The 576,716-nt window shown below is 45.2% G+C and overlaps 10 protein-coding genes and 1 non-coding gene across 15 annotated transcripts; 6 read left to right on the top strand and 5 right to left on the bottom strand.

Annotated features, from left to right (window-relative positions):
- Positions 1-54,805: 54,805 nt before the first annotated feature.
- On the bottom strand, positions 54,806-72,850 carry Saraf (store-operated calcium entry associated regulatory factor). Its single transcript, XM_051169393.1, has 6 exons — positions 72,599-72,850; positions 64,120-64,298; positions 59,536-59,944; positions 57,247-57,385; positions 56,473-56,627; positions 54,806-54,990 (listed from the first exon to the last, which is right to left on the bottom strand). Exons 1-6 carry the CDS (start codon positions 72,702-72,704, stop codon positions 54,965-54,967), a joined length of 1,014 nt encoding a protein of 337 aa, XP_051025350.1. The 5' UTR covers positions 72,705-72,850; the 3' UTR covers positions 54,806-54,964.
- A 7,639-nt stretch (positions 72,851-80,489) lies between these two features.
- On the top strand, positions 80,490-94,024 carry Leprotl1 (leptin receptor overlapping transcript like 1). The gene is made up of 4 exons (XM_051169410.1): positions 80,490-80,642; positions 89,358-89,433; positions 92,346-92,532; positions 93,469-94,024. Exons 1-4 carry the CDS (start codon positions 80,627-80,629, stop codon positions 93,583-93,585), a joined length of 396 nt encoding a protein of 131 aa, XP_051025367.1. The 5' UTR covers positions 80,490-80,626; the 3' UTR covers positions 93,586-94,024.
- A 12,063-nt stretch (positions 94,025-106,087) lies between these two features.
- Positions 106,088-114,814, bottom strand: Mboat4 (membrane bound O-acyltransferase domain containing 4). Its single transcript, XM_051169409.1, has 3 exons — positions 114,696-114,814; positions 109,753-109,977; positions 106,088-107,051 (listed from the first exon to the last, which is right to left on the bottom strand). Exons 1-3 carry the CDS (start codon positions 114,812-114,814, stop codon positions 106,088-106,090), a joined length of 1,308 nt encoding a protein of 435 aa, XP_051025366.1.
- Positions 114,815-118,789: 3,975 nt separating this feature from the next.
- Positions 118,790-138,063, top strand: Dctn6 (dynactin subunit 6). Its single transcript, XM_051169402.1, has 7 exons — positions 118,790-118,920; positions 123,852-123,916; positions 132,383-132,488; positions 133,959-134,047; positions 135,212-135,259; positions 136,471-136,613; positions 137,935-138,063. Exons 1-7 carry the CDS (start codon positions 118,898-118,900, stop codon positions 138,031-138,033), a joined length of 573 nt encoding a protein of 190 aa, XP_051025359.1. The 5' UTR covers positions 118,790-118,897; the 3' UTR covers positions 138,034-138,063.
- A 122,731-nt stretch (positions 138,064-260,794) lies between these two features.
- On the top strand, positions 260,795-413,675 carry Rbpms (RNA binding protein, mRNA processing factor). Of its 5 annotated transcripts, XR_007833245.1 has the most exons (9): positions 260,926-261,113; positions 324,944-325,021; positions 326,069-326,107; positions 328,140-328,202; positions 355,612-355,762; positions 387,928-388,058; positions 400,733-400,801; positions 406,469-406,572; positions 412,056-412,100. XR_007833245.1 is itself a non-coding variant. In XM_051169400.1 (8 exons), exons 1-8 carry the CDS (start codon positions 261,048-261,050, stop codon positions 412,080-412,082), a joined length of 597 nt encoding a protein of 198 aa, XP_051025357.1. In that variant the 5' UTR covers positions 260,797-261,047; the 3' UTR covers positions 412,083-413,675. The 5 variants fall into 5 exon arrangements, 4 of the variants coding, with proteins under 4 accessions (XP_051025356.1, XP_051025357.1, XP_051025355.1 ...); XM_051169400.1 differs by lacking the exon at positions 387,928-388,058 and having other exon boundaries at positions 260,797-261,113; positions 412,056-413,675; XM_051169401.1 differs by lacking the exon at positions 406,469-406,572 and having other exon boundaries at positions 412,056-412,206.
- On the top strand, positions 351,661-351,779 carry LOC127210366 (small nucleolar RNA SNORA26). Its single transcript, XR_007833278.1, has one exon. It is a non-coding gene; the product is annotated as a small nucleolar RNA SNORA26 (small nucleolar RNA).
- Positions 413,676-417,939: 4,264 nt separating the features above from the next.
- Positions 417,940-473,261, bottom strand: Gtf2e2 (general transcription factor IIE subunit 2). The gene is made up of 8 exons (XM_051169396.1): positions 473,180-473,261; positions 468,614-468,780; positions 447,956-448,047; positions 441,755-441,862; positions 438,337-438,519; positions 433,423-433,516; positions 419,077-419,192; positions 417,940-418,664 (listed from the first exon to the last, which is right to left on the bottom strand). The coding sequence occupies exons 2-8, from the start codon at positions 468,774-468,776 to the stop codon at positions 418,548-418,550; spliced, it is 873 nt and encodes a 290-aa protein (XP_051025353.1). The 5' UTR covers positions 468,777-468,780; positions 473,180-473,261; the 3' UTR covers positions 417,940-418,547.
- Positions 452,794-460,901, top strand: Smim18 (small integral membrane protein 18). The gene is made up of 2 exons (XM_051169403.1): positions 452,794-452,937; positions 458,776-460,901. Exon 2 carries the CDS (start codon positions 458,812-458,814, stop codon positions 459,097-459,099), a length of 288 nt encoding a protein of 95 aa, XP_051025360.1. The 5' UTR covers positions 452,794-452,937; positions 458,776-458,811; the 3' UTR covers positions 459,100-460,901.
- Positions 473,262-482,992: 9,731 nt separating the features above from the next.
- Gsr (glutathione-disulfide reductase) lies at positions 482,993-518,509 on the bottom strand. Its single transcript, XM_051169408.1, has 13 exons — positions 518,270-518,509; positions 508,345-508,371; positions 507,580-507,668; positions 505,753-505,822; positions 502,875-503,022; positions 499,345-499,399; positions 496,224-496,323; positions 494,134-494,220; positions 492,591-492,749; positions 489,167-489,278; positions 487,059-487,190; positions 486,201-486,334; positions 482,993-483,209 (listed from the first exon to the last, which is right to left on the bottom strand). Exons 1-13 carry the CDS (start codon positions 518,507-518,509, stop codon positions 483,060-483,062), a joined length of 1,503 nt encoding a protein of 500 aa, XP_051025365.1. The 3' UTR covers positions 482,993-483,059.
- A 16,716-nt stretch (positions 518,510-535,225) lies between these two features.
- On the top strand, positions 535,226-550,068 carry Ubxn8 (UBX domain protein 8). Its single transcript, XM_051169397.1, has 8 exons — positions 535,226-535,385; positions 538,690-538,812; positions 540,669-540,739; positions 541,997-542,119; positions 544,718-544,855; positions 546,766-546,807; positions 548,209-548,283; positions 549,831-550,068. The coding sequence occupies exons 1-8, from the start codon at positions 535,298-535,300 to the stop codon at positions 549,999-550,001; spliced, it is 831 nt and encodes a 276-aa protein (XP_051025354.1). The 5' UTR covers positions 535,226-535,297; the 3' UTR covers positions 550,002-550,068.
- Positions 550,069-551,561: 1,493 nt separating this feature from the next.
- Ppp2cb (protein phosphatase 2 catalytic subunit beta) lies at positions 551,562-575,506 on the bottom strand. Its single transcript, XM_051169395.1, has 7 exons — positions 575,363-575,506; positions 560,724-560,933; positions 559,748-559,921; positions 556,417-556,506; positions 556,135-556,296; positions 554,140-554,258; positions 551,562-552,230 (listed from the first exon to the last, which is right to left on the bottom strand). Exons 1-7 carry the CDS (start codon positions 575,462-575,464, stop codon positions 552,158-552,160), a joined length of 930 nt encoding a protein of 309 aa, XP_051025352.1. The 5' UTR covers positions 575,465-575,506; the 3' UTR covers positions 551,562-552,157.
- Positions 575,507-576,716: the final 1,210 nt, after the last annotated feature.

The raw sequence follows: 576,716 nt of genomic DNA, 5'->3' as shown, positions 1-576,716 counted from the left end.
ATATCCCTGGGAGGTTGAGGCCACCCTGATCTACATAGTGAGTTTCAAGATAGCCAAAGCTACATAATGGAGAGAGTCTTTAACCACATGAATTAGTGGTTAAAAAAAGACTCTTGCGAACTCTGGTGCCCCATATTTGACCACGTCCCCTGAATGGAGAGACCTGGGGGCACTCAGAGGAAGGATAACAGGCTACCAAGAAGAGACTTGATACCCTATGAGCATATACAGGGGGAGGAAGTCCCCCTCAGTCACAGTCATAGGGGAGGGGAGTAAGGGGAAAATGGGAGGGAGGGAGGAATGGGAGGATACAAGGGATGGAATAACAAGTGAGATGTAATATGAATAAATTAATAAAATATATTTTTTTTTAAAAAAGAAAGACTCTTGCTACCAAACCTGATTTTACACACACACACACACACACACACACACACACACACACACACACACACACACGGGAGCACATATACTACCACCACCCCCCAACAAAATAAATAAAATGTAATAAAAATATCTTAGAAAAACAAATGTTTTATTCTATAAATAAATAAAAATCCTACACACAGAATTAAGCAGGTTCCTTCTTTACATATAAGGTGAGGGAAACACTGGCACTCAGATGACGGTTATATGGCCTATTCGTTAGAACACTTAAGATGAGACCAAACATGTGATTACTGTTGGCCTTTTGTCATCAAAAGCATATAAAATTGTCTACTAAGAAGTTTCAAGACACCGGCTCAAAAGCCATGCATGTTTAACTTGGCAGCAGAGTCCTCGATTAAGTGCTACTACCTCAGTTTGCATTTCTGTGTGTTTTGTTGCTGTGACCAAGCACCTGTCATGAGGCAAATCAAGGAAGAAGGGCTTGTTTGAGCCTCCAGTTCGAAGAGACACAGTCCATCCTGGTAACAGGATCTGAGATGTCTCGCTACATTGTGTCCGTAGACAGGAAGTGGAGAGGGACGAAGGCTGATGTTGACTTGCTCTCTCTCTCTCTCTCCTTTTCATTCTGCCCAGGACCTCAACTCACAGAATGGTGTTGCCCAAATCTAGGACTGGGCTAGAAACTCCCTCATAGACATCCCCAGGGGTTTGTCTCCTAGGTGACTCTAGATCTTGTGTAGTTGAGAATCGATGTCAATCATCACCAGCTCCAATCCAATAGGACAAGTGTCCTTAGAGGAGGAGATAAGGATCCAGGTGTGAATGCACTCAGAGCAGAGCCCACAGAGGATACGGTGGGGAGGATGCTGTCTCTCCTCTCCCGCTGCTTTTATAAGAACTCCTGAAATCAGATCTGGGGCCAACTTCGATAATTCAAGATGTCTGGTCATGTCAAGATCCTGCATTTACTGCTTCTCAAGTATGATGGCAGCCACAGAGTCCACAGAGCAGGGCTCGGGCATATCTTTAAGGTTTAGCTCAATGTCCCTTCCCTCTGTCTTGACTCAATACCCACCACTGCTGCCATCAGCACCTGACTCTAGCATGACCTCTTTATGCCGATGAGCTCTGCGCATGCCTCTATTATAGTATGAACCCTTAGGAGAAGCTGACGCGACTTCCACTTCCTTCCCACTTAACTGTAAGAGCCTTGAGAGTGAGCCTGTCTGATTTCTCTCCAAACCCCCAAGCAATCAGAGTAATAACAATCGCTCAGACTTTGGGGTCACACAGGATGACACCCCAGTCTTCCTCTCAGACACCGTATAGCCTCAGAAACCTTTCCTGACAACCTTTCTGAGCTGATTGGGCTGATGGGATAATTATTGAGAATTATTACCGTAATAATTCTCAATACATATTGATGAGAATTTATTATTATAAATTCAGTGAGAGTATTTAATTTGATGCCTGGCATTATCAGCCATAGTTAGCTAAATGGAATAAAGTTCATAAAGATAGTGTTTTTTTCCTCACTTCCTCGTGCTCAGATGACTGCCTTTTACAGGAGACTGAGCCAAGATAATAATATGTATGCATATGTGGCTACATAGTCTAATGTTCTTTTTTTCCTGCTTTAAGCTTTTCAGCCCAAACTTTCTAACTTCTAGTGCTCCACATGAGCAGAGTCTCCTGGGATAAGATTGCATCACTGCCACAGCCTGCAACCTGATGTCACTGATTACTTACTTTGTCCCTCTGAAAGAAAGAGAGAGAGAGAGAGCGAGAGAGAGAGAGAGAGAGAGAGAGAGAGAGAGAGAGAGAGGGGGAGGGAGGGGGGAGGAGGGAGAGGAGAGGAGAGCGAGGAGGATAGAGGGAGGAGGAGCGAGACGAGAGGAGAGAGAGAGAGAGAGAGAGAGAGAGAAATATGAATCATAGTCCATTTGGAAAGTCTGTTAAAAGTGTAAAACCCACTGGTATGGTGGCATATGCTTGCAATCCCAGAATGTGAGGAGCTAAAATATCAGAGACTATGATGTTAAACCTAGCCTGGAATACATAGTAAAACAGTGTCTCAGGTATAAACAGAGAGAGGAAGAGGAAAGGGGGAGGAGGGGAAGAGAGATGGAGAGAGAAAAGAAAGGGGGAAAGAGGAGAGGAGAGAGATTCACATTGGACATGTTGAAGTAAAACTTTAGTTCTCAAAAAATAATAATAATAGTACCTATAGCATGAAGTTTGCTGTAGAGTGACTCTACAAAAAAGCAAACAAACAGAAAATAGGATCAGGGGTGTCGCTCATGCTAGTAAATACTTAACATACACAAAGCTCTGAGATAAATCTCCAATACAAGAAAAGAAAGGAGAGATGACCTACCCCAAAATTATAAATCAAAGCTACGTAAAAACCTATAGGATCCTATTCTACCAATGAACATAGTTCAAAGTGAAACATACACTCCACAGAGAGAATAAGTTAAAAAACAAAACAAAACAAAACACAATTTCCTATCAAGAAGTAAAGTCAAGGGGGCAGCTGCAGAGATGATTCAGCAGTAAGAGCCTGAATTGCTCATGCAGAGGACCAGAACTCAATTCCCAACACCATGTCAGGTGGCTCACAGCCATCTGCAACTTCAGTTTCAGGGAATCCAAACCCTCTTCTAGCCTTTGTGACCCTTTGCATGTGTATGCGTGTACACACACACACACACACACACACACACACACACACACACACACACAATTTAAAAATAAAAAATTTTAAGTATTTTTAAAAGAAATAAAATATACAAATGAGAAAAAGAGTAAGTGAATGGGAAGACTCAGGAATAAAATTTTTAATCAAAATAACTTATTTTTTAAATGCTATGCCACAGTTTGAAAAATAAGGATGTTTTGTTTGTATGTGAAAGGCCTTGTATTCTATCCCTAAGGAGTGAGAGAGAGGAAAGTATAAATCAATATTTAGTAGTTCAGCCAGGAAAAGAGTATTTCATCAATTCTATACTGTATAGAAGCTGAAGTGTCTCTCTCATCACAGGACTCAAGGAAGCCAAATTGGTTCTTTTAATGAATCTAATTTGCATCTCAAATAACTCAACAGAGCTGGCCTGTGCTAGCACACCCTCACCACTGGTCCTGACAATACTGTAGTGCTCTGCCGTTTGTTCACAGGTTCCAAGGAACTTGGCAGCTGGGATCTTGTCACTCCCTTGCTCCTATTGCTAGACTCTGGCCACCAGGGCTCCGGCTAAAGAGCGATGCTCAATGCTGCTGCACATGGCGACATTCAGGTTTGAATGGGTCCAGTTTTGACGAGCGCTGGGTCTGGCGTCGCTTTAAGAGGATGAACGTTTGGGGTAGCAGCAAATGTCAACACGCTGCAGATGGTGAATGCCAAGTGTCACCTTCTGACTCATTTAACATTTGGATTAGTGATCCAGGAAAGTGTAAACAGCATGTAAATGTTATCTACAGATGACACTCTACGGGGCGATGAGCACATGAGAAGGTAGTGCAGACAGTCCCGGGGGCTCCAACAAAGGGACAGGACCGGATGTCAACTGGGCAAAAGAGATGAGCTAATGTAATAGGTTTAGGAGGATGAGGCAAGCCACAGATAATGGATGGGCTGATGGCCGGCTCGGATGGTGGCAATGCTTAGAGTGAGTCACACACAGCACATCATGATTGGATACTGAGCCCACGCTTTCAGGCCATCCTGTCAATGTGAGGTTCCAGCCACACTGGTGGACACTGTGTGAGTGTGTTTTCATGGTTAAAAAAAAAAAAAAGAACAGCTAAGATGGTGTGTCAGAGAGGATAGACGTGAAGAAAGAGGACTCTGGGGACTTAGAAGATGAGCTGGCCAAGCCTTCTGCAAAAGCCAAGGGTACAGATGTTCACTCCTGCTTGATTCTCTTACTTAGACTCCCTTGGTGTGGGTTCATCTCAGCCAGGGTGAATGGAACCTACCTCGCAAGACTCTTCCCTCCTTCCCTGTCTAGCGCTCTCTCTCTCTCTCTCTCTCTCTCTCTCTCTCTCTCTCTCTCTCTCTCTCTCTCTCTCACACACACACACACACACACACACACACACACACACACACATTGGTACTATCTTGAGCATCATGTCACCAGCTCCCTCTCTCCCTTCCTCTCTCTTCCCCTTCCCCATTGGTACCACCTTGAGCATCATGTCACCAGCCTCTTTCCCATAATAACTAGCCAGTTAGCAGTCATGGAACTTTCTCCTCTGGAGATCTTTCATTTAAAAACCCCAACAGCTGTTACAAAACTAAAGTAATGGGAAGAGATGGGAGTGGGGACACTGGGTAGGAGCCAGAGGCAAGGAAGTACATTAATCCGCCTAACCTGAGGTTCTGCGGAAACCAGCATTTATAGTTCTCTTCACGGTTTTAAAAACTGTTGTTGCTGCTTTCCTGTCTCTATTCTTCTTTGTCAGCAAGCCCACCCTTAAGCAATTAACTGTTCATTAGCACCTTCACAGAGAATAAAATGGAAAAAAAAAAGAAAATGGAGGGGAGAGAAGATATGAGCTCCAACTCTCTGAGACAGAGAAATTGTTTTGTTGGTGCCATGGGCAGCATCTAATGTCAAAATCTTACTGCTACCTACAGAATCCTTCTCAGAGTCAAGGCAACAAGTAATGGGGGCTTAGTTTTGCTTCTTCCTTGGATTTTTGTTGTATTATGGCCCTTGATACTCAGAATCTTGGGCAATTGTCTTGGTGTTAGCTCACCCTTTACTTACAGAAAGGAATTTAGTTACTTGCAATCAATGGGTTCATTCTCCCCTTACCGAAACCTGTCTCGGTGGAATTCAGCCTGAAACCTGTGTTTGACTTCTATAACCAATGAGGGAGGGTGGGGAGGAAGGAAGGGGTCTTTTCTGAGGCACCTTGGGGAACCTGAGGAAGTAGCTACCTCTCACAGCCACCAAAGACTCACAGCCCAGACCTCCATCAGCCATGGCATCTGCCGGCCTCTGGCAAGAATGCTGTGGTAGAGTCCCTCCCATTAAAACCGCAGTTGAAGAAAGTCCACCTTCTAATAGGGAAAGCCAGCCTTCAGAAAGTGGTAAATATGGAGACTCTATGCAAAATGAATAAGTTGGACTGAAAACGCAGGACCAGGACCACACTTCCAGACCTGGAAATGCAGACGTGTATTTTCGATTTTTGAGGTTCCTCTCTGAGGGGTACCAAGTCTCCTTGACCCAGCCAGGGAAGCTTCCATTTGTAAATCTAAAAACTCTGACTCATTCCAATATTGAAAAAACATCTCAGACTTCACATTTCCACCATCTAGTTTATGTCCCCTCCCAAATCTTTCCATCTTGACAAGCAACAACTCCGTCCATTACTCTCATTCTAAGATGAGAAATCTTGGCATCTCATTAGGTTTAGATTAGATTCTCATATTCTGTCTCTCTGTCTTTGTTTCTGTTAGGTCTAGGAAGGTGTATTAAGGTTGATAGATGTAAGTTAAGAATGTTAGAGGGTATAAGAAAGTGTTTCGAGTTTGCAAATGCAAGTTGTGAACGTTAAAAGGTCTAAGAAGGTGTTTTAAGTTGGTAAATGCAAGTTGTAAAGGTCAACATGTCTAAAAGGATTTTTATTCCTCCAATTGTTATGCTATTGCTGTATTAATTGTTCAGAGTGTTGACACTGATCAATGGAGCTCTGATTTACTCACCTAACTACGGTAAAACATTCCATTATACGATCTTATCATAGTTCCGAGCTCAATTTTTTAAATTTCCTTTTGTTTGTCTTTGTCTTAAAATGTCTCTCATTGTGCTTAAATTATATACCTCCAGTCTTCCAAACAAAGGGAAGAGGCCCCTCTTTCATGATGTGTACTGATGCTAAAAATCAAGATCAAGTGAGCCTTTTCCCTTCTGCTCTACAGGAGGCTCTGTCCTCCCTATGTCACTGTTTCACAGGTGCCAGAAAGGCTTCTGCCTTTCCTAAGCTTGCCTCAGAGTATTTGCTTTTAACACAAAATTCTTTTCCCAATCCTCTACCATGCTATATGTCTGTTGCCTTTTCCTACTATGTGTACATGTCTAACAACATGCATTTCACCACAGATAACAAACAGTGATGATGCTAACATGTTTAAAATTTATCTCCCTTCATGAACTTAAAGGGATTCTTGTAAGCTACAGGAAATCCATCTCTCAGCTCAAATGGAATCCAGGTAAGTACTGCCAATCAACAGCCTAAGTTTCTCACCTATTGCCCATCTTAGACGGTGGAATTCCTCTGCTTTTTCACTGGTTTTGGGACTCCCCTCTCCCTAACTACCTGATTGCCACCTTTCTGCACCCAACACCAGCTTTATTCTCCCTTCCTAGTCACGTAAACATTTCCTTTTGTCCAAGAGATTGTGGATACCACTCTGGTTCACTGGGAGCAGAGGTATCAACCTCAGTCTTCATGACTGAGGCTGGTCCTCTTTGCTGACCTACAACTAGGACTGTTCCCCTCAGTGAGCTTTCAGATATAGCTTCTTTTTCACAGCTGTCTTCACCGTCGCAGCTGCTGTCCAAAGCTCAGAGCACTGTGTGGCTACATCTCCGAGTCAGCTCATCTGCCAGAGCTGTGCTCCTTCGGTTGCTGCACAGTGTTGATGGGCTACTGAGCAGTCTTTACCTGTCTTTTTGGGTCACTATCCATTTTGGGGGACACCCTAATGGATTACTGGCTTCACCTGCCCATGGAAAATGTTCAAACACCTGTTCCTTCCAGTATGCCTTTGGGGTGTCTTCTGGGGAATTTCAAACCCCTATGCCCACATTAAGGGCTTCTAAGCTTACACACCTCTGCAACCAAACTTGGACAGATACAAAACTAAACCATTTTAATTATTGCCAGCAATCAGGTAAAATGAAAGGAAGCTCCCTATCTCCAACTCTTTTCTTTGCTTTCCCAAAGTTTTCAAGCATTGTCTTTTTCCTTGTTTTCAAGCCTTTTCTCTTTGCTCTCCCAAGAGTTTCAAATGTACACCTAAAAGGAATTTTCTCCCTAACCTACTAACTTTGTCTTCTACCCACATACATGTTCCTGTATCCTGCCAGACTTCCTGCATCCGGGACATCGTCACAGCAGCTGCCCACAAAGTGCTCCAGTCCAACCTCACAGATACTGTCAGCTGGATCTGCATTGTTCCTCCAGGCCACAGATGTTCTCAGACCCTGGACAGCAAAGCAACAGCCTGTTCTTCTGGAACCTGGCCAACATTTGAGCCTTTTAACCCCCTGTTGCCACCCTACTGTCAGCAGGAAGTAGTTAAGACTATTACTTTGCCCTTATCCATTTACAAAAGGCTGAAATGGTGTGTTCCAGGCCCTGGACAAACAGCTCCAGATTCCTGCAGCACTCCTCAACCCCTATCTGCTGCAGGACATGGCTGACACGCCCCACCCTCTACCCTAAACTTTCAGAGCTTTTCCTTCCCCTTCACTATATAATCTGGACATTTTCGTTGCTGTTGCTTTCTCTCTCTCTCTCTCTCTCTCTCTCTCTCTCTCTCTCTCTCTCTCTCTCTCCTTACATGGCAGCCAAAAGCTTCTTCCAATGAACCAATGTTTATATATTTCAACTTACCTTATATAAAAGCAATTCAACGTTCCTCATTTTTTAATTATAGAAAAAGGGAGGAATGTTAGAATTCTGTTTCAGTTTGCCTATCTGTGATGTCATTGCCTACCTGCCATGGGAGGGCGTGGTCCTGTCCAGTATATAAAAGGACAGACCTACCTTGCCCCTCCCTCTCTTATCCCCTTATTCCCTTCCCCTCTACCTCTTTCTCTCTTCCTCTGTCTCTGTCTCTGTCCCTCTGTCTCTCTGCCTCTCTGTCTTTGTCTCTCTGTCTCTCTCATCTCCTTACCCCCCCTTTCTCTCTTCCTCTGTCTCTGTCTCTGTCCCTCTGTCTCTCTGCCTGTCTTTGTCTGTTTCTCTCTCTCACCTCCTTACCCCCTTTCTCTCTTCCTCTGTCTCTATCTCTCTCTGAGGTACCCCTCCCCCTTTCCTTTTCTTCCTATGCTCATTTAATAAACTTCATATATCCTAATATCATATCTGGCATCTGGTACCTTGTACTTATCATCTTATTATTAAACATAAAATTTTCATAAAATGTCTTTTTGGAAGCTTTAAGACATAGGTAAAATTGTTGTAAATAGTCACTGTCCTATAGCTAAAAGAATGGAAAGGTAGATTGTATCTAGACCTGACAGTTAAAGTTTGGTCTCCTGCATATGAAGAGGGCTGGGAAAGTATCTGAAGCCTCCCATGATATAAGTTGGCTATGTGACTGTGTAGCCCAAGTGTGAGGTTAAAACAGACCTGTACCATTACCCTGGGTTTGGCGAGGCTGCTGAATCTAAGAGCCATCTGTACTCCACCACGTCAAGGAGCTTGACAGCTGGAAGTTTCTAAAGCTCTTGCACTGGTTGAACCTCCAGTGGCTGGGCACAGAGGACAAGCCTGCATGTGAGCATTCTGACATCCAGGCCAATTTGCCAACAGGCAAGGCTGTGGGACCAGTGTCCCGTTCCAGCTGCAGCAGCTGTGAGACCAGTGTCTTTTTGGCTGCATCTGAAACAGGTCCCTGGCAAAGCTGGACCCCCAGCGGGAGGAGGTATTAAAGATCTCTATTTTTCTCCCTCAGGGGTAGTGGCTAAGGCCTGTTGTTGTAGCTGGGCCTGTTGGGAAGGCTCCTCTCAGGTTTTAAAGATGTTACCAGTTCCTATATGGGGGTTAAGGAAATATCCTCAGTCTTTTAGTTAAGATGGCAACAAGACCACAGTCCATCTTAAGAATATTTAGATAGACAATTTTGTTTATAGTTTATCTTACTACTTAAAGACTAAGACTTTAGGCTTTATCCCTGTTGGGTTGGAGCATTACAGTCCATAAAAAGAGAGCAGAATAGGTTTTTTTGTATGATCAATAACATCACATTTAGAATTCTAGGCTATACATGTTTTAAGGCAGTGATTTAAATTTTAACATTGTAAACAAATGAATGTCAATACAGCAGAGCATTATAGAATAATTTTAAAATTATATCAAACCCATTAGACAGGAAGCCTATAGTTGAATCCAGGGTAGCTGGTGACAGGGGAACAGCATTTGTTTATTTATTTGTCTAGGAATTAGTAAAGACAGAAATTAGAGACAAAAACATTTTGGATCAGGGTGAAAACATAATCTTGAAACAGACTTTTATAACCTTTAAATAAGAAACATTTTGAACCAGGGTTCAATAAGACTTGTTGTTGTTGTTGTTGTTGTTGTTGTTGTTTAATCTAAAAGGAGATAAACAGAGGTTGATTTATCAATGGTCCCAAATATCACACCCAATAAATAATCATATACCCAATAAACAATCATTTGGGTTTTGGTTTGTTGTTGTTGTTGTTGTTGCTCTAAGGGCAGAAAAAGAAATCAGAGGCAATTTTTATTTTTAGTTGAAAGCCAGGCGTATTTGACTCTCTCGGCCCACAATTTGCTGAATTAGCACCCTGGAGCCAGTCTCTGCCTGCAGGGGTTTGACTCCGCCCCTAGCCTTCCCCGGCCTGCCTTTGGGCAGGCAAGACCTAGAGAGCAGAGACTGTGTATGGCCGACCTGCTGTGGGAAAGGAGGAGGGGCTGGGGCCATGGCAAGAAGCAGGTGGTGGTCATGTGGTTGTCCTTAAAGATGGCAGCTAGTCATGTGGTTGCCCTCAACAAAGATGGCGTCCAGTCGTGTGACTGCCTTCAAAGACGGCTCAGAGGGCAAATACTCTACTTCCTCCATCCCGAACCAACATGGTGACTGTCACGTGTTGTAAGGAAACAGTGGCAGGCAGATTTAAAAATGTTACCAGGCTGCAGTGACTCAGGGTGGCTGAGTGCAGTGTTCCCGTCCCAGCATCAGCATGGCAGGGATAACCCAAACCCAGAGGATTACCTGAGATGGGCCCGTGCATGGGATGGGGTGGGGTGGGATGGGGTGGGGTGGGGTGGGGTGTTATGCTTAAGTTGCGAGACACCCCCACCCCCCCAACCCCGCCAAGACCACGAAGAACCAGCCAGATGCAAGTCACATAGAGTCTCATTTATTGATCAAGCTCAGAGCCTAGACCATCAGCTCCCTCACAAGTAGGGAAGATGACGGCCCCTAGTGCTAGGGGGACAGGGTTTTTAAAAGGAAAAAAGCGCAAGTGGGTGTTTCAAGCCTTGCTGTTACATGAGAGGTTAGAGGGGTACAGGAATGTTGCCCATTAAGCTGATTGGCTGGGGGATCAGGGCCAAACCGCAAGGGGAGGCGGGTATCTATTCTGATCACCGAGACCTGTCCTACTTAGCTTTGACTGGTTGGCCCTGGGTGCAAGTTCCTGGGAAGGGTTGCTAGCTACAAACTTGTGAACTCACGGGGAACTCCAGCCTGGGGGTCGGGGGAGGTCAAGTTCTCAGGCCCTGAACACAAAATGGCATTGGTTTGGTCTCTACAGTGAGCGCCTGACCGGTGCAGCGGAAATATAGCATCAGAGAGAGTACCTGCAGAACGAGGCCAGCCCAGTGATCTGGGCCTGAAGGTAGCAGGGAAGGGAGCGGAGGGAACCGCTAGGGGCCCAGCAGTTGATCCTAGGCGGGATTAGCCTCCCTGGGAATTAAGGTCTGAAGCATAGCAGGGGAAGAGCTGTGTGCTGTATGTACCCCCTGAGGAGCCCATGGCCAACTGAGAAAGGAAGGGTAGGGCTTGAGAGTTACAGGTAGCTTACCTAGTGTTGGATGGAATGGTGCACACAGGGAGAGGCAGTTTTGGAGCATAGCAGCAGAAATTTACCTCAGCTTAGAATCACAGCTTCAGAGGGAAGGCTTCCTCACAGGCAGCTACAGGCAAGCGCGCCTAGGTTAGTCCGAGGTCCCACAGCGGTGGCAGCGAGAAGTGGGAGAGCAGCGGAAGTAGGAAGTACTTAGAGAAAGGAAGTTGGTCCTTTGGATTTTGTATCTTGGGTTTCAGGCACCAATTTTTAATAATGAGATGATAAGATATAAGATATATGATTTTAGAATATATGAGATTTATTAAATGAGCATGGGAAGAGAAGGAGAGGGGGAGGGGTACCCCAAAGAGAGACAGAGACAGAGGAAGAGAGAAAGGTGGAGAGGAAAGGGGGAAGGGGGTAAGAGAGAGGGGTGAGGTAGGTCTGTCCTTTTGTATACTGGACAAGGCCACGCCCCCATGGCAGGTAGGCGATGACATCACAGGTAGGCAGACTGAAGCAAAACTCTAACCGTTTTTTCTCTGTCTCTCACTCATTCTCACCCTCTCTCTCCTTATCATCCATCCATCCATCCTCCCCACCATATCTGCTGACTATTCTTGCAATAACATCGGATCTGGACACTTTCACACCTCAACACCCCACCCTGATCTTATGATCAGGTCAGGCCTCCTGTTCCCCACACCTGCCACAGTGAATGGCTCTCACTTCGCTGCAGTCTGGATTGATCCTTTAGATATTTAAATAAGATAATGCTGCGTCTCTGTTCAGAGAGATCTCCCCTCACTCTTCCTTATCTCGGAATAAAGTCCAAAGTCTTCAACAATACTGCAAGAGCCCCTCGACGGCCTCTTCTGTCTTCCTTTTCATGTGCCTTTACTGTTCCCAGACCACAGAGACCGCTCCGCACCTAAGACTTCTGCTCTCTGCCACTGACACTCATCTTGCATAGCCTTCCTTCGTGTGGCTCAGAGCTCTGCTTCTGTCAGCTTCTAAGAGAGACTTGCCTGTAATGTCCTACCCAAAATAACAACCACCCACCCACAGTCCAATCCTCTTTACCAGACTCGATTTTCTCCCAAATATTTTCACTAGCAGGGTATCTGATTATACGTTCGTCAGCTGTCCCCTCTCACCCCTCACCCCAACTGTGGATCGATGGATCATGAGCCCCATCAGAGGCAGTGCGCTCTCTCTCTCTCTCTCTCTCTCTCTCTCTCTCTCTCTCTCTCTCTCTCTCTCTCTCTCTCTCTCAGCTCCACAGTCCAGAACAGTAACTGACATGTAACAGAAACTCATCAGATTATTGTTGAACGGATAGTAGCCTTTCTATTTCCTGGGGGAAGGGGAAGTGGGGGTCCTATGTTTTCTATCAGAAAATTATTCTTGAAATTTTTCCACCTTGCCCCTGCGGGTCTAAGGGAGCAAGCGATCAGCGTATACTAGGCTTGAGTGCAGGGACCCTATGGAGAAAGGGATGTAACTGGGGCAGACCCAGCAAGGAAACCCAGCAAGGGCAGCCCAAGGCCTGAGATGTCCCCAAACCCCTCAGAGTGAACTCCAGAAACACTAAGAGTCTTACCCAAGTCACAGAAGTACTAATTGGCAGAGATGGAAGGTCAAATTAAATCTTCCAGCTGTGTCCTGGTGGCACTTCTCCCTAAAGGACATTTGTGAGGGGATAATGACTTGTTAATTTTTTTTTTACAGCTTATTTCATCTCATGGTGTTAATTGACAAATCCATTTTGATCCCAATCCTTTGATGTTTCCCCATGTTTTTTTTTCTAATAAATTGCATGAAGAGAAAGAAGGTGTGCTTATCTAATTAGCACGTGACATAACCCTGAGAGGAAATAGCTAGTATATAATGAGTGATGGGTGATCAAAAAGATGCTGATGAGCTAAAGCAATGAACCAAAGCCGGTAAGAGGAAACTTAGCGGGAATCCAGACAATGTAAGTAGAGTCACTCTGGAAGCCAGGAACCAGTTCAGCAAGGGTGCTGATGGAGCTGTGCAGGTGCCTGGGAATGCCGTGGAGCCTGGGCCTCCATCTAAATTCTGACTCAGTAGATCCGGATCTCTAACTGTCATGGATGCAACATGACACCTGTAAACACCCAGGGTGATAGTAGACTACACTAATAGAACACAGACTCTAAAATAAAGGTTAGCGTACGTCCTGATGTCTGTTGCACAAGTTAGATACTCAGGCAGGCATTCATGACTGTAATCAGGAACAAGACTCAAGCGCTGGGTTTTACGGTTAAAAGATAGGCGTGGCCCCTACACACAACAAAGCTCATAGTCTCTTGGGAGAAGGCCATTCTGTGTAAGTGGCATGCCAGGCTTCCTGGGTTTCCTCCACCTCGAATTCCTCTCCCTGGAACCTGCAGGAAGGCACATAGTTGTGCACAACTCACTCTGCCTCTTTGCCACTTCCTGGTGGCGGAATAGAAACTTATCTCCAGTCCAAGAAGCCAGGTGCTTTAGTATGGATTATACAGGGAATCCCCCGGAGCTAGCCTTGTATCTTTATGGGTCTGTAAGCTACTGATAAAATAGAAAACTCCCACGTGGGTGCAAAACAAAGGTGGCTCAGTGTGTAAGGGCATCTGATGCACAAGCTTGAGTTTTGATCCCAGGAGCCACATAAAAAAGGCAGGAGTGGTTGTATGTACAGCTCTGACCCCAGCACTGTCGGGGGTGAAGACAGGAGGGTCATTGGAGATGACTGGCTGCCAGACTATCCTGGGTCCAATGAGAGGCTCTGTCTCAAAGGAGTAAAAGTGAAGAGTGATAGAGCAGGACACCCAACAACCTCCTCTGCCTCCCCTTCAGCACCACACACACACACACGCCATACACACACACACACACACACACACACACACACACACACATGCCATACACACACACACACACACATATGCCATACACACACACACACACACACACGCCATACACACACACACACACACACACACACATGCCATACACACACACACACACACACACACACACACATGCCATACACACACACACACACACACACACACACACACACACATGCCATACACACACACACACACACACACACACACACATGCCATACACACACACACACACACACACACACACACACACACACACATTTTGTACCAGATAGCTCACAGCAAACCTGCCTGCCTATGCTACCGAATGTTACCCACCCTCATACAACAGAAACCGCCATCTCTGTCCATGCCAGCCTGGCCAGATCAGATTGGTTTCCTGAACCAGTGTTATTTGCCCCTTACACCTCTGCGTCTGAAGCCAGAGGTCATTTGACCACACCCTTGCTTGTCTTTAAGGTAGTTTCCTCGGGGGGGGGGGGGGGGGGCATTTCCCTGTCTAAGTCATTTCTATATTTCATACCGGTTCTCCTATTCTTGACCCTCGGCAGTGGGGATCAGAGTCCATCCCCTGGGAGACCCCCCTCAATCCCAAAGGGAAACAGCTGGCTCTGGAGAGTCAGTCTCAGTGACCAGCATCAACTGCTCATGTCCACTCCTCATCCCAGACAAAAAGCCTGTTGAGCCTAGAATGCTGAAATTCATCTTGGCTGCCACATTTTTACAAGATCATGAGCAAGCTGGCATTTGTTCCAAACACACTGGACATGAAAATAATGGTAGAAAGAATTAGACACATTCAGCCTTTGGTCCCTTTGCAAGCCTAATTCCCTGAATGATACAAGGAAGTAACCACCCATGTATGGCTGAAGATGCAGCCTGCCTAGGCCGACTGAAACTTAGATTTAGACTGGAAGGCAATGGGAAACAAAATTGGAAGTGATAATTAGGCCTACCCAAACCTAAGAATATCTGGGTTGGTTTTGGTAGATCACGAGGAGACCAGAGTAGAAACCTGCTCAGAGTCGAGACGTGCTCAGAACTGGCTGCAGCCCTCTAGCCTACTCACTGAATGTGTCGGAAAGGATTAGTGAGCAGGAAGCTGTTCTGAGGCTATTGGCATCATCCATATATCAGACAGGAAGCCTCTGGCCTACAAGAGTGAGTGTGGGGGGAAAGGGAAGGAAGGGTAGATAAAAGAGAAATGACTGAGGTCGGGTTCAGAGGACTCAGCAATAAAGTGAATGGGTCGCAAAGCCAGGAAGAGAGAGTCGTCTGACTGGACTTCCTATTTCAAGCCAAAGACTGTGGAAGCAAGGGGCTATAGTCTGCCTCTGACAAGTGCCTCAAAGCCTTAGCTTTGTTTTAAGCACGTGACCCCATGCTGGTGGCACTACTTTACTAGACTATGAGGGCCTGAAAGCTCAGCTGAAAGAGCCTTACACTGAAGAAGGGACTGTGAGGCCTACTTGGAAGAAGCAAGTCATTAACAGAAGGCCTTTGAAGGCAATGCCTGGCTGTAGTTCCTGTCATAGACCCCGCTTCCATGTCCACCACGATGGGAGCAGCCTTTGTCATGCATCCTGCTGTCACAGCTTCACCAAGTCTTTTCTGCCATCATTGGCTGAAACCATGAACTAAAAAAGTCTTCTGTTCCTTAAGTTGCTCCTGTGTTCTGCTCACCATGACACAGAAGCAGCTGATGTACCTGGGTGATGTGAGTACCATAATATTTTAAAATGAGAAAGATAGTTGTGTGAGAGGGAGAGTAAAAACACAAGGAAACAAGACAGGTACACAGGGAATATTTGTTTCATTTTGGACATCGTGGGAAGAAACTGAGGTCCCAATGGACAACCCATCTGAAAATGTCTAGGAAACAATGATGAACAAAGGCAGAAAGATGGGCATTGGTGCCATGACCTGAGCAGCAGAGAGGGAATGAAGAAAAGACAGACACACGTAGAATGAAGTTGAGCTTGGGTGGGGTTTGCTAATTGCTGCTACCCAGAACCCCAACATGATTATTATATACAGGAGGAGGAGGGGTGAACGGATCCCAGTGGGAGAGCTCTATAGACAGCAATAATAGTATGAAAACATCCAGGAGGAGGAAGCCACAGATGCTAGTCTCTGCATACACTGATCAACTCTTCATCCACCTTTCTACTTAGACTCCCAAGGAGAGCTTGGCCATTCCTCTTGAGTCTGGCTCATCAGCTTTGCCAATCTCCCATGGACCAATTGGTCTGGAAGTCCCCAGCAAGCTGTGCCCATGTCAGAACAAACATTCACTCAGGACTTTACTTATTCAAGACTTCCTCCAATCCTTACACTTTGGGGGTGTGGGTGGGGTTAAAATATAAATGCGGTTGGTCACTCGTGACTCAGAATGAGTCAGATGTTGGTAAAGATGTGCGGACAGAAGATGCGATATGAGGATTTTCTAAGAAGCCAGCCAACATAAGGACACGGGAAAGGTAAGAGATTAATAAGGCCTTTTTTGGGGGGGAGGTCAAAGCTCCTGTTTTATGTATTATAAATAGAAAATGTTGAAATATGGATTTAAGAAAACCTGGATGTCCTTCATCCTCCAGACAAACACTGTGAACACCCTGAGGAACATCCATAGTGTCTGTCTGAACACCCAGACAAACACTATGGACACCTGTTGTCTTAGTAAGGATTTCTATTACAGTGACTAGATGCCGTGACCCAGCAATTCTTCTAAGGGGGTACGTTTAATTGGCTTACAGTTGAGAGGTTTAGTCCATTGTCATCATGTTAGGAAGCATGCCAGCTTGCTGGCAGACACAGTGCTAGAAAGGTAGTTGAGAGTTCTTTGTCTACCTCCTGCCTCTGGAAAGAACGTATTCGAGATGCATACGTTTCCTTGAAGGGACATTCAGTCATTTATACATTACCCAACAGCAACACTGGGCCTGGCTGGAGCTTCTAAAACCTCAAGTCCACCACCCAGTGACACACTTCCTACTCCAACAAGGCCACGCCTACTCCAACGAGGCCACACCTACTCCAATGAGGCCACACCTACTCCAACGAGGCCACACCTACTCCAACAAGGCCGCGTCTCCTAATAGTGCCACGCCCTGAGTCCATGGGGGCCAGTTTCATTAAGACCACCACACCTCTCGACATTTTTCTGTACACAGATTAGAGCTATTTGGCTTGGTAGCTGCAAGTTTACTTCCAATGGTCTCCAATAACTTTGGAAAGTTTTTCAGTGCTACTTTTCATTTTTTGAACAATCGTCCTATTTTTTTTCCCCCAAAGTTCACACCAACTGCTAGACTTCCAGCATTCTTTGAAATCTTTTACTGTTAAAAAGAACCATCTTTCCTGCTGTTGAAAAGACACGGGCAGGAAGTTGACTTCATACCATGACGGGTGGAAGGAAGGATGATTTGCCAGCTTTGGTGAGATTTTTGTATAGGAGGTGCCTCGCTGTGTTTGAGGGTAGAACCAAGAGAAATGGGCAGACAGCATTTTAAAAAGGTTCTAGGCTTTGGAGGTCCTGTGGGGTTAAAGCGTGTGGTGTGCTGAGCCTCTCTGAAGCCACAGACAGCCCGGTGAGGACTCACTCAGCACAGTCGGCTTGTTACATAAGACCAAGCACAGCTCTGCCTCCACCTTCGCTTTTGGGGAACTTGATTTCCTGTCAGGAAACAAGGTGTCACCAAGAGAGCTGTCTTCACAGAGCTGCCTTCAGGGCTAATGAGATCACGACTTCTGAGCTCCTCTGAGAAGCAGGCTACCTAGATTCGGGACAAACATTGCTCTAAACATTTTTTTTTTTTTTTTAAGAGAACCACGTGGCTTCCTCTCTTCCTGTAGGATGGTCAGTGCTGACTCCAGGGGCTTCGGGCTGTTTCCGTCTCCTTCGTTTTCCATCCCTCCCAAGGGCCTCTGTGTCTATTCCTGCTTCCCATGCCAGGCTCCAATTGGTCCCCTCAGCATCTAGTCCCCATTAAATCAAAACTGACATGAAAATCTCCAAACGTCAAGGATTGGAGCTGGCTCTTCAGCTATCATCGTAGTGGGTGCCCCACGCAGATTCTTCACAGAGGTCGGCCTGGGTTTTGTTTTTTTAAGCATCACCATCAGTGGATAGACTTCTATCTTTGTTCTTGAAATACCCAAGGAGTGCATTACTAGAAGCAAAGAAAAAGGCAGAAGTCTCCAAGGGCTACCCATCAGCATCCCTTTGCATTTCAGAGCCTCGGGGAGCATCATGCCTGGGATTCAATAAAGCAGGCATTCGTTAAGCCACAAGTCCTGGTGCCTCTGTCAGTTTCCCTGAGACAATGCTAGGGGGGAAAAAAAGAAAAGAAAGGACAGAGCCATTCTGCAGCCAGGAGTACCCTCTAGTGTTCAGTTGGAGACCTGAACTCCTGCTGTAGCCCACAAGGCAAATAAAAGCAATAAGGGGATCTATGTGATTACACAGAGGGCTTCCCCCCTCCAGAGTATGTGTTTTGCTGGTTCTACCTAAGCTTCACACTGAGTGATCTGCTCCCTTGAAAGTATTGGGGCATACGCCTTTAATTCCTGCACTTGGGAGGCAGAGGCAGGTGGGTCACTGTGAGTTCGAGGCCTACCTGGTCTACAAAGCAAGTCTAGGACAGCCAAGGCTACACAGAGAAACCCTGTCTCAAGAAATCAAAAATAAAAGTAAAAAAATAAAAATAAAGTATTGGGGATAGCAGGATGGTGGTGGTGCAAGCCTTAATCCCAGCACTCCGGAGGCAGAGGCAGTTTGAGACCAGCCTGATCTACAGAGCAAGTTCCAGGACAGCTGAGGCTACATAAAGAAAGCCTGTCTTTGGAAAGACAAGAAAAAGTATTTGAGATGGATATGTTTTCTTAAATGAAGATTCAGTCATTTGCACACTACCCAACATCAGTTAATATATGTTTAGCCATGAAACAGAATTACATTTTACATCATTAAACTAAGCCCAGCCACACTAAAGTTGTGGAAAACTTCTAGGCACAATGCTGTATTCCTATAATTTGGAGTCTGTGGTTGGAAGTTGAAGAGCTCAAGGCCAGCCTGCTGTATACAGTAAGACCCTGTTGCCTGCTGGGTAGGGAGGAGTTGCCTTTGTCCCTTTGCTGACTTCATTGTAACCAGAAAGTAACATAATGATATATTTGAATATCATGAAGTAGTTTTCAACTATGTTTATACAGCGTATATTGTGTGTGAAAACACCAACCAGGATGAAAAATGTAATAATGGCAGCTGTGTTACAGTGGGGAATTATTGGGGTTTGGGGGAGGTCTTTATTGTTCTTGTTGTTGTTCTTGCTGTTGTTGTTATTGCTGCTGCTGCTGCTGCTGCTCTGTTTTGTCTCACTTTGCTTGTTAACATATATCTAAGTGGCAACAAAGTTTCTGTGTCTGTAAGACCCTTCCAAAGTCAAGCTAAGAAATGAAGTGGCTTTCAGTTGCTGACTTGAATTCCATATGATTGGTTCAAAGTTCTTGTTTCTAAAGCCAAGAATTCTATTAATTAAGAATAAGATGTGATAAATGTACAACGTACCATACTCATAGGAGCACCCAGAGGAGCAAAAGGATGCAGATAAATTAGAGGATGAAGCCAAACAACAGTCACCAAACCGTGTGCACATCACTCTGAGCCAAACAACTCAGAAATCAATTTCATATGTTCCATACTACTGAAGCTTATGGTTTGTTATTGTTTTTTGTAAAGTTCCTGAACTTGAGAACCTTTTATGGTGATGGACCTTGGAAGTAAGAAAGCTGGAATTGGGCCTGTGAGGTGGCTTAGTGTATAAAAAGCACTTGCAGCCAAGCCTGGAGACCTGAGTTTGAGTCTCAGGACCCATATGGTAGAAGGAGAAAGAGACTCCCACAAGTTGTCCTTACACACACACACACACACACAGTTGAATATATCACATAATATATATACATGTACAGTGTGTGTGTGTGTGAGAGAGAGAGAGAGAGAGATTTTTAAAAGAAAGATGGAATTACATAGACCTATGTTTTGCTTATTCTTGAGATTTATGCTCAGTAGGTGTTCTTTTTTAATTTAAATTTTTTATTATTAATTTATTCTTGTTACATCTCAATGGTTATCCCATCACTTGTGTCCTCCCATTCTTCCCTCCCTCCCCTTTTCCCCTTATTCCCTTCCCCTATGACTGTTCCTGAGGGGGATTACCTCCCCCTGTATATGCTCATAGGGTATCAAGTCTCTTCTCGGTAACCTGCTGTCCTTCCTCTGAGTGCCACCAGGTCTCCCCCTCCAGGGGACATGGTCAAATGTGAGGCACCAGAGTACATGAGAAAGTCATATCCCACTCTCCACTCAAGTGTGGAGAATGTTCTGACCATTGGCTAGATCTGGGTAGGGGTTTAAAGTTTATCAGTAGGTGTTCTTATGTTCTATGAAACTCATCGGGTTGCCGAGAAGTGTCCTCGAAACAAACGTAGAGTAGCCAGAACAGCTTGCTAATGAGCAGATCACTCTTGCGTCTCTCTGTCAAAATCTGACAGAAACAACTTACAGGAGAAAGGATCTATCTTGGTCCACAGCTTCTGAGAGTTCAATCCATCATGGCCTAGAATGCCTATCATGGATCAGCTCAGTTCATGGCAGCAAGAGCCCAGATCCACACCACAGGATCCGGAAGCAGAGGACAAGGATGGAACTAGAGGCCTTCAAAGGCCTGCCCCTAATGACCTACTTATACTGGCTGCACCCCCACCTTCTACCAGCTCTACAGCCTCTCAAAATAACACCACCAGCTAAGGAACAAACATTCAACTGGTGAGCAAGACACTGACTCAATGCACAGCAACGTCTTTGTGAGAGTGCCAGCAATGTCCACGTGATGGCTTCATAGACATAAGAATTCTAGCTAGATTTTAGTCTCTTCCTGAAATTTTGGGCTAAGCCATTGAAGGACAGTTTTGAAATCATGTCATACACATGCTTGCGCAATCTAGAATTAATGGTACAGCAATCTGAATCTCTCCAAACATATGCTATGGGGGTTGGGGTGTCTTAGAAATAGCCAGGCAATATTCAAAGGCAGAAGAAAGAAGTGTAAGTTGTCCTTGCAGCAGGCCACACTATGGTTCACACACAAATAAGTCAATCTTGCCAAGCAATATTAATGTTCTCAAGTGACTTCTTGGTTGAAATATGTATACAAATCAACTTAACAGTAGAATGATAAGGAAAAATGGAGAAAAGTCACAAATTAAAAAGAAGACTTCATAAGGATAAACACATTCTAAATTAAATAAAGCCCTGGGGAAATATTAATTGCTCAGCATTTAAGAATATATATTCCGAGGGGAGATATAATAGATACAGATAGTGGTTGAAGAGAAGGAACAAGGTAGGAGATGGAGCACAGAAAGATATGAGGATGGAGATCAGACCTTGGGAAAAGTGGAGGCAGGAGGACAGAAGGCCTGTAGAGAAAAGAGAAACTATGGGTGGAGGCATCTCTGTGAAAAGCTGGAGATCTAAGTCAGAATAGGCATCTGGGAGGATATGAGGGGGACTCTAGCATAGGCTCCCAGTAGCAAGGGCCCTAGAGACTGAAGAGGACTCCCCCTAACTAGACAAGACTCCTAGTAGAGGGGGGGTGGAGAATACCAACTCACCCACAGAAAGTTTGACCCAAAATTTACCCTGCCTACAAAATGTGCAGGGATAAAGATAGAACAGAGACTGAGGGAATGTCCAACCAATACCTGGCCCAACCAAAGACCCACCCCATGGGAGAAAGCCAACTCCTAGCACTATTAATGATACTCTGCTATGCTTTCAGACAGGAGCCTAGCAGAGTTGTCCACCCAGCAACTCCACCCAGAGGCTCCACCCAGCAGCACTTTGAAACAAATGCTGAGACTCACAGCCAAACATTGGGTAATGTGTAAGGAGTCTTGTGGAAAAGTAGGGGGAAGCAGAAAAGGACCCGGAGGAAACAGGAGCTCCACAAGAAGACCAACAGAGCCAACTAACCAGGGCCCAGAGGGGCTGGCTGAGACTGAAGCACCAAGAACTATATATGGACTGGACCTAGGTCCCCTACACAAATGTAACCAATGGGCAGCTCACACTTCATGTGGGACCTCTAGTAATGGGAGCGGGGGCTGTCTCTGACATGGGCTTTGTTCCCAGCTTTTTGGTTACTTCTCTTGGACAGAACTGCCCTGCCAGGCCATAGGGGAAGAGGACATGTTCAGTCCTGACGTGACTTGATGAGCCAGGGTGGATGGAAAGGGAACCTCCCCTTTTCTGAGGAATAGAGGGTGGGAAGGGCTAAGAGGGAGAGAGGGTGGGACTCAGAGGAGAAGAAGGATAGGCCTACAACCAGGATGTGGAAACCATCATACAGAAAGAGTTAGGTATATGAACCAGAGTTCCCTTAAACTTCACGGCATAAAATCAGTGTGGCTTCACTTAGGGTGCTGCTAAACTGCTTATTTGTTAAGAGTTTCCTAGAGTAAACAACAAATTAGCCAAAAGTAAAAATAGAAATAAAATGAAGTTACTTCTATAAATCCAGAAAAGTGACCCAAGTTCTCATAAGTTGTTCTCCAGGGACAAGAGCCCAGGTTCCTTCCATCTTGTTGCTCTACCAAGCAAAGCCTTGACCTCAGGTCCAACGTGGCAATAACTGCCTTCCAGACAGCAAGATGAAGAAAAGTTTTTAATGTACTGCACAATATTTTCACCTATCATCCCTCTGGCCAGACTTTAGTGATAAGGACATACTCAAGTATTAGGAGAGCTATGAAATAGTGTGTTCACTCTAGACAGCTGAGCTCAAAAGCAGTAATTTTATTGCCACAGGAGAATCTCCCTGGCCTTACCATGCAGAGAGTTGGGAATAAATATATAGATTTGTTTACTACATCGGTACCAGTCTCATTATTTGGGGGGTTCCAGTGAATATTTTCTTTTTTCCTTGTGAGTAAGGTGTTTTGCCTTAGTTCTTCTGGCAATTCTGGGATCAAACCTAGGACTTTACATGTTTACTCAATTAAATCCTCATTGCCATTATTTTCATGTTAATGATTAAAGCAGAACAAGACCGATCTTTGCAAAGAAAGGTGTATCTTGACCATTCACCATAATTATAGGAGAGGGGCCAGCTGAAAGAAGGGCAACAGGAAGAAATTTGGCCCTGAGGAGTTGAGTCCCAGAAGATGGAGAAGACCCAAGAAGGGAATGGAAGGAGGTGGCTGTTAGTTGCTGTCCTGTTGTTCTGACCTGGAAGAACTCTGAGGGAGAACCTGAGGAGAGGTAGAGTGTTATAGCAGGAAGGTACAGCAGAGTGTTGTGACGGTGGTGGGGCATAGCGGGGGGGGGGGGGGGGGGGGGGGGGGGGGGGGGGGAGAATGAGGGGTGGGCAGGGGGTGCGGCACACTCCCAATGATCCACTTCTTCCCAGCAGACCTCGTCTTCTGTAGTCCCCACCCTCTCCTTCCAATGACATGACTGAGGCTTCTGTGGCAGACGCTGGAGGAATACTGCTGTCAGTTCAAGCAACTTGTGGGCCACACACAGGCCCATTTCTGGTCCTACCACTAACTGTTCTATATCCTTGAAGTTTCCTGGCTTCTCTAACCTAGATTTTCCTAGATAAGAGTAACGTGTCTGCCTTCTGGCCACCTCTCAGAATAACAGGATGGGTAAAAGAGGGGACAGTGGGGACCTCGTCACTCCTTGAGAATGTCTATTGTGTTAAAGTCTCAAAGTTTCATTATTTCATCTAATCTACAACATGAGCAAGCTTTAGGAAAACCACTGCAGGGTTCTTAGACTTCGTCTCTCCTTAACCTTCACCAAACATCATGAGGCCATTTCTTTCAGAGCTTCCTTAGCAGTCCGTGTGCTCTGGTTACAATGTATGCTGTTGTTCAGATAATGCTGGGGTCACGCATGAGGTCTTCCCCAAAGGAACCCTAAGACCCTGAACTAAGTTGTCCCGTAGCACCCTATGCAATTGAGCACAGCCACATAAGAAATGGAGACTGGATTGCTCTGGATGAACAGATTCTGGTATTTGCTTCTTTGTCCCAACAAGATCAGCTTTTCTCACCATAGACCACAGCTGCCACCGGATCACAGTCCTGACATACCCTGTGTGGGTTTTTCTCACTGGGTCTGCACCTCTCATCCTGGAAGCCAGCCTCTGCCCCGAAACCAGCTCCCATTTTCCTCAGTATCTTTACCTCTGGGCTTCTTGGAGACTCTACTACTGGCTCCTCCACTGCATCCCACACCTGCTGCCCCACACCTCCCATCACTGCCCGGATATTTCATCCAACTAAATGTGACTTCTAGAACTCTCTCTGCTATAAGCAGAGGGGACATAATCCTGCAATATCAGCAAGAACTTGAGCAACTAGCAGCCCTTTGGCTAATTGCCCCAATGGTCTGAGGGTTGTCAGGGCCTCCCCATGTTGCTGTCTGTTTCTCCTTTAGATTTGGTTGGATCTCTAGGCTACCCCTTAAGCTAATATCACTGAATGCAAAGACAAGATAAGTTACACTTGTTAGGAACTCCAGTGACAGGCATCCATCACCTCCAGCCCATCCTCCTCCATATGACTCCGAGACTGTGATCCTTATAAACCCTTTGACTGATCCCAAAACACCTAAGACACAAGCTTCTAGGAAGAAAGAGTTCTGTATACTCGACACTTCTCAGAAACAAAAGGATGCATACAAAAGCCTCTACATTAATTCGTCCTGACCTCACATGCCCTTACCATGTCTTCCCAGGACATGGTTGATTTTTGAGTGCTTTGTGTTGTGGTTAATTTAAAAATATGGCCTAGTAAATGTTTATTATTAGCCCTATAAGTATTATTATGGCAGTATTTTCTAACCCACTAGCAATCACCAGACACCTGTTATATTTTAAAATAGCCTCATTAACCTGGGGCAGGGCAGACATTAATTCCCTAAACTACCTCCCATATTGGGGCAGGTATCTCATACCCTGCCCCAATCCCATGCCATCTGCTTCTAATAATTTCTTTCAAGCTACCCCCCATCTATAATGCCAAAGACTTGCTAATGCTCTTCATCTAGGCTGAACCCTCCATCCACCCTGGCCATGTGCGTCTTCCTCCAGACCTCACCCAGGGCATGGCCTCTTCCTCCTGCTCTTCCTCCTCTTCTCTCCTCCCATCTCTTCTAGTCTCTCTCGCAAAGGCCTGGGAACCTTAGCAACACCTATCCCATTCGCCCTGCCCAGGTCTGTTGGCTTTTTATTGGTCAAACAGGAACAAGGTTTTAGGCAAGCTCACAAACATTTTGGGGCACGTGAGTCTGCTCATTTGGGCAGCAACCAGACCGACCTCCAACAGTCGGACTTGCTTTTGCTGCCTTTTAGACAGGGTCTTGCTGTGCATTCTCAGGCTGGCTCTGAATTCCTGGTCCTGTTGCCTCAGCCTCCTGAACGCCAGGATTGCAGGTATGCACCACTTCTCCGACGACTTGCTATTTTTAAACCTTAGAGATGGATGACATGAATACATGCAAAATACCACATAAACGCTGTAGGTTGCCTTCCAGAAGCTTACCATCAGGCTACAAAGGCAAGAGGGTGGCACGTGGACCAGGAAGGAAAGCAGAGTGCTGTTCTAAGAGGCAGAAATCCAGTAACACAGGCTGGAAGTCAGAGCTCTCTAGCAAAGCTCTGAAAAGAACATGGCTCACTGAACCTCACTCCCAAACAGCTTTATTACTAGATGTGGAATAGGCTTTGACCTTTTAAAGAAAACTCCTGGGAGGATACAAGGGATGGGATAAACATTGAGATGTAACAAGAATAAATTAATTAAAAATAATAATAAAAATAAAAATGCAAAAAAAATTTTAAAAATTAAAAAAAAAAAAAGAAAACTCCTAGGTGATTTTGATGATAGGAGGCTGTCGTAGAGTTTCTGTTGCTGTGAAGAAACACCATGACCACAGCCACTCTTACAAAGGAAAACATTTCGTTGGGGCTGGCTTACAGTTTCAGAGGTTTAACCTGTTATCTTTATGCTGGGAAGCATGGAGGCATGCAGGCAGACGTGATGCCGGTGAGGAGCTGAGAAACCAGTGCAAATGTGAGCTTAGTAGGTGACCCAGAAGCCGGGTCCCTGCAACGTGTCCTTTCCTCTTTTGCAGACTTCCTGGCTTCAGCAAAAGGCGGTATAGGGAGCGCTAGGTGTGCTGCGTGCTGTTCTTTGGCTCGGTGTGCCTTTTCTGAGTGGGCGGGTGTTGTTATCTGCTGGAGCGAGTGGCTGAGGTTGGAACCCAAACCAGGAAAATGGTAGATGTGGAGCGGGGTAGAGTGGAGAAAGAGGCTGCAGCGTATGTGCCGGAAGTGAGTCAGCTCCAAGAGCCTTTTTCCTCCTGGTGGCACTGTCTCTGAAGGCCATCTCTCCTCCCAGCCTGCCCCAGCCTAAGGGTGACTGCTCACACCGATCCAAGCATCACTGCAAAGCTGTTTCTGTATGCCAGACAAATGCTGCCCTGCTCGTACTTTAGATGCGACAGTGGTTTTGGCTGGAGTAGTGATGGTGCAGGAGCGCTTTTCCTATGTGCCTTCTGGAGGGAGCCAGAGCTCTGTGCCTATGGTTTTGAGTCTCTCTCTCTGCCTCTCTACTTGTTTAGTAAAATCTGACCTGCTCTCTCCCGGCAGGTGGGACTGGCAGGAGGGTGTAGGTAAGTGTCCACGGTCAAAGAACAATCACTGAGCTTTTCTGGCTTGTCTGGCAGAGCCAGGGCAGCAGGTTTGACTTGGGAAATCAGTTTCTGGATCCCACCCTGGAGGGTAACCCAGACCGATGAAGAGGACAAGAAATTAAATGCCCTATAGTGATTTCTCATGTCAACCAAAACCTTCCATTTGTGCCCCTGAAATTGTTTGTTGTTCTTCTTAGTTCAGTTGCTTTCCGGTCTTAGAAAATCAATATAAGAAACTCAGTGTACTGGTTTGCACTGTGTTTAATAGCTCCTGTTTTTAGTAATGGAACCTATTGGTGTGGGGGGAAAGTCTTCTAAAATTTTGCTTGTAGTTTGTTGCAATGAAAGCTTTAAATAAACCAAAGAACCTATTGGGCTCTTTAGCTTCTGTGGTGTTTTGAATAAAATATGGCCAACATCCACCCATAGGGGATGGTGCTAGTAGGAGGCATGGCCTTGTTGGAGGAGGTGTGTCACTAGGGGGCGGGCTTTGAGGCCACAAAGGCTCAAACCAGGTCAAGTGTAACATTGACTTCCTGCTGCCTGCTGATCCGGATGTAGTACTCTCAGCCCAGCCTAGTGGCAGAGCTCCGGGAAACGTGGCAAACACCAAAGCTGGCAGGTGTGCCACACTCACAGCAGAGGGAACACGCTCCCCTTGCAGGTTTCTCGGCACCATCTGGCCTTTCGGGAGCCAGCACCTCCCAGAAGCCAGCCTGCTTCCCGGATCTACATCCAGCCCTTCTGCAGAATTATGTAGTGTCTGTCTCTCATCCCACAAGGGCTCAGGGGCAGCTTGTTCTAGGTCACTCAAGCTTTGGCCTACTTATTCCTCTCTGTCCACAAGCCCTGTGTCTTAACCAGTGTTCTATTGCTGTGAAGAGACATCATGGCCACCACCTCGCTCCTCCCACCCCCCACTCGTATAAAGGAAAGCATTTAACTGGGGCTGGCTGACAGTTTCAGAGGTTTAGCTCATTGTCATCATGGTGGGGTGAACGGTAGCAAGCAGGCAGACAGGGTAGCTGAGAGGTTTTCTTCAAGGCACTGAACGCCGAGACAGACAGATTTATGGCCTATGTGTTTACTGTCTACGTTCTCAAAAGTTTTTTTTCTATAAATCTATGAGCAGAATTCTTCGTGATCCTACTTACTAATAAACATACCCAGTGACTGGTTTCTTGGCAGTACTGACTGAGTAACTGAGTGAGTGCCATCTCCAGCCACTCCTGTTGCTCATATGATTCATGTCAGTGATATTTTCATCACTGCGAACAAATGTCTGAGAGAAACAACTTAAAGGAGTGTTTGTTTGGACTCCTGGCTCAGAAGTTTTAATCCACGGTCAGCTGGCTGCATTACCCAGGTCCTGAGAAGAGGCAAGCATCATGCCTGTGTGTGGAAATCCTTCATCTCACCTCATGGTTGACAGGAAACAGAGACTTAGGCAGGCTCTGAGGACCTGGCAAACCCCCAAATGGCCTACTTCTTCCACATGGGCTCAGCCACCTGAAGATTTCATGACTTCCCCCACATACTGCCACCATCTGGGGATTAACTGTGCAGCAAGGAGCCTGTGGGGGACATTTCATAGTCCGACCATAACATTATCAAATATTATTTTACCAGCAAACACCGCCACCAGTGGATCTCAGTCTTCTAGAATAGCCCATCTCCTGGATGGAAAGTAGGAACACACCCCTTCAGTATTTCAAGTGGAGTTCACAGCAGAAGACAATGCGAGTCGATATCTAATCATTTCGTATATAAGCATATACAGATTGGCTATACTATCAAGATGGTTCCAATGACATAGTGTAGACTACAGATTGAATTGAGCCGTGTCATAAAGACAGCTTGTATGCAATAATTTTCAAACTAATGTTTCAAACTTGCCTTAATTTTTTTCCCGCTTATTTGCTGCACAGTGAGGAAATGAGCCATGAAAAGAATACACAGAAAATGAAATCTGTGGACAGATAGATGCTTTCTTGTTACCAGCCTGAGCCCTTCCAAAGAAGCTCCCAAAATCCAACAGTTTCAGCAGGAGATGCAGAACATCATGGACTTTCACAGTCATTCCCCCACGGGAATATAAGACACATCTTTATCTGAGAAACAGATGTCATACTTCTGCATCCTGTTTCTCACTACACCAAAGACCAACTTTGGGACAACAGACCTGGCTACAGCCCATCATAGGGGATATAGCTTAGTACCACCATAAAATAATTGAACAAATGACTGGGCTATTTGAATGAGGGTTTATGAAAGTAGCATGCCAAGGAATACAGGAGAGAAAAAGATGTTTTCAAACATATGAACATATAAAGTGGCTTTGTTTAAGGCCGCGGAGAATGGAAGCTCAGTGTGCAGAGAGAAGGAACCTGGCTCAAAAGGAAGCTGCGGACGGACGTGTTTTCTCAGACAGACTAGAGCCATCTGGTGGAGCACATTGAGCGCGGCCAAGAATAATGAGTGTCTGTGAAAAATCTGCTCAGGGAAATCACACTGCACAAGTGGTGACTGGGAGACACTGTTTATCTTTACTTACGAAGAAATTGAAATTCAACAAGATTAAACGGCATCTTTAATGTGGAAGAGTGAAGTGCAGTCAGTATTAAGTTGGTCACCTCCAGGTAAAATTTAAATTGAATATGAACCAAAAAGTAGAGAAATTGATTTTGAAGGGCTTCAACTATAAGATATAATCACTCTGTTCCGAAACTTTCACCTCTTGCTTTTTCTTGAACCCAAGAATAGATAGAGCCAGTCACATGCTTTGTTTTGTGATACGGTCTCATGTAGCCCAGGCTGGCATCAAAATCACTATGTAGCTGTTTTAATTTGGATTTTATTTCTATGAAGAAATACCATGATCATGGCAACACTTATAAAGGAAAACATTTAATGAAGGCTGGCTTACACTTTCCGAGGTTTAGTCCGTTGTCATCATGGCGGGAAGCATGGCAGTATGTGAGCAGACACGATGCTGGAGGAGCTGAGAGTTCTACATCTTGATCTGCAGGCAGAAGAAGGAGATTTTGTCACGCTGTGCACAGCTTGAGCATAGGAGACCTCAAAGCCCACCCCCACAATAACACACTTCCTCCAACAAGGCCACAGATCCCAATAGTACCACTCCCTATGGGACAAGCATTCAAACACACAAGTCTATGGGGGTCATACCTATTCAACACCACAGTAGCTAAGGAGAACCTTGGGCTTCTAATCCTCCTGTTTTGGCCTCCAGAGCCCTAGGACTCCAGGCATGTACCTCTACCTAGTCTATGCCATGCTAGAAATCAAACTCCAGGGCATCATGCATGCCAGGCAAGCACTCTACCATCTGAGCTACAGCCACAGCCCATGATCCCTGAGGCTTGGTTGGTGCCCCAAAGATAAAGATGGGATTCCTGCTACCTGTCCTACCCTTGCTGTCCAGCCTAAAGGCCATCAGTGGAAGAGCAGCGGCCATGCTCTTTCTTAAGTTAGTGCTGCACTATCGACACCACCTCGTTATCACTGTTGGCAACAATAAAATGTCAAATAGGCTGCTAGTGTGAGTCTAAGCTTGCTTTTAACATAAGCAAGAGCATGCTGGTTGCTATATAGACAGAAGGATTTATCCCAGCAAAGATACTCTTCTCCAGACCCAATCTCAAAGGTTAGACACCCATGACCAAAACACAAAGAGATCTCTATCTGCTTGTGAAACAGACAGATGAAGTGAAATCACCCAGGATGGATTATCAGAAGTAACTGATGACAACCTGGTCTAGGATGAAAAGGATCCTGCTCAAAGATGTTAAACAGCTTACACAGCAGCCAATACCTGTAGCTGTGAGGGCAGGAGAGGTACTCACTGCACTGTAGATTTCTAGCAAATGACCTTTCCCACCACTCCATCCATAGGCTCCTGAAACTAGCCTTTATTTTTTTTTTTTTTTTTTTTGAAACTAGCCTTTAAAATAGTTTTCTCAAGGAGCCAACCCTCTATGGTCAAGCTAGAAAACCAATTCCACCATGTAGTAGACACTGCTGTGTGGTTACCAGAACCTGTGATCAGACATCTCTCCAGACTCCCTTGCAGCTAGTGAAACATGTGCGATCCAGTAAGTACAAAAAAAAAAAAAAAAAATGGTAGAAGAGAAGTCCTTTCCCTCATGAGAGGGAAAGTCCCATTACAAATATCCTACAAGCATTCCTTTCTTGCTTCTTTCACTATCTCTGAGGATCTAGAACATGACAGAGGCACCAATTTCAACTTAAAAGAAAAAAGCCTGAGCCCCTGGGTGAACATGTAGAGCAGTCACCCGCCAGGATCTCTCCTGTCAGACTCTGCCATAAGTGACAGGTGAATGTACATTGCTTAAGAATGATCTGCTACAGCTGCCTGTCACTCACCCTAAGGATACCGCTCATGATGCTCACTTACAAATTAAATGTCATGTGGACACAGTCTAGTTGGAAGGAGCTATGTTATACGGTACACCCTAGCTGCAAGGGAGTTGGGAAATGTTGTTTTTCCAGCATTGTTCTTCTGAAAGCAGTGTTCTGAATATGAACAATTACCAAACTGTAGGGAAAAAACAGAGCACCAATAATCAAAGTGTGATCTGGCAGAAAGCAAACTATCTATCGAATTTGGAGCCCCAAAAGCCAGCAACTACAACTGACTTACAAACTTCACTAGTAGAAATGCAAAATTAGGTTCATCCGCGCCCCCGCCCCACAAACAAGTGAGCAGTATTTTACAACTAACGTGCTGCAAAATACTTAAGTTATAAGACTGACAGTGATGTAGACAAATGGTACAATTACATCACAGTGGTGTAAGGAAAGAATTACTGAGCCCATTTTGGAGAATAAAGTTGGACATCAATTAATTAAAGACTCACATTGAGACTTCACCCCACAAGTCTGTGTCTACACATCTTAGCAATGGGGTATTTCACCCTAACAGCTAAGTATCCAGAAGTGTCTCGGGTTGGTTTCAAACCCAGGCCATTGATTAGAACCAGTGACTTGAGGACCCTGATCTCTCCTCATGTCCAGAAGGCGGTAGGAAACTAGATACTAGAAGTCTCTGGTACACTTTTCAAAGCACTTCAATGTTGAAGACTTTCTCACGTGACAGCCTCACTGGAAGACCCTCTCATAACGCTGAGACTTGTTGCCACCAAAGGGCTACTGGAACGGAACTCTTTAGTAAGACAGAAGCCAGAGCTGATGAGGCGGAAAGTTTTGCAGAGCTAAATTTGGAAAGGCAACAAACAAACTGTAATAAGGTCAAAGTGATTCATAACATCCAGACTCGGGCGTAGATAGTAACATCCTTCCACCTCTTATACCTGATATAAAACCATGTCTCAACAACTCTTGGTCAACAGTAATGTGCCTTGCTGTTCATTTACCGTGACCCATTCCGGACAGACATCTCGATCGCCTCATGCTGGAAAGCAGCCAAAAGGCAAATCGTGAGACAGATGTAAAATCGTCCAGGCTGCCCAGATTCAGGCAGCCCTGCACTGTCGAATCCACACTGTTTCCTGGAGAGGCAAACAAAGAAGTTGCTGCTAGATCTGGTCGCTCAGTAGTTAAGATCACCCATTATTCTTCCAGAGGACCTGGGTTCGGTTCAGCATCCGTGGCAAGGTGACTCACAATGACCGAAAACACTACCTCCAGGAAATCTGATTTGCTCTTGTAGCCTCTGTAGGCAGCTGCACAAATTGGTAGATATAAACTCACGCAAGCGCATACACATAAATTTAAAAAATAAATATTTTTTAAAAAGGAGCTACAATATAAATCAAGATCATCTTTCCTACTGTATCCTCACGGAGCATCCAGCTTTATAGCTGGCAGTCACACAAGTGTTAAATGTCTGTTAAAGGAATGTGTCAGTGGCCCGATCTGGATAACTTCATGCCTACTGTTGCTATCTGGCCTGCAAATGAAATTCCAGGATAAACATGGAGCCAGTAAGTCACTACCAGAGCTAGATGGTTGTATATGTACAAGGAATTCTTGTCAGAATGCCAAGGGGAGGTGGAGGGGGAAGATGGGAAGTGTCCCAGCTGGCATAGCTCTCCATACATCCTACTGCCAAAGGAAGTGAGGAGGTAGAAGCGCGTGTCGGCGCCAACTCGGTGAATTCAGAAGCCGGGAGATTTCACGCCATCTCTCTGCATAAATAACCAAGGCGCAGCACTCACTCTTTCCACATTCTGGTTTCATCACCTTTAACAAGCCGGACAGAGAGCACTACAGTTCTGATCCTCTCTGGCATACAGAAAGGAAGAAAGCATCCTACCAAGTAGTTATTAGGATTCAACCTAGTTCCTTGCCTGCCTTAGAAACTGAAGGACAGACTCAGGTGAAGATGGGATCATAAGCCCTCTCTCGTGAGGCATATTACACATCCCTGGGTTTAAGTCAAAACACATCTTGATCTTTGAAGGAAGCCAGCCTTGAAAACCCTCTTTTCTCAAACACTGTGAAAAATCACACAGCACAGCAAATGGTGGTGTTAAATGGTGTCTAACCTGGGGAAATGGAATCTAGAAAACAGAGTGTTGCCAGAACAAAACAGTCAGAAAGGATCCCGAGGTCAAGCGAGTTCAACTCAGATGGTCCTTACTCAAAGTTTGAGGCTCCTTTTCTTGCACCCCGACCCCATGCCCAGATCTAGTAGTTTGCTAGTTTTAGGTTCCCATTCTTCTGGATACTGGAATGTATGCCTATTTATTTAACTTCAAAAAAAATTTCAACTGAAAGTAATTCATGATTATTATAGTTACCTCCTGTTCTGGTTTGGATCTGAACTGTCCCCCACTGGCAACAATGTGGGGGAACAATTGCATCATAAGGACTCTGACCTCATCCGTGGATTAACCTATCAATGTGCTCATCAATAGATGATACACTGGGAGATGATGGGAGTTTAGGAGAGGAACCTTTACGTTCTTAGAGGCTTTATCTCATCCCCCACCTTTTCCTCTCTGTTTCCTGTCACCATAAGGTAAGTGGCTACTGCCCAAGTGACTGATAGGCCTGTTTGGTTGGACCCTGTTATAGGACGGGAAAATGCTATGTCTATGTTCTTTATCAGAAAGCCTCTGGCTAGGCAGTCCTAGAGCCAAGTATACATAGTTACCAATTAATGATGTCCCAGGCAGTTTCAGGATGCCACAGCTCCTCCCAGGACCAGTTCCCACTAGTCATCACAGGCCTGCAGCTCCAGGCTCTATCTTATAAGCTGTTGGTTTTGAGCAAGGGGTCCAGCCCCGGTGTCACCCAATCCTGCTGAGAGCTAACGAGCCACCTACCAGTGACAGTTCCAAGAGCTTGCCTTGACTTCACATCATTCCTAACTCTCCCAGGGCTGAAGCAATATGTCACCTGAGATAAGCGGAGAGGGGTGACATTTGTCTAAAACACTCAAAGACAGATAGTTTAGCAGCAGCTACACTGCTGCCACCTGGGGCGAAGGATGAAACTAGAATCAATAACAGATAAATTGCTAGACTTGAGAGGCAACGGAAGACTCCATGGAACTAAAAGTTTGAAGAGCAAAGGCTTTGGAAAGCTCCCATGTGCTCCTGAGACACGAAACAGCCTCCAGAACACCCGGGTCTGAAAAGATCCCTGGAGGATCACCAGGCTCTGCAAAGGAGGAAACGAAAGGTAAAACTGAGCTGGAAGCTCTCTGACTAGGTGACGAAGACACAAAAGTCACTAATGTATGATGACAGCAGCATCAGTCAACTGAAGTGATAGAGCAGGTAGAAGGGTGTATTCTTGTCTGAAAGCAGAGACCAGACACTGGAAGCAGAACCCCCACAACTTACAGGATAGAACACTGAGAAAGAAGATGGGTGTGGAAGGAGAACACCTGAACCTCATTATAAAGCAGCCAGACATAACAGGCCGTGGCAGCCAATCTGTTGTCAACTTGACTACATCCGTATTCAACTAAAACCCAAGCAGCCAGGCACGTCTGTGTGGGATTTTCTTCATTGGACCATTTGCGGGAGGAAGACCCACCCTAAATCTGGGTGACACCTTCCAGTAGCAGCACACATAAAAGAGACACACAGGCCTCACTCTCACTGGCAAGCTCCTCTACCCTGTGGCTGAGGCATTCATTTGCCGGCATTAGAACCTACTTCTTCAGGACTCCAGCACAGACTGAAGACCAGCACGTCTTAAGAATCCTCCAGGACTCCAGCTCCTGGTTGCTGAGACATCAGCCTTGTGGACTGAACCACGATTTCTGAACCAGATTTTTGGTCCAGAAACAGTCATTGATAAACTATCTGGACCTCAGCCTGTAAGCCATGCTAATAAATTACACACACACACACACACACACACACACACACACACACACATATATACATATATATAATTTGGTACTATATATAAATTTTATATAGATTATATATTCATTCTATCAGTTCTGTTCCTTTAGAGGTTTCTAACAGAAGACGCCATAGGATTCTTTATATAATATTCTTCTTAAATTGAATTCATAAGCACACAGATAACATCTGCATGGTGGGAAGTATTTATACCACAAAACAACTCTTAGTATACTTTTAACTGGTAAAGTGCACAAAGTATCTTCTCCGGCCCTATCAGTAAAAGAAGAAATTCTTGGAAATTAATGAATATGTGAAAATTATATAAAACACTGATAAACAACCAACATGTAGAAGAAAATCAAAGGAAATTAGAAAATACTTTGGGATGGATAACAATGAAAATACAATATCCTGGGGCCGGAGAGATGGCTCAGAGGTTAAGAGCACTGGCTACTCTTCCAAAGGTCCCGAGTTCAATTCCCAGCAACCACATGATGGCTCACAACCATCTATAATGATATCTCGTGCCCTCTTCTGGTCTGTAGGTGTACATGCAGATAGAGCACTGTGTAGTTAATGAATAAATAATTTTAAAAATAAAAAATAAATACAATACACTAAAATATTCGGGATGTGTGAAAAGTATAATTAGAGAGAATTTAAAGCCATAGATAGCACTGTGTTTAAAAGACTGCAAACTGATTAGCCAGCATATGCACAAAACCAGAAAAGTCCGCGGGTGGTGGTGCAAGGTTTTAGTCCCAGCACTCACAAAGCAGAGGCAGGTCTATATAGCAAATTCCAAGCCATGCAGACTGCATAATGAGGACTTGTCCCCCTAAAAAGAGAAAGAAACTAGAAAAAAGAGCATCAATAGGAAATAGCAAGGATACATGAAATTTCAAAAAACAATGTTTTTGAAAAGGCAAATAAATTGAGAGATATTTCACTAAACTGACAAAGAAACCAAGAGAAAATAGTCAAGTTATTAAAAACAGGCATGAGAGTGGGGTGTTACTACTGAATTTAGAGAAATAAGATGACTACAAAAGAAGGCCGCATATGACGTCATCAAACTCAATGACCTAAATGAAATTCTTCACAGTGCACAAGAACAGTGACTCATGAAGAAACGAAAACTATGAATATACGCATAACAAGGCTGAATGAGTAATTTTACAACTTCTACATAGAAAATCTCAGAACAGGCAATTTCACTGTAGAATATTACCAAACATTCAAAACTATTAATAGTAATCCTCAAAGTTTCAAATTCTAGAAAAAAGAAGGCCATATTAACTGTTTTCTTTCTTTCGTTTGTTTGTTTGTTTTGTTTTGTTTTGTTTTGTTTTTAGAGACAGAGTTTCTCTGTGTAACAGTCCTGGCTAGCCTGGACTCACTTTTGTAGACCAGGCTAGCCTCAAATGCATAGTGATCCAACTGCGTCTGTCTCCCAAGTGCTGGGATTAAAAGCGTATGCCACCATGCCCAGCTTGTTTTATTTCTCAAGACCGGGTTTCTCTGTGCGCAGCTTTGTCCTAGATCTCAATCTCTAGACCAGGATAGCACAAAACTCACAGAGATCCACCTGCCTCTCTCTGCCTTCACGTGCCAGGATTAAAAGTGTGTGCCACTACCACCTGGCTGACATATTAACTCTTCATATGATTCTAACGTCTTCACGTTAAAGCCAAACTATAACACATGTAGTGGCTTGAATGCGAGCACCCCCCATAGGCTCAGATATTTGAATGCTTAGTCATCAGGGAGTGGCACTAGTTGAGAAGGATTAGGGGTGTGGCCTAACCGTGTGGCCTTATTGGAGGAAGTGTGTCACTAGGGGTGAGCTTTGAGGTTTCAAAAGCACAAGCCAGGCCCATTTTCACTCTTTCTCCTTTCTACCTGTGGATCAGGATGTAGCTCTCAGCTACTTCTGCAGTTTTATGTCTGCCTGCGTGCCACCATGCTCCCTATCACGTGTTAGAAAATACTTTGAGATGAGTAACAATGAAAATACAATATACTAAAACATCCCGGATGCGTGGATAATTGGAGAGAACTTCAAGCCATAGCATTGTGTTTACACGACTGCAAACTGATTAGCCAGCATAGCCACAGATCCAGAAAAGCCCGTGGCAGCTCCTTGTCATGCTGCATGCTGATAGTGGGCTAAACCTCTGAACGTTAAGCCAAGCCCGACCAAATGCTTTCCTTCATAAGAGTTGTTGGGGTCATAGTGTCTCCTCAGAGCAAAAGACAACACTACAGTCTAAGAAAGCCAATATACTTGTTGAATTTCTACATACCAGTTATAAACCATCTGAAAGGAAATTAAGAATACAATTCCATTTATAATACCCAAACCAGTAAAGTAAATAAGAATAAATATATACCAAGAAGGCAGAGATGTATAGGTCAAAACCTATCTAAAGAAAACCTAATAAGTGGGGAAAAGAAAACAGCCAGCTATCACAAACTAGTACCTTAATGGTACTCCCCAAATCTATCTAAAGAGTCAGTGCAAGCCCTATCGAAACCCAAGTGCCTTTTGTAATGGACAAACTGAGTGAAAGTTGTGAAGGATCCAGAACAGACAAGACCATTGGAAAAAGAGGAAAGTAGGATGACCCACACTTCCCAATTACAAGCCAGTGCAAAACCACAGTAGTCAAAACAGTGAAACGTCGCATGAAGATAGATGCTGATCAGGTTGGAAAGATGGCTCGGTGCTTAGGAGTGCTTGCTGTGCAATCACGAGGACCTGAGTTCAAATCCCAGCACCACACACCAAGCCAAGAGTATACTCACTGTGCTAGAGGGGTGGGGATAGATATCAGGGGTCCCTGGGACTTGCTGGCTGCCAGCCCAGCCAAAAATCACAACCTGAAGGTTCAGAGAAAACTAGCCTCAAAGAAGTAAAGCATAAAGTGTTAGACCAACACACCTTAGGAAGCTTGAGAGGGAGAGCTGGTGACCCCCAACCGTAAAGCCTTCTCGCTGCTACGTCATAACTGTAATTTTGCTACTGTTACGAGTCATAATGTAAATATATGATATGCAGGATAGCTGATATGCAACCCTTATAGAAGAGTTGTTTGACACTCGCCCCCACAAATGGGGCCCAACCCACCGTGTTAGAGGAAGACACTCAACAGCCCTCTCTGGCCCCTGTGCTCACTCGTACACATTAATATACACATACAGAGTGCACACACACACACACACACACACACACACACACACACACACACACTATAAGTTATTGAAACATAACTGAACATAAATCCTTAGACCCGTAATCGATAGGTCTCCCCAAATACCAGAATGTCACGTGGCTACCCCTAAGTGAGCGTGTTGACCTGGATCTAACTGTTCTCTCTCCGTTATTTCCAAACTTAGCATTTGTTGTTTGTTGTGCTTATTGAGGGCAAATTTGGAAGTGAGACATAACTGATTGGCATCCAAAAGTTCTGACAAATGTGGAGACTTCTCCCTCTCCTTGTTGGCCTTTGAGCCAACAATTTGTCACTCTATCAATGGCAGAGCATTAACAGGAATGAAGTTCTGCCCAGCCAAGAAGGTGGGGGAGACGAGATCCAAGGCCCCTGTGAAGTGCTGCGGAATGGAGTTAGGCCTTGACAGATCCAAGCTCAGGCATCTCCCAGAAGCAGCTGAAGGGCCACTGATTTTCTAATTCACCTGAATCGTAAACTTGAGTAAGAGAGCTTTCCTAGTTGACAATCTCCAAAGGAGGGTGAATTCAAAAATAGTCCCTTGGGATCCGAGGCTCAGGCGTAGGAGGGCTCACCTCCAGAGAACCGCTGCTCTCCTCCGTGAGTCATACCGTCACGCTCCCCGGAGAAAGGGGCAGGAGCCCGGGCTCAGTTCCAACTGCGATGTCACAAGGTTATGCATCAAGCCCGAGGCAGCAGCTGTGTTTGGCAGGGGGCAGCTTCCTCTAATTAGCTCTTGCTCCCTGCGGGCCATCCAGCGGGGACCTTTCTTTTCTCCGCAGTTATTAATCAGCTATCCAGTATTAACAAGATCAGACCTGGAAGTATGAAAATCCTCCCTCCATCCTTCCTCCTAATCACTCAGCGGGCCACCTTCCCAGCTAGCCCACTAATGAGGATCCTGGTGACTGACTAACAAGTTCACCCCATTTCTGTCCTTAATGATCATTTGCGAAATGGGATCCTTCCGTTACAGAGGCATGGGCCACCCGAAATGCTGAGATCATAGCTTTTCCATGACTTTCTGGTAAGCGCTTATCTAAATTAGGCAGTGTTTAAAAAAAAAAAAAAATGAGGAATTGAACGTCTATCACACTGAAGAAATGTGGAGCTAGTGGACTTCAAATGAGAACGAATCCAGTTCTTGGAAGTGTTCTTCTCCTCAGAGGCTGAGTCCCTGTCGTGCGTTTCTATTATCAAAGCTTCACCCTTCCGGAGACTTGGGAAAGAAGGAATCTAACAGGAAGAAGGAAGTGGCAGGGAGAGAATATGGCCAGAATATGTGATAAGCTTTTTCTCCATTTTATTTTAATTGAAAATACATTTTCTCATACAATATATTCTGATCATGGTTTCTACTCCCAGATCCTCCCCACCTCACCCACCCAATGCCATATCTTCTTTCTCTCTTTTTAGAAAACAAACAGGCATATTAAAAAACAAAACAAAACAAAAAACGGGATAAAGCAAAACAAACAAACATCAAGGGGAAAAAAAAACACCAAAAAGCACATATGCATAGAGAGACACACACAAATGTACACACATAAAACCATAGAAACACAAACCAGAAACCATAATATAGAAGCAAAAGATCAGCAAAATAAACAATGCCCAAACATTGAGCTAGACACCACTGAGTTTCATTTTGTGTTGGCATCTACTGCTGGGCACAGAACCTGCCCTTAGTGTGATTTGTATATTCAGTGGGACTCCATTGGAGAAAACTAATTTTTTTTTTCAAGAGGTTGTCAATTGGAGAAACTTCTGGGTTAGGGATGGAGGCTCCTGTCCAGGTCCCCTCTCCATGCTGGGACCCAATCTGGCTCAGTCCTGTGCAGGCCCTGTGCATGCTGCCGCAGCCTCTGGGAACTCACCTGTGCATCCCCTTGTATCTGGAAGACACTGCTTCCATGGCATCTCCCATCCCTACTGGCTCTTCCTATCTTTCCAACTCCTTTTCTGCAGCGTTCCCTGAGTCCTGAGGGGAGGGCTTTGATGAAGACATCCTATTTGGGACAGAGTGTTCCAAGGTCTCTCACTCTCTGCATGCTGTCCAGTGTGGGTCTCTGTATCAGCTCCCATCTCCTGCAGGAATGAGCTTTTCTGGTGGTGGCTGAGTGGGACAGTGATCTACAGGTGTAGTAGATGCCCTTAGGAGTAATTCTATCACTATGTTCCCTTAGTGCAATATTGTCTGGGCCAGGCCTTTCTAGTCTCAGGCTTGGCATTGAGGCTTGCCCTTTTCTCACCAGAGAGCCCAGCACGTTCAGAAAATAAGTTTTCGTATTTCCTGTGTATGCATGACATCAACCTTAGCATCCAAAATCAATTCTGTCGGCCCAAAATTTAAGAGTCTTCTGCCTCTGCAAGGAACAGAGCATCACACACACACACCCCAAACCATTTCTAGCAGATAATGTTGGACCTATTAACGTGTCAAAGAACTTCTTGGTTTAAAAAGTAACTCTAAGCCGGGAGTGGTGGCACATGCCTTTAATCCCAACACTCAAGAGGCAGAGGCAGACGGACCGCTGTGAGTTCGAGGCCAGCCTGATCTACAAAGTGAGTCCAGGACAGCCAAGGCTACACAGAGAAACCCTGTCTTGAAACCGCCCCCTCCCCCCAAAAAAAGTAACTCTAGAAGAAATAACTTATTTCTTATAACAGTATGGAAGAAAATAATGCACTTAGTAAATCTACAACACCTTAATCTGATGTACAATAAAAGTGCAAAAGATGAGTAAATAACTGTAATTAAAGGGATTGCATTGTCCTGCCATAGGCGGTGCTCCTACTTTGAGTAAAGGAGCATTGCTGCCCTCTAGTGTCACTAAAAAACATGACCTTAGACAGGAGCAAGCCAGCCAATGCCTCAAAGAAAGACAGTTTTCAAATATGGGTTCTTTTTCTTTCTTTTCTTTTCTTTTTTAACATTTATTTCTTTATTATTATGTATACAGCGCTCTGCCTGTATATACACCTGCAGGTCAGAAGAGGGCATTAGATCACATCATAGATGGTTGTGACCCATCATGTGGTTGCTGGGAATTGAACTTAGGACCTCTGGAGGAGCAGTCAGTGCCCTTAACCTCTGAGCCATCTCTCCAGCCCCGGGTTCTTTTTCTTCCACAAGTGTCTTTATTACAGCTTTATGTTGTTTTTGTTTTATGTGTATGAGTCTTTTACCTGCATATGTGTCTGTGTGTCACATGCCTGTCTGACGCCAGTGGAGGGCAGAAGATGGCATTGGATCCCCTGGAACTGGAGTTGCAGGTGTGAGCTACTCTGTGAGGGCTGGGAACTGAACCAGGGTCTTCTGCAAGAACAGCCGAGCCATCTCTCCAGCGCTCCCCCACAACTTCTGATATCACATGAAATAAAAGCAGGCATTGTCCTACAGTTATCCATGAAACCCACTGATGCATTACAATTACTATAGCTATAAAAATGAGCCCTAATGTCTAGAGATGTGGGTATGGCTCGGCACTGAAGCAAACGCTTGGAATATGTAAGGCCCTGGGTTCAGTTCCCAACGACAACAGCAACAGCAACAGCAACAACAACAACAGCAACAAGAGCAACGGAGTTAGTATTAGCAGTGATATCAACAACATAAATCTTTCCTGTGTTCATTCCCTCTCTCTCTCTCTCTCTCTCTCTCTCTCTCTCTCTCTCTCTCTCCCTCTCTCTCTCTCTCTCTCCCTCTCTGTCCGCAGATCAGGATGTAGCCCTTAGCTACCACTCCAGCACCATGTATGCCACAAAACTCTCTCTGCCATCATAAAAATGGACTAGCCTCTGAAACTGTGGGCAAGCCCTCAAATTAAATGTTTCTTTCCTAAGAGTTGCCTTAGGCGTGGTGTCTCTTCACAGCCAAAGACAGGGGTAGGGGTGGACTTGGGATGGCTACTCTGGTTGTCAATTTGACTACATATGGAATTAACTAAAACTCAAATGGCTTGGCATGGCCATGAAGAAATTTTTCTTAATTAAATCCTTTGAAGTGGGAAGACCCACTTCAAATCTGGATCTTTGAGGTAGGAAGACAGCCCTTTAATCCATGTCTTTTGAGGTGGGAAGATCCACCTTTAATCTGGGCCATACCTTCTCCTGGCAACCTAGATAAAGGGCGTGGGAAAGGAAAGCTCTCTTTTTTTTGCCACAAGTCCAGTTCCTCGCTGGCATCACAAGCTAATTCTTCAGGATTCCAGTGTATACGAAGACCAGCTGAAACAACCAGCCTCAAGGACTAAACAACTACTGGGTTCTTGGACCTTCTCGTCATAGGCAGCCATTGTTGTGGGATTAGTTGAACCATAGTCTGTAAGCCATTCTACTAAATAGTGTGTGTGTGTGTGTGTGTGTGTGTGTGTGTGTGTGTGTGTGTGTGTGTGTAATATTTTGGGGGTTTGGTTTCTTTTAAAAACACATAAAAACCAGGCGTGGTGGCACACACCTTTAATCCCAGCACTCAGGAAGCAGACGGATCTCTGTGAGTTCGAGGCCAGCCTGGTCTAAAAGTTAGTCCAGGACAGCCAAGGCTACACAGAGGAGCCCTGTCTCAAAACAAACTAACTAACTAACTAACTAATAAAAACACGTAACTATTTTAAGAGTATGTTTTGGTTTTAATCTCAGGTGTGGGGATAAGAGGCTGCTTCACAGCAGGTGACTATGATTTGCCTCTCTCTCTAAAAGGGGCGTGGTTTTGCCAGCTGCAGATAGTTTCTGCTAGTGTGTGACATTTGGAATTCTGGCAACTTTTCCGAGCCTCGATGGGTGGGTTTCTGGTTGGTGGTTGGATGCTGTTGGTCACCATTTGTTAAGCAGTCATGTGCAAAGAAGAACAAGAAGAAATTAGATATCCTGACGACAAAAGTCAAACTTGCCTCAAGGAGCTCAACGGCCCTAATCAACAGGAAGTAGTCTAATGATAATGACGCCTCCTTTTCTCTCTCTAACCTTCTTTCTCTCCTACCTAGTATTGGGGGGTTGAAAGGGTGGAAGAAAAAGGGTGAAGAAAGGTGGAAGAAAGAACCCAAAAAGTAGCCAACACCAGATAGACAATAGATGATAGATAGATAGATAGATAGATAGATAGATAGATAGATAGACAAATAGATATTTAGATTAATTCCATAAGTTCTGCTACTCTAAAGAACCCTGACTAATATAAAGACTCACTAAACTTTGTTCACAAGCAGTGTTACTTATTCAACTAACTCAAAGTATAAATATGGTCAGTTCTCGGAGCTAGAGAGATGGCTCAGAGGTTAAGAGCAATGGCTGGTCTTCCATAGGTCCTGAGTTCAACTCCCAGCAACCACATGGTAGCTCATAACCATCTATAATGAGGTCTGGTGCCCCCCTCTGGCCTGCTGGCTCACATGCAAGCTGAATACTGTAAGGAATAATAAATAATCTTTAAAATATATTACATATATATGTATGCGAATATATGCATAATGTACATATATGTGGTTACTTCTCTTTACCCAATCTAAGCCTAAATATGAGTATTTTAGATACGCTGATGGTCTATTCCTTCCATGTATTTCTTAGATGCCTCCTGGAGAGACAGAGGACCTGACACATTCAACAGCAGACAGCTTTTATCATTGCAGTAAGAACCATGGTCTTGCCTGCATTTTCTGGTACATTACTCCCTCTGTGCTTTTCAGTCTATGCTCCTATGCCGACCACAGTGGTTCCATCCTCTTATGCTTTCCTGGAAATGGATTTCTGGTTTGGACCCATGTAGCCATTTCTTAAAGCATTCTCATGTGCCGTGCTCTGGGATTCAGAAACTTCAGCTCCAGACATAGCCACAAACCAATACCAGATCGGCTTTTCCTCATCTCCTAAAGTCTGGGAAGAAGCCAGAATCCCCACTCCAAACCTATCTGTGTTGTGCTGTACAGTTTTATGTCAATTTGACATGGGCTAGAATTATCTAAGAGGAGGGAACCTCAAGTGAGAACATGTCTCCATAAAATCTGACTCCAGAGCATTTTCTTTCTTTCTTTCTTTCTTTCTTTCTTTTTTTAATTATTATTATTATTAGGTATACAGTGCTCTGCCTGCATGTGCTCCTACAGGCCAGAAGAGGGCATCAGATCACATGATAGATGGTTGTGAGCCACCATGTGGTTGCTGGGAATTGAACTCAGGACCTCTGGAAGCACAGCCAGTGCTCTTAACGACTAAGCCATCTCTTCAGCCTGTATTTTCGTAATTAGTGATTGATGAAGTAGGGACAAGCCCATTATGGGTGGTCCTGTTCCTGGGCTGATGTTCTGGCTTCTATAAGAAAGCAGGCTGAGCAAAGCATGGAGAGCAAGCCAGCAAGCAGCACCCCTCCACGGCCTCTGCATCAACTCCTGCCTCCAGGATCCCCTGTTTGAGCTCCCATCCTGGCTTCTTCCAATGATAAACAATGCTGCTGAAAAAGTGTAAGCTAAGTAAGCCCTTTCCTTCCCAAGTTGCTTTTGGTGATGGTGTTTCATCACAATGATAGTAACCGTAACTAGGACAGCATCCTTCCCTTCTTCTTTTAAAAGTTGTCTCTGCATCTCAGAAGCACCATTCATGAACCCAAGAGGTTCCTGGGAGACATAGGTGCATTTCCTTCTGTTAGCCACTTAGTGTCCTAGAGCATGCTCGTCCTCCCTCTCAGGCAGCCTTTGATCTCTACACACTGTAGCGGTGGCCTTTCTGAAGCCCCTTATTAAAAGCCCTGTTATGGGCTTCCTCAAGAGCAGTGGTTGCCTCCTCACCCTATATTTATCCCCTGAAGAGCCATGAAGGAAATCTTCCCAACACAAGGAAGATGTACTTCACAGTGACTCAATTTATCCACCCATGCAGAAAGATGAAAGACTGTGTCCAGATGGCAGTTCCTCTGACAACCACATCCTGAATCCACATTTAGACCTGGATCTCAATGTTCTAAAACTCCAAACACACACACACACACAAAATAAATAAATAAAGTAAAATAAAAAATAAAAAAATCCAAACACATACATACTGAAGGTGTAAACTGTACTAGTCAGACTCCATTGTCTGGAGTGGCCATGACATAAAGATGTGTACAAAACCTGTCTACATTGCTAAAAATGGGGGTAGGATTAAAAATATGGGCAGTATGTCTCAATAAAGGTATGGACAGATTAAATTATGCCATGTTCATATGATATGTAGCTATGAAAAGAATAAGCATTTGTTATGAAAAATGTCTGGATATCGTGTATTATAATCAAAGAAACTGCTTATTTCTAAGTAGAGATCAGACACAGGAGCTAGAAGACAGGATGTGTTGGGGGAGTTGGGAAACTCAAGGTTTTCTTTTATAGCTTTCTAAATTATTTGAATGTTGTAGAAAAAAATTTTTTTCTATTGCTTTTACGTCTTAGGGAATACACACACACACCGTATACTTAAAAATCACTAAACAACATAAGGTCACAAATAGTTTAGTTATTTAATGTAGCTCAACAGTGTAAACTAATGATATGATCACTCCATGGTATAGTGAAGAGAATTCTTTTTACTATAGATATGAGAGAGAGAATAGCCAAAAATATCTGGAACAGTCCAGAGCAGAGAAAAATATCAGTAGACTGAACAAGGCCAGCAGACTAGACATGGCCACGAGAGATGCAGGAGCAGAAGAGAGAGGGAGGGGGAGGGGGGGAGAGTAAAAGACAAAGACAGAGAGAGTGTGGGCAAAACAGAAGGCGGAAGTGGGACCCCAGCCAGCAATAGCAGGGTTATAAGGAGAATGAGAAGGCCTGACCAGCAGTTAATTAAAGCCTGCTTCAAATTTGGCTCAGAATCATGGTAAGGGTCTGACTCTCACCAGATGGGATTAACGCACATTCTACCACTAACCTTCCTCCCCACAGGCTTTAAAAAAAAAAAAACAAAAAACAAAAACAAAAAAACGTCAGCCACCTTCTTGTAAGCGATCCTTGGAGAAGTCAGGTCTTGGGTTATTCAGTCTCATAAACTTTTAACACTTCTAATGTGAGGTCCAAGGGGAACCCCCCAAGCCCCACCCCAAAAGGCAGTGATGTCTCAAGATGACAGCCTGGGCTTAGCTCAGGGTGGACTCTAGAAGGATTGCTGATGGATTGCTGATGAAAGCTCACACACAGCATTCCTCCGGAACGTTCCTGCTTCAGCCAGGCAAACGGGGCACCTCGTTACACATCAAGGCCCATATTAACTGAAGGCTACTCCAGGCCATATTAATTTGTACCTGTTATGCATACCAAAGAAAGCCCTCACCTAGTGGCTTCGCCACTCCTCCCCCACTATGCTAGCTGCCAGGCTGTTCCAATTTACAGCTCACTGCCCTCCGCAGCCATCCCTCTACTCCCCACCCCCAACCCTTTTATAACAGCAAGGTCACTGTCTCATCAGTCCCCACCCCGCCCGTCCCCCTCCCCTCCCTCCAGCTCAGCTCTTCTCTCGGCTCCCAAGACAAAGGCTTGGGAGTCTCCGATCTGCTCCTCTTTCTGTCCCTGAGGGGAAGCCATGGCAGCTTTGGACTCCCCTAGGTGCCTCTGGGGATCAGGAACGGGTGAGGTGGGGAGGGGAGGGCGGGGAGTGGCGCTGGAGCCTGCGCAGAATCCAGGGAATCAGACTCCAGAGACCAGACTTAAGGTGCAGATCTAACTTTATTTTCCTATTGAAAGACCTGATTAGACCATCCCATGCTAGCCTCAAGCACCAATAAGCAATCAGTCAGGTTGGAGTAGCTGTGAGGAAATGGAGGGGTGCTGGAGGCGGGGCGTGGGCAGGGTCACCTCAGGAGACTTCTGTAGAGGAGGAGGAGGCAGTCACCACCCTCGGATGCATTTTGAGACGTCACTAGTGTGTTAGGAGTCGCTAATAGCTAATAGTGGCCTTAGGAGCCACTCACACGCCGCACTCGCCGTTCTCTACGGGCCTCCCTAAGACTTACCTCAACACTGCCCACATTCATGCACCCACAGAGAGGTCCACTTCAGTGAATTCACTGTGCCCTCGCCTACACCTTTGAATCCGCATCTCACTTACTATAGCAATCATCACGTGCAGCTTTAAGAAACCATTACGCCCATGTTCTGAACAGAACACTGATTTGCAATCCACAGGTGAAGGTATGAACCGCTCCGCTTTCCACCACCTCTCACCCAGCAACTTCCAAAGGGCCCAGCTGCTCACACATACTTGCTAGGAGCTATAGTTCCTTTGTTGTGTGATTTATTTCCTCCTAGGACAGGGGCTGTTTCCTCGCTAAGGGTTGCGATCCTGACTCTATCGCTGGAGGCAAGGAGATGTGGCAGAACGCCAGTCTTTAGAAGGAACGCCATCTTGCAAGGCATCAGCTTCCATGGTCTTGAGAAAAAGGCAAGTTTGAGGCCCCGGCCAAAAGGTGGGGCAGTGGGGTGTCCGCTATAGCAGCAAGAAAGATGTGAGAAATTGTCCCCTAATTTGGGTAAACAACCCTGTTCTCTAGTGGCATCCTCGCCTCCCTTCTCTTCTAGAGATTAAAGCTCTAACGCTGGGACAAGAGCAAGTCTGCAGCCAGGAAGAGTTCAAACAGCCGGGGAGGGAGGGGTGTGATGCAACACTATGCAATCTGTTACAGCACTGACTGTTACTTCCTGGGGAGACAGGGACACAGAAGGTTGAAATGTACAGTCAGAGGCACGTGTGTGGAGGCATGTCCACTCTGCACTTTGGACCTCTCCAAACATTTGCCAGAAGATGTACTCACTTCAGACAAGAGGAACATTTGGCTCTCACTGGTCACTGATCACTCATGGATGTTAACTCCCTGAGCGATCTCCCACTGACACAGCTGCAGAGCTTCCTCCAGTTTTGAATTGCACCATCTGGGCTCCCAGAAGCTACTCGGCAAGCCAAGTCTCACTCATGCCATGAGGGTCATGTGGGTTTTGGGGGGGTTTTGTTTTGTTTTGTTTTGTTTTTTTAATTCATGTTCTTACCCTGGACAGGTGACCCCATGGAAAATGACCCAACTCTCTTCTAGGCATCCGAGGGCAGGATGCCCCAGCTAACTCATCTTAGCTTCCGTGCTTGTGCAAACCTTCCGCTGAAGCTGCATGTCTTAATTTCTGTTAAACTGCTGGCTTGCACAAAACCTGTCCCTGCAAAATGAGACACCAGGAGGTGGCTTTTTTGTTTGTTTGTTTTTGGTTTGGTTTGGTTTGGTTTCTAATGCTCATGGCTACACCTGAGTCCTCAAATGCCTGAGTGTAGTCCCAGCTGACTGGAACAAAGACTTTCAGTTGGATATAAACTACGTCTCAGGTGGGCTACCCATCACAGAACAATCTGAGAAGATGCAGAGGATGGGACTTATATAGTGAGTTGGGAAGATCTAGGCCCTGAGGAAGCAAAGTGTCCTCTAAAGAACGTTGTCACTATGAATATGAAACGTGCTGTCCTCTGGCCAGTCTTTCTTCATGCTACTCAACAAACAGGGAAAGAAAGGGTTTGTGGTGCTGGCCAGGGCGATGCATCCCAATTACCTTGGGAAAGTGTACCTGCTTCTACTCAGTCATAACAAAGGAGACTAGCCTGGCGTATTGGCACGCCTTTAATCCCAGCACTCGGGAGGCAGAGGCAGGCGGATCACTGTGAGTTCGAGGCCAGCCTGGTCTACAAAGTGAGTCCAGGACAGCCAAGGCTACACAGAGAAGCCCTGTCTCAAAAAACCAAACCAAAATAACAAAGGAGACTATACATCCATGATAGTCCTTCAGGTCTACGGTATAACCAACCTGTTATTTGCTCTCTTCTATTACAGGGGTCCCGGCAGCTGTTCTACACCTGTTTATGCCTTTTTAAGTAAATAGTTCCTTAGCTAAATCCCCAAATGTATTCCTTTTAGCTGGGTATGGTGGCACACGCCTTTAACCCCAGCACTCAGAGGCAGAAAGAGGTGGATTCCTGAGTTCGAGGCCAGCCTAGTCTACAGAGCGAGTTCTAGGACAGCCAAGACTACACGGAGAAACCCTGGGGGGGGGGGGCGGACTCTGCTTTAATGTGCCACTATTTCTTGCTGCAACTCTACTTGATATTTCATGGCCATGACCAAAATAGAAAGAGAAACTCTTCTCCCATAAGACAATTGAATGAGAAGCACAAAAATTAAACCAAGAAAACTAGAAAAAGAAAGGAACTATCTGGAAAGATGATAGATGTCAATGGTAAGAGGCCTTACTACATGTAACACATTGGCTGACAACTGTTCCAGGGCCTTCTCCTGCTATGGACCCACGAAAACTAGCAGCTTCAGGGTCAGTATGTACACCAGGGTAGCACTCTGTAAGGAATAAGTTGCCTCCAAGGCCTTCCAAGCAGTGGGTGGTATGCGAAAGAGCCCTGTCCCTGTCTCCCCAGGAAGCAAGTCAGTGCTGTAACAACACATTGCATAGCATTGCATCGCATTGCTCCCCTCCCACATGTTTTATCTCATCCTGTCCTAGAGTTCCTGCCTTAATCTCCAGAGGTGAAGGGAGGTTAAAATGGCTCACAATGTATCCTCCGAGGTAGAGGGATACTTCTGCATAATCTGCTCCACTGGGCCCCTGGAAGTTCCACTAGGTAGTTCCGCTAACGTGCAAAGGACACTAGGAATGCACGCTGAGTATTGTTCACCTGGTGCACTCACAAGTCTTGAGGAAGGGAAAGGTGCTCACAAAGTGTGACTTAACCACATCATGACACAGGCCTGGAGAAAGACTATCCTCCTGAGAAAGTGAAGGTGCACTGATGTCCTTGCCAGCTGCCAGCCACCTGTGGGGATCTGTGCTAAGAGGTAGAGCGGGAAAGCGTTTGCCCGTGTGGCAGCTGCACACCTGATGTGCTAATGTACTGAAGCAATTAAACTACCTCCGCAGTTGAAGTCACCACTGAATAGCTTATGACTGATATTCTCAAAGACCCGCTTTCTGCACAGGCCAAATGGTGAACTGAGTGAGGATGAGGCAGGGGATCCCAACCCTGCAACCTTTGGGCCTTGGATGGTGTGATGGATTGAATAGGAACGGCCTCCATAGACTTCTGTGTTTGACTGCTTGGTTTCTAGGGAGGGGCACTATCAGGAGGTGTGGCTTGTTGGAGTGGGTGTGGCTTTTGGAGGAAGTGTGTCACTGCGAAAGCAGGCTTTGAAGCTATGCCCAGTGTGATACAAGTCTCCGGCTGCTGCCTTCAGATGAAGATGTAGAACTCCTCCAGCACCATGTCTGCCTGCGTGCTGCCATGTTCTCCACCAAGATGACAATGAACTAAACCTCTGACACTATCAGCCAGCCCCAACGAAATGCTTTTCTTTCTAAGAGTTGCCTTGGTCAGTGTATCTTGGCAGCAATGGAAACCCTAAAACAGATGGTGTCACTCATCCCCACAGTTCCTCCAGGAACAGGGTGTTGCTTTCAGCTTGCTTGTTGTCTTTAAGAATATGATCTTACATTGGGGGAGGCTGTAAATTTGAGATAAGGACATAAACAGGCCCACGCTCCTTTTGAAGGTGCTGGGAAAGGATCTGTCCCAGGCCTTTCTCCAAGCTCCTGGTAGCTTGCTGAGCTGTGTCATGTTGGTGACAACATAATTCCAGTCTTTGCATGAGGCTCTGAGTGTGCATTCATGTCTATTTCCCCCACGTTATGAGTTGTAATGGTTAATTGTCAAGTTGACTGGAATGAAAACTATCTGGATTAGTGAAACATACCTTGGTGGTATTTGGGTCAAGTCCTTGATGAAGTCAGAGATGATGGGATTATTGGTAGATGGTTAAAGACAAAAGGTGGGAATTTAGAGAAAGGTCACTCAAGAGGTACCCTTAAGGGTTCCTCTCACTCTGGCCCCTTCCTGTGTTTTTCAGCCTCTTAGCCACCGTGATGTGAATCCCTCTGCTCTGACATGCCTCACCTGCCATGAATGAACACCTCTGAAACCATGAGGCAAAAACTTTCCTCCTCAGAGTTATGTCAGGTACTGTCACCGAAACAGGAAAGTTAACGAACTAGTCACTGATAGCTCTTCTACTCCAGTATAAGCTGGTGCTGACTCAGCGAGTCTCATTTGCTCTTTATAAATAAGATCATGCTTTGAGCTATGCATTTTCTGTGTTTATTTCACCACCTTCATCACTCCAACCCTATCCCTAGCAACCATTGCTCCTAGCATGTACACTGCCGTCTTCCATGTAATCACAGTCCCTACAAGCTCATGGGCCCCCATATGCAGCATCCGTGTGATAGGCCCCTGTTGAAATATCAAGGCAGTTCTTGGAGAGACAGTTCTGGTGACTTCTGCTTTTCCTACCTTAAGAGCCCCTATTCCACAAATCAGGGGACCTATGTGGCGATTCCACCAGTTTCTCCATATATCTAATCAGGAATTACGGACTTGAAGAAACCACAGGATAGATGTCCTGTGATGGAAAATCACTGAGATGGCTCTGAGATGAAACTTCATTGGTTACCTAATTCCAACAAGCCCCTGCTCTGAAGCAAGTATATCACAATGCTGGTTAGGAATTCATGTCTGCTCAGAGATGGTACCCAGCAGTCCTCTGAACACCTGGCTATTTCTTTCCTCAGTGCACACGCACCTTAGTCAACAGCCACAGGTCTTTCTGGACTAGCAGGAGGAGGTTTAATCACGTGTTTGGCAAGGATAACAGACTCCTTACTCAAGCAGATTGTTAAGTTTGGATATGCACTGTGTTAAAGGCTCATGTGTTGAAGGATTTGTCCCAAGCCAGCAGTGTTCAAGGTCGGTGATTGGCTCATACTGGCTCTGACCTCAAGAGTAAATTAATGCCTTGATGATTCGTGGTATGAAAACACAGCTGAGAGTAGGTGGAAAGCAAGAGGTTGGGCTTTAGCTGGAGGAAGCATGCCATTACGGTGCCCTCAGCCCCTTCACGCTTCTCCTCCTTGCTTCCTGCCTACCAGGTGTGATCAGCCATGCTCTCTCACACCTCCTGCCATTAATAGTCCATCTTACTACTAACCTAAAGAAACAGAACCAGCTCACCATGGGCTGAGACCTCTGAAACTATGAGCCAAAAACCATCTTCCACCTTTGAACTGCTTTCCTCAGGTGTCTATCACAATGACGAAAGTATGTCCTAACATGGGTCCTGCACCTTAGCCTCCTCTTCCTGGAAAACTAGCTCATAGCAGGGAAATGATGATCCAGAGGCCGTGACTCTGCTGACTTAGGTTACACTTCTATTATTCAACCCAGAAGAATTCTTACCTAGAACATGCAATTAAGAATCTAGTAGAAGGTTCACCTTTTCCCCAGGTGTTTCATGGGTGACCAGTGAATGTTACAGGACTCTAAGACAACTTCAGCTTTGGTTCTGCTAAGACAGTTACACCATATTGTCTCCCCCCCCCCCTTGGTTTTTCGAGACAGGGTTTCTCTGTGTAGCCTTGGCTGTCCCAGACTCATTTTGTAGACCAGGCTGGCCTTGAACTCACAGCAATCCACCTGCCTCTGCCTTCCAAGTGCGGGGATTAAAGGCGTGTGCCACCACTGGCAGGCTCAGCAAGTGTTCTCTGGAGTCTCCTGAGGTGGGTGGTCTTATATAAGTCCATCTAATCTGCCACTCTACTCCTAGTGTACAGTCCACGCTCCCAGGCAGCACAGTTTATACCTTACATTTTGATGCCTCCAGGAATGTGGGTCTAGTTACAGGTCTGGATGTAAAGCGGGGGGGGGGGGGGGGGGCGGTAGGCAGAAGTAGCAGGAGACTCAGCAGTGCCACGCAGGGCGCGTCTCTGGAGACTACTACATGCCTTTCAGGCAAAGGAAGGTTTCTTCTCAGAGGCAGGGCTGTTTCTAATGGCAAGGAAGACGCTACAGTCTCCCTGGCTTTGCTGAGATCTTGCATCTCCCTTTCTATTTATCAGAACGGCATCCTCTCCGATCTGTGGTCTTCAACAGTAAATAAAAAGTAATCTTTGGTGGGTTGGGAGACTTGGAGATTTAATTTTACAATCTGCCTCCACCCTTTTTTTTTTTAAAGCAGAGGCCTTCATCCACTGCAAATCTTTTTAGAAGTGTGTGTGTGTGAGAAAAAGAGACGGACAGACAGACACACACAGAGACACAGAGAGAGAGAGAGCCTGCTACATGTGTATTATACTCCCAGGTGAAATCAGGAGCAGGTTAGAAGCAGCAAATGTGAGCTGCGCAAGACAGGTAATAGCAATCAAATTAACGACTGAACTACCTCCCCAGCCCCCCGAGTTTCTGTTTTGTTAGAGACAGAGTCTCTCACTGTATAACCGTGGCTGGCTTCAAACTCAGAGGGATCTGCCAGCCTCTTCCTCCTGAATGCTAGGATTAAAGGTGTGTACTACTACTCTTTGCCTAAGTTTTGTCTTCTTTCTCCAATTTAAAAAATTTTAAGTGTGTGTGTGTGTGTGTGTGCGTGTGTGTGTGTGTGGGTGTGTGTGTGTGTGTGTGTGTGTGTGTGTACACGTGCGCACACAGCATGTGAGTACAGGTGCCCTGGGAACTAGAGTATAGGTAGTGTGAGCTGCCTGACATGGGTACTAGGAACTAAACTCAGGTCATCTAGAGGAGGAATACAAGCTCTTAAGCACTGCGCCATCACAGCACTGCCCCAGAAGTTATTTTGAAAATGGTTACTAAGCAGTGGGTGCCTGGTGTGAGAAAAGGAAACCACACAAGAATCAGGTCATGGCTAGTACTAAGAACACGGAAACCTCCTATTTTGTTTTGTTTTTTATTTACTGTCATATTAATGTAAGGCTGAAACAGACTGTTACGACAACATCTGAGAGTTAAAGACTTCACAAGAACTGCATGCTTTGCTGATAGACTGTTGAAGCATCTGAACGTTACCACCTGAAACCTGGACACTCTAGTGATTTCCACCCATTCCAGGAGCGGTCATTTACTTCCTCATTTTCAACCCTTTCCTGCAAAAGGTCAAGATGACTCACCAGATGCTAGTCACCACAGGAGGGGTCCAAGCTCTGAAGATCAAGCGATTGAAACCCACAAATCAGCGTAACTACTGGTCCAATGCTGGGCTTACATGTTTGAAGAACAAGAAACACCAACTGCTTTAATACCAAATAGAGGACTATTGTTTCTATGAGGGAATGGCTCATCAACTAAGGCCACCCAGTTCGAGCTGCCCTGTGCTCAGTCTCAGGACGATGCTGCCTTAGACGCTCCCTCCAGCACCACAGGCTTTAGAAACCAGCAGGACAATTTCGGTGTTTCACAGTAGCATCACTTCTGTGCATTACACTAACATACAAAACAAAAGCACTTGGTCACCTATCAAGTCTTGGCCACAAACAACAGGACATGAATAGCTATACAAGAACAAACACCACATAACTTTTGGATATTCCCATCATCCAGGTGTTAAAGAGACGATGATAAATCAGAAACTCTGTATCCAGTGTGTGCTTCCAACTTTGTTTTATCGTCTTCTGGTGCCACCATATCCTAGGATGAGAAAAATAGTGTCTTAGCTGTTTAAAATATATGAAAGTTGCTTATAAAGTTTCAGAAATTATACACGTTTCTTGTCAGCAAACAAGAAAGCTATGAGGGAAAGCTACAATGTACCACAAGGTGGAACAGGACGGTGTGGACAAGGCAGGTCCTCTCAGTCATCAAGGCTCATAACCTCACACACTCTTGCTGTTAGGAAACCAAAGGAGCACTCGCTCCCCTGTGAGCTAACAAGGAAGCAGTATGCCACCATGAGAATAATAACCACAAATATGCAAAGTCTAAGCCAAAATATGCAGAGAGGGCAATGGACCACAGGCGTGGTCTGACTCACAACTCAAACTCAGGGCTGAACAGAAGAAATGGGGGAGGGGGGTTTAATGGTTTTAATGTGTTACTCGACTACCACCCACCCATTACCCCACATACACCGTAACAAACAGGCCATCATAGTTTAGAGCTTATCTGTCAGTGCAGCATGACGGACCTCTGTTGCTGCTGAAACACAGCTGCCCCTCCTTATCTGTGGGTTCCACATCCACAGACTCAATCAACTAAAGTTTGAATATATTTTTTAAAGATGCACCTGTAGTGCATACCCACCATTTTCCTTGTCACTCTGTAAACATCACAGTGTAACAACCACATACATAATGTGTGCCCTGTAATTCAGACACACAGAATATCTGGGAGAGCACACTGTACTAGTGGTATGCAAACACTATGCCGTCTTTATGTAAGGGGCCTGAACATCCATAGGTTTTTGTACACCTGGATCCTGGAAGCAATACCATGCCCATTTGGCAGGATGGCTGCATCTGGCTGGGCCCTAGGGATGTTTAGACTCAAGTTTAGTAGGTTAAAAAGTGATTATGTCATTTATATCCAAACCAGCACTAAGAACTCTACTCTTACACTTTTAAGCAATTTATACATGTTCCTATCAATTTCATGACCTGTTTCTTCACTGGTCTGTGTCTTCCTTCTGAAGACAGGTAAACACTCAAGGGAGACATCTGCCCTGTTGCTCACTGCCTCTAACAGCGGATGGTTTGTTTTTTACATTAAATCTTTGCTTTCTATAAAACATCCTCTTCACTCTTTACAGTAAATATTATAATCATACTGCTAACATTTTTTCAAGTGTAACTCAATATGTTTTTATAATTCTATTGAATTTGAAAGGCCAGACTTCTACAAACATTGATGGCCCTGGCTTGGAGCTTAAAGGATTCTGAAGCTAAACATTTGGAGACACTTCCGTCCAGGAAGGTTCATTTCAAGGCCACTTTCAGGAAATATTTAAAGTGTGAAGAACAATGAATGTGAACTCCGTTTCAGACTCAGCTATCTGTGCAACTGTCACGTTTGGAGGGCACAATGAATACAACCATGACTGTTCATACATGGGCATCTTGGCTTCTGAAGCTGCTTGGGGACCTCCTGCTACCCAGCAGGAGCATCTGCTCTTACCTGATGCTGTTCTGGTTCTTGAGTCTGCATTTGAGGATGCAGAATAGCTCCCTGCGTCTCTGCCCAGTGGTGAGTAGGCCCGACTATTCCAGGTGCTAGTGTGTGAAGGAGGGTAGGACGGGTAGTACCACGAGTCTGAGAAGGGGGTTGCCGCCCTTCAAGACACAAAAGTGAGTTAGGCATCTTTTCTTCTGAAGACAATTTTTAACTACTTCTCTGTAAGTCATCAGAAAACAGCATCTTTAGCCAATATTTTCCTGAATGCTCTGATATGTTAGGGTTACCATGACACAGATGCTGTGTCTACTTCTGCCAGTTACAACTGTTGTGGGAACAGAAAGTGGCAGGAAGCAAGTATTCCTTCTTCCTGGATTCCCATCCAAAGTCTGAGATCAGAGACCGTAAAACTCGAGACATTCCAAATGCAGCCCCAAGCTCTTTCCCACGCCTCCTCTATCAGCCCCTAGCTGGACAGCCAATGTCCCCTCCCCAATGCCTGTGTCCTCCTCTGCCTTCTTCTCACTTGCTCAGACGTCAGGTAGACAGTCATTCTCCTATCTCTCAGGCTAGCAGGGGAAAGAAGACAATGAAGGAAAATAATGGACATAGTTCTGAGCAAAGCAAACCAAAGCCCGGTGCCTTCCCCTCTATGCAACAGTCATAGTCAATAGAACAGGGTCGCCATCATTTGTTCCCCTTACAACCACATTCAAATGCAGCAAAGCAAGGGCATCCTAGAGGAACTGGGGCAAAGAAGACAAGTGCACAGCTTACCTGTTGCTGCCAAATAAGTATCCTAGCAACCCTCCAGCACCCAGGCCGGTCCAGAACCCTGGCCCCGAACCATCACAGCCTTGGCCTGCAAACGCACTCCCAAAGCCAGAAGGTGCACCATGGCCAGCATGCTGTGGTCCTTAAAATAAGATGCATGTTATTAGATTAACACATGGCATTTTATTAGTTCATCTGTACAGTACTACTTACTAACCACGCTCAGCCCTCAACTCATGAACAAGCTAAATTCCAAAGGGGTATTTATAGAATATTGGCTTGTAACTCAGGAACACATTCCCCACAAGCAGAGAGGGAGAGAGGTTGTTAGGACTTGCAAGGACGGTTCTCCTACAGGAGTATCTCCCTTGCTCGAGGTCAGCTTTAGATGATGACTCTCTTTCAGAGTCTTCCTTCCTGTGCTGTAAACCTCTGGAAGAACTCCAGGTTAAACTGTACCTGCCTCTGCTGGAAAAGGGAGCCTGACACTTATCAATTAGGATGTCAGACTACAAACATCTTCTGCTTGGAGGAAACTGTAAACATGCACACACCTAGGAAAGCATGCTAACCTTACCTACTGGGCAACAGTAAAGCCTGCTGTTCCCTCCACGTAACCACCATCCACATCAATAGTTACTTTAGCACCTTGGACAGCAAACCCACAGCACGCTATCTGAGAGAAGCAGTGCTCAGACCTCCTATACTTGAACTCTGTGCATTCTGTGATCGGCATGCTTGGTGCCCACAGAAGTCAGAAGACATCAGATATACTCCTGAGACTAGATTTTTGCTTGTTGTGTTTTTGTTGTTGTTGTTTTTCAAGATAGGGCTCCTCTGTGTAGCCTTGGCTGTCCTGGATTCTTTGTAGACCAGGCTGGTCTCGAATAGAAACCCGCCTGCCTCTGCCTCGTGAGTGCTGGGATTACAGGCCTGTGCCACCGCACACTGCAAACAGATATTCTTAATTCAAATAAATTCTAGTTTATCTATCTTCCCTATTCCAGCTACTACTGTTCGTTATATTAAAAAATCTTTATCTAGCCAGGTGTGGTGGTGCACGCCTTTAATCTCAGCACTCAGGAGGCAGAGGCAGGAGGATCTCTGTGAGTTCCAGGCCAGCCTGCTCTACAAAGAGAGCTCCAAGACCGCTAGGGCTATTACAAAGAAAAACCTTGTCTAAAAAAAAAAAATTCTTTATCTAGCCAGGTGTAGTGGCACACACCTTTAATCCCAGCAGTTGGGAGGCAGAGGCAGATGGATTTCCGTGAGTTTGCCAGCCTGGTCTATAAAGCAAGTTCCAGGATAGCCACGGATACATGGTAAGACCCTGCCTCAAACACACACACACACACACACACACACACACACACACACACACACAGTGGGGTGAGGGGCACAGGGCGGGACTTTACCTATAGTCTCCTATTTCATTCTAGTAAGTTGTTTTACTCTTTATGTTAAGTTCCACAATACTTAGTGAGTGAATTGTGTATGGAATGAAGTAGAAGTCAAAAGAATGATTGTTAACAAACCTGACTGCATTTTCCAGCTAAAATGATGGCCTACAATTTACCGGGAATCTTTAGTAACAGTAATTGTACTCTTAGACACGGAGCAGCAGCCAGCGACCCGGCTCGGCTGCAGCCCCGACACTGAGTTCAGGCCCAACACAAAACCCAGATAAAGGTGGAAGGAGAGGCGCATCCAGACTCCATAGTTATCCTCCGACCTCCACACCAGCCCCATGGCACATACCCCACACCCACACATCACGCACACACACGATAATATATACTTTTAACTTTTTCTTTAAAAAAAGAAGGGCTGGAAAGGTAGTTCAATGACTAAGAGCACTTCTCTTCCAGAGGACCCAAGTTTGGTTTCTAGGACCTATATCAAACAGCTAAATAAAACCACCTGTAAGCCAGGAGGTGGTGGCACAGTCTTTAATCCCAGCACTCAGGAGGCAGAGGTAGGTGGGTCTCTGTGAGTTCCAGGACAGCCTGGTGTACAGAGTTCCAGGACAGTCAAGGCTACACAGAGAAACCCTGTCTCGAAAAAACAATAAATAATAAACAAACAAACAAACTACCTGTAACTCTAGTCCCAAGGCTCTGACACCTACTTCTGCCCTCCATGTAGTACAAAGGTTTTTAAATTTTTTTTGAAAGAAGGGAAGTTTTTTCAGTCCAGAAAGAAGACAGAGATTTTGTTTCCAGATGCGATTAGTGTCTTCTTCAGAACAGGCGCACATGCACCCCACCTCCCGCCCTGAGCAGGAAAGCATACCTGTGAACTCAGACTTAAAGCCAGGGGGAGGCGCTCCTGCCGCATTGGTAAACCTCGGATAGCGCTGGGAGTATGGCGGGTACTCGGAATACGGTGGAGGAGAACCCTGGCCATCACTGAGGAACAGCTTATAAACCACAAAGGCGAGAACAAGCAGTACCCCAATGGTAACCAGTCCACCAGCGCCACAGGAATCCGAGGAGTACAACTTGTGGTAATAATCAGAGAAGCCTTGGTGCTTCCCAGACTCCTTCAGTTTCTTCAGGCCCAGGTCCGTGTAATCTAAGTTGTACTCCAAGCCGCAGGAACCCCTGAGCACGTACTGGTCTTCAGAGGACTCGTAGCCTTCACAGCTCACCACAGTTTTACCAAATTTGTATGCAATATCCAAATCGGTCTTACATTCCCACTGAAAGAGAAACAGTCTCTCAGAACTGAAAGATTCTTTTCCTTCAATATATATCTCATGGATTATTTAGCTATCACAAAACTGCAATGAAGGAAAAGAATGACCCACAAAATTCAACACAATGACAGTGTGTGGAGGAGACAAAAACAGTGGTTCTCTTAGCATCCTACGGTGTTGTGGTGGGCACAGGAGCAATCACTTTGTCGTTTTTCCTTACTCCCCAGATGTATTACACATTGTCTGTACATGTGGTTTGACTAGCTATGGCCCCATAGACTCATGTGTGTGAATCCTTGGCCCATAGGGAGTGGCACAATTAGGAGGTGTGGCCTTGTTGGAGGAAGTGGGTCACTGTGGGGGCGGGCTTTGAGGTCACCTATGCCCAAGATGCACTCAGTGTGGTATAGTCTCTGCTGCCTTCCGATCCACATGTAGAACTTTCAGCTCCTCCTCCAGCACCATGTCTGTCTGCATGCTGCCATGCTTCCCACCGTGATGATAATGGACTAAATGCAGAACTATAAAATATCCATGATGTTTACAAAACTAAGTGGAGTCAGTGCATTGTATTTACATATTATGTATGCATATATATCATAATAATAAAGAAAAAAGCCATGAGTTTAAGGGGAGTGTGTGAGAGGAGTTAGAGCAAGAAAAGGAAAGGGGGAAGTGGTGTAAATACAGTAAAAATGACTTTTAAATCAGCATCAGATATATAAGAAGATCTAACAGCTGCATACAGCAGGCTACCTTCTGAAAAACAAAACTTTCCATATACATTTTCTAAAAACCATGGACGGACTTTACAGGGCCTAACCCTACATAATCTCCTTTAGCTTTTTTAAAACAGTATTTAGAAAACTGCAAAAAGAATCCATAATGCTTACATGTGGGGAGCTGCCCTTAGCGGCTCTTGGCCTAAAACATTGGGCAATTCCACCTTGTCTATAGACTCCATTTTCTATACCGCTGCCTGACACGTAGCAGGCTGAGGTCAGCCCAGGCCACTCCACCCGGACCCTGGGACCTGCTGCCTGACACGTAGCGGGCTCCTCCGGATCCTGGAAGACTGCTTGCTTATCTTGCTTCCGTAGTTGCATTCCCTCAGAGCTCACTCCCTAATCTTGGAGTTCTTCCTGCCAAGGACGGATGGCTGGATATCTGCGATTAGGTTCCCACAGCAACCCTGCCCTTGCCCTAGATATTGCCTATATAAACCCTGTAAGAATTTTCAATAAACGGGGCTTGATCAGAATTCAGACTTGCCCTCATTGCTCCGTGTCTCCTGTCCGTTTGAAGACCCCACGGGCTGGGACACTTACATTTTGCCAAAGAGAGAGCGAGAGAGAGACAGAGACAGAGACAGAGAGACAAAGAGACAAAGAGACAGAGAGACAGAGACAAAGAGACCCAGAGAAAGGTGTGTTCGCCAGACACAACGACCCGAATTTACAATGCCAACACTGTACAGCACTGCAACAGGAGGCTGGAGTCTAAGACCAGCCAAGGCTGCACACCAACTTCCTGACCAGCCAGAGAACATAGCAAAATCTCACTTCAGAATACACAAACTGAGACTGTAGTACAGCTCGGGGACTGGCATGTACAGCATCTAGGGTCTGAGCTCTGGTACCATCAAAAACTAAGCACGTAAGCAGGCCAAGTTAAACTCTGTAATTTTTTGCTGAATAGATAAACTGCTTCCCTCATAATGTTTAGAGGTACAAGCTGGGACACTGTCACCGATTCTACTGCCTTTTGTCAGGTTTTGTCCAAATTATTCTTCTCTTTCAAGGTCAGGCGCACTGCTGTACTGTTTATAATGGACAGGCTCGCCGAGTGTGATTCACATACAATTCATGTAGTTGTACAACCATTACTATAACCGATTTTAAAATCTAATCATTATCCCCAAAGAAACCTCAAACCCACAGGCAGCTGCCCACTTCCCCCCCCCAGCTTCCCGCCCTGACTGCCTGCTTTACCTACCCCTACTCAGACATGTCTTGTGAGGACAATCACTGACAGGTAGGTCCCTGCAACTTCCATCTTCCCATTAGAAGAACGTTTCCAAGGGCCACCATGTTGTAGCATCAACCAGCATTTTGCTCTTTTTTAATGACTAAACAACACTCCACCTTATGAATGGACTACATGTGTTCATTAGCAAAAGACATTTGGGCTGTTTCTATGTTTTAGCTAGTTGAGTATTCCTGCATATACTTGTCTAGTTTTGGGGAAGAAAAATGTCTTCAGTTCTCTTGGATATATTCCTAGGAGTGAAATGATTTGGGCATCTTTCTTTTTCTCTGTGGTGTCTCTCTCTGTCTCCCCCACCCACCCACCCACCCCTCTCTCTCTTTCTCCTCTCTCTCTTTCTCCTCTCTGTCTCTCTGCCTCTCTCCCTCCCTCCCTCCCTCCTTCCCTGCCTTCCTCCCTCCCTGCCCCCTTTCTGTTGTTTCGTTTTTTTGTAATTTTTTGAGACAGGGTTTCATTGTGTAGTTCTGGCTCTCCTGGAACTCACTATGTAGACAAAGCTGAACTGCCTGTCTTTGCCTCCTGAGTGCTGAGATTAAAGGCATGCACCACTATGTCCAACTTTGAAACATCTTTCTTGATTTCTTTCAATCCAAATGTTTTCTACTTACACAATATGCATTTTGTTGTTGTTGTTACTAAAATTATGTATTAATTTTATTTGGAAAAGGATTTCTGAATTTTCTGGTTTAGGTAAACAGAACAAGTTGAATCTACAACAGTATACACTAGAGTGGTTTCTGAGTACTTCACTGCAATTTAAATTTCTGCAATTAAGCATGAGCCTACACTTTACGATTCCTTCTAACATAGCACCTGTGTGTTAGTTCACACAATGATCCACTAGCCCGCTCCTAGGTTGCCTAGCAACCCGACATCATCACCTGCGGCTGCCAGGTGTGTGCTTGCTTCAGCTGAGCACCAGATATATAGGGCCAACCTGTCACTGTGCTCTCTTCTCCTCTGTCGGCCCCTCTGATTCTCTGTCTGTCTCCCTCCCACTTTGTACATTCGGCTCCCTCACGAGTCACTCCGTCTGTACCTTCCCCCTCTCTCCTTGACCTACTCACAATAAACTCCCTTGTACTACACGTGCTGTGCAGCACGTAATTTATTTATCATAACCCTGTCTCCTCTGAGTCTTCACCAACGCCCCCAACCGGATAAGCTTCACACTACTTTGTTGGTATATATACAATTCAAGTATTTATTGTCTCTCTCCTACTAGATGAGTTTCTTGACATCTATTCATGTGGTATATGACACATTTAATATATGCTAAACATTAACACCCCCACCATGACTGTAAAAGTAATTTAGAATGGATGTGAGACGTCTGCATTATCCAGGAGATTCTAATTAAGGAATAATGGGGAAGGAGGGCTGTGAAACCATTACCACCAGCAAATATAAACTTGAGCTTAAGTGTTAATCCAAACACTTAAGAAGGAGAAACAGAGAGATTACTCTGAGTTCAAGGTCAGCCTAGTCTACACAACCAGTTCCAAGCCACTAGACCTATACAGTGAGACCCTGTCTAAAAAGCAAAACAACAAAAGGTTTTTATCAAGCGAGAATATTAGGAGTTTTTTTTTTTTTTTTCAAAAACTGATGTCTCAATAAATAGTTTGTTGGATTAAAATTTGCTGTGTATCAGTTTCCTCCACCCTGCGGGAAGCTCACTGAGATACAGGCTTAGGTCCTAACTAGAGGTGACACACTCCATCCTGCAGGAGGCTCATTAAGCTCTGAAAGTAAACAACTCGGCCTGTCCTCGTGTCTACACAAGCAGTAAAGACTGCTAACAGCTCATCTCAACCAGCTGAGCTGCCTGGAAGAGCACTCGCCCACCTGTCCAGCTGCCTGTAGGTTGTGTGGTAAGCTCAGGTTTCCAGCTACCAGGAGCTACGGCCCATGCCGGGGTGGGCTTTTGATGATGCAGTGGTCTGCTCCTGCTAAGTAACCCCTCACACAAACTCCTGTAGGTCGCCCCTCAGACTCACTGGTTCTCCAGCTTGGATGTTAGTGGTGTCCTTACAGTCCCCATCTGGGCAAGTCGGTGTTTGCTCATGTCTCCCAAGGAATAGTGTCAGACAACATAATTCCCTGTCAGCTGTTGCTGCGGCAGCTCTTACCTGGACATCGTAACCATCCCAGCCTTTGTTCTGGCACTGGATCACTTTGGGGGTATAGGCATCACAACCAGCTGTGCCTCCAACACACTTCAACTGTGGAATAGGGTCCAGCCTCCGGGAGGTGGTGTAGCGGTCATAGTGGAGCGTGAGAGCTTTCACATCCCGCAACAGTATTCTGTCTGGAGTGAGAACACGCCGTCAAAGTGAGTACCTCCAACTAAAACAGGCAGACTCACGTGGTGGTTCATCTGGAGCGACCATGTATTCAGATGTTAATTACTTTACACCCACACACACACACACACACACACATGCTCACACACACACACACACACACATGCTCACATGCATGCGACTCCTACTGTTCTATGTGCAACCCTCACGTATTCAAACCCTGCCTCCCAAATTATCCTGGATTGGATAATAAAGTGCTGACACTGGGCTGAGCAGAAGAGGGTTGGCAGAGTGAAGGTTCCCAGGCTTGAGGGGGGTCACAGGGGGACGAGGGGGAGGAAGAGAAGTGCAGGAGAGGAGGAGAGAGGACTACTTGCAGAGAAAATAATAATGCAAGTATTGGGGACTTTGGATGGGAAGAAAATTGATTGACAGTGGGAGAGTAGATTAGATTTTATGCTCAGCTCTGTGCTCAACTTTGAATAAACCATAGTCTCTGTGTGGTTATTTGGGGAAATTGCTGGTTAAGGAGTAACTAAAACTTTACTAATAATATAAAAAAATATTAATTATTAATGTCCATTCAACACTCATCCTATGAGCAGTTTCAAAGTCGAGTGTCAAGTGTCATCTCCCACTGCCACTTTTTTAGATAACTGAGAGAACTGAAAACACCCCAACAGCACCCAGAGCTTTCGCACAAACTCAGATGACCACATTTAAAACCTCTCTCATTGTAAGCTAGATGTTTCTTCATTGCAAGTTCTACATAATTTTTTGCTAACTTAAAAGAAAAGTTTAATATAAGTTGCTGTATAATAATATGCATAGTTAATTAAAAATACACAAAAAAAATAATTCAATGATTTAAGTGTCTACCCTCTGGTAAAGAAGACAGATTCTAAGCTAGTTTTTTGTTATAATTAGAATGCAAGCTCTTTATTCTTTGATATTTTACATCCATCTATTGTGTGTGCAGTTGTGCATGTGCACATGCCCGGGCATGGGGGTGGGGAGGGGGACAGCTCAGGGAGACCATGCTCTCCTTCCACTACTTGGGTCCTGAATGTAACTCAAGTCAATCAGGCTTGGCAGCAAGAGCCTTTATGCACTGAGCCATCTTGCCAGTATTATTATTGTTATTATTATTATCATCATCATCATCATCATCAACACAATAGTACATAAAACCATTTTAAAGCACATAATAACATACTTTGAGCATATTCCCCCATATCCTCCCGCTTCCTGTCCCTCCCCCATCCCTTAGTGCCCTTTATCCTTGACAGTTACACTTACACTTTCGGTGATCAGCACACATAAACTATGTATCTATTATATCTAGGATCCACCAACTCATTGGTATAACCCTCTGGATTATCTCTAGCTGTATGCACTTTCCTGAAAATGACATAACTTTATGGCTGCAAAAAAATTGCATTGTATATATAAATCTTCTCCTTGCCCATCCATCTGTTGCTAGACACCATGTCAGTCCCTTAGCTCAGTTACTGCGAACTGCAGTGACACTGATGCACAGTGTGTTAGCTTACAGTCTTTGAGGTAAACACCAAGAAGCAGCAGAGCTGGAATTTTTTTTACTATTGTTGGGTTTTTGTTTTGTTTGGAGGCACCGCCGTACTGCCTCCCTATTCTTATAGTGTATCCTGCACTGCACAGCATCTAAAATAAGAAAACTGGAACTTATGTATCAAACTAAACTACTGGCAAAAACATTTCACACAAAATGGAAATTACCAAGTGTTTAGCTTTACGCAAACCTTGAAAAAAGGTGAACTGTTACTACACACTAGTGTTACACACAGTAATGTCACAGACAGACTCAGGAGTGAGCCACATGCAGAGGAGTAATCAGCACAGAATTCAGGTGAGTATTGCGAGGAGGAAGGGAAGACTCTGTGCTCTGTGAGAGACAGTCTATGCTCCACATCAGCGTGTGGTACGCGGAGCTAGTCAAAGAACCACAGAGAAGCAAAGGGCATGGGGCCCTCTCCACAAGTGGAGGCTGGCGCCTGCTTACCTCAAAACTCTGAGAGGTGGGAAGGTACAGGCAGCAGGCCCCCTCTCCCATCTCTGAGAGGTAGGGAGCTGCAGGCACTTGGTCAGAAAGGGGGCAATCTCAAGGCACACAACAGTCATCAGCTAACAGGATGGGAAATTTGAGAAAGGGTCTGTGAGAGAAGACCACAAGCATTGCCTCTTTAAAGGACCAGCCCATGACAGCAACAATTTCTCACCATCAGGGACTTTAAATCCCTGTCTTGACCAAATCAACATGCCAGCCATTTTGACATGTCTACACAAGTATCCCTTTATGCCAGCAAGATGCATGGCCCCCTGAGAGCTGTTCACGTGGGAAGCAGATGTGAGCTGACATCATCTTACAAACGGGAGGGCTGGCAGTCATGCAGACTACCTCTGACCACACTTCTCTTCTGGTGAACAGCAGGGCTCATGGTTGTAGTTTTCAAAGTTCAGCTTCAGTAAGATGAAAAACGGAGGGAAGAAGCTCCAGAATTTCATCTGACTGCAGACATAGAGATGGAAAGCTGACTGTGCTCCACAGACAGCCTGTGAGCCTAAGCAGTGGTGGTTCTGTGTCCTCGTCGCCCTGGGGGTTCCTTCTGCAGGGACCTGGCCTGACTAAATGCAGTCAACAGTCTCATCCCAACACTTAGGAGGCAGAAGCAGGAGGATCAGGAGTTCAAGGCCAAGGTCTGTTACACACTGAGCTCAAGAACAGCCTAGGCCACATCAGACCTTGTTTCAAAAAAAAACAAAGGCAGGAGTTTTAAATTTTTATTTGTGTATGTGTCTGAGTATGCAGCAGTACCGTGTCACGAGGTCAGAGGACAGTCTGTGGACACTGTTCTCTCCTCCACCATGTGGGTCCCAGGGATCAGAACTTAAGTCACCAGGCTTGGAGCAAGCACCTTCACCCCCTAAGTCATCCCACTGGTCCACAAATAGTTTTGTTTGTCTGGTTGGTTGGTTTTTCAAAACAGTGTTTCTCTGTGTAAGAGCCCTGGCTATCCTGGACTTACTATGTAGACCAGGCAGGCCTCGAACTCACAGAGATCCACCTACCTTTGCCTCCAGAGGGCTGGGATTAAAGGTGTGGGCCACCACACACAGCCCCTACAGTTTAAGTAGCTTTCTGGTTGCAAAACTTGGTTCCTCCTCTTTATATAAATCACAAAACTCTCAAAAACATAAAGAAAATAAAGGCAGTACATTCAGTACCAACATCACCTCTTTTTCAACTTCTGGAAACTATTATTTGTTCTCATTTATAAATAAATTATACTCGATTTTTTTTTTAAAGATTTTATTTATTTTATGTATATGAGTGCTCTATCTGCATGTACACCTGTCCACAGGAAGAAGGCTTTAGAGGGTATAGATGGCTGTGAGCCCCCATGTGGTTGCTGGGAGTTGAACTCAGGTCCTCTGGAAGAGCAGACGGTGCTCTTAACCTCTGAGCCGTCTCTCCAGCCCCTATACTCGATTTTAAAAACAAGTTAGAAGATCAAATCATGAAAATTATGGAAATGAAATCATGATACTCAGTAAATATCAAAAATTTACTCACTGCTGAAGTGGCAATCAATTACTTTCCTACTTTAAAAATAGTTATTAAAGATTAAAATTTTAACGCACAGCCTGATTTCCCAGCAGGAATGTAAATCATAAACAGCCTCTGCTGATAGGAGAGAGCTCTACCTCAGCCCTTATAAGGCTAATAATTAAAACCCACAAAATCAGAACACTTTTCACTTTCATTTTCCCGCCCTCAAGAGTCAGATTCAGACAAGCAGTAATCAGTGGTCACACTCTGGTACAGTGCCAAGATCACTACACAAATTGCTCTGCAATCCAAGTGAGCAAAGGGCAACTGTACAAGAAAAAGAAGGCCGCTTTAATGCAGTGATTGACCACCATGGCAGAAAGAGAATAAACTGATACTACATCTCTTTTTGTTGTTGTTGTCTGTTTGTTTGTTTGCTTTTCGAGAAAAGGTTTCTCTGTGTAGCCTTGGCTATCCTGGACTCTCTCTATAGACCAGGCTGGCCTCGAACTCACTGCCTGTCTCTGCCTCCCAAGTGCTGGAATTAAAGGTGTGTGCCACTACTGCCCAACTTGATTCTACACCTCGTACACAACCAAATGGATTTACTATCACTCGAATGGATAGCCTTAGCTACGAGGGAGTTTGAGGTCAGCCTAAGCTACATAAGCCCTTGTCTCAAAAAATTAAAAGGAAAACAAAAAGAAAAACAAAAACCTATAAAGACAGTTTCCAAAGCCAAGAATAACAAAATAAATAAATCATTGGATTACAAACTGAAAGTGCAATCAGCAGCAGCTCTGGTCAGACAGCAGAAACATCTGGAGTCTGAAGAGCTCTTAGTATGGAATGTTTAACTTAACCCTAATCAAAAAATGCCACAACAGTCCTCATGCATCTTCATTACTAGTGTTAAGCCTAGCTTCAGACAAACACAGTACTTAAGCTAACAACAAAAAGAAGGGAAAAATTGGGGCTGGAGAGATGGCTCAGAGGTTAAGAGCACTGTTTGCTCTTCCAGAGGTCCTGAGTTCAATTCCCAGCAACCACAGGTGGCTCACAACCATCTATAGTGTGATCTGATGCCCTCTTCTGGCGGGCAGGCACACATACAGGCAGAACATTGTATACATAATAAATAAATCTTAAAAAAAAAGAAGGAAAAAATTGTCTCTAATTAATGGAGGGAAAGTATCCGATGGTGACAATTCACCGCAGACACATACAAAGTTAATTCAGTATGGGATAAAGATCTAAAATGTAAACACTTTGGGAGCACCTGAACTACATATGAAACAGTGTCTCAAAAACAAACAAACAAACAAAAAAGGAGGCGGGAGATGGCTGAGTGGTTAAGAGCACACACTGATCTTCCTGAGACCCTGAGTTCGATTCCCATCACCCATAACAGATGGTTTACAACTGCCTGTAACCCCAGCTCTGGAGGGATCTCACACATCTGACCACTATAGACACTTGCATGCATGTGCACATAACACACACACACACACACACACACACACACACAAATTAAAATAATAAAAATAAATCCTTAAAAAATCTAAAATTCCAAGAATTACATTAAAGTTTGCTATACTAAATCCAAATTACTACCACATACATAAAAAACTAAAGCAATGGAAATGCTCCATGATTTTAGAAGTCACACAATAAGCTAAGCTAAGTGGAACAATAATTTGAATTTACTATATAGGAGGGTTGAATAATGCAAAGAACACCGAACTAAATTGAATTCACTAACTTAATAAGACTTTGGCTAAGGTAATATATTAGTCTGTTCATGAGTTTCACCGCATATAAAATTAAAAGAGTAGCCTTAGATTTTATTGTGAGCCTTAGATAGGGTTTATTTAAATGGCCTGGCAGTATTTTTGAGGCATAAAAAGTGATGGAGTATAAGAAATAGTGCAAAGAAAACTGCAAGAACTGTAAACCCAGGGTTATAATTCCCAAAGCCTCAGGGCACCATTCCCTAGGAAGCCGTCAGGGTTAAAAACAAAATGCTGTGTTTGCCCATCCCCACTTGTTATACCAGACAAAACATACACAGAATCCCCTGAACTCCAGACTCATAATTCAAAACCCTTTCTCAAGTTTCTAGGCTTAAGATAAAAGCATCCGAGCTCCCTGAACTCAATTCTCCCTACACTTCTCAGAAACTCAGGAAAACAATTAACACTCAAGCCAGAATGCGCACACCATCCTTATTCCCACTTTAAAAAAAAAAAAAAAAAAAAAAAAAAAAAAAAAGACAAGGTTTCTCTGTGTAGCCCTGTCTGTCTTAGAACTTGCTCAGTAGACCAGGCTGGCCTCAAACTACTCCTCCATTGCCACCCCCACCCCCCATTCTTCTCTCTTCCCTTATACCCCATCAGAATACCCAATTTCAAGGTAACACAATCCAACTCCACGGGCTCTCTCTGACCTAAAAGGGTCCCTGTTTCATAGTTGGTTTTTGGAACCTACTATAAAAATCACCTTTCACTGAGCTCCTGTTTCCTTCCCGCCTCTTTCTTTCTTTTTTTTTTTTTTTTTTAAGATATTTATTATTATGTATACAGTGCTCTGTCTGCACATCCACCTGGATACCAGAAGAGGGCATCAGATCACATTATAGATGGCTGTGAGCCACCATGTGGTTGCTGGGAATTGAACTCAGGACCTCTGGAAGAGCAGGCAGTGTTCTTAACCTCTGGGCTACCTCTCCAGCCCTCCTTCCCGCCTCTTTTTCAGCCTGGTTTCCAATGGATAGCCCACATGAACTTTCAAAAACTCAAATCATGTCACTTACACCTCCTTGCCTTCATGTTTCTGAAAAAAATATCACTTCAATGGTGAGTTCTTCCCCGATCAATTGTATATTTTTTAAGTCTCTCTTCTGCCTGCAATCCTCACCCTCCATGTTTCTTACCACTGCCCATAACTCACTTCACCACATGACAAGCTATTTACATGTTGACTGTGTACTCTTCCTCAACACACATAAATCCCTTAGGGACAAGGAACTGCTTGCTTCACAGCTATCCTCTCAGCATCCAAGGTACAGGTAGCTGCGACCCTTTAATACAGTTCCTCATGTTGTGGTGACCCTCAACCATAACATAATTTTCACTGTAATTTTCCTACTGTTATGAACCACTCCATAAATATCTGTGGTTTCCGATGGTCTCAGGCGGTTCCTATGAAAGGGTCATTCTACCCCCAAGGGGCCATGACCCACAGGTTGAGAATTACTGGCTAAGAACTATTCAAGAAAAAAATTTTTAAATATCTAATTTTTTTAAGATTTATTTATTATTATGTGTACAATGCTCTGCCTGCAGGTGACACCTGCAGGCCAGAAGAAGGCATCAGATCACATTATAGATGGTTGTGAGCCACTATCTGGTTGCTGGGAATTGAACTCAGGACCTCTGAGAGAGGAGAGGTCTCTTAACATGCTCTTAACCTCTAGCCATCTCTCCAGCCCCTAAGTAATCTTAGAATGGTGTTTCCCCCAAAACACAAAGTAAACAAAAATGAAAATAAGGAGCTGTTTAACCACACCTTAATAATCGATATTCTAATCAGGCACCTTCATAAAGCAGTTCCTAAAAAGTCCTAAAATGAGCAGTTCCTAAAATGAGGTGATAACCAATCGAATTAATTCTGCAAAATATTTTTGGTGCTTTCCGTTCCAGAACAATAATTTTACAGCAACAGACGACTAAGAAACACCAGGAAGTGGTTCACCGTTCATTTAAATGTGGTTGTTTTCTTATAATTCCGCTGAGCCTACATCTCCCAGGCTTTAAGTGAATTCTAAGCAGGTCTCATTTTCACACAGCCGCCTTCTCGGATTACTTAAAGCAAAGCGTACAAGCATTTTATACCGAGCAGCTCGGCTTAACTCTTGACAAGAAGGCATCCTTGTTATTCAGTGTGTGGTAGCCACTGCATTGTTTCACTTCGGCTCGCAAGAACAAAGTATCTTACAAAACTAAACCTGTTGCTTAACTCAAAAGCTAGCCGTGCTCTTCCACTGATATGTTTTCCATGCCTGACAGTTTTCCTCTCCAAGCCAAAAATGTCACTTTGATTGACGGCTAGTTTATTTCTACATTTTAATAACATTTATATAAATAAAGAGGCTCTCCCACCCGGTGACCAATTCTCCTGTTAAGAAAATGTATTTTAAACTCCCATGTATGGTGAAAAGTATGAAGAAAGCTAGTGTAAATAACGCAGTTTGATGCACCAACTAGAATAAGCAGCGGGAATCTTGCTTACAATACCCATACAATCGGACTTCCCAGGTTTGTGGTCCTGGCCCCTACGCATGACTCAGAAAATTGCTGGTGGCATGGTAACCACGAGCCATAGCAACAGGCAGCCATGACAACAGTGGGCGATGATGCCACCAAACAGCCATGACAACAAGACCAGATGCGCAGGTGAGGGCCAAGCTTGTCATGTGGACTCAAGGACGCGGCCTACAGTTCGAGAAAAGTGGACAGTCTGGGTGGGAGTCCAGGGACTGGGAGAAGTTTTCTGAACAGATTCGTGCGCCCCGCCCACTCCTAGAGGTCCTCACCAGAAAAGCAAAGGAGCCAGAAAGGGTACCAAGAAGCAAATGAGCCAGGAGAGGACAGACCCGAGGAAACTGGCCAAAAAGGCAGCGACGAAGGGGCCGGGCACCCGCAAGACGGCACTCACCAGGGTCGTTCCAGCACAGCGCAGGGCCGGCCACCAGCAGGAAGGACAGCAGGCGCAACAGCGGGAAGCGCGCGGCTCCCGGGCGGCCGACAGCGGCCACAGCCATGGCGCTGGGTGAAGACGGCACTCGGCGGCCCGAGACCCGCTATGGAAGTGTGCCCGCCGCTCCGCGGCGACCCCGGGAACGTACAACCGAGAACCGACCGGACCGCAGCGCGGCGCGACGACTCTTCGTCCTGCGCCAGTCAGACGTCACTGCCGCTGCGGCACGTAGGCGTCCGTGATTGGCCGCGTTCTGACCTGCCCCGAGGGCTCCGCCTCCTTGTGGGCGGGACCAAACAGGGCGCTGTCGCGTGGGACAGACCCCCTTCAGGCTAGTTGTGTTTAGCTGTCAAGTGCCCAGAAGCTTCTGGAAGGTTTAGGGCGAAGCTGCCAAAGTTTAAGAGGCTAAAAACTTTCTGGAAGGAAAATCAAGGAAGTAGTCTAGTAATACTTATATCCAAGATCTCTGTAACCTTTCTGAAGGGCATTATTTTGCGGGTTGGGTGCCTAACACTGCCCTGCTTAGGACTGGTGTTCTATTACCGTGTACTAAATAAGAATCAGGTGAAAGGTACCAAGGGAATGACATTGCGATTTCCGAGCTCAGAACCTTCGCACAGTTCCGGAAACACGAAAGCCTTAAGGATGTACAAGAAGCCAAGAGTAGACATTAACGTGTGAGTAGATAGCCACCCAGACAAAACATTTCTCTGCCCTTTGAAGTCTGCTAGTCTGAGTTTTTTGGATGCGTTCATTCAACAAGTACATGTTGAATGCCTAATATAACAAAATAAAATATGAATCGGCCACTGTTTTAGTCATGGGAAATAGCAAGATCCTTGTATTTGGGGAAAGAGAATGACGTAGCACAGGACAAACAATACATATAATAGGTAGTGTGTAAGGCATGGGGGCACAGGCCTTTAATCCCAGCACTCCAGAGGCAGAAGCATGCGGATCGCTGTGAGTTCGAGACCAGCCTGATCTACAAAGCGAGTCCAAGATAGCCAAGGCTACACAGAGAGACCCTGTCTCGAAAAAATGAAGAAGAAGAAGAAGAAGAAGAAGAAGAAGAAGAAGAAGAAGAAGAAGAAGAAGAAGAAGAAGAAGAAGAAGAAGAAGAAGAAGAAGAAGAAGAAGAAGAAGAAGAAGAAGAAGAAGAAGAAGAAGAAGAAGAAGAAGAAAATTATCAAAAATATACCAGGATAATAAGCACTGGGAGGCAAAAGCTGGAAGGGCAGAGCGCAGTAAATGACTTTGATGCTTGAGATATGAATGATAAGCAAAGAACTCACCTTACAAAAAAAGCAGCGATCTAACCATAGCCTGGGGCTTGGTAGATAACACCCCATCCCCCAGTCCTCTACCCTCCTACCCCACCTCATCCTCACCTGACTCCCTCTGGCATTCAGTCATACACTCAGCCTATTTAGGTTGAGCACTGGTTAGTATAAATACACTGGAGCATATTTTAATTGGAGGCATGAGATAGGTAAGCAAGTAAGTTTCTTGGGAATAGAACAACAGGAGGCAGGATATGGGAGGCTATGAATGGAACCCAGCAACCTTAAAATACTGCAAAGATAATAGAGAACACTGTCCTTAATTGGCTGATTTGGATGGAGGTGGTAAGTATCCAAGTAAGCTGTCCAAGTAGACAAAAGATAGCCACACCCAAACTTCAAAGTCAATGTAAGTCTGGCCACATTTAATGCCATACTAAGATGCAAGTAGGCATAAAACTTAGACAAGGCAAAGAGGAGGAAAGGGCTGAGCCATGGGAATACTGCTTTTTCTACCTTGAGTAGAAGAGCCTAGAAATAATCTAAAAAGAGATCTCTGGTAAAGATGGAAAGCAAGGAGGGCAGTGAGATGACTCTACAGACAAAGGCCTTTGCTAGGAGGTTGAGTTTGATCCCTGACACCTGTCTGTACTAGTTGGTTTTTTTTGTCAACTTGACATAAGCTAAAGTCATCTAGAAAAGGAATCTCACCAGATTGGCCTGTAGGAACATTTTCTTGATTAATAATTGGTGTGGGAGGACTCAGCTCGCAGGAGGTTATGCCACAACTGAGGCAGGCAGTTCTGGGTTGTATAAGAAAGCAGGCTAAACAGTGGTCCTCCATGGTCCACGCCTCAGTTCCTGCCTTCAGGTTCCTGCCTTGAGTTCCTGCCTTCACTTTCCTCAGTGAGGTACTGCGAGCTATAAGATGAAATAAACTCAAGTTACTTTTTGTCAAAATGTTATAATTACAGCAATAAAAAGAATACTAGGACAACATGTAAAGGTAAAAGGAGAGAACTCCATAAAGTTGTCCTCTGACTTCTACATGGTATGCCTCTCCTCAGCCTGCTCTCTCTCTCTCTCTCTCTCTCTCTCTCTCTCTCTCTCTCTCTCTCTCTCTCTCTCTCTCCCACACACACACACACACACACACACACACCACAGAGAGAATAAAAAAGGATAAAGGAAGAAAACAAAAAAAAGGGAGGTAGCAATGTGGTAGTTGGTAGAGAAAATGGTCAATAATGGCCACTGGTGCTGGAAAATTGAAGCAAGAATAAAGACAGCTTTCGGATTTGGCACTGTAGAACCACCTAATTATCTTTACAAGAAAATTTCTGTTATTTGAGCCCCCGCTGTGTGCCATTTAAAAACAAGAAAGGGTGTCCTAATTCATATTCTAATGGGAACTGAGCCAAATAAACAAGTGGGTGCCCTGAAGAGGACAGCAGGCAATATGATGGGTATTACCATAAGAAATAGAATGGTTAGATAAGGTCCCTTCAGAAGCCAGGTGGAGTGTGGATCTAAATCTGAGCTTATGGGAGGGGGGAAGGGTCACTTTCCATCCCTCTATTGGTTCAGTGTAGAACATTTCTGTGACCTAATGTGTTACAGAAGAATTTGTCTACACAGCAAACAGTTCTCAACTGGACACCATTCTGCTCCCTGAAACATTTTAATTCTAATACATCTACTGGGAGATAGTGTCAGGTGTCATAGGTTCAGGGCTAATTATATACAGCTAACCCACACTTCAGATGCCTGTCCCAAATCCCTATAAGATTCACCAGCTCTCCAGCTATAAATCAACTGTTCCTAACACACACACACACACACACACACACACACACACACACACACTGCAAGAGTGTCTGGAATGTGCTTCAGAATAAAATAAAAAATATATGGAAGAGGCAACATAGGTAAAGAGAATAAATAAAGCAACATTAACTGATTGTTGAGAAGGGAAAGTTCCTCATGGTATACTGTCACAGCATGGTCGGGTGCTTTGTATTTAATTAATTCCTTGTCCCTGAGATTCTTACTGTTCTACGAGCAAACCCTCATGTACCACAAGTGATGCTGTGTGACCTTGCCTCCAAATTATCCCTGATTGGCTAAATAAAGGCAACACCTGGGCAGGGCAGAGGAGAGGTAGGCGGAGCTAAGGTTCTCTGACCTGGGGGACAGGAGGTTCTGTTGAGGGGGACTGAGGAAGGGAGAGTGACCGAAGAGGAGAAGAAGAGAGCAAAGTCACCTGGGTTAGTGTAAAGGAGAACCATGTCGCTGGAAGGACTTTGTTCTGAGGATTGGCTATGGAGAGAAGCAGCCTAGATGAAAAAGCGAATATTTATGGGGACTATGGATGGGAAGTAGCCCAGATCAGAATAATTAAAACAAATGGCGTGGGATGTGGAGCTGGGAGGTAACAAGGTAGCTTTGGGGGTTTATATCTGCCCAGCCCCAGAGTTTAAGGCACAATAAAAATGTAACAGGTATCTGTGTCTTTTATTGATATGATAGGTTAAAAATAACCACCATGATAATCATATGAATTAATAAGTATTAGTAGACATTTACTTCAACAGTATATAGGAGATTCACTTTACTATTGTTGATACTTTTCATAGACAGTATTTAAATTTTTTCCATAAAAGTTTTCTAAACAAAAACTAAAAAGTCAGTGTTTTGTATGATTTGGTCTGTAAGAGTTACCTAATAGTGATGAAAAAGATAATCAGGTACATCTCCTGTAAGGAATTGTTTATGCCTACATGTGAATGCCTGCAGGTAGGTATGTGCACCACCACATGTCTTCCTGGTACCTTCAGAGCCAGAAGATGGCATTGCATCTCCTGCAACCAGAGTTACAAGTGGTTATAAGCCACTATGTGGGTGGTAGGTCCTTTGCCAGGGCACCAAAGGCTCTTAACCAGTGGACCATCTGTCCAGCCCCAAACATATCCTAAAGCACTAGGTACTCAGCACTGCACACTAAACAAGAAGTCTCTCCTCTCGCCGCATCTCTGTAACTTGATTTCAGAGGTTAGAAAGTCATGAAAAGTAACAAGGGATCACTACTATATGAAACAAAGAACACTTAAATGATATAACATCAGCAAACATGAAGAGCTGAAAGAAGCTCCTGTCTTCCCTTCTAACGCCTACTACATTTGTATTCAATATAAATTAGGGGATTCAATTTAAGCCCAGGAGCTTCTGGAAGCTCCTTCAAAAAGCACTTTGTTTTGTTGTTGTTGTTGTTGTTGTTGTTGTTGTTTGGTTTTTGGAGGGTTGTTTTTGTTTTTTATTTAATAGCCTCTTACTTTTTTTAAACATTTATTTTATTATGCATACAGTGTTCTGCCTGCATGTACACCTGCACACCAGAAGAAGGCACCAGATCTCATTATAGATGGTTATGAGCCACCATGTGGTTGCTGGGAATTGAACTCAGGACTTTTGGAAGAGGAACCAGTGCTCTTAACCACTGAGCCATCTCTCCAGCCCACAAAGTACTTTTTATTTTTTATTTTTTTAAAGTACTTTTTAAAAATGAATTTCCTCTGAGCCAAGCTACAAGCTCTGAGACATGAACCTATCACTTTACAACCACACTCACCACCATTGATCAGCAATGTGCACTCATCCATTCTTGCTTTTTTTCTTTTTAATATAGGGTTTCTCTGAGTAGCCTTAACTGTCCTGAACTCGATTTGTAGACCAGGCTGGCCTCAAACTCGCAAAGATCCACCTGCCTCTGCCTCCTGAGTGTGGGGAGTAAAGGCACGTGCTACCATGCCCAGCCATTCCTGATTTCAAAGACGGAACACCACAAAACAGAAGGAAAGCAGGTATTATGGTGCATTTGAGATAGAATCATTGACTTCTCCACAATTTTATGTCTGGAGTGCACAATGCTAGAAGCATTAATGAGCATTTTTGGTCTTTCCACAATGTGGGATTATCAGAATTTATTGAATAGCAATAAATTCACAAAGTTTGGTGATTTTCCTTTTTATTGGGGGTGGGAGTGGTTCGAGAGAGGGCTTTTCTGTGTAGCTTTGGCTGTCCTGGACTTGTTTTGTAGACCTGGCTGGCTTCAAACTCACAGCGATCTCTGCCTCCTGAGTGCTGGGATTAAAGGTGTGCACTGGCACGCCCAGAGTGATTTTTTTTTTAATGATTTATTATTTTATATGCATTGGTGTTTTGCCTACATGTATGTCTGTGTGAAGGTGTCAGAGCCCCTGGAATTGGAATTAAGTTGTGAGCTCTCGTGGGTATTGGGAATTGAACCTGTGTGCTCTGGAAGAACAGCCAGGGCTTTTGACCACTCAGATATCTCTCCAGCCCAAACTTAGTGATTTCAATGGTAGTAATTTGCCATAAAATCTGCCTAACTTGGTATCTTGGGCTAGGAGAATTCAAGGTTTCTATTCCAATCTTAAGTATCAATATTAACTCAAATATCACACAGCATACAGAAATACACTTGTGTCTCTTTATACATAGACATGGATTACAGAAAGAATACATGTTAAAGAGGCCAGAGCAAAGTTCAAGTGGTTTCAGGAGTGGACCAAGTTTGTATTGCTAAGACAATGAATCAGACCGGCGCTGGCGGAAGTCGAGTTTGAGAAAGAAGCTACAGAAATCAGTTACAATGGGAACAAGCTAAACTGGATCCAGAGCAGGAAATGGAGGTCCCAGGTCCCAACAGATGATGAGGTGGACAGGTTGGCAGTGGAGTAGGCTGAGTCAACTGTGGGAAACAGAGTCGGGAAGTCCTTGGTCCTTCATACCCATCCACCAGGTATCCTGTGATAGGCTGCTGCAGACCCAGGCCACCACTTTATGAGGTTTACACAAGAGTTACACTCATTCCACAGTCTTTTCGGCCGCATAAATTCCTGAGCCTGGTTTTCCTGATATCTTAATATGCCCATGCCTCTCAGTTTCAATTCTCCCCAATTAATTTGGGGGGGGGGGGGACTCCCTTTTAGTCTGTGTAGGTACTAATTCAAGAAGTTCTTGGCTAGGGCCTGCAACAGCCCTGACTAACCCACTGACTTCTCTTCTCTCCAACGTTCCAAGGTCCCTGTTCCATTTGTTGGCAAAGCACACCTCCCACTCCACCCCCCAACACACAAACAAGCCAACCTCGTCTTTCCATTAAGAGAAATCTGTCAGATCAAACCAAAGGGCTATTTCCCACCGTTCCTAATTCCCAGGTATTTCTAGGAAAGAGGTTTTCTCTGCCTTCTCAGCCTCAACAGCTGAGACCTGCATGTTAAGCAGCCACAAGGCAGATTTAAAGGGGAGAGAATATTTCACAGGCTTAGCAAGGCTGGGAAGCCAAATGGCCAGCTGTGAGCGCCGACAAGGCTTTAACAAGAAGGGAAAGTGACTAGATGAAAGAGGTTTGGGCAGCTGGGTGTGGTGGCGCAGGAGGGCAGAAGACAGAGGCAGGTGCATCGCTGTGGATTCGAGACCAACCTGGTCTAACAAAGTGAGTCCAGGACAATCAAGGCTAAACAGAGAAACCCTGTCTCGAAAAACCAAAGGAGAGAGAGAGAGAGAGAGAGAGAGAGAGAGAGAGAGAGAGAGAGAGAGAGAGAGAGAGAGAGAGGAGTTTGGTCTTTCAGAGGGGAAACTAAGAGAAGATAGGGCTATTTTTGTAACATTTGTACAGACTCCAATTGCTGATGCTCACAGAGGCATCTGTCTCTTCGTCAGAAGTGAAAATATTTACAAATGGAAAAATTTGTGTTGCAAATACCTTTCTATGTAACACGGAGAAGTTCCTGTTACCTTTACGATGAGAAACTTACAGTCTACTTTTGTACCGAAGAGAGAAGCACAACCAAATCCCTCTTCTGTGTCTTTTTTTGTTGACTTCAGCTAAAGTAATCTTCGTGCCGCAGTGGTATATTTTGGAGTGGAGATCCTTCTTACTAGTGATTCTCTTAAGAGCAGTTTTTTGTTGTTGTTGTTTGTTTGTTTTGTTTTGTTTTGTTTTGTTTTGTTTTAATCTCCCTTTCTAGTCTGCAAACAACCTGAGGGCAGAAACTGCTCCCCGGCTTTGCACATCCTAATGCCGACTGGGTTTCCCAGCTTATGATGTGTGGGAAGCTTATGTAAATACATTACATCTCTCTGCGGGGAGCCCCCGCCCTCATCCCTTTTGTCACCAAGAGACTGCCAAGAGGAGGCATCTTTATTACCCCATCCGTGACTCGGCTCCCGGCACCCAAGTGGGAGGTGGAGAAGGTTTTATCCAGGGCCTGGATGTGTAGGAACCTAAGGAGAGAGGCAGAGACCACCCATTTCCCATGTCACAGACTGGCTAGTAGGAGGAGAAAGGAAGTAGCTGTGCAGAACGTGAAGGGATCCCGCAAAGGCATCGCCCGCCCGCGTCTTCACGAGCTCCTCACACACTCTTCCCGACACCGCGGGGACTTCAGGCCCGCGCTGCGTCCCGGGAACCACAGACCCCGCGCGTCCGAGCTGCCTCCGCAGCGGTGAAGGAAGGGAGGCTGGCCCCAGACCAACCCCGCGTGCCCCCCACGCCCCCGCGCGAGCCGCCGGCGGAAGTGCAGCGTCGTGCACTTCCGGGTGTTGTCTGGCGGCCACCGCGCGTCTCCGGTCTCCCGGCCACCGCCCGGGTCGTGGAGCCAGGAGCGACGTCACCGCCATGGCGGGCATCAAAGGTGGGCCTGGGGCGCGGGCCGCGGGCCGCGGGGACGGGGCCGCGGGGACGGGGCGGGGCGGTGTGGGGACGACACAGCCCGGCTCCTCTAGCGGTCGCGCTCCGCCCCTGGACCAGAACCGGGCAACCCGGCCACTGACGCGTTCTGCGCGAGTTTGCACCCGGAGACATGGAGGGCTGCAATACGAAGGGATGCCCGGCACGGCGGGCCAGTGTGATTTCCCACGCGAGGCACGAGCCCGGTCCTCTCCGAAGCCTGGGCTCTGCATCCACTCCTGGGATCCCGGTGCACCATCTTTCCCTACCTCTAAATCCGATGCATCTTGATGACATTCGGTGTTTGTACGATGCAGTATAGCCCGGATGCTAACCCAAAGTGTTTCTGGCTTCCTTTCCCCACAAGTGCACGCTGACACTTTTTTAGTTGTTGATTTTGGGGGTTTTGTTTGGTTGGTTGGTTTTGTTTTTAAAGATAACAAACATCTCGATGAAAGATTAGTTGTCTGTTCGTGTTTTCTTTAGAGAGAGGGGATGTTGCTCCGTAGCCTTGCCCTAGGGTTAGAAACAAAGTTTTCTGTTTACTTATCAGCAGATCGCTTTGATTTCTTGACCTGCTTTGTAGTACAGACTGCCTAGTAGGAAGTTAAAAACAGTTGGATAGTAATACCTGCACCTCGCCAGTAAGGGCGACTTTGGTGGAGCTTTTTCCCAGGGTCACACTTTCCTGATACCCTGTTTATTCTCGGTGCCTGAAAAACATTTCGTTTCTCAGATAGAACCTGTCATCTGAGCAACTAGGATACTTTCAGATCTCTTTTCGAGCTATAATAGACTCTTTCAAATCCGTCTGTGAGCAGAAGTTATTGTAAAATGCTGTAGCTCTTAGAATGTTGCCTATGTTTCTCTTTCCATTTCTTCGGTGTCATTAATGAGGGACTCTTTAAAAAGAAAGAAAGAAAGAAAGAAAGAAAGAAAGAAAGAAAGAAAGAAAGAAAGAAAGAAAATAGCTTTATGATTCTCCAAATCTGGGCAACGTTAATCTGGTGACAGTGACTCTGGCTGAATTTTATTTACTTTTTAAAGATTTCAATGAGTTTTAAAGTTACAATTGTTTATTAAGATATTTCTTCCTAGTGACCCTTATATTAAGGAGTGTTACTATAGAGACCATTATGTGTTTCTTGAGCCAGTTGCCTGTTACTTTGTGGTAAATTGTATTTTCTGTTAACTCTCAGACTGGGGAGCTTGAGCACTTCACCTGTGTCTCTGTAGTCACAGGACCATCATCACCTAGAGAATTCACTAGAAAATGTTTGCTAGGTAATTGGGCTGTTGCAGCCCTGGCCCTGGTTCATAGGCTTTAGGAGTAGAAACCACCCTCCTGTATGTTTCATCTTCCAAATGTTGCATCACTCAATTACTGTATGGCTTCTTACCTTCCTGATGTGTCACTTAAGACGCCATTTATATAAAATAAGCCACCTAGTTGGCCAGTGTCATAAGATTGGAGAAACATTACTGGTTTGGGGGGCACTTTGGAACAGTTTATTTACTCTTGTCAGCTTTTACCTGTCATGACTTAAGAGATGAGATGTCACGAGTTGTTTTTGAACATCTTTTTTTTTAAATTTTTTATTAATTTATTCTTGTGCCATCCCAATGGTTATCCCATCCCATTGAACATCTTTTAAATACTGAGTGATGGCTGCCAGGAAAAATGACCTAGGGTATCTTGATTCCCCCAAACAGTTCCACAAGGCTTGCTTTTTCCTATGTTGAGTATTTGAAAGGGATTGGATCTTGTATAAACACATTGGTAGTTTTATGGGCTGGAGAGATGGCTCAGCGGTTAAGAGTGCTTTATTCCTCTAACAGAAGAGCCAAGATCAGATCCTAGCCCTCCGACTCCCAGCAGTTCACAAAAGCCTGTAACACCAGCATAGTGGGCACCTCACTGGCACATACAAATACACACACCCATAATAAGAAAATATTTTAAAATAATTATTTTCTTACAGTATTGATACAGTAGCTGTAATAGAAGCTACTTGAGTTCTAAAATTTTTTTTTTAATCTTTTAAGTTAACTTTCTTTGTGTATTTACTTTTTGGAGACATTATGTAATCCAGGCTAACCTGGAACCCACAGTCAGCTTGCCTCGGCCTTCTTAACTAGGATTGTGGGCATGTGCCACCACAGTTAGTTTCTCATTGTCCCCTTCCCACCCCCTTCATCAAACTAGGTTTCAGTTTTAGTTTGGTTGTTTGGTTATTTGTTTTGTTGTTGGATTTTGTTTTGTTTTGTTTTGTTTTTCAAGACAGGGTTTCTCTGTGTAGCTCTGGCTGTGCTGGGAACTCTCTCTATAGACCAAGCTAGCCTAAACCTCAAAGATCTGCCTGCCTCTACCTCCCAAGTGTTGGGATTAAAGGTGTGCACCACAACCATTGTTTAGCCCAGCCCTGTTTTTATTTTTTTATTTATTTATTTTTAGAAGAGTTAAAATAGACACAGTGGCATCCCTTGGTAGTAAGCACCTCTCCTGCTGGGTTTGGAAGACAGAGCCTTATACAGCTCAGTCCCCTGGCACACACTGGAGAAGCCCCACCCCAGGATCCCCAACCCCACTGTCCCTCAGTTTCCTCCCCCCTCCCCACCCCCTGTTAGCACAGCCTCTGTTCTTCACGGGAACTGTTAAGACTGTATTCAAAGAATCTGGATCTTAATTTCTAAGAGTATAACCATTGGAGTCTGGAGTTCAGTAGTTAAAAGCACTTGCAGAGGATCCAGTTTGGGTCCCCAGCACCCACATGGCTGCTAGTAACTGTAACTCCAGTTCCAGGGGATCCAACACTCTCTTCTAGTCTCTGCAGGCCCCAGGCATACACATACATACATACATATGTACACACAAGCAGAACACCCATATACTTAACAAAATCTATTACAAAAAGATGGCTATAGATGTGTGTTCTCTTTCACAGAGCCTTGCTGACATGACTACAACACACTTATTAAAGAAAGACTTTTTTTTTCTCTTCCTGACTTAGAATGTTTCCCCGGGAGGGGGAAAGGGGGGCCCCCGCCACGCGGTGCAGCTGTTGACTGCATGCGGGTCTTTCAGTTACTTCTAATTTACTTCAGTGTGGGAAACAAGTATCAGACAGTTTCACTTTGTAAGACACAGTAACAGTGGTATGGTCCCTGTGGGGAAGAACCCCTTTCTGGGCTCTGCCTTTGGCTCTGAGCACAGGAACTGTTTACAAGTAGGACTGAGCTTTCCTTACAGAATCTTGATGTGTAGCCCACGCTGGCCTGGGGCTTGCCGTGTTCCACAGGCTCTCCTGGGCACCTGATCCTCTGGCCTCACCCTTCTGAATGCTAAGTCTGGATCGCTGTACCTCGCTTTAGATTTTGTTTTGATTGTTGTCATCTCGATGGGTTTAGTGTTAGTGGTGGTGGTTTGTCAGCTAGGTGGTTAGTTGGTGTCTTGTGTAACCCAGGCTAGCCTAAAGCTCTCTGTGTAGTCCAGAATCACCTTGAGCTCTGGTGATGTTTGCTTCTTCCTGTAGAACAAGTTATCGCCTGAGTAGATGACGTCTGGATAAGTTCTTTGTCTTCTATGTAATGTTTACAGTGGTGAACTTAGCTGTTTGCCAGCTGCATTTCAGGGAGTATAGTTCTTTTTTCTTCAGAATGTCTTTTTAATAGTGTCTTCAGTGTTGAGGGACTTGCTTGCTTTTTAGATATAGTTTCGGTCTCTCTCTCTCTTTCTCTTTCTTTTTCTCTCTCGCTCTTTTGAGATGGGTTTTTTCGTGTAGCCTGGCTGTCCTGGAACTCTATAGACCCGGCTGGCCTCAAACTCAGAGATCCACCTGCTTCTGCCTCCCAGGTGTGCACCATCACCGCCCAGCAGTCTTTCTTATTAATAGTAGGAAGAGCTGAGTTGAATACATTACTGAGGTGACTAGTTAGTGGCCAGGACACAGCGCTCCAGGAGGCTGCATTCATTCTGCAGCTGCCACTGAGTGTTTGGCTGGGCCATGAGTGTCAGAAACAGAAGAGGCACATTTGGGAAGGCCTGATGAACAGGACGCCATTGAGAAGTGCAGCTGCACTGAGCGAGGAGCTGCGTGCAGCTGAAGGCCCCAGCACACACGTGCACCTCTTTCTTCTTCCCTTGCCTGTCAGCCAGATGTTCCCACATCAAACATGCCGCATCAGGAACCTGCGTTCCCACTCCTTGCCCTGCCTGGACATTTGTTTTTTAATTCCTTAACTTCCTTCAGAATTCATGTTTCCTGAACAATCTCACTTTCTCATTAATTTTTTGTTGTTGTTTGTTACGTGTTTATTCGACACCTAGTGCCAGGCACTACACAAAATCCTGAGGAGACAGAGGTAGATAAAACAGAAATTCATTCTTAAAGGGTTCTCATCTTTTTTAAGAGACCGTATAGCTGGACACATACCCAGTTCAGGGAACACAAAGCAATTAAAGTGAGAAATGCTTAGGTGAGAAGGTTGAAGGTGGCCACAGGGGGACTCAGCAGCCATAAAATTAATGCAGACTCATTGTTTGCCTGGTTACTTGTTAATCTGTTTTTCAGATAGGATCTCAAGTAACTTAGGCTGGCCTTGAACCCCAATCCAATACATAATCAGAGCTGGCCCTTAACTCCTGATCTTCCCTGCTTCCACCACGTTAGTCCGAGGATTACCAGAGTACACTGCCACACCTCCTCCTCGTTTTTTTGTTTTTTTTTTTTTTTTTTAATTTTATGGCCTAGCATGATGACTTATCAGTATGTGCACACAGATAGCATACAATAAAGAAAATGTGATAACCTTAGAGGCGGCTTTATTCTCCCACCAGAACGTAAGCACCGTGAAAGTAGAAGCATTGTGCCCCCACCAGCACCCCACCACCACCACCACCAAATCCTCAGGGCAGTGTCTTCAGTGCAGGAACCATGTGGCGCACATTCATTGCTCAGTGTATTTGTTATAGGAATAAAAAAGTGCTGTTTATTTATCGAGGAGTCCTGGGGGTTGAATCCAGAGCCTCAAGCACACAAGGCAAGAACTGTACCCCTGAGCTAGTCCCTAGCCCCTCCATAAATCAAGAAGAAATCAATTCAGTCGCAGAGTTGGTGTAGCTTTGAGGACCAGATGACTTCTTGAGTTGACATCTGAAGGGAGTCATAGCTGGAGGAGAGGCAGAGGAGGCCGGGCACTGGAGCTCCAGGAGCTTGAGGGAGCCAGTGAGCTCCTTGCTGGGGCCCCAGGATATGCCGTGTGTTTGGCTTCAGTCAGTGTTTCCTGAATAAGGAATGAAACTCTGGACATAGGATGGCAAACATGGTCAGAGGCCTTGTAGATGAAGGAGTATAGGAAAGAGAGCCATGTAAGAAGCCAACAGGACGCCGGGCGTGGGCGTGGTGGCGCACCACGCCTTTAATCCCAGCACTGGGGAGGCAGAGGCAGGAGGGCGAGTCACTGCGTGTTCGAGGCCAGCCTGGTCTACAAAGTGAGTCCAGGACAGCCAAGGCTACACAGAGAAACCCTGCCTCTAAAGAACCAAAAGAAGAAGAGAAAGAAGCAGCAGCAGCCAGGAAGACATTGCTGTCTATGTGGCAGAGTCAGGGATTGTAGACAGGACCCCAGGGACAAGAGGGGAAATCTGTTCTCCTATAGTTACTGTGTTCCCTGTAATCCTGAAATGCTCTGCTTAAAATAAACATTTTAAATAAATAAATGAAATAAACATTGCATTAGCTTTTTTTCCACTGTTGCTGGAAATATAAACTATACTAAGGTTAAGAACTAAGTATACCCTGTTCATAGTGCTGTATTCAGCACTCCAGCTGACACCTAGTCAGCCAAGACAGTGTCAGCAGCCATCTTGTCAATACTATTAGGCAGCATCTGACCCCTTCCCCACTAATTTTGGTTTGTGTGCTGCAGTTTTTTAACCTGGTAAATTTTAGATCTTCACAAATGTTTTGGATTTTAACTTTCCTGTTAAGGTTAGATTGTACCATGTTGTTTGGTTTTTTTGTTTGTTTGTTTGTTTGATTGATTGTTCTTTAATGTGCATTGGTGTTTTGCTTACATGTATGTCTATGTGATGGTGTCAGATCTTAAAGTTACAGGCAGTTGTGAGCTGTCATGTGGGTGCTGGGATTTGAACCTGGGCCTCCAGAAGAGCAGTCAGTGCCCTCAACCACTGAGGCATCTCTCCAAACCCCTTTACCAGTTTTTTAAAAGTTACTTTCTGGGCCTCTGAAATGGCTCAACGGGTTAGAAGGAGTGCCTGCAGCTAAGCCTGATGACAGAGTTCAGTCCCCAAACCCCACACAGTGGAAGAACAGTCCCTGCAAGTCTGGCTCTGACCTCCACATGCACACACCCTAAATAAATAAAGTTAAACAAGAAATGTAACAAATCTCACCAGGTCATTTTCTTAGCCACAGAGGATGCAGAAATGCAAGCTATGTAGAAAAATTGATTACCTTTCTCTTGGTTGAAATCTAGGTTGTTAATTATACACAATAAAGTTGTTTCTCACTTTGAAGTATACCAGCCATATTCAGAAAGCTTCAGGGTGTCTCTTACTATAGGAGGCATCTCCTGTGCTGTGGTGAGAGGGTGGTACCCAGTCCACATCAGGCTACACTGTTATCCCACAGACCTCCTAGGGTTTAGAGAGCCAGAAACAAAGTAACTGTGTTTCTGTAAAAAAGACTAATATTAATTGATTATAATAACTAACTCCAGGCCAGACTGGTGGACTGTGAAGTCTATACAGCAAATCTCTTTCATGTCCTTAAAACTTAATAATAATAACAAGCATAAATCTGTAATCCCAACACTTGAGAGGCAGGTCTTTGTGAGTTTGAGGCCAGCCTGGTCTACATAGCAAACTCCAGACCAGCCAGGACTATACAATGAGACCCTGTGTAATTAAAAACAGCTAATTTTTTTTTTAATTTTTTGTTTTGTTTTTTGTGGATTTTTTTTTAAGATTTATTTATTTATTATTATGTATACAGTGCTCTGCCTGCATGTACCCCTACAGGCTAGAGGAGGGCATCAGATCTCATTATAGATGGTTGTGAGCCACCATATGGTTGCTGGGAATTGAACTCAGGACCTCTGGAAGAGCAGTGAGTGCTCTTAACCTCTGAGCCATCTCTCCAGCCCAAGAGCTAATTTTTAAATAATTAAAAAGAAAAAAATAAGCCAGGTGTGGTGGCTCATGTCTGTAATCCTAGCACTCAGGGAGGCAGAGGCAGGTGGATCTCTGTGAGTTCGAGGCCAACCTGGTCTACAAAGCGAGTCCAAGGCAGCCAAGGCTGTACAGAGAAACCATGTCTCAAACAACAAAATTAATAAATTAACAAACTGACAAGCTACAGGTACTCTTGGGCAACTTTTCTTCCGGTTTTGTCCTTTTGTGTTTCTGTTTTACTGAGGCTTTCCTGCCTCGCTTCCTGCCCTTACTGTGTAACTATGTTGGTGAGGCTTCCCTGCCCCTCTTGCCTGCCATCCCTGGTGAGATGTGAGTAGAGGTCAGAGGTCATCTTAGAGCTGACTATCTTCTTCAGCTTCCATATAAATTCCAGGAATTGCCATCACCTTGTGTGGCAGTTGCTTTACTCACATGTGGATTGAGTACAATGTTGTGGCGGATGGGCGGTAATTCTGTGTGCCTGAGAAATGGGACCAGTAACTGGGGAGTGTGCTGTGTGCTAGCAGTAGGTCAAAACTGGTACACAGGTAGTCTTCCTTATTGGGAGTCCTTGGAACCAAGTGTATGTCAGCGGTGGATTTCCTCACATTTGGGAATATTTGAATTTACATCCTGAGATATTTGGGGTATGGGTGCATATTTGAGACAAGGTTTCCGCTATGTATCTCTGCCTGTCCTGGAACTCACTATATAGACCAGAGTTCCGCCGGCCCCTGCCTTCCTAAAGATGGGGTTAAAGGCTCGTGCCGTCAGGCCTGGTTGACATGCCAGACTTCACAGCCTTTCCAGGGATTAAGGAGGGTGGGTGCTCAACCTCTAACACATGGTTTTCTTTTGAGGGTGCTATATTTGAAGCTTCTCTGAAACTATGTAACTGGTAGCTTTGAATACAGTTCACATGTTTGGGGGGTTTTTTGTTTGGTTTTTTGTTTGGTTCCTTTGGTTTTTCGAGACAGGGTTTCTCTGTGTAGCTCTTGGCTGGCCTGGACTCACTTTGTAGACCAGGCTGGCCTCAAACTCACAGAGATCTGCAAGCCTCTGCCTAAAAGTATGCACCACCACCACCTAGCTTGTTTTGTTTTTTGCTGACCTTTAGTTTGTAGTAATCCTCCTGACTCTGTGCTGAGATTAAATGTTCCCTTTTGGTTTTGTTGTTGTTTTGTTTTTTGTTTTTGTTTTTGTTTTTTGAGACAGGCTTTCTCTGTGTAACCCTAGCTATCCTGGAACTCACTGTTTAGACCAGGCTGGCCTGGAACTCAAAGATCCACCACCTCTGCCTCCTAAGTGATGGGATTAAAGGCGTGCACCATCACCACCTGGTTAACAGTTCACTTAACAACTTGAATTTCGAGGGGAGGTGGAGTTTGCTTCTCTTCTGGGATTCCAGGTCCTGCTTAGCCTGGTGCAGGTATGAACCAAGACTCAAGGCTTTACTGATCTCTACACCTTTTCTTTGGTTTGCAGCTTTAATTAGTTTGTCCTTTGGCGGAGCAATCGGGTTGATGTTCCTGATGCTGGGATGTGCCCTTCCCATATACAAGTATGTAATGTTTTTTCCTTTTGGGGTGTTTAAAAGTAAAATTCTTCTACTAAAGCTTTGACATGCTTTGTACAAGTAATACAGAGAAATGTTCATTTTCCAGTGTAACCCTTTTCTGAAGATCATCACTTGAAGTTTATTTGTAAAGATCCTAGAATATCAGGGCAGCGTGATTTTTGGCCGTGACCTACTTCTGCGATGGCCTGGTGACAGAAAGTCAGCTCTGCTGCTTGCCGATAACACGCCAACAAAGGCTAAAGTGTGTTTTACGGAAAATAACACAGGCAGCTTCTGAGCCCAGCTAGAGATTGCTTTCCCTAAGAGCTTTCTATTGAGGCATTGCCTCGAGGCGTAGGTAGCGCATGCTGGCCTCACTCACACTCTGCCTGCTCCAGCCTCCCAGGGTCTAGAATTCAAGGTGTCATCACCATGCCCAGTGTAGAAAACTTGTAACATTACTATTTAAGTAGCTTAGTTTTACAAAAGACGGATATGCGGGGGACCACAAACACGAAGAGAGACTTGTATATGCTGATAAGCACATGAAAACATACTGAGCCCCACTCAACACTACAAGATAAAGGAAGTGGTCTGGCAGGCACTGCTGGGTGCCAGCAGGAACTAAGTCTTGGTGGGGGAGGGGGTTAGGCAGTAAGTAGGTGCAGTTTCTGGGAACCAGTGGCCTGTACCTTATAGTTCCTCGAACTGGCCCTCCCCTTCTTAGAAATCTGCATACAAATCCACTTGCAAGTGCTGGCAAACATACAATAGTAGGTAAGAATATTGCTATGTAGTTGCCATGTCTATAATAGCAAAAATGAAAAACTGATGACATCACAAATGCCCATCCAAAGCTAAATCATGGGGTGTAGTTGATAAAGCACTTGAAACAGAAACATGCGGACCTGAGTTCAAATCCCCAGGCCCCACGTATTGTGTGAGAGTGCATGTCTGTAATCTAGTGTTGTTCCTATGATGAGAGGAAAGTGAAGACAGGAGAACCAGTAAGCTTTGCAGGCCAAGTTGCCTGGTGTACGTATCAGCAAACAAAGATGCATCTCAAACAATGCAGTAGATAAGAACTGACACCCAGACCTGGCGTGATGGCGCACGCCTGTAATCCCAGCACTAGGGAGGCAGAGGCAGGTGGATCTCTGTGAGTTCGAGGCCAGCCTGATCAACTAAGCCAGTCCTGGACAGCCAAGGCTACACAGAGAGACCCTGTCTTGAAATGACCCCCCAAAAAGACACCCAAGATTGTTCTCTGACATCCATACACTGTGGCACGTGAGCACCCACATTTACACACACACACACACACACACACACACACACACACACACACACATTAAAATGTAGAGGGTGGAGAGAGAGTTCAGTTAGCAAAGGGCTTGCTGGAGGAGCATGAAGACTGATTGCAAAACCCCTAACCACATCCATAAGCGGAGTGTTGTGGGCTGTTCCGTAATCCCAGCGCTGGGCTGTTTGGCAAGCTCTGGGCCAGTGAGCGACCCTGTCTCAAACAAAAGGAAGCAGTGTCTGAGACGGTTGTTCCCTGACCCCCGTACCAGCACCCATGCACGCATGTACACACACCACCCCAGCCAAGCATACACGTACCCCCCAAATTAAATTACTGTGCATCCTTCAGTGACAATACAAATTAGCCTTAGGAACTGAGGAAGAATATAAATGTATAAGTGCTAATATATAGAGGTTCACCTTGGTATACACCTTGTGTATGACTGTGGAGGGTCCACAGGAAGCTCCTTAGAAAAGCAAAGTAGGGATTGGAAAGCTTTTGGTTTTTGATTTGTGTGTGTATGTGTGTTTCTGTATTGTTTGAATTTTTCTTTTCTTAAGCATACATTCCACTTACATTTTTTTTTAAACTTTCTTAAAATGTTTTAGAAAAGAGTAATAAAAGCTGGGTGGTGGTGGCACACACCTTTAATCTCAGCATGTGGGTTGGGAGGCAGAGGCAGGTGAATCTCTGTGAGTTCGAGGCCAGCCTGGTCTACAAAGTGAGTACAGGACAGCCAAGGCTACACAGAGAAACCCTGTCTCGGGGGAAAAAGAGAAGAAAAGAAAGAAATTAAGAAAAAAAATACAAGGGCTAGAGAGATTGCTCAGTGCTTAAGAGCACTGGCTGCCCTTGCAGGGGGCCTGAGTTCAGTTCCCAACACCTACCATCTGTAACTCCAGTTCCAGGAGATACAGCACCCTCTCCTGACCTCTTCTGGTACTGTATGCACATGGTGCACAAACATTCATGCAAAACACTCATAGAAGAATAAATCTAACCCAGCAGTAAGAGGCAGAGGCAGGCAGATCTCTACATTCAAGGACAGCCTGGTCTACAAAGTGAGTTCCAGGGCTCACTTCCAGCGCTACACAGAGAAACCCTGTCTAGAAAAATGAAAAAAAAAAAATGTTTTTAAAAAAGAAAACATAGCGGATGGCTCTAGCAAATTTCCACTGTGTATGAAGTTAAGCTTGTCAATTTAAAGATGGTTTGTTTCTTGTAATTTTTTTAATAGACCGCTAAAACATGACAGCGAGGTGGGAGGAGCTTCTCTGTCCCCTTCACTGCAGTCACCAAAGCCAGAAAGTGGCATCTGCACAGCACGATTAGCAACCGGCTACAACTCGCTTTGTGATACTGTTTTCAGTTATGGCCTATATTTTGATTTCAACTAAGGGAAGCATGAGTGTTTTAATATTGTGCCATAATTGAATACAGGGATGAGCTGACTATTTGCTTCTCACATGAGCTTGTGGCTTTGATGTCAGCTGGAGCCTATGCGATATCTTGTAATATTCCTCTAGCCTTTAAACAAAAGCATATTTAGTCTATCGAAGAGTGACACAGTTGACAAAAAAAACTACATTAACTCCTGTTTCTTTTCCAGCCAATACTGGCCCCTCTTTGTTCTGTTTTTTTACATCCTTTCACCCATTCCATACTGCATAGCAAGAAGACTCGTGGATGACACGGATGCCATGAGCAACGCTTGTAAGGAGCTGGCCATATTTCTCACAACAGGCATTGTCGTCTCAGCTTTCGGGCTCCCTGTCGTATTTGCCAGAGCACATCTGGTGAGTTGCCATACTCCCTGAGTACTTTTACATCAGACTGCTGTTGGTTTTGGTTTTGGTTTTTTTTTTTCCTTAAAAGTTTTGTTACATAAAAGAAAGCTGTGCGACATCAGGATGAGGAGAATGGATAAAACCCTCAGCTCTCTGTCCTTGCTGTCAGGCGGAAACTGTTGGAAGGCGTAGCTTGGGTCTGCAGCAGAGACAGCACAGTAACTGTTCGGCGTGCATCAGTAGGCCTGCCCTGTAAAACCGAAACCCATGGTTGTCAACCTCGCTAATGCTGTGGCCCTTTAATACGGTTCTTGTTGTGGTGGTGGTGACCCCCAACCGTAAAATTATTTGCATTGCTACTTCATAACTAATTTTGCTACTGTTATGAATCATAATATAAATATCTGGTATGCAGGCTATCTGAAGTCTGACCCCTGTAGAAGGGTCATTCAACCTCCCCCACAAGGGTCATGACCCCCAGCTTGAGAACCACTGACCTAAAGCATAGAGGCATGAAAAGGTGCACAGACATGTCTTCATCACGATGCCTAGAGCTCAGTCTCTGCTCTGAACAAGACTTGTAGACTAACAGTAACTTCCTTTGTAAGCAGTAATTGTAGAATCCTATGTGAGGCTAGGAATCCAGGGGAAGGGCACATCCTGGCTCCACAGGGCCCTGCCATGGACCCTCAGGACGCAGACAGCCAAACGAAGCTACAGTGGTCATCATCAAAGCTAAGCCTGCTCTGGAATAATTATCACCTCTTAACTCTCAATTCTCAACCAACCATTGGCAAATAAACATACGTAGAGAGTGTGGAGTGTTGTACTGTCATTACAGCCACAGTGCTTGGGATCGCGATTGGCCCATACGCAGAGTGTAGTTTCGCTCCCTGTTGCGCTTGCTTTGCACGCCTACTGACTGTGTCTCTTCTCCTGCCGTAGATCGCATGGGGAGCTTGTGCACTCGTTCTCACGGGAAACACAGTCATCTTCGCCACTATACTAGGCTTCTTCCTGGTCTTTGGGAGCAATGATGACTTCAGCTGGCAGCAGTGGTGAAAGGAGCTGCAGAACTGGTGTCACATGGACTTCTGTCGTCTGTTGGCCGTCCGTGCGCAGGAATGGGGCCATGAGACTGAATTATGTAGCGAGCCTCTGGGGGTGTCCTAGGTGCTCCCTTCTCACAATTGTACGCCTACTGTTTCCACAGGGACTTGCTAAGGATTAAAAGGATTTTCTCTTTTGGAAAAGCTTGACTGGTTTCCCACTTGTCTGTACCCTGCTGTCCTTGGTGTCCTGCTGAATCTAGAATACTTACTTACGTGTTTTCCCTGTTCGGTTGTTTTTAAGTCAGTATGCAATGTTAAACATTTTTAAGATGTAATAACCATTTGCGTTGGTTTAGGAATTCAGAACTTCTGGCTGTATTATGGGCTAGAGTACATATTTTCTCTAAAAATCAGTTAATCTCCATTATAAAAAACATAGGTGTGTGCATATAAGTTTTCATTCAGTCAGGGTGCTCCCAGGGGAACGCAAACATTCAGAGCGCTGACACACCTTATATACTATTCACTCAGTGCAAAGATAGCTGCATTTATACCTCAGGCGGGCCCAGTAATACTGCCCATGCCCTCCACAAGGGTTGCTGGTTTTACTTGTAGATGGTGTTTTGTGAATTGAAAATTATTTTACAGAATTGCTACAGAAGCGCTCTTTTCTCCCAATTGTTAGAAGAAGTTATGTGAAACTTTAAGGTACAAGTGTAAAAATAAGTTTGGGGATACAATTTATATTTGTGATTATTTATTATGGTCAAAGCAGGGGTTGCTGTGTGGGGAGACGTGACATTGAAATTCGCTGTTTGAGCGCTGTTTCCGCTCACAGTGACAAGCCTGGTGCCCTGTTAGCCGCTCACAGTTCAGAGGATGGAATGGGCACACGTGGGACAGCTGTGTGTTTGCATTGTACTCAAAGCCTCCCTTCTGCTTCTTCCTTTTAACTTATTTTGTACATTGTATATATTAAGTAAAAGAACTTTTCAAATATAATTTAATAACATTTAGAAATGTCTGACTACTAGGAAAATGATGCTATGCTATACATTCAGAATTCCCCTTCCCCCTAAAGCCTCACCGCAACTCCCAGGTGACTTGTTGGTCCTGCAGGGAATCCAGGAACAAACGGTCCTGAGACCCAGACCATGATAGGCTCCTAACATATATAGCGCGTGTAATTTAAAAGCACGTAAGGCAGGTGTCTTGTGTACCTCTTAATTGTCTGAGGTCCAGCTTCATCATGGTAGATCTGCTGTTGTAAAGGTATTCATTGTATGAAGTAATATAGAGTGGCCAAATTTAGCTGTGTTGCAGCTTCAAATAGAAACCCAACCAAAAACGCACCAGTGGCCAGGCTTGACCAAATCGTAGCGGTCATTTGCATCTGCGATTCTCAGCACTTAATCCAAGAGCTGGTTATGAAAATGTTCGCATTGATCCAACAGTATTTTGTGAGGTCATTTGTATGTTTCTTCAGTCTGCTTATATTAAAAAAAAAAAAAAAGTTCTGCCTTTAGCAGAAAATGAGTAACCATGGCAACTGTCTTTTGTTGTTTGTCTAGAGTTTATTTCTCAAAAAAAAAAAAAAAAAGGAAGGAAGAAAGAAAGAAAGAAACATACATGAAGTTTGTTCAGCTTTTAAATAGAGATGCCCAAAGCTGAAGTTTTTTCTTTGGTTTTTTTTGGTTGGTTGGTTGGTTGGTTTGGTTTGGTTTGGTTTGCTTGTTTGTTTGACCTAACCCATGTTTCATTACCTTCAGCTGTGGTGTGGGATGAAATGTCCAAATGTAGCTGTGCCATTTGTGGGTTAGATCAAAAATGGCTTGCTCACTAATGACAGTGGAGACTCACAGGGGAGGATGTATGTGTGTGCACACAGTCAGGGTGGAGCAGGAGGTTCCTTCTCTGGCCCTCCCTCGTTTTCTGGCCCTTCACACATGCAGGGCACTGCGCTTGGCCACAGACTCCTTTTCTAACAGCTGCGTAGTCTTTCAGTACTAACTTCATCAGCAGCATTGTGTGTCTGTGCACGGCACTGGCTTCACAGCCCCATCTCTGGTTTCTCAGCTAGTTAAGAGTTTTTTCATGAATATGCACCAATACAACATTGCCATTCTGCTGTGGAGAGAAAGAAAACTTTTGATGGTGAAACAATAAAGATTTTTAAATATCCATCTTAGCTTGTGGATGTTTTCATAATAAAAGTTCAGTCTCTGAAGTGCAACCCATTTCATAATGTGACACAGAGCTAGACATGGTAGCAGGTGCCCGTCGCCTCAGGACTTGAGAGGAGTACATGGGGCTGCCAGGGACCCTGTCTAAAAGAATCATATAAAATAGGAATGTGCTAGAAAGCAAGCACACTAGCAGATGAGACGTGCAGAAGGAAAGTGAAACCATAGCAACAGCACTGCACAAGCCTCAGGATCTGGAGTGGCGGTAAATGGGCTGGGACAGCGCCTCATTTACATTGAGTGCAGCCAGACTCAGAAATTGCAGCTAAGAGCAGAGACTCAACAAGAACAGGTTCCTAGTCTGTGCTTTAGACTCCAGGGCATTTTGTGTTGGCTACAACTGGTGAGAAGTTCAAGTTGCTATTTCTAGGGCTGGAGAGATGGCTCAGTGATTTAAAACACCTGTGGTTCCTCCAGAGGTCCCGAGTTCAATTCCCAACACCCACGTCAGGTAGCTCACAATTGCCTGTACAGCTCCAGAGGCATCTGATGCCCTCTTCCGGCCTGTGCTATCACCCAGACATGTGGCATGTACTTAACACAGACACACTAAAAAAGAAAGAAATTATTTGGAGCCAGAGAGCTAGGTCAGCCGTTAAGGACTCTGGCTGCTCTTCCAGAGGTCCTGAGTTCAATTCCCAGCACCCACATGGTGGCTCACAACCATGTATAATGTGATCTGATGCCCTCTTCAGTTGTGCAGGTGTACATGCAGATAGAGCACTCATATACATAATAGGTAAATCTTTAAAAAAAAAATTCTAGCCAAGTGCTGTGGTACAGGCCTGTAATCCCAGCACTCGGGTAGACAGAGGCAGGTGGATCTACAAAGGGAGTCCAGGACAGCCAAGGCTACACAGAGAAACCCTGTCTCAAAAAAACAAAACCAATTCCTATTTCTTCCATACAAACTTATGTTACCCCCTGGTGAAAATTAGGAACTCCTGTTCCAAGAACTATGTGGGGGTGGCGGGTGCGGCTCTGTGTGTGGAGCGCTTGCCTGCTTCTCTTACCCAACCCAGGTTAATTAAGTAAATCCTATTGAAAAGGGCAGCTAAAGCCAGGTGTGGTGGCTCTCAGGAGGCAAAGGCAGTCGGATTGCTGTGAGTTCGAGGCCGGCCTGATCTACAAAGCGAGTCCAGGACGCCAAGGCTACACAGAGGGACTTTGTCTCAAAAAAAAAAAAAAAGAGAGGCAGCGAGCAGCTAGCTCTGGCTTTATTTTAACCGTCTGACAAGAGACCTAAAGAGATCATATACTTGCACTTTTTGTAATAGTTTGCTTTTTCATTTGGTAATTAAAGACTATAGAGGAGACACCAGCAACCTGAGTTTAATCCCTGGGAACCCACACGGGCAAGGAATGAACCAACTTCTGCGTGTGGTCCACTGACCTCCACACACCTGCTGTGGCACATGTTCACCCACACACACCTTCACCCACTCACACCTTTACACTCACAAAATTACAGGCCAGAGAGATGGCTCAGCAAATAAAGGCTGACAGCCTCAGTTCAATCCCCCAAAACCAACATGGTAGGAATGAACTGGGGGCTGGAGAGGTGGCTTAGAGGTTCAGAGCACTTACTGCTCTTAAAGAGGGCTTGGGTTCAGTTCCCAGCACCCATTTGATGGCTTATAACCATCCATGTCATCTATAGAAAAAGTTCCTGGCATCCTCTTCTTGTCCCCGAGGGAACCGGCCTGCAAGCAGTGTACATACATAAATGCAGACAAAAATCACATGCTTAAATTAAAAAAAAAAAAAAAAGTTGCAGGATGCAGTGGAGCATGCCTGTAATCCCAGCACTCAGGGAGGCAGAGGCAGGTGGAGCTCTATAAGTTCAAGGCTAACCTGACCTACATAGGGAGCCCAGGACAGCGCCAAGGCTACACAGAGAACCCCTGTCTTGAAAAACAAAAAAATGTGAAGGGAGAAAACCAGTTTCCTCAAGCTGTCTTTTGATTTCTAAACACTCGCTGTACAAGTCGATAAGTATAACCCCTACATACATCAATAATAAACTTTTTAAAGATATTTTCCTGTTTTTAAGTGGCCATAACCTGTATCTGCGGGAGAGATTATGTTTCTGGTACCTTAAAATTGACCCTAACACTCCTTAATTTAGTTGGTTTCAAAATTGCCAGCGTGTACTGCGATTGGACGGGTGGAACACTGCTGGGGAGGAAACGGTCTAACCAAACGCTGCGTTTCAATTATATACCACCTGTACTGACCGCAATGCCACACCGTACACGTGGCACCTCTTCCCTCCTGTGCAAGTGAAGTGCTTTGCAAACAGTGTGCAGCCTGCTGAAAGGGCTTTTCAAAATGTAGTCCTTGACTGTCCAGATGAAAGCTGTGGAACACCCACAGAAGCCTGGAATTAAGCTTCCTACGCTTTGAGGTAGGAGCTGGTCCCCACAGACCTGCATTTCTGCCTCGTTAAGTATCTCCTCGCTGTTTGTTTGTAATTGCAAAGTGTTTAGGCCTGAAAGGTTTTTGGTTCCCCACCCCCCCAGTTACATTTCTTTTGCGTGTATGTATGTGTGTGAGGTCGCATGTGCTATGACATCTAGGTGGAGGCCAGAAGACAACCTGGGAGCATTGGCTCTCTCCTTACACCATGAGGGTCCCAGGGATTGAACTCGGGTGTATAACAGGCAGTCTCACCGGCTCGTCGGCTGTGATGTTTAATTGTTCTCAAGAGTATTATTTTAATTGCATTTGCCTGTATGTCACTTGATTGTGGGTGTCTGCCAAGGGCAAAAGAAGGGATCGGGTCCCCTGGAGCTGGAGTTCTCTGGTGATATGAGAGAGGGGAATTGAACTGGGCCCTTTTCTTTTCTTTTCTTGGTTTTTCGAGACAGGGTTTCTCTGTGTAGCCTTGGCTGCCCTGGACTCGCTTTGTAGACCAGGCTGGCTTCAAACTCACAGCGATCCACCTGCCTCTGCCTCCTGAGTGCTGGGATTAAAGGCGTGTGCCACCACCACCTAGCCGACTGGGTCCTTTTCAAGAACAGTCTTCACCCTTAGCCACTGAGCCATCTGCCCCGACCCCTAAAGTTGGTTTTTAGTTTGTTGTTGTTCTTGTCCTGGGGATAGAACCTATAATCTTGTGCTTGTTAAGTGAGCACTCTGCCACCGAGCTAAGTCCTAAGCCCACCAAAATTTATCTTTCCAAGAAAGTGACTACCTGGTTTTGCTTCCAGTCTCATGGAGATAATTTGAAACTAACCTTGGGTTTAGAACCACATAACTCTAGTGAAAATTTAATTAATTTTTTTAAAAAATCAGATGTTGTTAAACTTTTTTAAGTTCCATGGCGATAGGGGTGCAATAAAGTCCACATGTAGTTTCCATGAATGAGAGATCAGGACCATAAAGCGTTTCTTTTTTGTTTTGTTGTCGTTTTATTGTTTGTTTGTTTGTTTGAGACAGGGTTTCTCTGTGTAGCCCTGGCTGCCCTAGACTCACTTTGTAAACCAGGCTGGCTTCAAACTCACAGAGATCTACCTGCCTCTGCCTTCTGAGTGCTGGGATTAAAGGTGTGTCCCACACGTCTGGTATTTTTTTTTTCCCCAGTTAATTCTGTTTTGCTTGTGTTTAGTCATAGTGCTAATGGGTAAGAGGTTAATTTCAGGTTAATGCTGTGAAGGAGATGCTTTGTTCCAGTTTAGAGCAGTAGAGACAGTCAAGTAGGATAAAATAGAAAATACTAAACCCAAGTGCTTCCATGTGTTCGCTGTTGCTTTAAGATTTATTTATTTTCATTTTATGTGTATGACTGTTCTGCCTACATGTATATCTAAATACCACATGTATGCAGCATCCATGGGGGCCAGAAGAGGGTGCTAGATTCTCTGAGACTGCAGTTACAGATGGCTATGAACCCCTTCATGGGTGCTGGGAACTGAACCTGGGTCCTCTTCAAGAGCAGTTAAGTAGTCTTGTTTGTTTGCTTTTTTTTTTTTTTTTTTTTCCTTCCAGTTTTTCGAGACAAGGTTTCTCTGTTCAGCCTTGGCTGTCCTGGACTCATTTTGTAGACCAGGCTGGCCTCGAACTCACAGCGATCCACCTGCCTCTGCCTCCCAAGTGCTGGGATTAAAGGCGTGTGCCACCATGCCCGGCTGTTAGTTTACTTTTTAGACTGTCTGTAGCCCTGGCTGTCCTGGAACTTTCTATGTAGTCTCTCCCTCACAAGTGCTGGAATTAATGGCATGCACCACTCATGCTCGCCAGTCTTGCAGTAAGTACTCTTAACCACAGAGCCCTCTCTCCAGCCCACCCTGTGATTGTTCAGAACATTTCTATTTAGTAATTGAGTGACAGTGTGCTTGGCATTGAATAAGGAAGCATGTTTCTCTTGGCAGGTGAGCGCTGCATAATCTCACGTCCGTGCAGCTATGGCATAACAACAGGCATAGCTTTGTGAACTGCCCCCCCCCCCGAAAGAGAACAGCTACACCCCTGCCCCCAAAGCTAGGTTTAACAGTTGAAACAGCTTCCTGGGACTAAATTAAAACAAGTAGAGTGGCTTTTGTCGCGGTCTGAATCATCTATAAGCTACAGCTCCAAGAGGCTCAGGTCAGTGGAGCGTTGGCTGTGTACGCATGGACCTGGGTAGACAGCCAGCATCCACATAAAGACAGCCAGGTGAGCCTGTGAGAGCCTCTTGCCCCAGTACAGGCAGATCTCTGGCCCTCACTGGCTAGCCTAGTCAAGACTGAGTCCTGGGTTCATCATGACCCTCCTGTCTCAAAAAATAAGCTAGAGAGTGATGGAGGAAGAAACCTGATGTAGACCTATGGCCTCTATGTGAGCGAACACCCACACACAAGCATGCGCTCACAGACGTGTATACAGCAGGCACATAAACAAAGCATCTTTACCAGGATAGCAGTGAAAACTGAGGACACTGAGCTTCCATTAGGAGAGGATATAATATTGAGCCATGCACCCTATTAGGCCTGGCATTTGGCACCAGGATAATGGTATAATAATCGGAGAGTGATTCTTCTCAAGAATATTGCTTAGAACAGTAATTTCAAAGTAGTCTCTTTTTTTTTTTTTTAACTTTTAAGCATGATGTTGTTAATGCCTACAATTCCAGGGTGGGGAAGACTTCAGCAGGAAGACTGCAAATCTGAGGATAGCCTGGGCTATGTAGACCCTCAAGGAAAGCAATTAAGCAAACACATACATAAATTAGAGCACATAGTCTCCCAGTTACCTGACCATCTAATGAGATAACACATCCCAAAATAGAACAAAGGATGCCAGCTCCTGTCTATATACAGAGAGAAACGTAGAGACTCAGAAAAGAGAGGATTTGAGGTAAATAGAGGTGGTGGCAGGGCAGTGCCCAGTTCCAGGCTGCTACCAGCACCCAGGCCTTGGAGCTGCCTGCAGTCTGCCGTGGCTTCTTCAGCTTCCTGGGGCTCAGCAGTCAGCTGGCGCAGCAGCACAGGAGGCAAGGCTTCTTGCCTGGCTCCTGGCCTCTGCATCCTCGGTACTGTAGAGATGTGAGGGATGGTGAGGTGCAGCCTGTGTCTAAGGAGGAACCAGACCCCCTGATATGTTGGATAAAAGTCAGAGGCAAATCAAGGATCACTGTCTCTTGTCCCATTGCCCAGCTAAGGCAAGTAGCTGTGGAAAAAGTATGTGAGTGGGGTGTTAAAAAATGTAACTATTAAATATAATAACCACGTGTGCAAATGCCATCTATTACCTATAGATGCCATGGTCTGCCTTGCTGCAGACCTTCACCAGGCAGAAGAACACCCTTGACTGACACTTTAACCTTTTAAGTATTTAAATTATGATTATGATCATTGTATCTAAATGATGAGGGTGGAACAGTGAACCACAGCACACATGTGTAAGTCAAAGGGCCACTTTGGGGAGTCAGTTCTCACTTTCTAACTTTAACTGAATTCTGGCATCAAACTGCTTACCCTCCCCCTCTCCTTCTTCTTCTCCTCCTCCATCTCCTCCCTGTCTTTCTCTTCTTTTTGTTTGTTTGCCAAGTTGCATTTTAAATTTTTATTTACTGTTAGTGTGTGTGTGTGTGTGTGCGCGTGTGTGCGTGCATAATGAGAGGGGTGCACATTCCATAGTGTTCACATGGAGGTCAGAGGAGAATTATGTGGCAGTCGTCATCTCTTACCTTAACATGGGTTCCCGGAATCGAACTCAGGTCATCAGGCTTGCAAGGTAAGCACTCTTTATTGAGGCACCTTGCTGACCTGCCAGGGCATTTTAACTTTTATTGATCAATTTCTTTTAAAGTTTTTAGCATTTCCTCAGAAACACTTCTCTAATTGTCAGAAGAGTACTCAGAGGAAATATGTATATGGAAATATATGTACGTATATATACATATATTTATTTACCACAAACCGTAATGATGTCTTGAAAGATTTTTCACAAACTGAATACACCCATGTAGGCAGCCTCAGAAGCACCACCATACAAAGTTCTCATTTTTAATATCACTGTGATGGTCAACCATAATTTACTTAATGTTGTTTAAAATGCTATTAATTGTGAACTTTCCTAAAAATCATTTTTTTTCTGTAAACAACACTGCCACGATGATTAAATTTCTTCCCACATAACATGTTCCCCACTTTACACTCCCTAACTGAGTTAGCCAAAGGACGGTCATTATAATGACACATTTGTAGACTTCATGTCACCCATAATGCATTGGTGTCACATTAGGAAAGAAATAAAAGCACTTCCCCTTTGGTCATCTCACCAAAAATGAGTCCAGATTTGGATACTCTGCTCCATGCTCTGTGTTGTCTGTCCTCTGTCTGTCTGTTCATGAGTCCGTATTTGTGCCTGCCCTGTGTAGCTGTCTGATTTGCCGGTGTCTATTATGTGTCTATGTGTCTGTCCCTAGCAAAGGGCTTTGCCCAAGGGAAAGGAATGGGATAATTTACAGAAATATTTAACAGAGTTTTACGAGGGAGTAAGTCACTGGTTCCAACTGTTCCCAACTGACCCAGACAACAGACATTGTTTACCAACCAGTAAGTGAATTCCTCCAACCTTTATGGTAGATTTTAGGATGTTGCTTTCAATTTCTGTATTTGCTGATGAGGCGGTTTGATGGAGAGATGGCTCAGAGGTTAAGGGCACTGACTGCTCTTCTGAAGGTCCTGAGTTCGATTCCCAGCAACCACATGATGGCTCTGTAAAGACCAGACAAACTCCATTTTGAAACAGAAACTCCATTTTGTGTTAACCCTGGCAAAGGGCTGAACCCAGATTCCAGGAAAACCACAAACTAGTCTAAATAGAAAAATATTCCCTAGCAACACAATCAGCTCACCTTGGGAAAGTCCAAATATACTCTCTGCTGGTCAAGCTGACCAGCAGGTGGTCTGGCACTTAGCAACAACCAATTAGGAGAAGCCAGGCCAAAGTTCCTAACACTCCCAGGCTGGCCTTAAGCTCACAGAGATCCGCCTGCCTCTGCCTCCCTAGTGCTGGGATTAAAGATTGCTTCAACCAATCTTTTCTATAGGCCAACTTGCCCAAAACACCAAGGCTTGTAACTCCTTGCTTGCAGTTTTTCTGCCCAAATGTCATCCAATCATATACTGTAAAAACCCATTTCTTTGTCTCAAACCTATAAAAACCCCTCTCAGTTGAGACTCATGGCCACTTCCCTGCATCTGCTGTGCCAGTGCATAGGCGCGGGCTGGAACCTGCAATAAAGACTTCCTTGCCATTGCATTTGGACTCAGCTCTTGGGTGGTCTCTTGCAATTTGGGTATAACCGCTCACAACTATCTATAATGTGATCTAATGCCATCTTCTGGCCTGCATGTGTACATGCAGGCAGAGCCCTGTATACATAATAATAAATAATTAAATCTTTTTAAAAAAGAAAATATTCCCCATAGGCCGATAGGGAGTGGCGCTATTAGGAGGTGTGGCCTTGTTGGAGGAAATGTGGCCAAAATTGTAGGGGTGGGCTTTGAGATTTAAGAAGATCAAGCCATGCCCAATGTCACATTCTCTTCCTGCTGCCCACAGATTCAGATGTAGAACTTTTTTTGTTTAATTAAGGAATGAATTTTTAAAAGATTTATTTATTACATACACAATGTTCTGCTTGCATGTATGCCCTCTCGCCAGGGCATACCATGTGGTTGCTGGGAATTGAACTCAGGACCTCTGGAAGAGCAAATAGCGCTCTTAACCGCTGAGCCATTTCTCCAGCCCCCCTGGATGTAGAACTCTTAGCTCCTTCTCCAGCACCCACTACATCTGCCTGCCTACTGCCATGTTTCCCACCATGACAGTAATGGACTAAAACTCTGAACCTGTAAGCCAGCCCAGTCAAATGTTTCCCTTTATAAGAGTTGTCGTGGTTGTGGTGTCTCTTGACAGCACAGTAGAAACCCTAACTAAGCCAGCTGCTTTCAGAAAATGATACACATGCATTATCTGGGTCAAGGGCATGGAAGGGGAGGCAATGTAAGATTACAGGTCTTCATTAGCTTAGCTTGTAAAAGCTGTTTGCATGGGAAGTCCAAGGCAAGCCAGGTTGGTTGATACATTGTTTTCTTAAAGGCAGGTTAAGCAATCAGCCTGAGGACACAGCAGGACAGCCGACTTTAGTCTTCAGTGACCTCAGCTGTGAGGTCCAGCAAAAGAGCTAGTCTCCTAGGGTGTAAGGGACATTTTCAGAATTTGCATGGCCACTTTTCAAGCTTATGGCTGGAGATGAATCTCTAGTTCATGGGACAGAAGAGCGTGATGACATGGTTGAGCTTTGTTGGTTTTTGCTTTGTGTCTGATACACTCTTTGTTTTCTAACTTGAGTCCGTCTGTTCGAGGCAGGGTCTCGCCATACAGTGCTGCCAGCCTCGGACTGGGGGTTTTCTTGCCTGGGGGTTCCTGAGTGCTGAGAGTCCTGTGCCACCTTACATGACTTATTAGGTAGGGCTGAGTGTTTCCGAGAGGTGCATGGGTTGGAGGCCTGGTCCCCAGTCTTGACAGACAGCAAAGCCTTTAACAGATGGTCCCCGTGGAGTCATGTCACCCAGAGTTGAAGGCAGTTTTCTTGTGACTTCTTAGTACTTTTCACAAGAAGATTGTTACAGAAAGTGCTACGGGTCCTGACAGCTTTCTGGTTTATGCATTGTGATTCGAGCCATTGTCCCTACTTCTATTTTTGCTGTGATATGGCAACAGCTACTGTCAGGGCCTCAAGAGAAGCCAAACCAGGAACCTATAGGACCAACAAATCTTAGACTTTGAGCCTCTAAACACGAGACCTAAATAAACTTCCTTTTCAGTCTTCTTCTTTTAAAAAAATATTTATTTGTTGGTGTTTGTTTGAGACAGGGTTTCTCTGTGTAGCCTTGGCTGTCCTGGACTTGATATGTAGACCAGGGTGGCTTTGAACTCAGAAGCAATCTGGTGGCTCTGCCTCCCTGAGTGCTGGGATTAAAGGCCTGCACTACCACACCCGGCTCCTCTTTTCTTTCTTAAGTTGGCCTCTCTCTAACTGTTGGTTTTTCGAGGCACGGTCTCTCTGTGTAACAGCCCCGGGCTGTCCTGGACTCGTTTTGTAGACCAGGCTGGCCTCGAACTCACAGAGATCTGCCTGCCTCTGCCTCCTGAGCGCTGGGATTAAAGGCTGCACCACCACACCCAGCTCAGTAGACTACCGGAGTCTTCACCAGTATTCTACTGCTGTGAAGAGACACCATGACCACAGAAACTCGTATAAAGGAAAGCATTTAACTGGGGCTGGCTTACAGTTTCAGAGGGTTAGTCCATTATCATCATGGCAGGAAGCATGGGAGCGTGCAGGCAGACATGGTGCTGGAGATGCTGAGAGTCCTACTTCCAGATCAGCAGGCAGCAGGGAGAGAGAAAAGACACTAGACCTGGCCTGGGCTTTGAAACCTCAAACACCACCACCACCACTACCCCAACGCCCCGCCCCGCCCCGCCCCCTCTCCTCCCCTCCCCCAGACACATTTCATCAAGGCCACATCTCCCAGTCCTTTCAAATAGAGCCACTCCCTAAGCATTTAAATATATGAGCCTATGGGGCCCCTTCTGATTCAAACCCCAATAGGCGAACACACTTCAATGGCCAGCCATAAGGCTTATTCATCCAGTGCTTGAGAACTTTTATTATGAAAATGGTTAACTACGTCAACCATCTACGCGTCCTCTGTCCTTTTCTAAGCTCGGTTTCATGGCCTGGGTGAGATGAAAGGCAGAGGGAAGATTTCAGTGCCTCTTGTGTCTCTTCTTCACTAATAGAAAAAGCAAAACACAGTACACTGTAGGGAAGACACTGTTGTAGGACCAGCACAGCCGGCGGAGGGAGGCAAGGCTCCGGCCCTCCACCGCCAGCATGACGTAGGCAATGATGAGCTGGGTATGGGCCCAAGTGAAGGCTCTATAAAGCAGCTGCAGAGGCCAGGATCTGATCCACGCGTTGGCAAAGGTGTGAATCAGATAATCAGCTTCCACCATTACAGACCAGCACAGGAAGCCAAACACCTGTCCTGGGTGGAGCCCGTGCCACCAGGCAGAGAAGACAAAAGTCTGCAGCACGGGCCAGCGCCGGCTCTTCTGGAAGACGAGCCGCCTGAGCCACGCAGCTGTGCTTCGGTTCCACTGCCTTGCGAACAGGGAGATCCTGTGGGTAGTTTCCAGTGTCCAGATGTCCACGTCAGTGACGTAGCCCTCTTCCCCAGGCCTCTGGCCAGCCTCTGACCCGAAGCCCGCTGCGTGGAGGAGAGAGTCGTCCAGGATCCAGTGGGAGTAGTAGGTGAGTTTAAAGAGCCCCGCTGTGGACCACATGGTGTAGATGCACCCGAGCTGCTGGCAATCTTCCAATCCGGCTCCTGCAGCCACTATCCTCCTCAGCGCCACCTTGAGGAACTCCAGCCCAAGAATCTGCAGACCCCTCCAGGTCAGAGCCCGCAAGGGGATACCCGGATCCAACGAGTTTGATCTTTGAACACAAGCCTGAAATCTCTGAAAGGAACACAGGGAGCCTCCCAAGAGTGCAGGGAAAAAGAGCAGGTAGCTGAAATAAGGTAGAGCCTCACACAGGTTCTCAGACAAAGAACTCCTGTTTCTGATGCCCCCCGAGGCTGCCTCCACTTTGCCTTCACAAATGTCCAGGGAGAGGGACGTGACTCTCTGCGTCAGGAGCATGAGGGAAGAAAGAGTGATGTAGAATCTGAAAGAGATTTTTTAAATTATATATATATATATGTATATATATATACATACACACACACATATAATACATATATACATATATACATACATACAATATATACACATATATACATACATATATGTATATGTGTGTATATATATGTTGCCACACTGTATTTATTGTTTTATTCCTATTCCAACTGCCCACAGATCTCGTAGTAAATACACTCCACAAAGACTCTTAGAATCCAGAATCACGCATTATTCCAAGGCAAAAACACTAATCATGCGGGGGTGGGGGAGTTGGGAGCAGTGGCACACACCTTTAGTCCCAGCACTAGAGAAGCAAAGGCAGGCAGATCTCTGAGTTCAAACCCAGCCTGGTCTACAGAGAGAGTTCCAGGACAGCCTGAGCTACACAGAGAAACCCCTGTCATTCATATATATATATATTAAATTTAAATAAATAATTAAAATGTTCCTTTTAAAAAGGAATGGTTTATAGATATTAGGATCAGAGCCAATGTGGTTATGCACACCTATAATTACCACACTCAAGAGGCTGAAGCAGGAGGATAGTCAATTGGCAGCTTGTTTGTGCTATAGAGTAAGTTCTAGACCATTCCATATGTAAGAAAATCAATAAAAAGAAATTTAAGACTGGAGAGACATAGAAGAAATTTGATAGAAAATAAGCAAGCATTGGTAGTGAAAAGATGAGTATAGGAAGCTGAGGTTTTTAAAATATAAGCCAGGCCCTGACTGTAATATTCTGGTGCCTGGAAATGCGCACTGAAAATGCAGCAGGGTGAGTGTTGGTTAGCTCATGATAGTTGAGGTTTGTTTCTCACCAGTCTCCTGAACGCTCAGCTCAACACCCTCAGAGATCCTGCAATGAGATGGCTGAGGACAGCCAGAGAAAGCAAGAATGACGCAGTGCATAATCAAGAAACCAGCGCTGTCCCCAGCCATGGCTGTGCCTGACTCTGACTTAAGGGCGGAAGATCCTCTTGCCTGACTTAGTCCAAGAGCCCGGTCAAATGCCACATTCCCTTCTATTGCATGCTGTGTGTCCCCCAAATTCATATCCTGAAGTTCCAACCCCTGGATACTCAAGAGTGTGAGCAGATTTGGAGACAGGGTCTCTAAAGAAGCAATTAAAGTGACATCGTATGACCAGACACTCATCCAACATGACTAATAAGATCACACACACGGATGACCACGTGACAACTCAGGAGAAAGCAGCCATCTATAAGCCAAGGTGAGAAGCCTCCAATGCAGCCACCCTGGCCTCTCCACCTCCAGCCCCCAACCTGTGGAGAGACACACTTCTGTGGTGAGTATCACCCCAGCCAGTGGGCTCAGGCACGGCAGCTTTGGCTAGCTAGTACATACTGTCATTTCACATCTGCCCAGCCTTTCTCCTATTCATGTAGAGCCTGTTCAACTCGCTCTTCTGGCTTCTGTCAGGTCCTGGCTTCCTACTGCATTTGTCATGTCCAGTACAGTAATCCTGCCCACTTACTATCTAATCTTTCCCAGAGAGGCAAGCCTTAAGTCAGTCTATATGCTCCGCCCCAACCCCTCCCTGTGTACCTGCATGCATATGTGGAGGCGGGAGGAGAGCATGCGATGCCTGTCTTCCTCAATCACTGCTTGATTATTCCCTTGGTACAGTCTCTCACTGAACCTGGAGCCAGGTTGGCAGTCAGCAAGCCTCAGTCACCGCCCCTCCCCCAACACATACACAGAGCTGGGGTTATGGCTACACAATCACCTAGCTTTTTTTTTTCCTATGACTTCTTGAGACTTGAACTCAGATTTGTACAGCAAGCATTCTTGCCCACTGAACCATCTTTTCAGCCTGCAAAGCTGAAGTCTTTGGTGAACATTGTCTTTTTTTTTTTTTTTTTTTTTTTTTTTTTTTTTTTTTTTTTGAGACAGAGTCTTATATTGCCCCAACCTGGTCTTCAGTTTGCTATGTACCTGAGGCAACTTTCAACTTGTGATCCTCCTGCCTGTACCTCCTTATATAGGGATTACAGGCAGGTGTTATCATGTCTGGTTGGTCATAATAATTTTTAAAAGGATTCTAGATGCAGTAGGAATGGCAAATCCAGCAAGCTAATAGCAGGTTACAATCAGACGGGTGACCCACCCAGTGCAGTCATGAGTGACACAGACCTGTGCCAGCTGACAGCCACGCTGAGTCAGGGACAGTAGGTCTCAAAAGCACAGAAACGTATTTCCTAATTTTGTGAGTCCCACTGATTTAGGACACTTGTCTCTAGCCTGTAATTAGCCCTTGGTTTTTGTTCTTTCTTGCTTTCTAGATTGGAGTGGTTATCCTTCTCGGGGGTGGAGGAAGTGATGAACCAGCTGAGCCTGAATAAAGGCAACACACAGCTGCGCCCAGCCAGGCTCTCTGTGGTTTGGCTGTGCCAAAGCTGCCAAGGCTGAGATGAGCAAACCGTCCTCACCGCCAGCACAGTGACAGTTACGGCGAGTGCCAGATACCGAGTTATATAGGCAGCAGCACGTGACACATTTGCATCTATTATCTCTAACACCACAGCCTGTCAAGAAAGCTCTTGCCAGCTCCTTATACCTTTTCTAGGAAAAGAAGCTGTGCCTTGGGGGACGCTAAATAGCTTAAGCACATGCCTTACAGAGGATTAGGATCAGCTCAACACAATCAACTTGGCAGGGGCCTTTACCTGAAGGGTGGAGGCTCTTGCAGGTAGTACTCGGTATAGTGAAGACCCAGGTGGCATAGGGTCTGCCAGCCCATCTGAAAGATGAAAATTAGCCTGTGGACTTCCGGTGGACTGAGTGAGGAGACCAGAGCCACAGAGCAGAGAGCAGGGACGAAAAGGAGCACAGCGTAGGGACCCATGGCAGCCAAAGCCAGGATAGCTCCTCCAGTCAGAAGAAAGAGGTACCTGAAAGAAAAGGGACAATGAGGTGACATTTAGGACAGGGTGGCGACAAATTTCATCATCATCATTCCAAGGAATCTAATACAACATGTAAAGAAGCTGTGTTGTCGCCACAGTGAATCTTCCGTTCTGAAGGAGTTGGGCCCAGGTCCCGTGTAAACTACTACCTCAGGAGACAAATCCTGCTTCCTCCCTTGGTGACCCTGGTGGCTCTTGCATGGCCGTCATACAAGTGGCTATAACCACTAAGAGCCTGTGGTGGTTTGAGTGTGAGAATGGCCCTCATAGGCTCATATGTTTGAATGCTTGGTCCACAGTTAGTGGAACTGTTTCAGAAGGGTTAGGAGGCGTGGCCTCGTTGGTGGAGGTACGGGTTTTGAGGTTTCAACAGCCCATGCCAGGACCAGTGTCCCCACCATCCCCCTCCCCCACTTCCCTCACTCTTTGATCATTCTCTCTTTTCCTGCAGATCAGGATGTAAGCTCTCAGCCCATGCTTGCCTGCTACCATGCTTCTTCATGATGGTAATCAACTAATCCCCTGAAACTGAAGAAGCTTCCAGTTAGATGCATGTATATATATGTATACACACACACACACACACACACACACACACACACAAACACACCCCAGTCATTATATATACATATATATATATTTCTCCTCCCCAGCACAGGACTGGTCTCTTCTGTTTCTTTATTCTGTTGTCACCTTCCTTTTGCCGCTGCCTGGCAGTCTTTCTTCTCCATCTCATGTAGTCATGGCTTCCTTTCTCACTGTGTAATCCAAGGCACCATAAATTATACCAGTGATCTTTCCACTGCCAAAATGAGATCTGACGCAAATAAAAGATGACTTGCTGGCCGTGGTATCCGGTGTCTGTAATCCCAGCACTCAGGAGACTGAGACAGGGGGATTACAAATTCTAGGGCCAGCCTAGGATTTATAGCAAGTTCCAGACTAGCCTTGGCCCATATAGTGAGACCATGTTTCAAAGACAGAAAGAAAAAAAGAAAAGATGTCATCTGGTATGTGGTATGGCTTTGTACATTTCCCCAGTTTTTCCCAGATTTCTTCCTTAGTATCACTGCCTTCCTAGGGTAAAGGACATCAGTAATCATTCATTGCCACTGAAGCAGTCACGTAAGCAGTGTGTGTCCTGTGACAGTTATCAGTCTCCTAGCAGCCAGAGAAGGAAAACACAGTTGTCTGCTTCAACGTCGTAAGGTGCCCACGTGGAAGCAGTCGCGCGTGCCCCAGTCCTTGCTCAGAAGCCTCAAGGAAGAAGGTGTGAAAAGTCTGGGAGAATCCATATCATGTGGACTTGGTCTTCTTTACACAGTATGTGGAAGGTTTTTATTTCAATTGTGCCAAATTAACAAAGCTGGAGAAAGGCAGCAGAATATGTGTAAGATGGGCTTGACCTGGCACACCGAGATGAATGAACAAAGCTTTCATTTCTCTACAACTCAGAGCCCAGACACACTGTCACCACAGGGTACAGTGTCTGCCACATATTAGCAACAGCTACTTTCCTGTGAGACCATCAGATGCCTCAGTGTGAGTGAGAGACTCTAGTACATAAAAGCCTAAGACCATTCATGGACTCTTTTTTTTTTTTTTTTTTTTTTTTTTGAGCCTGTGCTTTGAATGGCTCATCCCACATCACCCCAGTTAACTTTGTGACTTAAGTCTTCATTTGCAGTGTGTGGTGCAATGACTCCCATAGGCACATATATTTCAATCTTTGGTTCCCAGTTGGTGGAAGGTTTAGGAAGGATTAAGAAGTGTGACCTTGTTGGAGGAGGGGTGTCATTCAGTCTCTTTGCCCACACATCAGGGTGCGAGCACTCAACGACTGCTCCAGCCCCATGCCTGCCTGCGTGTCATCACACTCCCCTCCATAATGGGCAGGGACTAACCCTCTGAAACTATAAGCAAATGCCCAGTTAAACGCCTCTTTTAAAAGCTGCCTTCCTCATGGTGCCTCTTCACAGCAGTAAAACAGTAAGTAAAAACTATGTAAAAATAAAGTGCTGTACAGCAAAAGTACTTGCTAGGGATAACCCTCCTACCCAGCAGTAGCATTCAGCACATTTAATCCTAGCACTTGGGAGACAGAGGCAGGCAGATCACTGTGAGTTCTAGGCCAGCCTAGTCTACAAAGCTAGGACAGCCAAGGTCACACAGAGAAACCCTGTCTCCAAAAACCAAAAAAAAAAAAGGGGGGGATCAACCTCAAATATCCACACATGTATACAATGGAGAGTGTATAATTTATTGAGTGCTCTTGCCTTCATCTCTAGGCTTCCTGCTAGTAGAGGGGCAGTACCGAGGAGGCTGAGACCATACAATCATGAGTTCAAGGCCAGCCTCGGGTATACAGTGAGACCCGATCTTGGAAACAAACACATAAATAAATGTGAGGGTTGAGGTGTGACTCTGGTAGAACCCTGGATGGCACGTCCAGGGCTCTGAGTTTATCCTCACAGTACACACAGCTGCAAGGGACAGGAGGCAGGACTTTTTTTCCCCCCTTCAATTTTGCATTTGATAAGTAAGGACAGGATGTCTCAGAAAGCTTATTCATATCTACAAGGTCTCATCAAGAGAATTAAGACTCAGTCATCTTTAGGCTTGAGAAATGGCTCGGTGCTTAAGAGCACTTACTGCTCCTGTGAGGGTCCTTCATTCGATTCCAAATACCCACATCAGATGGCTCACAATAATCTACAACTCCAGTTCCAGAGAATCTGATGCCCTTGTAACTTTCTTGCACATACACACACTCAGACGCACACATACAATAAGTAAATATATATTTTTTAAAAACTCAACAGATAAGGTGAACAATGTCAGCCCCAGAGTAAGTGCACAGGGTTAACCCTTACTTTTATGCTCACCTTGCATTGATGCTTCGGGAATCTTCCTATATAGAAAACATCTTTATAACTGTAGCCGGGCAGTGGTGGCACACACCTTTAGCCCCAGCGCTCAGAAGCAGGACGATCTCTGAGCTCCAGGACAGCCAGGACTACACAGAGAAACCCTGTCTTAAAAAAAAAAAACAGACCAAACCAAACAAATAACTGGCCCCCATCTTCCCCTCCTGGAAACAAGGGTGAGGGCTTTCCCCCAGCTGTCAACACAGGATGACATGTCCTGAGTTAGTCAAGCCCGGTAATTATAAATATTAGAGACAGCTAGATTTTACTTAAGATGACACACTAGGTGGATGGAAGAGGTGGTGCTTGGCAGTAGAGAGCATTTTCAGCATGTGAACACCACACACGCATATGGACACACACCACACAGAGAGAGAGAGAGAGAGAGAGAGAGAGAGAGAGAGAGAGAGAGAGAGAGAGAGAGAGAGAGCGCTCCACTACATAAAAATCTTAGTTTCCTAAATAAGTTAGGAGGTGGTTTTGTGTTGTGGGATGTTTGATCTGTTGTGAACCCAGGAATTGTGAACTGTAAAAACCTGTTTCTTATTTGGCATGGTTCAGCCCTAACACACACCCTCTGCATAACTCCAGAAGCCTAGGGCCTTCTTCTTGGATTATCTCTAGAAAGACAAAAAACATTGTTTCTAGGAATGCCTTGCCTACAATCCCTTTTCAAACGGCCTTGCTTACTACAATTAAAACATCTGCCATTTTGATTTTTTTCCTAAATCTTTTAGAAATCACTTCTCCTATCAGATTAGCATCATAAACATGAGATCCAGTGTGAGCCGTATCTCTAATCCGTTCCTCTACTGGTGCTGACTTTTCCTTTAAAGGGCTAATCATTCTTTCTCATTCTGATCAGCATTTTCAAAAGCCAAACTTTCAATTGGTACTTTTCTGACTTCTGAATCTGATACCATTCTAATTATAGCTGAAGTCAATCTTTGCATAAACTGTTGACTTTTTAAGAAGGTTTTTCTTCAAAACAGAATTTGCTTCTAATGTATTCACAAAGAAAATGAATAATCCAGTTATCAGATCTTTACTGGCAATGATATTAGACCAAATTGAGGTATAATCAAAATTTGTTTTGATTTATTTATCAACAAACACACAAAAAAGCAAAAGCCCAAAGCCACCCCTTAAAACTACTTACTTTGTTATAGACATAACATACAAGCAATGCTTTCTATAGAGTTTAATTTTATGGCAAGCAAAGTTCTATAAAACTAAGACCACTGAAGACCAACCAGGATCTGTGGGCAGCACAGAGGAATACCTTTGAAACTTCTGGCATCATCTCAACATCTACCCATTTCCCATTTGATGTGAACCTATCAATTTTTGAGCCAATGCAAACATGAAGTTAATTTCTGACTTGGTTTTACTCTAATCCAGTGGTTCGCAACCTGTGGGTCTGGACCCCCTTGGGGTTGCAGATCAGATAGATATCCTGCATATCAGATATTTACATTATGAATCATAACAGTAGCAAGATTACAGTTATGCAGCAGCAACAAAATAATTTTATGGTTTGGGATCACCGCAACGTGAGGAACTGTACTAAAGGGTCGCAGTATTAAGAAAGCTGAGAACCACTGCTGATCTAAAGACAATCATTGTCAAGCAGTCAGCAAGGGGTGGCAGGGACAGTAAGGTCTCCACATGTGTAAATCACAGATAGAGAGTAGTTAATGTGTGACCTTCTCATGTACAGAACCCGCTGTGATTTGTACTCCTCGATGGAAAAGAAGTATTAGCCATGCAGCCTACCTGGCCCGGGTGGAAAAGGCATCCTTGATACAGAGATAATTAAACAGAAGTGCAAAGGGGAAAGCAGCACCTTGATAAAGTGATACAGGATGGAGGAAGAAGAGCCGAAGCCAACCCATTGTGAGCTTGGAACACACCGTCCTTCCTAGAGTTCCAGTCCGGTGCCTTCCTGCAAGAGAAGTCACAACCTGGTCTTTTTATGAGGTGTGCAAGGGCCTTCGGGGGCAGAGTGAAATGGAAGCATTGGAGATAAGCAATGTAAAGGTCGGCTTCCTGATAACGGGACCAAGCTATGGAAACCAAAGCACACTGTGGTGTTCTCTCACCTCGCAATGTTTACTGAAAACCACTCTCAGAGATGGTATCTTGCAGGCAACATGGCATATTATTTGCCTTTCCGGCCATCACATCATATATTTTCTTCTCTAAGTTAATGAAAAACATCTATTGTGGACAGAAAGGCCTAGATGACAAAAGGAAGGCAGATCCACAAGACAAAATACAAGAAATTCCTTCTCAGCTATCTCTTTTATAGGATGTCTCTTCCATAGAAGCGTCACCCCCCACATCATTTCCCTATTTATCAATTAGTTTATTTTTCTTCCCTTTATAAGCAAAGTGAGAAATCTATGCAGGGCAGGAAAAGCTTTTCACTTACTGCATTATTGCCAGCACACCGAATAGGGATACAAACATTTATTGAAGTTAAGGTTTGAAGTGCGTGCAAGTATGGGAGGAAATATTTAAAGAGAGTCTTTTCTTTGAGGGGTGGCTAACTCAGTGGAGACTTCCTTAAAGCAAGGCAAGAGTGAGACGCCATCCCTCAGCTAGTGAAGCCCTGTTAGCCCAGCCATTGCAAGGGTGTCCCTGCCCAGCAGGAGCTCAGTAGATTTGGGGAGACACCAGGCACTGAAGAAAGTGCCGAAGAATGAAAAGCATTCGGAGCCTTGCTCCCACGGATCTCAGTTCTGGGGAGAGAGTAAAATAAATAAATCATCTTAATGAGTGCTTATGAAGAAAAACAGTATGGACATAAGGGTGATTTTATTACCTGACGCCATGTTCTGTGTCTGTGTCCCTCCTTGAAGTCTGACCCTCAAGGTGATGGTATTCACGGGTGGGGCTTAGGGGACTATGTGAAGCATCATAGAATCTATAGTGCCCTGATGTCAAACTTGCTGCCTCCAGACGTATGGACAAGGAACTGATATTATTTAGCTCCCACACAATGCCACATAAAGCGTGCTAGCGCCAGAGGGACGGCGCCTTTACCTGTGCACAGCTGCGCCAGCAATTCACTATGCAAATATCTTTTCAGCTCTCATAGTCTATGATTTAGTTTCCGTGATGTTTTTTGCTCACGTTTCTGTTTTGCTCAGTAATGTCTCAGGACTGTTGCTTATGCTTCACCATTGAATTTACTGCAACACATTGGTTGGTTGGTTTTGTCTTTTTTTTTTTTTTTTAAAGATTTATTTTCGAGTGTCTGTGTGCGTGTGCGCATGCGTGCCTGTGTGACTTCTGGGGTTGGGGGTACCCATGGAGGCCAGAAGACTGTATCAGCTCCCCTGGAGCTGGAGTTACAGGCATCTTATGAGCCATCTGTCATGGATGCTGGGAAGTGAACTCGGAGCCTCTTGACAAGTAGGAACCAGTCTTAACCACTGTCCAGCACCTGTAACACATGCTTTGCTACACTCTTCAGCCATATCTCACGTACCCCCTCTTCTTCCTAAGTCTTCTTTCTGTCATTCTTATCTCCTCCTCCTTCTACTTCTTAATTATAACTTTTCAAAGCATTAATTATCCCTAAAGTCTGTGGACCCTAATGGTATCTGCATTTTCCCTTTCCAACTACCTAACTCACTTCCTTCTTTCCTTTTTTATTTTTATTTATTTACCGTAATTTTATGTGCATTGGTGTTTTGCCTGCATGTATGTTTATGTGACAGTGTCAGATCTTGGAGTTACAGACAGTTGTGGGCTGCCATGTGGGTGCTGAGATTTGAACCTAGGTCCTCTGGAAGAGCAGACAGTGCCCCACCCCCAACCACTGAGCCATCTCTCCAGCCCCTCGTCTGTTTTCTTTTCATATGTGATCCTTATCTTTCCTCACTCCATTTCCCTCTCACTCCTAATCTTAAACAAACAGCACAGCATCCTCGGTGTCTCGCCTCCAACAGTTATTAAAATGAAACGCGCCACTGTTGTTAACTGACTAATATGACAATGGCACGGGCCTCTAATCTCAGCTCTGCGGAAGCAGAGGCAGCAGGAGGTCTGTGAGTTCAAGGCCAGCTTGGTCTACACTGCCAGTTCCGTGCCAGCCAGGGCTGCATGGTGAGACTCTGTCTCAAAACAACAAACAGCCCCATGGAAAACCCCAGCAATAGAATAGACCAAGGACAGGATGGAATATTTGATCTCGAAGACAAGCGCAGGAACTAGAATAATCCAACTGGGGACAAAGATGAAATAATAAATTCTGAATGGGAATTCCAAGATCCACTTAGTAGTCTAAGACAAAGTGTATGGGTTACAGGTTAAGAATCTTATCCTAAAGGCATAGAAAACATATTCAAAAGGATTACAGGAGGAAGTGTCCCACAGTTTTAAGGAGACAGAGGAAGAGTTCCACATACAGGAAGCAGTAGACAGGCAGATCAGAAAAGAACCTTCTCTGTCATATTGTAATTAAAACACTGACATCACTGACATACAGGACAAAAGAAGTGGGGGAGGAGTATTGAAAGTGGCAAGAGAGAGGCACCACACCACATAAAAAGGCAGGTCCATCACAGTAACAGTGGGTTGTTCAACCGAAACTTTAAAAGTCAGAAGAGCTTGCAATGATGTATTTCAAGTTCTGAAAGCTAATAACTGCCAGGCCAGAATACTGCAGCGACTAAAGCTACCTGTCCTAACTAAAGAAAAAACAAAAAACAAAAAAAAAAAACCTAAACACTTTTCATGGCAAAAACAGACTAAAGGAACGTATGACCACTAAAGCCAGCTCTACAGAAGATACCTGAAGGAATCTTTCTGACTGAAGAAACAAATCCCTCCGAGAGACCACAAACAAACAAACAAACAAAAAACAACCCATACTAGAAAAAACAGCACTATAAAAATCAACAAAATGGCAGGAACTATTACGTAACTCTGAATAACGAAGGATGACCTTGAACGTGTGATCCTCCCTGAGCTGGGTTTAAGGATATGCTCTGTACCAAGGTCATGTGATTCTGCGGACCGAACTTCATGCACACTAAGCAAGCTCTGTACCAGCTGCGCCAACCCCATCCTCCCACACCCATAAGTCATTTCTTGGTGTGATTACAGCCCATTACCTAATTCTCTTTAAGAAACAGATCCTCCCAGATAACCTGGGTGGGCCGGGCTCAATCAGTTTCAAGTTTTCAGGGTAGCACCAAAGCTTCTCTTAAAAAAGAAGAAACTCCACCTGTGGGCAGCAGCTGGGGCTTCCAAATGAAAAGCAGCTCGATCTACAGGTTTTGGTCTTGCATAGCAGATCCCTAACAAACCAGTTCTTTGCAAAACCTCATAATTCGTAATTCGTATCTCCTGCTGGTTCTGTTTCTCAGAATGAATCCCGACTATTCCACCTGGCACTTAAAGGATTAGAAGGAGGCCAGCGCTTGAGGAATAGCAGTAGGGGGTGGAAAGTCGCTTGGCTTCTTGAAAGTGTGAGAAAGCATGAGATGACCATGCCTTAGGGGAAAAAAATAGCCGGGAAAGCATTCATAGATACATGCTGGTACACACACGCACGCACGCGGAATGAGAAGTTGAAAAACTGATTTTGATGTTCAAAAGAGATTTTGACAAGAAAAGCCTTGGGGAAGAAGCTAGGTAAAGTGTTTTAAGACGTTAAAGCTAACGATAACGGACAGGATGGCGGGGGTTAGGTTAGACTTGGTGAAGTAAACACTGCCAAGTGGAAGAATAATTTCCCGAAAGGCAGTCCCGCAGGATCTGCAGGTGAATTTCATCTGTAGGAGACCGAGGCAATCAAACACCCTGAAAAAAGCAAAGGATCTGCGCTGCGCAAGCGCCAGCCTGCAAGGTCTCTCAGGCTCCGCCCCTCCCGGCGTGCCAGGCTCTGCAATCGGATGTAGAGATCATCGCTCTAGTCAGGCAGCAGGGTCGATCTTGGCTCTTCCTGAGAGTAGGGCCTGAGGATGGCGGAGAAGACGCAAAAGAGGTGCGTGTGCTGCTGGGCCAAAGCCTGCTGTCCACTCTCCGCAGGGGCGGACTCTGTTTCTGGTCGCAGAGTGGCGGGAGGCCGAGACGGTGTTTAAATGGATGGTTCCAGAATCCTGCGCTAGCGTCCGCTGGGGGTGGGGGCGGGGAGGGTTTGTTCCGTGACCCCCACCCCACCCCCAGCACGCCTGCGCAGACTCTCCGTTGGGGGCTTCTTGGGGTTGGGGGTCGGGGGTGGACGGCTGCGGGCGCTGGGCGGGCGAGACGCCGCCCGCCGCCCACCTGTGTGGGCTTCTGTCACGGTCTTCACAGGTGGGGACCGTTGGTGGCATTAGAACAGAACGACAGAAAAACATAAAGGGCTATTTGCAACAGTACCGGTGTGGAGCATCCTCTGTGTCAGACATTTTTGTAAACATTTTAAAGCCCTCCCTTCCTCCTTCCTCCGTGACTACCTACCTACCAGTCCCCACTATGTATCTTGGGAATCTGCTATGTAGACCAGGCCGGCCTTGAACTCAAAGGGATTCATTTGCCTCTCCCTTTTTCTTTGCTGTGTGGACGTATATATGGATGTCCGTGTGCAGGTATGTGCATTTAAGTGCAGAGGTCCCTAAGGCCAGAAAAGGGCGTGGGATTCCCCCTGGAGGTTGTGAGCTCCATAACGTGGATGCTGAGAGCTAAACTCTGGAAGATCAGCTGTTGCACTTAACTTCTGAGCCACCTCTCCAGCTCGTCTGCTGCCTTAACGAACCCCCATGTTGTATCCGATGCCATAAGTTCAATTTTAGGGCTTTCCTTTATTTGAATAGGCGAGCTGTCACCTTTTTCATGCGCCAAAGAGAGACAGATCTGCTGTTAGCATCACTTGCGCCACAGCCTTCAAAGGGCGAAGCAGACTTACCATTTGCCAGGTCTGAATTCCCCCACCTCTCAGCTGCCTGCTTCCCACCGTGTCCCACCACCATTACAGGTGGCGTGAGTCCAGGGGGGAGATGTTGGTAACCATATTTATTGCTAAGACCAGTTGAGCTAGTAGTAAATGTAGTAATAATTACGTTCTGCCTCCCTGAGAAGTGTGTTGATGAACGGACCCAGTACCTGGGGTTTCTCTTTAGGGCACATTTTGGAATCTCTTCTGACCTTAGCTGCTCAGGCTGTTGCATGCTACGTAATGCTTACCTCGTGAGAAGCTTGAAGGATATACAAGTTGTGACAGGAAATCAGAGGTAAAGTGAGAGTGGTTACAGAAGCTGGGAATGGTGTCAGATGAGTTTCATTCCAGCTCTTGGGAGGCAAGGACCACATCTCTGAATGTGAAGGCAGCCAGCCTAGTCTACATAGCAAGGTCCATGCCAACTGGGCCTATGTAGCAAAACCTGGTACGAGTTTCACCATAAAGACTAGCTTGTTTGACCAGAGCTTTAAACAGTGCTATATTTTAACACCACACCACTTTAAATGAAAAACACTTACTACACGGCACTTAAAAAGTAGTGAGCTAGGTGTGCTGGCACACACCTTTAATCTCAGCACTCAGGAGGCAGAGGCTGGTAGATTGACAAATCTGAGTTCGAGGCTAGCCTGGTCTACATAGAGAGTTCCCTGTCTCAAAACAAAACAAACAACAGCAAACACAAACCAAATACTAAGGTGGGGGCATCCAGAGGATCGTTCAGTTATCACAGGACAGAGATCTAGAGAGGCAGAGTGTTTCTGGGCAGCTTTCAGCTAACCGAGAATACCGGTGTCAGAGCAGTGAGGAACAGGAATTGACTTTTGCTGCAAAAAATTCCCGGCGTGCATTTCCCTCTGATCATCTATTAAAGTTCTAGGGTTAGTGTCCCGAGTAGTTTTTATTGTCAGCTTGAAGCAATGCAGAGTCACTGGGAGAGGGGAACCTCAAGTGGAGTTGTCCGTGTCTGTGAGAGTGTTTTGACCAGTGATTGACACGGGAGGGTTCGCCCACTTGGGCAGTATCCATCATCTCCAGTCAGGTAGACCTGGGCCATTTGTAAGAAAGTTACTTAGGGGCTGGAGAGAGCTGCTCTTCCAGAGGTCCTGAGTTCAATATCCCCCGCAGCAACATGGTGGCTTACAACCATCTATAATGTGATCTGATGCCTTCTTCTGGCCGGCAGGTGTATATGCAAAAAAAGCATTCATATACATAAAATAAATAAATCTTAAGAAAGAAAGAAAGAGAGAAAGGAAGGAAGGAAGCCGCTGAGCGAGTGAGCCAGCAAGCAGTTTTCCACCATGGTTTCTGCTTCACGCTCCTGCCTGAGTCCCTGCCCTGTGTGCCTGGGTGGATTGTGACCAGGAAGTGTAAGCCAAATAAGCCCTTCCCTCCCCGATTGCACTTGGTCATGGTCTTTGTCACAGAAATAGAAAGCATGACAGATCAGTTAGAATACATAGGGTTTCTTCTTTCTTCTCAAGCTTAGTAGGAAAATTACGTGTTTTGATGATGCCAGTGGATTAACTCTGGACAGGACTTGTGGTGACTCAGAAGGCAGGATTTTTGCATTTATTCTTTATATAAGTCAGTGTCTTACAAAATGATGGAAACTTGAAGTGTATCTAAAGTCACTGGCTTCAAAGATCTCTCTAGAACTGTTGCCACTGCCTCCTTTCTTTTATGTCTGTTCATTTCTTTTGTTTCTTTGTTTTGTTTTGTTTTGTTTTTAACAAAATGCCACCATAGAGGCTGGCAGGCCTGGCACGCAGGGCACCCTATGTAGATGGGCCTGGCTTTGAGCTTAGAGGGATCTGCCCGCCTCTGCTTCCCACTGCTGGGATCGCACAGGCGCACTGCCTCCCCCACCCATTGTTTGTTTTCTTGAAACATCCTTTTGCTGCCCAGCTCAGGTTGGCTTCAAGTTTGTGGCAATCTTCCTGCCTCAGCTGGGATTACAAACATACACCACCATGCCCTGCGCTTACGTTTTTATCATAATCTTTAAGAATATGGTCACTGAAATTTGTGTTAGAAAATTTTTTCAGCTCTTCATATCAATGAGGAAAACTGATGCTTTTGCATTACTATGGACCGTTGGGGCAGTCCTGGGGCGTAAGTGATGGAGACACGTTAAAGAGGAGACCTGTGCTCGTCTGACCATCAGAGATAACGTCTTCAGGCCTTTTTCATGAGTTCCATAGGAATACTTTCAGTTGCTTTTGACCATCACACACACCTCAGTGGCATTTATATACTGTTCCAGTGAAGTCAGTGGCTATGTATTCCTTCCCTTCCCAGGTTTTTGGCTGCCAAGGGTGTTAACAACATGTCTGTCAGTTCCTGTCCACCACCCCAGAGACAATAGAAGAAAACACCGTAATCTGCATCCAAACGTCTTACAGTGGTTTTTCTTCCTCCCTTACTTCCTTTCTCCTTTCTTTTCTTCTGCTATGTAGCTCAGGCTGGCTTTGAGTTCATAATCCTCCTGCCTCATTCTCCCCTCTGCTGGGATTACAGATGTGTATTACCAAGTCCAGATCTTTGTATAAGGAATTGCTCTTTTGATAACTGTGTGTTAGTCCATCCTTCTTAATCAACCCCCGGCTGATGGCATCTAGGTGATCTTTAGCCTCTTGGTTAGACACAGTGCTGCTAGTAAATTCAAAGAAAAGATCCAAAGCTTTTTTCTTTTTCTGCCTTTCCTTTGTTGTTGTTGTTGGTTTGAGATAAGATTCTCTGTGTGGCCCTGGCTGTCCTGGAATTTACTCTGTAGACCAGGCTGGCCTCGAACTTACAGAGATCCACCTACCTCTGCTTCCCAAGTGCCCAAAGCTGTTTTCTTTCTTTCTTTCTTTCTTTCTTTCTTTCTTTCTTTCTTTCTTTCTTTCTTTCTTTCTTTTTCCCCAAAGCTGTTTTCTTAAACGTTTAAACCTATATGTGATTTTGGCCTAATGAACTGTATGCCACTTAAGAAGCTGATACTATGTTAAACTCTCTTAGCATTGACTTTCCATTTTTCCATGAATTTTTAAAGGATTTATTAATTTACTTTATGTATTAGTACTCTATCTGCATTTACAGCTGCCTGCCAGAAGATAGCATCAGTGTAGATGGTTGTAAGCTACCATGTGGTTGCTAGGACTTGAACTCAGGATGTCTGGAAGAGCAGACAGTGCTCTTAACCACTGAGCCATCTCTCCAGTCCCTTTGTGAACTTTTAAAACCTTTTCTTAACTACAGGGTCAATGTAGCTTCATTAAAAACATTTGTATTATATATTTTTTGTGTGGTTTGAATAACACTGTCTTCTACAAGCATGTTTGTTTTAATACTTAGTCCCCAGTTGATGGTGCTGTTTAGAAAGGTTTAGGAGTTGTGGCCTTGTAGAAGGAAGTGTGTCACTGGAGGGCTTTGAGAGAGAGAGTGTGTTTTCAAGATGTGGTGTCAGCTTCCTGTTTGCTGCTCTGCAGCCACCTGCTGCTTGCCTCCCCACTGTGATAGGCTCATCTCTCTGGATTCAGAAGCCACAGTAAAGTTTTCCTTCTGTGTTACTCTGGTCAGGATGTTTTATTTCCACAGCAGAACAGTGATTAGTACACATTTATTTATCATTTATTGTGTGTGTTATTGTGTGTGAGAGTACACACATGTCATAGTGTGCATGTGGTGGTCAGAGGACAACTTAGAGGGAGTTGGTTCTCTCCTCCCACCGTGTGGGACCTACAATTGAATTCAGGTTGTCAGACTTGGCAGCAAGTTTTAATCCGCTCCTTACCCCACTGAGTCATCTTTCTGGCCCCAGCATACCTTCTATAATAATCATTTAAATTTTTGGGTTTATTAACATGCGTTCCAAGAATCTAACTCAGCTTATCGGGCTTACGCAGCAGGGCTTTATCAGTGAAGGCATCTTGCCAGCCCTCCATAATTGACATGCTACTCAGGTGAGTGTTCCCTTTGTCTTCCTACAGCGTGAAGATCGCTCCCGGAGCAGTTGTGTGTGTAGAGAGTGAAATCAGAGGAGATGTGACCATAGGTAAGAAGAGTATTAATCCCCCCCCTTAAAAGATTTATTTATTTATTATATTTACAGTGTCTGCCTGCACTCCAGAAGAGGGCACCAGATCTCATTATAGATGGTTGTGAGCTACCATGTGGTTGCTGGGAATTGAACTCAGGACCTCTGGAAGAGCAGCCAGTGCTCTTAACCCTGAGCCACCTCTCCAGCTCCTTAACGTTGTTTCTCAAGCTCTAATGCTATGATCCATCTTAGTGCTTCACCTTTACGTCATGTCCTATGTTTCATTTCTAATTTTTATCAGTTGTTTGTTCATTTGCTTTTTGAGGCAGGGTTTCTCTGTTTAGCCTTGGCTGTCCTTGAACTCACTCTGTAGACCAGACTAGTCTTGAACTCAGAGATCTGCCTGCCTCTGCCTCCTGAAGCCAGCCACCACCTTCCAGCTTGAGTTCACAGAGCCTTCCTGAAAGTTCCACACGACCATTCTCCCACCTGTCTCATGACCCACTGATGCAGGGTCCCCTAATGAAGTCGGGGTTCTGCTGCAAGGAGGCCAGAGTGACTCAGGATGACAGTATTTCCATCACGTGCAGAGCAGGAGTGTGAGGTGAGATCTCAGAAAGTTTGCTGTTGGTACCAGTAGCCAGAAGTCTCATCACCAAGACCAAACCAGCCAGCACATGGTGGGTAACATACATGCATGGCTGAGTCCCCAGTGCCACACCAAATACTACCCAATTCTTTTTGTGAAATCTGTTTCCCAGATCCCTGGATCCTGCAGAATTAACTGACAGGCACTCATCCTCAGCCACAGTCGCCTGTCACCCTCACTGCTGAGGTAGCTCTTCTGTTGTTACACACCAACAGTTTCTTGGTTCGGTTTGGGGTCGGATCTTGAGACAGGGTCTCACTATGTAGTCCCGGCTGGCTTTGAACTCACAAAGATCCACCTGCCTCTGCTTCTGAGTGTGGGATTAAAGACATGTCTCATGAGGGCTGGCAAATAATTTCTTTAATGGGGAAAAGTGTCATTTTCCCTCTAATAAGTTGACGCCTCCGGCCAGTTTAAGTGTCCTGTCTTAAGACACCAGTGAAGACCATGCCACTATTATGGAACTTTGTTTAAAACATGACTTGTTGACTGATTTTAAGCTGATTTAAGCATTTGGCAAATGATTGTTTCCTTTCGATGCTCTTAACATCTGTCTTCAGTGCAAACTCCCGGTGAGGAGAAAGTGTGAGTGTGACCCACTGAGATTCTCATCCATGTTTTACTCAGCATCTGCTACAGTGTCTGTGGCTCTCATCATGACTCAGGAAGACTTTAGTGGCTCACAGGGTTCTGTGAGCAGAGGAAAGGCCAGGCCAAAGTGATGGACGTAGTTCACCACGGAGACTTCCCTTGGACGTCTTCCTCATTTTTAATAATCAGCTTATGATATGTGCTAGGGAATACGTATATAGATAGGATAACTATTTCCAGAGCATGAGCACACAGCTGTATACTTGACATAGCCTTAAACTTACAGAAATTTCCAAGACATGGAAAGGAAAAGGTGGATGTAATGGGCCCATAGTTTTAAAAAGGGTACAGTTCATTACAGCTGAAAAGGCCTGAGGGTGAGAGAGCTGCCACATGGCAGGATGGACAGGAAGCGGAACTGGGCTAGAAACACCTAAGGCTCCTCCACTCCCCCCCCCCCCCTTTTTTTTCTCAAGACAGGGTCTCTCTCTGTTAGCCTTAGCTGTCCTGGACTTGCTTTTGTAGACCACGCTGGCCTCGAACTCACAGCGATCCACCTGCCCCTGCCTCCCTGCGTGCATGCGTCACCACGCCAAGCCAGGCTCCTCCTCTTAAAGGGGTCGTCAATCTTCCAAAAACAGTGCCTCCAAGGAGCCTACAGGGGCATTTCACACCCAGCACCCACAGTGGCCCTCGCCTGGGTTGGGCTATAGTGTCTGGACCTAGCACCCGGCCCTCTGCTCTTCTGCCTTTCTTGTCGTTTCCCTCAATGTTGGCATTATAAAAGCAAAGGCAGTGTTTACTTTATTGTTTTATGTGTTTGGCTGTTTGGCCTGCATGTACATATGAATGTGTTCCATATTTGCACAGTGCTACCTGAGACCAGAGGAGAGTATCAGCTCCCCTGTAACTGGGGTTATGGGCAGTTGTGAGCAGGCATGCAGGTGCTGGGAATTGAACCTGAGTCTCTTGAAGAACACAGCCAGTGCTCTTAATCACTGAGCCATCTCTCCAGCCCCCCAAATGCACTTTCTTTTTTTTTTTTTGGGGGGGGGCGGTTTCAAGACAGGGGTTTCTCTGTGTAGCCTTGGCCATCCTGGACTCACTTTGTAGACCAGGCTGGCCTCGAACTCACAGCAATCCACCTGCCTCTGCCTCCCGAGTGCTGGGATTAAAGGCGTGCGCCACCATGCCCGGCTCTCCAGATGCACTTTCAATCTGGCATTTGACCACTGGCTGATAATATACAGTTAGAATATTAAATATGTAAATGGTATGTCATTACAGATTTTTTTTGTGTGATAGACTACAGCATAAGAAGTTTGACACGGTCTCACTATATAACTCTTAGCTCCTAAGTGCTAGGGTTAAAGGCATTTGACACTACATCTAGCCTCAAGAAGTGCTTAAAAAATTAATAGTTCTATTAATCCTTAGAGAATTTCATACAGTGTATTTTGATCATCTTCACAGTTTCTTCCTCAGAAGAGATTTTTTAAAAATCTTTAAAAAAAAAAAAAAAGCCAGAAACGATTTGATGTTTATCAACAGAGTGAATTGTTTTATGTATATTACATATGTGTGTATGTATCACCTACACACATAGTGGTGCTTGACATCACACATGTGCTAAGCATACACTAAACATGTGTACATTTATTTTAAAAACAATTCCATTTTTTAAGCAAGGAAAAGATGCAGGAGAGTGATGCAGTTATAGAGCATTGTGTCTCCATAGTTGTATCCCCTGCTATGAGTGTTTATCTCTCGCCAGCCCCACACTCAAGCCTTATGTTTCCTTAACTGTGTGTATAAATAAGGAGTTTTTCCAGAGTTTGGGCTTAATTATTTCTGTCATTGTTGCATCTAGTATACGCTATCTCCAGCCTCTTGGCAGCTATTCAGTTTTCTGAAATAACCCCTCAGATTTAAGTCCTCCTGAGAGACACCATTGTAGTTTAATCAGAGCAGAGCTGTCTGCTTCCAGCTCTCTGACCAGGTCTTGGTTTTCCTTTTCAAGCATCTTGTTGCGTTTGCTCTGGCTCCTGCAGTGATCGATGTAAATCTTCTCTGCTGTGTGCAGTTGGCGGTGGCACTCGATAAACTGCTTACTGGAGAGTCCGAGAGCAGTAAACAGAATCATGGGCTGGGTTCTCCGTGCGTGGACGGCCCATCTTTTTACACCTTAACTAGTTTGAAGTGGACAGGTTTTTCTTTTGCTGTGTTTCAAGTTACTAGAACCTTAAATTGGATCTGTGTTTTTCTCGAAATTCAGTTATTTGTCATATCGGTGAAATTGGTTAGAAGTGTGGGGCCAGGTGTGTGTATATCAGGGCTGCTTACAGCACACTGTCTCAAAATGGAGATATGAGGGTGGGTGTTATATATTTTAAAATATAGAGGCCACGCAACAGATCTAATACGAAGAGATTTGTTGTATGAAGGCAAAAAGACAGTGGAAGAACAGCCATGAGAGGGAGATGGGGGGAGGGGTACCTCAGAAACAGGGAGGGGGAGAGAAACCGAGGCAGAAGGGTGCACCGTGGCGCACAGTGATGATTGGTCCTTTATATCTGGTGCATAGCGGAAAGGCATCTGCCACTCACCTGGCAGGGCAGGTGATATCATCAGAGGTTACTAAGCAACCTAGAGGCAGGCTAGTGGGGTTACCTGTATGCTAATGGCCGTATAACAGAGATGAGGGAGGAGTTGCAGGGGGTGGATGGGGAAGTCCAGCCCTTGAAAGGAGGGCTCTGGCTTACAGCCCTGGGAAGCACACCCTCCATTGGAAGGTGCTCAGAACTAAGAGTCCTGCTAATTTTCACAGCATCAAACTTGTTTCTCATTAGATTGCTACAAATTACTTCCTGTAAATCCTCCTTTTGAGAGCTGACTGGCTTATGAGGAAGATCCCCAGCACAGTCTTAGACCCTGTGCTTGTGAGGGTGGACCCCTGCTGCGGACAGGGCTCAAGCAAGGAGCATAAGAGGAGCAGACTGGGAACGGTGGGAGCCTGTTTCGCTTAACCATTCTCGCCAGCAGAGCTTACCAAAGCCTCTCTGTGGGCCTCTTTCTCAGTATGCAAAGCAGTGGTCAGGGAGTTGTTTAACTTTAAAAAGAAAGAGCTTGGGTTTACTTAAAAATTCTTTAGTGATATATGAAAATGTACCCAGAGATTGCTGTCTGTGGCAAAGGTGAAGCGCACCCTTTACCAAATGAGGGAAACGGAGGCAGAATGCAGGAATGTCTTCCTGGCCATGCTCCGGAAGCCTGGCCAGCCGGCCAGAAAAATAATTCATCCACCAGTTAAGGCAGCTCTGACTCCAGACACATTTGTCCAAACAAGGAGATAAGCCAGAGAGGCTTTCAGCACACTCAGTAGGAAAATACACAAACTGCCCTGCCAGGGCCAGCGCCAAGGAGGTCCATAACAGAGTTAAGTGGGGAAAGGGACTCCACATGGTGACTTTCTTTTTAAGCATTTTAACTTCAAGATCCTTAAACAGACCCATTCTAGGTAAAAGTGCTTGTGACACCAGGAAAACCTGGAGGAGACTGCCTACCAGCCAGCATGCTGTCGCTAAGGCTGCCTGGACTGCCAGGCCCTCTGCTCCCAGGCATTCAGGGTGAAACTGCAGACAGCTGTGTCGCCTTTCTGTTCTCCAGACCGCACTGTTAGCTGTCACGTGTGCTGTGTGCTAGCCTTTTCAGTTTACTGCTGCTTTCATCTCAGTTTAAAGCAGATGGGTTGCCCTTAGGTTATTTCAGCCCATGTGTGCCACAACCTGCAGTTGGGCTGGGATGCCAGCAGGTGGCAGTAGTGTCAAAATCAAATGCCTCACCTAAGCTCCATGGGGAAGTCCCTGAATAACCAGGGGTTTTCCAGTTACCTATTAGTAACTAATGATTAACAAATAATAAAGACAGCAATAACACACCAGCCTAAACTGCTCCCACGCAAGGCATGGTGACACACACCTTTAATCTCAGCAGAGTGATCTCTGAGTTCGAGGTCAGCCTGATCTACATACGGTGTTTCAGGGCAGCCAGGGCTACATAGCGAGACCCTGCTCAAAAAAAAAAAAAAAACCTCATTCTGATTTGGTCTTGTTATATAATAGCTTTGTTTTGCTTGTTTTGTGAGACAGTCTCATATAGCCCAGGCTGGCCTCTAACTCGTATAGTCCAGCATGGCTTTGAACTTCAGATCCTCCTGCTCCCACCTAAGTGCTGGGATTGCAGGTGGTACCATCGGGCCAAGCTGTAGTGTGTGTGTGTGTGTGTGTGTGTGTGTGTGTGTGTGTGTGTGTGTGCGTGCGTGCGCGCGCGCGCGCGCGCGCGCGCATGTCAAGGCCAGGGATAACCTCACGTGTCACTCTCAGGCAAGTGGCTCCAGGGATCCTGACTGAGCTGGCTTGGCCCTGTGTCGTATATTTTTGAAAGGTAAAAAAAAAGAAAAGGCAGTGTCATTTATTTTCAGAGGTACACAGTAGAGGAATGTTAAAAAAGACAGAGAGATCACAGTGCCAGTGGCCCCCAGCCATCATAACACAACCTCAGATGGCTTCTCCAAGCTCTGCTGTCTACAGCTCTGGCTGAGGGTCAGCAAGACGCCCGGTGCCTCCTTCTGCTCTCCCCAGCACAGACCAGAGATCTGCGCTTGGCACAGCCCTGCTTAACCTTTTATTAACCAGAGGTCTCTCCCGTGGCTACAAGCTGTTACCATGATACCTGAGTAAAGGAGAGAGCAGTTTCTGGTCTGTCCTCAGGCCTAAATTGGCCATTTTGCTCAGTTTTCAGAAGTTCTTAACTCTTTGTGGCAAACAGTGAGCTTTTCATTTTTAATGTTTTATTGTGTGCATACAAGTGTGTGGTCAGAGGCCAGCCCTAGCAGTAGCTTCCAGCATGTGAGTTTCGGGGATAGAATTCAGGTCACTAGGCTTAGTGGTAGTGGCTTTACTTGCTGGGCCATCTTGTCAGCCCTAAATCTCACCTTAAGAGCTGCAGGTTAAATCCTGTGACATCCCTTTCTTTCTGGTAACCCACATTTTCCATCCGACAAGGTAGGTTGCTAAGGATCCTGTCCTTTTATAGATGGGAAAATACATAGCATGTACATGAGAGGGCATAAGCACGCACAGAGCACATGGCGTGTACGTGAGAGGGCATAAGCACGCACAGAGCATATGACATGTATGTGAGACCCCGAAGTCTAGACTGTCTAGACAAGGGTGGATACAGACTGGGGCTCTAATTACAAAGAACCTAAAATAGACCGTGACCCTTTGAGTATTTTGAAGCAAAATAGAAATCTGTATTGTGTGAGCTACAGCTCTCCGTCAGCTCCTACCACTGGAACTTGTTATTTGCGACAGCATGGTTGAGCACTGGAGACTGGAATGCCTCAGTGCCCGTTCTTAGGAGTGAGTTAGGTCAGTGAGAGATAGTAATGTAATGTGAGATGAGGCAGGTGAATGCTTTTCTCCAAGTTTTCTTTATTTTAAACTTCCTAGTGCTTGTACGTACTGGTGTCTGCAGGTCTCAAGTGTCCTGCAGTGTTAGTCTGCAGTAGCTTTCCCTTGCACTTTAGACAGTCAAGTCAGTAAGGAGTGGGACTTACTTCATGCTTGCTTTAATTTTTAGTAATGATTGTCTATTTATTTTATATCTATTTGTCTAAGTGTGTGCACATATGTACATGTATAGATACCCACGTACACATAAGAAGGAGACACATGTGGTCACTTTGAGAACATTCCCAGGGATCTCAGTAGCTCTCTCTTCTATCCTGAAATGCAGACTTTATTTGGGAATTTAATTAATAGCCAGTGGTGTCAGGGATTATCAAGGCTCCTTGTGCTATCTCATACTAGATTGTGTGCCTTGGTGAGTACTCTGTGTCCTGTTAGGGGCCCCAGCTCTCTTTATCAGATCCCCCCAATTCTTCATCTGAGGGGAAAAAAAATGAGCTGCACTGAGCAGCTCTGTTCGCCAGGAAGGTCTTCGTAGTTACTTCATAGGTTTGGGAGTTGTGCACTAAATAATCCTAGTTTTCAAGATAAATGCAAAGGGCAAAAATAGCCTGTGTTCTTGTGTTCGGAGTGTGTGTTTGTGTATAAGAGATTTTGGTGTTGGGATCCCACCTAGGCCTTGTGCGTGCTACCTACACACACTCACCAGCTGTGCTGCTCTCCTGGCCCGGCATCTGTTAATTTCCTGTTGTCCTGTAACATAGTGTTGCATCTTCCTTTTATAAGCCAGTAAGTGACTTTTTTTTTTTTTTTATAAAAGATAACAGTTTATACCACAGAATCCTGGAACATGTCACCTTTGCCCCTTGATCCTTCTGTCCACCTTCCTTCCTTCCTGAGTGACTTCTTGTCACTGTGTACAGATAGATAAAGAGTTGAGTAATCCAGCACTCAGGAGGCTGGGCAGAGTCTGTCAGCAGGGATACAGAGTGGCATCCTGCCTTAAGAAACGAAACAAAAACAGGAAAGGAAACTAGCCTCAAGCTTTGCTGCTGAGATAAGAGCAGGTGGGTGTGAGGCCGTAGGAAAGCCTGTTTTCTTACCCGTGGCAGATAAGTGTGTGTACCTGTGCCTACTCACTCCAGAGGAGTCAGGGCCTTCCACCCAGTTCTCTGAGGGGGTCCTCCTGTGCCCTTAGGTTGAGACTGAGGTGTCTTGGGTCTTCCCACATCAGTCTGATGGCCCAGCATTCCTCCCTGGCTCCTCTAGCCTTCATTGTCTTTAAAACATGAGCTGTCCATAGCTGGCCTGCCTGCTTCAGTGTGCCAGCCTGTACTCAGATAACAGAGTGAAGGTGGACCCTGTTTCCTGACTTCTGTGCACCCATGTTTTCTCTTAATCATGTGGTAAAAGATGGAAGTGCTGTGTTCTAAAAGGACAGAAACATTAGTTTTTTCATCACCTATGTGCCACACACTGTCTCCAGCATCACCATATCTAGCCTTTCCCGCAGTCTCATCTCCTGCCTCCTGCTGAGGTCACAGGAGGTTGGAGGAATGCTGTGCAGTCTGGCTCTGCCGCATGTGCCCTTTCATTTACCTTGCTCTACATTTGGCGCTGACTGTACTTGTAAGGCACTTAGTTTGGTGCCTGGCACCGATTTAGAGAATGTTCCTCCCAGAAGCCTCACCCACCTCCATCACCTCCCACCCTCCTGCCCGAAGAGTAACCCACACTTGATAATTTCTTCTCACTTGCTCTGTTTCACAGGCCCTAGGACAGTGATCCACCCTAAAGCACGAATTATTGCAGAGGCTGGGCCGATAATTATCGGTGAAGGTAACCTCATCGAAGAGCAGGCTCTCATCATAAATGCGTGAGTAGACTACGGGCTCCCTGAGCTGACCGCCACAGGGAGGACTTCCCAACAATGTCAGCCGGTCCAGAGCCTTTTACAGCTTAGCTCAAGAAAGTGTACACTTCCAGAGCTAGAGAAGGGTATTTAAGGCTCTTTCCGCATAAGCACACGAGGGACCCAGAACCAGACCAGAAAAACACTGAGAAAACCAGATCCCGGAGCCCTGGGTCGTGTGGTCCCCAGTGGACACTTTCATCAAGCCTATAATGGTTTCCCGATCCCATCCAGGATCCTGGTGTTACACCTAGCACACTGTAGACATTTCTGACTGGATTTCTTCTGATGTGCCCATGTGAATGTAACTCTATTTTCCCAAGTTCCACATGGGTAACAAGCAGAATTATATTCACAAAGTAAGGGATCCTTGTAGCGATACGTAAGCTTTAAAGATAAAATGTGATAAAATGTTAAACAATGTGTATCTTTGTGAACTGGGCTGTAATACCCATGATATGTTCAAAAGGTTGTATAAATTTTTCTAGATAAAATTTTGGCAAGAAATTCAAGCTTTCACCTAACTTGTAGCAACAATGTATGCAATTTGTGTGGGAAAATATTCAGCTATGCTAAAAAAGCTGACTTGTCTGACACTTACACAGGACAGCATTGCTTAAGGTGGGAAGCCATTTCTTTTCTTTTCAGGGTTAATAGTCTTTCTCTGGCTCCTTGGTTGTGAGCCATTCTCAGCAGCCTGCTCTGCAGAGGTCAGCTGGCAGAGATAGTGTCCTTGGGGGCAGAGCGTTATCATCCACACATTTCACTAAGTACTCCTGATCACGAAATAACTGTTTCATGTGGATATCTGTACACATTTCCCAGTTTAAAATGATTATTATGAATGGAAAATTCTCAAGTTAGGCATAATTTTGATTGCTCTTTAGCAGGTTAAAAGTATATGTGGCAGGGTTTTGTTTTGTCTTGTTTCTTATGTCCTCTGAACTCAGAATTTAAGAAATAAGAAGGCTAGAGAAATGGCGCAGTGGTTGAAACCACTTGCTCTTCCTCAGAATTCGTGAGCTCAGTTCTCCCCGCTCACCTAGGGCAGCCACATCCTCTAGTGACTCTAGCTCCAGGGGATCTGGTGCCCCTCCCCCTCTCTCTTTGAGACAGGCTCTCGGTAGTTTTGGCTGTCCTGAGCTCACTTAAGAGACCAGGCTGTCTGGAACCCCAGAGACCTTGAGAGAGTGCTGGGCTAAACGTATGACAGCCTCTTCTGAGGTTGTCTGTGTACCTGTGACTCCTTACATTTCTGTGGCTCTGTTCAGCTCAGAACCCAGCCTTCCCCAGCACTGAGGAGAAGCAGCTCAGCTGGCTCAGGGGCTTGGTGCAGGTAAAATGGGACAGTTGCTTCACACTCGCAAATGGGATGGCAGCTGCTTACTGTGTCGGCACTGGCCTTTGGTGATTGATTGTCTCTTCTCTTTATAGTCATCCAGATAATATCATCCCAGACACTGAAGACCCGGAACCCAAACCTATGGTCATTGGCACCAATAACGTGTTTGAAGTTGGCTGTCGTATCCTTTGCATTAGTGTGCCTCAGATGGCGCCCAGCTCTCTTCCTGTGTAGAAACTGGCATCCTTAGATGTGTGTTACAGTCAAGGCCGTCAAGCTCTTTCAGCAGAGTCATTGCAGTGTGTTAAGAACTCTTTTCTGGGGACTGGAGAGATGGCTGCTCTTTCAGAGGACCTGGGTTCATTTCCAGCGCCCACATGGTTGCTCACAACTGTCTGTAACTCCAGTTTTAGGGGATCCATCACCCTCATACAGATATACATGCAAGCAGACACCAATGTGCATGAAAAAAATAATAAATCATTAAAAAAAATTTTTTAAAGACATTTTTAGGCTGGCCTTGGTAGTGTATACCTGTAATCCCAGCACTGTGGAGGCAGAGGCAGGTGGATCTCTGTGAGATCGAGGCCAGCCTGGTCTACAAAGTGACTTCAGGATAGCCAGGGCTACCCAGAGAAACCCTGTCCTGAAAAACCCAAGAAATCGTTTCTAGGAAGAGGAGTAGGTAGAAGGAGGAAGATAGTGATAGAGACAGAGCCGTCCTTTCTGGGAATAGGAGCTGTGGAACAGAGCACATGGCTAGCATGTGTTCAATCCCTATCACCACGGAAAACCAAGTCCTTCCTGTTCTGGCAAGTCTCTCAGAACGGGAAATACCCGGACACATGCATGTAGGCATACACACACTCAAGTACTCCTGGCATGCGTGCACACACATCTCTACTGCTTTGAAAGTCTCTTACTTACTAGGACTAGGCATTAGACACTGAGAAACTAATTCTGGCTTCCATCTGATGCAAGAGCTAGCAGGATGGCTCAGCAGGTAAAAGCCCTTGTCACCAAGCCTGACTTCTTGAGTTCAGTCCCTGGTCCCACATGGAAGGGGAGAACTAACTCCCTCAATTTGTCCTCTGACTTCAGCACACACACCCTGGCACAAGCACAGACACACACACAGGAAATAAGCAAATGCAGTAAACTAAAGGTGTATGACTCATTTATGAGTGGAGAGATTTTAGTTTGAGTACGAAAGCCTTACTGTAGACTGGTCCTAAGCAAGAACTCTGGCAAGGCTGAGCCTGTGTGCCCTTTCCACCTCTGTCCCCCGTACCCTGAGGACACTCTGTATGCATGGGAAAAGTATTAATTTAACTCAGGCTTACAGATTCCCAAGCCATGAAAATGGGAGATAACAATGTCATTGAGTCAAAAGGTAAGCTGTGCTTACAGTTGTATTGTCAGAGTGATTACTTCCTTTCTCTTTGTTGTGTCCTGGGAAACGGCCTAAGTACAAGCAAGGTGGCATGCTTGGATGGGACCAGCGTCATTGTCAGGCTAACTCTTTTCCTCAAAAGACCCTAACATGGTTATCTGATAATGTGGCTAACTACATTAAGCTAAAAAGCCATCTGTGTACAGTTAAGCTGGGGCTGGATTAGCGCCCCATTGAAAGACCTGAGGCAGGTTCTGCTAAATGTGCTGGCAGGGCTGTAGCTGAACAGCATTCTTCTAGAATGAAAGAGAAAACAGCAGGCTCGCCAGGCATTGCTTTAATTTCAGGTTTGCTTCACCCTAGCCAATCAGAGACAGGTGTCATCTACTTATCAAAATTAGGGCCAGGCAGGGCATTATGTGAGGTCTCCAACACTGCTGGGAACCAGTCCCCACAGCTTGTCCCTCAAGTTCAGAGGGAACACTTCCCTTATAGTTTTGGTTGTGAGCCTAGCCTTTAACAACGGAGCCATCTCTCCAGCCCGGGGAACACTTCTCTAGAACATTACCTTCCCTTTTTGAGCCTGACTAGCAAGAGGAGAATGCTTTTTTTTTTTTTTTTTTAACAACAAAAGAGTACCTTCTCTTAATGTGCTTCATAGTTTTTAAAGAGACAGGCATGCTGGGCACTGAAATTCACCACTTCACTGATTTTTTTTTTTTTTTTTTTTTTTTTTTTCTGAGACAGGGTTTTTCTGTGTAGTCTTGGCTGTCCTAGACTCACTTTGTAGACCAGGCTGGCCTCGAACTCACAGCGATCTGCCTGCCTCTGCCTCCCGAGGGCTGGGATTAAAGGCGTGCGCCACCATGCCTGGCTATACCTCACTGATCTTTAAAGGAAGCAGAGATGTCTGATAGACTCCTTGCTTAGAGATCTTGCCTGTCATCTTCTGGTCCTGCAGCATCTTGGCAAGATGGCAGGAGATGACTTGCCCGGTGCTACACAGCCTGTTAGTGGGACCTCCAGTAAATCCACCCACACTCGCTGCCTGCCTGCTTCTGTGCTGTCTGTACAATCGATGTAATGGGGCATTTCCTTCCACCTTCTTCTTAAGGCCAAATTATACCTAAATCTTAGGGGGAAACAAAAACACAGTGAGAAATGTCAATCCTCCCTTGTTGTCCTAAGTTGTAATTCTATCTTCACTGCAGCCTACGTAGGCAGAAATGTAATCTTGACCAGTGGTTGCATCATCGGGGCTTGCTGCAACTTAAACACTTTTGAAGTCATCCCTGAGAACACAGTGATCTACGGTGCAGACTGCCTGCGACGGGTGCAGACGGAGCGACCACAGGTACTAGAATACTACTCTCTTTAAAAAGAGTTCATCTAGGACCACTAACTTTCCCAAAGTTCCATATGACTATCTCAATGGGCAGCAAATGATTAGAGGCCAGAGGCGTGGCTCACTGGTATGATTAGCATACAAGGTCCTGGGTTCTGTCCCCAAAGGCGGTCGAATAAAACATCAGAGAAACATTTGCAGAAATTTGGATCTATTTGCAGTTCAATCATTCTTTAGATTAAAATTAAATATATATGTATGTATATAAATCATTCTGTGTGTAGTTATTTTGATGCACCTTTGAACCTCATACTAAAATGTGAATCCACTGATTCACTTCCAGAATATAAATCTTCAAGATGAGGAATGACCCTAAAACGCCACACTGGGTTTCTAACTTAGGTTATGAAAGTCCCATGGCTTGGGTATAAGCACAGTTTGTGAATAAAGGAAGTATTTTTTAGCAATTTCTCAGGTTCCAAAGTCTTCCCTTCCTGGTAACTCAAATTATGGAGCTCATGTCTTGGCATTCTCAGTATAGATTTCTTGAGCTTCCATTTTCTCCCCCACAAAGAAAATATTTTCAAGAAATCTGATACCTGACCTTTCTTAACCATTATTTTATCATAAATTAAAACCAGTTCTTTCTAGATTACTCCACTTTCCCATTCTCAGAGTTTAATGTAGTACCTGCTGGTCTGGAACTTACAGCCAAGGATGACCTTGAACTGTCCTTCTGACTCCAGCTCCCCAGGGCTGGGTTACTGGCGTGCTCCACTGTGCCTGACTTTGTGGTGCTGAGAGGCAAACCAGGGTGTCAAGCATGCTAAGACACGCCCCCTGGGCTACTCTCCTTTTGTAGTCCTAGCGTTATTGTTACTATTATGAGATGGTATTTCATAGACTAACTGGAAAATTTAGTTTTTTAATTATCTTTCTGTATAATAGCAAAAGTGATTAAAGGGGGAAATACAGCTAGAATTGCAGAAAGGCAATCAGAAGAAAGAGAGCCAGAGCATCAGAAGTCCTGAACGCATCAGAGGTGTACGACTGTCTCCCGCGTGTCCCCGACCGTAAGGATCTCGCAGTGGTCTTTGTTAAGACAGGCTCCTTGCACTCTGACACAGCACCTAGGGAGGAACGCCTGCTTTTTACAAGTCCCTCAAGTGAGATTACAGTCCGGACAGAACATACCATTACAGATTTAAGACAGCAAGCAGCTAAAGAAAGTAGATCAGTGGAAAGCATGTTGAACTCCGACACTCTTAACATTTCTACCTGGCATTGCTGACCTTGCCTTTTGTCCATTTTCATTGTCTCCTCTGCTCAGCCCCAGACACTGCAGCTGGATTTCTTGATGAAAATCTTGCCCAATTACCACCACCTAAAGAAGACCATGAAAGGAAGCTCAACTCCGGTTAAGAACTAAGTCGTGGGTAGTGACCGCCTCTGCCAGCTTTTGTAAGTGCCCCGCGCCATTAGCAACACGGTGACTGTACGTTGGAAACTGGAGTTATGCAGAGAGGTGGGTCCCATCACAACTACCTTTATAGTGTATTGTTTCCCTGTCCTCGTTCTGGTAACTTACAGACTCAGCTTCTCTTTTTTTATATGAAATGTTAGCCATGCATTTATTATGGAAAAGACATGATGACGTGTCATGTTGTGTTATATTCTGATGTAACCATATACCGTAATAACTGAATAAAAGTTTGACTACTCACGTTAATCTTCCCAAATAGCTGCCTTAGTTTTTGTTACTAATATTTATCATACTTTACCTCTGATGTACTTACACCTGTTTAAATAAAAATGGAGGTGAGGGGCTGGAGAGAGGGTTCAGTGGTTAAAAGCATATGCTGCGCTTCCAGAGGAGCTGGGTTTGATTCCCAGCACCCACGCAGTGGTTCACAACCATCTCTAGCTCCAATTCCAGGGCATCTGATGCCCTCTTCTAACCTCCAAGGGCACCAGGCATGCAAGTGGGACATATACGTATACAAAGGGAAAATGTGCACATAAAAAGTGAATAAATTAATAAAATGGTAATGCATGTGAGGGCTAGAAGATGGCTTGGCCATTAAAGGCTAGACTCACAACTGAAAATGCAGGTGAGATTTCAGCATCAACTGAGTGTAGACCTCACTGCTTCCAAAGAGTACACATCTCTATGTTCTCTAAGGAAGAGAAGGAACAATCTCTGTTAAAATGGCAAGCAAACGACCACTCAGCTTAGTGTCTTCCTAAGTTTCTGAAGATAAACTAAGACTAGGGGCTGGAGAGATGGCTCAGTGTGTGAAAGCTAAAGGCGCTTGTCACCAAGCCTGGTGACCTGAGTTCTATCCCCAGATCACACACAGTAGGAGAGAACCGGCTCCCACCAGTTGTCCTCTCACCTCCATGCATGCTCCATGTCACACACACACACACACACAAAGTAAATGTAGAGAGATGCACGCTAAGATATTTTGAGATGTTTATGAAGTTATTTGGACATGCCACTAATCACTAGTATGTACACTATCACTTATCTAATTACATAGAGGATGAAAAATAAAGGACTGCATTGTGACCTCACTTTCTTTCCAGTGCCTCACGTGTGTCAAGCGTACATTCTACCACTGAGCCGCACCTTCAGCAACTCATGCCTCAGTGATCCAGTGCAACAGTGCATGCAGTTAGTTTTCAGCTTGTGAATGAGTAGACATTAATACCCAGATACTAAGTTATAAGATGAATACTAAGATAGTAAAATACTAAGATAGTGTCTTGATACTTTTTTTTTTTAATAGGACCTAGAACTGCAGTTTTATATTTCAGAAACTAGTGAAAAGATTTGATTTTGGTGAGAATAAGCATGACTCGGACCAGAGTACTCAGCTGTAGTGGGCTGACCAGGGTCACGGAAAAAGGAGAACATGGCACAGATGCCTAATTTTTGATAGCTGTTGGTCTCTTTGCAACCCCTGATGGTGAAGCCAAGATTCTGTTGGTCATGGAAATTTTCTCAGTAAAACATCAGAAATTGCAGAACTGGGACAGATGGTGCAGCCTATAATCTCGCCTATTCTAGGTAGTGAGTGGGAAGATGAAAAGTTCCAGGTCTGCCTGGGCTACATCCTGAGTTCTAGGCCAGCCTAGTCAACTTAGTGAGACCTTGTCTCAAAGCGTAAAGCCAGAGCAGAAGCTGTAGCTTGGAGGTAGAGCAGTTGGTGTTGATGTGTGAAGTGCAGCTTTCTGGCCCCTTTCAAAACTCCTACCTGTGGGCTGGAGAGGTGGCTCAGAGGTTAGGAGCACTGGCTGTTCTTCCAAAGGTTCTGAGTTCAATTCCTAGCAACCACATGGTGGCTCACAACCATCTGTAATGAGATCTGGTGCAGGAGTTACATGCAGGTAGAACACTGTATACATAATAAATAAAATAAACCTTTCAAGCAAGCAAGCAAACAAACAAAAAACTCCTAACCATGGCATCTATGCTGCCTTGGAGATGCTCTTGGGCGGGTTCCACTGTGCTCCGAAGTATAGTTAGCGTGTGAGAGCAACAGTGAGATGAGACGCTGCCTAAGGACCTGGCACTGAAAGCCCTAGAGAGTGCAGCTTCATGAATAGAGATGTATCAAGAGCTGGGGGTGTAGACCCGCCTAACATGCACAGGCCCTGGCTCCATAGAGCTGGAGGGGGGGGGGTATGTGGTGAGAAGACCCTTAGCATTTCTCATGCACTCTATAGGTTATTAACTCACCTGAGGGCAGAAACTGAACAGAAAGTTTACCAAAACAATGTCAGAGAAACAGACTGTCACAGCGAATGTACAGTGTTGCTCATGAGTCTGGACTCCAGGAGCTGTAAGCCGTTCTGTAAGTAGAGTGCCCTCATTTCAAAAGGGCCAGCATTGGCTGGAGAGAAAAAGAACATACCTCAAAGAAGGCGCTAATTGCAGGCTTAACTGGACCACCTTTTAGTTTAAGGCACAGCTGGGAACTTAATCCCAGACAGAGGAGCTCTAGCCAGGAACACCAAGTCCAATCTGCATATAAAACTTTAGAGGTACTCACTGTACATTTATCTCTTGTGAATTTAGTGTGGGTTGGCTCTTGGGCCTTTACGTTTCCAAGTCTCTGAATATTCTGGTAATGTTTGACCCTGCGAGGCAAAGAACCAAAGCTCAGACGGTATGCTGCCTTCGTCCCTCTATAGCTAGGCTACCAGTCTTCTTGTGGCGTGCTCCCACTGACCCAGAGTCACCACACTCGTCCTAGACAGTAGAATAAGCCCACGTGCCCTGGCCAGGCAGGGAAGAGGCGGTTTCTTGCCTGCATCTTGATGCACTTGGCACGAGCTCTCGAGCCGGAGGGATTTCACCAGTTGAACACTCAAGTCTGGATGATAGGTACACACTGTACCAGTTGCCTGTGCTGTATGCTGAGTTGCCCTCCGCTTCCAACAGCAGCTTCCAACAGCATGTCTGTTGTTACTGAGCAGCCTCTAAGGAGCCCGAATCTGCTTAGCTAGGCTGATGCTTTGGAGTGGGCCTCTCAGCCACAGCTACAGTCAGCAGAAGACTTGTGTGGGGCTGGGGGACTGCTTCCGGATGGCGTGGTCGGGGTTGTCAGTGGGGATCCTCAGTTCTCACAACACAGTGCCTGGCTTCCTTTGAAACTAGCCTGCAATCCACCCGAAGGTCTCTGCCCTGAAGGGAAGAATTCACAAGACAGCTGCTCGTTAAATGCCATGGCCCCTGACATCGCCAAGGTCTTCCCTCTTACAACCATCCTGAGCTCTATCATGGCTTCTTTCCTGAAAGCATGCAGGGTTCTCTCCCCCAGTACCAGTTAAGTGTCTCGATTCAGTTTACTTCTGGCATTGCCAGGAGTTGGCCCAGGCCCTACAGACTGAAGCCTGTCTCTGTCTTGTTTGCTAGGCATAAATGGGCAAAGCTGTCAACACTGCCATGACGTAGAAATCACTACCATGAAGTAGAAATTCAGGAGTTTTAGTCATTCTCTAAAAGACTCATGGGACTCAGGAGAGGTGTACTGGATAGTTTTATGTCACCATAAGCTAGAGTTCTCATCACAAAGGGAACCTCAACTGAGAAGATGCCTCCGTAAGATCTGGCTGTAGGGCATTTTCTTAATTAGTGGTTGATGGGGGATGGCCCAGCCCATTGAGTGGTGCCATTCCTGGACTGGTGGTCCTAAGTTATATAAGAAAGCAGGCTGAGGGGCTGGAGAAATGGCTCAACAGTTAAGAGCACTGACTGCTCTTCTAGAGGTCATGAGTTCAATTTCCAGCAATCAAATGGTGGCTCACAACCATCTATAATGTGATCTGATACCCTCCTCTGGCCTGCAGATGTACATGCAGGCAGAACACTATACATAATAATAAATCTTTAAAAAAAAAAAAAAGGCTGAACAAGCCATGGGAGCAAGCCACTAAGAAGCACCCCTCCAAGCTGCACGTGCTGGCACACGCCTTTAGTCCCAGCATTTGGGAGGCAGAGTCAGGCAGATCTCTGTGGGTTCAAGGCCAGCCCGGGTTACAAAGTGAGTTCAGGACATCGGGCTGTTACACAGTGAAACCCTGTCTCAACAAAACTAAACGAGAGAGAGAGAGAGAGAGAGAGAGAGAGAGAGAGAGAACCCCCTCCATGGCTTCCGTATCAGCTTCTACTTCCAGGTTCCTGCCCAGTCTGAGTTCCTGCCCAGACTTCAGTGATGGACTACAATGCAGAAGTGTAAGCCAAATAAACCCTTTCCTTCCCAAATTGCTCTTGGTCATGGTGTTTGACCACAGCAATAGACACCTTGGCTAGCACAAGAGGTATACTCACTGTTCCAGACTCACTGTAGAGGCTCCAGCTTGGGACAGTAGAGTGGAAGAGATGAGGGTAAGAAGTACGGTAGGGACAGCGTGAGGCTTCATTTCTTCAGGGGCACCACCCTGCCGGTCTGCCAGTATGCTGCCAACTGGAAGCTCAGTCAGTGTCACCTGAGGGATTTTTTTTGTCCACTCTAGCTCCTCAGTTTGTGGGGTCGGTGCTGAAGCGTCATCCCTGTCACCTGATCTCAGAAGACAGGACATGGTAAGTTCCACAAGTTTGTGGAACTCAACACCGGATCCGAGACAAAGACCAAATATTGTTATCTTAACATTTAGAATTACCCTATGAGCATATATAGGGGGAGGAGGTCCCCCTCAGTCACAGTCATAGGAGAAGGGAGTAAGGGGAAAATGGGAGGGAGGGAGGAATGGGAGGATACAAGGGATGGGATAACAATTGAGATGTAATATGAATAAATCAATAAAATATATTTTAAAAAAAGAAATACCACTAAATACAGTATAAATCTCATTAGGTGTCAGTTTAACCTATCTAGGCTTTAGTAGGAATTATTATCAAAAAAAGCCTTGAAGGAAGCAGGTGCAATGGCACATGCCAGTAATCCCAGCACTCAGGAGGCAGAGGCAAGTGGATTGCTGTGAGTTCGAGGCCAGCATGCTCCACAAAACAGGTCCAGGACAGTCAGGGCTACACAGAGAAACCATGTCTGGAAAAACAACAACAAAGCCTTGAAGCATAGTAGTCAGTGGGAGAATGCTGAAAATACTAAACTATTCCTAACACAAATAAATACATTTAGTCAACTCTTAAAAATTGTGTTTATGAAACTTGCATAGAGGAGCTGGAGATACGCTCCAGCACGTTAGAGAGTAAAGAGGACCTGAATTCAGTTCCTAGGGTCCATGCCAGACAGCCCCCAACCGCCTATAACTCCAACTCAAGGAAGATCTGGTGCCTCTAGCCTCCAAGAGCACCTGCACTGTTGTGCACACTACCTGCCTCCTCCACACACAGTTAAAAATAATAAAAATGAGTTCGAGGCCAGCCTAGTCTATAGAGTGAGTTCCAGGACAGCCAGGGCTAAAACAAAGAAGCCCTGTCTAGAAAAACAAAATGATGATGATGAAGGAGGAGGAAGAAGGAAGATGAAGGAGGGAGGAAGAGGAGGAGGAAGGAGGAGGAGGAGAAAAAGGAAAAGAATCATCATCTTTATGGTCGCATGGAGCTTACTGCATGCAAATAAGTTCATTTATTACATAATTACTCCTTCGATTCTTTCAATCAGATAATAGCACCTGTATTTTGTAGATGTGGAAACAGACATAAAAAGGTTCAGTAACTGCCAAGGTCCCTTAGCTTGTAAGTGACATTTGGGTCCCACAGCTGGCAATCTAAATCATATTCTGTGTTGCCTTTGGAAGTCTCCTTCAGTTCTCTGAATCCAGATTCTGTGATTTAGTAAGTTTCCTAGCTGCTAGGTAGGAAAAGAGATTTGGACTTAACTTTTCCAGTCTATAAAGTTCTTCATCTTCAATGAGAACAAAAATAGGGAAATTTTAAAAGGAAAAGGCTATTTGATCTTTCTAATGGATTTGATACGAATTAACCAAATGGGCTCTCCTGCTGGGGGCTCCCTGCCAGTCTAAGCTGGGCTGGCATTGCACAATTGTGCTGGGGCATTGCACTTGCATTTTGCTCTTTAGTTCTTGGTTTCTACTGATTAGAGTAATACAATTTTATTTACGATGATTTAGGAGGTAGGGAAGAAACCCTTCTGATTTCACAGTCCACCCTGGAACACCACCGCTTTTCACTGTGAGGGCGCCATCTTTGTGTACAGTCCAGCCAAGCTGTGTAGTGCCTACCACAAACCATCATCTGCTCTATCCCAGGAAACACTGGCAGTGGAGGGTTGCCTCTTCCTGATGCTCATAATCGTCACCTGTAGCAACGACACTTCAGACTTTATCAAATATAAACTAGGATCAGCCCTGTTCCTGCCTCCTCTAAAGGGTTAATATATTTAAATATTTTACAGCATCATCAGAGACACATCCCATAGGAGGTACCAGCCACCCTGTCTGTCCTATGGGGAAGTGTTACCAGGCCCACCAGAGACCTGGGCACAGATGGTTTGACCAGCTCTTAATCGTTCACGTCCCTTCAAAGGTTTCAGCTCTCTATGTGATTTGGATCCTGAAGTTAGATTTTCCTTTATGCCTATGTTTGGTTTTTTTGGTTTTTTTTTTGTTGTTGTTGTTTCGGTTTTTGTTTTTTTTTGTTTGTTTTTTTGTTGGTTGTTTTTTTTTTTTTTTTTTTTTTTTTTTTTTTTGTTTTTTTTTTCTTTTGATTTTTTTCTAGACAGGCTCTCCCTGTGGATGGCTTCAAAACTGCAATCCTCCTGCCCCCTATTTCTGGAGTGCCAGGATTTCAGGTGTGCACCACTAGACTTGCCTTAAGTTTTCCATTTGTGACGTTGGCTCAGCTTTTCTCCATTCCCTGTGTGGCTTAGACCTTTCAACTGCCTTTGCCCTCAAGGCCCTTCAAATTTTCACAACCAGTCAGTTGCCTGCCCAATGGTGGGCTAATCGCATCCCTCCCTGAACCCTGTGATTTCCAAAAGCTAATTATAGTTGTTCCACAGCCTGGTTTGTGAAGGCTGTACTTTGAAATTACATAGTTTAACTCAGTATCACCCAAACCAAACAGCCGTGAGTGTGAAGAGAGTTGTAATCTTTATAAAAATAAGTTGAATGTTTGAGAGTTGATAAAGACTTAATTAAAAAAAAAAAAAGTATAGAATCACATGTGAGCAAAACAATCCTGAATGTTTGGGTGGTGGGAGGAAATCCAAAATCTACAAGAATTTTCCTCTCCCTTTGCAAATATCTTGAGTCCTCACGTAGTGAGCCTAAGCTTGATAACGGTCCTAGCTGTGCTAACAGATGTATTACCCGCTCCAGTTGGCAGCCTGGTGCCAAAGGAATGGTGGGGAGACTGAATGCTTGGACTCACATTTAGATTTTGCATTAAAATAAAATGTTGGTGAGCTACAGTATCATTTTCTGAATCCCCATTTGACTCGTGAATATATAGGGAAGTGAGGCTTCTACAGCCCAGCGCTGTGAGCTGGCCAACATAGGAACCAAGCAGTGAGCTACCTGGCCCCGGGCATGTCCTTGGTGCCTGTGTGTACTTTCAAAAGAATATCCTCTGCTACTTATGTATGGAGGGACAAGGCTGGAACCCCAGCCAAGTGGTGGCTGAGACAGGAAGGTCTCAAGATTGGAGGTGGCCTGGGCTACATAGTGAGCTGAGGGTGGAAAGATGGAATGTATAAAGCAGGGCCGCAGAGATGGCTCAGCGGTTAAGAGCACTGGCTCCTCTTTCGGAGGTGAGTTCAATTCCCAGCAGCCACATGGTGGCTCGCAACCATTTGTAATGGAATCTGATTACTTCTTCTGCTGTGCATGAAAACAGAGCACTCACAGACATAAAATAAATAAATCTTAAAAAAAAAAAAAAAAAATAGAAAGCGGGCTGGAGAGATGGCTCAGGGGTTAAGAGCTCTGGCTGTTCTTCCAAAGGTCCTGAGTTCAATTCCCAGCAACCACATGGTGGCTCACAGCTGTCTCTAATGAGATCTGGTGCCTTCTTCTGGCCTGCAGGTGCAATAAATAAATATATTAGAAAAAAACTTTAAAAAAAAAATAGAAAGCATACAAATGCTACAAGACCTGGCTGAGCCTAACCTTAAAACTCCAAATATAGACTTCTGTAAAAGCAAAAATAGATTCGTTCATTGTTTAAACTAGAATGAGAGGGGCTACCTTTATTTGAAAACGTTTTAGGTTCTAACTGTTAGAAAATAACAAATTCGCCTCCTTATTTGCTGTGGGGTTTTGCTGGTTCAATCCCACACCCTGCCCTGTAACTTCAGCTGATACAGAACCGATGCGCTGAGGAGGGACCCCATGTGTGTATGTGAGGAAAACTAGTCTTGTTTAACAGGAAATAGTGGAGGCGTTGAGACTTGGCAGTAAAGACATGGACAAGTGGGAAGGGAAAAGATTTAGGAAACGGTGTGACTCAGGCATGGACTAGATATTTAAGACCAACCTGGCTTCTGAGAACTGCCTGTTCATGTCAGCACCATCGTGGTAAGATATCTGTTCTTTCTTTCTTTGCTTCTTTCCTTTTGTTTTGTTATGCTTTAGTTTTGTTTGGTTTTGGTTTTTGGTTTTTCCGAGACAGGGTCTCTCTGTGTTAGCCTTAGCCTTCTGGACTTACTTTGTAGACTATGTTGGCCTCGAAGTCACAGCAATCCACCTGCCTCTGCCTCCCAAGTTCTGGGAGTAAAGGCGTGCGCCATCACCCCCAGCCCTTGTTTTTGTTTTTGTTTTGAGACAGGGTTTTTCTGTGTAGTCCAGGCTGTCCTGGAACTCCCTCTGTAGACCAGGCTGACCTCAAAGTCAGAGATCTGCCTGCCTCTGCCTTCCAAGTGCTGGGATCAAAGGTGTGCACCACCACCACCCTCCCCTGGCTTGGTAAGATATCTTGAGGCATTACTCCCAGCTTTGGACTCAATTACAATCTCAGTTCATCACCTACATCAACCTATAGGAATTCTGAAATGTAAGGTCTCCTACACTGGTCATGGTCAAAGAGTCAAGAAAACCCTGTGGAGGGATCCTGCCCAAGTCATCGCGGGCTTGCAAAACTACAAGCACACGTGTTATCTACAAGTGAACTCAAATAGGTTAAAGAAGATGGGCTTCCTGCACAGTGGCAGAGTGGGGAGCTCTAAGGCTCGGTGCCTCAAGAGAAACAACCATGAAACTGATAAAAGATCAGACTAAACCCCAGGATTCCAGCATCTAAAGGAATACTTGGTGCAGCCAGGGAGGAGATTTGGTGGGGGGTGGTTACACATACACAAATAAATACATATAATAAAATACTCAGACCAGAGTATCAGCCAGAGAAATAAACCAATTAATTAAAAAAGAAAAGGTATGTAATCTAGATGGGACAATAATTGAGAGTGACAGGTTTATTAAAACATACAATAAGACAAAATGTAAACACTAATTATTTAAGTACTTACCCTGTGATTCTGTGTGCACAGAATGTATTTGTATTTTGTTTTAGAGCACTGTTGACTCCTTAAACAATTCTGACCATTTCTTCTCTCAGCAACTAAGAATAATGGAAAAATCAACCTTTCACACGTAGCACTTGTTTCCACTCTCACTCTCTCTCTCAGCACCCATCACATCTTAAGTCTTGGACTTTGTCTTGGTTTCTGGTCCTCATAGTCAAGGTCACCAGGTAAAAAGACTACTTCAAACTAGCTAAGCAAAAAGGCCTTTCTGGAGCTGGAGGAATGGCTCAGAGATTAAGAGCACTGTCTGCTCTTCCACAGGTCCTGAGTTCAATTCCCAGCAACCACATGGTGGCTCACAACCACCAATAATGAGGCTTCTTCTGGCCTGCATGTGTTACATGCAGGCAGAACACTGAATACATAATAATAAATAAATACTTTACTTTAAAAAAGCCTTTCTGGAGGCCTCTTGGGAAAGCTACTAGAATCCAAGAACATGGACCATAGCTTGCCTCAATCATCTGAAGACAGAATCACAACAATTTAAACATTCTAATTGATGTCTTTTTATTGTTAAATTTAGCATCAGGCAACACTTCATCCCATAAACTAGAATGAGTACTGCCCTGGGCTGAGCAACACAGATTGCTATTGTTGTTGGTGTAATGGTTTTTAGAGGCAGGGTTTCTTTGTGTAAGCCTGAACTAGCTCTGTAGACTAGGCTGGCCTTGAACTCACAGAAACCAGCCTGCCTCTGTCTACTGAGTGCTGGGATTAAAGGCATATACCACCACGGCCCAGCATAAGAGGTTGGTTTTGTAAGGGGAATAGGCTAAAGCAAGCAGAAAAAAAAGAAAAGGGGAAGGAAATAGGGGCACAGTGGGTCACCATCAGGTTACTTCAGGTATTGTTTTGTTTAATATTTGAATTGAAACAGAGAAAACCTCAATAACATGTCAGTTCAAGCAGGTTTGTTTAGGGACTAAAACTCTCTCAATGGTGGAACACTTTTCTCATATGTGCAGGGCCCTAGGTCTGATCTCAACAACATCAATTTTAAAAAAATAAGGAGCCGGATGTGGTGGCTTTTAATCCCAACACTCAGGAGGCAGAGGCAGATGAATTTCTGTGAGTTTAGGGCCAGCCTGGTCTACAGAGCTAGTTCCAAGACAGTCAAGACTATACAGAGAAAGCCTGTCTCAAAAAAATCCAAAGTTAATAAAAATGTAAATAGGTAAAATACAATACGAAATAAAAAGGACTGTTTGAGATATTTGGCTACTGCCTTTCTGAGCCTAAATTGTGAGAAGGCCAGAAAAACAGCTTTATTTCAGCTTGCTAAAACTTCAACATGAATGACACTGTGTCGGCTTCTGTTGCTGTGACAAAAAGACCTGAGAACGGATACTTTAAAAGGAGAAAAGAGCTACTGTGGATCATAGCTGCAGTCCATGGCTCCTTGGCCTTGAGGTTGATGGCAAGGCAAATGGCAGATGTGCTTAACTAAACTATTCACCTTATGGGAACCTGGAAGGAGAGGGGGTGAGGGGGAGGGAGAGAGAGAGAGAGAGAGAGAGACCCTAGGATTTGAAAAGAAAAGTTGTGTGTTCAATACCTCTTTACTTTTTTCTTGAGAAAAAACATCTGCATTTTCCCAGGCTTGTAGGGCATCCTGTAATCCTAGCTATTCAGCAGGCTGAGGAAGGTGAATCAGATTCTATTTCCAAGCAAAAAGTAAAAAGCGGGCTGGAGCTATTGCTCAAAGCTTGATACCATCCAAGAGGCCCCAGGTTCAGTCCTCAACACCATACACATGGGGATGGAGCAAGGAAAGATGCAGGCAGGCAGCAGGTGAGAGGAGCCTACCAGCATGGGGTCCTAATCCACTCAATGAGTGGCAGGCAGTCTCTTTCTTAAGATTTATTTCTGGCTTTATTCATATCCATCTCTAAAATCTATGCCATGCCTGTCGAATGTGTATTTAACTAGAAAAAAATTAATACTAATATATATATATATACACACATTAATACACACACACACATAGTTGTAGTTATGTTGTGATCATGGAAAATAGAAAAAGAACATGGCTAATTTGTAGATTCATTGCATCACTGTTAAACCCTCTAGCCCCTTTCTCAGTCCCATATTCCAACATCCAAAATCTTCAGAGACGGGTCAGTGGGCCAAGTGCTTGCTGGGCAAGCATGAAGAGATGGTGCAGATTCTAGCACCCATGGAAATGCTAGGGGATGTGGTGGCTCGCTGTAACCCCAGCAACCAGGAGGACGGCGGCTAGCTAAGACCATCAAGCTAATGAGAGACACCCATATCCAGGAAGACACCCATATCAACAAACGTGGGACACACGCACGCACGCACGCATGCATGCACTAAAAAATAAAAAGTCAGAGCTAATTAAAGAATGATAGAAGTGGTTACAAAAGAAAGCTGCTTGACTCACATGGGGTGGAACTGTAATAGACATGGTTCCGCAGGTGATCACTGCAGGTAAATGAACTCTTGATAATCCTATTACCAAGCCTAGCCCATTTTGCCTGCTCCCATAGTAAGGCAAAAGATAAGTTATCCACTAGGTGGCCAAATGTGGAGAGAGTAAAACATGTCTCAAGCCCGCCTCCTCAAAGATGGGTTTTGGATGTATTTATGAGCTGCAGCTTTGGGAAAGGGAGTCAGAGGTTAAGAAGGCACCAGTGTTTTGAGCATGCGCGATCTCACTTTATCAGCTGCTACCATCGTGGCCACCGGGTAAGGCTGTTCTCTGTACTTCTGTGGAGTCTTGAAGTCGTCTCCCATCAAGCAACCCAGAATAAGTGACCAGGGTTAGATCTGGAGGCTCGATGCAGGCTTCCCTTTGGTTTTAACCCTGTTACACTTGACTGCTCATTTCTTTAATAAAGCCAAATATTTAGCTCACACGTGGTAGTTTTTAGATGTGCTTTAACCAGGAGGGCGGCAAGACTGTACCAGGCTGACAGCATGCTGGATTCTTCTGATCTCAACAAGAGGGCTTTGCTCCTAAGGTCATGACCTTCATTAATCAGCCCCGCATCCAATCTTTCAGCAGAGGAGCAGCAGATTCCTCATAAGACTTCTCCCTCCCCTCTTGCCCCCCACCCCTCGGAATGTCTCTGCAGGAAGATCAAAGCGATGCTCAGAAAAAAACCTGTGCACACAGATATTTTTCTCTTCACAAAGAGAGGTATAGGCTCATTGGTCCCAGGGATGAGGAGAGGATTATAGCATCCTACTTGAGTTACCTTTTGACCCACAAGGTATAGGACCCTGGAGGTGAAGGTGCTGCCCTCTTTGAGCCTTAAATCAAGAACCAATACTCAGCCACGTGTGGTCTGAATGTTGTAAAGTTGGTATGGTGTAGGCAGAATGCTCCCAGAAGTAACCAAACCAGCACCCTTGATGTTAGCACACCTCCTCTTGCCCTACCTGTGCCCTTTGCTCCCAAGCGCCTTGGGGTTTTCACCTGGTTTTCCTTGCAGCTTTCTTCAGTCTGACCAATCACATAGCAGCTTAACTCTCTTCTTCCCCCCCTTTCCTCAAATCCCACTGCCACCAGCTCCCTAAGTACTTGGTTTTTCTTGGCTTGCTGTCCTGGGTGGTTTTTAACCTCTGCGTCTGGCTTCAGATGCTCCACCGTGCTGATTATAGTCTGCCTCTCCTGACAGCCACACCGCACCTGCCTCTCACAGGCCTTCCCAAGAGTCCACCTCGATCTCCTGCTAGTATGCCCCTCAGCTTGCTGCATCCGAACATCCTAGACATACCCAACATGAGTCCCAGTCTTCACAGCAGACAGTGAGTGACATCAAAGCCATCCTCACAGACCTTAGAAAACTCCAGCAGGACTCCACCTCAATCCCCGGGCCTGGTTTCCTTACATATGCCACCCCGACACTCTTCCTTTTTGTCTTCTGCCAAATCTTTAGGCACGTGCCTTTTTATTAGCCTAATATGATACTTGAAGATAGTTTATAAAAACCATGACTGTCTCTCAGGTATTCCAGAATGCTACAAGATGGGCAAACACTAGCAAACTTCCTTTCACACTTCCTCCTATCCTCTGGTACCCACTCCAGCTCACCCTGCACCCGAAACTCTCTCTTGAAGAGGTCTCGTTTTTCCTCATAATTATCCTCTTTGAAAGGCCTGTGACCGTGGGCTCCCATTTCTTATCCGTGCTCCCAGCATGCACTGGGTAGGTTTCCTCCGTTAGCCACACCCCTCACATAAACGTAGCAGAGTGTTTTACTAGGCAACCAGTCCCTTCTCCACAACCAAGCCGGCGATTATGATAACCATCCCATTCCCTACTGTCTAGTCACCCTCCTACAATAAATACAACTAGCGCCTTTAGTCCCAGCACTAGGGAGGCAGAGGCAGGCAGATCTGACTGAGTTTGAGGCCAGCCTGGTCTACAGACCGAGTTCCAGGACAGCCAGAGCTACGCAGAGAAACCCTGTCTTGTGGGAGACAGGATAAAACAATAGCAAAAAACCCAAACCAACCAACCAACCACAACAACAAAACAAAAATGCAGCATGCCTGAACACACCTGACCACATCCAGCTGCATGCTGGCAAAGCCCATTCTGATGTGTGGTCGCTTGGCATCATGGTCAGTCTGATCTCCTTCGCCTAGCTGCCCCTCGGCTCATTATCTATCCGCAGATGCAAGACTGCCTGCAAACCTAATTGCCCTTTCCCCAGCACACTCTCTCCCAGGTTCCTGACGTTTTCCCCTCAGTCAGGAAACCCTTGTCTTCGCCTGCCCAACACCACTTACCCTTTAAAACAGTGCAGACACAGCTCCCAGGCCCCCTTGGGCAGAGCACACTGCCTGCACAGGTGGGCCCGCCCCACCCGCGAGGAAAACAATAGGTGACTATCGCCCCCTACTGTGTCTCATATTGATCAAGCAGGTGAGCGTCAAACCTGTTGGACTACGGAACTCTTTTCACCAAAAAGAAAAAGAAAAAAAGAAAAAAAAGGTGATTTGACGCTGGGCATGGTGGCGCACGGCTTTAATCCCAGCATTTGGGAGGCAGAGGCAGGTGGATGCCTGTAAGTTTGAGACCAGCCTGGTCTACAAGGTGATTCCAGGACAGCCACAGCTACACAGAGAAACCTTGTCCCAAAAAAAAAAAAAAAAAAAAAAAGTGGTTTGATAGGCATGTGGCTAGGGATCAGACACTTGTTATATTTTAAAACAGCCTTAGTTAACCTGGGGCAGGGCAGATATCAATCCTCTAAACTATCTCCCATAGCGGGGCTGGCATGGGATCGCTGCCTCAATCCCATGCCATCTACTTCTAATAACTTCTATCAAGCTACCTCCCACCCATAATCCCAAATACTTGCTCATGTTCTTCATCTGGGCCGGATTCTCCATCCACACCGGCCATGTGCTTCTCCTCCAGCTAACCCATGGTGGCCTTCCTCTCTTCCCTTCAGGTCTTTCTTCTTCCCAGAATTCCTCTCTCTTAGTCCCACCTATCTCCTCTGCCTTGCCCAGGTGTGATGGCTTTGTAATTAAGCAAAAGGTGGGTCAGAGACAGCAAGCAGTAATTAGGATCAAAATACATCAGACCATCCCCCAACAGTCTGGCCTACATAGCAAGATTTAGTTAGTGTAGAAGTCTTACCAAAAAAAAAAAAAAAAGCATAGCCATCATAGGCCTTTGGTCAACAGTTACATTACTCTTTACTACCCCCTCTGGAGTACATCAGATATTTATTAAAAATGATGTCTGGAAATTTAAAGTCAGCATATAGAAGGGATTATTTCCCCTGTGGCAGCCTACAACTGAGGTGACAGGAATCCCCGTAAGGGGCCTACCATGGAGGGGTGAGGCAAAGCTAGGAAAAAGGAAAAGGGAATTCATTTGTTTCTACTGAAAAAAGGAAATTAGCCAGTGCTGTCAACACTGCCAGGGTTAGTTATGGCTGAAGGCCTCGCCTGCCTGAGTGTACAGCTGGAGTAGACCAGTAGGCTAAACAGAGTAAACCACAGATGGAGCACAAGAGAAGGCCACAGCACGGGACACCTGGAAGCAGAGTGCTGGGTGCATAGGATGTGGCCTATGCATATGCTATTTATTAATATAATTACTGCAACTGCTCTGTGCATCTTCAGTGACTTGAAATGATGGCAGATTCTCAGTTAGAACTGTTATTAAAATGCTGTTAAAATGTTGGTGGGTTTGAGAATTCAAAGAGGTTATGTTGGTTGGTTGGTTGGTTGGTTGGTTTTTCAAGACAAGGTTTCTCTGTGTAGCCCGGGCTGACCTAGAACTCACTCTGTAGACCACGCTGGTCTTAAACTCACATCGATCTGCCTGCCTCTGCCTCCCAAGTGCTGGGATTAAAAGTATGTGCCAACACACCCTGCCTCCAAAAGAAAAAAAAAATTGAACCATCTATTAAAACCCTAGACTTGCCGGGTGTGGTGGTGCATGCCTTTAATCCCAGCACTTGGGAGGCAGAGGCAGGCAGATCGATGTGAGTTTGAGGACAGCCTGGTCTACAAAGTGACTCCAGGACAGCCACGGCTACACAGAGAAAGCCTGTCCCAAAAAATCAAAAAAACCCTAGACTTAGCCAGGCCGTAGTGATACAGTCAGCCTGCAGGGTTTTGCTTGTTTGTTTGTTTTGTTTGTTTTTTGCTTTTGTGGGGGGTTTTGTTGTTTGTTTGTTTGTTTGTTTGAGACAGGGTTTCTCTGTTTAGCCTTGACTGTCATGGACTCACTTTGTAGATCAGGCTGGCCTCCAACTCATAGCGATCCATCTGCCTCTGCCTCCCTGAGTGCTGGGATTACAGGTGTGCACCACCATGCAGGGTTTTTTGTTTTTTGTTTTCAGATATTTCTAGATATTTCTATATGTGTGCTTACATAACACATCACCATCGCTAACACACTTCCTAAACACTGACACAATGGTTCCCCTGAGCAAGCCTGAGAAATGGGAAGAGAGGTGATTTTTATGTCCATATAGCAGACAGAGACTTGGCGGTGATATAAATGTTGTCATGGAGCTAATAAATCACAGATCTGGAAGTAGGAAAAGGCATCCAGGACCACAAAAGGAGATGCTCAAGACCCTTGTCTCATAACTGCATAGAGCCTGCTCAGACCTTCCTGTGAACCTTAAGCCACCGTGGGCTACTCCAGAGCAAATAACCAGCACAGCGTGGAAATCTGTGTAAGTCACTGTCATACTGTATTGCATGGGGAAACAACAGAAGCGGCCTGGCTTTGCTGAGCACAGATACAATTTTCTTTCCCAAATATTTTTTGATCCACTGCTGGCTAAAGCTATAGGTATAGAATCCACTGACAGGAACGGACAACTGTACCCAGAAATTTGCCAAGAGTAGGTTGAAGCTCGTTCACCGCACATAAAAAAGCTCATTCATTTGTGTGCTAATCGGCTTGTTAACATTATTTCACAAAGTATGTGCAGACATATCAAAATACCACTTTGTTCGTAGATAAATGCAATCTCGACATGCCAATTAAAACAAGATGAGGTCGAGCACTGGAGTCTTACAAATGAGATTAAGGCTCCCAAGAGATCAGAAGGACACTTGCAGGCAGGCGGCTGGCTCACCAGCGCACCAAAGTCTTTGCAAGAGCCCTGCTGCTGCCTTGGTTCCTTCCCTACAGAACTGTTCTTCCTGGGGACCGCCTTGATCCATCTTTGCGATCTCTTCCTTGTCTCTAGGGAGCAGCATGGTCCCTTTGAGCAGTCTGGGGAGAGCAGCCTTTCTTAGAGAGAAACAAAGAGTAAAGGTGATCTGGAGCGGGGACACGTGGTCCTCTGCACTCCACAGCTCCCTGGCCTCTGGTGCCTGCTGCCTGGTTCCATGTGCTCAGTTCTCTTGGCCTCCTGCGTTCAGTCCTCTGGCGATGCAGATACCTCGCAGGCTTTCCTCAACCTGCTTGTTGTCTTCTAATCACTTTGCCAGAGAAAGGATGCAAAATAGGAAACCATCACAGAGAGACTCAAGGCAAGGGAGAACCATCACTTAATGGTCCAGTTACTATGACAACTGAAGGAACTTCGAGGCTGCATAGCGGAGGCTACTGTGACAACTGGGAGAATTTGGGGAGACCTAACTGAACCCTTGAGTCTTGAAGGATAAGTAGAAGTTTGTCAGTGGTAACTAAAAATCTGCTTTCTCTGGAAATTATCTTACTCTATTGTATGGACAAAACAAAAAACAAAAAAACAAAACAACAACAACAAAAACTGTCCAACCACTTTATGCTGGCAGGAGATGACAGACACACTGGCCAAGACTGCCCTTATTTTGGAGTACCCTTCTTAAGAGCCAAGATGGCCACCTTTAATCCCAGCACTTCGGAGGCAGAGGCAGGTGGATCACTGTGAGTTCAAGGCCAGCCTCGTCTACAAAGCGAGTCCAGGATAGTCAAGGCTACACAGAGAAACCCTGTCTCAAAAAACCAAAAAAACACAAAAAACAAAAAACCAACCAAACAAACAAACAAAACCCCGAGAAAGAGAGAGAGAGAGAGAGAGAGAGAGAGAGAGAGAGAGAGAGAGAGCGAGCGCACCAAGATGGCTCAGTGGTTAAGAGTGCCACCTGCTCTTCCAGAGGTCCTGAGCTCAATTCTCAACAACCACATGGTGGCTCACAACCATCTGTAATGTGATCTGATGCCCTCTTCTGCAGATAAAGTACTCATATACAATAAATAAATAATTTTTTAAAAAAGAGCCTTGAGTTAGTATGGAATCTACAAACTTAGTTTCAATGTAACATCTCCCAAAGCAATTAGAAACACTGTGCCCAGAGGCTGGCATTGAATGTCCCTCCACCCGGTTTCCCCTCTGCTTCTCGCCTCTCCCCCTCCTCCCTAAGCACCAATTATTTTTTTAAGGAGAGTTATTAGATCTAAAATAAGGCCTGATTATAAATAGCCTGCTTTAAAAAAAATCAATAAACTCTCTTTAATCTCCACCTCTAGTAGAAGAAAGAGAGAGGCAGGAGACCCTCCGTGTCTTCCCTAAAAAGTCAGTATTTACACAAAGGTTTGCGATGCCAGATTGAAAGTGCTGAGATGCCCTGGGCTCCTAGCAGCTGCCCACGGGACCCAGGCCTTGCATGACTTATTTGGAGTCAGCTAATCTCGGCTCCAGGCTTGCTTACATTTTTGGGTTACCCTTTCGCCTGGAACGCATCTCCGTGTGCTCATTAGAGTTGACTCCACAGCCGCGGCCTGCGCTTTTTTGTTGCTGTTACTTTCTGAACTGCCATTCGTAATCTTGACTGCCTGAAGCACGAAGCCAGGCCCTGGTGTGTTCCCCATCAACCTGACACTTTCCCTTCCTCCGCCAGGCCAGATAGAGGTTGAAACTGCCTCTTCTCTCCCCTGTCCCAAAAGCCATGCCCAGTTGCAGCCTTTCATGTGGTATTTACAGTAATATTAAGATGATGAGGTTGGTGGAGATGGTGATGATGACGATGATGATGGTGGTGATGGTGGTGATGATGATGATGATTCTGAGCATAGCCAGCATGGCAAAGCCTTCCACCTGGAACAGGGTGTCCTGGAGACCTCAGTATGTCAGGCTGTTGGCTGATATAGCAAATGCTTTCGTTGCCGCTCTCAGTAAAGCAAGGGCTCTATGGGCCCTCCCATAGTGATCATGGACCCGTATTCTCCAGCGATGGCTCTCTTTCCAAAAATTAAAATTAAGTTAATCTGATTAATTTAAAATTCATCACTTAATTTTTTTCTAATCATAAAATTTTTTGCATAGCTACATAAAGTTAACAGAAAACACTCTTAATTCTCCAGAGACAATTTTAAAAATTGTTTATGTATTTATTCAGTAGTTGCACTGAACATAGAATTTAGAATTGGTACAAGCAGAATATTGGGTCTGAGAGCTCTAAAGCTTTGTAGCTTTTCTGTACATGTAAAACTGCTCTCAAGTTTTAAATGTTTATTTCTTAAAAGCATGACATTATCAGTGGGAGGGGAAACATAGGCTATTTAGAAACATGTAGAACTGGAGGCAACAGGTTTTCGGTTTCCTTCCATCTCCCCTCCTCACAGTTGGCACCGGTCCCATTTAGGGGCACTATTTTCTCTTATTGCATATCTGAGCTCATGTTGCAAAGACTATTTTTCGTCTTGGCTTTTTGTTTGTTTAATATTGCAACATACGCCTTTTCTGGCGCTCTTAAAAATTCTTCCTAAAGGTCATTTTATAGGTTACGTACTGTTCATTTAGCTGTTTTCTTGCCAAAACAGGCAGTGAGCCAACCAAGCCTATCTTTCTGAGAGTTTTGTTCTGATTGTGTACATTTTAGAATGCCTACTTCCTCAAGGAGACACACACACTCCTGTTTTCTCCAGGCAACAAGGAAGTCAACAGACTCTTCATCCGTGATCTCAAGGGGTCGTCACAAACTTGTTTCATCAAATTCATTTCAGGAGAGTTTAAAATGTTTCCTTCCTTTGCTTTTGTTCCCTGTGATAAAGACATTTGCCACCCACTAGGCCCAATCTAGACCCTGGCATCGCTGACGGCTAGGACCAGCGAAGCCTGAATGTTGATGTAGTTGAGTTGTGTCTTCTACAAACATGTCCTCCTGGAGCCTTGTTCCCATGTATGGTCCTTAGACTACTGTGGCCTTCTCCCAAAACTGGGTCTCTCTGGATGTCATTTGATGAGATGAAGTCAGAGAGAGTACATTAGGTTGGACCCTAACTCCAGTGACCCGTACCTTCATGACAAACGAGTTCATTGGCTCTTCTGCAGTGTCATCCCCCTCCCCAAAGGCTGGGTCCTTGGCTTGATTCTATATAGAAACTTTTGAAAGGTGAGATTTTTACAGAAGGCCTTCTAGTCACTGGGGCCATTTGAAGGGAACAGTGGGACCTTGTCCCTTACTCTTTTTGAGTCCTAGCCATAAGGCAAATCGTTCTGCCTTCTATATACCCAAGGCATGAAGTACTTACTCAGCAGAAACAAAAAAAGCAATGGGACCAATCAACCTTGGACAGACCCTGTAGAACCCAGTCCAAATAACCTTCTCCCCTTTGTAAGTTGTTTATCATGGGGTTTTTGTTTGGTGTTTACAGTCACAGACTCGTACCACATGAAGTCACGGACTGGAATACTGTATCTATAGGTCTCAGGACACCAGGGATTGCCAGCCTCCCTCAAGCAAGGAGAGAACAGTGAATAGAGTCCCACTCTGAACTCTATAAAGGAACCAACCTGCCAACATGTTCATTTTCCACATCCAGACTCCGGAACTGTGAGCTAGTAAGTTTCTGTTGTTAAAGCCACCCAGCTTGTGATGTTTTGTTACAAGAGCCCTAGGAAATTAAACCCAATGGGCTGCGGCCTTGGAGGACTCCTGTTCAAGCTGAGCTCTGGGGAAAAGGAAAAAGGAAAGGGAAAGGGAAAGGGGGGGGGGGTGGAACCTGTGGTTCTGCCGGTCAGGGTCAGTAATAAGGGAGTAACAGTTCATGTGGGTGCAGCGCTCAGCAAGGGGGTCCGTCCAACTGCAGGTATTAGATGTCAGTTCTCTGCTCGGCTCTCTGCCTGAAGGCCATTTCTTCTGGTTGGACAGAAGGCCACAGTGATCAGTGATCACTTCCTTTCATCCATGCCCTTGCTAGTTCTAGAAATGTGGAGTTATCACTCACCAGGATAAGCCTTCAATACATGAAACCTCTGGTTTGAGAAACCCTGGCTTCAAAGTTTTGGCTGTGACAGGATAAATAACTTTATCGCTTTATTCAGTTATAAGTCATTTGTAATTAATTTTCCTTGGAAACAGTCCCCCTCGACTTTATTTTGGTTTTTGTTTTTTCGAGACAGGGTTTCTCTGTATAACCTTGGCTGTCCTGGACTAGCTTTGTAGACCAGGCAGGCTGGCCTTGAATTCACAGTGATCCACCTGCTTCTGCCTCCCGAGTGCTGGGATTAAAGGTGTGTGCCACTACACCGCCCCCCCCCCAACTTTAACAACAGCTGCTGTATATACTTTGCAATTTTTCTAAAGTGAATGTGCATTTCTTCTACAGTGAAAGCATTACTATAAAGTCTCCTCTAATGCAGTGCCTCTCCCACACGCACAACCTGACTGGGTGGGCATGTTCCCCTCAGAAGAGAGGAGTAAAGACTAATGTTAGAAAAGGCTTCCAAAGGGTATGGTGACGTCATCCTCATCCTAGCACCCAGGAAGCAGAGACAGGAGATCTCTGTGAGTCTGAGGCTACCCTGGTCTACATAGACAAGCTAGGGCTACATAGTGAGACCCTGTCAAAAGAGGAGGAAGGGGAGGAGGAGAAGGAAGGAGGGAGGAGAAGAGAGAAGAAGAAGAGGAGGAGGAGGAGAAGGAAGAGAAAAGAAAAGGAAAAAGAAAAAAAAAAGAGCTGAAAATAATAGCACATGCTTTTAATCCCAGCACTTGGGAGGCAGAGGCAGGCAGATCTCTGGGTGTCTGAGTTTCCCTGAGTAGGGAACTCAGGAGTGGATTAGTAAAATGATTCTGACTTGCACCCTTTCAGAAGGCTGCCTGTGAAGCATCTGTGAGTTCAAGGCCACCTTAGTCTACACAGTGAGTTCTAGGATAGCCAGTGCTACATAGTGAGGCCTTGTCTTGAAAATAAACAAACAAACAAACAAACAACAACAACAACAAAAACCCAGAAACAACCAACCAAACAACAACTAAATAAATAATAAGATAAAAAAGAAAGAAGGGAAGAAAAGAAGAAAAGAACTTTCCAGTGTATGTGACCAGGGAAGCCCTCTGGTCCAAGGCACTGTTGTAGAAAACAAAAAATGGCTCACAATTTTTATTATTAATAGCCTCATTATTACAGCAGTATTATTTAACCCACTACCATAGCAAGCACCTAATAGAGTTTTAATATGCCTACGCACTGGACTGGGCAGATACTAACCTCCTAAGCTACCTCCTTACTTCCCAGTCCTGCATCCCATACCACTTGCTTTGATAATTTCTAGCTAGGCTACTTCCCATCCAGAATTCCATAAACACTCGCTCATGTTTCTCATCTGGGCTGTTTTCCTCCAGTGCCGATCTTGAGAGTCTCTCCTACTAGCCACAAGGTTCGCCTGTATGCTAACCCATGGCGGTCCTGCTCTTCTCTCCTCTCTACCGTCCCACCCCACCCCCGCCTCCTCTGATCCTCTGTCTGTGATCCAAGCCCTAGAACCCTTAGTTCTTCCTACCTCACTTCTCCCTGTCCAGGTGTGTAGGCAACTTTATTTACCCAATCAGGGATAACTTGGAGGCAAGGTTTCACAAACGTCATTTGGGGATAGATGAGGGATTGCTCGCAGAACAGTAAGAATCTCACAGGTTGAGCAATTAACATCCGAACACAAAGTATCAGACCATTTGGTAACAGTCGCCTAGCCTTTACCCACTGAGCTATCTCTCCAGCTTGGTGCCACCCACATCATTTTAAAGGGGCTGTTTACAAGGCATCATAAGGTCTTAAGGTGAATGTATCAAGCGATATATTCCCTTTGTGGTAAAGAGAGTAGAGTCTTAAAGAAGTTCAATGATTTTTCTTACAACTATTGAGTCTGGATAACAAATAGAACCATTTCTCCAAGTTCCCTTGGACAACATATGAAGAAAGGCTGTGGCCAGAGACGCATCTTGTGGCTCGCCACAGAAGACAGACCACACATGGTGGGTGGCATCCTCAGTGTCTGCTGAAGATCCCAGCAGTGACTTTCTGTATCCTTTATCTAATAGTATAACCTCTGGACTTATAGCCTCGAACATATACCTTTAATTACTCTGATCATCTCTGGGTAGGGACCTCATGAGTTAGCAGGAGTGTGGAGCATCTACCAGGTTTGGAGGATCTGCTTCCAAAATGATTCACTCAGGTGGCTGGCAGATGATGCTGGCTGCTGGCAGGAAGGCGGCTCCACAGGACTGGCTTCCTCGGAAACAACTGATCCAAGAACAAACATGATGGTTGACTTAATGTCATTACTTGTTGGTCACACAATTAGGTTCTACTAAGTATGGGGGGAGGATACCCCCAACACACACACATACACACACACACGCACACACGCACACGCACACACACAAAAGCAGAAGGTGAGGACGTCTGGGTACCATTTTGGAAGCTGGCTGCCAATCTCTCCAGAGGATAAAGCCCTGATTCTAACATTATCATCAGCTCCTTGGCTGATTGCCAGGCAAGAAACCCAGGGCTAGCAGTATCCAAAACCCTAGTACCATCTTTCCAAATCTGGAAGTTGAAGCATTCAAAACACGCCTGCCTGCCTGCACAGAGGCCTAGAAAAGGTAAGTCAAGAGGTCAGAAAACCCTGACAAAGACTGCACTCCAACACAGCACTTCCCCCAACTCCTCAACTGCTTCTGAACTGTACTGTGATGTGCACAAGTCCTGCATCTGTGGGGCTACTTTTAAAACAAGCTTTAAAAAAAAGATTTATTTATTATTATGTATACAGTGCTCTGCAGGCCGGAAGAGGACATCAGATCACATTATAGATGGTTGTGAGGCACCATGTGGTTGCTGGGAATTGAACTCAGGACCTCCAGAGGAGCCATCTCTCCAGCCCATGAATCAAGCTTTCTAACAAGGAAGTCAAAGTCCCTCATAGAAGTATAGAAATTTCCCCCATGGTCCTTCCTAGTCAACTTCCTAGCTCCATCCACATTCTCACACACTGAAGCTCACACACTATCCGGACAGCTCTCTATTGTAGGACTTAATGTACCCTAGGGATTCAAATAAATGGAATCATACAGTATTTGTTTATTGTCTTTTTCTTTTAAAAGTCTATTACTGATTCATCCATGTTCTCATACAACAATAGCTTGCTTCTCTTATTTATTATTCAGTGTTCTGCCTGCATGTACACCTGCAGGCCAGAAGAGGGCGTCAGATCACATTCTCTCTCTCTCTCTCTCTCTCTCTCTCTCTCTCTCTCTCTCTCTCTCTCTCTATATATATATATATATATATATATATATATATATATATATATATATATATATATATATGAGATTTCTGGGAGCTGAACTCAGGACCTCTTGTTTGCCTTCATCTGCACCCCTTTCTCCCTCTCTGGACATCATTGCTTCCCATGTCTAGAAGCCTGGCATCATGGGTAGCTGGCAACACCTTCTGCTTTCTTCTCTAGCAGCTAAAGCCAAAGAAACAGAAAATACCAGGTACTCCTCAATATGCAGAGAGAGGAAGCCCCAGCGGCTGGACTCACCATCTGCAAATCCCACAACAGGTTCACAAGCCCTCTGTCTCCAGGCATGAGCCTTTCGGAATAGCTCAGGTTAGACTTGAGCTATGAAGCCCAGCCTGTCTTCAAAGCTACCATCTTCCTGCCACAGCCTCCAGAGCATTGGGCTACATAGTTCAAGTCTAGCTTGAGTTACCTATTGAGGCTCTGCCTCTAAATCCATCATTAAAGTAAATAAATAGCTAGGCTCCACTGTACTAGCTAGGGTTTCTATTGCTGCAATGAAACACTATGACCAAAAAGCAAGTTGGGGAGGAAAGGGTTTATTTGGCTTACACTCTTGTGCATTGTAGTCCATCATTACAGGTCTTAGGATTCTGCTTCAGTCTGCCCACCTGTGATGTCATTGCCTACCTGGCACAGGGGCGTGGCCCCTGCTCAGTATATAAAAGGACAGACCCTCCTTGCCTCTCTCTCTCCCTCCTTCTCCTTTCTCTTCCTCTGTCTCTGTCACTGTGTCTGTCTGTCTGTCTGTCTCTCAATCTGGGCATCCCTCCCCCCTTTTCCTTCTCTCCCCATGCTCATACAATAAACTTCTCCACATATCTGTTGTCTGGCATCTTATTTTTTTTTGTTTTTTAATCATTAAAAAAGAGAAGCAGAACAGGAACTCAAATGAGGCAGAAACTCGGAGGCAGGAGCTGATGCAGAGGCCATGGAGGGATGCTGCTCACTAGCTTTCATTCCATGGCTTGCTCAGCCTGTTTTGTTTTGTTTTGTTTTAATACAATCCAGGACCACCAGCCCAGGGGTGGCACTACCTTCAAGGGCCTGGGCCCTCCCGTATAAATCACTAGTTAAGGAAATGCCCTACAGGCTTGCCTACAGCCTACATCTTACGAAGACATTTTCTTAACTGAGGTTCCCTCCTCTCAGGTGACTTTAGCTTGTGCCAAGTTGACATAAAACTAAGCAGCACATAGGAGTGTTCTGCCTTTGTGTCTGTCCGTGCCCCACATGTGTGCCCAGTGCCTCTTGGGAAGAGGGCATCAGACATCTTGAAACTGGAGTTGAAGTCACTCTGTGGTTGTTGGGGATTAAAAGAACAGCTAGTGCTCTTAACCACTGCACCATTTCTCTAGCCAGCCAGTCTCAGAGTTGCAAGGCTGGTTTTCAGAAGCATTCCCCCCCACCCCACCCCACTCCCCCCACCCCCCGCCAGAACTGAAGATGAAGAACCCAGCCATCTCATCTGGGGAGATTCTTGGTGATGCTTTGAGATGGGTTTTTTGGTCTGCTTGTTTTGTTTTGTTGTTTGTTTTTTGAGACAGGGTTTCTCTGTATAATGTATAATAGCCCTGGCTATCCTGGAATTCTCTTTGTAGACCAGGCTGTCCTCGAACTCACAGAGATCTACCTGCCTCTGCCTCCTGAGTGCTGGGATTAATTGAGATGGCTTTTGAATGGAAGTTTTTGTGGTTTTGTTTTGTTTTGTTTTTGGTTGTTTTTTATTTTTATTGTTTTTAATCAAATAACTTAATGTCCTCATGACCAACTCCACTGATAGAAATGAGAGAAACCATAAGCTATGGAAACAGATGAGGAAGTGACAGAAAGAAAGAAAGAAAGAAAGAAAGAAAGAAAGAACAGGAGAGGCATCTTATGGCTTATCATGATCAAAGGACAGAAACACATCTGTAAAAAGGAAAACCCTGACCCTGAGCTTCACCCAACCATCTTGAGCAAAACCAGACCCTGAGCCTCCCCTCACCCACGCCTCCTGCAGCATCACCACAGCCGCCAGCCAAGAGCACTTCCCTGCTATTGTTATTCCCCAGATGTTTTTATTGTCCTTGTTGTTTTAGTGCTTCCTGTGTGTGACTTGGAATTTTTAACAGCTGCTTCCTTGATCTCCAGAAAGTGAAGACATTTTGTTTGAACAGTTTGACTGATTCAGGCTGCAGAATTTCAAATGACCAGTAGGTGTCAACAAACTAACATGATTTTCTCCCAACTTTAAAAAAAAAAAAAAAAGTTACCTGGGATCTAGGTGTCCCACAGAAGTCCACCTTCACCAGTGTTTCACAGGCTGTTAAGAGTTGTCCTAGTTGGGCCTGGTGGCACATGTCTTTAATCCCAGCACTAGGAAGGCAGAGACAGGCAGATCACTGTGAGTTTGAGGACAGCCTGGTCTATAGAGCAAGTCCAGGACAGCCAAGGCTATACAGAGAGACCCTGTCTCGAACCTGCTGCCCTCCCCCCTCCCCCCTCCCCCCGAAAGAGTTGTCCTTATATCTTCTTTTCTTCCTTCCTTCCTTTTTTCCTTTCTTCTTCCTTTGCTTCCTTTTGCAGTGCTGGGATCAAACCAAGGGGGCTGCCTCATACATGCCAGGTAGACACTCTACTTCCAAGACGTCAGCCCATCCCACTGCTCGCTTTTTAGAGCCTTCTTTCCTTCCAACTCAGCACCCTTGCATTGTCAAAGGTTCATTGAACACTTATTATTTGTAAGATGCTATGTGTGGGGTACAGAGATAAAAGGGGAACAGTGATTTCATCTGTGCTGGAGGGAACTGTCTGCTGCTCGGCCTAGAGAGGGCTAAGTGGTGAACGTAAAGTGTTGGCTACATGGCTGCAGTCCCAACTATTGGCTTAAAGAAGATGCAACTGATTTATTTCTCAAACAAGAGACCAGAGATGAGTGGTCCAGGCTGCTGGTGCTGTTGAGCTCCTTTGGGTCATTTAGGGACATGGCTCTTTCCCATCTTGTTGCATCACAGTTCCTAGGATGTTGTCCTTGGCTATGTGGTCAAAGCTGGGTCATGACAACCTCTATGTTCAGTCCAGAAAAAGGGGAAGAGAAAAAGCGGACAGCAAACTATTTCCTTTTAAGCAATAAGCATAGGTGTTACACTTATCTCTTATATCTACATTCTAGGGCAGGGACCACGTCATATGTTTGGCCTTATCTAGACACAAGGAAGTCTGGGAAATGTAGTCATCTGTTAGGCTGTGATATGCCTAAGGTATTAATATGGAACTGCTAGTAATCTTATCAGAAACACCCCCCCCTCTCTCTAACTCATGAAACAACTTCATATCTTCTGATATTGCTACCAATTTTAACTTCACTGTCACAGTTTAGAAATTCCAGTTCATGCCAGGCATGGTGGCGCATGCCTTTAATCCCAGCGCTAGGGAGGCAGAGGCAGGCAGATTGCATGAGTTCGAGGCCAGCCTGGTCTACAAAGCAAGTCCAGGACAGCCAAGGCTAACACAGACAGACTCTGTCTCAAAAAACCAAAACAAGAAGAAAAAAAAAAAAACGAAAGAAAGAAAGAAAGAAAAAAGAAAGAAATTCCACTTCACAGGAACTGGAGGTGAATAGACTATCCTACAGAAGTTTACCTGTGCAGGTTGCTTTGCCAGTGAGACAGATGCTACTGCCCCTTAGGGCTGCCAAGTATCACCATGACAATTAAGATGATTAATTCCCAGTAAACTGAAACTTGGGCTAGGGATTCTTTTCCCTGCATGATGAGAATGTGACATTCGAGTTGCCTCTTTGAAGCATGATTAGAAGCTAGTCAGGTGGAAAAGGAGGAAGAACATTCCAGAGTGCTAACAGCATGTGCCGTGTGCCGAGGAGCCCAGTAGTCATGGAGGGTCAAGAGCATTCATTATGGAGAGTGCGTCAGGGGAGGGAGGGAGGCAAGGCAGGAAATGGAAGGAAATGAGAAATCAGGCTGTGCCAGGTCTACATTCCAGACTGAAGAGTTAGAATTTGCCTTGCTGGGTAGATGCTTTCGCCTGTTTCCCCTTGTTCTCTCTCTCTCTCTCTCTCTCTCTCTCTCTCTCTCTCTCTCTCTCTCTCTCTCTCTCTCTCTCTCTCCCCCCCCCCCCTCCATGTGCATGTTCAGGCATACTCACCCATGTGTACGCATGTGGAGGGTACAGATCAGGTGTCTTTCTCTACGGTTCTTCACCTGATCTTTTTTTTAAATATATTTTATTAATTTGTTCATATTACATCTCAATTGTTATCCCATCCCTTGTATCCTCCCATTCCTCCCTCCCTCCCATTTTCCCCTTACTCCCCTCCCCTATGTCTATGACTGAGGGGAGCCTCCTCCCCCTATATATGCTCATAGGGTATCAAGCCTCTTTTTGGTAGCCTGCTATCCTTCACCTGATCTTTTGAGAGAGTCTTCTCTCTAAACCTGTAGCTCACCTCACCCAATTGGTAAACCCCAAAGAACTGTGGGGTGGCGACCCCCTGGGGTCACATATCAGAGAGTTACAGTATGATTCATAATAGCAAAATTACAGTCAGGAAGTAGCGGCGAGATAATGTTATGGCTGTGGGTCAGCACAACATGGAGCTGTATTAAAGGGCCGCTGCATTAGGAAGGCTGAGAGCCACTGGCTAGTCTCCTCACACTGGGCTGGCAAGGGCACACTTCTGAGCTCTCGTTTTCTTGTGTGTATGCTGGGATTCAAATCTGGTTCTCATGACTGATGGAGCCATCTCCCCAGCTCCCTATGTTTCTATTCTAAGTACCATGCTCTTGTCTCAAGACCTTCATCACTTCACGGACTGCTATGTGTCTGACTCTGCTGAGTTGCTCCCAGCGGGCTGGCATTACTAACAACCAACCACTCATGAGGTCAGATTCCCCTCTGGGAATAAGTAGGACTGAAACCTCTAGTCACTGCTTACCTGAACCACTATGGGCAGCTCAAAAGCTGAACTGGTCAGAAGTGTTTTGGTTGTTTTTGTTTTTGCTTTGTTTTGTTTTAAAGGACCAAAAGCAGAGGCAGGTGTGCAGAAGGAACAGGAATGAATCAGAAGGGCCTCTTTGGATTCCATCCCAATCTCCAGTTCCAGGACGCAGTTCCTTCCTGAGGCTGAGCTACGTTTTCCACTCCAATAGTATCTCCGTATCATTGTTCATGGCTTCAGTTCCCATAGCCAATCATGCCATTGAAAAAAAGATACCAAAAATATTAAATGGAACATTCCAGAAACAATTTGCAAATTTTAAATAACCCTGGGATGGGACAATGGCTCAATGGCTCAGTTGGCCATATGTTTGCTGTATAAGCATGTGGGCCTGAGTTCAGGTCCCCAGCACCTATAGAAAAACACTAGTGTGGAAGGGCTGGATGACTCAGTAATTGCATACTGACTGCTCTTGCAGAGGACCTTTCTGCTTCCCAGCATCCGCATGGAGCTTACAAGCAGCTGAAACTCCAGTTCCAGGCAATCTGACCCCCTCATAGTGTATATGCATACATGCAGGCAAAACACTCATACACATAAAATTTAAAAATGAATAAATATTTTTTAAAAAAGAAAGGCAAGCCGGGTGTGGTGGCGCACACCTTTAATCCCAGCACTTGGGAGGCAGGCGGATCTCTGTGAGTTCGAGGCCAGCTTGGTTTATAAAGTGAGTCCAGGACAGCCAAGCCTACACAGAAAAACCCTGTCTTGAAAACACAACAACAACAAAAGAAAGGTAGATAGGAAGAAGGAAGGGAGGAAGGAAGAAAGGAAGGAAGGAAGAAAGGAAGGAAGGAAGGAAGTCTGGTGCGGTGGCATATGCCTGTAGTCCCAGCACTGGTGGGCAGAGATAGACAAATCCATGAAGGGTGTTGACCAGTCAGTTTAGCTGATTAGAGAGTTCACCTAAGAGGCCACATCTCAAAAAACATGGAAGACGGTTGATTTTGGCTTCTGGCCACTATCCAAGCCTGCATCCAGACACACATGCACACATGAATATGCCATACACACATGCACCACTGTTGACTCTGTTTCTTAGCAATTAAAACTTTATTATACAACCCAACTAGCTTATACAAGAAGGAAAAAGGTTAAAGGGACAAAAGAGTGAACCTTCCAGTAGCCGTTCCACGGGACAGGTCCTTAGGTGTCTCTCTGGCCCGCGTGCTGGTCCAGCTGGTCCGCTGCTCTCACGCTCTCTCGCCCAGCTGACTTTGTTATTCTCTCTTCCCCAACTGCCTGAGTCACGTGGGAAGGACCGTCTCCTTCTCCCAGTGAGGGTCCATTAGAAAGGCAATAGTCCAGGTGGGGTTCCCAGGTCTGCTTCCTGAATTCCAGACCCAGGATGGCTCCACTCAGTCTGTCACAAGGTATTCATGGGGTGCCCCAAGGGTAAAGCCCGCCAAGACTGCTCCCACCTGTGACAAGGCTTATTCTTTCCCACATACCACACACAGAGTGACATTACGTATATATGCTATTATATTTACCCTATCTTATATTTAATGAGCTTGTAGGTTCACATACGAGACCATGGCTTTCGTCATGACACTCTCATTCCTTTCGTTACTCTTTGTCATTGTCCCTGTCCCTACACACTGCCTCCCCCAGGTTCCCTCCTCCCTTTCTTCAACCTATTCCTTCCGATATCCTCATTTCCTGTCTCCCTTGAGACACGACATCCTTCCCAGTTTCATAACCCATAAACATATATGTACAAATACACACACATTTCATTTGTTTGTTTGTTTTGTTCTATTTTGTTTTTGAGACAGGGTTTCTCTGTGTAGCCTTGGCTGTCCTGGAACTCACTCTGCAGCTTTGGCTGTCCTAGACTCGCTTTGTAGACCAGGCTGGTCTTGAACTCACGGAGAGCCGCCTGCCTCTGCCTCCTGAGTGCTGGGATCAAAGGCATGCACCACCACTGCCAGGCCACACATATAATTTTTAGTGTAAGAGATTGTGCACATGCTTAGAACTCGATCACTCAGGATGCTAAAACAGGAGAATGGTAAGTTTGAAGGCAGCAAACAGCCGAGGCTATATATTTAGACCTCATCTCAAAACCATAAGCAGAAACAAAACCGTTCTCTGAGAGCACAGAGGAAAGACTGAGTCAAACCAACGGAAGACCATGCAAGCCCCAAGGTGTCTCAGAACCAAGAGCTCCCTCACTTTGGAGGTCCAGGCCCTCCCTGGGAGTAAGAGCAGGAGGAAATGGAGCTGCTGGGAGGGTGACAAAGGTGCTAAATTCAGTTCTTTATTTTCCCCTGGTTTAGCTCTGAAAAGTATTTATGCTGCAGATATACTCTCTCTCCACCAGGGGCGTTCTCTCTCTACCAGGGGCTCCTCATCAGAGGTAGCGTGTGATCCTCCCAGACAAGGAGCATCCAGGTTCCCGTGAACCCTGACAGCATGCTTACCCTGAAATGAAGTAACTAGCAGCAAGCCCCTCCAACCTTTCCCATCGTCCAACATCACGTGCCACCAGTAACAGGTGACACACAGAAGATAGAAAAGAGACCCATCCTTACGGTCCCATGTGGCTGAGGGGTTCCTTTTACAGTTCAAGTTGTGAGGTAAAAGGCAAGGAAAACAATGGGGGGTTAGCTTACTCCCCTGTTGCCTCACACCGAAAAGGGTTTGGCTTTCAGAGTAGATCCTTCCTATGTGCTGAATTGAGGAGCCAGAATTCCCCTGCCCAAGCAGATTCCACATGGTGGAGTGCTTGAGAACCAGTCACGGTAACCCATGACTTAATCCCAGCACTCCAGAGGCTGAGATGAGAAGATCACAAGTTCAAGGCCTGCCTGGGCTACATAGTGAGACCAGGTCTCAAAAATAAAGAATAGTGCATCATACGTTAATTCTGTTCGGCGCACAACCCCACACATGTGTTATCCCGTTTGAGGAGAGGAGGAGGAACAACTTGGAAAATATGTAGGCTCTCTGTAGAGGATGTAAACATGTTTTTGTTTTGATCCCAAGTGTGGGATGGGGAATAGACTTGTGAGAGAACAGCTGATGTTTATCCACTTAGAAGCTGGGTCTTGGTATTGTTTGGCTGTTCATCGCTCTACTTCGAGACACTCCCAGAGAAACTGCTCCAGCAAAGAAGTTGGGTGCAAAAGGTTCAAATCAGTCGTGGTTAAAACATACTTCAGTTCATTTTTCTGTGGTACCTAACTAGGCCCAGAGACAGAGACTACAGTCTGGGATAGACATGGTGAGTAAGGGAAAAACCTGATTCCTCTAACCTACCAGCTATAGAAGTCTCGTAGATGCAGTCCCACCTTTTGTAATAAATGTACAATATTTTGTAATAAATACACTGTGTTTATTGTCCTTAAATAAAACAGTGTAATACCTTTGGCAGGTATTGACTGTGAGGGGACATAGGGAATCCTTCATGATGAAAATGTATTTTGTTTGTTTGTTTGTTTTTTGAGACAAGGTTTCTCTGTGTAGCCTTGGTTGTCCTGGAGGCCCTTTGTAGACCAAGTTGGCCTTGAACTCAGAGCAGTCCACCTGCCTCTGCCTCCCAAGTGCTGGGATTAAAGGTGTGTGCCACCATGCCCAGCCTGTATTTTGTTATTTTATTTTATTTTAAGATTTATTTATTGTTATGTATACAGTGCTCTGCCTGCATGTACACCTGCAGACAAGAAGAGGACATCAGATCACATTATAAATGTGGTTGCTGGGAACTGAACTCAGGACCTCTGGAAGAGCAGTCAGTGCTCTTAACCTCTGAGCCGTCTCTCCAGGCCCCAAAAATGTATTTTATATTGATGTAGGTTGCATGGCTCTATTTTTATACAAAAGTGTATTGGATGAGAGATCTGGCTTTGTTTTAATAATTATATGTAAATCTGTAATTTGTTTGTCTGTGGTGAGTGGGGGTGATCAAGACAAGGTTTCCCTGCGTAGCCACGGCTGTCCCAGAACTCACTCTGTACACCAGACTTGGCCTCAAACTCGCAAAGATCTGCCTGCCTCTGCCTCTCAAATGCTGAGATTAAAGATTTACACTACTAACGCCCAGCTGTAAATCTGTAATTATGTCCATGAAAAGCTCAGTGAAGCATGGATGAAAGGAGAGAACAGTGGTGCATGCTTACAATACTCGGTACTGGGGAGGCCGAGGCAGGAAGAGCACAAAGTTCAAGCCCAGACCAAGCCACATACATAGCCAGACCAAAAGGATGAGAGAGAATCAAGCTGTGAGTCATCACACACACCTGCAATCACAGCACTCAAGAGACTGGCAGGACCGAGAGGTGGAAGGCAGCCTGGGCTAAACAGTACAAATCTGTACCAAAGACAGAAAAGAGTCCATCTTAAATGATCTCAAAGTTTTCAAGTAAAAACAAGTGTCTTTTTGTGCTTCCTGTTGCTGTTATAAAAGTGACCAACACCAACTTACAGAGGAAAAGGTCACAGCCCATCACTGAAGGAAGCCACTGCAGGAACTTGAAGCAGCACCTGGAGGAAGGAATTCAACCAGAGACCATGGAAGAGCATTGCTTTCTCAGGCTTGCCCAGCTAGCTTTTCTCATACAACTCAGGCCTACTCACTAAGGGATGGCTCCACCCACAGTGTGCTAGGCCCTCTTGTATCACTTAACAATTAAGAGGCTGGAATATTGAGGGAAGGCTAATGGTACATTGCCCCATAAGTGGGCTCTAGGCCAACTTTCACAGCTGTACAAGCGTGTCATCACCTTAAACTCTTGGCCTCCACTGTTGCCTTGGCATTTACAGCAGTCATCCTTAAGTGTCTCAAGACTCCTGTATCCTCAAGTTTTTAGAATACCATTTGTAATTAGCCAAGCAGTAACTCTAGTGCTAAACCTTCAGGCATCACCTGGTTTGTTTGTTTGTTTGTTTGTTTGTTTGTTTGGTTGGTTGGTTGGTTTTGCTTTGTTTTTTTTTTTTTTTTTTTTGGTTTTTCGAGACAGGGTTTCTCTGTGTACCCTTGGCTGTCCTGGACTCACTTTGTAGACCAGGCTGGCTTCGAACTCACAGCGATCCGCCTGCCTCTGCCTCCCGAGTGCTGGGATTAAAGGCGTGCGCCACCACGCCCGGCTAAAGTATTTCTTTTTTTTTTTGTTGTTTTTTTTTTTGAGACAGGGTTTCTCTGTGTAGCCTTGGCCATCCTGGACTTACTTTGTAGACCAGGCTGGCCTCAAACTCACAGCGATCCGCCAGCCTCTGCCTCCCGAGTGCTGGGATTAAAGGCGTGCGCCACCACGCCCGGCTCTGTTTCTTAAAGGCTTTCAGATACTCAGGGATATGCCAGTAATACACAGTATCATCTGTCTCAGTTTGACAGACAATACAGAAGTGTGACTTTGTTTGTTTGTTTTGTTTTCTTTTGTTTTTCGAGACAGGGGTTCTCTGTGTAGCCTTGGCTGTCCTAGACTTGCTTTGTAGACCAGGCTGGCCTCAAACTCACAGCAATCTGCCTGCCTCTGCCTCCTGAGTACTGGGATTAAAGGCATGTGCCACCATGCCTGGCTGAAGTGTGACTTTAAAAAAAAAAGAAAAAAGAAAAGAAAAAAGCCATTCTCGACCAACAATAGAGTTCATAGAAGTATCTTAGGAAAGGACTACAGTTAGAGTGTCCACATGTTAGAACCTTAGTGTTGAGGGGAGGGGCCGAGTGGGAGTGTCCAGGCAACGGCTGTTGATGTCTTTCTTGGGGAATGACTCAGCTATGGTGGGAGCTCAGCCTTTCCCTCTCTCCCATGTGTGCCCCCTCATCCTTCCAGCTTCCACAGAAGGAGCACAAGGCTGTGGCCAGACTTCCCAGCTTCCAGAACCCTGAGACTAAAGAAACCTCCTTCACCTATAAGTGACACAGTCTTGAGTATTCTGTGATAGAAATACAAATCAGATTAAGACAGAAAGCAGAAAGCAGGTAGCAAATAGTCATCACATGAGGTGTTGTGACAATACCCCAAAATGTGGAATTATCTTTGGAACTAAGTATTGCTGAGAAGTTGCTGGAGTTTAGAGTTGTTAGATTTTTTTTTTAAAGATTTATTTATTTATCTATTCATTTATTTATGTATTATGCCCGCATGTATGCTTGCACGCCAGAAGTGGGCATCAGATCACATTACAGATGGTTGTGAGCCATGTAGCTGGGAATTGAACTCAGAACGTCTGGAAGAGCAGTCAAAGCTCTTAACCCCTGATCCATCTCTCCAGCCGCGAGTTGTTGGATTTTTAAAAAGCCTAGAATGTTCTAAATGAAGTGTTTAGGGAGGTGACCTGGGAGGGCTGGGAAGGCAAAAGGGCTAGGAAAAGTCTGGAATTACCTAGAGAATTATCTAAATTGCCACTGCTCTCCACAGAAGAATGGGCAAGAATAGTCATGTTGGTAAGGCTCAACTGGTCTGAACTGGCTCAAGGAGTCATCTGCAACTGGTGGGCTGCCTGGAACCAAGATGTTCAAGACCTGTTGGGATGGCTGAAGACTGGGAACTCTCGCCTTCAACAGTGCAGCCCAAGAAGCATCGTCATATGACACCTGGATTCCCAAAGGGTCAGCTCCAACATGCAAGTGCTGGTCAAAGCCCCACACCCACCCCGCATCACAGCTATGCCTCATTAACCCCATCAAGTCAACCAGCGGAGCCCACAGGGTTCTGTGGGAAGAGACTGCCCAGGGGCACGAATACCAGTGTCAGTCGACTGATTTACTGGGAGCCAGGTGTAACAGTACACATTACCACTCAGCTTGACACATAATTGCTATGGTCACCCCTCTTTATGGTTGAGGAATCTAAGGTCCAAGAGCTCAAGGAATTTGCCCAAGGACCAGAGTGACAAAGTAATGGACCATTCTGACCTTCCTCTTCCCTGCTCCCTGGGACCCACCAAATTCTGTTATCTTTCATCTTTTACAGTCTCCTGATGAAAGGGTCTGATATAAGAAAAGGGGTGCAACTCTAGAGTGAGTTCCAACCTATAGTTTTCTTTTTAAAAGATTTGTTATAGAGTGGGGCGTGGTGGCACACGCCTTTAATCCCAGCACTCAGGAGGCAGAGGCAGGTGGATTACTGTGAATTTAAGGCCAGCCTGGTCTACCAAGTGAGTTCAGGACAACCAAGGATACACAAAAAGAGACCCTGTTTTGAAAACAAAAACAAACAAAAAAGATTTGTTATATAGTTATGTGTATTTGGGTGTGTGTGTACCTAAATGAGTTTGTGTACTGTGCCTGCAGGTACCCAAAAAGGCCAGAAGGGGGCACTGAAAACCCTGAAACTGGAATTACAGAGAGATGGCTACCCAAGGTGGAAGTTGGGAAGAGAAGCCAGGTCCTCAGGAAGCGCTCTTAACCACTAAACCATCTCTCCAGTGCTCCATATTTTGATTTTGATGGGGAGCACAACAGGCTCCACTTGTTTTTGTTGTTGTTGCTGTTTACCTGCACCAGAGAAGATGAGACAGGTAGGTCATATTGGGCCACGCAGCTTTGTGTTGTTTCTCTTTGATGATGAGCCCTTCTTGGTCCTGGGTCCATCTTACCTGTGCATTATCTAAAGCACAGCGGCTCTCAACAAATATTTTGTTGGATGAGTAAATGAACTGTGGTCAAGAAGGCCAGCGATGAGGCCAGGAGCCCTGAGTAGAGTCAATAAATAACTAGGGAGTGAAGCTTCAACAGGACAGACATGAATCAGGTTATTATTTAAAGAACAAAGGAGAATTCACGGAGGCAGATGTTTTGGTTACACAAATACGTCAAACTGTGCGACCTTAATAATAAAAACTAAAAACAATTGATTTATGCCTTTAAGTAGTTTGTAGATTTTTAATTTAGGAATGTCTAATGCATTTCAGTCTATTACCTTGAATTTATTTATTTATTTAGCTTTTCTAATTTTTCTCCATTTTAAAAAAAAATCAACAATGTTGTTGGTCTGCAGTGTGGAGTCATACCCCACACTATTGTCTTTTAAATTCTAACTACTTTTTCTTTTAGTGATGACCTCAAGAATTTAATTATTTTTCCTACCGTTAAAAGTAATCATGTCCCTAAGGAAATGTGTTGTAGACCATAGCAGCTGGCAGGTTTTGCTCTAGACATTCACCTGTAGAGGATTTAGATACTGGTGATGCCAGACACAGTAGAGGGCAAAGGTGCATCAAAAATTAAATTTAAATTAACTAAAAACTCAAGCAGAAGTACACACCCTGTGCACGGCATGTCTAGACATTTGAGAATGGTAGATCTTACTGGTGCTGACAAAAGTCCCTATTAGGCCTTTCCAAAAATAACACATTTTAAGTGGTGACTTAATATCCATTAAAAGATACAGAAAGGTGAGACGTGTGTTTAGCAAGAGCCATTAGCATTTCTTGTTCTTTCAGAATTACAGAAATCACAGGAAACATTGTAAAGTTCATGCCATGAGCACTAATTCTTAAATGGGTAGTATAGCTTTCTTCGTTTCCCCAGTTTCTCAGCGCAAAGGCAGCAAAGGCTGCACAAAGTCTCCTGGGCACCAGGGCAGGCTCAGGATTTGTCTGCTTCCAGATTTGACTCAGCCTCTTGCAGATGGCGAGGACTTTGTCCCTGGAGGAGCTATGGGCAGATAGACCAGCCAGCTGACACAGTGGGGGAGACTGGGTTCCAGGAAGCTGGCACACGCTTCAGATTCGCTCCAGACTGTGCCTTAGCCCAGAAGAATGTGGTACTGTTCCTGGCAGGAGGCCTTATCAGAAGGGCAGACACTTTCAGTCTGGTAGCTGACGTGTGGTACATGTAGTTTAGACGCAAAGCTTCTATATGCTTAACTTTTACTGGGGAAATCAGGCAAGCGTCAATGACCCTATGAAGGAAAATGCAAAGTAGGCCTAGAACCCAGTGTGTGTGTGTGTGTGTGTGTATGCATATGTGACTGTGCGCGCGCGCACGCACGCACACACACACACACACACACCACATGCATGCTTGTTGCCTTCAGAGGTCAGAAGAGGCCATCAGATCCTCTGAAACTGTGGAGATAGAGGCAGGTGAGAACCAGGCAGGTGCTGAGAATCAAATCCAGGTCCTCTGCAAGAGCACCAAGTGCTCTTAACTGCTGAGCCACCTCTCCAGCCTGTAATTTTTCAACTTAATACTTTTTTGTTTGTTTTGTTTTGTTTTTCGAGACAGGGTTTCTCTGTCTTCTGGCTGTCCTGAAATTCTCTTTGTAGACCAGGCTAGCTCCAAACTCACAGAGAGCTGCCTGCCTCTGCCTCCCAAGTACTGGGATTAAAGGTGTGGGCCACCAAGCCTGGCTTCAACTTAATTCTTTACAACAAAATTAGGCCCTATTGTATGAATATGCTATAGGCTCCTAGGTCGTTGTTGTTTTTTGGTTTTGCTTTGGTTTTATCTGCTTACAAGCGAGTATATATCACTAGCTTGGGTTTATAATTCAGCTATGGGTTGTATAATCGATCCAGTTTAGTTTTAGTTTTTGAAGGATTACTCTCCACACACACTCAGTATTGTTTTCCATGCTGGTTACAGCTCACCAACTCTCCCACAGTGCTTCCTGACTCTATCTTCCGCATGCAGCCCTCACAGGAATATGATGTGAGAATTCCCTGTTTGCTGTGTAGCTGCAGATTCCCCAAGGACTGATGTCACAGGATTGATGTTTCTGTCACTATTGGCATCTCTGTTGCCTAACACAGGGTACTCAGAAACATTTGTTGGATTAGTAAGTGGAAAGTTGAATAAGTCTGTGGCTCCCAAGGATCCCAGCACATAGCAGAGGCCCATCAACAAGTATTTGCAAACTACTACTTGTGATTATTAATTAATTGCACTTATTAATTCCACTAGCATTGCTAACTATCATCTGTTACATGCTGAGTTTCTCTTGTGGGTGAGTTAAGAAGCCTGTGGGAGGGAGAGAAGTTGAACAGAGAAACAGCATGAATTATACTTCCGTGGATCACTCTGCCTGTGAAGACAGGCTCACCTGCAGCAGGCATCCATGCACACACCTCAGTGGATGGCCGGAAGCCTCCACATTTGAATTGTATTGCTGGACATTCTAGGATGTGCAAGCAGCCATAGTTTTGCGTGAGAAGCATTTTCAATGGGCATGAGGACCAAGGGGGAAGTGCCTTAGAGAGGTGGCTGGGGCAGGTGACAATGACAAGTGCGGTTTCTAGTCCACTCCTGACTTTTATGGGCCTTGTTGGCTTTCAATAGACAGCCCCCTCGTGAAAGGGAGAAGAACTTCCATCTGAATTCCCTTGTGTTGCTTTACTTGCCACCCCACAGACTTTAAGCATTTAGCCATCTTCCTAGTTCCTGGTCACAGAAAGACCCCGAGAACTCATGGGTCACATCACACCGGATATGTGGTAGGAGAATTAGGTACTCACTTGTCACCTAAACTGTTCTTCCAGATCTCCCACCTGTGCAGATAGCAGTGGACACACGTGCCTAGGACAAGAAGGTGGTGGATCTCTCTGCTGTCCCAAAAGCAGATGGTCTTCTTCAAGAAGGCCTACTCTGTCTCTCCCATGCGTGCCTCGGGCCCTCGTGTAAACAGACTCTGGGTGGTCTCACATCCTGTCCTTCTTAGCCGTGCCTGAACATGTCTGGGTTCCCATGGAGACCCTGGTTAGGCGCTCACCCTATCGCGCTCACGATCTGTGTAAACAGAGCCGTACCGCATGCAGGAGATTATGTACATCCATGGAAGTGTTTGTATATATGGGTGACATTCCACATCGCACCGAGCGAAAATTACAGGAGCGTGGTTTTGAGTCTGTGTGCGAGAGTTTCAACTCAGGTTCGTACTCAAATGATTGGGTTGTGGGAAAAGGACAGGGTGACTGCTCCATGTTTCTGTTAGCGGGAAGAAAGAGCCCACATGTGTGCTATTACAGTTACTATAATTTTAGATTAATTGAGGGATGAAGGAATTTTCCATTGAGGCTTTGACCCTCCACTTGAAAGTCTGTTGTCTGACAATATTTCTATTCCTTGCTTGTGGCTTTTGTTGCGTATTCAGGACACAGGTCAGGTGGCCCTAAAGTAAGAGCCTGTGGAGCAATTATAACCCTCATCTCCCCTCCCCCCAGAATCCATGTAGGCCCCTTCTAGCTCAGGACCCCTGGCTCCAGTGCCACGAAGGACCTACAGGAAAAGAACCACTCTTAAACCTGGCTCAGGATTTGGGTGAAATGAAGGAAGCTGGCTCACAGAGACTAGAGCTTTAGGCCCGTAATGCAGAACCTGTGGCAGTACATGGAAGGCTAAGGCAGGAGAAATGAGAAGCTCAAAGCCACGCTCAGCTAAACAGTAAGTTCAAGACCAGCCTGGCAGCATGAGACCCTGTCTCAAAAAAAAAAAAAAAAAAAAAGAAAGAAAGAAAATGAAAGAAAGATAGGGAAGGAGGGAGAGAGAGAGAGAGAGAGAGAACTTACAGGGATAGAAACTAGAAACTAGCTCAGTGGTGTAGTGCTTACCCAGCATGCACAGGGCCTGGGTTTCATCCCCACTACTTCAAACAACAAACAAAAGAATTTATTATAAAAGAAGTTATAGTAAAACTATCCCCCCAGGGGCTAGAGAGATGGCTCAGAGGTTAAGAACACTGACTGGTCTTCCAAAGGTCCTGGGTTCAATTCCCTTGCAACCACATAGTGGCTCACAACCATCTGTAGTGAGATCTGGTGCCTTCTCCTGGTGTGCAGGAGTACATACAGGCAAAAACACTGTATAAATAAATAAATAAATAAATAAATAAATAAATAAATAAATCTTTAAAAAAAGAAAGAAAAAAAAAAAACAAAAAACAAAAAACAAAAAAAAACAAACTATCTCCCAGCCTTATAATAAAAGTACTGGGAAAAGAGCTCAGTCAATAAAGTGTTTCTCGAGCAAGCATGAGCACCTAAGTTTGAGTCCCAGAATCCCTGTGAAAAGGCACACGCATGTAATCCTAGCACGGAAAAACTGATCCAGCAGTTCATTGGCCGGCCGGCCTAGCCTACTTGGCAAGTCCTAGGCCATTGAGAAATTGGAAGTTCAGAGTCATCTTCTGCCTGTCTCAAAATTAAAAACAGAGCAAGCTAGGATCGTTACAAATTATAAAAATTCCATCATTCCACATGTTTTGCAAGACAGAAAAAAAAAAAGATGCCCACCACCTTAACTTTTTAGTTTTCAGTATTCTTTCCCTATGATTTGGTTTTTTGTTTTTTTTTGTTTTGTTTTGTTTGTTTGTTTTGAGGCAGGGTTTGTCTGTGTAACCTTTGCTGTCCTGGACTCACTATGTAGACCAGACTGATCTTTAACTCACAGCGATCCCCCGCCTCTGCCTCCCAAGTGCTGGGATTAAAGACGTGCACCATCGTGCCCGGCTAATGACTTGTTTTTTAATACTGCCTTCATTTTGTCAGTGATCTGCTTAGAAATCACAAGTGGGTTCCTTGCACTGACTAATAAAGCTAAGATTAAAAGTCAGCTTTCTTTAGAAAGCCAGTTGTCGTGTCCCCAAGAGACCTGGGACAAATGGCTAACTGTAGTGCATATCAAAATGTCTGCTTGGCGTAGAGGCTTACTTGGTACCTGTGGCTCCTCTCAGCTCTTCTCACCCTGTCCCCTACCCTAAACCTCTCCAGGCCAGGAACTTCCTGTCTCTCCCCCTGGTTTCTCTTTCCTATATAACCCTGCCATTTTGGCCAGTGCTGTCTTGGTTCTTTTTTTCTCTCTTGGCCCTCTCTCTGCTCTTGGCTTTCCCTTGGTTCCCTTCCTTGCTCTTCTCTCTTCTTTTCCTCTCATCTCTCTCTTCTCCTGGTCTGGTACAGTCTGTTGCTCATATTTAGTCCACTGTTTTCTCTCCCTGCTCTGGACTCTTCCAGATGCCTCTGACGGTACTCTCTCTCATCGCTACAGTAAAACCTTCTCCTCAACCACTCCTTGGAGCAGTCATGCCTTCAATTCAGTCACAAGTAAAGAGTATTGCCTCTGTAATCTACTGGGGAATTCCTACCATTGTCACCCCACCCCTGTGTCCCACAAGGTGAGCAGTTTTGCCCAATCCTACACTTTTTTGGTTGGTTGGTTTTGGTTTTTTATTTTGTTTTGAGGGTGGAAGGGTTGAGATAGGGTTTCTCTATGTTGCCCTGGCTGTTCTAGAACTCTCTTTATAGACCAGGCTGGCCTTGAACTCACAGAAATCCACCTGCCCCTGTCTCCCCAGTGCTGGGATTAAAGGCATGCCCAGTTTTTAAAGAATGTATTTATTTTTATTTTCTGTGCATTGATGCTTTGCCTATATGTATGTCTGTGGATGTCAGATCTTGGAGTCACAGATGGTTGTGAGCTGCCATGTGGGTGCTGGGACTTGAACCCTGGTCCTCTGCAAGAGCAGTCAGTGCTCTTAACTGTGGAGCCATCTCTCCAGCCTCAGCCTGAAAACTCAGAAGCTGGAATACATCTTTTCTTCTTTATGTTGATTTCCTCAAGCATTGTGTCATAGTCATAAGTAACTCCCTAACAGAGGGCTCAAACCTATGTTACTGTCTTATTTATAAAATGCTACATATTTGTATGTACTTATTTGAAATATATATTAAATTTATAACAGTACTGGTCAGGCTCCCTTTCCCATCTGACTATTCCCCACTTTGCACAAGCCACCGGGGGTTATAAACTGTCCTATGTCCCTAATGCCAAGAGAATCTCATTTCCGATATTGCTTTTGTTTAAATAATGTTTTACAGTTTTTAGAAAGTCTCAGATAACTTTTATTTAATCCTAAATTTATGACTAAAATCATCTCTGGTTGTTAAAAAGCAATAATTAAAAAAATAGTATATTAACTTCCTTAGGATCTATAATGCACCCACCCTTGTGACTGTTACCAAACAACCTCTAGAAAAGAGGCGAATGGGTCAGAGTGAGTGTGGTCCTAATACAATTTTAGAGACACAGAGAATCCCGCAAAGCCGCTTGGGAGAGGCTGGGCTTTCCATCCTTGGAGAACTGAGACGCGCATAGCGGGAGGAAACTCCAAGGGCTTTTTGTTTTCAGCTTCAGGCTCTTTCTTCATTATGAGATTCTTACCCTGTCCTTCTGGGATGTCTGTATTATTGGCAAGGCTCTATTCTAGGATTTTCAAATTGTCTACGTTTATCAATGCATCCCTATGCTTGGCTGAGCTGCAAACTGACATGGCTCTGAGAGGAAGCTGGGGCTGCTGGAGTAGGGGTGAGCTGGCTTTGAGGGCACTGGGATCAGAGGAGCTGGGGCTGCTAGAGCCCAGGGGGCGGGCGGCAGCTAGAGTGCCAAACAGAAATGCTATCTAGGAGAAGTCACAGAGCAGACGGAAGCTTTTCTAGAAAGAAGGCAAGGCAGAAGGTGCAGCAAAGGCTCAGACGCTCACCCATTAGGAGAAGCAGTCGTGTGCTGTGAGAACGATTGAAAGGCAACACACTTCGAGAACAAAGGTCTCGGTCATTGTGCTGGCCAATCGCAAACTTGATAGGACCAAGGAAAGTCCAGGGGAATAGTAAAGCTCACCTCCCCAGATGTGTCTGTGATGTCATACCCGGAGGCGGTTGGGTTCGGAGGGCTCTGATTTAATCACCTGCTGACACCTTAACTCCCACAGCTTCTCAATTCATCACTGTGCTAGGCTGACCTTCATCGCTGTCACGACACATCATCATTGTCAGTTGTTTGTATCAGAGGGTTCATTCCATTCTGGTAGGAAGAGTGTGACAAGCATGGCAGTGGTCGGAAAGCACAGGAAAGGGATAAGGCAAAATGTAATCCCCAAGAATCCTTTTGTGACCCACTTTCTTTTCTTTTCTTTCTTTCTTTCTTCTTTTTTGTTTTGTTTTGTTTTGTTTTGTTTGTTTGTTTGTTTTTTGAGACAGGGTTTTTCTGTGTAGCCTTAGCTGTCCTGGACTCACTTTTGTAAACCAGGCTGGCCTTGAACTCACAGAGATTCACCTGCCTCCCCCCGCGCCATCCCCCAGTGCTGGGATGAAAGGCATGCTCCACCATGCCCGGCTTGTGACTTTCTACAAGGTTCCACCTTCTACCATTTCACCACCTCTCACTAGTCCATTCTAATTTTGAATATTTGTGGGTAGAACCTTTGATTCAACTGGAACTCTCAATCCATGTCCATTCATCCTGCCATAGAGCAGGAACAGAAGGCCAGCAGTTGCAGCACCCACCACACAGGCTCCGAGAGGAGAACACCACACACTGACTGGGTCAGGAGCAAAGAACTTTCGGAGGCTGGAAGTCTAAGGTGAAGGTGTTATCATGTTGGGCTACGTGGTGAGGGATGCACCTCAGGAGGGGTAAGTGGTGTGTGCACATGGGAGGAGGAAGTAAACCTCAAAAGCTAACACATCATGAAACTTAATTAAAAACAAACACAAAAAACTTAGTGGCGGAAGATGTAGCTCAGCGGTGGAGCACTTGCTTCCATGTGGGGAGCACTGGATTGTAGCCTCAACAATGGGAGGGAAAAAACTTCTGTCTCAGCACCAGGATAAAACCCCTGTGGCCTAATCCAACTTAAAGCTTGAAGACCTTACCTCCTGGAGGCTGGAGATGGCTCATCCTTAGAGGCAATTGCTGCCTCCATGAGCGTCAACCCTGGGACTCATAAAAGCTGTAAGGACAGAATCAACTTCTTAAAGTTCATACACACTCAGACAGGGGCAGGGGCAGGGGTGGGTTGGAGAATTTTTAAGATCTCACTTCTAAATCCTGTTATACATTGCAACACCTCAAGTTTGAACACATGAAAACCATAGCTGTATGTGTGATATAAAATTTCCTAGTAGCCTGGGGCTGGAGCGATGGCTCAGCTGTTAAGAGAATTTGCTGCTTTTTCCATAGGGAAGTGATTAAACTTGGTTCTCTCTCTCTCTCTCTCTCTCTCTCTCTCTCTCTCTCTCTCTCTCTCTCGTGAGCCTAGCCTTTAATGGCTGAGCCATCTCCTTTTTTCAAGACAGGGTTTCTTTGTGTAGCCTTGGCTGTCCTGGACTTACTTTGTAGAGCAGGCTAGCTTGGAACTCACAGCCATCTGCCTGCCTCTAGCTCCCAAGCACTGGGATTACAGGTGTGTGTCACCGTGCCCAGCTTGCACTGGGATTTGTAGATCTAATGTTATTTCATTTTTAGTTTATTATTATTTTTTTAATCATCCATATTCTTTCAGTTGAAGTACTTGCAGAGTTCTAGTGGGACTTAGATGTGGTAGAGCTGAGTGTGTAGTTCAGAAAATAGTTCCTCCATTGTGGAGGGCGCCGGTGTAACCTCTATATTATTCCCTGAGTAGCATATGAACTGTGAGCAGCCTCAGCATTTGGGTATTACAGGTATGCAAGTGTCCTATTAGCCAATTAACAGTAGGGGCCCCTTTCACCTCAGGAACTATGGGAAGCTTAAAAAAAAATAAAAACCAAGGTCAGAATGGAGAGTTCTTGGATCATAATTAACAAATTATGGATCATAATTAACAAAATTGAGCTTGGGAGGGAGGCATGTGGCTAAACGTGAGGTCAAGTGCCAGATCAACTGCGAAGAGGGAAAAGCAGCCAGACAGGGAAGGTTGGGGTACTGTTAGGGCCCACCGTTTTAGAGAGTGCTAAGTCTATGGAAGGGTACAATAAAGGAATAAAAAGAAGAGCTGATTAATGACAAAAGAGGATGAGACCCGGGCATAAGGCAGTTGTGAGTGAGGAACACAGCAGTGTCCTGTAGTAAAGCAGGTGGAGACGCGGAAACAACAGCCATAAAACCTAACTGAGCCATCTACAAACAAAAGCAAAGCCACCATAAGACACATGTACCAGAGCGGAGATTAAATAATACTAAATAAGAGATACGAATCCTCACGGCACAGGTTGCCTGCACAGCTGCGTGAGTTGAAAGGTGAAGCTCTCAGATCCAGCAGATTTCCACCTTCCTAGTGCTGTGTGCAAACAACCCGCTAACACAGTCCCTCAGCCAGGTGGGACAACACATTCCTGTGATCCCAGCACTCGGGAAGCAGAAGCAGGTGGATCGCTGTGAGTTCGAGACCAGCCTGGTCTACAAAGTGAGTCCAGAACATTCAAGGCTACATAGAGAAACCCTGCCTCAAAAAACAAAACAAAGCCGGGCGTGGTGACACATGCCTTTAATCCCAGCACTCCAGAGGCAGAGGCAGGTGGATCGCTGTGAGTTCGAGGCCAGCCTGGCCTACAGAGTAAGTCCAGGACAGCCAAGGCTACACAGAGAAACCCTGCCTTGAAAAACCAAACCAAACCAAACAAAAATAATAAAAGCTGTCCTTCATGTTGCAGTGACACCCAACTATAAAATGATTTTCATTGCTGCTTCATAACTGTAATTTTGCTACTGTTATGAATTGTAATGTTATTCAGGATATCTGATATACGACCCCCTGTGAAACAGTCATTCGACCCCGCTGGTCTACATAATGCTGTTAGGTTTTCATTTTGAAGACGTTAAACTGGAGGCCACCTGAGAAATATTTCACTGGAGACCATAGCTATTTTGTCCCTGCCCTCACCACCTTTTGTGATATGGGATGTAAAACAAAACAGCTAATTTTGCTGAAGCAGCCAGTAAGGGGACCTGCTAACTTCCTGTGACTTTCTCAGTCTTTGTCCCGCAGATAATTAACTATGCCTTCTGCCATGTCCTTCAAGACCATACAGCACTCCACACAGTGAACCGCCCACACCGGGCTGACAAGCGTCTCTGTTCAAAAGCCCTTGTCTATATCTAAGATTATTTCTTTAAATTGTGATAGAGAAATAGTAAAGAGAAATGAAAAGTTTAAAGGCTTTTGAATTTTATATTCTCCTGGGAGCACTTTAATTATATTTTTTAATGATTTTCTAAATTATAGGCATATGCATGTGTGTTATGCACATGCATGTATGTGTATTCATGCATGTGCTCACATACCTGTGGAGACCTGAAGATGACATTAGGTATCCTCTTCATCATCCCCTACTTAATTTACTGAGTCAGGGTCCCTCAGTGAATACAGTGTTTGCCCATTTGGAGAGTCAAGCTGGCCAGTTGGCCCTGAGGATTTCATCTCTATCACTATGCCATCCCAGCTTTTATGCAAGTTCTGGGACTCTGTTTTTTGGCTTTTGGTTTTTCGAGATAGGGTTTCTCTGTGTAGCCTTGGCTGTCCTGGACTTACTTTGTAGACCAGGCTGGCCTTGAACTCACAGAGATTCACCTGTCTCTGCCTCCCGAGTGCTGAGATTAAAGGCATGCGCCACCACGCCCAGCAGAGTTCTGGGACCCTAAAACCCAGTTCCCATGCTTGTGAGGCATAAGCTTGATCTACTGAGACATCTGCCCTTCTCCCCTCAGCGAGCAACAGAGAAACGGCAAATCATTTTATAAAGGCAGGCCCACCAGAAAAAAAAAGCGATACTTTTGTTTGTTTTTGTTTTTGTTTTTGTTTTTGTTTTTTGAGACAGGGTTTCTTTGTGTAGCCTTGGCTGTCTTCGACTCACTTTGTAGACCAGGCTGGCCTTGAACTCACAGTGATCCCCCTGCCTCTGCCTCCCGAGTGCTGAGCCACAATGATAATAAATTGATAAAGAAACTGTGACGTCTTGGTGTGGTAGAATTCTGCGTGGTGATGCAGAGTCTTCTAAAAGCTTTCTCATTGCTCTAAGTTCTTTAAGAGGATGAATGGTGGTAGAAGATGTGAGACTGTGCATCAAAGTGCAGAATTATGACAAATGGGAAAAGAAACCCTGAGAGATCATTTGACCCAGGCTCCTCCTTTGCACCTGACAGTAAGGAAGGCCAAATACGATGGAGCTGCTTTTCTGGGCTGCCTTTGGCTCTGGCAAGCAACCCTTGGTTAAGCCTGGTTTGCAAAGTTTATCAATAAAAATTCCCTAACGGGCTGAGAAGATGGCCAGTAAGAGCACTGGCTGCTCTTGCAAAGGACCGGAGTTCAGTTCTCAGCACCAGGTCAGGCAGCTCACAACTGCCCATAAACTCCAGCTCCAGGACATATGACGCCCTCTTCTGGCTTCCCTGAGCGCTGCATTCAAATGTACAAACCAGCCACAGCCAGTCAGTCAGAGACATACACACACACATACACACACATACAGAGAGAAAGAAAAGGGGTTTTGTTGTTGTTGTTGTGGGGTTTTTCTTTGTTTGTTTGTTTGATTTTGGTTTTTTGATACAGGGTTTCTCTGTGTAGCCCTGGCTGTCCTGGACTGGCTTTGTAGACCAGGCTGACCTCAAACTCACAGAGATCTGCATGCCAGTTTCCCGAGGGTAGAGATTAAAGGCATGTACCATCATTGCCCACCTCACAGTTGTTTTTGTTGTTGTTGTTTTGGTTTTGCTTTTATTTTTATCTTAATTCTTTCCTCAGTGTATTTAAATGACTTTCTATATCTAGATCCAGAAAATGGGTCTTCTTTCCTAGTGGAGAGTCTTTGAAGATGAGACTATCATTCTGCCATTTATTTTCACGTTTTGAAGATCTGTTTAGACCTTTCTTCCAGCAGGCCTGCTTGAAGACCAACCTATAATCTTCCGTAGGCATGCTGGACTCTGATGCAAGTCAGCCAGGCATTGCATCCACAGAGAGAGAGAAAAAAAATGCACGGATGCTTGCTTGCTTGCTCTCAGCTAGCTTTTTGCTCTTACATTGCTCAGGATCTCATGCCTAGGGGATGGTGCCACCCACATTGGGTAGCATCAATAAACAATCAAATCGATCCTTCACAGTCATGCTCAGAGCCCAATCTAATATAGATAATTCCTCATTAAGATACTTTTCCTAGCCACGCATGGTGGTGCACACCTTTAATCCCAGCACTTGGGAGGCAGAGGCAGGCGGATCGCTGTGAGTTCGAGGCTAGCCTGGTCTACAAAGCAAGTCTAGGAAAGCCAAGGCTACACAGAGAGACCCTGTCTCAAAAAAAACAAAAACAAAACAAAATTATAAAAGTAAATTTATGGGTGTGGTCACAGCTAAGCAGCGTTAGGGGTCACCGAAAACTAACAAGTCTCAGGCTGCTTTGTTTACATCTCATATTACAAAACAGAAAGCTCTGAAATTCAGAGATTTGTTTCTCATCCAACAGTCTATGTATTAAGCTACTCTTAAGCTATTAAAAATATAAAATTACTTTTTCATTCATATTTATATATGTATATATTCATATATGTATACATTCAAGGAAAATATAAACAGTAAAATGAGCTAATTTGGGAAAGTTTCTTTCTTTTTTATTTATCTATTTATTTACTTACTTACTTATTTTGGCCTGGATTCCCTGTCTCTGCCTCCTTGAGTGCTGGGATTAAAGGTATACACCACTATTTCAAGCCTTTCTTTCTGTCTTTCTTTCTTTCTTTTCACCCCAGTTTCATCTATGTGGTTAGATTTTAGTCTACAATTATTATTCTGTTACTATTATTCTTCTTCCTCTAGAAAACTAAAAATAAGCAATTAAAGGTGGGGGTTTTTCCAGCCTGGTCTACAAAGTGAGTCCAGGACAGCCAAGGCTACACAGAGAAACCTTGTCTCAAAAAACCAAAAAAAAAAGTGTTTTTTTTTTCAGGACCTGGATGACCACTGTTTATAGTTATCATATTTGGTCCCAAATAAGCATCATTTCTTAAGGATATGAGCATAAAAACCACAAGGGTGTAAATACAACTTGACAGGTAGGAGACAGTGTTCAACCTCACCAGTAACCTAGGAAGCAGAGACTGGAGGAAATGCTATATTTATCATTTAAATAATTAAATTCTAATGGTAATATTTGAGAAAAGCAAGTGCTCAATAAAATGGGAACCTTCTAATGTTCCCAGTGAAAATATAAATTGGAGATTAATATTCAAGAGCTTTTAAAAACTTTCATTCTCCTTTAACAATTCCCTCTTATGATTGAACATAAAGAAATAACCTTAAATACAAACAAGGGCATTTTCAGGTTCCACGGACAGCATTAGCCCCTTTCCACTCACACCCACACCCTGTGAGGGAACGGAGCCACACACTGTGCCTTTGGGATTGTCTCGGGAAGAGCCCTACTCCCACACCATCTGCGCTGAGTCCAGCGGATTCACCCCAGGCTTGCTCCCTTTCAGGCCACATCCGGACAAGGGAGGTTTCTCAGTCCTGCTTCTTTGGAAAAACCCTGGCAAGCTTTACTGTACTCTCAAGGGTAAAATGAAGAAAGTTCAAAGCCATCAGCAAAATGCTCAGCTCTAGAAAATCCCACTGAGCCCCAAACAGGATCCTGAAGTCCAAGACATTTGGCTTAGTCCTCTCATTTAAGAAATACTTAATTTAGTTGGGTGGCGGTGGTGGGGGCACTCATCCAGCACTCAGGAAGGCAGAGGTAGTTGGATCTCTGTGAGTTCGAGGCCAGCTTGGTCCACGACTGCTGAGGCTACACAGAGAAACCCTATCTTGAAAAAAATTATTTTTTTAATTTTTATTCATCTATCTATCTATTTATTATTTGTTTATTAGTTTTCCAAGATAGGATTTCTCTGTGCAACTGTGGCCATCCTGGAACTCACTCTGTAAACCCGGCTGGCCTCAAACTCTGAGATCTACCTGCCTCTGCTTCCTGAGTGCTGACATTAAAGGCATGTGCTATCATGCCCAGCTAATTTATTTATCCTTTAAAACCCATTGTACAGTTTTAAAACTAAATACTGGGGCCTGGAGAGATGGCTCAGAGGTTAAGAGCACAGTCTGCTCTTCCAAAGGTCTTGAGTTCAACTCCCAGCAACTACATGGTGGCTCATGACCACCTGTAATGAGATCTGGTGCCTTTTTGTGGTGGGTGGGCACACATGCAGGCAGAATACTGTATAAATAACACAAATAAATCTTAAACACTAAACTAAACACTGTTAGAAATTAAAGTTATGTGTGTGTGTGTTACATTGTTGTCTGTAGGCACCCCATTTATTTATCTATTATTGTGGATGTGAATGCTTGCTCATTATGTGGGGGAACCTAGGTTTGATTCCCATCCACATGGGAGCTCGTCTTCTGTAAGTGCAGGTCTAGGTGCTCTGATGGCCTCTTCTGGCCTCTGCAAGCAGCAGGCACGCATGTGGCGTGCAGACATCTGTGGTGCAGACAGGCACCAATACACATAAAATAATAAAATAAAAGTTTGAAAATCTCAGCAACATTTGCACATATACTTAAGGAACTGGTCTTTATGGCGTTATTGGTTATGATAGACACTACCCACAGTCTAGGCTTCCGGCAGAGGGCGTAGGTAAATGGGCTATGCCTGCAGACGTTGCTCAGCAATTATGAGGAGGAATAAAGCCCCCTCCTGTGTATTGGCACAGTAAGAATGGATGTTATCGTGTGGAAAGTAAATGTCAGGGCAGTGTGTAATGTAAAACCACACGCTCACTCAGTTCCCCGAGAACAGGAAAGTGTGTCTACAGAATGGTACTATAAATAAATGTCCAGAAGTAAGCCGGGCGGTGGTGGCGCACCCCTTCAATCCCAGCACTCGGGAGGCAGAGGCAGGTGGATCTCTGTGAGTTCGAGGCCAGCTTGGTCTACAAAGTGAGTCCAGGACAGTCAAAGGTTACACAGAGAAACCCTGTCTTGAAAAACTAAAAAGAAAACAAAGAACAAGTATGTGTTTAAGAAGGCTCATTGGTTTAGAGTTCAGGACTCAATTTTGGTTCCCAGAACCCACATCAGCAGCAGTTGACAACTTCTTGTAACTCCATCTCCAGAGAGTTTAACACCTTTCTCTGGACTTCATGGGCAAATGCATGCACTTGTAAACATACACATATACACATTCATGTATACATACATGCACATACATATACACACGCACCTGCACACAAACACATACATACACACAGATATACAAATACACATACTCAGGTGCACACATATACAACAGATATGCACACACAACACAAACATACACACATGTACACACATATATACATACACATGTGCACACATATATACATACACACATGTACATACATATATACATACACACATGTACACACATATATACATACGCACATGTACACACATATATACATACACACATGTGCACACATATATACATACACACATGTACATACATATATACATACACACATGTACACACATATATACATACACATGTGCACACATATATACATACACACATGTACATACATATATACATACGCACATGTACACACATATATACATACGCACATGTGCACACATATATACATACGCACATGTACACACATATATACATACGCACATGTGCACACATATATACATACGCACATGTACACACATATATACATACGCACATATATACATGCACACACACATATATACGCACATACACACAGGCACATGTATACACACATGCACACACAAATAAAAAATTTTTTTTAAGATTAATTTTTTTTGTTTGTTTTTATGTTTGTTTGTTTTTTGAGACAGGGTTTCTCTGTGTAGCCTTGGCTGTCCTAGACTCACTTTATAGACCAGGCTAGTCTTGAACTCACAGAGATCCACCTGCCTCTGCCTCCTAAGTGCTGGGATTAATGGCGTGCGCCACCATCGCCTGGCCCTAAAAGATGAATGTTTAAAAAGAAAAATGATTGGAAAGTTACAGCTTTTAGTCTACCCTTGCCTTCCATATATACTTCTGTGCATGAATGTTTAAACATTTGGGGTTTCATAATTAGGACCCTTTACTCAGAGCCAAAGCAAAGCCAGCCCCAGAGAGCCCCTGTTTTCTTCCAGGTATCTGGTCCGTGTTTTTGCTTTGTCGGGCGGCTGTCAATCTTCCAGTTTCCTCAGAATATCCATGCTATTCTTAAGTTGTTCCTGCCTCTCCAGAGCCTTCACTTGTACAAATGTCTAGGGTCTGTAAACTATTGGAAAGAAAAGGCCAGCCCTGTATCCTCCAGGGGTCCCAGGACTTAGACGTGACTAGGGGTGGTGAGGAGATGAAGACAGATACAGGCAGATAACAATGCTTGGAGATGACAAGCGGGGTTGTCCACTGTAGAAAGCACAGTACCCCGGAAGCTCAGCGTGTTTATTATATAGCGTTGAACAGAGAAGCGGTATTATTAAATACAGAAAAACATGGAGGCAGGTTTTGTGGTACACAGCTGCATCAAGGAGCCGGGTTTAGCTAACCTTAGAGGGAGCAGACTCTATAGGGGAACAGTCTTCTGGCCTCGGATATCTGGGAAGAGACAGCTATGGAGGATGTTTTCTGTACACTTGGGCCTGAGGAAGGCTTTGCCATGCCCCTGAGCCTCATCCCCAGGGAGAAGGCTTTGCCAGTTTCTCCATGACACTGAGGCTCTGGGGTCCTTGTCATGACTGTGCCTGTGTCATCAGCACATGTTTACTTAGGATGTCAGGATTTTTTCTGCTCCCTTACAAGGCTGGTGGCATCAGCTTTCAACTAACCCAATACTTAGAAGGCAGAAGCAGGTGAATCTCTGTGAGTTTGAGGTAGCCTGGTCTACATTGCAAGTCCTGGGCCAGCCAGGTCTACATACTTATAAAAAAAAAAAGTTGGAGGGGGAAGTAAAGAAAATAAAATAAATTGAGTCTCTTTTTTCTCTCCCCAAGGGCACTTACACAACATTATGAGGAAACACTAGTGGTGGGGGAAAAATGTTCAGGACCCAAGAAGAGTTTCTGAGACAGAATTTCAGAATTCTGTGGGAGGAGTCTGGGACCTGCGTACTTGGGTGACATCCCTCCTTCTCCCCACACTCTGACCGCTTTTGAGAGGACTCCACAGGCCATGAAAGGATTAAAAATCAGCACTGAGGAGGGGAGGCCAGGAGGGAAGGACAGAGGAATCCAGGGTCTCCAAAGGAAGGCTGGTAGACAGCAACTGCCCAGGCCTCCCAGGCCTTGCTAAATACAACTGTTAAGTAATCCGTTGTCCCAAAGGACGGTCTCAAAGGTGGAGCCAGACAGGGATAGAATGTCTGCAATGGCAGGTCAGAGGTAGCCCGGAGAAAAAGCACCGTTGGCACACTCTCTCCTGAGTTCGCTATCTTCCCTGTTTTTGATGTTCCCAGAGAGCACACCCGCCTGTGCCCTCTATTTGAGAAAGGCGGTCCCTGGGTAGCTTTGATTGAGTGCTCGCATTCCACTCCATTACTTATCAGAACATTCCGGACCGGAAGGAACAGTCGACGGAGGTGGAAGGCCTCTGCTCGCACGCTCCAGCCACCCTGGGCTTTCTCCCTGGAACGCAGTGCTGAGGAAAAATGAGGAAAAGGGCATTCAGAGAACTCGGGCTGTGTGCCTGCCTGCTGAACACTGTGTTGTCCTTCCCATCACCTCCTTGGCTCACGGGACAGCCACTGGCCCGTGCCGCAGCACCCTCTCATGGGCATGCTTCAGTTGGCACTGAAGGAGCCAGCGAGCAAAGACTTTGTCGACTGGAAACGCATACTCTCAGTTAAAAAATAACAGCGGGGAGTCTGCTGTGCGCGGTGGCACACGCATTTATTTAATCCCAGCACTCAGGAGGCAGAGGCAGGTGGATCGCTGTGAGTTCAAGGATAGCGTGGTCTACAAAGTGAGTCCAGAACAGCCAGGGTGACAGAGAAACCGTCTAGGGGGTTGGGGGAGGTGGAGGAAGTGGGGGGAGGGGTGCCAGTAGGAAGGAAAAATCCATTGGCAACAGGACAGAGTGGATTCAGAGAGCAATTATACATTCCAGAAAGGAAAACACTCTTGTAGCATCAAAATGTCTCCCCAGACCTTACCCAGAGCTCCTCGGAGGAAATTTTCATAAAATAATATTCCCCTCATGCAGAACCTTGATTTTGTGAATGAAAGAAAAATGGGCATTTTCCCTATGAGTGCTATGGGACCGAACACACACACACACACACACACACACACACACACACACACACACACACACACACACACACAGCACTGGGCATTTGCAAACATGAACTACACAGGGCAGACATAAGTTATGAAGGTAATTTCTTCCCCCTGAAATGTTTAGACTGCTTCCCACAGCCTCAAATCAGCAGGCACTCACTCCTGAGTGTGGCTAGGGGGCCTCTCTGGCTTTGTCCACGTTAGTGATGCCACAGGCATTGGTGAAAGGGGTCTAAGGTGTGGCTAGCCTACAAGTTTCTCCTTTGATGGTGTCTCCTCTAAGTCACTCTCTGGAAGCAGTGTGAGGGTAGCAAGTTTCTCCATCCTTTGCTGGAAGGACCATTCGGGTCCAAGCGCAGCATCTACTTCAGGCCAACGATGGGCCCGCCATTCAGAATTTCCCCTTCTTCCCTCCTTTTCACTCCTCTCCTTCCATATCCCTCCCCTCCCTTCCTTTTTTTTTTTTTTTTTTTTTTTTTGTTTTGTTTTGTTTTGTTTTTGTTTTTTGAGTCAGGGTCTCATTCTATAGCCCAAACTAGCTTCAATTTTATGGCAGCCCTCAGTATCAGCCTCCTAGTTAGTGGGGACTCCAGACATAGGCCACCACGGGGCTCTGCAAAACTAGTGGTGTTTGTCCTGTTCCAGGGAATTTCAGAATTAAAAAGAAGCCAGGTGGTGGTGGCACATGCCTTTAATCCAGGCATGCCAGGATTAAACCCACAACATGCCAAGGCAGGGCTGGAGAGCTCACCCTGGTGCTGTGGGTGCAGGGCAGCTGGAGTGCTCACTAACTCTGCTACCTTAACCCAGGCCCAGATGCAGGACTTTAGGCTGGTCCACCCCAGCATCTAGTCTATCTGTGGATTGTGGGAGTACATGAACGGGCCGGTCCTACAGATCCAAAGATGCAAGGTCTCCTTGACACAGGAGGACAGCAGGATATCTGAGAAGAGTCCCAGTGAGGTTCCAGGATTGATAGATAGCAGAAGCCAGCAGCCTCCAAACATATCAATGAATCATTGCAATGAGCACTTGAAAGTAAAGATGTGTGGACAAAAGGGTACACCGTATGACACTTTTTTTTTTCTATCTTATTTTCTTTTGTCAGGGAGGTCACAAGGGTAGAGGGCAGATACAAAGGGACAGGGAGGTGAATGGGATGGGGTCCATAATGTGAAATTTACAAAGAATCAATAAAAAGTTTGAAAAGACACCAGGCAGTAGTGGCACACGCCTTTAATCCCAGCACTCAGGAGGCAGAAGCAGGTGGATCGCTGCGAGTTCCAGGCTAGCCTAGTCTATAAAGTGAGTCTAGAACAGCCAAGGCTACACAGAGAAACCCTGTCTCAAAAAACAACAAAAACAAAAAAAAGTTTAAGAGAGAGAGTGAGAGTGAGTGTTGTATAAAATATAAAATACATCATAAACAATAAAAACAGAGACACCAGTTGTATTTTAGAACTGCCTCATTTAACCTGGGACTGGCCTGATATTGACCCTCTAAACTATCCCAGTCACCGCCCAGCCCCTACCCAAGGCCATCTGCTTTAATCCTTCCTATCTGGGCTACTTCCCATCCACAATCCCAATCCATACTAATCTGGGCAGCTTTCCTCCATCCACGCCCATCTGGTCACATGCTTCTCTCCACGCTAACCCATCGCAACCTCTTCCTTCTCTCATTCTCCTCCCGTACCTGTCTCTGCTCTCCTCCTTCCCAAAATCCTTCTGTCCCCAAATGTCCCCAAAGCCCACACACCTTAGCCACACATACCTCATTTCTGCCCTGCCCGAGTGTAGGCCTTTTTTTTTTTTTTTTTTTTTTCCTTTTAATTAACCAATCAGCTTGAAATAGGTAGAACAAAGTTTACACAGCAAGGATGGTGTGTGTGAGGATGTGCTCCACTGGGCAGCACTTACGTAGATCTTGAGGACCAGAATAGACAGCACCAGACCAACCTCCAACAGGGGAGGGCTGGAGAGATGGCCCTGTTTTGCTTCTGAATTTGTTACATCGATATTACTATGATCCAAATGTTTTGCATCCTTCAAAAACTCATGTTGAAATTTAATCCCTAATACGATAGTTTTGGGCCTGTAGTCTTTAGAAAGTGATTGACCCACGAGGAGTCTGTTTTTACAAATAGGATTGGGTATTGTGCCTGTAGGCTAGCCTTGTTGGGGAGGGTAGTGGGGGGTGTCTTTTTATCAACTAATGATTGATGTGGGAAGGCCTAGCCCACTGTGGGTGGTACCACCCCTAGGCTAGTGGCATTGAATTGTATAAGAATGCAAACTGAAGCCTGGCATAGCAGCACACGCCTTTAATCCCAGCACTCAGGAGGCAGAGGCAGGCAGATCTATGTTTGAGGCTAGCCTGGTCTACAAAGTGAGTCCAGGACAGCCAAGGCTAAACAGAGAAGCCCTGTCTCAAAAAAAGCAAAAGAACAAAATAAAACAAAAATGCAAACTGAGTAAGCTATGGGGAACAGGCAATGGAGGTATGAAAGCCAAATAAACCCTTTTCTGTTCAAGTTGTTTTTGGTCCTGGTGTTTTGTTGTTGTTGTTTTGTTTTGGGTTTGATTTTTTGATTTTTTGAGACAGGGTTTCTCTGTGTATCCTTGGTTGTCCTGGACTCACTCTGTAGACCAGGCTGGCCTTGAACTCATAGAGATCCACCTCCCTCTGCCTCCTGAGTGCTGGGATTGAAGGTGTGCGCCACCACTGCCCATCTGGTCCTGATGTTTAACACAGTAACATAACGCTAACTAGGACACAGGTATCCTACAGAAGAAGTTGATGCAAGCTTATCCTTTTTTACCTGTCTACCTTCCCCATGTGAGGACACAACCTATTTCTCCTCCAAGGTAAGCAACAAGGCGGCACCATTTTGGAAGTAGAGAGAGGCCCTCATCGGTCAATAGAACCTGTCTGCATCTTGATGTTGGACTTTCCAGGCTCCAAAATTTGTAAAAATCCTTCTTCAGTTCTTTATAAGGTGCCCACGTAGTGGCAGGCTGGTATAGAAGCACAAATGGACTCTCGTATAGCGAGACTATGTGTGAGGGAAAGGCAGGAAGGAAGGCGCAGCTGGCTGGGAAAAGATGGAGAACTGTACTATTTCTGGTTTTATAGTATTTTCATATGTTCTTCTCATGGTTCCATAAAAGCTTCAGTTAGCCAATTCCTACCATTGCGTTGAATTGTCTGAGGCAGATGCAAAAGCATGGCAACGTGGCGCAGCAACTCAGCAGGTAAAAAACACGTGCCAAGCAACCCTGAAGGTCTGAGTTTGAGTTCTGGATTCCCATGGAGGAAAAAGAAAACTAGACATCCCAAAGTTGTCTTCTGACCTCCACACATGCACCCACACGCATACACTGGAAGACATATACATTTTTAAAATATGTATATTATGTCAAGATTAATATAGGCCCATGGAAGTCTTACTATATGTTTTTCTGAAGCCTGTACCCATCCAAGCTTACAATCTTGTGTTGGGCTTTGGTTGGTTGGTTGTTGGTTGGTTGGCTTTTTATTTTTGTTTTGGTTTTTTGAGACAGGGTTCCCATGTGTAGCTCTGGCTGCCCTAGAACTCACTCTGTAAACCAGGCTGGCCTCAAACTCAGAGAATTGCCTGGCCTGCCTCCTGAGTGTTGGGGTGTTTGTTTTGTTTTTGAGAGGTCTCACAGTGTAACTTTGGTAGGCCAGGAACTCACTGTATAGACCAGGCTGGCCTTGAACTTACAGAGATCTGAAATTATTTGTTGGTTAAGAAGGATTTCTAAAGAGGAGAAAAGAATGACAACCCTCTGTAGCATTGGGTTCCAGTTCACTTAGCATTCATTATAGAAAACTTTGCAATAGACACTGGGTAGGCATCTAAAAAAGCATAGCCCATTAACCTCAGAGCAAAAGAATTATGGCCCTTCTGTATTCAACAAGGAAATATGAAAAAAGGGAAACTATTTTAGGACCAAGGAAGGGAGAAAACTGTCTCAGACATCCCATGTAGGGTAACTATTCCAGGACGTGTCCTGGAGCCTCAAGGATTTGAATAACAATCCACTCAGTTAATCCCTTTAAAAATGTGGTAAGAGTATTGGACACAGGCGGTGCATTTTCTCTGTGTTACCTCACTTTACACGGTAACTGAATGAAAAGTTGTGTAACATGGAGTGTCTGAAACCTGCCACGTACGGGGTGAAGATTCCCAGCACACAGTACAATAGGTGCCGTGCAAGAGGAGGAAAGTGCTCGTGCACACATGGAGAGATGTGTCTATGCACTGATTCCCCCCACCCTTCACACTAACTCCATGCTTTCATGGGATCAAGGCTATTATTTATCAAAGCACTTAGCACAGTGACTTGCCTATGACTGGCAGTTAGTAAGAGGCTATGTTGAGTGCAGAGATTAAGGTCCAGACCTTAAGTATAGCAGATACAGGTTTTTTGTTTTTTGTTTTTGTTTTGTTTTTGTTTTTGCTTTTGTTTTTGTTTTTCGAGACAGGGTTTCTCTGTGTAGCCCTGGCTGTCCTGGACTCACTTTGTAGACCCGGCTCGCCTTGAAATCACAGCGATTCACCTGCCTCTGCCTCCCAAGTGCTGGGATTACAGGCATTTTGCCACCACACCCGGTTCTGTCCTAATTCTTTCAAGTAATGCCACTCCCTATGAGCCTATGGAGCCATTTTCGGTTTTCTTTCTTTTTTTTTTTTTTTTTTGGTTTTTCAAGACAGGGTTTCTCTGTATAACAGCTCTGGCTGTCCTGGAACTGGCTCTGTAGTCCAGGCTGGCTTCGAACTCATGGAGATCCACCTGCCTCTGCCTCCCAAGTGCTGGGATTAAGGGTGTGTGCCGCCGCCACCACCTGGTTTACGGGGCCATTTTCATTCAGTCCACTACGGAAAAGCATGGGAACCAACAATATTTCTTGGCATACTGAGGCTGGGATCAAGGCTTGCCTCAAAACCCTTATCTACCTGCATGGGCCATTCAGTTTTCTCAACCTAGAATTTTCCTCTCCTGTAGAAACTGGTTGAGAGGAATTTTGTTGTTACTTATAATCAAAAGATTCCTAACTAGTACAATGAGGGTTTAGGCATGACAATCAATAAATATTCCTCTCAGATTAATAATAATCCCGTTAAGAACTCTACTAAAAGATGGGCGGTGGTGGCGCACGTCTTTAATCCCAGCACTTGAGAGGCAGAGGCAGATGGATCTCTGAGTTCGAGGCCAGCCTGGTCTATAAAGCCCAGGACAGCCAGGTCTGTTACACAGAGAAACCCTGTCTTGGAAAAAAAAAAAAAAAAAAGAACGCTACCAAAAACAAACCATGTTTTAAATCATTGTCTTGGTTAGCATTAGTATATTAGTATTGCTGTGATGAGAAACTGTGACAAAACAAGCTGGGGAGGAAAGGGTTTATTTGGCTTACACGTCCATACCACTGTTTATCATCCAAGGTCGTCAGGACAGGAAGTCAAACAGGGCAGGGACCTAGAGGCAGAAACTGGAAGAGTGCTGCTTACTGCCTTGCTCAGCCTGTTCTCTATAGAACCGAAGACCATGAGCCTAGGGATGGCACCGCCCGCAATGGACTGGGCCCTCCCCCATCAGTAATGAATTAAGAAAACGCCTTACAAGCCTGCCTACAGCCCTATCTCATGGAAGCACTTTCAGAAGTTTCACTTGACCAACTTAGAAGAGTCTTATGAGTAATGTCATATTTTCCCAGCACTTTGATTTTTTTTTCCAAGACAGGGTCTCTCTCTGTGTAACCTTGGCTGTCCTAGACTCGCTTTGTAGACCAGGCTGGCCTCAAGCTCACAGCCATCCGCCTGCCTCTGCCTCTTGAGTGCTGGGATTAAAGGCGCCACCATGCCCGGCTTTCCCAGTACTTTGTATGGTGTCAAACATAGTATAGGCACTCGAACAAGATAAGTAAATTGATTGATTCAACAATTATTTAATACCTACTATATGCCGGTTATTGAACTAGGTGCACAAAACAATGCCACTGTCAGATGTTTTGCTTTCATGTATATCTGTGCACTAACTGCCCCCACCCCCATACCTGAAGAAGCCAGAGGAGTGGACTGAATCCCCTGGAACTGGAGTTACAGACAGCTGTGAGTCACTATGTGGGTGCTGGGAGTCAAGGCCAGCAGCTCCTCTGGAGGAACAGCCAGTGCTTTTAACTGCTGGGCCATCCCTCAAGACCCTATAATTTTACTTTATTTTTAACTTCTCATCCTTCTTCTTCTACCCCCCAAGTACTGAAATCACAGACATGGGTCACCATACCTAGTCTTACATGGTGCTAGGAACTGAACTCGTCCCTATGTGCATGCTAGCAGGCATAAAGATGTAAAGCAAATATAGAATAAAATAGGAATACAAAATACTAAAGCATTATATATTTTACATGATAGTGTGTGCCTTTCCTTTGTGACATGTATCATATTGCAACTGTGATTTTTTGCTTGTTTGTTTGTTTTTTGTTTCTGAGAGTTGAACCCAGGGCCTCATGCCTGCTAAGCATGGGTCTATCCTTTAAACATATTTTGTTTGTTTTCCGCAGTAGCCTATAAATTCTATGGATCCATTTTTGCTTAATACATAGAACTCAGAATGTAGCAAAGTGCCCAGCACCAAGAAAGCACTTGACACACATTTGTGAAATAATTGGATATAAAAATGAAACCACATACCCAAAGGCATAGTAACTTGAATGCCATAGAACAGACTGTGCTGCAAACTAGCCTTGGTGAGATCCTTAAAGACTCTGCATTTTCATTTTCTCATCATTAATTTGAAAGAATGATTGTCTCCCCTACAAGAGTCCATTGTGAGGAACGAAAGACAAATGTCAAGTGTCTCGTGCATCTGTTGGTGGTGTTTATCACTATTCCAAATGGCTCTTGATGCAATTCTGTTGCAAATATATAATTAGCCAGGCATGGTGGCACACGCCTATAATCTTTGTGAGTTTGAGGCCAGCCTGGTCTACAGAGCGAGTCCAGGACAGCCAAAGCTACACAGAGAAGCCATGTGGTGGCTGGGAATTGAACTCAGGACCTTTGGAAGAACAGCCGGTGCTCTTAACCTCTGAGCCATCTCTCCAATCCATCATGTCATTTTAACTAAAGCCTCTGAGCATCTTTTGATTTGTAATCAAACACCAATGCCCCTTGGATACTGAAAGGCAATTGTATTCTAGAGAAAAGGGAACTTGAATGTACAACTTTGAATAATGTACATCAGAGAAAACAGAGTTCATCTGGCTGCTGCAAGAAAGTACCTGAAAGTAGGTGGCTAAAAATGACGGATATGTATGGTGTCACAGAATCAAGGTGACCGTCGGGTTTGTTCCAACTGAAGGCTGTAAAGGAGAATGGCTCCATGGCTCCTTCTACACTCAGGTAGCCTTGGGATCTCCTTGCATTAGAGCCTCTTTCTCTTTGACTCCATATTGACTTTCCTTCCTACATTCATAAGTCCACCAGTCATCACAGACTAGAGTACACTCTGTTGACTTCATCATAACTTGATGATCTGCAAAGATCTGACTTCCAAACAGAGTCACAGTCACAGGTACTGGAAGCAAAACTTTCAATATCTGTTGAGGTCAGAAGGATTATAAGAACCAGAGGACCAGCTGGGCAGTGGTGGCACACGCCTTTAATCCCAGCACTTGGGAGGCAGAGGCCGGCAGATCACTATGAGTTCAACGCCAGCCTGGTTTACAAAGCAAGCCCAGGGCAGCCAAAGGCTAACACAGAGAGACCCTGTCTCAAAAAACAAAAAACAAAACAAAACAAAATAGAACCAGAGGACCAGGATACCCACAGGATAGTATCTTCTAGATATGACAGAGAAGGTACACTCATAGCTGTCCAAAGAAAACGTGCATAATGACAACACCAATTGACATGCCACTGTCAGTCGCTGCTGAGAGAAAAATCCGTTTGTTCCAGGGATGTCCCAAAACATGTATCTATGCTATATGTGTGTTCATAAATATATATGAACAATGCTATATTAACTCAGTTTTTTTGTGTGTGCATGCGTAATTACATATGTATGTATGTAACAATAATAATTCAAGAAAAAAAATTGTTGAATTTGAACTTTTTTTGGAGGGGGGGGACAGGGTTTCCTGTGTAGTCCTGGCTGTCCTGGACTCGCTTTGTAGACCAGGATGGCCTCTAACTCAAAGAGTGCCACCTGCCTCTGCCTCCCAAGTGCTGGGATTAAAGGAGGTACACCACCACTGCCCAGCAGGAATGAGGATTTTTAAATGTTCCTAACACAAATAAATAGTAAATATTTGATATGATGGGTATGCCAATAACTCTAGTCTGATCATTATATAATGTACGCATGAATGTATTAAAATATTTATCCCATAGCTATGTGCAATTGCTACATCTTAAGGAACGGAAAAAGGAGAAGAGAGAGAGAATAAGAGATCAAATCAGCCTGGTATGGTGGTGCATCTTGTAAGTCCAGCACTTGGGACAGACAGGGAAAGGATCATGCGTTGCAGGACTGCCTGCGCTATTCAGTGCCATGACACAACCGGAAGGAAAGGAGATGATAAAGGAAAAAGATAGGAAGGTAATTCCTTAAGAGGCCAAAAAGACGGAAGGAAACAGAACTTTACATTAATTTCAGAAATCAAGCCAGAGAGCAGACAGCAAAATGTCTACCCCGTCGTGAAGGAGGGAACTCAGCAAGACATCTCTACGCAACCAGGCACAGTGCACACACCTTTAATCACAGTATTTGAGAGGTGGAAGCAGGAGGCTCTCTGTAAGACAGCCTGGTCTACACAGTCAGCTCCGGGACATCCAGGACGACATAGTGAGACCTTGTCTCAAAAATAGACAGGTTCTCCGGGTAGGCGCAGACTCACAAGGCCCTGAACAAGGCCTTCATCCCCAGGCACCACAAAAGGGGGGGAGGGGCGCTCTCTATGCTTTCTTTTAACTGACATTTGGAGTGAAGTCACAGACTTCCTCTGAATCCTGCCTGGCCTTTCTGCCTCCACTTATCTGCAAACTGGAATGTGCTCTGGGCCATCAGCCCAACACCTCCCTCCTCCCTCCACTGGGGCCGGCCTCAGATAACAATCCTTTCCACACTGGCCCTGGTCCCACGGTGTTTGGACTGCTTCAGAGTAAACACTGGAGTCCCTTCGTTACATTCCGTTCACCTTAACACATTCCACACCTTGCCCTTGGCTGCGGGGGTGGGGGCGTAGGGGTGACGGTAGGGGCGCCTGGTTGTTTGCGCTCAACCGATTGTGCGGGCTTTGTTCTAAGCTTGTCGCTTCATTCCTATCCTTGTCGCTCTGGGGTGCCGGGTGCCAGTGTCTTGCTAAGCCAAGTCTGCAACAGCCCCTTCCTTGACTGTGAAAAGCCTGAACTTTTCCCAAATCCTCCAGTAAGATTGAAGGAAGTGGACCTGGGCTTTCCCGTCAGCTTGGAGTGAGGCTCTAGGCGGTGGACAGATCGCTGATAGGCAGGCAGATAGGGAGAGCTGCCAGAAATAGATAAAGAAGATGCTGAACTTCCGGTGTCTTCCAAATACTCCTGACCTAAGACTTCAGGAGACCTAAAGGAATGGCTGGCCTTCCCCCAACCCCCCCCCCCCCCCAGTCAGTGAGCCATCTGACAAAGTTTATGGGCCTGTCAGCCTCCCCGTCTATATTCAAACTGAGCAACACTAAGTTAGAAGCTGAAGGCTCCTCCAAGACCAGCCCACAGCCCTCAAGGAAAAGACCCAGTTTAAAGTTATGAGTCCCATATTCCTGCTCTGGTTTGCTGTGTGTTTCCTTGCCCCTAACAAAAGCTGTTTGTCACCCTTCATCTGAAGATTCTGTCTGCTCCAGCTGAGATGCTCCCGCCAACACACACACATACACATACACACCAGTGGCTGAAGATGTTTCTCCTGCCTTTTATTTATTTTTCCTCTCCTGCTTTTTAAAAATTCTTTAAATGGCAGAGAAAATAAACCTGGCCAAGACCTCTACATGGTAAGAGACGCAGACACACAACACAGAACCCAGCTCAGGTAACGGCTGATGGACAAGAGCAAAATGCAAGCAGCTCCAGGGGCCTTGTGCTTTCAGAGAAGAGGCGCCTGCCAAGGCTTGCTTTATGGGCTCCATTTTCTCCTCAAAATAGAGATTAGTGGTAGCGTAGGGGATGGGCAGCCCTGGGCCTGGGCGCTTCTCTTCTCACAATGAGAAAGAGAAGAAAGGCAGAGTCCAGAAAAGGGTATGCGATCCCCTGGAGCTGGAGTTACAGGTGATGAGCTACAGGAGTCAGCTGGGAACCAAACTCTGCTTCTCTGCAACATGTGCTTCCCCCTCCCTGCCTCCCCCCTCCCCCCAGACAGGGTTTCTCTGTGTAACCTTGGCTGTCCTGGACTCACTTTGTAGACCAGGCTGTCCTCGAACTCACATCGATCCACTTGTGGCTGCCTCCCAAGTGCTGGGATTAAAGGCATGCACCACTGCCACACTCAGCACAACATGTGCTCTTAACCACTAAGCCATATCTCTCTCTGGCCCCGCCATGTCTTTGTTTTGTTTTGTTTTTCGAGACAGGGTTTCTCTGTGTAGCCTTGGCTGTCCTGGACTAACTTTGTAGACCAGGGTGGCCTCAAACTCACAACGTTCCCACTGCCTTTGCCTCCCGAGGGCTGGGATTAAAGGCGTGCACCACCATGCCCAGATGCTGTTTGTTTTTCGAGACAGGGTTTCTCTGGGTAGCCTTGGGTGTCCTAGAACTCACTCTGTATACCAGGCTGACTTTGAGGTCACAGAGATCCACCTGCCTCTGCCTCTAGAGTGCTCTACTGCCTGGTCCACAAAGTAATTCTTAAAAAAAAAAAAAAAAAAGCCAGGAATGGTAGTACATACCTTTAATCCCAGCACTCAGTAGGCAGAGGCAGGCAGATCTACAAAAGCAAGTCCAGGACACCCAAGGCTACACAGAGAAATCCTGTCTGGGGGGGAGGGACACACACATTTAATCCCAGCCCTGTCTCGGGGGTGATGGCGAGGGTGGGGTGGGGGGGGAGAACACTATTGTTCCTGTCATCAAAATATGATTTGTTTTGGTTTTGTTTTTCTGGATGACAACATGGTCCAGCGGGTAAAGGTTTTGGCATCGTAAGTCTGGAGACCTGAGTTCAATTTTTGGAACCCACTTAAAAGTGGATAGAGAAAACTGACTCCACAAAGTTGTCTTTTGACCTCAAATGTGTGCTATGGCACCCCCCCCCAAACATGGCACATACTTGCACACACATATTAATAATAAATTAATAAAATGGGGGCTGGAGAGATGGCTCAGTGGTTAAGAGCACTGACTGCTCTTCCAGAGGTCATGAGTTCAATTCCCAGCAACCACATGGTGGCTCACAACCATCTATAATGAGATCTGATACCCTCCTCTGCCTGCAGATGTACATGCAGGCAGAGCACTGTATACATAATAATAAATAAATAAATCTTTAAAAAAAAAAAATAAAATAAAAATAAAAATAAAATGATAAAAGAATTTGTTTACACACACCCACACCCTTTTTCATAAGAAAAGACTCTTTTCTTATCCCTGTACTCAATTTGGTTCAGACCTATGTGTAAAGATGAGCCAATGTGTCCCCACTGGAAGGTGGCATTTGTGCGTGCTGGGGCGTGGTCAAATGTGGAGGACGTAAGAGGAAAGCAGGTAGGGAGAGAGCTCTTGTCAGCTCACAGCTATTGCCACTGAGGGAAATGGCAGAGTGGAAGGTGAGAGATTGAGTCAGCATCACCGCGGTCCGGCCAACAATGCTACCTGTGTCCTGACACACGGCTGCCGGCATAGTTAGAAGGAGAAGCTCAAGGTGGAAGGGAGTTTGAGTGCTTTTCATAGAGTGGAACCAGAAACAAGAGCAAAGAGAGCCCAGGTTCAGGGTTGGTTTGTACTAAAGTATCAGGGCCAAACCCACTCAACACAGGCTGAGAATCCAGCAGGTCTGCCGGACAGGGCCCACAGTGGCTGTCTGAGACTTGACAACTTACTTCTCAGTCCTTTACCTTTCCCACCCATGGCCCTCAAGTACTTAACTTCCTGCTCAAGCAGCTGTCCCATTGTTTGGAAGTGAGTCATGATGACTGTTACACACTTACCCCAGTGACGGGCTAAGAACTGCTGAAACTACAGCCTTGGTGTGTGCCTGGCCATGGACAACAACTCCACTACCTTTTAATTAATGCTCAAATATCAAATCGATATTCTTTGAATGAGGAAATTAATGTAAAGGTAGGGGAAAAAATAGGTGAATGAAGAAGAAGAAGAAGAAGAAGAAGAAGAAGAAGAAGAAGAAGAAGAAGAAGAAATGAATCTATATAGGACTGACCTTCATGTGGCTGCTGGAAATCAAGATGAAGCTTTACTTTTGATAGTTGCAGCCTTTGCTGATACATTTGCAGAAGCCCATGGAAGTGAAAATCAACTCCTTTAACAATACACAGGCCGGGTGTGGCGGCGCACGCCTTTAATCCCGGGAGGCACTCACGAGGCAGAGGCAGGCGGATCTCTGTGAGTTCGAGGCCAGCCTGGTCTACAATGTAAGTCCAAGACCGCCAAGACTACACAGAGAAACCCTGTCTCAAAAAACCAAAACCAACAACCAAACAAACAAAAAAACCAACAATACACAGGACAGAGACAAGGTTGCCAGGAAACTGAGGAAAGCGTGACGTTAGCCAGCCCCATTAGATGTGTTCAGCCAATGTTATTAACCCTCTTAATGATTAATTTCCTAGTTAATAATTGTCATAACAGACAACCTGAAAACTGAAATGTCAAATGTTTCCTCATTTTAGAGTCTCTGGGTCCAGCAATAGTCAACACATAGAATATAGAAATACCAGCAATGTACTATTTTTAGCTTTCCAAAGTATTTAAATACATTCAAATAAGATACATTTGGATAAAATGTCTTTGGTTACCTGCAGAGAAGCGAGGGCAGTTAAGACAGAGCATTGAAAGCTCTGAATGTCTGGGTAATGGAATTGGTTAGCTTTTCATTTCTGTGGCCAGAATATCCAAGAAAATACTTTAACATCAGAAAAATCTGTTTTGTCTCCTGGTTCAGAGGGCTCAAGCCTGTGATTGGTTACCTCTACACACTGGGGGCGAGCACCATGGTGGCACCATGGAGGAGGTGTCACTTCTTAGGACCAGAAGCAGAGGGTCAAGGTGGCCTAGGGACCAGGTATAACCTTCAAAGATATACCTCTCTCCTTGACCTACTTCCTTCAGTGAGGTCTCCCCACCCAGCTCTCCAGAGACCACTGATACAGCAGTCCCAGCTGGGCACCAGCATTCAAAGAATAAGCCTATTTATTGGGCTTCAAGCCACTTGGGGCAAGTTACCCCACTGATGACTGGGGAGCTTCAGTTCCTGGCATGAGCTATAGGGATTTCTGCTTTGTTATTTCTGCATCAAGTACAGAGAAATCCAGTTAGCCCATAGCCTAGAACGCTGCTGGTCCTTCAAGTCCTGTCTGGCCATAAAATTAAACAAGAAATCATCAACTAACAGAGTAGTCCAGAAACACATTTGAGGAACCCAGCCAGGTCCAAGGCCTGACCCCAGTGACTTCTGCATGGCCTCTGATATTTAGTCCAAAACACTGAGAAAGGTCGCACATGCCAGGACTGGTTTTCCTAAGAGCTAAGGAAGTGGAACACAGAGTACAGCCCGACTAGCCTCGGTGTCCCGCTATCTGTCACTGCATAAAAACGTAGCCAGTTAAAACAACACTCTATCATTTTGTGGGTCAGGAATTTGGAGACTCTCAGACAATTTCTCGGCTGTGTGGAATCCACCCAAATGGGGCGATGGCCTCCTGCAGACAGGTGGCCTGTTCTGGTGGGTCTAGTATGGATCACTACCCATGACTTCACTCATGTGGCTCATGATAGTCAGGCTTTGTATCTGCTGGCTCAGGGCCCCTGTACCCCCAAGTGTGGGACCAGGGAGCTGTGTGCCCTGAGGAACCAGCCCAGAGCAGGAGTGAGGTCCAGGCATGTCCAAGCCCTGAAAATCTCATCTTGAGACCTGCTGGAGTAGAACCCTGTTCTCTCCCTGCCCTGGGCCTGCATGTTCCGGTCCACGCAGTCTTTAGCCCCCCCCCCCCCCCCATTTCTGCCACCCTGGCTGGTTAAACTTCCTTTCTCCCTATAAGGTCATGTCCAGCAAGTACCTGGAATTCCTCTTCATGCAAATAAGGTATTTCAGGAACCTTGGATCTAGCTGGGAATGCACACTCACCCTAAAAGCCTCTACCCACTCCCTAAAGGTTTGAATAGCCTTTGTTCCCTCAATTAAACAAGTTGCCTTACACCTTTCATGATGGCGCACACCTTTAATCCCAGCACTCAGGAGGCAATGGCAGGCGGATCACTGTGAGTTCGAGGCCAGCCTGGTCTACAAAGTGAGTCTAGGACAGCCAAGGCTACACAGAGAAACCCTATCTCAAAAACAAACAAAAAGCAAACAAACAAACAAAAAAACCCCAAAGCAGCAATAACAACAAAAAAGAAAACGGAGCCGGGAGGTGGTGGCACATGCCTTTAATCCCAGCACTTTGGAGGCAGCGGCAGGCGGATCACTGTGAGTTCAAGGCCAGCTTAGTCGACAGAGCAAGTTCCAGGACAGCAAGAACTGTTATACAGAGAAACCCTGGAAAAAAAAAAAAAAAAAAAAAAGAAAGAAAGAAAGAAAGAAAGAAAGAAAGAGAAGAAAGAAAGAAAAGAAAAGAAAGAAAAGAAAAAGAAAGAAAGAAAAGAAGGAAGGAAGGAAGGAAGGAAGGAAGAAAGAAAGAAAGAGAAAAGAAAGCTGGGCCTAACATACATAGCCCTTCCCCCCACATACATCACAAAATAAACTAAATGGAAAGAGAAATAAAGAATGAAAATTATCTGGATGTGATGGTGCACACCTGTTTGTTACTCTAGCATTTGGGAGGCAGAACCAGAAGAGTTACCATAGTTAAAGACTAGTCCCCGGGGGCTTGAACAAGAATGGCCCACAAGGCAGGTGCTACACGCATGCCTTTAATCCCAGCACTCAGGAGGGAGGAAGAGGCAGGCAGATCTCTGTGAGTTCAAGGCCGACTTGGTCTACAAAGCAAGTCTAGGACAGCCAGAGCTCTTACACAAAGAAAGCCTGTCTCAGAAAGAAAAAAAAAAAAAAAGAGAGAGAGCGAGAGAGAGAGAGAGAGAGAGAGAGAGAAAATGGCCCCCTTACGCTTATATATGTGAATGTTTCATTACCAGGGAGAAAATTAGGACGTGTGGCTGTGTAGGAGGAAGTTTGGGGGGCGGGGTGCAGAACTGAGGTTTCAAGGGCCCAAGCCAGACCTGGTAACCCTCTCTTCCTGCTTCCTGAAGATCTCGGGGTAGAACTCTCAGCTATTTGTCCAGCAACATGTCTGTCTCCACACTGCCATCCTTCTCACCGTGACGATAAGGGACTAAACCTCTGACACTGTAAGCCATCCCCCCAGTTAAATGGTTTCTTTTGTAAGAGTTGCCATGGTCATTGTGTCTCTTCACAGCAACAGAACACTAAGACAAGCAGCTTGGGCTACACACACACACACACACACACACACACACACACACACACACACACACACACTCACAAGCACGCATGCGCATTCAAGCAAAAAAAAAAAAAAATTTGATCCAGCAATTCTGTATGCTGGGAAGTACAATGTCTGATTTACATCACAGCAAAGGTATCATGTGGCAATTCAGAATAAGCATGCTTGCCGAGAATTGAGAGAGAGAGAAGAGAGAGAGAGAGAGAGGTCTCCAGGGGTGATGGCTTCCCTGACACTCCCCCCTCACAGCCAGGTGGCTGGGGCTGAGAGTAGGAGTCTGGGAAAGGCTACTTGCGTGAGACCTCAAGGAAAGCCTTTCTCGGTTTAACTACAGCCTCTCAGGGCCTGTATCTTATTTGGCACTTTGGAAAAGTCTCCAGCCTGCCTGGAGATCAGTATGGTGACATATGAAGAGAGCTACGAAGTGACTCAGATCCTTTGACCCCCCCACCCCGACCCCCACTTCTGAAATATACCCTCAGGGAAAATATGCAAAAGAGAAACGAGAACAAATAAAACAACGATCCTTACCCTAACACCATTCATAACAGTGGAAAAATGAGATGGGAACCAATGCCCAAAATTGGGCAAAGGTTGCACACGCTGTGGCTTTCTGAGACAATGGAATGCTATGTTGCTATTAACAGAAATTGCGTTTCTAGATTTGCTGATACACTGGAGTGCACGTGTAAGATAATGTTGAGGGGAAAAAGAGAAGCACGCAACAGGACTATCCACGCCCTACTGCAAATATAAATCACTCTGCTTGCCTCCTGATAAGAATCAGAAGTAAGTAGAGTCTGTCCAAGCTCTGGTATTCTAAATTTATAGCTTTTTTTTTTTTTTTCCATTTTAAAGTTCACAGTATCATCAAAACACTAAATTTTGGTTTGGAGCTAGAATGGTTTAAAAAAAGATCCACTCCCCCCCCCCCCCCCCCCCGCCCCTTACTCCTGCTGAGGAGAGGGAGTTTCCAGTCCATAGGCTCAGGGGCTATTTTGCAATCGGTCTACAGCAGCTGTTCTCAACCTTCCTAATGCTGCGACCCTTTAATACAGCTTCTCATGTTGTGGTGACCCCCAACCATAAAGTTACTTTGTTGCTACTTCATAATTGAATGCAGGATATCTGATATGTGACACCTCCCCCATTATGCTCCCCCAAAGGAGTTACAACCCACAGGTTGGGAACCATAGGTCTTTAAGAACAGCCAATTACAGCTGGAGCGATGGCTCAGGGAACACAGGTTCAGTTCCTGGTTACCGCCTGTAACTCCAGCTCTGTGGAGGCATCCAATGCTTTCTTCTGGTCTCCCCCAGGTACTGCACAAACATGCAGATATACAATAATTTTTTTTTTTAAATAAAGAGCCACTAATTCCATGCATGGGTCCTTCATAACATCACAGAAAACAGCAAGAAGTCACTTGGTCTAATTTACTAGGCTGCACCTTAGGAATTACATACTAGGCTATGGAAAGGCCCTGTCTGAAATAATAATAATAATAATAATAATAATAATAATAATAATAATAATAACAACAACAACAACAACAACAACACATCTGGTCTATGTAGAGAGACCCTATCTCAAAAAGAATAATAAATGGGGTAGGAGTGATGGCTCAGTAATTAAGTATATTGGCTCACCTTCTAGAAGACCTAGGTTCAATTCTCAGCACCTACATGGTAGCTCACAACTGTCTGTAACTCCTGTTCCAGGAGATCTGACACACTCTCTCTCTTTTTTTTTAAAGGTTTATTTATTAATATGTATACAGTTCTCTACCTGCACGCCAGAAGAGGGCACCAGATCACATTATAGATGGCTGTGAGCCATCATGTCGTTGCTGAGAACTGAACTCAGAAACTCTGGAAAAGCAGTCAGTGCTCTTAACCTCTGAGCCATCTCTCCAGCCCCCACTCTCTCTTTTTTCTTAAAGACGTATTTATGGCTGGGCGTGGTGGTGCATGCCTTTAATCCCAGCACTTGGGAGGCAGAGACAGACGGATTGCTGTGAGTTCAAGGCCAGCCTGGTCTACAAAGTGAGTCCAGGACAGACAAGGCTACACAGAGAGACCCTGTCTCAAAAAACGAAAAAAAAAAAAAAAAAAAAGACGTATTTATGAGGTTGGGCATGGTGGCACATGCCTTTAATCCCAGCACTCGGGAGGCAGAGGTAGGTGGATCGCTGTGAGTTTGAGGCCAGCCTTGTCTACAAAGCGAGTCCAGGACAACCAAGGCTAACACAGAAAGACCTGTCTCGAAAAACAAAACAAACAAACAAACAAATGTATAACATATACAGTGTTCTACTTGCATGTACACCTGCACACCACAAGGCACCAGATCACATTATAGATGGCTGTGAGCCACCATGTGGTTGCTGGGAATTGAACTCAGGCCTCTGGAAGAGCAGCCAGTGCTCTTAACCACTGAGCCATCTCTCCAGCCGGAGATCTGACACTCTCACACAGACATACATGCAGTCAAAACACCAAAGCATATGAAATAATAATAACAATAATAATATTGCCCAGATGTATGTAATAATTTATTATTATTATTAGTCACATCTGGGCAATACACTCAAAGTAGAGTTTATTTCAGCCTTTTAGAAACAAAAGTCTATGTTGTGGCTGAAGACTATGGGCTGTTGTTGTTATTGTTTTTTCTGAGACAGGATTTCTCTGTGCAGCCTTCGCTGTCCTGGACTCACTTTGTCGACCAGCCTAGCCTCGAACTCACAGATAGTGGCCTCCCTCTGCCTCCCAAGTACTGGGATTAAAGGCGTGTGCCACCACGCACGCCAGGCGTGAATGAAATATTTATTAAAATTTACTACAAACCAATTAAGCACCATGTGCTAGGCATTGGGGACGTAATAAGAAGGCAGGTGAAGAGGAAGAGGCGAGAAACCAGCAAAAGGTTCCTGAGTTAAAGTGGAGCTAAGCATAGCATCCCAAATAAGAAAACAAATGTCAAATTACAAATCACGATCCAGGCAAGGAGGTAGATAGCACCGCGTGTGGCAGGAAGGAGAAGAAGAGGAGGTGGCTGCTTCAGATAAGATCCCTCGACCAGAGCCCTCAGAAATGCTATCTACCCCAACGCCTGAAGTCAGAGGAGAGACAAACGGCACAGTGCCAGACACAAAGCAGAACACCCAAGCCTCCTAAGTCAGAGGGCAGACTGAAACTCTTCTCTCAGATGTCCTTGAAGCCACTCACGTCTGTTGACGACACCCTCACCAGAGCCTCGTGCACTATTTTAGGTATGTGATACAGACGGCTGACTCTAAGAACAGCGATTCGAGCGAGCTTCCTTCGGTGTAGCATGCTCCGCGTAACCTTTTTGGCAAGCGGAGCAGATGATGCAAAGATAAGGCTGCTGAAGTGCTAGAGACAGGCTGCCCACGGGTCCCGCCGACGCTGAGCCCTCCTGTGTGAGCAGTCACCGCTGTCCACACCAGAAAAAAAAACAAAACCGTTTGGTCTGCTCTGAAGTTGTTCAAATTCCCAGCAAGGACACCTGCCTCTTGTGCCAGGGAAGCCTGTGCAGTGAATCATCTGGAACCAAATACACGCATGCAGGGCAGGGTGAGCGGATTTAGGATGCGCTGTCATCTGGGGATCCCACTCTGTTCATCAGGTCTGGCTAAGCGCTGCCGGGAGAGGGAGGTAGATGAGTGGCTGTGGCCTCTAAGTGAAACCAGGCGCAGCAGCAGGTGAGAGGATGGCTGCTCAGGAGAGGCGCCTGGTGCGCAAATACACTTAACCCTTAGAAGCCTGGAATTAAAAACGTTGCCTCTCTGTTGTTTAATTCGGCTTGATTTTTGTTTTGTTCTGTTTTTTGCATTGTTTGTTTGTTTGTTTGTTTTTTCCAGACAGGGTTTTTCTGTGTAGCCTTGCCTGTCCTGGACTCGCTTTGTAGACCAGGCTGGCCTCGAACTCACAGTGATCTGCCTACCTCTGCCTTCCAAGTGCTGGGATTAAAGGCGTGCGCCACCAATGCGCCGCCTCTCTTGCTTTTTATAAGCACTTGGATGATAAGAAAGCTTGAAGGAGGAGGACGCAGAGGCAGGCGGATCATTGTGAGTTCGAGGCCAGCTTCGTATACAAAGCAAGTTTAGGACAGCCAAGGCTACTCAGAAAAACCCTGTCTCAAAAAACCAAAAACAAAACAAAACAAAAAGAAAAAAGAAAAGAAAACTTGAAGAGGGACCACACAGGACATACCTCAGATAAAAACTAGGAACTTTAAATCACCTTTGAACTCCAATGTGTCCCTCATTCTAGGGTCTTGGGGAAGGCCAATAATAGTAGAAGCTCTGGAGGAGTGGTAAACATTCTACTCAGTTCTGAAAATTCTGTGAAAAACAGCAGAAAGGAAAGTCCCTTGAGTTTGTTTACAGAGAGATAAGCCTGAGGCCAGCTTTTAAAAAAAATCATTAGAACACCAAACAGCAAATATGGAAAAAAGTATATTTCTCATGGAAAAGAACTAGAAGAGACACTTTTAACAGAGAAGCCCTGTCAAGTATTTTGTTTGTTGTTATTTTGTTTTTCAAGACAGGGTTTCTCTGTGTAGCCTTGGCTGGCCTAGACTCACTTTGTAGACCAGGCTGGCCTCGAACTCACAGAGATCTGCCTGCCTCTATCTCCCTGAGTGCTGGGATTACAGGACTGTGCCACCATGCCAGGCTGTGTCAGGTTTGTTTGTTTGTTTTTCCTTAAATTTGAGATTTACTTGTTTTATTTTGTGTGTGTGTGTGTGTGTGTGTGTGTGTGTGTGTGTGTGTGTGTGTGTACCACATGTATGCCTGGCGTCCAGAGAAGCCAAGAAGACACCATTGGATCCCCTGGAACTGGAGTGACAGTTTTGAGCTACCATGTGGATGCTGGGAACTGAACTCATGTCCCCTGCAAGAGCACCCAGTACTCTTAACCATTAAACCATCTCTCCAGCCTCCAGCACTTTAAATAACTTCAAATCAACATGACATGGCATCAGATTCGGCTATATAAATGTAACTCAATAATTGTTTGCCAACTTCAAGTTGGTAGCAACTAAGTGTGTCAAAGTTCAAGAGGGAAGGAAGGGCGTGATGCAGGAAAGGCTTGTTTGACTTTATTCTCCAGTGAAACCCCAAGATTGATGGGTAGCAGATGATAATAGTTTAAAAAAGAACACAGAGAAACCCTGTCTTGAAAAACAAAAACAAACAAACAAACAAACAACAACAACAACAAAGGCAAAAAAGATATGACCAAAATAACTTCAATTAAAAGTTTGGGTTGTTTTGTTTGTTTGGGGGGGTTATTTTGGTTTTTCAAGATATGATTTCTCTGTGTAGCCCTGGCCATTCTGGAACTCACTCTATAGACCAGGCTGGCCTCAAGCTCAAAGAGATCCACCTGCCTCTGCCTCCCAAGTGCTGCGATTAAAGGTGTATGCCACCACTGCCCAGCTTATTAAAATATTTTTATATGATTGATTACAATAACACAAAACAACAGCCAGGTTGTGGTGGCACACACCTTTAATCCCACCATTCGGGAGGCAGAGGCAGGTGGATCGCTGTGAGTTCGAGGCCAGCCTGGTCTACAAAGTGAGTCTAGGACAGCCAGGGCTACTACACAGAGAAACCCTGTCTTGAAAACAAAAGGCAAAAACATACACAAAAAAACCCCACAAAACAGAAGGAGCTTATGGACCATGGTTTGTGACATTATTTAAGATCTCTCGTAGCCTGTCACCTTTGGAAGGAGCTCAGCCAGTGTACATGGTTGACCCATTATGAGCCCACAGGGTGAGCACTGGCCCTCAGTCCAGGCCAATGCAGTAGCTTTGCCAATTCCCAAATGGAAATATGGGGAAATGGTTTTGCAGTCCTATGATGTGAGGGACAACTGATGTTTGAGAAAAAGCCATGTGCACACACCGACACAAACACTCCCCTCTCCACCTGCTACAGGGTGGGCTCTGAGGTTCAGTTTCCTTCCCCTGGTCTTAGTAAGTTAAAAAGACCCAGAGGAGCCTTTGTGAGCATTTAACTGTGCAGAAGAAATGAAATCGCCCCAGAGATGGTGTCAGTGAGGTTGATTTTTTCTGGTTTCAGAAAGCGCATGCATTCACAGAAAACAACGTCTGTAATCCCAGCACTCGGGAGGCAGAGGCAAGTGGATCTCTGTGAGTTCAAGGCCAACCTGGTCTACAAAGTGAGTCCAGGATAGTCAAGACTACACAGAGAAATTCTGTCTTGAACCACACCCCTCCCCACCCCCACCCCCACCCCCGGCCAAATGTGTGTGTATACAAACACAAATGTGTATCAAAAAATGACCCACATATATTACTAAGTCTGTGAAGAAATATGCACAAAATTAGCTGGGTGGTGGCAGCACACACCTTTAATGCCAGAACTCCCAGCATTTGGGAGGTAGAAGTAGGTAGATTTCTGAGTTTGAGGTCAGCCTAGTCTTCAGAGCAAGTTCCAGAAACCTTGTCTTGAAAACTAAAAATGAATGAATGAATGAATGAATGAATGAATGAGAAAAAATCCACAAAGTTGTCTTTCTTTAAATAAAGCCTAATTTCTCCTCTAGCATGGCATGCAGCACATGGCAGAGTTACTAGAGCGAAGTCATCTTAGTGAAGGGCGGAATCCACCTACCTTTCATTCTAACCAAGAAAAGGGATCATCTTCACCATTTCTAAAACAATCAAAAGAGCCAAATGGACTTTTAGGGAGTTTTCCAAAAGCAAAATAGAGAAATGAGCCGATGTTAAACCTGGGGGAATTTGGGTACCTGAACTAATTTTATCCAAAGACATGAAACATTAGTGTAGCAAAAAAATCACAATGTAAGCAGAAGCAGGTGAGTTCGAGGCTAGCCTGGTCTACATAGTGAGTTCCAAGCAGCCAGAGCTATATAGCGAGACCCTGTGTCAAAGTCAACAACAGAATCCAAATGCAATGAGCTCTATGGGTTCAGCAGAGCTACTGAAACAGGTGAGCGGTGTGTTTGTTATGGTGTAATTTATATCGCTGTGTTCACATGGATCCTTGCGTGAGGCCAGTGTTGAGGTATGCTAAGTGTGAAACCTTGAGGCCCTGTGGTTTTCCCTTGTTGGAAGCCATCCTCAGCGGCTTTGCTGTCTCTGGGCTTCCTCTGTTAGCTTTACACTAAGCAGAGCTGCCCAGTTAATGAGACATTTGAAATACTTTGTTTTGAATGTGAAACACCTTGAAAAAATTAACCCCTGTTAATGCTTAATGTTTCCAAGGGCTTAAGGGTTTGTGGGGACTGGCCAGGTTGGAGGGCCTGGCAGTGAGGTTTAAGAAGGTACAAAGACCCCCCCCTCCCCATCTCATTTCCTACCATGAGATTTTTGTTGTTAAGTTTTGGGGTTTGACTCTGAGACCAGATCTCACTATACAGCCCTGGCTGCCTGAGACTCTGTATGTATACCAGGCTGGCCTCCAGCTCACCGAGATCTACCTGGCTCTGCTTGAATTTTGGGTCTGAATTTGAGGGATATCCACTAGACACCCCCAATTCAAGATGGTTTATTACAGCACAAGAGGTTCTCTCTCCCTCACCTGTTCCTCATTTCCCCAGGAAGTCTCCTAGCGCACCCCTACCTGCCCCTCCCACACATATCCTCTCCCAACCCCCCCCCATCTACTGCTATTTGTGTCCCTCATCCTTCGCAGCCGGGCACCTTCTGCTTCCCTCACACATATTATCTTCTTCTGTCTTCTAAAGAGTTCTCTAAGAAAAAAAATCGTGTCTCGGTTTGATGGCAGACCTGGCTCTAGAATCTCTGCACTCTTTGATGCAGACAGGCCCCACCTTAATGTGTCTTCCAAATAGACCGGCGCACATTACTACCTGTCTACATCCTTGGGACTGGCCTGTTACCTGCACAGCTCTCACTACCACACCTCCACGTCTTCCACCATGAAGTGCTGCAAGATGGAGTGGTTGTGGCTGCGATTGGCATGAGTGTGCTGTCATTAGCAAGCAAAGCAGTAGAAATTCTCAAGTGAACGCTGATCACATTTGGGTGCATACGCAGTTTTGGTTATAGTTCCCTCTTACTGCATAAAATTAGAACCAGCTGTTAATGTTTCTAGAAAAGGGTTCACGTCGCCAAGCACACTGGTAAAGAAAATGTTCCGGCAACAAAAGGACACAAAACCTTAGTCTTTCCATGACTCTACCCTGTAAAAACAGTCACTGTTTCATTCCCACGCATCAGGGAAGTACAGCTTCCTGCCATTGCCACCAACACAACTACATATGAGAAAAAAAAAAAAAAGAAAGAAAGAAAGAAAAAAAAAAAGAAATGCAACAATGAATATAATAAAAATAAATCTTTTTTTTTTTTTTTTTTTTTTTAAAAGAAGAAGCCAGGCGTGGTGGCGCACGCCTTTAATCCCAGCACTCAGAAGGCAGAGGCAGGCGGATCATTGTAAGTTCGAGGCCAGCCTGGTCTACAAATCGAGTCCAGGACAGCCAAGGCTACACAGAGAAACCCTGTCTCAAAGAACCAAAAACCAAACAAACAAAAAGGGAAAAAAGGAACAAAGGAAGGAATGCAGGAAGGAAGGGCAATTGTCCCTCTGTGAATAAACTGTCACTATGCACATGTTAGGTTCTGGGGAGCATTGGGGTACTCAGAGCTACAGCAGCATGGAAGTGTGGTACCTATCCACAGATGGTCCATTCCATCTGGAACAATAAGCCCGTGTGCCTGTGAACATCTGGGGGTGAGGTGTGGTGCCTGCAGTACTGAGCAATGCTGGGGAAGGAGGAAATTCAAATTGAGCTGGCCCTCAGTATATTCAATTAAAAATGTACTGGGTATCTCTGAGGAGTGGACCAGATGACACACTAACTGCTAAGGAACACACAAAGAGCACACAGACATGACTGAGGTTCCTATGGAGCCTGAAATGGGGGTGCCTGCCAAGGAGGTGGCCAGGGGCGTGTACGACAACTCACATAACTTAGGGTACGGTTAAGAAAGAAGTAGAGGGACTGGAGAGATGGCTCAGTGGTTAAGAGTGCTGCCTGCTCTTCCAGAGGTCCTGAGTTCAATTCCCAGCAACCATATGGTGGCTCACAACCATCTATAATGTAATCTGATACCCTCTTCTGCAGATAAAGCACTCATATGCAATAAATAAAATAAGTAAATCTTTAAAACAAACAAACAAACAACCCAAAAACAACAACAACAACAAACCAAAAAAAGAAAGAAGTAGAGAGGCCAGCTCAGTCACGGGGAGGGAGGCAGAGACTTGTGCATGGAAGAGATGAGAAAAAGCAAGAATTCACCAATACCCTTGCTCAAAAATGGGAAAAAAAAAACTGAAGTGGACATTTCAGGCAACAAGAACTGTACATACTGAGTCCTTGAGCTAAGAGTAAACATGGAAATAGCAAAAACCTTCAGCTAGAGAGGTGGCTTGGTGGGGAAAGGCACTTACTTGCATATTAGCCATATTAGCCATATTAGCGGAAGAGAACTTATAGAGTAAATATATACAAAGAGGGCAGTTAGGGGGCTGCAAAGATGGCTCAGCAGTTAAGTACTATGTCTAGCATGTCACCAGGGATTGAACCAACTGGGGCACTGGGGGAATAAAGAGAAGACAAACACAGACGCATGGACAGAAAGCTAGAATCGGTGGCCTGGGCCTTCTGATGAAGAGGCCGCAGCACCCCGGGAGCTCAGTGTGTTTCTTATGAACAGTTGAACAGAGAAGCAGTGTTACCTCATAAAACTGAACAAGGAGGCAGGGTTATTGCAGGCAGTTGAACAAGGAGGCAGGATTGAAGGTACACAGCTGAGTCAAGGAAGCAGGTTCAGTTAATCTTAGTAGGAACTGCTTTTTGTTGTAGTTGGTGGTGGTGGTGGTGGTGGTAGTGGTTTGGTTTGGTTTGGTTTTTTGAGACAGGGTTTCTCTGTGTGGCTCTGGCTGTCCTGGACTCACTTTATAGATGAGGCTGGCCTCGAACTCACAGAGATCCACCTGCCTCTGCCTCCTGAGTGCTGGGATTAAAGGTGGGTGCCACCACTGCCCAGCCCTAGGATTGGTTTTTTGAAAGGAGCAATATTCATAAATATCTATGGGACAGAAAGCTGCGGTAGACATTTTGTCAACACACTACTAACATTCACACTTGGATCACGCCTTAGGATTTTACTGTTGTCAAGAGACACCACAACCAAGGCAACTCTTACAAAGGAAAACGTTTAACTGGGGCTGGCTTACAGTCTCAGAGGTCCAGTCCGTTATCATCATGGCAGGAAGCATGGCGGCATGCAGGCAGATGTGGTGCTGGAGGAGCCAAGAGGTCTACATCGTGATCTGCAGGTACCAGGAGGAGACTGTGTGTAGTTTGAGCATCAGAGACCTCAAAGCCCATCCCCACAGTGATACACTTCCTCCAACAAGGCCACACCTCCTAGTAGGCCACGCCCTATGAGCCCAGCTTTCAAACACATGAGTCTATGGGGGCCTCGTGAGACCACCACAGACCAGAATGGAAGTCTTCGTACCCGAGCCCAGCCCAGCCTATTTTCCCATAGGTCTGAGACATCGGTCCTTGACATGGCCATATCTGTGTCAAACAATTCATTCACTCAGAACTTCATACACTCAAGGCTTCCTCTGCTCTCCACGGTTTAGACCACTGACAGCTCCTGCCTACGAGCCAGTCAGTTCCCAGCACCCACCTGTAAGTCCAGTTCCAGGGAACCCATTGCCTTCTTCTGACCTCCTTAGGCACTGCATACATATGATGCACAGACATACGTGCAGCAAAAATGCTAATATTTTAAAAACTAGATTTAATGGTTGGCTTAAAAGATAGAGTTTAGATAATCTCACAGTGCTGTCTCTTGTTGAAAAAGCTGAGAATCCCATGGGACTACAAGGAGGCTAAAAGTCTCAGCAGTCCCAATCTGGTGTTGAAGACATGGAGGACTCCTGGAGAACTGCTGGTCTCAGGTCTATGCCGGAAAGCCCTGAGGAGCTATTTTTAATAATGGTGAAGGAATGCAGCTATGTCAGCAACAGGGTAGATGAATGTGCCAGCTAGAGTGAAGGCAAGCAGGGAAAAAGCTGTTTTCTTCCATCTTCCCTTTATCTGAGTTTCTACCCATATATAGGGTGGGTCTTCTTCCTTCAACTATCTGACCAAGAAAAAGCCCTCACAGTGCTGCCTAGAGGCTTGCCTTTTGGTTGGTCCCAGATGCAGTCAAGTTGACAACCAAGATTAACCCTGTAAGCCTAACAACCTAAGTTTGGAGCCCCAGGTACAAATATCTGTATTCTCAGGGCACTTCTATGATGCAATGAGAGGCAGAGACAGGAAACTCACCAGAAGCTCAGGAGCCTGACTCACATAGCCGCAGAGAGACTCTTTCTCACACATGGGAGAAAGGCAAGACCCAACACCTGAAGGTTGTTTTCTGACTTTACTTAAACGCACACACACAAACACACTTTTTTTTTTTCTCAACAGGGTTTCTCTGTGTAGCCTTGGCTGTCTTGGAACTTACTTTGTAGACCAGGCTGGCCTCGAACTCACAAAGATCCTCCTGCCTCAGCCTCCCAAGTACTGGCTGCCACTGCCCAGCCACACACTTTTTAAAATGGCCCCCAGTACACAGGGCAAAAATGATAGAGGAGAGAGAAAACCAAAGACAGGTCGCTAGGGCTTCTTACCTGATATTTGGGTCATGCCGTTGAGAGCATTAAGAACCATTTTAACTCCCTATTTCTGTGATGGGAAGACAGACAGAAGCAACTTAAGAAAGTTTATTTGGCTCAAGGCTTCAGAGGACTCAGAAAGGCGTGGGGGGTGAGTTCAGCCCACATCATGGTGGACTAGAAAGAGAGGGCTACCAGCACACAGTTAGCTTTCTACTTCTCTCTCTTCTATTCCAGGAGTGCTCCCAGCCCAGGATGTGGGCGGGCCTCCCATACTCATGGCACATCCTTCCCTTTCTGTTACTTCACCCTGAAGGGTCCCAGGTATGCCCCTTTCTCAAAGTGGCTATGAACATCACAGGAGCCTACTGGGGTGGGGGTGGCAACGTGAGAGATAATGGGATTCTTCTATTAAAATCAGTATTCTGAGCCGGGCATAGTGACACACACCTTTAATCCCAGCATTCGGGAGGCAGAGGCAGGTGGATCACTGTGAGTTTGAGGCCAGCCTGGTCTACAAAGCGAGTCCAGGACAGTCAAGGCTACATGGAGAAAACCTGTCTTGAAAAAAAAAAAAAAAAAAGGCAGGAAGTAACACTTCCCCGTTAGGATATGTAGAGGCTCAAATGTTTGTACAGTGCTGTTAGGAATGAGAAATAAGAAAGCCTCAGAAACCTAAACATGAAATCATCCCATGACTTGACAATCTCACTCTGCTAACTTGGAACAAAACACCAGAATCTGAATAACTTAAGCAACAAACAAACTTCTCACAGCTGCTGGCTATGGAAGTATAGCACCAGTTGTGCCAGCTGATTCCATGTGGGGTAAAGGCTTTTTCCTGGCTGGTAGCCAGTTTCTTTTTTCTTTTCTTTTCTTTTCTTTCTTTCTTTCTTTCTTTCTTTCTTTTTCTTTTTCTTTTTTTTTTAAATTTTCCGAGACAGGTTTTCTCTGTGTTGTCTTGGCTGTCCTGGACTCACTTTACAGACCAGGCTGGCCTCGAACTCACAGTGCTGGGATTACAGGTGGGCGCCACCATGCTTGGTGTTGCCAGTTTATTACTATATCCTCACACAGCAAAGAAGAAGCCAGGTCTCTTGGGACTGGAAAAGATATTAATCTATTAATGATAGCCCCACCTTCATCTAATTATTATAATCACCTTCCAAAGATTCTATTTCTTTCATTTGTTTATTTATTTATTTATCTTTCATGTGTGTAAGTCCTGCACTTGTGTACCCAGTGCCCATGGAGGCCAGAAAAAAATGTTGGATCCCCAGAACTGGAGTTACAGATGGTCGTGAACTGTCCCACCAGTGCTGGGAATCGAACTCCAGTCCTCTGGGAAGAGCAACCAGTGCTCTTATCCACTGAGTCATCTCTTCAGTCCCAAGACTCTACTTTTAAGACTATCACATTATGGGGTAGGATTTCAGCATATGAACATAAACAAAAACATGCTGTTCATAACACACTGGTGTACGCCTAACATAATCTAAAGCAGGGACCCAAACAAATAACCGTACCTCATTATTCACCATAGCCAAAAGGTGAAAGGGCCCACCAATAAACAGTTGAGCAGACAAAAATTATAAGTATGTATATGTATTTTCATATTTTATTCTCTCTAAATGTAGATGATTATTTCTGAAGAAACACAAAGGTCAGGTACAAGTTATGATTATGCTCTGCTTTTTTTTTCTTTTCTTTCTTTTTTTTGAAACATGGTTTCTCTGTGTAACATTGGCTGTCCTGGACTCACTTTGTAGACCTGGCTGGCTTCGAATTCACAGCAATCTGCTTGCCTCTGCCTCCTGAGTTCTAGGATTAAAACCATGTGCCACCACACCTGGCGATTACATTTTGCTTAATAAAATGAACCAAGTATAAAACAAAACTTGCATGATTTCACTTGTATGAGGTACCTAGACTAGTTAAGTTGACAGAAACAGGAAATAAAATTGAGGCTACCGAGGATCGAGGTGTGAAAGAATAGAAAGTAATTGCTTATTGGGTACAGAACTTTGAAATGATGAAAAGTTTCAGAAATATCTAATGATGGTTGCACAATATGGCACGGGATTTTATACTGAAGCGGTTGAAACAGCAAATATCATGAAAGCATCAAGGAAAGCTTACTCAGTTATCCAGGCAAGCTCATAATCAGCTATCTTTGAGTGTGTTCTGCATCCAATATTCGCTTGCCTATCCTCATAGAAGCCCTATAAGGGAGGTGTACTGTTACCCACATATAACAATACATAAGGATGCTAAAAAAGGGCGTGGTGGTTCACACCTGTAATCCCAACACTCGTAAGGCAAAGGCAGGCGGATCGCTGTGAGTTCAAGGCCAGCCTGGTCTACACAGAGAGTCCAGGACAACCAAGGCTACACAGAGAAACCCTGTCTCAAAAAAAACAAACAAAAAAAAAATGTTGAGAAGGTAGATGACTTTCCCTGGGTCATAAAAGTATCTTGAAAAGCAAAGTTGAAAAGCAAAATGATTTCAAATTACTTAGTTGAAAGTTAAAAGAAAATTTTATTTTTTGTTAGAGCTAAAAAATATCTGAAAAGAATACTTACATTTCTGTTATGTGTATACGTGTTTTGCGTGAATGTTTGTCTGTGTGCCATGTGTGTATAGTGCCCACCAAGGCCAGAAGAGAACACAGTATCTGGAACTAGAGTTATAGATGGTTGTCAGCAATCTCGTGGGTGGTGGAAACTGAACCAGGGTCCTCTGGAAAAGGTTTTTCAAGACAGGGTTCATCTGTGTTATCTTAGCTGTCCTAGACTCGCTTTGTAGACGAGGCTGGCCTCAAACTCATAGCAATCCACCTGCCTCTGCCTCCCGAGTGCTGGGATTAAAGTCATACGCCACCACACCCAGCGCAGTCAGTACTCTTAACAGCTGAGTCAGCTCCCCAGCCCCTGGAAATAATACTTTTTTTTTTTTTTTTAAAGTTTTTCCAGACAGGGTTTCTCTGTGTAGCCTTGGCTGTCCTGGACTCTTTGTAAAGGTGTATGCCACCACGCCCAGCTCATTTTATGTTTTTAAGATTTCCTTATTTGTATATGTATCTGTCTATCTGTGAGTGTATACACAGGAGAGAGGGGACAGAGGCCAGAAGAGGGTATTGAGTGTCCTCCTCTAGCATTCTCTCCCTGAGCCGGGATCGCAGCCAATGTTCCTGTCTGCCTCTCTCAGCCCAGGGGTTACAGGTATGGGTGGGGCAGACATCTTGCTACGTAGATGCTGGTCTGTAAACTGCAGTCCTTTGCTTATATAGCAAGTGCTAACTGCTGAGCCATCTGTCCTGCAACAGATTTCCACATAGTAATTTTTTTCTTGTAGTATTCAAGAAGAGAGATAGCTCAACAGCCATTGTCCCAGTGAGCAAGGGTTTCATTTCTACAGATTCTTAACCCAAAATAGTGTGTGAACAGCTTTGATGGAGTCTTTGCTCGCCTTTGAAACTTTAGAAACCAGCCAGCCCTCCACACTCTTGAATTGTAGCATTCCCAGCTTCCAGGCTCCCACAACAGCTCAGTAAGCCCCAAATCCTCAATGGATTTTCGAGCCCAGAGTTCCAACACAGTCAGGTGGCTGACAGCAAGACCCCACTATGTGGTACTAAATTTCTGTCCTAATTTGCAGTGAGAAAACACCATGACTAAAACCAATTTGGGAAGAAATGATTTCTTGCAGCTCACACTCCTGTCCTCTAGGGGAGCCAGAGCAGGAAGTCAGGGCAGGAACCTGGGATCAAAACAGATAGTGGAGGAATGTTGTCTTCCAGTCTTTCCTCTCCTGCTTGCAGTCAGCATGCTTTTAAGATCCAGGCCACCCCGGCCCAGGGGAGGCACCACCCACAGTGGGCTAGGCCCTCCTACATTGTTAGTAATCAAGAAACCACCCCACAGATACATCCACAGGCCAAGCTGATGAGGCAGTTCCTCGGGTGTGGTTCCCTCCTCCCAGAAGGCATTACGTTTTGTGTCAAGCTGCCAGAGGAAGCTGACTGTGACCCATTCCTGAGCAAAATCAGACTTATTCTACTTGCAAACATGGTGTGTTCCTTTCTTTGTCTATTGAAGGCACTTGTGATTACAAAGGCTGAAAAGTATTAAGTCTTTGTGAGTCTTGAGTATAGCTCTCACAGAATCAGGAGAAAACCTGGAGATTAACATTAAAATGCTATAAAGGGGGCTGCAGAGATGGCTCAGTGGTTAAGGGTGCTTATTGCCCATGAAGAGGACTCAGTTTGGTTCCCAGCTCACATTACTGGCTCATGACCACACCAAACTCCAGTTCTGGGGGATGTGGTACCCTCTTCTGACTTCTATGGGTATTGCATGCACATACAGACACAAAGGCTGTATGTGCATACATATTAAATAAAAAATAACATTAAGGGCTGGAGAGATGCCTCAAAGGTTAAGAGCACTGGCTGCTCTTCCAAAGGTCCTGAGTTCAACTCCCGGCAACCACATGGTGCCTCACAACCATCTGTAATGAGATTTGGTGCCCTCTTCTAGCATGTAGGCAGAACACTGTATACAAAATAAATAAATTAATTAAAAGAATACTATTATTATTATTATTATTATTATTATTATTATTATTATTATTATTAAGCCAGGCATGATGGTGCATGCCTTTGATCCCAGCACTCGGAAAGCAGAAGCAGGCAGATCACTGTGAGTTCCAGGCCAGCCTCGTCTACAAATTGAGTCCAGGACACCCAAGTCTACACAGAGAAATCTTGTCTCAAAAAACCAAAAATAAATATAATTAATTAATTAATTAAAAATAAAGAATTTAAATAAAATGCTACAAAAATATTCACATACATTTACCAAAGCTAAATTTTCACGGCTTCATTGGTCATTCAGTGATATTAAGACATATTCCATACACTAGTGCTGTGAAAGCAGAGGACTGAATAATAAGCAATGGTGGGGGGGCTTCTCTAAGGTGCCAGAGATCCCCCTGAAAGACTCAGAAGTCATCAAAAACTGTAAAGAGCTGGAAACAAAGTAGGTATGAGCCAGGTGGTGGTGGCACACGCCTTTAATCCCAGCTAGGGAAGCAGGTGGATCTCTGAGTTTGAGGCCAGCCTGGTCTACAGAGCAAGTTCATAGGATCCGTGTGCTTCAGGTGAGCCTTGGACAAATTTGTCTGAGATTGGAGAGGGCCCAGGCCATCGAAGGTAAGATGTTTCTATCATTCTGTGAATTTTTTTTTTTTTTTCTCTAAACTGACTTCATGAATCTTTGTTTACAGGACATTTCTTTTTTTTTTTTTACCCCAGGCTCTGTCCTATGTCAAATTGGCCAAGTATTTCTGCAAATCCCGTGATAATTTGACATGGGTCCAAATAGTGCCTCTTGTTCTTTAATATCTGTATTTAGCTATTAGATTTTGATGTATGGGTTTTAATTTTTAATATTGAGCAGATTCTAATTTTAATATTGAGCACACACTTCAGGAAGCATGAAGCCATTATGCAGTTAATGAGTTTCCTCATTATAAACCATGCAGTGAGCAGCTGTTTATTGAAACTTGGTCAAACATTAACAATACATACACAGAACTTTGAGGGGGGGAAATGCTCTTCGTTCAATGGCATGTGCTAAAATGTAATGTTAGACACAAAGTTACAAACAAACAAACAAGATTAAGAAGTGAAACTTCTGGGAAGTCAGAAAATTGTGTGTAGGCAACACAGTAGAGGTTGATTGAGACTGTGGGGTGAGACAGGTGGGTACCCAGAAGCAGCCATGAGGAAGTCCTGAGCAGGCCTCCAAGTGCCCACATACCTCTACTAAAGAGCAATCAGTGTCTGGGGTCTTAGCGGACCGATTTTCTCTGGAGTCTCTAAGACTAATCATGTTTATGGTTGTGCCTTGAAGATTACAAAACACTTCGAGGACCACTTGTCAATTGCTCCCTCAAGGCTCTAACCAGTTGATCAGGATTGACTGGTCTGTCTAAAGAGGCACTAGGAATGTTAAGAACTTGGCCTTTATCACTCTTGCCACTGGGCTGGGGGAGGGAGGTGGGGGGGGGGGGGGGGGGGGGGGGGGGGGGGGGGGGGGGGGGGGGGGGGGGGGGGGGGGGGGGGGGGGGGGGGGGGGGGGGGGGGGGGGGGGGGGGGGGGGTGGGGGGGGGGGGGGGGGGGGGGGGGGGGGGGGGGGGGGGGGGGGGGTGGGGGGGGGGGGGGGGGGGGGGTGGGGGGCGTTGCCTTCCAGAAGCCTTAACCTCTCCTTTGATAAAGTAAGGATAATGCTATTTACCTTGAAGGCTGTTTGCAATGTTAAAAGGGCATGTGGCATCTTAACCCCAAGAGATGGTATCTCTCCTGACAGCCGGGTCAGTGGGAAGGCAGCCTCTTGGCTCCAGAAGTGCTTCTTGGAGCTGGGGAGAATGTTTCCCACCCGTGGCACCCCATTTCCCTGACAATAGGGAGCGGCAAGGAGCTCTCAAGGGCAGCCCAGCATCTCCAACAACACCCAACTCCATCCATTAACCAATATTCTCTTGAGTTTGCTCCCCTGGGCTTCAAGTTTGGCTTAGGGGATGGAAGGATGAACCCTGAATGTAAACTGTGAAGGTTCTAGGAAGACAGTGGGAGGGTTGCCCATTGTCCATCCCCAGAGGTGACGCATGGGGCTTGGGCCAGTTTCCTCAATGCAGTGTGTGTGGGGGGCAAAGGGGGGAGGTGGTTGGGGCCCGGGTCTCAATGACAGTATAGCAAGTTAGAGAAGAAAAGGTGTGGGGCAAGGACCCCCTTCTGAGGAAACCCTGACGTTGTTGGAGACACTGTGGATCAGACTGATACCAGGTCCAGACTCTGACTAACACATATAAGCGTCCCTCTCAATGCCTATGGCCTCCCATGAATTACTTCTCCCTCTTCTTCAGAATTGCTTTTTAGCATAAAAGGCCCAACCTATTGAGCTCCATCATCTGTAGAAATGTGTTCATTTGATGATAGCAAGGAGTACTCAGGAACCAACTCCTCAGAGATGATGCTTCCGGGAGTACGACAGGCTCAGAGGTAAACCTAGAAACTGGAGTCAGGTCTCAGCTCCCCTGCTCACTATGTAAGGGTTGTTTGGTTGGTGTGGATCTTTTGTTTTGGTGGTTTTGTTTCTTTTCTTTCCTTTCTTTCTTTCTTCTTTTTTTTGGTTTTTCAAGACAAGGTCTCTCTGTGTAGCCTTGGCTGTCCTGGACTCACTTTGTAGACCAGTCTGTGCTCGAACTCACAGCAATCCACCAGCCTCTGCCTCCTGAGTGCTGGGACTAAAGGCGTGTGCCACCACACCTGGCCCATTTTTTTTTTTTTTTTTCAAGATAGAGTTTCTCTGTGTCACCCTGGCTGTCCTCGACTCACTTTGTAGATCAGGCTGGCCTCAAACTCACAGCGATCCACCTGGGATTAAAGGCATGCACCACCACATCCAGCCTGCTTGGTTTGTTTTAGACAAAGTTATACTATGTTGTTCTGGCTTGCCTGGAATTCGATATGTAGATAAGATTGGACGGAATTTACAGGTGGACCTGATCCTGCCTCCTGAGTGCTGGGATTAAAAACTGTGTTGCACTGTGCTTGCCTGTTTTGTTTTTTATTGGTGGATTAGCAGTGCTGGGAACCAGACGGTAGGCCTTGCACATGCCTCTTACCTTCCCTGTACTGTCTTCATCTGTACATTTAGAATAATAGTAACCTACCCACAGAGTTGCTGGGAACACTGGGTGCGTTGCTGTTCTTAATGAGGGGGGGGGCAGAGTCTATCATCTGGTATTTTAAAGGAGGCTGCAGACCATGACGCTGGCCAGCTAGGGAATGACCGCTTGGCAGCTAGTCCCAAGTAGCTTCCAATCAGGGGTCTTGATATAATTTTAGAAGCAAGATAAAAAGGAGATGCAGAGACATCAAAGAATAATTCTTGGCAAGTGTTTATTCACCGAGGACAAAGATAAGGATTAGAAAGCATTTACTCTTTGATCCCTGCTTATACGGATACATTTACAAAACACTGGGCAGTGTTCAAGGTAAACCATTTGTGTCAGGAAGGAAAAAGTCAAGCATAGAAGGAAAGCATGAACCTACAGTGTTCCATATAAAACATAAAAAGTAAGTTAACCCAGCAATAGTTACACTTGTAACCCTAGTACCAGGGGAGCTAAGGCAGGCTCGGCATGAGCTCAAGGCCAGCCTGGGCTACATACAGTGTGAGACTTGTCTCAAAACCAAGTGAAAAAAAAGTCAGACATGCTGGTGTCTTTAATCTCAGCACTCTGGAGGCAGAGACAGGCAGACGCCTGTGCAATAGAAGCTAGCCTGATCTACATAGCAAGTTACAGGCCAGCCAGGGTTAAATAAAATTAAATTCAGATTTTTGTCATGGGGAGGGTTTAAAATCGCAAGGGTTGCAAATTAAACAGAGTCTGAACCATCTTTTTTATAAAACAAGGAGTTCCATCGAATTCGATCAGGTGCTTTGGGAGGCCACACCTGTGCACTCAAATAGACCAGCTGCCCTAAGAGGAAGAAAATGGATGTTGACAATATTCAAAAGAGAATTTCAGAGCTTTCTGCTGCTTAGAATTCCATCGAAACTTCCAAACTTCCAAGACTATGAGGCCTCATAGCTTCTCTATTCCTTTCCTTCCTCCCTCCCACACCCATCCCTCCTTTCTTCCCTCCCTCCCCTCTCCCTCACGTCTTCCCTTCTTCCTCCATCCTTCCTTTTTTCTTTCTTTCCCCACTAGTTAGCTGTGGTGTCCTTTTACCTTTGCCTGGCATGAGATTACAGTCACGGCACCAAAATTAGCAGAAGCACCCTTCAAGGAAAGGGAAGAGTCACAGGGCAGAAAGAAAAGAGTCACAAGTCAGCCCTGGCAGTGTTTGCTCTGGGCCCCACAGGAGTGGAAACACACCCAGACACCACCAGTGCCAAATTAGGCCTAGCAACCAAGGTGGCAACCCTGGACCTGCCCAGGGCCAGAGCCCCCCGCTGAAGCAGTTAAACTAAGGAAACATGTGAAAGGAAAGGGGGCCCTCACCCCAGGGTCTGGTGAATCTTCTCACCAGCTGGGTCTAAAGCATTTTAAAACACAAATAGCAAAACTCTTTGCGAAGAATGCTTATATACAGACAATGCGCATATAGATACTTCAAAAAAGAATATTAAGATAGCGATGAGCCTTTCCCAAGGCCAGAGTGTATATGACCTTCGAGCTTAGCCTTATTCCCTTCCCAGCTGTAACCTGGGAATCTCAAAACAAGATTAGAGAAAGCCTGTTTACAGTCAACACATCCTACCTTCCTTCCCTGTGACCTTGTACAGTAAGGATTATTTTAACCCATTTGTCCTATGCTCTTTTATATGAGCCTGCAATCTTATCCCGCACACTTCAGAAATCAGTCTTTAGCCGGGGGCAGAGGCAGGTGGAGCTCTGTGAGTTCAATGCCAGCCTGGTCTATAAATTGAGTCTAGGACAGCCAAGACTACACAAAGAGAAACCCTGTCTCAAAAAAAAACTTTTAAAAAAAAATCACTCATTAGACTCATTTACTAAACAAAGCCTTGGGTGTGTAATGCCTCTCTCTCTCTCTCTCTCTCTCTCTCTTTCTCTCACATATGTCCCTGTTTAAATCTGTATTAAACCTTTATGTGTGTATGTTTTAAATACACACACATGTGTGCCTGTGCTTGCGCACACACATGGAAGTTACAGGACTTCACATGTCTTCTATGTCTACCTTACCACCCCCACAAGGGACAATGACACACAACCAAGGGAACACATACCTGCTTCAGCCCCAGGTGAGAGGTAGCACCACAAGAGACCCAGGGAAGCCTCACCAGAGAAGTCTGGGTCTCCTCAAGAAGCTGTCAGCCCATTTCCTAAGGCCGGTCCCCTCTCCTGGGGTTTCCACTGCGGCTTGGAGCTAGGAGAAAGGCAGGGTGTGGGAAAGGGGGAAACGGTAAATATTTTTTGTACACTTTAGGAAACAGCTTTATTAGATCTCTCCCCCTTCTCCCACTCCTCCCACTCCTCTTCTTCCTCCTCCTCAAGACAGTCTATGTAGCCTTGGCTGACCTGGCTGGCCTCGAACTCACAGAGATCCAACTTCCTCTGCTTCCCACGTGCTGGGATTAAAAGCATGCACCACCATGTACATAATTATTTTTCTTCATTAGTGAGTTCAGGAGAAATCTCGGTCTCTGGTTTGCTGCTTTCTTTCTTTCTTTTTTTTTTTTTTTTTTTTTTTTTTTTTGAGATAGGGTTTTTGTTGTTGCTGTTGTTTTGGTTTTGGTTTTGTTTTTTTGAGACAGGGTTTCCCTGTTCCATGGCTGCTCTGGAACTCACTCTGTAGACCAGGCTGGCCTCACACTCAAAGATTTGCCTGCCCTTGCCACCCAAGTACTGGTACTGAAGGTGTGTGTCACCACTGCTGCCCAGGTTCTGGTCTTTTTTATGTGCCTTCTCTGTCTGGGTGGATATCAGGGTGATGGTGATTCTATGACGGGCATGGAGAAGTCTCTCCCTATTTTCTGCAAGAGCTTGTGTGAAGCTGCTGTAATTTTCTTTGTTTCATATAATTCTCAAATTAAACGGTCCCTGACAAACCGCTGCTTTGTTTTGTTTTGTTTTTCAGGAAGATGGGCAGGAAACTGTTTGAAACCACTTACATGAAATTAGTAGAGTTTTCGTATGCTCCTCCTCCTCTAATATGATGGCTCAGACGGGCTACCCTTAGAGTTCCTATGCGAGCCACAGCAACACGTCATTACTAACCCTAACCCAAACCTCATTCAGATTTTCCCCAGTTCTGTCCTGTTCCTACCTGGGACACCACATCAGTTTCTTGACTCCAATGCTTCTCAGACTTTGTTTTTAAGGAGGAAAGGTCAGGAATCTTATAGGCGTTCTCTCCTTCTGGAATCTGTCTGATCTTTTTCTCATGATAAGGATGAAGTCGTGGGTTTAGAGGGAAGAGGCCGCAGATGCTATCTATCAACAAGGCTCTTTACGCTCTTTATGAGTTCCACATTTCTTTGTGCTCCTTTGACTTACCTGGTTTCTTTCTTTCTTTCTTTTTTCCTTTTTCTTTTTGACTTTTGGTTTTTCAAGACAGGGTTTCTCTGTGTAGCCTTGGCTGTCCTGGACTCACTTTATAGACGAGGCTGGCCTTGAACTCACAGCAACCTGCCTGCCTCTGCCTCCCCAATGCTGGGATTAAAGGCATGCGCTGCCGCCGCCGCCGCCACCACCACCTGGAAATTCTTATTCAAACCACCACATACCATAGAGCATGTATTTGATATTCAAATCTTGTATATTATCTGTTTGGCCTTATTACCTGCCTAAGTCAGAATCTATGTAAAAACTGCTTTGACTCTGCCTGCAACTGTTCTTCAGTTTCACAGCCGGATTTGTTGAAAGCACACCCTTTGTTTGCTGTAGTGTGTGTGTGTGTGTGTGTGTGTGTGTGTGATGCAGAGCGGGGATCCAGTGCCCAACAGGAATGTTTCCTGAGTGGCAGTGTCTCCCTTTTCCTCCAAGCACAGATGTTTGATTATTTCTCTTTTGCCTTCTGCTGTGGTTTTGAGGTGGAGTCTCCCTCTTCTTCTGTGGCACAGGCTGGCTTCAGACTTGGAGTAAACCCACTGCCTCAGTCCCACCACAAGTGCTGGGGTCAAGCCTAGCTGGTGGTTTCTGGTTCGAGCATAGAGGCGGTGATCATGAGAGTCACTGATCAGTTTATTTCATTGGCAGCTGGGGTACATAACCTCGTCTCACACACTAGCTACAGTAGTTTTCTGAGAGGTTTTCTACACAAGTGATTAGCTGTCCTGAGATGCAAGGTACATAGGAGGAGAGTGCCAGGATTTAATTTTTCTACCAAATATAAGGAGAGAAATGATGAGATTTAATAGTCTCATCCTGTATTTACCGATGAGATTTCCATATGCTGCATGCATGATCTTGACTTCTGTACATTGGTTTTTTTGTTTGTTTTGTTTGGTTTGGTTTTTTTGAGACAAAGTTTTTCTGTGAATTTCTGGCTGTCCTGGACTCGCTTTGTAGACCAGGCTGGCCTCCAACTCACAGCGCTCCGCCTGCCTCTACCTCCCGAGTGCTGGGATTAAAGGCATGTGCCACCACGCTGGGCAGGTGTTGTTGTTGTTGTTGTTTTGATACAGGGTCTCTCTAGGGAGTCCTGGTGGCCCTCGAACTCATGTAGACCACGATGGCTTGGAACTAAAAGAGACCCACCAGCCTCTCAAGTGCTGAGATTAAAGATGTGAGCCACAAACCGGGAGTGGTGGCGCACGCCTTTAATCCCAGCATTTGGGAGACAGAAGCAACTGGATGGCTGTGAGTCTGAGGCCATCCTGGTCTACAAAGTGAGTCCAGGACAGCTAAGGCTACACAGAGAAACCTTGTCTAAAAAAAGAAAGAGAGAGAGAAAGAAAGAAAGAAAGAAAACTGTGGACCACTATGCCCTCTATCTGGACACTCTTTCCTGGTTGCAAACATCTCTCAGTTTGTGGCATTCAGCTTACAGCCCCTGAGGAGTTCTCTCATTGTGTTACCAGCTCTTACCCGGTCTGCCCTGGAAAGGCCATAGGTACATGCAGCACTAGCAACCTGTAGTGTAAACATAATGTGTCACTCACCCCTTCCCTATATAAGCAGATTTGGGCAAAGTACAGGAAGTTTATTGAAAATTTAAACTAGGACAATAGGAGCTTCTTGGTCAATGCAAGTAGCTTTCTGGATTCCAGCCACTGGAAAAGCTGTGCTGCTGTTGAGTTAACACAGCCCCATTGAGGCAGCTTCTTGCTAGGCCAAGAAATGAAAAGAGTAAATGGGCCTCCAGAGCTGTCTGGAGCCTCTCTCCTTCTATCTAAGATGTTCCGTAAGGGGATATTTTTCCAGGTTATCTAAGCTGCTGTTGGGTTTTGTTTTGTTTTGTTTTCCAGAAATGGAAGTCCTCCAATGGGCACAGTGAGGTCAACAGAATGCTTGCAATTAGACTGTGCCTAGAATACCACAGAGCAAGCCCTGCGTTTTCCTGACCGTGCTCATGGGATTTTTGATGAAAAGTTTTCAGCGGTGTTGACATGTTCATTCCTACATGCTGCTGTCCTCAGCTAAGCATCCAAAGCCCTCTGCAGCCCTGTCCCTAGTCTGTACTTCCCCCTTAGCTTTACTGACTGTCCCCCCTCCCCTTACACTGGACTCACCAATGGCTGTTTAAGGCACAAGGACTTACCTCACTACCTTCCCTCTTCCGAGCATATACCCTAGCCAGAAGCATCCTCTAAGACAGAATTTCTTTCCTAAGCATCTGCTGAGTATCCTTGTCCTTTAGTGAACAATGCAATTCTCAAGTAGAAAGACTATATTTTGATACAGGCTCTTCCTTTGGATTCCAGTCTGATTTTGAACTTGTGGGTCAAAATAAATGTTTCCAGTCAGGCGAGTTCCAGGACAGGCCAGAGCTGCACAGAGAAACCCTGTCTCAGAAAACCAACATAAATAAATAAATGTCTCCCTTTTTTGGTGGTTTTTTGTTTTCTGTTTTTTGTTTTGGTTTAGTTTTAGACAGGCTTTTTCTGTGTAGCCTTAGCTGTCCTGGACTTGCTTTGTAAACTAGTCTGACCTTGAACTCATAGTGATCCACCTGCCTCTGCCTCCCTAATGCTGGGATTAAAATGTCTCCTCTTTTTAAGTTGATTATCTCAGGTATTTTATTACAGTACTGGAAAACTGACTACCACACTGCTCTCTAACATACTCTGTCAGCCTATAACAGTGGTATCTGCCTGTAATCCCAGCATCCAAGAGCTGAAAAATAAAAACTAAAGCAACAAAAACACGTTTTTCAGGCTCTTTTCAAAAGTTTCCCACACTCCCCAAACCACCCTAACCGTTGGTTAATACATTTCCTGCACCCCAGTTTTTGTCTTAGGAATTGCAAATGAACACATGAGGAGCTGAGTAGGAAAGTCAGCTGAGTGCTTTCTCTGATTTTTTTTCTTTTTCTTTTTTCTTTTTCTTTTCTTTTCTTTCTTTCTTTCTTTCTTTTTTTTTTTTTTTTTTTTTTTTTTTTGGCCCAGGCTGGTCTTCAACTCATGGTCTTCTCGCCTCTGCCTCTTTCAGCAATTCCTATCAGAGTTGGCACCACAACCAGGCTAGAACTTCACATTGCATTTGTTTGTTTGGTTGGTTTTGGTTTTGGTTTTTGAGACAGGGTTTCTCTGTGTAGCCTTGGCTGTCCTAGACTCACTTGTAGAACAGCCTGGCCTTGAACTCACAAAGATCCACCTGCCTCTGCCTCCCAAGTACTTGGATTAAAGGCGTTTGCCACCATGCCTGGCTCACATTGCATTTTTTTTATTTAACTAATTTATTCAGATTACATCTCAATTGCTATCCCATCCCTTATATCCTCCTGTTTCTCCCTCCCTCCTGCTTTCCCCTTACTCCCCTCCCCTATGTCTGTGACTGAGGGGGACTTCCTCCCCCTGTATATGCTCATAGGGTATCAAGTTTCTTCTTGGTAGCCTGTTATCCTTTCTCTGAGTAATTATTTTGGTCTCTCATGCAAGTGAATCATCTGTTCTTTGTTTTGTTTTGTTTTTTGGAGACAGGGTTTCTCGTGTAGCCTTGGCTGTCCTGGACTCACTTTGTAGACCAGGCTGGCCTCGAGCTCACAGGGATCCACCTGCCTCTGCCTCCCGAGTGCTGGGATTAAAGGCATGCACCACCAACGCCCAGTGAATCCTCTGTTCTTTTAATAAAACTGTTTAATATCAGGTCCACTTTTTTTTTCCCCATAGTGAAAGACCTCTCATGGAACTCTACAAATCTTTTAAGTTCTTAATCAAATATCACATGTGTAGCCATTGCCTTGCTCTGTGTACTAGGATGCTCTCAAATCTTGGTATCTAGGAACCATTCTCTTTGGTCTGTGGGGAAATGGCTGGTTCCAGGACTGGGATGGAAAGACGGGAAGGACATTCTATAAACTGATGGGATATGTCAAAAGGACCAGGAGGCAGCTTAGATAAGCACTGGAAAATCTGGAACCACTTGAGCATTCAGATTGATGATGATAATTGATTCCACTGCATGGAGTAAAACAGGAATTCACAGTGATATGAAGAGGAAAGTAAGGGGGCTGGAGAGATAGTTCAGTGGTTGGGGCACGAACTGCTCTTGCAGAGGACCCAAGTTCAGTTCCCATCACCCACACCGGGCAGCTCACAATGGCTTGTAAATCCCAGCCCAGGGGATCTGATTCCTCTGGCCTCCTTGGGTACTCTTGAGCACACACCCGCAGAAAAACACATGCATAATTAAAAATAATCAAACCCTTAAGATAATAAATGATAAGAAACCCGAGTAGATACATGACGAGAAAGGGAAATCTCTTTTCTTTTCCTCTTGTGGTGTTGAGAACAGAACACGGGTCCACCGCTGATTCACACCCTTTGTCTACAAGCTCCTCTTTAACGTCAAGCACAAAAAAAAAAAAAAAAAAAAAAAGGCGAGCGCCAACTATTGAGCATAAACAAATCGATGGCATTGGAATTAGAAAACTGCTACATGGCAGTGGTGAGAGCAATAATCCAGCCATGGGACATGCTCAAACTGGGAAGCAAAAGTTGGAAAAGAGGGGGCTGGAGAGATGGCTCAGTGGTTAGGAGCGCCACCTGCTCTTCCAAAGGTCTTGAGTTCAATTCCCAGCAACCACATGGTGGCTCATAACCATCTATAATGTGATATGGCGCCTTCTTCTGGCTTGCAGGAGTACACGCAAGCAGAGCAATGTATACATAATAAATTAAAAAAAAAAAAAAAGTTGGAAAAGAAACAGACTATCTCCATGGCCCCAAAGGTTCTCTCCTACAAAGCGGCTTTGAATTTCCAAAGGGGAAAAAAAAATGTTGCTTTGGCAGCAAACAGTACTAAGCATCATAGGGCAAACTCACAGCATGGGCTGCCTATGGGGGCTGCAGTAAGAAAAGCTGCCACTTTGGTGACTACCCTACCAAAAAAAAATGCACAGTCTCAGTACAGCCGTGAGAAGAGAAATATCAGACAAGTAGAACTGAAGGGCGGTATACAAAGTCATTATGAAACTATTCTAGGGTGGAGAGAAACAAAGAAATAGAACAAGCCAGTGTGTGTGTGGCCCTGGACCGGCTCCTTTGGCTTCAAGGACATGATTGAGACCCTTGCTGAACATCTTGGTGTCTGCTAGAAGGGCTGGAGGGAGTCCCCTCTCCTACTCTAGCAAACCCCCCCTTTTTTTTAAACCTTGTAACTTTCAAATTATTTCCAATGAAAAGTAAAAAGAAATGAAGAAAGCCAGAGGAACGCGTCAGAGAACAAGGTGCAAGTTGTAACCAATAGGGAAACAGGACAGAACTCTTCATGGCGAACTGGTAAAAAAAAAAAAAAAACCTTTTAAGTTAAAGGAGAAAAATGACAAGTCAGTTAGTTCTATAGGGTCATTATCTTCTGGTCAAGCCTTGCCTGAAAATAACGTTCTCAGTAAATCGTCAGGTGTGGTGTTGTGTCCACCTGTAGTGCCAGCATTTGGCTAGCTGAGGCAGAAGGATTACTGTGAGTTCAAGGCTGGTCCAGGGTATTTAACAAGACTGTCTCAAACGAAACAACAAAACATAGGAGCTAGAGAGATGGTTTGGTGATTAAGAACACTTGGTTCTGGGAACCTTTGGTGCCCAAAGCTCCATGCTCCAAGGCACCAATACTCTCTTTTGGCCTCCACAGTCACACCATCAATATATATATATATTCCCCGCCCCCCAGAAAGGGTTTCTCTATGTACCAGCCCTGGCTGTCCTAGACTCACTTTGGCCTCAAACTCACAGAGATCCACCTGCCTCTGCCTCCTAAGTACTGGGATTAAAGGTGTGGGCCACCACATCCAGCCGCCATCATCATCTTTAATAAAACAAAAGTAATACATTTTCATTAATTATCCAAAATATAATAGAACTAGATTGATCATGAGACAGATCTACTTAAGCCCACATAACCATGGCTACTTGTGCAAAAACAATTACATAATGAAAGTCAAGAGTTTAAAGTGACTGCAGTCACACACTGTTCAAAATTCAATACAAAAAGTAGTATCAAAGGCCCGGAGCCTGGGGATGCTCTCAAAATGGGTTTCAGTACCTAAATTTATCCACCTGGAAGGTTTTTAAAGGGAGGATCATCATACTTAACCTTTTCAAGTAAAGGGCATCCCTTTCAGCAGGAAGTCTGGTCTCTACCATTAAGAAGGCACATCATGCCCTTGGCTGGGCTGCTCTCCAGAGAAGTAGGCTCTATTTTAGCCCTGCACGGTACCCTGTAGAGACACAACTTATGGAAGATTTATTTCACATGGCTGCTCATGTGCAAACATGTCAATCAAGGGACTTATGAACGGGCAACTTGCAGACTCACTTAAGTTTGTACTTCTGTTAAAATAACTATGTGTTGGTGAAGCATAGTGGTGCGAGCCTGTAGTCCTACTTGGGAGGCTGAAGCAGGAGCATCCAGTGAGCCGAGGCGGGACAACCTAAAACCTGTCAATAGCTAACAGCAGCAGTATTGGGCAGGCTCTTGGATGGTCTACACAGCAGCTCTGCGCTAGCAGTCAGCAGGGCTCACTAGCCCGTCTCCCAAAATAAGAAAACTGGACCAAACCTGGAACACAGCAGAGGTGACGTCTTCCTCTTCCTCCTCCTCTTCTTCTTCTCCTTAGAGTTATTTTTTATTTATAGAGTGCAGGCCAGAAGGGGGCATTAGACCACATTATAGGTAGCAATTGAACTCAGGTCCTCTGGAAGAGCAACTAGTGCTCTTAACCTCTGAGCCGTCTCTCCAGCCTGACATCCACTTCTAAATTCAGTGAAATTTCATGAGACCAGCTTCGCTTGAAGGTACCGCAAATAACCCTGATCTCAACTCATCTTTCATATTGTATCTATATCTAAACCTCATATTTAACTCATTCTAAGACATTTAACTTAGTGTATATTCATATCTGTGTGTGCACACACGCTCATGTGTGCACATACACATATGTAGAGGCCAGAGCACAATGTAGGATGTCAGTTCTCTGGAGTCATCCTCTTTTTTTTTTTTTTTTTTAAAAGAAAATATCTTGCTACCAAGAAGAGACTTGATACCCTATGAGCATATAAGGGGGAGGAAGTCCACCTCAGTCACACTCATAGGGGAGGGGAGTAAGGGGAAAATGGGAGGGAGAGAAGAATGGAAGGATACAAGGGATAGGATAACCATTGAGATGTAATAAGAACAAATTAATGAAATAAAATTAAAAAAAAGAAAATATCTTTCACTGGTGTCTTAGTAAGGATTGTATTGCTGTGAAGAGACACCATGAACACGGCAACTCTTATGAAGGAAAGATTTAATTGAGAATGCCTTACAGTTTCAGAGGTTTAGTCCGTTATGGTTATGGTGGGAAGCATGATGGCACGCAGGCAGAAGGAGAAGGAGCTGAGAGTTCTATATCTTTTGTTTTGTTATTTGGTTTTTCGAGACAGAGTCTCTCTGTGTAACCTTGGCTGTCCTGGACTCACTTTGTAGACCAGGCTGGCCTCGAACTCACAGTGATCTGCCTGCCTTTGCCTCCTGAGTGCTGGGATTAAAGGCGTGCGCCACCACATCTGCTGAGAGTTCTACATCTTAACCACTAAACAGTTGGGTGTGGTGGCACACGTCTTTAATCCCAGCATTCGGAAGGCAGATGCAGGCAGATCTCTTGAGTTAGAGGCTAGCCTGGTCTACAGAGTGAGTTCCAAAACAGTCAAGGCTACACAGAGAAACCCTGTCTGGAAAACAATAAAACAAAACCAAAAACAAACAAACGAAAATCACTTTGTGCCACACTGGGCTGGTGGAGCTTTGGCATAGGTGACCTCAAAGTCCAACCCCACAGTGACACACTGTTCCAACAAGGCTACACCTCCTAAGGGTCAAGCATTCAAACACCTGAATCTATGGGGCCCATGCCTATTCAAACCACCACAACTTGGCTTAAGGCTTGCCAAAAAGCCCCAGAGGTCTTCCTGTTTCTATTTCCCTAGTACAGAGATGATAAGTATATACCACTGTTTTGGCAGTAGTTTTTTGTTTTGTTTGTGTGATTCTGGGCAGTAAACTCTGGTCTTCATGTTTGCATGGTAAGTACTTTTCCAACAGAGCCATCTTCTTGGCCATCAACTTTTATTGGAAATATCAACAAATACTTCAGCCTTTTGTTCTTGTCCATCTTACAAAATGGGGCTGGAGAGCTGGCTCAGACGTCCAGTGCTACAGCACAGTCTGGTGCTTTGTACTCAATTGTTAATTATTTTGATGCCCGGGGTCTGCTGCTGTCTTTTACTCACATACCCTAAATGATGTTTGTAATTCTTGCCTCCAAACTATCCCTGATTGGCTGAATAAATACCTACACCCCTGGGCAGGGCAGAAGTGAGGTGGGCGGAGCCAAAGTTCGAGGGCTTGGAGGAGAGAAGGATCATGGGAAGGAGAGAGACAGGTGAGAGAGAGGAGAAGGAAGGGAGCTGGTAAATAATGACCACGTGGGCCGGGCGTGGTGGCGCACGCCTTTAATCCCAGCACTCGGGAGGCAGAGGCAGGCTGATCGCTGTGAGTTTGAAGCCAGCCTGGTCTACAAAATGAGTACAGGATGGCCAAGGCTACACAGAGAAACCCTGTCTCGAAAAACCAAAAAAGAAAAGAAAAAAAAAAAAATGACTACGTGGCGGGGAGGATTTTGCTCTGAGGATCGGCGTGGCTGGAGAAAAGCAGCCCAGATGGGAAACATGTGCAAGTATTTATATTATTATATTTATATATTATATTATTAATATCTGTCCAGCCCTAGGTGAAATAAGGCTTATTAAAAAAAATATATCAGGTGTCAGCAGGGCATGGTGGCACATGCCTTTAATCCTAGCACTTGGGAAGCAGAAGCAGGAAGGTCTCTGTGAGTGGGAGGCCAGACTGGTCTCTACAAAGTCCCGGACAGCCAAGGCTAAACAGAGAAACCCTGTCTTGAGAAACAAACCAGCAAACCAACAAAAATATATCAGGTGTTGGTGTCTTTTCTTTTCTTTTTTCTTTTTCCCTTGCTTTTTTGAGACAGAGTTTCTCTTGTATTCCTGGCTGTCCTGGACTCACTTTGTAGTCCAGGCTGGCCTCGAACTCAGTGATCCACCTGAGTACTGGGATTACAGGTGTGTGCCACAACGCCTGGCATGTCTGTAACTTTTATTGATAGGGTAGAAGGTTAATAACAGCTGCAATGATTTTAGGCTGTTAATAATTAACATTAATAGCCCTTATGTTTTCTCCAATAGTTAAGAGAACTAGCTACTATTGCAGAGGACCCAGGTTTTAATTCCAGCACCCACACGGTAGTTCACAACCATCTGGAAATCCAGTTCCAGGGCGTCTAATGCTCTCTTTTGGCCTCCAAGGGTACCAGAAAGTCATTTGGTTTACAGACATATACACAGTCAACACACACGCACACACATATATGACACATTTTTTAAAAAGTAGATGCATTAAAGCCATCATCATTTCATCACATGGTTCTTAGCATCCGCCAGCTGCAGCTGTTGTATTTAAGACTAGCTCGTGAGGTTCAGGGAGCCACACCAGTTTGCAGTCTAAGACCTGGGAAAACAAGTGCAGTGTTAGTCTGGCCAGCCCGGAACCAAGATCAGTAATGAAAGTAAGTTCTAGATAGCTGTAGATAATAATATTTTTTCAGAAAGAATTTTCTAGAATGCTTAACTGATGTGCCATCAAGCTTGAAAGACAAGTCAGTGGATTTGCATCATCTGTATACAAAAAAAGCATCTAGTCTGCCTGTAATGTTTTTCGTGTGTTTTGGGTATGGTATAACTACATGTAACAAGAGTGCCAGATAAGGCTGCATCACTATTTGGTCTTTAAAAAAATGGACATTTCAGCAAAATTGGCATGTTTGCTTCTTTTTCTTTTCTTCTTTTCCTAATATGTTGAAACAAAGGCATGGGCTGGAGGCTTATTTATTTAAACTTACTCAGCATACAAATATTTATTGATGACATGCCAGACGCAATCTAAGAGCATGTGTCATTTTCTTTTTTTTCTTTCTTATTTTCTTTTTATGTGTCATTTTCTTATAGTAGAAATTAAGTAACTGCATTTCGGATTTTGAGGCAGGGCCTTACTATGTTGTCCAGGCTAGCCCGAAACTCCTGAGTTCTGGCTCTTCTCCTACTTTAATCTCCAGAGTCGCAGGTTCTGCAGGTGTGTGTAGCTGTGCCTAGTAAATTAAGTGCACCTTGGCTAACAGGTCAATGGCAATTCAAGACACATTTGAGCATAGTCTCTCTCTCTCTCTCTCTCTCTCTCTCTCTCTCTCTCTCTCTCTGTGTGTGTGTGTGTGTGTGTGTGTGTGTATGTGTTTGCATGATTGTGCATCCATGAAGGCCAAAGGATAACTTATTGGAGTTAGTTCTCTCTCTTTTTTTTTTAACCATGCACATTGGGCCTGGAGATCAAACTTGAGTTATCAGGCTGGATGGCTGGTATCTTGACCCACAGAAGCATCTTCTGAACTATTCTAAAATATTTGTCCTAAGCAATTACATCATAAGCAAGTCTGAGTCATCAAGGTTTGGACATGTGGAGAATAGTACTAACATGCCTGAAAGTAAGGATGAGAGATCCAGCAGAAACCAACTGCCACTCTGCTGCTGTGAAACAGGCTCTCTCTACCCAGCCCAAGCTGATCATGGTGCAGCTGCCACAGTCTTTGAAGTGCTGGGATTACAGGTGGGTACCACGGTGCCTGCCTTAAAGTCATGGTTGAGCATGGAGGTGGGAGGTGATGGAGAATAATCCATCGCCTAGATCCATGGAGACAGAGGACCCTTCAAGGCGCAGTTTCCTTTAAGGAGCTGGCCACTGGGATTGGACCATGCTTCATGAGAAAATGGACAACACAAATTAGACTTGATATTTCTTCTTCTTCTTCTTCTTCTTCTTCTTCTTCTTCTTCTTCTTCTTCTTCTTCTTCTTCTTTTTCTTCTTTTTTCTTCTTCATTTTCTCCTTTCTTCTCCTTCTTCTTCTTCTCCTTCTTCTTCAAGCTCATCTCTCACCAACTTTCCATTTTTTTTTTTGCTTTCTCTGGCGGTTTCAGTTCACAAGCCACAAGCCTTTCATCATCTAGTTAGATTAGCTTCTGGGTAGGTTTTCTTTGTTCCTCTTAACTGGCCACATCAGCCCATCTGTCCTTCTGCTCTCACTATGATGCCACTTCCCCTGGAAGCCACAGTCCCTCCCCAGTGCTTGTATCTGCCTTGTTTGTTTTTCTAGACAGGGTTTCTCTGTGGAGACTTGGCTGGCCTAGACTCAATCTGTAGACCAGGTTGGCCTTGAACTCACAGAGATCTGCCTGACTCCACCTCCTGGAGTGAAGGGATTATAGGTGCACCGCTGTGTCCAATTTTTGCCATATTTTTTAACTCTCAAGAACTTTTACAATGATTGCAAACATTTCTTCATGGACCTGTTCAACAATCTGCCTGGGGTCACTACCTCCCTGTTGCCTACTGTTTTCTTTTTTCTTTGTTTTTCAAGACAGGGTTTCTCTGTGTCGCCTTGGCTGTCCTGGAGTCACTTTGTAGACCAGGCTGGCCTCGAACTCAGATGGATCCACCTGCATCCACCTCCTGAGTGCTGGGATTAAAGGTGTGCGCCACTACACACAGCTGCCTACTGTTTCCTAAGGACTTCTCATAGTGATTGAGAGCCATCTGTGGGACATAAGAGTGAATTATGGCTCTCTCTCTCTCTTACCCTTCTTACTCTTCCCCTTTCTTCTTACTCTTCCTGTCTGTTTTCTGTGTCTCTCTCTGGGGTACCTCTCCCCTTTTCCTCCCCCCCCCATGCTCATTTAATAAACTCTGTATAGCATTAAAAAAAAAAAAGAGTGAATCATGGCCAGGCATGATGGCACACACCTTTAATCCTGGAACTCCAGAGGCAAACAGACCTCTGTGAGTTCAAGGCCAGCCTGGTCTACAAAGTGAACCCAAGACAGTCAAAGGTACACAGAGAAACCCTGTCTCGAAAAACAAAAACAAACGTGCATCATGAATTAGCAGGAACAAAATAATCTCAAGGAAGCAAGGTGTGGTCCTGCACATCTACAATAGCAGCACTCAGGAGGCAGAGGTAGGAGGATTGTGAGGTTGCGGTCAGTCTCAGCGATACATCAAGACCCTGTCTCGCTGGGCATAGTAGTGGACGCCTTTAGTCCCAACACTTGAGAGACAGAAGCAGGCGGATCTCTGTAAGTTCCAGGCTAGCCTGGTCTACAAAGCGAGTCCAGGACAGCCAGGACCTCAAAGAAACTCTGTCTGGAAAACAAAATAAAACAAACCAAGACCATGTCTCCAAAAAAAGCTTTTACAACATTAAGAAAATATGTGTGAAGCCAGGCAAGGTGGCACATGCCTTTAACCCCAGCACTCAGGAGGCAGTGACAAGTGGATCTCTGTCAGTTTGAGGCCAGCCTGGTCTACAAAGTGAGTCCAGGACAGCCAAGGCTACACAGAGAAACCCTGTCTCGAAAAACCAGGAAAAAAGAAAAGAAAGAAAGAAAAGGAAAACAAAATATGTGTGCAATTGTTATGAGTATTCACACACGTTTTTTAAAAATTTAATTTCTTTGGGAGGGGGGTGTTGAGACAGGGTTTCTCTGTGTGGGCTTGTCTGTCCTAGACTCACTTTGTAGACCAGGCTGGCCTTGAACTCACAGAGATCCGCCTGCTTCTGCCTCCCGAGTGCTGGGATTAAAGGCATGCACCACCACTGCCTGGCTAATTTAATTTCTTTAGACAGGACTTCTCTATGCAGTCTTGGCTGTCCTGGACAGTCTTACTATATGGACCATGCTGGCTGCAAACTCAAGAGATCCTCCTGCCTCTGCTTCCCAGGTGCTGAGATTAAAGGCGTGTGCCACCATGTCTGGCTTTATGTATTTATTTGTTTGTTTATGTGCATTGTGTGTGTATGAGTGGTTTGCCTGCCCGTTTGCCTGTGTGATACCTTCATGCAGTGCCTGAGGAGGTCAGAAGACAGTATCATATCCTCTAGAACTGGAGTTACAGGCGCTTGTGAGAGGACATGTGTACACACATTTTTTAAAAGGTCTAGTTTTGGTGCTTGAGGGTGTAGCTAGGTTTGTAAAGTGGGTTTCATCCTCAGAGACACACAAAACCAGACATGGTAGAGCATGCTGTAACCCTAGTGCTTGGGTAATACGGGCAGGAGAGTCACAAGCCTTTTGGTATAGATGCTTGCCCAGCATCCACAAAGTCCTGGTTTTGATCTAGTGCTTTATTTTGTAATTCCTTTTTTAAATTGTTATTTATGTACTCTATGCATGTGCATGCCAGAAGAGGCCATTAGATCACATTGTAGATCCCATTTTCCCATGTGGTGGCTGGGAATTGAACTCAAGACCTCTGAAAGAGCAGGCAGTGCTCTCAGCCACTGAGCCATCTCTCCAGCCCTGATCTGGTCTTTAGCACTTAGCACCTTATAAACCAGGCTTGGGTTTTCTCCTCCCTCCCTTCCTTCCTCCTTCCCTCCATCCGTTCCTTCCTTCTTTCCTTCTCCCCTTCTTCTGTCCTGTCCTCCATGCTGGCTGAGACACTGCCTTGGTCATTTCCTCGTTGTTATGACAAACACCTAAGAAAAACAATTTAAAAGGAGGGGAGATTTATTTGACTTATAATTTGGGGGTTTAGCTCAAGGTCAGGGGTTGCATTGCTTTGGGCCTTAGGGGAGACAGACTACATGGCGGGCAGAGGCCGGAAGCACAGAGTGAGATGGAGAAGAGCCTGGGATATGCACCAGCACACTTCTTGCCTCCAGTTAGGTTCTCCCTGTAATGCTTTTCTTCCGAGTAATACCATCAAACAGGAGTGAGCCCACGAGTCGGTTAGTCCACTGATCTGTCCGATCCTTCCTCACACCATCACGTTTGGTTTTTATTGGGGGGGGGGTTGTTTTTGTTTTTGTTTTTGTTTGGTTTCTCCAGTCTGAGTTTTTCTGTGTAGCCATGGCTGTTCTGGAACTTGCTCTGTAGACCAGGCTGGCCTCGAACTCACAGAGATCCACCTGCCTCTGCCTCCCAAATGCTGGGATTAAAGACACGCCCCCCCACCATCGTGTCTCAATAACAGCATCCACCAGCCAGGCACCAAGCCTTCAACACTTGAGTTTTTCAGGGTTCATGGTCAACCATAATAAACAGCTTACTGTCCCATAGTCCCTGTATCCAATGCTTGTCAAATCATGAAGATTGTCTCTTAGAGATGGTTTTCCTAGCCAGGCGTGGTGGCGCACCCCTATTGTCCCAGCACTTCGGAAGCAGAGGCAGGGGGATCTCTGAGTTCCAGGCCAATGTGATCTACAAAGTGAGTCTAGGACAGTCAAGAGTACACGAGAAACCCTGCTTTGGACAGAAAGGAAAGAAAGAAAGAAAGAAAGAAAGAAGGAAAGAAATGGCTTTCCTTTTAATCTGTGCCAGTCAGGGTTCTCTACAGGAACAGAATCAAAAGAAGAGGTGCAGGGCTGCCTTTGTAATGGGACAATCTATTAGACTGTAGGCAGATTAGTACAATGACCATCTGCGTGCTAGAGAGAAACTGGAAGCCTTAGACAAAGGGCAACTAGGAATGCAACGCATCTGCCTCTGCCTCCCCAGTGCTGGGGTTAAAGGCATGTGCCACCACACAATCCCATGAAGGGGAGTTCTTAATGACTAACTGAATTAAATCTATAGTCTTCTTTTAAATTTTATCTATCAATTTATTCATATTACATCTCAATGGTTATACCATCCCTTGTATCCTCCCATTCCTCCCTCCCTCCCATTTTCCCCTTACTCCCCTCCCCTATGACTGTGACTGAGGGGGACCTCCTCCCCCTGTATATGCTCATAGGGTACAAGTCTCTTCTTGGTAAATCTATAGTCTTGTCTCCTAACACTTGTGGATTCTCTGTAAACATTTAAATGTTATAAATTTGCCATGTCATTGTTACTCTTCAGAAACATTTACTATGTATTCCTTTCCTGAGGCTCAAATTCAAATCACGGGTGCTATTGTAAAGGAAAAATCTAGCCAGGCATTGTGGCACACACGCCTGTAATCTCAGAACTCAGGAGGAAGAGGCAGGTGGATCGCTGTGAGTTGGAGGCCAGCCTGGTCTACGAAGCGAGTCCAGGACAGCCAAGGCTACACAGAGAGACCCTGTCTTGAAAAACCAAAAATAGAAAAGAAAAACAAACTAAAAAAGATTAAAGGAAAAGTCACCTAATTGTGGCATTGCCTGTTAGCCACCCAGTAGCTGTACTTTGTCTTTGGTTTCTACTTACTATTGTACATTTGGGAATTTGTACTAAGGCTTTGAAAGGAGTACATGTAAAATCTCTCTCTCTCTCTCTCTCTCTCTCTCTGTCTCTCTCTCTTTCTCTGTGTGTGTGTGTGTGTCTATGTCTGTGTCTCTCTCTGTCTCTCTTCCTCCGCCCCTATCTTTCAGAGGAAAGTTAATGTTTTAACAGCATTTGTTGTTTTACAGATCTAATTCTTATGTCAGGCTTCGATGCCCGAGCATGCCCAGTGATCTCTAAGTTGAAGACCGTGCTTACATTATCTCCATTTCCCAGTGCTACATAAATAACAACCCCAAAGCCTAGTGGCCTAAAACAGTAAGTTACTTGTAGGACTCTGAGAGTTGACCATGTCTCTGTGTCGGGATGCCTCCAAGATGGCGGACTGACACAGCAGCCCACGGTCAGGAAGCGAAGATGAAGCCCTGGGGATTGTGATAGGGTTCTAATTTCCTGCATCTAGGCCTCTCCAGGTAACTGCCTGGACTTTCCATTATGAAGAGGCTCAGTTCCAGGAGGAAGGAAATAGAAGCTGCCAAGATTTTAGAATGCCTGGCCTCACAATTCCCAGAATGCCCCTTCCTCTACATCCAACTGGGCAAAGTGCTTACAGATCCAGTGTAGCTTCAAGGAGAAAACATGTAAGCTCCCTTTCTCTTCATTAAAAAATAATAATATGTATATTGTAATTTTTATTTATGTATATTGTGTGCACCATGTATGGGCAGGTGTTTGTAGAACTTGGAGTCAAAGTCCCTGGGACTGGAGTTACAGGTGGTTGTGAGTTTGATGTGGGTGCTGGGAACTGAACCCATGTGCTTAGCAAGTGCTCTATATTGCTGAGCTGTCTTTTGAGCCTCCAATTTCCCTCCTGATGGCAAGTGTGTGTGTGTGTGTGTGTGTGTGTGTGTGTGTGTGTGTGTGTGTGTGTGCGCACTAAGATGAAAGACTAGCTACCACTATTCACTCTCTGATCACAATGAATGTCCTTCTCATATGAAAACTACATTTACCTCCTCCCCTAAGACACCAATGTAGCTATTTCTATCATAAATCAGTTTGTAGTCCATGCCAGGAATGAGAAAACCACAACCCCAAAGCCAAGTCCATCCTGTGGCTTATTTTTATACAGCCCCTGGGACAAAAATGGCTTTTATGTTTGTTAAAGCATTGTTAAAAACTAAGAAGACTATACCATAGGGGTTAGACATATGTCCTGTAAAACCCGAAACTATTCACTCTCTTACTACACAGGAAACATTCACCAATCCCAAATCTAAAGTGTCATCTAAGTCAGGTCCCAGCACAAACACGGCTCCTTGCTGTGGTTCCCTGACTCAGACACTACTCTGTGAACTATGCCCTAAGATTTCTGTTTGCAGATGCAGGAGCCAGAGAGCTATAAATGACCGGACTGCTTGACTGGAAGAAGGACAAGGAACTGAAAAGACATACCTTGTCTTCATTCATTCAATATCAAAAAATACAATAAGGGTGAAAAACACTTAATAGAAGCTTTTTTTTTTCCCTAGCTGGGCATAGTGGCGCACGCCTTTAATCCCAGCACTCGAGAGGCAGAGGCAGGCAGATCGCTGTGAGTTCGAGGACAGCCTGGTCTACAAAGGAGTCCAGGACAGTCAAGGCTAATGCAGAGAGACGCTGTCTCGAATAAAAAATATATATATAATAATTTGTTGGCCTGGCATGGTGGTGCACGCTTTTAATCACAAGACTTGGGAGGCAGAGGCAGGAGGATCACTGTGAGTTTGAGGCCAGACTGGTCTACAAAGTGACTCTAGGATAGCCAAAGCTACACAGAGAAACCCTGTCTTGGAAAAACCAAAAATAAAATAATTTATTTCCTTTTTTTGTTTTATTTTGGTTTTGGTTTTTGAGACAGTGTTTCTCTGTGTAACAGCTCTGCCTCTCCTGGAACTCACTATGGGGACCAGGCTGACCTGGAACTCACAGAGATCCTCCTGCCTCTGGCTCCCGATTGCTAGGTTTAAAGGAGTGCACCACTCTGCCCGGCTAATACTTTATTTCTTTTTATTTTATGTTCTTTTGTGTTTTGCCTGCATGTATGTCTCTGTGAGGAAGTTGGATCCTGGAGTTACAGACAATTGTGAGCTGCCATGTGGGTGCTGGGAATTGAACCCAGGTCCTCTGGAAGAACGGTCAGTGCCATCTCTCTCGTTCCTCATTTCTTCTTTCTTCTTTTCTTTTTTTTAAAAAAGATTTATTTATGTATATGAGTATTGCATCTGTATGTACACCTGTATGCCAGAAAGGGGGATCAGATCCCATTAAAGATGGTTGTGAGCCATCATATGGATATTGGGAATTGAACTCAGGACCTCTAAAGGAGCAGCCAATGCTCTTAACTGCTGAGCCATCTCCCCAGTCCACTTAATATAAATTTTAATGAAGAAGAAAAAAAAAAGAGTTGAGCATGTGATGCACGCATATAAATCATGCATGTAGTGATGCACGTTTGTAATCTCAGCACTTAGGAACCGGAAGTAGCAGATCTGTGAGTCCGAGGCCAGCCTCAAAAACGGGGCTGGGGAGTCAGGGAGAAAAGGGGGAAAGATGTGGAAGGAACTAGGCCTCGGGAATTCTGCAACCCAGCTAGTGCAGGAATGTCAGGTCCTCACTGAGGCCACGCCTGCTCTTCGGAACGATTTTCAGTGGTTCTTCGTCTTCTTTCCCTTTGGAAACAGCCAATAATTGCAGGTTCTTCCTGGCTGTAATGGTGGGCTCTGAAGCCGCTTCTCATTATGAATAGTCTCTATTCCAGTGTGCACTGAGCTTATAGAGATCCTTAAAAATAGGGGCAGTGGGGGCAGGAGAGATGGCTCAGAGGTTAAGGGCACAGTCTGCCCCTCCAGAGGTCCTGAGTTCAATTCCCAGCAACCACATGGTGGCTCACAACCATCTATAATGAGATCTGGTGCCCTCTTCTGGCATGCATGTGTACATGCAGACAGAGCGCTGTATACATTATAAATAAATAAATAAATCTTTAAAAATATATATATTCATGTGGTGGTAGCTCACACATTTAATCCTAGCACTCGGAAGGCAGAGGCAAGTAGATGTCTGAATTTGAGGCTAGCCTGGTCTACAGAGTGAATAGACATTACTGCCTAAGTAGACAAGGGACCGATGTGGCCATGTTTTGGTCAGTGATGGACCACATGTATGCCTGGGGTCTGATAATAGCATATCACTGTGGGTGCTGTAGCCGTATGTTTCTATGGTGACTACATCACCTACAGATGCATTTGACAGGACGTATGGCTGTTGTATGTAACTCAACTACCACTTTTTTTTTTCTTCTGGTTTTTTGAGACAGGGTTTCTTTGTAGCCTTGGCTGTCCCAGATTCACTTTGTAGACCAGGCTGGCCACAAACTCACAGCAATCCACCTGCCTCTGCCTCCCAAGTGCTGGGATTACAGCTGTGCACCACTGTGCCCGGCTCCACCTTAAACCTGTTAAGGTAGCAACTCACCTAGGTCTACCTAACAGGTTACCTCAAAACGTGATTATAGATCTCAGGCTCAATTAGTAAGGAGTGTAGGCTGCTTGCCTGGATCCACCCACCTCAGGTCACCAGGGTTGAAAACTAAGTGTCAGCCAGCCCGTGGGTGGCCTTGACTTAGTCATTCCTCCTACCGTTAGCCCCACAAAATTCACTTCTATCCCACGTGTGAAATATGTTCATCCTGTTTTATCCCAACAGCATGTAAAGTCTTCCATGATTCACTCCAGCATCAGCTCTAAAGTCTGAGGTATCCTGTATATACCCTCTAAGTCAGATAATTCAAAATTCTCCAGGTACGATCCATCCTGAGGCAAAATTCCAATCTACATGCAGGCCTGTAAAACTAGGCAAATTATGTGCTTTTAAACTACAATAAAGACAGGCATGGTGGCACACGCCTTTAATCCCAGCACTCGGGAGGCACAGGCAGTGGGATCCTTGTAAGTTTGAGGCCAGCCTGGTCTACAAAGTGAGTCCAGGACAGCCAAGGCTACACAGAGAAACCCTGTCTCAAAAAACCGAAAAAGAAAAACATAAGGAAAAAAAAAATCCCAACACTCGCGAGGCAAAGGCGGGTGGATTGCTGTGAGTTTGTGGCCAGCCTGGTCTACAAAGTGAATCCGGGACAGCCAAGGCTACAAAGAAACCCTGTCTCAAAAAACAAAAACAAAAAACCCACAAAAACCAAAAAATGAACAACAACAACAAAAAAAAAAAAAAAATGAGAGAAAGGATGGATGAAAGGGATGATGGGTCCCAAGCAAGTTCAAATACCAAATGCTATTATGGTTTAATCACCCTGCTGGGAACAGAGATGCAGCTCAGCCAGGAATGCCGTTGCCTGGAATGTGTGGATCACTCCGTTCAATCCTCAGCACCACAGAAAGTGGGCGTGTGACTTATACTCCCACAGCACTCAGGCGGAGGCAGGCAGATCAGGAGAAGGCCACGTTCTTGGCTACATGCAGTGTTCAAAGCTAGCCTGGGCTACAGGAGACCTTATCTCAAGAATGGTATAGTAGCTGGGTGTGGTAGCACCTCGAGGAAGCAGGTGAATTTCTGTGAGTTCAAGGCTAGCCTGGTTTACACAGTGAATTCCAAACCGAAAATGAAATAGAGAACAAGAATTCTATGGGGTGGTAGTCCAGCTCGCTGGAGACCCTGGGGTTCCATCTGTTCAGCCCTGGGGAGCCCATCCAGGAGACTTCCTTCAAGGGCCCATCAGATAGCCTCATCAGGGGTCCTCTCAGCACAGACTGCTTCATCCCACAGCCATGTGTGAGAAACAGCTCTGATGATCTGTGAACTGCCTTTGGCATCTTTTTCCTTTTGTTTGTTTGTTTTTTGAGATGTGGTTTCTCTGTGTAGCCCTGGCTAGAACTCACCCTGTAGACCAGGCTGGCCTAGAACTCAGAGATCCATCCACCTGCCTCTGCTGGGATTAAAGTCATGCACCACCACCATCAGCCTTTTTACTTAATTTTCCTTTATTTATATTTTATGTTTGTTTGTTTGTTTGAGACAGGTTCTCACTATGCAGTCCTGCTTGGCCTGAACTCACCATGCAGACAAAGCTGGCTTTTCACGTGCCTCTACCTGCTAGGATTAAAGGTGTGTGCAACCATGCCAAACCCTGTTTGTTTTTGTTGTTGTTTGCTTTTTGAGACAGGGCCTCTCTACTAAAGCTGGAGCTCGCCAGTTGCTAAATCTACAGGCCAGCCGCCTCTGAGGTTCTGCTAGGCCCTGCCCTTCCCAGTGGGCCAGTGCCATGGCTATAGATAGTTGTGTTTACACCCAGCTCCGCCCCCTCAAGTTTACCCAGCATGAATACTCAGCCATCTTTCCAGCTTCACAAAGAACTCTTTCCTCAACACTTGTTTAGAAATCTCTGAAGCTACGTACCCAATCTCATTTTTTCTCTTCTTTCTTTCTTTTTTTGTTTTTTCAAGACAGGGTTTCTCTGTGTAGCCCTGGCAATCCTGAACTCGCTTTGTAGACCAGGCTAGCCTCGAACTCACATTCATCAGCCTACTTTGCCTCCCAAATGCTGGGATTACAGGGCTGCGCCACCATGCCTGGTTTTAGGCCACTTCTAATTCTGAGTCTTGTCATCAGGAGAAGCAAAGAGTGAGAATGTTTTTACTTGTTTATTTGTTTGTTGGGCTTTTCTTTCTTTCTTTCTTTCGTTTTCTTTTGTTTGTGTGTTTGTTTTTTTTTCGAGACAGGGTTTCCTTGTGTAGCTTGGTCTGTTTCTGGACTCTCTTTGTAGACCAGGCTGGCCTTGAATTTGTAGAGATCCTCCTGCTTCTGCCTCCCGAGTGCTGGGATTACAGGCATGTGCCCCCACTGCCTGGTTCTTGTTTTTTTGATTTTTCAAGACAGGGTTTCTCTGCGTAGTCCTGGCTGTACTGCCTGCTCAGTGTTTTATTTTATCCCCCACAATTTCTGGCTTAGGTTTCTTCTAAATTCTGATGGGATAATGGAGCGGTTCATCTTATAGATTCTCTCCTTCTTTTTATATGGAAAAAAAGGAAGTTTTGTGGTCCATGGTTTCAGAAGCCCATGATCAGTTGATGCCACTGATTTTGAAGCTGGAAAAAAATCAGTGTATCTTGGTGGAACTGTGGGGCAGTATAAGCTGCTCTTCTCATGACAGACAATGAAGGAAGAGGAAGAGAATGGTGTCCCAAAATTCACTTTGAGAGTGTGTGTCCCTAATAAGTTGAAATCCCCACTAGGCCCAACATTTTGGTCTTAGAACTCTAATTAGGTATGGTAAAAAAAATGAGGAAAAGAACAGACACTAAAGAAATGATGATAGACACACGATATAAACACAGAAAAGCAGGGGTCAGGCAGGCTGCATGCTCTCCTGGAGCTGAACCTACTGTCTATGCAACCCATGTTCATTATGATAAGCATAGCACATGAGACGCACAGGGGCTGGGGCTAGCTAGTATTGGTAGGAGGTCTCTGTGGGCCTGAAGGCTCAGGCTGCAAATCTTCTGGAAAAGAGAGCCATAGCTGCTGGTTTTTATACACACTAGTCAATTATCCTCACATACTCATATACTTGGCCCAGAAGAAGAAGAAGAAAGCTTTACCAATCTCAAGCCTGACCCATAAGGATGAGAAAAGGCTTTGCAATTTCCCATTGGCCTGAGGCCTTTGTCTTTCGGATGGCTGTGCCCATGTCGACAACACACGAACACTCAGGACTTTATTCGCCCAGGGGTTTCTTTTGGTAGTTACAGACTGGAGTCCCACAATGTCCTTTGAGAATATGTCCCTAATAAATCAAAGTTTTGACTAGACTCCACATCCTAAAGACTCCATGATCTCTACTTTTACCATGGCCTGAGAACTCAGATATAACATATGGCTCTCAACCCCTCATCCCACCCCTGGCATTCAAAGGCTTGACAGTCCATCTCATAGTTCAAGAGCTCTTTCCTGTAAGAGTTTCTAAGGTCTCTAGCCAGGTGGTGGTGGTGCACGCCTTTAATCCCAGCACTTGGGAGGCAGAGGCAAGTGGATTGCCATGAGTTCAAGGCTAGCCTGGTCTTTAAAGTGAGTCCAGGACAGCCAGGGCTACACAGAGAGACCCTGTCTTGAAAAAAAAAAAAAAAAAAAAAAAAAAGGAAAATAAATGCTTGTAAAGATGGGTAAGATGGAGAACATCCCTATACACTGTTGGTGAAATTGGAGTAATCTCTATGGAAATCAACACAGAGGGGCCTAAAACACATGCTACCACATGCTTGAGCTATCACACTCCTGGGTGCCTCTATCTATTGGAAGCTAAATCAGCAAACGACAAAAGTGCAGGAGCATCTATGCTTACGCAGTCTTGTTCACAAGTCAAATCATGGGACCAGCTTAGCTGGCCATTCGTGGGTAAGAAGATAAAGGAAATGGGATATACATAAAACAAAGGTTTGTATTATTACTATTATTATTAGTACTATTATTATTATTTTGGTTTTTGGACACAGGGTTACTCTGTGTAGGCCTGACTGTCCTGAAACTTGCTCTGTAGGCCAGGTTGACCTCAAACTCAGAGACATGCCTGTCTCTGACTCCTGAGTTCTGTATTAAAGGTGTGTATCACCATGACTGGCTCAGTAAGCTTTTTACTTAACCATAAGTATAAATAAAATTATGTCACTTTCAAGAAAACTGATAGAACTAGAGATCACCATATAAAGTAAAATAGGCCAAATATTACAAAAGACAAAAACTGCATATTTTTGCTGTATATAAAATCTACTTTTTTTTTTTTTTTTTTTTAAAGAAGACATGAAAACAGAAGGGGAATTCTTTGAGAAGAGGAAAGAGATCATCTTTTTTGGGGTGTGTGTGTGTGTGTGTGTGTGTGTGTGTGTGGCAGATGGGCATGGGGAGGCAGGTTAATGGACAGTGAGAGCAACCAAAGCCCATAAGATACAGGCATGAAACTGTTAGAGCACAACTCCATCCTTTTATTAAAATGCATATATACTAAAAATGTAGAAAATACTCAGGAGGCAGAAGCGGGCAAATCTCTGTGAGTTTGAGGCCAGCCTGTTCTATACAGTGAGTTCCAGGTCCCTTAGATCTACACAGTGAGACCTGGTCTCAAAATAAAGATGTAGAGAACAAGCAAATGAAACCTTTCAAGCCGTGCGTGGTGGTGCATGCCTAATCCCAGCACTCGGGAGGGAGGCAGAGGCAGAGGCAGGTGGATCGCTGTGAGTTCGAGGCCAGCCTGGTCTATGAAGGGAGTCCAGGACAGCCAGGGCTATTACAAAAAGAACCCCTGTCTCGAAAAACCAAACAAAACCAAAAACAAAACAACAACAAAACCCAACACAAAACCTTTCAGGTCGTGGGTACAGCTGAGGAGTGGAAATGCTCACCTCGCATGTGAGCTAGATTTTTCCTCTGACAGACAGACAAACAAACAAACAAACCCACCGGATCTAAAGATGCTCACAGCTAGCTGCACATGGTCATCAGGCAGTTCTCCTCTTTTGTGTGACTGCAAGCTCATTTAACTAATTGAGTTTTGTTTTGTTTTCAGCATCTGAATCAGGTGCAGCTTGCAGACCGACAGTCTGTCCTCGAGTAGTGTTTTTGCTGAGGCCTCAAGATGGAAACTTCTTCCACCCCACCCCTCACCCAATGCCACCCTGAAGCCCTAATTTGCCTTGGTTTTGTTTTACAGCAGGACCCCACTTGTGGATATGCAATTATATTTCTTTGTTTAATGCTGTTTTAAAAGCCACCTAAGTCTTAGTGTATAATACAACAGCACTTGCTTTTTTTATATATAATTACTAACAATTTTGTAATATAGGCAGCATGTGCTGGAGAAAGTGTCTCTCTTTTTTTTTTTTTTCCAGGTACCATCAACTGGGACCAGCTCACCTGGGGCTGGAGGGCTCACTTCCAAGATGATATGTTCAGCCAGGTGGGCCAATTGATACTAACCATCTCTGCTGAGGATCTGACTGGAGCTGCAGGCTGGGAGCCTAATTTTCTTCCTTGTCTGGTCCAGCCTGTGGCTGCTTATGTTTCTTGAAACAAGCGAAAGGATTTTGGAACTGTGGGTAAAAAGCAGGAGAGGCTGTACGAGTGTAAATACTTTTTTTTTTTTTTTTTCTAATTTTCAAGACAGGGTTTCTCTGTGTAGCCCTGGCTGTCCTGGACTCGCTTTGTAGACCAGGCTGGGCTTGAACTCACAGCGATCCGCCTGTCTCTGCCTCCCTCCCGAGTGCTGGGATTAAAGGTGTGAGCCACCATGCCCGGCTCGTAAATACATTTAACACCGCCAAACTGTGCATTTAAATGGCTAACGTGGTAAACCTCATGTGTCTTTTGCCACTATTAAAAGAAAAGAAAAAAAATAAAGCAGCAGTGAAGCGAGGAAGAGTTGAGTTGTCAAGGATGAAAAAGAGCCAGCAAAACAGCCATTGGTTCCAAAACTTTGCATCGACAAGGGTAGCAATCACAGCACACACGTCTGCAGCCTCCTGCTGCACAGATACACAACTCCGTGCAGGGCAAACAGCCCCCAAATAGACCTTCAATGCCTGCAAGTCCCAGAGACAAACGTTTAAGACATAATTATAGGTTTGGGTTTCTTACAGCTCAAAAGAACCGCTGCCAGCCTAACAGTGGTGAGTAATGAAAACTACAGGTGCACACAGTGTTTCCCTTCCAACCTGGTATGCAACCTTGCAGGCCAGGCAGAAATACGGCAGAGCAGCGGGCAGGTGAGAGGGCAAATGTCTCCTGGTCAATAGACCAATTTTCCCGGGATATAAACTCCTCTTTGTTGTCTTATAATTCTTGGTATGCCTGGCAACTATCAGCTCCCATGCAGCCCTCACCATTGAAATAGTAAATAAATCATAGAGATCACCACATCGAGCCTGCCTGAATCGATAACTCACGTCTTTTCTCCCTCCCTCCCTCCCTCCCTCCTCCCCTGTCCTCTTCTCTGTACAGCTGCAAGTGTTTCATAAATAAATAGTGGGCATCTGCTTACAGAATTTCCTTGGGTTTTGTTGTGGGTTTTCTTCCAAATAAGTTCACACCCTTCCTTTACTGAAAGGATAGAAAATGAAATCCCTTCCTTTCAGGGGTATTGTCTCAGCCTCATTCCTTGGCTGCGACCATGGTCTGCTGTTTCTGACAACTTTATTGCCTGCCGTGCCAATACAATGGCATGCTTCTTACTTTTCATTTCTTTAAATCTCTTTTTTTCAGCCCCCCCCCCATCCAGGCCATACCTTCCAAAAATTAATGCTGACTGTCTAGTGACTATTCTTACACACCTTTAGGATTTTGTTCTTGTATTTTGGAGACAGGGTTTCTCTGTGTAGCGCTGGCTGACCTAAAACTCTGTGGACCTCGAACTCACACATAGGCCTGCCTCTGCCTCCTGAGTGCTGGGATTAAAGGCATGTACCACCACTGCCTGGCGTGTTTATTCATTAAAAATGACTGAGTTAGCTGCCTGTAATCCCAACACTAGGGGAGGCAGAGGCAGGCAGATCATTTTGAGTTCGAGGCCAGCCTGGTTTACAATGTGAGACCGGGACAGCCAAGGCTACACAGAGAAACCTTGTCTTGAACACCATTCCCCGCCCCCCAGCCAAAAATCGAAACAAACAAAAAGACTGAGTTCCTGCTATGTGTGTTTCTGCTGTCTAGATGCTGGAAACACACAATGAAAATGCCAGGTAAGGCTCCTCTCACAGGACTTATTTTTCTTTCCTACACCAGAGGTTGCTAGGGTTTTTTTTGTTTTGTTTTTTTAATTATATGGAGGTTGATTAAATGAGCATGGGGAGAGCAGGAAAGGGGGAGAGGGGTACCACAGAGAGAGACGGAGGAAAAGAGTAAGAGAGAGAGAAGTAGGAGAGAAAGAGAAAGAAAGAGAGAGAGAGAGAGAGAGAGAGAGAGAGAGAGAGAGAGAGAAAGCGCGAGCAAGCGCGCGCCAGGTTGCTAACTTTTTAACAAAAGTTTGGCTTCAAGATAAAAGAAAAGGAAAAAAAATCAGGTCCTACATCTGGAACTGGGCCACTTTTTCCGGGTGCGGGAAGGGAGATTCTCCCAGCATACTGAAACCACACAAACCAAATCCACCTTCCTCTAAATGGGTTCCGACTGGAACCATTAAGAGCCAGCTTGTCATTTTTTCTTGGGTCTTTGCCAGACCCCAGCAAAACAATGCGGCTCTGTGGAATGTATTCAGTAACAGGCAAGACGAGGCAGGGAGGGCAAGGGCTAACTCTACTAGCAGGTCCAGCCACACAAGCCCACCACGCACTCATTGCTCAGGAAAACATCGCCCCCTGGTGGTTCCTCTTATAACCGAATGAAAAGCAAGGCTGTGCTAAGAGCTGCCAATCAACACAATCAAAACAGCAAAACACGGACAAAGTTTCCGATTAACTGTAACTGTGCTTCTGAACTTTTTTTTACCGGAGTTCCAAAGGCTTTTGGTTCATTTCCTCCCAGGAAGCACCTTTGTTCCTACAGAGAGCATGTCATTATGACAACAACTTAAAAACATTTTCCTTTAGAAACGTTCTCACATCTCCAGATCCCCTCAAAGAAATCTCATTTTCTAAAACCAAGAATCACTATGGGTTTTCACCTCACAGCGCCTTTAAAAGCAAAAGCAAAATGTTGCGTGTATCTTGCTTTTTATAATTTGAACCAGGACTCAGCGATTATGTTGCCTGGGAGTTGTTTGGGGTATCTTGTCTCCACAACACATCACTTTCAATTGCCTAAAGGCAGGGCTCTTATCTTCAGCTCCCACCCGCCCCGCCCCCCACCTCCACCCCACCCCCAACCGCACTCAAAGCAGTGAAGGGTGAGGAATGTGGAGTGGGGGCGGGGAGAGAAAGAGATAAACAGCTAAACTAAGGCATAAATGAGAAAGCGTGATTGGTGCGGCACGCCAAACTTCCTCGGGGAGCTAGGCACAATCCACTGATACGTGGAGGTTTTAAATGTCCATCCATCCTAGTCATTCTGGTATCTTACAGGATCTATTGTTGGAAAAGTTCTGTAGGACCAGGAAAATGGAAACTTCCTTAATAATAATGCTAGCTTCCGTCAATTGTAAACCACAATTGTGCAAGAAATAAGTGCTAGGAGCGGAAGCTCGCCCCACCTATAATCTCTGAAACCCTGGGAGATTATATATAAATACTCACCAGTGAACATATATATTCATTTCACAGATGAGGAAATGGAAGCTATGCGGTCATCCTGGTGTTGGGTAATTGTTTTGATTCTCCAGAGATAAATGTCCTGACCTTTGAGGGGCAGTGAGAGATATTCAGTCAACAAGTATATACTGAGTGCCCACTATGCTCCAGGTAGCCTACTTAAGTAGTGACGGGGTGAAAAAGATAAACAGAGCACGGTCTTGTATTCCAGGAAGGGGCTCCCCGAAGAGTGAAGTAAACAAAACGATTCCAGAACAGTCTGGTGCCGGCTGTGCGAGTCTGAACAGGGGACGCCGGAAGCCTAGAGAGCGATAGCGGGCGAGGGGGAAGGCTGGGACGGTTTCGCTGGACTCAGGCACCCGCAGCGGGGTTGCAAGCCGTGTCCTGCAAAAGCGGGGCTCGGTGGTGGGCTGTCCCGCGTGTCTGTCATCTTTCAGCGCGGGAAGGAGCGAGTCTCGGGGCGGGGGTGCTGCCAAAGAGGGTGGGTTTAGGTGCACATCCGTCGCGAAAAAGCAAGCAAACAAAAGTAGCACTCTCCAGCCGCCCCCCCCCCCCCCCCGCAAGTAAAAGGCTTGGCCCCCGCCCCGAGACCCCTCTCCAAGCCCACGCGCACCGGCCTGCCCTGACGCCGAGGCCGGGGGGGGGGCGGTTAGAGAGGGCAATCAGGACCTTCCTCCCCTTGTCCTCAAGGCCTCGTGACCCCAGTGACCCCCATCCCCACCCCAAGCCCAGCAGATCCCTGGGGTCTACCGCTCCGCCCCGCGCCCCTCCTCCCGCGAGGGGCACTCAGTCCCTAGCCTTGTCCCTCTAGGCTGCGGCGGGCTGCGCACGTCCAGGGAGGGCGGAGGGAGGAGGGGAGGGGGAGGGAGGGAAGGGGAGGAGGGAGGAAGGCGAGAGAAAGCGCGCTGCGTGCGGCCCCGCTGCCCAGAGCCTGCCAGCAGCGCGCCCTCGGCGGCTCCGGTCCCAACCGCGCCCGCCGCTTCGCCTCCTCCGCCTCGGCCGCGTCCAGACTCCGGGGCTCGCCCGGCCTCTCCGAGGTCCTCCGCCCGCCCCGGCTCCTCGCCACGCCGCCGGGCTCCAGCCCCGCAGCCCGCCCGGGGGAAGGTAGCAGCGGGCGAGCGCGCCCTCGCCCCCAGCCCTGCGTCCCAGCTCCGCGCGGCGACTAAGGACCGGGAAGATGAACGGCGGCGGCAAAGCCGAGAAGGAGAACACCCCGAGTGAGGCCAACCTTCAGGAGGAGGAGGTACTGAGGGGGGGTCCGGCAGCTTGGGGGACGCGGGGCGCACGGGAGTGGGATGGGGGTGCCACGGGACGCGGCGTCCGGAGGGCGCGGGGCTGGGTCCACGCGCGTCCGCGTGCCTCGCGCTATTGCATAACTTTTCAGGACTTTCCCCAGACTTTTGTAAGTAAGAATGCTCAGCTTTGTCTACCCGGGATGTTAAAAGCGGAATCGAGAGCTGACTCCCGGGTGACCTCAGATGATTGGGACCAGGGAGGGTCAGGACTTGGGGTTCTGCGTCCGCAGCTGGAAATTGGTGGGAGGGAGGGAGGCATGGTGAAGGAAGAAACTCTGGGAAAGTTTTCGGTATGAGATACTTCCGACCCCAGCTCCCCTCCCACCCTTTTGGTGTTAAAAGTTCTGGGTGAAATATCTTTTTAGCTGAGACAGTTTGGATTAATAGATAACCCATCAGACGCATTCTTCTCTGGTGAGTCGAAGACTCCCGCCGAACCTGGGAGATGTCGAATTTGGGGGGTTGAGGTGTAGAATAACAGGGCCCAGAAGCTTTGAGTTCACCAAAACAAAAGCACATACACGGAGGGTATTTTTATGGGGGGGAATTACAATTTTTGTGTGGCCCACTCGGAATGATGATTAAAAACGATTCGCGGCTGTGGTGCGTTTTTTACTGGAAACCCGGTAGTAGTGTCTGTGGATGAGAGTGTACGTGGGGCTCATGAATTTTGTCGGTTTTGTGTTGTCCTGTCTTGACCTCACACACCTGCAAGTGGGTTATCTGGAGTCCCGAGAAATTGTGTTGATCCTTTTAAGGTCTACCAGAGTTGAATAGGCAGAAGCAGAAACTGCCCATCCCAACGATAAGGTAAAAAGTGTTCTTACAGGTAAACTACGTCCTGATAATAGGCGAACCCAACCCAAAGGGACTCCAAAGCTCTTAGGATGGTGAGAACATTGAGACACTGTGCAAACTAAAATACCGAGAGTGAAACCTACTCCCTCCGCCCATCTCTGACCTGTGAAACTGTCCACTGGTAAAATAGGAACTGTTTAAATGGGGAAGACAGAGGAGACCTAAATGTATGCAAAACAATGCAGATTAAGGTTTTACTCACCACAGATGTTGGGTGTCGCACCCTAAGAGAATTAAAGAAAGCTGAGAAAAAAAATCGCCTCCCCACTTGAAGAAATTACCTCGTTTATCAGCAAGTACTGCGTTGGAAAACTTTGTTTTACCGCCTGGAGCCAGCTGCAAGTTCCGGCAGTGGTTTTTTTTTTTTTTTTTTTCTTTTTTTTCCATTTTATTTCCTGACCAGTTAAACTTACTTAAAAACATGATGCCCCTTTGCTTTTTTAGAAATTGCCGGCATCTAGAATGTTTTAATTAATCACCAGTACCCTTTAGCCCTGCTAAAAGATGGATCTTGTGAAACCATCTTTTTCCCTTCATCTGGTTCAGAAAAAGTTATAAGTGGGGAAGAGCTCATAACAAAAAGTTTTGTCCTTTTAAAGTGATTTTGGAAGATAACAGAACCCCATGGGGGTTTTTTTTTCTTTTTTAAGGTGTTGGCAGATAACAATAGATTTGTCTCCAAGTCCTATACCCACTTGACTTAAAATGATGGCAAGTCAGATTTTTCTCTTGATCTGTCTTGGCTGAATGCTTCCAGCACTGAGACTCCCCCCTCCTGATGTGCTCGTCTGCTGGAGCGCCCTTGTTGGACCCTGCTGGTGCAGTCATCTGCTGTAACTGCCCTGTTGCACTGCTAGTGTGTTCTTTGTCAGGTAGAAATAGGACATGTGATTCTAGGACGCCTTAAATCTTTTTTTTTTTTTTTTTTTTTTTTTTAGTGAAATATTTGTTACTTGAGAAATAAAGCTAGTAGGAAGATTTCTGGGCTTAGGTTGTGCACTAGTGGGAGTGAGTTTTAGTTACTTGAAGTTTTTTTTTAGTACTAGGAAGTGGACCCAAGTCCTCAGGTTTGCCAGGCAAGTATTGTATCGCTAGATACTTGATACATTTTGTTTGGAAGTAGGGTTTCCCAGGTCCAGAGTCAGACTTTGAACTTGTCTTCCTGCCTAAGAGCCCTGGGATTAAAAGCATTTGTCATCACACCTGGGTAGCTAATTTAATAGAAATACAGGGAAAGAAAATTAATGTGAGTGATGCAGGTAATTTTATCATAATTCCCTGTTCTCTGTGTATACTTGGAAAACCTCCTGGGCCTCCCTCCCCCTAATATAACCCTGAAAGCCACAAGTAAAATAAATAGAGTATTTGGTGAGTCCTATTAATGTGCTTGCCGTTAAACAAAACCACAACACTGGACACATTCCCTGCCTACCCTGTGGATTAGCAGTTTGTTCCTACACATTGAAGAGCCTTGAAGTGGACTCTAGTAAGCAGAACACACACACCCCCATACGCACACACACCCTCATACACACACATACATACACACCCAAGTATACATACATGAAGGCTAGAGAAGGAAAATAGCTGGTAGCCACTGAACTGAGCTGGAAAATTGAGTCCAGCCATCACTAAGAGAAAACAGTTTATCTCAGATCACCATGGGGTTTAGAGTTTCTCCTACATTGACAAATTCAAGGCTTTCTTTTTCCCTTCTGCTTTTGAAACCAGCTCCTCTTATCATCCAGTCTGTTTTAACCCTGAGCCTCTCTCTAGTGGCTTATTTTGCAATGATGACACTGTTATGCTTATGTGGATACAGTTGTGTAGAAAGTAAAGTCCAGGATGTAGGGACTGTTTACATCATTCTGTGACTGAGAAGTTTTTGAGAATCTGTGTAGCTTTGTATAGCACGTAAAACAGAGGGGAGTAATTATATGACTTTTGCAGCTGTGTAAGAGGTTAACACATCTGCCGTTCTAGTGCGTTGCTTACCTGTGCTCTTTGCAAGTTTTTCTGCAAAGACAACCAGTTGCCAGTCTTAACTGGGCCCTGCGATTTGGAAGGGGTTTGTGTCTATGGGCAGAGTACTGGATTATTCCTTACATCATTTTTACAATGAAAGTAATAAAGTCATTCTGGCAGGAGGAGTGGACGTTGAAAAACCAGCCTTAGCTGCATAGCTCTGCTGTCAAAAACGGAAGTTCTTAGCTGAGTGTATTCATGAGTCCTTCATTTTGTAAGGCAGAGCCAGGTGGATTTCTGTGAGTCTGAGGCCAGCCTGGTCTACATAGCAGGTTCCAGCCCAGTTAGGGCTATGTAGTGAGACATTGTCTCAACAGTTTTTTTTATAATGTATCTCCAATTGTATCATCAGGTTTTATTAAAGTTAATAAATATGTAACTAATTAACTTATAATTTGTCATAATTAACCATCATTAGTAAATTTTTGTTTGTTTGTTTGGTTTTTGTTTTTTCAAGACAGGTTTCTCTGTAACAGCCCTGGATATCCGGGCTTCACTTTGTGGACTGGGCTGGCCTTGAACTCACAGAAATCCACCAGCCTCTGCCTCCCAAGTGCTGTGATTAAAGGCGTTCGCTACCTTGCCCAGCCCGGTAAATTTTAATGTATTCAAACATAATAGACTCTCTTTATTTATTTATTTATTTATTTATTTTTTCGAGATAGGGTCTCTCTGTGTAGCTTTGGCTGTCCTGGACTTACTTGCTTTGTAGACCAGGCTGGCCTCGAACTCACAGTGATCCGCCTGCCTCTGCCTCCCGAGTGCTGGGATTAAAGGCATGCGCCACCACACCCGGCCGACCCTCTGTCTTTTTTGTTTGTTTGTTTGTTTGTTTTTTGAGACAGGGTTTCTCTGTGTAGCCTTGGCTGTCCTAGACTTGCTTTGTAGACCAGGCTGGCCTCGAACTCACAACGATCCACCTGCCTCTGCCTCCCGAGTGCTGGGATTAAAGGTGTAGGCTTCCTGTCTTACAGAACCTATTGTTGAGTAAATTGTTTTTTGGAAGTGTGATAAACATGTCATCATTATGTATTTTTATCTCATCATGTCATTGGGTGTTCCTTAGGTGGATCGGCTTATGTTAGAGCAGTTTCAAGTACATCTCGGTTCTAGGAAAACAGTCTAAAAACTAATGAAATCAGAGAAGTAAGAATTGGCAGTGTGGCCTTGATTGACACGTTTGGCAGAAATTACATAAAGTCAGATCTTAAGCGAGTCATCCAATTTTTACCTCAGGCCTTTCAGAGTGCTCAATACTCTGCCAAAGCACCGCATTGGGCTGTCAGTGTTTTTGTTGTTGTTGTTTGTTTGTTTTAAAAACAGTTGGCTTAGGGAAAAGGCCTTGTCAATGATTTGGTAACCTCAGGCCCTGGTTGAACATTGAGATTACTTGACATGGCTTCTGGAAGGATCAGGGTGGTTGTGGACAGTTTAGCCTATCGTTGCAAATCAAATCTAATCCAGCAGACATGTTTCAGTCATAGACTAGGACCTGGTGACAGCTTTGCATAGAAATGTGACCTCACGGTAGAATGGTGCCCAAGAGCACCGCCAATATAGCGTGCACTTCAGGTTACGTTCGCCAGAAGTGGTTTTCCAGTTTCTGTGATCAGCTGGAAGGCTCTTGCAGTGCTCTGTTTGCAGTGCTCCGGCTCCATCCTTTGGTTGAGACAGAGGCTTCTTTGGGGACATTTTCTCACAGTGTTTGTAGAGGATCCTGTTTTCTGCTAATCTAGTGTTAGTGCTGGGGCAGTAAGCTGGGAACGTGGCAACAGTGGTAGAGATTAGGGCCGAGGTTCTGAGAGGTTTTGGCAAGAGGCATCAAAACATGTTCTGGCCCTTTGATTTAGTTACCTATATTGTTAAGAATTTACTCTAAGGAAGTAGGGTGTACTAAAGACCTCTCTCCAGGAGTGATTATTGCAGTCATGATGGTGAAAGTTCACAGAAAGTGTTCAACAAGGGGGAATTTGCTAAGTAAATCATTATATAATTCCATAGAGAATATTAAGTAACCCTTAAAGGGTATGTGCTTTATGATGTCTCTCTCTCTCTCTCTATATATATATATATATATTACATACTGTGTGTACGTACACACACACACACACACACACACACACACACACACACACACACACACACACACACACCCAATTGATGGGTCTGGAAGCTAAGGTTCTGAGGAAAAAGTTCTGGCAGAGCACTGCTTCCTGGAAAATTTTAGGGAAGAGCTGAGCTCCAGACATCCGGAGGACTATGTTTTTATTGAGGAGACAGGAGTTGCAACGTTTTAATGTTTTGTTTTTTTTAAAGATTATAATTAATTTCCTAATTTGCCTCATTCCTTCTCTCCAAAAAGTTCTTTAAAGGTGTGTGTGTGTGTGGGGGGGGGAAAGGTGTGTGTAAGTAAAATGTATGTAATCAATGGATTGCGCACAGATCATCATGAATGGCTTTCTCTCGCATTTCCAAAGATACCATGCGAACAAGTGGTGCTGTGTCTTTTGGCTCTGAAGATTTTGTTAGATTCCTTTGTGATCCAAAGTAGGCGTTACACAGTCAGGCTGGTGAGATGTGGCGTGGGCAGGAGTCGCTTGTCGCACTCTCCCATGTACCACAGATCATTTTAGTGATCTTCAGTTGCCCTCCACGTTCCAATAGCTTTCTCAGTCCAGCGTGATGCCATACCGCCAAGGTCTTGAGATACCCTGAATCCGTAAGCGCAGCTCTGCTTCCCACAGAACGAACGTCCACACGGGACACACTCGGGGTTGTCCTAATCTGCCCCTCTACCCAGCTCGGACTTCTTCCTCTCCTCTGGCCAAGCTGTAGCCTCTTGGTTTTATGTCCGCCACCCATTTCCATGGAGGTGTCCTTTCCAAAGGAAGGAAGTTCTTTGTCGTCTCTTAGGGCATCATCGCCTCTGTCATAACACTTCTGCGAAAGAGATGCAGGCCGTCTGACGGTATCCCTGATGGCCACACGTCCCCACAACAGTCCCATTACCACACACACACACACGCACACAAACAAATAGTAGAGAATTTTTGGAAACCTACGGCGGCTGCCTGCTTAATACGGAGAGCCCGTTGCCTGCTGGAGATCTCCAGAGGCTGTGAACCCATGGACTGGGCAGTGATCTTTCTCACCTGCAGTAGTACCTGATGGTACAGGTGAGTTCATCAGATGGGCTAGTTCAATCTATAGAACTACTGGGGTGTCCCCATTAGAGTTTGGGTTCTCCTGTGGAACTCCTTCTTCTGGTCTTGGGCTTCCGGAAGCCCTAGCTAGGCGGAAGAGCAGGGAGCGCTCCCCCAAATCCCCAAACAATCCTGCTCTGTGTGACAGCCACTTTGGACTGTTTGTGTTCAGTTTCATTTGGCACCTTAGTGTCTGCCTGGAGGCAGTGGAAAGGGAGTGCAAATGTTCCTCCTGAGCAGGGCTGGCTTTGGTCAGAGAAAAAACTTAGGAAGGAATGAGGAGAATGAACCTTAATAGCTGGAGCAAGAGTGGCTGCTTAGTTCCCCGGCCTGGGGCCTTTAAATTGATGTTCTTTTGATAAGACCCTGCCCTTGCCAAACTCTGATGGAGATGAGCGCCTTTGAGGATAGGTTGGATATAACTTGCTATCTTTAATGTGCACCAGGAAATTATTTTAAGCTCTGTGTGTGTGTGTGTGTGTGTGTGTGTGTGTGTGTGTGTGTGTGTGTTGGAGGAGGCGAGGATTGCTTGAATCCAGAACTTGACCCTGCCTGAAGGATATGTGCTTGGATTTATTCTCATAAATAATGAATTTATTCTCTCCCCACCCCCATATGTTGGTAAACTAGAATAAAGAAAATCAATGGTCTAAAACCAGACCTATTTTGTGTAGTATGCTTCTTGTAACAACTGAAATAATTACAAACAAAATAACAATGGTAATTTTTCTTTTTTTTTTTCAAGACAGGGCTTCTCTGTGTAATAGCCCTGGATGCCCTGGATCTCTCTTTATAGACCAGGCTGGCCTTGAACTCACAGAGATCTGCCTGCCTCTGCCTCCTGAGGGATGGGATTAAAGGCATTGTGCCCAGTTTATGAATTTTTTTTCTCATAAAGTTGCCCCGTTTACAGAACAGAGAGCTACCAGAATCATTTAGCCTATGAACATTTCAGAAATATTTTTATCCATTCACTAAAGAAAGAGTGCACGGATAGGCTAATATTTATGTAGAGAATCAGAGTCTCTCATGGTGGTGGCCTTGGCTGCTTTGTAACTTGCTGTGCTGAACAGCCTGGCTTTGAACTCCCAGTGTCTCTGCCTCCTGAGTGCTGAGATTAAAGCATAAACCATTATGTGTAGCCAAATGCTGATTAAGTTTTTCTGTGCTCTGTGTTACAGGTTAAACACTGGGCCACCCCTAACCATTTTTTTTAAAAATATTTATTTATTTATTACGTTTACAGTGTTTTGCCTGCATGTACACCTGCATTATAGATGGCTGAGAGCCACCATGTGGTTGCTGGGAATTGAGCTCAGGACCTCTGGAAGAGCAGCCAGTGCTCTTAACCTCTGAGCCATCTCTCCAGCACTCCCCTAACCATTTTTAATCCTCACAAACTAATGTAGGCTTTTTGTTTGTTTGCTTGCTTGTTTTTCCTTCATGGTTGTGTGTGTGTGTTTGAGACAGTCTTACTATTTCTATTTAATCCAGGCTGTCTTGGCACCTCTCCTGTGTCAGCCTCTTGAGTGCTGGGATGACGGGTGTATCCCACTATGTTAAACTAATGCAGGTTATGGGTAGGCAATGAGGCAGTGTGCCGTTCGGCTAGTTGACTAAGGCTGTCGGGTGTAGACCCTAGAGGGATGCTAGCATCCTAAGAGACATTTCCTCCCCTTCGGTTTTTGTTTGTTTGTTTTGGTACCCCAACCGACCCCAGACAGGGTTTCTCTGTGTAGCTTTGGTACTCTCTGTAGACTAACTAGGCTGGCCTCTGAACTCAGAGATCTGCCTGCCTCTCCCTCCAGAGTCCTGGGATTAAAGGCCTGTGCCTCCACTCCTGGCCCAGTTACTCCATTTAATGGAGGGATGGCCGTGCATGAATTAACAGGTTTAATAAGGCACTGTGATGAAGGTTGAGATGGCTTGATCTGGGAGCAGGCCTACTCTTGAGAGGGCGGGGCAGCTGAGTCAAAGGGCCTGAAGAAGACTCAGCAGTTCAGCTGAATCAGAAGGCTTTGGTCCACAAGGAGGATTGAGATTGTCGGCGACGAAGACAGGAGCCGTTTCTGTCAAGGCTCCTTCTGGGGAGCAGCAAGCAAAGCCAGAAAAGAGAAGGGGCTGTTTGCCAGGCATGGTGGTGCATGCCTTTCATCCCAGCACTCAGGAGGCGGAGGCAGGCAGATCGCTGTGAGTTCGAGGCCAGCCTGGTCTACAAAGTGAGTCCAGGACAGCCAAGGCTACACAGAGAAACCCTGTTTTGAAACCCCACCCCACCCCACCCCCCAAAAAAAGAAAAAAAGAAAAAGAAGGGGCTGTTTAGAGGAAACTAGAGCCAGGATCACTGGCCAGTGGGTGATGGCTGGGGTAGTTGCTTTCTAAGCTAGGAAGTGGGGCTTCTGTCCTCTGCTAGAGGCCAAGGGATGGATGTGCAGCACAAAACAGCAACAGAGCTCTCCCCTTCCCTCAAGAGTCCAGGTCTGAGGTGTGCCAGAGAGAGGAGGGATCGACCCCAAGACCAGATGCACGCATGGTGGTTTGCAGAAGTTCAAGCAAGACAGGGCAGTCAGGAGTGATGGTGCTGAGTGTCGGGTGCACAGGAGAGACCAGAGGGTGAAGTAGGATTTTTAAGAACAGTTTGCATGCAACTGGTCATTGAAAATGGGCCATAGCCAGGCGTGAGTTCAAGGCTAGCCTGGCTTACCAAAAAAAAAAAAAAAGTCCAGGACAGCCAAGACTACAGGAGAAGCCCTGTCTTGAGAAAAAGAAAATAAAGTGTGGGTCATGTGGTTGAGTGTGCAGAAAATGGAATTCCGATCTCTGGGAAACCTTGTGATGAAAAGCAAGGAAAGAGAAAAGGCTGCTGGAGAAAGGGGGAAAGTTGGAAGTTCTCAGGGGAAAAGGACTAATTTTAATACATAAAGATGTATTATCTAGAAACTGCCTGGTTATAATAGTATTTTCCATCTTTATCAGCTGGGGATGGGGAGGAGGAGTCAGAACTATCTAGGTATATATAGTATTTCTCATGGCTTTTTTTTGTTCTGTTTCTTGCTTTCATCAAAGTCTGAGGAATTTGGGTTTTTTTCCCCCCCTGTATATGTCATCAGTTCCCAGACTTCCAATTTTCTTTCGTTGAAGACCAGACTATCATAAAATCTAGAGAAGTTTGAAATTTACTTCTCTGAGGGTAGAAAACAGTCAAAGACCATGTGGTCTACAGATCCTATTTTCATTTACTGCGTCTCCTGCAGGTTTGCTGTCTTGTTCGATACCCAACTAAATTCACTGAAAAGCAGTCCTGGAAAGGAACTTAAAAAGAAAGTTAACAACACCGTAGCTGCATTTCTTGTAAGGTCTGACCTCCGACCTTCCAGCCATTATGATGCGTATTAATGAAGAGGAGAAAGAAGTGGCAGGAATCAATGCAGGTCACACCAGGAAGAGAGGCTGGGATTTGGACCTGTAATGCAGCATTGTTGCACCAATTTAAAAGGCAAAAGAAATGCTTAGGTGGCCTAGTTTAATCCTGTCAGCACTGGGGATTTTTGTAAAGGTATGAGAAATTTGAGCATCTCAGAATGGAGGTCCAACCCCCCCCCCCCACCCTTTTTAAAAAGTAATGTATTCAGATTACATCTCAATTGTTATCCCCTCACTTGTATCTTCTCGTCCCGTCCCCCCTCCACCCCACCCCCTTTCTCTTTCACCCTATTCCCCTCCCCTAGGTCTGTGACAGAAGTGGGGAGGAGGTCCAACTCTTAAACTCCATCTGCACCAAGTCCTTTTTCAGGAGTGAAAGTTAATGGTGAGGGTCCCGATTCCCCACACTAATGCCGGCCAGTGGCCAGGATGATCCCAAGAGAAACCCTACAGATGATTTTCTAGTTGACTCCCGCAGGATCTCAGTTTTGTGAAAATCCTTCTTTGCCACATCTAGGCTACACGCTTGAGGCGGCTGGGGGCAAGGAGACAATCTCAAAGTGCAATCTTATTACTGAAGTAGCAGATTCTCCTCTGGGTGCAGAGGGGAAGTGCTGCCGAGGTGTAATTGCCTTACCCAGCATGTGCGATGTGCCAGGCTTAGGATGTGTGAGTTTCCGATTAGGCATCTGTTTTTGAACGCAGTATTCCTCCAAGAGGCAGCATGTGATGGGGGAGGGCAGGGGAGGACCCCCCCCCCATTCTTTGCCCTTGGAATTTGGGTGATGAGGGGCTAGCCTAGGTTATCAGGTTAACCAGGATTCTTAACTGAGTCCTCTCCTCCCCATCCTGTGTTCAGTTTCTTCTTTCTTGAGGATCACTGAGTACTTTTCCACTAAAGAGCCGCAGAACTGCTAGAGCTGGTTGTGCTCATAGTGGTAGAATTTTTAATCTTAGTATAAAGAAGTGGAGATGGCTGGGCAGTGGTGGCGGACAGCAGCAGAGGCAGGAGGATCTCTGTGAGTTTTGAGGCCAGCCTGGTTCCAGGACAATCTACGCAGAGAAATCCTGTTTGGGAGGCAGGGGAGGGAGGGGGAGAGCTCTTGTGGTTTTTCCATCTAGTCTGTTGAACATTTATATAGCTAGTCCTCCCCTTTTATGGGGCTTGCTTGGCATGGTGGCACATGCCTTTAATCTCAGAACTCAGGAGACAGAGGCCAGCCTGGTCTACAAAGAGAGTTCCAGGATAGCCAAGGCTACACAGGGAAACCCTGTCTTGAAAATCAAAAAACAAACAAACAAACGGAAAAACCAAGCAACCAAAAAATACTGGGGCTCTTTTTGTTTGCTTGTTTTGTTTTGTTTTTAGAGACAGGGTTTTCTGTGTATCCTTGGCTGTCCTAGCCTTGCTCTGTAGACCTGGCTGGCCTTGAATTCACAGTCATCTGCCTGCCTCTGCCTCCCAAATGCTGGGATTCAAGCCTGAACAACGGTGCCCAGCTCAGTTTTTAAATTGTTTCTGTTTTTGAGGTAAATATTTCTGATTCCCGTGCCCCCACTTAATTACGTCAGAAACCAGAAGTATCATTTCATACCCTTTCCAGTCAGAAATTTTGTTTGCATGGTAGATGACTCCCTTGTGGGGGCAGGCAGCCCTTTTGAACACAAAAAGGAATTCTTCCTTTTGTCCAGTTAAACACAGCCATCCAGGAAACAGAAATGCAGGTGTGGCTGGAAGGAATTAACTGCACCATTGGAGGGTCAGGTGAACTTTGGTAGGCGTGGCTTTAACCCTGATTGGGTTAAATGTTTATAATCCACACAGAGCTGAGGTGGAGTGTGGCTGCACAGTTGTGAGCATTTGCCTTAGTTTTAGCCTCAAGCTCTGTTCCCTTCCTCCTTTTGCCTACAAAGAGTTATAAACTCAGGGTCAGTCTGCCTTTGGGTGGCTGGATGAGACTTTAAGCACCTGGGCTCCTCGGTGAATTAAGGCTGAGCCAGCTACCTCAGGCGGAACCACCTTATAAATCTGGGAGGGTTTTTTTTTTGTTTGTTTTTTTGTTTTGTTTTGTTTTTCCTTCTTGGTTCTCACTGTGAAGAACAGATAATATCACAGGACTTTAGAAATGTGCCTTGCCATATACTTTTCATAAAACTGAACACATCTGGCAACTGAGCAGGAGGAAAACTTCGCTGGCCTTCGGAACGTCCTCAGCCCTGACCTGGACCGGGTGGTTTGTTGTCCCCACCACCACCCATTGTCAGATAGCCTCACAACCACAGGTGTTCTGACAGAAGAAATCAGTTCTTGGCCAGCCTGTCACTCTCCTTTGGGTTTAGTTATGTCATTTTCTGTATTCTCTGGGACGGATGGCAAGTCGCTGGAGCTGCTTAGGGAAGCCGCCCTCCCTTTCCTTAACTAAAAGGGTGTGTGTGTGTGGGGGGGGGGGGAACTGCACAGCATTGCCTGCTGTGTGTTGGACAAACTGTGAGGCCCATCTTTCCACTTTCTGTTTCCCAACTGTGAACATCGAATGCCAAGACCTGCCTCTGGTGGGCCATTTGGAGAGAACACTGTCAAGCCTTCTCAGCGCAGACTCTGTAGACTTTGTTGTTGTTGTTAGATTATCCTAATACAGTGTGGAGAAATCAGAACAGCCCTGGACTTTGGAATTTTATTTTTGTAGTCCAGAAGGTTCCTTACGGATGGTTTGCCTACCTGCAGTTGTTTCCTTTTTGTTTCTTACTGAGCAAATGGTTGGCTCTGGCAGAGAATTGGGCGTGACTGTGTGGGTGTGAGCCGACTGCAGGAAATGACCCTCCGTAAACAAAAGGATTTATTTCAGGCCCATCCTGAGTCTTTGAGAGGGGGATACAGAAAACTCAGAGCTTGGACTCTGGCTTTTTGCTCTGAGAGAAGGAAGAGCCTGGAAAATCTGCCTGCTGACTTCGCTCTAGGGTGGTGGTCCCCAGCCTCCCTAATGCTGGGACCCTCTTACGAATCCAGTTCCTCCTGTTGTGGTGAGCTCCAAGCATAAAGCTGGTTCATGGCTGTTATGAATAATAATGTAAATGTCCGATCTGCAGCCCACAGCGTGAGAACCTGCCTGAGTCTAGCATCCAGCCAACCCAGGCAGCACCCACCATGAGAGCCAAAGAGATCTAAGAGTGGGGCCTGGCAGCCCGTTAGCAGGGCAAGGTTTCCTAACCCCACGGAGGGAGAAAAAGCACCAGTTGCCAGGTGTCCGGAGGTCTGTCCAGGGTGGCTTGTACGTCTTACTCTGGCTTCCAACTTTGCTCAAAAGCCAGTGACCATCAGAAGGCTGAGATGTCTGTCATCAAAGAAAGGGATTGTGCCTAGTGTGCTGGCCCAGGTGACAAAACCCTGGCCTATAAGGAGGCTGAGGCAGGGGGTTTGCTGGAGTGTGAGACCCAGTCCATGCATAAATCAAGTGAGTTTCTTTTCTTAATCTACACTGACTTTCCCACAGTGGGAGGTGTCTGTAGCAGATAAGTTTTTAAGCTTGCAGCATCAGTTTTTCTCAGTGAGTTTCACATACTGGACCCACAAGGAAGAACTGTTTCCCCATGCTTGAAGTGACCCCCTCTACTTCAAAGTGGCTAGTATATCAGAAACCATGCGGCCCTGGATTTATATTAACTAAGCTAAGTATTATGATTTACCAGGATATTTTTTTTCCCCAATCACAGATTCTTTTATTTTTGTCTTTCGAGACAGGAGTTTTTCTGTGTAGCCTTAGCTATCCTGGAACTCAGCTATGTAGACTAGGGTGGCCTTGAACTCAGATACCTGCCTGCCTCTGCCTCCCAGGTGCTGCTGGGACTAAAGACCTGCATTACAAATTCTTGCTGACTTGGCAGCAATGAACTTCCTAGCCATCTTTTCTTTCTTTCTTTTTTTTTTTTTTTCCTTCTTTCTTTTTCTTTTTGGTTTTTCAAGGCAGGATTTCTCTGTGTATCCTTGCCTGTTTTAGACTCACTTTGTAGACCAGGCTGGCCTCGAACTCACAGCAATCCTCCTGCCTCTGCCTCCCAAGTGCTGGGATTAAAGAAGGGTGCCACCACCACCTGGCTGGCTATGCTTTTCTTAGTTTTCAGCTGAAGAGGACAGACATCTTTTGTAAAGGATGTTTTAAGACTTTTTTGTTCTTTTTCAGTTGCTACATCCAGAAGGCCAGCTGATAATGTTTTGTGCATAGCCTGTGTGTGGGATGGAGGGATGTGGAGCACTTAATCCCTGGCATCAGTTAAGGACACCCTAAGTGCAGAGGTGAGATTAAAGCAGCCATTCAGTTCCCAGTTCAAAGGGTTTTATTTATATGCTAAAGGAACTGGGGAGCTGTGTATTTTAGTTGTGAACCTCGAGCTGTGCTGATAAGAGAACTCAAGCACTGGGAATTCAGTTTTTAGGGAAAAGTTGTTCTCACTGAAAAATTCAGTTGCTGAAATATTGATATATTTTCCTAGTTTTCTTATTGTCTATCTTTCCTTTTTCTTTTCTTGGGACAGGGTTTCCCTGTGTAACATCCCTGGCTGTTTTGTAGACCAGTCTGGCCTGGAACTCACAGGGGTCCGCCTGTCTCTGCCTCCCCAGTGCTGGAATTAAAGGCGTGCCCCTCCCCCAACTCTAAGCCTTAGTATACTTAAAAACAATTGTAAGGTAAAGTAATGAGGATGCATGAAGCCACCAAACCTGACCAGCCCGTGCATGAAACTAGCCAGACTGAGGGAGAGGCAGAGGGCAGAGGAAAGCGGTGTGAAAGCACACGTTTATGTGCATTTGCAGGATCAGCATCTTTGATGAGCTGTTCAGATTGACCCAGAGCTAGACGCCTTTGCTCAGGGTAGTTGACTTTTGGGGTGGATAAAGGGAGGAGTTTCCTTGTAAACAGAAACCCACCAGTAGGCTTGTTTGCCTGATAATAATTCTTCAGTTTACCAGGCCAAAGTCCTGTTTATGACAATGAGATCAGGTGCCCCTTTGGACCTAGTGGAAGTGTATTTTGACCTGCATCCCCTTGGAGGCAGTTAGATACCATATGCTTTTGGGGTGTGTGTGTGTGTGTGTGTGTGTGTGTGTGTGTTCTAATCAGTTATTAGCATGCCTTGAATTTTTGAAAGGAAGATGTCACAGTAGCAGTGGGATGCAGGCAGAGTCCAGAGCAGAAGAGTGCCCACACTCCCGTGAATCTGTGCATTGGAAAGTGTACATTCTTGCAGGGTGGTTCAGAAGAACCGTCACAAGCATTGCGTGCCCTCTCGGTTCCTTTGTGTTTTTATATGTTCAAGAATGTAGCTGAGTGTGTAGTTTTATTGGTTCTGCAGTGACTCCCTCACATCCACGGATCTGTTGGTAAACCCAGAATCAAAGTGAGAGAATGTCCTGATCAGGAATGTCTGTCCTTTCTCTCCATGTTTTTTAGCTGATCACAGGGAAGTGTCCTGCCATTTGATCATAGTGTACCCGCCCAGCTGACTCTGGATCTTTAAAAAACAAACCAAACAAACAAACAAACAAAACAACCCCAAACTCTTAAAAGGGAGGACAGAGTTGAAGTATATACAACTTTGGGCTGGGCATGCCATGAGCTTCTGATTTTGACAAACATGAAGTTAAGATTTGTTCTTCCTCTTCGGTTGACCACCGAGCTACACCCGAAGCTCCATCCAAAATGTTTTAACCGTTAACCGCCCCACCTGTTTGCTCCACAAAACCCTATAGGGTGCTGCCCTGGTTGGATTCAGTCACCTTGTCACAAGCTAGATTATCTGGCAAGAAGAACCTCAACAGAGAAAATGCCTCTGAAGGGGCTGGGCCACTGGGGACAGTGCCTCCCCTGAGCAGGTGGTCCTGGGTGGTATAAGAAAGCAAGGCTGAACATGCCATGGTGGGGCAAGTCAGTAAGCAGCCTGCTCGCTCCCAGCTTTCTCCCTCCAGGGTTCTTTTAGCCCTGACCTTTTTCCTTAAGATTACAGGGATGAAGATGGAAAAAAAAAAAAAAAAAGATTACAGCAGTGCACTCACCCCTTGCTCCCCAAGTTGTTTTTGGTCTGGTGTTTTATTATAGCTGTAGACACCTAGCTAAGACAAAGGTTGCCTGTGTCTTTTGTAATACCATGGGGTCACTATTGGACATAGAAGAATCATCCTGTTGACCATACCTTGGTAGAAATAAAGAGAGCACTTTTCCCATATACGGGGTCAGGCTGAGGTGCCCTTTGACCCAGCTGCTCCGTTCAGTCTAATGTTGGCTTGGAGTCTCTACAAATGTAGGAAGCATTAATTGTGCTTCCCAAATTGAAACTGCACTCTAGTCCTCCCCCAAGAGTCTTCTGTAACTACCTTCCCAGCCTCCGGACCTCTGGGTCAATGTTTGCCCTACAATTTAGGGAATTTCTCATGAGATTCGATAAAGAGGAAGCCCTGAGTCGGGCGTGGTGGTACACGCCTTTAATTCCAGCACTTGGGAGGCAGAGGCAGATGGATAGCTGTGAGTTTGAGGCCAGCTTGGCATAGTCCTGAGCCAGCCAGGGTGTTCTCGTCCTCCCAGGAAGGGGCTGGGATGCCCACACCATACCAAGAGCCAAACATTGCCTGAGGAGTGTAGTTTAGGTCTCCCCGTGTGGGCAGGGCAGCCATCATTAACCCCAGCCCACAGGCCTCCTTAATTGTTACCAGAACGTTCTGTGGAGCACACCCTCCGCAAAGCCAGCACACATGCTGTTGGCGCGCGGGTCTAGGAAGTGAGCAGATGTAAGAAACCTCTGCCTTTGACTCATCCCGCCTGCTGGATGCGTGGAACTCGCTTCACTTATTTTGGCATTTTCTGCTCTTAATAGTATTTGACTGGATTCCCATTGAGTTCATGAGGTAACTGAAATTTTATGCATCCTGGCACCTTCCTCGGAGCAAATGGAAGCTCTTTAGCAACTAAGCTCGTGCCTTCTTGTCTTGGATTCCTTGATTCAGGTTGACAGATGGCGAGGAGAGCATTGATTAGTTGGGAAGCGGACCGACTCCCCTGGGATGCAGGCATGGGTATTTGCTGAAGACAGGCTGACAGCCTGCCATTGCTTTGGCCTTTCTGGGAAATGCAAAGGTAGTCAGTAAGATCCTGAGTGTTCCTGCCTAGTTGGAAGGGTGCTAACACGTGAGAGCATAGGGTAATGACTTGAGATGGGATATAATTGGACAATATCGAAAAGAACGCACATGGAATAGGCTTAGAAACAGAGGTCAGTGGGGGCCAGAGTGAAGCGGCCTTCGTGATGGAGTCACGGGCTTTGGGGAAATTCTAGGGGTTCAACAGGCAGAGATGTGGGCCCTAGAGTCCAAGAGTTTCATCGTCCATTAAAGAGCTGGGAAGTAGAGGGGCTGGAAAGAGGAGCAGCTAAGAGCCCCAACCCACCGCTCATCAGGAAGGACAGGGGTTCCATTCTGAGCATCCCCCTCCTCCCCCCCAGCTCACAATGTCTGTAACTCTCCAACCAGGGGATCCGACGCCCGCTTCTGGCCCTCCACTGGCACCAGGCACGCATGTGGTATACATGCTTACCCACAGGCAAAACACTTGTGCATAATTTTTTTTTTTTTAAAGGGAGAGGGAGTGGGAAATAGAAGTGGAGATAGGGCAAGAAGGAGTTGAGTCTGTCTAGATATTTTGTGTAGTAGCAAGGGGTACACGTATGGGGATATTTTAAAGACTTTTATCATCTGACCTTGTCATTCTCATCTTAGTTCTGTTCCACAGGTGGCTTTTATACAGCCAGTCACTTCAGTAAACTTGCTAAGGGCTTCTTTTCGCTTATCTCTGGGAGGAAAAAAAAAAAGTCCTACGCATGCAAAGCTATGCATGCCGTTCAGATAAGAAAAAGGAATCTAGCGGTATGGTGTGGCGCACGCCTTTAGTCCCAGCACTCAGGAGGCAGAGGCAGGCGGAGCGCTGTGAGTTCGAGGCCAGCCTGGTCTACAAAGTGAGTCCAGGACAGCCAAGGCTACACAGAGAAACCGTGTCTCAAAAAGAAAAGAGAATACCAGGCGCTTAGTGTTAGAATCCCTAGTTCCCAGGTCATGGGGCAGAATGATTGTACTTGGAAGTCGTGACCGAGTGTGTGTGAGCAGAACAGTAAGACTAGAAGCAATGCAAGTACTGCGGAGAGAGGGGTCCAGTCGGCCGGAATCAGCTGGTGCCTGTAAGCCCCCCTCCCTTTTTACAATCTGTTCTAAGCAGTTCTAGTTGCCTCATGCTCTCACCTCCTCACCTCAAGGCAGCGACAGTCTAACCCTTCACTCTTCATCCCACTGACGGAACTTTGAGTCAGGCTCCTGGATCCATAGTGGACTCTCCTTATTAGTGGCAGGGTCCTTTTTTTTCTTTTCCCTCTTCCTTCCTTCCTTTTTTTTTTTTTTTTTTCTTTTTAAAAAATAATATTTACTTATTTTTAAGTACATTTGGTGTTTGGCCTACCTAAATATCTGTGTGAGGGAGTCTGATCCACTGGCACTTGAGTTATTGGACAGCTGTGAGCTGGGTGCTGGGAATTGAACCCAGGTCCTCTGAAAGATCAGCCTGTGCTAAGCCATCTCTCCAGATTGGTCTCCTTGGTTTTGTTTTTCATGATAGGGTTTCTTTGTGTAGTCCTGGCTGGCCTGGAGCTTGCTCTGCTAGATGAGGCTGGCCTTACAGACCTGCCTGCCTCTGCCTCCCAAGTGCTGGCATTGCAGGTGTGCACCACCCGAGCCCAGCTTTTATATGTTTTTGAGACTGGGTCTCACTGTGTAGCTCTGGCTGTCCTGGAACTCACTGAAATTCCCCTGCCTCGGCAAAGTTTCTGTGCTGGATGCTTCTACTCCAGGGTGATGCATCTTTCAGAGGTGCATTTCAGATCATGGGTCCCACCTGGCAGGAGTTCATCCATGGTGGGTCTCCGAGGCTGGTGTGATGGTGGCTTGTTAGAAAGCAGCTTCTACTTCAGCCCCCCTTCTCCGTCTCTGCTGGGGCTCTGGTTGGGACACACCAAGTGAAATAAGCCTCTGTAGAAGCTGCCGGGCTCTCATAGCTGACATTGGGTTCAGGTTTGCCTGGTCTTGCTCTGAGATGGGGCCAGTGGAGCTCAGGCTGGCCTTGAACTCCTGATCCTCCCGTTTCCTCCTTTCAAGGAGTGCAGGCTAGGTTTTGAAATGTATAATTGTTGCTCTTTGGTTTACAGCCTCTGACTTCAAGGTGCCATCCATATAGAGCCTTAAAATTCTTTTTTTTTTTTTAATATTTTATTTAGGTTTAATCTATGTGCATTGGTGTGAAAGTGTCAGATCTTGGAGTTACAGACAGTTGTGAGCTGCCATGTGGGTGCTGGGAATTGAACCCGGGTCCTTTGGAAGAGCAGGCAGTGCTCTTAACCACTGAGCCACCTCTCCAGCCCCGAGCCTTAAAATTCTTAACGATCTTAACTCATTTGGAAGTTTTTCTTTTTTATTTAAAAGTTCAGTGAGGCCATTTCTCCTCCTTTGACTGTATGGGTTGTTTGTTGCTTTAGTTCTTTTTTCTTTCTTTCTTTCTCTTTTTTTCAGACAGGGTCTTTCTGTGTAGCCCTGCCTGTCCTGGAACTCAGGCTGGCCACGAACTTACAGAGATCTCCTACCTCTGCCTCCTGAGTTCTGGGATTAAAGATGGGCACCACACCTGGCTTGGTGTATTTTTTACTTGCATAGTAGTCATAGCTGCTAAGTTTATTTCACCAGCGGAGAGAGCACGTTTCACACTCCTTTGTGTGTCTACTATGCCAGACCCTGCTCTGGACTTGACTTCTCTCCTAGACTGTTAAGTGGGAGTCTCAGTTATTTTAAGGTCTGGAATCTTGTGGGGACTCTGTGGGAGATAGGAGCGGGGGTGGGGGGTAGGGAGGCTATTCCTCACTTGCTGTCAAAATTGAGAAATAACTCTCCTCCCTCCGGTTCATTAGGCTTGTCTGGCCTGGAGCCAGATGCCAAGGCAGGTGGCCAGCTCCCTTCCCACCTTGCTATCATTAATTGTAATTAATCAGGGATCTTTGACTTTTTATTTTTTCCCACTTTGAGAATGAAGACCACGAGAATGAATGAGTTAATATTTGCAGAGGCCCCTGGAAATGTTAAGTGCTTGGTGGAGGTCTTATCTGCTCTCTAGCACAATTTCCTTATAAGGCTGTCCCCTGGGCTGAGGACCTCTGGAGTGCTGAGCCACCCCAGAGCCCAGAGGACTGTGGCAGTTCATGACAGTGTTCCCGGAATGGGCTCAGATTTCCTATTTTAATACTAGTGATAGCACATTTTGCTAATTGTTAGTGTTGGGCTCACAAGTATGTTTGTCGTCGTCCCCCTACCCTCACCCCCAGTTTTACAGCATCTATTTTTAGCGCCCCCATCTTGGTGATTCTTGTCCTCTCAGCACCAATTATAGTAAGATCCGTTCGAATAGAAGTACTCATTCAGTCAAACCTACGTTCTTAATTTTTCTTTTCCTGGAAAGATAGGCCACTTATCTGGAGAATTACTTGTAAACTTATTCTTTAAAAAAACAAACAACAACAAAACCCTTTTGGAAAAAAAAGACATTCCAATAGTGCCTTATATACTTTTCCAAGTCAATAAATTAATACATGCAAGTACTTTTTTTAGTATTGGGGCTTAATTTAGTTGGTAGAGTGTTTGTGTGGACTGTATGTAGCCTTGGGCTTGATTCACAGTACAAACTCACAGCGGTGTAATTCCACTTATCTTCAGAGTTGAAGGAATACACAGATTCTCTCTCTGTGTGTCTGTCTTTTTGTCTCTGCCTGCCTGCCTGCCTGCCTGGTTCTCTCATAGCTAGGGAGATCTGGTTCTTAATTTGTACCGAAGATGACCTTGAACTTCTGATCTTCTTCCCTCCCCCCACCCACCGAGTGCTCGTTTTGACCCACAGGCCGCCACACCGTTTGTATACAATGCTGGTGGTTGAGCCAGGATTCTGAGCATGTTAAGGCTCATACTCCACCAGTTGACCCGTATCCTCAGCCGCTTAATGTAGATTGTTACAAAAATATGTATACTTTCTCTCCTTGGGACACACGTTTCTTTTTCTTTTCTTTCTTTCATTTTTTTTTTTTTTTTTTTTTTAAAGAAAGTATGTGCACATGGAAACTTTTGTAAATCAGAAGTGAACTTTACATATTTTTCCCTTGGTTGTCAGTGTAACGATGGAGGTCTGTAGTGTTGTCACACACAGGCTTTGCTCTGTGGCCAGGAAGGACCTGACTGAATACAGAGTGCTTTTGTCCAGCACCATTGTTTGAGCTGAAGCTGAGGGTTGGCTATGGGATGCATTTATTTCACGTGTATGTGCATATGTATCTGCATGTGTACGCACGAGCCAGAAGACAGGGCCCGTTCATTAGCCTCTGACTATCCAGCGAGCCTCACTTTGTCCTTTGTTTTATGTTGTTGTTGTTTGTTTTTGTTTTTCAAGACAGGGTTTCTCTGTGTAGCCTTGGCTGTCCTGGATTCACTTTGTAGACCAGGCTGGCCTCGAACAGTGATCTACCTGCCTCTGCCTCCCGAGGGCTGGGATTAAAGAGGTGCGCCACCAACGCTGCCGCCGGCCCTCACTTTGCTTTTTAACATAGGCCTTCATGCTTGCATTTCTTCTTTTAAAGCTACAGTACTTCAGCTGGCATTGTGCTAACACACACACACACGTTTCTCTCTAGAAAGAGTGTGGACATCTACATCTGAATATTTAAACTTAGAAAATAGGAAGGATGGATGACAGGTACTCCTAGAATGTTCCGTGGTGGATGCTGTTGCGGGTAAATGCTCTTAAAACAAATACCATGGAGGAGGGTCAAGCGATTAGGAGGGGTGGAATATTGTATCTTACGTCCCTGTTGACAGGGGTGTATTTGATCACCCCCTTACCCACTCCCACCGCCATATTTATTACATATGTTGGATTATTGGTCACTCTGTAGGCTCTCAGTAGCTACCAGTATTTCCACTAATGATACACCTCTGTTTACTGGGGCAAGTAGCTTATATGTAAATAACCCTATTTAGAGGCAAAGAACAAATCATTTTGGTGAGCCTTGGGCCTCTGTATCCCAGGGAAGTGTTTTCAGGCAACCGCTTGTTTATAGGAAATGGTTCAGAGTTGAGGAACTTTGGCCTGAGTAGCGGTGGGCAGTGGGACAAACTGGGCGGGCTCTCTGGCTGGTTAGCTCATTTGATTAGAACAGTATGCTAATGAACTCAAGGTTACTGGGCCATCGGTGGAAGGGTCAGCTAACCCTGCTAACCCTGCTGGGATTCCAGACCTTGGCCCCAGAGGCTGGGCAATGTGTGTCACTGGTCATGAGGCTGGGGCAGTGGACATGTGAGTGGACAGACCTTGAAGAAGAACATGAGACACATGCTTTGTGCGCAGTGATCTATATTAGGAGGAAACCATAACAAAAAGTTTTGCATACTAAATGACAGCATTATTGAGACGCCTGGGGATGTTTGAGGAAATGAAAATCACCTTTTATTCTCGTGGTGACAGGCTACATTTTGGATCTTTCTGTCCCGCAGTTCTTTTGGCTTCTGTGGTACCACACTCACTTGACTTTCTCCTTTGAGCCGCCCCTATGTGCCCCTATGTGCTCCTGGCCTTTCTTCCCCTTGGATTGTGAGTCGAGTGTTGATGTTTCTCAGCTATGAAGATGTGTTCTGCATCTTCATTCACTGTCTTACCTTCACCACCGCCCCTCCCCCTCCCACCTAAGGTGTATTTGTTTCAGACCCTGTCCTGAGCTCCAAATTCAAATATGAAGGCCAGCGGCCACACCACGCTCCGGATGGGCATCTCAGCTCTCCTCAAACACCCTGAAACCGACTTCCATTCTCTCTCTTTCCACACCTGCTTCCCTGTCTTTCTTTCTGTTTTGTTTTGTTTGTTTTTGTTTTGTTTTTGAGACAGTTTCTCTGTGTAACCTCGGTTGGTCTGGACTCTCTTTGTAGACCAGGCTGGCCTCAAACTCACAGAGATCTGCCTACCTCTGCTTCCCGAGTGCTGAGATGAAAGGCGTCCGCCACCATGCCTGTCGCTTCCCTGTCTTTCTGTCTGTAGCAATTTCCCTTCGCCCAGCTGTCCATCTGTCTCCTCCATTTTCCTGTCCCCTGACATTCCTCTTCCTCACAGGGGCAGAAATGCAAATGTGTTGTCATTTTGCAACTGAGTCTCCTAGACAGATAGCTTCCTCTGTGGCCCTTTTCCTGCAGAGTTCCCTGCTCCACTCAGAGCCAAGTTGGTGCACAGAGGAAGGACATCCTGGTGGTTTTGTTTGAACCGAGCTGGGCCTCAAACCTGAGGCCTCCCACGCCTTAGGAGTCCATCGCTGAGCCCCAAATGCCCCAGGACATCTTGATCGCCTCATCTGAACTACGTTCTGAGCTGTTTCAATTTGGCTTTTGTCTTAGATTCATACTTAAAAATAACCTTGAGCAGGACTAAGTTTCAGTCAAACACAATGGGTCTCCTGTCTTAACAAACAGCCAAGTGATGGTAGGATGCTAGGTCTTCCTCGCAGTGCGGGATTTTCAGAATTGGGAAATCCCTGTGAGCCAGGATATATAATGTTTATTCTGGATAAACTAGTGACTGGGGAGTTGAAAAATGGCTGATAGCCTAGCCATGCCCCCTGCTGTTTCTTGAGGCTTCCTTTCGTATCCTCCAGGCTGCATAAACTAAACAAAATGATAAAGGGTAGAAGGCTTCCATTAGTGGAGTTAAGTGTTTCTGTAAATGTTAACCCATAGTGCTTTGCTGTCTTAGAGCGCTTTCTTTGTTCTCCCCTGTTTGGTGAGGGAAGCTATTCTTCAAAGAGACGGAGGCTTACTGTATGTAAAATGTTTTGATTATTTATGATCACTGAGGACTTTGCTACTATGTTCAGGTATTTTACTTTCATAAAAACAAAACAATCTATCAACGTGACTGGGTGTTTTTACCAGACTGTCTGGACTTACTGGGCGGCATCTGTTTTCTTTCCTAGTCTTTGCTCTTTAGTGACAGGTAACTGATAACATCAGTGGTTGGAAACATGGACACTTCTCCAGAAACCTGCGTTCATAAAGTTTTAAAAAGCTAAGAACAGCAATAAGCCATGACACCTTGCTTTTTCTCTTACTTTAAAGGGAGAGAGAGGGAAAAAAACCCGATAAGGCAGACAGACATGTCTTATCACAGCTTGTGGGATGCTGAGGAGGGTAAGTCACTGTGAGGTCAAGGCCATCCTGGTCTACAGTGAGCCCTTCTTTAAAATGAGAACACTGACAGCAGCAGCAAGTACGGATTTCTGTGTGTGTGTGTGTGTGTGTGTGAGAGAGTGAGAGAGAGAGGGGAGGGGAGGGAGAGAGAGAGACTGGGTCTCTCTAAGTAGTTCTGGCAGTCCTCCCTATATAGACCAGGTTAGCCTGGAACTCACAGATAATCACCTGCCTCTGCCTGGTTTTTTTTTTTTTTTTTTAATGTACTTCACGTTCTTCCCTTAGTCTCCTACTTCATCTACTACCCCGATCCTAGAAATATAATCACAGTTAATAGTTTAAATACATCTTTAAGTCTTCTGTTCTCTCTTTTTAATACAGTTGAGCTGCCATCTCCCTACGTAGCCCAGGCTGGCCTGTTGCTCACTATTTTCCTACTTTATTTCAAGTGCTGGGATTACAAGTGTGCGCTACCAGCCCAGCTTTTAGGTTTCAGCTTGACAGTATTGCAAATGTTGCTATAAATAACTTCAGCTCATCCATTGGTTTTTACATTATTTTTATTCTATGCATACAAGTGTTTTGCCTGGGTGTATGTCTGTTCACCAAGTGTATGTCTGGTGCCATGGAAGCCATAAAAGGGCATCAGATCCCTCTAAGACTGGAGCTGTACTCATCCATTCATTTTGTTTTTCAAGGCAGAGTTTCTTTGTGTAATAGCTTTAGCTGCCCTGGACCTCTTCGTCTCTATCTCACAGCCATCCGCCTGCCTCTGCCTCCGCCTCCTGAGCGCTGGGATTGAAGGCATGAGGCCACCACACCCGGCAGGGCTGATAGTTAAAGCCCAGGACCTCTAGACGAGCAGTCAATGCTCTTAACCACTGAGCCATCTCTGCAGCCCCTCGGCTCTTTGTTTTGATCGACACATACTTAATTGTGTGGATAGATGAAGATAGCTGAATGACACAGCTACAGCCCTTTCCTGTCGGCTGACATTTGGGTTATCTTAAAAACTGTTCATTTGCAGCTCTAAGAATCGGCTTTGTGTGCATTTTGGGCACAGATACGCAGCAGTAATTCTGACTGGGTACTGTGGTTGGCCTGTATGTGCTCATTAGAACTCACCCTGGTGTGTGTATTCATTGTAATGAGAAATAACATTGTAATGAGAATACAAAATGAGAAATATTAATATTGCCAATGTGTTCTTTATGATATATACACAATGTTAAATGTGATTTATATTGCTAAGTGTATTTGAATAAATAAGCCACATAGGTGTGAACAATTTAATGTTTAAGACTTTATTTTCACCATCTTATTTTTATTTTTTATTTTTTATAATTTACTCTATCCTTAGACCTTGAACCATTAGGAAAGACCTAATGGAACTTGTAAATAAAGTCACAATTTGTTTTGAAAAGAACTATGAAAAAGGGACTCTTGGCATGTGTTTAAAAAAAAAAAAGACAAAATAACCAGATGATGAAAATTAAGTCTAGAAAAGAGGAATGGAGGCATTTTCTACCTATGTTCTAGTTTCTGGACTGTTTGCGTGCAATTCTAACTTGTACAGGCAGAGGCGCACCCGGGACTTCTCTTACCAACTAGAAAAGCCACAGAGAGAGCAGGCAACCTGTGTCCGCTAGGCTCGAATTGTGGGTAGAAGAGGGAAAAGCTGGTGTAAATCTAGCCAGTTCATCCAAGTTCTCTTTTCCCACGAGTACTTGTCACTTACAGGAGAATGGTTCAGGGGTATGGGGCAGGAAGGGAAGAGAGTCCCAGGAGCACAGGAGAGCAGATTAGAGACCCAGGATCACCTTGCCTGCCACTCCTTAGTATTTTACAGACATTGTGAATCCATTTTTTATTTATTTTCCTTCTGTGTGGTTTTTTTTTTTTTTTTTTTTTTTCCTTTTTCCTCTTTGGTTTTGTCCTGGACTTGTTTTGTAGACCAGGCTCGCCTCGAACTCACCTTGATCCCCCTGCCTCTGCCTCCCAAGTGCTAGGATTAAAGGCATGCGCCACCTCGCCTAGTTGAATTTCTCACATTCATTTCAGGTGTGTTTGTGCCTGCATGCGTGTAGGTCAGAGGGCAGTGTTTGGGACCAAACGGAGGCATTAGTTAGTTAGCCCTGGTGGGAAGCTCCTTTCCCCACTTGCAGAGCTGTCTGCCTCCTCCTCTTTCATACTTTATATTGGTTTCTGCAGAGTTATGAGCAAAGCAAAGAAAAAGTGTAGAGATGAGAGGAGATATGGAGTTTGTGTGCAATGAATTGCAGGAAGGTTTGGTAAAGTTATTTGGCTTGCCTTAGGGAGTGTGTGTTTGTGTGCGTGGGGTGAGTGCGCATGCGTGCTCATGCTGGCACTGGCTCCCTGTATGAGCTAGCCAGTTGCAGAATCTTTTGCTTAGCAAATTCGATAGCATCTGGGGTGGAGCTGGGGGAGCATGTTTAATCACATACTTACCAGCTTCCCGACACTAAGAAACTTGTCATCAGACGTCAGCAACCAGGCTGATTCCGGGAGAGCTGAGGATAGGGAAGTGTGCAATGATCCTATTCTACAGAATTCTCTCGAAGAAAGCATATCGATGGTAGGCTTGACTTCTTTGTGGATTATCCACATATCTTCCCCAGTGCTTTGTTCAAGTATACTTAACTTCTCGTCAACATTCCTCAACATGCCCTGTATCCAAACATTTACATGGAAATTGGTTCTTTTTTGTTTGTTTGTTTTTGTTTTGGGGTTTTTCAACACAGGGTTTCTCTGTGTAACGTTGGCCATCCTGGACTCATTTTGTAGACCAAGGCTGGCCTTGAACTCACAGAGATCCGCCTGCTTCTCCCTCTCAAGTGCTGGGATTAAAGGCGTGCGCCACCACACCCAGCCGGGAAATTGGTTCTTTCAACCCTGAAAGCCCATCTTTTTGAGGTACGTTCTGTAGGCCCTCAAACATGGGGTGGGCTAGCTAGGACTGTGTTACCCAAGTCTGGGAAAGGTTGATTGCTGTAACAAAACTCAGAGCAAAGTCTCATTTGAGTGAGGTGTGTAGGGTTACCTGCTGTTACCTCAGACACACAAACCTGCGCTTCTTTTAGGCATAGGAGCTGCCCTCAGCACTTCCTCCATAGGAACCACACAGGGCTTCAGAGAAACCCACATTATTTTTCTGAGATAATCTGAGGATATATAGTTAGAAAACTTTCTTTTTTTTTTTTTTAAGACAGGGTTTCTCTTTGTAGACTTGGTTGTCCTGGAACTCACTTTGTAGACCAAGCTTGAATTTAGAGACCCACCAGCCTCTGCCTCCGGAGTGCTGGGATCAAAGGCATGTGGAGCTGCCACCACCCCAGGTGCTCCTTTCTTTTCAAAAACGTTTTTCTTATTTAAATGATCACACAAAAAGGCAATGGAAAAAGTATGTAGCAAATAAGACTTCTTGAACAAAAAATGGAGGGCTGGGGATATAGCTCTTTGGCAAAGCATTTCCCCAGCAGGGCCCTGGGCTCAGGCTTTTTTGTTTAAAATTTCTTCAAGACAGGGCTTCTGTGTGTAGCCCTGGCTGTCCTTAAACCAGGCTGACCTCAGACTCATAGATATCCGCCTGCCTCTGCCTCCTGAGTGGCTTTAAAGGTGTGATGCCAACACCGCCCGGCTCCTAGGAGGCTCAGTCTTACTGGGGTGCATGTCCCCCACATTTTCATTTTGTATGGTGGCAAGTGGATGTGTGTTTTCCTGAAATAAAGTTGTGTTTTCAATAAGTACCTGTTCTGATCTGCCATTGGTAAAGCAAGGGATTCTGTCGGGTAAGTGAATGAATGCTTTCTAATTTACATTCTTTATGACGGTCCTTTGTTCATTTCAGCTATCCAAGGAGGAGGACCAGGGTCTGGCTCCTGGTCCCCAAGCAGTAAAGTGTATCCTACAAGATGGTGCTCAGACCTCCCCTGCTATGAGAACGGGAGCCGTCAAGCCTGTTGTTTCTCGAGGGCCCCCTTGACCACCTCCCCTCCTAGCAGTGCCTCTCTGGCCTCTTGATTCTTCTCCTTGGGAGATCTAGAAGCAGACATCTGCGCTACTTGTCCCTTACCTGTCCCCATCACCTTGTGGGTATTTGTAGATTACCAGTTCTTCATTTGTTTGAAGACCTGTCTGGCCGAGCTTGGCATCTCTTTCTTCTTTGTGTGTGCAGGGCCTGGTTGCCTAGCTACCTCTGAGGGGACCTGGTGAGGACTGACGTGGAAAGGGAAAGCTGAGGAGAGGCTGGAGTTAGGCCTGTCCTTCGCAGTATGGCGGGGGCCATCTACTGTGGGCAGAAAAGGCCACCTCTGTTTCTGTTTCCTCTATCCTGTCTTTGTCCCCTCTTACTGCCTTTTGTTTCTCCTTAATACCTCAAGTGCACTGTGACCACTTGGACCAAAGAATCCTGTGGGATACATTGGGTGAAGGACTTCCTAGAGAAGTAAAGATGGTTTAGGTTTTTCTGAGACAAGTTATCGATGAATTGGAGGAAGAGAAGATGCTTTGGGGTGGGTGGCGCAGGGAGAAAAGCGCAAGATGAATTTTAAGGAGTCTAGTCAGACAGTGCAGACAAGTTTCCTGCAGCTCTTTAGTTTTGGCTTGACGTCTGGCCTCTGCTTATCAGCTGTCGCCTCTCTTATCCACAGGAAATACATCCCAAGATCCCCTCATGGGTCTGCTTATCAGCTGTTGTTTCCCTTATCCACAGGAAATAAATCCCAAGACCCCCGGTGGGTGCCTGAGATTGCAGGTAGCCCAGTGCCCTTTGTTTCAGTCTTTCTTGATTTGGTCTAAGACCTGAAGATGAGAAATACAAAGACAATGGGGCTTATTTAGCCCAGCTTTGGCGGTACAAAGGTGTACTGTCCTCTACTTGGATCTGGTGAGGGAGGCTCAAGAGCCGGCGAGGGGCTGGGCCTGCTTGTATAGGGTGGTGCACTCAAGCCCCACCCCTCAGTATTGTGTGTGCTGGAGTGCGGGTGCATGGGCCATAAGAAAGCATTAGCTTCCCCCCCTGGAGCCAGAGTGAGAAGCAGTTCTGAGCTGACTGCCTGGTGCTGGGAAGCCAGCACGGGTCCTCGGAATGAGCTCACCTAATCACCGAATGTCCCTTCTAGCCTTAATACTTACTGATCAGTCAGGTTAACATCAGTCTTTATTTTACAATTAGGATAAGATTGTGCAATAACCATTAGGAAAATTGTCTAAAATATTTAGCCTTCTCCTAGAAAAGGGTTCCGAGGCCTCTCTGGTACCCCTCTTTTCGTGCTTTGGGGCCGTTAAGTAAGAGTGCGTGAAGATAAGGAGCGTGGTACCCTACCGCCATTGTGATCCTGTAGATGACTGTCAGATGAAAGACGGGTTACTGTAGGCTGCAATATGCCGGATGGGCATAGGGATGTTTCACATCCTGGGTGAGATTTTATCACTCAGAATAGAATGCAATTTAAAACTTACGGCTTGTTGACTTCTGGAATTTTCCATTTAATAGTTTTAGGCCATAGGTTACTGTAGCTACCAAACTCTGTGTGTGTGTGTGTGGGGGGGTGAAACTATGGGTAAGAGACGGAAAGTACTTAGTTTCTTTTAGACAAATTCTTATATAAATTAAGGGTGACAATATTGTCTATGGCTGAATTCCAGTCATGTCACTAATTATAAAGATCATACCCTGATAGAATTCAAATGATGTGGTCAGGAGTGAGCAGCCACAGCTGTTAACGGTTTGGAAAAGGACCGAGATGTGACATGAAAACCCGACCTGGAGAAATTAGTCTGTGAACGCAGCTCTTGTGTGGTTGGAAATTTCATTCTAAACCAGTTACCTGAAGTGTCTGGGGTGGTTTAGGTCTATAACTGGGTGTGTCTGTAATTTACTGTACTTATGGGCTGGGTGGCTTTTACCAGAAATTGTATCAGTGTTTTGCCTGCATGTGTTTCTGTGTACCACATGCATGCAGTGCTCATGGAGGCCACAAGGGGGCACAAGAGACCCTCTGTACAGCAGTTATCCACAGTTGTGAGCTGCTCCGAGGGAGCTGGGACCTGAACAAATGCCTTTCTAACCTCCCGACGGTGACTTTGAGCCTCTCCAAACTTCAGTTTTTCCATTTGTGAGAAAAGAACAGTTGTGTCAGTGTCTACTTGATGTAGTGGTGGTAATTAAAGGAAGTATTGGCATGTAAAACACATGGCCCTCTTGTGTGACACAGAAAGGGGTTGGTGGGGGGAGCCAATAACTATTCCAAATGTTCTAACACTGAGTGAACCCAGCTCCTATGTGGTAATTTAAAGCACAGTGGAAACAATTAACGCTCAATAACTAATTACTCCTGTTGGCTGTGTCCTTGAAGCAACCAGCGTTCTGTTTTCAAACTTTACACCCCTTTTATTTCTCAGCTTAAAACAAACATACAGCATTAGCCTGTCATTAAATATTAACTGCCAGCGCCAGCGCGATCGGTCAGCAGGGAAAAGTGCTTGCCATGCAAGCTCGACAGCCTTAGTTCAATCCCTAGACCCCACAGAGGAGGAAGGGAGAACCAGCTCCCCAAAGCTGTCCTCTGACCTCTACTCTTGTGGCATGGCTCACACACACAGTAATAAAATAATGGTATCAACTCCTTATAACTTTATTGTTGTCTTCAGAAGGTTTTAATATCCTGCACAGTTAACCACATCTCAGTACCTAGCAAGTGACTTTTTAGCTTATATTGGTCTGTCTGCCTCCCTCCCTCCCTCCCTCTGTGCCTCCCTCCCTCCCTCCCTCTGTGCCTCCCTCCCTCTGAGACAGAGTTTCTCTGTGTTGCCTTGGCTGCCCCTGGCTCTGTTTACAGACCAGGCTGGCCTTGAACTCACAGCTATCCTCCTGCCTCGGCCTCTAGAGTGATGGGATTAAAGGCGTGTGTCGCCCAGCTTGTGTGTTACTTTCAAGCAGGCATGAAGGATGTGAACCGCAGGAGGCTCTGGTATGTGGGGTGCTGGTGATAGAACATTGGAAGATAATGACAGGTACGGGATCGGAGTCGATGTTTGTGGTCAGCAGGAATCCAACTACAGCTCTGTAAATAGTGAATCTTTTCCTCTGTGGGTGAGGGGCACTCATCCTTTTAATCTTGTGGTAGAAGATTAAAATGAGTTTCCCTGAAGTGGGGCTTGTTTTTAAGTTTTCTTTTAAAGATTAGTTAGAAGAAATTAGGTACCCAGCCCGTGGATCCAGCTTTCTCCGGAGAATTTGCTTACAGTGGGGGAGGGGTGGAGTCCTGTGTACGTAGATGGCAGGCTTGCATAAGAGGACTTGAATAATGGTAGGCAAGCACCGTGTTGTAGTCAGTTGTTGGAGGAGGTGCGTTACTGGGATGGGCATGGGAGGGGGGCTGCTTCTAATGATGTGAAGCAACACCAAGGCAGCTCTTTTAAAAGAAAGCATTCAGTTGGGGCTGGCTTAGAGTGTCAGATAGTCAGTCCATTATTGTCATGGATGGAACATGGCAGTAGGCATGGTTCCGGAACAGTAGCTGAGCGGTTGGTTGTTTTCTAAAATCCTGATCTGTAGGCAGACAGACAGACGCTGCCTGGTGGGCTTTTGAAACCTCCTTCAACAAGGCCACGCCTCCTAATCCTTCCCAAACAGTTTCACCAGTTGGAGACCTATGGGGGGCGGGGCTGACCTCATACAGCTCACCACTGTCTCACTTCTTAATTGACATTTCACATGTATGAGTGCTTTGCCTGCATGCATGTGTGTGCACTATGTGTATGCGTTGCCCTCATACGCCAGAATACAGGGGCCTCCTAGAACTGGAGTTAGGGATGGTAGTTAGCCACCATGTAGGGTCCATGGGGAGAAGAGTAGCTGGCACTCTTAACCACTGAGCCATCTCTAGCCCCCTATAAGGCTGGAAAACTAGTCAAGTTTTGGCTGTTGTTGCGATTAATTAATTTTATGTGCATTGATGTTTTGCAGATTTTGTTTACATGTATTTCTGTGTGAAACTGTCAGCTTTCTCTGGAACTGGAGTTACTGACAGGTGTGAGCTGCCATGTGGGTGCAGGGAATTGAACCCAGGTCCTCTGGAAGAGCATCCAATGCTCTTTAAGTACGGAGGCATCTCTCCAGTCCTGTTGTTTTTTGAGTCACAGGTTCACTATATAGGACTGGCTGGCCTCAGCCTCAAAGTAATCCACCCATCTCCCCGGTGCTGGGATAACAGGCTTCTGCCATCACATTCAAATTAAGAAAAAAAAGTTTTATTTATTTTTTTAAAAAGGTTTATTATTTGTTGTGTATACAGTGTTTCACCTTCATGTATGCCTGCAGGCCAGAAGGGGGCACCAGATCTGTATAGTTGGTTGTGAGCCACCATGTGGTTGCTGGGAATTGAACTCAGGACCTTTGGAAGAGCAGCCAGTGCTTTTAACCTCTGAGCCACTTCTCCAGACCCCTATTTTGTTGTTTTTAAGGATAGGGTCTCTACTTAGCTCTGGCTGTCCTGGAACTCAACTCTGTAGACCAGGCTGGCCTTGAACTCATAGAGCTCTGCCTCCCGAGAGCCGGGATTAAAGGTGTGCTCCCAATGCCCAGAAGATTTTTATTTATATGTGTGAATTATTTGTCAGCATGTTACGTGTACCACTTATGTGTGTGCTGCCTTTGGAGGCCATCAGATCCCCTGGAACTGCAGTTACAGATGGCTTTGACCTGTCCTGTAGGTCAGGTCAAAACCCTGGGAATTGAACCCAGATCCTCTGAAAGAGCAAATTCTGTTAAGCCATCTAAAAATACTACTATTGGTATTTTTTTAAAAGATGTATTTATTTATTTATTTATTTATTTATTTATTTATTTTATATAGATGAGTGCTTTATCTGTATGTACACCTGCAGGCCAGAAGAGGGCACCAGATCTCATTATAGATGGCTGTGAGCCACCATGTGGTTGCTGGGAACTGAACTCAGGACGTCTGGAAAAGGCAACAGTGCTCTTAACCTCTGAGCCATCTCTCCAGCCCTATTTTTATTATTTTTTTTTTTTAAAGATTGGGTCTCAGCCAGGCGTGGTGGCACATGCCTTTAATTCCAGCACTTGGGAGGCAGAGGCAGGCGGATCATTGTGAGTTTGAGGCCAGCCTGGTTTACAAAGTGAGTCCAGTCCAGCCAAGTATACACAGAGAAACCGTGTCTCAAACCCCCCCCCCCCCCAAAAAAAAAGGTTGGGTCTCATCATGTAGCACTGGCCAACCTGGACTGGCTATATAGACCAGGCTAGCCTTTGATTCACAGGTCCTCCTTCCTCTGCCTCTTAAGTGCTGGGATTAAAGGTGACTGCTACCTTGGACTGGCTTGAAAGGCCTTTTGAACCACGTTGTCGTGGTTTCAAGTGTGCCTTAGAGATTTGCTCATTTAATTGCAGTGATTTCCCCCATCCCCTTCTAGCCCCAAGTGTGGTGAGTTACATGGAAGCTTCAGTTCCATCGGGTTTAAAAGCAGGGCTTGTTACATTGAGGGTGGGTGGGGTGGTGGTGTCATTGATCCCTTGGAGAATCTGGTGACACCTCTGGCTGTATTTCCACTGTTACTTTGATGGCCTTTTAAGGGTCATATAGACTGTAGAGCATGTGCAGTTTATCAGGAAAACAGTTGACTGCTGACTCGGGTTTATTACACAGATGCTTCTTGAGTTAGCATGGGGGCTATGTACTAATAAACTCATGTGAAGATATAGTAAGGTCGGGTGGGAGAGTTGGCTCAGAGGTTAAGAGCACTGACTGCTCTTCCAGAGGTCCTGATTTCAATTTCCAGCAACAACATGGTGCCTCACAACCATCTATAATGTGATCTGATGCCCTCTTCTGGCCTTCAGGTGTACATGCAGACACAACACTGTTTACAAAATAAATAAATCTTTAAAAAGAAAGTGCCTCACCTATTGGACAGCTTAACTCATCAGCACGGCACACTGTAGACTCCTAGCCCCGTGGTTGACTGGGAGCTGTGGCTTTCTGCCACTGCCCAACATCTCAGAAGAGAGTCCCAGTGAAGATCTACATAAACTAGCTGTGTGGTGGCACTCTGGAGGCAGAGGCGGGTGGATCTCGGAGTTTGAGGCCAGCCTTGTCTTCATAGTGAGTTCCAGGACGCCAGGATGGTGTCTAAGAAAACAAAAAGCAAAACCAAACAATCAAAAAAAAAAAAAAAAAAAAAGAATGAAAAAAAAAGTTTTGGGCTGGAGATATGGCTCAGCAAAGAATGTGAGTCAGTTCTCAACACAGCTTCTCTAACTCTATGGGACCGGCGGGGGGCGGCAGTGGTGGTGCTGATACCCTACACAACCCCACACTTAAACACACACACACACACACACACACCATTTAAAATAAAATCCTTTAAAAAAAAAAAAAACTGAATGTGTACAGTTACTGCAGACTGTGAAAATGTATGTCATATCCACGTAAATGTCTGGCTTACACATCATGAAACACATCAAACAAAAACAAAAACAAAAAAAACAACTTAAAGCGAATGAGCCTAAACCTGGGACCATTTATACTCAACAGTTTTTGTTCACACCCTAGGGTCATTTTGCATTTTAAAGTTGGCCTGAGGTGGACATCCAAAGGGATGGAATAAACACCCCTCAGACTCGGAAGTTATCGGTTGGGGGTGAAGGGGGCGGCAGACCCTGCTTTTCCAGGCGCTGGAGACCCCGTAGTAGTGATGGGTAGGCTAGGAGTCCAGTCGGCCTATGCAGGTGGCCCTGTCTCCCTCTCACTGAACTCCCTGAGCTTATTCAACCCTGTGCACCTGGCACATCCCATAATGCCGTTCCTTTCCTCGCCCCAGAAATGCCTGCTCATCTTTCAGTACCCAGGTCAAAATGGGGTGCCTTCCCGAACCTGGGCAGCCTCCCCCTCCCCCGTTTCCACTGTGAGTCTTAAAGCCTTTTGTTGCAGCCCACGCATCACGCTGTAATTATTTTTATATGCTTGGCAGGCTCGGTGCCCGTAAACCGCGTGCTTGTCTTCAGCATCTTTGATCAGCCAGCGCAGAGTCAGGTGCGAGGAGGCTTTGCCAGCCTTAGTTTAAACAAGTGGGTATGGGTAAAATGCCAGCGTTCAGATCTCTGACTCGGTGACTTTGGAGAAACGAGTCTCTTCTTTTCGTGCCGCTGCTTCCTTTCTGTAGACTTGTAGGGGCTGGGGGAATCGAGGCAGGGCACGGAGACCGCTGAGACCCTGCGCTGTCTGCGCTGTAGCACTCCGCTCTTGGTTTGATCACTGCCCCTTAGAGGAGAGGCCCTGTGGGAGCACTGATGAAGGGGCTGCAGGCTATCCAGATAAGACCTGATAGCCTGTGGTCAGATGACGGAGGAGGAGGACCCACCTGTGAGAGGTCTATGGGTAGGGAATAGAACGGAAAAGGGGAGAGAATGTGGGGATAGGAAGATAACGTGAATAAATTATAATAAAATAAAAAAAAGATGTGGTGGGCGTGGTGGCGCACGCCTTTAATCCCAGCACTCGGGAGGCAGAGGCAGGCGTATCTCTCTGAGTTTGAGGCCAGCCTGTTCTACAAAACAGTCAAGTACAGCCAAAGCTACACAGAAACCCCTGTTGTGAAAAACAAACAAGAACAAAAAGACACGCGCATTTGCTATTGTCCTATTTGTGATGTTGGTGCTAGGTTTACTGTGAAGGAGAGAGAGAAGAAATTAAATACATAGTAATTTAGTCATTAAATACCCAAGCTGCCATAGTTTTTTTGTTTTTTGTTTGTTTTTGTTTTGAGACAGGTCTTCTTTGTGTAGTCTTGCCTGTCTTATGCTCACTTTGTAGACATGGCTGGCCTCAAGCTTACAGAGATCCTCCTGCCTCCCGGCACCCCCAGTGCTGGGATTACAGGCATGTACCACCACCTCCTGGCTAAGCAGCCACAACTTTATTTTATGAAGGAAACTCCCGATCATGCTGTAATTGGTGGCTGCTCAATACGTGTTCTGGTGGACTGATTGAGCCCAATAGTTTAACATTAGCCTGGGTAGGTACTGTAGTAAGACTCCCATCGCTGGGGCTGGAGAGATGGCTCAGAGGTTAAGAGCACTGTCTGCTCTTCCAAAGGTCCTGAGTTCAATTCCCAGCAACCACATGGTGGCTCACAGCCATCTACAGTGAGATCTGGCGCCCTCTTCTGGCCTGCAGGTGTATATGCTGGCATCACTGTATAAATAAATGTTTAAAAAAAAAAAAAAGACTCCCATCGCAAGAAAGGGGGAGGGTTGTAGCTTATCAGTAGGTCATTTCCAGCCTGGCTGTGACCCCTCCCCTAGTGCTGGAAAAAATTAATAAAATATAAACAAATATATTTATATTTTATAGAAATCATAATACTTTTGATTATAGTAGTACAGACAGAGGGTACCAAATAAGCTTTGCAAATCTAAAAAAAAAAAAAAAAGAACAACAAAACAATCTGAGCTGTTGTGAATTGGCAACATAGGCGAAAGTCATCCTGTAGATGGCACTGCATCTGGAAACAACGATGGCCTGGCATGCCTGATGCCTTTCTATAATGTGGGAAAGGCACTTTCATGTTGAATGCAGGAGCTTAATTGTGCATGACAGGGGCCGTTTCCAGATCTTCTGAAGAAACCAGTCTTGAGCGAGTTACTCAGTAACTTTGACCCCTTCCCTAAAATACTGGACAAAGTACATCAAAGAACAAAAGTGCAATAATGGGTTATATGCTGTATGAAGAGCAGCGCCCCCAGTGGCTGGTCTGTTATTAAACGTAAAGACTGAGTAATCATGTATATAGGCCTTTTATACAGGAGGACTGTGTGCTAGTGCCATGTTTAGGAGTTTCTGGTCAACACTGTTAACTTCCTTGTGGTTGTTTACTTAAGTGTGGATAAAAGACCATTTCATTTCTAAATAGCTTATAATTCACTTGCCTTAAAAATACTGTGTCTTGTGTTAGAATGCTGTGCAAGCTGCTGAAATTTAAAGACGAAGAAGGCCTTTTTTTTTTATTTGGTAAGGGCAGTGAAAAGAGAAGCTGTGTGTCAGTAATAGAATATGTGTTCCTCTGTAGTAGAACAAATCATTTGTGTCTTTTTTTAGTGTAAATTACAGTACTTTTAGATCATGCACTTTAGTCTCCATCAGTACCTAACTGTGAGCTTTATTTTACTCGGGGCTTTAGGGTGGGGTGTGACCATATACAGTGTGTTCAGATGGAGAGAAGAGAGCTCGGGGTCCTTGATTTTACTGCTTGGCAGAAGGTTTTCACCTGGGGAGCAGGGACAACTCGCCTCCAAGGGTCCACTCCCAATCACTGGACTTTAGTTTGAAGAAATTCTACAGTTTAAACGAGCTGACTAGAGCCGACAATGTAACTTTTCACCTCAGTTGGCAGCACTTCTAAGTTTCCCCTTAGAGGGCAAACTGCAGAAAAGCTGGCCCCGTATGTTATATTTGTCTGTGTTACGCTCCGGTGGCTCAGTTCTGCCACAGAGGAGCTCATGGTGCCTTAAGGAGCTGGTGCCTTCTCACTACAGTGATGGCCCCACCAGGGTGGCTGCACTAGGAGGCGGTGGGACACACATGAGATCCCGCAGTTGGGTGGCTGCAGCATGTGGATTGAGAGTTAGGGGCTGGCTTGGACTGCACGGCAAGACTGTCTCAAAATAAAAAAATGATTAAAAAAAAAAGGACAAAACACTACCCAGTTGGCCACCTCACTTGGAGCATAAGAAAACATAACAAAAGGAAAATTGTTTAGCTTAGATATTTCATCGACCCAAGAAAACCTTAAGCTCTAGAAGCATCCCTTCCTTGGAGAACTGACCTGACCTTGAGTCTTCCATGAGGACTCCTCAGTAAGAACCCTGGGCAAACCTGTTCTCTAACACCCGTGTCTTTTGCCCAAGAATAGACCCCCTTTAAGTATAGCAAGACAGATAAGACGGGCCTGCAGTTGATTTGAAATAGCCAGCGGCTCCCCCTCCCCACTTGACAACACAGCAATGCAGTTTTACCGTTAAAACTTGGCTGACCCAAGCATGAACTTTCAAAGAAAACAAGTCATTACTAAAAGAGATTCCATTTCTTTCCGGGACCTAATTTAAGATGACTTAACAGAATGTTGAAAAAAAAAATTATCTTCCAATGGCCACTTAATTATGGAGCAAATAAGTACCCACAAGGAAGTAAAATCGAGATTTTTTTTTTTTTTTTTAATTTTTGACTTTATAATATCCACTTATTTTGTGGGTGTACTTTATGTTTCTGCGGTATTTATACCGAGTTTGGAATAATTTGTAAGTTATCCATCTGAACATTGTCCTGTGACTTTTAAGGGTAATAATTTGTTTTTTTTTTTTTTTTTTTTTAAAAACATTCTGTAATACTTACTAAGATTTGCTGATACACTAATAATAATAGCTCTTTGTTCTGTGCGCTTTGTTTTGAACCAGTAAGTCAAGGGCCTGAAGCCCTTGGCTCTTGGTGAAGCATGCACCCTCCTCTGTGCTTTTACAAACACTTGGGAAATGTGGTCTTAAAGGCCTGGGGCAGTTTTGAAGAACTGGGAGACTTTGCTTAAAGTGTCCAGACTAGTAAAGAGAACAAAGGATTTAGAGTCACACCACCTACGTTTTTTTTTTTTTTTTTTTTTCACACCACCTAGGTTTAATTCCTCCCTCGCAAGCCTCGCTTTGGGTACACGAGCATCATTGATCTTAGCTGTTAGACGAGGACACGTTATAATGTCAAGATCGTTGTGATGATTGCGTGTGTGCATGCATGTGTGCGTGTGCGTGTGTGCGTGATGCATATATTAAGCACAGGATCTGATTGATTGTCTAGTATATGGTAGAAACGGATGAAATGGTAACGTATGACACAGCCACTAAGCTACATGGCTTGAAGACATTGTTATCTCTCAAATAAAATGATTGAATAAATCATTAATTGCAGGCCAAAACGAGGACCATGGGCTTTAAGTCTATGTTTTTTCTGTATTTTAAAACGATGAAGTCCATAGCAGCGAACAGAGATAGCACTCTTTACACTCTAAAATTCTGGGATGTTAAGCCAGAAGTGGAGTGGAGTCTTTCCTTTCCAGGCCTCCTAGGACATAAGCTGTTCCTACCAAGCACTGTGTGTGAGTAGGAGAAAGAGAGCTAAGTCGTCTTTTGTTCTTACAGGGATCAAAAAGTGTCAACTCTTGATTCTGCTGTATTCCTAAAAATCCTAACTAGCTCATAATATGCATATATGGTGTTCAGTTCTCTTAAATTTTTTTGTTTTGTTTTTCTTTTGTTGGCGAGTTTCCAGAAATCTGTGTAACTTCCAGCTAAAACTGAAGTCTCTCTTGGATTAGGAGGAGGAGGAGGAGAGGCCATCACTGGCCCCAAGGAATTTATAATCTCTGCTGGGATGACAGGAAGCGAAAAGAGTCTTGAAACACTTGCTGAGGGATGGACTTCCAGAAAAGACACACGCCCACCTGGTCTTGAGTCGGTGTCCTTCAGAAGACACCTTGTGTACGTGAATCTTGTAGGGCTTGTGTGTTTTTCTTCCATCACGTGCTTTCAAGGATAAACTCATGCTGTCACTCAGACTCGGTGGCAAGCCCCTTTAGCTACAGAGCGTCTCAGTGGTCCCCTAACAAGCCTTGTGTCCCGCTTCTCGGTTCCTTTATTGACCTGATTGCTCTTTCCTCACTGGGTCTCCAGCTTTGCCCGGATGCAACCAGCTCTTTGAGGTACTGTCGTGATTCTTTCACATGAAGATCTTAGGCCCCCACTGGTCCTCTCAGGCAAGTCTTTCTGTTCCGTTGCTTTTGGGAGGCTGGGGCCCTTGGGATAGGCCACAGCTTGTTCATACCCTGGCAGTCTTCTACACAGTTATAATTTGCTTGTGTTTCATAACTCACCATGTTGAATTCATAGAACTGGCTTTTGTAGCAATAGAGGTTCTAGCATATGGATATTTCATAAACGTAACAGAATGAATAATGAGCCTTTAAATGTCGTACTCCCTTGTCATGAGATATGTAGCAATTTGACCTGGAGTTGTCCCAATTGTAGGTCAACACATTAGGATTGATTTTATCAGTATGACATTTGGAAAAACAAGCTTACAAGCTTACTTCAGATGAGTTTTGTATTCAACTCTGTTTCAGAACCTTTTTTTATAGAACTTTTTTTTTTTTTTTTTTAACACAGGAGTTGATTTATCTGTTGCACAATTTTGTCTTGGAGTATAATTTTAGCTATTTATTATTCATTCCCGTCTTTCCCTTTGCTTGCTGACAAATCATCTCCTGGCTTTTGGTAAAAAGAACAGAAATGAACGTGATTCTAAAAATAATATGGCCAGGAAAGGTGTGAGCCAAATGCCTGTTTTGTTTTTTTGTTTTTTTGAGACAGGGTTTCTTTGTGTAGCCTTGACTGTCCTGGACTCATTTTGTAGACCAGGCTGGCCTTGAACTCACAGTGATCCGCCTGCCTCTGCCTCCCGAGTGCTGGGATTAAAGGTGTGTACCACCACGCTTGGCTCAAATGATTGTTTTGTTCTGTTTTCTTTCCAAATTTTAGGATGGTTCCTATAACCTTTATCAGATATACAGTACATGGACATTTTTGTCTTCTATCTTTTCTGTGTAGTCAAGGAAAATATAGTAATGGGACCAGGAAGTTGACAGTAATTACTATTGCAAGGCCTAAGAACACCATTGTTGTTGTTTTTGTGTTTACTTGCTTGTTTTTGGACTTTAGAAACGGGTTTCTCCGTGTAGCAGTCCTGGCTGGCTTGGAACTCACCTGCCTCTGCCTCCTGGTGCTGGGATTAAAGGCATGTGCTACAGTGCCAGGCGCCATCACCTCAGGTTTTTAAATAACTTGGTCAGAGAAACTTGCTCAAGGAAGATTAAGGAATATGAGCATTGGACTTGCCTGTCAATAGAGTGAAGTTAATGACAGGCAGCATGGTGTCCACTAGAAGACGACCTGACCATCGAAGCTTTGCCTGGCTTCCAGTCACAGCCACCAGGGCCCATGGCCCTTCTACCTAACCCGCGTAGGAGAAAGTTAGACCCGCTACAGGCGCCTTGGCTTCACGTGTTCTGCCAGAAGTGCTGGCCTGACAGGAGGCCTTGGCGGCTTCTGAGGCTGTTGCCGGAAGTGCAGCTGCTGCCCCAGGTTTCCGTTTCCGGTCTTGCAGCCCTGCCCTTGTGGGCCCAGAGAAAGAGAAAAAACTACGGCTGAGATGAGGGTCCCAGGAGAATCAATCGCACTGTGACCAAACAAGAAAGCCTTCCAGTCCGACTTGGGGTGGAGCTGTAAGGGGAAAGGCTGCAAGACTCAAGTTTACCGAAACAGGGTGAGGCGCCACAGCCAGACCCACACTGGAGATGCCGGAGTGAGAGTTTGCTGAGGAAATGAGCTCTGAAGTGAGGCGCAGAGTAGGAAAGCTGCTCTTCTCCACCTCTCTGGGTCTTAGGAGCAAGGAATCTAGATGCTACTGTCACACGGTAGCTTGACATTGTGAGAAGGTGGTATACTTAGGCCCAGAACGCACTGTTTAACACCGTTAGCCATTATATGTGCTTAGGTAAAAAGTTACTGCCGCTCTTCTATCTAGTTCTGTTAGAGTCTCTAAGAGTATGCTGTCAAGAGGAACCAGATGATAAAATTACTTCCAGTATTAAGAGACTCACTTCATGAACAAGAAATGCTGATGACACAAAAACTTTAAAAACAATTTTCCCCCCTTCATTCTCTGGAGGGTTTATCTTTCAGAGTTAAGAGGAAGAAAATGAAACAAAGAAAGGGAGCATGGGGGTTGGGGTGAATCATTGAAGACGCCATCTTATCTGTCTTCTTGACTTTAGTCTCTGGAGCATTTCCATTAATGGGCAAAGAACGGCCCAGCACTTCTTCACCTGCTATGTGTAAACTCTTGTGACATGAGTAATGAATGCGTTGTCCACGGTCTGTTTTCCTGAACTTAGCTTTTTTTTTCCCTACTAGTTTGGCATCTATCTTCACTTTTCATGGCTGTAGTGCACCATTATTTTTGTTTCTTTTCTTTCTTTCTTTTTTTTTCCCCTCCTTTTGTTTTTAACCTAGGCTGAAAATCTTTAGGGCAGAGCACTGACAATGAAGAGTGAACACAGTACTAGGCGTATTGTAAATAAAGCCATAAAGTAGTGCTTGCAGCTTTGTAGGGAATGTCTGGAAAAATTTAGACTCTATTTTGTTGGCTGCTCACACACACCTCGCATTTGTACATCCCCGGATTGCTGTAAAGTTATTTGATCATTATGATGGCTTAACTGGCAATTATGGCTACTGATTTTTTTTTTTTTAAGAAATGTTGGAATGTGAATAAAACCTCAGGAAGCTGTATGTACTTGTAGGTAGGAATGAAAGATGGGACAAGCTGCTATGACAAGGTTATGATGGTCACTCAGAAAACCGGAAGTGATTACCTTATAGCCCGGAAGTCTTACTTGTGGAGATACATATCTCCTCAGAAGAAATGGAAGCAGGGTCAAGAGTGGAAAGACCCCGTATGTAGTGGTCAGAAGTCAGTTCTCTCTCTCCTTTATCATGTGGGTCACAGGGGCCACACTCAGGAGGCGGAACTTGGCAGCAAGCACCTCTACCCATTTCAGCCATATTGCCAGCCCTCTATTTTAAGATTTATACAAGTTACTTAATGTTCATTTGTCACACGCAGTGAGCTAAGGGTTAAGATGAGATGACAGTCCTAGTATTCAAACCTGCTGTGCATATGTACACTTGTTTGAACTTGGGCATGGCAGTGGAACACTGAGATAATATAGGTTATAGACCAGTCCCCAGAACTAGGGTTACAGGTGCTGCCACCATGCCAGACTCTTAGGTGGCTTAGGGACCCAAACTCAAGTCCTCATGCTTACAAACCAGATACATTGCCCATTGAGCCTAATCCTCTTGTTTTGTTGTTTGGTTGGTTGGTTGGTTGGTTGAAGTATAGTCTTCGTCACACTTGCTGTATAGCCATAGGAGTGTGAACGTTTGAGTCCCGATCCTTCTGCCTCCACGCCCTACCTAAGTGGTGATGAATTCCTGTTTTTTTTTTTTTTTTTTTTAAATGTTTTTATTTTATGTGTGGGCAGATGTTTTGCCTGCATGTATGTATGTGCACCACATGTATGCAGTGCCCACACACGCCAGAAGAGGGCATTGAATTCTCTGAAACTGGAGGTATAGTTATCAACTGTCATGTGGGTGCTGGAAGCTGAACCCCGGTCTTCTGGGGAAACAGCCAGTGCTTTTAACCGCTGAACTATCTCCCCAGCTCTGGTGAATTCCTGTTTCGATGCTCCGCTCTCTTCCAAAGGTAGTTGTCATCTTACGCTCGGCAGCTAACATGATCATGTTGTATACACCAGGATAAAGAAACACTTTAAAAAGCATAGCCTAAAAGTTACAGATAATCCCTTGTGTCCACAGCACAGGCAAAAACATAGCAATATGGTCCCAGTTAGCATGGGAGTTTAGACTATTATGTGCTCAGCTGAAATTCCTTTCTACACGAAATTAGAAGAATAAATATTGCAGGAAATGGGCAGCTGAGACTGAAATGTGTAAGAGTTTTGAATTGTAGTTACTCATGGAGGGGAAAAAGACTATTACATAGCCATTGGGACTATAAGCCACCCAAATCCCTAGGAAATATTTTCTTGTTTTTTAAAATTTATTCATTTTTATGTGCATTGGTTTTTGCCTGCATGTGTGGCTCTGTGAGGGTGCCAGATCCCCTGGGATTAGAGTTACAGATAGTTACGAGGTGCCATATGGGCACTGAGAATTGAACCTGGGTCCTCTGGAAGAGTAGTCCGTGCGTGCTCTTAACTGCTATGCCATCTCTCCAGCCCCAGGAGTTTCTTCTTATTTGGCAGTTGTTGAGGAAACATCTCCTAATTTTAATTCAGGAAAGACTTCTTAAGGTCTTCTTAAGAAAAAATAGTTCAGGAGTGCATCTCAGTGGTCAAGCGCTTGCCTAGCCCAAGAACAGCCTGGGTTGGAGCTCCAGCTCTGACAAACGCAAGCAGCAACAAGGCAAAACACAGGAAGACAAGCCGCCTTTCACTGAGCGATTTGCTTTTATGCGTGGTACAGAGAGCTGCATGTGCTGTGCTCCAGTCCCCACAGTGACTATTAGACTGTCCTCTCTCCCTCCCACCCCCCTTCCTCATCCCCCACCTCTCATGTTTGAAATAGGATTTCTACGCTGGCCTCAGACTGTTGCTGCGATTACAGGCCTGGGCCACCATGCCCGGTTAATACAGTGGTGGGAATTGAACCCAGGACTTTGTGCTTGGTGGGCTAGCGTCATACAAACTAAACTGCATCTTCACCCCTCCAGTTACTTTTTTTTTTTTTTTAATGCTATTTGGTATTTATAGGGGAAATTACAAAACAGTGTTGTTACCATAACAGCCACATTCTTCATTTGTGCAGAGTTTTTATTGGAATGATGATGAATTAAAAATAGCTCTCATATATAAGCAGGCGCTTTCTAAAGGCTCTTAGTCCATTCTGCCTCCCTGTCTCGGCAGTGTGTTCTATTCACTGTTCTTGACACCTGCCCCTGTGGAAATGCACATGTTTCTCAGAGCAACCAAGCACAAGTGAGTAAGAAGCCTGACAGCCTGCAGGTCCACCGCAGACAGACTAAACGGGTGTTTAATTCTATACATTTGCATAGTTATTTTTCTATTAACTGCTAGACTTTACCTTATCAGTGGCTGTTGCTCTAATACCAGAAAAGTAACCCCTGTGTACGGTACTTCCTGCTGTAACATTTAGCTTGAGTGAAGTTCCCATGTGTTCTTTTTGGTTTGTGCTGTATAACTGAGGTACAAATTCCAAAATGTGCTTGAAGGTTATCTATTCTCTGCGATTAGCCCCTGTGTCCTTTTTCCATTCATTGTCTTGAGGGCCAGCACTTGCATTTGTTTTTAGCTCTACTTCACCGGTGTTTTGGGTTTTTGTTTTTTCGAGACATGGTTTCTCTGTATAGCCTTAGCTGTACTAGACTCATTTTGTAGACCAGGCTGGCCTCGAACTCACAGAGACCCACCCGCCTCTGCCTCTCAAGTGCTGGGATTATAGGTGTGTGCCACCACGCCCAGCTCTTACTTGTTAATTTTTAAAGATGAGGTCTCTCCTCTGTGCAGACCAGACTAGCCTCACTCACAGAGACACCTTCACCAGTCTTATAAGTGCTTGGTTTAAAGGTGTATGCCAGCATCAGCAGCAGTACTACTTTAAACCGCCCTGTCCGTTCCTCATCCCCTCTTGGGTAGGTTGTGGCCTCACCAGTCAAGGGGACACCTGTCCTACCTTGTATTAGTCTTTTCAGGTGGAAATAGAGCACAGAGAAAAAGGTGGCGCGTAAAGCGTTGAAAGGAGAGTGCATTTGGTGGAAAGGGGCCCGAGTGAAGGTGTCAGGCCGACCCTCCAGTCGGGTCTCCTCCAAGGTTCATTATCTAGGCTTTGTTGCTTTCTAGTTGTGCACCTTACCTGGAAAACAAGGACAGCAATGCAAGTTTGACTACGTACTTGGGGTTAGGATGCGGTCCATAGTGCCTGAAGCAAAGTGCGTGGTAGATGGTATGTTTATTTGCTCTCAGCTGAATTCATCAAAACTCCCTAAGATTAACTATAGGAAGGGGTTTCTGTCTTTTGTCATTCTGGCTCGCTTGCCTGCCTTGTTCCAGAGCGTCGAAATGGACTTGGTTTATCACATGTTGCCTATAGCTGGGAATGCTGAGGAAGGACAGGTAGTGTTCGCCATGGTGCATAGCAGCCGAGACCTGTGCTAATTCTACGCTCGCTACTTGTCGTTTTATTAGGTTTTCTATTTGCTGAACCTGGTCCCGTTGTGCTGCATCTAACTGGAGATGAAAGAAGAGCACAGGGTGGAAAATGGAAAATAAACAAACTTTGTAGCTCTTGAGATGTCTGTCTGTCTGTCTGTCTGTCTGTCTGTCTTTTCTTTTAATACAAGGAAACCAATGTGATCTTGGTTATATGTAAGCTCTTTTCCTCTTTGAGATTGTCCAGCACGCTCTTACTCTCCTGCCTTGGTCCCATATTCTGCTACCCTGACAAAGCGTCAGTGATGTCCAGCTCCCTTCAGCTCTTACTTCAGCCTGTCTTCTTCCTACCTCATCCTCACCTGGGGACCCCAACAGGAGGATGTCACCACCCCTCCCGCCAGGAGACACTGGAACTCCGTGCTCACTGGAGCACGGCATTGCTTAGATGGACTGCAGGCCAGCTCAGGCTGTCCACTCCTCTGTCTCTTAGGCATTGGCCCTTTAAAGTACTTTTCCATTGTTATGAAAAGAACCCCTCAGGGCCAGAGCCTACAGTTTTATGAGTAGGATTTGGTTTCAGCAGAAAATAATGAAAAATTACAATTTACTTTTAGTTACACTTCAAGTCAACTAGGATGTCCTGTTTAGAAACAGGGCTCCAACCCTTTTTAAAGGAACAGTTTATCTTTCTTTTAAACAAGGAGAGGTATTACTGAGGACACAGATGGAAGACAGGTTGCCATATCAAAATAAATTAACACATAGTTTCTTTCTCCCAAGTAACTTTCCTCTCCAAAGGAGGCATATGAAATTGGATTTAAAATTTTTATTTTGTGCTGGGCATGGTGGCACACACCTTTAATCCCAGCACTCAGGAGGCAGAGGCAGGTGGATTGCTGTGATTTCAAGGCCAGCCTGGTCTACAAGGCAAGTGAAACCCTGTCTTGGAAAACAAACTCCCCCTCAGTCATAGTCATAGGGGAGGGGAATAAGGGGAAAGTGGGAGGGAAGGAAGAATGGGAGGATACAAGGGATGGGATAACCATTGAGATGTAACAAGAATAAATTAATAAAATAAAATTTAAAAAAAGGAAAAACAAACAAAAAGAGTAAATTTACATTGTTATAGTTAGCATAGCAAATACTTTTATCATTTTTATTTTGTTTCTTATTTGCTTAAAGCCTTATCTTAATACTTAAGACGCACAGGTCAAGGGGGCTGGAGGGTTAGCTCAGGGATCAAGCGCACTGGCTACTCTTCCCAAGGACTCAGCTGGGTTCCCAGCACCCAAATGATGCCTCCTAGTGTCTGTAACTCCCAATGAATTCCAGGGCTTCTAGCACCCTCTTCTGGCCTCAACACGCACATGGTGCGGGCAAAACACCCATACACGTAAAAATGAAGCTGTAAAAAGCTACAACCCACAGATTGTTTTACAACCCCTAGATGTCACAGCAGAGCAGAATACTGCCCCCCGCCCCCGTTGTGTCCCCCCCTCTGTCTCTGTCTCTCTCTTTTCAAAAAGATTATATGAATGAATGATTTGCCTGCATGTGTGTGGATGCAGCATGTGTGTGCCTGGTGCCCACGGAGGTCAGAATATGGCATCAGATCCCCTGGAACTGAAGACCACATGGGCAGTGGGAACCAAACCAGCTCCTTTGTAAGAGTAACAAGTCTCTCAAGCCTGTTTGGTTTTTAAATACTGAGTCTTCCTCTAGCCTTGGCTACCTAGCCTAGCCATATTCACAAGGATCCTCCTGCCTCAGCCTCCCCAGTCAGTACTGGGATCACAAGTGTACGCCTACCTGGTGTAGGCTCACAGTTCGGGTTGTTTGCTTTTGTCCCCTTCCCTTCTCCTTAAGTTGGTTTGTTGCAGAGGCTGGTTACATTTCAGACCCCGGGCCCTGCGTCTTTGCAGTCCACCTGGCATGTCTGTGCCCTTAGCGGTTAAGGTTTTGCTTTCCTTCCTCCCGTGAGCTCAAACCTCTGGGTCATGTTCAGTCGTTATGGCTGTTCCTTTTCATAGTGAGCCTCATGTATAGAATGGCACATATCAAGAACTCTTTAGCTGCTGACCACGAGCCTGCACTCGGTGCTGTTGCTGATTAGGCGGGCTGAGCTGCCTTTCATTGCATAGTGGGCATTTTTTTCTTTCTTTCTTTCTTTTTTTTTTTTTTTTAGATATATAGGTCATATGAAGGTTGTCTGTCAAGCAAAGCCTGGATGATTTTCACAGGAACTGAGTTGAGATCTTGATAGATAGAGATTATATCTTTTTTTCCCCCCTCTCAAGCAGTTTTCTCTTTGGAAATACCTCACATTATTTCAGGCCTTGGAAGTGTGAATGGGTCTAGTGTATTTCCCAGGGAAAACTGCCATCTCCCTGATGTTTCCCAGCAGGAAACTGTCTGCCGGTGATGGATACACTGTGAAGAAAGAGAGCAAGTGAGAGACTGGAGAGAGACATTCACACAGGCGGGGCAGCAGATTTTATGCAGGGAGGCATTTAGCCTGTTGGCTTTTTTTCTTCTTCTCTTTTTAAAAAAAATCAAATTGCTAATTGTTCAAATCTACCCCATCTTCTAAGCACTGGAGAAGTCAGCGAGGGCAGTCCTTAGACTGGCACTAAGTACGTAATGGTTGGTTTTGTGTTTCTTTTCTATCGATATGTTCATCCCAATGTCATATCCAGTGTGCTCAGTAAAACGTCACATTGGCAAATGGCAGTTTTCAGCGGAGCAGTGGTGTGGCCACACAAGTCCCTGTGAAGTGCCTTTCCTGCCACATCTCTGTCATCCTCCTGTGAGATGCCTCAGCAAGGCTGCAATCCTGTCCGTGAGAGCCCAGTATAGGTGGCATTGCACCAAATTAGGCAGGCATTTGACATCATCAGTGCATGGTTATCATGAAAAGAATATGAGTGCCCCTTAGGGGAAGCAGAAGTGGCCAGAAACCAGCATCCATAAAACCCAGACTGGAGAGCTAGGAGGAATGAATACCTCATGTTTGCACAGAGATGGCTGTACAAGGCGTTAATATTTTACAGAGAAGTCATCCAACTTGTAATAAATAAAATATGCTAGCCATAGTGGGGAGGGGCAGTAGAGAATCACTAGGTGGGAGTTAAACATTTTATCTAGACAAGATAGACATGATCTTTGCAGTTCTTTTTAGGTCTCCCTCAACTCCCTACGGGCCTTTGAGAAGTTCTGAGCTGGGTGTGCTGGCACACACCTTTGATCCCAGCACCGAGAGGCCAAGGCACGCGGATGGATCTCTGTGACTTTGAGGCTCGCTGGGTCTGTTTACATAGTGAGTTCCAGGCTAGCCAGGGCAGCATAGTGAGACGTGCATAGAGGTGGCCCTGTGACCTCTGTAGGGACGCCTCGGAGGGAACACTGTCAAAGTTCCTCATGCCTCTAATTCAAACCAACTTCCTGGTTCTTCGAGTTTGTACTGAAGGGCTTATGTGGGCATCCATCTTACCGAAAAGTCATCTTATACACCAGAGATTATGTGGGAAGTTGGCCCTTGGTATTTTGTGTGTTTTGTAAAATAAACATGTATGTATCTGTCTAAAAATAACATTTTCGTATTTAGCCATTACTGTTTACTAGTCAAAACGTCAGCACCTTCCCCAGACCTTTTCTTACTGAACTCTCCTTTTTCAGTCTTCAAGAGCGGAGTGTGAGTGTGGCAGGCACCAGGCTTTTTGCAGCATTTTTTTTTTTTTAGCATATTTATCTAACACAATTTTCCCCCTATTCCTATACATTCCTAGGCAAGAAATAGTAAACTCTTAATTTTTATCACTTAATTTTTAAAAATTAATTCTGACCAGGTGATGGTGGTACACACTTTTAATCCCAGCACTCAGGAGACAGAAGCAGGTGGATCTCTTGAGTTTGAGGCCATCCTGGTCTACAGAGCGAGTTCCAGGACTGCCAGGGCTACACAGAGAAACCCTTTCTTGAAGAAAACAAAAATAAAAAAATTATTTCTGTGTGTGTGTGTGTGTGCGCGCGCACGCACGCACGCAAAGGCCAAGGGAGAATGGGGTTGCCCTACTCTATTACTCCTTATTGTTTTGAGATAGTTTCTCAGAAAGCCGTGGGGATCCCTCTTTCTGTACCCTGACAGACCGGGGCTTCAGGTGGGTACAGTTGCCCAGGCTTAATTTTTTATATTTCTTTATTTTCTGTGTGAGCATATGTGCCAAATTGGATGTCCAAAGACTCTGTTCTCTCCTTCCATCATGTGGGCTCTAGGGTGGTGTTTTTTTTTTTTTTTTTTCTTCCTCTTTGTTTGTTTTAAGGTTTATTTATTTTTATGTGCATTGATGTTCTGCCTGCATGTACACCTGCGCAAGGGTACCACATCTTCTGGAACTGGAGTTATAGATGGTTGTGAGCTGCCATGTCGGTGCTGGGAATTGAACCCAGGTCCTCTGGAAGAGCAGCCTGTGTTCTTAACTCCTGAGCCATTCCTATTAATACCCCAGGATTCTAGGCGGGGCTTCCTCAGATCCTCACGCTTGTGCAGAGAGTTCCTTTACCCACACAGGCGTCTCCCCAGTTCCTCCAGCCATGTCATTCTCCCGTTTCTCAGTGTATATTCTATAGATTGGCAGTGTTGGTGTCACTGTCACTCTTATGTAAATAGTGATTTCCTGGTGAGATTTAAGGCCTGGTGTCTCTTCGTCAGAGTACACAGGCGAGGAGAGTGAGAGTCTTCGTTTTCAATAATAGCTTGTATACAGTAATATGTGAGACTGTTTATGTGGATTCTTGAAGAATGTTAGGCCCCGTTAGGTCTACCCAGTTGAGTCTAATTCTAGTTGACAAGCCGCTGTGTGACACTAGCCATGCTCAAGTGTGAGTGAATTACATATTCAGCTGTCATTAGTTAAGAGTTGCCTGTTGGTTAGTGGGGCTGCTTCTCAAATAGTCTTCCTAAAACAAAAGGAAAAGAAAAAAAGAAAGCCCACAAATGGTTAGTTTCTTAGAAACTTAGGAAGTGTCTCAGAAGAATTATTCTTTCATTACAGTATATTTAGTAATGAATAAAAATAAAACAATAAAACAGCCCCCCCCCCCACATAGACTTAGCTTCTCAGAAATTTAGGGAGTGTTTCAGAAGAATATTTTCTTTTATCCATCATAATTCAACAAAGAATACATGAAAATAATATGAAAGTTCATGATTTCACCCGATTAGGCACAGACTTCGTGGTTTCCTAAATAAAATCAGAAGTACCTCATAAAACCTAATTGCAAAATCTGTTCTCCTAAGAAAGACCTAATTCCCTGCCTGTGTGGGATTCACTCTTGGCTCCACGTCCACCACTTTGGCAAGTCCAATGGCCGCAGTCTCCTCTGAGTGGGGTGGGTATTAATGGATGTTGTCACGTGGCTTTTGGAAACTGCACAGCATCCTCCAGGATTTGGCAGTGCGTTATGTCAGGCTTACACACGTGTACCAGTTTCCCATGGGTCTGAGGCACCGGCCCTTGACATGGCTTTGCCCACACACAGACAGCAGGGCCTCATTCTCTCCCTGACATTCATTCCGTGTTTTTCTTGCCTCCCACAGTATTGTTTTTCTGGGTCTTTGTTTGTTTGTTTTTGTTTGTTTTTCTAAGACTCTACAAGTGTATGCTAACACATCACATCATACTTGCTTCTTTGAAACACATGCAAACATGCCGCATGTTAATGTTCATTTTGCTTACAAGGAAAATAACATCTGAAAATAGGAAAATGATGGAATACAGAATATATACATACATACATCCATCCTCCCTATGATCCTACCAGAAACACAATATGCATACATCTATACACACACACACACACAACACACACACACACACACAGTATCCCCACCTCCTCCTGGGAGCGCTCTCTCTCTCTCCTTAAAGATTTATTTCTTTATTATGTATGCAGTGCTCTGGCTGCATGTACACCTGCAAACCAGAAGAGGGCATCAGATCACATAGATGGTTGTAAGCCACCATGTGGGGGCTGGGAATTGAACTCAGGACCTCTGGAAGAGCAGTCCGTGCTTTTAACCTCTGAGCCACCTCTCCAGCCCTCTGGGAGGTCTCTTGTAGCTCAGGCTGACCTTGAGTTCCATGTGTCATTGGAGATGCTCCCCAGACCCTTTTGCTCTCACCAACCAAGGGCTGGGATTACACACTGCTTCTTCACCCAACTGCAAATTCTCATCTCTTTCTTATCGCACCGTTCCTTTTCTTTACGTTAAGTCTCTGTGCTTTAGCCACAGAGATAAGTTGTTCTTAAGCAGTTATTTAAAGACGTGAACCCAGGCTTCCATTTCCTTATAATTAAATGGCCCATGTGCTATTTGTATCAGTCAGTTTTTCATGACTGATAAAATGCCTATAAAACAGCTTGTTGTGGGATTAAAGATTGGCCTTAGTTCATGGTCTCAGAGGTGCTGGTGTGTGATTGAGCCACTGGACTCCTTTTAGGCCTGAGGTAAGGCAGAATGTTACGATGGGGAGCCCATGATAGAGCGAAGCAGTTTCCATGGCAGCCAGGAAGAGACCAAGGACTACGGACATACACTGGAAATGGCCTACATCCACCCATTTAAGCCACAGACTCGACTCAGCCCCGTTCCCTCAAAGCCCAACTCTGATCACCGTATTGGGGTTCAGCCTTTGCTACAATATTTGCAATATTCTGGAATATTGCAAATTCCAATATTGACTCCATTCTTTTGGACTCAACAAGACATAAGCTCTTGGAAAGACCCAAGTTGTGCTGGTCGATAGTCATGGACGCGAGTGACCCTTGTGTCTTGACATGACACAGAGATGAGCTTTCAGGTACAGGTCCTGTGACCTAATGTGTTTTTTAATCTGTTACTTACACATGTATATCCATGATTAGATTATATACTATATGGCTTGAGATTTTTCAGGTTGTTGAGATTTATACATAGCTGGGTGTAGTGGCACACAGCATTAGTCCCAGTACAGGAGGCAGAGGCCAGTAGATCTCTATGAGTTTGAGGCCAAGCTGGTTTACATAGAACAGCCAGGGCTTCATACATTATTTAATGAGTTTAAATTTCTTTCTTTCTTTTCTTTTCTTCTTTCCTTTTTTTTTTTTTTTTCCATTTAAAGTAGAGTGCCTTTTTCTACCAACTAAAAATCCTGACCATCTTAATGAAATGATTTAACTTAAAGCTTTCCTTGAGTACTGTGTCGTCCATAAATATCAGGGGAGCATGCTAATTCTTAAAGTGACCCTTAAAGTGAAAGACTCGGAGCTAAAAGGGCAGGTGACTAAGATGCAGTACCTGCTCCTAAATATCGAGCTGAAATGATAGCGTTCAACCAAAGCCAGTTACGCTTAGCGCCAGCAGCGGGGGAAGCAGAGCTGAAGAGAAGAGAGACGTTTGAGTCACCAGCAGAGCGCCTTCCTTGGAAAAGCAGAGTTTAATTTGGGACTTCTAAAAGTAGAAGAAAGCCTTTTTAGGAAGTAAAAGTCAAAGATGAAAAGAAAGGTCTTTTCATTGGAAAATGAAGGCAGCATGGTATAGTAGAGCCCTGGGATGGATGGGCTGTCATGTGGGACAATTGAAGACTCCATTCTGACGTACCGGGAAGGAGTGGATGCCTGTTGTGTGTGTCGGAGTGTCTGTAGGGAGGTTACAGAAGCGATATAATAGTGTTTCTGAAACCCAGATGTATGTCTTTTATATTATTAGATCTACCATCTCCCTGGACTCCCATACTAAATATGACCCCACTAAGCTATATCCCCAGACCTTTCTACATTTTATTTTGTGACAAAGTCTTGGCTAAGCTGACCATGCTGATCTCAAACTTGCCTCTTTCAGCCTCAGCCTCTGGGATAACAGAATTTCAGTCATGAGCTGGGACAACTGCCTTTCTTTGGTTCTTTCTGTCTTTTTTTTTCCCCCCTAGAGATAGAGTTTCTCTGGGTAGCCTTCGCTGTCCTAGACTTGCTTTGTAGACCAGGCTGGACTTGAACTCACAGCAATCCGCCTGCCTCTGCCTCCCGAGTGCTGGAATTAAAGGCACGCATCGCCATGCCCGGCTTGCTTTTTTTCATATAAGATAGCATCGCACATAAAATTGAAAGTTCCTACTGAATGATGTATCTCACAGCACAGATTAAAGTTATTTAGACAAACAAGGGCTGTATCAGTGCAGGGTCTTCAGAGGTATAGGCTGTTGGTCCAGACACTCCTTTACTTGGACGTGCTAAATGTACAAGAGGTGTGTAGAGTTCAGATCCATTTTCCCCCTCCAGACAGGGTTTCTCTGTGTAACCCTGGCTGTCCTGGACTTACTTTGTAGACCAGGCTGGCCTTGAACTCACAGCAATCCTCCTGCCTCTGCCTCCCCGAGTGCTAGGATTACAGGTGTGCTCCACCACATCCGGCTTCGGATCCATTTTTATCTCTCCTGGTCCATGGACCTTTGATAAAGTGTTGCACTGTGGTAATAACCATACTAAAAAGACATCCTTTTTAATAGCGGGCATAATTTTGTTCTGTGCTTTCTGATGGAGTTCTTTATTATACTTGGACGATTTAGGAATTCCTTCACTAGATCCGAATAAATGACAATAGCTTAGATGCGGCCATTTGGACGAGTGATTGAAAAGCTTTGGCATGACAGGACTGTCTGTGTGGAATGTTGTTGGTCGTGTCTTTATTTGGTCATATGAGGATGCCGTCTCTCTGGCATGGTAAGAGCTGTTTTGCCCGCACATATCTTCATCCGTGTTCCGATCAGAGCTGAGCTGGCAAGCTAGATTCCAGACGTTACTGACGGGCAGGTCATGTCCACTCTAAAAAGATCTTTCTCATGCCCCTAGGCTCTGGCAACTTTGAAAGTTCTTTCCCAGTTGGGAAGTAGAGCTTTAGAAAGGGCCTAGGTTGTTTAAGACTTGCTAGCAAAAAGGCTCAGCGGGTGGGGAGGGTATTTGTGCCAAGCTTGGCGACCCCACCTCATCCCTGGAACCCATAGATGGAAGGAGAGAGCCAGTTCCTGTGCTGTGTGTGTAGAAATATGGGTGAAAACGACATTCACAACATGGAAAATATGAACTTGGTTTCTGTAAACTATGTTATTTGTATTATTTTTAAACTTACTGCATCTATTTTGTATGGGATTGATCCCTGTGCCATACATCTCATTTCTTCACTCTCCTCCGGGATACCTCTCCTTCTGTGCAGCTTCCTCTTCTGGCGCAGGAATTGCTTTCTCCTTCAGTGAAGACGAATCTTCTCAGTGTAGCAGGGCGCATATGTGGGCTAATATGGCCATGAACTTTCTCAAGCTCAGCGGCATACCTTAAGTTTTTGTTTGCCCAGAGAATTTACATCTAAACCCTCAAGTTCAGCATCACTTTGCGATTTTAAGCACATGCAGCAAAACTTCAACTCTCCTTTTGGGCCACCGACCCATTATTTGGTCTTGGAGCAACTACCAACTCTACCATTATACCCCAGAATGGCACGCACGACTTCTATTGTTTTGTTTTGTTTTCTGAGACAGGGTTTCTCTGTGTTAGTCTTGGCTGTCCTGGACTCCTTTGTACACTCATGGCTTCTTTAAAGTGACTTTTTAAATACTCCTCCACATAATGGCTTCCAACTCTAAAGTTTGAGCCTCTTGGTTTGTGTGATTCTGTAGCATTTTTCTGGCTCAAGAAAGTATTGAACTCTTTTCATAGATCCCTTCCGGCCGCTCATTAACTTCCTTTCCTCTTGCAACAACTAAAAAAGTAAACCCCGATACTTGGCGGCTTAAAACATGAGACAGTTGATGAGAGGCAGCAATTTAGGAGCAGCTTGGCTCCTCAGATCTAGCCCAAGGTCTCAAGATTGCAAGAAGACATTTTCAGTAGAGGCTGCAGTTATCTAAGACCTCAGCAGCCTTGGAGATCCAACTTTTTGCTAGAGGCAATCGCCCCCCCCCCCACCTGCACCCCAAGCCTCTTTATAGGGACTATTGAGAGTAGTCTCATCCCGAGAGCTTGCCTCCTTCGCTGGAGCACGGGTGAAGGAACGGGTCAGAGACTCTGAAAGCCACACTGGCCTAACTGTCTGGCTTCTCTAATTCTCTTTGTTGGAAGTGAATCACCAGTTAGGCATGGTGCCACATGCCTGTAATCCCAGCACTCGGGAGGCAGAGGCAGGAGCATCTCTCTGAGTTGGAGGCCAGCTTAGTCTGCAAAGCAGAGTCCAGGACAGCCAAGGCTACACGGGGAAATCCTGTCTCGAAAAACAAAACAAAGAAGTGAATTACCACACTGGCCAGTCAGATCTTTGAGTTCGAGTCCAGCCTAGTCTACAGAACGAATTCCAGCACAGCCAGGACTATACACAGAGAAACCCTGTCTCACCCCCCCCCCCCCCAAAAAAAACCCTCCAAAACCAAAAGGAAGTGACTCAACATGAGGCAGTTAATTGCTAGATACTATGGTAATTGCATGTTTAATAAGGTAGCTTCAGCCTTTCCTGGGGTGATAATACTCACCAGCAGTGTCTGGGAGTCTGTTTCTCTACCTCTGCCGGATTTGCTTTTGTCATAATGTTTTGTATATGAGATTTTAGAGTCAGGTCATACAGCACGTGTAAAGACTGTTAGAAAAGTATGAAGGAGGTGGAGGCAGAGGCAGGTGTCTCCCTCTTGAGTTCCAGGCTAGCTGGGCTGCACAATGAGGAAAACCCTATCTCAAAGCAAACAGAGAAACAAACAAGTAAAACCACATCTTGAAAAGAGGAGTATAAAAGAATTGCAGGCATGTTTGGAGACGAGAAACTTCAGAACAGAGATGTGAAGTTTCTTGTCCACAGTGCATAGCAGACAACCAAATTGGCCTCATATGATTTTCTTTCTTTCTTTCCTTTTTTTTTTTTTTTTTTGTTTGTTTGTTTTGTTTTTTGAGACAGGGTTTCTCTGGGTAGCCTTAGCTGTCTTGGGCTCAACTTTGTAGACCAAAGGACCCGGGTTCAATTCCCAGCACCCACATGGCAGCTCACAGCTGTCTGTAACTCCAGTTCTAGGGGATCCAACACCCGCCCACAGACATTCATGTCGGCCAAACACCAGATGTGCATTAAAAATAAATTAATTGATTTAAAGATAGAAACTAGAGTTGGAGCGTGGAGAGATGAATCAGAAGTTAAAAGTACTTGTTGCTCTTACAGAGGACCTGGGATTGGCTCCCAGCACCCACACTGTGCCCCAGAATCACCTAACTCCAGTTCCACGATTATCTGACTCTCCCTGACCTCTGTACGCACCAGGCGTACACATAGTAGGCATACACACATAGGCGAAATCGAACAATCTTTAAAAAAAAATTTAATAATAAAAAAAAGTGGATCTTGAGAGACTAGTCACTTTCTACTTGGCAGTAATTAGAATCAAATGCCTGGGAGATCATTTTAATTGTTGTGAGTAGCCAGTTTTCATCGTGAAAATTGCAAGCCATGAATAGTAAGCCAAAACAAAGCCACCATTGGCAATGACACGGCTAATAGTCTTCAACACACACATACACACAGAGAGTCTCTATCCGTGTGTGTGTGTGTGTGTGTTCCCAAATACATAAGTACAAGCTGCTCCGCCTATGTGTGTGCTTTCAGGGCTGACGATTTGGCATTGGTTAGCTGAGAATAATAGGCAGTGTGTAAGTGGGGCTGAGTCTGTCTTTCTTCTCGCAGTGTTGAAACAACCCAAGCCCTGCTAGAGTGATGGTGCTTAGACAAGTGGGGATTTCTTTGTCTTTTTCCTTATTGATTTATTTATTTTTAAAAGGAAAGAGCCCTCTGTGTAACCCTGACTATATAGATCTGGTTGGCCTCAAATTCCCAGAGATCCACTAGTCTCTGCCCTCCCAGTGCTAAGGTGAGAATTGCGCTCTCGGCACCACGTCTTAAGTGGATCTTTGTCTCAGTCCTAAAGAGTTTGCACTGCCCAGCCCCTCGCTGGGTGTTATAAAGTGATCTCTGAGGAGTGGGCCAGTCTTAAAGCAAGACTTTCTTACTGACAGAGACCCGGATGGTCCTGCACCTTGGGCCGCACTTAGAGTCACTAGTAGTGTTTTCTTTGGTTGGTATGTTTTTGTTTTTGTCTTAGGTGTTAGGGAACAGCTGACTTACCCGGTACATCCCTATATAATAGGAGGTGAGAACAGGAGGATCAGGAGTTCAAGGCTGAGCTCAGCTACATAGCTCCAGGCCAACCGGCAAAACAAAAAAACCCACTGACTTGTGGTCAGAGTTGAAATGTGAGTCATGTTCCACAAATGTGGTATTTTTGCTAGGTAAGCCTGAACCTGTGGATCAAGAATAAACAGGAAAGTGGAGGAGGGGTGGGGGTGGAGCGGGGGAGGTGAAATCCAAACCCAGAAGCGAACATGGAGTTAGTTTTCGGTGTTTCAGAGAGGGTATTTTCCTGCGCACCCCTCCTTTTTTTTTATCTCTTACAGTCCCTACCTTTGCTTGTTTCTTTGAGGCAGCGTCTCATGTGTGACAGGCTGGCTGTGAACTTCCAGTCATTCTAGCACGCTGTGTGCCACCATACCTAGCCCTCTATTACATATATGTACGTATGTATGTGTATCTGTGTATATATATATACACACACATACATACATATACACACATATACATATATATACACAATACATACACACACACGTATACACATATATAGATATGTATATATATATATTTTAAATGTTTTTGTTTTTTGTTTCTTATTTTTTTTCTCTGTGTAACATGAGCCCTGGCTGTCATAGGCCTGGCTGGCCACGAACTAACTCACAGAGATGCTCCTGCCTCTACCTCTCAAGTGCTGGGATTAAAAGTGTGTGTCACCATGCCCAGCTTTTACTCTTAATTTTATTAGAGAAGAGTCTAACAAACACTAATCTCTCGTGCGTGCTCATCACATGTACGGAGTTGCTGCTGGTGCTGTAACTACTGATGCCGTGTAGTTGTGATGGACAAATCAGTCAGTTCATCTGGTTTGAACACCTATGTCCTCTGGATGCATGGGGTTTTGAAGGCTGATAAACCAGCCCAGAGCTACTTACGCCCCCTGTGCCTCCTACTGTGTGAAACACTGAAAAAAAAAAAAAAAAAGAAGAAGAACCTTTCATTGTGATACTAGCTAGTTTCTTCTAACTAGAGTCCATTTATAGGTATAGGCCAATGAGATGGCTTTGTAAAATACAGGCCAGTGACTAGGCACATGCCACCAAGCCTGGTGTCCTGAGTTCAATTCCAAGAACTGACATGGCGGAAGGCGAGAACCAGCTCCTAAAAGTTATACTCTGACTCCCACATGTGTCCACACACTCAAGTAAGCTTGTGTGCACGAGTACATACAGTTTTGCCACATGGAACCCTAGTGTACACATCCATGTCTGCAAATCCCAGTTGGGGAGGCTGAGGTAGGAGGGTTGTAAATTTGAAGCTAGCCTGTCAAAAAGAAAAGAAAAAAGGTAAATTTAGAGAACGTTGAAGTTTATAGAGGACTACGTGAGCAGAGATGTACCACGGCAGGTCTTCAGACAGTGAGAATTGGCCTTTTACTCTAGTGTGAGAATTTGGAGGTGGTCCTTAAAGCCACCATGAGCAAAACACGGAATCTTGGGTAGCTGTCCATCGGGTGTGGCCACTGGTTATGAAAGTACACTACCATGTGCTAGAATTAAGCCTGCCTCACCTCTCCGAATCTCCCCCTCCTCATGGAAAGAATATTCTTTGTTACAAACAGTGGCCTTGTCTTTTCAAAGTGTGTCATCAGTCTTCTGATTTAGGCATGCTTCAGATTTGCACAGTGACCTCTGAAGTCAGTTGCTAAAACGCTTTTAAAACGAGGCTGTCTTTTTCCCAGTGGGGAAGTGACTCCACAGTCACTGGAGAACAACACATGGTGGTTTTTTTTATCTAAAGCCCAGCTGTGGCCTGGGCAGTAGTCTTGCTCCATGGTGTCTAAGCCACCAATGTTCAGCTGTCCAACACAGAGCACTTTCTGTTAAATCTTTCAGCCTTGTTGGGGCAGAAATCCATTAGCTCCCCTTCGGGATGTAGCTGTCAGCAGCTTTATCTCTTGAACTTCTCTTTGTCCTTGACTGAGAAATGCCCTTTCCTGTGTTTTTATAAAGGCAACATCTGGGATGTTGAAGGCACGGTGCCCAGCACATCTGTGTCCATAGACAGGGCTGGTCAATTAAGGGCTGCTACAAAGCTCGCGTGGCCACATTTGTTTGGTATTTGAGGAGGAACAGGGATGTTTTGGCGTATTAGACCTCTGTCACTGTGGTTTCAGAGCTACGCTTCTGGTGCCATAGGTGATTGGTGAGTTTATGACAGTGAGCTCCCTGCAGCGAGGACCTTGTCTTTCTGCTTTCCACAGGCTTACGAAAGACGCCACACGTTCAGTGCATTGTTATGTGCTGACCCAGACAGAGAGCGTGACCGCGGGCTGTGTCTCCAACCCTGTGACTCTTCGCCTGGTTGCCACAGAAAAGCACAACTGAGATTTACAGCCATGTTTCCACTTGTTAATTATCTGGATCTTGTTTCCTTCCTCCTTTTTCTTTTTTTTTCCTCTTCCCTCCTTCATCCCTCCCTTCCCCCTTTCCTTTCATTAATCTTCCTTCCTTTCTTCCTTCCTTCCTTTCTTTCTTTCTTTCTTTCTTTCTTTCTTTCTTTCTTTCTTTAAACCGAGGCTGACTAAGTTTACCAAATCTGCGGCAGACTGGAAAGGACTGTAACCATCACACTCTTGAACTTAGTATCCTGAGTTGCATGCCAAGGTATAATGTAATACTCAAGAAGAATTTTCCCTTATCAAGTCTCTTCCTCTGTCCTGTCATAGGAGAAAATGGGAGAGACACCAAGATAACTCGGTGGGCTTCCGGGATGGAGTGAGCCTTTCCTAGACTCCAGGAACTGCCGATTTTGTCTTTGTTGACATGAAATGCCAACCTTTGAGTTGCCTTCGGTTTGAGTCAGTTTTGAGCCTTTTTTGTTATGGGTGATTTGCAAACTTGGGTGGACCAAGAGTTGGTTTTTCTTCCTCTCCCATATACGGCAGTTCCTTACTAGAACATTAAAACAAAAGTTTCCTACCTCAGTCTAGAATATTTACCTAAGGCTTCATTCATAAACACTATAATTTATGTTAATACAAATATTGTCTCTTCTAACTCCTGAGGACAAAGCAGGTAATGAACCAAGGCAATCCCTGGCTTACCCAAACCTGAAGTGTTTAATCCAGGCACAATGTGTAGAGTATGTGTACTCCCAGTACTTTGGAGGTGGATGCAGTAGGTTCATTCTGGGTCATCCTTGGCTGCATAGCAAGTCTGAGGCCAGCCTGGGCTACATGAAGCTCTATCTCGAAAACTAAAACTCCAAACACCCTGATAAATAGCGTAATGCTATTGGATTATTATTATCATAGAAAGAGAAAACACAGAAGCTGTTGTAAACCCCTAAGGGTTTCTACCACTCTTAGTTGATTCATAGACCCTTGTATCTGTATCCTAAAAGAGATTTCCCCTCTCCGATAGTGAAGCAAATCAAAGTATATTTTTTCCTTGTGCTTTTTAAAAAATCTTTTTCTATTCCCTTATGTATGTGCCGTTTTCTGCATGTGAAAGTAGAGGCGGTTCTCTTCGGAATACAGATGGTTAGGTTTGGTGGCAAGAGCCTTTACTCGCCGAGCTGACACCCTGTCTTTGCACATATATTGGCTGTAAACCATACTATTATATGTTATAGATGAACCTTAACCATATATTAAGTTGTCTATTTCCCATAATCCCCAGGTGCCTAGTGAGTTTCATTGATAAATTATCTAGCAAGTCTATAAAACGTTTTTCTTTAGAACAGTATTAGAAATGTAAGTTATTTTCCTGGGTGAGCTCCTCAAACCTAACCGATGTGTACCATAGCCCTGTGCACTGCTGCGCAAACGATGCCCTGACTGTAAAACAGAGGGTTAGCACATTATGTTGTTTCTATGTGGACCTTCAGCCCAGCCCATACTCATCACGGAGTTGGGGTGTGGTGGCTACTTGAAGTTCGGGTTAGTTCTCTTGCTTGGGTTGTCGTGGTCAGACGGCCCAAGTGGTGTGTGTCGTCGTGCCCCCCCCCCCCCCCCCCCGTCTCCCGTGGCCCCCCCCCCCCCCCCCTGGCGTGAGAAGGCAGGCGGCCATGCTGGATAGTAGAGTTCCCTCATGCGCTTGTCAGTAATTTCGTCTTTTCCCCAGGAACCCTCTTTGTGGCAGAGGTGAAAGAAGAAAGGAAAAACATAAGTTTAGTCAACAAACTTGACCTAATTGACTATATTAGACCACTCCACTCCATCCAACAACAGCAAAGCACACATTTGTGTAAGAAACTCATAGCATATTTGCAATGCTCCGAGGCATAAAACAAAGAGTGGGAGGAGAGTTTTTTTGTTTTCAAATTAAATCATATCTTATTATATGTGTCAACAGGTTCCTGGATAAATGAGTAAGTACATCTATATAAGAGAATACTGCCCAGTAAAGGCCTTTCGTAGACTTAACAATGTGGATGAAATTGGCTTTATGTAAATATGAATGTACCAAGACACACTCAGCACTTCTAGCCTGTGGTTCTGTTTTGACTTTGGAGCAGATCTGTGGTCCTAGGCATGGTGGAATAGGGCTGGGAGGAAGTGTTGAGGGAATGGTGGCACATAACGTCCGTCCTGTAAGCCTGGGCGGTACTCAAAGTGCCGAGGAAGAATGATTTGAGTTTAGGATCTACCTGGTCTGTGTAGCAAGACTGTTTCTAAAACAGTAAGTGGTAGGGGAGGCACCGTTTTGATGGTTTCATGTACGTGTGTGTGTGTGTGTGTGTGTGTGTGTGTGTGTAAGCTGAACAAACCCCACATTTTCAAGATATATACCATACATGTTTAAATAAATATAAAGAAACGAAACCAGTCAGAACTCTGAGGACGCTCTGCAACAGCAGCGTGTATGAGGTGCTAACGTGCAATGCAGTGGCCTGACATACTGTGCACTGTGCTGGACCAATAAAAGGGCCGATTGAGTTTTGACCCTGTACACACAACCCTGGACAATGTTAGAAATTTAGCATATAGGCTCCCTCTTTGTCGTTTGCATATGGTTAACGACTGCACACAATGTCTAATAAGGAGCACAGCCGTATCGTGTCGTCTGAGTAAAGAAAGAGGACAGCCAGCAATGTTTATTCTGTAGCCACTCCTGAGAGCACGTGCCGGAGCCCTGTGCTTTGACCCTAGCTAGGTTCCTTGTGTCTGGCCCACTCTGCACTACAGTGTGCTGTGCTGCCTTGCACTTTGCCTCTCACCTGTGCTTTCTTCCTGCCCACTCCCACCTCACCCTCATATCTATCTATCTATTCCCCCTTCCCTCGGAAAACCCTACCAATTAATTATTCTAGGTTCTGGTTTACATCCTGACTTGCTTTCTCTGGTTTTTCAGCCAAAAGCATGTTGGCAGTGTTGTTTGCCTTAGTAGACATCAGACATGTAGTTGGCACTCCGTGTCTCCCACCATATATGTTTAATGTTTACACACATGTCTGGGTGACTTCTGTCATTGGCACCTAGCGGGAACCTTGAAGGTGTATGTGTTGGTTGTAGCATAAAACACAGAAAGAAAAACAGCCAGCCAGAGAAGCAGAGTGGTCACCTGCTGGCTCCTGTGTAGGGCTACTTGCCTTCATCTCAATACTTTTATCCTTATTAAGATAATGGTAAGTAATACCATCAAAGGGCACAATGACAACGAGAGAAACCAAAGTTTACTTGAGTAAACTTTTGCTGTGGTTAGGGTAAAAGAATAGAAAATGTGTTGTCCTCACGATACAGTTTTAAACTGACATTAAAATTGCACGGAGCTTCCATTCAGCGTGTCGTAGAGGGAGCACTGTTAGAGGAGGCCGGGGTCTGCTGTGACTAGCAATAAGAAGCAGCCTCTGTATTGTTCACATCCTTGCTCACCTGTTACCGCTGTTTTCTAGGTCCGGACCCTATTCGTCAGTGGTCTGCCCCTGGACATCAAACCCCGAGAGCTCTACCTGCTCTTCAGACCATTCAAGGTACTTCATGAATGTTCCACTGTGGCCTTCAGCGGGGGAAAATAATGTGACAACTTTTTTTAATGTTACTAAACAAAAGAAAGATAACGTCAGTGGTCTAACATACAGTCTCCCTGGGAAGGTGCACTAGTGACAGCCTTCTCTCCCTACTGTGGAGAGGCACACTGTTCTGTGAAAGTCAGCTTTAGTAACCTCTAGGTAGGGGTGTTCCCCTAGGTGCGGAGCATAAGAGGGCCCGACTGGGTCAGGAAATACGCTAGCTCTCTGGTAGAGCACTAACGTGCATAAGGCCCTGGGCTTGATTTTCCCAGCACCCCCCAACAGTGCTGTGAATATGACCTCTCTGTGTAGACACACTCATGGTCTTGGATGTAAATGCTTACAGTAGCTAGTTGGCAACTCAGTTTTCTGCTGGGAAAATGTAAGGATAAACTAGTCCCAGCACATGGCCCAGAAACCCCAATTCCAAAGTCAGGACCTTGGGACATCCCCAGCAAGCCTCTCTTAATTACAGCCCAGGGCAGCTGACACTGCGCATGTCAGTTGGTGTATTTTTCTCCTCGTGTCACCTGTCAGTGCATGCTACCAGCCATCAATATTTCCAGAAGTAAGGACACTGTTTTCTCTGAAGATCTAGGGAGAGGGAAAGAGTGCTAGAGAAAGACAGGATGGCCTCCAACTTCTGAGGATGTGGGGAAGAGAAACACAGGAGAGTGTTTCATGTCCCCCTCAGACTCCACCACGGAAATCGGCAGAGCTCCGCAGAATGCTGTGTCTCTCCTGCTTAGCCCTTCCTGGTGGTTTTCATATAGTTATTATCTGTTTTGTTTTGTTGGGGGCCAAACCCAAGGCTTGGTGTGTCTGGACAAGCACATTCTACTGAGCCACACAGGCCACCCCATGTGTCTGGTGTGGGTCTGTATTTCCCCAGCTCATGCCAGAGGCCTTTGTGAGAGAGTCGATGTAGTGATGGGCTCGGGCTCACTCGAGGAAGATGGGATTGTGATGCTCTCTTTCTTCCTTCTGAACTTGGTCTCTGTTTTTCAGGGCTATGAGGGTTCTCTTATAAAGCTCACCTCGAAACAGGTAAGAATTTAGAACTTCTGAAATTGATTACCTATTAACCAATAAAAGTCTAATAAATATTCTTTTGTTTCAACGAGGATTTCATCTCTGTGTTATCAAAATTAAAGGTGAGGTTGATTGGCAATCAGCATAGGAAAATGGTGTGTAATTGCATAGTCCCTCGGAAGGCATAAACATAGTGCCTCCAAAAGAGCTACATTGGAACAATTTGTTTCTTCCAAAAAATTATCTAGGTTCTAGGTCATAATTTTTTAAGGTTTATTATATATATTATATAATGTATATATTGTTATATATAATAGGCCTCAAATTTTACACACACACACACACACACACACACACACACACACACACGTATATGATAAGGGCATTTTGCCTGTTTGTATGTTAGCTCTCTATAGTCATTGCCAGCAGAAGCCAAGAGAGGGCATCAATCCTGTGGAACTGGAGTTAAACATGACAGTTGTAAGCCGCCATGTTGGTGTCAGGAATCAAACATAGGTCCTCTGGAAGAGCAGTCAGTGTTCTTAACCACTGAGCCATCTCTTCAGCCCTAGTCACAATTCCTGCCTAGTTCTTTTCATGGAATATTTGCAGATTATATAAGAATGTCACACTTCCGCCGGACCTGTGAAAGCACAGGTGAAAAGCCAGGTGGTGGCGGCGGCACACACCGTTATTGCCAACAGGTGGATCTCTGTGAGTTTGAGCCCAGTCTGGTCTCCAGAGTGAGTTATAGGATATCCAGGGCTACACAGAGAAACCCGTCTCAGAATACAAAAAATCAGGTTGGAGAGATGGCTAGAGGTTAAGAGTAATGTCTAGTCAGGTGGTGGTGCACACCTATAATCCTAGCACACAGGAGGCAGAGGCAGGTGGATCTCTGTGAGTTCGAGGCCAGCCTGTTCTACAGAGTGAGTCCAGAACAGCTAAGGCTACACAGAGAAACCCTGTCTCGAAAAACCAACAAAACAAAAAACACCAAAATAAAACCTCCCAAAATCAAAACAAAACAAAACAAAAAAAGCACTGTCTGTTCTTCCAGAGTTCAATTCCCAGCAACCACATGGTGGCTCACAACCATCCATTTTTAATTGATCTGAATGCCCTCTCCTGGCAAACAGGTGTACATACAGTCAGAGCAGTGTGTGTGTGTGTGTGTGTGTGTGTGTGTGTGTGTGTGTGTGTGTAAAATAAATCCTAAAAGAAAGGAAACAAAACAACCACAACAAAACCCACAGATGAATCCAAGATATAGAGTAAGGTGTAGAAAGTATGGCTTAGAGGTGGTAATTGACGAGGCTCCTAGAAATTAACTAAACGTTTCTTATTTTCGAAGCCGAACACCTCTTGCCTAACCTCTGCTGTATCAGAAATGAACTAAATTGCAGGCAGCCTGCCCACTGAAAGATCTAAAGGGAGCCAGCACCTGTTACTTTGAGCAGTGTCCTTCCATGCCTGAGTAAATAGGAGGCCTTTTAAAAGGCGTGGCTTTGCCTCTGAGCTGGAAAGGATTGTCTTGTAGTTGTGGGTGCACAGCGAGAGCGCAGGGCTTTTTACCATTGTGTCATTATATTCCTTGCACTTTCAGTGAACCAAAAGGTGATTCGGTTTCTCTTTGCATTTTAAAAGACGACGAAGCTGAGGTACAGTGATTTTGATTTAGGAAACTAGAACCTCTCCAACCCAGATTTTCCTCTGTCTCCCGTTCACTGCTGCTCACCTTCCAACCACCTCTATTTTTGTTTTTCTTTTTTAAAAACGTGATTCTCTGAATTCTTGGCTGTGCCCTTGAAGAACTGCCCTCACCATCCCTTCAATTCACACGAGAATTTGGTTAAGCCACAAGGCCCCGATTCCTTGGGATTGGCTTTCTGACTTCTGCCCATTTGCCTGTGGTCGTTTCTTTATCTTAGTTCTTCAGTTAGACACTACCCTTGACCTAGAAAACAGGGGTTTCTTGATCTTGGGTTTTGTTTTGTTTTTTTTTTTCCTTTCTTTCTTTCTTGATTTTTGTCTCTCTTTCCTCCAGCCTGTAGGTTTTGTCAGTTTCGACAGTCGTTCAGAAGCAGAAGCTGCAAAGAATGCTTTGAACGTAAGTGTGCATCCCTCTGATTGTAAACGTGCATCACTCTGATCTAAGCGTGTATCACCCTGATGTGTGTGTCTGATCGTGTGCATTGCTCTGATGCAAGTATGCATCACTCTAATGTAAGTGTGCATCTCTGATTGTAAGTGTGCGTTGCTCTGATCTATGCAGTTCCTTAGGTAATGCAAATGGTAGAAACCTAGTAGTTATGTGTAAGTATCACTGGAGTTGTTAGCATCAAAGCCTGGGGTACAGTAGCCCTAACAATCTATACTCAGCTTCTTGTCCTCTTCATGCCATTAAAGAGACAAATAATAGTGAGGCAGTGTCTCAGTCACTGTTCTATGGCTGTGAAGAGACACCATGACCATGGCAACTCTTATAAAAGAAAGAAAGCATTCAGTTAGGGGCTTGCTTACAGTTTCAGAGGCTTTATTATTGCCTTGTGGGGGAGCATGGCAGCACAAACGATGCTGGAACAGTCCAGAGAGCTATATCCTGATCTACAGGCAGCAGGTACAGAGAGACTGGGTCTGGTGTAGGCTTCTGAGCCCATCTCCCAGTGACACACTTCCTCTAACAAGGACACACCTCCTAATCCTTTCAAATAGTGCCACTCCCTAAGCATTTACATGTATGAGCCTGTGGAAATCATTCTTGTGCAAACCACCACACAGAGATAGGTTTTTGTTTTTGTTTTGTTTTGTTTTGTTTTTCAGTGTAGCCATACAGGGAAATAGAACAAATAGAAGAAATCCCCTACTAAACTCCATCATTGGCGTTTTGATATGCTTTAGGTTTAAGGAGCAGCCTGTGGGTGTATACAGCTCAAAAATCCTGCCTGAAGTTGGGACCTGCCTGCCTTTCACTGCTGCCATTGTGTTAGATCCTGGTTTGTGCTGCAAGTTGTCAGCACTCTTGTGTAGTCTCTTTCTGGGAAACACAGTCTCCTTTTTTGGCATAAGAAACTGAGCCTTTTCTTTTGAGGGAAATTCTATTTCCTTAGGTCCTTTGTTTCAGTAGTCTGATAGCTAAGGGGCGAGGCACAGTATGCTCTCTCTTTAGAACGTCTTTGCTCCTGGGCTGTATAGCTGAGTTGCCTAGAATGGCATTAACCTCAGCATGGCATAAAACCTAGTGTAATGACTCATGCTTATAATCCCAGAATCTAGGGGCAGAGACAAGAGGATCAGAAGTTCAAAGTGACTTTGAGGACAGCCAGGGCCATCCAACCCCACCCACCCAAAACATATGAACACAGTTTAATGTTGGAACACTTGCCTAGCTTTCGAAGTCTCTGGCTCCAGCCCTTCCCACTATGAAAGAAAGAAAGAAAGAAAACAGAAAGGAAGGAAAAGAATACTTTGACTCCTGCCAGCATGGTGTCATAAAAAATATAAGTGCTTAAGTCCTGCAGAGAAAGATTCATCAGTTTACTTAGGCCTCTCGAGCTTTCTCCCTAGATTAAAACCGGACAAAATCATTAAGTATCACTTTACTTTTCTCTAGCAGTCTCACTGAAGTGCTCAAAATCCCTGGTGTAGGCCTTATTATAATGTGGGCCTATCACACCCGTGGTGGGATGCAGCTGTGTCTGCATAGGGCCATAGCCTGGCCAGCACTGCGCTCTGAACACCTACGCCAAGAACAAATCAGAACCTACGCTTTTCTTCATCTTGTTTACCTTTTAGATCATAATTTTTATTCTGATTGACTAAACGTATGCAGTCGGGCCATGGTGAGACACACCTTTAATCCCAGCTCCCGGGAGGCAGAGGCAGGTGGGTCTTTGAGTTCGAGGCCAACCTGGTATACAGAGTAAGTTCCAGGACAGCCAAGGCTACACAGAGAAACCCTGTCAAAGAAAGAAAGAAAGAAGTGCAGTATTACGGTTAGGGAAGGAAGAAAGAAAGAAAGAAAGCTGTGCAGTATTACAGTTAGGGAAGAGACCTAGAGGGGCTGAGTGAGTCAGGAGGAGTGTCGGGGATGGAGCTAGGTGACTCAGTCGGACCCCTACATCTCAGTCCCGTCCCTTCCGTCTGGGTTGTTGCTACACTGATTCTGGTGGCAGTTAGAGTCTATTATCTCCCATTGTCCGGGACAAATAGCCATGACCCAGTTTGTATGTGGCTGAGGAGCTTGGTAACCCCTCACTGTAGAGAAGGAAATGGGTCCATCCAGGGCAGTGTACCTAAGCAAAAAGCTACTGGTTATCTTCCTGGGGGCGGAGCTACTGACTCCTTCCAGATCATCTTTTGTAATTGATGCGTTAAGAACATGTGCTGTCCGAAGCTATTGCAAAATGTCCCTTGTGTCATTTGTTGAGTCTCTTTTCAGTCGGTCCCTCCTGATCCTTAGAGAGGTTAAGTGCTGTGATACTTGGTTCGATTCTACTGTTGAGAAATGCAAAGCCGAATCCAGGAAGCACCTCATCTCTCAGGAACCACTTCTACATTCAGAGCTTTCCTTGTTACTTTGTTACTCCCTAATTAAGTAATTAGTATCAGCCTTCTGCAGGCAATTTCTAAACCCACTGGCTTCTAAGACACTTTGCAGCCTGAGCTTCACTCAGTTGGACCATCGTCTGGGACAGTGTCCTCAGGCTGTGGTAGCACTGTGACCAGGGATTGTCCACATCTCCTGAGTAAAGCTGTATATTTTGCTTTTGTAGGAAAAGCTCCCAAATTATGCTACGAACAACTCAAACCCAGATTTCCCTCTCAGTTGCTAACACTTCTGATAGTCACATTATTAGGAGCCTCTTCCATCGTTGACTATAATAGCAAAATGCCTAGCCCGCTTTGTCCTTTGCATGCATTTGTCGCTTTGGGATGGTTACTTCTTTCCGTGAAAAATTGGTGAGAGAGCTGATGAGACCAAATTACTTGAAGGATTTGCTTGTGTTTTTGAAGGTCAAATATATAGTTAGCCTGATTTAGTCAAAACTCCAGTTTGTGGGGATTTTTAGCAGACGCACACAAGCGTAAGGGTAAAGCCCTGGGGCAGTGGGATGCCACTTCTGCTGTTTCTTAAGAGCTGAGCACCTCGCTGCTGCCGTTAGTGGTGCCCGATAGGACTCTAGTTTTAATAAATGATGCTGATGGCGGCTGGGGCCTCGGAACAGCAGGTGTCAGTAGGATCCTAGACAAGGTCCAACGAGGGGGACAGAAACGAGTGGCTCATAGTGCATCTTCACCTTTATGTACATGCCATTTATTGGGTATCTCTGTTCCCCTTGTCCTAAACGGCTTCTGCACAGGATTTAGCTAGACTTTGTTGTAAGTTATAGCAGAACTGGAGAGGTCTCGTAGAATCAGTTACTCCGGCTCGCCTTTGCAGCTCACATTCTTAATTAAGGGAGTGTGGGAGTGTGTGCACTCCCAGAATGCACGTATTGAGCTAGTGATCTCTAATTGACAGTATGCTTTTTTTCTTAATTGAGCTAGTGTGTACTAATTGATCTGTGTGATCTCTAATTGATAATATTTATTTATTGCTTTAAAATTGATATAATTCATGCACCATACAACCCAGTGGTTTTGATTACATTTTCACTAGGTATTTTGAAATTATGTTAACATAAAACCTTGCCATTTGAACAACCTTTAAGCATATAATTTAAGAGTCATTAATTATATTTAGAATATATAACGGTAGGCAGCAGGAAAGTAGATTAGAGGTGAGCAGAGACTGGGGGCAAGACAGAATGCTGAGGTATTGCTTAACTATTGTAGAGTTTTTGCTTGCGATAATGAAATGTTTTAGGAAATAGTGAAAATTGCCTAATAATTTGTGACAGAAAAATTTTTTTTGTTCCTTGTGTTTTTTTTTGGGGGGGCGGGGACAGTGTCTTTGTAATCCTAACTGTCTTGGAGTTCCCTATATGTAACAGGCTGGCCTTGAACTCACAGAGATCCTACTATCTCTGCTTTGTGAGTGCTGCTTTAAAGAGCATTGAATAGTGCCACATACTACTCTCCCCGCCCCCCCCCCCCCCAAACCAACCAACCAACCAACCAAGCAAACGAATAAGCCCTCCCAAAATGTTGTCAGGAAATCTTCCTGACTCTGACCAACATTGAAGCAAACATTTGAGTTACAGGGTGTCTGTCTACAGTGACCCCATGCTTTGATGTGACTTTCTTTGACTTCTTTTGTCCCAGGGCAGGTTCCTCATGAGGATGTACTTGGTTCTAAAGTGTCAAGGGAGAAAAGCCAAATAGCTCAGTAGTTAGGGTATCAGACCCTATGCCAAGGATGATGGTAGTGCACGCCTTTAATCCCAGCACTCGGGAGGCAGAGGCCAGCGGATCTCTGTTAGTTCAAGGACAGGCTGGTCAGCCAAGGCTACACAGAGAAACTGTCTCAGAAAAAAAAAAAAGAAAAGAAAAGAAAAAGAAAAATAGGGTCAAGGGACATTGCTAATTGAAAATATTGGTTACTTCTAACATCGCCTGGGCCAGGTACGGGAGGAATCCCAGGCTGTGTAACGAAGACTTCTGTCAGGCAGACGCCTGTGCCATCAGTCTGTTTCCTGAAACACAGGCTTTCCTGACAGCTGTGGAAGTTAGGACTTTTGATCTTAATATTTATACAGCTTGTGCGTTGGGCCAGTTATTTCCACTAAACAAAACTTCTCACAAATGCGAGTATCCAGATGGCCTGTCTCAGCCTTCCTCCGCCCACGTGGCACCGTGTCAGTGTGTTTCTTATCATTTTTGAATTTTTCTCCCTTAGTTTCTCTGTAGCCTATTGCTCAAGGTGGCTGAAGAGGCCCCGGTTAATGAGGACCCAGATGGAACTTTTGGATGGGAAATACACAGGACTGCCAGATGAGATCATGAACCTGACCCAGTGTTTATCTGTTAAATCTGTTTATATAACTGCTTACCCTTGGCTTGTAGAGTTAGAAAGCAATGTGGACGTCACAGCGTTGGGGACCAGGCCTACGCTTTGGTGTAGAGCCTCACGAACGTCACAGCAGTGGGGACCAGGCCCATGCTTTTGTGTAGAGCCTCATGAAGTGGAGTTTCATGTTGGGCCCTTTTCTTTTTCTCAACCTTGTGCATTATTTGGGGCTTCAAAAACTGCCCAAGAGCCAAGGAAACTGCTTACCAAGTGCAAGCCTGATGCCCTGAGTTCCGCCCTGGGGTCGTCTGATGTCCGCATTCACTTATGGAATGCATGCATACACACACACTCTGTCTCTCTCTCTCTCTCTCTCTCTTTTTCTCTCTCTCTTTCCCTCTCTCTCTCTCTTGCTCTCTCCCTCTCTTTGATGTCCACATTCACTTACGGAATGCACGTTTATACACACACACACACACACACACACACATGCATGCACACGCAAGTAAAATAATATCTGTCCAATTTAGCCCTTCCCCCAGCTTTACCATAAAAAAACCGAACAATCTATCGCAAGTGATTCATAACACAAGTACAGTTTAAAAACAAGGAAACTTAAAAAGCACCAGACAGCAAGTGTTCAGCGCATGAGAGTTGAATCCCATGATTTCTCTAGCTCAGCTCTGACGTCTAATGACGCTGCAGTTTGGGACGGTTATTAAGCTTCTCTCGGAAGGTCTAGCCCACAGCTTAAAAAGTGTGTTGCAGAGCTGGGAATGGTGGTGCTTTTTTACAGTGCCTTGGGAGACCAGGGCTGAAAGATGTCTTGTGATGTAGTGGAAGATAGAGTCTCAGTCATTAACCGATCAATCAATCAATCAATCAATCAATTAGTGTTGTGCTGGGGAAAAAATACCTATTTTACTGAAGTACGAAGTTTGTTCGACTCCCATTGTTAGCCGTTGCATTAGGAGAATGTATGTTTCTTGAACATCTAGTGGAAAACTGGAAATTGCAGGTCAGAGGAAGGTGGGGGGGGCGGTGGGATCCTCCTTTTTTTCTGGGAAACAGGCAGGAAGGAGTACAGGTTCTCACAGTGCCTGGAGACGTTGTCTGTACACAAACACCTCCAGGTCCTGTAGACAAAATGATGATCCTGTGTGGAACCGCGGCAGGCAGAGAGCTAGCGTGTCGTGAGGAACAGTGCTAGAGTCTTGGCATCCGTATCACCAGCCTCACAGCACAGCTGGGCACCTCAAGTCACCGTGTTGTTCCCTTCACAGTGATTTCAACCCCAGCCCAGTGGTACAGGTCTGCACTTGTGGTCTTAAGCCTGCAATTAGAATGAACTAGAAATTGGCGGCTAGAGTGAGTCTTAGCTCCTTTAAGAGGAACAGTGTATTTGACGGGATATTGTTAAATTGATGGTGTGTTTCCCAGATAATGTATTTTCATGCTTTATAAGCAGGCGCGTGCTTTGTGCCGTACTGAGTGTCTTTACAGGAGTTGAATGGGAGAGCCCCAGACCAAAGTCTTCACTGTTCAGTGTTGGGATTGGACCCAGTTTCTTTCACATGCTGAACGGCATTGTATTGCCCAGCTCTACTGCCATCCCTTCATAAAGACTTCTCCTTTGTTTTTGTTTTTTTTGTTTTTTTTTTTAAAGATAAGGTCAGCTAAGGTTTCTTGTATATAAGTGAAAAGAGAGAGCAAACGTTTCTAGAATTTGGAAACATATCATGGAATGTTTAGTAAGTGTAAGAATAGAATGAATTAGATATAAAACTGAGTTTTAAGCAGGGGCATTCAAGTTCAAGGCCAGCTTCAGCTACGTAGACCTGTATTAAAAGCCAACTAGTGCTTTGTGGAAACTGGGCAAGAGAGCTTGCTTTGTAAACATGTGGGCCTAAGTTAAATCCCCAGAACCAGCAGAAAAGCTGGCCGGGATTGCTCTTGTCCCTGTAACCGCAGCGCTGTGTGTGGAGTGGTGCAGAGACAGGAGGCTCCCCGGGACTGGCTAGCTATCAGCCTAGCCCCAGGTTCCGTGAGAGACTCTGTCTCAAAGTCACAGGAGGGAAGTGGAGAGTAAAGGATCCTCCGCATTCTCTCTGCATGTACATGTAAGTGTGCGTACCCCTACACATGTGCACATTACCCCTCCTCCACATACAGTGAGAGAAAAAGCAAAATAATAATAAATATATATTTTAATGAGCATGATCATGTTATGTTAACATAAAAATTGGCAAAGTCTATTCTTAAAAGGTTATCGTAAATTCTAAAAACAGTCTTCAGTCCCACCAAAAGGACATTTTGAAATATCAAGGCAATCCCCCGAAGAACTTAGTCATGGCATAAAACCATCCAAAGTTTTTTTTTTGTTTTGTTTTGTTTTAAATAGTTATGCGGCAACGTGTTGTTAAGGTTGTTTTAAAAGTTCAAAACGAGCCGAGGGCTGGTGGCGCACACCTTTAATCCCAGCACTCCTGGAGGCAGAGGCAGGTGGATCTCCGAGTTCGAAGCCACTCTGGTCTACAGATCGAGTTCCAGGGCATCCAGGGCTACCCAGAGAAAAACCTTGTCTCCAACAAAACAAACAGACAAAAAAGTTCAAAACAATTTTCTCAGAACAGCAGTTGAGGGGAAAATTCTTGAATACAATGGTACAGTGTCTCTCTTGCATTTTGAGCCTGATGCTGTCCCTTTATTTACTGCCTACAAGGCATCTGTCATAAAGTGAGTATGCAGGTACCTTGAGAGAGTACATTTTAGAACAGCATTGTGAGGTATGAATGAGTTTAGGTGGAAAAAGATACTCCATTGTAATGAAGGAACAAAGTTTAAAGGTATTATTTCTACACATCCTTTTGAAAAACAACAGTTTATAGAACCCACAGAAAATCCCTCAGCATCAGTTGCCCTAGAATTTCGGTGTTCACTTAGGCAAATGTCATGATTTCCAGATACAATTGATGAACTATGTAGACATCTCAGAATCCTAAGCAAGCAGCAGCTAGTAGAGACCTTGGAAATGGCCTCGGAAAGTTCTGGTTCTTCCCATTGATATCAATATCAAGTCCTGTGGCTCAGTCCCCTGCCTCAACCCACTGAGTGTTAGGATCACAGGCCCGGCCCAGCCCTGTCTGCCGCCTCCTTCGTCTTCAGAAAACCTGCTACAAGGTTGAAACCGACTAGCTGCTGATTTAAAATATCGTATCATTGTCTATGTTGGAATGGTTTATGCTGCTGTACATAATGTTGCTAGAACCTGTAGAAAGAGTTGTGTCCCAATCTGAACTGAGATGAGAGATTGAAGAAGGGACACTGTACAATGTTCAAGTCAAGCTGGGGCCTGTTGCATGTGAAGACGGGGCACTCACCACTGAACCACACTCCCAGCCCCCTGATAAGCCTTCTCCTTAGCCAGCTCCGATGTCACGGCCTTTGTTTTAATCCTGGCTCAATAACTTAATGGCTTCAGCCTCTTTAATCCTCAGTTTTCCTCCCTCCCTATATGTGGATGATAAGTCCTACCTTGAAGCATGAACAGGTCAAATTAAATCAATTTTTACAAATTAACTGTGTGTGTGTGTGTGTGTGTGTGTGTGTGTGTGTGTGTGTGTGTGTGTGTTTGGGTTGCCTTCACAATAACACACGTGGACGCCATCAAGGGACATCAGCTCTATCCACTGACGGAGCTGTAAGCCCTCTTAACTGCTGAGCCATCTCTCTAGCCCCTGAGTAGTTCAAATGTACCAGCATTGAGTATGGCAGAGCCACAGTTGATTGACGATGACAGCAACCTTCAGAGAGAGCTCTGGCCTTTATTCCTAAAGTACCCTTTCCTACAGAATGGCTTAAAAATAACTTCTTTGGAATTCCAAGTTCCATTGAGGTCAGAATGTTTGTGAACACTGAGTTGTAATTAATCACTAGTCAAGTCCGTTCTTCCTTGGGTCTCTTTGAGGTAGGGACAGAGAGCTGCAGGATTGCCCTTAATAGGCTCAGGCCTGAAGTGCTGGAAAGCGGGTAGCCATACTGCAGCCTCTGTCGTTCCTCTTTAACACCGCACCCCTGTCCATGTCTAGCTCCAGTTGGGTTTCTATGTAGAACCTTCCCTTTATTCAGCTGCTGGGAAGATTTCTGACTTTGGGTTTATTGCATGGGGGGAGGGGGAGAAACTCGGCCGCAGCTCTCAGCTCTAATCACAAGTGAACACTCCCTCCCAGTGCTGCAGTGGAGAGGGCGAGCCATGACGTGGCCTCCTCTGGGTCACATGCCTTTTGCCTCATTGTTTTGTTTTCTGTACAAAACAGGAAATACTTTACAGTGGACTCCTAAAGTTTGGACTCTAGTGTTTATATTATGTTCAGCCATCTTGGGCCTAAGCTCAGTTCTCGATTGGAACAAGTGTGTGAGCTATATATGGTTTGTGCTAAACGTTTAAAATAGTTTTAAAAAGCAGGATATACAGCTCAGCAGTAGAACCCTGCCTGGCCTCTTGAGTGCAAGGCTCTGGGTTTTGTCCCAAGCATTTTAAAGAAAAAATATTTTGGCTGAGGTGTTGGATGTAGCTCAGCTGGTGAGTGCTTGTCCACCTACTATGTTCAAAGTTCTGGGTGCAAATCCCAGCACACTTGTCATCTTCAGCTATGTCATGAGCTTGAGGCCAGCCTGACTTTAATAAAAGAAAAGAAGAAAGCTATGAGGCATAAATGTTATCCCCTTTGTTCTGAATTTTTACTGTATTCTTGAGACTGCCCACTTCTCACCCTACCATGAGCACTTGTGTGTTACTAGTGTCAGTAAAATGACTTTGAGGGTAAGTAAATAAGTCGGTATAGATGGCACCCAATTTTATCCTTAGGAAAGTAGAAGGCATATAATTTTTAACATATAATGAACCCTTTCCTTCTGAGGGGTTTCTACCATCTAATTGTGTAGCCTCATAATTGTGAGGATGTACGTACTTGGCTCCTCTGCGTTGCTCTTCATTAGTGTTGGGGAAACCTGGGAGTGTACAGGGTGTGGGAGTGGGAGAGGCCCCTGCAGAGAAACTGGAAGGCAGGAGCGGGGCTGTAAAACACACCGAGGGCCCACTGCGGCCCATGTCTCATCTTAAAATGGAACCCTTTCAAAAGCCCCAGATAGTTCAGGGCAACTGTCTTTTCTCAGTTGTAGAGTCTGTTTATGTCAGCGCTGTTTTTCTCTTCTCCTCCCTGTCCCCCGGCTGCCTTCTACACCAGCCACTAATAAAAGCTCAGAGTAAACTTTCCAGAACGATCCTTAAAGCACAGCAAGCTAAATGGTCCTCAGATGACCCGACAGGCACTTAGGTAAAGCAGAGAGAAGAGGGTGCTAAATGTGTTTCCTTAGCCCGCCCACCCTACAGAGCTGTAGACACCAGGGCACGCACACTCAGCTCACCTTTACAAAAGGGATGGTGTTTCCTTAGCCCGCCCACCCTACAGAGCTGTAGACACCAGGGCACGCACACTCAGGTCACCTTTACAAAAGGGATGGTGTTTCCTTAGCCCGCCCACCCTGCAGAGCTGTAGACACCAGGGCACGCACACTCAGCTCACCTTTACAAAAGGGATGGTGTTTCCTTAGCCCGCCCACCCTACAGAGCTGTAGACACCAGGGCACGCACACTCAGCTCACCTTTACAAAAGGGATGGTGTTTCCTTAGCCCGCCCACCCTACAGAGCTGTAGACACCAGGGCACTCACACTCAGGTCACCTTTACAAAAGGGATGGTGTTTCCTTAGCCCGCCCACCCTACAGAGCTGTAGACACCAGGGCACTCACACTCAGGTCACCTTTACAAAGGGGATGGTGTTTCCTTAGCCCGCCCACGCTACAGAGCTGTAGACACCAGGGCACGCACACTCAGGTCACCTTTACAAAAGGGATGGTGTTTCCTTAGCCCGCCCACCCTACAGAGCTGTAGACACCAGGGCACGCACACTCAGCTCACCTTTACAAAAGGGATGGTGTTTCCTTAGCCCGCCCACCCTACAGAGCTGTAGACACCAGGGCACGCACACTCAGCTCACCTTTACAAAAGGGATGGTGTTTCCTTAGCCCGCCCACCCTGCAGAGCTGTAGACACCAGGGCACTCACACTCAGGTCACCTTTACAAAAGGGATGGTGTTTCCTTAGCCCGCCCACCCTGCAGAGCTGTAGACACCAGGGCACTCACACTCAGGTCACCTTTACAAAAGGGATGGTGTTTCCTTAGCCCGCCCACGCTACAGAGCTGTAGACACCAGGGCACGCACACTCAGGTCACCTTTACAAAAGGGATGGTGTTTCCTTAGCCCGCCCACCCTACAGAGCTGTAGACACCAGGGCACTCACACTCAGGTCACCTTTACAAAAGGGATGGTGTTTCCTTAGCCCGCCCACCCTACAGAGCTGTAGACACCAGGGCACTCACACTCAGCTCACCTTTACAAAAGGGATGGTGTTTCCTTAGCCCGCCCACGCTACAGAGCTGTAGACACCAGGGCACGCACACTCAGGTCACCTTTACAAAAGGGATGGTGTTTCCTTAGCCCGCCCACCCTACAGAGCTGTAGACACCAGGGCACGCACACTCAGCTCACCTTTACAAAAGGGATGGTGTTTCCTTAGCCCGCCCACCCTACAGAGCTGTAGACACCAGGGCACGCACACTCAGGTCACCTTTACAAAAGGGATGGTGTTTCCTTAGCCCGCCACCCTGCAGAGCTGTAGACACCAGGGCACTCACACTCAGGTCACCTTTACAAAAGGGATGGTGTTTCCTTAGCCCGCCCACCCTGCAGAGCTGTAGACACCAGGGCACTCACACTCAGGTCACCTTTACAAAAGGGATGGTGTTTCCTTAGCCCGCCCACCCTACAGAGCTGTAGACACCAGGGCACGCACACTCAGGTCACCTTTACAAAAGGGATGGTGTTTCCTTAGCCCGCCCACCCTACAGAGCTGTAGAACCAGGGCACTCACACTCAGGTCACCTTTACAAAAGGGATGGTGTTTCCTTAGCCCGCCCACCCTACAGAGCTGTAGACACCAGGGCACGCACACTCAGGTCAACCTTTACAAAGGGATAGTGTTCCTTAGCCCGCCCACCCTACAGAGCTGTAGACACCAGGGCACTCACACTCAGCTCACCTTTACAAAAGGGATGGTGTTTCCTTAGCCCGCCCACCCTGCAGAGCTGTAGACACCAGGGCACGCACACTCAACTCACCTTTACAAAAGGGATGGTGTTTCCTTAGCCCGCCCACCCTACAGAGCTGTAGACACCAGGGCACGCACACTCAGGTCACCTTTACAAAAGGGATGGTGTTTCCTTAGCCCGCCCACCCTGCAGAGCTGTAGACACCAGGGCACGCACACTCAGGTCACCTTTACAAAGGGATGGTGTTTCCTTAGCCCGCCCACCCTACAGAGCTGTAGACACCAGGGCACGCACACTCAGCTCACCTTTACAAAAGGGATGGTGTTTCCTTAGCCCGCCCACCCTACAGAGCTGTAGACACCAGGGCACGCACCCTCAGCTCACCTTTACAAAAGGGATGGTGTCTTTAAGACACTTCTGTAGTCAGGTACAGGATGCATAGGAAGTGTGCACCCAAACTCAGTTCTTCCCAGAGGGATCCCGGCCTTAGTGCTTTGTACAAGCTGCAAATCTGAGCACTTCATTGTCTTGGGAAAGAGAGTGACACTTTCAATTTGCCGGCATATGGGAAAGAATTTAGGTCTTCTTTTATTTTAGTTTTTTAATTTTTTTTTTTTTTTGAGAGACTGACATATGGTGCATGCCTTTAATCCTAGCACTTGGGAGGCAGAGGCAGGTGGATCTGCGTGTTCAAGGCCAGCCAGGGATGTGTTATGTAGTGAGCATGTATGGTGTGTGTGTGTGTGTGTGTGTGTGTGTGTGTGTGTGTGTGTGTGTGTGTGTGTGTGTATGTGTCTGTGTCTGTGTCTGTCTGTCTGTCTGTCTATGTTACATGTGCATAGATTCCCAAGCTGTAGGCTGCCATAAGCCACCTGACATGGGTGCTAGGAACCAAACTTATATCCTCTGGAAGAGGAGCAAGTGCTCTCAACCACCAAGCCATTTCTTCAGCCAACTATATTTCTTTACCTCACTTCTAATTGTGCAATTTCTTTCTGAGTCACACATAGGCCTTTTAAGTACAATAAAGTACTTGGTTTAGGTAGATACACTTCACTGATTTCCAAAAACCAAAATCAAAACCCATGAAGCTGACTGCCAAAACTCTTGAGTGTTCAGTTTCCCTGGTGTCCAGTGTCTCTGGCCAACATTAATAAGCATGTGTGGATCACGGAAAAAGTTTATTCACAAGTTTGCTCTACGTCACCCGGTGATGATGGTGATGATGATGATCTTTTATTATTAATTAGAAGCAGCAGCAGCTTTGGCTTAAGCCCAGAGCCCTGTGTTTGGCATTGCTGATCCAAACTCCAGCATACACTGTCGGTTGTGTTTAGGTTTGTGTTTTGAGACGGCACCTTTAAATCAACTCTCTCTGCAATCGGGAATGGCCTTCTGCATGCACGTGAAGTGCTAAGACTACAGTCATGTAGCACCATGCTCCGCTAACGGAGCCTTCGCTAGTGAACAAACCTAGGGTGCCCCATATGCTGTGCAAGCTCCAAGCCAACTAACGGAGCTACATCCCCCTGCCCCATTGAAGCTTTCATTCTGGTTCCTATTTGTTTGAACGGAAGTATTAGGAGTAAACCTGCCTTCATGACGGGATAGGGCAATGCTTATAGCCACATACTGTCCCATCAGTGAGGAAGGCGGAGAGGTTAGAGTTTGGTTCAGAACCTGCCACAATCACTTAGGTACTTCTATGTTTTAATACCCAGGACACATCTGTCCCTTCCAGAGCAGTCACCCCTTTTTATCTCCAGAGTTCTTGGAGTTGAAAATGCTATTGTCAGGACCCCTGGGTAAAAGAGTACCGTCTGTTCTCTGTCCCGTGTTCCTTTTTGTATAATATCTATTTCAAAGCCACACTGTAAACTTCTGCTTTAATGAGTGCCTGGCTGGCTGTATTCGGCTTGTAGACAGCCCTTTCCTGTCATTGTCAGTCTTTCAATCATCCTTTTCAGGAGAGTTTGAGAACATAGAGGCCAAAGGTCAAACACCCATGCCCTCTTAACCTTTTAGAAAATAAACTCTGGTCAGCTTCGATTGTGTTGACATGTTCAAGATGGACTTTATAGTTTCTTCAAAGGCCCTATCATGACTTTATAGTCATCCTATACAAAGCAGGTTCTCCTCAGGCATGGTTATGTGCACAGGGTTCCTAGCTAGAAGAAAGTGAATGTGTGGTAGTGGGAATCAATGTAGCCTGTGTGGATACCCGGGGTGGATGGAGACGGATACCTCCAGGTGCCTGTCTACCTTAGTCTTGCACCAGAGGATCTAGTCTCTGTAGTTGGCCCAGGCCTTCCCAGGAGCTGGTCAGGGCGTGAACCCTAGAAAGGGGGCCTGCAAAGCAGAACAGCGTTCAGCCTTTCATGGAGGAAGGACAACCATGTGTTCTGAAAGAATTCTCTCAAAGGACACAATGCTAGATTGCGTAGCCGCTCAGGGGTCCCACCACTGACACCCACCTGGCACTTCCAGAGCCCAGTATGAATGCCACCCTTTGCCTCCGCAAGGGATATGAACACCTCAACAAAAAGGTGGGGGAGGGAGAGAAGAGTTGGCGGTGCAGTTAAGAGTGGTAGAGAGACAAGACAGAAGGAAGCGCTACATTGGGGGGATAAAGTGTGCTTACTTGTAAGCACCGGGCCTCTGGGATCTGTATATATTATCTGTGGTGTGTTAGTTAATCTAACCACCCACAGGAGCAGCTTTTCCTAGTTTCTCTTCACAGCAAGCCCAGAAACCACTCCCACCTTCAGTTTAGAGCTAAGAAATCCGGCCGGCATACAGGAGAAAGACCTGACAGGTGGTGTTTGATTCCGGGCAGCCGTACACCCCAAAGCCTAGTCCCCTTGACACGGAGTGAAAGCTTGCTGTCTAGGAAGTGCCGTACAATTGTGACCTCAGCGTCAGGTGTTGCTTTCATAGTTGCCGCTGTAATTAGCCACTGCTGACAGTATTCCTGGACCAGTGGCTCTCTTACTGCCTCTGACTAGAAGATGGAAGGGAATCAAGCGAGACCACCCTGGGACAGTAATAAGGGTTTCTCCACTGTGTTCTTTAAAACACATGCACCCCTAACCTTAGGCAGCTGGCTTAGTGACCGGAGGGTGGGAGAGGGTGGAGGAGGGTGGGTATGTGGGTTCCAGTGCCTTTATCATGTGAACGACAGCAGAAGATGCATTGCATTTAAAGAAATAGCCTGGTCAGGAGGAACCATCTTCAGAAGCCCTTCCATACCCAGCTGGTTAATGAGGGATGACAGTAGACTTCTCTCACGGTCAAGCTTATTGTATTGCAGTACTCAGAAACCTTAGTTTGTCGGAGGCAAAAATAACACCTTCTGGAAATGATGGCTGAACCTCTGGATACGTTCTAGACTAGGCATGGAATAGATTATTCTGAGGCAAAGCCGGGACAAGCACTTCTTGGAGGTACTTGGATTAAGAAAAAGAACAGGATGTGATTTTGGTGTGTGCTATAGTGTCTCCGTGGGCACCGGCCCAGCTGCCTGCTGTTAACTGCTGTGGTGTTAGCAGTCCTGCCGTTTCTGCCAGCAATGTCCTTATTTAGGAAAGGTATGAGATGCAGTCGTATCTGATGGATGCTTCCCCTTGTTCGTTCCTCCCTGGAACCCACGTGCACCCAGGCCTCGGCACAGTAGAGAACGGACAACAACTTTGATTATTATCTGAACAATGCGGCCTTTATAAAATCAGAAACCTGTCCCAATCAGGAGAAACGAAAAATTGAACTCTGGTGGCTCCGAGGTACCCACCTGGGGACGTGAGTGGATTGCTTAACGCGGATGGATCTTCCTTTCTTCATGTGGCAGAGGGTCCTGACATTTAAGAGGAGCCTAACAACAGCACCCACTGCACCCTGCACTGAACCCACGCCTGGTGCCGCCTTCTGTGCTGGCCCCTTGATGAGGTTCACGCTGTTCCTGGTAGCTCTGTGTCATTCTTACCTCCTCTCTGTTAATGCCTGTTGGCCATCAGCCCCCAGCACACACCCTCAAAGTTCCAATTATCCCTAATTGGTGGGAAGCGAGGCCGTGAGCAGTCCTGCCCACAGCTGAGAGCACACTAGGCTAGGAAGTCTCTCAAACTGAATTTCCTGCTTTACACTCTTGCCTGAGCAGCAGAGAACCCAGCCCCGTCCTCTTGCAGCTTTCAGTTGCCATTTGCACTATTTCATCTTCTTAAACTACTGGACAGTGCTGTTTATTAAATGGTAGAAAACTTCTAATTTCTTTTGAGAAATAACAGTAAAGCAAGAAAGAGTTTCATGGCATTGTTTTTTTTTTTTTTTTTTTAAACCTCTTTCATTTCCCTGCGTTTGTTAAGTGGTGCTCTTCCCTTTAAGTGTAGCCTGTTGTCTCTGAATGAGCCCGGCCCCCTCAGTGGTAGTAGAGGACCCGGAGCCGATTGTTTCTGCCCTATACTCAGCGTTTAGGGCTCAGCTGAATGAAAAGGTTGTTTGCAGACCTCAAGGGAGAGCTTTGCCTAAAGGCTGCTCCGAATCTGTTTCTAATCTTGTTTTATGATGCCTGCAGAAGTGAAAGCTGATAACACTCAAGAAAACTATAAATCTGTTTCACATTTCAGCCCCATGAGACCTTGGAGCATCTTTTAAAGTGTGTGTTTACCTGCTGTTCGGTGATGGAAGTGGCACGCCCGTCAGCCGCCTTAGAACACAGCTCTTATTTCTAACTTTTGCTTTTAATTTCTAAAAGTAAAAGGCAGGCCTTTCAACTTAATTTCCTTCTGTTCTGTTGAAAGCCCTATCCCCGGGATACTTCCTCTCCCTGTGACCAAAATGCTCTTTGAAAACAGAGGACTTACTCTTCCTATAAGCTGTTTTGAAATACAGCAGCATGGAAGAATGCAAATCCATACCATAACAGGGCATCACTCGACACGCAGTAGGCAGCTGACACAGATGGGCAACAGGTAGTTTACGTCTGCGAGGAGTCGGGAAATCAAGAGGCTTGAGCATCTGTGGTGGGCATAATCTGACAGCTTTAGACAAGTTAGCCGTTCTTTAGCAGAGTTAACATAGAATGACCTCGTGATACAGTTCCACTCAGAAGGAGGTAAAGATGACTGTAGTGGCCTTATTCACAGTACAGTAAAAAGGTTGAAACAGGGTGGTGAGATAGCTCAGCGGGTGGAGGCCCCTGTGGCCATGACTGACAACATGAGTTTGATCCTCAGATGGTGGTGAGAGAGAACTGGTTCCCACGAGTTGTCCTCTGACCTCTATACAGGCACCAGGCTGCATGTACGTGTCCATGCACACAAATAAATTTTTAAAAAATTAAATTGAAACAGTCTAATGACTGTTAACTGGTGAAAGGCTAAGTGTGGCTAGTTAATATTTATACAGTGGAATATTAGTCAACAATAAAAAAAAGCAGTAAAATACTGGCATGTGCTACAACAGCACAAATAAGCCTGGAAAACATTATTCTTGATAAAAAAGGTCCCATCAGAAAAGACTACATGATACATTTTAATCGTTTATATCATATGTCATTCAAACAGATTGAAAACATTATTATTAGTAATTGGTGGGGAAAGAGCTGGAAAAGAAAAAGGAGAAAGAGAGTAATTGCTAATGGACACAGTTTATTTTTGAAGCAGGAGAAAAGCCTCAAATACATTTCATTGTGGTATAAGAAATCTGTTTTGAGACAGGGTTTCGCTGCAGAGCCCAGGCTGCCCTCGAGTTTGAACTCCTCTGGCCTCTCAAGCACCACCTCAGCTAGCCAACAGAAATATTTTGAACATAATACTGTATAATTAAACCACCTCCAATCCCCTGAGTATCTTGCCCTTGGCCTTCCCACATACTGTTGTGATTGGAAAAACTTGAGTTTTAAAGTGTCTCAGAATGGGTAAGAGGAATCACTCTCTCAACTGTTATTACCTGGCGCTGGTCAACTGTAGGGGGGGAGAGGTAAGCTTTTTACAGAAGCAGCAGGTTGCTGGGCGACCACTCGCTGTTTGGTGAAGCCCAGCCAAGTGATGATCTCACGGCGTTTGAATCTAAAGACCCAGGAAAAACCTCCACCAGTCCGGTCCGCACAGCTCGCCACTATGTTTACTCCTGAGAGCTGGGTTAGTGCTTCCTCCCCCGGGTACTGTTTTCGGTTGCTAGTGCTTACAGTAACCAACACTGTTGATTCAACTCAGTTGTTCAATGCTTGCTGTGTACTGATAATTGGGCAGGAAACCGCTTTCCTGACCCTCCCTCCAGTCTCACCATACTGTTTGAATTGTTGAGCCTTCCAGGAGGAGAGCGCCTGTGTAAAGAGAAATAAGGCATAGTTAATGGCCATCACCCATGTGTGGGCAGTGATAAGGCAGGCCTGCGGGCAGGTGGGAGCAGGTGGCCCAGTGTCTCCATGGTAAAGACAAGGTTGTAAAGAAGCTGCTCGTGGGCTGTGGGCTGTGGAGCAGCAATGAGTTACTGCTGGGCTCTGTGTTTGGGGACACCAGAAAATAATAGCAGAACTCCGGAGTATGAGATTTTACAGCCAGAAACTGAGCCATTGTCCAGCAGAAGGGACCGTTACCAGTACAGAAAGGTCACTGGCTCAGCAGCACACTTGGCTTTGACTCAAGGGCCTTCTCCTCCGGTCCTGATTGTTTTCTGGGGTCTGTGATGGGAGTTCTTCTGATGGTTCTCCTAACATCATGGGAGTTAGACGGCTTTTTAAAAAGACTTGGTTTCGTTTAAATGATATATCTGTGTCTCTGTCTGTCTGTGGGTATGTGCACGTGAGTGCAGTGCCCATAGAGGCCAGAGGGGTGCTAGAAATTAAGCTCAGGTCCTCTGGAAGAGGGGTACTACTCTTTCCTGCTGAGCCATCTCTCCAGCTCTGAGGTAGAAGGTTCTTAAGGCTAAGAAGACCAAAGCAGATTACTGTAAAAGAAAATGTCTCCCCCCCCCACACACACATTCTGATAGTCTGCGTAATCCCTGCTACAAAGTACTCTGTATTTGATTGTAAGAATGGATTGAGTAAAACAGTGCTGCTTAAGCAAAAGGCCGTTTTGTCCATGCTTTGCCATAAACACCTGGCTGGGCTGCTTCTGGAATCCCTGTTCTTTAAAGCTGGAGAGGGTTTCCAAGTGGAGTTGGGTGTAGAAAAAGGACAGTCTGCGCTGTGCTAGACTCAACAGGAGAGTCTCGGCAAGCTGAGCCTTTGGACGGACATGGCTGCTCTGCTGTACTTTTTTGTTTGCTGGGCACGCATCTCAGATCCAGTAGATCGCGAGGGAGCAAGTGGGGTATCTTGACAGGAAATGGCCATCAGCCTTAACCAGAAGACGCTAGTGGGTTATATCCTGAGGAGGATGGGGCTGGGTTCTCTGGTGCTTACTAGAGCACACATTTGAGTCAGTGGCTTGGGTTGGGGTATGCTGGCACCCCATGATTCATGCAGGTAGTTGGGAAGGGGAGGCAAAGAGGATTGGCAGTTTGAGCTAGCCTGGGGTACATAATACTCTGCCTGCCAGTAAATTAATTAAAATTTGGGGGTGGGGTGTAGAGCTTACTAGGGCATATGGCTCTCCTTTTTTGAGTTCTTAATCTTGATAAAAGCCTGAGGACCATTTTACTAGAGTTTGAGAGAAAAGCAATTGGGCAAGCAGGCTGTTAATTCCCGGCAGGAAGTGGGAGTTGAAGAGGAAGAAAGCTGTGCCTTTTGATAGAGCACAAGAAAGCAGGGGAGGTCTGCCTGCAGCTGTGGGGAGATGGCGGAGTCTTCAGAAAGGGAGGCAGTGCAGAGTGTCTGAGCAGCTTGCTTACGATGTCAGCTGGTGTCTGTCCAAACGAGGTTACAGAAAAAAAAAAAAGTAGAAAGGATAAAATTAATTCTCTTTTGAGTTAGAATGAAAAACTGTCAGGCTTAGCATTGAGAATTTACAAACAGTTGCGGCGAGGGAGGAGCCACTGGCGGTGTGTGCATACATATCTCATTAAAAAGAGAATTATACCTAACATATCTTCAGGTGCATTGGTTTCCCACAGAGGGGTTTTCTGTCACAGGATTTACAGAAGTAACTCCTAAGGGGAGAAGCACTCACAACTTGACTGTTGTTTGGGCATGGTGGAATGTCATATCTCCACCCAGAGAAACAGGTTGGACTCAGAGCTCAATACAGTGTGGCACAAAACAGTGGCTAGATGGCATTCTTCAGGGATAGTGACAAGAAAGAAACTCAGTGTGCAGCGCTGTACAGCTTTCTGTTTGTTTTCCTGCTGGCCGCTGGAAGCAGAATCTTCGCTGTGGCCCGAGGCTGGCCTTGATTTCAGACCCTCTGGCCTCGGCCTCCAGGTCCTGGAATACAGGGTGTGCACCAGCACGTTGGCTTCCCTTGCTGTGATAAATCACGCAGACGAGACAACTCAAGGCAAAGGGTCACAGGCCATCACCAAGGAGCGAATTCAAGGCCGACACTCAAGCTGTGGGGGAGTTCTCTGCCTGCTGTCCTGCCCACTGCCTTGCTTGGATAAGGGGCTTTCACTCTTTTGTTCGTTCATTCATTCATTCATTCATTCATTCATTCAAGATAGGGATTCACTGTGCAGTGAATCCTGGCTCATCTGGAGCTCAATATGTAAACTTGGCTGGCCTCAAAACCAGAAGTCCTGCTTCTGCCTCCCAAGCACTCAAACAAAAGGCACGCGCTACCATGTGCAGCCAGATTTATTCATTTTTATTTTACTTGTGTGAGGGTTTTCCATGCACATGTGTGCAGTGCCCACAGAAGCCAATAGAGGATGTTGAGATATGAAGATACGATGGGATTGGAGTAGCAGTTGAGAGCCACCGCATAGGCGCTGGAGCCGAGCCCTGATCCTAAGCTAGCACTCTTAATACGGTTGCCATCCACAGTGGGGTGGGGCCTCCTACATCATCCGTCATCAGTCAGGATAGTCTCTCACACACATGGCCTCAGGCCAGTCTGATCTGAGCAATTCCTCTATCTCCTGCCCCCCTTCAAATCTAGGTTATGTCATGTTAACAGTAAAAAGCAGCATGCCACACATTGCTCTTCTGGATGGTTCTAATGTTTTTTAAGTAGTAGTCTGGATTTTTTTTTCTTAGTTTTTTGAGACAAGGTTTTTCTGTGTCCTTGACTCCAGGCTGGCCTTGAACTCACAGTGGTCTGCCTACCTCTGCTTCCCGAGTGCTGGGATTACAGGAGTGTGCCACCATGCCCAGCTCTGGATTCTCTTTTTTAAAGATAGATACTCTTAGTCTGCAGACAGTTGAATCTGTGGATGGTAAAGCCTCCAAGACTAGGTTTGGGTAGGGTTAGGCTGTCAATCATTCAGTAATAAATTACAGTCACACAATACGAACCTGTCTGTCAGCACTGAGGTGAATGACTCATAAAGAGGGTAGAAAATTACTATCATAGAAAAGGAATAAGCCATGCTTGGTGGCACTTACCTTTAATCCCAGCACTCTGGGTTCTCTAAGTTTGGGGCCAGCCTGGTCTACGTAGTGTGTTCAAGATTGCCAGGGCTACATAGTGAGACAAAAGGCAGCACAAGTGAATGAGCAGAGTGCTGAACCATGGCTGGTCAGCCAGGAAGAGTCAGGAATAAGTCACACGAATGCTAGGTTTCATGAGAAACAAGGTGTTTTTTAAAGGGGATGCTTAGTAGTTAAGAAGAGCTAGCCAGGTGTGGTGGCTCATGGTGCCTGCCTGGAAGTGCGTTGGACACTGAGAGATAGGAACCTCTCTGAGTTGGGGTTACAGAGTGAGACATCGTCCTTAAAAAAAAAAAAAAAAAAAACTGAAAAAACACAATTATTATTATTATTTTTTGGTTTTTCGAGACAGAGTTTCTCTGTGTAGCTTTGGCTGTCCTGAACTCACTTTGTAGACCAGGCTGGCCTCAAACTCACAGAGATACACCTGCCTCTGCCTCCCGAGTGCTGGGATTAAAGGCGTGCACCAGCACGCCCAGTTTAAAAACAAATATTAGTGACTTCACTAGAGGAAATATGACAGGTGATTAAAGCTCCTGTCACTAATGCAGGGACCACAATGACATCGTGTGCTTACTGAAGTAATGCTGGATGGAACACACACACACACACACACGTACACACGTCAAATTGAGAGACAGTTTACAAAACAAATGGCCAGTAAGTAATCTTAAAATGTCAAGGCGGCTGGGCGTGGTGGCGCATGCCTTTAATCCCAGCACTGGGGAGGCAGAAGCAGGCGGATCGCTGTGCGTTCGAGGCCAGCCTGGTCTACAAAGTGAGTCTAGGACAGCCAAGGCTACACAGAGAAACCCTGTCTAAAAAAAAAAAAAAAAAAAAAAAGTCAAGGCGACTGAGTGGGTAACACATAAATTCCCTATATGATTCTGGGTTAGACCCTGGATCAGAAAACACAGAACAGTCCTTACTTTTAGGAAGCCGGGCTGCAATAGAATCAATATTACTTACACAACTATAGGTGTTGTAGTTGTGTTAAAAGCTGTGTACAGACACAGACGAGGAGCAGTAAGGTAGCGTGTGTGTGTAGCAATACGCCAGCTTTTCAGGAGCCTGTAGGTGGGTGACAGGAATTCTTTGAACTATACAATTATTCTCTAAGTTGGGATTGGTTTTTCAGTAAATTTAAAGAGATAGGTAGGTAGGTAGGGGGCCATGCCCTGACACGTGTGGCAGTCAGGGAGGAACTTTGTGGGACAACTTAGGTTGTCGATCTTACACGGCAAACCTTTCTCCACAGAGCCATCTTGCTGGCCCAGCATAATTTTTTCAAGGTAAGCGGAAAATGCTAAGCAGGCCTTGTGTGCTGTGGTGCCTACTGTGGCTCTGCCCTAGGCTGTGTAGCCCTCCACAAGGAAGCCTTGATGCCAGCTTTTGATGTGATCTTCTCAGAAAGAATTTATTTACTTGTTTGTTTGCCACCACATGCATGTAGAGGTCAGAGGGCAATTTGTGGAAGTAGAGAAAAATCTCTCTCATAAATTTATAAATTATAACTAAATTAGACTATGTAAGAATTCAAATAACAGGCTGCAGAAATGGCTCAGTGGTTAAGAACACTGATTTCTCTTACAGAGGTCCTGAGTTCAATTCCCAGCAACCACATGATGGTCCACAACCATATGTGATATGATCTGATGCCCTCTTCTGGCCTGCAGGTGTACATACAGATGGAGCACTCATATACATAAATAAGTAAATCTTTAAAAAAAAAAAAAAAGATGCCCTTTCCTGTGCCCTTTTAAGGTTGTTGCGGTACTTTTGGTTTTTCGAGACAGGGTTTCTCTGTGTAGCCTTGGCTGTCCTGGACTCACTTTGTGTAGACCAAGCTGGCCTCGAACTCACCGAGATCCACCTGCCTCTGCCTCCCAAGTGCTGGGATTAAAGACGTGCGCCACCACCACCAAGCTTGTTGTTGTGGTACTTTAAGAGGCTAACAAGAAGGGTAAAGGAACTCTCCATAAAACTCAGAGATCGTACACCACACCACCTCTTTGGATCCTGTCTGGAGTCACAGATGAAGAAGAAGAAAATAATTCAAACAATACAGTCTATGCCTGTCTCTCCCTTTTCTTAAAAACGACAAGAGCCTAATATACCTGCGGGTATCTTTAAGTAGCTGTGCATATGTTACTGCTGCCTTGTTCTTTTGTTTGTTTGGTTTTGGGCTTTGGGTTTTTCAAGAGACAGGGTTTCTCTGTGTAGCCTTGGCTGTCCCGGACTCACTTTGTAGACCAGGCCGGCCTTGAACTCAGAGATCTGCCTGCCTCTGCTTCCCAAGTGCTGGGATGACAGGCGTGCACCACCTCCCCTGTCTTAGTGTCTTGTTCTTTACCGTTATTTTTTCTTTCTTTCTACAAATGATTTCACTGCCCCTAAAACTCATTGCCGAGGACTGGCAGGCCCACTCCTTAGCACTGAGTGGAGCTGCTTACTGAGGGAAGGGCCTGGCTGTTAGACACAGAATTGAACCATTCCATTTACTGCATCAGGTTACACTCTCCTGGGCCTTGGGGTGCTGGAAGAGCCTGGAATGGACACCGGGGATATACAAGAGGTAAAGTGACTGCTCTGGCTGCCTTTGTCTCTGTGTCCCAAGGTGTCCGTCCCAAGAGAGCAAAGATTGTTCATTCATTTAAGGGAGCGTCTGTCCCTTAAGTAATTAGCTATGGTTGGAGAAGCAAGGGCACAGTGTACAGATGTTGGTCCCCCAGGGTCCATTCCTGTCCTGCAACAGAAATGCTGTATCAAAAATCACACTGGCCCAGCACTTGCAAACAAAGCACGTCCCCACTTGATCTTGTGAGGACCTCAGCCACCCAGGGACTGCGTACCCCCCTATGTCTGGGGACACCCCTGTGTGATCTCACCTTTGCTCATGCCCACTCTCACCGCCACTTCTGTCACTACCATTTCATCATCCATCATACTTTTCACCTGCTCTCCCAAGGCGCTCAGCCTCGCGTGAAACTGCCCTGTGTTCTCGGATAGGCAGTGAACTACAGTGGTCTGCAGCGGCTTACTGTCTCACACAGGCTGCCCTGGCAGGGCTCGGCCTCTGAGTCCTGGCCAGTCGGGATGGCTGGAGATGCTGCCTGCTCTGTAACAGCAGTTGGGTCCCGTGGCTTTGTAAATAACAATTTCTTTATCCCCACACTAATACTGATTTCTAGAAAGTATCTTGTTTCTGATCCATGTAAAGACATGCTGCCATTTGAGAACCGGCTCTTTTCTTTATAATTGAGTTTGGTAAATTGTTAGCTGGAGGGGCAGAAATTGGTTTTGAGCAGCAGAGAGTCCCCTGTTTTTTTTTTTTTTTTTTACTTTACTGTACTCTCCCCCTCCTACTCAAAGCAACACCATGTACTATAGCCAGGGATGGGTCTTGTTAGGTTTTAATTGAAAGCACAAGGTGTCCGTGTTGTGTTCCCCCCCCCCCCCCCCCCGCCTCCCATGCTGTGTCCTATCTTTCTCCCTTCCCCTCCCCCAGCCCATCATCCTGTACCGTTTAAAATGTTTGGGACTTGTCTAATCCGTATGGATAGAAACCTAGTGGAGCAGGGTATTGATTACCAAATATGGTATTGCTGCTAAAGTGGCTGGCGGAATGCGGCTTGTATTCTGAGCCTCTGGCCTCCCAATAAGCTGCCAAACAAATTAGGTCATTTTAACTTCTGAGCTTTTTTTGTTTTGTTTTGTTTTTGTTAATAAGATGCTGGAACTTTGATTTGGAACATGCTGTTGATGTTATTTCAGCTCAAACAAGAGACAGGGTATGAGAAGGGGGCAGGAAGAAGGCAGACTCTGTCCAGCCAGCTTTAGGGTTTTTGTGCAGTAAGCAAGCACATTGACAGGCTTGGTGTGTTTAGCACACCCAGAAGCGAGCTGAAGCGTAGAATTCAGGTGTTCAACCTTGTGGTCAAAGGCTAACTCGCCACAGGGACTGCTGACAGGACCCAGGATGCTCCTCAGGTTGATGCAGGCTCAGGGTTCCATAGAAGGTTGCTGGAGGTCCGGGTAGGAGAGTATTTATTGCCTGAAGTGTGCGTGCGCTGCTCTTGTCTGCCATCCTCTCGAGAGAATGTACGAGGCCTTCCGGAGGAACCTCGCTTGCCTCTCAGCAAAGACACACATCTTTTAGTCCGTATATGGAAGTCCTTGGCCATGAGGGTAACATTACTGTTTCTCCTTATGGACAAGGTCACCCTCTGTAGCCCAGGCTCCCCGTGAACTCGTGCTTCGCCTCTTGTCTCCGCTTCCGCTGAGATTCCTGATGTGAGCCCGTGACAATAGGTGTGCTAGGATGAAGCGGGTGTCCGTTGTAGGATGGCAGAAGCAAACACCGCTTCGGATGACAACCTTGTTTTCCTTACGTGTGCTCTAGTCATGCAGTTAGCTGGCTCACTAACTAAGGACCGCAAGGTGAAATTTGCTCTTTATATTTCCCAGAACTGATACTTTTTTTCCCCAGTTTTATTGATTGGACCTATACAAATGCCATCTTCCTTGCTGCTGTTCCCCCTCCCCCATGTTTTCTATCTAGCCTTAATGGTTGTCTTCTCAACAAATAGCTGAGTCAGCGTTCTTCAGGCTCCACGGTATCTCTGGGTCTGGGATGTTTGCCGGCAGCTGCCCAGTCTCCTCCCAGGTCTCCTCACCCCCTGCGCCCCCCTACTTTTCTTTAAGTTAAGGAAGTTGGGGAGTGGAGTGATGCACCTATGAAACTCTCAAACGATAAATAAAAAGAAAGGAAGGGATGTGGGAGCCACCGGGCCCATGCACATGCAAAGTTTGTATTCTTAGCATAATTTACTTTTAGGACTGAGAAACATAAGGTCTGGATCTGGGGTGATTTTGTTTTTTTGTTTTTGTTTTGTTTTGACACTGTTGGTACTATCCATAATTACTAGCATTGAATGTTTTTCATTCGATTTTTAGTTTTGCTTGGTAAAAGAGACACCTCCCCAACCCCGAGACAGGGTTTCTCTGTGTAGCCCTGGTTGTCCTGGATAGGACAGGCTGGCCGTGAACTCACGGAGATCTGCCTGCCTCTGCCTCCCGTGTGCTGGCGAGTACTACTGTGCTCACTGAAACATGACTTTTTTATTTTTAAAGGTCAACTGCAGTGGTAGGAAGGAGCAGTAACTAAAGTTGCTTTCATCTCAGGCCCATGGAGCCTTTTGTTTCCTTAAGTACCGTGAAAGGCAACCTTAAAAAAAACCAGGATCTCACCACTTGAAGCCTGGCAAATTCATGTAGTAACTAGAATCCAATGATAATATTTACATTTAAAATATTGCAGCTATTTAATTCCTAGGTTCTGAGTATGCAGGCCTGTGTATTACCTTTGTAAAGCTGAACTAGAGACAGACTGCTTTTTCTCTATTTATAGATAACTAAAAGCACTGAAGAATCTCATTGTTTATAGTGACAGTCAGAGTGCAGCCTACCCAGGGTTTCAGGTGGCAGGCTCTGGTGCTGCCCAGCATGTCACTTTCTAGATCACAGTCGTACGTTGTTCCGTGCTCAGTAGCAGCCGCCAGTCAAAGCTTTTAAGCTGTGTTATGAATTCGTTGGTCCGCATTTTAAAAGCGGGACTAGAAGATGTTCAGGAAGAACAGGGTGATTACGGAACCGATGGCATGGGCTGAGTCTGCCTGGCCCTCTGACCAGGTTGTACTGTGGGTTTTGCATGTTCTGTTTTGATACTGAGAATGAGAGCCCTTGCTGACCCTGTCCCCCAATAGTTTATAGGTGTGGTGTTTTTTTCTTTTTTTGTCACCATTCTGGTTTACATCTTCGTTTGTTCTTTTTTTTTTTTTTTTTTTTTTTTTTTTTTTGTTCCCCAAAGGGCATCCGCTTCGATCCTGAAATCCCGCAAACACTACGACTAGAGTTTGCTAAGGCAAACACGAAGATGGCCAAGAACAAACTCGTAGGGACTCCAAACCCCAGTGCGCCTCTGCCCAACACTGTACCTCAGTTCATTGCCAGAGAGCCATGTAAGTTGATCTCCTTTTCTTTTTTTGAAAAAACAAAAACAACAACAGGGAAGAACTGTCACGTGCTGCTTGTGAGACAACACTGTGAGACGCCAAGCTAGCTGGTTCTTGTTTTCCATCTTGGCGAAGAGATAGCCTGTTCTTCTTACCTCAGTTGGTGCGTTCTTGTTGGTGATTGGCCATTGTGAAAAAGGGCTCAGTTTGAGCAGAGTGTGTCTTCCAGATGATCATCTTCTGGGTTTCCTTGACATGCCATTGGCCACTGTGAGTGCGCCCGTACTGTCTTCCCTGTTCCCATCCTTGTGAATTCGCGTCACTCTGTCGAAGCACATCAGTTCTTTGCCTTTGGAAAAATATTAGAAGTAAAAGAAGCAGTTGTTGAGGAGGAAGTGGTCCTGTTTTGACAACTGTCGAACTGTTGGGCGAGTAACAGACACACAGGATTTGTAGACTCTGAACAGGCAGCTCTAGCATTCTAAGACCAGTAAAGTTGTAGAGAAACCTAGGTTTCCTGCTTTGAGTTATTTAAGGACACTGGCTAGTTGTTGAACAAGATTTTTTTTTGCCCCACATGTATGTCCTTTTGCCCTTAACTGTGGAGACGATGACTTCTGCTCTTGAGTGAATAACTTTAAAGGGCTGACTTTATTTTCCCTCGTGAGGCTCAATCAGTGGCAGAAGTGAGGCGTGAGATGGACTTAATTTTTCCTTTCATTACAGACCCATGTGTGATTTAATATGGCAGGGCGCTCACAAAAGTCCAGGCTTCACCCAGTGTTCCGGAATGTTCTATCTCATGGTTCTTGATCTTCTTTCCAAAGCATGCAGTCCTGATCCCCTGACTGCCTAATTTAAAGGCACATGGGCTCCTTGCTTGCCCCATGTCATGTGCACATCAGATTCAATCAGATCTTCCTGGAAGCTAATTAAGAAAGCTGGTGCCGGCCAGACAATAGTAGTTTCACCCCTACTGCTGCCGAACACAGAGTTTTTTTTTGTTTTGTTTTTTTTTTTTTGCAGAGCTAGAAAAGAAAGTCATAACAGAGGGTAATGATTATTTTGCTTTTTCATGTCTTAGAGAAACTTGAATAATTAGGAAGGAAATCTACACAGAACTGCATCTGTAAGGCATCTGTCCCATAATTCATTTTGACCCATTTAGGCTGGTGCATTGTGATACATTTATTAATTTATAAATAAACAATTATTAAAGCAAGTGGATGAGTAAGTTGACATTTGAATTTTGCTGTCTGGATTCTGGAAGCATTTATGTCCATTTTTCTTTGTGTCTGGAAGTTTTCTTTCTTGATAAGGCATGTAGAACAAATATGTTTAGGTTTTACATGTGAAAGAAATATGCTTGCCTTGGATCTCGGTGCCACTTGAAATCATTCATTCAAACAGGAAGTGTCACCCTGGTGACAAATCAAACTTAAGCCTTTCGATGTTTATGCTGACAGCTTTTTTTTTTTTAAGAACTGAAACCTACGTGGCATGAAGCTAGGGACCAGATAGACAGGCTGCTCAGAAAGTAGGGTAGAAGCTATAAAGGTGCGCGCAGTAGCCATCCTCGGGCCCCTGAAGTTACAGGAGCGCATGTCAGCGGAGCTCAGCTGTCTGGCCACACTGCTTATTTCCTTTCCATGCAAATAGAACAGACCGCTGAAGCTGTCAGACAGTCTCCATGGCACAGTCGGAACTGCTGGGCTGCTCCTGGCAAAACAAACTTGAAGCTGGGTGTGGTGGCTCACACCTGTAATGCCAGCGGGGTGGTGGTGAGCGGCAGGAGAATGGCCATGTTTGAGGCCAGCCTGAGCACCACGGTAGGTTTCAGTCCTCCCCCACACTGTCCCCCAACACCCAACCAAAAAGCTATTTTTTGAAAAATCAGATAACTTTAATTTTCTCAAGAAAACACTGTTATCATGGCTTCTCTTTATATAGCTCTTTTTTTACAACAGACAAACAGCTCCGCTGTAATTCAGCCGACCTTGTCATCCACTAGCATTCCCTCTGGGAACTGTGGTTTTTTTCCATGTCTTATCCACTGACTAAATGCCTGCGTGGGCGTGGACTGGTGGGTCCAGTTACACCGTGTGCCGTTGGTCTGTTTAACTACATGTCAGGTAGAGAGCTCAGTGGACTTAGTTACGGGGGCTGGGAAAGCCCCGGGGGCTTCTGTTGTTTCCTGCGAGGACCTGCCATGAATGCTGCTTTTTGTCAGTGTTCTCACATGGAACGTACTCCTTACCGTCTCTAAAGGAGACATGTTCTCTGACTTGATTATACAACAAATACTCGCTTGCACTGAATTCTCAATTGTATACCTGGTGAACTGAACCGAGGACCCAGTGTACTGCGCCCTGGGAAAGAAGGAAGCTGTGGTCGCCACTACCAGAGCTGTCAGTGTAAGAACTTGGTGGCGGTCACGGTTGTCAGGAAATTTCGGCCCGTTGTGAAGGACACAGGGGAGGAGCTCTACTGCCTGGTCTAGATGACACCTAACTCCTGTGTGTGCTAGCCATGCGTACTTCCCTCATGCTGGCTGAAAGGAGTGAGGAGCCCGGCTTTACTGTGTGGGGGCGGTGGCAGCTTTGGCTCTAGCAGCTACTGACAAATGTAGTGACCTGCACAAAGACATTTAATTTTTCTGTGCTCCTGTTCCCTCAACTATAAAACGAAATTATCTTTTAGTCCACATGGTTGTAATAATTAACAAAACTATACCCCAAGACCACCGAGGTCAGGATTAGGGAGACATAAATGTGAGTGGGGTAGCAGGAGAATGGGAGATGTGATCCAATTTTATTTTCATAGAACATCTGGGCTGCTGTTCTTTTTCCCTGTTGGTTGATGATTGTCAGCATCATGTGGCCACATCCACTTGTCCTTCCTTGTTAGGCTTAGGAGAAAGAATGAATGGTACAATCCAGGAAACTACTCTGTCTTCCTAACTAGTTTTTAGACACGATAGACAGGATTTTTCTATGTTATCTTGGCTGCCCTGGACTCTCTCTGTAGACCAGGCTGGCCTCGAACTCACAGCGATCCTGGGACTTATAACTATTATCCTTACAAGAGAAAAAAGAAACATCAGGTTTGTGCAGTGTAGACAGAAGACCCCCATGTGTCCATGGGAGGTGGCAGCCCTCTGTGACAGTAGAAGAGGCCCCAGAAGAAACAAGCCTGCTGGTGTGTCGGACTTGGTCTTCCTTGCTTGAAGTCCGTATGACAGGTCAATTTCTCTTTAAACCTTGTTGTCAATGGCTGTCTGTCATGAACTAGTATGTCAGGTGACGGATTTAAGACTATCACAGCTTTAGGAACTTTGATCTATCACCTGCATTGTGTCTCTGCTTTCTCAGGTGTGAAGCTGTGATTCTAATTGCTGCCCCACACAGTCACAAGGATTAACTGCTGCGTGTAAAACTTTGAAAGTGGCCATGTAGGCAGTCCTCAGTGGGCACTGACTGTAGCTATGTGTGTGTAAAGACACGCACGGTCTGTGCCTTTGCTCCTCCTGTGGTTAGTTGTCTGCCTTTGTACACTCAACATCGAGCATCTAGAAGTGCACATGGAGTTTTTGTTTTTTGTTTTTTTGTTTTTGTTTTTAACATTTCAAGGATTTGCTTTTCTGTTTTTAAATCCGGTCGTAATTGCTTACTGCCAGCAAATAATGTGGGAGGAGCTACAGCATAAAGATCTGTAAAAATGTGCAGTCTTTAAACGTGTGTGTGTGTGAGACACGTATGTGTTGTGTGTGTGTGAGACACGTATGTGTTGTGTTGTGTGTGTGTGTGTGTGAGAGAGAGAGAGAGAGAGACACGTATGTGCACGTGCCAGGGGAGGGTGCCCTAGCCCCTGGACTTGCAGGTGGTTTGTGAGTTGCTTGCTGTGAGTGCTGGGAGCCAATTCTGGAAGAGCAGCAAGTGCTCGAAACTGCAGTGCCACGTCTCTAGCAGCCTCCCCACCCCTAGGATGAAGTCTTTCTGGGATGTACTGAAGTGCAAATATTTAAGAAGTAAAACTTGAGTCATGTTTATCATTGTGCACATGAAATTTAATTGGATAAATGGTTTTGAGTTTAGACTGTTGGCAGCGTCCCCCTATATCAGAGTCTTCCTAAAGGCAGAGACAGTCGACATCTGAAACGGCCTTTGTTCAGATTAAACAGACCCTCCTTTTTCATTTTTTTTTTTACGCTATATATATTTTTTAAGATTTATTTTTTATTATGTATACAGTGCTTTGCCTGCATGTACACCTGCAGGCCAGAAGAGGGCATCATGTCACATTATAGGTGGTTGTGAGCTACCATGTGATTGCTGGGAATTGAGCTCAGGACCTCTTGAAGAAAAGTCAGTGTTCTTAACCTTTCAGCTGTCTCTCCAGCCACTCATTCTTTTTTATTTAAAGACAGGTTGGCCTTTCCCTCAGTATGTCTAACGAATGACCTTGAACCTCTACCTCCCAACTGCTGTTCCCCACCATGGCCACGTTTCTTGCAGCACTGGACATTGAGTCCTCTGCCAACCGAGTGCCGTCCCTGGCCCACAGTGAGGCTTCTCAGTGGACTCCTGACTCTGCAACAACCCAGCTTCCGGAGTTTCAACCCTAGGAGTTTATGATCTGTGGGATCTAAGCTAAGACTTTGTTCTGAATTGTGTGCACATGTGAGTGCATTCGGAGGCCAGAGGTCAACTTCAGGGGCCATTCCTTAGCAGTGGTAGACCTTTTACTTTCTCTCTCTCTCTCTCACTCTCTCTCTCTCTCACTCTCTCTCTCTCTCTCACTCTCTCTCACTCTCTCTCTCTCTCTCTCTCTCTCTCTCTCTCTCTCTCTCTCTCTCTCTCTCTCTCTCATACACACACACACACACACACACACACACACTCAATGAGACTTTTAGTTTGCCAGCCAGAGATAGACTAAGCCAACGAACTCAAGTTCCTCCTGACTCTACTCCCCCAGCGGTGGATTGCAGGCACGGTCCACCATGCCTGGCTTTCTGTATAGATGCTAGGAATTGCACCCAGAGCCTTACACCTATGAGCTGACCTCTTTACCGCCCGATCTATCTTTCCTGCCCCTTACCTCAGATCTTTTAGACACACCTTGGGATGTAAGGTGCAGTTGTACTTGGGGATCGTCCATAGGCCAAGGAATTGAACAAGCTTTACTCGGCCCTGTCTAACTCCCCTCCTCCCTTGTAGGCCCTAAAGCATTGCACTTTCCCACTGACTCAGGACTGCCCAAGCTTCACACCGAGGGGAAGTCCGTAGTGCTCGTGTGTGTGTGGCGGGGGCGGATTGGTCCTCCCTGTCTGAAGCTCCCAGGTGACCGGAAAACAGCTCTGTGCTTATCTTCAGAGCAACAGCACAGCATATACCACTGCAGTCTCTGTAGACATATGTCTGTCCCCATGCTTGCTTGCTCTAGCAGTGCCAGGTGAGGTGCCAGTGCTGTGAGGTGCTAGGAACCCTCCTCCCGTCTGCGTACGTGGGGTCTCTTGGGAAAATAGGGACAGGCGAGAGGGAACATCTGATCAAGGGCAGGAGGCAGGGAGCAAAGAAAGAGGCTCACTTGCAGGTTTGTGGGGATACGGGTGGAATCGTGACTCTGGGAGCAACTTCCTTAAACTTTTTAACCTCTGGTGATAAAAATTCTGGGTGCTTCCTGTGACAGTCTGTGTAGTGTGTGTGTGTGTGTGTGTGTGTTATGTACACACCTTTGTACAGGTGAATGGGGGGGGGGACAGAAGTCGCCCTTGCCGCATCCTCCTTTCTCTGTCACCGTCCACCTTGTTTTTTTGAAAAACTGGGTCTCTGAGTGAACCTGTGACTCAGTGACTGGCGATACTGCCTAGTCAGCAAGCTTCAAGGAGCTTCCTGACGACTGTCCCTCCCCTCAAGTGCTAGGATGACAGGAGCCCACAGTCCCTCTCAGCTAGTTTATGTGGGTGCTGGGGAGCTGACCTTGAATGTGTATGTAGTAGCTACTTCACCAACTGAGCCATCTTCCTAGTTACGTGTTCTCAGGGTGGGCGTGCGTACGTGTGTCTGTGTGTGTGTGTCTGTGTGTGTGTGTGTGTGTGTGTGTAGGTGTGTAGGTCCGTAAAATAGAGTCATCTTTGTCCTATTCAGTTTTTACTGTGTTTACTCGACTCTCCCCATTGCTACAGCTAAATCCCTGACAAGCACAGGTTTATGGAACGCCATGACAGGGGATGCAGGGGATAAGGATGAAGCGAGCGGTGACACTGGGTCTGCAGTCTGAAGCACAGAGATGCTGCCTTCTTCCTGGCAGTCAGTCCCAGGTGTCAGCCCTTGGAAGTTGCTGTTCATATTCAGGGTCTTCATCCTTGGTCAAGCCTGCCCGGAATGACCTCACAGACACAGCTAGAGGCTCACGTCCTAAGTGGTTGTGAATCATACATAGATGATCACCAAACCGTGTTTTAGGTCGTGTTGCAGTTGGACCAGGGCTTTGTACACACTAGGCACGTATACTGCCAGCTGGGCCATGTCACCAGCCCCAGATCTCTTTCTCCCCCCTAAATGTTCTTCTCAGACTTAAATATATTTAAAAAAAAAAAATTTTTTTTTTTCCAGTTTTTTTTTTGAGGCTGGAGAAATGGTTTAGTGCTCCTAACCCTAAGGACCTATGTTTACATATGGTACCCATATGTTGTCCTCTGATATCCACATGGGTGCCTTGGCGTGCATGTACCCACACCTAGATTCACGTGTGTGTGTGTGTGTGTGTGTGTGTGTGTGTGTGTGTGTGTGTGTAGGAACATATTAATAAGAAACCATGGCCCCTCCCTGAACTATCTCTGTGATGGAGCCTGGATTGCCCTCAGGGTACCCACTCCACTCCTGAGGTGGGAATGATAGGACACATGCCTTTGTTTATCCCTCTGTCTTACCCAGTTTCTACTGGTTTTGACGGGTGAGGATCCTAGTGTAAGCTGGGCATGGTGCTCAAGCCTTGAAACATCAGCACTGTGTTACGTTATGAACCCTGCTGTCGCCCTCATCCTCATCGTGTCCTGGCCCCACCCCAGCCCCCACCCTGCCGCCGCCCTTGCCAAAAACAGCAAACAAACTAAAAGAGGGCTGGAGGGAAACTGTAGTGTGTGTGTGTGTGTGTGTGTGTGTGTGTGTGTGTGTGTGTGTGTGTGTGTGTTGGGGGGGGGTCTTGAGGGAGTCAGAAGCAGTGGTGCATGTTTTGAGGAGTGGAAGCCAGGGCTCCAGGCCAGCCTGGGGCAAATGAGACCCCGTTTTGACCCCACCTCCCTCTAGCCACCCACAAGTCAGATGGAGGCTAGAGGCCAGTACTCCAGGATGTAAAGAGAGACATGACACGTGGTGGCTTTTGGCATTTTTCTTCAAGAGCCTTGTGATGGGACTCGGGCCTAGAGGGATCTGTTCTTGCTGGGAATAGTTTGAAACTGGTGAATTCATGACACTCACAGGAACGTGGCACAGTGCATTCTCCAGATGCCCTGCCCCTAGGAGGTGTATTCTCAAGAGGCCACAGGATTGATATACCAGGTACTAAGGTCCCCAGAAGACAAGGACCAGCAAGACCAGCTCGCCCGCCCCGACAGATGCCAGAACAGAACTGTCGTAAGGAGCAGCCATCTTTGACTGAACCATTTCATGTGAGCCACTTTTTGTCTTGTAGTGAAATAACCTGAGAAAGAGGAGAGCTTTGTTCTGGCTCAGAAGGTTGAGTTTGGGATTGGTTTCGGCCCGTTGCCTACGGCCCATGCACTTCCTGGCATGAACACGTGGCCAAACAAAACAAAGAAACAAAACAAAAGAAAGGGCATGCTCTCAGCGACCCGAAGACCACATTAGGTCACACTGAAAGTTTCCGCTGTGTAGCGCAAGCCTGTAAAATGGCCGCTGGAGAACACTCAAAATCCACCCAACATTGTCTGCCTCCACCTCGCTTCTGTCCTCAAACTTACATACACCTATAATGGTTGGTGTTTAGGAGTTTAATAATTTAATAACACTATGAGGTCTGGCTGTATTCACGGCTTATTTCAAGCGAAAGATAAATTGTTACACAGCTGACCTTGAATTCCTGGTCATCCTGCGTTCACCTCCCAAGAGATCACGCCTGGCTCAGCATCTGTTTCATCATCAGAGCATGGATATGCTCTAAACAAACCCGCCTTCAGAACCCAGCAACTTAAATCTCAGGGGTCAGGATTTTGGTAGCTCTCATAAAACAGAAGCATTCCCACATTCTGGGGTATGTCTTTCTCCTAACGACACTGCTTAAAATCTGCATTAAAATCTCAATTACTCTACCCATGTTTAAAAAAAAAAACAAAACCACAGGATTTGTAATCCAGATAATTCCCCCACCTGTGCTTTGTAAACTAAATTTATTGATGGCAGTGTTTGTGTAAGCACCAGGTAGGCAGGCATGGTCCAGAAGAAAAGCAGGCAGCACTTATTTAATTAGGCTGGTTTGCCACAGGGTCTCAGGTTGGCCTGGACTTTCCAAGTATGGTGATTGTAGGTCTGCGCCACCACTCAAATTCTTGTCAGGTCTTACTTTGCTGTTAGCCACTGTTGCAAATTTCTGTTGGTTCTTGCCTCCCACCCTGGGGGTTCTCGAATAAACGGTAGCTGTTTCTTGTACAGTAGCAATTCTCAGCGTGGTCCTCAAACCTTTAGGTGGCCCTGCTCTCTCTGCCCTCCCTGCTCTACATTCGTGGTTGAACATAGTGGGCTAGGCCTAGCTATTCTCAGGAGGGTAGTTTTCCTTCCTTATTGTACAGTGGTGAACACAATTAAATTACTGGCCTTTTAATACAACATTTGCTAGTTAAAATTTTATTCTTTATACTTTTGTTTGTTTTTGAGACAGGGGTTCTCTGTTTAGTCTTGGCTGTCTTGGAGCTAACTCTGTAGACCAGGCTGGCCTAGAACTCAGAGATCCATCTGCCTCTGCCTTCCAGGTACTGGAATTAAAGCCGTGCTGCACCACTGGCCTGGCTTCTTTATATGTTTTCTATTTAAAAAAAACCAAAAAAAAAAAAAACCAAAATGTTATCTAATGCCCTTGATGGTGATGTGGAGTTTTCATCTGAGTGAGTATTTCAGTGGCAGGTCACTTGGCTAGAGTCCCTGAGACCTTCGGTTGGATCCCCAGCACGACATACAAAAGTTGTGCATACATATGTGTGCACATATGTAAATAAAACATGCTCTTCTGCGATTTTAAGTTGAAGTGAATGCTATCCTTTTTTTTAATGGAAATTGATGATCTGTGGCTCTTCATACATGAAGATTTGGCAGACAGGTTTTCTCACAAATGGGCAAGATAAGCTTGTTATTTTAAGGAAAATAATTTATGACCAAAAAAAAAAACACTTTAATTAGACATTAATGCTTTTAATTAATTGAATATTTAGTTAAGAGACTTTTCTACTACCATGAGTTACAGCTTCCCAACTCATAGCTGTGAAATTAATGGATTTTTTTTTTTATTATTATTGCATAGTGAAATGAGTCAGGATTTGGAAGATCCACATAACTCAACCAGTATTTTTCCAATGACATGATTTATTACAACATCATGGAAGAGGAAGAAATCCTTCTAAAAGTAACAGTTTGCTTTAACATAACAGAATCCTATCCCTCCAGAACTACTACCTGTCTAATCTAGAGGGGGAGGGGAGTAAGAGAGGATGACCCCCCTCCCCCAGGGAGGACACACATGTAACATGCTCTCTTATATGGAATCTGGTTTGACTATATCGGTGATATCAAGCAGGAAGGGCTCTTAGAGGGAGGAGGAATGGACAGAAAGGGGAAGGATGGTGAGGAATGAATGTGAGCAAAGTACAGGGGAATAAATGTGTTCAAATGTGTATTGAACAGGGCTGGAGAGATGACTCAGCAGTTAAGCACACTGGCTGTTCTTCCAGAGGACCCTGGGTGCGATTCCCAGTTAGCCGCATGGCAGCTCACAGCTAGCTGTCTGTAACTCCAGGACCCGACACCATCACACAGACACACACGCAGGCAAAACACCAATGCACATGAAATAAGTAATTACAAAAGTTTTAAAAGTGTGTAACAAAGCCCATTGTTTTGTTCACTAACTTAGAAAATTGATTTCTAAAAAGAATTGTTCTGTCACGTTTTGTTGTAATCTCAGAGCCAACCCTAAAAGGGCCTCTGCAGCTTGTCCGATTTGGTGACAACTCTCTCAAGCCATATTTTCCTCATGTACTAGAACCAAAACAGTGTGCTGAGGTAAATTTAATTAGAAGTAGAAGAGGGTCTATTTGTCATTTAGTAAACCAAATACTAAGGAGAGCTGCAGAAATGAGGAACTAAAGCCTTTTCTTAATGAAGGGTGCTCTGCTCTCCTCCCCCAAAGATCCCATTTCCATCCATGGCTTTTTTATTTATTATTATTTTTTGACTGAATAATTTTTATCTAATGCAAAGCAGGTGTCAATTGATACTATTCCCAACAGTCTTTGGAACTGCTGGTTGGTTTTCCCCTGTATGTCATCACTGTTGTGTTGCCCTCCTTGCACAAATCTCTACTCTTACTAGCTCTATTCCCAAGATCCTCTGCCTCTAGGCAAGGTTGGCACATGCCTGAGATCTAGAGGGTTCTAAAGGCGGTCCACAATAAACAAGCAACAAGTGATGGGCAGCGTACTTGAGCCCTGGGTTCAACCCCTATCGCTGCACTGCATAAGCCAAGCGTGGCGAGTGGTACATGCCTGTAATCAAGGCACTAAGGAGGTGCAGGTGGGAGGAGTGGAAGCTCAGAGTCATCCTGGGCTACTCAAGACTTTGTTTCAAGCCACCCACTTTAAGTAAGTAGGTAGGTAGATAGATAGATAGATAGATAGATAGATAGATAGATAGATAGATAGGGTAGATAAGACGATAAAATAAACCCCCTTGGGAAGCTTGTGTCATTAACACTTTTTACTGGTTGGGTGGTTACAGGGTAGATCCGTGGCCAGCAATGGAGCTTAGCAGTTAGACCAGAAGGGCTTGGGGCTTTGCGAGCTTTTTGCCTTCTTGAGGTACGTAAGGCCACCTGTTGCCAAGGTGTAGCACATCACCGCGTGTTTACTCTCAAAAGATCCTCTTCATGGTCATGGTCAAGCCTGTTTGCCCACCTGCCCATTCTTTTACCCAGGGCCAGTATCTTAAGAATTGTAGAAATTAAACATTTTTGGTTTTGGTTTTGGTTTGTTTTGTTCTTGAGACAGGGTTTCTCTGTGTAACAGCCCTGGCTGTCCTGGAACTCAGAGAGATCCACCTGTCTCTGCCTCCCAAGTGCTGGGATTAAAGACGTGCGCCACCACTGCCTGGCAAAATTAAACATTTTTTTAAAGCACAGTGGTTTTAAGGGATCATAACATAGTTTTTAAAATACGCATACACAGTTTTTTCATCTTCATTGGTCTCTGCCACCATAATGTAGCTGCTTTAATTTAACCAAAAATTTGCAGGAAACTGTTACTCCAGGAGATAGCATTTTAATACAGTGGGTGCATAACAACAAATAAACTACAGATAGCTGACTGAGTGGGGGCATTTGCTCCTGCAGTACTGCTAACAACCCGCTTGGATGCCCAGCTTTAGGCTTTGTGGATTCATACCCGTGAGTATGTGGCTGACCCCTAATGATGGAGTTCCCTGTAACCAGGGCTCTGCCTTCGGAAAGATTGGCAGATGTGGTGGCCGCTAGGAGAGGGAAAGAGTGGAAAAGCCTCGGGTGTAATGCATTTGCCACTGACGCCCCGGCCTCCTCCTCTGTGTCCTGCAATGCGTTAGCCTCCAGGAGCTCAGAAGGGCAGGAGCAGTGGGTGTCTGCTTCAACAAAATGGTTTAATTAGTGGCCGGAGGTGGAGGAGCATCTTTCTGCCCTTTAATGAAATAGCCCTTGAATGTCAAGGAGATGAAGCTAGCCAAACATTAACAGCTCTGCACTGGAAGTGGCGGCAAATTCTGCTCCTAATTCTCTTGCTTGAGTTTAGCAATCATTTCGTCGGGGGTAAGGGGAGGAGTTGTGCTCGACTGTTAGGCTAGAGGAAACAGGCCTGTAGGACCATCATCAGCATGAGGTAGAACGGGGGCTGAGCATGGCCTTCTGCAGCATGCCCAGAGGCTGAGGGCTGTGGATGGCAGAGGGCTCTGGAACTCTATGACCCTGTTAGCTGAGCATAGGAAAGATCTCCGGACGCAGAACGTGTGCAGGAAGATGTCCAGGCTAGTGGAGAAGCCTGTGTGCAGATGAAAAGCCACAGAGGAGGAGTACAGTCCCCAGTAGCTCCCTGGGCGCCATTGAAGAGCCACACACAACAGAAAGAAGTGAGCACACCATGTGGGTTAGTGCTGGATCTAGGAACACTGCGCACCACCAGGCAGAAGGATTTGGTCTCAAAACTTTGGGTTTAGGTTTTTACCTTATACCGGAACACACTCTGGAGGTATACTGTGAAATACCCCTCTTGTGGAGGGGTTTGGTGGAGTTTAGCTTGTTTTTGTTTTTAAGCTCTGTGTGTGTGTGTGTGTGTGCTTTTTGTTTTGTTTTGTTTTGTTTTTGCTTAAAATATATTTTTTATTGTCCCAAGATTCTGTGGGTCAGAGTTCCACGCATAAGTTAGCTGGTCCCTCACTCTGTAGTCTTTACGGAGCTAGAATGAACACTAGCCAGGCTGCCATCCCCTCTGCTTTATGCTTGTAGGAGAGTTCAGGAGCTGGAGGTTGAAAGTACTTAGCTGAGAGTATGGTGTTTTAAGCTGTTGTTTGATTTAGCTGCTACCACAAATACAGTTGTCTGTCATTGCTAACCCGTCGCAGCTGCGGAAGGCAGGATCCTACCGACAGAGCGCAGTTCTGAGTCCCTCCGCTGCCTTCTCTGAGTAGCGTGAGATCTTCTAGTGTTCTGGGCTCACAGGAAGCCTGCATAGGATACGAAGGCAGGAACTAAAACGCGGCACCTCGTGAATTTGAGGAAAAGGCCGATGCGCTAACAGAACACTGTTGGTGAAATATTCCCTGGGCGGCAGCGTGCAAGTCACCAAACTAGCTCAGGATTCACACTGCATGGAGTTGGTTAGCAGTTCTAAAGAAGAAAGAATCCTGGGGATTCAGAAGGTGAGGATGGAACACCTCATCTCACCAAAAGGTCCTTACCAATTTTTTTGGCTGGTTTTTGTTTTGTTTTGTTTAGATAGTGTCTTGGTATGTGTCCAAGGCTAGCCTGGAGCTCGCTCCCTGTGCAGACTTAGGCTTGAACTTGCCTCTCTCCGATCCCCCTGCCTCTCCCTCTTGAGTGCTGGAATTAGAGATCTGTGCCACACTAATTTCATCCTAAAGCCTTGTCCACCAATCTTTTGGGGCTTAATGAAACATGTGGCTTTCCTAATTTTGCTGGTTTACAGGCAGCCTGTTCCTACTCAGATTAATGTTTTCTGTTTTATGGTGAGTTTTCAGTGTGGGGTTTTTTCCACTGGTGTTCACTTTTGTAGGGAAAATTTGCTCATTTAATGTGTTTGTTTGTTTGTTTGTTTGTGTTTGAGACAGGTTTCTCATTGTGTAGCCCTGGCTGTCCTGGAACTCACTGTGTAGACCAGGCTGGCCTCAGACTCCCAGAGATCTGCCTGTCTCTGCCTCCTGAGTGCTGAGATTAAAGGCGTGCGCCACCATGGCTGGCTTTAATTTCTTTTTTCCTGCCTTTGGGTGCCATGGAGTCCCATGTTCTCTGGGTGCTTGCCTGTATAGCAGCCATTGTTTCTAACGCCCAGGGGCAGAGCACGAGTGACTCAGTGTTGCCTCAGTGGGGCCAGGTCTTAGAATGCACACCCCTAAAGGGGTGAGAGCAGTGATGTGGCTCAGGAGGAGTGCTCCCAGGCGCCCACGAGCTGGTGTTACCGGTGCTATGAACCACCGCTGAACTCTGGGAACACAAGTGGTTGAATATATGATTGGCTTTTTTTTCCTTCTCGTTTCTCAAGCTTCCCCAGTAATAGCGTAATGAAAAATAGTCTGCATCTCTAACGGACCAGGTGTGCAGCCCGCTTGGGAGAGGCTTGCCTGATATGCACAAAGCCCTCCTCCATTCAGCCCTCAGCACCGTGTAAGGCCCAGCGCGATGATGTACATCTGCAGTCCCAGAATTCTGGGGGTGGAGGTCATCCTCAGTTACATTTTGAGGTCAGCGAGGGGGTACATAAGACCCTTTCTCTACAAAAGGGGCGTTGGTTATAATTTGATTTGTGAAAAGAACACCTTTGAAGCCCAGTATATAAGCCTTCAATATTAGCCTTTGGGAGGTAGAGCAGGACCATCATGGGTTCAGATACAGAAGGGGTTCAAGGCTCACCTTGGGTACATAAGACCCAGTGTGGGCAATGTGCTGGGGGCTGGGATGCCTTCTAATGTAAAATCAGCATAAATCGGTGAACAAATGTATCGGTTAGATACCTTGAGGACTGTTCTGTTGATGACCGACATCAGTTAAGATGCTCTCATGCCCATGCCTCCTTATGTTTACTTACATAATTGTGTTTATCAATCGATATATTAAGTTTTTTTCTACATAGCCAACAGCCATGCCTTAAAAGTATCAAACCATTATTTTATAAGATGAGCCAGGGCCCCTAGTTTACCCCCAGGTCACATGGTATTGAGTACCATACAGGAAGCTTCTGCCTCATGCACGATACCAGTTTCTGTTTCCAGTCACGTGCATTTGTCAGGAGTTACACTGGACTGTATTAGTAGCTGTGGAAACTTAACTTTAACCTTTGCTGGTAAGATTTCTGCAGCCGCCTTCTACAGTGCCTTTTAAAGACGATTATCAATTCTGTCCATAAAAAGTTCCAGCGCTTGGAGCACAGGCACGCACTCCAAGTTTAGCCCAGCATCTTTCCTAAGCATGTACCATTTTTCCTCTAGCATGTTGCTATTTTAGTGGCTATATCCTCTGGATAAATTTAGTATAGATGTGTTTGATAAACTGGCATTAAAAGTTATTTAAAAGGTTATTTTATTATATAGTAAACATCTCTTAACTCGCTTAAGCTCTTTCCTCAAAATAGCAATTTAACTTGACTTCTGGCAAATGCTAACTGAATAAATAGATTCTAGTAATTGTGAGATGTTAAAATTAGCAATTAACCTCCTTCTAGTTTAAATCCAAAAGTACATTATCCTTGCATAAAACCCAGACAGTGATATCAACAAACGCCAGGAAAGGGCTTCGAAAAGAAGCTTTGGTGATTCTTTGAGGGGAAAAAGCATGTCATCATTTTTACACTTGACCCTGCTTCCTCCTCCTGTGAAGAACATGTAGCAATCCTTGGGAAGTTTAGAAGTCACTTTTCCTCCCCTCACCTCTCCGGTCAGATATTCTGAGGGTTGCCGATACACCAAACAGAAGTCCCTAAGGTAGAGCCATGGTACAAACCTGCTGGTACAACCGCGCCATCTCACTTGGGAAACTTGAAGTGCCTTTCCCTAGGACTTCTTGTTACTGATTGAGTGAGGAGGGTTTTAGATTAGATGAGCAGAAACTTTGAGGGGACAAGAGGTAGGGTAATCCTGTTGGCAGAAGTATTTGATTAGTTCCTTTTATGACCAGGTTTGTAGATGATGGTTGATATCTGAGTCCAACCAGATAGCAAGCCTATACTCCACAGCTGCTAGTCAGAGCCTTCCCAGCTGCCGTCCAGTCCTGCCATCATCCTGGGGCCAGCTGCCAGGGCCTGGCTTCCCTTGAACTCTTTTCTGAATAACTGTAGGTGTGTAAAAGAAGTCCTCACCACTTAGGGATATATGTGTATGTGTTGAATTGTTTAAAAATATTTTATCTGTTTTAGGCCTAGATTAACAGCAGCCATGATAACAGACATCCTTTGATTTGCGTGTGCACATGTATGTGCATGCTGTAGCAACGTGTGGAGGTCAGAGGGCAACTTGCAGGAGAGTTTGTTCGTCCTTCTGCCATGTGGGATCCAGGGGCTGATCTTAGGTCACCAACACGCTTTACTAGGTGAGCCATCTCACAGGTCTGAAAACCCATTTTTTTAGGAGGTGAAGTTGTATAGCCCCCAAATAGAGTCTCCATAGCATGCAGGCTCTGATCGGCCCCTCCCTGGTCCTCATGCCCAGGCAAGGGTCTCTGCTGCTCAACTTTGTCAGATTCCTTATCCCTGGCCACCATTTAGTTCCTTGATGATTAGCTGGTTGTTCCCTTATTTATCGCTTCCTTTGCAGACCCCATGGGCCTCTCTGCACATGGTTAACTGTCCTGCTGTAAAACTCTTTCTTCCTTTAGCTAAGTCTGTTGTGCTGTATTGAAACGGCCAGTTCCCTTGTTGTGGTAGAACAGGGTCTTAATGTAGCGCAGGCTAATCCCCGACTCAACAGTCCTTCTGCCTCTGCCCTCTGCCCTCCGCCCTGCCCCTGAAGTGTGAGGGAATGTCCCATCCTTTTTTCTAGTCTGCTAGTTCCCTTTGTGATAAGAGTGGCTTTGCATAGTGTCTGACACATACTTGGTGTGTAATAGATAGTTGTTAAGCAATTCTAGCCATATCTCTCCTACTATCTGACCAAAATCTGTGTACTCTGAACATACTGGCCTTAGAAACTGGCCTCGTGTGCTTCCTTACATATGATAGCCCTTGAAAATCTAGATTGCAGCAGGCGGATCACTATGAGTTCGAGGCCAGCCTGGTCTACAAAGTCAAAGCTACATAAAGAAACCCTGTCTCGGAAAACCACCAAAAAAAGAAAGAAAGAAAGAAAATCTAGATTTCTGGGGACTGGTTCCCCAGAGATAGCAAAATGTTCCAGAAGATTGATTTCTTGTACCAAGGCAGGTCTGTAGATGAGCTGACTACAGAGGACAAAAGGATTGCCTCCTTTTAAGGAAAGGCAGGCTGAGCTTCTTGGGAAGGTGGCAAAGGAACGCAGAACCCGAGAGACTCCTGTAATACACTGGGTGCAGGATGTGGTCTCTAGAGTGAAGTGGCTCTCCTCGATCAAGCCTGTAATTTCAACTTGAATGACTTTAAAGATTTATTTATTTAATGTGTATGAGTGCTCTGTCTGCACGTACACCTGTCCACCAGAAGAGGGCATCAGATCACGTTATTGATGGTTGTACTGATGATGTGGGTGCTGAGAATTTCACTCAGGACTGCTGAGAAGAGCAGACAGTGCTCTTAACTGCTCAGCCATCTCTCTAGCCCCTGACTTTAAAGTCCTGGAAACCTTGAAGTAGGTGTCTACACCCATGCTGCCTTAGAAAAGACTCTTTTGAGTTTAGGATTCAGCTGGGTTATGTTTCAGGGGAGAGGAAGAATGGGAATTGAGTGACAAGGCTGGCTTTGTTCAGGAAGTCATAACGGATTCTACTCAGGCACAGGTGAGTTGCTGAGGTGTGTTGGACTTGGAAAGGCAGAAGGAAGGACTCAAGGGAAGTCCTTAAGACAGTAAAGTGTGCAGTGGCTCCAGGTTAGAAGGTATTGGCAGCTGCGGGAGGTCTGTGGAGGGAAATCATACATTCTGAAGGATCCTAGCGGTGGGTGGTAAGGAAAATGTGGAGACCAACGAGTGACCCAGCAAAGAGAAACAGTCATCACCACTAAGCTTGATGACTTGAGTTCAGTCACCAAGACCCACATGGTAGAAAGAAAAACCTGCAAGTTGTACTCTGACTTCCCCGCACATGCTGGGTGGCACCCATGCATAGGCACACGCATGTCAATAAAAGTAACAAAAGCTTATAAAGGCAATATGACTGTGTTTACATTTTTTTTTTTTATTTGAAAAAGATGAAGAAGATAACTGAGATGTGTCACATGAGCTAGGATGTAGCCCTGTTGGTGGGGCATTCGCCTACCTGTGTGAGTCCAGACTTCCACCCCTAGGAGGAACACATTAAGACCTGGATGCCGTGCAGATGGGACTGGGCGCTGAAACATACAAATGGCCTGCTCTCTTCACGCCCGCAGATGCTCCCTGTCCTTGCTCGTGCTCTGTTTCACTACAGCACCCTTTGTCCCTTTGGAGCCAGTTCTCATCTGAAGGTATCTCCTTTGGGAAGTGAATGTGCTTGGAGAAAATAACTTTGCAACCAAGGTCTGAGATGAGTTAGTGCAGACCCCAGGCAGCTGCTTCCTCTGTATTTGCAGCAGGCAGGAGGAAACCAGAAAAGGACCCTGTGCAGAACATCCACACCATGGGCCTGGTCCCGGGTCAGGGCCTGGCCCCGGGCATGACCCTACCACAGCCCGAGGAAGGCCTTTGTGGCGGTGCCTCCCAGCCTCACTGGTGTTGACAGTTCCTCTTTTCCAGCCTCTCGGCCACCAGCTCCACCAGCCAGCCTGCAGCTGCTCCTCACGTGTGCAGGCCACCCAAGCCTGACACTGCCCGCAGCCTGGCATTTCACGCTGGACTCAATACCAGGACAAGGAAACATAAAGAGAATCTAGTATGTGCAAAATGCTGGATAGATGGAGAGGAGGGTTGCCAGTGAGGGAAAGATGAGGGAATGGGGAGGTTTGCTGCTGAGGAGGCATGGGGAGCAAGGCATGGCTGTCCTCTTGTTTGTCCTTATGACTGCAGTGTTGCCCATAGAGCTGCTTTTACAACTTGTAACTCTTGTTCCCTAATGGACTCGGGTGGGGGGCGAGGTGTTACATTGCTTTGAGATGGTGGTCTGCGGCCATCAGGGCTCCAAATGACGAGCCAGCATATGCTGGTTCCTATGATGGGTGACTGGGTCTGAGAGTTGGTAAAATCTAGTTTGTAAGATAGTACATGCTCGATGAGATCAAGTTGGCCGTAGCTGCCATTCATTCAGAACGATGGGAGGCTCTTTGAATGACCTCGTTTAACCTTCACCACAACCTGCTTCACAAGTTGTTGCTGTTACCCTCGTTTCACAGAGGGGAAGGAACAAGCCAGGCATGTTCACTGCCTGTAACCCCAGCACTTGGGAGGACCAGGAATTCAAAGTCTTCCTCGGCTGTGTAGCGAGCTTGCTGCTGGCCCTAGCTGCATGGGACCCTGTGGATTTGTTGTCGTTTTGCTTTGTCGTAAATGAGATGTACTCAGCTCACAGGCTTGAAAACATTTGCCCAGATAAGATGCCCACCTGAGGCCCACCACTAAGTCTTCAGGCCAAGCGTTTAGAAGGCTGAGGGAGGAAGATCACAGTGAGTTTGTGGCCAGTCGGTGCTATATAGTGAAATCCTGTCTTAAGACAAAAACAAAATAAAATCCTAAGGCTCCGAACTTGTTATTTTTGTTGTTGCTTTGTTTTGGCAGTTCAGAAATAAGAATAGTTACCCTCTGAGCCTCACTTCTGTGTCTGTACTTTACTCACAGTTTAAATTTTAATGTAAGCATTCAGTAACATTTACACAATATTCTACAATTACCTCTATTTTCAAATTTCAACGTCACCTCATATTCCAACTATTAACGAACCCCTTATCTTCCTCTCAGTGAATCTGTCCAGTCAAACTCTTTGTATAAAAGGAATTATATAATATTTACCGCCTTACGTCTGTCTCCTTTGGTGAATGTGTATTTGTGTTTGTTGGGATACGATCTAGGCAGCCAGGCTGGCCTTAGCCCAACTGAATTCCTCCTCCCTGCTGTAGGAAAAGGTCCGCCCAGACCTTGAGCTGGTTGAGTAAGCATTACAAAGGCGGCTGTAAGACTTCATAAAGAACACGAAGAAGGCGCCTTAATTCACACCAGTTAAATAACTATGAACTCGTGTGTTAGAGCCATGATAAATGGTAAACATAAGATATCTGTGTTTATACGCATGAGGGATATACACAGAACAACAAACAAAAAATAGGCCATTTGACTACATTTAGTACAGCCCAGCAATGCGCAAAGCAGTGTCCTGCTTCAATGCGGGACCAGGGCTTCAATCCTTGGGGCCTGCTGCTTCTGGGATCACAAGCTTGTCCCACTACAACTTGTGGTTCTTTCTTTTATTTTTTGATTGAATTTAATGTATTTATACTTTATTTTTGCAGACAAACCCAAGGCTTCCTTGATGCTAGGCAGGCGCCATGCATCTGAATCACACCCCCGCACCCTCTCCTTTACCTGATGAGATCAGGCTGGATCTAAGGTTCGCCTGAGGTTACAGTGACTCTTTGCTACACCAAGGTGGCTAAGACACTTCAGAAGTGTCCCACAGGGATCCTGTGTGCCTAACCTCCCCTGAAAAGACACTATCAGCTGTACCACTGACAATATACACAGACACGTCTCCTTGCTTTCCTGTGGAGTCATAGTAGAAGACTGAGAGAGCCTCTTTTAAAGATGAAGTTAATCTGTGCATCACTGGCTCATTGGTCCTCCTGAGATAGATGCTCAGAGCCATGGTCTGAACTCCTCCGGTTTCCCTTTGACACTTAATTGCCTTGAGCCAGGTTATGGTACCCTGTTTCTGTAAATGAACTCTGCTTGTCTCGCACTGCCCAGGAATGAGTACAGTCCTCAGGAATGAGAGGGTGGGAAGGGACTTTCTTGGGCCAGCGTTTGCACTCATCACTGTCCATCTCACTGGAAAGTCGACCACGTGACAGTCTGTGCTATTGGAATCCAGGCCTCTGTTATGGCTCTTAAACTTGTGAAGCTTCTGTAGGAAGGAATACAAGGAGGCGTAGCCAGGCGGGACTGGGTGCATAGACACCCCGGCTGCTGTGGGATGTGGCACGGGCCTTGGATGGGTGCTCAGTGAAGTGGAGTCACGTGTTCCAAAGGCACTTGTGGCTGTTTAATGAGCCAGACCTGTGAGCATGTCAGTGTTCTGGGCACAGCTGGGGGGCATGGAGCCTTTTAAGGGAAGCCTTCTGCGCTTAAAGCGGCCTGTGCATTTTAGACATAAGATTGTCAACAGTGGTATTATACAGAGTGTAAACACAGCTCTTAGTAGTTGACAGCAACTCAACCCAACCCCCAGCAAAAAGGATAAACAAAACAGATGAGGCACAAAAGAATGAAGAAGAAACAGTGTGTCCAGAGCAGGACTCCGTGTTTGGGTAGGTATGGGCCCTGGGATCTGATGGTCCAGCTGTTTTCTTAGATGATGAATAAGCTATGAGGCTGGAGAAATGCTTACAGATGCTCGCCGATTCTCCGGACATGACGACCCAAGCTTGCTTTCAGGCAGCCACATCGGGTGGCTCACAACTGCCTGTAACTGTGGCTTCAAGGGATTCAGGCGACTACATATGAATAAAAATGAAAGTAGATCTTTGAAGACACGAGGATAGATTTCCTATGGCGTGGACAACCTTGCTTACATGTCTAGATTGTATCCTGGCTCCTTTCTCATGCAAGTGTCAGCTACTGTACGCCTATTGTATGCACGTCAAATTCTTTTTTTTGCGGGGGGGGGGGGTAGCTTGGCTAAGCCCACCCCCTACTCTTGAACAGTTCTGTGTATGGGTGTGGTGTTTTGTTAGTTATGCCCCCATCACCCTTTCTTACCTCACTGCGCCCTCCCCCCATTTTCATGTCTTTGGTTTGGTTCTGTTCTGTCCTGTTACTCACCTGGCTGGTCTCACCCATCATCTTACTTCTGTCCAGCTTCTAGAGTGCCGAGACCACCTCACACACCTTCAGATGGGTCCCCTTCACCACCACAGGTGACACTCGGGAGTCACCTTGTGGAGAGAACTGATGGAAGGAAGTCACTTGTGTTTGTCTGGGTCTGTGCCTTGCTGGTCACTGCCACTCCAGCCCTATAGCCCACAGCTCTTGGGGCACTTTCCAGATGACCCATCTCCTACTAGCTGGCCACCATGACGTTACTTGGTTCCCTTTCTCAAGTCTTTTTTCTTTTTTCTTTTTTCTCTCCAAGTACATTCATTGCTCTTGATACGGTGCCAGGGTGTCCAGGGTCCAGTCAGCTTTATTAGGGGTCAGCAAGCTTTCTGGACTGAAAAATTAAAATCTAGAGTTTCTACCTGCCATTTGTTCACAGCGGTTAACTTAGTAGGTATTGAAGATGTTGACCAATATAGTGGTACTGTTTCAGAGTGTGGCCCTGAACCAATGAACACATGTTTAGTCCTGTGGGCTTGCTTTCTTCACACTAACTCTCTTCATTTAGTCTTACCTGCAGACGGTCTAGTTCTTGTGGCCTAGACTGCCTTGTTTAACTCTCAAAGCCAAAACCCTCCACAACACTAAGAGAGAGGGATGTTGTTTGGGGGGGTTTGTTGTTGTTATTTTAACACAATCTTGCCCTAAAGTGCAGGCTGGTGTGTGTGTGTGTGTGTGTGTGTGTGTGTGTGTGTGTGTGTGTGTGTGTGTGTGTGTGTGTGTGTGTGTGTGTGTGTGTGTGTTTGCTGGGTCGTCCAAGCTGGCCCAAAACACATGGTTATCCTGTGTCACCCTGTAACTGTTGAGCCATCTCTCCGGCCCAGAATTAAACACTTCTCAGTAAGTGAGACCTCCGTAGAAATGAGGCTCTAAAGCAGATCTCTCTAAGCTGTGCGTGTAGGCTAGCTACAGGCAACACCTCTCATCCTCAGGAATGTGTCTACCTCCTTTGAGAGGGAGAGTCCCATCAGCCTAGAGCCCACGAATTGGACTGGATGCCTAGACTCCAGTGAGTCCAGGAGAGCTTAGTTACCCTTCAGCCCTTAAAAGGAGATATATGTGCCTGTGGAAGAGGTACGCAGTGCCCTCTATCACTCCTCACCTTTCTCTTGGAGGCAGGGTCTCTCTCTGCACCTGAGCTGATGAGCCCTGCTGATTGTCCTGGTCTTCATGGCTGCACAGCACTCTTACAGCTGACCAGCTGTCTACCTGTAAAAGCAGACTCCTTGGTTTTGGTGCTTGTTACCCGGTAGTTGATCCATAAACTCGTGGCATAATGTCCCTGTATCTTAAGTTAATATCTTTGTATCTTAAATTCGGGAACAAGTTGGTAGAGGAAAGCACATATGTGGAGAGTCAGCACGCAGGGAAGGGCTCTGCTGCCTGTGAGTAGTGGTGCTGCAGTTTCCCCGAGGCGGTAAAGCAGGCAGGATGGCTGCATGTGCTGTTCCAGTAAAGCTGTCAGAGCAGCTCTGCGGGGTTTGTCTGGTTGACCTTGCTGGCCGCAGCTTGGGCCTTATTAGCATTCTCTTTCCTCTAGTTGGAGATGTCTTGGAAAACTTAATTCTTAGGGGTCCACAGAGTAATCTGATATTGCCACATAGAGGTATGGTTGTTTGTCTAGGATGTCTCCTCCTTCCATCACACCCCCAAGGTGAGCTGTGTCATCTCGGGCAAGTCACTAAATTATGTGCAATGTATAAAACATATTTGTTCTTATTTCTTACCTCCATCAACAAAATTTTAAGGTAGAACTTCAGTCATTAGTCATATTGTATAAAGACCTTTGTTGGATCAGTGTTTTCATGACTTTGAATTAAGCATAGGCAGCTGAGTCCTGTAGAAAGCCATTAAGTGATGCAGTTTGAGCCAGGTGTGGGGCATGCACTGGAGGCAAGAGGGTCTCTGCAAGTTCGAGGCCAGCCTCTGAGTTCCAGGACAGTCAGGGCTGTTAAACAGAGAATCCCTGTCTACAAAATAAAAACAAACAAACAAACAGTGGTGCAGTGTAGCCTTGCCAAGCATTTTCCCTAGTGGCCATTTCTGTTCTTGCAACTCGTTTTTGATACTGTAAAGATTCTGTAGCTTCTTTGATGTTTTACTGTAGAAATAACAGTTTAACCTAGGCAATAAAAATTCAAATACTTAGAAACTCTGTACCTTCCAAATAGAATTAGCCTCCTTGTTTTCACAGTGCTGACAGAGAGGAGAGGCCTTTTCTGGAGAGCCACAATGGAGCTGAGACAGTCACAGTCCATGCGATGGGGACTGCCTTGTTGTTCATGTCTTCCTCCCTTCCCCCTTTCAATGTCCAGAGGCTGGAGCAGGAAGGGGTGGGGACACATGTTCTGTGTGCCTGGGACTCCTTGACACTGACCTCATGTTTATTTCAATGCCATTCTCTTGATCTGGCCTCAGTTTGCACTCAGATACATGTCTCAGTGTCCTGCATCCAGGAGGGTGGGGAAGGAGGCGGATATCCGGGTGAGGGGGGAGTAAGGACGGTCCTTGTTAGGAGCCCAGAAAAGCTCAGAAGCTAATACGTCTGCTGAGCACACTGCTGTGTTCTGCTGGATTTTTGAGTCAGGATCTGAACGTAGCCCAGGTTGGTCCTCCTGCCTCTGCCTTCCAAGTACTGAGATTGGAGATGTGAACCACTGCTGTTCTGCTTCTCAGTGGTGCGTGTGTATGTGCGTGTGTGCGTGTGTGTGTGTCTTTTACATGTGTTCTGGGCAGTTAAACTCAGGTCATCAGGCACGCACAGCAAGCATTTTTATGGACTAAGCCATCTTGCTGGATCGTAATTATAGAGTTGATTTAGATTCCTATGAGAATCTGGGGAAATATTACAACTTTTCAATTATTTATCTACACTGTTTTTACTCTAACTCAAGTAGGATCTTAATAGCTGTTTAATAATTTCTCTTTATTTAGCCTTTGGGCTACTTGCTTTCTAGTGATGAGAAAGATTCTTTGTAATACAAAATTCATAAGCTAGGTACTGGTTTTCATTGTATCAATAAAGGTAGTTAATCTCTTGATTTGTATAAGGCATACTAGGAGCTTTTGCACGTGTGTTTGCTCAGAATTACGGCTACACAGGAGACTATATGCCAGTGTTCGGCTTGCTTTCTGTTATTGTGATAAAAACCCCACAACCAAAAGCAACTTGAGGAAGCGTGGGGGGGGCGCAGGGGTGATGGGAGGGGGGTTATTTGGTTTACTCAACCCCATTACTGTCCGGGTGGGACCCATCACTGCAGCTACAGGGCCACAGGATGAAAGGGGAAGGAAAGTGTCTACATGCAGTAAACAGGAATGGAAAACTGTAGTGACTCTAGTCCCTGGAGGGGACAGTTTACTTCCTGCTTGAGCTACGTGGTTGCCTCACCTCTCACAGAGAAAGCAGATTTTTATACACTGTGGTTGCATTGGGTGGCTTTTTCATGTGGCATCTCTGGGCCACGCAGGAACGTGACTGTGAGGAGGACAGAGCCACTAAGAACAGCAGGCGGAGCCCAGGCACGCTTTGTGTGCATTGCCCAGCAAACTTCTTTGTTGGTTGTATTTGCTCAGGTTTAAACTGCGGCTGTGTTAGGAGACACCTGGGGAGGTGGCAGAAGTTATTGACAGCCAAGTGAGGACCTTTCAGGCCGGAAGTAGGGAAGCATGCAAGTAGGGAAGCATGCGTGTGAGTGTCTTTGCAGTCGGTGAAGGGCAGTGACCTAGGTTGGGAGGCAAGGAAGTGCAGCCGCGAAGGATCTACGTGCAACAGATTTGATTGCGCCCACCCCTCGCACGCTTACAAGTGACAGACACTTCACTTTGCCCCTCTGCAGAATGGGACTGACCTGATGCCTGCAATAAGTACTGCAGGACATCGAATGGACACTGTCAGCGTTGACTGGTATTCTCATTACTGCTGCTGGCGCTAAATTGTCCTCCTTTATTTTGTTGCGAGGAGTTAGCAGCTGTTTGGATACGGGAAGTGAAGGGGCCTTTAGAGTGAAATGGATAAAGGAATGCATTGTGGGGCTGGAGAGATGGCTCAGTGGTTAAGAGCACCGCCTGTTCTTCCAAAGGTCCTGAGTTCAATTCCTGGCAACCACATGGTGACTCACAACCATCAGTAATGTAACCTGATGCCCTCTTCTGGCCTGCAGGTGTACAAGCAGACACCACTGTATACATAATAATAAATAAATCTTTAAAAAATAAATAAATAAAGGAATGCATTGTGGGGCAGAAGAGGAGGCTCCGTGTAGAGCCTGACCTGGGCAAGCGTGAGGATCCCAGCACTGGGAAGCTGCTGCTCAGCCTGCAACCCCAGCTTCATGCGGGGTAGCGACAGGAAGATTGCTGGGAATTGCCGGCCAGCATCTGAGATCCAGGTTCTATGAGTTCCTGATGCAGACAGTAAGGCAGAGCATGCTGGAGCGGGATGCTAGACATCCCCTTCTGATCCTTGCTCCAGTGTACATCTGCTGAAAGTAGAAGGAACTGGTTGTTACATGACAGTGAATGTACCTTTTGCATGGGTTAGGCAAGTTTAGTATATTTACAATGAGTTAGAAATCAAAAGCAAAATAATAATAATAATAATAATAATAATAATAATAATAATAATAATAATAATAATAATAATAATAATAATAATAAAAGGGCTGGAGAGATGGCTCAGAGGTTAAGAGCACTTGCTGCTCTTCCAGAGGGTCCTGAGTTCAATTCCCAGCACCCACATGGTGGCTCACAACCATCTATAATGAGATGTAGTGTCCTCTTCTGGCCTGCAGATGTACACACAGACAGGACACTGTTACATAATAAGCAAATAAATAAAATCTAAAATAATAATAATAATAATAATAAATGGTGGTATGGATTGTTATAATTAGTAACTGAAGTATAAGAAATGGCCAAGGTCTATGATAGCTGGAACCAAGCCTAGCCCTGGTTTCTCCCCGTGTGCCTAGTATTTAGTGCACTAGCTTACTTTGCTGAACCCACATGCCTGGAGGCAGATGGATGGACAGGGATGTGCGCACCTCCCCACTTTCAGCGAGATTAAGTAGGTCAGTTTCTGGTGTGGGTTGAATAGGATTACAGTTCATAAGCTCACAAGGGTTGCATGAGAAATTAAGATAACTTTTACAGTGTAGAAGAAAGTTAATAGTTTGTTTGGTTTCCAGAAAACACCTGGACAAGAAGTCAGGCCATGCTCAGCTCATACCTGCTCAGGCCTTCAACACAGCTCCTCGCTGATGGCCATGTTCTCTTGAGACTATCACTGTAGAAAAGGCTTAGCCCTGCTGTGAGGCAGCCTCCATGCAGATGTTGCTAATTGTGCTGGAATTCTTGGTTCTCAGCTAGTGAGAAGTTCCAACCAGACTCTGGATTGAGAGGTTCCCTTCCTCCGAGTGTCCACTTGCCTCACTGATAAGGAAAGAGTGTGTCCTGGTAAGTCAGAAGGGGTCGTCAACAGGATGACTTTGGACGTCATTAAGCTACTTGCTGAGTTGTGCAGGTATAGTTAGGGCTGATTGCCTATAAAAGAGTTTATTTTCTTGTTTCTTTTTCTTTTTTTCTCCCCTTCACAATTAAAAATGTTTCTCTCAGCGAGCAGTGGTGGTGCACACTTTTAATCCCAACACTGAGGAGGCAGAGGCAGGTAAATCTCTGTGAGTTCAAGGCCAGCCTGGTCTACAGAGTGAGTTCCAAGACAGTCAGTGCTACACAGAGTATCTTGAAACAAACAAACAAACACCAAAATCTTCTCAGTGTTTGGGCCTTCCATGTCACAGCTGCTGATTTTCCTGGTTCACATTTCACATTCTAGAAAAATTTTCCGAAGCTGGGAGGTAGTGGTGCACACTTTTAATCTCAGCACTGGGGAGGCAGAGGCAGGCAGATGTCTGTGCTTTCAAAGCCAGCCTGGTTTACAGAGCAAGTTCAGGACAGCCAGAGCTGCACCGAAAAACTGTCTCAAAAAAAACCAAACCAAAACAAAAATAATAATACAATAAAATTAAAAAATCAAAAATTTGTACAAACTTTCTGGGTTCTAATTCTGTCCTTAAGTTTATTGTAATAAGTTGAGTGTTTTAAAAACTAGAGCTGAGGGCACACGCGCGCGCACGCACAGACACACACACACACACACACACACACACACACTCCCTCCCTCCCTCCCTCGTACTTAGGGTCTCCCACCACCACCTATGGTGGCGCATTGCCTGTGCAGAAGGCCTGTGCATAGACCGTGCAAGGCTGAAACCTGAGTGTGACAGGAGACCTGGGCTCCTGTAACGTGACTTGGAGACTCTAGATGTTGGTTTTCTTCTGCATGTTTCTTTCCTACCACAGCAGAAGTGACCTGGGATTTTGTTTCCATTCTGTAGGGGCAGGATAGAGTGTATGTCTTCATTTATTAACTCCTCTGCTAGGCTTGCACGGGCTGGAGTGAGAGCTTACCCCCGAGGGGCCCTATGGTTGGCTTGGAGTAGGGTAGGGATGCAATGGTAACCGGGCGAAAGCTTCCTTCCCAGGCTAGCAGGGAAACTGGCAGGCTCTTAGAAAATAGCACTGAAGAGCGAATATGCCGGGTGACCTGAGGAGAGCGTGGTGCTGAAGGCCTGGGTGGGAAAGAGGTAGGGATGTCCACACAGAACTACTGACCCTAGACCAGAAAAACAGGAAATCCAGGGCTCTTTAGACCGTCCTGGGAGTGAAGGGGTGCTGCACAGTAGGGGAAGGTAGTGAGACCAGATCATGTGTTTTAGGGTGGCAAGCAAGTGAACGGGAAGACACCTCCTCTAGTGCACTGTGGGCGGCTAAAGTCCGAATACATGGCCCAGGGAAAGTGAGGTGACAATCCAGTGTGCCTGCTGTCACGGTACCCAGTCTAAGGGGTACCCTTCCTAGAGTCTGCATGGAAGCAGGCAGGTGCCTGAGGAGTTGTGTTTACTCTCAGAGTGTCTTAGGCAGCTAAGCAGTTTTTGTTACTTTGTTTTTGAGACAGGGTTTCTCTGTGTAGCCTTGGCTGTCCTGGACTCACTTTGTAGACGAGGCTGGCCTTGAAACCACAGAGATCTGCCTGCCTCTGCCTCCCGGGTGCTGGGATTACAGGGGCAGCCCCCACGCCTGGCCACAGCTGAGCATATTATTGTGCAGCATTTCCAAAATAGAACCTTCGAGGAGATAAAATAAATACCGATTAGAAGTTCTTCGACCTTAGTTCCTTTAAAGGTCCTCCTGGACTTGGCCTCTGCCTGTTTCCTCACTTAAGGTGACACGCTCAGGGCCCTTGCACAAGCCTCCATTGGGGTTTTTCATTTGGAGAGATGTCAAATATTCCTTGTGCCTCAGAACACAACCAGAGCCTTTTAGATCATCCATTCTGAGGTTTGGGGTTGGTTTGTATCTTAGCAGTGTATCGCCCTCTACACATTACCCAGGGTGCAGCAGGAGAAATGGGTAACAGGCTATAGGGTGAGCTGTGCAGTAGGAAAGGGTTTGCCCAGCCTCTTGGGAGGGCTGGACCAAGTCCCTCTACCTGCCCCCTCCATCTGCCTACTGTAGATGCCCAAGAGGCATCTGACTGCATCCCTGGGCTTTCTTCCCTTTGTCTTCCCCATCCTCTTAGCTTGAGCGGGAGAAGCTGCTCCTCTCTGGACTCTGCCTACTACTCCACTTAAGTACCCTTCCCCAGGGCAGGTCTCCCTCTGAAACCCCGTTATTTTCTCAAGACTCTATTAGCTAGCAGAACACCAGCTTCTTGAGATGGGATGTTCTTGGGGTTTCAGCCTGTGGGGACCACTTCCAGGTGTAGGTTGTGACCCAGGTAGCTGAAGTCTTTGGGCATTCCTTCTCAGAAACGGGGAGAGAGGAATGCTGAGGTGTGCCGAGGGGCCTCCCTGACCACGCTGTGCTGTGGTCCGCTCAACACCTGCATTTAGGGGATGTCACGTACATCCCGTTCTGCTGGGCTGTCTGCCCACCTGTTCTCAGGTGAGTAGTTCCTTAGTACCACATAGGTATAATAGGAGCCATAGGCCGGGATGAAAGTGTAGAAAGCTGGTCAGATCAAGATTGAAGTCCAATCCCACTGTGCCTTCACTGTTCTCCTCTTCCTCCCGTTTTGTTTGTCCTGTGTTGTGGGTATGTAATACACCAACCATCTTAGGAAATGTCTAGACAGTCTCACGGTTCAGCATCCCACCACTCCATGGTTGCACCAAAAAATAACCAGCGAATAATTTAATCTCTGAAAATCACACGTAACGTGGCATGAGGTGGGATTTTTCCTCTTTCAGAGTGTTTGTGGAGGTATTAAAACCCTCACATTTACAAGCTGCTGAAAACACCCCTGGGTGTCTCAAGCTAGCACGAGTGCTGGCGGACGTGGTACATATTTTTTTTTTCTTCTGCATCATCAGGCTGGCACTCCTGCAGGTGGATCTTTAGAGTTTTCAGACTGCAGGCTGCAGTCAAGCGTTCCCCTCTGCTGGCTTCCACCAGTTAAAACCGGTTGATAGTCATCTCTAAGGTGTCCTCCTGTCGCATCAGGCCATGGCAGGAACTAGGGACAAGCGCACCAGGGCATGAGACTCTCTTGACTTTTACAAAAGACGCACAATGTCTTAAAATAGTCTGGTAGCTAAAATAACAACAACGACAACAATAATAGCTCACCATTCGGGAGAGTGGCTGCTTGTTTAGGCCCTAAGGCCTTGGTTCTGGCAGCAGTTAGTTTCCACTAGCCAGGCTCCCACAAGAGCCGCTCTGATGGGAGGCAGATGGTCTCTTCACGGCAGGAAGTGCAGGCTCTACGGGGCCTTCTCTTCGCCCTCTGAGGGATTCCTTGAGCCTTGGACTACACCACACCCCCAGTACTTGAAGTAGATACTTGGCTGTGGTGATTTTTGTTTTTTCCTTCTGAGACATAGTTTCTCTTTGTAGCCTTGGTTTGGCTATCTTGAACTCACTTTGAAAGCCAGGTTGGCCTCAAACAGAGATCCATGTGCCTTTGCCTACTGAGAGCCATGGTGATTTGGGGTGGGTAGGTGGGTGGGTGTGGGTGTGCGTGCATGCGTGCGTGCGTGCGTGCTGTTATTTCCTGGCTAACTGTTGGTCTCTGCCACCTTGATTCTGCATCTCTCTTCAGCACCAGGGTTACCTCACTGCAAGAAGGGGCTTTATGGGGAGGGAGCAAGTGAGGCCAGCCATAGTACATCTAGCCAGTGTTGGGATCCTGTATGTCTGGAGTGTTGAGCACGAACTCTCTCTGAGTGAGGTATTACCCATTCTCTCTGCCGTCATAGGAGACATTCTGCCCAGGCAGGGCCCTGCCTCCTCCCAGTGCCTGTCCTGTGTGCACTTACTAGCAGGCCCTCCCTCCATTTCCTGGTTGCTCCATTACATACACAGGATAGCAGTTTGCTGTCTTCAGTGTCCTGGCAAGAACCAACATTTCTGGGGCAAGAGAGGATGGAAGGTCGCAGGTTCTTGGAAATGGCTTGGAAGTGGCTCTTGGCATGCCCCCTAGGTTTCTGGGTCGTCCAATATGGCAGTTACTGATGGCTTTTTACAGTCACCCTTTGCTGCCTCCCTCAGCTGTCTGGGGAAGCATCCTCAGTATACTTGATTTCAGATGTTGACAGGTGAGAAAAGCAAATACTGAGATTGCCGCTCTGCAAGGTCCCGTGAGCCGCAGTGTTCTCGCTTGTGCTGAGCTCAGCGGTACACTTGGCTCTTTTCTTAACAGATTGCTTCCTGCTGCACTGGGCCGCCGGGCAGTGGACTTGAGTAGAGCCTAAGCTACACTTTCAGGCCATCGAGAATAAACAGCTGCTGTAAGCCTTCGTGCTGTATCTTCCGGGAGCCTAGCTTCAACCAGAACACTCCGGATACTTCACTTCTATTAGTTTGCAGTGTTCCAAGTGCCCTGTGGCCCTGGTATTTGGCCCTGTACTTTGAGGACAGGATGGAAAATGCTTTATCGTGGTTTATTTGTCCATAGTAATAATACTGATAGCTACACACGTCTTGGAGTTCTGGCTTGTTGGGGTCCTGCCAGTAACCCGTTGTTCTCTGAAAGGCACACAGAAGGTTCTCGTGGGATGTCTCCTGCACACGCACATTCTCTCTTCCTTCCATCCCTCAGGGGACCACACTCTGTTTCAGCAGGAAATTCCCACTGTTCTCGGGTCCCCAGCTACAGTTGGTGAGACATCACAGTGTTCAGGGCGGAGCCCCGTCCACGACCTCGCCTGGCAGGCAGCAGGCACTAGCCTTATTTGCTCCCGATTTGCTCTGTACTTACAGTTCCTTTGCTTAGAGTTTGGGGGAGCAAAGCAACAGGTTGTTAGAAGAACGAGAGTGATTTGACCCCTGTCCCCTGACCTCTGACCTCTGCCATTGGTCTGGGCTTGGGTTTTCTGGTTGTTTTGTGTTCAGATGAGAAAGCAGCTGTTTGGTAACCGCTAACTCTTCCTTATTCTTGTCTTGCAGATGAGCTCACAGTGCCTGCACTTTACCCCAGTAGCCCTGAAGTGTGGGCCCCGTACCCTCTGTACCCAGCGGAGCTAGCGCCTGCTCTTCCTCCTCCTGCTTTCACCTATCCCGCTTCACTGCATGCCCAGGTAATTTATACCCATCGGCCACCACGTCACTCACCCCTCCAGCACCAGCCCTTCCAAACCTGGTTCCCCAGAGCACACCATATGACTAACACCTGCCCAGCTAACAGACCCACCCTCAGGAAGTGTATGATCCCCTCTACAACAACCTGACACCCCTCCAGGACCTCCGAGGACCGTCTGACAGCAATGATCCCACCCCACTGCCTGATGTCTGCCCCAAAGGACACCTCTCTCTTCCTTAATGATCTCACCCTCATCGCACACGCCAAGACCGGGCAGGCTTCCCTCCTTGGCTCCCCGCTAGCAAAAGGGCATCACAGGAGAATGTGTGTGTGTGTGTGTGTGTGTGTGTGTGTGTGTGTGTACACGTACATGTGTGCGCGACGCACAACTGGCATGGAAGGGAGACATGCACTTGAGGCACAAGTTTGATGTGTGTTTGGCATGTATGAAGTAAGAGACGGCTGCTCTCCTGTCCACAGGGAGCTGAGGGACCAAAGGGAAGCTTCCAAGAGGAAGCCTGATCTTTTATGTACGTTATAGGAAAGACAGAAGGCTGCTTATTGCTATGTGGAAAGGGACATATCAAAGAGAGCTTTGCTGCCTAGGTTTCTCCCTTAGTCATGAAGAGCCTCGGTTTTATAAACAAACTCCTAGCTTCTCCCCAGAAACTCGTGTGAGGAGCTTCGCCCTTGGATGTAACCACTCATGTCATTGGCCCACAGGGTATGCTGGTCATTAGCAAGTAAAACACAGATCCCATTTGTCTTACCGCATACGGCCACTCAACCTGGCCTTGTAAAAACTGCCAGCCTCGTGGGCTGGTGAGATGGCTCCCAGGCAGAGGGGCTTGCTGCCACACCTGACAGCTTGGGTTCCACCCCCAGGACCCACGTGGTAGAAGAGAGGACTGACTCCTGCTGGTTGTTCTCTGTCCTCCACATGCGAGTGCGAGTGCGTGCAAACACACACACTAAACAGATGCAATCTTTTTAAATTGTCAGGCTGGCCAGGAGGGGCTCGTGTTGATTTTGCCTGGTATTTGTTAATAAGGCTGCACAGACGCCTTCATGTTATACAGAACAGTCCTGATTAAGACACTCCCAGCAAGTGTCCCCAGGCCACCACGTCAGGAGTCCTTAGAGCTAAGTACCTCTTGATCTGAGACGCCAGTGTTTCATGCCTGCAATGGCATCCGGCCTTCTGAGCTCCTCTCCTGGGGCATGTCAGCTCCAAACAGGAGAGCTCGAAGAGAAGCCCTCAGTGCCTGTGCCCCAGGCCAGATGTCCACTGCCAGAGCTAGAAAGCATTGTGAGGAGTGAGGGAAAGTGCAGAGGGGGGTGGTGGTGAGTGGCCGCGGTGAAGGAAACACTGAAGCCAAGGAGCAGATGTGCCTTTTGCTTATCTGTTCTTTGCCTGGTGTGTCCGCATCAGTGTTCAGTAACCCCCATAGCTGACAGCTACCTGGCGGGTGGGGGAGCTAAGTTGTGGCTATCGCTTGCTGGGTCCGTAACATTTTTCTGGGTAACTTTGTTGACCACAAGGAGCAACTGGAAGCCCCTTTTGTGCACCCCATACCTCACGTGCAGGTGCTATGTCCCCTCTCAGAATGGAGCAGCTGACAGTTGAGGTAATTAGTGACACACACATACCATAAAATGATGCAACGTTGCACATAAGTCTTAAGGAGCCGTGACTTTGGGAGAGTGAGGCCCTGACAGTGTCCAGAAAGCTCTGAGAATGCTGGCTTTGGCCGTGACAGATGAAATCAGGAGTGATGGGGGACTTAGGAGGCTTAGGAAGCCTACATCACCGTGAGGAAGGACGGCAAGATTAGATGCATCTTAGCCATGTGCCTTACTGGCTTGTGTCACCTACATGGATGGCCCCCTTCTCTTGAGACTTCCCAGCCTGGAATCTCTTGACACGCCACCAGCCCTAGATTTGGCGGAAGTCCGACCTGCTGGCTGTGAGATGTGTGTCATAGGATCTCATTTCTTCTTTGGAGTCACTTAAATGAGCATTCTTATTAAATGTATTTGTCCGAGTTGGGACTCTGAGTGAACTAGTAGAGGCTTTTAGAGACAGCTGGCCCCGCCCACTGTGCCGATGAGGAAACAGGCCTGAGAGGATTGGCAGTCGCCCCAAGTCTCAGCAGTCCCACATCGACTAGAGCGAGTCTGTCACCTGTGTCCCTTGCTGACTAACATAGCAAGGTGCTGGCTCACCAAAGACTTACTCTTAGTGACATTTTAGAGAGGCCTCACTCCAACGACTCCTTGGAACTTTGTCCTCTAAGTAAACAGGAGATCCCTCAGAAGAGACTTGGAGGCAAAGATGGTGGCTTCTGTGGCTCCTCACCGGAGGGAAACAGAGTGGGCAGCCCCTGACTACACGATCAGGGTTTTGTTTTGGAAACTTAATGTTTTGGAGAGTTTTCTAATTTTGCTTTTTTTTTTTTTCCAATGTTGTGCTCTGTTTTGAGACATGGATATTTTTTTCTTTTTCTTCTAGTGTTTCTCTCCAGAGGCAAAGCCCAACACACCTGTCTTTTGTCCACTTCTCCAGCAAATTAGATTTGTCTCTGGGAATGTGTTTGTCACATACCAACCTACTGCAGACCAGCAGAGGGACCTTCCATGTTGAGTGTTTGTTAGCACTCCCCCACTCCTCCCTTATTTTGCAAAAACTATTTCTTGATGATATTTGAGAGATTTCAATAAACATTTTAATAAGAGAAAAAAAAAAGATCTCCAGTAGACTGCAGCGGTTTTTTTTTTAAACTCATGGTGCTACCATTTTGGAACAAAGGTATTTTATTTACTCTCTGGCTGAGGTTTGTGAGGACTGGGCCCATAGCCGCTAAGTTGTATATTCCTTGGGAGCAGCCTCCGGAAGAGTACCCTAGAAGACTGCGTGCGCCCGGTGCGGGGGGCCTCATCGATGCTGCTGCTTCCTTCTTGAGCCCCGAAACCTCCCCAAGCTTCATGCTACAAGATCTTCGGCCAGCAGGTCATCGGCCAGCAGAAGTTCTTGCATCAGCACCAACAAGGCTGACGTAATCTAGCTAGCAGACACATGCTCCCTGTGTGCCTGCTCTGGTCCTAAGGAAGGGAGGAGCCAAGAAACGGGACCTGGCAGTAAAAAAATTCAGTTCTAGTGGTGAGCTACAAGTCTCAGCTCTGGTTCAAAGGTACTTATGTGCCATCAATTCCCGTTGGTTTTGACCTAATGGTGACCCTGTAGTCACTGTCCTTGAGAGGCAGAGGCAGAAGATTCCAGAGTTCCTAGCCAGCCTGGGCTTTAGTGAGACCCTTCTCAACTCCCAGTTTTCTCCAAACTGGATAAAGTAACAGGGCAGCACAGTGTGCACTGCCTTACTATTTTTTTTAAAGAGTTATTATTTATTTTATGTATTTGGGTGCTCTATCTGCATGTACACCTACATGCCCAAAGAGGGCATCAGTTCTTATAGGTGGTTGTGAGCCACCGTGTGGTTGCTGGCAATTGAACTCAAGACCTTTGAAGAGCAGCCAGTGCTCATAGCCTCCGAGCCATCTCTCCAGCCCCTGCCTTAATATTTTTACAGAGGAAAGCATGACCCTCATGTAGCCAATGTCGCATTTCTAATACTAGCATTTTTGTGACCATCTGCTTTGCCCTCAAGGTCATTGGTGTTTGAAGTTTACTGTACACATTGTGTGAGTCACTGGGTAGCAAAGGCACATTTCATTTTGCACTTTCTGGAAGGTGAGGACACATACAGACCCTTTGTCACCACCTGTTCACACTCTGCCTTTTGAATCTGCTATGGCAGGACACGAAACCTTCTGGTCTCACCTTGTGGCAGAAGTGGAGACCACATCCCCTACTAGAGGCAGTGCCAGAGTAGGGCCCGAAGGATTCTTGGGGAAGCTGGCCTGAGAGAAGGTCCAGAGCGCCGCTGTTTCAGGGGACCCCTTGACCCTGTGACACCGTGCCTTACAACTCACGGCGGCTGCCAATTGCTGCAGGAAGCCCCACCCGAGTGACCGACCAGACACCCTGTAAGTTATAGCGGAACTTCTTGGGGCGTGTGCCTTGAGACATCTCTGCAGCACGCCACAAACATTTTAAAGGTCTAACTCCAAAGAAATTCAGAACTAGTCCTTGGGCTAGAGCCACAGGCAAATACAATCAAGAAATCACAGAGGGACAGACAGACCTCGAGGTGGTATGGGTTACCTGCACTGCAGGTCTGTACCCATTGTCACCATAGCTGGGCATTCACTTGATGGGGTGTAACCTTTTTCTTTTTCCATTTTTATGTATGAGGGTGCACATGCATTTGGAGGCCTGAGGCTAACGAAGGGAGTTATCCTCAGTTGGTCTGCCTTGTTTAGTTAGGCACAGTCTCAAACCCACACTGACAGGCCTGGTCTCCCTGGCCAGCTCACTCTGGAGAGTCCCCTGTCCCCACTTTTCTTTCTAGGCTGCAATTAAAGAGCATGCCCTAACCACTGAGCATCTCCCCAGCCCCAAGATACAATTAATGAGATTTTAGGATTTTTGTTTGTTTTAAATATTTATCATCTTCCTGTCAGTAACCAGTGCCCTGGGGAGAACTGAGTGAGACAGACTTGAGGTGTGACCTCAGAGCACAAGGGTTTATGGCAGGGCAGAGGGACCCCGGGAGACCATCTGTACCTGGCAGATAGCGCCATGCTCCAGCACCAGGTGGGCCTCATTGAACAAGGTTTCATATTTTATGGTGCTCGTCTTCAGCTCAGCAGGCAATAGCAAGCTCTGTGCTGTGTGGCCAGTCCTGTCAAAGAAGTAAACTAGGCCTTCTGATCTCTAGACGTTTAATAGCCTGTCTCAGAAGGCACAGAGGGGCATGGAGATTTGGGGTATGTGTTTCTGTGACCCACACAGAGATCGTTTCCTAGTCCTGGCTTGTCCTTGAACACCTGCTGTCCTTGTAGCACTGCTATAGGGGGCTGAGGGAATCCCAGGCCTTGCTGTGTGTTGGCTGGAGCCTGTGATATTTCCCCAACCCCGTAGCTCTGGGAGGCCATATTGCAGAAAGCACCCCCACAAAACACCAGTCTTCCAAGCCTGGCAGGCTTTCTGGGGCCGGAAGAAGCACTCTGAGGAGGCTGGGACAGTAGGAATCTAGGCGATGCTGACCTTGGCCGTTCAGGTTGGAATTCTCTTCCTCCCCTAGGCCCTCCCTCAGGAGGGGGTAGTGTAGGGACTTGTACAGGTTCCAGGGCTGCCTGGCCAGACCAACAGCTGTGCGGCCTCAGCTTTTAACACCTCAGAGCCTCAGGAACGTGGGGTTAAGGATTCTTAGTTATAAAACATTAGTTATGTCTGGTGCCTTGTAGTGACCTGCTGTTTGGGGTTTTTTAGTTTGGTTTAGTTGTGTTCTCTTCCCCCACCCCCACCCCTGGCTTGATTTTTGTTTTGTTTTTCATTGCTGGGCATAGATTGTTCTAGGCATTTCACCACTGAGCTTTATTTTGCAAACCTTCCCCTCTTCTCCCCGCTCTGCAGACTTATCCCTTCCTGATGTCTTTTCAAGGAATGTTCGAACTTTCTACAAGAAAGAAATTTAGGCCCACAAGGTAGTGGTAGTTAAAACCTTGCTCACCCCTGCAGAGAAGCTGCCTGCAGAGTCCTGATACACCAAAGCCAGGGACTAGGAGAATGCCAAAGAGGGAGTGATGTGCTATCAAATGACACATGACCACCCTGCCCAGCGGTGTGTTCCTCAACTGCTTGCTTCCCCCTTTAAACCGCTTCTCACCCCCACACCCCCAGTCAAGACAGGAGGCACCCACCTATAGAAAGCCTGTCCGGGCAGGAGGCACCAGGACTCTGGGGAATCCTGCCAGTGGACCTTTCCTGGCCTTCTGTCAGATAAGCTGCGAAAGAGAAAGGCCCGTTGGCTCAGAGGCCTTCCCTCAGGCCTCACAGCTGCCTCTTCTGGCTCCTGGCTCCACAGTCATGTCTTGACACCTTGGAAGGCTAGCCTTTAGAGCTGTGATCTGAGCCCAGGGACTCTGCGCCTGGCTAAGGAAGCCCTGTATCCTCGTGCCCTTGTCACTATCTTGGGGTCTCTGAGCCAAAAGCCACCCTAGAAATGAGCTTCTTCGCTTGTTCTGGGAGAAGAGCTCAACAGGATCCCTTTCAGTGGACACAGCAGTCTGTGTTCCTTTGACATGTGTGACTTCAGGTTTCCTAAGCATGGTTTTCTTTTTCCTCTGTGTAAAACTTAAACCCTGGGTCATCTGCAGGTTTTTCCTGAGTCTCGGTGAGTGACACCTCTAAATTCTCTACAGCTCACGCCTTTGGAATTATTACCGAAGAGTACTACCACAATGGGGAGGAACAGACGTTCCTAGCACCTAATTAGGATTGTCAGCAACCAAACAGCAGAGATGAGCACGTAGCTCAGTTGGTACCGTATTTGCCTCACATGCAGAAGGTCCTGAGTTCAATCTCCAGCAACATGAAAACAGGGCATGGTCGCTCATGCCTGTGGTCCCAGCATTCAGGATGTAGAGGCAAGAAGGCTGCTAGTTGAAGTTCATGAGTCTCCCAAAAGCTTTTTTTTTTTTTTTTAAATGTATCCGTGCGTGCTCTATCTGCACATACACCTGCTGCCAGAAGAGGGCATCAGATCCCATTATAGATGGCTGTGAGCTACCAAGTGGTAGCTGGGAATTGAACTCAGGACCTCTGGAAGAGCAGACATTGCTCTTAACCACTGAGCCATCTCTCCAGCCCCCTTTGCTTGGTTTTTGAGACAGAGTCTTACTCTGCAGTCCAGGCTGTCCTCAAATTTATGCCCTTCTGTGGTAACAGCCTCCTGAGTGTGAGGATTACAGGCGTGCCACCACTTGAGGCTCACAGACAGGATTTTTAATTACTCATTAGTTTTGTGTGACTGTGGCTTTGGGCGTATGTGCCATGGTGTGTACCCGGAAGTCAGAGGGCAACTTTGTGGAGTCAGCTCTCTCTTCCCACCTTTGTGTGAGCCACAGGGTTTGAACTTGCGGTGTCAGGCTTTCAGGGCAAGCCCTGGGTTGGCTGAATCTTTTCACCAGTCCCACAAACAGGATTCTTTTTGTAATGATAGTTGATACCTGCTCTGTTAAATTTGGGGTTTTAGGCAAGTTTCTTTCATCTACTGACCTTCTGCTTCCTTTTGTATAAGCAGCAGCATGAAGCTCTGTGCTGTGAGGTTAATTTGAGAGGAAGGATACAAAATGTGTGGTATCCAGGACTTTACCAAAGAGCCTTTCTACGCCTTCCATTTGTCAGAATGCAGCCTGGCAGTACCAGAGGCTCCCAGGTGCTGCAGTGAGCGCGAGACATAAGTATAGCACAGAACATCAGAGTCCCGTCTGGGCTGGACTTGGTTTGGGGGTGCTGAGTCAGAGCAGACAGACTCAGCAAGACTGCCCAGAGCTTATGGTGTGGACACAGAGACTCCATGTGGGGGCCAGACTGGTGGTTCTAGTTGTTTCCCCAGGTACAGGCTCCCGGATACTTTCAGTGTGCGACTTTGGAGTTCTAGAAACAAAACCCAGAACCACAAGGAAACTTTATAATTATCCAACATCAGCTTTGTAAAAGGAATAGTGAACTTTTCCTTTTTGAAGAAAACTAGTTGTGACAGGAGCAAAAGGAAAATTGACTCCAAATGGCATCATGTTTTATTCAGAGTTTGTGCTGCCAGTAGGGAAGACCAGAACCCAATGACAGGACTAGAAAGTGGGACACCCCAACTTTAAGCTTCATATATTGTGCACGAAGTCTGCCCGCTTCACTGAGCTCAGCTCCCAGGGACCTCTAATGGCCCATGCTAGCAAACATAGTTAAAAATTAACAGGCTGACAAGATTAAATACGGATGGCGAGCAGCCGCTGTGGACCGAATCTGACGCAGGGCGTTACACGCTCGGGTGCCCTTGACCAGAGTGGCGTCTCGGTGAACTTGGAGACACCGGAGCACATTTCACACGCATATCTGAAAGCAGGATCCCAACTTAGTTCAGAACAGCCAGGAAGAGCTGAGGCCCAGGAGAGAGTTACCCCCCAAGGCCTTGCAATTGGTCCCTGGCTTGACTGGTTCATGATCCTAGGACCTTGGTCGCGAGGTTCAGACCCCAGTGACTAACATTGTCACCCCTGGCTAGAAGTCTGACAAACCAGCTTCCTGCAGCTGGCACTTTTTATTATTTTGAGGTAGTGTTTTTTCCATGTAGTCAAGGCTGGCTTCAAACTTGGAGCAACCCTCCTGCCTCACCCTCTCGTGTGCTAGGATTTTATATCTATAAGCTATCTCTTCAATATAGCCAAGATGTTCTTGGTCCTTCGCCAGTTGCCAGGATGAATAAGGTGGTGACCTACCCTGTGGACCAACTCACACAGATCCGGGGAATGGAACTCGAGGTATCAGTCAGTCTAGGCAGCAAGTGCCTTTAGCTACCAAGCCTTGAAAAATCCTTTTTCAAAGCACTGTTGTAACTGTTAGGTTCAAAGGCAATGGATGGGCTTGCTTTGGGGTCTGTTCCACAGTGACTAGACCAGGATGTCACTGGTGTGGCCATCTTCAAATGTATATTAGTTTCATTAACAGCTAGAAGTTTGGGAGCCACATTGGACGCACCTCAGCCACCTAGATCCACCTCATCACCACTGGCAGGGACCCATGTTGCCATTTCTCAGCTCTGAGGGTGTTAGTAGCTGGTATGGAATCAAAGATTCTGTGGTCAGATAACCTTGGGAAGGCCAGGGAGTGAGTGGAGTGACTCCCTCCGTATCACAGAAGAGCTGTTCATACACTCTCTGTATCAACCCGCTCAAGGACACAGGGAATGTCGCTCTCAAACTTTCTGGGCTGGCGAGCCTTTCTAGACTGGTCTTGTTCCAGCCATATTCCGAGAAGTCTAGCTCAAGAGCAGGACCTCACATCTGAGTGAGTGCATGCTAGCAGCCCAGCGAGCACTTTGAAATGCAAGTGAGATTGCAGGTAAAGGCATTTGCCACCAGGCCTGCTAACCTAAGGTCAATCCCTGGGTCCCGCCACGACCACCAAAGGATGCCCTGCTAACTCTAGTGATCGCTGTGCCCTGCTTCCTCGTGACTGTTGTAATCTGAAGAGGACAGCAATAATGGGACTCAGTCACTAGAGAAGGAAGAGTCAAGGCCTGTGTTGCTCAGTGTGCACGAGGTGCCAGGGATTCCACCATTGGAGACCAAGTCAGGCCTTTCTGTCCTTGGCACTGTCACTGTACACACATTCTGTACAGTTGTTTAGGTGCCAGGCTTCAGTTCTGTATCTTGCGGGTATATACTTTATCTAGCGTGATTTTTTTTTTCCCCCCTTCCAGATTATTTCCCTCCCAGGTATGGGCTACACCTGTCTAGTCTGTCACCACTTGGGATATTAGAGCCTGACAGTGTTGCCTTTCTATGAGAAGTGTTGGAAAGCAGCACTCCTGATGATGGAGTGTGATGATGGAATCCATATACTGTGCCCCCAGGGCAATGAATTGCCCCCAACCTTCATAACTGGGTTTCAGGACTCTAGACTTCCCAGTCTGTGTGTGGGACACTTGACATTGTCGTCTCTGGCACAGAGTAAATCAGGGTTAGTGTTAGAAGTTCTCCTGGGGCCGGACATGGTGGCACGCGCCTTTAATCCCAACACTCAGGAGGCAGAGGCAGGCAGATCACTGTGAGTTGGAGGCCAGCTTGGTCTACAAAGTGAGTCCAGGACAGCCAAGGCTACACAGAGAAACCCTGTCTTGAAAAAATAAAAACAACACCACCACCAAAAAAAACCACACACAAACAAAAAGTTCTCCTAGAGACCTCAAACTCCTGGAATTGTATGCAAGCTTGTGTGTGTGTGTGTGTGTATGTGTGTGAGAGAGAGAGAGAAGAGAGAGAGATGTACGTGTTTGTACGTATGTGCACGTGCACCTGTGCACTTCCATTTTCCTGCACATGCTTCTGCCAACAGTGCAGAAAAGGCCAGGATGACTTCTGTGCGTACAATACATAAGACTTAATTATTCCTGAAGAGCGGAGTTTGAGGACACCTCAGGCAGCCTGTGGTCCTTGTAGTCTGTTAATGAGCAAGTCAAGCAGCCTCCAGGACATGGACCAGAGTGACCTGGGGACAAAAGCTACCTCAGAACAAACAGCCCAAACTGGAGTAAAGGTGAACCCTGTCTCTTTGCCATCCTCTAAACAGCCATGATTAGCACAAAACAGCTCGTTCTCCCTGGCCAGCTGCCCACACCCCGGGCTGTGCCCCTCGGACTCTGTCCCTCTGTGGGTACAAGAACAGAAAGCTGCTCAATTTAGCCTGGCATGTGCTGCCCCCTGCTGGAAGGTGGGCGCCTGAAGCGGCCGAAGTGTAGGAGCCACCCCATCATGGAAAGTGCACTGTGGAGTCCCAGCCATGCATAACAAGGAAAAGCTTGGGAGTCCCATCTTTTCTCCTTCAGCCACTGTGTGATTGTGGGAGGGAGAGGGGAAGAGAGCGTGTGTGTGAGTGAGTGAGCGTGTGTAGTGGGAACAAGGAACCTGGACCATTGGAATAAGGCAGCCGGGCTAGCAGACAGCAGGGAAGCCCCTCTTTCGCAGCCACCTTCACCAGTCCCGGCCCCATGCCATCTACTCTGCGGCTCACTGTCCTCCCTACCAGCCTACCCCCAATGTCCCCCTTGGTGAACACTATCTCATGTTGGACTGAGGGCCCTACATCCCCACCCCACACCCAGGCCGCACAACTGCCACCACTTGCTCCACACTGACCCCAGTGCACATGGCCCGTTTTGGGTTTAGGTTTCCAGCACCCTCTGCCTCAGGGCCCTAGCCCCTAGGCTGCCCTTCCCCAGCTGCCTTGGAAAGGCAGCTCCAACTCTGCTCTCTACTTAGTGAGCAAATGGATTCAGATGAACGAGCCATGAGCCAAGGGTAGGTACTGGTTTCTTTTCTCTTCAGCACTTCCATTTCCCTGCTCCTGGTCTCTAGCCTACCTCACCCCCCTCTTTCCACACTGACCCCTCTTGGGGGGTGTCTTTTCTCCTATAGACACTCAAGCATGGGTCTTTAGTCTGTCTCCAAAGACTTTTTTTTCCCCCGCCCCCAAGGACAACTTTCTGATCCCTCAACCCTTCTTGCTCTTAAGTGGTGGGAAGGATACTGGCTTGTCTTCCAGGACCTTTAGGGGGCTCTGGTGGCTCCCAGCAAACATGATCACCTTCACAGTTTCCGAGCCTTTGGCCAGCTGGTCCCTATTTTCTGGAAATAACATCTGACGGTGTCCCCAGAGGACATGTAATCTACAAGATGGCCCAAGGGATGCCTGCGGTAGATTCTGATGGGACAGAAGCCTATAACTCATACTTAGGGTTTTGTTTTGTTTGGAATCACAAATGTCCCAAGCCAGAGCAGAAATGTCTACCCCAAGTTGGTCTAGTGGGTGGAGTTTCCCAGCGTGGCCTTCCTGTTCTTCACTGACAGGTAGGGGACATGGCTACTCTCGGGACCCTTGAGTTGGAAAGAAACTGCAAGGAGTGTTTGGGGACCGGGGCAAAAGTACAGGACTTAGCTTCTCCCTAGGACCCAACTCCTGGGCTGCCTGGCTTTTAGAGTCAGCTTAGCAGGACCTAGAGAGCCTAGTTCTGCCTTCTGAGCTGGACTCTGGGACAGCTTGTTTTCCACACTTGTGAAAGAAGAAGGGTCAGTTTTCCCATAATCCTTGAGTCCCCAGACTCTTCACAGGTTGTCTACCACCTCAGCCCGAATGGCCCCTGCTTCATCTTTTTTGGTTTTTGTTTTGTTTTGTTTTTTGTTTTTTGTTTTTTTTTTTTTGGGGGGGGGGTTGGTTTTTGGTTTTTGGCAGAGGCAAGCAGATCTTTGTGAGTAGACCAGTCTGGTCTACAAAATGAGTCCAGAACAGCCAAGGCTACACAGAGAAACCCTGTCTGGAAAAGCAAAAAAAAAAAAAAAAAAAAAAAAAAAAAACAACCTTCCCCACAAAACAAAACTATGAAATATACATGCCCTTCTGTTGTTTACGTTTTGCTTAGCATGGGACCCAGAGCATCCTGCTGGGTGGAGAAAGTATCTCTCAGCTTGGTTATGTTAGATTGGCGGCCAGAGGCAGCCTTGCTGTTGGCCTGTGTCTAGCTCTTTGCCACAAGCTATAGGCATCTCTTTGGGCACGGTGCACACAGCCTGGTCTTCCTGATATCCTAGCATTGCCAGGAAGCTGACCCTTTTCCTGAGAGAACCGGCTGAGAAAGTTGAGTTCCAGGCTAGTCTCAGGAGGGGTCATGACCTGCCTCTCTCTTGTCCATATTTTGTTTAGGCAGCTCTCCCAGCTTGGATGTTTCGAAAGGAGTTTGGAAAGGAGAATCCACAGGACCCCACTGGGCCTCTAATGGCTGTTAGCTCTAAAAAAGGAAGGGCAGCTAGCAGAACCTCAGTACCAGCTGAAGTGGGCTGCCCTGTGAGTTTGGCCGGTGTTCTCTCAGGATGCTGCTGTGTGGCTCCTCAGCCCCTGGGCAGGAAATGTCGCACTGGCTGGTGTGAATGGCCCCATCTTGGAGCAGTGAGGCTTTCTGGAGACCCTCATTCTCATAGTTTTTCCTGTCTTTGCAGATGCGCTGGCTCCCTCCCTCCGAGGCTACCTCCCAGGGCTGGAAGTCGCGGCAGTTCTGCTGAGGCGGTGTAAGTACCCTGGGGGATGGCCATGCAGTGCGTCCATCAATGGTGGGTGTCTGTAATCAGCATCTTGCCCATGAGCATCTCTCCTGAGCACTGTTTGATTCTCACTTGGGGACCAGATTCTTGCCCATTCCATAACATGGGTAAGCAGCAGGGCTGGTGTCTATAGAACAGGCACCAGAGCATTTGATAACTGTATTGTGGTTTACTTGCTGTCAGCATTAACCAAAAACCCTTCCCAACATCATCATAAATCATGGATGTACATCAGGATACATCCTACACGCGAATACAGATTTAAAATATCTTTTTATTTCTTAGATTTGTTCTTTACATATATGAATTTTTCCCCACATGTATGCATGTGCACTGTATACATTTAGTGCCTCAAAAGCCCAGAAGAGGATGTTGGATCCCTTGGAACTGGAGAAATTGTTTTTCTAATTATTAAATTTGAATTTTTTCCAAATATACAATATATTCTGATCATGGTTTCCCCTCCCCAACTCCTCCTACCTCCCCTCCCACCAATAGAAAACAAACAAAAACCAAACCAGAATTTAAGAAAGAAAAAGCACAAGAAACACAGACACAGGGCTGGAGAGAAGACTCCGTGGTTAAGAGCACTGGCTGCTCTTTCAGAGGACCCGAGTTCAACTCCCAACACCCACATGGCAGCTCACAACTGTTTGTAATCCAGCTCTGAGTGCTTTGATACTCTCACACAAATACACATGCAGGCAAAACACCAATGCATGTAAAACGCATTTAAAAAGAAAAAGAAACACACACAAACAAAACCTGTAAAAATCGTAGAAACTATAATATATATATAAACAAAACACCATTAATACAAAAACAAAAAACATCAGTGAAACAAAACAAAATGAGACAGCAAATCTACAGAAATGCCATTGAATTTGTTCTGTGTCGGGCCACTACTGGTCATGGAGCCACCCCTTAAGTGTGGGTTAAAAACAATGCCAACATCCTGACTTGGCATCTTTGTGCCAGGTTAGGCCTAACTTTGCTCCTGATAACAGTCAGATTGATTATTTCTTATAAGTTTAGAGTATCTACAAAACCACAAATGCCTTCCGTAGTTTAGTGTCTTGACTGAATTTCTGCTTAAGGATAAGGCACTGGAATTCTGACTAAAGTGAAGTTTTGAGTGTCTGCTTTCCCAGTCAGCTGCTCGCTTAGATTACTCAGCTGTTTATGAACCGGGAAGAGACGTGAGGAGGCGGATGAGCAGGCTTGGGTCCTGTTAGAAGCTAATGCCTTCCTGACAGGGTGTTCGGCCGGCCCATGTGCTAATGCTGACAAGGACAGGTTCTTAGAGCCCTTCTGTTCTGAGAGTAGGCTACACACAACTGCGGCTCGCTTCTCCCACCACTGAGGTGGAGTCTCGGATCTTTGTTAATGGGATCACGTGTTATGGACAAGCCCTAAGGTAGCTTAGGTTCTACTTGGAAGTATTTGTGAGCGCTGATGAAAAAAAGAAGTAGAAATGGTGGGTGATGGGACTAGCCTTGTCTTCCTGGGGAGAAAGGAGAGGCCTGTGGCTTCTTTCCCATCGGCAGCAGCCCCTTTGGCCTGAAGGCTCAGGTCAACGCTGAATATTGACTGCACTAGCTGAGTCCTCACAGTGATGGGAGGCCCATGTTTCCCAGTAGTCTCCTGGCCTGGAGGGGTGGGGCTGGAGGCGGCCACCCAGCAGAAATGCATGTGGAGAGTCAAAGTGGCAAGAGAGCCAAATGCCTTCTGTCAACAGTGGTAGGTGCTCAGCTAGTGGACAAGCTGGTGAGTGGTGACGCCACAAAGCCTAAGGTAGGGCTTTTCTTTCTGTTGTTTCATTTTGGTTACCGCTTATGTAGGCTCAAGGGGGAAAAAATGCGTCTTTAAGCAACTGTGTGGGTTCCAGTTTCAGAGACCCTACTTTGTACTAGCATGCTCATGGTTCACCCCAAATCATTATGTCAGTCAGAGGGCCAGTGACCACAGGGGCTACCAAGGCAAGGCTGGGGACTACTGCCATCAACACAGATTCTAAGCCCCAGGAAGATACAAAGCATATGATGTGCCATCGTTGTAAACAAGTCACTTCTTCTGAGAGGAACATAGGCCACACAGGCCAGAGCTCGGCTGGCGTGTCAGGTCATGGGGTCCTGTGGGGCTGGTCTGGAAGGAATTTGGGGAGCAGTGACCAGTACTGTTGCATGGAGCTAGGCATGTGCAGCCATCATTCCAGAGCCTTCCAGAGTCTTGGATCAGGTCCTTCCTAAAAACCCAGGCTACGTAATCTCAGGGAGTATAAAACAGGGTTGGAAACAGCGTTGTCGATGAGCTAATAGAAACACAGTAGACCGAAGCATGTGTCAGAAAGGCCAGTGCTGGCCAGGGGGCCAACGCCATACACAGAAGTTTCCTTCTCCCAACAGTTGATTTTCCCTGTGAGAAAGATGGTACTAAACAGGTAGTGAGGACAAAAGGATATCAATACCAGGCATCACGCAATCGCTCCCGGTGTCACAAAGTGTCAAATGCTGTCCCCTCCCATCCTGGACAGTTCTTGGCTTGCTCCAGAAGAGGCCCTCCCTCAGGTGTTTGTGTTAGATTTTCTGAGACAAAATCCCATATGTCAGGCTGGTTTTGGACTTCTAATCTTATTGACTCTGGCTCAAGGGTCGCAGTTACAGGTGTGAAGTACCAGACCTCAGGGATCTCTAGTTTATCCACTTTGATTTCTTAGCGCTAACATGAAATATAATTCTCCTGCGGAGCCCTGTGGACACAGTATACACAGAACAACTGTTCAGATTGCCCAGGGCTCAGTGTGCAGAGAAGGACCTGTGGCATTGCTTTCACTGGTGGTGTGAGGATGCCCTTTAGGAGAGTGGCCAGAGGGCTGAGCACACTCATGTCCTCTTGGCGTGTAGTGAGTGGAAGAGTGATGTTTAGTCTGCCTACACATTGTACAGCTCCATCAAGATTTGGTGATGGTCCAGCCATGTAACAGAGAACTGTGATGCTTGAAAGACATCATGTTTTGAAAATTACCACTTTCCCAGCTCCATCAACGAGAGAGTGAGCACGTTTTCTGCTATTCCTTACAAGTAACAGAGTGGTGACTTTCCTTACTGGATATCTAGATATAGCTCAACCGTTCTTTTAAAGACCATGGGAATTGGGGTGGGGTGGGATAATATGCTTAAGAACTTGAGATTCGCTGAGCCTTCAACCGACACCACGATGAAGACACTGTAATCATGTGTTTTTACAGTCTCACCAACTTAGAGGCAACGATGGGGGGAACAAAATGGCTGGAATTTGTCGCAGTTTGTGCCTGTGTCTTGTTTGGGAGGAACAGCCTTAGAAGTCTGTCTTGAGGCTGGGCCTTCATGCAGGACTACAGCTGCCAGGCCGCTAGCAACACCTCTGCTTGTGCTCTCTCTCTCTCCTCTCCTCCCTCCCTCTCCCCCCTCTCCATTTTTCTCCCTCCCTCCCTCTCCCCCCTCCTCTCTCTCCCTCCCCCCTCAAGACACCCAATGTTGCGCTCCATATTGCAGTCTACCCAGAATCCAGGGGACTGACTTGCCCGACCTGTACTTAGCAGGGTCACACTTGAACTCATAGCAGTAAATACTCAATGAACAACTGCAGTGTACTGAGGGGGAGGGTAATGAAGTAATAAAGAGAACATAATAGGTCAAGTGGGGGTGAGAATAGTGGGGAAGGTGAAGCCCGGTTGGAAAAGGAGGTGAGTTACTGGGGGGTTAATGCTCCATGTAGGAGGCGGGGCTGCCTAGCAGTCCAGATCTGTCCCAGCAGACCCTGCTGTACCAGAAATGTCATTAGTCCAATCCTTTTGCCTCTCCCATGGCTAAATAAAAGGAGATGGAGCCAGGCAGTGGTGGTTTCATGTCTTTAAATCCCAGCTCTAGGGAGACAGGCGCAAGCAGATCTCTGAGTTCGAGAACAGCCAGAGAAACTTGGTCTAGAAATAGATGGGCTTGGACATTGGCCAATGGCCTCAAGGAAGCCCATGAAGAAGCAACTGCCAGTTTGTAGGACCCTTCTCTGGGAGGCACCTGTCATCTCAAAGGCAGACAGGGGTCTGGCTCTGACTGTTCTGAGCCTAGGGTCTCTTATTCCAAGATTGCAAAGCTCTGCCCTGGCAAATCCTACAGGCTCCTTCCAGCCAGACCCAGATTCCCTAAACCTTGGGAAGTTGAAAGCCAGCACATCTGCGCCCAGCCATGACCACCAGGCTCATCCCTCCACCCAGGCCCGGTGACAGCCACGTGCACCAAAGCTGCAGCCTGCCTGTCCCTTTAAGTTTGAAGAAGGTGGCTGTATGTGAGACTGTATACTGAGATGGGGACACCTGTAGCAGCCTCCGCCCCACCCTCCAGTGCCTATGCGTATCCTGAGTTCTTGGGTATGCAGAGGGTCGCTGTGCATTTGCCTGTCTCGATGACTGGCTCACTACTACCTGTGAGCCCTGGCGTGCACAGCTTGTTGGTGAAACCCTCATGTTTTAGTGAACCTAGAGCCAGTTAGTTCTCCTGATTAGCCTAAGGCCAGAAGTCATGACCGTGTGACCTCAGCAGTAGACATCCTAAAAATTCAGTGCAGCTTGGCAAACTCAGGAAGCACCCTGGGCCTGCTGTTGCCAGCCAGGCTTGGGAGGGGTATGGGGTACCCTGGTCACTATGGGAGTACGGCAAGGGCGGGAGGGAGATTGGGTCTTTCCTCATATAGCCCAGCTTCTCTTAGGAAACCAGAATCGTATCTACTCCTCTGTAAATGTTTCCCATTTATTCTGATATGACAGACAGAAAGGCAGCCTGTCCTGCAGACTCACACCTAACTCCAGAAAGAGCAGAATTCGCACAAGCTACAGGCTGTCTTCAGCAGAGCATCATACAGGAAGCCCTGCAAGCTAGATACAGCTTTCTATGCGAAAGAAGTCGTCGGGGCAGCAGACAGTACATACAGTAGGGGCTTTGCTGTCGATAGCCATGGAGCTGGGCTTCTTTGTTGGCATGAGGAATTTTGTAAAAACCAGCTGGGCCATTAAAGATGAATCAGCCAGGTCTGTCTCCCTCTGCCTCTCTCCACCTTGAGATTTCACAGCTCTCAGCACCTTGGGCATCACAGACAGGGCCATGGATGTGCTTCCTGCTCATAGCAGACCTTAGTTACTGGGTTTGACGGGGCTCTCCTGAGCTCTACGGCTGCCCAAAGCCGTTAGGGTCTGAGGCAGCCCTGGAACTGGCGGTTGTCCTGAGTCTGTGGGGGGCCTCATATTCATGATTTGGCTGGCAGGCTTTGGGGTGGCACTGGGGTCTAGTATGGTTCAGGGAATCCCACAGCACAGCTGTAGGTGCAGCATCCCTGTAGGCTGGAAAGGCAGCCTTCCATGCTTGGGCTCTCACCTTAGTGACTTCTGTGAGTGTCCTTGCCTCTAGCCCAGCAGCCTGCTCACATTGTTCTAAGTCCCCAAGATCACTTTCCTGTCTGCAAGCAGTCTTGAAATGTTGTGCAGTGGCACGTGCGCTCAGCTCCTTACGCCAACAGAGCAGGCTGCTCATCATAACCCAGGGCATGAGGCCCACAGAAAAGGTTGCCATCGCACACAGTTAACAGATGTCTCTGTCCACCCAGGTCTCGGGTGTGTGATGGCGGCTGCAATCTGTCTTGTGGGTATTAATGCGATCTTCACTGGTGGCGACTGTCATCCAGCTGTTCTGCAAAACTGGAGCTTGCTGGTGAGTGCCAGAGTCTCGTGGCAGCCAGTGTGGGCAGGGTGGGCACCAGTATTTCCTGGAACCACAACCTCTGCATGGGCCCTCCCAGTGACTCCCAGCCAGGGTGATAGATAACAGGAAGTGTTTATTTCTTGGGTTTATTGGTGGGTGCTTTTTGTTTTCAAACAGTGTCTTACTGTGTAGCCCAGGCGAGCCTTAATTTTGATTCTCCCGCCTTGGTGCTGGGAAAAGTACCATGCCTGGCAGTAAGTTTACAGGTCACATGATGGCCTACTCAAGTGATGCTGGCTCTATTCACATGTTTGGTTACCCGAGTAGCACCATGGCCTAAGGGAATTTCCTTTCAGCTCTCAAGCCTTTGTTTGAAATTCAGGGGTTTGTTGGAATTCTGAGATGTAGTGTATAGGTACGCTTCAATTGCATTAATTATAATGGAGCCACTTCTCTACTGGGGGATATTTTTATGAGGGTCTTCTGAAATCAGAGTGAGACTGTGACTAAGCTAATTTGTAGGATTCTACAGGATTCTGTGTTGCTGGGCTTTTCTGGCTGGTAAGTTTTGGTGGTCTGTTTTTTTCTGCCGGTAGTGGCTATTACTGCCTCAGTAGTCAGTTTCAGTTTAGTGTGGTTTGGAAGGCAGAGTCTCCCTATATCCTCAGGCCAGCGTGGAACTTGGGGTCTTCCTCCCACGGCTGAGGTTACAGGTGTCTATCATCTAGCCCGGCCCTCAGTAGGAGTCTTTAAATGAAGTTATAGTGTACATTACCAGAGATGACCTCCTTGCTGCTACCTCATATGGCAGCTTTCAGTGACTTTGCAGAAATTGTCTTCAGGGAGCAGGATGCCAGGGACACTTCATGCCTCGGGCCAAATAAGGAGGCGCATTTCATTCCTTATGAGGGGCCTATAAAAAAAGATGAGTCAGAATGGAGGGCAAGATTGCTGCTGAAGAGAGAGTATCAGGCAGCAAACCAAGGTCATTCCCACATTTGGGGGCCAAAATGATTTTATGCTGAGAGTGACACCCCTTCTGACATGTGCTCCGTTGTGCCTGCTTTGCACGTGGGAAGCGAGCCACTGGCATAATGTATTTTTCCCACAGTAGCATAAAGCTGTCAAGGTATCACATGTGATGCGTCATTAGGGCAGCTGATGGTTTCCCATTAGTTGTATGCCCTTGTAACCCGATCCCTGTAACCCGTTCAAGATATGCTTCATCTTGGTGGGTTGTGTTTGTTTTGAAGGCTTTTCCTTTCTCTGTAGTAATTTAAAGATCAGTTTATAGCCACTCATGCTGTTTTTGTAGAAGTGGGCTTTGTTTTTCCTAGCCCTGGGGGTGGAAGCTGGGTCCTGGTGTATGCTAAGACAGATGCTCTCCCAGAGCTCCTCAGTGCCAGATACTTCAAGACAGGGTTTCTCTGTGTAGCCGACTATCCTGGAACTCTCTGTAGACCAGGCTGGCCTCACACTCAAGAGATCTGCCTGCTTCTGCAGAGATTATTATTTTATCATTTACACAATATTCTGCCTACATGTGTGCCTGCCAACCAGAAGAGGACACCAGATCTCATTATAGATGGTTGTGAGCCACCATATTATTGCTGGGAATTGAACTCAGGGCGTTTGTGGGAATCTTATGCATACATGAGAGAACAAACAGTGCTCTTAACCTCTGAGCCATCTCTCCAGCCCCTGGGGGTAGATAACTTTTTAAATGCAGTAAAGTAACCAAAATATTAGCTGTCCAAGGTCCAGCAGCCCAGGGTCAGAAGTGGGTGATGGTGTCATACCCAATACCAAAAGAACCTAATAATAACAAAGCAGGAGGCTTAGAGGGGCTGAGAACTAGAGGTTCAGGTACCCCCGAAATGCTCAGGAAGGTCAGGTCAGCTCCTGGCTCCTGGTCTGCAGTTTCCACGACCACCATGGGTTACAGGGAACCAGCCTTGCCACACAGAGGTACACCTGGTTTGAGGAGGGATGGAGCCATGAATAAACATGGCCAGGAACAGTACAGGAAGATTGATGTCTGCAGAAGACTTACATATACTGCATGATGTCTTAAATATTTACTTACTATAAATACTAGTACTTGATTAAAATAAGCTGACAGGTTAATTTGTCAAACGTCTCATGTTTACTTGGGAGTCAGGGTAGCAGGGGAATATTCTTTAGACTTGGCAAAATGAATGTCAAAGGTTAAAGTTAAGCTTTGAGGGACGTCACTAGCAGATGGGTGGTGAAAGCAGAGCTGCTTGTCAGGTTTACCCAGAGCCATGCTACCAGATGTTTCCCCGGGTCCTTGAGACGTCACTTACATGTTGCTCAGGACCGGCCCTCTTTTCCCAAAAGGCGCTGTGAAAAGAATCTGCCCCAGCTACCCAAGCAAGCCCACTGTCCCTCTGTGGTGCTTTGTGTTCCCGGATGTCTTTGGATTCTGTTTAAAGGTCCTTGTTAACACATTCCAAGGTTTGAACTCCATTCCTAGCTAAACCTCTTCCTTGTTTACAGGGACTGAAATAGCTACATTCTGACCTTGTGTTCAGTCTGGGACATAGATGGCAGTGTGGATACATTCTTTTCCCATGTGAGAATTACAGCTCCATGGTAGGTTCTGGAAAGCTCAGGGAACTACAGGTTCTGCACTTTTCCTTTCCCAACTTCAAATGCTCCTGTTTAGAAGTACAGGAAAAGTGAGAGGAGAGCGTTACAAAGCCAGAATTAGAGGCATAGCCACCCTACCTTAAAAGGATCAGCTTCCTGTAGAAGGGTTGTTTAGAGCCCAGACTGGACCTCCATGTGCAGTCCCCTACCTGGCAGACTACAACATTGATTTTAGGGGCCCAAGTGTCTGAAGGAACCTTTTTCTGTACTCTCCATCTGGGGTCGAGGAGCATGTTAGGGAAGAAAATAACATCCAAGGAAAATCCCACCTGGAAGTTCTGTAGAGGCTTCTCTCATTACAAAGCCCTTCTAGAGTGAGGGGCCCAGGAAAGGTCAGTTTTCAAAGACAGAGTTTATAAATGCAAAAGGGGGGTGGGGCGCCTCAGACAGTCTTGATTTTGTGCCAACAGCGGTTCTGAACCTGTGGGTCTTCACCCCTTTGGGGGTCAAACAACCCTTTCACAGGGGTCACATATCAAATATTTACATTAAGATTCATAACAGGAGCAAAATTATGCCAGGTGTGGTGGCACATGCCTTTAGTCCCAGCATTCTGGGAGGCAGAAGCAAGCGGGTCTCTGAGTTCCAGGCCAAAGCCATTTCCAGGACAGCTAAGGCTACACAAAGAAACCTTGTTTGGGGAAAAAAAGAAAAAAGAAAAGAAAAGAAAAAAAAAAAGGAAAATTAGTTATGTAGTAGCAACACAATAATTTTTGGGGGGTCACCACAACATTATGAAGTGTATTAAAGGGTCACAGCGTGAGGAAGGCTGAGAGCCGCTGCTCTGAGGATCTAAGGATCGGCAGAAGTGTGAAAGACACATGAGGCGGGAGGAGCCTCTGAGATGGCTGAAGACTGGAAGGTAGAGGTGCATGGGAAGATGATGCTGGGAACAGAGCTACCCAAGGCCTTGGTGCAGGGGCAGATAATGATGTTGATCTACAGAGCAGGAAGTAGGCTCAGTGCACAAAGGTGATTGTAGACTAATGTTCAACAGCTCAACCTAACTGTACCCCCACTCCGAGGCACTGCCATAGCGGCAGGCTGGTTCCCTCTCTCAAGGTCTCTGAAATGGCATCACACAAAGTCATCGTCACTCTTGCTTGCTATGTTCCTAGGATGGCCCTCGCTGAGCCAGGAGGATCTGCACAGACCTGTTGTGTTCCCAGAGCCCCTGCAGCACACAGCGTGGGTCAGGGTGAGGAGGAGGGAAACCTTGTAGATGGCAGGAACATGTTGTCGCTTCTGAGAACCAGCCGTCTGCGGGAACAAAGCAGGAGTGCTCAGAGAACAAGAGCTTCAGCAGAAGCCCCTTTGGCAGATCAGTGATACGAGGAAGCGAGTCAGGAGCTCTGGGCCTTACTAAGTAATCTCCATTACTGTCACCTCAAAGGCGATGCCACCTTCCACCCCAGAGTCCCACCTCTTCCACCCAACCAGGAAAGTGCCACCTGATGCACACCTAGGTTGTGGGAACTCTAGGCCCCGCCCACTCCCAGGGAGAAGTGGGTTTTTTTTGTTTGTTTTGTTTTGTTTTGTTTTGGAGACAGGATCTCTCTGTGTAGCCTTGGCCATCCTGGACTCACTTTGTAGACCAGGCTGGCCTCAAACTCACAGCGATCCTCCTGCCTCTGCCTCCCGAGTGCTGGGATTAAAGGCGTGCGCCACCACGCCCGGCTGGGAGAAGCGGTTTTGGTGACTGATTTGAACCTGTAGCTCTGACTAGCCAAGGACTCATGTGTAGACTAGGCTGATCCCCATGCCTCCGGGATGGACACTCACTTGATTCTCCTCACGTGAGCATTGCGGGGTATGTGGCCCCCACTGGTAGAACACCAGGAGGTGGGGGAAGCAGAAAGTGAGAATTTCCTCAGAGAGTTTGAGTTGTTTATCCCTGCCAGATAAACGCTTCTGCCTGGGAATGCTGCTGCCAGAGGGCAGGGAGAAGGAAGTACAGCGCTCTACAGGAAGCAGCTGTTCATGTGCTGGGATTCCATTGGCACCAACTGGGAGACACAGAAAAGCAGAGTCACAGCACAGCACAGCATGCATGACGACAGTTCCTGCTCTGAGCTGTGCATGCCACTTTCTCCCTAGTGCTTTCCCGAGCTCCACAGGCACATGCCGATTGCTGTGTTTTGGGCCTTGAAACCTGTAGACCATTAGCCTCACCACATTCACATTTCCCTGCACAGAATGTGTTCTAGTCTACTGGTATGCATACCTTTTCTGCATTTCACAACACAGTCTAACCTGTCAGTAAGATGGCATGAAAATACGGAATACAAAATGAATGACGAATAAAAATGGGCTTACAGAGTATCCCAAACAGCACAGAGAGCTGTGGATATAGCACAATCCAAAACAGGCTACACAGCAAACTCCTCTCAAAGGGGGTAAAATAAAATAAAATAAATCCAAGACCAGCTTCAGATTCTGCCACAAAGTAAAGTATATAAGTATTTGTTGAGATTTCAAGGCAGAGGGGTTTTTGTTTTACATTATTTCAGTAGTGTGGAGATAGGTAGGTGAGAGGACAACTGGCAGGAATCTGTTCTCACTCTGCCACTTAAGTCTGCAGGGTTGAACTCAGGTCATTGATAGGTACTATGCTTACCCACTGAGCCATCTAGCTGGGCCCCCTGCTTGCCCTGGCTGGCCTGTAAGCCCAGCGGATGCTCCTGCCTTAGCCTCCAGTGCTGATTACACTCAGCTTGAAGTCTTCATCCGTACCCACGAGTCTACTGGGACTTCTTGGCGCTTGGCGCTGCATGGAATTCTCAATGCTGCTCTCCCAACACATTCTCTTTTTGTTTCAGGCTCGAAAATACCTTGCCCAGTTTTGATCCCTCCAAGACTTCGCCACAGCCTCTATCACACATCTGTTTTCCTCAAAGAAAAAAAAATATATAATAAAATGTGTTTTACTCTTTTACACTGTATAATTTTAAGAAATATGTGTTATTTGTGAATGCATGGTCTGACATTTCTGTACAGTTTGAAGACATATTCAGAGAAAACAAAGACAGCAGCAGTAAAAGTAAAAGCCAAGATGGTTTAGTATTTTTATAACAGACATTTTAAGTATGGCAAGATGGATTCCTACACTAGGTTAGATCATGACTTTTGAGCTTGGTTTTTGAATGCTTTTAATGGTGTGTATCTTGTTTTTCTTCTGAAATAAGCTGCATGTTTGAGGCATGTCTCTAAATAGCATCCAGGTTTCCACGATTATGTTGTGAGTGTGTGGACTCCATCTGCCTGGCCCAGTCAGGGCACATTAGTTAACATGGTGTAGACGTTAGCTTCTGCAGTATTAGCTCTGCAATCCTGGCTCCCTGGGATTTCCCTGCAAGACAATCAGTGCCCCCAGAGCATCTGCCATTGTAGTATATACACAGCTGAGCAAAGACTACTTAGAGAATGTCTCCTGAGCACAGCGTGCCATCCGAAAATCACGGCAGCACTGGCTGTGACGATACTAACTGTGCCAAGTGACGTTTTGCCGTTTTATACTTCTATTTATTCTTACCGTTTCTGATAGCACCTTCCATAAACTGTTCCCACTTCCCCAGTGGAACAATAAGGTCCACCTCACTAAGTGGAGGGGCCATGATTTGGAGGCCTACAAGGCTTCAGTAGGAACAGGCTTTGCCCACCCAGCCTGCTTGGCTGCAATGGGCATCATATCTCTCAAGAGATTCAGCAAAGCATAGGTCTAGCTGAGCTGCTGCTCTAAAGTCTGCCAGCCCTGTCGGATGCACCGTCCATCACATTCTCTGGAACAGTGTGTGCTCATCTTGAGACTACCTACTACATTGCACAGGGTTGGACATGTAACTGTGGCCATTTGCAACGAGTACTGTTACCCTTGCTTCAAGACTTCTTCAAAGCCCAAAGTCAGTCTTGTGTTGTATGCAGACACTTTTCCAGAGGCTGTGGCTGCACAGCTTATCCCGCTCCGCAGACAAGAGCCATGTGTAACACTATATTGACCTCAGAATTTCCAGCTGCTGATGCAGCTAGATGTAATCACAATCTTTGTATCCTTGTTATTGATTGATCTGCTTGTGTTGTGTTAAAAACGTCATGTTTTAATGATTATATCAATGGTTGTTTCATCATTTTTCATTAGAAATAAAAATGTCAAGTTTTTAAAGGTTATTGCAATAAAAAAAGAAACACCAAGGCCTAGAGTAAAGGCCTTTTCACTATAAACTAGAGGAAAGGGGCCAGGCAGCAGCTGGGGACTTAAGACATCCACGTTGGTGCTCAGGAACTGCTCCTGCCCTCAGTGCCATCTGGCTGTGAGACTCCTCTACTTTAAACAAAGAGAGAGCTACTTCACCATCGATTGTGCTTTTATAAATTGTGTAAAGGTACTTTTCTATTGTTGTTTTTAAAAAAAAATAATAAAGTTTATTCCGGCTATTACACAATTGTCTGTCAAACTTATTCACAACATCAATCGGACATGTCATACAATGCAGAGATTTCCATTTCCAGACTGTGGCAGAACTAGGCAAGATTCAGAAACAGTGGTGGAAGTCAGAGAGTAACTACAACCCACCAAGCACTACCGAAGGATTTCACACACCTAAGCTACCTTTTACCCACTTCAGTTTGTAGGTGAGGGCGGCTGGTACCAAGTTTGAGCTCAAAATTAATATTCTGCCAGGCATAGTGGCATGCCCCTTAAATCTCAAGCCTGGTTTACCTTGTGAGTTCTAGGACAGCCAGAGATAAACAGTGAGACCCTGTTGGGGTGGGGGTGTTATTCTGTGGGGGATAGATGGCTCAGAAGTTAGGAGAGAGCCAAGTGTGGTGGCGCACGCCTTTAATCCCAGCAGAGGCTGGCAAATCTCTGAGTTCGAGGCCAGGCTGGTCTACAAAATGAGTCCAGGACAGCCAGGCTACACAGAGAAACCCTGTCTCAAAAAACCAAAAGAAGTTAGGAGAACTTCCTGCTCTTGCAGGTTCCCAGCACCTACATCTAGTGACTCCGAGCCATAACTTGAGGTCCATGAGGTGTAATAGCCTCTCTGGCGGCCATAGTGTATGTATATATACAACACATAAAATCAAAGTTTTTTTTTTTTTTTTTTTTTTGGTTTTTTGAGACAGGGTTTCTCTGTGTAGTCTTGGCTGTCCTGGACTCGCTTTGTAGACCAGGCTGGCCTCGAACTCACAGCGATCCGCCTGCCTCTGCCTCCCGAGTGCTGGGATTAAAGGCGTGCGCCACCACGCCCGGCTCAAAGTTTTTTTTTAAAGATTCAAAATATAGAAAAATATGGCTGCTGGTTTAGCCAAAATGATGGTATTCTATATACTCACAATTCCCCTCCCACCCCCAGGTCTTACATCCTCCTGGCCTCACCTTCCCAGTGCTAGGATCACAGGACTGGCACAGAGTTTTATGAACCTGCTAGGCAAGAACTTTACCAGATGACCTCATTTCCAGCCCCACTCTCACCTCTTAACTGATCAATAGTCGATGGTATTTTCAGTTTGTGACATTTCCCAGAAACTAGCCATAGTCAACTGCTTTCCTGATCATTTGGCATTCATGAAGACCAGTGTAGCTTCCATAGCCACCCTCCAGCTCTCAGAAGCACTGCCTAAGATTGTCCTGTGGAACAAACTGACCATATGGCTTTGCCTTCAGCCTAGCTGTGAGGTTCCAACTCTAAGGCACCAGAGACTACCACAGCTGGCGCTAATGGAGTGTCACTACCTCAAGCTACTGCCACCCTAACCAGTCACTTCTGTATGCATTTTCCACAAGAGGCCATGGGGATGTGTTAAGGTGTCCCACTCCAGGGCAAGCCCCCATACATGCCCACTGACCAAGCAGTTCACACCCACTTTAGGAACTTCCACTAGAAACATCTTCTGTCACTCTACTAGAAGAATGAATGCAGGGTCTTCGGGAATCAGTAACTTGGAGTTAAGAAATGGCACAATGGTTTGTTTGCTTACTCTTGCTCCCTTGTAAAAAGGTCTCACTTATATAGGCTTAGAAAGAATGGTAACTGAGCCAAATGAAGTCTCCCCAGGAACACAAGACTAACTATAAAACTAGCAACTAGAAATAAGTATCACCCCCAACTAAATTACAACTTAAAGTGAGTATTGAAAGCCTTAAGTTTCCAAATAAGAACACTTCTAGTTAATCACATCTGATTCACTGGACCCAATGTTTGCAAGTCTGCCCATATTTCATGAACTCTAACTAGTACTGCCCCATTCCAACATATGGCATCCTTAGTTATGTGGCCCGATGAACATCCTTAAGAATTAAGAAGACAGTGCTTTCTTCCTCTTTAACTTTTAAACCAGGGTTATGGTCTTTATGACAAAAAAAAAAAAAAAAAAAAAAAAAAAACCCACGATGTTCTTGGAAGGTTAGAGAATGTTAGTAACTAGTGACATGTTCTCTGAAGTGCTGGTCCTCAAAAACATTTAAACCTTTTAATGACTTGAGCTAAGCATAACAGCAATACACATAAAATTGGGGGGGGGGCCTTAAAAACCCAGCAGCAAAGCCTTTGAATTAAAGCCCACCCGAGAAGCCTGTCTCTACTGTTTGTATGCATTCCTCACTGAGAAACAAGGGATATGATGCAGGTTAGAAGCTGGGTACAGTGGCACAAAACTGCAACCCCAGCACTCATGGAGGCAGGAGGTAGAAAATTCAGCACCAATCAAGTACAAAGTGCCCTTTCCCATCCCTAGCCCCAGTGATAAACATGATTGGGTCAAATGCTTAAATTTCACCTAAGTTGTTTTTCTTTTCTTTCTTTTTTTATTTTTAACAAAAACAGGCCTAAATGCAATTAGAAATAATGTTCAAATTAAAATATTTACTTGGACAAAGGAGCAGTGCCTTACAATAGTAAAGTGTAAAGGTAAACCTGTTTATGAATTTCTAGAACTAGACAGTAAATTCAGGCTGGTTGTTTTGGTTCTAGGAATTGAACCCAGAGTCGTGTGCATGCTGTGTTCTGGTCAGGTGAAAAGTCGCTGGCCTTTCACCAGTCTTTAAAGCATAGGAAGGTGTTAACCACTTTGCAAGCCAGTGGGGCTGCGAAGAGGAAGGCATTTGCCCCCATTCAAGTCTTAACCATGCCAGATCCCACTCAGCTTCCAAGAGAAGACATGTCTAAATTATTATGGTCAAGGACCAGCTCACATACTTATTTCTGGTGGAGAAACATCTAGTGTGCTTCCACTCTAGAACCAGGAGAGGGGAGATGGCAGTGTCCTATTCTGTTTTCCAAAGCACGTTCACCCTAGATTCACCAGACAGTCTCAGAGGGTCTCCAAGTCCCCACTGATCCTCCCTTTTGTGAACACCTACTGATCTCTCAGGCCAGACTCAATGGGAAACAATGAACTGTCCTATACGCAGCTCCAAAGATAGCAGCAAGATAGACAAAAGGTCATCACTGGTCCCCAGGCACAGCACTAGCCTCAGCTAACAACCATTAGTGAAACTTGAGAAGTTTCCCAACCTTCCCAAAAATGAATCATTTCAAAGTAAAAGCAGTAACTAGAAAGAAAGGAGGATACTAAGTTTCATCTCCTATGCCTTGGCTAACTGCCTTTACAAGAATTGGGAAATTCATGAATCCAAATGTCTCTGTCCCACATGAGCGCCTGCCTCCAGAACATGCTTCTGCTCCAGTGATTTCAAACAAAGGCTGTACACCCGCAGGCTCCGCAGAAGTACAAGGGTTGGAGGTTCCTACATTTCCCCACCTCATCAACAAGTATCGAGGGTTTCCCCATCCCCTGGGTCCAGCCGTCATCTGACCACATTTACAGGCTGTGACAGCAGCAGCCAAATGTTCACTTTTTATACTTTATCTAAGTTCAACTGTGTTTCTCTTAGCTAGTCCTAAAAGCCTCTTGTGATTGTGATGAATTATAGATGGGATGCACTCAGCCTTTTAACTCTCCCAGCCGTGCCCATTCCCACTTCTTCTAAATGGCAACAGATCTGGCAGAAATGGGCAGAGGTGAGACCAAGACTCCAACTTGGAATTTTTGGAGGAATGTCTTTAGTCACCCAGAATCCTTTCCTTTTTCTTATAGCCACTGGACACAAGCGGACTCTCAAGTTTCCCACAGAGACCACGTTCTCCCCACACATCACCCAGTGACACAGTCCCTGTACTTCAGCCGACGGACTATTCACACAGGCCAAGAGGACCAATGCTTGCAAGACAGTGCAAGTGAATGAAACAAAATTAGAGAATTTATGAATTTGGCAACTAACAAGACACTTCACTTTTCTAGATTTTAGGAGGTAAAAAACTAAAATCAATTATCAGGCCAGACCCTGAGAAAACCAATGAGAGCAGACTTAGCTAGAGGTCACTAGGACACAGACCTGGTGATAAAGCATGTATCTGAGCACCTACCTGTCTGGGAGGCCTCAAGCCTGCCTCCTTACAAAGCCAGATGAAGCGCACGAGTTAGACATGTACTTCCAGACCTTGCCTATAAGCATGGGGAACATGGTTTACAAATGAGGCCACCTGCTGGGAGATAAATGAGTTCTAGATCTGAGGGGAAAGCTAACTTGATGCCATAAGCAAAATCTTCAGACACAAAGCAAGACAGTAAATTTCTCAGTCTAAAATGATGTGGGAATCACAGTGTGGCTACTAAATGACAAGTCAGCCTTTTAAAAGAGAACATTAACAATCACATTTAGTGTAATTTTATTGCTTAGCTTATTAACCAGAGACATACCCTGTGTTCCAAAGATGAAGTTCACGCAAGTGCCAACAGCATTGACTCCAACCTTGGTCACATTCCAAACACACACCCTGGTAAGTCAGGGGCTGCAGCAGCTCCCTGCCATTTTCAAGACTTAAAAGAGACAAAGTCAATTTCCTAACTTCTTAAAGGTCCTCCTACAAATGATTTTATTATAAGTATTTTCTCTTGGAATAAACAAATACTGCATCCAGCACTATCCGCCAGCTTGTTCTAAAACAATAGAGAAAACATGAAATCAAGAACCATTTAGAAATCAGTATAAATAGCAAAGACACCAGAGTGTCAAGCTAAGTGTCTTTCTAATAAAACAAAGAAACCCAGAAAGTTAAACAGGAACACCCATCCCCACTACCCTGCTGGATGAAAACAATGAGTTTGGTAATCCGCTCCTGTTCTGTAAACTGAACTGCTCCTCTTGTCAGTCCCGAGGAGCAGGCAGGAAGGCAGAAAGTCTTCAGATCCCAAGCATCAGGGAAGATCTTGACTGTGTCTGCAACGCTGTTTGAGGATAAGAATATTCCCTATTTGCCAGGGGTAATGTCCGAGTAATCCTTCAGCACTCCAGCCAAATGTTCATTGTGAGTCTTAAACCGCCGCTTTTTCTGTGAAGCAGGCTTTTTTCTTCTCTGAATAGAGGCCTGCAGGACAAGGTAAAGACAGTTAGACATGACAGTGACCCAGGGGACAGATGGTTAGGATTTCTCAAGAGCCCAGAGACCAGCAGCAAAGATACATGCAGTGTTTGAGCCTTTTTCTGGTTCCTGCTTGGAGGTTCGGCCTCAAACTCCATTGATAGCACATACCCAGCCTCCAACTAGCCCTGCTACCTTCTGATACCACAAGGCATAAACCTCCATCAGAAACAAGCAGGCAGGCACAAAAGCTTAACACAACTATGCTAGGCATTAAGCCAATAAAATAAGAGGCAATGGGTTTCTGTGCTTTGTCCCCATCAGAGAAAATCACTACCCACTTGTCAGAGAACAGGATGAGAAGCACCTAACGGTTCCGAGGAGGAGGCACTAAACTGCTCTTCTAAAGATCACGTACCACTTTCTTTGGTCCAGATTCCTGCATGGAAGAAATACCCTGTCGCTTCAGATACTCTTCAATTTTCTCCTCATCCATGGAATCCACTGTGACGCTCCTCCACAGTTTCTGGAATTCTAGACCCACAGGACAGTAGTTATTTTACCATGGAATTCTATAAACCACAGCGTCTTGGTGATCAAAGTTCACCTGGAATATTATCTCCTTTGGGCCTAAATTAGTACATCTGAGATTTATTTATTTACTTGGTTTTTTGAGACAGGGTTTCTCTTGTAGCCCTGGCTGTCCTGGACTTGCTTTGTAGACCAGGTTGGCCTTGAACTCACAGCGATCCACCTGCCTCTGCTTCTGGAGTGCTGGGATTAAAGGCGTGCACCACCACGCCGGCTTTCATCTGAGATTTCATGAGAGAGAGAGAAAGAGAGAGAGAGAGACAGACACAGAGACAAAACAAAGAAACACCTTAAACCTGAGCACTTAGGAGGCAGAGCAAGCTGACCTCTGCGCGCTCTCAGCCAGCTGGGCCTAACATAGCAAGTTACAGGCAGATAAGAGTATACAGTGAGACACTGTCTCAAAAAAGAAAGAACAAAAGAAGGAGTCAGAGAGACAGAAAGAGAAAAAGAAAAACAGCAAGAGTATTTGAGTGCTGGACGCAGCTTTAGAAGGGCCTGTGACCTGGAAGGCAGCAGACAGAGAAGCCAGGTGCTCTTTCATTAGGTAGAGAAGAGTGGTGTGGCCGAAGCTTCTCCCATCTTCCAGGGGAAGAGAGGCAGTTAGCACTCCCTTATTCCTCAATACTTCCAAATACTGGCTCAAGGCCCTGAGCTCAATGCACTCCACTTCTCCACTGATAGAAAGAAACATCCAAGGAGATGGCCCCCAAAGCCTTATATGGAGGTGAGATGCTGTACAACTTCTTTGTAGGAAAACACTCTGAAATCTGCTAACCAAGACACTGGTGAATGACAAAAGGGGAGGCGGGAACCGAATAGGTTGAGAACATGCCCTGTATGAAACAAGGAGAAAGACAGGTGTCTACTCTACACATCTCATTCTCATATTGCACATACACAAAGCAAAAATCCTTTGCACATTAAATTCTGCTCCTAAAGACAGCTTTAATAACCAAGCTCAGTAACAGCCTTGTCAGCCTTTACACACACACACACACACACACACACACACACACACACACACCTGTGATGGTAAAGGCTTATGGTGAACACTGTGGAACTGAGAGAGACGGAAAGCTCTTGCATGCTTGAATCGGTTCACTAGGCTTCTTGTTCACCATGGCCTCAGAGGCTGCAGGCCTGACTGTCATGCCAACCCCTAACTACCATACCTCTCCTTTCCTTGCCATTTCACTAACCTTCCTGTAGGGTGTCACATATTTCATTTTCAAGCTATGATGGCTCTGTGGTTAAGGCTGTACTTCAAAAGGACCCATGATTTGATTCCCAGTACCCACCCACATGGCAGTTGACCACCATCTATAACTCAAGTTCTAAGGGCTCTGACGCCATTCTGGCCTCCCCTGCCCTGCTCACATGTGGAGCGCAGACATAAATGCAGGTCAAATGCCCATGCACATAAAAAAAAGAAAAGTTTTCTTCAAACTCTTTCAGTCTAAAACAAACAAAAGGTCACTAAGGCTTTAGCCATGTGAATACACAATTGAGACTAATGCAGTCTGGCTACTGTTTGGTGTGTTCCCACATCTTCAACACGTGATACTCTACACCACCCCAGACCTCTACCTGGAAGAAGGCCCCTAAATAAGCCTCTTTTCTTTATAACTCACCTGGTGCATGACAGTTAACAAAAGATGAGGACAGCAAGCCTAAGCTAAAGAGAACAGAGTTGAGGCAACAAACATGACCACAAATCACATCACAAAGTGACAGTAACCAAAGCAGCATAAAAATAAGAACCTACAAAACAGAATACAGAGTACAGAAAGGATTATCTTAGCATCGGTTAAAATAAACATCTCAGTTGATTTTCAATAAAGTTGTAAAAACAGAAAACAGGACAAGGGAAGTCTCTTTAGTAAAATGTCTTGGGCTTTAGGAGTTCGAGTGGCTGCAGAGATGGCTCAGGAGTTCAGAGCATCACTTGCTCTTCCAGGGAAGCCTGGTTGGCTCCCTCACAACCATCTCTTAACTCCAGTTTCAGGGTTAGGCCCTTTTCTGGCTTCTGTAGGCAGCAGGCACAGAAGTGCAAGCAAAATGCCCATACATACACGCAAAAAAAATATAAAGTGTGCCAGAAAAAAAAAAAAATGAACCTACAAGTAGAAAAGGCAGGCAGGTTATTTTATAATACCATATGCAAGTCAATTCAGTATGGATTAAAGACACACACACACACACAGAGTTTTGTAAGATCTCTGGTCTAATTATTTGTTCCTCTGTAATGACTCGTTCTGTCTTCATCTTCAGTGGCTAGCAGTCTGAGTAAACCGTGTCTGATATTTTCCTGTCTTTTGTTTGTTTGGAAAGGGATGTCTTACCCTCAATTGATATTTTGCTATCATTCAAGTCTGGAAAATTCTTGGCCACTAGTCTTTAGGTATTTCTTCTACCATCTCCTTCAGACTTAAATTATACAGTGAGACCATCTGTACAACTCACTTTCTTCTGTTTGCACTTCAGCTTTATTTTCACCTGGTTACAGCACATTTGCTGACGGGCCACTAGGGCCATTTTTGAGCTCTCACTGCACTTTTCATTAGACTTTCTTAGCTGAAACATTCTACTTTATCATACAGTTAATCTGGCCTTTTCTACTACACAGCTCAACATTATCAGTTATTTTAAAACCTGTATCTGGTAGTTCAAATATCTGTGTCTTAAGAATTTGGTCCCTGAGCTGGCGCACACCAGTAATTCCAGCACTTGGGATGCAGAGTCCAGGATAGCCAGGGCTACAAAGGGAAAAAAGAAAAAGAAAAGAAAAGAGAAGAAAAAAGAACTTGTTCCTATTAATGGCCTGGTCTCAGCAGTGTATTATTTTCCTTTGTCTTTTTTTATGCCTTTTTTTTTTTTTTTTTTTTTTTTAAGCAGGACATCCTCTGTGGGATAGTTGAAATCTGTATGCCTGGAAATGGGAACGCCTTTCCTCTGCCAAGCCTGCAGAGACCAAGTCGATCTAGTCAGGATGTGGACTTGCTCAGCAAGGTCTTCTGCTATTGTTACCCATAGTGAACCACTAGCTTCCAAATCCTTAAGCCATTCCCTGTGTTCATGAGGGCCTGACTTGCCAGAAGTGTTTTTCAGTGGCTGCTGACCTCCAGTCTTGGGTCTCCCTGTTCCCGTCTCTCCTATAGTCTGCCTGCATGTTCTGGACCTTCCTCGGAACTCCACTGTTACACTATTCCACTGTTGGTGCCCTCCAGTGAGAGGTGGGACTTTCTGGCATTCTCATTAGGCCTGTTGTAGGCAACGGTCTGCTTTGTGCTACTTCCTTTCCTCTAACACTAGGAACTCAGCATACATTCTTGTCCCTCCCTTGTGAAGAGGAGGTTTCCTTGTGGTTCCCGTCCCATACAATGCTTAAGGCTTCTTCTGTCTAACAGGAAAGAAAAAAAGGAAGCAAGCTCTGGGTATGGTGGTACAGTCCTCTAATCCCAAACACCAGAGACTGAGGCAATAGGATTCCCAGATCAAGACCAGCCTAGGCTACATTCAGTTGAGATCCTGTCTAAAAATAATTAAATAATAAAATAATCCAGACAGGGCTTCCTATCCTTCCTCAAGTGGCTACTACTGTTCCTCTCCTCCAAGACCATGCAACAAAGGAAGATACTTTCCTGGTACCTCCACACTAGCTTCAACCATGACTATTAAGAATTTGATGGAAACCAGGCAATTGTGGTGCACTCCTTCAATCCCAGCACTTGGGAGGCAAAGGTAGGTGGATCGCTATGAGTTCAAGGCTAGCCTGGTCTATAGAGCAAGTTCCAGGACAGCCAAAGCTACACAGAGAAACCCTGTCTCAAAATAAAAGAATCGGATGAATGGAGTCTATGGAGAAAGGCTTGGAGGGGTTAATCTGTACCCGAATCCACACACCACACCTGAAATCTGTGTCTTTGTGCTAATTTGTACTAGGTTTTAGCAATACTTTTAAATTTTCAACTGCATTCTTTTGATTGGTGCTCATTCTGTCTCAGGTAAGCCAGTAGTCATACCCCATCTTTTCTTGGGATACTTGTTATTACACTGTACATCATACAGCTGTTCCATAACCTCAGCTCCCCGACAGACTAGAAAAATCCTAAATTTTCAGATTCTTGGCATTGGCATAAGGATACAAATAGTTCTAACTTTCTAAGAGGGAACTAGAAGTCCCCAACTACCTAACAGCCAGTTTAGGTTTTTAAGATTCATTTTTAAATTATGAGTACGTGTGTGCATGTGTATGTATTCATATACAGATTTGCACACGTTTGCATGCTGCCATACATGCATGCATTTGCTTGCAGAGTCTAGAAGAGGCTATCTGATCCCCTCGAACTGGAGTTAGTGGCATTTTGGAGGCACCTGATAGGGGTGCTGGGACCTGACCCTGGGTCCTCTGCAAGAACAATTCACTGCTGAGTCCTCTCTCAAGCCCCTAACAGCCAAACTTTAAGACAATGTGATGACTCTACCTACAACAGATGAATACATAGCATTCACTAACAAGTACATATGAAAGAAAGTAATGTCAGATCAAACCTCCACCTCAGCAATGAAACCATCTTTCTAGTTCCAATAGAACACACAAAATAGCTTTTAAATTTTAGCATTGTTATTTTGTTTTTAATTATTTCAGTTGTTACAGGAAGCATAGTACACAAAATAGTTCTAGCATTAGAGCATTGATTTTCTTTATTCTAGTTTACCAACATATGAAAACTGTTTACTGAGAATAATACTATATTTTTGCATATTAAGCCAACTGTATACATCTCTTTATATTATTAACAAAAAAGGGAAAGGAGGAGGGCTCAATCTCTAATAATAATATTTTTTCATTGGTTAATTTCATTCAAGAGACTTTTTACCATGCTTCTGTTAGTGACACTATAAATTTCAATTCTCTGAAAATAAACTACTTACTCTGCTTTTTATTTGATGTGTGCAAAAACTTGCTGCCATGGTAGTGGCATATATCTTTAATCCCAGCTCTTGGGAGGCAGAGGCAGGCATGAGTTCAAGGCCAGCCTGGTCTACAGAGTGAGTACCAGCACAGCCAAGACTACAAAGAGAAACTAAACAACAACAACAAAAACCAACAACAACAAAGCTTGCATGCTAATGACTTGTGGTACAGTCATAGAGGTATTACCTACTAGAATAGTGACAGCCTTGGCCTGATAAGTGAGTTTGTTTATTAACACACGAACCCAGAATATATGCTGTCCTGGCTAGTTTTATGTCAACCTGGTACAAAGGAGGAAACCTCAACTAAGAAAATACCTCCCTAAGATCCAGCTGTAGGACATTTTGGGGCGGGGAATGGGGGGGTTGAGACAGGGTTTCTCTGTGTAGCCTTGGCTGTCCTAGACTCACTTTGTAGACCAGGCTGGCCTCAACCTCACAGAGATCCACCTGTCTCTGCCTCCTGAGTGCTGGGATTACAGGCGTGCACCACCACATCCAGCTTGTAGAATATTTTTTAAATTAGTGATTGACTGGGAGGGCCCAGTCCATTATGGGTAGTGCCATCCCTGGGCTGGTGGTCCTGGCTTCTATAAGACAACAGGTAGAGAAAACCATGAAGAGGAAGCAAGCTGCATCCCTCCCATGGCCTCTGCATCAGCTCCTGCCTCCAGGTTCCCACCCTGTGCTATGATGAACAGTGCTGTGTAGGTGTAAGGCAAACAAACTCCTTCCTCGCCAACTTGCTTTGGTCATGGTGTTTAATCATAGCAACAGTAATCCACACTAAAACACACACTATAGTTTTTATGCATTAAAACAAAACTAAAAGACATGCTACTACATTATTACCAGAAAAAAAATCTGACTTCTTAACCTATCCCTCCCCAACCCCCACAGTGCTAATGATTAATCCCACAGCCTTGTGTATACCAGGGAAAGACTCTACCACTGAGCAACATCTCCAACCACTTTCTGCTTTAACCCAAGGTCTGGCTATATAACCCAGCCTAGCCATTAAGTTCTCAAGTGTCCTGCCTCAGCCTCCCCTCCGGAGCATGTGCTGAAATTACTGGCACAAACCATGCCAAGCATTGTTTAAAATAAAAATTTTATTGAAGCTTTATCTTTTCTTAACCTAATGTGGTTGCAGGACTTGTTATCTATGACTATTCAGATATATTATAGCTACACAAGTATTTAAGATGAACATTAGACCACAAGGCGAAATCTCAAAAGGGTTTGAGAGGACTCCGGATTTAATTGCTTTTTTAACATATTTGAGGATGAAAACTGCTCAACAATGGTATAAAGTGGAGTAAACTCTTTAATTTTATAAAACTGGTCTAAGAAACAACAAATTAAAAAACAAGATGACCTTTGTTTTCTTTGTTGTTGTTATTTGTTTGTTGGGTTTTGTGGTTTTTTTTTTTTTTTTTTTTCCCACACAGGGTTTCTCTTTGTAGCCCTGGCTGTCCTGGAACATTGTAGATCAGAGTGACCTCAACCTCAGAGATCCACCTTTCTCTGCCTTTCAATTGTGGGGAACACTACTTCCTGTTGTTTAAGACCTTTGGGTTCCAGGCTGTAGAGATGGCTCAGAGATTAAGAGCACTGTCTGCTCTTCCAGAGGTCCTGGGTTCAATTCCCAGCACCCACATGGCAGCTCTTGTAGCTCCAAGAGCTGACACCCTCACACAGATATACAGGCTAAATACCAATGCACATAAAATAAAATTTGTTTTAAAAAAAGAAAAAGAAAAAGATCTTTGGGTTCCTTGGGAGCAGTCAAACTGCATCAACAGCAAGCAGGAACAGAAGGGGGAAGACAAGCATTCTTCTTCCTCACACCCCCTTCCCCCTTCTCTTAGGGCTCTGTCATTTATTCCTTCTGCATAGTTCTCAGAATTAAACTATCTATAACTGGTAAAGCGTCCCTTTCAGAGCCCTCACCAGGCAAATAGTTTGCTGCTGTGGACAATCTGAATCAGCCTCATAACCTACATCTGGGATTAAAATAAAAATGTGTTTACATAACATAACAGTTTTTAAAGACACCAAACCTCCACTACAGTTAAATGACGTGTAAAAAAAAAACAAAACAAAACAAAAAAAAAAACTAATTAAGTTGAATACACTGTAATACTGAGGCTAGACTGAGCTCAGGAATGGAGCAGCCTGGGAAGCAGATTGAGACCCTTATCTCAGATAGGTAAGTAGGTGAGGAGGTAGACTGTCAGACAGACAGACAATCTTCACTGTCAGCTTGGCCAGAGTTGGAGTTACCTACATGACACACTTTTGGTTATGTCTGTGAAGGCATTTCTAAAGTAAAGGTGTGCTGTTTTGCTGTCCATTATTGTGATAAAACACTGACTGCACCAAGTCAGGGAAGAGTTGTTCAACTTACAAGATACAGTCTAACCTTGCCAAGGCAGGAATTCTTGAGATTCAGGACAGAGAAGACTATGTAGAGAGAGCCTGTCTCAAACAAACAAAATGGCCACATGCATGCATGATACCAAGCATCACTTGGCAAAACAAACAAACAATGGAAAACTTTCTATCTGCAGAGGTACATAAAAACTGTGCTAAAGTACATGCATGAAACAGTGTTACCAAGCCATCAAAAATAGTGCTCTGGGGATGTCATTTTGTGGTAGGGTCCACCCATAGCACAGCAAAAATAAAGCTACATAATCATTTAAAAGAGCAACAGAGTCCAAAAGTAAGGACCTAACAGCAATAGCTACTAGAAGGAGCCTCAAACATTAAAGATAAAGATGAAACAGTTAAAGCTTAAAAAAAAAAAAAGTTTCCAACAATGAGTGGATAGTCAGATATAGGGCTTCTCATCAGAAATACTAAAGCCAGGGCTGGAGAGATGGCTCAGAGGTTAAGAGCACTGTCTGCTCTTCCAGAGGTCCTGAGCTCAACTCCTAGCAACCACATGGTGGCTCACAACCATCTATAATGTGATATGATGCCCTCTTCTGGCCTGCCGGTATACACATAATACATAATAATAAATAAATCTTTCTTTAAAAAAAGAAGAAATACCAAAGCCACTCTCCCATGTAGCTCCAGAAGGCTGCAGATGCAGCCCAGACTACTAAAACTGATCTACTTCTTTCCTATCTAATTAAACCCAAAACTACAAAACCTTCAGTCAAGATAACAAGAGCCAGAGAGGTAGGACTAAAACAACTTATATCTCAGATACCATCTTTTCAACACTACTACTAGCAGCTAGCAATTCCTGTATACTAAGTGCCCGGTTCCTTTTTATTTAATTCATTAATCTTCATAAGGTCACAAGGTAAAGATACCATTATTCCCAGTTTAAAGAGAGAAGGGATCTTGCCTAAGCTACAGTTTAATTCCTTGGATTGCTCTCTTGACCACTGATATTTATATTACATCTAAATTAAATGTTAAGAGCCTGGTTTTTAAGGAAACAAATGCCTTTATGAAATAAAATACAACCTTTGGTCTAAATGTTCTGTTTTCTTTTTCTGATTAAGAAAAATACTACAGAACAAACTATAGGACATGTTCTTTCATTCTATGCAAAATTAAGGGTGATCATTCGTTTGCTTGACACTTGTTCATTCAAAAGCATTTCTGCTCTAGAGTGGATACTGACACCTAGTGGGATAAAACAAAGATCACCATTGATGTCACCATATCAAAGACAAACATCAAAATGTGCCATGACTGAGGCTGGGGGATACAGGGCTAGGGTTTGAACTCAGAGACTTACATATGCTAGGCAAACATACTACTGTACCTCAGCTCCAAAATCTGTAGACTTTCAATTGGTCTTACATAGAAATACGTATTTATCATAAACAAAAACTGTTTTTCAAATTAATTTTACATCAGTGATTTATATTGACCTCAATTAAAAATTATTTATGTTATCCTCAGGGCTCTTGTCCATGACTCTTCCATACAATGTCTCTAGAGCAATGAATGACTATAAAATTATAATGCAACTATCCGGTCAGAGGGTGTCCTCGTCAGTGTCTATGACTCCTGCTACTAGGAGTCTCAGCTAGAGTCAAATCCTCGTTTCTCCTACCACCCCATCCCACCCCATCCTCCCCAGGTCTGATCTCCACCCTCATTTCTCTCCAAGCTTCCTCTTCTACCTTGTTCCCTGTCTTCAACTACTACCTCTATCTAATCTAGTTCTCCTTCTGAGTGAGATTTAAGCATCCTCCCTTGAATCCTCCTTGTTACTTATCTTCTTTGTAGTATGTTTATCCAGTACTATCTGGCTTTAAAGTCTGCTTCTAAGTGAGTACATACCATGTGTGTCTTTCTGGGTCTGGGTTACCTCACTCAGGATGATCGTTTCTAACTAGACAGGACCCCTACTAGAGAGATGAGAAACACCAACCCACCCACAAAAACCTTGACCCAACATTTACCCTGCCTACAAGATGTGCAGGGATAAAGACAGAGCAGAGATTGAAGGAATGTCCAACCAACATCTGGCCCAACTGGAGACCCACCCCATGGGAGAGCCAACCTGATTTTCGATAGTTATGATACTCTACTATGCTTGCAGACAGGAGCCTAGCATAGCCGTCCTCTATGAGGCTTCACCCAGCAATGGATCCAAACAAATGCTGAGACTCACAGGCAAACATTGGGCGAAACAGAGTTTTGTTAAAAAAAAAAAAAGGGGGGGGGGGACCTAGAGGGAACAGGAGCTCCAAAAGAAGACCATCAGAGCCAGCTAACCATGTGGAGACTGAAACATCAACCAAAGACCACGCATGGGCTGGACCTAGGCCCTCTACCCAGATGTAGTCAATGGGCACCTCAGGCTTCATATGGGTCCCCTAGTAAGGGGAACAAGGGCTGTCTCGGACATGGACTCTGTTGCCTGCATTTTGATCACTTCCCCCAGTCAGGGCCCCCTCCCCAGGCCACAAGGGAGAGGATGAGCTCAGTCCCAGTGACTTGATGTGCAGGGTAAGTTAGTTAGCGGGTGGGGGAGTGCAGGGGGCACACTCCCTCTTTCTAAGGAGTAGGGGAAGAGGGAGGAAGGATAGGACTGGAAGGAGAGGGGGAGGGGGCCTACAATCAGGATGTAAAGTAAGTAAAACCCAGAATCTGTCAAAAAAAGAATAGAAAGTTAGTAAAAAATCCTAACATGATGGCCGGCGTGGTGGCAAACACCTTTAATCCCAGCACCCGGGAGGCAGAGGCAGTTGGATCGCTGTGAGTTCGAGGCCAGCCTAGTCTACAAAGCGAGTCCAGGACAGCCAAGGCTATACAGAGAAACCCTGTCTCAAAAAGCAAACAAAAAAAACAAAACAAAACAAAACAAACGAACGAACGAACGAACGAAAGAAAAAAACACCAGAAAATTAAAAAGGTTCTGGAAGCTAGAAGCCATCTTCTGCAAATCTGTTTGCTATTAAAGATGCAATTGGTAAATGTGTGATTTTGAAAGAAAATACAGTTTATTGAAACTGACTCACAATGCAGAAACTTTAAAACCAAAGAAGATACTAAGTATATTGTCAGGTGGGCATGGTGGCGCATGCCTGTAATCCCAGCACAGGTAGAGACAGGCAGATCTCTGAATTTGAGGTTAGCCTGGTCTACAAAGAGAGTCCAGGATTGACATGGCTACACAGAGAAACCCAGTCTTGCAAACAAAACAAAACAAAACCAAAAAATAAAACAACAACAACAAAAAAAATCCCAAGAATATTGTCAACATAAAAGGCAAGCAGTCCAATACTAGCTTAGTGAATGCGTTCAAGTACTCAAGGGATCCAACACCCTGATTAAAGAAGAAGGAAGCAGAAAGAAGGGAGGAAAGAATATATATTTTCCTTTTTTATGGATCAAGCATATCTCCCATCAATGACACTAAGCAAAGTACCAAAAAGAAAACTGACCAAGGTGAAGTAAAAATCTGAGCAATGGGTCCAGAGAGATGTCCCTGTGGTTAAGAGTACATACTGCTCTTGCCGAGGCCCCAACTCCAGCTCCAGGCAATCAGACAGCTCTGGTTTCCTAGGACACCTGCACTCATGTGCACAGACCCACATACATAAACATGTTACTAATTAAAAATCTAGGAAAACATTTTACAATCTATTGAATAAATAAGAAACAACAAAGGTTTTAAAGAAGCAAAACTATTTTTCTCAGCCTACTTCTCCAGTATCTTCCAGAGTCATATGGCTACTTCACCAACACAACTATCCAACATGCAAGATTCTTGCTGCGGCACTGTCAGACACTTGAGAACCTATACACAGTGGAGGGCTAAACAGCCGTACATAACTAGAAAATACTGAGCTGGCCCTGAGGACACGGGAACAGGAGAGCTGCCCTGTCCCTGAGGACACGGGAGCAGGAGAGATGGGAGGCTGACTAACTCAGCTACTTCAGGCCCTGATCCAGGGCTCTGATTTGGCCTCACCCCAACATCTACCCCATGTATGACCTGCTGGAACACATGAAAGGGCCGGTCCTACAGATCCAAAGCTTAAGAATCTCCATAATACATGGCAACAACAGGATATCCGAGAACAGGCCCAGTAAGGATCCAGTATTGATGGTGTAGGCCTCAAACCAGACCCATGACTCGTGGACAAAAGGCTAAACTGTGTGATACACTATAGCTTCCATGACAAAATTTTTGTTTGTTTGCTTGTTTGTTTTATTTTCCTGAGGTAGGTTACAAGGTCAGAGGGCAGATACGAGGGGACATGGAGATGAGTGGGATTGCAGTACATGACATGTAAACATAGACAATCGATAAAAGTTTTAAAAAATAATTAAAAAAAAAAAAAAGATATTATATCCTTACCAAACACTGGATATTTGATTTCCTTACAAAATAAAACAAATTACTGAAAAAGAAAAAAGAAAGAAAATACTTGTAGTGCAAAGAGATCAAAGTAGAAGAATAAATATCAAGCTACTTAAAAATTTTGCTCCTTGGTATATGTGAAATTTTACACGACTACTTTTATAATCTGGAAAAGTGAGGGAATAAAAACTCCCATTTGTTCCTGTCAGTCAAACAATAAGAACAATTTTAGACCAACAATATTGGAGGGTGGTCTGATGTATTTTGATGCTAATTACTACTTGCTGTCTCTGTGCCTCACCTTTTGACTAATAAAACCCCCCCTCCTGGGCAGGGCAGAGGAGGTAAGAGGTGTAGCTATGGTTCCTGGGCTTGAGGGAGAGAGGAATCCTGGAAAGAAGAAGAGAGACCTGGGGGTCCAGAGAAGACAGAGATCTAGGAAAGAAAGGAAGGCTGCCATGGGTTAGATGGAGGAAAAGCACATGGATGGAGAATCCAGCCCAGATGAAGAACATTAACAAGTATTTGGGATTATAGATGGGAGGTAGCTTGATAGAAGTTATTGGAAGCGGATGGCATGGAATTGAGACAGGGATCCCATGCCTGCCCCATTATGAGAGGCAGTTTAGAGGATTGATAACTGCCCTTCCCCAGGTTAACTAAGGCAATTTTAAAATATAACAAGTGTCAGTGTCTTAATTGATTGCTAGCCAGGCATATTGATACTACTACTAATGTTAATAATTAAAAACACAACACAACAAAGGACATATAAAATGACAAACTAAACTAGATGCAATATTAAATAATATAAGTGCAAGTAAAAGACCCACAAACAGAAAATGGCTAACAAAGCTATTCTCAGAAAAAGCACATATAAGACAGGAAATATTAATGGCTTAGCATGAAGACTGTAAGAATATATGGTCATACTACTGTTAAACAAAGAATAGTTCTAAAAGGGCTCCATGAATTGCTATCAAGAAGTTCTAGTTGCTTGCTATTCCCTTTTCAACCAGCTGCTCACCTCCACTGAAACATCTTTCTAGCGCTGACATGCTGCCCTATGCTGCCATCTGCAGAGCAAGCTTCACACTAAAAACTGCAACCAAGAGCACGTGGTTATTATGTGCAAGGTGCCAGGGCAAAGGTTGAATGAACTAAAATAAGTGGCAAATCATACTGGGCAAAGAGAAATGGTAAGAATATGCTTAGAGGACTGGAGATAGAGCTCAGTGGTAGTGCAACACATTTTCATATCATGCATCAAGTCTTTGTATCAGCTTATGAAGCTAACACAGAAGTCCAGGGAAGGCAAGAAAGTGGAGGTGAAGAAGACATGAGGGAAATGTGCTTACCATAATATATACTCTGTATGAACTGTCTTATCATAACAGTCCCATATAGAAAGAAGCTGTCTGGTTCTGTTTATGAGCCAGAGCTTCACTATGCAGCCCTGGATGACTTAAAATAGCTATATAGACTAGGCTGGCCTTGAACTCACTGCCACCAGCCTCTGCCTCATAAGTGCTAGGATTAAAAACATGTGCCATGATGCCCAAAGTGAATAATAAAACTTTTAAAAATAAAAACTAGGAAAATAGCCACAGAGTTAAAAACTAAATCCGACTTGGTATAAGTGAGATGTCAGAATAAGAAACCAGGAACTAGAGCTACAGAAATGGCTCAGTAGTTAAGAGCACTGGCTGGGTTTGAGTCCCAGCACACGCATGGTGGCTCACAATAATCTGTAACTCTAGTTCCAAGGGATGTTCTTCTGGCTTCTGGGGCATCAGACATGCAAGTGGTTCAAAAACATGCATGCCAGCAAAAACACTCATTTAAAAAGAATATATATATACATATATATATATTCACAAACTGCTACATTGTAATTTCATATAAATATATGTCATATAAGTCATATAAATGATTTAATATGTAACTTACCTTTCAAGTCAGCATTTCAAACACATTATAAAATATGACATAACAGATATGGGTCTTTTAGCTATGAGCCAAGAGATGGTAATGCTAAAAAAACTACCAACATAATATTAAATTACAGTGCTGGGAAAATGGCTCGGAGGTTAAACGCACTGTTTGCTCTTCCAAATGTTCTAAGTTCAATTCCCAGCAACCACATAGTGGCTCACAACCACCTATAATGAGATCTGGTGCCCTCTTCTGGCTTGCTGGCTCATCACATGCAAGCAGAATACATATTGTATAAATAATAAATAAATCTTTTAAAAAATTAAATTACATCTATAAGTATGGCAAGTTTTATTACCTAAAACTTCAATATACTGCAAATTTAAGAAGTATCTGCAAAAAATGGCTCACCTTCATCCACAGAAAACTGACAGCTTTTATCATTGAAGAACAGTATTTTCTTCTTATCAGGGCGGTTTACAAATAGGATCTGGTCCCCTAAAGCCTTTAAAGAAAAACATGTTTAATTAACATCAAATTACTCACTTAAAAATATACACTATCATAATATATATGATACACACTGGGCATGATGGTGCCCGCCTGTAATCCTAGCACTCAGGGAGGCAGAGGCCAGCAGATCTCTGTGAGTTAAAGGCCAGCCTGGTCTACAAAGCAAGTCCAGGACAGCCAAGACTACACAGAGAAATCCTGTCTTGAAAAACAACAACAACAACAACAGAACAAACAAACAAAACCATTAAAAAATACCTATGATACATGCATTATGTATATATGCACACATCTACATTTGTGTATAGGAGAGAGAGAGAGAACAAAGGCTTCTTTTCTTCCAGGCCACAATACAACATTAGGGTCTGCATTCCCCAGGTTCTTTAGTATGGTAATTCTATCTTTAAGGATACTCTCAGACTTCCTAGGCATCTGTCAAAGAACAAAAAGATGTGTAGGTGTGTGTGTGTGTGTGTGTCCATGCTTGTACGCATGCAGAATCCAGAAGTCAACTTTAGGAATCTTCTTCCTCACCTGATCTTCACCTTGTTTTGTGAGACAGCATCTCACTGAATCTAGGGTGCCTGGCCAGAATCCCTAACCTGCCTATTTTAATGCACCCTGGCACTGGGGCTACAACATGCACTGTTGTGTGGAAACTGGCAATCTGAACTCAGGGTCTCATGCTTGCACACCAAGCATTTTACTCACGGCACAACCTCCTCTGCCCTAGCAATTTCATTTTTTAAAACAAAATATAAGCCAGGTGTGGTGGTGCATGCTTTTAAATGCAGCACCATGCATGAGCCACCATGCGTGTGCTGGGACTCAAACCCAGCCAGTGCTCTTAACTACTGAGCCATTTCTGTAGCTCTAGCTCCTGGTTTCTTATTCTGACACCTCACTTATACCAAGTAGGAGCAGAGGCAGGTGGATTCTGTGAGTTTGAGGCCAGCCTCGTCTACAGAGCAAGTTCCAGGACAGCCAGGGCTACATAGAGATGTCCTGTCTCAAAAAACCAAAACCAAAAGAAAAAAAAAGTAAACAAATGAATCAACAAAATGAAATGTATACATATAAGGAACGAAATGGAGGAAATCCTTCCCCACGTTCCACATAAGCATATCAAATAAGCTAGTCACAAAAACAATAACACTGGTAAAGTCAAACTCTAACACACTGGTAATAGCTGAAGACAATGGGAAAAGAATAGTTGCCACACAGTGCTGTGGCATTACAGTGTAAGTGTACTTAATACCTCTGAGTTATACATTTAAAAATGGGTGAGGTAGAGCTGGAAGGAGGGCTCAGTAGTTAAGAGCCCTTGGTGTTCTTGTAGAGAACCCAGGTTCAATTCCAAGCTCCCCACTTGGTGGCTCACAAACATCTGTAACTCCAGCTGAAAGGGCTCCAACACCTCTTCTGTACCCCACCAGCACCAGGCATTGTACTGATGAGCCCTAGTTACAAGTCATTATTTGCAACATCTATACAGGTTAAATTTTGACACTGTGAAGTTAAAACATAGGATAGTTCTGCTTTTGATAATGGTCCATCAATTTCTAATGGGCCAACCCTAACACACACACACACACACACACACACACAAAAGCCCTTAAAACAAAACAACAAGAAAAAGCAAGAAAAACAACAGACTGAAAACAGAAAATAGAAGACAATATAGCACTGCATATCTGGCATGGTGGGTGTGCCAACAAGGCAGGAGGACAGTGAGCTGGAGGCCAGCCTAGAACACAAGACCCTATTTTACCTCCCCAACAAAAACGGGTATGAAGGGCAAGATGCAATTAGTAGTTTATATAACTAAAACTCAGGAATGGTCAGTGGTCCTGAACCAGAAAACAGAGTACAAGGCCTACCCAGCTGGAAACTGAACAGAGGAAACTAGAAAAGGGATTCTGCCCAAACCTTGGCTCCCCCTGAAGCAAGGGTAACATACAAACCAATAGAGCTAAGGCTAAAAGAGCAGAACAGAGAGACAGATAGCAACTGCTACTGCTGGGAGTTTTTAGTCCAGCCAAGATGACTGCCCCTCTAACACCACCACCACCACAATTATTATGCTCCTAAGAGGACTGTAACAGAATCCCAAATCTTTACATACATAATCTATAACGCCCAAGGCCAGAAGACATAATTCATACTCCAGAAGGGGCATTCAGTTCAGAACAGTCCCAGAGGACTCAGCTACTGGAGTTAGAAGAGAAGGACTTTACGGTAGCCATAAAAACTTTGTACTCAAGAATGCATTAGAAAATAAACCTGTGTAACGAATGGGGGTGGGGGCAGTGGGGATTTATCACAAAACAAACACTGTAAGAAAAATGGCTAGGAAAATGTAAAAGCCCCAAAATCTCTAAAGTAAAAACTTCACCAAGTTTAGCAACAATCATGTTTGAATCTATAGGTTGGGTCTAAAATATCTCCCATGGCCGGGCGTGGTGGCGCACGCCTTTAATCCCAGCACTCGGGAGGCAGAGGCAGGCGGATCGCTGTGAGTTCGAGGCCAGCCTGGTCTACAAAGTGAGTCCAGGATGGCCAAGGCTACACAGAGAAACCCTGTCTCAAAAAACCAACAAAATAAATAAATAAATAAATAAAAATAAAATAAAATATCTCCCATGACCTGCATTCTATGACATGGCCTTCAGGGTGGTAATTAGGAGCCCGGTAAGGTAGGTAAGTCCTTGGATCGCTGAGGGTGTGATGCTGAAAGGGACTGTGAGGCCTAGGTCCTTCTTCCCTCTTTTCCTTCCTGACCATGAAGGTGGTGCTTTTGCATTACTACATGCTCCTATCATGGTGTATCTGAAACCTCAAAAATTTATAAAGCTGATTATGTCAACTATTTCACTGTGGTACTAGAAAGCTGAGTAACACAGAGGTAAGCTTAATCATTAGAACAGAAAATAAGTTTAAGGGGTGGGGGTAAATATGGTGGTGTGCATCTGTAGTCTAGGACTTCAGATGTGAATAGGAGGACCAGGAGTTCAAAGTCACCCTTGCTTTTGTCTCAAAATCAAACAAAAACAGCCTGGTGTTGTAGCCTTTATTCCCAGCACTCAAGAGGCAGATATTTCTGGGAGTTTGAGGACAGCCTGGTTTACAAACAGTTCATGCTATGCACAACAATATAGTGAAACCCAGTCCCCTTCCCCCAACCCACCCCCCAAAAGACAATGTCATCACCTAGGAGACTTTGGTTTAACTAAGAACTCCAACTTACATGTACCTCAATTAGCAAGATGTCGGGCAAGCTCGAGCTGCAGCTCACTGATGCAGCACTCACATAACATAGAATGGCAGCAAGCAGCTTTTGCAGGTGAGTCTCACGTTTTTTATTTGCTTGTTTTCAAGAAAGGATTTCTCTGTGTAGCCTTGACTGTCTTGGATTGGCTTTGTAGACCAGACTGGCCTAGAACTCACAGAGATCCACCTGCCTCTGCTACCCTTAATGCTGGGATTACAGGCATGTGCTACCACATCTGGCTGAGTCTCGAATTTAATCAGAAAATGTAATCTTCATGACCACAGCTTTTACTGCAAACACTTTAGACATCAGAACTTGTTATTGAGCAAGGGTTTTATTATGCTTTTGTGCCCCTAGTTCCTTGGGTAAGCATTATCCAGCACTATTGCTAACAGAGCACTGGATTTCAAATTCAAGAGAAACACTAATGTCTTTGAGGAAACCTTTCCAGAAATCTTCTGACACATCAAATCACGATGTAACTACACAAGAACAACACAAGCCTGTTAGTATTACACAAAGATGATTCTTCTCCTTCCTGCTCGATGACACAGAGCAGACCTCAAATCTCATTTTTAGGTGTTATTTAGATTATTTTTATGTGTATGAGTGTTTTGTCTGAATGCATATATGTACATTGTGTATGGGCTGTGTGCCCTGAGGTCAGAAGAGCATGTCAGATCCCTGGGTAATCAAGTTAGACACTGCTGTGAGCCACCTTGTGGGCACTGAGAGCAAACCCAAATTGTCTCAACTGCTAAGCCATCTGTCTCTCCAGCCCCACAAAATCCACATTTTAACTGGATCACTAAACCCCATGTATAAACTAGATAAAGGCTCTTTAAAATAACTAATTTTTTTCCTTTCTCTTTTATTCCCCCCGCCTTTGTTTCTTTCTTTCTTTCTTTTTTTTTTTTTTTTTTTTTTTTTTTTTTTTTTTTGTATGTTCAAAACCACAAAGTGGTGACTGGAGAGATGAAGAGATGACCCTTGCTGCTCTTCCAGAGGACCCAAGTTCAGTTCCCAGCACCAGCATCAGGTAGCTCACATTGCCTGCAGCAGCTTCAGCTCCCTTCCTTGAGCAGCCACACATATGTGGGCAGCTACATACAGACCCATACATAAAAACAAATATATCTTAAAACAAAAGAAGCTGGGCATAGTGGCACGTATCTTTAATCCCAGCATTCATGGGTTGGAGGCTGAAAGATCTCTGTGAGACTTTGTCTCAGGAAAATAAAGAAAGAAAAGAAAAAGAAAACAACATTACTAATTCAAATTATAAGGTGTTTTGTTTTGTTTTGTTTGGTTGGTTTTTTGAGACAGGGTCTCTCTGTGTAGCCTTTGGCTGTCCTGGACTCACATTGTAGACCAGGCTGGCCTCAAACTCACAGGGATCCACCTGCCTCTGCCTCCCCGAGTGCTGGGATTAAAGGTGTGTACCACCTATGATGCAGGGAGAGGGGGGGGAGAAGGGGGGAGAGGGACGGAGGGAGGGAGGGAGGGAGGGAGGGAGGAAGGGAGGGAGGGAGGGATATTACCTTGACAGCTTTCTGGGAATTAGGCAAGCCCTCTTCTATGTCTTCCAGCAGAATGCCTCCTAGTCCTCGCTGGTCATGGTTATCTAAAAGCCTGAGCAGGGCCTTCTTATCTTTCAAGTTGTACTTAGGCTTGAAGGCGTATTTCCCATCTACTACTTCAATTTTGGGATTGTTGACTAACGCCTGTAAAAATACACCATTTGGATATATTTATAAAAGGAAGCCTCACATGTATGTTCTTAAATTCTAACATCACCCAATACAGTGGCATACTGAAGTATCCTGTGAACATAAAGTAGCAGGTTTAAAATACTGGACATCTGGGATCCCAGAACTATCAGTGAATCAGCACAGTGCTTGCTTCTTATTTAAAAAGTAAGAAAACTGTACATTATTTGCATATATTCTTTTTTTGCATATATTCTTTAGTGAGAAACTCATTACCATAATTGCTTTGAAGAACCTTTATTCTTTAAAAAGTCAAAACTGAGTAAGAATCAAAAAAATACCTATTAATAGATACAATTAATCAACACAATACCTGAACTAGGTATTGCCCATCCCTCTCCAAAGTACAGTCTGTATCTCACAGTGGCATTATAATGGGAGAACATCACCAGGCAAAGATCAATCGACAGTCAGTCCTCCTCTCCTGGCACCAGCTAGCCCTAGCAGCTCTGGGGAGGACTGAAGAGAACCAGGCTAATGCACGTGGAAACTTTACCTCTACTGTCAGTAGAACACAGTTGGTGAACTTAATAACACTCCTACATGTTTTGTTGCACAGCTACTTGCAGAAGGAAAGGTCTTCAATGACAGAGCAACCAAGCCCAGCCTGGTGTACAGACCTGCACTCCCTGCTACATGGGAAGCTGAGGCAGGAAGATCACGGGCAAGACCACCTAGGCGACACAGAAGGCTCGGGCAGCCTTAGTGAGAACTGTCTCAGACTAAAAAGTTAACCTAGAGCTGGGTGTGGTGGCGCATGCCTTTAATCCCAGGACTTGGGAGGCAGAGGCAGGCAGATCTCTGTGAGTTTGAGGGCAGCCTGGTCTACAAAGTGAGTAGAGAACAGCCAAGACTACAACACTGAGAAAAACTGTCTCAAAAAAAAAGAAAAAGAAAGTTAAACAATACCACTCAGTGAATGCTTGACTAGCATATATAAAGTCCTACACTCAATCCACACAGTACCAAAAAGAAAAACAGAAAAGCAGCCTATTTACTTCTTTCTCTAGTGCCTACCACTCAGAAAGAGAAAAAGAAAATGAAAAAAATAGTAATAACTAAAAATAATCTTGAGCTGGCAACATGGTTCAGAGTCCATTAAAAGCACTTGCCACAAAAGCCTAACGACCCCAGGTTCACAGCCAAGTAAAGGTGAGAAGCAGACACCCAACTCCAGAAAGCTGCCCTTGGCTCCCACAGGTGAACTCTGGCACACATGCACCCACCTACCCACCCCAAGTTAATAATAATGATAAGCAGAGTTTTAAAGTTTTTTAAACTTTAATAATGTTAAATATATGAAATTTGAATACTACATAAAGCAGTGTATTTGGATGTGGGTTACCATTATCTGTGTATTACCAACATTTACTACCATTATCTGCAACATCTGTGTTCAAACATTTTAAAGTTATAAGTCTTAGGTAGAAGCTGGTTGTGGTGACCGGTAACTGTAACCTCAGCATGTAGGAGGCTGAGGCAGGGGACTGCTGCCAAGTGTGAGGCTGGCCTGCAATACAGAGTAAGATTTTAAGTTAGGAGTAGTGGTGCACACCTTCGGCCCCAGCACTTGCGGGCAGAGACAGGTGGATATCTGTGAGTTTGAGGGCAGCCTGGTCTACAGAGTAAGTTCCAGGACAGCCAAGGCTACACAGAGAGATTCTATATCAAAACAAACAACAAAAAACTTAAAAGAATAAAACAAAAACACAATGATCTTATGCAGGTTCTTCATCTAGCAACAGACAAGTAGCTGATAGGAGGCATGACCTTCAATGACGAGACTAGGTCAAATCATTTTATAGTATGAAAGTCAAGAGCTACACGTTGCTTGATGAAACAAATTAATTCAATTAGGCAGTCATGGTGGCACATGCCTTTAATCCCAGCATGTGGGAAGCAGAGGCAGGAGGATCTCTCTGAGAGAGAACCTGCCTCAAAATAATAAATAAATAAATAAAATGAATAAATTATTATATCTGGTTGTTTGGGGAGAGGGCTATTTTCTGGTTTTGTTTTTAATGTAGCCCAGACTGGCTTTGAACTCACTATAGAACTAATGATGTCTTTGAACTTGGAATCCTCCTGCCTTTACCTCCCAAGTGCTGGGACTACAGACATGTACCACTACACGCTAGCTTATATTTGGTCCTCAGACTCACTAATGGTCTCATCAATAAACTCTAAAGAAGCAAATTCCAAATAGATGTCACTCACTTGCAAACTGGCATTGGAAGTGTCTATTTCAGGCTGTCTTCAAGTGGTGTGTGTTTAAAAATGCATTCATATTATTTTTCCAAGTAACTAGAAATGATAACACACTTAGCAAACCGCAGAGCGGTAATAATGCAATAACATGTATCATTATCCCTTTTTTTTTTTTTTTTTTTTTTTTGGTTTTTCAAGACAGGGTTTCTCTGTGTAACCTTGGCTGTCCTGGACTCACTTTGTAGACCAGGCTGGCCTCGAACTCACAGAGATCTGCCTGCCTCTGCTTCTGAGTGCTGGGATTAAAGGTGTGCTCTGCCACTCTCAATTTGTCCCTAACATCTTAAGCTTTAAATTTTCTAAAGTGCATATGCAGTATATAACTTATGATCATATAAAATTATGAATTTGACAATTCAAAGTACTATTTGTAAAAATAAACTGATGCACTGATATCACAACTTTAATGTACTCTTAGAAGACTCTCTAAAACATAAATAAAATTACATGAAAAACAACAGCCAAATTACAGAAACGTGTATGTTCAAACTAAACAAAGATTCTACATGTCTTTTAAGAAGAAAAAGTAAGAAATATTCTCAGATTACAGGATTTAAAAACAAAACAGGACATTCTGAGCCAGGCATGATGACTCATGAAGTTGGACTACAAAATGAGACCCTGCCCTCTTCTCCCTGCACCTATTACCTTCCCGTGCCCCCCCAACCCCTCCTCTCTCTCTCTTACACACACACACACACACACACACACACACACACACACACACACACACACACACACAAGATGACTCAGTGGTAGAGTGCTTAATCAATAGTGGAATGTTCTAGCACATGTTGGGGCCTGGTTCAATCTCCAGCACCATCACCACCACCCCTCAAAGAACCGACTCTAAATAGTTGTAGCAAATACCCCTTTTCATAATTAACTAATTTCTTTTTACAACCGTTTTAACTGTTCTTACCTCAGTCATTAGCCATTGTTTCTGCTTGAGTCCAATATCTAAGTGCTGTGTTTCATCCAAAATCTCTTCTAAAGTTAAAGGATGTGTATCTCCTCGCTGATGTCGTGTCTATTGAGGGAAGTTTTCAAATGCATTAAATCAAAGCCATAATAAACTAATCTTTCAGGAATGCACAACATGTATTATCTGAGGTAGTATGAATACCACGCCTTTAATCCCAGCACTCGGGAGGCAGAGGCAGGCGGATCGCTGTGAGTTCGAGGCCAGCCTGGTCTACAAAGTGAGTCCAGGATGGCCAATGCTACACAGAGAAACCCTGTCTCAAAAAACCAAAAAAAAAAAAAAAAAAAAAAACATGAAATCACACAAAACAAACTAACCTTAAGACAGATGTAAGGGTAGACACTTGCAACCCCAGCCTGTGGGATACTGAGGCAGGAAAATCACAAGTTCAAGACTAGTCTAGGCTACATGATGAGTTCAAGTCCAGCCTAATCTACATAATGAGTTCAAAACCAATAGAAGCTTCATAACAAGATGAAAATGTATTGAGCTAGAGGAGGAGGATGAGAGCTACAAGAAAATTTTCTGGTTACTGCAAGTCAATTGAAAAAAAAAACCTTTCAGGGAAACATAGATTACAGAAAAAGAAAGCCAAATGCCCTTAAACATGAAAAGACATTTGACTTCAACCATGATGCTTTTCATCTATCAGAATAGAAAACTATAAATGTCTGAAACTATAAGGGTCCAAAAGTCACTAAAGGAAGATCCCAGACTCATAACCACGAAGAGCGTTTATTCTGCATAAACAGCCTACATGCAGGAGCCAATCATCCAAACAAAATGGTGGCAACCTCAATGGGGAGCTCGAAGGCTCTTTTAAAGGCTTCTAGGGGAATCCTACCTATGGTGCCTGTGGAGGCAGCCAATGCTTGTAGAGGCTGTGTGATTCTAGCTACGGGGTTTTTGGTAATGTCCTATCCTCTCAATATATCCATTGGTGAGGATATAAGGAAATGGCCTTCTCGCTGTTAGAATATAAATATCGCAACCCTTAAGGAGGACAAAATGCACTCTAATGGCCTGACCATCAATAAAGACTAGCGAAACTACGTCACAATAAATGCTATATACAGAGTTTTTCCTCTCTGTGTGGCCTTTTCACTGCTGGACCACAGTCATTCACATGCTCACGCTTCCAAATAAGGTTGCCTCTAGTGTCCTCCTCTGTGGCAAAAAGGTCAGGCTGGACACAAACAATGAAACACTACCAATAGCAATTACCATAAGTAGATCCAGAGATAGGCTGATACCTGCAGACCAATCTATTCTAGGGTTGGATGTTTTGAAAAACAGAACAACAAAACAAAACCCAGCTAGGCTTGTTAAAAGAGCAAGCACCGGGCCACAGGCACACAGAAGGGTGTGCCAACTTAAGAATGCCAAACGTGGCAACCCGAAGGAGGATGTGGCTCCTGAACGGGCTCCTCAGAAGACACCGTGATCCTCAGATTAATCACCACAGGCATTGCAGTGTGTGCCTGGAGGCTAAGAGAGATGTGCTCAAAAGCAAGTGGCTTCTCGTAGAGTACATCCATGATCTAAAGGTCGACAAGGTACCACAGGATAAGACAGCAGATTAGGAACGAGAATGGGTTCTGTGTCTGAACCTTTTTGTATTATTCTATATTTTATATTTAGAGATATATTAGTTCAAAACAAAAACAACTGTAAATACCTAGGCTCAAGGCTCCATTACCTCAGGCAAGTGTTGGAACTTCTCGGGGCTTCAGTCCAGCCCTGTAAGACTCTAATTCTCAACTTCCCAAAACCAGAATGTTTGGAAATCAGAAAAAAAAGCATAAGAACCATTACTGGGCATTTGCTGTTCATTCATCCAAGTCTTTAGTATTGACTACTATATGCTAAAGATACAGAGATGAGACAACAAAAAGCAAATTATTCTTATATCTTTCACATTCCCAATATTTGGACCAAGTCCGACATACATCTATAAGACCTAGGTTTTCCAAAAAAAAAAAAAAAAAAAAAAAAATCAACGTGTGAAGTGCTTCCTGTTCATTCTCAGACCTGGACAGACCTTCTCGTGTGCACACACGCCCACGCGTGCACTCTAAACTTAGAAGAAATAAAGAAAAGCTGAATGTGGGCGGTCTTTACAATGCTCACTAGTTTGGGAGAGAAACTGAACACAAGAGCAACAGTAGTCATCAGGGTTGTACCCAGAATCTCAGAAGAGGCATCCCTCACAGGGCAATCTTCAGGACAATTCCAGGCACTTTTAAGACTTACTTAAATAGGCTGGCGTGGTGGCACATGCCTTTAATTCCAGCACTCAGGAGGCAGAGGCAGGCGTATCTGTGAGTTTGAGGCTAGCCTGGTCTACAAAGTGAATCCAGGACAGCCAAGGCTACACAGAGAAACCTTGTTCCGAAAAACAAAGCAAAACAAAGAAGTCACTTTAAAGAAGCCGCGCGTGCCATTCTGGGGTATAATCGTAGAGCCGTAGGTGCTCCAAGACCAAACAATGGGGCCACAAAGTCGGTGGCCCAAAAGGAGAGTTGAAGTTTTGCTGCGTGTGCTTAAAATTGCAAAGTGGCCAGGTGGTGATGGCGCACACTTTTAATCCCAGCCCTCAGGAGGCAGAGGGAGGTGGATCTCTGAGTTCGAGGCCAGCCTGGTCTACAAACCGAGTCCAGGACAGCCAGGGCTGTTACACAGAGAAGCTCTGTCTCGAAAAACAAAACAAAACAACAACAACAAAAAAAAGAAGTGCAAAGTGATGCTGAACTTGAGGGTTTAGATGTAAATTCTCTGGGCAAACAAAGACCTAAGATGTGCTGCTGAACTAGAGAGCTCATGGCCAGCTTAACAACAACAAAGACTTAAACAATAAAAATTTGTTTTGTGTTAAATATATTTTAAAATTTTTCTAAAATGGACCATAAGGTTCCTCTATTTTCCTAAGCAGTTCCAATAATAATCTAACTCCTTGTCTCAGTTTCTGTTTTAAGTTACTAGGTTATAATATAATAATCATCTTAGGATCTCATATACTGGACAGGCTAACCTCATGCCTAATGCTCTTGGGTTATGATTTCAAAGTTCTTACATCTGTCTCTGCTGTGTGCTTTTTAGTTTGGGGTATGTGTGTATGTGACTGTGAAAGCACTCAGCGCTTCCTCTGAGGGTCTCACTTCTTGTAGTAAAATCACTGTGTCTATCTCAGTTCCTTTATGCCTCTCCTTGAACTTGCCATGATTTCTGCTGAGCAAATAAAGAGGTCTATTACAAGTTTTCTTGATGTTAAGTTCACCTATTTTGCTTTTTGAGTTCCTTTCACCAGATCTTGCAAAAGGAGGGAGAGGACAACAGACAAAACTTAGCAGTTTACAAGTCATCCTCTATTAGACATGCACATTTTGCCCTTTCAAAACAGGCTTAGAAGAAAGGAGAGAGGGGGAGAAGCAAAGAAATACAACCTACTTCCACTCACAGTTTGCAATGTTCTTTGCTTAATTTCAGGCACGTCCAACCCTTAGACATTATGACATAGCTGTCAGCTACAAAGTTCATATGCCAGAACCTTGCAACAAATATAAAATAACAAAAACATGATTGAAAAAAAATCTCATGATGAGGGGGCTGGAGAGACGGCTCAGTGGTTAAGAGTGCCGCCTGCTCTTCCAGAGGTCCTGAGTTCAATTCCCAGCAACCACATGGTGGCTCACAACCATCTATAATGGGATCTGGTGCCTTCTTCTGCAGATTAAGCAGTCATATGCAATAAATAAAATAAATAAATCTTTAAAAAAAAAAAATCTCATAATGAGGGTGGCAATATAGCTCAGTGAACAGAGTGCCTGCCTAGCATACACACAGCCTAAAAAGGCATTGCACCACACCCATAACCCTAGCAACTGGGAGTTGGGACCAGGAGGGCTAAAGCCAGCCTCCAGATAGTGATTCTCAGGCCAGCCTAATACAGCTCAGTAACAGAGGGCGGTTGCCTAGCATGCACAAAGCCCTATGTGTGATCTCCAACACTCTCCTCCCATGCCTGACACAGAGATGAAGGATATTTTGGCTCCACCTAGAACACTCCAAATTCTGATGTAATTTGTAAAACTGATCAGTTTCCCTTTTAAACAATTTCTCTGCTTCCAATCTTAACACACCTCAACTCCATTCAGTATTATCCAAGAGCAAACTGTTTCTAGGAGAGAATGTATGATAAAAACAAAGAGCCCAGCCCTAAGGGGGCAGGGGTGGGGGTGGGGGTGGGGGCAGAGGCAGGGGCAGGGGCAGGCAGATCTCTGTAAATTCAAGGTCTACAAAGTGAGTCCAGGACAGCCAAGGCTACACAGAGAAACTCTGTATCAAAAAATAAACAAAACAACAAAACTAAAATCCCAAAAACAAACCAAAGAGAACAACAAAAAGAAAACAAAAAAAACCAAGGCAAACACTGGCCAAAAAACCAAAAAGAAAATCTAAAACTTTAACTTTAAGTAAATCTCTTTAGGATTCCCAAAGTTCTAACTATTAACTTGGGAAAAACCCACACATTTAAAGAGCTAAAGTAGTATCAGTTGGAAAGCCATTTCCTTTACATAACGAAGTTGTTTTCCAGGACTACCTAGCCGTTCTGATTAAGCTACATAAACTCCATTAAGTATTATATATCTTTAAACACAGAGACAAGCAGAGTTCTGTAAGTTCCAGGACAGCCAGAGCTACATGGTCGGGCCATGTTTGTTTGTTTGTTTAGAGGGGCAAGATGGCTCAGCAGGCAAAGGTGCTTGCTGCCTAACCTGATGGCCTGAGTTTGATCACTGGAGCTCACAATGTGGAAGCAGAGAGCCAACTTCTCAGAGCTGTCCTCTGAGCTCCACAAACACTGGCCCTAAAACTGTAACTCTCCTGTGGTCACCAACCTCCGCCCCCACACCCCGCCCACCCACGCGCGCGCCTTCGATTACAGATAATGTCACCACACCTGGCTTGCTGTGGTTTTGTCTTGCAGTGCTAGGGACAGAACTCAAGACCTTACACAGGCACTTACTCACTAAGCTAAACAGCCCTAGCCCTGCCATTTTGACTCATTTTCTAAAGGCTAAGGAACTAAATGGTTAATGATTTGGTAACAAATCCTTTAACAAGTTAGGTAGTTCCCACTGTTTTGTTTTCAACAAAACTGTGTCAAATGACAGATACCTGAGGGCAAGCTTCCAAGTGGTTTTTGGCACATAACTTGGAAGACTGTGTTTATCACAAAACTTCCATTAAAATTAACTTAGCTTGATGAGCATTCATTTCTCTGCACTTAAACACATGAACTCTAACAGCAGCATATTTGGTGCCAAATTCTCCTTCATCACACCAATAGCTAACAAGCAAGGCCACATACAGTAGCCACTGAGAAAAGGATTACATTCATTTACTTTTGTGATGGATGACTGCTACATACAAAGCAAACTGATCAAAATATCTCAGTCAACTCTTTATCCATAACAGCAAAGCAGCTCAAATCAGAAGGCTTGTGATCCCCCAAGCCTTATTTGTATATTGCTAAGGAAATAAAATTAAGAGCCAGGCTGATTTTAAAGCACTGTCAATTTCCTTCATCTGACAGACAGCTCCAGGAGGACACTCTTTATTATCCCACTATCACTAGTAGATTTAATAACTGCTCAACACAAAGGGCGGAAAGGGAGCAGAATGAACTGCCTACATTTACTATCATCTGACCCTGAGAAATAAAGACTAACAAACCACAAAACTCAGACATAGCCAGCTTCCTAGGCTTCTCAGTGGCTCTCGTAACTTTCCCACTAAGCAGACAATCAGTGGTCATCATCTGTGTAGTTTTTATTTCCCAGATGAATGGAGGACATATCTTGAAAACCCCGTCCCATCTGCTGCTTGGGTGCAATCAGTGAGCTTAAGTTGTACGCTGGACTATAATGTAAATTTCATTGAGTGCATTACTGTAATGCCAGTTTAGTACAGGGCAAAAAGGCTATAAACATTAACTCTTTTAGGGGTTTCTTAAAGTATAATCAATATATAATAAACTACACACTAAAACACAGTTTGATAAATCTTTGACATACTTATATAAGTGTCTAACTTTGAAGAAGAGGAGGAGGAGGCTGTTGCTGCGTGAGTACTTACTTTCATGTAATTCACAATCTTAGCAAGAACACCAAACTTATAGCCAGCGCTGCCGGACAGAGCTTTCAAGTTAAATGATCCATTGGTATGATCTAGAAATGAAATTCAATAGAATTATTATAACATTTCTATATAGTATATTACTATGAGTTGAGCAGTGAAAACTATTTTAATTGGTTAAATACTCTTCTTTGAATGCTGGGTGTGGTGGCGTACACCTATAAACCCAGCACTCTTAAGGCAGAGGCAGGTAAATTCAAAGCCAGCCTGGTTGAGTCCAGGACAGCCAAGGCTACCAAGGGAAACCCTGTCTGGAAAAACAAAAAACAAACAAACAAAAGTAAATACAGATAGATAGATATTCTTCTTTGAATTTCTTCATCTGAAATTTATCCTGCAATATTTGGCAACACTCAGAAGATTCATGTATGTACACTGAATTATCAATTGCCACTACACACCCACCCTTCATTAGAGAGAGGGTCTCACTATGTAGTACAGGTTAGTTTAGAACTCACCATCCTCTACCTCAGCTCCAAAGTACTGGAATTATAAAGTTATGCTGTATCCTAGGCTTAGTGTAATTTTTAAGTATTAAAATATAATTTGGGGGACTAGAGAGATGGCTCACAGGTAAGAACACTGTCTGTTCTTCCAAATTCAGGGCCTTGTGTGGGTTAGGCACTCGAACAATGAGCTATAGCCCTAGACCAAAATACTGATCTTTTGTTGGTGGTGGTGGTTGGCTGGTTGAAGACAGGGTCTCACTATTAGACCACTCTAGTTTCCAACTCAGAGAGCCACCTGCCTCGGGCTTCTGCCTCAGCTGGAATTAAAGGCCTCTGCTACCACACCCAAATCAAAATACAATTATTTTCAAGTACCTTTGTCTCTTCCACTCTTACCTTAAACTTGATTAGAGTCCTCCAATAATTAGACAAGAGAACATTATAAACACAAGAAATGAAGCCAGGAATGGTGGTGCATGCCTAAAATCCCAGCACTCAGGAGGCAGAGGCAAGTAGATCTCTGTGAGTTTGAGGCCAAAGGCCACACACAAAAACCCTACCTCGAAAAACCGAAATTTTAAAAAGTCAAGAAATGAATGATGATCAGACTGATAAGTAGTTCCCCCTAATTTCCTCTTCATCTCTTGTCTCCCTTCTTGCCCCTCTCCTCTCTCAGAAATCCTTATGTATTGGTTCAAAATGTCTACCATTTTGTTGCCTCCCTAGAGAGAGAACCCTAATGCCATCACTGTATCACAAATGCACTTGAGCCACAGACAGGTTAAAAAAAAATTCATTATAAATGTAAGAAAAGCATTTCAGAAGCACACTCTAGACATCAGATCATATACAAATTTCCCACATGGCCATTCATCCAAGAGAATGGTTAGCTCAGAAAAGAAGGGGAAGCAGCCTCTGGCATCAGCTCAGTAACAACCATTTAAACAAAAGGCTGCATTAGAACCACCGGAGTCAAATATAACAATTGTCAGAGATCCAAAACAAGTTTCTAGATGCAGCATAATATTCCTTTGAAATTAGCTAGTGAAAGTGTTCACTGAATGTTTTCTTACCTTTGAATGCAATGTCCTTTGGAATTTTTCCCTTAGAAAATGGCTTATAATTTTGAAAAGTAACTCAACTGGCACATTAAAGTCTACTGTTTCCAAACAATAATATTAAGAATGCCTTACTGATATGCCTTTATATGTACTGTTTCAAAAGCCAGGGGTAGTACACAATTATAATCTTAGGACTTGGTAGACTGAGGCAGGAGAATCACAAAAGAGGAGGTACATGGTAGGGGTCAGAGCTAGGAGAGGGGACATGATATAATTACACTATCTACCCACCCCCAAAATGTCTGCTGTTCTTCCAGAGGCCATGAATTCGGTTCTCAACACCTACTTCCAGCAGCTCACAACTACCCGGAACTCTAGCTTTCAGGAACCTAATGCTGTTGTCTGGACTCCAAGTGTGTTCACACACATGTGGCATGCATTCACACAAACATACAAAATAACAAAAAAAAATTTCAATGTTTAATGTCATGCTCTGTTACACAGCAAGTCCAGGGCTAGCCTGGGCTACCAAAAACCCTGTGTCAATGATGATGATGATGATGATGATGATGATGATGATGATGATGACGACGACGACGACGACGACGACGACGACGACGATAATAATAATAATGATAATAATAATAATAATACACTCGCTTCAGCTATGAAAAAACATATGGCTATTTTTCCAAAGACTTTTTTTTAATAATAGTAACTAACATTTATTGAACCTATTATCTACAAAGCACCACACTAAACTATATTCACATTTAATCCTCATGAAAAAATCTATTTAAAAGGTTTTATTGTCCTCTTATATTTATTTAATGCTCATGGGGGGTTACATAAGTACATGTAGGCTAGAGGTTGGTGTCTTCCTCAATTCCATCTCCATCTTTTTTTTTTTTTTTAATCTTATGTGTATGGGTGTTTTGCCTACATATATATCTGTGTACTCCATGAATGCCCTGGTGGCTGCAGAGGCCAAAAGGGGCATCAGATGGCTTGGAACTGGAGTTACAGACAGTTGTGAGCTTCCACATGAGTGCTGGGAATCAAATCGAGTTCCTTTGAAAGAGCAGCAAGTGTTCTTAAATGCTAAGTCATCTCTCCTACCCCTCCATGGTGTTTTTTCAAACAGGGTCCATCACTGAACCTGACACTCACCAACTGGCCAGCGAGCTTCAGAAATCTTCCTGTACTTGTCTCCCCAGCACTGGGATGCCAGGCCCTTCTATATGGGTGCTGGGAATGTGAACTCAGGTGCTCTTGCTTGCACTTTACCAACTGAGCCATCTCCCCAGCTCTGTCTTCTTTTAAACATAAACATCGTGAGGGTTATAACAAGGCAAAGATTTAAATCAAGCTGTAAACCCTGTACTATTGCCCTATATAAGATCTACCAAGTACACTTTACACATTATTATTCCATCTGACATGGGCTGTTTTGTCAGGACATAGACATTCACAAATACACATTAACCCTAGGACCACACACATGCTATGCAAGTGTTCTAACACTGAGCTTCACCTCAGCCCTATTTTTACTTTTTATTTGAGACAGTCTCATTGAGTTACTCAGATTGATGCTGAGGACACGGCTCAATAGTTAGAGCACTGGCTGCTCCTGAAAGAGGACCTGGGTTCAGTTCCCAACACCCACATAGTGGCTCTCAACTATCTGTAAGTCCAGTTCCAGGGGATCCGACTCGTCCTCCGGCCTCTGTGGGCACCAGCACACATGTGGTGCACAGACATGCATGCAGACAAAACATCAATAGACATAAAGGTAATGATTTTTTTTTTAAGTTACTTAGACTGGCCTTAAACTTGTGATTCTGCCTCAAGCTCCTGAGTAGCTGGGATGATAGGCCTATACCATCGAGACCAGCATTTTAATTAGTAGTATTAAGCTTATCCTACAATATTATATTAAGAAACTGAAAAAGAAATCACGGTATAAAGAACAAACCCCAAAGGAATGATCAGTTATGAACCACATATAGTTTTGTTTAGCACAATGTCCCCAGTACTCAGTCAATGCCAAGCAAAGTCAATCTTCACACACCTATTGAATGATCACTGCAGTGTAACGAGGTATCTTCACATACTCCTATAAAGCTCCATAAGCTAACGTAATAATTTATCAATACATTTTTAAGTCTGTGTAGCAAGGATTTACCCACTCTCCCACTGTTTTTTGTTTGTTTTTCATTTTTAGTGTTTTTGTTGTGTTTTAAGACAAGGGTCTCAATACATAGTCTAGGACTCACTATGCAGGTGGGCCAGCTTCTGCCTCTCAAGTACTCAAGAGTGTACCACCATGCACAGCTCTCTGCATTTTAAGAGCTACTTCTTTAACTAAAAATAAATCTTAGCCAGGCGTGGTGGCGCACACCTTTAATCCCAGCACTTGGGAGGCAGAGGCAGGCGGATCACTGAGTTTGAGGCCAGCCTGGTCTACAAAGCAAGTCCAGGACAGCCAGGGCTACACAGAAAAACCCTGTCTCGAAAATCCAAAAAATAAAATAAATCTTGAAGCCAGGTGGGCATGGTGGCGCCCACCTTTAATCCCAGCACTCGGGAGGCAGAGGCGGGCAGATTGCTGTGAGTTTGAGCCAGCCTGGTCTGCAAAGGGAGTCCAGAACAGCCAAGGCTATGCACAGAGAAACCCTGTCTCGAAAAACCAAAAAATAAATAATAAATCTTGATTCTGCTATGATAAAAATAATAAACTAGGTCTAACTAAAAATATAAATATAAAATATAAAATAAATAAAAATATAAAAATATAAAGCTGTCTATATCTTAAAATTCAGAAAAGAAATAACCACCTAAATTAACTCAATTATACTTTAAAGTACTAAAATATTACTTCTTTCCCTCAGAATTTCTCCCAAAACCATGCATTCAGAAATCAAGACTTGGGACCATATTAAGGAAAAAAACTTTTCTTTTAATTTTAAGCCTATTTATGAAGTTTTGTACACATTTCCTGTTAACATTTTACCAAAGTGGTTAACCTAGGCTGCCGTTTCCTAGGTAACTACCTCTGGAGACTAGAGTTAGCACTGCATTGTTCACAGAGGGACGTGAAATTTTATAGGAGGGGGAAAAAAAACCCGCACCTAAGCAACCAATCTGTTCCTATGTGAAAAATTAGCTTAAAAACAAACAAAAAAAAAATTAAAAGAAAGGAGTGGCAGCTGATAGTCCAGACAGCTGTATTCAAGTTTATGAATGATCTACTCCTCAGGATGGCAGGACTTAATGCAAATGAGCATAGAGGAAACTGTCAGCTGCATTATGCGTCCGACCAATAGAAGCACAGCTCCATCTTGGCTGTGCACTAGCCTGCATTACAAGCAGCCGATACCATCGCTTCTACAGCATTCTTTCCAGACAAGAGGTAGGTTTATTTGATCTTTTTTATTCAGTAGTCCTTATTTTACCATGAAAACCAGAACGCATTATGCCTACTAATGACGTAAAAGCAACGTATTAACCCATTATTTGGTCAGATTTTATCATGAAAATGACGAGTGCCTTGTGCTATTTGATAAGCATCCTTGCCATCTGTGCCCTAATGGAAAATTCATTACATTTTCTACTGATCTGATCTCTACCCAGACCTTAAGTAAGACAAAAGCATTTGATGTTAACCTGGGTCTTTGCTAATTTCATTTTCGCAAAGCAAATTCATTTCAGCAGTCTAGTCTTGTCTTAACAAAGGATGTTTCTCAAAGAAAAAAATCTAGAGTCATAGCAAAGCCTTGGCTAAAGCTTTCTGATTATATGTACAAATTATACTGGCTGGTAAAAAGCTTCTATTTTAACAAATGATAAGATAATTCAATTTACTTATATTTCACTTTGAGTACTAATGTAGTAGATGCCAAGAAAATACCATTTATAATTTCTATATAAAAACTCGTTAACATGCATTATGTGAGTTGTATACTGTAAGCAAAGAGACAATTTATAGAGCATCAGAATTTCCTAACATCTTAATTAAAATAATTCCTCACAGTAAAATCTATTTTATCACAAAATACAAACCATGTTATTAAACAAAAATCTTTTAAAATATCCTTTCATTACAAACCACACAAAAACAACATAATTAGGTTATTCTTAAGCTGGTACTGATACATACAAATTCAGCTATTTTGATAAACTATATCTTAAAGTTAAATATGTCCTGAGAAGAGCTGGTTAAGGCAGAACAGTAATCCAAGGTAGCAAAATTATTCTCCTGGCTCAGAGTAACCAACCAAATTTCTGCAAACAATATCTGAAGATAAAAATCTTATTTAGCTAGCTCTCCATGATGCACTGTACTTAACAATCTAAATATCCACCTTCACCCTTTACCTGGATGCTAAGTATATTTACTCCTAATGTTGGGTTTTTCTTCCACTTTTCATAATTTCTATTCCTTCTGTTTCTTAGCTAGTGTTCAGGTTACACAGGCAGAGTATCTCTTGAAAAACTCAAAAGGTTGCTGTAACAAGATGCTAGAGCTCTCAGGGTCAGCACAGCAGGGCTAATTACCTAGAAACCATTCTGCTTACTACACAATACGGGAGCCAAGTAATACAAAAATAACTGTCAGGTAACAGTTAATTTACGCTTTAAATTTTCAAATTGTTTTAACATTCATGGCAGCCTACATTTTCATATAGTATGTCTATAATTAGCATAGTGGAGGTCCATTATTGTTCACCAAGTCATCTTTCAAGTACACATTATCTCTGAGTCTCAGAGCTTGAATTGAGTAAGTTGCTCTATATTTAAGGGCTATTATGATTAACTGATCATATTTCAAAGTAATGTGCTTAAAAAAGTACCAGAGAATTAAATTCACAAGTTTTTACCACACCTAGAACTAAATCTAATTTCTAATCTGGTGATCCAGAGTCCCCAAACCACAAGATCTGTCCCCATAAATATTCCATTTGGGCCTTTAAAAAAAGATGGAATAACAGGTAAAGGGAATATAGCAAAAATAACAAGTTAAAAAAAAAAACCTAACTAAAAATTATATGATTTGCTTCAAGGCTTCCCATTCCTATAATAAAATTATAGAGGGAACATCCACAAAGTAGTGTTATTGTTTATATTTTTAATCATATTCTCCCAGTTTTTATAACATGCTTACATTTCCTTGATACAAATTTAATTTTAATTAGAAAAATGCAGTCTAGGGCTGGAGAGATGGCTCAGTGGTTAAGAGCACTGACTGCTCTTCCAGAGGCCATTGAGTTCAATTTCCAGCAACCACATGGTGGCTCACAACCATCTATAACGTGATCTGATGCCCTCCTCTGACCTGCAGACGTACATGCAGACAGAGCACTGTATACATAATAATAAATAAATCTTAAAAAAAAAAAACAAAAAAGAAAACTGCAGTCTAGAATAGGAAATCCAGACGGTGTACTTCTTTCAGGTGCTTCCACTGCCATAAAACTAGTACTTACCTTAAATCTAACACACACAAAGGCTACTGGAGCTTTTCTATGCTCAAAAGGAATACACACTAAACTGAAGGTGGACAGTGATGCCTACCATCCAACTTTTGCTTGTTTCAGGTGTACTCAGAAGCTACCTAAAGCAACAATGTTCTGACTTCCTCGTCAGCTTCAACACTGTTGAAGGTAGCAAACTGTCATAACATACAACATAAACCCATAAACCTGGATATACTGTCTTAGTCACTGTTCTACACCTTGACCACAGCAACTATTATAAAAGCTTTTAATTGAAGATTTGTTTACAGTTTCAGAGGGTTAGGTCATTATCATAATGGTAGGGCACAGGGCGGCATGCAAGCAGGCGCTTATATCCTGATTTGCAGGAGGAGGGCCTGGGCCTGGTATGAGCTTTTGAAACCTCAAAGCCCACCCCCAGTGACACACTTCCTCCATCAAAGCCACACTTCCTAATCCTTTCAAACAATAACACTCCCTGGTGACTGAACAGCTAAATATATGAGCCTATGGGAATCATTCTTATTCAAACCACCATTCGTATATGCCTTCAACTGCTTAAGCAAAACACCTAAGAGCCTTTGGCAAATTCCACAATCATTGCAAGCATAATCATTATATGGATTTTCATGTATAAGTAAAGTACACTGTCTAGGGTGGGGATATAGGGCAGTGGCAGAGTGCTCTCCTAGCACACACCAGGTCCTGGGTTTGATAATTTCCCAACGTCTTTTTTTTTTTTGGTTTTTCAAGACAGGGTCTCTCTTGTTAGCCTTGGCTGTCCTGAACTCGATTTGTAGACCAAGCTGGCCTCGAACTCACAGCAATCCGCCTGCCTCTGCCTCCCGAGTGCTGGGATTAAAGGCACGCGCCAGCATGCCCAGCCTAGTTTCCCAAAGTTTTATCCATCATATTACATCTGTTCTTCAAAAAGAATCTGAAAACTCATTTATATTAACATAAAAGCAACTGTGACAATATGTGGTCTACTTGCAGGAATGTTCACATTATATTAGTTGGTAAGCATTCTTTCTTTCCACCAGTGAAATGAGCTAATTCGAGATACATTAAAGTATTTAAACACAGGTTTAATGGTCCCATGAAATGGGGCCAGGGAAGCCACCATGCTGGGGGAGACAGAAAAATGGGGGAAAGAGTGCTCACAGAAAGAGAAAAAGAGATGCAGAGAGAGAGAGAGAGAGGAGAACCAGCATATCTGGAGTACACAGTGAAGAGCCTCTGGAGGAGGAGAAGTCCCATCCCTGGGATGGAGAGTTCAGGGCAGAGGGCAGAGTCCGCCAGCCACACCCTGTACAAGTAGGGAATGAAGGATACTGGGAGAGCCTGGTTAAAAGTGATGGCACACACCTTTAATCCCAGCACTTGGGGAGGTAGTGGCAGATGGAACTCTGAGTTCCAGGCCAGCCTGGTCTATGAGTCAGGACAGGCAAGGCAAAGAGAATCCCTATCTCAGGATAGGGAGTAGAGGTGGGGTTCCTCATCTGCTTCTCCTGGGTCTGAATCCCAACACCAATGTCATAAATCTTAAAGGTACTTCAAAAGCCATACATTTTTAAGTTACATGAGAGATAGGTACATGAAAGCCAAGTCAAAAGGACCTACACACACATACACATACACACACACACACACACACACACACACACACACCTAAGTTTTGTCTCTAATCAAGTTTCTGACTACTTCTACATTGTGTTTAGACTCAGAGGGAGACAACAAAGACTTTGGGTAACAACATAGTGGGGCATCCACATCATACAACATAAGAGGCACTACTTAACACTGTATTTTATGCACGGGCACTGTTTTTTTTTTTTCCTGTAAGACTCTGCTGTGCAGGGTCTGCATCAGATGAGTTCCTAAAACTGAAAGGAGAAATGGACACGCACTCCCATCCCTAACACAGAAGCTATCTCCAAGTGATTGTCATTTGTAAATGAAAACCTCTCTCCAAGGAAGTCAGTCTACTGGGGAAACAAACTACTCTCAAGGATAGGACCCAGGCCCAGAAGTAGACAACCTATTCAAAACGAACTCAATGGCAGGCGAGGGATGTTCTTTGGCGAATTAACATTAAGTCAGGGCTTTTTTTTTTTTTTTTTTTTTTTTAAATCTTATTAAGTCCTTTGCATAAATCTTTTAAGTCCTTCCAGTTTTGTTTTTATGAGATCCCTGTGTGTGCAGAAGGGGGAGTCTCTGTATTCAAGTTTCTTGTGCTTTTTCTTTGGTTCTTTTTCTTGTTTGGTTCTGTGTACTATTGATTTGTTTTATATTGCTTCTATTATCATTGCTTCAGTGCCTGTTTGTTTTCTAAGGAGAAACAGAAAGGGAGTGGGTCCAGGCGGGAGGGTAATGGGGAAGAACTAGGAGGCATATGTGCAGGGGAAACTGTAATCAGAATATAGTGTATGAAAAAACTTATTTTTAATTTAAAAAAAAATGTGCTCTGAAAAGACTATTGCAAAGATAATTTTCAAATTCTGGTCTAGAGACAGAGCTTGAAAATAGTGAAATGTAATAGGAAGTGACAATTTTATACGTTCCTCAACTAGCAGAAGTAATTCAATCACATACTGCCCTTTAATCTGCTGCCTCCCACTGAAGAAGGAAGAGTGACCAAGCACCATGAAACAGAAGTCTTAAATCCAAACCAAACGTACTTAAGCCTTTACTTCTGGCTTCAGATAAATCTAACCTTCAAAATGTAGGAAGTAGTCAAGAGGCTAGCCAGATAAGTGGAATTTTATAAAACAAACTTGATTCAGAGAAAACAAAACAAAACAAAACTAAAACCTTACAAAACATAACTTTGATAAAAAGTTATAAAATTCTGTTCACTAGGAAGACAAAGATATGTAGCCAATATGACTTCACAGTTGGGGTGTGAAAATACCATGCTGAAATATTTCTAGATTGAATGTCTAGGAGATGCTTTCCAATGACACATGTGACAGATGCAAGTGGAGCCAATACTGATAAATAAGATGTAACGATGAGTATACAGGTGTTCATTACATGTTCTTCTTTACTTTTTGGAGACAGAGGTCTCTCACTATACAGCTGCAACCCATCTGGAACTCCCACTGTAGCCTAGGCTGGCCTCAAACTCACATTCCTCCTATATTGTCTCCCAGGTGCCGGAATCACTGGTACCACGATGCCAAGGTTATTATACTCTTTATGTACTATGTTGACATTTTCTTTACATAAAAGATATATCTACAATTTAGAAAAGCCACACAGTACAAATGGGTGATAAACATTTGTTGTAAATATACATTAAACTGTGTTTACAAATATGCAGTAAAGAAAAAACAGAAAATATCAGTAAATTAAAGAAATACAATCATGTTTTTATTTCAATTGTTTTTTTTACTGTATAGGTATTTAATGACTCTTTAAAATAGACTTAAGATATTTTTAAAATACCAAAACAATGAGCCAGGTAGAGGTAGCACACACCTTTAATCCAAGCGAGGCAGTAAATTCATATGTAAATCTGTGTGTATGAGTCCCAAACATAAATATGATCTAATAAGAAAATCATAAAAACTAGAGTGTAATTTACTAACTGGCATAAACATAAAAAAAAGTTTAAATGTAATTCAGGTATTAATTTTGTGGACAATAAATCCACAATGTCTAAATAAATTTACTAAGGAATTTTAGTACTGAGATGGGAATGCACAAATCTGTAGTTTGGTTATATATATCTATTTTCTCCCTTTGTGTAGATTCTAAACAGCAGTACAAGAAGTAGAGTCTCAAGAATGGCTTCCAGCCACTGGAATGAAACCACAACCTCTGTGTATCAGTACCTTGGATTTCAAGTCCAAAAAATTTACCCCTTCCATGATAACTGGAACACCGCCTGCTTTGTCATTCTACTTTTGTTCATATTTACTGTGCTGTCCTTAGTCGTGCTGGCTTTCCTTTATGAAGTACTTGACTGCTGCTGTTGCGCAAAGAACAAAACCGTGAAAGACTTGAAAAGCGAGCCAAACCCTCTCAGAAGTATGATGGACAACATCAGAAAACATGATAGCGAGGTGGTCTAGCCCTCCACGAAGATGAACAAAAGCTTTAAAAACAGCCTTCTGCCTCTTCTAGAGAAAATGAAAACTTCCTGAAGCCAACCATTACTACAAAATTGATTCTGACTTTGAACAGCTAAAAGATTTCTAGAAGAGAAAACAAGTGAAATGTGCACTTTTGTGTGTGTGTCCTTTAAATATACAGTTCAGAATACAAACTTACCCGTCTACTTGATATAGCATTTCAAAAACGAGATGAACTATTCCCAGCATTCACTACTAGGAGTACTAAGCAATAGTACCCTAGTTTCCAAGCAAAACGTAAAGAGTAAGCAGAGCTAACTGCTAAAATAAGTAACTTGTACAAGGTCACACAGATTAAAAAGTAGTGTTTAGGTAGCAAAATTCTACTTAAAATGTGCCTCTCAACCCAGAGTAAAATATCCCACTACAAAGCCCCCTTGCTAAAGCAGGATGAAGGGGCATGAGATAGTCTTGATAAGTAGCCCAGGCTAACCTCAATCTTGCAGCAACCATACTGCTTCAGCCTCCAAAGTGATGGGATTACAGGCATATGCCACCATGGTTCAAAGTCCCCGTTTATTGAAAATCCAGAACTGTAAATCTGATTGAAGACAATATATTTTTAATGACTTGATTTTCACACAGAATTAGGGTTAATATGTATGTTTAGTGTACCTCACAATATACATAAGATTCCAACAAACGGGCTGGAGAGATGGCTCAGTAGTTAAGAGGACTGCTTGTTCTTCCAAAGGTCCTGAATTCAATTCCCAGCAACCACATGATACCTCACAACCATCTGTAAAGAGATCTGGTGCCCTCTTCTAGCCTGCTGGCATATATGGAAGCAGGATATTATATATGTAATTAATAAATCTTAAAGATTCCCACAAACTAACTTGCTTTTGGTCTAGAAGAGGCCCAGGTAGTTCAAAACTGAAACAACTATATGCTGTAAATTACATTTCTTGAGAGCATTTTTATTTTTACTTCTCTTAATCACTTGTATCAAGACCTAAAGATACTCAGTGAACAAAAAACTGCTATGAAAGATGAAAAGCTTTTGCTAGAGCTGACAGAGTTTGGGGTTTGGTTTTGTTCATTTTGAGATGCAGCCCAAGCTGGCCTCCACTCCCCAGGTAATGGGGCTACAGGCTTACAGTACCACACCTGGCTCTAATAATAATAGTATTAGAGACAATCAACACCTATTAAGAACTGTGGCAGTATGGGGTTGGGAGATCACTCAGTAGGTAAAGCACTCGCCATACCATGAAGACCTAAATTCAGATCCCCAGAACCCGCAGAAGGCCAGCTGCTTATGGCTGTAATCCATCAGTTATATAGAGAAAGAACCAAGACAACCTCCTGAAGCTTATGTGCCAGGTAGCCAGGGAACACAGCAACAACAAGAGACCCTGTTTCCAGACCGAAGACAAGGACAGACACCACAGTTGTCTTCTGGCCTCTATACACATGCCACGGCACAAGTGTGCACACACATTTTTTTTTTTAATGTGGTAGTTTTATGCCAGGTGTGGTGGCACATGCCTGTGGTCCCAACAATCATGAAGCAAAGGCAGGAAGGTTGCCTTAAGACCAAGGCTAGCCAGACTCTAGCTCAAAAAGGAAGGAAGGAGGGAAAGTGAGGAAGAGAGGAGAAAGACAGAAAAAAAAAAAATCTGTCTCTCAACACAGGGTTTCTCTGTATAGCACTGGCTGTCCTGGAACTTACTCTGTAGACCAGTCTGGTCTTGAACTCACAGAGAGATCTGCCTGCCTCTGTCTCACGGATGCTGGGGTTAAAGCTTAGATGTTTTCTTTTATTTATGCATATGAATGTTTCCCCTCTGTTTATGTGCTGTGTGAGTGTGTGTGTGTGTGTGTGTGTGTGTGTGTGTGTGTGTCTGCTGTCCACACAGGCCAGAAGAGGGCTTAAGATGCCCTAAAACTGGAGTTGAAGTCCTAAGCTTCCATGTGAGTACAGGAAAGTGAGCCTGGCTCCTCTCCAAGAATAGCAAGTATTTTTAACAGCTGAGCCATCACTCCATTCAGTTTTACTTCTTGTTACCTCAATGGCCATTATTTTATAATCTCAACATTGCTTTGCTATACCTATGAGGAAATTTAAGAAAATCATTAAACTACCTTTAGGCCATAAACAACAGCTACAAATTTATTCCAGGAAATTATTGAAGATTAAATAGTTTTTATATGGGGCTGGAGAGATGGCTCAGAGGGTAAAGAGCACTGCCTGCTCTTGCAAAGGTCCTGAGTTCAATTCCCAGCAACCACATGGTGGCTCTTAACCATCTGTAATGAGATCTGGCGCCCTCTGTACATGCAGACAGAACATTGTATACATAATAAATAAATAAATCTTTAAAAAATTAGTTTTTATACATGTCTTTAAAAATATCATAATGAAACCCATTATTTCACTGCTATTTTAAAAAAACAACATTAGCAACTGGGACAATGGCTCAGTGGTTAAGAACACTTGCTGCTCTTCCAGAGGAGCCAGCTTCAACACCCACAAGCAGATCACGTCTGTGACTCCAGTCTGAGTGGAATTAAATGCCCGTTTCTGGCCTCCCAAAGCACAAGGCACACACATGGTGCACAGACATACATGAAGGTAAAACACCTAGACACATAAAATAGTTGTTAAAAAGATACTTAATCACATCTTTAAAAGTAAATGAAACTGGAGCTGGAGAGATGGCTGTTAAGAGTACTTGTTGCTCTCTCAGAGGACCTGGGTTCAGTTCCCTATATCCCCATGGTGGCATGCAACTGTAAAAGCAGCTCCAGGAGATCTAACACCCTCTTCTGCCCTCCACAGACACTGCATTCATGTCATGTACACATATACAGACAAAACACCCATACACATACAAATAAACGATAAAATAAAAAGATAATGAAACAGATTCCCTCTGAAAAAAAGAAGCAAGCAAGCAGCTTGAGCTGAGACCACTGCTCCATAATAAAAGGCTTGCCTGGATTCGATCCCTACTACTGCAAAAAGGTTAAAAAAAAAAAAGGTTTATTTCAAGTGTGTGAGTGTGTGTGTGTGTGTGTGTGTGTGTGTGTGTGTGTGTGTGTGTAAAATAACCTTTAATCCCAGCACTCGAGAGGCAGAGGCAGGCGGATCGCTGTGAGTTCGAGGCCAGCCTGGTCTACAAAGTGAGACCAGGATGGCCAAGGCTACACAGAGAAACCCTGTCTCGAAAAACAAAAAAATAAATAAATAAATAAATAAAAATAAAAATAAAAAGACACTTAATACTATTATAAAATAAGATAGTATTTTGTATTTGGAAAAAAAAAAATCAAGGGTGCACACCTTTAATCTCTGCACTTGGGAGGCAGAGGCAAGTGGATCTCTTGCATTCAAGACCAGCTTGGTCTACAGAGTTAGCTCCAGAACAGCTAAGGCTACACAAAGAAAACCTGTTTCAAAAACAAAACAAAATTCTGAATTTTAGTTTGGTTTTTTCTTTTTTGTGTAACCACGTAGTCCTGGAATTCACTCTGTAGACCAGGTTGGCCTCAAACTCACAGAAATTTGCCAGCCTCTTGTCTCCCAAGTGCTAGGATTAGAAGTGTGCCTTGAAGTTTTAAAGATTATTTTGTATATGTGTGTGTATTGCATGTAGAGGCCAGAGGCTGATAGCAGATGTCTTCCTCTACTGCTCTCCACCTTTTTTTTTGGAGAAAATCTCACTGAACCTGAAGCTCATTGATTGTCAAGACTGGCTAAGGCTGGGCATGGTGGCACACGCCTCTAATCCCAGCACTCAGGAGGCAGAGGCAGGCAGATCTCTTGCGTTCCAGGCCAGCCTGGTCTACAGAGCGAGTTCTAGGAATGTCAAGGCTACACAGAGAAATCCTATCTCGAAAAACCAAAAGAAAGAAAGACAGAAAGACAGACAGGCTGGCTAGCAAGCCCTAGAGACCCTCCTAACTCGGGTTACAAGTGTGCACTACCTGCATCAAGCTTCATAAACAGGTGTTGGGAATCCAGATTACACAGCAAGTATCTATAACTGAGCCTTCCCTTAGTTAATATTATCACAGATGCTATTTTAAGTTTACACACACAAAGACTGAAAACAAGTGCAGAATAGTTGATTATTTCCTGCTGTGAAGCTCAAGATAGGAAGTAAACCATCCAAAACCACTTCAGGAAGTCTCTGAAACTGACCAGATTAACTAGGCCTTTCCCTCCCCAAGAGTATATAAACTGCCTTGAGTCATACTGAGACAAGCTCCCTGGAAGAGGCCTAGACCAGCTGAACCATCTGGAAAGGATGCTCTCCAACCTGTTCAGCTGCCTACTAGCATAAGTGATGCAGCTATGCTTGAGTCCTTTCTGCTTCTGTAGGTAACCCATTACCCATATTCTAAAAATAACCCTAATAAAACTCACTGTTTCACCAATAGGACTTTGGTAGTTTATCAGCTCCCCATTTGGGTAAGTGGATTTTGGTGTTGGCAGGTGGGGGAGTCCTCCCCAGAAGTCTGTTACAAAAAGAATGGTATGGAATGCTAAGAACTCCTTTGTTTTAATCTCCATTGCTGATGGAATGATTGTTTTGTGCAATAATTATTTGAAGAAAAGGGAACAGAAACCTGTTAATTTTACTTTAAAGAATACTAAATGACAATATAAAATGACATCCACAAAGCACATCTTTTTCACGTTTTTCTAGCTAACATAAGCAAGCACAAAGCTGAACATTGCGGCTCACCTTTACTCTGTCAGGAAACTGAAGCACAAAGACTGCCATGAACTTAGGACAGCGCTGACTACACAGCGAGGTCTAAGGCAGCCCTGAGCTATGGTGATATCCTTTCTCAAAATAATGATAATGATAACAACCACAACAACAACAACGGGCTTATAAAACCTAAGAATATAAAATAGCATATAGTCAGAAACTATTTCCTTTTTCTTAATGATTTCTCTTTATTTTTTGTGTGCATTGGTGTGTTGCATGCATGTAGGTCTATGTGTGTGGGTGTTGGATCCCCTGGAACTGGAGTTGCAGACAGTTGTAAAATGTCATGTGTTGCTGGGAATTCAACCAGGGTCCTCTGGAAGAGCAGTCAGTGCTCTTAACCGCTGAGCCATCTCTTCAGCCCCAGTTAGAGACTATTTCAAACACATTTAGAGTTACATAGGTCACCATTTCTCAACCTGATAGTCATAAACCCTTTGAGGTTGAACTATCTTTTCACAAGGGTCCTTTAAGACCATCAGAAAACACAGGTTTTTTACATTATGAATCATACATAACAGTAGCAAAAATATAGTTATGAAGTAGCCACAAAAATAGTTTTATGGACTGGAGAGATGGCTCAGAGGTTAAGAGCACTGACTACTCTTCCAGAGGTCCTAGGTTCAATTCCCAGCAACCACATGGTGGCTCACAACCATCTACAATCCAGTCTGATGCCCTCTTCTGTCCTGCAGGTGTACATGCAGGCAGAGCACTGTATACACAATTTAAAAATAAAAATAGTTTTATGGTTGGTGGTCACCACAATATGAGGAACTATATTAAAGGCCACAGCATTAGGAAGGTTGAGAACCGCTGCCATAGGTGAATCTTCAATGTCTAGATTTTGTTCTTGTTATTACTAGTCTCTATGGACACACGATGTGAGATCAGAGACCAATTCCATGGGGTCTGTTCTTCCACGTTTATGTGGGTCCTGGAGACCCAATTCAGGTCGCCAGAGTTGAGTGACAATCAACTTGACCTGCTGAGCATCCTGCCAGCCCTAATCTCTAGATCTTAAACAAGTACACTATTTTCCCCACCACTTTATCTTGTAATTTAGCCATTAAACAAACATTTACTGAGCTTACTACTATATAAGGGTTTAGGTCAAAGATTAACATGCAATGGCAAACCTGTAATCATGCTGTTACAGCAATGCATCACGGGAGCTGTGTCAGAAAGAGAGCTTTGACATTTTACTTATTAGTATTGCGTGCATGCATGCGTGCATGTGTTTTGTATTTTAAGACAGGATTTCTAGCCGGGCGTGGTGGCGCACGCCTTTAATCCCAGCACTCGGGAGGCAGAGGCAGGCGGATCGCTGTGAGTTCGAGGCCAGCCTGGTCTATAAAGTGAGTCCAGGATGGCCAAGGCTACACAGAGAAACCCTGTCTCGAAAAACCAAAAAAAAAAAAAAAAAAAAGACAGGATTTCTCTGGCTATCCTGGAACTCTCTTTGTAGGCCAGGCTGGCCTCGACTCACAGAGATCCGCCTGCCTCTGCCTCCCGAGTGCTGGGATTAAAGATGTGCACCACCAAGCCTGACTTATTATGGTAGCTTACAATTGTCTATAATTCCAGTTCCAGGGGATCAAACACCCTCACACAGACATGCATGCACACAAAACACCAATGCACCTAAAATAAATCATTAAAAATTATTAATTTTTGTTTGTTTTTCGAGACAGGGTTTCTCTGTGTAGCCTTGGCTGTCCTGGACTCGCTTTGTAGACCAGGCTGGCCCCAAACTCACAGAAATCCGCCTGCCTCCCCGAGTGTTGGGATTAAAGGTGTATACCACCATGCCCGGCTTATTAATTTTTTTTAAATGCTGAATATGACCATGAACTCTTGAATCTTCTGCTAAGATTAGAGATTTGCACCACCACACCCAGTTTATGTAATGCTAGGGATCAAATTCAGAACATCTTCCATGCTAGGCAAGCACTCCACCAACTGAGATCTATCTTGCCCAAGAACAGTGACATATGTATAAGAGATAAACAGAGCCTAGACAAGGTATGGCATGTAGGTTCAGTGTATTAAAAAAAACAAAAACCTTCAATGTTTTGGGCCCAGAAAGACGGCTCCATAGTTGAGAGTGTTTGAGTGTTTGCTGCACTTACAGAAGACCTGAGTTTGGGTTCCAGTACCCACTGTGGCGCACAATCATCTCTAACTCCAGTTCCAGGAAAAATAACACCCTCTTCTGGTCTCTGAAAGCACCAGGCACACATGTACTACACATACACACATTCATACACAAAATTAAAAACTACTTTAAAAAAAGAAAACCACAACGAAGGTAGGGGTAACATGGCTTATAGCTCATGCTTAGAACCCCAGCATTGGAAGGGTGAGGCAAGAGAACTGCCGTGAGTTTGATGTCAGCCTGGGCTATATAATGAACTACAAATCACCCTGGGAAACAAAATAAGGACTCTCTCCGCACTTGGGAGGCAGAGGCAGGCAGATCGCTGTGAGTTCGAGGCCAGCCTGGTCTACAAAGTGAGTCCAGGATGGCCAAGGCTACACAGAGAAACCCTGTCTCGAAAAACCAAAAAAAAAAAAAAAAAAAAAAAAAGAAAGAAAAACCAACAAAGCAAAGTAAGAGACTCTCTCGAAAACAACAACAAAAAAACCCTCACAATGATACTCATTCATATCCACCAAAAACTGCTATAAACAAAAAGACAAGAGAGAATTAAGTATTGATAAAGATGAGAAATAACTAGACCTTCCTGTCACTGTTGAAAAGGTAGTATAATCTATTTACTGTGATAGCTAATTTTTTGTTTTGTTTTAAAGATTTTATTATGTTTATAGTGTTCTGCCTGAATGTACACCTGTAGACCAGAAGAGGGCATCAGATCACATTACAGATGGTTGTGAACACCAGGTGGTTGCTGGGAATTGAACTCAGGGCCTTTGGAAAAGCAGGAAGTGCTCTTGACCACTGAGCCATCTCTCCAGGCCTGATAGCTAATTTTGACTGTCAACTTGGCACACCTGGGAAGAGGGACCCTCAAAGAACTGCCTCCATCAAGACTGGCCTTTGGGCCTAGCATATCTGTGGGGCATCATCTTGAGTGATAGCTGATGTGGGCAGTGACACCCTGTGCAGATGTTCCTGGGTTGTACAAGAAAGCTGACTAAGGTTAAAGAGATGGCTCAGTGGTTAAGAACACAGGCTACTCTTCCAAGGACAGGAGTTCAATCCCCAGTAACCACATGGTAGTTCATAACACCGTAACTCCAGTTCCAGGGAATCTGATGCATTCTTCTGTCCTCCATGGGCACCAGGTATGCATGCGGTACAGAGACATACATGCAGACAAAACACCCACATACGTGAATCTTAAAAAAACAAAAGTAGTAGTAGCAGTGGTAGTACTAGCCTGGCAGAGCATGAGCGGGGAAGCAGGCCAGCAAGCAGCAGCATACTCAGTGGTCTCTGCTTCAGTTCCTGCCTCAGCTTCCCTCATGGCGGGCTGTAACCTGTGAGCCACACCACCCCTTTCCTCCCCAAGGTGCTTCTGTTCAGTGTTTTAGCAGAGCAACAAAAAGACCAAACCACAACAGTCATGTGACAGTTTCCTTAAAAGCTAACATAAATTCACATCATCCAGAAATTCCACCCTAAGTCTCTGGTCAATAGAAATAAAAACACTCAAGTGTAGAGGCAAGAGAATTATTGCATTTGAGACTATCCTGACTCACCTAGTGAACTCCAAGCTGGCCTTGGCTACATAGCAAGATCCTATCTCAAACTCCATTAACCAGTAAATAAGCAAACTGTGGTATATCCATGCAATGGAATATTCTTTGGCAATAAAAGTACTGAATCACCCAATAACATGGATTAAAAATAAAGTAAAAGACGCCATATATAAAAGAGTGCTCCAGGTCAGGCGTGGTGGCGCATGCCTTTAATGCTAACACTCGAGGTTCTCTGTGTTGCTTTGGCTGTCCTGGACTCAAACTCACAGCAATACTCCTGCCTCTGCCTCCCAAGTGCTGGGATTACAGGCATGAGCCACTGAGCCCAGCCCAAGGATAGGCTTTTTGTTTTGTTTTGTTTTTTTTAATCGTTTCCCCCCTAGTAATGGTGGTGTATAATTTTTCCCTTTCATTTTTGTTTTATGGATGATTTGTCTGCCTGTGTCTGTGAACCAGTGGCACGCAGTGCACATGGAACCCAGAAAAGGCTGTTGTATCCCCTGGGACTGGAGTTATAAGTAGCTGCAAGCTACCATGTAGGTTCTGGGAACATAGTATGGACTTAAATTTTACCTTTTATACTTAACCAAGAACCTAAAACTCACTAAGAATATAGTTACCTGGGGGCAGTGGCCCAAACCTGTAATCTGGGAGGCAGAGACAGGTGGATCTCGGTTAGTTCAAGGCCAACCTGGTCTACAAAGTGAATTCAGGATAGCCAAGACTACACAGAAAAACCAAAAAAAGAAAAAAGTTAGGAATGAAGGAACAAAGAATGAGAAAGAAAGAACATTAAACTTGCTGGGTGTGATAACATAGGTCTTTCCTCTCAGCACTCAAGAGCCACAGGTAGGCATCTTGGTGAGACAATCCTGTCTACAAAGGAAGTTCCAGGCCAGCCAGGGCTGCGTCAAGTCCCTGTCTCAAAAGGGAATCTGAACTTGCCATAACTAGTTTCCTGAATAATAGAAACCGAACAGTCCTACAACAGCTCTTCTCACCTGCATTTTGTTTAGAGCCTGATGATCCTCCATGTTCGACTTTTGCTTTCTTCTTCTTGGAGGAGGAGGATGGCTCAGAAGGCACAGGACGTTTTTCTACCACAGGGGTGGAAAGAGCTCGTTTTTTGAACAGCTCTCGATCTCTCAACAGGCTTGGGTCCATAATGCTACAAAAATCAAATACACATCTTTAATATAAATTTAAATCACTCAAACAAGCATGCCAAATATACAGACCTTGGCAAGTTAGTTCCCACAAATTTATCTTTTACTCAGCTTGCTATCATTTATATTTATTCACTTACTTTAAAAAAAAAATGGTACTCCTGTGCCAAGAACTGGGATAGGCAGTAGTAAGAAAGGGCAGTAAAAACAGAACTATTCTCCAGTCTTACAGCTATGCTAGCCAATAAGGTGGTAATTATATCTGAACTGCACTAGTTAGAAATCAGATAAAGTGTAAAATAGTTGGAAAAGTGGCTTAGAGGCTAAGAGCACCCAGGTTCAATTCCAGCACTCATATGGCAGCTTTCAACTATCTATATAACTCTAGTTCCAGGGAATCCAACACCCTCACACAGACAGATATGCAGGCAAACACCAATGCACATGAAAGTAAATTTTTTTTTTTTTTTTTTTGGTTTTTCGAGACAGGGTCTCTCTGTGTAGCCTTGGCTGTCCTGGACTCGCTTTGTAGTCCAGGCTGGCCTCGAACTCACAGCGATCCGTCTGCCTCTGTCTCCCGAGTGCTGGGATTAAAGGCGTGCACCACCACGCCGGCTCAAATTAATTTTTTTTTTAAAGTTAAAATAAGTATCATACTGAAAGGCTAGAAGGTGTAGCTCTGCTGGCACAGTGCATGCCTAGCACATACACAAAGCCCTGAGTTAAATCTTCAACACTAGGTGACTGCATGCCTGTAAACCCAGCACTCTGAAGGCAGGAGGAGGATCAGAAGTTCAATGTTATCTTCAGCTGACACCTAAGGCCAGCCTGGGCTACTCCAGACCTTGTCTCCAAAACAAATACAGACACACACAAGCACACAAACTTTAAGACCTGGTACCAAAAAGAGCCCTGTAAGTGCAGAGGAATTACCCTGTATTAATAAGCAGTATTTTTAGATTCTCATACTTTTCAGTAATTTATTTCACCAATTTGTTAAAATTGTGTTGTGTGTGCATGCTAGCTCGTGTTCACCTATGTGAGGAAGAGTACACACGCCTGGGTATATGTGTGGAAGCCAGAGGACAACTGTGGAAAATCTATTTTTTCTTTCCACCTTGCTAAAACTGGCTCCTTTTTTATTCTGCTACTCTGCATGTCACAGCAACTGGCCTGGGAGCTTCAGAGCAATTCTCTGTCTCCATGATACAGGAGTTAACAGGATTATACATAAGAGCCACCAAGACACCACATCCAGCTTTTTGTGGGTTCTAGGGAGCAAACTCAAGTCCTGAGGCTTGCACAGCACACATTTTTACATGCTGGGCATCTCATCACTCCAACTTTTACTTTTAAAAAAATACAATGTTACTGATCTGAAGAGCAGGTGCACCTCAAGTGGCATGGCCATGGCTAGAGCAGTGGTACAGGACTTCCAGGACTATCTCATGAGCAAGTACTTTGAGAAACCAGTTGGCCAACTAGGGTGTCCCCATTTTAGCCATCACTCCAGAGGCCAGGCATGTTGGTACACACCTTTAATCCCAGCACTAGGGCCAGCCTGGTCTGGAAAAAAAAAAGTCTCCAGAGATTATCACTGGCAGATGGCTGTCATCCTCTTTGCTACACTTTGATAGTCATGACATTTGCCTACAAGGTACAACCTGCATCTGTCTTCGATTTGCATATCATATAACAAATGAAGTAGTAGATCAGCTCCTTCAGGGAGGACAGCTTATCAACTGTGAGATGAGTAGGGAGCATCTTTGTTAGCAATGGAAGAACCAGTTCTTGAAAGGAACAGTGCCCCAGCCACTTCTGCCAAGCCAGACAACAGTGTAAAAAGTCTTGCTGAGGATAAAACATGGATGCTATGTTTAACAGCCATGCCAACCAACTCCGCTTCCTTATCAGTGCTAACTGCTGTCTTCAGTAGTCCAAAAATGCAAATTTGATCATTTTGAATGCCAGTTTGTCTCCACTAATCTGTAGTAACAGGTATATTATTTATTAGGATTTGTGTAATTCAAAATATCAAAGGGAGCCGGGCGTGGTGGCGCACGCCTTTAATCCCAGCACTCGGGAGGCAGAGGCAGGCGGATCGCTGTGAGTTCAAGACTAGCCTGGTCTACAAAGTGAGTCCAGGATGGCCAAGGCTACACAGAGAAACCCTGTCTCGAAAAACCAAAAAAAAAAAGAAAATCAAAGGGAGCCGGATACTGGTGGCGCATGCCTCTGATCCCAGCATGGAGAGTGGGGGGTGGAGGTGCAGAGGCAGGCGGATCTCTGAGTTCGAAGCCAGCCTGGTCTACAGGGTAAGTTCCAGGATAGCCAGGGCTACAGAGAGAAACCCTGTCTCGAGAAACAAAACAAACAATAACAACAATAACAAAATCAAAGGGAACAAATTTTTGTAACTATAAGCACTTAAGGACTCAAAATTCTTGACCTTTTATTTAATAACAGTATATCATCCCTCAATTAGGCACACACCACATTGATTTCCAGTGGTGAAAAGTATCAATGGTTCCCAGTGTATAAATTCAGATTTGTAATTTAATGGCAATAAACGATTTAAGTGTTTTCTAAAACACATTTACACTGACATATTTGTATGTATATATGCATTCTCTTCTCTCTCTCTCTCTCTCTCTCTCTGTGTGTGTGTGTGTGTCTAAACACGGGTTACCCTTGAAGCTCAAAAATCTGGGCAAAAGTTAGGAAGCAAGTTTAGGCTCAGTGAAGAGAATGAATGAATGAATCAAAACGGTTATTAATGATGTATTTTAAAAGCCAGTATACTCTTTTTCCTTTTGGCTTTTTTTTCCCTCTGAGACGAAGTTTCTCTATGTAATAGCCTTGGCTGTCCTGGAATTCTCTTTGTAGATCAGGCTGGCCCAGTTCAGTATGCTTTTATTATCAAAGAAAGCTGGGTTAAAAAAAAAAAAGAAAGAAAGCTGAGTTCAGAAGGCATGGTGGCCCACACATCTGTGTAATCCCAGCACTCGGGAAGCAGAGGCAGGTGGGTCTCTGTGAGTTTGAGGCCAGCCTGGTCTACGAATTGAGTCCAGGACAGCCAAGGCTACACAGGAAAGCCCTGTCTTAAAAAATAAACAAAAAAGGAAGATGGAGACTAGAGATATAGTTTGATAGTAGCATGTGGGCAGTGTGAAGGCCCAGGCTCAACCTTGACCCAAGGGGAAGAAAAAAAAAAAAAAACACTCATAAGAAAAAAAAAAAAAAAAAAAAAAAAAAATCAGCCAGGCATGGTAGAGCACGCCTTTAATCCCAGCACAGGGGAGGCAGAGGCAAGCGGATCGCTTTGAGTTCAAGTCCAGCCTCCTCTACAAAGCAAGTTCAGGACAGCCAAGGCTAACACAGGGAGACCCTGTCTCAAAAAAATCCAAATAATAACAACAACGACGACGACGACCACGACGACCACGACTTTAGGACAGATCAAGCCTGCAGTTTAAATTTAACTACATCAAGCCCACAACTCTGAAACACATTAAGTGTTGTCGCTAATTTTAAGAACTAAAACAGGAACTGAAGAAGCACTAGTAAGGTCACAGCGGGAAGTCAAGTGCCCTGGGTCCTGAAAGCCTGCCTGGTTAAGGTCTCTAAAATAAAAGACACCTACCTATATAAGGTACCAACAAAGGCACCCAAAGCAAGCGACTTTCTCGTGTTCCAACTAACTTTTTCTCCTCCGGCAGCATCTGTAAGGCACTATACTCATCCTCGGGCTAACCTGAGTGGTAGAGCAACTATGTCCCACGTCCACATCATGTTGGTCAATCAAAACCCCCAAACAGGGTATACAGCTGAAAGCTGGTCCGTCTCACCATGGATAGTGAGAAGCTATAATTTAAAATCTTCAGGCTCCCCTGTCCAGTTCTTTGCACCCCAAACAGAATCTGCAATCCTCCAGCCTGTCTACTCCTGTCTTGGGCTTCCCCTAGCACCGGAGCACCCCACTAGACGGATCGCAGAGTTCCCATCTGGAAAATGCCTCTGGGCTTCGCAGGAAAACACCGCAACTCAAGTTAAACAGCATTAGAACAGGCAGGGGTCGACGCCTGTCGGGAGGCAGCCCTGGGAGGGAGGGGGTCGCCGTGGTGCCCCCAACTCCACGCAGGGGGCTAAGGTAAACTTCGGGACCCTGGGGCCGCACAATCCGCTCGCCAATTCCCGCTCTCCAACCCCAAAAGTTTGCCTTCGGAATCCCCGGCCTAAAAGACAATGCTGGCTGGCAAGCGAGCCCCTTTCAAGGCGCTCGGCTCCGAGAATCGCTTGGCGGCGTGGCGCCCGCGCGCGGGCCGTCGGAAGCCGCGTTGCGCCTCGGAGCCAGGCATCCCACGGGTGACTCGCCGCTTCGCCCACCGACGGGGCCCCTACCTCAGCGCCCGCAGCCCGCGCCGACTCCGGGCCTCCGAGCCTCCGGCTCCGCCGCACGGACGCGCACAAACACACGCACGCACGCACGTCCGCTTCCCGCCCCGCTTCCCGCCCCTCCTCAGCGCCCCCCACCACCGCAGCCGCCACGCGCGCACGCCCAGCACCGACCTGTCGAGGAGGGTCGAGCCTCTGGCCGCCGAGCCTGAGGCGGGGCGACTCGGCCCCGGCTCCGCCCTCCACTTCCTGGTCGAGCGGCTGGACGCTAGCTCCCGGCAACCACCGCATGCTGCTTCCGAAAACGCGCATGCGCCACTGCGTGCCCCGCCTCCCCCGCCCCCCCCCATAAAATCAAGACCCTTGCTGGGGCGCGCTGTCTCCTTGACGACCTGCTGGCGTTCACAGACTGTTGACAAAGCTTCTCCAAGAGGCTCAGCTCTAATGAAGAACGCGAAGACACCTGTTTGGTTGGTTGGTTGGTTGGGGTTTTTTTTCGAGACAGGGTTTCTCTGTGTAGCCTTGGCTGTCCTAGACTCACTTTGTAGACCAGACTGGCCTCGAACTCACAGTGTTCCCCCTGCTTCTGCTGGGATTAAAGGTGTGCACCACCACACCCGGCTTGTTTGTTTCGTTTTGTTGGAGACAGGATGTCTCTGTGTAGCCTATGCTGGCCTCGAAACTCAGAGATCCACCTGCCTCTGCTTCCGAGGAGCTGGGACTAAGGGCGTGCACCACCGTCACCTTCAACACCTTTCTTCAAAGAAAGTCAGAGCTTTGGACCAGATCTTCCAGGAGGCTATGGAATCTAACCCAACTGGCAACATCAATATTTTCTCTATTTTGGAGTGGGGAGTTGTTTTGTTCGTTGACACAAGATATGTTTCCTTGCTTGGCGTGGAACTTGAATTATAAACTATTTTGAGATTGCGGACGAGTGTTCCATGCCAGGTCTTTCGACTTTACCTTAACCACCACTCACCAGCACCTCCTTTAACAAGGGAAAGAGTGAAAAGCAGCCTAGCAAAGTCAGACTCAAACATAGGGCTCGGCTTCTGCCCTTCGAACTCGGGTTTTCCATACCTCTGAACTGTCTTAGACAAGACTTTTTGATTCAGAGACAACATAAAATGGGGTAGGACATTAAGCCAACAACAACAAATAATAATAATAACTGGCCCATCCTGGACCCTACAATTATCCTTTCTTTGCTTGTAGAGCCTAAGCCAGTGCTCAAATATTCTGTAGCTGTATTTATTTATACTACTACTTGCCTTGGGTCTCGGTTCTATTCCCCTTCCCCCACCGCCGCGGATAGGACACTAACGATGCAGGAACAAGCTGCTTATAGCTAGGTCTTTCTCAGGTCCAAAGGGAACTCCAAATTCTAAAATGCAGTCCAAAGACCCAGACATGAGCTCAACTTACACTATAGGAGGGTTTCTGGCCAGCATTCCTCAGCAACTTGTGCAGCTCCACTTCCTGTCTAGTCATTTTCCTTACCTCCAGCCCAAGTGACATATGGCTTTCCAACTAACCTATCAGCACAGCAAGAGCTGTGTCCCACCTTCAGGCTCCCTCAGTCCCTACTCACAAGCACTTCACACATTTCAAAGCCCCCACATCAGTCTCCTGGCCCTCCCCCCACACACCAGGTACTCACCACCACAACTCCTTTTTTTTTTTTTTTCCAAGACATAAGTTTCTCTGTGTAGCCCCGGCTGTACCGGACTCTGCTTTGTAGACCAGGCTGACCTTGAATTCACAGAGACCCACCTGCCTCTGTCTCCTCAAACTCAGAGACCTGCCTGCCTCTGTTTCCTCCAGTGCTAGGATTACAGGCGTTTGTCATCACACCCAACTCACGCACCTTTTTTTTAATAACCAAGCTGTTTTCACTCTTCTCAGCTCCTGCTCCCACTCGCCTCACTACGCTCTCTGGAGTCTCTGTCTGTGGTCATCCTCCCAGTTTCTCACAGATAACCCTGGCACTGACCAGTCTGCGGGCCATGTTCAGGCTGCTTCTTCCTCTCTCTGCTCTAGACTCTTCCAGATGCCTCTGACTGTTCTTTCTCTCATATCCACAATAAAAACACTAAGCATATCACGAGGTGGTTGTGTTGGCAGTTTCCTTACTGCAGTTTCCCACTTGAATACATCTGGGGTGAAACTCAAACACAGTCTTAGTTAGGGTTGCTGTTGCTGTGATGAAACACCATGGCCAAAACAGTCTGGAAAGGAAAGGCTTTCCTTGACTTACACTTCAAGGTAACAACAGTCCATCACTGAGAGAAGTTAAGGCAGGAACTTACAGACAGGAGCTGAAGCAGAAGCCAAGGGGGAGTGCTGCTCGCTGGCTTGCTCCTTGTGAGCTTTCTTATACAACCCAGGACCACGTGCCCAGGGCTGGCCCCACCCACAGTGGGCTGGCCCCTCTCCCATCCTTCTCTAATTAAGAAAATGCTCTACAGGCTTGCTTGCCTACAGTTCTTCTTACTGAAGCGTTTTTCTCTGTTTTATTTGGCTTCTGGTTTTGTTTTGTTTTGTTGTTTTTGAGACATGGTTTCTCTGTATAATGTAAACTAGCCCCGGCTGTCCTGGAACTTTCTTTGTAGACCAGGCTGTCCTCAAACTCACAGAGATCCACCTGGAAGCATTTTCTTAATTGAGGGTTCCTCCTCTCGGACTACTTTAGCTTGTGCCAAGTTGGCATAAAACTACAAAGCATGGGGGCTGGAGAGATGGCCCAGCGGCTAAGAGCACGGACTGCTCTTCCCGAGGTCCTGAGTTCAATTCCTGGCACCCACATGGCAGCTCACAACTGTCTGTAACTACAAGATCTGACACCCAACACCAATGCATATAAAATTAAAAAAAAAAAAAAAAAAAAGGCTAGCCTCCTGCAGACCTGATAAGAGGCAAGGCCAGGATCATCGGCCTGGCTGCCTAGCCTCCCCGAAACCCCTCCTGGGGATTGTATGCTAGGCACTGATGCTCTTTTAAATATTCCTGTTTCTGATGAACTCAGAGATTGATCTGTTGGGTTCAGGGTGAAAGCCAAGAAAACTCACTTCAGACAGAGAAGCTTAAAATGAAAGCTTTATTTTCTGAGCTCAGAGAGGCAGCCAGTTCCGTATCTGAACTGAGTCCCTGAGGGGAAGTTGTTTTTGCATATTTAAAGATGAAAACCTGCAATTAGCTCATACACAGGTCAGATGGTGGAACAGGGTGGTCAGCTCTGACTCAAGTTATTTAGCTAAAAAGAAGTTCTAGCTAACCTTGAAAGTGTGCCTGGCAGTGTTTACGGTATATCCAAAGTGTAACCAAGTATGTAGATAGCAAGGTATGACTCATGACACCATTGAATCGTGCAAGGTGCAACAAGAGTGCAGCTTGACCCACTGGCAGGGAATTTTCCTAGAGCTGGTGGCCTTTGGGATGGAGTTAGGCAGTTTCTAACAAAATGGAGTCTGACAGCTTTTCACATGATCTCTTGAGACTGATGGGAGTGATGAGGTGTAAGAGGGAGTAGGGACTGGGATACAAGCAAGGAAATAGTGAGACCGCAGAACCAGATGAATCAGTGAGCAGAAGGAAAGATTTGTTGGGAAAAATCAAAACTACCATGGCGATCTCTTCGGGAACAGAGAGAATCTCGAAAGGCGGCGAAAGCCTTACCGGTTTTAAAGAGAGAGAGATTGCAGCAGAAGGAAGCGGGTAACCAGGAACAGCCTGGAAAGTTAGGTTAACCGGAAGGAGGGGGGCTCTGGCCAGAAGAGCCTGGGAGCTAGTGTGGGGACTCTGATATGTGTTACAGGTGTGTGCTGATAGGAAACTAGAGTCTTCGTTGCTAGAGGCAGGCTGGAGGGGCAGAAGGGAAGGAATGCTCTTCCTGACAAACAGAAACCCGCTTCACAATTTTCTGAGAAATGCTGACTTGAGGCTTTTGTTTCTCCAATAGCAATGCTCTGTTGACCCCATCAGAGTCCAGCCTGAGCTGAGCCCAGACTGTCATTTATGACATCGTCAGTGGCACTGCCGTTTTGGGGATGTCCACTTTGGACCTAATAGTGTCCAATACAATAAAACAACCCCAGAGTTTAATATCCCATCATCCTGAGAAACAATAGCAGTTTTTATTCCAACACTACTCTTTTTTTTTTTTTTTTTTAATGTATATTCGGCCTGCATGTGAGCCAGCAGGCCAGAAGAGGGCATCAGATCATATTATAGATGGCTGTGAGCCACCATGTGGTTGCTGGGAATTGAACTCAGGACCTCTGGTGGAGCGGTCATCTCTCCAGCCCCCAACACTCCTTTCTTTAAAGACCATAAACTCAGTTTCTCACATCTTCATGGAATTAGTTCTATCCCTCTCCTTGAATGAGTGAGAGCTTTGATGAACAAAGCTACCACATATGAGAAAACTCTTGCCCCTATAAATCAAACCACAACCTGTACAGCAATCTACATAAAATAGTCAGGATTTCCTCAGCTGGAAATGGTGGCTCACAACCATCTATAGTGTGATCTGGTACCCTCTTTTGGCCTGAGGGTATATGCAGGCAGAGCACTGTATACATAATAACAAATAAATCTTTTTAAAAATAATTTATTCAGATTATATCTAAATTGCTATCCCCTCACTTGTATCTTCCCATTCCCCCTTCCTCTCTCCCTCTTTCACCTTATTCCCCTCCCCTAGGCCTGTGACAGAAGGAAACCTCCTCCCCTACCATGTGATCATAGCCTATCAGGTCTCATCTGGTTAGCCTACTTCTCCTTCCTCTGTGTGCCATCAGGCCTCCCCACCAAAGGGAAGTGCTCAAATAGGGGACACTAGAGTCCATGTCAGAGTCAGTCCCCACTCTCCACACAACTGTGGAGAATGTGCTGTTCATTGGCTAGATCTGAATAGTGGGTAATAAATAAATCTTTAGGAAAAAAAAAAGAAAACGTAGGTCAATCTTGACATAATGCAGTTTCCTTATTAACATTGTCTCCTAATATTCCCCCACAAGGTTATAGTCATTGCCTCCCTCATGTAGCACAATCCAGAAATACATTGCCTCCCTCATGTAGCACAATCCAAAAATACGTCACCAAATGGCTGACTTAGATTCTGGACATCTGCCATCTGTTAGATTTTAGTGCAGCCCCTTGGATGGACCCTCCTTTGAGACACTCTAACCACTGCCCTTTATACTGCCCTTTAGTCAAATCTAGGCACTAAAGAGACCTCTGCATCCCCAATGCCCCTAAAAGCAGTTTGGGTGATTAATAAGGGAAGTAATGGGGCACCCACCTCGTCCCTCCCCCTTGCCATTCCAGACTCTTTTTCAGCACTCCAAACTGAAGAGCTAGAGCAAAGTCCTTTCCCCATCAATTAACCTTTCCATCTCACCAGCTCTCAAAGGAACCTTAAAGACATTTCAGGTCCGTTGAGCATCCTCCAGGACCATCTCTACTCTTTGGCTGCTGCAGTACTCCAGAATTAAAGAGCTGGATCTTCCTGACTGTTGCCAAGGATGAGATCAATGCCTTCCTCCACGAACCATGCTGCTTGCACACTGACATCATGGCGCCTTACAAAGTAGGTACCTCAGGAGAGGACCTTCAGTTTTCTTGGATGAAGCAGGATCTTCATTAGATGGGATGCGATAGCTGTGTCTACCGACAAGAAAGACCTGGCTGAAGTGAAGGGTTCAGTATGTCCAGTGTCAACAGAGTCTTCTCATAAGTACCCATTTCAGTTTTAGCCTCCCGTTCCTTCCCAGTTAATGTCATTAAAGCCAGCCAAGTATTCTGAAAGATTAAGACTCCGATTTGCATTATAGTTCAGCCATTTACTGATGTTGGATTTCCTTTTTTTTTTTTTTTTTTTTTTTTTGAGACAGGGTTTCTCTGTGTAGCCTTTGCTGTCCTGGACTGGCTTTGAGGACCAGGCTGGCCTCGAACTCACAGAGATTTGCCTGGCTCTGCTTCCCTGAGTGCTGGGATTACAGACATGTACCTTGGTGCCTGGCATTGGATTTCCTTTTCAATCTTACAGTTACAGGAGATAAAGATTCCTTCCAGGCCAGAAATGGAAACTTTCAGGTCATTTACACAGCATTTGACCTGAGAAGCCAAAGCCCTGAGTTCAGCCCACATGCCCTTGTCCAGTGCAACACAAAGCAAATGAGTAATGCCATTCATTATATGTGCCAGGTTGTCAGAGATGGGTTTTTGTTTTTCTGTTGTTGCTTGTTTGTTTGAGACAAGAGTTTATCGATGTAGCCCTGGCTGTTCTGGAACTAGCTCTTTAGACCAGGCTGGCCTCACAGAGATTGCTTGCCTCTACCTCCCCTAAGCCGCCACCCCGTCAGAGATGTTCTGAAGCGCCAAAGACATGGACACCCAGAGCTGTTTCTCTTAAGTGTTTGCACTTCTAATGGTGACATTTCGTGTATCTCTATTTCTATTGTAAGCTGTTAGGAACATAGTAAACTTGAAACATTTGTGTAACTTGAAAATTGTGACCTGGAATAATGTAACGCTGGCAAGATAAGGAGCCAGCCACAAGGCAACTCTGATAGGAGCCAAGCCTCAGGCAGCCTCTGAAATGTTACTGAACCAGTCCTGACCTGTGAACCCACACAACACAAAGCTAATGCTCACTGGAATACTGGAAAAAAAAAAAAAAAAAAGAACTCTGGAAGTGGCCCCCAGGATCCCAATCCTGTGCTCCCAAGATACAGCATCTCGTCTTTGGACTGATTCCCACCACAGCTGGTACTTTTGAGACCTGCCACTGTGGCTCCATCGACCATCCTGCATCGTTGCTGAGTTCACTCATGCCCACCTGTGAGCATTACCCTCTGAACAACACTCTCAAGGACCTTCTAGAACTTCTGACAATGCCATCATCCCAGCTTGCCAGAGATGAGGGACCTCACAGCAGATGCGGGGTGAGTTTACTCTTGAAGCACAATCACAGTATACGATTCCGCAGCAGAAGCCGGCAGCATTTCCTGCCTGTCTGTTCCCCATTTTGTGAGATGTTGGCTTATTGGACAGTGCAGAAATCTGTATAATAGCATGGTATCGTTAAGGAATGTCTGTGTGCATAGCTGAGCATATTCGAAAGGCAAACCTTGAGCGGACATCTAACTGCCTAGCGCCTCACAGATCTGCTTGTTACATAAGCCAATATAATAAATATCCTTTCAGAATAAATAATTATATTCAGGGGCTGGATAGATGGCTCAGGAGTTAAGAGCATTGGCTATTCTTCCAGAGGACCTAGGTTAGAATCTTACCCAGTAAGGGAATCGCAGCAAATCTAAGCAACAGTATACTACCACAGTTCTCTAGCTCAGCCAATCAGCTGAAGTTACTTGCAGGTTCACAGGTAAGCCCAATGCTACACCACTGTGAAGGCTCACAGCATCACAGCTGATGCATCACACATCACCCCAGAGCTGCAGAGATGGGAGTCGCCCTCCTCACTTAACCTTCCACACTCTAGCTCCTCCTGAGACCACAAGATTAATTTCAGCTGGGTCAGAATGACGCTCAGCTGTCAGAGAAATGCTGGCGAGAGTGGCCAAGGTCTCACGTGAAGGCTACCTCTCCACTCCTGCCTTCTACAAGGAAATGCATATGGGCTCTCCACCTTGAGTGGCTCTTGCAATGTCACAGGTGATTTGATGAAGATAGTAATAGTTGTTAGGCTCAAACAGCATCGTTCTTCAAGTACCAACTGTAACCAGTAAGATATGTACCAACCAGGGAGTGGAAAATAAATCCAACCAAAGTCCAGTAGCCTACTAAGCTCAGCAAAATGCTAGGGGTCCACTAGTGTGTGGCATGTGGCAACATTTATTTTATTTTAGAGACAGGGTTTCCTCTGTGTAGGCCTGTCTGTCACGGAAGTCACTCTGTAGACCAGGCTGGCTTTAAACTCATAGAGATGCAGCTGCCTCTGCCTCCCACGGGCCTGCACCATCACTGCCTAGTGGAGATAGCCTTTTTAGGTGAGCAATTGTCTAATTTGGTCCTTCTACAACCAAGGAAGAGACACAACATCCAGCATCTGAACGTCGATCCACTTCCCAGGTGCCCTGAAAACCTGCGGGTCCTGAGGGCTCTGCCCAGGTGCAGAATGCTGTGCAAGGTGCTTTGAGTCTTGGCCATATGGGCCAAAAGATCCGATGGTTTGGGAAGGGGCATAACCTAGTTACTAATGCAATTATTTTACTTTGTTGACATTGGGTCTACCCAGAAGTCAGTGCCACTGGCTGTGGCCACTCAGAAAGTCACCCAGGAAGAGCTTAATCAAAGTTCAGTAGCACCGTATTGCTCATGAAAACCACAGACAAGAGGGAACTCGTTTACCAATGATAAAGACAGTATGAATAGGATTATAAAAACTTTTGGAGGGACAGGGTCTCATGTAGCCCAGGCTAGCCTTTACTCCTGGCCTGTACCTCTCCAGCGCTGGTGTGCACCACCACACCTGGCCTAAGTGAATTTCTCAGGCTGCTTGTCTACCTCTGCCTATCTGTGAGACTGTCTTTTACACCCCTGGAACCTTACAAAGTTTTATTACTAAGATTTAAATGCCTGCAAAGGCCAAAAGAGGGCACCAGATCTCCTGGAACTGGAGTTACAGACTGCTGGGAGCCAGTAGATAGGAGCTGGGAACTAAACCGTGTCCTCTATGTCCTCTACGAGAGCACCAAGTGCTGAACTGTCCCTCCCCCCACAACCCTTCTGGCACTGTTTTAAAGAGACTTCTTCCCCAGCAGGTGTTGGTATCTGTTCTCCCAGTGTAAAATTCTTAGAAAATAAGCCGATAGCAATACAGTTCTTAATAAATTTTTATAAGACAACACAGTGAATTTCAAATTTTCGAAAGTTTTCATTAAAAAATGACAAAAACATAGAAAAACTGAAATGAGTGACTGAACCGTGAGTGCTTAGCCCACCCCTCCTGAAGGCAGCCACCTCTAGAACGTGTCTTAACTATTTAACCAGCCTCAGCTCTCCTAACTTTAACGCACTTCATTTCAGGAAAATAATACAAACCGTTTTGAATCATTTAAGGCAGAGCAAAGAGTAAAATGAGAACAGAGTGGTTACATCCTCAGCGCAGCTTCTCAGTACTAAACAAAAATACCAGATTCAAAAACACACATATATTCTGTACACGTGTGCACTTCTAGATGGAGACTCACCATCAAATAAAACAAGCTAGACCAGGAGTGGCCTGCAAGCCTGTAATCCCAGCATTCCTGAGGCTATAGCTGGAGGTGTTTGAGTCTGAAGCCACCCTGGGCTGCACAGAAACAGTCTCAAAAAAAAAAAAAAAAGAAAAGAGAGAGAGAAGAAGAAAAAATTAGCCAGCTGTATTTACTCGTCAGGCCCATTGTTTAACTTCATTGTATTTTCATATACATTTTTATACCTGGAATGAGGCCACAGGGCTGTTAACAAAAAAGTCAAAATATTGATTACTGTAGGTACAGTCAAATGCTAACCAATCCCAGATTAACAATTTTTTTGTTTTGTTTTTGTTTTTCGAGACAGGGTCTCTCTGTGTTAGCCTTGATTGTCCTGGACTCACTTTGTAGACCAGGCTAGCCTCGAACTCACAGCGATCCACCTGCCTCTGCCTCCCGAGTGCTGGGATTAAAGGTGTGCGCCACTATGCCTGGCCCAGATCAACAAATTTATGATTAGATAAATAAATTTTTTTTTTAACTAAAAATTTACACCATCAAAAGAAGATCCTGATTAAAATAAAGAAATCTATAAAGCTGGAGCTGGAGGTAAGCTTGATAGATCCATCCCTCTCGGAGGTCTTCTGGTCCCACTGGAAGCCACACAAGTCCCGGGGCTCTCAGCGGAGTGTGACCAGCTCTTCTGAAGAGGTAGGGTGAATGGCGACCGTGTTGTCGAAGTCGGCCTTGGTGGCCCCCATTTTCACAGCTACAGCAAAGCCTTGCAGCATTTCATCACAGCCAATCCCCTGCATGTGGATTCCAACCACCTGTGAGGAAGCAGGTCACGTAGTTGTGGGTTAAGTACCATAGCTCAGTGGCTGACTGCCTGCATCCCATCTCCAGCAATTTACTTTAAAGCCATCCTCAAAAGCTAATAATGTTGCTTTTCTTTCTTTCTCTTTTTTTCTTTCTTCCTAATGTTTAGTTTTTTGAGACAGGGTTTCTCTATGTAACAGCCTTTCCTGAGAACTCTGTAAACCAGGCTGGCTTCGAACTTGCAGAGATCCACCTGCCTCCTGAGTGCTGGGATTACAGGCGTGCGATTCTTCCACCTAGCCTCTAACCATACTTCTACTCCAGAGTCAGTATAAGTAAGCCAAGGAGGCCGTATGTAACCCTGTTCAATGTTCCCTCCAGGGCACAGCCGGCATTCGTTACTCTTGCTTGCTTCTCTCTGAACACAAGGTCTCTGTTTGATGAAATTCTTCCTCCCTAACAGGGTCTAGTGGTATAGCCCAGGCTACCCTCAGACTCCTGATCCTCCTGTGTCCGCCTCCCGAATGCTACACCACCATGCCTGGCTTTCTTCTCTCCTAAGAGCTAAGCCGTTTCCTTAACCAGATAGCTACAGACGTGTGCCCTCCTGGCCTAGTTAATTCTGTCCCCTGCTCTCTGAGCACCAGTAGTTGTCTCAACAGTGACAATGTTCCGTATGTGGGGGAGGGACTACACACCTGCAGCTCAATCCTGGCTCTTCTGTTTCAAGGGCTGGGACTCCTGAATTTCAGTTATAAGGGAACCTGGGAGCCCCGAGGCCAGAGAGAGACTCTGGTAGAAGGTGAAGAGAAGAGCAGCGGCCTGCTGACTCAACTGATGTGGCCACTGAGGACTGCTCCGGGCAGCAGGCTGTGTTTTGTTGGCACGAACCCCTCTCTGTGACTGTGCTAGAGGCGCTGAACTAACCACCACACTCTGTCTCATGGCTTTGGGTATTGAAGCCCATCAGATCAGATACACACCTTGTAGTTATTAATAAAAGTTGAAAACTATAACTATAGCTAAAATTTTAAAATAAGTACTTATGTTTATTTTATTGTGTGGGGGGTGGGGTGGGGTGGGGTACAGAGACAGACAGCATGGGTGTGGATGGGAGAGAGACCAGGTCCATGTGTGCTAGCTTAAACACTGCTGGAGGTCAGAGAAGAACTCCTTGGACGGCTGGAGAGTTGGCTCAGAGGTTAAGAGCACTGGCTGTTCTTCCAAAGGTCCTGAGTTGAATTCCCAGCAACCACATGGTGACTCACAACCATCTATACCCTCTAATGCCCTCTTCTGGCATTCAGGTGTATATGCAGATAGGGTACTCATATACATAAAATAAATAAATAAACCGGGCATGGTAGCACACGTCTTTAATCCCAGCACTTGGGAGGCAGAAGCAGACAGATTGATATGAGTTCAAGGCCAACTTGGTCTACAAAGCGAGTCCAGGCCAGCCAAGGCTACACAGAGACACCCTGTCTTGAAAAAAAACAAAACAAAACAAAACAAAAGCTGGGCAGAGTGGTGTATGCCTTTGATCCCAGCACCCAGGAGGCAGAGGCCAGCCTGGTCTACAAAGTGAGTCCAGTACAGTGAAGGTTATACAGAGAAACCCTATCTCGAAAAACCAGAAAAAAAAAAAATATATATATATATATATAAAACAAACTCAAGGAAGTCAGCTCTCTCTGCCACCTCAGGTCATCAGGGTCTTCCAACAAGCACCTCTAGCTGCCAGCCCATCTCATAGCAACGCCACAGCTCAGTACTGGTGGCATTTGCTTTGGATCTTACAACTTGGGAGGTTTGAGGCACAAAGATCAGAAATTTGAACCAGGTTATGTGGTAAAAGCTGGTCTTAAAAGTGCAAGCAAGGGTTGGAGAGATGGCTCAGAGGTTAAGAGCACTGACTGTTCTTCCGAAGGTCCTGTGAGTTCAACTCCCAGCAAACATAGGTGGCTCACAACCATCTATAATGAGATCTGGTGCCCTCTTCTGGCCTGTTGGTTCACATGCAGGCTGAATACTGTATAAATAATAAATAGATAAATCTTTTTTTTTTTTAAATGCAAGCAAAACAAAAGACTTCATATGTAAGCCATGTCCTTTACACACAACCAAGTTCCTCCTTGAGATTTAATTCAACTAGAAGAAACAGCTTAATAAGCTGAGAACCCAAATTAAACCTATTTTCTAAATTATAAAAACAAAACTCATTCAAACGCAGATCAAAACTATACGGAGAGATCAAATGACACCACTGAAGTGGCCACCCTGAAAAAGACGCTGGTGAGCAAGCGTGTGGAGGAAATGGGAAATGTGTTGCGGGGACAGAAAAATCCTCCAAAACACCAAAGCCTGTTTGGCAGACCCTTAGAAAGTTAAACCAAGAGACAGTAACTTTCAAAAAATGGTTGACCAAATTTCCAGTTATTTCATTCATTACTTTAAGTTTTAATTTGTCTTCTAGTGAAACACATTTACCACAATATCTTCTTTTTTTTTTTTTTTTTTTTTTCACAATATCTTCTTAAGAACTTATTTCCTTTTTTTTTTTTTTTTTGGCTTTCGAGACAGGGTTTCTCTGTGTAGCCTTAGCTGTCCTGGACTCACTCTATAGATCAGGTTGGCCTTAAACTCACAGCAATCCACCTGCCTCTGCCTCCCAAATGCTGGTATTAAAGGCGTGTGCCACCATGCCTGGCTTATTTCCTTTTCTTTATGTGTCTCTGTCATTCTGTTCACGTGTGGGGCTGCCTTCAGAGGCCAGAAAAGGTTCCTCCTTTGAGCTACTGTTACAGGTGGTTGAGAGCTACCTGGCTGATGTCTGTTCTGGACTAGTGGTCAATGACTTTTCTTTTTTCTTTTTTTTTAATCTTTAATATAGTCACTATTTCTTGCAATGCTGAGAATCAAAACTCAGTTGGAACAGAATCTTTTTTCAAATATGAAGAACCCCAAAAAGCATATAAGAGAGACACCATTTTCCCCAATACCTTTTCCTCTTTGTTGGCACAAACCATTTTCATCACACATCTCGTCTTCCTTGTGGTCACAGCGTGATACATCGGGGTAAAGGCAGTTGAGTAGATTTTCACATTGTCTTTTCCATACTTATGAATGGCTTCATCTATAATATACATCAAAAATATCAATAAAAAACTAAACTATCCTACAAAGCTATGGGAGGGTAACGGCCAGAAATACACCTGAACCAAAAAAGAAGACAGCATCCAACTATACTAAAATAAGAGGAGTTCTACAAAATAAATGTCCATGTCCCATCAGACACAGAATGCCCAAGCAACTGTGTCTCTGACTAAATGAGACCAAACTGCCCGCAGTGAATTATTCTAGACCGAAGTCTGGACTGTGGGTGGGTGGGGTGTGCGTGGCTGTGTTACAAACGATATTTGAGAAAGCTGGCAAAATTTGCATGAAGTTTAAATAATACTTTATTAACTGAAGTTTTCTCACCTTAAAGCTATGTTCATGTAAGCGAAGACGTGTGTTCTTAAAGACAAAAAGTGTACAGTATACGTAGAGGTGCAAAAACGATAAGGAAAAAATAGTAAGGACACAGAGGGGTCCTTTGTATTGGGCGGGCAATTTCTAACTTATTTAAATATAAAAGGGGGAGAGGAAGGGAGGGAGGGAGGAAAGGAGGGAGGGAGGGAGGGAGGGAGAACACACGGAAGAGAGCAGCAGGCTCTCCAAGTACTCTCCAAGTACTTGTGGCTTGAGAAATAGGACCCCAGACTAAACAAAAGGGTTAGTGTAACTTGGCGGACAGTTATTTGGGCTGAAAAGTTTAGAGAAGAGACCACAAATTACCTTCATTTTAAAATACTTACCTTCAGTGAGCCCCACTGTCCCAATAGGGGGGTGGCTGAAGACGACGGTGGGGATGTTGTCATAGTCTAACTTGGAATCTTCTTTGTATTCAAAAAGTCTATGGGCAAGTTTCCGGCCAGCAGCTATGGCGACTGCAAGGGGTAAGAGTCAGTGTTTGTTTTATTGCTTATTTTAACATGGTAGTACTAGGCTAACAGCCGTTTACTGAGCTGCCACAGCTCCGACAGTGTATGCCAATATCACTATCATGCCTACTTCAGCATTATGAAAACCTAGCTCTGCCAACATGAGCAATCAAACTCTGTGCATTGTAGTCTAAGAAAAGCAAATTCCCAATCACTCGGCAGTTAATCAGCTTAATGAGCGTCCTGGCAGGATATTTATAGAGCAAACCATAGTTTGGCACATTTTAACTTCTACTTCAGGAAGTTTTGTTTTGTTTTTTTGACTAAAAAGTTTGTTTCTGTTTAGCCTGGTTATATTCCTATGTCCTCCTCTCTAAAGTCCCGAGTCCAAAAAAGAATTAGTTTATTAATTTACTGATAGAAAATTTCCTAAGACAAGTTAACAGTAGACATCTTTAGATGATGTGACAATGCTTTTGCATTTTGTTTTTGTTTCTGTTTGTTTGTTTGTTTGTTTTTTGAGACAGGGTTTCTCTGTGTAGCCCTGGATGTCCTAGAAGTCACTCTGTAGACCATGCTGGCCTTGAACTCTTGCCTCTGCCTCCCAAGTGCTGAAGGATGTTTCTCTCTCTCTCTCTCTCTCTTTTTTTTTTTTTTTTTTTTTTTGTTTTTCGAGACAGGGTTTCTCTGTGTAGCCTTGGCCATCCTGGTCTCACTTTGTAGACCAGGCTGGCCTCAAACTCACAGCAATCCGCCTGCCTCTGCCTCCCGAGTGCTGGGATTAAAGGCGTGTGTCACCACGCCGGCTGAAGGATGTTTCTCAAGGTCTTGTGAAAGGATATAAAGTTGCAGTTAGAATGGCTATGTTCAAGAGATATAATGCACAGCATGGCAACTACGGTTAATAATGTAAGTGTACAATTTATACAATGTATACTTAAAAACTGTTGAGGGTACTTATGCAGGCCTCAAATCCCAACACTCAGGAGGTAGAAGCAGACAGGCCTTTATGAGTTTAGGCCAGCCTTGTCTACATAGTGAGTTCCAGGGCAGCCAGGGGTATGAAGAGAGACCTTGTCTCAAAAAGTAAGCAAACAAACAAATAAATCACTGAGAGTATATTTTGTTTTTGAAAACAAACAAACAAAGCGAGGTAATAAATGTTAACCAGATTGATTAGGCTCTCCACAATATGGAAATCTTTAAAACCATCACGTTGTGTGCCACAAATATATCACTTTTATTAAAACTATGGAGAAAGGGCGCAGGCTTCACCCTAGACGTTTGGAAAGTCAAGTGAGGTGTCACAGAGGGATGGAACAAGAGCATAGCAGACAGGTGCAGCACACACCTTGGATATGCTCCTGAGGTTACAGGAACGGAGAGGACAAAGGACATCAGAGCTGGTGGCACCAATACCTCTTACTCATAAAAGAATGCACATTCTCCAGCTCACAGGGCTTCAGAAGGGAACCACATGATAGCTTCTCTTTATGAAGGATTCAGGAATCGCTAATCATTTAACTGTCCGTGTCAGCTGGTCCTCCTTGTCCACTTGACTGGATTCACAGTCCACCGGGAGACCCAGCCCCGGAGTATCTATGAGGACTTTTCTAGAGACATTTAACTGAGTCGAGTGGACCTGCCCTGAATACGGGTGGCACCAACCCCTGGGCATGCTTCCTGGACTGGCCATGAAGGAGAAAGCAAGCTGAACACTAACATCTGCTTCTCTCTTGTTTCCTGAACACTGACACAATGTACCCAGGGCTTCATGCTGCTGCCGCCCAGCCTTGCCCACCGTGATGGACTCCTGACCCCCCCTCCACTAGGAGCCAAGATAATGCCCACCCCTCCCTTCTGTTGTTTTTGTCAGGTATTTTATGACAGGAATGAGAAAGCAGGCAGAAAGTGAACATTAGCTAGCCTACATCTACCTCAAGCCATCAGGCCTGTCTTCCCGAGAAAGGAAGAAACATCACCTGGGGTGAGAAGTGCTTTCCCGCATACGTCCCCAACAGCATAGATGCCTTTGACACTGGTGTTCTGGAATTCGTCGACAATGATATGGCCCTTTTCATCAGTCTGAACGCCCTAAAATCACAAAAGGACATCTGGTAAATATGGGACCATCCAGAACGGTGCACCAAACCTTAAGAGCAGCTGTTTTTCACATCTGCCCCTCCAGAAACCTGTAAGACTTAACAAGATGTATATCACTTCAGGTTGACAAGTCCCATAGCTACTGCAATATAAAAGATGAAGTGTTTTATTGACTATTGAGGTGCCTTCATGGGACTAGGCTGGTCCAACAAACATGAAGATGAATAACAAAAAAAGAAGAAAAAAGAAAGAAGGAAGAAGAAAAAAAAGAGGAGCAAGAAAGAAAAAGAGCAATCCTTTAATCCCAGCACTCTAGAGGCAGAGGCAGGTGGATCTCTGTGACCAGCCTGGTCTACAGAGTGAGTCTAGGACAGCCAAGGCTACACAAAGAAACTCTGTCTTGAAAAACCAAACCAAGCCGGGCGTGGTGGCGCACGCCTTTAATCCCAGCACTCTGGAGGCAAAGGCAGGCGGATCTCTGTGAGTTCGAGGCCAGCCTGGTCTACAAAGTGAGTCCAGGATAGCCAAGGCTAACACAGAGAGACTCTGTCTTGAAAAACCAAAAAAAAAAAAAAAAAAAAAGAAAGAAAAACCAAACCAAACCAAACTAAAGACTAGTCACTGAAGCCAGGTGTACTGGCACAAGTTGGTAATCCCAGTGCTTGTGGAAGAGGCAGGGCAGGCAGATCTTTGTGAGTTCAAGATCAGCCTGGTCTACAAAGCAGAGTCCAGGAAAGGCAAGGCTATACAGAAAAACCCTGTCTCAAAAAAACCAAATTAGGGCTGGAGAGATGGCTCAGTGGTTAAGATCACTGTCTGCTCTTCGAAAGGACCCGGGTTCAATTCCCAGCACCCACATGGCAGCTCACAACTGTCTGTAACTCCAAGATCTGACACCCTCACGCCAATGCACATAAATTAAAAATTAAATAAAAAATTAAAAAAAAAAAAAACAAATTAAAAAAAAAGACGGTCATTGAGTTGGAGGCCAGCCTCGTCTACTTAGCCAGTTCCAAGGTCAGCCATGGCCACATAGTGAGACCCAGACTCCAAAACAACCAACCAACAAATGGATGTCTATATACTTATATAAATCTGCATAAATATGTACTTATTTTTATATTCACATATGAATTACATAACATTATATGTATAATATATATTCATATATGTACACATACACACACACACACACACATAAAATCTTTGGAGATGGGATGTGGCTCCATGGTAGAGCACATGCTTAGCATGTACCAGGCCCTGGCTCTGACACCCACCACCACTGACAAACAAACAGACAGACAGACACACGCTTTGGAGCCAGACAGGCTGGGCTGATCCCAACTGCCACTCACTAGTTGTGAGATTTTATGTATGCAACTATTTAGCAACAGATATTTGATCTTCTATTGGAAAGGAGTTTAATTTGGCCACTAAAACACAGTGGTGAGTTGGACTGACTTCCTACTCCAGCCTGCTGAGCTACCTATTAATCCTGTTTCTTGGTTTCCTCACCCTTCAGCTACTGGCAAGATTTATGAGATGAGTAATGCACTGACACAATGCACACAGCAGTCACTCAAGTGTGCATTACAACAGACCTAGCTTAACTTTTTTTTTTTTTTTTTGAGACAGGGTCTTTCTGTGTAACAATACTGGGTGTCCTGGACCTTACTATGTAGACCAGACTGGCCTCAAACTCACATAGATCTGCCTGCCTCTGTCTCCCAAGTGCTAGACCTAACTTAATTTTTAATAAGATGAGAATGAACCTTCTTTTTTGGCCTCATTCCTTGAAAATTCAGGAAATGAAGAGCTGTGAAACAAGCAGGTTGGCAGAGTACGTGTCTGGCATGTTGAAGCCTTGGATGTGGTCCCTAGCACCGGTGCATACCTGCAATCCCAGTACTTGGGAGGGAGAGGCAGGAGGGTGAGAAAGTCAAAGCTGAAGTTAGGAAGATGGTTCTGTGGGTAAAGAGCTTCCTGGGTGAGCAAGACCCGAGTTCGATGCCCAAGACCTATGGAAAAGCCAGGTGTAGCAGTCTTCAAGGGCTGGGGAGACAGACACAAGACAACCCCGCCTGCTGACCAGCCAGTCTAGCCATAGGGGGGAGCTCTATGTTCAGATAGAGACTCTCAAAAAATGAGGTGTGGAGCATTAAGGAAGACACCAGTGTCAACCTCTGGCCACTACATGCAAAGCACATATGTATACATATATATACATGAGTGCATACACACAGATTCAACCAGTAAGGACAGAAATGGAAGGAAAGAAGAGAAGGCCAGTGGGCAGAGGGACATGAACTAGAACACACTACAGTCATACATGCATGTGGAAATGCTACTATGAAACCCACTGCTTAGTTTGCTGAAAGTTATTTTTCATTAGTAAATTAGAGAGTAGGAGACAGATACTAAGATGTCGAAGGCTCCAGGCATGGTGGCTCACGACTAGAACCCCAGCACTTGGGAAGTAGAAGCGGGAGGTCAGAAGTTCAAGGCCACCCTCAGTTCTTTATTGAGAACGAGACTGGCCTGGACTACAAAAGATTCTGTCTCAAAGACAAACAAACAAATAAATACAGGCCGAGAACAGATCAGTAGACCCAATGGGAGCAAAGCAGGAAAACTGAAGGCTAGCTGGAGCTACAGACTATCTACAAGGCTAGCCTAGGTAACTTAGTGGGACTATGCCTTTAAAAGGGGAGGGGGGAGATACAGGCTGGAGAGATGGCTCAGAGGTTAAGAGCACTGTCTGTTCTTCCAAAGGTCCTGAGTTCAATTCCCAGCAACCACGTGGTGGCTCACAACCATCTATAATGAGATGTAATGCCCTATTCTGCAGGTGTACATGCAGGCAGAGCACTGCTTACATAATAAATAAATAAATAAATCTTTTTTTTAAAAAAGGAGGGGGGATACAGAGGGCTAGGACTACACTGTGTTATAGGGTACCTGGTTAGCATGTGAGAGGCTCGAAATTCAATTCTTACCACTGCCAAGAAAAAAAGCAAAGGAAAGGAGGGAGAGAAAGAAAGACGGAGGGGAAGGAGGAAACAGGAAGTGGACAGGAAGGTGTGTGGTAGTGCACACCCATAACTTCAACCATTCCAAGTCTGCAAGAAGGGAGCGAGCTGGGAAATGGCTGGACAGTCTGGATCAGACCCCTCCCATCTAACAAGATTCCTGATGCGGGGTGAGGACCCCAGGAAGGGGAAATACTCCAACAGCACAGTGATCATGATCATGACAAAGCACATGGTCCCCGAGGACTACACACGGTGGGCCAGGTCAGCTTACCACTTTATGTAGATTCAGGCCCTTAGAATTCGGGTTCCGTCCAATGGCCCAGAGCAGGCAGTCAACATCTGAGATCACAGTCGTGGCGGGTTTCCTACCAGGAACCGCAGTAACCACCTGGAGTTCCAAGCCGGATGATGCCTTTTTCACTTCCTTGACCTATTTTTTAAAAAAAATTAAATATGTGTGGGAGGAGAGGGGTGAAGGGAGTATGAAAGCAAAGTGAGAGAAATTGGACTTTTCCTTAGATTGGGAACCGAACAGTGGCTCTGCTCATGCTACGCAGGCACTCAACCACTGACCTGTATTCTGCCCTCTTTTTACTTATTTTGGGATGGGATCTCACCAAACTGCCCTGGCTGGCCTTGAACTTACTTTGTAGTTCAGACAGGCCTTGAACTCACAATCCTCCTCTGTCAACTTACTAAGTAGCTGGGAGTTTAGACCTAAGCCACTACTGAAACTAGAATCCATCCTCTACTCTCCTCACCCAGCTTTGGAAACAGAATCTCAATCCGTAGTTCAGACTGACCTCAAATATTTCTGCCCCCAACTCCTAAGCTTGGGTAGGCCTTTACATCCAGCCGCAGGTTTCATACTTACTGACAGCTGGAACCAGTAGTTAATTTTAGCCAAAGGTCATGGACACTAAACTACCCAGAGCCAGGCCTGTTTCCTTGATGCTTTGTATAACCAGGGATGTGGGCTTGTGTTGCTGTGTGTGTTGGTATGAAGGAGAACGGCCTCCATAAACTCATCCTTGATCCTGACCTGAACCAACAGTAATAAGGGTCCTGAGGGAAGAGATGTCAAGCCAGAGGATGGGATGAAAAAATATCACCGAATGCTTGGACCAGAAGGTTTTGTTGGAGGGTGTGGTCTGGTGCTATGTATTTTGATGCTAATTACTGGCTCCCAAGATCTAGTTGCTGCCCTGAAGAGCTTCTCACACACCCCAAGTACTGCTGTGTAACCTTGCCTCCCTGATTGGCTAAATCAAAGGCCTACACCCACAAGGCCTCTCACAATCTCATAACAACCATCTGTTACCGCACTACTATTGGATCTGACTCTTCTGGTCTTCCTAGTCAACAGGCAAGCATGCAGTGCGCAGACAAACATGAAGGCAAAACATCCACACACGTGGAGAGAGAGAGAGAGGGGAAGGAAGTGTGGAAACACGGAATCAGAAGCAGGCTAAGCTGCCATAGAGGAAATAGTGGGGCTGGCTGAGGTGCACCTTAGTAGTAGAGCTGTTTATTTCTTTCCTTTTTTTTTTTTTTTTTTTTTTTAATATTTATTTATTTATTATGTAGTGTTCTGCCTGCATGTATATCTGCACGCCAGAAGAGGGCACCAGATCTCACTGTAGATGGTTAGGTGTGAGCCACCATGTGGTTGCTGGGAATTGAACTCAGGACCTCTGGAAGAGCAGGCAGTGCTCTTAACCTCTGAGCCATCTCTCCAGCCCTGGTAGAGTCCTTTCACACACCGGGTCATGTGCTCTGAAGTGACACACAAGCCACAGACCCTGGCTGCGTACCTGTGAGAACTTCAGCACTTCCACACCGGCGTTTTCCAGCTCTTCCGTGCAGTTGGAACTGATGAGTGGATCGAAGTTTCTAAGTACCTGCATTGAAACGTGGGCAGCAGAGGGACGGGTGTTGGGTTAGACTGGAACCTGATTAAAGTCGCAGCACAGGCTTGGGCGTGCAGCTCCCGTGTTCTATTACCCCTCCTCGTTCCGCCTCCCTCCCTCCAGCGCACACTGGGCACAGTTTAGCGGACCTTCGTTTGCCTATATCACCAGTGTCTGCAACACTCTTATCTGGTGTCATCAACACCTATTTCAGTGTTCTGAAAACTGAGCGGGCAAACTTCAGACCTCTAGAATCTTCGCATCTCTCTCTCTCTCTTTCTTCTTCTTCTTTTTCTTTTTCTTTTTCAAGACAGGGTTTCTCTGTGTAGCCTTGGCTGTTCTGGACTCACTTTGTAGACGAGGCTGGACTTGAACTCACAAGGATTCCGCCTGCCTCTGCCTCCCGAGTGCTGGGATTAAAGGTGTGCGCCACCAAGCCCGGCACGTGCCTCTCTCTTTCCGTTGTTTCTTTTCCCCAGAATGTAGGGAAACACTTGCGTAGCGGGGCTGGCTTTCCCTCTGGGAAAACTCTCTCAATTGTCCTGTGAAGAACAGGAGCTAGATCCAGCATTTTAAACTAGTAGAAGAAGTGAATGAAGGAGGTGGGGGGCGGGGCACAAAAATTTTGTCAACAGTAAAAAAATTTTTGACACACTATGATGCAAACTAAATTCAGAATCAAATGTATACTGAGCCTAAGGAGTGTCTGGCAGGGCCTACTATGCTGTATGCTACAACTTCTCTGTATTGTGGATCTAAACACAGCATGCACACACTCCATGTTGCACATGGCACTTAGGACCACAGGAGGAAGGCTGTGGGTCAGATTTAAAACGACTTTATGTTACAACATACAGTGTTTTTACTGCACATACAAAGCTTATGGCTCTTACACAAACATATGGCTCAGTGACATATTTCTGCGATCGCCCTTAAGGGTCAAATTAAGTGTACCTTTGGATTGTACTGTGTTAAATGTTTGGTTACAAAAGCTGCTTGGGAGGCAGAGGTAGGCAGATCGCTGTGAGTTCGAGGCCAGCCTGGTCTACAAAGTGAGTCTAGGATAGCCAACACTACACAGAGAAACCCTGTCTTGAAAAACCAAAAAAAAAAGAAAAAAACCACCAAAAGAAAAACAAAAAGCAAAACAAAATCAAAAGCTGGCCAATAGCAGGGCATCATGACTCAAGCCTTTAATCCCAGTACTCAGGAGGCAGAGGCAAAGGCAGGCGGATCTTTGTAAGTTTGAGGCCAGCCTGGTCTACAAAGTGAGTCTAGGACAGCCAAGGCTACACAGAGAAACCCTGTTTGGGGGGTGGGGGGAGCTGATCATACTGCCTGCAGTGGCTTGAATGAGTGTCCCACATAAGCTCAGATATTTGAATACTTGGTCTCCAGTTGGTGGCAACATTTGTGGGGAAATTTGGGGCGCACGGCCTTGCTGGAGAACAAAAGGCCCCAGTACACTTCCAGTTCACTCTTTGTGCCTCCTGTTTGTGGGTGAACTCCCAGCTTCTTGCTTGGGCCACCATGCCTACCACTTGCTGCTCCAGTGGACTTTTATGCCCTGGCACCATAAGCCAAAATAAACGCCTTCTCTAGGGCCGTGGTGGTGTATTGCAGCAACAGAAAGCAGCAAAGACACTGTCTGTTCCCACCGAAGAGTCAAACATCAACCTGAGCCTGATTGTGTTTGTAAAGGAGACTTGTTGGGTATTGAAAGCCATCCGGATAATAAAGGTGGGCAGTTGGAGGGACGTATGCCGGGGCTGACCCAGCACATTGTGAAAGCACAGAAAAACCACACCCAAAAGGCAGCACGGCAAACGCCTATCCACACTCACATATACAAATCATATACACACAGTAATAAATTAGATTTAAATTAAAAAAATAGATGATACCTAGTTTTTTTTTTTTTTAGAAGTAAAAATAATCTTCCCTAATTAGGGGGGAAAAAATCAGAGAAAGGAGACAGAGGAGACAGGACTTACCTTGTCGTGCCTTATCATAAGAGATGTCCTGGAGCCCAGAGCAGAGAGGATGCCAGCTATTTCCACAGCAATGTAACCTGCACCCACAATGACACTGCGGCTGAGGGGAGAGCAAAGGGGGACCACTCTTAAACTGACTCTGGAATGGCTTTAGATATTCAGACTAGCAAGTTCCCACAAGCTCTTTGCTCAGTTTCTCCAACAGTTAACATGTAAGCAGCATGGTGATTTGCCCCTGCAGGTCCAGCATGCAGAGGCAGAGGCATCCTGCTGTGAGTCCCAGGCCATCCAGAGCTACACAGCCAGACCCTACTTTCAAACAGAACAAAACAAAAATTTCCCTCACAGAAGAAATATACATATATGTTTTTGTTTTGTTGGTTTTTCGAGACAGGGTCTCTCTGTGTAGCCTTGGCTGTTCTGGACTCACTTTGTAAACCAGGCTAGCCTCGAACTCACAGCAATCTGCCTGCCTCTGCCTCCCGAGTGCTGGGATCAAAGGCGTGTGCCACCACACCCAGTGAAGAACAATTATTTTTATTTGGTATTTAAGTTTCTTATGTCCTATTTACACTTTTTTTTTTTTTTTTTTTAAGAGTCAGTGTCTGTATCCTAGTTGGCCAATATGTATCTGAGACTGGTCCTAACCGTCTCCCAGTTTCCAGACAGAAATCTTAACAGCACCATTATTTCAGAGCTGGGTGTTACTCCTTGATCATTATTCAGTTCTATTAATCCTTGTAGCACGATCAAAGGCCAATTTAAGAAAGCCATTTTAAGTCAGGCATGGTGGCTCATGGCGGTAATCCCGGCATTTGGGTGGCCCGGGCAGCAGCTGAACCCAACTTCCTGAATATATTTTGGTTTAACAAAAGAGCTTAAGCCGCAGTTAAACACTTGAATGAATGTCTGGATCAATGTTGGAGAAACGCTGTTGCTTAAGGCTTATTTCCAGGCAGAGGCATAGAGGGTAACAGTCTCAGCCGGGATTTTCTTTCTTTCTTTCTTTCTTTTTTTTTCGAGACAGGGTTTCTCTGTGCAGCCCTGGGTGTCCTGGACTCCTTTTGCAGACCAGGCTGGCTGCAAACTCACAGCAATCTGCCTGCCTCTGCCTCCTGAGTGCTGGGATTAAAGGCGTGCTTATCAGTCAGTATTTTCCAAAGCTCCAAACATGCCCCTCCCAATGTTGCAATGAGTGAGAAAGTCTTAGGGGAAGAAAAAAAATGACAGCAGTCCAGTACTCTCCACGGAAGTGCCAGCCTACAGAAGCGTCCTGGCCTGGCTGGAGGATAAAGAACTCAAAAGGCTGCAAATGACCACTGAGGACCCTCTCATGCCACAATCTTGAGCACAGCTAGAAGCTTCCATCAAACGGCTCCTCTCCATCTCTGTCCCTCACTGCTATGTTGACCTCTTCCTTTCCATAAGTCTCCTGAGTTTTGCTTTTCTCCCTCCCTCTATCCACCTTCCTTTTTTTTTTTCTGGACTCTGAAGTCCTTCCCTGTACTAGGTACTACTTCAGACAGGATGGGCAAACAGTCTTTGCCCTCAAAGCATCTTTTTTGCTGATGCTGATAGGGTTTGACCCAGGGCCCTTTCTGTACCAGCCACACCTCTCTCTGCCAATGAGCTGTATCTCCAACCTTTAAAATTAAAGGTTTAAAGACTGGCCAAGGCTGCCTTAAAGTCAGCTCAACAGCTCAGCGGACCTTGAATTTGCAATTCTACACCTTCAACCTCAGGAGTGGCTGGGATTCTATAAATCCACATACCATAAGGCCTGGCCCATCAAGAGTTTCTATAGAAATACTCCCTGAAGTCTGTCAGAGAGGAGTACCTACCTGAAGGGTAGAGAGCTGAGGAAGGGCTGTGGATCCCTGAAAGATGGGTGTTTTTCACAAGGGTTGGGGCATCAAGTGACAGGGACATGTTGCCACCATGGCTTTTTCTGAGTGTTCCCCTTAGCTCTCCTCTTGGCTTCATCGCACCTCCTGTCAGCCCAGTATACACGCTGAAAGTGACTTTTCTTATTTCTTCATCCACAAACAACCCCTTTTTACCCATACTGCCTTGATACCCACTACTGCAGCCTTCCAGAGGGGTCAAGCTGACCACCCCATCCACGCATGAGCCCTCTGAGGGCAAAATGGAATCACGCTACAGTTTATGTTTACAAAGAAAATCTCACAAGAGAAAAAGGAATGAAAAAAAAAAGCTTTAGAAGTTGGGCGAGGCTGCACATGCCTGTAATCCCAGCACTCAGGGAGGCAGAGGCAGGCAGATCTCTGTGAGTCCGCGTCTACCCTGGTCTACAAAGAGAGTCCAAGACAGACAGCCAAGGCTATAGAGAAGGCTTGTGAAACAAAGAAGAAAGAAAGAAAGAAAGCGAGGGAGCGAGCAAGTGAGCAGCAAGCTTTGGAAGGAAGGAAGATCTATGTAGGCCAGGTTGGACTTGAACTCACTATACAGCAAAGCTATCCTCCTGCCTCAGCCTTCCAAGTATACCAGGAGTACAGTACCACAAATGGATGAGACAAGGCTTGCTGAAGAATACTCCATCTAGCCTGGCATGCCTAGGTGCCAGACACTGTCCACTCCAGCCTCCTAAAAACCTGTGCATGCAGGCAGTGTCCGGACACCCACCTCAACTGTTAACTTCCTTTTGTTCCCAGAACCTTAAAAAAAAAAAAAAAAAAAAAAACCATGAATGAATTCATTCACTAAACTCGTATTCGTCTCAATAAAAGCTTACTAAGTAGTTCTAAAATAGTAATGGGCAAATATCTGTACTAGAGCCTGCTAGGGGTGGGTCTGAAAACACTTACATATTACCCAGACTCAACTAAGTCATGTTTCTCGGGGGTGGGTCTAAAAGCACTTACATATCACCCAAACTCCATGAGTCATGACTGTTTCTGGATGTGTGCTCGCTTGCGTCATATCTGTGAAGCCCAAAGACTTCATGGTGAATCATGCTGAGGTAGGTGCGTGAACTGAGACTGTGAGTTCAAGAAGGCATGGGAGACACAGAAAGACGAGGGGGGAGGAGGAGGGGAGCGGAAGAATGAACTCCGGTTCCCAGGAGAGAGAGAAACAAATTCCTGATGTCATGTCTGCTCACCTGGGCAGGTCTTCCAGCTGAAAAAACCCGTCACTGGTTATACCCAGGCTGGCACCTATGTAGGAAATACCACACGTTGGCCAAGTGAATACATTTAACCTTATTGCTAGCAATGGGTGAGAAAGGGTTTCACATTGTAATCTAGGCTGACTGGTCCCTCTCTTAAGAGTCTTCCTGGTTCACACCAGTCTATATGGATCCTCCCTACTGTCAGAACATGAGAATTCTGAGTGCTTGTAAGAAAACTCTAAGAGGGCTGGAGAGATGGCTCAGAGGTTTAGAGCACTGTCGGCTGTCTGCTCTTCCAGAGGTCCTGAGTTCAATTCCCAGCAACCACATGGTGGCCCACAACCATCTATAGTGAGATCTAGTGCCCTCTTCTGGTACACAGACATACATACAGACAAAAACACTGTGTATATAATAAATAAATATTAAAAAAAGAAAAGAAAACTCCAAGAAAAACAGAGTCTTGTGACCTCAGTTTCTTAAAAATACAGGGCACTAAAACTCTATGCAAGCCAGGTGGGGGTGGCGCACGCCTTTAATCCTAGCACTTGGGAGGCAGAGGCAGGAGGATTGCTTTGACTCCGAGGCCAGCCTGGTCTAGAAAGCAAGTCCAGGATAGTCAAGGCTACACAGAGAAACCCTGTCTCATAAAACCAATGCCCCCCCCCAAAAAAAACATCTATGCATTGGGAGCTGGAGAGATGGCTTAGTTGTTAAGAGCACTGTCTATTCTTCCAAAGGTCCTGAGTTCAATTCCCGAAATCCACATGGTGGCTCACAACCATCTATAAAGAGATCTGGTGCCCTCTTCTGGCCTGCTGGCTCACACATGGCAGAATACTATATAATAAATAAATAAATAAATAAGTAAATCTAAAAAACAAAAACAAAAACCTCTATGCATTGAAAATGGCTAGAAGAGCTGGTCGGTGGTGGCGCACACCTTTAATCCCAGCGTTTGGAGGCAGAGGCAGGTGGACTGCTGTGAGTTCAAGGCCAGCCTGCTCTACAAAGCGAGACCAGGACAGCTAAGGCTACACAGAGAAACCCTGTCTCGAAAAACAACAACAACAACAAAAAACAAAAACAAAAAAAGGCTAGAAGACAAGGCATTTCCAAGAGGTTACTATTTACTGTTTATCCCATGGCAGCAGGAAGAAGCCAGAAGCTTGGCGTGGGAGCTCAAAGACAGCTGTGTCAGCAGGGCTACTGCAGCCGTTTCTACAAGGTGTTGTAAGTACCTGTAACTGTTACTTTTGCTCCCTCTTCCAATTAGATTTTTTTTAAAGATGTATTTATTATGTATACAGTGTTCTGCCTGCATGTACGCCTACACACCAGAAGAGGGCACCAGATCTCATTATAGACGGTGTGAGCTCTTAACCTTTGAGCCATCTCTCCAGCCCCAATTAGACTATTCTTAATGGTTTCTGCTCAGTGTTGAAGTCATGCGATCTACTGTTTTGCTAGCTCCTGCTTCTGTGTATCTCCTCCTTGCTATTTGTTCTTCTGCTTTTGCTTGCTGCACACTGAAGACTCACTGTCTGGAAACTGAAGCTACACCTACCTGACTGGAGGGGAGAGCAGCACCTCCTAGTGGTGGAGGCTCAGCTACAGAGAGTGGGGGGGGGCGGGAGCAACTTTTGCCCTTGTCTATTCTACTTTCTGCTGAGCGCATCTACCCTGTTTCTCTGCTGCTGCTGCTACCCTTCACTGCCTTGGAAACACAGCTGCTTCAGCCCTGCCCATGGGCAGAAGACCAGCAGCTGTCTAGGAATCCCCCAGGCCCGTAGTGCAAAGAATGGGACTTCTGAGACATCCAGCCTTGTGGACTGAGCAGCTGCTGGGTACCCAGCCTCTACAGCATACAGACAACCACGTGAGTGCTGGGTGCCAGAAGAAGGTGTTTCATCCCCTGGAACTGAAGTTGCAGATGGTTCTGAACAACCCTGGGGTGGAGGAAACCAAACCTGGGTCCTCTAGAGAAGAGCAAGTGCTCCTAACCCCTGACCCATCTCTCCAGACCTGCTCTTTTCTTTTCCCCACTAACCAATGAATATTGGAGACTGGTTCTATCAAGGGATATGCCTACCCACTGTCCCCAAGTAAATACGTTATTTGAGAATGATAGCTTTGTGTCTTTTACAGTGCTTGTTCTATAGCATTGGGGCTTCTAAGCCCTGCTTAAAACTCCAAAGGGGGAGCCAGGTGTGGTGGTGCACGCCTTTAATCTCAGCACTCGGGAGGCAGAGACAGGTGGATCGCTGTGAATTCCAGGCCAGCCTGGTCTACAAAGTGAGTCTAGGATAGCCAAGGCTATACAGTGAAACCTTGTCTCAAAAAAAAGAAAACAACAACAACCCCCAAAAAACAAAAACAAAACTCCAAAGAGGGAAAAAGAAAACAACAATAAACACAAGAAAAATATAAGTTAGTGTGTGGTGGCACATGCCTATAATTCCAGAAGAGGCAGAAGAATCAGGAATCTAAGGTCATCGCTGACTACATAGCAAGAGCAAACCAAGCCTGAGTTGCATGAAACTATCTCAATAACAAAACAAAGAGCAGGGAAAGATCTGTTCAAAGTGTAAACGCACACTTGAAGTGCTCCCTAAGGGCTCTAAAGCTATCACAGCTATAAAGCTGGCCCATGAGAACTGAAAAGTATGCCACTGCCATGGCTCTTGTTAGTTGTTGATATGAAGGAATACAGAATCACGTGGGAGATGGGGCCTGTGGGCATGCCCGTGAGGGATCAGCTGAGTGGGAAGAATCTCCTACCATGGGTAGTGCCACTCCCTAGCCAGGATCCCTGCCTATAAGTGTAGAGAAAACCGGGCAACAGCAAACGTGCATTCACTGCTCCGCTTTATTAATATGCTGTGACCTGCTCCCTCAAGTTCCCGCTACTTTGACTTCCCTGCAAGATGGACTGCAATCCCAAGAGTGGCCCGGAAATAAACCCTTTCTAGCTTAAGTTCCTTTTGTTTAGAGTATTTTACTACAGCAATTAAAAAAAAAAAAAAAAAACATTAAGACACTCACTATGCAAGACTTACAGTATTACGTGGGAGAAGGAATGACTAACGCTTCGTAGGAGTGAACGCAGCAATCTGTTCATGATTCACTGTAGCTCTCAGCCTGAACACATGGCAGTTAGGAGCACCTCTGAGATTCCTGGCTAGTTTAATCTTTTACACCTTGCTATGTAAGAAATAAGAACCTGGCACAAGGGAGAGCTAACTCTTTACAAGACTTCTTTCTCTTGAACAGTTACTGGATACTGAGTCTTAGAAATAGCTTGTCTGACAACCTCAGGCTGGCTGCACCCTGTGCCACATCAGGAGAGGAAAGGTGAAGTTCTCTGTGCTTTCTCTTGTTGAGTCCTGGGATGGATGAAACAGCTTTGGCTCATGCATTACCACTTAGATTTAGCTCCAGGGACCTTCTTTTCTGACCTTTCTCAAGACAGAACCAGTAAAGGCAGATCCCACTGACGTGCTGGCCTTTGGAAGACTCACCTGGAATCTGGCTCTCATGAGGAACCGTGGGCACGCCGCCTGTGGCAATCAGGATGTGAGGGGCAGTGTATTTTTTCCCATTGACTTCCACCATGGGCTGAAGACCATCTGCAAACGTTGCATAGCCATGGATGACTTCTATGTTGGACTGGAGAAGGCACATGGATGTTAGCATGTTCTTAAGACTTAAAAAGAAGCAAGCAAACAAACGAACACTGAGCTGGGAGTGGTGGTGCATTCCTAAAACCCAGCACTTGGGAGCAGGTACTGAGGGTCATCCTTGCTATACAGCAAGTTCATGCACAGTCTGAGCTAGAGGAAAAAATATCTGTCTGGACGGGCTCCATGTCCCTTGCTTGTAATCCCAGCATTCGGGGAGACAGAGGCAGACGGATCTCTGCAAGTTCAAGGCCAGCTTGGCCTAAAATGCGAGTCTAAGACAGCCAAGGCTACACAGAGAAACCCTGTCTCAAAAACAAAACAAAAAAAAAACCAACCCTGATTCTCCTGCCTAACAGCCAAGTGTCAGAGTTACAAAGTTCAGCATCACGCCATGTAATAAGGAGACCCAAAGGTGGTACCCGGAGTCAAAGGCCAGTAAACAAAAGGCATGCTGCTCACTCCAAGGAAATGATGGTATTTTTGACTCCAAGGGTTGAAAGTGAGTCTTTCTTACAATGAAAAGACACTAAAACATGGCATACCAGAGGAGAGGGAGATGAATAAGAAGGAGGGGAAAAAAAATAAAGATGAAAGGAACAGACACCCCAGAAATAAATTTTGCTTTCTTTGGTGGGAAGAAATTTAAACAAACAAATAAACATACACAGTGATGCTCTAGCATTGAAATTCTGAGAACAGCAATGCTTGAGCTGCTCTGAGTAGAACCCTGTACAAGGGGCAATCTGAGGGCTGCCAGCAAGCTCCAGCCGGCTGTGACCTGTGTCCTGGCACACAAAGGTGGACTCTTAAAAGCTAATGGAGCCACGCAAGTATGCTCACACAAAAGGATGAGTCACCATTTTCAGCATGTCTGGTTCTGAACTCTTCTGTTCCTTCCAACCTCCCCTCCAGGCCTGTTCCTGCAGGCTCCTGGCTTAACTAACTGAATTTCAAATGCCAAAGCCACAAACCTCCCTTACAGCCTTTCTTGAGGGGGGACAGTGAGTTCGTCCTGGGAGGAAAAGGGCTGAGTGGTGACAACACAGCTAATAGTCTGGAGAAAGCTCTACACTGCCTAGGACACGGAGTCAAAGCTTCTTTTGCTGTGGAACGTCTGCCAGCCGTCAGGGTCAGATAAACTCTACCACATACCAAGCCTATGTTTTGTAAAATGCTGATTTCTTAATCACTTTCCTATCTTTTTAAAAAAAGACTTATTAACTTTTATTTTATGTGTATGGGTGTTTTGCTGCATGCATGCACGTGCACCACCTATGTGCAGTGCCTGCAGTGGCCAGAAGACGGCATCAAATCCCCTGGGACGAAAATTACAGTCACCCGGTGGGTGCTGAAAATGGAACCTGCATCCTCTGGAAAAGCAGCCAGTCCTCTTGACTGCGAGCTATCTCTTTCTTAAAATGTAGTTTATTCCAGTAAAAAAAAAAAAAAAAAATTCCAATAGGAGCTGGACATAACGGCCTTTAATCCCAGCACTGAAGAGGCAGAGGCAGGCAGATTTTTGTGAGTTTAAGGCTCACCTGGTCTACATAGTGAATTCCGTGCCAGCTAGAGCTACATACTAAGACCCTATAAATAGGGAAGGGTGTTGGAGAATGGATAAGAGGGTTTGATGCTCTTCCAGAAGACCCAGATTTGGATTTTAGTACCTATGTCAGGTGGTTTGTAACTGCAGCTCTGGGGCATCTGATGCTTTCTTGGCCTCTATGGGCACGCATGCATACAACCAAACAAACAAACACCAAATCTTTTTTTTTAAAAAGGCACCAGGATTTTTTGTCTAATTTTCTTGATAAGAATTTACTTACAAAATTAAGTTTCTGAATCAGTTTGGTCCGTAAGAAGCTGTCCTGGGCAAATGATCAACACTGTTGATCCTGTGCTCCTGGCTTTGACCAGCACACTGCTCTTAATTCTGTCCCTCCTGGTTTTGGTTTCTGATCTCCCTGGCGGGATAGACCTACTCAAGATGCACACGAGGGCTGGAGAGATGGCTCAGCGGTTGAGAGCACTGGCTGCTTTTCCAGAGGTCCTGAGTTCAATTCCCAGCAACCACATGGTGGCTCTATAATGTGATCTGATGCATACTGTATACAGAATAAATAAATCTTTTTAAAAATGCAAAAAAAAAAAAAAAAATGCACACGAGTCGAGGCCTGAGACTGGTGCCGGTTGTGGTGGCTCATGCCTTTAATCCCAGAGGCAGGCAGATCAATGTGAGTTCAAGGCCTGCCTGGTCTACAAAGTGAGTGCAGGACAGGCAAGGCTACACAGAGAATCCCTGTCTTGAAAAACAAAAAACAAAACAAAACAAAACAAAACAAAAAGGGGCTGGAGAGATGGCTTAGCCGTTAAGAGACCTGTCTGCTCTTCCAGAGGTCCTGAGTTCAATTCCCAGCAACCACATGGTGGCTGACAACAGCCTATACCCTCTGATGGCCTCCTCTGCTATGCAGGTGCACATGCAGACAGATTACTCATATAAATAAGTAAAATCTAAAGACAGACAGACAGACACACACACACTGGCCTACTGGGTCAAAGGCCTTTAGGACCAGTAAGATCAGCTTCAAAATTACTAAAAGAAAGAAAGAAAAAAAAAATACAGACAAGATTTATCAAAGGCTACATTTTAGACCTGGTGCCTCCTCCAACGCCAAATGGCTCCTTCACCAAGTTCAAAAGCCAGCATACACACCTTGGTTAAATTGTTTTGGTAGATGGTGTTCAGGCGGCTCACGTAGGCATCCCGTTTCTCCTTGATGACGCTGTAAAGATGACTTAGGTCAGTACTTAGAAACAGTATTTTCTACAGTGTATTCATTTAGTAGGCCCCCCAACACTGCTGATTGTCAACAAGAATTAAGTAAGCAACTGTCTGAAGCTAGTGTCCGCCATTGTCCTACATCAGCTGCTTCCCAGGTATTGAGAGCCTCCTCCACCCTGGCGCATGCTCAGATGGCATCTGCAATACATATGCCTCTTCCTGTGTAGAAAAAAAAATCAGGAGATGGGCCAGGGAAATAAAGACACATGCTGCCACCCGGAGTGATGGCACGTGCCTGTAATCCCAGCTCTGTTATACAGAGAAACCCTGTCTGGAAAAACAAAAAAGGGCACATGCTGCCAACCTGACTACCTGAGCTAATGCCCATGACACAAGATGGAAGGACAGAAAGAATGCACTATGGTTTTTTGACATCTACACACGCACTGCAACATACATGTACATCTCTCCCTCTCCCTCTCTCTCTCACACACACACACACACAAACACACACACACAAAATGTAGTACTTAAAAAAAATAAAAACAGCATGGTGGTGCACACCTTTAATTCCAGCACTCGGGAGGCAAAGGCAGGCAGATTGCTGTGAGTTCAAGGCCAGCATGGTCTACAAAGTGAGTCCAGAACAGCCAAGACTACACAGAGAAACCCTGTCTCAAAAAAACAAAAACAACAACAACAACAAACAAACAAAAAGACCCCACCCAACGCCCCGGCAAAAACAAAACAAAACAAAAAACAAAAACCCAAAAACCAGGAGAGCTGTTATGTCATGGTACATGACAGACTTTAGATGAACAGATTTGTTAAAATTCTTTTAAAAATTGGGGGCTGGAGAGATGGCTCAGTGATTAAGAGCACTGGGCTGCTTTTCCAGAGGACCTGAGTTCAATTCCCAGCAACCACATGGTGGTTCACAGCCATTGGTAAATGGAATCTGATGCCCTCTTCTGGTGTGCATGAAAACAGAGCATAAAATAAATAAATAAATCTTTAAAAATTTCTTTGAGAAACTGATAGTTCCAACAGTCAGTGCCAATTAAGAGAGTTCCACAGACTGTCACATTACCAGGCAGCACATGCTGGAAGAACTGAGGGCGTGGTCTCCAACAGATGTTCACAGAGACATCATTCATGCCAGCCACAAAACAGAAACAACCCAAGGTGACTGCACACGTCACTGGATAAGCACACTGGGACAGTGTATAAAGGAACACTGCTCAGTAGTGCAAAGCGTGGACTAGAAATGCCAGCTACAGCCAGCCCGACTTAAGACTGTGACATTAAACAATATAAATCAGGCATAAAAGCAGATTATATGGTTCTATTAAGTATAGAGAGCACGGGTTAGGTCAGCTTAACGGGAAGCAGAACATGTCTCATGGGCTGGCAGAGACGTGGGGAGGAGCTATTATTTATGGCAATAAGTATTCAAGGTCAAGTGGGAAGTTCTGGAAATGGGTAAACTATGCCATCTGCACGATGATGCGTATGTGTTCAAAGCCAAACTGTGTACTGACCATGATTAAAATGCTACGTTCTATGTTGTGTGTAGACACAAACACAAGCACACATGCGGTAGTGGGGACTTACGCAATCTAGGCAAGAACTCTGAGACCAAGCTACATCCTTAGCCCAGTACACATTCAGACACAGTTAACTTCCACCTCTCAAAGTATGACTAGATTCCAAAATACCCATGCTTGTAAAGGGAACCCTCTAAGCTCCAACACTTACTGCCAACTGAATTTACTCTCACAGCTCTGAAAGCCATAATCCACACGGTCGTGCATGAATTCCGAGTGGACAGCTGTGTTCCACATGACCTAGAAGAAGTATCATAAATAGTCATGCTTGAGTGTTGAAGAAAGACAGAAATCATGAGTGAGACACAACAGATAAAAATAGCAACTGAATAGATTAAGAGAGAAGATTCCCCTGACTAGAAGGATTTTATAGTGCAGATTCTGAAATACTGGGGAAAATGACACCCATCTTCAAATTACCTAGCCCAGGAGAATGATAAAAAGTAGAATATTACAGGCCTCACAGTCCTTTCTTTAAAATTTTTTATTATTGCTTCTATTCCTGCTTTAAATTCTGTATTTTTGTGGGCTGGAGAGATGGCTCAGTGGTTGGGAGCACCGCCTGTTCTTCCGAGGATCCTGGGTTCGGTACCCAGCAATGGCATGGTGGTTCACAGCCATCCATGGTGTGATCCGATGCCCTCTTCTGGTGTGCAGGTTTACATGAGGACAGAACATCGTATACATAATAATAAATAAATATTTTTTAAAAATTTTTTTGTATTTTTGTCCTTTTTCACTCACTTCCAGGAACTGTGAGCTGTAATCTGAAATAAACCCTCCTTCTTCAAACCACAGCAGCAGAAAGCAAACAGGAACAACCTGTGACTGGTGTGCTCAGAAACACCCTTATTCTGATCACGGTTTACTAAACATGAACAAGGAGTATTAAAGGAAGGAAAAATAAAAAATTTACCTTTTTGGGTACACATCCCACATTCACCTGGGGGGAAAAATAAAAAGACAGAGGTTAAGAACACTCAATTTGCAGGACAATGGTGGTGCATGCCTTTAATCCCAGCACTTGGGAGGCAGAGGCAGGCGGATTGCTGTGAGTTCAAGGCCAGCATGGTCTACAAAGTGAGTCCAGGACAGCCAAGACTAAACAGAGAAACCCTGTCCCCCCCCCAAAAAACAAACAAACAAACAAACAAACAAAAAGATTTCATTAAAAAGAAAAAATGTGTTTATAAAGTCTTAGGAACAAGAAATCTGAACCCTGATGGGGCTTGCTAGCTCACACCTGGAATCCCAACACTTGGGATTGGAAACAAGAGGATCTGGAACTCCAGGATCCTTAGATACAGAGAAATTTGTGTCTAGCCTGGGCTACATGAGGCCTTTTGTCAAAAAATAAAAACAGAAACAAAGCCTGGCCCTTACTGAATGGGTAACTGTTGTGTGTATACCAGCAGGAAAGCTGCCTTCGGAGAGTAAACTGGACTGAGCTCAGCCTTTAACGGCAAGCTATAGACACTCGCCACCCGACACACATTCCAGCAGCAGCACGCTATCTTGGCTGCAACAGGAAGTTCTAAGACTTAAAAGAAGATATAGGCAGTGCATCCCCCCAAAACAACCAGTATGGGACGAGTGAAATGGCTCAGGGGGCCAAGGCTGACTAATGAAGTTTGATATTCAAGACCTGCCCGCAGGAGAGAACCAACCAGAACACGTTATCTTCTAACCTCCACATATGTACCATGGCACGTGCACTTCATGCACACATGTACACAAACAAATAAGTGCAGTGTTTTGTTTTGTTTTTTATGGCTTTTCAGAGACAGGGTTTCTCTATGTAGCCTTGGCTATCCTGGACTCACTCCGTAGACCCAGCTGGCCTTGAATTCACAGAGATCCACCTGCCTCTGCCTCCTAAGTGCTGGGATTAAAAGACGCACCACCACGCCCGGCACGCAGAAAATCTAAATGCACAGAGATCACTGTGCTTCATATAAGCACACAGGTGATTATAAACATTTCCTTCATGCTATCAGTACACAGGAAAATACAGAATAAAAGCTATTCAACAGGAACATGTTTTAAAAGTAGAGACAAAAGGTAATGAGGGGGCTGGAGAGATGGCTCAGAGGTTAAGAGCACTGTCTGCTCTTCCAAAGGTCCCGAGTTCAATTCCCAGCAACCACATGGTGGGTCACAAACACATGTAATGAGATCTGGTTCCTTCTTATGGTGGGCAGGCACACATGTGGGCAGAATACTGTATAAATAATAAAGAAATATTGAAAAAAAAAAAAAAAAGGAAGCCGGGCGTGGTGGCGCACGCCTTTAATCCCAGCACTCGGGAGGCAGAGGCAGGCGGATCGCTGTGAGTTCGAGGCCAGTCTAGTCTACAAAGTGAGTCCAGGACAGTCAAGGCTACACAGAGAAATCCTGTCTCAAAAAACCATAAAAAAACAAAACAAAACAAAAAAAGGGAATGAGGCTAGGGCTGGAGACAGTTCAGTCAATAAAGTGCTTGTCTAGAAGACCCTGAGGACCAGAATCCACATCAAAATGCTGGCAGTGGTGGTGCATGCTTGACATCCCAAAGCCAGGAAAGTGGAGACAGCCAAGTCCCTGCGGCTTGCTGGCCAGGCAGCCTATGCTAACTGGGAAGCCCCAGGTACCAGTCAAAGGCCCGGTGTAAAAAGCAAATCGGACAGCACCTGAGTAACACCTGAGGTCGAGCAGCTGGCTTCCACACATGTGCACTAAAGCGAACACCCAAACGAAAGCTATTCTACTCAAATACTTTTCCATCTATCAGATTGCTAAGAATGACTCATCAAACCAACATTAGGAAGCACATCCCATTTGGTCCATCTATGTTAACACAAACATGTAAAGCACACACACACACACACACACACACACACACACACACACACACACACACACACACACAGAAAGGGTGTTCCCTGAAGCCTAGTCATAATGAATAACAGAAAATGAGTTCACAATCCATCCGTGGCATAGTACTCCATTACTGCACACCGAGTCTGTGCAGTACTTTTCAGCTGTTTAAAACAAGGTAGGCCGGGCATTGGTGGTGCATGCCTTTAATCCCAGCACTTGGGAGGCAGAGGCAGGTGGATCGCTGTGAGTTCAAGGCCAGCCTGGTCTACGAAGAGTCCAGGACAGCCAAGGCTACACAGAGAAACCCTGTCTCAAACCAAAAAACCAAAACCAACAAACAAAAAAGCAACAAGGCGGAGAGTGAAATCTACAGTATGGCAGCTCGCCCTTTCTAGGGAGGGTATGTTCCAAGACACTCCGAATGTTCCAACTGTGGACAGGACACACACTCTACAGCATTTCCCCCTATACTTTCTCGCCTGTGACAGAGTTCAAGTTATATGTAAGAATCAGGTACTAACAGCAATAGCTGATAACAAAATAGAATTGAATGATACCGTGTGACAGAAGTTATGTGAAGCGCATCTCCCAAAACTCCCTACTTGCTGACCGCAGGTGCACGGACTCTACAGCAAGCAAAGCGCTGGAAGAGGGGGTCACTGGGTAATAATACTCTGAGACAGGAAGAGAGCTGCAGACCAAGTTACTTACAGTTTGAAATGCCATGTATGTGTACACATATGCAGTCATACACCACACTGAGGAGTCTGCTCAACAGCGAACTACACGTACAATGGTGGTCTCCTAAGATATTTCCCACATCCCTCAAAACACACCCCATCACTGAGTGGCTGCATGCCTGTGTGTGTGTGTGTGTGTGTGTGTGTGTGGACATACTCCAAGCAGCCAACACCGTTCCCTGGAAAGGGAGTAAAGAAAATCCTTATTTTACTCTTTATGCTTTCTGTAACAGACCATGGCATTTGTGTCTTGTTGTATTTTATTTACTTTTATAGTTTGTTATTGCTTGAAAGGACAATGTATAGCCCACACTGGCCTTGAACTACCTATCCTTCTGCCTAAGGGTCAAGATGGCCAGACCTATACTACTGCCAAGGTCTATATGGTTTACCTATTAGTTCATATCCAGGAACCCACTAAGCACCCAGCTGTGCCAGGCACTGTGCGAGGTTAATGTCCTATATGGATCTAATCCCAGACCTTATGGAGCCTTCCAGGCTCTAAGCGTGGGACCAAGAGACTAGACGGAGAGAGTGACAGAAAACTGCAACCTCCACGGGCCAAGAGAATCTGTGCTGCAGCATCCCCGGAAACAATTTAGAGCCTGAAGACATGAAAGAGGACCACAATCCTGCAACAGCCCTTGTCCTGTTGTGGCAGCTACAGAATTTCAGGTGTATCTGCCAGTTCTGGAAACCAAGCCCCACCGGTCTCGATATGACGTCAGACACCCAATGACTTCGGAAGAATAAAGTACGGCCAATGACCATCGGAGCCCAATGTGGAGAATCCACAGTCCATCCGTTACATCTGAACAGGGGGCTTCGTTCTCTGCATGCATTGCTGTATTTAACGCTTAAGAGAACAGACAAGTCTCCTGAAGTCCTAAATTCACAAAGGATGAGAGCAATTTTCTGTTTTTAAGGGGAACCTATCGGAACCAAAGGAATGGAACTTCCTTTAAACTGGGCTGTTTGGAAAGCTACATTGGGAAAGTACCTGCTGTTGACAATAAGCTAGGTTGTGGTTTGCATGTTGCTAAGTCACTGCTTGCTCACTAGATGAGCCACAGTGTACACAGCAGCCCTTTCCCAGGCCCGCCCTGTGGGTTTCTGCAATCTGCAGCCCAGTTCACAGAAACTTAGACATGAAGACAGCTTCGCCAGTCACACAACCAACCCTTTCCACACACGCTTCCCGGCAAGATGTACAGAGCCCCACAAGAACTGGAGTTGGGGGCTAGAGAGATGGCTCAGTGGTTAAGAGTGCCGTGCCATCTGCTCTTCAAGAGGTGGCTCACAACCATCTATAATGAGATCTGCTGCCCTGTTCTGTAAAGCACTCATATGCAATAAATAAAGTAAATAAATCTTTAAAAAAAAAAAAAAAAGAACTGGAGTTGGAGGCCCCACAGGGCAAAGGAGAAGACAGAGGGAGCACTTTCCCCCAAGACCCGCCCCCCGGAGACAAGGTTTCTCTGTGTAGCCTTGGCTGTCCTGGGACTTGCTTTGTAGACCAGGCTAGCCTTGAACTCACAGCGATCCACCTGCCACCGCCTCCCCAGTGCTGGAGTTAAAGGTGTGCGCTGCCATGCTGAGCTCCCCGCAAGACGCTTCATGAAAGCTCCCAGAGGCTCTGTTTCAGCCTCCTCCAGGCAAGCTTCACACTGCAATTCTCCTGTCGTGGAGTCACAATCATGAGAAACACTGGGTTGTACCTTTGAGAGACTCTGAAAACTGAATTCAAAGATCACCTTCAATGTGTTTCTTCTGCCCTCAGGAATAACTTCACTGCACTGGGCGATAAGGGACTATCTTTAAATTCTAGGGGAAAAGATAACTTCTTTTGCCTTCATACTCAGCTATTTGTTATCTCACACAATACAATACTCTACAATGGCATTTGGGGTTTTTGTTTATTTGGCTTTTGCCTAATTCAGAGAACTAAGGATGAACTTGAGTAGTGGACTCAAGCTATTGGTCCTGGGATGCCTTTCTCTGTGGCTCAGTAGGCTTAGCAACAGTTCTAGACGCTACAGTTTTCAGTTCAGAGGAGGGCAAGGTCATCTCATACCAGGTTCTGACTACCTTTCTCACCATCAATCTTAAAGGAACAGATTCTATTTAAAAAAAAAAAAGTATACCCTGAAAGGAGGAAAATGACTATCAACCTAGCACTAGAGAGAGGCTAAGCCAAGAGGATGGCAAATTTTAGGCCAGTCTGGACTACAGAGTAATACCCTATCTCAAAACAAACAAACAAACAAAAACCAGACCAAAAAAAAAAAAAAAAGAGAGAGAGAGAAAATAGAAAATGGCTCAAGGTTATCCCCACCCAGCTACATAGAGTTCAAAATCAACTTGAAATATGAGACACAGACATACATACACAAATTTTTCCTTCATTTTTAAAAATCAGTAAAAAAAGAAAAGTGAGCTTGCAGACACGTACCAATCATATTAGTTCAAGTAGGTGCAACAACACACCAGCCTGGAGAGTTTAAGTGGCTGGTGTTTCTCATAGTGTGGAGGATGATGGGAAATCTAGATCAAAGCGCTGGCACTGGTGGGTAGTAAAGGGTTCCCACTCCTAGCTTGTAGGTGGATACTTTCTCTCAGTGACTTCCCATGACAAAGAGAAAGAAAACCCCGGTCTCCTTCCTCAGGAAAGATGCCCGCAGGGCCCACTCTGATGTCTTCATCTAACCTCATCACCTCCAAATATTGGGGACAGGGTTTCAACAGTACCAGCTCACTCACTTTGACAATCGACGTCTCTGAGGGAAGGGTCTACTCACGGCATCACAAGAATTGAAGCCTTGGGGAAGAAGAGGACCCCGAAGTTAAACAAACAAAGCAAGCATATGTGGCAGACACCCTTAGGAGATGCACTAAGCCGGTTATTTCAGAAACATGCAAAAATGAACCAGGAAAGCATTATCAGAGCAGGGACGAAATCCCGCGCTGTCTCATTCATCAATCACTCGGAGCCTCACCGGAGACCTTCTAAAGCTTTCCTAGCCTTATTTCAACAGAAGCCTTGTATTGTGTCTGACTCATCCACAAAAATGTGGGTGCAGCTTCTGAAATTTTTATCTGTAGGGTTTCACTCTAGAAATACTAAATCAGGAGCCCTGGGTTGAAGACTCATCTGGTAAAGTCCTAATTAAGAGTTTTATGGAGGCTGGAGAGATGGCTCAGAGGTTAAGAACATTGGCTGCTTGTCCAGAGGTCCTGAGTTCAATTCCCAGCAACCACTTGGTGGCTCATAACCACCTATAATATGATCTGATGCCCTCTTCTGGCCTGCAGGTGTACATTCAGGCAGAGCACTGTATGCATAATAATAAATAAATTGGGGCTAGGCATGGTGGCCCATGCCTTTAATCTTAGCACTTGGGAGGCAGAGGTAGGTGGATCCTTGTGAGTTCAAGGCCAGCCTGGTCTACAAAGCGAGTCCAGGTCAGCCAAAGCTAACACAGAGAGACCAAAACAAAACAAAACTAAACTAAACAAAAAAAGTGTTTTATGAATTGCTGGATGTTTACTTGTTTCGGAGTTCCCAGGGCCTCACAGATGTCGGGGGAAAAAGCGCTACAGCTGAGCTAGCACCCCAGTTCTAGTGAGTTTAGAATAAATAATGCCTGGCTTCTAAGTAGGAATGAGGAGGTTCCCCACTTCTACTGGAGGACAACGCTTAAACATGTTTATGACATCACAGATCACCCCATATGATATACTGAAGCCATGGTTCCTACAGCCTGCTCACAGGCTGCAGCATACTTATTTGAGTGTTAAGTGTGCTGGCTGACATTGTGCTCTGTAGTAGAACAACAGGGATTGGACAAAATGATGTTCCCTGGCTTTCTAGTAGGATGTATGTGAAACAGAGATCCGGGGGCCCACACTGTTTTAGAAAGCCAGAGGTGTTCAAAGGACAGTCTCCCATTTTTTTTTTTTTTTAAGGTTTAATTATTTATTATGTATACAATGTTCTGTCTGCATGTGTGCCTGCTCGCCAGAAGAGGTCACCAGATCTCATTATAGAGGGTTATGAGCCACCATGTGGTTGCTGGGAATCGAACTCAGGACCTCCGGAACAGCAGCTGGTGCTCTTAACCTCTGAGCCATCTCTCCAGCCCCAGTCTCCCATTTTCCATTAAAATACATACTGTTCTTAAGGCTCAAGGTATAGCTCAGGAACAGAACACATATGTAGCATGTGCGAGGCATGGGTTCAATGTCCTGTAATAAAAAGCAGAACAAACGTGCTAAAATTTCAGTTGGGGGCTGCCAAAATGGCCGAGTGAATAAAGGCGCCTGCCACCAAGCCTGACAGCTTGAGTTCGATCCTCCGGACCCACATGGAGAAAGAGAGAACTGACTCCCACAAGCTGTCCTCCGACCTCCACAACATGCCATGCATACCTCCTCCCCAAAATAAAGAAATGTAATAAAAACCATAGTCTCGATGAAACTGTTATAGGCAGACAACATTAGTACTTTCTCAGTGGTCTTTACAAAATTAAAAATAAAACTGAACTTCGGATGTAGCTCAGTTGGTAGGTGGCACGCTTGCCTAGCATGTACAAAACTCTGGGCTGGTGTCCAGCACCACATAAGTAGGAAGCAGTCATGCATGTCTATAATCCCAAAACTTGGGAAGGAGACATAGGAAGATCATAAGTTCAAGATCATCCCCCCCCCACACACACTATAATAGTGCTTTTAAGGCCAGCCTAGATACCTTTAATCCTAGGCAGAGGTGGACAGAACCTCTGAGTTTGAGGCCAGCCTAATCTATATAATAAGTTCTATGTGAGCTCAGGCTGGCCTTGAACTCAGCAATCCTCAACCCCCAGTGGGCAGGAAGAAGTGAGAACACTTCAGTCATTACTTGCAATAATGAAGTCACACCAGTCCGAGGCTGCAGAGACGTCTAAGTGGCTAAGAGCATTGGCCACTGTTCCAGAGGACTTGGGTTGGATCCCCAGCACCCACATGGCAGCTAACAGCTGTCTGTAACTCTAGTTCCAGGGGATCCAATGATGCCCTCTTCTGGCCTCAGTAGGCTCCATGCATGCATGTTGTATACAGACATTCATGCAAGCACTCCGACAAATAAACGTTAACAGGAAAAAAAAGAGACAGACTGACAGACCCCACTTTCTGGTTGGCTGTATTTGGTTTCCCCATTCATACTGCAAGTTCCCTGAAGAAAGGGACCTCAGTAGAAAAATATTTGTATCTACCTTCTTCCTTCTGTCAGATTCAATCTAAGAACCCAAAACATGAACAGATGAAAGGATCAGCTTCAGAAAACCCCAGTGTTCCCTGCACAGGCTTGGAAATTACATCTTGTAGTAAGTTCACTTCTGCAACTCTGGACAGACGGCCGTAAGTGCAATTCGTTGACAAATCTAAACCCACATCTACCCTCTGGCTACATTTTCTCGGGTACTGGCTGCAGCCCTACTTTGTATTTGAAAGCCAAAAGCTACTTTGAGATCCCCAAAGCTATGCCATTGAAAGAGCAAAAGACACCCCCCAAAACATCAATGCGTGGATGGGAATGGATCTGCTGAAGGATGAACTGGGGCTAGGCCAGGTGGACGATGGGTAGCAAGTAATGTCATTCTGAGAGATGCCCTTCGATTACTCTTGGAAGCAGTTTGTCTGTCTTTACCTGTTGTTTGTTTGTTCTTTGGGTTTTGGAGACAGGGTTTCTGTGTAGCTGTGGCTGTCCTGGACTCCCTTTGTAGATCAGGCTGTCCTCTGCCTCCCAACTGCTGGGATCAAAGACGTTTGCCATCACTGCCCAGCTGTCCTGTCTTTTTTTTTTTTTTTTTTAATGTTTTTTCGAGACAGGGTCTCTCTGTGTAGCTTTGGCTGTCCTGGACTCGCTTTGTAGACCAGGCTGGCCTCCAACTCACAGTGATCCACCTGCCTCTGCCTGCCTAGTGCTGTGATTAAAGGTGTGCGCTAGTCTTCACCTTCTTAATGGGAACCAAACTCCAGCTAGCCTCCTCTTGACTAATGCCAGCAGAACCAAGGCTATCAGTAGGCGGTGATGTGACCCAGGAAAACAAAAGCCTAGAGAAGCGCATTGGTGAGGAATGACAGGCTCCCCCCATTTGTAGAGGGGGCAGGGTGGGCTCTGAGCAGCAGGCCCTTCAGTCAGCCTTCTGCAGAGAGCTTTCTAGTCTTTCCAGACTAGTGTCAAAGTGCAAGCCCCCCACGTTTGTTCCATGGTGGCTTGGGCCTGCTCACAGTTACTCATCTCTAGCTCCAATTCATTTCACAAACAGCTCTTGAGAAAGGTATTTCAAGGAAACCAGCAGTACCCAGATACAGGAACCCATCCCTGCCCCTAAGGAGTTTCCCAGTTTAGTATAATTTAAACATCAGTCTTCGGAGGCATTTAGGGAACCCAGTCCCAGGTGACTCTTGGGCTCAGGGAATTTCAGTCACCAACAAGAATTCTAGAGGCCCATGTTAATGGGAGTACGAATGTATTTAAAAAAAATATGAAGTCTTTCAATCTTAAGATGTACCTCTTTTTCCCTCTCCTCTTCTCTCTCTCTCTCTCTCCAATCTTAAGATTTACCACCTTTTCTCCTGTCCCTCCCCCCTCTTTGAAAACCTGTCCCCCAAACAATCCGAACCAAAGAGTATCATAAAACTCTGAGAAAAGCCCTTAAGGTTTCTCTTGGGAGGCAACCTGTAGCTCTCAGCGTTGGCTGCAATACGATCTGCTGCGTGTTTCTGAGCTTGCAAACACCCACTCAGCACCTCCAGCTACAGGGAGCCTGGGATGCAGCCGGAACAAGAACAGTATAACTTCATCTCTCCAGGGGATTGCAAGGCGCAGGCCAAGTAGAGAACTGCAGTTACCCACCACTCTGCTCCTGAAATAGACCAGGCCCCATTCCTCAACGCTAGAGCCCTCCTCTGGCTCCCCTCGCCCACTCCACTAGCAGTTTCCCAGAGGCAGCTTCGTGTTTCCCTAATTCCAGCGCCGGATGCAACACTCCCCCGCACGGAGATGCACGCTGGGCAGCGAAACTGCGCTTACGTTTTGGCTTTCGTTAGCATTGCACCTGTGACTCGGTGGCTTTACCCCGTTTCCCCGCCATCCCCCCTGGGACCCGGGACCCCGGAGTTGGGGAGCACCCCGGGTGTCCCGCGCAGAGGCCCGGACAGAGCGCGCCGCCGCCGCGGCCTCGGGGCCCCGATACTCACGCAAGTGCCACCCAGCTTGTGACTCTCCACCACCGCGGCCCTGGCGCCGAGCTCCGCCGCCCTCCGCGCGCTGGCCAGCCCGCCCGAGCCGCCGCCGATCACCAAGTAGTCGAAAGAAGCTGCGGCGGCGGCGGGGGACTGCGGCTCGTGGGGACTCGCCATGGCGCAGGTGAGCGCGCGCGCCGCTCGCCGCAGGCTCGGGGCCGCGCCCACGCTCAGCGCCCGCGGCAGCAGCGCCATGCGCGGAAGTGCGCTGCGCGGGGAGCGGGGTGCAGCGTCGCCGTGACTAAGCAAGCACCCGCGGCGGGCCGCGCCCCGGGGGCCCCTGTCCCCGCCTCTCGCCGGCACCCGCCCCGCAGCGCGCGACCTAGGTTCCTGCAGGCGCGTGGACGGAGACCACGGCGCGACCGTTTGGGTTTTCTTTCCCCCTGGACTAGCGCCTGCGCTACCGTTTCCCCTAGGCCTTAGCCCACCTCCCTCCTTCCGGTGATTCCTGGGCTCTTGTACTCTTAAAAAGAATGCCTTGGGTGGCAGAAAGGATTTCTGTGATCCAAAAATGAAGCTTAGAGAAAGGCATTGCCTTGCCAAGCTGTGAATCACACTGGGATAGAACTGCTCACTAAATCGGCCAAGATATTCCAGGCCAGGATCTTTGAGAACACATAAGCCTAAGGCTGGGAGCCCCACGGCCAAAAAAAAAAAAAAAAAAAAAAAAATGAGGAACACAGGGCTGCAAGGACCTCACACCAATCAGAAAATTAAAGGTTTCTCTCTCTCTCTCTCTCTCTCTCTCTCTCTCTCTCTCTCTCTCTCTCTCTCTCTCTCTCTCTCCCTCCCTCCCTCCCTCCCTCCCTCCCTCCCTCTCTCTCTCTCTCTCTCTCTCTCTCTCTCTCTCTCTCTCTCTCACACACACACACACACCCCTTAAAAATAATAGACTCAAGCCGGTGTGGTGGCACATGCCTTTAATCCCAGCACTCGGGAGGCAGATCACTGTGAGTTCAAGGCCAACCTGGTCTACAAAGCGAGTCCAGGATGGCTAAGATAGAAAAACCCTGTCTCGGAAAAACAACAACAACAACAAAACCTAATAATAGACTCTTGGGTATTGGAGGTAGGAGGAACCTGGGTTCGAGGTAATCAAGGAAGAAGGAATATTTTACCTTCTAGTAGAGTTCCCTGCAATAAATGTAGACTAACAACATTTTTGCAAGGTCGCAATAAAGCAGCTTTGTTAGGAACCGTTAATGATTGTTAAAATCACTGGGTTAAAGTTTAACGGCAATAAAGTTATATAGATAGGCAGTTACATAGAGATACGAATAAATACCCATGCGCAGCTGAAGAATTCCTACCACCACACACACAGACTCCTTCCTGATCACAAAAGGGAAAGGCAACTTTTCTGCTGGCACCACCTTGTCCTAAAGCTCAAGATCAAATACTGCTAAGTAATGAGAAAGGTGCCATTGTGAGGCAATTACAAGAATTCAATTTCACTTACGCAAGTGTCCTGCTTTTTACAAATTCTGGGACTGGAGAGATGGCTCAGCAGTTAAGAGCACCGGCTGCTCTTCCACAGGAGCAGAGTTTGACCCCCCTGCTCCCACCTGTAATCCCAGTGTCTGGCTCTGTGCACACCAGTGTTACCTGTACTTGGTACATGATTTCAATGTCCAATCTTGAGGCATGAAGGTAGAGACTGGTGTCAGCTCTCTTTCTCAGTCACTTGCCACTTTGTTTTTCCAGGCAGACTCTGTCTCTGTCTGGCTCTCTTTGCTCTCTTGCTCTATCTCTTTCCTTCTGAGACAGGGTTTCTCTGTTTAGCCTTGGCTGTCCTAGACTCACTTTGCAGACAAGGCTGGCCTCGAACGCACAGCAATCTGTCCACCTCTGCCTCCAGAGTGCTGGGATTAAAGGCGTACATCACCATGCCCAGCTAGGCAGGCCCTCTCTCAGAACCTGGATCTCATCAATTTCGCTAGACTGCTGGCTAATGACTGCCAGAGACCTGTCTGTATCCCTCAGTCCCTGGCACTGAGTATCCAGAGCTATGTCTAGGCTTTAACATGAACCCTGGGGATCTGAACTCAGATCCTCATGCTTTTGTGTCAGACACTTTTTTTTAAGTACATTGGGACATTTAAGATAAAAAAAAAGAAAGCCAAGGAGTTGGAGAGATGGCTCAGAGGTTAACAGCACTGTCTGCTCTTCCAGAGGTCCTGTGTTCAATTCCCAGCAATCACATGGTGGCTCACAACCATCTATAATGGGAACTGATGCCCTCTTCTGGCGTGGGGGTGTACATGCAGATAGAGCACTCATATACATAAAATAAATAAAATCTTTAATAAAAGAAAGCAAGCAAGCCAGGCATAATGATGGCACACTGCAATCTTAGTACTTGGGAGGTAGAGATAGAGGTTTAGGAGCTCATGGTTGTCCTTGGCTACAAAGTGAGTTTGAGACCAGCTGAGGATGCATAATTTAGTTTTGAGACCAGGTCTCAGGTCTCTCTAGCCCCCTCCTCTCACTCTGTAGCTCTGGCTAACCTAGAACTTGCTATGTGGACCGTACCACTGCCTCTACTGGGATTAAAGGTGAGCCACCATATTCTGGCCTCTTCATAACTCTATAAAACAGCATACAGAATAACAGGTTCGCCTATAGTACTTTCATAGATACTGTGTTCTGATTGATTTAACCATTTTTCATTATTGGCATATCTACGGTTGCATCTGTTAATTCCATTATCTGTCATTTGTAGGTTTAAAAAAAAAAATCTTTAAAATTACATTGTGTGAATCCCAGCACTTTGGAGGCAGAGGCAGGTGGATCGCTGTGAGTTCAAGGCCAGCCTGGTCTACAAAGTGAGTCTAGGACAGCCAAGGCTACATAGAGAAACCCTGTCTTGAACAACAACAACAACAACAAAAAAGGAAACAAAAAAAGAAAAGAAAAGAAATACATTGTGTGTGTGTGTACAAGTACATGTGTAGAGGACAGAGGACAACTTTTGGAGTTTGTTTTCTCCTTTTACCATGTGGGTCCCAGGATCAAACCTAGATCCAGGGTTGGCAATGCGCACCTTTACCCCACGACCTATTTCCTGATCCTGATTTTTCCTGCTGATTAACTTTCACTTCTTTTTCATTTGTTTGTTTGGGTTTTTTTTTTTTTTTTCCTGAGACAGGGTTTCTCTGTTTTAGCCCTGGCTGTCCTAGACTGGCTTTGTAGACCAGGCTGGCCTCGAACATGCAGTGATCCACCTGCCTCTGCTTCCCAAGTGCTGGGATTAAAGGTGTGCATCACCATGCCTGGCTCCCTTCAGCATTTTAAAAAGAAAACAAATTCATGCCAGTTGGCACACACCTGTAACCCCAGCACACGGGAGGCAGAGACAGAGGCAGGTTGAATTTCCGTGAGTTTGAGGCCAGCCTGGTCTACAAAGTGAGTACAGGACAGCCAAGGCTACATCAAGAAGCCCAGTTTTGAACCAAAATAAATAATAATGATGATAATAAAAACAACTTTTAAATGCTGAAGGTTTGTAAAAGTAACTTTTAATCTCCTTTTTCAAGTGTTGTCTTCGAGGCTTACTGCCTCTTTCTGCTAACCTAGGCCTGTTCCTGGAAGCCTCTAGCCTCTGTAAAATCTAACCTAAGCGAAGAATGTTTTCAGCCTCTGAGACTTACTGCTTAATGAGCTCACCCTTACTTGTTCTTTCTGAGCTCTGGGCTGGCTGGTGCGACTCAGCTGCTCTGGCGCAAGCTCCTCTCCCAGCTGGCTTTCCTCTCTGCCTGGAATTGCATGTTCCTATTCCAGCTGCATCCCACAGACCTAGAAGATCTTTGGATGTGATCTCTTGCCAGAGCAGCCATGTTCTGAATTAACATTCTTCTATAAAGGTTAGGTTCTTGAGAGCTATTTCAGTGGTTAAAAGTACTGGTGGCTCTTCTAGAGGACCAAGGTTCAATTCCCAGAACCCACCTAGAGGCTTACAACTGTTTGAAACTCCAGTTCCAGAGGATTCCACACCCTCTTTTGGCTTCCACAGGCACTGGGCACGGAAGTGGCATACGTAGACATAACTGCAGGCTAAACATCCACATGTATAAAAGTTTTTAAAAATCTATGTGTGAGGCCGGGCGTGGTGGCGCACGCCTTTAATCCCAGCACTCGGGAGGCAGAGGCAGGCGGATCTCTGTGAGTTCAAGGCCAGCCTGGTCTACAAAGTGAGTCCAGGATGGCCAAGGGTACACAGAGAGACCCTGTCTCCAAAAACAAAAACAAACAAAAAAATCCATGTGTGGGGGCTGGAGAGATGGCTCAGTAGTTAAGAGCGCTGCCTGCTCTTCCAAAGGAGCCGGGTTCAATTCCCAGCACCCACATGGCAGCTCACAATTGTCTGTAACTCCAAGATCTGACACCCTCACACCAATGCACATAAATTAAATTAAATAAAATATTTTTTAAAATCCATGTGTGGTATCCTACACCTTTACTCTCAGCATGTGAGGTGTAAAGGCAGCAGATCTCTATGCATTTAAGGCCATGAGTTCCAGGCCAGCTAATGCTACATAGTGAAATCCTCTCTCGAAAAACAATAGAAGACTGGGGATGACTTGGTGGTTATGAGGACCCTTCTTCAATTCTTAGTGTCTACATTAGGTCGATCACAACCACTTGTAACTCTAGGTCCAGGACATCTGACACCTTTAACCCCCTAGAGGATCCACACTTATGTGGATCCCCGATACACAGACACACACATGTGAGCATACACGATGATTTAAAATAAATACAGTTAAGACATGACTGGGTAAAACCTGGCATGGTGGTGCCTGCATGTAATCCCAGCACTTGGGAGGCAGAGGCAGGAGGATCTTTATGAGTTTGAGGCCAGCCTGGTCTACAAAGCAATCCAGGACAGCCAAGGCCACACAGAGAAACCTTGTCTGGAGGAAAAACAAAAAACATAAAACAACAACAGCAATAACAAAACCAAAAAAGATATGACTGGGCTACTGAACAAGTTCATGGCAAGCCTAAACAACTTCACTGTGTCAAGCATGGCTCCCCTGCCTGCGTAGGGGAGAGAATAAGGAAAAGACAAACACAAACACACAGAAAAGCTGGGGACTGGATGGTCTCTCTCTGATGGAGAAGCCACAACACCATGGAAGCATGGTGTGTTTATTATGCAGAGCTGAACAGAGAGGCGGGGTTATTGCACACAGCTGAACTAAGAGTGAAGTTATTATATACACATAAACAAGGAGGCAGGGGCTGGAGAGATGGCTCAGTGGTTAAGAGTGTCGCCTGCTCTTTTAGAGATCCTGAGTTCAATTCCCATCAACCACATGGTGGCTCACAATCATCTGTAATATAATCTGATACCCTCTTCTGCAGATAAAGTACTCATATGCAATAAATAAAATAAATAAATCTTAAAAAAAAAAACGAGGAGGCAGGGTTTATGATAATCAGTTGGTCCAACGAGACATGTTGAAGGTACTCTCAGGAGAGCCAGTCTCTATAGGGGAGGAAGCTTTAGGCCTTACATATATGGGGTGGGGAAACTATGGTGGATATTTCCTGCACACACTGTCAACATCCATATACAGACCCGAAGGGTTTACCATTTCTCTCTGAGCCCCCAATGGCTTTGCCATTTCCCACGGGTCTGAGACTACCATATTGACATGGCTGTGCCCATGTCAACAGCACACACTCACTCAGAACTTCATTCACTCAGGGATTTCTCCACTCCCCGTGCAAATTAGTGAAACTATGTTTTGATTTTTTTTGTTCTGTTTGTTTTGTTTTTGAGACAGGGTCTCTTTGTTTTAACCCCGGCTGTCTTGGAACTCGATCTGTAGACCAGGCTGGTCTTGAGCTCACAGAGATCTGCCTGCCTCTGCCTCCCGATGGCTGGGATTAAAGGGGTGTGCCACCACTGCCTGGCTATGTTTTGAAATTTTAAAAAGGTTGGGGAGACAGCTCAGTGGTAGACTGTTTTCCTAGCATTGATGAGGTCTTCCCTACACACACACACACACACACACACACACACACACACACACACGAACCTGCAAAAGAAAAGCGATAAAGACTTTTATGATGGCAGCATTCTTGCATGATGCAGGTTGAAGAGCAGAGAGTGTAAGGACAGGGACTAGTGTTATAGTTAATATTCATTGTCAGTTTGGATTTGGTATCAACAAAAAGACATGGACCTATGAAGGGGTCTACTGGAAGGATGAACTGGTTGAAGACTCTCCCTCTGAGTGGGTAGCACCTTCTGGTGGGGTTCAGATGTGAGGGGCTCTGCAAGGGGGGGTGGGGGGGCAGGTAGGGGAAGCGCTGCTGCTTGCTTGTGTGCCTTTGTTTGTAGCTTGCTCTGACATAGTCTAGTGCTTTGTATTTGATTGTTAATTATTCTGCTCCCTGAGGTCTGCTTGCTGTCTGCAGACTATCATGTACCCCTAGTGATGCTGGGTAACCTTGCCTCCAACCTTATCCCCCAATGGCTGGATAAAAGGCCTGCATACCTGGGCAGGGTAGAAGTGAGAGGCGGAGCTAAGGCTTGAGGACTTGGAGCAAAGAGGGATCATGGGAAGGAGGGAGACAGGTATAGGAGGGAAGGAAGTAGTACTGCCATGGGTTAGCATGGAACCATGGGGCAGGAAGAACTTACTCTGGGGGCGGGGTGCTGAAGAGAGGCAGCCTAGATGAAAAGAATAAACAAGTATTTATGGAATTATGAGCGGGAAGTGTAAGGACTAGACAAACTCCATTTTGAAAAAGAAAGAAATTCCATTTTATGTTGAACCTCTTCAAAGGCTGAACCCAGATTCCAGAAAAACCTAGTGTAAACAGAAAAATATTCCCTAGCAACACAATCAGCTCACCTTGGGAAAGTCCAAATATACTCTCTGCTGGTCAAGCTGAGCAGCAGGTGGTCTGGCACATAGCAACAACCAATTAGGAGAAGCCAGGCCAAAGTTCCTAACACTCCCAGGCTGGCCTTAAGCTCACAGAGATCGGCCTGTCTCTGCCTCCCTAGTGCTGGGATTAAAGACTGCTTCAACCAATCTTTTCCACAGGCTAATTTGCCCCTACACCTATTACCCAACCATGAAACGCTAAGGCTTGTAACTCCCTGCTTGCAGCTTTTCTGCCCAAATATCATCCAATCATATACTGTAAATCCCATAAAACCCCTCTCAATTGAGACTCAAGGCCACTTCCCTGCATCTGCTGTGTCAGTGCATAGGAGAGGTGTCCCGGGTTTGAACCTGCAATAAAGAGTTCCTTGCCATTGCATTTGGACTCAGTTCTTGGGTGGTCTGTTCAGGGAGTCTCTCGGAATTTGGGCATAACAGGAAGTGTCCCAGATAGGAATGATTAAGGCAGGTGACATGGGATGTGGGGCTGGGAGGTCATGAGGTAGTTTAGGGGGTTAATATCAGCTTAGCCCCATGTGAAATAAGGTTTATTTAAAATTCTATCAGGTGTCTGTATCTTTTATTGTTTGATAGCAAGTTAAATAAAACTGCCACAATAATTATAGGCTTTTAGCTGAGCGGTAGTGGCACCCATCTTTAATTCCAGCACTTTGGAGGCAGAGGCAGGCGGATCGCTGTGAGTTTGAGGCCAGCCTGGTCTAAAAAGAGAGTCCAGAATAGTCAAAGCTACACAGAGAAACCCCATCTGGAAAAGGGAAAAAAATTAATTAGTTAAAAAAAATATAAATAAAATGTGTGTGTGTGGTGTGTGCATATATATATATATATATATATATATATATATATACATATATATATATATATACACATACACGCATAATACACACACACACACACACACACACACACACACACACACACACTTTTAACAGTAAACATTATTAGTCAATTCATTTTCTACAATAATAGCTGGTGAGGGCATCTGCCTGGGAAGGTCCAGGCCTCCAGCGTTATGGTTTGAGTAGCTAAGGGACCTTCTGCATGCAGATGGCCCTGTTGGACTGTGCAACCCGCACTGGTAAACAGACTTAACAAATCCGTTTCGTAATACCCGCCCCCTTCTGTGAGTGCAGTTCCTCCTCCAGGGCACTCTGACTAACAATTTGGCTATCTTTTGTAACAATGCTAATCCCTTTTTGTGGGCAGAACACTCATTGTTTAGCCAGTGCTGAAAGCCTTCCTCTAAGTACTGTCGTATTGGGTTAGGTTCCTGAGATCTGAAGGGGCAGGAACTCTCCAGACGGCACAATGACTGAATGTGCATTGCCAAAAAATAAATAAAATTAGTAGAGAAAGAGGAGGATAACTCTGAGGAAAAAAATGGCCATGGCAGCTTTGACTTTTTTTTTTTAACCTTTGTCTTTATTTTATGTACTTGGATATCTTGTCTGTATGAGTGCCTGTGCACATGTGTTCAGTGCCTCTGAAGGTTAGAAGAGGCCATCAGATCCCCTGGGGCTAACCCCCCTGGGAGTTAGAGATTATAAACTGTCACGTGGGTGCTAGGAACTGAGTCTGGGTCCTCTGGAAGAGCAGCCAGTGCTCTTAACCACACCCGACTTTTTGCTGTTGTTGTTGATGGCCTTCAGTTTCTGATTTGATTACCTTTATTCATTTCAACATTTGCATGCACACCCATGTTAGAATGCGTGGGAGTGGAACAACATTTGGGAGTTGGTTTCTCCTTTGTGTGTTTTGAGAGTTAAACTCCTACCATTAGACTTAGCAGCAAGCATGTCTTTACTGGCTGAGCTGTAATGGCTGGGCCATCTCATCCACCCTGGTCTGCTGAGAGCTCTGTGCCTGCCTCTCCAGAAAGAAATCTCAGCTGGGAGTCGTGGCCCATGCCTTTAATCTCAGCACACGAGAGGCAGAGGCAGGCAGATAGCTGTGAGTTCGAGGCCAGCCTGGTCTACAAAGTGAGTCCAGGACAGCCAAGGCTACACAGAGAAACCCTGTCTCAGCTCTTTGTGCGGGTCAGGAGGAGTAGACTTTGAGAGTAGGAGGTGTGTGGGGTTTCCTGCCTCTTAATGAACTTGTTCTCCATTTTAGCTCCCCTTAACCTATCCTTACTTAAAATTGCTTGGCACCTTCAAGACTGCATGGTCATCACAGCGAGTGGATTCGCCTACGCTTTGCCACTCCCTTCTACCCCTCTCTACTCTCTTGTTTCCTGGATTTGTGTGTGTGTTTCTGGAGACAGGGTCTTACTATGTAGCTCTGGCAATCCAGGAATTCACTACGTAGACCAGGCTGGCCTCAGACTCACAGCGATCTGTCTGCTTCTGCCTTATGAGTGCTGGGATTAAAGTTAAGTGCCACTGTGTCTGGTGTACGCATGTATTTTGATATAGAGACTTACTGTAACTCAGGCTGGCCGGGGCCATACTGTGTATCCCAGAACGCTTTAAACCTACGGCAGTCCTCCTCTCTTAGTCTTTTAAGAGCTGAGATTATAAACACGCACCACTATGTTCAACTCTTTTACTTATTTATTTATTTTGCAGTAGTAAGGACTGAATGGAGGGACTAGTACACTCTGAACAAGTACTCTACCACTGAATTATATCCTAAAGTTATTTAAAAATTTAAAAGCTGGGCTGCTGATGTGGCTTAGTGGAAAGAGGGGACTCTCAACAACCTGGGTTCAACTCCTGGGACCCACATGGTGGGAAAAGAAAAGCAAGTCCTACAAGTTGTCCTCTGACTTCCAAAGTAGTGGATTGTGTGGGCATGCGCACACCAGCACCAGCACACCAGCACCAGCACACCAGCAGCAGCACCAGCACACCAGCAGCAGCACCAGTGCATCAGCACCAGCACACCAGCAGCAGCAGCAGCACCAGCACACCAGCAGCAGCAGCAGCACCAGCAGCAGCAGCAGCACCAGCACACCAGCAGCAGCAGCAGCAGCAGCACACCAGCAACAGCACCAGCACACCAGCACCAGTGCACCAGCACCAGCACACCAGCAGCAGCAGCAGCACCAGCAGCAGCAGCAGCAGCACCAGCACTAGCACCAGCACCAGCACCAGCAGCAGCAGCTCCAGCAGCAGCAGCACTAGCACCAGCACACCAGCAGCAGCACCAGCAGCAGCAGCAGCAGCACACGAGCACACCAGCACCAGCCCACCAGCACCAGCAGCAGCACACCAGCACCAGCAGCAGCACACCAGCACCAGCAGCAGCAGCAGCAGCAGCAGCAGCACCAGCACCAGCAGCAGCAGCACCAGCAGCAGCACCAGCACCAGCAGCACCAGCACCAGCACACCAGCACCAGCAGCAGCAGCACCAGCAGCAGCACCAGCAGCACCAGCACCAGCAGCACCAGCACCAGCAGCAGCAGCAGCAGCAGCAGCAGCAGCAGCACCAGCAGCAGCAGCACCAGCAGCAGCAGCAGCAGCAGCAGCACCAGCACCAGCACCAGCAGCAGCAGCAGCAGCAGCAGCAGCAGCACCAGCACCAGCAGCAGCAGCACCAGCAGCACCAGCAGCAGCACCAGCACCAGCAGCAGCAGCACCAGCAGCAGCACCACTCCCACCCCCTTCCATTTCCTGTTCCCCACAGGGTGGCCTAGGACTCATTATGTGTGTGAGGATGATTTTGAACCCCTGATCCTCCTCTTTCTGTTTCCCAAGAGTGATTACAGACACTCAGACATTCTTTCTCTCTCCCTCCCTCCCTTCCTCCCTCCCTCCCTCTCTCTCTCTCTATATATATATATATTTTTTTTTTTTCTTTTTCTTTTTTTTTTTTTTTTTTTTTTTTGAGACAGGGTCTGATCTTGGATTTTTCTTTGTAGCCCAGGCAAGTCTTCCTTGCAGTCCTCCCGCCTCAACTTCCAGAGTTGCTGCACAAGCAGGCCTGGCTTAATATGTAATTTATGTAAATTTAAAATTTGTTGCTGGGCAGTGGTGACACATGTCTTTAATCCCAGCCCTCAGGGAAGCACAGGCAGGTGGATCTCTGTGACTTCGAGGCCAGCCTGGTTTAGAGAGTGAGTTCCAGGACATACAGGGCTACACAGAGAAACTCTGTCTTGGAGCCCATCTCCACCCTTCACCCCCTATCCCCGCCAGAAAAACCCAAATAGACAAACAAAAGAAAATAAACATATCTTTAATCCAACATATCACGGTGGACAGCACGCATGAGGTCATAGGCTTAGTTCCCAGCACTAGGGAAAAAACCAAACCAAACCAAAACCTCTCCACATATACTAAAATTAGGGTGTTTCCTAAGATTTTTATCTGTAGCCCATAATTTACTTATCACTGCTAAGATTAAAGATCTCTACAGCAGTCACTGTAGCTTTAGTGTTTGTTCCAGGAAGTTTTCACCTACAAGGCAGACTATAAATCACTACAGGTCTTCATTGTGAATTTAGGAACTTCCTGACAGTCCATTTACCAGAAGGGGCAGTTGCTCACCAGGAGCACTTCCTTCTCCCACAGGGAGAGACTGAACTCAATTGACCAAATTCCTAAATCCCTGTTCTTACAAAAAATGGACAGAGCTGTGTTCAACCCCAAACAACCAAAAAGGGAGTGAGTAGAAAATTATTTCAATTTTTTTTTTTTTACTTCAATTTCTAGTCTCAAACTTTTTTGTTGTTCTTTTTTTGTTTTTGTGGTTTTTTTTTTTTTTTTTTGCTTGTTTGTTTGTTGTTCATTTGTTTGTCTTGTTTTTTGAGACAGGGTTTCTCTGTGTAGCCTTGGATGTCTTGGACTCACTTTGTAGACAGGCTGGCTTTGAACTTCGCCAGCCTCTGTTTCCCTGAATGTTGGGATTAAAGAAAGTTATTGGCTACCACCGCTTGGCCTGGCCCAAGTCTTTTAATTTTTAAAATTATATAAGGTATCAAAGTGTAGAAAGTGGCATAAAGCTTGAAAATCATATGAGTAATGCTACCATCTTATTTATTAGTCTTTTCTTTTCTTTTTTTTTTTTTTTTTTTGAGGCAGGGTCTCATGTCCCCAGTCTGGCCTCAAACTACTGATTTCCCTGTCCCTGCCTACCAAGTACTGAGATCACAGGCATGTGCCCCCAATCCTGTCCGCTTCATATGGTTTCAAAGGAAGGCGTCTGGCACATGCTTTTGTGCTGGGATGCTGAGTGCTGGATTACAGGCATGCACCACTGCACCAGGCTGGTCTCAAACTGTTATACCATGAACTAGTCACACTCCATCTTGGAAAGGTCACCTTAAACCACTTAGAGTACAGAACTTTCTAACAATCACCTTTACCTTTTCTTGGAGGTACTGATGAGACTGTGTCAGAGTATGTACGCCTACATGAAGAAACTTGGCTTTACTTAGTGAGAACATCACTGTGATCTTTCGTGTGGTAAGGCTGTGGCAATTAGAGTGGTGGGAGTTCTCAGCCAAAAAAAATGTACTTAACACTGGCTGCCTGTGCTGGAAGCTTAAAAGTTCTTGTAAGTGTGCATGTGTAGGTCAGAGCACAACTTCCGGGAGTTGGTTCTCTCCTTCCACTGTGGGGTCTGGATTGAACTCAGGTGTTGCCCATCGAGCCATCTTGGCAGGCTGGACCCTCGTATTTCATAGTCCAGAATAAGGCACACTGGTGTCAGCAATTGATTAAATTGGTAACACGGGAAGAAGGAAAAAACAAACAACGAAAGGAATGCATAGGGGGCAGGAGAGATGGCTCAGTGGTTAAGAGGGCCACCTGCTCTTCTAGAGGTCCTAAGTTCAATTCCCAGCAACCAGATGGTGGCTCACAACCATCTATAACATGGTCTGATGCCTCTTCTGCAGAAAAAACACTCATATACAATAAATAAATATTTTTTAAAAAAGTAATGCATAGCAAAATCAAGCTGGTAAGAACGGAAGGAATTCCTTTTCTGTCTTCAAATAGAACTGACACAGGCAACAGTGGGAGCATGTGTTTGAGTCAGCATGGATGTTTAATCCGTGCATCCTATAATAATTCAAGTGACCTCCTTTTCACTACTGACTTGAGACTGTGCTCTCATGTTTTGAACTTTTTGAGGTGAAAGTTTTTGTTGCTATTTATTTTTGGACAGAGTCTCACTGTGTACCGACTGACTTGATCCAGTCACAGTCTGCTTGCCTCAGTCTCCTCATGAATTACCATACTCAGCAGTAAGATTCATAGTCTACTTAAAACTCCCTCTTTAGGGCAGGCGTGGTGGCACACACCTTTAATCTCAGCACTTGGGAGGCAGAGGCAGGTGGATCGCTGTGAGTTCGAGGTCAGCCTGATCTAATGAAGTGAGTCTAGGACAGCCAAGGCTACACAGAAAAACCCTGTGTCAAAGAAACAAAACAAAACAAAACAAAAATGTGATCTTCAGTGGTTCAATTTGCCTTAGTATACTTTTCTCCCTTTTATTAAAAATAAATTTTTTGGTTGGAGAGATGGCTCCATGGTTAAGGGCACTGGCTGCTTTTCCAGAGGACCTAGGTTTGATTCCCAGCTTCCACATGGTGGCTCACAACTATCTGTAACTCCAGTTCTTGGGGGTATGATGCCCTCTTCTGTCTTTCACAGGCTTACCACCCATATACATAAAATTAAAATAAAATAAGATTTCCCCTCACATAATGTTTCCTGATTTGATTTCTCCTTCCTCTATTCCTCCCCACCACCCATCCCATCTGGATCCACTCCCTCTCTCTCTCTCTCTCTCTCTCTCTCTCTCTCTCTCTCTCAAGATTTATTTATTTATTTATTAAGTATACACAATATTTTGTCTACATGTATGTCTGCACACCAGAAGAGGGCACCAGAACTCATTATAGATGGTTGTGAGCCACTATGTGGTTACTGGGAATTGAACTCAGGACCTCTGGAAGAACAGACAGTGCTCTTAACCACTGAGCCATCACTCCAGCTACCCCCCGGCCCCCTCCCCCTCTTGTCTCTTAATACAAAACAGGCTTCTAAGGGATAATTAAAATGAAACAAAACTACACATTGGAATAGGACAAAACAAACAGAAGGAAAAGAGCCCAAGAGAAGGCACAAGAAACAAAGACCCATGTTGATTTCATAAAAACACTAAATTGGAAGCATGAAATATATACAAAGGAACTTTAGGATGAAAAGAGGTAAGAAAAATATATAAGCCCTGGCAAGACGCTAAGGACTCTCTAAAGATGTGGCTGAGGTCATTCTCTGTTGGCCATCTACTGCCGGGCACTTGGCTTACCCTTACAAGTAATTTGTTTTTCCAGTGAGACTCCCTTGGAGAGTGCCTGGCTGTCCGTTGGAGATAGCCTCTGGGTTAGGGGTAGGGATGTATGTCTGCTTCTCTCAGCTCTAGGATCCAGGCTGGTGAAGGTCCATGCAGGCCCTGAGCACGCTGCCTCACTGCTCTGAGTTCTATGTTTATTGATCTTCTTTGACTTAGAGGGTGTTGGAAGGACCCTGCCGTTTGCAGTTGCAGTCCTCCCTGGTCCAGATAATCCATTCCGAGCTCGGGAGTTAGGTGTAGGACTCCCTCTCCCCAGCAGGGCCTCTGGCTCGCAGCCTGACTTCACCTGGAGAGTATCTTTAGACACAGATGCCCCTAACCACAGTTGATATATGGCCCCTGACACAGCTCCCTGTTGTGATAATTAGGTACTGTGTTACTGTTCATATGATAGAAGCGTGCAGCCAAATGTAAAGCATTCTAAAAGTGCCTGCTTTCAACCAACTATGCACACCTATCCTGGAAGCCCCCCACCCATCCCCTGAGTAAAGTTGAACTAGCTTCTGGAGTGATTCCGGGAGTGTCATCTTCTGCTCCTCTTGCCTAGGGGGTGGAGGCTGGTGGCCATCAGCCCCCCCCCCCCCAGGGCAGAGGAGAACTACAGGAGGGCCTTGTTTTCTTTGTCCTCCATCCCCTCTGGCTCTTACACTTTTTCTGCCTCTTCTTCTCGGAGGGTCCCTGATTCCTGAGAGGAGGAGTCTGATGGACATCCCATTTCGGGCTCAGTGTTCCAAGGCTTCTCCCTCTCCTCTCTGCTGACACAATAATCCATATTGAGGCACATTAGAGGTGTAAAGGCAGGTTTATTGGGGGCAGCTCTCAGGCCTCTTGACAGATTTCCTGGGCTAAGGTAGGGGGTTCTTAAAGGGGAGGGGAGGGAGTGGTGACCTGATGGTTGGGGTACTGGGGCTACAGCCTTAGTGGTGAGTTTAGGGCCCTATAGGGTGGTCTTAGGTCTGGTAATCACATTGGAATCCAGAACTAGGAGCTGGCATTGTCCAGTGTTTTGAGGCAGCTTTTGTAACGGAGAGCTCTTGGTCAGGAGAGAGAAGGGCTGGGACCTCTTGGCTTGCACCATCTTGGCCTTTGTCTCAAACCTCCAGCCTAACACTGTATTTTGTTGTTATTGTTTGTTTTTCTTTGTGTAATAGCACTGGCTGTTCTGGACTCACAGTAATCCGCCTGCCTCTGCCTCCCAAGTGCTGGGATTAAAGGTATGTGCCACTACTCCCAGGCCTCTTTTTTTTTTTTTGGTTTTTCTTGTGATTTATTTATTTATTGCATATACAGTGCTCTGGCTACATGTACACCTGCATGCCACAAGAGGGCATCAGATCACATTACAGATGGTTGTGAGCCACCATGTGGTTGCTGGGAATTGAACTCAGGACCTCTGGAGGATCAGTCAGTGCCCCTAACCTCTGAGCCATCTTTCCAGCCCCTTTTTTTGGTTTTTCAAGACAGGATTTCTGTGTAGCCCTAGCTGTCCTGGAACTCAACTCTGTATACCAGGCTGGCCTTGAACTCAGATCCATCTGCCTCTGCCTCCAGAATGCCGAGATTAAAGGCAGGCTGGGTACCACCACTGCCCTCCTTTTTTAGACAATGTCTCAACATGTCTGCCTGGTTGGCCTCAAACTCAGAGATCCCCCTGCCACTGCCTCCCTAGTGCTGGGATTAAAGGCATCAGGAAATACTTCACTTCAGAATGTGATTGCAGAGCACAGAATGTACACACACATCTCTTTTTTTTTTTTTTTTTTTTGGTTTTTTTTTTTGGTTTTTTTCGAGACAGGGTTTCTCTGTGTAGCCTTGGCCATCCTGGACTCACTTTGTAGACCAGGCTGGCCTCGAACTCACAGCGATCCGCCTGCCTCTGCCTCCCGAGTGCTGGGATTAAAGGCGTGCGCCACCACGCCCGGCTTCACACATCTCTTTTATGGCATCAGCATCATCCTGTTTTTGTACAAGGCGTCTATCCCAGAGCTGAGTTTGTTCAGGACAAAACCAGCGACTTACACACACTTGAATCCCTTAGCTCTAGAGAACCAGGCAAGTTGTGGAAATAATAAATGTTACTTGAGCTAAACTGAAGAGTGGCTTGGGATTTGCAAAGTTGGTTATCTTGTCAGCCCTCTCCATACCCGAGCTGCGAGTTACCATAGGTGAGTCATGGCGTGACAGTGAAGTCACAGAATTGTGAGGCCAAGATTAAGTCATAACAGTAACACGTGTAGGGCAAACTGACAGGGAGATCAGTAAGCCGGAGCAGGTCTAGGGGATCTACACGCGGGGGTGGGGTGGGAGCACATACTTGGCAGCAGGCCCCCCTTTTAAGCTTCCCGCAGGACCTGTTAGGGAGAGAAAATGCTTCGTAACTAGTAAGCTAGGAACCACAAGGCCAGTCACCCCTAAGCGCCACAGGGCCAAGGGGCCTCGCAGCGTCAACTGCTCTCTTTGAGTCATTTCACTCTTCCAAGCGCCATCTTTTAGACCCGCACAGTCGGACAGTCCAGTCATCGCGACCATCAGATCTACAGGACAGGAGCCTCCCTGGAAGCTCTCGAGTCGAAGGAAATGACCTGCGCCATCTGAGGACGGGCTATGGGTTTATCTCATTCGGGCCCACGCCCCAGCCTTAGGGCCTGATACTCTGTCCACATTCCTCACTGCGCTTGGCCTCCGTTCCGAGCTGGCGGAAGGAACGGCCGGAAGGGGCGGGCACTGCGCCCGACGGGTCTTTCGCACCATGGCTTCTCGCGGCGTCCTTGGCATTTTCTTGCTCTCTGCTCTCCCTCTCCTGTGTCTGGAGCTCCGGCGCGGGATCCCGAGTCTCGGTAAATATTGCCTTACCTTCTCGGTGCTCAGAGTTGGGGTGTTTTCACCTGAGTGGTGCACACAGTTCCTTCTTGGCCATGGCGTCTTTGAGCGCTTTTGACTACAATTCCCAGAGTCCATCGCGCCCGCTCCTTTTCCGGAGCTGCCTCCAGTTCCCGGGAAAAGTTCTCTTGGGCTCTCCCTGGGGTCTTCTTTGAAAGAGGTTGGAGTGAGAAGCATGGGGACAGATAGAAACTGTTCTGCTTCAAAGAGTGTAATAAGCTGATAGTATGAGGGCCTTCAGAGCACTGAGACTGAGCTTTATACTTAAGGAGCCATTGCCTGAAAAAGAGGATGGAGCCGAGGGGAATATTCCAGGCGAAGGCCTTTGTGGCAAGATCAAGGAATGGAAAGAAGGAGAGCCCCCAAATAGCATTTATTGGATTTTTATTCTAAGTCAGACACCACTTACAGTGATCCACCTGTCTCTGCCTCCCGAGTGCTGAGATTAAAGGCGTGGGCCACCATGCCCAGCTTCTCTCTCTCTCTTTCTCTCTCTCTCTCTTACTTTCTTTCTTTCTGTTTTGCATTTTTCTAGACGGAGTTTCTCTTTCTAACAGCCCAGGCCATCTTGGAACTTGCTTTATAGATCATGCTGCCCTGGAACTCACAGAGATCCTCCTGCTTCTGCCTAGTGCTGGGAGTAAAGGCATTGTGGGTCACTGTGGTAGTAGGCTTTTCCTCCACTGCCTTGCATTTTTCTTTTTGTGTGTGTCTTTTGACTCTTCAACTAGCTTAGGTTGGCCTGCAACTTGAAGCAAAGCTCCTGCCTCAGGCTCCCAGGTCCTGAGATGACAGCATTAGCCACCGTGCCATGCTAACCCAACGGTCTTTAAAGGGTCATTCTGGTAGCTGGAGAAAGAGTGGTTAAGAGCACTGACAACTCTTTTAGAAGACCCTGCCTGGTTTAATTCCCAGCACTCACATGGTAGCTCACACCTCCTGATCCAAGGGATCTGACACCCTCACACAGACATACATGTAGTCAAAACATGTGTACATAAAAGAAAAATTATTAAAAGAGAAAAAGAAAAGAATTTTAAAAAAGGTCATTCTGGATTCTGTGTGGAGAATGTTCTGGAAGGAAGCGAGGGAGGTTAGGGCTTTGCCATAGGTGAGTAGTTATATGAAGACTAGGACTAGATAACAATGAATATGAACTGTGGACAGAGTTGAGGCACGAGTGAAGAAGAAACAATAGACCTGGCAGATGGGAAGTTTCCATGTCCGTCTCCCTCCCTAAACACACTTGTTTTTCGAGGCAGGGTTTCTCTGTGTGGTCCTAGCTGTCATGGACATCTGCCTGGTTCTGCCTCCCAGTGCTGGGATTAAAAGTGTGTACCACCACTCCAGGCAACCTTAAGCAAATGTCCAGGCTAAATTTCCTTCCTCTACTCTCCCTCCTACTCAGCACGGACACATGTGCCCTGAAACATGACTAGAGACAAGAAGTGAGAATAAAATGCTCTTTAAAAACCTAGATTGGGACCGGGCGTGGTGGCGCACGCCTTTAATCCCAGTACTCGGGAGGCAGAGGCAGGCGGATCGCTGTGAGTTCGAGGCCAGCCTGGTCTACAAAGTGAGTCCAGGACAGCCAAGGCTACACAGAGAAACCCTGTCTCGAAAAACAAAAAAAAAAAAAAAAACAAAAAACAAAAAACAAAAAAACCAACCTAGATTGGTCCGGGCATGGAGGTGCACGCCTTTAATCTCAACACTCGGGAGGCAGAGGCAGGTGGATCTCTGTGAGTTCAAGTCCAGCCTGGTCTACAAAGCAAGTTTAGGATAGCCAGGACTGTTACCCAGAGAAACCCTGTCCTGAAAAACGTATTAAATAAATAAATATATAAATACAAGAATCAGCAAAAGATCTTGTCAAATCACCATTCTGTTTTAGATAGCCATTCCAAGTAACATTAAAATATTTTAAAGTATTAGTTACTTGGGGCATTTGGGTCAGGCAGAGTGAATCCCTCATTGCACAAGAGGAGGTCAGACGACAATTTGCAAGAGTCAACGCCACCTCCCCGACCCCGGCCCCCCTCCCCCATCCCACTCCCGCCCATCCCACATGGGTTCCAGGAGTCCAACTCCAGTCCTAAAGCTTGGCAGTAAGTACCATTACTAGGGGAGCCATCTTCCTGTCCCAAAGTGTCATTTGCTTATTTACTCATTTGGTCCTGGGGCTCAGCCACCAGACTTCTAAGAATACTTTTCTCTACTGAGAGATACACCCCTGCCCAGTCTCTGAAATACCTAGTTCCTTCTCAAGATTGAACTGTGCCACTGTTAGTTTCTATAGTTCCCAGCTCTTACTCAGTTACTGACACATAAAACTGCTACCTATGTTTATCAGTACTTCTTACACTGTTTTGACAGCCCAGGTAAAGACTCAATTACTAAAATGTTGAGAGCATCAGCCAGCTGTGATAGCATACACCTTTGGTCCCAGCACTTGGGAGGCAGAGGTGGGCTGATCTGTGAATTTCAGGCCAGCCGGTCTACAGAGTGAGTTCCAAGACAGCCAGGGCTACATAAAGAAACCCTGCCTGGGGGGGGGGGTGTGAGTATATACTTCAATCTAGGGTTTTGGTTTTGGCTTGAGGGGGGTTGTTTTATTTTTTTGTTTCTTCTGAGACAAAAACAAAAAGGCTCTGTGTAGCCTTGGCTGTCCTAGATTCAATTTATAGACCAGACTGGCCTAGAACTCACGGAGATCCTCCTGCCTCTGCCTCTCGAGTGATGAGATTAAAGACTTGCTCCACCACCTCCCAGCTTCCAATTTAGGGTTTCTTGGGTTTTGTTTTGTTTGGGGGGGGGAGTTATTTTGTTTTGTTTTTTGGTGGGGGGGGGGTTGTTTTGTTTTGTTTTTCGAAACAGGGTTTCTCTGTATAGCCTTGGCTGTCCTGGACTGGAGTGCTGAGCCTCCTGAGTGCTGAAGTTAAAGATGTGTGCTCTGAGCCCGGCTGTTCCTCTGAATCCTATTTCAAAGAAAAGCAATCTTGTGCATTATTAATCCTCATTTATTTATAATACAACTGAGCACTATGTGTTCCTAAAACAGGGTGCTTCTTCTAGCATTATTTCACAGTTGTTGTTACAGTGACCACCATGTTGAATTTCAGCACCCCAGGAGACTTAGGAAAACGGAGGTTGGTGTCATTTAGCATTTACTATGTTTTCTAGTGCCAGTAATCATTATTAGCAAGGAATGAGAATTTTTCCCTTAAAAAAATGTTTAATTAGAAACATTTTTTAAATAAGGAATTAAAGATGTCATTTTGCTGAGTGGCCAGATGGCCCTGCTGCTCGCTGTGCTTACCCTGATCATCTCCGTGGCCACGCCCTTGTTTAACACCTTCAAGCCTTCCCAAGTTCATCTGAAAGGTCAGTTTATTACCTGTGGTACCTTTAACTGGGTTTTTTTTCCCCCTCCAAAAATAAAAGTAACCTTTTCTGTTCAAATTTTGTTGTTTTGTTTATTCGAGTTTTATCACTAGTTTATGATGTGTACTTTCAAGTGGGAGCCTGCCCTCTCCTCGCACTATATGGCTCCAGGGATGGGACCAAGGTCAGAGGTTGGGCAGTAAGTGTCCTTACCCATGGAGCTCTCTCAGCAGCCTTAGAAGCTTCAAAAGCCATGGATAGAGATGGCTGTGTGGTTAAGAGCACTGGCTGCTCTTCCTGAGGCTCTGAGCTCTATTCCCAGCAACCACATGGTGTCTCACAACTGTCTGCAACTCCAGTTCCTGGGGATCTGGCACCCTCTTCTGGCCTGCATGGACACTACATGCATGAGGTACACGAAATACAGATAGAACACTCATATATGTGTATGATTTAAAACAAAAGAAAACAAGACAAACACAAAAACCAGTATTGTATTTGGTCTTCTAACGTTACTTTTAAAACTAATAGCTGCTTTAAATGTTATTAACAAAAGCTTCCCAGTAATGAATTTGTCTTTTTGTTTTGTTTTGTTTTTTGTTTTTGTTTTTGTTAAGATAGGGTCCCAGATAACCTAGGCTGGCTGATACTTACTATACTTTGAGCTTCTGATCCCCCTGCCTCCACGTCCTGTCTGCCGAGATTACAAGCATGTACCAAGCTGGTAGCATGTGGTACTGGGGATCCAAATCAGGGCTCTGTGTGCTAGGCTAACATTCCAAATAAGCTACCCTGTAGCCTCTGTAGTTTATTGCTTGTACAATAAGTAAATACAATGAAGAATGTAAATTTATATAGCTCTTTCACGTTGACCATACAAAAACCATAATCCCAATAATATATGACAATGTCGATGCTTTGGGGCTTCTCAGTCATAGGTTTTGAATTTTCTCTGCTTTGATCTTGTACTTCAAATGACTGCGTGTATTGGATATTGTACAAGAACATTGTAATTTTGACTAGGAAGTTTATATGGGCTGTATTTTCAGGGCTCGGTGTGACCCTCAGCTCCAGAAACATGAATAGCACGAGTGCCCTGGTTTCAGTCCTTAGCACGATGCTGTCAGGGAGATGGTTTGCTTGATTATATTGGACTGGAAGCCTCTGCGGACTTGCTGGCTATAAATATGGAAATGCACCCCTGATGGTCCCTGCCCTTGTAACTTGTTCCTTTGCGTTGAGCGTGAGTCATGTGCTTCACTTATTGGCTGACAGGTTCTTGGCATCATCTTCACTGAACGCTGATGCTATGTAATATGCAGTATTAAAACTGTGTTTAGGTTGGGTATGGTGGCACATGCCTATAATTATAGCATTTGGGAAGCTGAAAACAGGAGGATGCCTAGTTCTAGTCCAGCCAAGGCTTCATAGAGCCTGTCTCCAGAAAAAGATATTTGTTACATACAATAATATATGCTAGTGAATTGTGTCAGAATTGCTTTTATTATAGATTTCATATGCAAAGTCTTAATTTTTACTGGTTGAATCAACCTTTTTTTATTGTTATTTGTTTGTTTGTTTGTTTTTCAAGACAGGGTTTCTCTGTGTAGCCTTGGCTGACCTGGACTCACTTTGTAGACCAGGCTGACCTCAAACACTCAGCAATCGGCCTGCCTCTGCCTCCTGAGTGCTAGGATTACAGGTGTATGCCACCATGCCTCATTTTATTATTTGAAATATATATATAGTGTTCGTGTCTTTTAAAATGTTAAAAATCTACAGACTGTTTTCAGAGAAAATGCACTTGAGTCTTTGATATTTGAGGCTTGAAAAGTACGTTTATGTTTTGGATTCAGAAGGAGAAGAGGAGAATGAGAAAAGACAACGGCTCGTGAGGAAAAGGCAGCAGGAAGCTCAGGGTGAGAAGGTAAGGCTGGGCCCTCGAGGATGCCTGAGGACACTGCCTCACTGTCTGTGCTAAGAGGTCTTTGTGTGAACAGTTCCTGGTGTGTAATGCACATGGCATGAAACTGTAGCCTCTCTCCTTTTTTGAGACAAGGTCTTTTGGATTCTTGGCCGACTTGAGGATGGCCTTGGATGCTCTTCTCACTTCCGTTTCCTAAGTTCTGGGATTGCCAGGCTCAGTGTTGACTCTTGAAAATTAAAAACAAAACAGCCCATTTCTTATATTTTGCTTACTTTCCTTCATATGTGTGTGTAATGGGTGTGGGGAGAATCGGTTCTCTCATTTCACTGTGTGGGCCCCAGGGTTTGAGCTCAGGTGGTCAGGCATGGTGGCAGGTGCCGACACCCACTTGACAGTTGGACTTGCCCTGGCCGCTGTCTTAGCCAAGTTGGCCTCAGTCTCAGGATCTTCCTGCCTCAGTTCAGCAGCCTGAGTGCTGAGCTCAGAGGTGCATGACACCATGCCCAGAACATGTGTAATATGTTCTGTCATTTCTGAGTCTTAGCCACTGTGAAGAGACACCAAGACAAAGGCAACTTTTACACACCATCTCTAACAAGGTCACACCTCCAACAAGGTGTCTAGACATATGTGAGCCCATCTTAGGGTTACTATTGCTGTGATGACCACAGCAACTCTTTTTTTTTTTTTTTTTTTTTTTTTTGGTTTTCCGAGACAGGGTTTCTCTGTGTAGCTTTGGCTGTCCTAGACTCACTTTGTAGACCAGGCTGGCCTCGAACTCACAGCGATCCGCCTGCCTCTGCCTCCCAAATGCTGGGATTAAAGGCGTGCGCCACCACGCCCGGCTTCAGCAACTCTTATAAAGAAAGGCATTTGATTAGGGCTGGCTTACTGGCTTAGAGGTTTCATCCCTTGTCATCATGGCAGGAAGCATGGCAGCATGCAGGCAGCTATGGTGCTGGGGAGATAGCTGAGCGTTCTACATCCTGATCGGCAGGCAGCAGGGAGAGAGATACGCTGGGCCTGGCTTGAGCTTCTGGAAAGTTCAAAGCCCACCCCTAGCGACACACTTCCTCCAACAAGGCCACACTTCCGAATAGCGCCACTCCCCAATGACTAAACATTTAAATATATGAGCCTGAGGGGCCATTCCTGTGCAAACCAGCACAGGTTTCAAACCTTGTTCTTGATTTATAACGTGAATGACAACGTGAATGTGTAGAAACGCTATAGTGATAACATATTTTTCTTGAACAGGCCAGCAGATATATACAGAATGTTTTAAAACCTCAGCAGGAAATGAGATTGAAACAACTAGAACAGCGTTTTTATCAAATGACGGGTGAAACCTGGAGGTTAACTACCGGCCACAAACTTGAGGTTGGAAAAACTGTTTTTATGTTTTGAATCCTATTATTTTTTTCCTATCGGGGTGTGTGTGTGTGTGTGTGTGTGTGTGTGTGTGTGTGTGTATGTGTATGTGTGTGTGTGTGTCTCCTGTGTAGACACATGCTAGAGTTTGATGTCAGGTCTTCCTCTGTTCTTACCCACAAGCTGCCTTTCCCACCTGTGTATTAGCACTTCTGAGTTTGTTTTCTCATCACTTTAGTGGCTGGTAGACAGTGGTAGTTTGACTTTACTTTCATTTGCTTTTGCTTTGTTTTTGTTTTTCAAGACAGGGTTTCTCTGCGTAACAGCTCTGGCTGTCCTGGAACTCACTCTATAGACCAGGCTGGCCTCGAACTCACAGAGATCCACCTGCCTTTGCCTCCCAAGTACTGGGATTAAAGGTGTGTGCCACCTCTGTCCGGCTGTTTTTGCTTTTGAGTTGAAGCCTTACCCTGGAACCTTGACTTCCACTTCCTTGGCCCAAGTTTCCTGAGTAGCTGAGACCACGGGTGCATACCACTCTACCATGTTCAACTGGCAGATTTTAGCCTGACATATTCTCTTCTGGTCACAAAGTGACTTAGTCACTAGTACTACTGTTTTGAAATGGTTAATGGTGACAGTGGAAATCCAGGAACAGGGTAAACTGTTGGTGTGGTTATTTTAGGAGAATCATGGTTAGAGCCGGATTTGATGTGTCTTCCCATCAGTTCCTACGGTCCACAGTGAGGCAGCCCTGGCTTGACTAGTGAACAGCTTGGCATTAAAATATCTATTCTCACTCTCCGTGCTCCCCTCAGTTTCCCTCATAAAGGAAGGGTGACTAAGCCCAGGAAGCAGTGAGTAGTTCAAATTCTGTGAAAAAGGTTCTAAAAAGGTTAGTAGCTGTGCAGGAAGGAGTTACTGAGTGATGCCCGGTGGTGGTGGCATACGCCTGTAAATCCCAGCACTTGGGAGGCAGAGGCAGGCAAATCTCTGTGAGTTTGAGGGCAGCCTGGTCTACAGAGTGAGTTCCAGGACAGCCAGGGCGGCCAAGTCTGCTCACTTGATGTCCCTGGGAGACCTGCACTTTTCTGGAGGGAGGTGGCAGGATGGACCTGGGGCAGAGAGGAGCTGGGGGTGGGGACCTGAGAACAGTGGAGGGAGGGGAAACTGCATGTGATGTACTGTATGAGAAAAGGATAAATACAAAAATTAAAAGAAGAAGAAGAAAGCTCAGCATTAAATTCTGTTGGAATGAGGAGAAAGTTCTAGTAAAGTATGTCAGTTGCTTTTGTGTCTCTTATGGTCGCAGTGCCTTAGAGAATGGCTTAAAGGGTTATTTTAGCTCAGTTTCAGACGAGTTCATCCGCAGTGGCTGGAGGGGATGGTGGACAAGGCAGAGCACTGCAGGAGGCAAAGGGCGTCGATACTGTGAGTTCAGCTCAGGGTTAGGGCCTGTTTCCTCCGCTTCAGCGGGCTCTCATCTTCCCACCTCTCAATAAGTCCTCACATTAGGATCCATTCCCTGCGTCAGAACCTTTTTATGTAATGGAGTTGCTTTCTGAGACACACTGGGGGGGGGGGGCTTCACTCATCTCGTAGGGAAGTTTTATCTAGGTGACGGGGAACCCCTGCACTAGCTAACAGTACGAAGAGCAACCTTTGTGCTCCCTGGAATACTCTGCCTTGTAGAGAGATGACATGGAGGCCGAGTCTGAGCTGGGAAGCCTGGGTATTTAACAGAAACAGATGCTATGATTATACCTAGCTAGGGGTGCTTTGGAGTCACACACTGAGACATTCCTTTTTACATACATGTTCTGTGACTTCCTGGGGAGACTGCAACAAATGTCCATCCACCCCAGATAGTGCATCAGTGACAAACCCAGGAAATGCTTCCACCCATGCCTAGCTTGATGAGTTTGCAGGAGTGCAGGAGTGTAGACAGCAGTATCACCCAGAAGCCCATGCGAACGGTAACCTGGGCCTTCCTGGCACATCTCGCAGACTGCCATCAGCAATAGTCTGTTTCTGTAGCGCTGAGGAGGGACCTCATGCAGCCGAGACTCTGATGCTCCCTGCGTCCTATGATGAGCCTCCGTCCTGGTGGGGGTGGGGTGATTTGGAGGAAAGCTACACTGCCCACCTTCCGTCTGCACAGCTGTTGACCGCACATCACCTCCCACTGCCTTGCTTCCTCTGCGGAGAGAAGGCTAGGATACCATTAGCCCCTTTCCTTGTCTCTGCTTTGGAAAGACTTAGTGGGTAGTTGGTTGGAGTGCTTGTGAGGCAGAGGCAGGGAATGCTGAAAGTTCAAGGCCAGTCTGGACTCTGAGATACAGGCCTGCAGGGCTGCTTAGCCAGATCCTGCAGCAAAGCACAGAACAGCACTGTTTAACAACAGAAATGAGGCAGGTGGGGCCTTGTCAGCTTTTCCTGGTCAGGGAAGACTTCAGAGCTGGATGAAGGTGGATTCTGAAGCCCATTTAGCCTCGTGTTTTCTTGTCCAAGGAGACGATGCTTTAGTTTTCTGATTTAAAAATGACTATCAGAGCTAAGATAGTCGACAGAACATGCCTCTTGAGTTTTTTGGTTGTTTTTGACCAGGGGGATGAAGATTTGGTGCTTGAAAACTCAAGTCAGGCATCTTTTGAAACAACCAACAGAGAGGCGGCAAGAAGGCGGAACTTGCCTAAGCTTCCAACGGAAATGTCACCACTTGCTCAGCAGCCCGTGAAGAAGGAGGTGGGTTTTGCACACCCAGTCACTGAGTCTAACCACTGATGGAGAGAGTGCGTTCCTTGGGGAGGTGGCTGCTGCTTTAACCCAGATGGAGTCTTCCCACAACCCTGCAAAGGGGTCAGCTGTATAGACCTGTCCTATTTAATGATAAAGAACCTCAACCAGTTTAGAGAAAAGCTCTAAGACAAATGATACTGAGTTAGAAATGATTTGATAGAGATGAAAAAGACAGTGTTCGGGAAGGGAAGCATCCCTGCTGGGTGTCTTATGACATCGCTGTGTCATGCCTTGTGAATGGTCAGGACCTTTTACAGGCTGAACGCCTTCATTTGAAATGCGTGGGACTCTAAGTGTTTCAGATTTTAGGATAATTTCATGAGAAATTGGGATAGTGCTCAAATGTAAACACATTCCCTTTCTGAATGCTTTATTTACATAAACTGAAGACATATTTACTCAGTGTCTCTAAATAATTCTGTGCATAATGGCATGGCATTACACCTCTACCTCTCAGGTACTGGGATGACCGTCTGCACCACAACCCAAAGCTTTTCCTGTTTCTTTAAATAGTGCAATTTTACACAATATCCTAAACATTTTAAGAGAAAAAAATTAGGGAAGCAAGCTGGCAGTTGATGACAGGGCTTGTTGCAGGGTAGGCAAGCCTTCTACTTGCCCAGTTTGAACTCACCTTTTTTTTTTGAGACAGAATTAATTAAGAGATATTTAAAAATACATTCACTAATTAATTGTATGTGTGTATGCATGAGAGTGAAGATCTGAGAACAACCTGTGGGAATCCGTTTCTCTGGGGATTGAAGCCAGGTTGTCACCACCCATGTCCTGGTCAGTTTTCTAGTGCTGTGAAGAGACACCATGACCGAGGCAACTCTTATAAAGGAAAACATTTAGTTGGGGCTGGCTTACAGCTCAGAGGTTTAGTCCATCATTATGGTGGGTGCATGGCGGGCCTGCAGGCAGACATGGCGCTAGTGAGGTAGCTGAGAGCTCTGTATCTAGATCAGAAAGCAGCAGGAAGAGAGATTGGGCCAGTTTGAACACCTGAAACCTCAAAGCCCACCCCAAGTGACACACTTCCTCCAACAAAGCCACACCTCCTAAAGTGCCACTCCTAAGAGTCAGTGGAGGCCAGTTTCATTCAAACCACCACACCTAGTAAGCCGTCTTGCTCACCCATAGATTTAATATAGCCTTTATTTGGTATTTTTGAGATAACATCTTACTATGTCGCTTTGGCTAGCCTAGAACTTGCTTTGCAGACCAGACTAACCTTGGACTGAGATCTGCCCATCTCTCTTAAAGGAGACACCCAGGGAGCAAATTAGACACACCTGAAAACAGTCACATTTAATTTTCATTGTATTGTAAACTTTTTTCCTTCCTCCCTTCCATCATCTTGTCCTTCCTTCCTTCCTTTCTTTCTTTCTTTTTTTTTTCGGACAGGGTTTCTCTATGTAACAGCCTTGACTGTCCTGGAACTCACTCTGTAGATCAGGCTGGCCTCAAACTTGAAGCTGCTTTTGCCTCCCAAGTGCTGGGATTAAAGGTGTGAGCCACCACACCCAGCTCTATTGCAAACTTTAAAAATCTATTATAAGAATTACATTAGTTATTTACTGTGTGCGAGTATGCATATGCATGTGTGGTGGGCAGAGGACAACCTTGCAGTAGCCGGTTCTGTTTTTCCCCCATGTGGACTCCAGGGATCAAACCCACGTCAGGCTAGACAGCTGGCACCAGGCCTTGCCTCCTGTAAACGTCTGAGAGATGTATATATAAAAAAGCCTTTTAAAACCTGGATGTATGTGGCCTACTGAAGAGGGGTCCTCCTGAAAGGTCTCACTCCTTGGAAATGGTTTTACCTTCCTTTCACTAACACTCATGTTCTTTAGGTTCCTGATTTACCTGAAGAACCACCAGAAACAGCTAAAGAGGTACGTTTCTCTTACTCTCCGTTTCCTTGGCTTGGCATCAGGTAGGTAAGTCCTACAAACCCTTTGGTTTAGGGAAGAGGGCAGGTTCCTTGCAGCTTCCCTGGAGTCGTCTCTCTCCAGACTGCGGCATCAGGTGCTCAGCTGAGTGCTGTGTGGGAGGCAGGCTGCTGAGTTGTCTTTTAGAGTGCACTCCCTGCTTCAGGAGAGTATGGAGCAGCAGAGCGCTTACTACTGAGAGCAGCGGTCAAACAGGCAGACGGCTCCACTCCAGTCCTCCATACAATGGAGCCTGCAGCTGCTTGTGCACTTAAAGAACAGTTCTCTGCTGCTGGGCTGGGCTGGGCTGGGCTGGATTCCATGCCTGCCTCGTCTGTCTGCTTTCTTAGTTACAGGTGACTGGTGGATGGGGCCCACATGTCTTTAGAGCCATGAAGTTATTGGTTAACATGCCCAGAAAGAGAACTGTCAGTATCCCGTTTTGTCAAGTTCAGCATCATTAGACTCCTCAGAAAACAGTTTTTTGAAGCAGCCTTGCAGTTAAGAGACTGTTTTGTCAACATGTGTAACGTTTAGGTTTGGTTATCTTTAGACAACCTGAAAGTTATTCACAGATAAACACAACTGAAGCAAGCAATCCAGATACTCAGTCCCAAGGAGAACAGTATTTTGTGTATGTGTCTGCGTAAGTGTATGTGCTGCATATGTGTGGGGACACCGTGGAAGCCAGAGGCGGCCATTGGATGCCTTAGAGTGGAGTTGCAGGAGGTTGAGAGTCACCTGATGTGGGTGCTGGGCACCGAACTGTACTGCAAGAGCAGTGCATGCTTTCTAGCCCCTTCTAACATAATTTCTCTTCAGATTTGATATGTGTGAGTGTTTTGCCTGCATGTTTGGCTGTGCACCATATGCATACCCATGGAAGTCAGAAGAGGGCACCATGTCTCTAAAAACTGGAGTTCAGACCGTTTCTCAGCTACTGTGTGGGTGCTTGGGAGCTGAACTTGGGTCTTCTGGACAGGACCATCTCTCCCTCCTACTTAAACAGTTTTTTAGGTAGAGTTTCATGAGGCTGAGGATAGCCTCAAACGTACTCTGTGGCTGCAGGTCACTGTAGTGTCTGGTCCTCTTGGCTCCATCCTTACAGTGCTGGGAACGGAACTGACTTGTATCACCACCATGTGTGGTCCATGGGGTGTTGGGTGCCGAGACCAGGGCTTTGTGTTGCTAGGCAAATTCTCTATCAGTTGAGCCACACTCCCAGCCAGACTGGAGCTCCCATCTGGACGTCGGTCTTGCTCTTGCTTTGGAGCTCAGGCTGGCCTGTCTTCCTGCCTCACCCTCCATGTGTGGACTGTAGGTCTGGGTGACCAGCATGGCTCATCTGAACATCTGTCTCCCCAGGTAGTTACTGTTGCCCTTCGATGCCCAAGTGGGCGTGTTCTGAGGAGAAGATTTTTCAAGTCTTGGAATTCACAGGTAAGGAAACCAGTGTTTTCAGAAATACTGTCTAATGAAATTGGTCAGCAGTGCTGAACTGCAGTGGGAGACATTACCATACAGACAGTATGGGTGTTCTGCGTTGCAGATGGTTTGCTAATTTCTCTGAATTGTGATCTCTACATTTTATTTTTCCCTTTTTGTTCCTTCTTTTTTAGTACTAGGGTAGAGTCTAAAGCTTCAGGCAGGCGTCCTCGTCCTGAGCTGTGTTTCCTTTGTTTACCTACATTTCAGTTGGTGGTTTTGTTTTTGAGGCCAGGGGCTGGCGGTGTAGTATCGAGGTGTAATTCCTTCCATTTCAGGAGCTGCTGCAAGGACAAGTGAGATTTAAAACAACTATAAACTTAGTATAAACTAAAGGGCAGAGTGGGTGTTCAGCACGTAAAAAACTACAACAAACCCAGGCTCAACTCTAAAAACATCTCAACTAAAATTATGACAGATGTATTGTATAGATCAGCAGTGGATTCTTGGCTGGTGGCTAGCATAAAAGGCACAGACTGCACTTGTTGAGACACAAGATCTTGCTGTTGCCTGGGTTGGTCTCAAACCCAGTAACTTTTGGCTCCAGTAATCCTCCAGTCTTAGCTTTTGAGTAACTGGACTCCAGCTATATGGACCCACTGCCAGCCCACCTTTCCTTTTGAAGCTAAACACGCTCCATTTAAACTGTTTTGAGGGCCGGGCGTGGTGGCGCATGCCTTTAATTCCAGCACTCGGGAGGCAGAGGCAGGCGGATCGCTGTGAGTTCGAGGCCAGCCTGGTCTACAAAGTGAGTCCAGGATGGCCAAGGCTACACAGAGAAACCCTGTCTCGAAAAACCAAACCAAACCAAAACAAAACAAAAAACCTGTTTTGAGGCAAATGCGCTTTTGGGTGGATATGAATATGTTTATCATAAATATATAACTTTTTGGGGGGGGGTGCTGGACTTCCCCCCACCCAAAGACAGGGTCTCTCTGTATTGTCTTGGCTGCCCTGGACTCACTTTGTAGACCAGGCTGGCCTCGAACTCACATCGATCCACCAGCCTCTGTCTCTCCAGTGCTGGGATTAAAGGCGTGCGCCACCACGCCCACCAAGGGGTGCTGGACTTTGAACCTAGTGTATATATGGTAATCTTTATGGACTACAGGAACGACCCACAGTAAACTGGGCTTTGTCTCAGGGCCCAAACATGTCCATTTGGACAACACTTGTTAGTGAAATTTTTTCTGTTCTCAACTTTTCTTGGAATATTTTCCATCCCTATTTATGGACTAGGTCTTGCTTATAGTAACTACTATGACAGCAAGCCTACTCTTTATCTGGGACAAAGGCATCTAAGTTACTCATAGCTCCATTTTCACGACATATGTACTCTCTCTTAAAGTGTAGAAAATTTATTTGAAAGACAAGAACTTCTTATTGCTAGGGACCTGACTTGAGAATGACAGCTATACAATGCTACAGTGACATTCTATGGGAACACGTGTGTACAGTCTGATACTAAGCCTTCCCCCCCCTTTTTTTTCTTCTTCTTCTAGGTCTTATTTGACTGGATGATGAAAATTGGGTACCACAAATCCCTATACGGCCTTTCCACTTCCTTTCCCAGAAGGCCTGTGGAAGCGGAGGGATGCTTGTCACTGCAGGACATAGGAATAACCGTGGATACTGTACTTAACGTGGAAGAGAAGGAGCAGAGCAGCCAGTGAAGAGATCAGAAGTACCTGTTGACCTTAAACAGGGCAGTGTTCACATTAAAGCCATGCTGGACCTTGAGCTCCTCTTGTCTATAGAAGCACATACACATGCACATACAGTGGCTCAATGTCATCTTACAGTGTGCCAAAGGGAGGACAGGGTAGTGAGGACACAGATGACAAACATGTTAGGTCTCAGCAGGCACAGCGGCACATGCCTGAACTTCCAGGGTTTGAGTTAGACTGTCCTAAAATCAAACCAACCCTGGCTACGTGAGACTTGTGACTGCTGCTCCAGCCCACCGTACCACACAGCATCTCACAATGCAGTCATGTCTTCTAAGTAGGAGATTCGACTGCATTTCCAAACGTTTAAAGAGATTTCAGAGCCAACTTATTGTATATATTTTTTTTTTGACTTGGATGTGGGGATGAAGTTTTTGATGTATGAACTTTGGGGAACAGAATGAAACTGCAGAATGAAATTGCTGGTGGTGCATTTGGAATGTGAGCTCTTTGTATCTGATATCCTCAGAGCAGTGGTTTTCAACCTGTGGGGACCGCTAGGGGTGTCAAGCCTTTCACAGGGGTCTCCTAGGCCATCTACATATCAGATATTTACGTTATCTTTCATAACAGTAGCAGAATTTTGTTACAAAGCAGCAACAAAAATAATTTTGTGGTTGGGGTCACCACAACATGAGGAACTGCTAGCCTTAAGAGCCTGTCTTAAGCTATATTTTTTGGAGACGGGGTTTCGAGTAGCCCAGGGTGGCCTTGCTAGCTCCTGATGATCTTGTCCCGCTCCCCAAGTGCTGGGATACAGGCCTAAACCACCGCACCCAGATGATGAAGTGCTAGGACTGACCCTGGGCTTCATGATGCCCAGCAAATAGTCTATACCCACTGAGGACATTCCCATCCCCACACTTCCTATCTTACAATTTCCAGACTATTCTAGTCTCTACCCTTGGCGTTTGTCTTAAAATCCCCACAGAGATGGAGGTAAAGCAGACCCGGGCTGGGGCTGATGGCCTTGGACTAGGATCATCACACCACTTCTAAGTTACGGGCAGTTGAGGCCTGTGTCTAGGTCAAAGGAGACGACCTATCTCAGCTTTTAGCCTATAGTTATTAAAGCAGACAATCTGAATTTTGTACTTAAAAACTGAATAAATTATACAAACAACTCAATGAAATGTTTAGATGTAAAAATTGGCGTCTTAATGGTCTTAAAAATTATCAGTAAGTATTTAGGCTTTGTTCTACTTCTGAATGTAAACCGTAAGCACTACTTCTGTAGGTGTGTGCACATAACCTGGAACTGAACCTAAGGCCTGAGGAAGCACTGTACTAGTCGATCCCCAGTCCTAAACACATCACGCACCTTATGTCAGTACAGCTGCTGACTTTCATCCCACACCTGCAATCCTAGCACCCAGAGGTAGAGCCAGGAGAAATCAAGTTCAAAGTCATCTGGGACTACATGAATGACCAAACACAAGCTTTAAGTGTTTCTATCAAGTTTCAAAATGGCAATGCTTCTGTTTAATGCACATCACAGTTAAAATGTTTTTGCTTAAATTGGAAAGTTTATTTGTTCAGTACACCAAATAGGATGCAAGCATTGTCATGACAAATATACAGAAATATGCAGATCAACATCAAACAGTAATTTAGTTTAAATGAAAGGGAATCTCTTTATGTTATGACAACATACTCCCAAGAATCTCTTCTTCAGTTAGTCATACATTTCATAAAATAAAGGATTACGAATTTAAGTGGAAGTCAGCTTGTGAATTCTTAAAAATAAAACTCCAACTCTATTAATCCATGCCAGTTAAACACTGTAACTAAATTTCCAAGTAAGCGCGAGGGAGACGAGGCAGTCAGTGACCCTTTTTGCTCAACCAGTCAAGGAAAATGGTCACTACAGTAGAGCAGGCAGGCAGTCGGCTGACTCACCAGGACAGGGTCCTAAGGTGCAAACTGCTAAGTGCTCATCAATAGTGTGGCACGGTTTGGTCCATGATGTGGTTTAATGTCGAGACATATCACAATTTGTTACAGAAACACAGAGATAACTGTTGTTTTAAATATATATGTATATATGTATATTTTAAAGGCCAGGTATACCTCCACATACAAAGAAAGGTCCCGGGAGGAATTTATAGGAAGTAGTCTGGGGTGCGCCGGGTCACATGAGGCTCTCCACGACGAGGTGCTGGGTCAAACTGAAGACTAGAAACGATAAAGAACCGTCAGGGAGGGAGACAGCCATCCATCCACCCTCCTGTAGCTCTCTGCTATGACTGCATTCCATGTGGTGGCAACAACACATCACTACAAGTGACACTATTGCCACTTTACAGCTATGGTGAAAACGTGCAGTGTGCCTGTGTGTGCTTGTGTTAGCGCCCGGCGGAAAAGACTGACACTATTACCAGTCAAAAGGCCCAAGTGAGACTGAACAGGCTCTGCTTGCTCTGGTCTAGGAGCAGCATGGTCTCTTACCATCATGCTTAGTGGGGCTAGGTGTGCATGTTTGTGTGTTTACTAGGCACAGGAAGTTCCCTTCTGGGATGAGTTTGCTGATTTTATTTAAAGAACACTAATCAAGTGCCTTGCCTGTCCTGGACTTATCTGTACACCAGGCTGAGCTCAAACTCAGACATCTATCTCCCTCCGAGTGCTGGGATCAAAGGCATGCAACACCACACCCAGCTGTGAAATTTTCATATTGTGAACCAACTTTGTGGTCTTGGATCAGTCCCACTAGTACTTCCCTTCTGCAAGCAGGGATGAGCTTATTTTCAACTTTTGCTGCTGGTGAGACAAGGCTTCATGTAGTCTGGAGTGGACTCAAATTCCCAGTAAAGGTTCATTCTGAACCCTGAGCTCCCTTTACTTGTAACTACTGGGACTCTAAGCAAGCATCTGTTGTCATGTACAGTCAATGTTTTACTTTTTTTTGAAACAAGGTCTCATATATCCCAGGCTGGCTTTGAACTCTGACTGGCCTGCTCCCAAGTACTGAGATTTCAGATGTGCTTCACCATGGCCAGTTTATACAGTGCTGGGCGTTAACCCAGGGCTTCATGTATGCTAGGTAAGCAGGGTACCAGTAAGGTCACATCCCCCAGCAGTAATGTTTTATTAAATTTTATTTTTGATTATGTATGTATGTGTTTGTGTACGGCTATGTGCATGAGTGCCAGTGCTCAAATGTCAGAAGATGGTGTCAGATCCCTTGGAACTGGGATCACAGAAGGCTGTGAGCTACTGTGCAGATGCTGGGAATTCAACTTGCAACCATCTGGAAAAGCAGCTGTGCTCTTAAGTACAAGCCATCTCTCCAGCCCTCTGGAGTAGTTTCTGTAGTTCTGTAAGATTATGACACAAGCTTCTAGTAGTTATAATGGACACATTTTTCTGTCTGGGTTCTTGTTCATTGCTTTTCTGAGAAAAGGTACCCGTATGTAGTCCTGGCAGTCCTGAAATACACTGCTCTCAAACTTATCTGCCTGCTTCCACCTCCACTTTTAGGGTTCTGCTTCCGCCTCCACTGTTAGGGTTAAGGAATGTCTGGCTTAAGGCTCTCTTACATGGTTTTCCATCAGCTGTAAGTTATTGGCAAAATTTCACTAACTTCTAAATAATTGAAAGCTATTTTTCTGGGCAGAGTATGCAGCTCAGTGGCACAGCAATGGGCTGGCATGTATGTGGCCATGGTTAGTATGAGCTCAGTGGTACAGCAATGGCCTGGCATGTATGAGGCTGCGGTTTAGATGCTTAGAGCATCAAAAGAAAGCAACTTCTCAAGTTAAATGTTCAGGGAAGAAGGATCACACACTTCTTGTTTTACCATTTTATAAGCAGAACTCTTCATGCCTTTCTCTTTAAAAAAGATTATTGTTCATGCATGTGTGTATATGACTGAGTGTGTGCACATATGTGTTTAGGTATTTGTGGAGACCAGAAGAGGGTGGTAGATTCTTTGGAGCTGGAGTTATTGGTGTCTGTAGGACCTGAATTCTGGTCCTTGTGACTCTAGCAAGTGCTCTGAGCTGCTGAGTCATCTCTCTAGCCCCCAACTCTAATTTTTCCCTCTAAAAGTGATTGCATATCATTAAAATGTAAAGTTACTTACAAAGAGTATTTTAAAGTGTCATCTAATTCCATGATAGCAGCCTGGTTCCCACAACGGTAGCAGTAATTGGGTGCACTAAAAATGGTGACCACATTCCGATCATGACACCAGTTATATCCCTGCAACATCAAGAGAGGTCATTTTTCATTATAATTCAACCTTGACACAGAGAATGCAAATCACAAACACTTCCGTGGCTATGTAGCCATCTGTTACCTTCTGTGATCTAACAGTTTATGCACCTGCTCAGAATACTGTAGGCATAAGATTCTATTATACACCCTGGAAACCATGGCGCTTTTTTAACCTACACCTGAAATCTTAGGGTATACACTGAATTTCTCAGACAAAGCTGGTAACCTCCCCATTTCCCTCATGAATTCTGTTAAGATTTTTTAAATTGTTTTTTGAGAAAGAATTTTTGCTACTTAGGCCACTGTGTTTTTAAACTTCCAGTTGCCCTAGCCTCCCAAGTGGTAGAAATGTACCTGGCTTCCAAAGTTTGCTGCATAAACCATGAAGCTGGTATTAGGAAAATACCAGAGAGCTGAGCCACTGCTCACCTGATCCGGTCTTAGTCATTACACATCTTTTTTCTACTCAGTCATCACCCACACTGCTGGTGTAATGAGGGTTAGTGTCAGTCCATGTATGTGCTCTTTATCATGCTGCTAGCCTGCTCCTTGCCTGGCGAAGTTTGTGTCCACCCTCTTAAAGGCACTACTTGGTTTAGAAGGGTTAAGTTCTCTTTTACTCCTTGACTAGTGACAAACCACACAGCAGGAGAACCCAGTAACTGCCACCTCAACCAAGTGATCAGTTAATATAACCAGCAGTGGGATGATCAGCTTTCTAACGTCCTTGGCAAGATGTACCAAGGGCACATCACTCCACAGTGTGCACCTCAAAGTGCATGTAATAATCATAAGGAACATTAGTCAAGTTTCTGTTGAGCATATTCTCTGGAAGGGAAGATGTGCTGTTAACTACTGAGCCACTCTCTAGTGCCTATTAAGGGTATTTTAAGAATGTATCTCTCTCCATCCATCCTAGACTGGCCTGAAACTCACGACCATGCCCAGATTTAGAAAGGTAATTTCTTCTTTCTTTTTTTGGTTTTTTTGAGACAGAGTTTCTCTGTGTAGCCCTGCCTGTCCTGGACTCGCTTGGTAGACCAGGCTGGCTTTGAACTTGCAAAGATCTTGAGTGTTGGGATTAAAGGCATGCGCCACCATGTCTGGCCTAGAAAGATATTTCAAAACAAAACTTTCATCATATAAAAAAAGAATCTAAAGAATTACTTCCACTGGTAACTTGGATTACATTATAAACACTATAAAACATCAAACTTTGTTACCATGATGTGACCCAAGTGTTTAGGTAGTAGGAATATACCAATGAAAACTTCCTGACTAACACCGTGGTTACAACAGATAATGGCTTTAACAAAATATACATGGAGATTTGGGGGTGTGGAGCACTGGTAAGGGCTATTCAAACAGAAAGTAAAGAGGGGAGAAAGAATGGGAAAGCAAATATATTTGCTTAAGATACTTACACTTTGAACTTGAGCAAAGAACATAAAAAACTGTGATATGCCAGTCATGATGGCAGCACTCGGGAGGCAGAGGTAGACAGGTCTCTGAGTCTGAGGCCAGCCTGTTCTACAAAGCGAGTCCAGGACAGCCAGGACTATGAGAGAAACCCTGTCTGGGAAAACCAATCCCCCACCCCCACTGCAAAACAACAAAAGAAAACCAAAAAAACCAATAAACAAAACCAAAAAAACTTGTGGTACTATTTTCACATTTTTGTCTCGATTTAGAAACTGAGCTATAACTCTGCTCTGGGGACCTAGTAGTTTTCTTACTTGCAAAGGTAAGTAATGCTCCCTCCTGTCACCTGGTGATAAGACATGCTTCCTACGTTCTACGTCATGAAGCCGTATTACAGACACATACATGAGAGCAAAGTAACTGCAGGGAAAGCACATACTTCCATCACAAGCTGGTGAGCACGAGACACCAGCGTGAGACCGTTGGCATGGTTAAAAGTTTCAGAAATATCTTGTCCAAATGTGTAGCCAGCACCACGTGGTGAGATGCCCCACCCGCCACGGTCATCTGGGTCTGACCATAAGAGATCACACATTGGGCCCTGGACAAGGAGAGAAGATACGTGAATTATTAGCATTTATGTTTAACTGAGTTAGCCTTCCCACATGTGACCACATTTTTTCTTAAAATCAAAACAAAATAGCTGCCAAATTCAATTCACCTCATGTGGAACTTCTTGTAAACGATCCAGGGCTCTTATATGATCCAGTGTATCTATGGATGGAGAGAGGCCACCATGGAGGCAGAATATCTGTTTATAAATTGAGAAGAAAATGTTTTTGTTTTTATAGTTGCCAAAATAATGAACCACTCTTTTTCTTTTTCAAAATATTAACTGATTTGTAAAATACAGTAGACAGCACCATCAGGTCATTTAGCAATAATCTCTACAGTAGTAGTAGGGGTCCTGCCTGCTGAGGGTTTTTCTTGTTTTCTCCTTCCTGCAGATCTGAGGGCCTTCTGCCAGCTCTACCACTCAGCTACAGTCTGGGCTCCTCACTGCACAGGTGGTTTATACAGTGCTGCTGAGGAAGAGGGTCCTCATCACCTGTCACTATGTTTGCTGTCACAACAGCAACATCCTACCGATTCCTGTTATTGATTACAAGAGGTTGTTGGCTTTCTTCAGATGTACTAAGTACATATCCAGACACTGCAGTCATTTTCTTTACTCCCTCCGCAGACTATGCTCACTATTTGTGTGATGTGTGCAGGGCATGTCTAATGGTGGTTGGAGGCAGCTGTTGGGGTTTTCTCCTTACACTTTATTCACTGAGTTCCGCGCCTTGCACACCTTCTATTCCTGTTAACTATGTAGGATACACGTACACGCAGGTTGCACGTCAGTGGGTGCACATGCATGTGTTCCTTCATCACCCCACCTTACTCACTGAGGCAGGGTCTCTACCTGAACCAGAGCCAATATGGCTAGCTTGCACTGTGAATCACATCACAGCTGGGTGCTGTGCCCTCCATGGCTGCCAGTGAGTGATCTGAACTCCACTCTTCAAGCTTACAAAACACGCACTATCTTTGTTTACAGATTAAGAAGAAAATGTTGTTTACCCACTGGATTCCTCTTACTATAGACAGTGTACCTATAGGACTTCTGACATAAAACTGAATATACATGCCCCCCCCCCCCCCCCCCCCCCCCCCCCCCCCCCCCCCCCCCCCCCCCCCCCCCCCCCCCCCCCCCCCCCCCCCCCCCCCCCCCCCCCCCCCCCCCCCCCCCCCCCCCCCCCCCCCCCCGGCTATCTCCTGCCAATTTAAGGACTATGAATCAAAGAGAAAAATGAAAAATTTAGCGAACAGGTTTCTTATTGGTTGATTGACAGGGTCATGCTATGTATGTATGCCAGGTTATCTTAGGATTCAACAACTCTGCCCAAAGCTTCCGAATGCTAGGACAACAGGTTTATAGGATCACACCAGCCCTTTTCCCCAACTTTGATGAGGTTTCTAATGTTTCGTAACTTAGGTTTAAGTCATAGGAATGCCCCCCCCCCAAACACTGGTCTCATTTTTGTTAGCTACTGAAGTTATAAAGCATATGGCTCTGAGTTTGCACGCTATAATCCGAGTGCTAGGACTACAGGCAGGTAATGTACATCATGCCCATCTGGGAGGACTTAAGTTTTCAATTCTTCCCTAAGCACCACAGACACCACGCTTCTTAAAGACTCAGCAGACTTGGCCTACAGACATCTTCAGGGAGGCTGGCAGAGTGGCTCAGCACGGGCTGTGAAGCCTGACAACTTGATGCTGATATAGACCAATTCTCTCCCCCATCCCCAATAAAGGTTTAAAAAAATCTCTGAGCCCTAGTAGCCATCTAAAAAGCCAGGCAGGACAGCACTGCGTGTGAGCCCACTGCCGGGGAGGTGGGGACACAGGGCTCCCAGGGCTCCTCTGGAAAAACCACGTCTTGAAAAGGTGTAGATCCTGACGTCAACCTCCAGCCGCCACAGGCACACACAGTTCTTTAGATCTGGTTTGCTACGTACCAATATACTCAACACTAGATATGACCTAAGCTTGTCACTTCCAGGACTCTGTATACCATATTTTTTGTTTTTAGAGACAGGGTTTCTCTCTGGGTAGCCTTGGCTGTCCTGGACCCGCTGGTAGAGCAGGCTGGTCTCGAACTCACAGAGATCCACCTGCCTCTGCCTCCCAAGTGCTGGGATTACAGGCGTGTGCCACCATACCTGGCTACCATTTGTTTTATCTACTTGATTTGTGAGGTGTTCAGGTCTTCCAGTTGAACTCAGGACCACTGGAAGAGCAATTAGTGCTCTTAATCTCTGAGCCATCTCTCCAGCCCTATGTTTTGTTTCTTATAAATACTTCACAACAGAAAAGACTGAGGAGTTTGGGGAAAGTTGGTTGGTATGTAAGTTACATTAGGAGTTCTACCAGTGTATGTACCAAGTTTTAAAATTTGATACACCATCAATACTATTAGCATTATCTTTCTAAAATAATTTGTCCATTACTTTAGGGCCAATAAAAATTATTGCTTGAAAATTTTAATTTTAATTAAAATTTAATATCTTATGAATTAATGCTTTCATTCAAATTAGCAAGTAAAGTCAAAGTATTGTCATTTTAATTACTGCAGTATCCAAAGTCATGGCTGGGAAAATACAGATAGTTATACTGCAGAGGGTTTTGGTTTTCTTTTCTGACAGGGTCTCACTATGTAGCCCTTAATGTTCTGGAACTCACAATTAAGAGATCCGCCCGCCTCAGCCTTTGAGTGCTGGGACTAAGGTGCGCACCACTGCCCACTAATACTGCAGAGTCCTACTCTACGTTTTATATATGAATTTGAATCAGCTCACCACAAAACCTCCAAAGACTGGAATAGAAAACTTGTATCTTGTGTATACCACAATCCTTACGCTGGTGAAAACAAAGTACTCCTTGATAGAAAAGATGTAATATACAATATGATAACTGTAGTTACCACGAAAACAGACAGGAACGATGAGCTACTAATGAGAACCAGGAAACAGTACAATAAGGGCACGTATTGTCTTTGGCCACAAGATTTTTGGGCCAGGGAAACTAGGGCTTGGGGCCCCAGGCCTCGAATCCCAGCTAATTGGGAGTTTAAGGCAGGAATCTTAGACCATCAAGCTGTGCTGGGGTATAGTGAGCCTGAGCAAGTTAGTGAGACTATGTCTCTAAAACTGGCGCGCGCGCACACACACGCGCGCGCGCGCACACACACGCGCGCGCGCGCACACACACACACACACACGAAATCCACCACCACCACCAAACCAAAGGGCGTGGTTCAAGGGTAGCACACTTGTTTAGCATGCACCTGACACTGAGTCCCCAAGTTCAACCCCCAGCTCTGTATTAAGTAAAAAAAGCCAAAGAGAAGTTTACATCACTTGTAAATACAAACCCTGAATTCCTAATAGTAAATGTCTCCCCACATTTAACCTCCTTCTGCAAGACAATCACACAGCACTTACCTGTCCGTCTACTAAAGCCGTAAGTGGAAGATAATCAAAGAGATCGGTAAAGTATTTCCACACATTGGCATTTCCATACTTTCGTAGGCATTCATCATAAAAGCCGTACACTTGTGTGATCTGCCGGCTTTCATGGTTTCCTCGCAGAATTGTAATGCGCTCCGGATAGCGCACCTGGAAGAAAAGGAAAAGAAACCCATGGTACAGTCATCTCGCCAGTACTGTGTTAGTTTAACCTCATATTCTTTTCTTTAAATAGTTCTTTTGTTCACTTGTAAAATTAAAGGACAGGTATGTAAGACATATACGGAACAAGTGGATTTTATCCTTAGACTTGGGTCCCCTACTATGGACATCTCATTAGGAATATATACTTTTCTGAAATCCAAAAACCCTAAGTGCTTGTTCAGCCTAGACAGAAGGAACAAGGAGGAAGTAACCATTGTAATCTTGGGCAGGAACTAAATAGGAAAATAAATGGAAAGTCTAGAGCTCAGTGAGGTGAAAACTCTTTGCTATGAAGTCAGGTAAAGCCAGACCAGACTACAGGAGAGCTGCAGGGTTTAAGAAGTCAACTCTACCGACTGTATGGGACCAACTAGGACTTGGGGAACCAAGAAGGAACAGGTAGGCGCTAACGCCAGATGTGGGGAGGGAAGGTTCAGCTCTCAAAAGCAGAAGTATGGCATGCTGCAGGTAGGGCAGAAAGAACTGGAAGGCACAGGAATGGTGGTTGGGCTTTGCATGGCATGAACTAAATAGACTTGTTTCATGATGCCATATGAAGGACAGTAAGTACTGAAACCAATACAATTCACAGAGTTCAGCTATGGACAACAATGAGTTATATATTTACCAAGTGCATTTAATGCAATGATTTGATCTCTCTTTAAAAGTTGAGCAGACCATGAAACTAAAGATGATACATGCAACACTAGCATTCTTGAAGCTCACCCCATGCTAATTTCAACCATACCTTTAGTGCTACAAGAAGAGTCACAGTCTCCACAGAATAATAACCTCTGTCTACATAGTCCCCCATGAACAGATAGTTTGTATCTGGTGATTTTCCACCAATTCTGAAGAGTTCCATAAGATCATGGAATTGGCCATGCACATCTCCACAGACAGTAACAGGACAGCGGACCTCTTGTACATTTGATTCTTTTGTTAAAATTTCCTTAGCCTGTTGAAAAAGGAAAATAAACAATTAAAATTCTGTTACACATTTAACAGCACTTTGCACCTATTTAAAGAAAATCTGGGGGAAAACCACTTGGAAGTATGCTTTATAAAATAAACCAAGCCAGGTGGTGGTGGTGCATGCCTTTGATCCCGGCACTTGGGAGACAGGCAGCAGATTTCTGAGTTCGAGGTCAGCCTGCTCTACAGAGTGAGTTCCAGAACAGGCAAGGCTACAAGAGAAAGCCTGTCTTGAAAAACCAAACAAAACAAAACCAAAAAATCCCCTCAAGACTCCACAAAGCCATAGCCCGACACACGGCTGTAATAGCAAAGACTGGAAATGACACATCTATAAAGATACAGAGACCTTGGAATCCTTATGTGATGCCAGTTGGAATTAAAATTTGTTAATTATCCATGGCAGTGTTATTCTCTTATTTTTATTTTTTATTTATTTTTTTTTAGCTTATTTGTCTCTGTGTATGCCACACGTGTCCAGGAGGCCAGAAGAGGGCATCTGATGCCCCGGAGCTGGAGTTACAGGTGGCTGTGGGTACCTGTATGAACACTGGGAATGGAACTCGGGTCCCCTGGAGGTGCAGCAAGTGCTAGCACCCAAATGCCCCTTCAGCCATGAGCTGACATGATGCAACCCAGCACACCCAACCAGACAGAACGAGTGGTAACCAATAGTGAAAAACAATGCACTGATATGTGCGGTAACTTTGAAAATACCATGCTTGGGCCAGGCATGGTGGCGCACGCCTTTAATCCCAGCACTTGGGAGGCAGAGGCAGGTGATTACTGTGAGTTTGAGGCCAGCCTGGGCTACAAAGAGAAACCCGGTCTCAAAAAAGCAGAAAGAAAGAAAGAAAGAAAGAAAGAAAGAAAGAAAGAAAGAAAGAAAGAAAGAAAGAAAGAAAGAAAGAGAGAGAGAAAAAGAAAGAAAAGAAAATACCATGCTTTAGCCACATGAGAGATGACCTCTCATGCCCGGAAGGGACAAACAGAGGGGGAAAGTAGGCCACAGCTACTTAGCACTTAGGATACCGAGGATCAAATTGGGAAACCGCAGCTAAGGGTGTGGGGCGTCTGAGGGTAATGTGAAGCTCCAGGGGTGTGACGGAACCACACATACGTGTTTTGGACTAGCCTGGTCTACGTCAGCCATGAGAAACGAGGTCTGTCTCAAAAGCCCCAAATAAAGGACAAAAAATTACTTTCTATGACAAACATGAACTCTCCACTTATTCAGACTTATTTTCCCAAGTTTCACAACTGTTTCTACTGATCTGTGTTGATTCTGCTAGAAATAGCCATGCATCGCTCTAATGACATTATGGTCAACCATATACTACAGTGGCCCTTGAGGTTCTCATTGCCACCCCAGTGACAGAGCTGTCCTAGCATGGTTAATGTGTTACTTATGTGTTTGAGGTTATACTCGTGTAAAAATCAAATCTATGGTGTGACCAGACTTATAAAGAGTATAGCATATGCAATCTTATATATATTATAGATAATATAAACGTAACTGTTACTTGTTTATGTACTTTTTTGTTAGGGCATTCTTGTGGCACTTCAAAAAGTTGTGTAAAAGAGTATGCTGAATTCTGCCCACAGAAACCTCATATGTCTTAGTGTTTACTGCATCTCCCAACTGTAATTTTCTCTTGTGTTACAACTAATCTTGAGTTAACTATGATGTTCTCATGGCAAAATGCCTAATGATGACCTTCTCAGAACATGACCTAACATTCAAGCAACGTACAACTGTAATCCATGGTGATTTTTAGTTGACTTAAAAAAATCTATACCAAGCTGCACACCAGCCAATATTTCTTCATATCTGATTTAACCTTGAAGACACATTTAATGTTAATTTTTTTCCCTATTTAGATCTAGTTCAGTGCTTGCAAATGCTCCTGGATGTTCCATATACAGATGACACCGCCCATCTTCCTTCATAAATCTACTTAGTGTGTGATGAACACAGGACACTCACACTTGGTGTGCTCCAGACCAGCCTGTGGTTTTAGTCAGGAGACTCTTAGATCCCGCCTCAAACAATGAACCAAGTAGGCAGGATTGGCCTACACCTGACTGAGAAGGCCTCACCTTCCCAAATGCTCAGCCAGGAGACTGGAGGAGGGTTTTTAGTGGCCTGCCTTTGTCAGAGAAGTTCTTTTCTTTTCAAAAGAATGTTTCTATTCACATTTGTCTGTGTGAGTGTATGGGAATGTGTCTGTATTGGTGCCCATGCCTGTGTGTGCTTAGAGGCCTGAGGACAATGTCAGAACCCTCACAGCTACCTACAGGTGTCTGTGACTGTTCCTGAGCCTGTAACAGGGATGTCATAATCTCAACTCTGGTCCTCATGACTGCTCAGCAACCACTCTTAACCATGGAGCCATCTTTCCACCCCCAAGAAGCTCTTTTTATCTACAATGTAGTATTCACCTGGCAACACTTCCCTTAATGGAAGTTTTGGTTTCTTTGTAAACTCGGTTATATTATGTAATGTAAATATGTTTTTGTTTTAATCCCAAGTGTTGGGTTTTAGTTTGGGCTTTAGTTTGTCCACAGCTGCAAGGGTGTGGTCTTTGTCAGCTGGAGTTGGTTTAAGTGTGAAGACTGAGGGGTGTAAAAGAGAGCCTATAGGGAGAGCGAGGGAGGCTTGGAGGAGACTGACAGAGGACTGTCTGCTGTGCTTGCTACTGACCACTGAGACTGGCACTGCTCCCAAAAGAACCCAACCTGGCAGGAAGAAGCAAAACATCTGTGTCCCATTTTCTTCCTCCTAACCTTTCTCTCCTACCTAAGGTTGGGGGTTGGAAGGGAGTCAAAGGTGTTTTAAAAACCCTAAATAAAGCAAGTTTGTGAAAAATCTACCCACCCATTATCACCTACTAGCTTATTAATGTAATAAACATCAGCAATTTTCTGTTATTTTTGCATTCATAACATAAGTTCTATTTGTTCAAAGTTTTAAAATTGAACATATTTTTAAAAAATGGGTTCTATCTAATGCAGCCAAGGTTAGCTTCAAAATTGCTATGCATTAGAGGATGGGCCTCCTGCCTCCACCTCCCAAACGCACTGGTTGTGGACGGGTGCCTTGTGTCGTGGTGTGAAGCTAGGACTCTGCCTGCTAGGCCGGCATTCTTCCAGCTGAGTGACAATCCCAGCTCTCCGTTTTCAAGAGTAAAAGACTGATGCTTAGGCCGGGTATGTAACACAGAGGTAGAACAAGCTCTTCCGAGAACACAGTCCTTCAATCCTGGATTTTTCAGTCACAGAAACCAACTCCTCCTTTGTTTAAAGCTCTGCTGCTTTGAGTTTTCTGTTGTCGCTGACAAACTAACCACTAGCTACCACAACACTATTGAGAAAGGCAGCTTCTCGTCTAGATAATAAAACATAGCCTGTCCAGAGAACGGGATACCAAATCTTTAACGCCATTTTTCAAGTGTGTTTGATATATGAGGAAAAGGGGACAAGTGCCAAACCTACAGGATCACCTGTTTAGTTTTAAAAAGCTTAAATAAAATAAAACACTAGCGTTACTACTGCTGTGGTCTTCTTGCAGCACACTGGATAGTAAAACTGGAGGGCTGTCTACAACCAGAAAAACCATCTTGCTGTTGCATGTTAGTTACCTAAGTGCTGCTGCCCATCACAGAACAAAGCATCACAGCCAAGTCAGACAAGTCCAAGCATCAATGCAGGAGAGAAACCCAACAGCCTGGCTGTCAGTAACAATGAAAAAGCAATCCGTAGAGGCCTTCCCAGAGCAGCAGCAACTCCTGCAACAAAGCTGCCAGCCACAGTCTGGTCCGTGATCAGTAAGCCATCACCAGCTGTACTCAAACTCCCTTTGCAATGCACTCCCTGCCTCCGCTTTAAAAGGGCTGACTGGACTGCAGGTGCGAACAAACTTGTTTGGTACATGGTTCCGTTTTCTATAAAAACTGGTATTTCTACTAACTCCAATCATGCTTTCTGGCACTCTATGTTCTACTGTAGTAATCCAAAGTACTGACTTGGGAGCTAGGGAGACAGCTCAGTGGGTTGAGGCACCTGCCTCCAAGCCTGATGACCTGCTCACAGAGTGGAGGGAGAGAACTGACCCCGAGAGTGGTCCTCCGACCCCTGCATCCATGCTGTGGCCTACACCTTCTCTCCAACAAATATATACATGCAAGTTTTATTATTTTTTGTTTACTTTTACATATACATTTATATTACACACATATACAATAAATTACATACAGCAAGAAGGACCACGAAACAATTATGAATTATATAAATGTTACATTCATAGTGTTTTGCCTATTTGTATTTGGAAACCTTGGAGAAAACATCTTTCCTATCTTGGTGAGTCTAAAACTCTGAATGTAAATCATTATCTATCATATCTCACCTCGATCAACCTAACAACATCTATCTAGACCTAAAAACAACTTACCCCTTAAACAACTAAGCTTAATTGTAGAACTAAACTATCCGGTCTTCAACCCCATCAGAGACTTAAGAAGGAGTAAAACTATCTGAGTAAATAGGAAGGGCAGGTTAGACAATGACAGAGACAGTCTGCTGCCTGAGCAGTCACCCAACACTCTCTGTAACATTGGACCATCCTCTTCGGCCTTCTGGCCCACTGTATCTGGCAGACAAATTTGTGAAGCAGGAACGACTGAGGACTTGCTTACCCTGTCTTGGCAGAGTTTAGCCATCGACTCTGTCTGTGTCCAGGCTTGCCCACTTTTAAGCAGAATTTTGTCTGTGGCAGATACGAGGACATTTTGCCCGGTGGCTGGTTTGCTACTTTTGAAGCCATCTCCATCCATAAGGAGGTTCTTTGATACTTATTATCTTCTCTGAGGTAGGCTGGGTGTTGCCAGGAGTTAACCTGTCTTATTGTCAAAGGATCCTTAAAATCATAAAAACATCTTTATATGCAATATTCTGTAGGTCTCTGAGGTTTTTGAAGAGCATATCTAACTATTTTACCTCATCTATAGAATCCTATCTGTCTGTTAAACCTAGGGTGCATATCCTTGTGATGAAAACAGACTAGTAGTTGACATGACCAGGAGCTGATCCACTAACAACTAACTTGTATTACTTACTCATCCTAACAGCCTGCAATAGCACCTTCAAAATATAGGAAGTAACCCTCATGTAATTGAGTTGTATGGGTATACTACTTTATATTAGAGTAGAAATATATGTGTGTGTGAAGAATAATCTTGAATTTGAATTTTATACCAATGTATCAAAATTGAACTTATTTTGCATCAATATACAAAATTATATACCAATGAATTAAAAACAACCTTGTTTGTGAGTAACAGTTAAGGTCTATAGTTGAGAAACAGGTTCAATAATCTACTTTTTGTCCTGTCATCCCTATATATTCCTATCTTCCCCTTTCCCTCTTTTCAACCCCCATCTCCATACCTAAGAAAGAAAGAAAAGGAAATGAGAGAAATCCCTGAGTCCAGCCTTGTTTCTCTCTGAATAAGACTAATAATAACAACTTATAACCAACTCCAAATGAAAATAAACATCCATATCACAAGAAAACAATCAAAACCCTCCCCAACCCCACTTAAGGGAAATGGGGCATCGTTTTCTCCTTTAAGGCTCCTTCTGGCTGATTTGGGACGAAAAATACCTTTGTAGGAGCCCAAATACAATTGGGGAAGCAAGCTAGCAATAGCAGTTGTGGTCCAGTTTCTAAATGTTGAGAAATTCCAGGCTTAATAGAAATCGTGTGTGGGACAGTCTGAAATGCTGGACCAACTGGAATTGGAAGTTTAACAATTAAAAAGTCAGTGTAAAATAACCAAGGTTACTGTACCCTCAGTCTGACGTAAACCAGTTAAGTACACCCAGCTGCCCCTCTTTGCTGGTACTAGGATCCAAAGAAGCCAGGTATGGAATATCCTAGCCAAGCACTTTCCCACTGAGCCACACGCCTACCCTCAGAATCTTATTCTGAAGTCCTTTTACGCAAGTACACCTCCCACAGCAGTGCTCTACGTACAGTGTTTTAAAGCTAACTTTGACAGGAGCTCTAACCTCTTCTGAAAAATTTGCAAGTGCAGGTCTCCAACTTTTCTTTTCATTCAATTCTTCCATCTAAAGATGCTTGGATCAGCCCAGTGAGTCCACAAGCGCTATGGACAGCGGAGCCTGTGCTCTTCTTTTACTGGCTTGTGATTAGTCAGGATGAAAGGGGAAGAAAGTCCTCACAGCATTTGGTCCGTCTAGCCTTGTTTAGACAAGGTGTCTAGGGCCTGCCACTCTAGAGCATGAAGTCCTGTCTTTCCTACGCAAAAAGTAGAAACAGCTTGGTTTTTTTTTTTTTTTTTTGTCCCCAACAGAATTTGTCTGAGGGTTGAATCTTAGTTGTGTGACAAAATATATTCTCATTACCATATTCCTAAAATTGTGTGTGTGTATGTTAACTGAGGGCTTATTCTAATTAGCAAGCCGTGTAGGCAGTCCTGGACTGCCTGGACTGACGCAGTTACTCAGTAGAGTGAAACACTTGATAACTGTGTCGACTCACAATGTACACACAGAAGGAGCCAGAAGCAGTTCTAAAAATGTAATGTTTTTACTATGATGCAGCAACAGAAATTAGATTATTTCTAGGACACAAATAAGACCAAATTTAAAACTGTAATGTGGATAGTAGTTTAAGACCACAGTTTGTAGCTGGGCAGTGGTGGCACATTCTTTAAACCCAATACTTGGGAAGCAGAAGCAGGCAGATTTCTGTGAGTTTGAGGCCAGCCTGGTCTACAGAGTGAGTTCCAGGACAGCCAGGGCTACACAAAGAAACCCTGTCAAAAAAAACAAGAATAAAAACAACGCAGGGAAAAAAAAAAAAAGACCTACTGCTGCAAAGACTATATTGAAGTATGATAGCCCTTTCTTTTCTTTTCTTTTTTTTCTTTAATCTATTTAAAAATATTTTCATTGGCCGTGGTGGTGCACGCCTTTAATCCCAGCACTTGGGAGGCAGAGGCAGGTGGATCTCTATGAGTTCAAGGCCAGCCAGGTCTACAAAAAAAGAGTTCAGGACAGCCAGAAACAACCCCCCTGCCCCAGAGGCAAATTCTTGGGTTTAAGGATGTACCCAAGTCCTTCCGTCACTTTCCCTACTGCCAACAGGTGGCCAGCCCTTTGCTGTAACATATCCAAAGGCTATGGTGCTTGCCTTTCACGGCACACACAATCTTTCTCCTCTACAGATGAATGAACTGCTGCGATGCTTATCTCTTCTGCTCCAGGCAAATTCATGGAAAGCAGAACATAGAACAGACAATCTGAGGCAAATGGTCTTACATGGAGTTTTAAAAATCTACAGCCGGGCTAACAAGACGCCTCAGGGGTTAAGAGTACTTGTTTCTCTTGCAGAGGATGTGGATGCAGTTTCCGGCACTGACGTGGTACTTCACAGCTGTCTATAACTACAGTTCCAAGGTACCCAACAGCCTCTCTCTTTTTATTTTTGTTTTTGGTTTTTTGAGACAGGGTTTCTCTGTCTGACTCACTCTGTAGACTAGGCTGGCCTCAAACTCACAGTGATCAGTCTGCCCCTGCCTCTGCCTCCCAAGTGCTGGGATTAAAGGTATGTGCCACCACGCCCGGCCCTAGCCTCTCTCTTAAAAACAAAAACAAAAAAATGATATATTAATTTTTATTCTGTGTATTAATGTTTCACCTGCATGTATGTCCGTGTGGGGGCATTGAAGTCCCTGGAACTGGAGTTACCGACAGCTGTGAGCTGCCATGTAGGTGCTGGGAACTGAACCCAGCTCCACTGAAAGAGCAGCCAGTGCTCTTAACTACTGAGCCGTCTCTCCAGCCCCCATCCCCATAGCCTCTTTTGACTTCTATAGGGACTACGTATATATGTGGAACAAAGGAATATGTAAGACACAGTATTCATATACATAAATCTAAAAAACCATTTTAAACACTCTACAGGGCTGTCAAGCAATGTAGCATATGCCTGCTACATCCCAGCACTCGGGGCTGAAGCAGCAAGATCTGGGCTCTCAGCCAGCTGTGGCTACACAGCAAGACCAGACCAGCCCAGCCCAAACCCGCAGAGTCAGTATAATCATGGTGCCTCTCTTCCTGCACCACTGGTTCATTTGCCCATAGATGACTTGTTTCTTCTTTTTGGGGGCTTGGTTTTATTAAAAGACAGGCTAGCTTCTAACTCATTATATAGTTGAGAATAACCTCTGATCCTTCTGCCCCCAACAAGAGGTGCTTGAGACTGAGCCCAGGCCCTGTGCATGCTAGCAAAGCATTCTACCAACTGAGCTATAGCCCTAGCTGCTCCACCTGCCTTAAAACACAGAAATTAACCCTGTGAGTCGAACAACATCAAGTGTCTATATGCCAAACGACATTAAGCTTTGAAGGCATACTAAGAATAGAAGTACATACTCTTAAAAAGCAGGTTGTGGATATGTACACAGACCAAGATGCTAATCCTCTGGTCCCGCTTTAATGTAAGCAAACACCACAAACACCCCTCCATTCCACATATACAGAGGCCAAGGCTTAAAATAGCACCCATAGATGGGTTTATAGCCAGGCATGGTTGCGCATGCCCACATTCCCAACACTCAGGAGACCAGCCTAGCTTGAACAGTGAGTTTTAGGCCTGCCTCGGCCACACTGGGAGATCTTAGCTCATAAACAAAACAAACAACAAACAAAGTTAATGGTTGTTAGCATATTATCTTTCTCACATATCTCCTAAGTGTGAATTAAAGAAAAAAAAAGAGGACTTTCAAAAGCTACTTACTGGTCTGTAACATGCATGTTTGTTTTTTCAGGATGAACGTCTGTGTGTGCCTAGTACTTGGGGACAACAAAGGAGGGTACTGGGTACCCTGGAACTGAAGCTATAGACAGTCAGCTGTCAGGTAGGTGCCGAAAACTGAACCTGGATCTTCTAGAAGAACAGCCACTGCTCTTAACAGCTATGCTGCCTCTCTAGCCCAGGGTTGACATTTCTTTGTTTTGTTGAGACAGGGTTTCTCTATGTAGTCCTGGCTGTCCTTAAACTTACAGAGATCAAGTGCTGGCATTTGGCACAATTCTAATACACGTATTTCCATGCCCATAGCTAGCATCAGACCCTCAACAACACGGTTAGAATCTCAGTGAGTAGGGCCAGTTGGTAACAGGTAAAAGTGCTTGTCATCAAGCTTGACAACCCGAGTTCTAGTCCTGGGACCCACACAGTAGGAGAGAACTGACTCCTGTAAGTTGTTCTCTGACAACCCCAAACAATTACTGTGGAACGTATTCAAGTGCATATATCCCATATACATATGTGTGTAGGCATAAGGTCATTGTGTCATTCAAATGTGATTCTGTACCCTGCCTCCTATTGTCTGGTTGCAATCCTTGTTCTGAGAGTCTCAATACTGTGTAGACACTGCTCTCCAAATGTCCCTGATATGTCAAAAAAGCAGCTTACAGTCAATCGATAAGCAGGAGAAAGAAGGGGGTAGGGGAACGAGAGGAGGACACAGGGGATTCAGCCACGGGCAGTTGTCCAGAAGCGACCAGGACAGAGAGCTTGGCAAGGAAAGCTACAAAGTCCAAGTATCTCTGGGATGTACGGTGGGAGGAAACAAAACGAACTTAGAGGGTTAAGAATAGAGTAATAACTGCTCAGTTCTTGTGCTGTGAAGCTTGTTAATAAGAGTCTCAATTATCTGTGTGATATCTCGGTTAAGAGAAACAAACAGTTTTATAAAAATAATTTTAACGTGTGTGTGTAGTATTTTTGCGTGTGAGCACAGGTGAGTTGGAGGGCCAGAGGTTGACATCAGGTATCCTCCACTGCTCCTTCTGCTAGTTTTGAGACAAGTTCTCTCACTGAACCTGGAGCCCACCTACTAGGCTCGACTGGCTGGCCAGGAAGCCTATGGGATTTTGTCTCTAGCTCCTACGCCTGGCTTTTTACATGGGTGTCTGGGGTCCAAACTCAGGTTCTCATGACTAATACTTTGCCCACTGAACCATCCCCACAGCCCCATCAGTGTTTTAGTGAAGAACTCAAATGCAGTTCTGTACTGTAAAAAAAAATTAAATCCAGCTACTCTGGCTGGCTGGAGTACACATACCCTTAATCCTAAACAATGACGGTAAAGTTAGTTTGCAGAAGGAATGTGTTATCAGATAAAGTGATCAATTAGGAGAAAGATGTGACAGACTAGTAAATGCCCAACTCTCATGAGGGAAGAGAGGTGAGTTAAAAAGGGAGCAGCAAAGAGAGAGAGGGGTGGGGGAAGAGGCACTTTTACTGGGACACTGTACAGAAAACAAGCTAGACACAGGTGAAGACACATGAACCAAAGGATGAGGAGCCAGAAGATTACAACAGATTGCTAGAGTTAGTCTGAGGTCAAACTGAGTAAAAAGTCAGAGGCTGAGGGAAGCCAGAGCAAATCACTCAGCTTGGAGAGGAGTTTGAGTCAGAACAGCTGGTTGAACCAGCCAGCCAGAATTCAGAAAGAGCTAGAAACAGGGAGCTTATCAGCAGTAAGTCTCAGAGGCTGAAAACATTGTAGGCCTACGTTAGATTGTGCAGAGGCTAGAAGCTTCCAGGACGAGGCCTAGCAGACGGAGGCAGTAAGCTTCTGAGACGACAACTATATCAGGTGGATAAAAGATATTTTTATACTATCCCGCTAGTCTGTAAATCACGTGAACCACCATTTTCATAATGATTAATGACAAATGATGTCAGTTATTTTAAAGTCTGTGAATGGTCAATGCACAGCAGTTGTCAAGTTCATAAAGCAAGTCCAACTTTTGGCCTATTCCTACGAAGGGAATAATCTATGCTATACAGACCTCCTTCCCAAGGTTAGTATGACCATTGAGAAAAACAAACAAACAAACAAACTACAGGGTTTCATTGTGTAGCCTTGGCTGTCCTGAAATTTGCTATGTAGCCAGCTAAGATTTTTAGCAGTTAAAACTCCCCATTTTTGGAGACAAGGTAGGCCTCTTCCACGTAGCCTGGGCTGTCTTGGAACTCACTAAGTAGACCAAGCTGATCTCTACTCAGAGGTCCACTTGCCTTAGCCTCCAGAGTGGGGGAATTAAAGGAATGTGCCACCGTGCCCAGATAAAACCACTCATTTAAAAAAAAAAAAAAAGTTACATCTATTACAGAGAGTAATAGATTATCTCAGTTCGTGTGTTCTATTTCCACCAGGAACTAACTTTCAGCAACATCATTTTGTTTGGAAGTCAAGTATATGCTCTTTCACATTATGAACTTAAATATCTGCTTAGAAGCCAGAGCCATGAAACATACCATCAGCTAAATATAGAGTTTACATGGTTTTCTTATATATTTGGTTGTGAGTGTAGTCTCTTAAAGGCTGAGCTATCTCCCCAGCCCTAGAATTTATATGTATTTCTACATAAATCTCAGATTTTCTGATTAAAGACTAAAAATAGATCTCTGCCAACACAGAAGCAGCCTAATCCCCGTCCCCATCCTCTCAACCTGGCAACCCTCCCCCATTATCATCACAAATGTTTTTCAGTTACAGAAAAAAACTTAAGTCTTTTTTTAAAAAAATATTCTTCCGAAGATGAGAATTAAATATAGTTCTAGTCACAGAATGTCCCGGACAGGGCCAGACGGGCTCTTCGGCACACCATCTTTAAAGCTGCTGTGGCCTCAGCCACAGTTAGCTTCAAAGCTATTCCCCTCAGACACTAAGATGAGCTTTACTGCCATTACCCCAGTACCTGTGACCACGCTCAACTTGATTTCGATTGCTTTAGTTTCCAAACTGAATCAGGGCAGGAATTTGATTTCTGGGGAAAACCCATCTCCTTACAATGTCACTTTCTGTATAGTGGTATGACAAACAAAATCTAAAAATCACATCATTAAAGCATTTCATGAGCATGGTGGTGCACACCTTTACGCCCAGCACCCAGAGGGCAGCGGCAGGCTTGAGGTCAGCCTAGCCTACGTAAGAGTCCTAGGACTGCACAATGAGGCCCTCTCATTAAAGGAAGGTAAGCAAGGGACTCCCTTTTAGCCCAAGAAACAGCTCAGCAGGTAAAGGCGCTTGGTGCCCAAACCTGGGGACCAGAGTGACCCCCAGAACTCACAGAAAGTGGCAGGACAGGACTCCCTCATGTGCACCTACTTAACACATCACACGAAATTTAAAAAAGAAACTTTAAGAAACTACCCAAAAGGGATTTAAACTAGGTGATCTGCATAACGCCCACCGTCGTCCGGCTACATACTTCCTACATGGAACTCCGGCTCTGGAAGGGTAGAGTATTCACAAGACCAAGTGGGAACAAAAGCTGTGTATTTTACCACAGTGCTGTAAACTCAATAAAGTGTGTGTTGAAGATAACAGGAAACACACAAAGTTTCGGTGATGGCCACTACACACAAAATCTCCTTTGCACATCTACTCCACGGTTCTTTCCCAAAGAAAGTGAAGTGACACCGGAAACAGGATGGAAATGCGTCCTTCCTCATTTGTCATTCACCTCTCACTTCCTGTCAGGATTGTATGGGAGTAGCTCTTGATACTTTCTGCGCAGAAGATAGACTGTTTGGTATCATCCCCACCTCACAGATAACGGTAACGCGTCAGATGTACAGGGGCTGGCAACTACATGGGATGGAGCAGAACTGAATTCTGATTGGCTGAACTCAAAACAGGGATGGAGAGATAGCTCAGCAGTTAAGACTCGGTACTGCTCTTACAACCGACCAGAGCCCACCCAGTTAGTTCCCAGAACCCACATCAAGTGGCACACCACCTCTTACACTGCCAGCTCCAGGATACAGCTGACATCGCTGGCTTCTGCACTAAGCACACAGATGCGTAAATTAAAAATTAATAAAAACAAATCAACCTATTACAAAATGGGAATAAAGTTAGACCAGCAGGTGGAGGCTGAAACCATGGGAACACATGTATACACAAGCATGCACGCACACACAGACCCGCCCATGTGAAGCCAACTATTTCTTCCACCGGAAACTCCATCCTACGAAAACAGAGGACAAAGTGATGGGCAATACTCTGTGAATTAGTGGAGATACACAAAGGAAAACCCACTCAGCCTAAAATGTAAGCTTAAACACATCATATGTTGCTACGAACTGATAATCCAGTTTATTTAGAAGCTGAAGTTAAAAAAAAAAAATCCTTTTACCAGATTCAGCTAGTGTCCTAAGAGTTTAAGACACAAGAGCTATATTTTCACAGCAGTGGTACAACCTTCTGCAATAATGTACCCTAAAATTATCACAAAGTCAAAGGGAGACACTGAACTGACTCAGCCACTTCTTGGTTTGGACGTGAAGATTACAGTAAGACTGACTGACTCATTCAACTCCCAAACTCGACAGTCCAGTGGTGCTCGAGCTTGAGAGAGACCGTGTAAAGGGTTAATTTTAAGACATAAAATTACACAAGGGAAACAAGTTGGCTGGGGTGATAGTTTTATTTGAAAAAAGAAACTCTTCCGTGTTAAGTAGTTAGTCACTATATAAAGGCCTTGGTCAATTTGTAAAACACTCCGGGCTATTATCCCCTCACCCCGTAGTATCCTGACTTCTAAGAAAAATGTATAGACTATGACTAGAGATAATTAACTCGTTTACTCCTCCGTGAGACTCTTGAACATGAAAATACAGAGAGGTGATTTAATCCATATTGTAAAAGAGGAATGAAAAAAAAATACTTTAAATAAAGTGACCAAAGCCAAAAAAATTCCAGCGGTTAATAAATCAATAGACACAGACTTCTAAAAGTTGATAAGACACAATCAAAAAGGGTTTACTCAATCCATCACTTGCAAGCTATGGGGACGGGGGTGGGGGGGCGGAGAACAGGCAGTAAAACTGAAGTAACTTTCTGTAAATGTGGTAGCTTATAAATAGCACATATCCCAGTTATCCTTGCCAGTTAAACGCTGTTTCCAAACCCAACACCTGCTGCCTTCTCCCAGAAAAAGAAACCATCGCTCCCCATGAGCCACTCACCGCCAAGACCAGTCACCACCTGCCTCCACCAAAATCAGCCCCTTAGAAAGGTTTGCCTGCCATCACGCCCACTAGTCTGCAAACAAAAGCTTCATGCACGCCGCGGTTTCCCAAGGGCCCCCCCACCCCGCCACCCCCCGTTCACCGGCGAGCAACCCCAACGCCAACCAAGTCTGGGTGTCGACTTTCAGGATAGTTGTCCGTGTACTCAGGGGACTGCAGCAGGCTGATTTTCGGGGTTGGGGGCGGGGATGGCGTCCCGCACCCCATCATATACCCCCGGCCCAGGCGGGGCCCGTTTCCCCCGCGCGCGCCGCCCCCCCGCCCTCGCCTACCTTCTCGCACAGCGTCCGCACTTGGTTCTCGTTGAGCTGCTTACACTCGTTGAGCTGCTCTACCCACTGGTCCAGCTCCTTGGTGAACGCCTTGTCGTCCATGGCGGCGTGCCGCGCGTCCCCGCCGCCTCCCCCGCCGCCGCCGGCCCCCGGCGGGACCACCGAGCCGCGGAGCGCGCAGCCCGCGCCCCGCCCAAGCCCCAGCGGGCAGCTGCGGGCCGCGGCCTCCCGGAGCGCCCGCCCCGCCCGGCCCCGCGCCCGGGGGAAGGGCTCACGGCTCGGAGGAGCGCGGAACGCGGCGCGGCTCGGGGGAGGCTCCGGCCCGACGGCGCCTGCCCGCCCGCTGCCGCCACCGCCACCGCCGCCGCCGCCCGCAGGCCTCTCCGCGCTCTAGCCCCGGCTCTCTCGCTCTTTCTCTTCCCTCCCTCCCTCCGGGTTTCCGTCATCGCCCCGGCATTTCCGCCGGGAAAAGGCGAGTGGGCGGCGCCGCTGGGCTCGGCGCACGAGGAGACGGGCAGCGCCCTCGCGCGGTTCGGCGGAGAAACGGTCCGAGGGGCCTGGGACCAGCATCCTTTCCTGGTTCTTCCTTTCCCGCTCCCCACTCTGGGAATTCTGTTCTTGCCTCGGACTCTTTTCCGCACAGGGAATTGGAAAGTGCGGGCTTTTCCCTCAACATTTCACTATCCTAGAACAGGCATTAGATATTTCTTGAGTAAATTTTTATTCTTAGTACTAATTCGTTGGAGGCCCTAAATCTCGGACCTTTTCCGTATGCATTAGAAAGATTAAGTAATTAAAACAAAACAACAAACAAACAAACAAACAAAAAACACAGCGATTTCCTTACATTTATGTATCTGTCATGTGTGTGCAGGTGCCTATGGAGGACAGAAAAGTGGATCCCCTGGAGCTGGAGTTGGGATGGTGTGTGTTGCCTGAAGTGCTAGGAACCAAACTCTAGAAACCTACAAGAACAGCAAAACTTTGTTTTGTTTGTTTTTGTTATTTGACACACAGTTTCTCCCTGTAGCCTTGGCTGTTCTTTAACTCGATATGTCGACTAGGCTGACCTCGAACTCAGATACCTGCCTTCCTCCGCCTCCTGAGTGCTGGGACTAAAGCTGTAGGACACCACGGATGGGCTTTTCTTAACCCCTAGCTAATTCTCCAATCCGTAAAATGCTTTTAAAAATTATCTGTGGCCATTGCAGCTCAACGTTCTCTGCCGTGATTACTATAATACCTTGGATGTAGCTATTGATTTCTTTATAGAACAGGCTAGCTACTTGTAAAGCTGCGCTAACCTACAAACTTCCTCTGCCTGAAATGTGTTCCACTGTTGATGATTTCAAGC

This window comes from Acomys russatus, chromosome 27 (genome assembly GCF_903995435.1).
Source record: "Acomys russatus chromosome 27, mAcoRus1.1, whole genome shotgun sequence".
Lineage (NCBI taxonomy): Eukaryota > Metazoa > Chordata > Mammalia > Rodentia > Muridae > Acomys > Acomys russatus.
The sequence above is the reverse complement of the archived record's forward strand: the minus strand, read 5'-3'. Positions and strand labels throughout refer to the sequence as shown.

Excerpts from the sequence above, each read along its gene's own strand:
- Saraf (XM_051169393.1), bottom strand. The coding sequence starts at position 72,704 with ATGGCTGTGGCCGCTGTCGGCCGCCCGGGAGCCGCGCGCTTCCCGCTG. Across the intron at positions 64,299-72,598 it reads GCTGTGCTGGAACGACCCTG|ACAGAATACTGTTGCGGGAT; the intron begins GTGAGTGCCGTC and ends TTCTCACTCCAG. Across the intron at positions 59,945-64,119 it reads GGGATGGTTACGATGTCCAG|TGGGAATGTAAGACCGATTT; the intron begins GTAAGAGCTGCC and ends TTTCTCTTTCAG.
- Leprotl1 (XM_051169410.1), top strand. Across the intron at positions 89,434-92,345 it reads TGTGCCCTTCCCATATACAA|CCAATACTGGCCCCTCTTTG; the intron begins GTATGTAATGTT and ends TTTCTTTTCCAG. Across the intron at positions 92,533-93,468 it reads TATTTGCCAGAGCACATCTG|ATCGCATGGGGAGCTTGTGC; the intron begins GTGAGTTGCCAT and ends CTCCTGCCGTAG.
- Mboat4 (XM_051169409.1), bottom strand. The coding sequence starts at position 114,814 with ATGGGTTGGCTTCGGCTCTTCTTCCTCCATCCTGTATCACTTTATCAA. Across the intron at positions 109,978-114,695 it reads GCCTTTTCCACCCGGGCCAG|GTACCTCTTTCTTCTGACTG; the intron begins GTAGGCTGCATG and ends CTTTTCTTTCAG. Across the intron at positions 107,052-109,752 it reads CAAGAGCCTCCACCCTTCAG|ATTCTACATCACTCTTTCTT; the intron begins GTAAAGGCCCCT and ends AATCTCTTTCAG.
- Dctn6 (XM_051169402.1), top strand. The coding sequence starts at position 118,898 with ATGGCGGAGAAGACGCAAAAGAG. Across the intron at positions 134,048-135,211 it reads CGTGTTTGAAGTTGGCTGTC|ATTCCCAAGCCATGAAAATG; the intron begins GTATCCTTTGCA and ends TCAGGCTTACAG. Across the intron at positions 135,260-136,470 it reads CAATGTCATTGAGTCAAAAG|CCTACGTAGGCAGAAATGTA; the intron begins GTAAGCTGTGCT and ends TCTTCACTGCAG.
- Rbpms (XM_051169398.1), top strand. The coding sequence starts at position 261,048 with ATGAACGGCGGCGGCAAAGCCGAGAAGGAGAACACCCCGAGTGAGGCC. Across the intron at positions 325,022-326,068 it reads TGCTCTTCAGACCATTCAAG|GGCTATGAGGGTTCTCTTAT; the intron begins GTACTTCATGAA and ends TCTGTTTTTCAG. Across the intron at positions 328,203-355,611 it reads CTGCAAAGAATGCTTTGAAC|GGCATCCGCTTCGATCCTGA; the intron begins GTAAGTGTGCAT and ends TGTTCCCCAAAG.
- Smim18 (XM_051169403.1), top strand. The coding sequence starts at position 458,812 with ATGGCTTCCAGCCACTGGAATGAAACCACAACCTCTGTGTATCAGTAC.
- Gtf2e2 (XM_051169396.1), bottom strand. The coding sequence starts at position 468,776 with ATGGACCCAAGCCTGTTGAGAGATCGAGAGCTGTTCAAAAAACGAGCT. Across the intron at positions 441,863-447,955 it reads AGATTGTGAATTACATGAAA|ACACGACATCAGCGAGGAGA; the intron begins GTAAGTACTCAC and ends TTCCCTCAATAG. Across the intron at positions 433,517-438,336 it reads ATTCCCAGAAAGCTGTCAAG|GCTTTAGGGGACCAGATCCT; the intron begins GTAATATCCCTC and ends TTTTCTTTAAAG.
- Gsr (XM_051169408.1), bottom strand. The coding sequence starts at position 518,509 with ATGGCGCTGCTGCCGCGGGCGCTGAGCGTGGGCGCGGCCCCGAGCCTG. Across the intron at positions 503,023-505,752 it reads ACCAAAACAATTTAACCAAG|TCCAACATAGAAGTCATCCA; the intron begins GTGTGTATGCTG and ends TGCCTTCTCCAG. Across the intron at positions 494,221-496,223 it reads TTATGATAAGGCACGACAAG|GTACTTAGAAACTTCGATCC; the intron begins GTAAGTCCTGTC and ends GTTTCAATGCAG.
- Ubxn8 (XM_051169397.1), top strand. The coding sequence starts at position 535,298 with ATGGCTTCTCGCGGCGTCCTTGGCATTTTCTTGCTCTCTGCTCTCCCT. Across the intron at positions 542,120-544,717 it reads CTACCGGCCACAAACTTGAG|GGGGATGAAGATTTGGTGCT; the intron begins GTTGGAAAAACT and ends GTTTTTGACCAG. Across the intron at positions 546,808-548,208 it reads CACCAGAAACAGCTAAAGAG|GTAGTTACTGTTGCCCTTCG; the intron begins GTACGTTTCTCT and ends CTGTCTCCCCAG.
- Ppp2cb (XM_051169395.1), bottom strand. The coding sequence starts at position 575,464 with ATGGACGACAAGGCGTTCACCAAGGAGCTGGACCAGTGGGTAGAGCAG. Across the intron at positions 560,934-575,362 it reads TGCGGACGCTGTGCGAGAAG|GCTAAGGAAATTTTAACAAA; the intron begins GTAGGCGAGGGC and ends CTTTTTCAACAG. Across the intron at positions 556,297-556,416 it reads TACAAGAAGTTCCACATGAG|GGCCCAATGTGTGATCTCTT; the intron begins GTGAATTGAATT and ends CTCCTTGTCCAG.